Source organism: Furipterus horrens, unplaced genomic scaffold (genome assembly GCF_987537825.1).
Source record: "Furipterus horrens unplaced genomic scaffold, mFurHor1.1.pri manual_scaffold_17, whole genome shotgun sequence".
In the NCBI taxonomy this organism is placed as follows: Eukaryota; Metazoa; Chordata; class Mammalia; order Chiroptera; family Furipteridae; genus Furipterus; species Furipterus horrens.
The window spans coordinates 108215874-108726528 of NW_028327187.1; the positions used below are offsets into that span (position 1 = coordinate 108215874).

At 42.3% G+C, this 510655-nt stretch overlaps 4 protein-coding genes, 1 non-coding gene and 2 pseudogenes across 10 annotated transcripts; 4 read left to right on the forward strand and 3 right to left on the reverse strand.

Moving 5' to 3' along the window:
• The first annotated feature begins 1104 nt into the window (after positions 1-1104).
• PDHA1 (pyruvate dehydrogenase E1 subunit alpha 1) lies at positions 1105-14091 on the forward strand. The gene is made up of 11 exons (XM_090264431.1): positions 1105-1266; positions 4957-5016; positions 5547-5720; positions 6518-6644; positions 7279-7370; positions 8188-8280; positions 9080-9235; positions 9426-9497; positions 11829-11896; positions 13097-13205; positions 13644-14091. Exons 1-11 carry the CDS (start codon positions 1210-1212, stop codon positions 13806-13808), a joined length of 1173 nt encoding a protein of 390 aa, XP_090120557.1. The 5' UTR covers positions 1105-1209; the 3' UTR covers positions 13809-14091.
• Positions 14092-14700: 609 nt separating this feature from the next.
• On the reverse strand, positions 14701-91094 carry MAP3K15 (mitogen-activated protein kinase kinase kinase 15). Its single transcript, XM_090264164.1, has 28 exons — positions 90779-91094; positions 84678-84817; positions 82283-82306; positions 74197-74378; positions 72449-72617; positions 71996-72102; positions 66842-67012; positions 63702-63814; positions 63316-63475; positions 60136-60286; positions 58858-58962; positions 42187-42236; positions 40233-40328; positions 38574-38661; positions 36870-37003; positions 34562-34689; positions 32515-32645; positions 32176-32281; positions 29224-29381; positions 22884-23127; positions 21924-22122; positions 21215-21392; positions 20334-20519; positions 19612-19717; positions 18540-18744; positions 15771-15840; positions 15611-15687; positions 14701-14854 (listed from the first exon to the last, which is right to left on the reverse strand). Exons 1-28 carry the CDS (start codon positions 91092-91094, stop codon positions 14701-14703), a joined length of 3948 nt encoding a protein of 1315 aa, XP_090120290.1.
• A 21106-nt stretch (positions 91095-112200) lies between these two features.
• Positions 112201-430970, reverse strand: SH3KBP1 (SH3 domain containing kinase binding protein 1). 6 transcript variants are annotated; one of them, XM_090264192.1, is made up of 18 exons: positions 430679-430967; positions 376160-376317; positions 307542-307665; positions 272556-272659; positions 260009-260138; positions 246718-246923; positions 210244-210319; positions 197048-197142; positions 175808-175915; positions 166854-166905; positions 163810-163890; positions 161231-161390; positions 145066-145151; positions 125329-125438; positions 121744-121872; positions 118000-118271; positions 113933-113996; positions 112201-112983 (listed from the first exon to the last, which is right to left on the reverse strand). In XM_090264192.1, exons 1-18 carry the CDS (start codon positions 430680-430682, stop codon positions 112942-112944), a joined length of 2001 nt encoding a protein of 666 aa, XP_090120318.1. In that variant the 5' UTR covers positions 430683-430967; the 3' UTR covers positions 112201-112941. The 6 variants fall into 6 exon arrangements, with proteins under 6 accessions (XP_090120318.1, XP_090120322.1, XP_090120321.1 ...); XM_090264196.1 differs by lacking the exon at positions 121744-121872 and having other exon boundaries at positions 430679-430970; XM_090264195.1 differs by lacking the exon at positions 430679-430967 and having other exon boundaries at positions 376186-376283.
• On the forward strand, positions 378997-380152 carry LOC149991793 (NADH dehydrogenase [ubiquinone] 1 alpha subcomplex subunit 3 pseudogene; annotated as a pseudogene).
• A 7306-nt stretch (positions 430971-438276) lies between the features above and the next one.
• LOC149991794 (U4 spliceosomal RNA) lies at positions 438277-438421 on the forward strand. Its single transcript, XR_016508767.1, has one exon. It is a non-coding gene; the product is annotated as a U4 spliceosomal RNA (small nuclear RNA).
• Positions 438422-452116: 13695 nt separating this feature from the next.
• On the reverse strand, positions 452117-505673 carry BCLAF3 (BCLAF1 and THRAP3 family member 3). The gene is made up of 10 exons (XM_090264165.1): positions 505609-505673; positions 495735-495837; positions 487808-487866; positions 483941-484498; positions 482897-483577; positions 471526-471692; positions 469941-469968; positions 460208-460310; positions 456208-456352; positions 452117-452412 (listed from the first exon to the last, which is right to left on the reverse strand). The coding sequence occupies exons 3-10, from the start codon at positions 487846-487848 to the stop codon at positions 452399-452401; spliced, it is 1737 nt and encodes a 578-aa protein (XP_090120291.1). The 5' UTR covers positions 487849-487866; positions 495735-495837; positions 505609-505673; the 3' UTR covers positions 452117-452398.
• On the forward strand, positions 488895-488957 carry LOC149991796 (U4 spliceosomal RNA; annotated as a pseudogene).
• Positions 505674-510655: the final 4982 nt, after the last annotated feature.

Below are 510655 nucleotides of genomic sequence, written 5' to 3' on the forward strand. Positions count from 1 at the left end.
GATTTACTACTTACAGATCCCAGAAAATGCCCAACACTACTCCCCCATCCCTCTCCATGAGCCAAAGGAAGGGCAGTCCTCTGTCCCATATCACGTGTGAGCAGGAGATAGCGGGGTGGTAAGCACCTATTACTTACAAGGTGGTTGGGGCAGAGGTCACTAACTTTTCTCAGGCTCAACTCTAAGTGGTTATTTTTAAAGGTGCCACTGAAAAATCCAGAGCAGAAACTTGTGGTGGGAATCCTAAACTCACGTTCTTATCTAAATGTCCAGACTCTAGGTGCGAGCAAGGTTGTCATTAAGATGCCTAGACAGCAACTCAAAATAGCTGTTTTCTCATCACACCCCTTTAAAATGTTGGGGCCTAAGCTTGAACCCAGTGCCTTAGGTGCAATACCACTAGCACGCAATTAGCACTTTGACCTGGGAGCTCCTCTGAAGATTCCCTAGAGTTGCTTTAGTGTTTATTTCTTTCTGTCTGCTGTTACCATCAGTCGCCATGCTGTTTAACTCACGTGGAGCATGTGAATCAATAACTATAGAGTCAAAAGGCTTTTCCCATTGACCTCTCAACATTTACTTGGGAAACCGATTTTTGGGTCCTAGCTCAAGTAGACAGGGCAGCACTTTACAATTGTTACAGGAGATCTCTTAAAGACAAGTTAGCGGCAGAACTGTTTATAGAAACCAGATGTTCTGTCTTTTGGCTCGACCACACTGTTAATTTTTATCATCCTGTATATTGAGTGAAGGCAGCACCGGCAGGACTGGACGCACGGCAGGATTGGCCTGCACGATTTCCAATTGCACACGGTTAACGTGTTGTGCTAAATCCAAGAAGGCTCTTTTCCCGCGGGGTCCGGAGGTGGGGCGGGGGGGGGGGGAGGCACTTTCTCACGCAGGCGCCCTCGGTTCCGCGATTCCGCATCCGCCCACCACTTTGTGACAGTAGAGCCCTCATGCCCGCCCTCCTCTGGCAATGACACCCAATGGGCAGCCGCGGCTCTGTCAAGTGGGAGGGGCACACCCTAGGAACTGTCCTGATTGGTCAGGGGCCCGGCGCGGAATATGACGTCTCTCTGCTATGTCACATCGCGTTGCAGTTAAGGCGTGGCGTGCACCGGGCACTTGAAGGAGACTTGAAGAGGCCTGGGTCGCGTCGTTTGTGTCGTTGGGAGTCGCCGGGGCCGTCGCCACTGCCCTCGGTCGATGAGGAAGATGCTCGCCGCCGTCTCCCGCGTGTTGTCGGGCGCTGCCCAGAAGCCGGTGAGGTGGCCTGAGCGGCCCAGTGTGGGGAGAGAGCGGGGCCGAGGCGGAGTCCTGGGCGGGCTGGGCCTCGGGGCAGGCGTGTGCCTCAGGCTGGGCGCGGCGGGTGCTTCCGGAGCTGCGAGTCTTTGTTTTGCTCCCAGGCAGTTTGCTCCGCTCCCTGACCCAGAAGGAGCGGTTGCTGGGGCCACGTCCGCCGACGCGGGTGGGGATCGGGGCTCTACAAGGTCCGCGTGGAGGTCAGCCGTGGCTCCAGGCGCGGGCCTGGGTGTGCTCCAAAAGTGCCCGTAACTTTACTGCAAACGGAAAAGGGGCCCTTGGTCTCCTTCGAGTCTCCAGTTGACCACCCCTCCCGGCCCACTCATTTTAAGTTTCCCTAAATACATTTCCCTTGACCCAGAAGCCACGTAGTATGTCAAGAGCATGGAATCCGGAGACTGCGTGTTTCCTTCAAACACCAGCCTCACCATTTACTAACCCTGCGACCTTAAGCAAAGCTTGCTCTCAGTCTTTTTAAACATCCCCGCGCTCCGTTTCCTCGTTTCTAAAATGGAGATACGTACCTCCATGCGGTTGTTGTGAGGCTTAAAAGTGTGAAAAGCTGTGTAAACCTTTCCGAATAGTACCTGATACATAGTAGGCGCCATTTGTATTAAGTGTTGTTTTTTGAGTGCTCAGTTTGGTATATACATTTGTTTAACACGCGCTCGGTTCTGTGGCGGGGTCAGCAAGGTCAGGCTTCTCAGAAACAAACTTCTTCCCCTTTCCTCCCTTAACAATGAGATTTTCTTGGCACTCAGTTCCAGAGCAGTCCCGCCCCCCCCCCCCCCACGGTAAAAGTACCTAAAGTAAACCTCAGTGCTGCTTCAGAGGATGGGATGAGAGGTCAGCGCTATTTCTGGCTCCAGCTTTCAGATGTGCCTAATGCCTAAGATCCTAGCATTTTGACATCTAAGCACAGGGAGGTAGTATTTCTTGGTGTAACTGCAGGCGAGCTTTGACATGCAATTTTGGCTCTAGAAACCCCCAGAACTTTTGGTAGCAACTCTTCTTAGTAGGGGCAGAGATGGTCAAAAAAGGTGGGAAGTGTAACCATCTTGGAATCCCATTGACTGAAATAACTACAAAACACAGTTTGATGAATCCGTTGTTAGGTATTTATATTGTAACTGTGGTTTGAAGCCGGCCACCAGGTGTGTTGGTTCTGGAGCCTCTGAGGAGGAGTTCTGGTGTTGCTCAAGTTCAGCCATGCTTGTGCCCCGGTTGGGGCTGTCTGGTAGGAGCTACAGAATAATCTGCTCTTGGTTTCCTCTTGTGCTGGGCTTGGAGACCCTTGGGAGAGGCTGTTCTGTGAACCAAGGCTGCCTGCCACTAGTGTCATGTTTAGGACCACATTGGGTAACACAATATGTGCTGAAGGCAGCTGCCACTTGTGCTGGGTTTGTGGCTGCTTGGTTGAGGCTCTGTTCCAAATCAAGACTGGCCGATGCTTATGCAGGTTCAGGGATACCTGGTGGGACTTACAGCTTGCAATGCACGTTGAGACTGGTCTTCACTTGTTTGGCTTGGGGTAGCTTAGCAAGAGATACAGGGCACACTGAGGCCAGCCTCTGCTTGTTTGGAGTTCAGACCTAGGAAAGTCTGAAGTGTGAGCTGAGGCAGGCTGCTGTGTGGCGGAGCCACTGAAAGAGGTTCTGCCAGGTGTGCAAGTTGGGTGCGGAGGGTCCCAGGGGATCACCAGGGCTCGGTGAACTGTGTTAGCCAGATTCATGGAGAGCTCAGATTTGACGCCCCCTGCACTGGGCTGGCAGTGTGAGGGGAAGGCTCAACAAAGGAACAGTGATTCCTGTCAGCACTTCCATCCCTGGAGAAAGCTGTCCCTACCCTGCCCCTCCAGTCCTCACCCTGAAGCTAGTCAGTTTAGTCCCCTGTGTGGCCCCTGGTGCTTTTTGAGCTACTGCCTTTGCACTGGAGCCCAGAGCAAGTGAGTTTGTGAGTGAGTGAGTCTGTGCATGGGCTCTTTAAGACCTCTAGTGTCTAGGTCTCGGGTAGCCCTCCCTGAGACATAATCCCTGCTGATTTTCACAGCTAGATGTTATGGGGACTTCTCTTCCCAGCACCGGAACCCTGGGCTGGGACCCCTTGTTCCACAGGGGCACCTCTGCAGCCAAGATGTCCCTCCCGACTTTTATCTGTCACATGTGGGTGTGGGACATGCCTGTCCTGTCGCTCAGCCCCTCCTACCATTCTCAATGTGGCTGCTGCTTTCAATTCATAGTTGTAGCACTTCTGGTCACCTGATCCCCAGGTGGTTCTCAGTGATGGCTGTTCTGTAATGTAGTTGTAATTCCGATGTGGTGGTGGGTGGAGGTGAGCACAGCATTTACTCTTTTGTGATTGCCAAACATAACCTAACCTTTTATTTGTCACTTCACCCTGCTCAGCTCCCTGTCTTCCCAGATTTCTCAGTAGTCTTCGCTTATTCTTAGGCATGTTAATGGACTTAAAGCATTTATTTCTAGTATTTCAGCTCTTTTTCCTCCAGCAACGCCATTGTCTTTAGTGGTTGGCTTTATTAGATAATGACATACTTAGGAGTGAAGAGATAGGAAGATGATAGTTTTCCGCTTGCAGGCTTGCACACTTGGGGGTACACTTATCAGGCTGAGCTAAAGTCTTCTCACTACGCTCAAGTCCATGCTAGAAGTTGGGTGACTGTATGCACATAGCAAAAGTACTTTTTGTGGGATCTGGAGAATGTGCTTCAAGTCTCCATGAAAAAGAAAAAGAAAATCACGTTGCTTTACACATTGTGAACATTTGGCGGAATGTGGCTAAAATAGTACAGTAATACTGATTAGTTCAGTGTCTGCGGTGTAACTTGGACCTTAGCCATCTTGCAGAATACTTTTGCCGTGAGCAGGTGTGTTCGATTGTAAGCATGAAAGGAAACATTTCAGCCCGCTTTTTCCCACCAAGCAGTGACAGGCACTCAGCTGTCAAGAAGGGAACACTGTTGGAGAGAACATCTCTCCCTTGTGGGGCTTCAGGAGGAACCTGCCCAAGGTATAGGCTGTTCAAATTATAAAACGTCCCTCAAGTGATTATTTTTAAGCCAGGGGGTCCTAAGTACCTTTTCTTTTGTCTTACACAGTCCTCACTAATGTATTTATCTCATGCTTTGAGTAGTTGGAAATAGTTTTCTTACAGATCCATTTCATAGAAAACTGGTTTACCTGAAGTGGAGATTGAATCATACTTTTATTTGAAGAACAGTTCTGAAAGTGAAGCTTCACCTTGCTCAGTATAACTGGTTTTGACTAAAATAGCATAAACAAACAGTCTACAGATTATCTAGTCTCTTCAACTGGCCATCAACTTCATTATACCCGCATTGTAATTTCTTTTAAAACAAAGTGGCTTACGTGGATTGGTTTGCTTTTTGCTCCCATTCTCTTCCTGCTGTTTGCCATCAGATTAGGGGCACGGTCATGTTTCATTGGTCAAAGCATGGATTCAGTTTTATAAGATCTCAATGTAGGGGATAGAATGGAGAGAAGCCAGTGAAGGTATTGGGGCTTACTCGAGTTCTAGGACTGCATCCTGATAACTGATTTATAGTAATAATAGTGACTTTAAAAATAACTGACAATAAAAATAACTTATATATTTGTATATTTTGGTCTTAAGGCAAGCAGAGTGCTGGTGGCATCCCGTAATTTTGCAAATGATGCTACATTTGAAATTAAGGTAAGAGATGTTTTACTTTATGTTAATAACTTTCCCACTGGTCCACTTTGATATATAGTTTTACCTTTGGAATAGAACATTTAATATTCATTCTTTTTTGTTGTTTTCTTTCAAATGTTCTAGAATCAAAGGTTCAGAGATGTTATTAGCAAAAATTAGAATTTACACTTCTGACTAAACAACTAAAAAAAATTAGACTCCGAAATTTAGAATGTGACTTGGTAAAACATTTGAATGAGAAGATTTTTCAGTACTTCTTTGAAAGTTTGTCTTTCAACCTATAACTCATTTGACTTCTAGGGGTTTTCAGTGAAAGTCATCTTAGAAAGATTTCCTTCCTCCCAAACCCCACCCCATTGCACAGTGAACTTGATGATCTAAGAACTCAAGGAGTTGGAAGCAACATGTAGCATTTCTAATGTGCCCCTGTGTGTTTTTGAGTTAAATAGTATTTGTGATGGAGTTAGGTCTTAGAATGGGTCGCTAGTGTTTACAGTGTAGTAACTGGAAAACAACTGATTCCATTTCAGAAGTGTGATCTTCACCGGCTGGAAGAGGGCCCTCCGGTCACAACGGTGCTCACCAGAGAGGATGGGCTCAAATACTACAGGATGATGCAGACTGTTCGCCGAATGGAGTTAAAGGCAGATCAGCTGTACAAACAGAAAATTATTCGTGGTTTCTGTCACCTGTGTGATGGTCAGGTGAGTGGTAGTTTTATAATAAAACTGTGTTATTTATGAATGTTAAGTGTGGCTTGTACTTAGTGGCTGTTACCCTGGCTTATGCATCTCAAGGATTCCAGGCTGGTAGTTTAGAATAAAAATGAAAATGCTGAGTGAGATCTTTTATGAAGCTTATGCTAAAGAATTTATTCCTGCATCACATCTGATGTCCTGTGCCTTTATGGTATTGTGATCATCTATGTTGCATATACTTTTGGGGTAAAAGGTTTATTATTTCTTCTGTGTGTATGTGGGGGGGGGGGTTAGACCAAAGGTTACAAATTCAGATGCCAACAGAGACCAGCTAAGATTGAATGAATGAGTAAAGAAGGCCAGCTCTACAAAATAGAGAGTGGTGACAAAGAGTGGTAGTGAACTGGAATGGGCAAGTCCCCCCTTCAAGGGACATCATGACTTGGTTCCAGCCAGTTGATGCCATATGGAAATGCCGGGCTAATGCTTCATCTTCATCTCTTTAAAACAAGACAGAAGTCTTGATGTTCATTTAAGATTCACTCTATTTTAATGCTGATAATTTGATTCAGAATTTTGAAAAATCTGCCTTTCAGACCACAGAAAAGAACACGCCTGTGCATTGCTAGTTTATGGCTTCTGGCTTGACCTTACCCTCCACTCTGTTTCTGATGAAAGCCAGAACTGCTTTCTGTGGTTTTTAATGAAGAGTTCAACTAGGCCAAATGTTTCATATTAATCTAGGAAACCTTTTATCTAGGACTGTGTACTGTATTGACTCGCTGCTGCTTCCTCTGATGCAGGAAGCCTGTTGTGTGGGCCTGGAAGCTGGCATCAATCCCACAGACCATCTGATCACAGCCTACCGGGCTCATGGCTTTACCTACACTCGTGGGCTTTCTGTTCGAGAAATCCTTGCAGAGCTTACAGGTTTGCTATTAGTTTACAAAGGGGGGAAATTAGTGAAGTAAGTTTTCAAATCTTTCCTATTAAGAGGCTAACTCTTAGGAGTTAATATTAAAACCTTTTTGAGTTAAAAAAAGTAAAAACACCCTCTCCCCTTTGGTGCTCTGGTACTTGGGTTGTGCTTTTGAGTAAACTGACCACTTTTGCAGTCATCTAACCCTTCAGGTAAAAGTTTAAAATGTTAGCTCTATAAAATCAGAATTGTGTTTATCATCACTAGATCCTGGCAGCAAAAATCTAGCAGGCATTGAGTAGAAGCATTTTATGGTATGCAATTTAAATTCTAAGAATCCTCTTAGTATTCCGTCTTTGTCCCCCTTGACTCTTGAACTATTATGCTAACATCTGAAGGAAATTCAGTGATTAGAGAGCTGGAAAAGTTAGGAAAGTCAAGGATATGGGATTGGTCTGTCCTTTATTAGAAAAGGACCTGGAGAAAAGGAGGAATATGTGTTTATGCTGCATAGTGGGGCAGGTGCTTATATAATTGAATTGGCCTCTGAGTTCTAATGGATGGGCCTCTAAGTAAATGTTTGGGTGTAGTTTTGTTCCGTATATTTGGTCTTTGATGCATATGTGTGTGTGCTGCCATTTCTAGGACGAAGAGGAGGTTGTGCTAAAGGAAAAGGAGGATCAATGCATATGTATGCCAAGAATTTCTACGGGGGCAATGGCATCGTTGGAGCTCAGGTAGTAGGAGGATGAGGATTGTGTGCTTTTCTAGATTTGGTCCTGGCCTGTGTCTTTATAACGGCTCATGCCCCAGAGAACTTCCCTGTGATGTATTTTAGTATTCTTGGGGCCTAGAGTGCTTAACAGACCTATTGCTTCCTACCCTACCATTTGATCATTTAATAGATTTGGACAATGAGTTAACATTTTTATTTTAGGTATTTGTTGTGTTTTTTAAGTAAGCAGGAACTTCTAGTGGTGGAGCTACACCTTCACCTTTTTACTTATATTAAGGACATTAATCGCTTTGTCACATCCACAGTGCCCTGCCTCTTCCTGCTGTAGACAGTGCTGATGCTGGAGCCAGACCAGGAGAGGCAGGTGATCGATCTGGTCCCAGGTCCTAGTTAGAATCTAAAGCCAGCTTTGGTGGTTATGTGGTCCTCCTTGTTCTCATCAGTTAGTGAATAATGAAGTAACAGCATAAAATTATAGCTGGATTGTTTGATTTACTTTCTAATATATTGATATTTCTACAGTGTTTTATTTTTTATTTTTGGCCTAGGTTTCATTTTATGGCTCTCTAGAATTAGTAATTGAATCTTTAAGTGCAGAAATGTTATTGCTTAATGGTTGAAAGTATAATTACTTATCTAACTTTACTGGTTTGTTTATAATATTTTGGATGGATAAGCAAAGATAAAGTTGGGGTAGGGAGAGTGTGTAGCAACAGTGTAATTTTTATCTCAGTTTCTGGCCAGGAGTAAAATTCTGAGCAGTAATTTCTCCCCTTATGGATTTCTATTATTCCTTTCATGGTTGTCCTTAATACTAGGTGCCCCTGGGAGCTGGGATTGCTCTGGCCTGTAAGTATAATGGAAAAGATGAGGTCTGTTTGACCTTATATGGCGATGGCGCTGCTAATCAGGTGAGTACGTGTCTCCTAACTTTTAATACTGATTAGAGTTTTATTTCCAAAGTGTTGAATATTCATAGGTCAGTTTATAGAGAATATATTAATTACTAGTTGAAATAGCCATTCACATGGCAAGCTAAATTTTGGTTTTATGGCCAGATTAGAGTTTTGCCTCTTGGCCTGTTTCCCCAAGTGCTTAATAGGGATGCAGTCCTCTGAGGGAGCTCTCCTTTGCTCTGCCTTAGTGCTTCACAGACTCTGTGGTAAAGGACCTTTCTATATTTTAACCCATTGTAAACCAGTTCTTAAACCAGTATGGTAATGTTCAGACTCATTCTCTTGGAGGCCTTGGCATTGTCGAAGTCCTCTCTGCTTCTCCTGTCACCAGTCTATGGATGATACTGTGAGGCTCTGCTCTGGATGCTGATTCTTAGACACTGGTTCACTCTGGTTATCCAGTGGGTCTCTTAAGCTTATAAAAAGCATACAACAATGTAGCCAAACATTTTTACATGTTCATCCCCCCCCCACCCCAGTATAGTCTATACTGCTGCCTTGGCTGCACAGAAACAGTTGGTGGTAGTATTTGGTTTTTCCCTTCCCTTGGTTGTAAAAGATGGGGTTTGCTGCTTCTCTACCCCACCCCCACCCCCAACACACACTCCTTTCTTCAAAAACTTGGTTGTAAAAAGTGAGGCTTTTTATCCTTTATGAAAGCTTTCTCTGCCAGGTACAGAAGGAGCTATTAGGATGATGAAGTCAGGAGAAAAATAGCAAAATGAAGCCACTTGAACTTTTTATACACTTCCAGGGTCAGATATTTGAAGCTTATAATATGGCAGCTTTGTGGAAATTACCTTGTATTTTCATCTGTGAAAATAACCGCTATGGAATGGGGACATCTGTTGAAAGAGCAGCAGCCAGCACTGATTACTACAAGAGAGGTGACTTCATTCCTGGGCTGAGGGTAAGGATACCTGTCATAGGGCTGTGGCCACACCATTGCTGCTTGATGCCTGTGTGTGTGTGTGTGTGCACTTTACAATTTCAGATAAATTAAAGAGTTCTATTTTCGTAGTGCAGGAAGAGCTTGTGTAGAATTAAAATGGTTTTAGGCAATTTGTTTTATGCTCGGCCCCTTTCCCATGTTTTAACAGGTAGATGGAATGGATGTCCTGTGTGTCCGGGAGGCAACAAAGTTTGCAGCCGCCCACTGTAGATCTGGAAAGGTAAGGCTTTGTCTTAGGCCTCTGGACTAAAGATTTCTAATATTATCTTAGAGTTAAAAGAATGCCTCCCCCGTGTCTATCGCAGGTACACAGGGGTAGCTGCTGGCAGGTGTATAAGATAGAAACAGTCCAGTCACGTGAATCAGGTCCCTTCCTAAATAGTGTTTCTTAGTAGCTTACCTCCTGGGAAACAGTCCATGTTGCTTCAATTTTGGGTAAATCTTTTCTTCCAGTGCTTCCCCAGCATTTTGCCTCTGTCCTAATCATGACAACTATCTAGCTTGCCTTTTGGTTTGGTTAATTATGTGTCTCTAACCCCCCATTAATTAAAAGCTTCTTGTGTGAATAGATGGGGCCCCCTGCAGTGCTCAGCGGAAAACTTTGCTTATATGATAGGCATTCAGTATAAGTTTGTCTTCTGTAAATACTGTGGTTGAAGTATGTAATCTTAATCTTGCTGTTTGAATCCTTAAGAATCTTGATCTTTCAGTTATGCAGTGGAGGGGGGAACAGTGAGCTTGCCCTGACAAGAGGATGTGCCATCTGAGTTAGTGGAAAGATATTCTTCTCTCTAAATCAGTGTTCTGTAGCCCAGAAAGCATGCCCCGGGGTTCACCCTTCAGTGACTTCTCCTGTGTGTGTGTGGGGGGGCAGTAATAAGTAAGATTTGGCTAGCCATGATGAAAATGGAAGGAAGCGGGTGAAGCAGCCAGGGAAGTACAGGGCACTTGAGAAAACGAGAATAAAACAGAGTGTGACAAAGATGGCAGGTTGGTGCCAGTGGGCTCAACAGTCTACATCAGGACTGCAGGACTAGGGGTCCAGGCCCTGGGTGGTGCATACTATCTGCCTCTCTCCCAGTTTCTGAAAAATGTGGAGACCATCCCCACACGAAAGAGGATCAGTGGTTTGCAGCATGTGTTGACACTCCCAGCCAGTCCAAAGCCTGCTCTTAGAATTAGGGAAGGTCTGGAAACCCCCTTGTCACCACCCCCTTAGCCTAACCCACTGTGCTTCCAAATGGCTGCTGGGTGACGTAATGGAAGAGGTAACAGTTAGTGAGGGATTGACGTATGCCAGGCAACATACTAAGCACTTTTTATGTATTATCTTGTTTGGCCCAACTCTGAGATTATTAGTTTCGCCTTTTTTGCAGACGAGGAAACTGAGGCACAGAGCAGAATGCTATGGGTACACAACTACTATATATTACAGCCAGGATTGGAACCCAAGCACTTGGACTCAGAATCTCCCCTTTTAACTACTATACCAAACTACCCAGGGATCCTAGATCCACCTCCTTCCCCCTCTGTGTTCAAAGTCTCTTCTTGTAAGGGAGCTCTAGTGTAGCATAAGCAACCTACCTGGTGGTAGCTGGACCAGTCAGACTCCCAGCAGAGTCCTGGGGTCAGGTAGCAGGGTGCCTGCCAGCTTCCTGTTAGCCACTAGCCAGATCTGTGTGCAGCAGGACTGGCTGCCGGGGCCTCTGAAACACTGCCTGGACTGGGTGTGAGGTGGAAATTCACTGCCCAGCCTATCTTTAGCTCTCCCACCCTTTTGTACTTTCCAGTACATGTAGAGGTTTGCTTTTAATCTTATTTCGTTAAGAGTTTATGTCAGTACTTTTCTCTAATGTTTAAAAAGAGTCACAGTGCTTGTAGATGTCACCTGTGACAGGGGGAGAAAGGCTAGCCTAGTGACCTTGAAGATAAAAGCCATCCTTTTTCTGCTGCCATACCTGCTTTCCAGTAGGTTTTTTTTTTTCGTAAACCTAAGCTGTTTTTAGAGGATTATATGACAGATGCAATGCTGATGAAACAGACAATTCTTTATGTAGCATCAGTCGGCTCTGTAACATGCTAAATACCTTTTTGGTTCCAAACAAACTGGGACAGGTTCCTGTTTAAAATGAGGATGAAATATGCAGTCAGTATTAACACATTGTTGACTGGCAATTTTATACAAAAGCTATCCACTGGCTATTTTTTTGTAATTGAGTATGAAAATGAAACAATTTACGATTTTCTTTTTTTTTAAACCTATATTACTGTTTTGAGAATTGTATAAGCTAATGCAAGTGCAAACGCGAGTTAACTTGTTATCAGTCAACGTTTGGGCTTGAAAACATGAGTTTTTTCGGTCAACAATGTGTTAAAAATGAGAACAGATAACTTAAGAATCAGTCAATTAGTAAGAAATTCCTGACAACTCACCTGATTTATAGATCTGATGAGAATATGTTTGATCCTGCAAGCGTGTGCATTTGAGGCCATTGATTGTTAGTGTGCTCTGCCTGGGGTCTTACCTAATCTTCCTTGGGTTCTGTTTTAGGGGCCCATACTGATGGAGCTGCAGACCTACCGTTATCATGGACACAGCATGAGTGATCCTGGAGTCAGGTATGGTCATGGGAAATACAAGCATGGTGTCTAAAGTGGGGTGGGCTTTGAATGTTGCTCCTCACATGAAAAAGCAAAGCATTTCAACTTTAGCTTTTGAAGCCTGTACATATCATTTGGCTTCAAGTAATTATTTGAGTCCTAGCAGGAAAGCAGTGCCTCCTAGTAAATGGGTTCCAATATAGAAAGCACTGTGAAAATCCTTACTATATATAGTATCTACAAGTTAGCACGAGCAGCAATAAAATTGCAGAAAGAAATTGTTCCGTAAAGCAGATCTCATGGTACGGTAGTATAGTGCTGGTGGTGGTGGTGGTAGGGGTTACCAAGTTATTTTGTGGCATATTTTTCCTGAAGACTGAGAATTTTAAAATGTTCTGGCTGGTATGACATGAGGCCAGCTGCCACATGGGACAGTCAAGACATTGAAATAGATCAGTCACAAAAAGATAGGAGCTTTACTTGTCACTTAATAACTCTGCCATGTAATGCTGTAGTTCCAGAGTATGACACAAAAATAGGAGATTTAAGCCATAACAAGTCTTTTGAGTGTAAAATGGAGTTCTAAGGGAAAATATTATAGAGAAACTTAGGTAGAAAAATTATGTTCTGTAATTCTGGTAAGAATCGTTGCTTTAGTGTTATTTCAAGGAATGTTTGGAACAAGGGTAAAACCTGCTCTCAAAGTTTTTGCTGGCCAAAATTCTCTTAAGGGAGAGAGGAAGGGCACAATTTATTTCCTGCTTGACATTCTGCCGCCTCAGAGTGTGTGGGAAGGGCACATTTACTTCCTCCTTGACATTCTGCTGCCTCAAAGTGTGTGGTTATCACCACATAAGAACCATCTCCACTGTCCCCACCCATGTGAAATGTAGAAGCAAAAGGGTGGGACAGTTAGCACAGAAAGAGGCTCCACTATTTCCTTCAGACCGTACCTCTAGATCAGAGCTGCGAAGAAAGACTTGGCCCCTGTGGTCAGAATACTGGAGAAGCCAGGTGACTTCATTGCCAGTATAAGTGTTTTTCCATAAAAGATATAAGCAGTTCTTACAGAATGGTAGCCTGAGTTCTTGTCCTTTGAAAGTGTATTTCTGCCATTCCATCCATGACATAAGTATCGATGCACTCCATGAGCAACATAACTCTTTGCTCTGCTGGACCTGTACTTACCTACTCGTAATTATGTTTGCCTCCATGTAGTTATCGTACACGAGAAGAAATTCAGGAAGTAAGAAGTAAGAGTGACCCTATCATGCTCCTCAAAGATAGAATGGTGAACAGCAACCTTGCCAGTGTTGAAGAATTAAAGGTACTGTCACACTCTTGGTGGTTTAAAAGTGGGGTCTCCTTTTCTGAGCAATCGATGTTTGTCCACACAAAAAGCTGCCACTCATGGGTGAACTACTGCATGGGAAAGTATCTTAGCATCACAGGACATTAATCAGTCACATTGGCAAAGCCGGTAAACCCCCCAAGAACACAATTCTTTTTTTCCTAGAAATACCTTGGATCAAATCCAAAGTATTGTCTCACCAGGGTATACATATATAGTTAAATGTTGATGTCTGGACTACAAAATATTCCTGGGTCTAGCATTGTGTCACTTAGTTTAAAAAAATGACATACATCTTTGAAAATAGCAGCTCTTCATTAGTACCTCTGGTACTAGGTGAATGACGGTTATACTAGTGACAGCAGCTGAGTAGAACTAGTTTACCTACATAAACTGTTATCTGATTTTTTTTAGGAAATTGATGTTGAGGTGAGGAAAGAAATTGAGGATGCCGCCCAGTTCGCAACAGCTGATCCTGAACCGCCTTTGGAAGAACTAGGTTATCACATCTACTCCAATGATCCACCTTTTGAAGTTCGGGGTGCAAATCAGTGGATCAAGTTTAAGTCTGTCAGTTAATGGGAGACTGCACGTAATGGATGGTTATACCTTCAGTGGGCTTCTTTGACAGCAGCTATAAGGAACTCCTGTTCTCAACTTTGTTAAAGGAGGGAAAACCCACAGAACATATGTAGATTAAAATAGTAATTGCATGTGGTTTATACAGTGCTGCATTAAAGGTTATGGTAGATTTGTATAGGTCTAAATAGGAAACAGGCTTTGCTCAATGTTCCTTCAAATTATTTCCTTAAAACAGTTTCATTTAGTTCACTATTGTAATAAATACTTTATGCCTGTCCAACTCTGCCACCTTATTTCTGGGGTTAGGGGGGCTCATTCTCTCGTTTCTGGCTCAACCCCACAGCTAACACACTGTACATTAATGTGTGTGCACATGCCTCCATGAGTGTGCATGTTGGTGTGGAAATTCACAATCACTATCATTGCTCGTGGGTAAAAGAACAATTCCACTTTTAAACAGATTGTTTCACGATAATTTTCAAAGGCCAAACAACTTTTATTTACATTTAACAAACAAAATTGAAAAAGGAAAACAGCTTCAAGTGCAATTAACCCTAAAAGATTGATTCCTAGCCTTTTTGTTAAACACCCATTGGTTTACCTTTGCAGCAAGTGCTATAGGGTGTGCTGATTTCTTTGCCTGAAGTAAACGTTTCAAGAATTGCATAATACTCTGGATGGCAAAACTAGGGCTCACAATCACTGTTCGCTGTTCTCTAAATACACACACAAGTTCACTACTAAAACAGTGTTGAGAAAGAGGCATAAAACATGTTGAGAAAAGCTAAACTTTTGACTTGTTCATGGTGTTTTTTGAGCATCTTGTCTGAGAAGCTTTAAGGGAGAAGTTGGCTCCTTGCTCCCTCTGTTCCTTGGCTTAGCTGAGTGCTTAAGTCTCATCCTGGGTAGCCGCGGCACCCTGAGTCTCAGTAGCCGCAGCACCCTGAGTCTCAGTAGCCGCGGCACCCTGAGTCTCAGTCTGAGTCTGATTCTCTCTTCTATACTTGGAGATTGCAGTCCAGAGCCGGCAGAGGTGCTTATGGCTACAAAACAAACAAGAATCATCTTTAGAGTCCAAAGAAAATTTTAGGAGCCCCTATGGCAAAAACTAGAGAAGATAATTCTAGGTTTGACAACATTTTCCATTTGGTCTTAAAAACAGCTAAAACAGGAGTATGTTTTTTTCACATTATGGAGGTGACACTTGTACCCCAGCAGGAATGGAACATGGCCTTAGAGGTATAGTCAAACCTTGGCTGTCGAAATAAAACTTCAGTTCTCAGTTCTTGACCCAACAACCCTTTCATGCTGATAACCTATAGGATCAGTTATGCATCTCTCAGGAGACAAAGGAGATTTGGTTTTCAAACAAATGGCTTGCTGAACAGCCTTCTGGAATGAATGAAAATTCAAGAGCTGAGGTTCCACTACATGCAGGTGTGCTGGTGGATCTGTATAGAGCCGCCCATTTGAGATGACATGGGAACTATAATGCAGGTTGCAACTTAAAGAAGGGTTTGGCTGTAGCATGGAAGAGGGAGAAATGCCTCTCTGACCTTCCTACTTGTGACTTTTCCTATGGGGCCTTTATAGCTTGTGCCACCTTGGCTTTATTCCCAACTCGAACCTGGGAAAATCACAGTTGGCATTCTCTGACTAAGCCATAGGAAAGGGAATTAATTTCAACTAAGGGGGAAAGGCAGTTAACACTTTTGTTTTCTACTACTTTGTTTAAAAGCATAATCAAATGGCAAAAAATTCATTTTCTATTACACAAAGTGTTCTGAGGCTGTTCTTACCATATTCCGAGGCAACTGAGGTCTTCGATAGTGAGCCCACTACGAACATCAGAAAATGTATAACCCTGGTGAACAATCTGAAATAAAGATAAAATACACAGGAGTTAAGCAGCTTTGTAATAACAGCATAGGAAAATGGTTTCCATGGTTATAAATTTACCTTTGTGATGGTATTTGCATCCATTCCTTGCAGCTGCAACCAGTCTATGAGCTCCTTATCTGGTCTCTTGCTGTGAAACCCAGGACAGTGTGGTTTCCCTGTAATTAGAAGTTTGTTTTATTGTATATATCGATGTGTAACAGTAAAACTTCAAAAGTCACAAAGTGGATGAAATAAACAGTTCCAAAATGTAAATGTGATGTGAAAAGGAAATTACTTCAGCCCATCTCAGCTGCTCTAATGCACAGTGTACAATAGTCCATAGTTGTTGGATTCACTCTCCACAGCTTCAAATAATCCTTACCTACAAACCTTTACTTAGTTTGGAACTTGGATATTTGCCTATCACTTTCAATATTTACTCTCATATTTAAAATGTCTTTTCTCAGGAGTCACATCCCTAACTGCACTGGAAATTCAAAGGAGGAAATAGGTTTTAGTTGTGATTTTGTGTCAGACCTCATCCATTCACCATCTAAGAGGGAGCTAGCGGTAGCCCCTTTGTAAGCAGCACAAAACAAACAACAAGGCAGGTTCACTGAGGTGTAACTTGGGCAGCAATGCAGTAAACCACCATTTTGTAGTTATGTAGCACAATGAACTTTGACAAGCAGTCATGTGAACATTAAACTCAAGAAACAGAAATTTCCATCCCCCCAAAAAGTTATCATGGTCTTTATGATTAATCCCTCCATCCACTGTAATTTGTTTCCTGTCTCTATAGTTTTGCCTTTAGCAGAATGTTGTATAAATATTCTATATTTATGGAGTCATAGAATGTAGCCTTCTGAATCTGGCTTTCACTTAGCATAACACATTTGCAATTCATGTTTTTGAATGAACCAGACGTTTCTTTTTATTATTTATTAGTATTCCATAATCTACTGCAGTGCTTACTCATTTAATAGAGAATAATCTCAATTGTGTCAAGGTTGACTAAAATATTAGCTTTTAAATGGTCTTTCTCACACAAGTCAGAGCAAGTGGAAAGTCACTCACCACAGTATATTAATTGTGTCGGTACGGGACCCAGTTCCCAAGCTTTCTCATCTGGGTTTTGCTGTAGAAGAACACGGCGCGCGGTCTCTGTTTGAAGTAGTTCTCCCAAAGTTCTGGTTAAAAAAAAAAGCCATCATCCAGAGAGACTTAACACCATTCAATTTAACACACAGCTGTTGAACATTAAAGATTGAAAAAAGTAGCACAATACTAATGGTTAGTTTCTTCAAAGTTCTGTGATCAGGTTTCAGCCTGCACATGGGCAATTCCTTGGTGTTTCCTTCCCTTGAAAACAGACCAGTGCTCAGGAAGAAGTGTATTTTGTCTCAAGGTGAGTCATGAACCAAAAGGTAACCCAGCAGAACTCAGCCAGAATGATTTGATAATTTCAACTTGTCTCTCTAAGATCAAGTCACTGAAACTAGTGGTCAGGCTCTTTCCTCCTCCCAGGGGATAAAGCCAAGGAGGGAGAAGCCATATACCTGCTGGAACAGCTAGGGGATGGGACGGCAAGAAAGGTGGCTGTGAAAGTGGGAGGAGCTTACTGCAGCCCGCTACGGAACCCAGTAGCGAACGCCACACAGGAACTGGTCTCACAGGTTCATACAGACCAGCTAACCCCAGGCAACGCCACTTCAGGCAGTAGGTGCCATCCTGCTCTGTGCAACAACAGCTAAGGCACCACCATATTGCAAGGACAAGTGCGCTTTGTAGGGACTCATGTTTGTCAACCATTTGCAGTTGGTGCTGGCTGCTGTTTAATTACTAATTCAACAGTGGAGAATAACCTCTGAACTATATATAAATTTTTTGAATTGGTCATTATAAACTCTACCAGAACAAAATTTTAAAACCTGCTAAGTATTACTATCAACTTTCACATTTATTATTGTTAAAAAACCTAAATTTTGCCATCACCACCAGTTAATTAAAACTCCAGGCTTTTCTAAAAAGAGATGATTAAATTTTCTTGAGATTAAACGTCAGAAATCCCTAGAGGTGTATACATATTTTCTTCCCAAATATGTAAAACTGGCATCTTATCTCCCCTTGGTTAAATATTAATCAACATTACAGATGATATGGCAAAAAGACATAATTTGGGCCTAATACCAACTAGCTTGCTATAGCTGAGGCTTATACTTTTCATAAGACCACTGATGACGTGGTTTCCCCAGAGCAAACAGGAAACACTTTATTCCTTTAACAAATATTTTTTGAGCACCTACTACATGCCAGAAAGTGAATAAAGCAGACCACTTCTTAGGGGAATCTCATAACAGTGCCAGGGTCCCCTGGCTGGGGAGGCAGTCCACGAATGCCCAACTAGGGATTGTGACAAATCACAAAGAAAAGATTCAGAGGAAAGAGCAAACTTCCTTAGGGTCAGGGTTATGGACCACATGCCATGGCAAAGTGCTAACCAATCCCCCCAATTTGGCGACTTCTACAGGGGTGGGCTGCAGATATCTACCACTGAGCCTGGTTGACCCACAGGCCATGTCAGGGGCCCTCTTTGGCAAAAAGACAGAGAACTCCAAAATGCTGCTGCCTTTAATATGGCTAAATGCCATGTGACCTGCGGCAAGGCACTATACTTGGATTCCCCATATTAAAGGAAGGCAGGCATTTAATCTGCCAGCTGAAGCTGAGAATATGCCCTTGCCCAGTTGCTTGGTGGTGAAGATGCTTTTGTGAGACCTGTGTGAGGCACTCAACAACCAAACTGATTGCCTTGCTGGTTCAGGTCATTGTCCCACCCCTGCTGACCTGCTGATCTGCTTCCCGACTTTGTCCAGCTGGTGGATCAGGCTCTGCTTCTCCAACTCCTTGGACTGGGTATCTTCGTCAAGTTCTGAAGTGGGTCTGGCCCCTTCCTGTGTCATATGTGCTTCACTTCCCGTTGGGTCTGCTGGGGGGGAGTCCTCATTCTCCCCTTCTGTATTGCAGGTGGGCCCACAGTCATATTCGTGCTCTGAAAAATCATGAAAGAAGCAAGGACCACAGTTCAAGTCCATGGCTTTGTGTAGCTTATGTCCCATGCCAGAAAACAAGTAGTTTAGAAGCTGACCCCACCAATAAGACACTCTATTGAGACTGTGATTTTATAAATGGAGAGGAACGATTTCACTCAGTACTCTACAGTGCAAAGGTGATCACTCTCAGTTTATAGATGAGGAAACTGAATCTTAAAGATGTTAGTTAGCCAAGGACAGTTTTTAAAAGGTACAACTAGACTTCCAACCTGGCCTGTGTACTTTTACTACAGAAAGTTGCCTGCTTGCAATGGGGATTAATGCAATCCTGGGGATTAAGGAGCCTTTTATGGAAGCTGAGCCAGCTCCCGTGCATTCAGGGGAGCAGGCAGGAGACAGGGAGGGAGTCCAGAGAGGAAGTGGCAGTGTCAACACAAGTGTTGTGAGCCTTCCTCTGTAGAAGCCACGGCAGAAAGACAATCAACTTGGGCAGTAAGCAGCTCTCACACAGAGTTGACAAAAGCAAAAGATACCTAGAGCTACCACATCATCCTGAAAGAGATCGATCTGGCCATTAAATCACCAACCAGCGGCAGGTGTTCCTAAGGATGCACTGCAGGCTCTATGCTCACTTTTAGATCACAAGTTTAGTCCTGGCAGAGGCTCTGGGAGCACAGAAATACAGCATCAGGAGAAATTCTTAGAATTACCAAATCTTGGCCCCAAAGGGCCTATGAGAACATTGCTTTATTACAAGGAAGCATAGCCAAGATGAGAAAGGGAATGCAACAGCTGTTGAGTGCCGAGGACATTTCTGGCCTTTTCCATAGTTTGAAGCTGACCCTGACCAAGAAGCGGGCACTTACCTGGGAAGAAAATTTTGAGTGCAGCCAGCACAGCTCGCTGGACGATGGTGTCCATCGCAGACAGCCACTGGGGGTTAACTAACTGCATTCTCAAAATTTCACTTACCTAAAAGGACAAAAAATCCAGATTTCTACTCTGTCCCACTTCTAAAAACTATGACTTCTCACTAATTCTAATTTGCTTCTGTTCTCTGAGATGCAGTGTTACCCTACTTATGTTACTTCTGGGCGGAGTATTTCTCCAAGCTGACCCCAAGTTGTGCTAGGGTCCAGGAGATGGGTACAGCGCTCAGATCTGCCACACTGGGCCTCTTCACTGCTCACTCACTGGGCACTTACTGAGCAATTATGAAACCTCAGGCTCTGTGTTGGGGACCTGACACAAAGCTCAGCCAGACACGGTCTTGGGCCTGGTACAACTCACACTTGCTTGGGCAGACACATAAGCTTAAACCCCAGACCTAGTCAGCTGGCAGAGGCTACTTATTCCCAAATCATACACTCTCGCTATGTGCAGCCCAATGCAATTGGCCTGTTCACCTGAATTTGCATATGCAGTGTTTACAAAGAACTGCTGAAACCTGGATTCAGGTGTAAACAGGTGAGAAGAGATGGGGACTTTGAAAGAAGATAGTGACTGAACTGCATGGGCTTGGCTATGAGCTGCTTCAGTGGGCTTCCTGCCTTTTGGCATGTTCTCTGGGGCCAGATACAGTACTTACAACACCGTGAAATCCAAACATTAGCAGGTGAATCTGACTGAGGGACAGTCTGTCAAAGTCCAGGTCTATCTGTAGCTTTGTTATCATGGATTCCATCACCTTGAGCTCCTGGGAGTAGATGAAGTCCCTCACGATCCTAATTATTTGCTTGATGTGGTCGACTGAGATATACAGACTTTCCGAACTCTGATCATACACACACACACACAGCAAAAAAACAAAAAAAAAATATTCATTAAATCAGAGAGAGGAAGAAAAATTCAAGTATTAGATTAACTAGATTGTCCATTATGTTATTCGCTAAGGAACTGTGGATGCCTTAAGTGAGATGGGAGTCTCTCTTCCTGAAATTCCCTCTATCTTTCCTGTTACAGAGTTATCTGGTCCCTCTCTGCTGGCCTGCACACACATGCAGCTGAGCCCCCTTAGGAATGGTCCCACCATCCTGTTTAACCCCTTATAAGACCCACCCCCTCCCGAATGGGCTTTGTTAGAAGGGGTAGAGTGGGACAGTGGCTTCTTCTTGAAAGGATCTTTCTATATCTAAGTTATAATTTCAATATTTTCATTCATAACCTTTCTCCCTCTGGCTCCCACAGCAGATCAAAGGGCTGGGAGTCCCTGGGCTTTGTGCTGCCATTTGGCTTGTTTTCCACCAGGGGACAGCACCACCCCATCATGTCCAGATTCACTGCAGTGTTTCACAAACTGGTTTCAATGAGTCCCCCCGCCCCGCCCCTCCGTGTTTTCTTTTGTTTGTTGGAGGGACAAATGTTGAGTAATACTTGTGATTATTGTAACCACAAATGTTCCAGGGTAGCAGGAATCTCGGTCCCCCTTACCCTGTTCAGGGACCTGGACATGCTCCCCGTAACCTGTACCTGGGCCACACACTCATGCAGGTCGGAAACCACCTGGCTCTGCTTGTCCCTGAGGATATTGTACAGGATGCAGCGGCACTCCTCATCCTGGTTCAGCATGGAGAGGCCTGGTTCCCTCTCTTCAGGATACAAAACTGCGCTCTGCTCTTCGATGTTGCTGCTGCTGTCATTTGGAATACTGAGGACAAATACAGGTGACAGACAACTGTGGCCCTGAGCAAAGCCTCTACTCTAGGACCCCATGGCAGGAGAGACTAAGAGCTGACTGTAGTTTTGTCTTCAAGAAGATAAAATTACAGGATGCAGGCTGATAGAGAAGATGTGCAGCGTGTTTTCTGTCCTCAGCAGCAGTGTTGAGAGAGGGAAGGAAAAGGGGGGGAATAGAGGTAGGATGATGAGGAGCAAGAGGGAGAATGAAGAGAAACTGGGGAGGTAGAAGTGCTAAGGGACAAGGGGCAGGAAAAGAGGGCCAGAGGAGACTCACGAGAAGGGGACAAGGGAAGAAGGAAGGGGGAGGGGGTGGAGACGAATAAGAAAACACCACACTCTGCCTTTCCACTGTTGGCTGCCTGCCACCCTACATATCCAGCACAAAGGAAGCAAAAGCCCTTCACACCCATCTGATTTTGACCTGGGAGGTCTTTTGCCCCACCCCCACGCAGTGAGCAGCCCTCACAGGGCAACAGCGAAAGGATGGGGCAGGCAGTACCTGAACAGTTGGCTGACCCCATGCTCGGGCTCCCAGGGATTCTCAAAGAACCTTTTGAGCAGGGAATCGGTGGAGCCAGAGTCATGCTCCTCGTTGTTTCTTCCCACAGTGTCATCCACGCCCATGGCTGGGGCAATGGCTGGGGCAATGGCTGGGGCAATGGCTGGGGCAATGGCCTGGGCGATGGCCTGGGAAACCTCTGTGTGGGGAAAATATGAAGGGGAAGAGGGTCAGAGAGGTAGCGATAGGCTCAGAGAGGGAGGGTGCTGGGGTGGGGTGGCTCAGAGACAGAGACAGGAGGCTGGGGCTTTCTAAGCCTATGCTCTTCTAACCGGTGCAAACAAACACCCAAGGATCTTGGTAAGATGTAGTTTCTGCTTCAGCATTTCCCTGAGGGGCCTAAGGCTCTGGGCCCTAACCAGCCTGTGGGAAACATTGATGCAGGTCATCAGCTCTGGGAGCAAGATGCTGAGCCGCTCACTTCTGCCTCAGACCCCATCCACACCATGGAAAGGAGAATGGCTTCCTTTTCAGGGGCTGCTCTTAGGTCACTGCCAGTAGGACTTACTGCCCTAAAAGGCATCACTTGGCTACAGTGGCATGCAGCACAGCCACTACAGGCCAACTCCCATTATATGCCCTTTAATCAAGGTCAGGAGCCACACAAGGGAACAGGCTAGGCTCCAAAAATGAAGTACCATGCCCTGCAGGTGGGGAAGGCACAAAATCCCAGCCAGGGTCCCTCTGGCTTCCCTCCTTGGCACTATCCTCTGAAAGACTTTAACGAGGTTGGGGGGGGAGGCGCATTGCTGTCACCTGTGGAGCTCCCTACATCTGTTAGGAATCAAGGGACATTCACTGGTTGTAGTTTGACAACCCCACACCTACTGCACCCCCAACTCTTCACAAAGATGGGTGCACTGTGGGGCTCACTCAGTGGTCTACAGAGCTGTCACTCACTCTCAGCAACACAGAACCCAGGGGTCCAGTGGGTCACCCAGCTGTCCTGGTAGGTCTCACCTGATGGGCTGACATCCATCTGGGTCTGCTGGTTCTTCTTAATCTGCCCCAAGAACTCCTTTTTGAGCAGGTCAGTAGCAGTGGCACGTTTGTGGGGTTCCGGCTCAAAACAGCATAAAAGGAAGTCTGTGGCTTCAGGTGAAAGGACTCTTGGAATATAAGGGTGGACATTTAACATCCCCACCTGCATTTGAGGGAGAGGTGACCAATGTGACAGTGAGGCCTCACGGAACCTTATGTACACATCTTCAATACAAAGCTCCCCACTTACCATCCTGAGGCGCTGGGAATGCAGCACAGCAGCCGCAATGACTTACACCCGTGTCTAAGCCCCACTGGCCTCTTGGACTTGATTTTGCCCAGCAGACTGTGGGGGAGATGATGCTGGGGGAGTTTCAGAGCCTAGGTCTTAAGAAGCTTGCTTCTGCTGCAAGTCTTCTCAGAGCCCTGGAACCAACATGCTGGGGAAACACCCAGGGTGAAGGGCCATGTGGGTGAAGGCCTCTGAGAGCATCCTGCCCCAGCCAACCCAGCACAAGTGAGCCTGGGGAGGACCAGAGGGAGAGGCAATGAATCGTGGGGGAAAAAAAGTCATTGTTTTCAGTCTCTATAGTTTTGAGGTGGTTTGTCACACAGAAGATAACTGAGATGAGGCTGGGACCACAGCCTGCAGCAGGATGCTCTAACTGAGGGGGTTCAAAGGCATCTGTGATCTATTCCCTGATACAGAGTCCCAAAAGGATGTCCAATCAGTGCCCCATAAATGTCCATGCATTTGCAGCCCAAATTCCCCACCTCCAGCTGCAAAACACATGTGGACCAAACCTGGAGGCTGGTACCTCATGACCCGCACCCTTATTTCCATGGGGTACACCCGGCCAAGAGAGAGCCATTGCCCTTTCCTCTTCAGGCTCCTGTTAAAATTTCTGTTTCAGCTTCGGCCAGCTCATCCTTGTCCTGCTAAAGGCTCTCTGTCCCTGTAGAGTCGAGGGAAGCAGGGGCTGGGACTAAGTTGTCACATGTCACTGTGGCATGGAAATGTTTCCACAAGTTCTGCTCATCTATCTTGCATAACGCATCCTGCGTAACTGTGCCCATTGGGATAGCCTTCTCTTCTTAGGAGTTCTTGTCGTAAAGTTTGCAATCTTCCCTGCATCTTTTTGGAGCCCACCAAATAAGCCCTGGCTGTCTCCAGATCCACCGCATTTCTAACTCTGCACCCTTGGGGCTGGTATAGCCTCCCTTACACTCTAAATGAGATCTGGGTGCTGCAGAGAATGGCCTTTTAACTTCACATCCTCAAGTCCCTTGACCACCAGGGTGCACTTACCATTTCTGACATGCTGCTTGTCATGGGCTCAAGAGTTTGGGGTGGGGGAGGGGGAAATGGGGAGTTACTAAACCAATGGGCATAAGGTTTCAGTTAAGCAAGATGAGACAGTTCTTGAGAACTGCTACACAGCATTGTACCCGGAGTCAACAAGACTGTACTTACTATGCACTGAAAAGTTTGTTATGCTCATACCACATTAAAATACAATTTTGAAAACAAGTTTTGGATTTTGAGAACAGTAAATGCTGGATGGAATTCAACCCCCAAGATCTGAAATGCAGGGTGCATTACACATGGCACTCCTTACCTGAGGGATGGGGACAGGAGGGAACTAGGTGGATCAGAGACAAAAGTTCAGGACAAGAACCCAAAGAGGTAAGGAGCGGCTACTCACCTGGGTTTCAGAAAGAAAAGAACAAACACCGGCTGCACCCTGGCACACAGCAACTACAGTACTTTTAAGGGGGCTTCACTGTTAATGTAAAGGTTTCCCAGGGCTGCCATAACAAAGTACTACAATGTGGGTGGTGGGTGGTTTAAAATAACAAATCTAGACTTCTGGCCAAGATGGACGCATAGGGTACACACACTGCATCTCCCTCCACAACTATAAGAAATACAACTACCTCAAAACTAAGAACCACCAGAACTACAGAAAATTGAACCACATGGAAGTCCGACAAAGATATAAAGAAGAAATACTCATCCAGACGGGTAGGAGGGGGGAACTGGGGTGGAGAGGACACAGTGTGGTGGCTGTGGTGGCAGTAGCAAGTCAATGGCTGTGGCCAGCGGAAAGCGCAGTCACACATTATAAAAGCCAGGACGGACACCTGGAGAGTGATCCCAGTCCCAGACCAGACTGCGCAGCTCACAGTTCCAGTGCCGGGAAAATAAAACCTCATAGCTTCTGACTGTGGAAAACAGTGGGGGTTGGGGCAGTAGAAGAAATAGCCAGTCTCTCAGCACAGTTAATTTGTTTAGAGGCCCCCACAGACCTAGAACATCCACAAACCTACCCACTCTGGGAACCACAACCAGGGCAACAGCTAGAGGGGCTCTACTTCCATACAGGAAGCGGGAAGCAGAAGTGACTAGAAAAAGGATGAGTGCTGAGCAAGCAGCATTGTTCCTTCTCGGACCACTCCCCCACATACAACACCACGAAGTGGTGAAATAGGTCGCCCTGTACTGACAAATACCTAAGGCTCCGCCCCATACAACATAACAGGTACCATGGCTCTACCTAATACACAGGCGGAAACACAGGAGCTTGTCAAGTTGAGGAGACAAAGAAGTATGGCCCAAAAGAGGGAACAGATCAAGTTTCCAGTGGGAGAACTAAGTGACAAGGACATAGCCAACATAACAGATGAGGAGATAGCCAACCTAACAGACGCAGAGTTCAAAACACTGGTGATAATGAAATGATTCAGTACGGTAAATGCATAAGGGAAGAAGTGAAGGCTATGCTAAGTGAAAACAAAGGAAAATCCACATGGAACCAATGGTGAAGGGAAGAAAGCTGGGGTTCAAAACAACTATTTGAAACATAAGAAATAAAAGTCAACCAGTACAGAATAAAGAAACAAGAATTGAACAAAATGAGGAGAGGCTTAGGAACCTCTGGGACAACTGTAAACGTATCAACATCCAAATCATAGGGGTGCCAGAAGGAGAAGAGGAAGAGCAAGAAATGGAAAACTTATGTGAAAAAATAATGAAGGAAAACTTCCCAACTTTGGCAAAGGAAATAGACATACACGTCCAGGAATCACAGAGAGTCTCAAACAAGCTAGACCCAAAGAGGACCACACCAAGACACATCATCATCAAAATGCCAAAGGTTCAGGATAAAGAGAGAATCTTAAAAGCAGCAAGAGAAAAGCAGAGAGTTACCTGCAAAGGGGTGCCTATAAGACTCTCAGCTGATTTCTCAAAAGAAACTTTGCAGGCAAGAAGGGACTGGCAAGAAGTATTCAAAGTGATGAAAAACAAGGACCTGAAACTAGGATTACTCTGTCCAGCAAAGCTATCATTTAGAATGGAAGGGCAAATAAAGTGCTTCCCAGACAAGGTAAAGCTAAAGGAGTTCATCATCACCAAACCATTATTATATGAAATGTCAAAGGGACTTACTTAAGAAAAAGATCAAAACTATGAACACTAAAATGAGAACAAACTCACACCTATCAACAACTGAATCTAAAAAATAAGAACAAAATCCAACTAAGCAAACCAAAAGGAACAGAATCATAGGTATGGGGAACATTTGGAGGGTTATCAGCTGGGAGGGGGGAGGAGGAGAAATGGGGAAATGGTGCAGGGATTAAGAAGCATAATTGCTTGGTACAAAATAGACAGGGGGAAGTTAAGAATAATATAGGAAAGGGAGAAGCCAAAGAACTTACATGCATGACCCATGGATATAAACTAGGTGGGGTGGGATTGCTGGAGGGAAGGTGTTACTGAGTGGAGGGGAGTAAAGGTAAAACAAATTGGGACAACTATAACAGCATCATCAATCAAATATACTTAAAAATAAAAAAATAAAATAACAAATCTAGTCTCATAGCTCTGGAGGCTAGAAGTCTGATGTCTAGGTGTCAGCACAACCAAACTCTCTCTCTGGTGGTGGCTGGCAGTGCTTGGTGATCCTTGGCTTGTAGGTGCATCACAGTGATTTCTGTCTCCACTCTCACATGGCCCCCTCTCTGTGTTTCTTCATGTGTTCTCTCTGTGCCCAAATTTCTCATTTTTATAAAGACACCAGTCATACAAGATTAGGCCCATGTGACTGATCCCATTTTAACTTGATTATCTCTGTAAAGACCCTATTTCCAAATAAGATCATATTCTGAGGTGCTAGGGATTAGATCTTCAAAATATCTTTTTGGAGAACACAAACCTGTAACAGCCACTTTGGGGAGGGGGGCAGTTTCTTTTGTTTTAGACACTACCCGGAAGTTTCTTGAAACTTTTCTGAAGGATCCCAGGGGTCCCAGAAATTTCTACAGTCTTTGCAAAAACACAGGAGACATTATTTAATAGCAGTCTTCTAGTTTGCAATAAAAGCCAACCTTACATGCCAGCCTAAAAACTGAATATATTTTCAAAGACTTTGTATAGCTAATTAGCTAGCCAGAAATAGGAGGACGAGGAAGAGGGGAGTGACTCATGCCTTATGGATGAACTGAGCATGTCCCAGCCTCCAGACAGGTTTCCTGCATGTTGCAGGAAGTTGATAGCAGGTCAGAAAGCAGTCAGTCATGGCTCACAGGTTGGCCCCGATGTTCTTCTTTGCACCAGCTACTATTTATTCTGAGGCCTGTGACTGAAGCAGCAGGTAAGATCTTAAATGACCTCAGTTGGCTCCCTCGTGGATAGACATGAAGGGCTATAGGAGGTCTCTGTTGTCCTCCAGCTCTGGTATTCAGGGTCTTGTTGGGATTGCAGTTGCCAAACGACGCTTGTCAACTGGGGGGCTTCAGTACTTGGCTTTGGAGCTGCCTGACAGCTTCTGGGAGGGTGGGGAACTCTGAGAACCTTCTGCAGGGGCAGAGAGGGGCTGAGGAAAACAGCCACAACACCCACAGCACCATGGGCTGGACTCAGCTCATGAGCACAAACCTGCCTACACTCATGCCTTTCAGTTCTTCCTGGCAAAGTGGCTGAGCTGCAGACCCGGCAGAGATGTGGGCTGAGAAGCAAGAAGGGGGAAATTGCATTCTGGAATCATATTCCATCAGGCTGCTTTGATGCACTGCGACCTTGCTGTCCATAAGTAATGGCCATTTGACCTTCTGAAACCCCCTCTTTTGCTTCTTAGCCTTGGGGCAAACAAAAAGGCTCCATGGAAGGTCAGGGCTGGTAACTGACTTAAGACTACAGCCCTCTTCAACTTGTCTAAGAGTACATGGAGGCAGAAGCCACAGCCCTGACCTTGGACATACAGGGCTGTCCCAGCATAAGGTTCCCTTGGCACCACTAGCAAGTTTGTCCCATCCTCCAGGGAGCACACCTAGTGGTAAAACCCCAGCTACAGTGGCCACGGGTCTTATGTGGGCCTCCATGTGCATGGGCTACCCTTCCTGTTAGCTGTGGGAGTTTTATTTTTTATTTATTAATGTTTTAAATTACTTCTCAGAGGGTTCTAGAATGACCAAGAAAACATCACCAGGTACCCCAAGTTCTACCTCTCCCAAATCCACTCAGAAATCTGTTCTCTAAAGACACAGACCCACGTGGCCTTTGAGCCATACCCAGTATAAGGGCAAATACAGATTCAAAATAAGTCTAATTCTCCCTGCTAAAAATAAGGGAAGAGGCAGTACTCTTTTCTTAGAGCATTTACTTTAGAAAACTTGTAAGTTTCCTCTCTTTGACGTGTATGTCAATATTTAAAAGAGGTAGGTAAGCCTCTTGGTGGGAATGTTTTTCTCAAGGACCCAAGAACCATCTCTGAATGTCATCATCAAGGAAGATAATGCCTCTATCTCCCAGTGTCTATCGGAATACAGGAGCCCAACTTCAATGGTACCTGACTTCAAAACTATCTCATGTCTTAAAAATCTCAGGTATTTTTCCTTTGCATAAAGCCTGTTAACTAACAGATATGGTCACCCCAATGAATCTCTGGTGAGCTATTGTGACCAATGGCATTGTCCAGTCCTCGCATCTAAGGGCTAGTTAGCATTTCTTTTGAGAACACAGATGGTAAGGGTTGTACTGCTTGGTTCAATAAAAGGCTGAAAGCTATTTCTGTCTTTGTTCTCTCTTAGAAGATTGCCTGTGATGCACATCACACTCTGGCTGAATGCTTGTTCAACAATAAAACTGTTTCCTTTCTTTTCTATATTTGTGGAGGGGTTTCTGGATTGGGAGGATATTTTTATTTTCATTATAATTCCCAGACACTGGCAACCTAAATTGCTAAACATGTCTTACCTGAAACATTGCCAGTTGAGGATCATGGAAATCATGGAATGGAGGGTTGGTGGTGGCCATCTCAATGACGGTGCAGCCCAGGGACCAGATATCAGCTGGAGTGCCATACCCATCAGTTCTTTGATTGATAACCTCAGGTGCCATGTACTGCAGAGTGCCTAATGAAAAAAAAAGAAGACAAACACTGTGGGCACCCTATTGCTTAAAAACTAAGCATATCATTAGTAAACAAGAGTGTGAACTTTAACTCTCATATTAATGACAGACAGGGCCTGGTCTCATGCATAAATGATGTGGTTGCATCTTTTCTTTAGTGAGAGGCATGCAACATGTCTTCCTTTAATACTCATCATGTTGAGAGAGGATTATTCAGTCCCTTGAAGGATAAATGGGCCTAATTTAATAAGCACATGCTAACACATGCCAGAGAGAGGGATACCAAAATATAAGAAACACAGCGCAGGACCTTTGGGAGCTGCTTGGTGGAGGAGACAGATTTGATGGTAATGGTGATGATGATGGTGGTGGCAGTGGCAATGGTAAAATGTAGTAAGTACTATAATAGGTGTACACATAGGGCCTCAAAAATATGGATGACGACTTGCTTGATTCTGCCTGGCTGGAGCCAGGGCAAGGTATGGCTGGGTCAGTCTGGGTCTCTGAGAAGTTAAATGCTAAGATAGATTAGACTTATGAGAGATTTAATGGGGAGGTATGTGGAGGACAAAAGGGGAGGGAGCAGGATGGGCAAGGGGAGCTATTGAACTGCAATGCTTGTCTGATGCCTGGGAAAGGAGAGGATGAAGGAAGAATCAGGTAGGAAGGGTCTCAAATGGCACAGCAGCTCTGAGATAGCTCCAGCCACGCCTGCATGGAATACCAAAAGTTGTCCACTGAAAGAGTTCACATTCATTCTTGTGTCCTCGAGTCATGTGCTAGCAATAGTCAGGGCAAGGTACAGGGCTGCCAGTGAACCAGACCCCTGCCACAATGGTCAAGGAGGTGGACACAGGGATGGGAGGACTTCCATGTAAGGGGAGGAGCTTGAGCAAAGGTCCATGAATATGAAGTATGGAGTGAGGCCAGGGAACCACAAGCAATGTCTGACACAAGGCAGGGGCAGGAAGAATGAAGGAGGCACAGGGACCTTGTGGGGGTTGATGGGAACATTCGAAACCTAGCTTGTGGTGATGGCTGCACAATGAGGAAAACTGACTAGAAACCACTGAGCTGTGCACTTCAAATGGGTGCATTTATGATACGTAAGTTATACCTCAATAACACTGTTAATAAACAAAAGCAAAGGGGGCTGACCCTAGCCATAAAGGCCTTTCCTACTAGTTGGTTTACATGCACATGAAAACCCTTCAGAGGAATATAGTAAGAGAGGGTTTCAGGCCAAGAAGTTGCCCGCAGCCTCTGGCTCTCCTTCCAGATTCCAAGAGCCTTTGGGCATTTGTGTGGAAAAGGCCCACCTTGTCCACCAACAAGCTCAGATGCCTTTACGGAACTGCTCTGTTTTGCAAAGAGTAATCATATGCAGGGGAATTTCCTATCCAAAATGAGACCCCTTCTTTATTATTCCCCAAACACCCCTGCATTATTTTGCAATGCAAAATCCATACCTCCTCAACCCAATTAATTGGGAAAATGTGATATGTAGTAATGCATTATAATGTTTTTTATTTGTGAATTTTTTCTACTTGGGGATGCTAATTATGAGATAAATTGTTGGGGGTTTTATGTCTTGGAATAACTTCTTGTCATATCAGAGTCCCACTTGCTACATATTGCCAAGCTAATTGGTGGCTTCCAAAGAGGAGGATATGTTATTTTCAATTAAGGTAGTAAAAAATGTGCCAGTCACACACACACACACACACACACACACACACACTCATATACATGTTGATATATGTATATTTATATCAGAAACAATGAATGAAAATTCAACACACTATTCCTTTGGCAGACTATGGTGGAGTCCTTGGTGTAATATTTTCCCATTTTGAGGTGCATGTACCTCCCCTGGTTTACAACTGAAAAGTCATTTCTGATGCATGAAGGTTCCATTTAGATAGGGAATGTGTCTCTATTGTGGACGTCCAATGGCTGACATACAACAACTCTCCTGTTGAAGAAAAGTCTTCCCAAGCTAAGATATTATTCACCCAAACTAAGGCCAAATCTGTCCACTGTACACCTTGGTGCAACAGGGATAGAGAACAGACATCTGGCTTTTACAGCTTATTTCAGAGTTATAAAATCACAAGTGCTATTTCATAATTCCATCCAGAAAGATCTTTGTGATCCTTTTATTATATTTTAGGGGATCATAAATCTTTACTTATTCAATATTACCACTTCTTGCCACAGATGAAAGTTGTTGCTATAGCTGCTTTAAAGCAGGAATTTTAAAAAGCCATAGGTACCTTTTGAGCATTGGTCTACTCATTGGTCTTGTAAATGGAAAGCCAGCTGGCAATTGTGGACCACTGCATGAATCCAGTCCCTCTCAACACCTAAATGATCCATCACGGACACACGGAAAAGAAACTCCAATTCCGCAATCCCACTTAAGAGTACCATACTCTTGCCCTTGGAAACTTAATCCTATTAAAGCACAAGGTACCAGAATTCACTCAAGTAACAGGCTATTTTTTATGACAGACCAATAAAATGTTCTACTAAGTTGTCTGAGGAATACTGTTGTTCAGAATCACTCATGAGTCCAAATTATGTGCTATTAACTTAAAAGCAGTGCCACCATTTTGCTGATTGGTTAGAAACTCACCCAACCTTTGAAGGCAAAAAAGAAAGTAAGACAATCTTGTTGCCACAGTAGCTGGCTGAGCGCATCATTATGACAAAGTTCAAACAATATGAAGTTGGGGACAACACACATCCACTTCAATAGTCAGTTGCCCACATGCCAAGCCCTGTTCTGCTTACCAGCAAAAGTTTCTACACTGATGTTCACTCCTGCAAGGCGTTTAGATGTTCCAAAATCAGAGATTTTTGCCACTCCACTGTAGATATTCACCAGAATGTTATCACCCTTTAGAGAAGGAAGAACATCAAATGTTTAAAGACATTTCAAAAACAAACACAAAACAAATTTGGACCTTAAGAAACAGTCACAAATGTCTAGGAAGACTAGACTTTGCACTTTGGGGACTGTCATGCTCAATCCTTTCCCTTCGGTGAGCTTGTCAGTCTGTAGATACTGCCAGCAGCTGGTGTGATCTGACATGTACTAACAAGATGTCTATGGCTCAAACAAGCAAGTACCTTTATATCTCTGTGCACAATCTGGTTTTCATGGAGATACTTAAGGCCTTCCAGGATCTGCTTAGTGTAAAACTTGATGCAGTGCTCCGCCATCGGCCCCCACTTTGATTGCAGAAGAGTAGAAAGGCTTCCTGGAAATGGACACAACAGAAAACTCATCGGGATGATAAAGATTCAGTTCTAAAAGTTCAGGCAAATAAGGTCAGGTGATGCTGCTCTCCTAATGTAAGCACTCACACCAGACTCTCTGTACGTGAGCTAAATGCATGCCTTTCCACCCACTCTGTTGCCCATTTCCCAGATGTGTGAGCACTGCAGCCAGAGAGGGTACTGGAAGGAAATTAGCACATCAGTGTGACTAGAGGAGGTTGATGGTGAATCAGAACTTCCCGTGAGCCTGGAAATTCAGCAAAGCCACCTTTGGGTTTAGCTCTGTTTAGCTGCACAAAGTCAGAAGGAGAGTGCAGCAATGCTCTCTGACCTTGGGAGGGCTGGCCCAACATGGTAGGTCCTGGACAAGTGTCTCAACCATTCAGCTTAGGTCAAAGCCATATTGTATACCTCGCCCTGAGTTCAGAGGTGAATAGGACCAGATGGAGGAGCACTTTAGGGTGACAGGGAGGAGGATCAGAGGATGTTGGGTCTCTCTGTCCTCACTGTGAGAAGCCCCCAGTGCCAGGTCATAGGAACTAGGTCGTCTTAGAAATCCCCCTGCAATTAAACTATTAAACATTGAACCTGTTTCAAATGTCATTGTGCAAGCTCTCAGGAATCAGCCAGCCTTGGCTTTCTCCTTTACCCAGAGCTGTGCCTCAGTTCCCATCTGCAAAGGGGGATGCAGATGTCTGTCATCCTTAAATCTCATGCCTGGATTATCAATTAATGTGAACAGCAATTGACATGTCTTCTGCTAGACTGTGAACAACATCAGGGAAGAAGAAACTTCTTCTCCTTAATGTAACCCTCAAAAATCAAGCCCATTGCCTGGCTCTTTATACATATAGTTAGCCTCCTAATATAATAGTAGGGCCTTAATAATTTTTGGTTAAATGGGTAAATAACAGTTTTCTAACAGAAGCTTTTACATTTGTATTGAGATCATAATTATCATTTTATTATTTTTTTAAAATAATTTAGTTATTTATTTTGAGAGAGAGGGGAAAGGAGAAAGAGAGAGAGAGAAACATCACTGTGTGGTTGCCTCTCACTCGCGCCCCCAACTGGGGACCTGACGTGCAACCTAGTCATGTGCCCTGACTGGGAATCGAACCAGCGACACTTGGTTCACAGGCCGATGCTCAATCCACTGAGCCACAGCAGCCAGGGTCTATTTTATTATTTTTATCTTTTAAATGGATACTTACTGAGTTCTTGCTTTCTGCGAGGCACTGTTTTAAGAGCTTTATATATTTTTTCTCATTTAATCCTTCCAAAACCCCACCGAGAGGGGCAATATTACTCCAATAATTATTACTACACCAATTATTATAGTAATTGTTATTACTGCAATTTTACAATTCATTTAGTCAGTCGGAAAACTGAGGACACAGAGAGGTAAAGAATTTGCCTGACATCACAAAATTTGCATACAGAAGCGCCAATTCAAACTAGATGATCTGGCTCCAGACCCAAGGGACTCTTCTTACTCTTGCACCATACCTGCAGTTAGGTTTTTTGTAGATAAAACATTTTGTTTGATTTCACTGTCAACACGTTGTTTTGCCAGGTTCAAAGCAACTTCAAACTCCTAGACTGTGAAGGCCTCAAGACCAGAGACTATGCTTTATTCATCTTTGTCTCCCGCACTCAGCTAGTGGCGGGCACTCAGTAGGCCCTCTGTGAATGTTTGATGATTTGAGTTAACAAACCAGAAATAAACTGTTTATGTGACACTGTAAAGTTTTCATCCAACTCCTCTGAGTAGCACATGCTCTTCCACATCTGAGAGGTCTGCCATTTCTAAATGGCAGGATGTATAATGATGTGTATATTTTATTTTCATCAGTGACTTTCAGAGTATGAGACCAGAAGACCAGCGACTACTCACCACCAGGCACCTGCTCCATCAATATCTTAACTAATCCATTTTCAAAAACAGAGCCCAAGTACTGAACGATATTCCGGTGCTTGAGGTGCTTGTGCAGGGCTATCTCATTATGAAGAAGCCGGGAGTGCCTATTAGGAAAAACAAAGCCAGCATCACTGGTCAAATCCCTGGGGCTCGTTATCCACATCATCTCACCAGTACTTGCCCTGATGCTGGCCATCCCTTCTTTCTGGAAACAAAAACCTTCCTTCCCTTGGCTTCCATCAGCCTATTCAGTTTCCCATCTGTAAATTACTGGTAATAATACCAGCCACACAGGACCAAACTGTGTTAAATTTCTCAGGCACCCAATAGAGTGCTTGTTGTGTGGTACGTACTCAATAAATGGCTATTGTTGTTACCATTCCTAGTGTTGTTAGGGACTGAATTCTCCAACCATCCTTGGCCTCTCTCAACCAGCCCCCATAAAGGGTGCTTGTTCTAGAAGCCACCCTTTTAGTCTCATTCTGTAGTTACTCCAGAGTACAGAAGAAGCCACCTAAGGGACCCTTTTGTCCCAGCCTTGGGCCTCTTTAGTTGATTCTATCCCTGGCCACCATATTCCCCCTGTCTAAAACATATACCTCACCATTTCACTCCCCTTCACAAAATCAACATAAAGACCATATGGCTTAACATGGCACACCAGGCTTTTCAAACTCAGGTTAGACTAAGTATTTAAAATTTTCTGTCTCATCTCTAGAGCCCCCATTGACCTACATCCTGCATGCAAGTCACAACAATTTGTTGGCCTCTGAATATAATGTGCTTAATAGCCCTGTTTCTCACTTAGCATACAATGCTTTGGCCTCCTTTTCTACCAAATAAGCTCCTAGTCATCCCTGAAAATATCACCTCAAAAATGATTTATTTTCTCAAACTTGCCACAACTCACCCACTCACCCAGGAGAATGTTCCACAAATACTCTGTGTACCCCTCTAATATGACACTTGCCACCCTGGCTCCCAGGCCAAACTGCGAACACTGTGGGATAAGAACAGTATCCTAGCAAACTTTCAAGCCCAAGTGCCAGCTCAGGGTCTAGCACAGAGAAGGTGTCCAATATTGTATGTTGAGCCTGTAAATTTAGGAAATGGGACAAAACAGTCTATAAGATGCCTTCTAGCTCTATAGCCCAGGAATAACTATCAACAATGAACAGGTGAAACAACCATAGCAATCAGCTGAAGGAGGCGGTACCTGCCAGCATTCACGCCCCCCCCCCCCGAAAACCAATTGCAATACTTTAGCCGTTGTGAGAATGAGACAGAATACTGAATGAGAAACTCAAGAGACTGGATCCTAGTCTTGTTTCTCTGCGACCTTAGTGAAGTCATTTACTCTTCCTCAGCTTTGGAAGAACTTGAATGAGTTCCTCTAAGATCTTGCCTTATAATTTAAATATTGTAATATGCAATCCCATTAAAAATAAATGAATGAAATGAAACTGAATGAATGAATGATGAAGGGTCATACAGCTGCCAGAAATCACTTGTTAGCCATTCCTAATAATTCACTCACCACCTGGGTGGAGGTGGGGGGGTCTTTGCACATGGCCATCAGTGTTCAGCACTGAAGGCAACACTGCAGGTATAGTCTGACCACACCTATGGAGCATGCAGCTATTATTACTTTTGCTGTGGCCATTACTGTGTATGTAGCTTCTCTACAAAAACACTTCACAATCAGCACTGCAATGTACTTGTTTAGAATCAGGTGGTAAGTGAATTTAAAATAAATAACCACTTAACTAGACTCTAAAAATGTTGAAGAAATTGATTTAGTATTACTGGTAATTATAAATAACCCAAAATCCAGAAGTGGGGTTGAAGGGCAGGGTATAAAAGAAGTCTGTATTGCAAAAAGTTAATTATTTTTACCACATTTAATTTTCCACAATGACATATCTGAATAAATGATAGCCATTTAAAATGGTTACAATTAAAGCACTGAGTCACATCTTAAAATACTTGCAAACAACTATGTAAAAACATAAAACTGTAGACCTAGCTGATAGGTGGAAACTAAACTAGTTTTCTTTAAAAATATGACTGCAATCCACATGGCCCTAAGTGAAACAGTTCCATTTTCTCAATCTATTTATAATATGCAAAGAACAAAAGTAAATCACCCTTATTATAAGAGAACTGAAAATTTATCAATGACATAATGCTCTCATCCTTAAATCATCTGCACTGGCAAGGATGGGCACAGAACTGGGTTGTAGAGGTGGTGACTGAAGAAATGTGGAAGGTCTGCCCCACTTACTTGTTATCTCTCTCTGGGATTTCTTTGATAGCGATCTGTACTCGAGTGCTCACATCTCTCCCGGCATACACGACCCCAAATGCACCTCTCCCCAGCACAACTCGATTATCATTTGCATCACGGTCATACACATACTGAAGAAGGAAAAGCAAGACAAAAAAGGACACTACTTGTGGAGAAGCCCCACAAAAACTTAAAACATTGTCCTGTGATTTTTAAAAACTTATGAATAATGCTATTTGAGTACCAGGCAGGCCATATTTCTTAGGTTATGTTCTTTGCGTTACTTACTTTTAAGGGGTAGAATTCTCAATTACCTACATATTCAAAACATTATTTTATGGAATCCAAGAAGTTTAAAAATATGGCTTATATGAAACTTAGCCAGCTCCCCTTTTGCAGATTTCTCTTCACTTTAATGCTGCAATTTAAAAATGCTTCTTAGCATGTCAAATAATACCTCAAATAGGTGTTTTGCCACATGATCCCTTATCAACTTGTCAGGAAACAAACCACCTTCTATAGCCCAGAAAATAACTGAAGGTCAGTAAAATTGAAATTGTCTTAATGCAAAGTACATACATGGGGTTTCCCCCATCTTTAGGTGTATAAATCTAGCATTACACATACTGTAAAAAATGATCTACAATTAGGATTCCTATGTTGTTCCCCAAGACTTAACAAAAGTTAGTGCACAGCTACATTCCAGTTACTTCTCAAGGATTAAAACAAGTGTAACTTGAGGATATGCAATACTTATGTAAAGCAGAGGCAGCAATGGATTCTTTCTGTTGTTTCCTATGCTCCACTGTGCTGACTTGAAGAAGTGCACAGAACAGTGTGCATGCATGTCTCTTCCCATCTACTTCTGGTGGCGCTCATGACAATTAAGTTTGCTAATGGGTCCCCATCATTGTCTGATTAAACTAGACATCAGTCTGCTCCATAAAGGCTTTTGACCTCACACCTTTCTCTGCCCCACATCCGTTATCTTCAAAGTATATCACTCAGGTCATTTCTACAATAAACTTGGATTAAAAGCTAAGAATTCAAGTACCTGACTCAATTATTAAAATGACCTCTTTGATATTATCCTGAAAGAAGCCTCAAGGAATTAATTTCAGTCTAACTTGAAAGTATACTAAAATTTCATTAAATTGTAATCATTGGGAGAACTTGAATTAGTGGCAAATCTGAATAATTGCACAAGATTTAAATATATGTGTAATGGTGGACTACAACTGTGCTATTCAGAAGAGCTTGTGATAATTCTACTGTCTTAAAATGATCTTAAAATTGTTATATTTATATATTATGTACAAATAGCGTTGACTAAAGTCACTGCAGGCATAAATGAATAAGTCTGCTTCCAGTTGGTCAACTGTTTCTCTTTTAATCTGACCAGCATTATTAATTGGCTTAGGTAAAAAACTTTTCCTGAGGTTGTGTACAATAGGAAATTTTAGTCTAGTCCATGCCAAATTTTTCTTAAACATTCTAGCTGAGAGGATCCCTAAGTAAGGTTTTCCTATAGAGATGCAATAAACTTAATCTCTGAAGTTATGGATAGTGATGGTGAGAGCGTTCATAAATGAGTATTTTTAAATATACATATAAAATTTTCACACAAAATGCAACATGTTCTTTAAGCAACAGATATACAATAAATAACTTTTTCCATGTTCTTGGTCTTCCATGACTCACCTCCAGGATTTCCCTATTCATCTCTCCCACCAGTTCCACTGTACCGTCCATCGCACTGCTCATCATCTCTTTGACTAAAAAGTAAAACCTAGAACAGCAAATGTCACAAAGATGCTGCTAATTTTGATCACTTTTGTTCCCTACCTGTACTTTGCCCTTCTTATATTAAACAGTAATCAAATATAAACCAACCTTTTACAAGTTCATGGAGGAATCAATCCACTCCTTGATTTGACATGGTACTTTAATGGTTATCTAATCTAGTTCAAATACTCACATGATACTTGAATCCTGTATATATAGTATCCCCACCAGTTGGTGAACTGATGCTTGAACACCTCCAGTGACAGAGAACTCATTACCTCACAAGGCAGCTCATTCTTTGAAAAACTCAATGGTAAGTGCTTCATTTATACTGAACGAAGATTTATTTTATATGGGTCCCACTCACAAGATTCCTAGAATTAATCCCCTTTCTGCACAACAGCACATTAGAAAAGTACATAATTTTATTATGTCCCTGTAAGTCTTTCCTCCTCATTCCCCTAGGACTTGTTTGTGAGTCATTCCACTAACAGATAATTCTTCAAAGGTGTCCCTGTAATACTCTTCAAGTCTGGCCCTGTGACAAGTGTACTAGGAATGATTTAATCAGTGCTAAGGACAGTGGGGCCATCATCTCTCAAGTTGTAACACTCTAGTTATTAGTGAGAAAAAAGGTGAGGTGTGAGAAGAAAATGCACAAAGTGGCCTAATCATTTTGTTGACACAGATTAAGCTTAATTATCAACTATTACCCATAACTCATTCTCACAAATGCTGCTAGGCCATTATCAGCCACTTCCTAGACTTGGGTATAGTTTATTTGTATACAAGTGATTTGACTCATTAGAAAATTTTTCTTTAGTGTCCTCTGGTAATATGGCAGAGAAGAGTATTGTACAAGTTAAGGTAACTTCCACAAGTCTGGCAGTTCCTCAAAAGGTTAAAGAGTTACTGTAAGACCTAAGAAAACTGTAATTTGGCTTCAGGAGAAATGAAAATATGTCCACACAAAAACTTGCACACAATTGTTCACAGCAACATTATTAATAGCAGCCAAAAAGTGAAAATAACCCAAAATGCCTGTAATTGATTAACAGATAAATTAATTGTGGTCTATCCATACAATGGAATATTATTAAGTCAAAAAAAGGAATGAAGTACTGGTACATGCCACAACATGGATAAACTTGAAAACTTTTTATTAGGCGGAAGAAGCCAGTCACAAAAGATCACATATTATATTTTATTTATATTAAATGTCAAGAATAGGCAAATCCATAGACAGAAAATAGATTAATGGTTGGCTAAGGTTGGAGGAAAAATGGGGAGTGACTGTTAATACTGAATTTCTTTTGAGTGATGAAAATATTCTAAAATTAGATGGTGGTGATGATCGCAAAACTGTAAATATACTAAAAAAGATTAAATTGCATACTTTAACTGGGTGAATTGCATGGTATGTGTATCATATCTCAATAAAGCTGTAAAAATAATTTTCCATAAGTTAAAACTTCAGGAAAGGCAGCATAGCAAATAAATATTTTCACAACAAACACTCTTTTTAAATGGTTCACTGTAATTATACTGCAAAGACTTGAATCAGCTATAACTCACCTACTACAGTGCGCTTTGGTGGAAAAGTAGATTTGAAAGTCATTACGATTGCCAAGGACATATAGAAGACAACATTGTTCATCAAACCTGGGGATGCTGTAAAAATTCAAGACATAAAAATGCTTCTTATATATGTTATGATACTAACTTTAAATTTTTGAGAAAAACCTAGAAACAGATTTTCTTCCATTTTACAAATTTTTAAGAATCATTGTTTTAATGTATACCCCCCAAATTTGACTTGTATTTCTCTATGAAATTTAAATAGTAGGGATGTTTATCTTGCTTATGTTTAATTTTGTATTCATCAACTGACTTTATTATGTATCAAGAACTTACTATATATTCAGCGCTTAGCAAAGCATATGGGCAGCAGAAAAGGGAATAAAATATGGTCTCCATCTTCAAGAGTTTGTAATTTCACAATAAAGACAGGAACGGTTTTTGTGAAATAATTTATCATAATAAAGGAATTTCTAGACTTCAAAAATATCAGGACACAGTATTTGTAGCCATAGAAGGGAAGTAGAAATAAATATGGCATCTTAGCTCAAGAAAGGCTTTTAAATGTTACCTGTTCCATCCCCACACAAAGTCTGGATCCGACACTACAGCTCCTTCAACAGGTAAGTAAGCTTGTCTGAACATATCCAGTGACAAAAAAACTCACCACACTCCATCTGCTAATGTATTTCACCGCTAAAAAGTTCTTTACCCACATTGGGCCACAGCTACACAATGGCCCTCATTTTGGCCTTTCTAAATCATCTCTTCCTGGGATCCACAGCTCCTTTGACCATTCTTCATATTGTATGAATTACATGACAAATACTGAGTTGAAACAGCAGAAGTACAGGGTGATTCAAAAAGAATTAAAACTAGGTCAAACACCAGTTAAGTTTTGAAAACCAAGTCGTAAAGGAACTACCAGTTAGTTAGATAGCACTGGGAATGTTCAACATGTGCTCTTCGTGTCACATTGCGACCAGGGTCTGATTTACCCCGGGCCCTTTGCACATCCCTGCTATGGCTGAAATGGCAGCAAGAGGTATCTCTATGAGAGGGTACAAACAGAAGGTTCTTGACTACATGTTCTCATACAGCATAGTTACTGAGTAATCAATTTCTGAAAATGTTTAATGCTTTTTGAATTCTTATATTTTCTGAACCGTATTATTCAAATACCCTACTCTGTTCTTAATTTATTTCTCTCCCTTTAATGCTATGTAAACATCATCCTAATTTAAACACTGATATGTCTAGGACCAGATCAGTCTCTGGAGGTAACAGGTGATACACTTGGTGGCCTGTGGACTCAGAATCAAAGAAAGGACATAAAACAGTACTCCAAGACTCTAATTTGATGTAAACTAGAAAAAACTGAGACCTAGAGGCTGAGTGACTTTCCCAAGGTCAAACAGCAAAAGAGGGATTAGAACTCATATCTACTTCAGGCCTGCACCTACTCTCAGATGTACTGGCAGGGTGAGACTCCGCGTAAAAACATGGTTTAGGCTCCAATGGTCACCACTTCTGACCCAAAGAGCAAGCATTACACCTCCCCGCACTCCTCATTAATAAGAATGCCCAGGAGACTCCAGCCAAGGATCATTAACAAGTAACTCCAAGTTTAAGTTTGCACGTTATTGGATCAAAGAATAAACAGTTTCTCTTTCTGCAGATATAACTTCATTAAAAAAAAGTCTGAGACAACAGAATTTGGCCTGCTACATCCAAAAAAAAAAAAAAAGCTACTCTGTTATAACAAGAAGTCCTTACTAATAATACATTATGAACAAACTCAGATAAAGGCAACAAAAGAGAAAACAATCCACTTTGGAGCCTTTTAAAAATTAGGACATCCCGTATTATAAATAAGTGGAAACATTAAAGTAATAAAACATTATCATGATCTGTATTTTTAAAATAATTACATTTTCCTTTATGTTCTTACCTAATTCCCTTAATGGAAGTGGCTGTAAAATTCCATTCATGGATTTGGTCCTGCAGGTATAAACACAAAAGTCAGCAGCTTGATTTTTTTCCATGCAAAGAATCATTTTTTGGTTTATTCCATGGTCAATCACTTCTGCTATTCTACTTTCAATAGAGGGTTAGGGATTAGAACAATATATTTGGCATAATTTGTAACACCAGGAACATTTTCTAATGTATTACAAAAATTTATTTGTTATCTCTAATCCAGTTTACAGTAAATGATCTAAATTTGAAGTCGAAACAATAAGCACATAGTAAGTATATATAGTGATTAGCCTTTCATCTTCTCTCAACATAACAGGAAAACGTTAAAATGAGCGTGAGAATAGCCCACCTAAGTTGAATGACCTGAAAAAATATTGGGAGACACCAGTCTCCAAATATGGAAGACACCAGTCACTGTTTATCAATCTTTATTTCTTTTTCTCCCTGGGCACATAGCTAGCACACTTTTTGCAGCCTCCCTGGCTGCTAGACAGGGCCATATGATGGTATTCTGATCAATGGGATGTAAGAGGAGTGCATCACCTGCGGGCCTGGCTCACAGCACCCTCCACAAGAGTACTCTGTTTTCTTGCCCCATTCACTACAAGATGGAATGGGGGCCCAGCCAACCTGGACAGGATGTGAGACAGAGATAAACTTTTATATTAATACACTGATATTTAGGGGCTATTTATTTTAGCAGCTAGTCTACCATGACTAACTGGGTTTTCAATTTATACAAGGCATGCTTTTAAAAAATAACTGTCCCCTCCCTCCACCACTATGCCTTCCTTAAATTTTGCAAAAAACTCAGCCTCAGAAGGAATGTCTGAAATCCTAGTTTCAGAAGAGCCATAGACTACAATACCAATACATTACAAAAATAAACTCTTGAAGAAAATAAATTGGTTAGTCTAAGAAACGTCACAAATGACCAACCAGCTAAGCCCCCTAGAGAAGAGAAGTATAAGAGCCAAATAACTGAGCACATGGCTTAGGAGAACAGCCACAAGCAGTTGTGTGACAAATTTCTTGCCATCCTGGAGCCATAACAGAAAAACTGGAAGGATGGTTCCCAATGAGAGATCCATTCACACATGTTGATTAAGCATCAACTAGGAGCCAGGGAAGGTACCAGCACTGAAGACACACCAGAACAATGAAGTCCCTGCCCTGATGGTGCTTACATTAAAGTGAGGGAGATGGGGAATAAATTACACAGCAGATTAGTAACATGGTAGAGGGTGAAAAGTGCTACAAAAGTAAATAATAATGCAGGGATGGGCATTAAGGTGGGACAGAAGATCATGATGTTAAACCAGATGTTCAGGGCAGTCCTCTCTGATGACCTTTGAACAGAAAAAGTGGGGGTGAAAGAGTGAGCCATGTAGACTTCTGGGGGAACAGTATCAGGCAGAGTTAATGTTACAGAAACAGGGGAGTCCAAAAACAAACCCCAGAGTTTGCGGCTGGGAGATAGGGAGCAGGAAGCAGCTTTCAGGATGCCCTTGCATGCCTGGAGCTAGTGGCTGGAAACATTGTTGCAAAGATCAGCTTTACTTCCAAGATTCAGGAAGATGGGAGGGATCTTGGACTGTGGGCTGGTAGGAAAGAAGCAGACAGAGCCTATGTAGGGTTGGGTGAATGGTCAGAACTGTTTGCAACACCCACGGTGTGAGAGAACGAAGGGAGAGAGAGGAGGAGGGAGGAAGAGAGAAGGAGCTGCGGACATTTTGGGCTGGCTCTGACTCTAGGAGGCTCGCTCTCTCAGGCTCTCTCTGGCCCTCATGCCCTCACTCTCTGGCTCTTGTGGGCTCCCTCCATGTGGCCTGGAGAAGGGCTCTCTAGGCTGCTTAAAGAAGAAGCTCTCGCCAGGCTGCTTTGAGAAGGAGAGGAGATCCATGCGGTTTGCATAAAGAAGACAGTTTACAAGGAGGCTGAGAATCCAGGCGGCCCTGCATTGAGAGCTGGAGGGCACCACAGCACAGAAAGGACCTCCCCAATCAGAACTGAGTGATTGGCAGCTGCTGGTAAAGCTGAACTGTGCCTGGGAAGTAGGGAAACGGTGTTTCTGAGTGTCCTAAGACTGGCCAGGTCTGGGAGGGGGAGGCAGGGCTTTGTGTAAATAAACAATTCTTTTCCTTTTCACCAAACTCTGGTATTCAGAGTTATAATTCTGGAGATCCAGGAAGATGGCAGCAGACTAGGGGCAGTGTTCTCAGCTCGCTCCTGTTAAGGAGAGACTCCAGGAACGAATGCGGAGAGGAGTGACTGAGTGAGTGTGGATCTCCGATAGCGTGAACAGGGAGGAGAGAGTGGGAGCAGCATGGAGGGGGGTGGAGGGGTTTACCACGCACTGCAGGCTGAGTCATTCCGGGACCCGGTGTGTGTGCAGTATCAAGCCGGAGAGCTCACTAGCCGAGAGCTGCTTGGAGGCTCCCCCTGCCAGGGGCGCACTGATAAGTGAATTCTTGTAGGGAGTTAGGGAGAGGGTTTGAGTGAAAAAGCCAGAGGAGTGAGAGAACAGTAAACGACCAGGACTGGGAGAAACTGTGTGATCTGAGTCTAGAGGGAAACCTCCTCAGCTGCAACCTCGGACCGAAAGTTCGGCATCCCGGGCGCCCGGCACTTGCGCTAGGGCCCTACAGAACAAAGGGACAGTTTTGGGGCTAGGAGACGGGTCGCACAGAAAAGCCGCTGCGGAACTCCAGACCCGGGGAGAGCTCCTGAGCAAGAGAGCAGTGCATGCCCCCGGCACTTTGAGCAATCGAGCTAGAATCCTACAGAACAAAAGGCGGGTTTGGGGCTAAGAGAGAAATAGGGCGCGCAGGGCGTGTAAGTAGGGAAGAGAGCAGAGGCGGTGGTTCTGGAGTGGAGACGGTTTTAGGGCGGGGAGAAGGGTCCGCAGGGAAGGGCTGCTGCGGAGCTCCAGGTGGGTGCAGAGCTCCAGGGTAGAAAAGCGCTGCACTGACCGACCACACTAGAATCCTGCAGAACAAAGGGACGGTGCTGGGGCGGGAAGAGAGATAGAGCGCGCAGGCCTATAGACAGGGAAGCCAGCGGAAGCTGTAGCTCAGAATAGAGACAGTTTTGGGGCAAGGGGAAGAGCCCACGCTGGAAAGCCGCTGCAGAGCTCCAGACTAGGGGAGAGGCCCTGGGCAGGAAAGGGCCACTGGGCCCGGCACTTTGACCGACTGTGCCAGAGTCCTGCAAAACAAAAGGACGATCTTGAGACAGGGAGAGAGGTAGGGTGCGCAGGCATATAGACAGGGAAGAGAGCAGAAGCTGTAGCCTGGGAATAGAGACAGGACTGGAGGCAGGGCGGGGATTGCTGGCAGGCACAGGCTGGAGCAACAGAGGGAAGGAGTAGCTGGACAAGCCTGAGGAGGGCTGAGGATGCCTCAGTGGGGTACAACTAAACGCGGCTCACAGCAGAGCGGTGGTAGGCCCACGAATAAAAGACTAGCAATCCCAGAATCAAGCAGGACCTTCTCGCAGCCAGCCAACCAACCAGAAAAGATTTGAAACCCATGGAATTTTGAAAAGGAGCGGACTCAGGAAGGAAGCAAGGAAAAACCAAAAAACAAACAAACCAAAAATACCCAGAGACTGTGCCTAAAAGTTGAATTGAGTTAAAATCCTCTCATTCTTTTATTTCTTACTATCTCTCTAACTGCCACTCCCATCCTTTCTTATTCTCGCTCCTTTTCTCCCCTCCTCTTCCCTCCCTTCTCTCCCCTTAGCATGTCTCCCCTGCATCCTATTCTTTAATTTTTTAATTTTAAGTTCCCTCCCTTTCCTTCCTATTCCCTTCTTCTAATCCCCTTCCTCCCCCTTTTCCTCATCCTCTCTCCGTTTCCTTTCTCTCTCTCTCCATTCTCTGTGCTAAGTACTTTCAATTTTATTAAATTCCTTTATTTTGCCCTCCTTCAGTCTACATTTGTTTTTCTTTCCTCCCTTGCCCTTATTTTCCTTCTCTCCCTATAAATATTATCTCTGTTTCTCTCTCTCCCTATTCCACTTTATATTCTAATCTTTTAATATTTAAATTTTAATTCTAATCTATTCCCCTCCCCCTTCACCCTCCCCTTCTTACCCCTTCTCTATTTCCACCCCATCCCCTCACTTCTTTCTCTCCCTCTTGTATTTCTCTCCTTCATCCTATCTTTTGTCAACTCTTCAATTTCAGTCTTTCCCTCCCTAATATCTCCTCTTCCTCCTGATTTCCTTCCCTCCCCGTGTTCTTTCCCTCCCCCATCCTCTTGCTTTCCCATCTCTTATTCCTCTCTCTATATATTCTCTTTCTCTCTATCTTGCTATTTTATATCATGTTTTAATCTCCTAATTTTTTTATAATATATATATATTTTAAAATTTTTATCCGGTCCCCCCTCCTCTCCCTCCCCTTCTTCTTTTGTTCTCTCCTACCCTTCTCTTCTCTACTTTCTCTCTTTCCTCTCTCCCTTCCTGTCTTGCTATTTTCTACTCTGTATTTTTATTCTTGAAAAATTCTTTCTCAATCTGTTTCCTACCTTCTAACCTCCTCAGCCCTCTGCTTCAATTTCTGGCTGTCTGTCTGCCTGGATGTCTGTTGTGTCTATCCTCCCTTCCACACTAAACATATAGCATATACCAATTATATAATTCTAATACTATACACTTCCACTTTCTCACTACACACTGTAACCCTCTCCTCCTTTTCAAACATACAGTGTAAATGTTAATTGCTGTCTTACATAACCTTGATCCCAATTGCTAATATTATTACCCTATCAACTTCCCGCTCAAAAATTACCCTTCCTTCATTTAAAACAACTCCTATCTATTTCTCCTAGGAAATAAGAGTCCCAATATCTCCATAAGTATATTAATACGGGCTCATTTGCAGCCTATAGTGAGATTGTATTTGGGGGAGATATTGGAGGGTGTGGGTTTCTTGCCTGGGTTGTGTGATTATGTTTTAGCAGCACCTCCACAAAAGATCTCAAGACAAGGTGGGCAGAGTGACTCTCAAACAACTAACCAGAGAAAAAGAACCACCAAATAGTAGCTGAAATACAACCAGACAGATTAAAGAAATATCATCAAGGACAACACAGACGGAGATCCAAGAGGGCGGAGGAGTAAGTGGAAGCTACACTAACCTCCTCCCAGGACCAGCCAGTGCTGACTCAGCCCCAGTACAGCAGACAGACCATTCCCCTCCAAGTGGCGTCAGAATGAGGGGAAATAAAAGCCCTGCCTATAGGAATTAAGCTGCCATACCCACGGTCCTTAAGCCTGACAGCTAATCACAGATTGAGTATAGTAACAACTAAAGGAGATAGACAAAGGCAGTAGATCCCTGGAAGTCTCCAACAGGCTGCCTAGGGCCAGTCTGGTACATGATCTGATGCCACCAGGGGCAGATCCAGGAAGTGCAGATCATTCTAAGAAGCACCAACAAACAATAGGAATCACAAAAACGGGGAGACAAAGAAACAACCCCCCATCAAAAGGAAAGGTAGAATCCCCAGAGAGAGTACTAAATGAAATAGAGGGGAGCAAAATATCAGATACAGAATTCAAAACATGGATTATGGAGAAGCTGAATGAGCTCAGTGGAAACTACAAAGAACTCCAGGGAAACTACAAGGAACTCCAGAAAAACTACAAGGAACTCACAGAGAATTACACGAGCATGAAAAAGGACATAGAAACTATCAGTAAGAGCCAGGAGGAAATGAAGAATACGCTCTCTGAATTGAAGAACACAGTAGAAGGAATTAAAAGCAGGCTAGAGGAAGCAGAAGATCAGATCAGCGAGCTGGAGGACAATGTAGACAAAAACTCACAGACAGTGCAACAAAATGAAAAAAGGCTGAACAAGACTGAAGAGGCTCTAAGACAGCTGCAGGACAACATGAAACATAATAATATCCGTAACATAGGAATTCCAGAAGGAGAAGAAGAAGAGCAAGGGATAGAAAACCTCTTTGAAAAACTAATGACAGAAAACTTCCCTAACATGACGAGAGAAAGAGTCACGCAAGTCCAGGAAGCACAGAGGGTTGCAATGAAGATGAACCCCAACAGGCCCACCTCAAGACACATCATAATTAAAATGGCAACATTCAAAGACAAAGAGAGAATCCTAAAAGCAGCAAGAGAGAAACAACTAATAACATACAAGGGAGCTCCAATAAGGCTATCCTCAGATTTCTCAGCAGAAACACTACAAGCCATAAGGGAATGGCAAAAATATTCCAAGCAATGAAAAACAAAGGCCTACAACCTAGAATACTCTACCCAGCAAAGCTCTCATTCAAAATGGAAGGTGAAATAAGGAGCTTCCAAGACAAAGGAAGGCTAAAAGAATACATCTCCACCAAACCAGCAATGCAAGAGATGCTAAAGGGTCTCCTTTAAGAAAATAAAGAAACAGAGACAGAGAAGAACACGAGTACAAAGGGGGAAAATGACAATGAATAAGTACTTATCGGTAATAAACTTAAATGTAAATGGATTAAACGCTCCAATTAAAAGACATAGGGTAGCTGAATGGATTAGAAAGAATGACCCACGTATATGCTGTCTACAAGAGACCCACCTTAGAACAAAAGATCTACACAGACTGAAAGTAAAGGGATGGAAAAAAAGTATTTCAAGCAAATGGACATGAAAAAAAAGCTGGGGTAGCAATACTTATATCAGACAAAACAGATTTCACAGCAAAGTCCATAAAAAGAGACAAAGAAGGGCATTTCATAATACTTAAGGGAAAAATCCATCAAGAAGATATAACCCTTATAAATATATATGCACCCACCCAACTTAGGAGCACCCAAATATATAAGGAAAATTTTGAAAGACTCCAGGAAAGATATAGACAGCAACATACTCATAGTAGGGGACTTTAACACCCCATTGTCAACAATGGACAGATCTTCGAAGCAAAGAAACACCAAAGATATTGAGGCACTGAACAACACTCTAGATCAAATGGACTTAGTCGATATATATAGAACTTTTCACCCCAAAGAAGCAAAATATATATTCTTCTCAAGTGCACATGGGACATTTTCAAAGATAGACCACATGGTAGGACACAAAACAAGCCTTAACAAATTCAAGAAAATTGAAATTATATCAAGCATCTTCTCAGATCACAATGGCTTAAAATTTGAAATCAACCTCAAGGAAAAAACTCAAAAACATTCAAACGCATGGAGAATGAATAACATGCTATTAAGAATGGGTTAACAATGACATCAAGGAAGAAATCAAAGTTTCTGGAAACTAATGATAATGAACACACAACAACCAAAAACCTATGGGATACAGCAAAAGCAGTCCTGAGAGGAAAGTTCATAGCAATACAGGCCTATCTAAAAAAGCTAGAAGAATCTCTAATAAAAAATTTAACCCTACGGCTACAAGAACTAGAGGAAGAACAACAAGCAAAGCCCAGATCAAGTAGAAGGAAGGAAATCATCAAGATCAGAGCACAATTAAATGACATAGAGACTAAACAAACAATTCAAAAGATCAACAAAACGAGGAGCTGGTTCTTTGAAAAGATAAACAAAATTGACAAGCCTTTAACCAGGCTCATCAAGAGAAAAAGAGGGACTTCCGGCCAAGATGGAGGCTTAGACGGACGCGCTAGGTCTCCCTCTACAACTAGAGAGGAATACAACTACTTCAAAACAAAGGATAACTAGAAATTCCAGAAAATAAAACTACACGGAAGCCCAACATATGAAGTTATAAACCAGCGGCGCTCTTTGGGCAGGTAGGACGAGAGAAAGGGGGCGGAGCTGTTTGCGGTCGCACCTGGGACAGCGGCGGGGAGAACAACCCCGGCTGCAGTCGAACCCCCGGCAGCTCGCGACCCCAACGCTGGGGAAAGCAGCCACCACATCGCCTTGAACAGTGAGGCCCAGGGGGGCGGGAGGACGGATGCCGGTCTCCTAGCGGAATAACTGTGTGAATCCATCTTGGACCCCCGCCCCCAAAGAAAGCGCCACAGGGTTGCGAAATAGGTCGCGGACAGGCACCGGTCGCTGGATTGTGACGCGTACACAGGCACTGCCCCCTACAGCCGGCCCAAGAAAACAAAACGCATCTGTCAAAATGAGGCAGACAACTATAGAAATCCCGGTGGCACAGCTCACCAGGCAACAGATGGAGAACCTGACAGATGAACAGATAAGAAACCTGTCAGATGATCAGTTCTGGGCCATTGTTATCAGGTGGCTTACAGAATTCACAAAAGATTTGGAAAAAGATGAGAAAGAAGCGAAAAACACTCATAACGAAAGGAACAAAACCACATACGAGACAGATGGTGAGGAAATAAAATCCAGAGTTCATTTCAACAAACCGGAATATGGAGAAGGAACAAGCAGTCAAACAATGCAGCAAGAGGAAATGGGAAGAAACGATGAGAGGATCAGAAACCTCTGGGACAGCTATAAAAGGCCCAACATAAGAATCATTGGTTTGCCAGAGAGCGAGGAAGATGAACTAGAACTTGAAAAATTGAGTGAAAATATAATAAAGGAGAACTTCCCAGACTTGGGGAAGGAAGTGGACTTACAGGTTCAGGAAGCACAGAGAGTTCCAAAAAAACTGGACCAAGGGAGAACCACTCCAAGACACATTATAATCAAAATGTCAAAAATTAAAGATAAAGAGAGAATCTTAAAAGCAGCAAGAGAGAAGAAAAGAATTATGTACAAAGGGGTCCCAATTAGACTATCAGCTGACTTCTCAAGGGAGACCCTGCAGGCAAGAAGGGACTGGCAAGAAATATTCAAAGTAATGAAAATCCAAAACCTACAACCACGAATACTCTATCCAGCGAAATTGTCATTCAGAATAGAAGGACAGAGAAAGTGTTTCCAGGACAAAATAAAACTGAAAGAGTTCATTAGATCCAAACCACTGTTATATGAGATGTTAAAGGGACTGGTTTAGAAAAAGGAGGATCAAGACAATGAAATCTAAAATGAAAACTGCATCGCAAGAAACAACAGAAGCTAGGGAATTGAAACAAAGGCAAACTAAACAGGCAACGAGACTGGAAAAAGAACTATAGATACGGGGAACATATTGGGGGGAGGTCAACAGGGAGGGGGAATGGGGAGAGGGAGGGAGATGATATAGGCATTAAGGATCATGGTAGGAGGGAATGGCATAGACAGAGAGGTTGAGAAGATCTGTATGCACAACTAATGGACATGATCTAAAAGGGGGGGACAACTGGAGGGAGGGAGGCCACCGGGTGGAGGGGAGCAGAGGGAAGGGAAATTGGCACAAATGTAATATTATAATCAATAAAACACATTAAAAAAAAAAAAAGAGAAAAAGAGGAGAGGACCCAAATAAATAAAATCAGAAAGGAAAGAGGAGAAATCACAACTGATACAACAGAAATAAAAAGGATTGTAAGAAATTATTATGAACAACTGTACGGCAAGATATTTGACAACCTAGAGGAAAAGGACAAATTCCTGGAAACCTATAGTCTTCCCAAACTGAATCAAGAAGAAGCAGAAAGTCTGAATAGACCAATAACAGCTAGTGAAATTGAAGCAGTAATCAAAAAGCTCCCAGCACACAAAAGCCCTGGACCGGATGGCTTCACAAGTGAATTCTACAAAACATTTAGGAAAGAACTAACTCCTATCCTCCTCAGACTATTCCAAAAGATACAAGAAGGGGGAAAACTCCCAAACTCATTCTATGAAGCCAGTATAACCCTAATTCCAAAACCAGGTGAAGACACAACAAAGAAAGGAAGACTACAGGCCAATATTGCTGATGAACATAGATGCTAAAATCCTCAACAAAATATTGGCAAACCGGATCCAGCAACACATTGGAAAGATCATACACCAGGATCAAGTGAGATTCATCCCAGAGATGGAAGGATGGTTTAATATTTGCAAATCAATAAACGTAATACACCACATAAACAAAATGAAAGACAAAAACCACATGATCATATCAATAGACGCAGAAAAAGCATTTGATAAAGGACAACACCCATTTATGGTAAAAACTCTCAGCAAAATGGGAATAGAGGGAGCATACCTCAACATAATAAATGCCATATACAAGAAACCTGAAGCCAACATCATACTCAATGGGCAAAAACTGAGAGCATTTCCCCTGAGGTCAGGAACGAGACAAGGATGTCTGCTCTCTCCACTCCTATTCAACATAGTCTTGGAAGTTCTAGCCACAGCAATCAGACAAGAAAGAGAAATAAAAGGCATCCAAATTGGAAAAGAGGAAGTAAAACTGTCATTATTTGCAGATGACATGATAGTGTACATAGAAAACCCTATAGACTCCACAAAAAAACTACTCGACCTAATAAGTGAATTCGGCAAAATAGCAGGATACAAAGTCAATATTAAGAAATCAAAGGCATTTTTATACACCAACAATAAAAACTCAGAGATAGAAACTGAAAGAAAAATACCATTTACCATAACAACAAGAAAAATGAAATACTTAGGAATAAACTTAACCAAGGAGGTAAAAGACCTGTACTCAGAAAACTACATAACACTGAAGAAAGAAATTAAAGAAGATACAAATAAATGGAAGCATATACCATGTTCATGGATGGGAAGAATCAACATCATTAAAATGTCCATACTACTACCCAAAGCAATTTATAGATTCAATGCAATCCCTATTAAAATACCAGCAACGTATTTCACAGACCTAGAACAAATACTTCAAAAATTTATATGGAACCAAAAAAGAGCCCGAATAGCCACAGCAATTTTGAGGAAGAAGAACACAGTAGGAGGAATCACAATACCTGATATCAAACTATACTACAAGGCCACGGTAATCAAAACAGTCTGGTACTGGCATAAAAACAGACATATAGATCAATGGAACAGAATTGAGAGCCCAGAAATAAACCCAGGTTCATATGGTCAACTAATATTTGACAAAGGGGGAAAGAACATCAAATGGAGTGAAAAGAACCTCTTCAACAAATGGTGTTGGGAGAACTGGACAGGGACATGCAAAACAATGAAACTAGACCACCAACTTACACCATATGCCAGAATAAACTCAAAATGGATCAAGGACTTAAATGTAAGCCATGATACCATAAAAGTCCTAGAGGAAAAAATAGGCAGGAAAATTTCAGATATCCCACGTAGCAACATTTTCACTGATATATCTCCTAAGGCAAGGGAAATAAAGGAAAGAATAAACAAATGGGACTACATCAAACTAAAAAGTTTCTGCTCAGCTAAAGAAAACATCAGCAAGATGAAAAGGAAACCAACCATATGGGAAAATATATTCACCAATGACATCTCAGACAAGGGATTGAGCTCCAAAATATATAAAGAACTTATATGACTCAACACCAAGAAGACAGACAACCTAATTAAAAAATGGGCAAAGACCTGAACAAACAATTCTCCAAAGAGGACATACAGAGGGCCCATAGACATATGAAAGAATGCTCAACATCACTAGCCATCAGAGAGATGCAAATAAAAACCACAATGAGATACCACCTCACACCAGTCAGAATGGCCATCATCAACAAATCAACAAACAACTTGTGCTGGAGAGGATGCGGAAAAATGGGAACCCTGGTGCATTGTTGGTGGGAATGCAGACTGGCGCAGCCACTATGGAAAACAGTTTGGAATTTCCTCAAAAAACTAAAAATGGAACTGCCTTTCGAACCAGCAATTCCATTGCTAGGATTATACCCGAAAAATCCTGAAACACCAATTCAAAAGAACCTATGCAACTCCAATGTTCATAGCAGCACTATTTACAACAGCCAAGTGCAGGAAACAACCTAAATGCCCATCTGTAGATGAGTGGATCAAAACACTGTGGTACATTTACACAATGGAGTTCTATGTAGCAGAAAGAAAGAACGAACTTCTACCATTTGCAACAACATGGATGGAACTAGAGAATAGATTATGCTTAGTGAAATAAGCCAGGCAACAAAAGAAAAATACCTTGTGCTGTCACCTATTACAGGAAACTAATGAACAACACAAACAAATGAGCAAAATTGAACCAGAGCTATGTAAACAAGAAGTAGACTAACAGTAACAAGGGGGGAGTTAGGAGGGAGAGAAGGGGGTAAGAAAGGGAAGGGTCAAGTCAAAGAACATGTATAAATGACCCATGGACATGGGCAACTGAGTGGGGACTGAATGTGGGGGAAGGGAGGGGCAGGATGCAGGGAAGCAAGAGGGGGAAAAAAGTGAGACAACTGTAATGGAAAAACGAACAAAAAACTTTTAGTGGGGGAAAATGAAAATATGAAGAATGGAAATGCTAGTTCAGTGAATATTAGGACAAAGATTTTCCTTCACGTTGTATATTTCTCTCCCTATCTGATCCCTCCAGAGTTTGGCATTCTAAACAAGTAAGTAATGACATAAGCTTCTTTGCATAAAACTAATAAGACCAGTTGTTAATAGAGGTTCCTTTTTTTTTCTTTTTTTTTTGACCAAGTCTTTGACTGGAATGTCAAGCCTAAGGGCGACATGCTTGGGCTCAGGTTGTTACCAAAAAGTGCTGAGGAACTGGGAATGACTTTCAAAGGTAATAAAAGCCCGCGAGATAAAAGACCTGGTACCATGGTTTGTTGTGTGGTCCACAGCAATCTTTCCAGGGAAGGAACGAAGGTTGTTTTCCTGAAAGATGGCTAGAAGGGACCTTAAGGCACAATGAAAAACCAGAAAGACTTGGAAAGGACAGGTGTGTACAGGCAAGGATGAATGCCAGGTATGTGGCTCAGCTTCTGTGCCATGAAGAGCAGACTGAGGGTCACCCTAAATGTTCCTTGGGTAAGTTCCATCAAAGCAGAACTAAAGATCATAAGTGATCATTTGCTGCTCTTGTTGTGTTTATGCAAATGAACAGGATAAATTAAAAATGGACTTAATGTAGTCCCTTTAATGACAAGGAGGGTAATCTTAGGGAGAAAAATCATTATTCAAGGAAAATCACAATGATCAGTGGTAGACTATAAAGTAGTGCAGCTAACAGTCTTAAAAGTTTTTCATTTAAAATATGGTTTCACTTGAAAATTAAACCATGTCTGTGATATCATCAAAGATATTCAAGTTGCAGGCAAGTAGAATGTCAAGTGCCTTGCAACTGGATGTCTCCCCAATAAGACAGTCTTACAGATTTAGAGACTTGTTTGTGGGTTATGTTACATAAATTAACATGTGTTTTCTGTTTTCAAAGGGCATAAGCCTATGACCGCATTACCTGAGTGACTGTCGGTACGTATAAGCCTCACTTAATCCTCTCTGCAGCACTGCCTCCTGAGACTCAACTTTTTGGCTAAACTAAATGGCTGGGTTGGTGAAGAATGGGGTGATCTGTGGGCTTCACTTGAAAACTGGTTTCTCTTTTCTATCCTAATGGCTTGGATAGAAAGGACCCAGAGGTCTGAGAGGGGGGAAACCTAAACTATTCCCCTCAGCCCAAACTAAGTATAATGGGCAAAAGGGTTTTGGACAGGTGAGATGTGCCTAGCACACCTTCCTCCAAAGAAGCCCTTTTTTTTTTTTTTCCCCTAATGTGGGACATTGAAAAATTAATCCCTGCCTTTTGTCATCTAGTAGTTATGGATTGAATGATGTCTTTTAACCCTTTTTGCCAAATCTGTTGCCCCCAGAACACAACAAGTGTGCCAGCCTGTTAAACCAAGCACGCCGTTGTCCGGAGACCGCCAACTGACCTGGAGTCTGCACGATCCTTCCCCATGTGGGAAGGCCACCCTCTCACCCCTACTATTAATAGGGATTTCTAGACCCAAGGGTAGGTAGGACGACGACCATGTCCAGCTTGAAGCAGCTAGAGGAGTTTGAGACCTTCGCCCATTGTCCTTTACAAGATTACATAGGGTCTTAATATCTGAGAGGGAGGGATATTTTTTATTGTTAAAATAATTAATTAATCACATATTTACTAAAAAAAAGAGAGAAGAAGAAGAATATATGAAAGGGTGAAGCGGGAAAGCTTGTATGTACGAACCATGGGTATGGACTTGGAGGGGGGATTGCTGGGTGAGGGAGATGCTGGGTGGAGGGGAGTAAAGGGGAGAAAGTTGGAACTATTGTAACAATATAATCAATAAAATACATTAAAAAATAAATAAAATTTTTTAAAAAGTTATAATTCTGGCGGCGGGAGGGCAATCGGGCCCCTAACTAAACAGCCCATGTGTTCTGTTTCAATCGGAGCAGCCCAAAGGTTCCGTTACATTAACAGCACATTCAAAGGCCCTGAGGTAGCAGCATGCTTGGCATGTCTGGGGACCAGCAAAGAGGAGTCTGAGTGGAGTAAGAGAGCAGGGAGTGGTAGAGGAAGTTGGAGAGCTCATGAAAGAGATCACAGCTCCAGGATCCCCCAGGCACTTCTTGGCTTCTGCCCTGCGTACCCTCAGAATGCAGACTTTGGGGGAGGAATCCTGGCTGGCTGTGACAATTTTGTGTTAAGAACACAGATTTCCTGTGTAGGTTTGTCCTGTTTCTGACATAGGTATAAAAGGTACTCCCCAAAAGGGCTTCCCAAAACCAGCTGCCCTACCAGTGTGGACAGTGTTGGTGGCTACATGTGCCTGTTGGTGACTTTGAGGTCTGTGAGGAGCTGAAGGACAAGGGCTGCATTTTCTCCTGCCCTGTGTGGCCTCCTCACATTGGTGTGCTATGTGCAGCTTGTGCCAGCTTAGGAAGGTCAATTTTGTACAGCTCTTCCTAACCCCATGTTCAGTGACTCAATGCAGCTTGCTTAAAACTAGTCATGGTAGAAGAGTTTATACCACAGAAATCAGCGAACATTACAAATCAGCCCTTTCCATGTGTGTCCCTTAGAGAATTGGTTGTTAAACACTGACCAACATATAAATTTCTGAACCCTTGGCTAACAAACCACAACTTAATCTCATCTTACAGCAATGCTGTGTGTGGATGAAAGTGTGTATGTGTGTGATCTCTCCCACGAGCAACAGCCCACCGGGAAAAAAAATGCAACACCATGTAGAGGAATGTCATCTCACTTTATACCAGGAACTTTCAACTTTTCTCACGTCATGGACACATAAATTACTAAAATTCTGTGACACACCAAAAAAATACATTTTTTGCCCATCTGACAAAAATAGGTATAATTTTGATCCATTCACAGTGGATGGCTATTGTTGTAAGTTATTTTTTTACTTGATAATCTAAGGGAACAGAAGCCACTGCCTCTGACTAAATAGTCAGGTATTGCATGTTTTAAAAATTCTTGCGGTATCCCAGTGTGCCTCTTGCGATACACCAGTGTGCCGCGTCATACTGGTTGAAAACTGCTGCTCTAGGCAAATCTGCTTGCTTTCACAATCTGCAGAATTTCAAAACTGCACATGAAGGCGAAAGCAAAGGCTTCCTTTCGAAGAAAAAAGGCAATTGATATCTGTCTCAGACATCTGTTCTGACAACTACAAGCACTTGTGTAAAACATTTCATCAGTCAAGGAAAACTTAACAGTTGCTGCTTATATAGTTCTTTTCCATTTCTTATAATGGACTACATGCAAAGTAAAACATTTACAACTAGTAAGCTAGTGTAGTATATGTACCAATGGAACTTTCCACTAAGGGCCACCAACCATTATAAGATTCCAATTAAGTGGGCAAAGTGTAAAATTCCATGAGACCAAAACCATTTTGCTGCAAAATTATGAAGTCTTTTTAATAGAATTAGTTTTTCCACAAGTACTTGTCAAAATATGAGGTGTTTTGTACTGTATGAATGGAATAGTGATATTATAGGTCAAAATTTTGAAAATTCTTTCGTATCACGGTGTTATCAATGATACAAAGAAAATAAGCAAAGTTAGTCTCTAATACAAGAATTCCAACACCGAGAATAGGGTGCTTTTCATCACATTGAATACTGCTTGCCAGTCCCTTCTTGCCTGCAAAGTTTCTCTTGAGAAATTAGCTGATAGACTTATAGGCACCCCTTTGTAGGTAACTCTCTGCTTTTCTCTTGCTGCTTTTAAGATTCTCTCTTTATCTTTCACCTTTGGCATCTTAATTGTGATGTGTCTTGGTGTGGTCCTCCTTTGGTCTAGCTTGTTTGGGACCCTCTGTGCTTCCTGGACTTGTATGTCTATTTCTTTTCACCAAATTTGGAAAGTTTTCCTTCATTATTTTTTCACATAAGTTTTCAATTTCTAATTTCTTGCTCTTCCTCTTCTCCTCTGGCACCCCTATGATTCGGATGTTGGTATGTTTATAGTTGTCCCAAGGTTATCAGCTGGGAGGGGGAAGGGGGAGAAACGGGGAAATGGTGCAGGGACTAAGAAGCATAATTGGCTGGTACAAAATAGAGAGGGGTAAGTTAAGAATAATATAGAAAAGTGTGAAGCCAAAGAACTTATATGCACGACCCATAGACATGAACTAAGGGGTGGGGGAGACTGCTGGAGGGAAGGGGAGTACCGAGCCAAGGGGCACAGAGGAAAAAAATTGGGACAACTGTAATAGCATAATCAGTAAAATACATTTTAGAAAAAGAAAAAAAATCAAATTTTTGATTAAGTCATAAAAAATAGAGCAAGCTGTTGGTGGTCTTTTTCTTACCGTTTCTGTGGGTGAGACATGCCACAGAGAAACTGACTTCTCAGCTTCATTGTTTACAGAAACATATGAAGGCTGGTAGACTTTGGTTGATTCTATCACCAGAACCTAAAAGAAGAACAGATGTCTGTAATGCACAAGAATATACAACATCGGCCACCCTGCCCACTGAGAAGGTGGGAAGCTGTGTTCTCCACCAACACACATGAAAGACCTGTACAGTGTGTTAATGCTGCTCTAGGGGCTGTGGACGCAGCAGCCCACAACAAAAGTCCCTGCCCTCAGGAGGTCTCTGCTCTAATGGGGCAGATAAAGGAACAAACAGATAGGGATATGCAATATGGTATCATATAGAACTCTGAAGAAAATAAGGCAGAATAAAGGTGAGACCGGAGGCAGGGAAACTTCTTTAGACAGGATAGTCAAGAAAGGCCTGCTTGGGAAGGTGACAGAAAAAAAAAGAGGAATGTTACAGTTTTTGAGAGAAATAAGAAAGTAAGCTGGTAGGTACCAAGTCTAAAAAATGCAAGGGGACGAAAAGTGAGGTGACATCAGTCTTGTTTTATTTTGTTGGGGTAAAGAGAGGGAGTAAGGAAGGGGATGGGGAGAAAGTACAGGAAAGAGCTAGAGAGAGAATGAATTTCCAAAGCAAATAAAGCAATATGTTTAACACTGCTAAACCTAGGTAGAGATTACCCGAGTGTCTGTCCCATTATTCTTTTCTACCTTTCAAGAGGTTTAAAATATTTCCTAATTAAAAAATATTTTAAAACTTAATGCCTAGGGACAAAATTATTTCATAATCATTTCAAGTAAATTAATCTTTTATTAGCTATTTAATGAGATTCTTGAATGCTACATGTTCACAAAATCTTATGGCATAAATACAAAACACAAGTGCTTAGATATCTTAGTTATGCCTCCTTATAAGATGGTCATAAAACTTCAACAAAAACTCACTGAAAAAATGAAAGCAATTTTGCTTTTCAATACAGTTTTAAAAAGTAATTAGTGGCACTGAGGCCAATCAGAGCCACACAGGAAACAGGTTTGAATTCCAAAATTTCACTATTAGTTCTAGAACAGGGGTTTCTCCACCTCAGCACTACTGACATCTTGGGCGAGATAATTCTGTTTGGGGAGGCGCAACTATCCTGTTAGATGTTTACTGGCATCTGTGGCCTCAACGCCATGAGCTGCCAGTTGCAACACCTTTCCCACAATTTTGACAACCAAAATTTCCTTTTTTATGTTAAAGGAATGAACTTTAGCATATCTTACTGGAAAGCTCAGTCCATTAATAACGTCCTCTGTTGCTCTGAAAAGTATATCTATCCAGAAGTTAAGCTGTTCTCCCATGGGTGAAAATTCGAGAATATATTTCTTGAGGCGCAGAATTAAAGACAAATTCTTAACTAGTGTTTTCAAGTACCTGGAAAAATCACAAGCATTAGTAAATTACATTCCCAAAGAAACTGAGTTCAATTCTACTCTCTTTAAAAGAAGTTTCCTGCCCTGGCTGGTGTGGGTCAGTGGATTGAGCGCAGGCCTGAGAACAAAAAGGTTGCTGGTTCAATTCCCAGTCAGGGCACATGCCTGGGTCGTGGGCCAGGTCCCCAGATGCGGATATGTGAGAGGCAACCACACATTAATGTTTCTCTCCCTTTCTTTCTCCTTCCCTTTCCCTCCCTCTAAAAATAGATAATTTTTTTAAAAAGAAAAAAACAAGTTTCCTGAAAGCTTTATTTACTTAAATTTGTATTGCACAGTGAGTGCTTCTTAATCGTGTGGCAGCCATATATGCACTTAATTAAAAGAAACCCAAATAGTAGGCAAAATAAGTTAGCTCAACAAAATCATAGAACATGACTTTTTAACCAACATTGGTCTAAATCTCAATTTTGGTACACAGTATACAAAACACAGATTGGCAAGCACCTGCTAACTGTCCTAAATAACACAAGCAAGTTGTTTGAAGTTCAAAGCACTTGCAAAATGGTAAAATTTCAATCTCATTGTCTTTTTCTTTAATTCAACTTTTTATTTTGAGGTAATTGCTGAAAATTGCATGTACCCTTGCCTTGGCCCAGTTTACCCTACCCCAACAGAATTCACCTCACTGAATTCTAAAACAATTATCACAATCAGGATATTGACCTTGATACAGTCGAGATAGAGAATATTTTTCCACAGCCACAAGAATGTCTCTTATTTCCCTTCTATAGCCATGCCTACTTCCTTCTCATCCCCAACTCCCCTCCTGGACCTTTGGCAATCACTAATATAAAACTCATTGTCTTTTCTTTAAAAAAAAATTAGATCTGAGCAGGTAGATTTTGATGTTATGAGATCTTGAATCTGACTACACCTTTACTATCCTCAGGCAAGATGAACTTTTTGAAACGTAACTGCCAAGTAGTGGTGGTCACATTTTTCTGGAACTAAATGGGGATGGTTCAGGTGAAAGCATCACGGTATTATTTTGCCATTTGAGGACAGAGTCTGGAGCTATCCTGGGAAGGCAGATCAGTTACCCTGAATGACTTGCTTGGGTACGGGATTAACTCAGCCGTCCTGGGCTGTCCAAACTCTCCACATTTCCAAATAATGTTCTGGCCCTAGACTGGCGTCAGGAAAATCACCTCCAAACCCTTAGAAAAGCCTGCTTGATAACAGTGATTTGTTTACCTGGAGCCTTGGCCCATGCCAGATAGTTTATGCTAACAACTGATTCATGGTGGGGGCCTTGGGCAATGCTGTTATCAGTGTGATCTCAGTCACATGGGTCCTCCATGCCTACATGTCTGACCCCAATAAAAACCCTGGACAGAATGAGTTGGTGAGCTTCCCTGGCTGGCAATACATTGGGCATGCTGTCACACATTGTTGCGGAGATAAGTAAGCACTATCCACCCGACTCCACCAAAAGAGGACAACTGGAAGCTTGTGGCCTGGTCTCCCCAGGCTGTGCCTTTTGCCTTTGCTGATTCAATCTGTACCCTTCTATATAATATAACAGCTTTTCTCAGTTCTGTGAGGCCTTCTAGCAAATGGTGAACCTGAGGGTGGTCTTGGACCCACAACAATAGGTATAAACACTGTAATTCAGCCCAAGTGCTGATAGAAGAGGAATGTATTCAAGCCTCCAGCCTGCTCTCCATGAAGTCAGCTAAAATCAGGATTCTAGAACATCAGCCACTCAGGAAGGGCTAGAGGCCCAGTCTGTCTCTAAGTGTTCTCTCAGCCTCAAAGAGCTTTCCAGAGGTTGATATGGTTTGGGGACCAAAATTTTAGTTCTTCAGACTGGGAAGAAATGGGGTCAAACTAGATATGACTGAAGAGATTCCTACACCTGGGAGTCCAGCTTGGCCCACTGGGCTGGGAAATAAGAGCAGAAAGATCAACAAAGGTTGTTAAAAGCAAAAATTGTTAAATTATGCAAGTAATCCAAATGCATTTTCAACAAGTCAGGAAATAGATAAGAAAAAAAAGAACAGATTAAAAACTCATAAGGCTATCACCCTGAGATAACCACTGTCAATATTTCAGGGAAAATCCATCATTCATCATTTATTCATTATAACAAGTATCTACTGAGCAACTACTATGAGACAGTAGCAATCAATAAAATAACCACAATTCTAAGGGAGCTTAATGACTATTGGGAGTCAGATACTGCGCAGCCTGCCCAGATCTTTTTTCTTTTTTTTTTTTTTTTAGTCTCATACCAAACACATATTTTTAATTAAAATGAGTGCATACAAAACAGCAGTTCTCCAAGTGTGGTCCCCAGACTGTCAGCATCAGTTTGTAATTTGTAAGTGCAAATTCTCAGGTCCCACACTAGACCTTCTGAACCAGAAATTCTAAGGTTAGGCCCAGAAATCTCTTTTTTAATCAACACAGGTGATTCTGACACATGCCAAAGCAGTTGGCTTTTCTTACTCTATCATAAACCATAAACACATTTCCATGTCCCCAAGGATGTTTTCTTGCACATTTTAATAGCTCTATAACCTAGGGCCATAGCTATGCCACATATTTTTAAGCATATATCTATTATTGGTATTTTAGTTCCAGTTTTCATTTGTGATGAATGTTATTTTCTTGCTGTGTTTTTCAGCTTTACAATGCTTTCTCACAGATACACAATATGTACTAGTATCAAAGAAGGCTTTGCTCTTGAGGACCTGGCTGACCTGAGAAAATTAATAAGACTCAGAGTTTCACCTTGGCAGTACAGCATGTAGGGGTGTATCTTGTGTGTGCGTGTGCATGTGTCTGTCTTTCCCTTCCCTCAGAGTTGTTCTTTCTGCCCTAACTTTGTCATAATGAAGCCAGAAGGAGAAACATAGTCATTGCTCTTGTTTTTTGCATTTAAACCTTTTCTCCCTGGCAAAAACATGTCACGACATGATCAAATATTGAGAATAATAATAGTAATGCACAGACATGACTCACCAGACTGGAGGCTTCAGTAAGAACAATTTCTCTGCTGCCTGGATGGCCTTCTTGATATTATTGGCCAACACATTGGTGCTGAAGAAGTGACCCACATCCCAGTAATTGTTCATTTGCTCCAAGGACCCTTTTATTCCCAACAAATTGTTCAGCCAGATACCTTAAAACATGAATTTTAGATAAAGTTATAAAAGTGTTTCTAGTTTCTATCATATTATGTAAGCCTTTAGATAGAAGGAAATAATGGGTATTTTATTTTGGCTATTGTCTCGGGAGTGCCATCAGAGAATAATTGTTCCTTCTGAAATATGCTAGTTATTCAAACATAATTTTTAATGAACGTGTGTTACCAAAGCATCAACACTTGCAACAATAAGTAGCTTTACCTATATTCCTTAGTTCCATGGATGTTTCAAACTGGTGTCCAGTGATTGTCAGCAAAACTGCGAGGTTAATTCCGGTATAAAGAGATGGCTGAAGCTCGAACCCTCTGCGTAACCTACGATCACAGAACCATCCAGTTCTTGATATATAATCTTACTATGGTAGGAAAAAATGTGTAAATAATGGTACAAACTTTCTTGTGAAAATCCTTAATACTCTAATTTATTGGTTTCCAGCTTTCCTTTCAATCTTTATAAACCGCTACAGGCAACACTCAAATGTCTTCCTAAAAATTTCATAGTAGCAACACAGTAACTTACACTAGGGAGTTTAAAATTTTTTCATTAGGTTTTGAAAAAAAGAAACCATAATCATTGTGTAAATTAAGGAAACTATATTAAAGTGTACAAAAGAAAATTAAAACCTATTAAAACCCTACTCCCAAAAGGAGACCACAATTTGATGTCCAAATCTCATTTTTGAGTTAGATTCCATTTCTTCGTTGAACATCTTGCATCAATTATAGGCTATTTCTCTGCAGGCCATTTATTTCTTTACATACATTACAAAATGGAGTAAGTTTTTCATGTATGAAGCACTATTGTCAGAATCCTGGAGCTCAAAGAACTGTAAGAGCGGTGGCATAAAGTGACAGAATGGGCAGGAATCTATTACATTAGGATCAAGATACAAAACTGCAAATACCATTTTTATACCAATAGGAGTTTGGGGAGCTCCTAAAGAACTTTAGTTTAATTGGACATATTTCAGGCCACGGAAAATAGGCATAGAGGTGAGTTGAGGAAAGTCTGCAGAGCACCAGGACAATGATCTAAGTTTGAACTTTTAATTAATAGGGAGTGGGGAGCCATGGTGGGATCTTTGACTTTTAGGATAGACTTTAGAGACACCAAGGAGGGAACCTATATGGGATACTGTTCACACATTCCTAGCAAATAGTAAAAAAAAAAAAAAAAAAAAAAAAAAAAAAAAATGGTGCTGATTGGAGGGAGGAGATGGGAAAGGATTGGCAGGGAGTGAGGAAAGACTCACAGAGGGCTGGAATTGGGGACTGATTGTATAAGTGAGTGAAACTTATGAAACATCAACTAAAAGTTTAAGCCTAGGAGGCTAAATGTGGTAAGGAAGCAAAATACTGGAAGCCATACCTTGTGGCGATAAGAAAATGACTTCAGTCTTGGACATGGTTAGTCTTAAATACCAGCACCATCTGAAGGTAGAACAGGTGGACAACGAGCGGGCATGTGGGGACACAACTTAAAACAGAGGTTGAGCTGAAGACAAGCGAGGGATCCCAAGATGTGGGACTGGCTAGGATCTCCAGGGAAGAGTGTGTGGACAGAGAGAAGAGGGTAGAGGAGCAGCAGTCTGCAACCTTTTTGGCACAAGGGACCAGTTTCGTGGAAGACAAGTTTTCCACGGACCAGGGGTGGGGGGATGGTTTCGGGATGATTCAAGCACCTTACATACAAGCTCACCCCCTGCTATGTGGCCCGGTTCCTAACAAGCCCAGACCAGTACCAGTCCATGGCCCAGAGGTTGGGGACCTCCAACACATATGAAAGAACAAAGATAGACAGAGAAACAGCAGCCAGAATTAAATGAACATAGAACAGCAATGCCAAGAGCTCTTGTAATGGAAATGGATAATATGAGCTGTTGGATCCACCTTCAAAAGACATCCAGGTTCTGACTTATTTTCATCACTACCAGGCTAGTTCAAGTCATCACCAGCTCTCTCCTGAATTATTTCAATAGCCTTCTGTTCCCTGCTTCTGCTTTTACTCCTGTGGTAAATTGTTCAATGGCCACAAATTCCTCTCATCCCACTGTGCCTTTGCAGTACGATTTTGCCATTTCTCCCAACCACACATAGACTCTTATTTCTTTACCCCTTTAAATCTGGGGTGGCCATGGGATTTACTTTGACCAATAGCATGTGGTAAAACTGGCCCTAAGCCTCAAGAAGCTTTGCAGCTTCCACCTTTGCTCTCTTAGAATGCAGCCCGTCATATAAGAAAGCTGGTATACAAGGATTAGAACCACATGGCAGAGAATGGAAGCCATCTTGGACCTTCCAGCCCTCTCACCCTCCAGCTGACTGCAACTTTAGGAGTGAGCCCAGCACTTTTGAGAGTGGAACCAGCAGAGGTACTGCCTGGCCAATCCGGAGAATCATGAGATTCACTGTTTTAAGCCACCAAGTTCTGGAGTTGTTATGCAGCCAATGATAGTTGATACACCCCCTAAAATTTTTCCTTTGCTTAACAGTGAGAGTACTCCAGTTAAAATGCATGTCAGAACTTGTCACTCCTCTGCTTAGAACACTCTGATGTTGTATTGTCTCCCTCAGAATAAAAGGGTCATTTTCCCTCCCATTTCCTGCCACTCTCCACTTGTTCATGCCTACCATCCTTGAGCTTGCGCAGCATGCCTTCTCCTCAGGGTCTTTGCCCTTGTTGTCCCCCTCTTCCTGGAACACTTTCTCCACAGTTATCTGCAAGGCTCATTCCCTTGCCATCTTCACATCTTTACTCACCCACACTGGCCATCCTACCTAAAACAGCAGACAACTTCTCCCAACCCTCCTTTCCCCTCCCTACTTAACTTTTCCCCATAGCCCTCACCATTAGTCCACATCCTATATATTTTATTTTGTCTGGCTTCCTTTACCAGCAATGCGAGGTCCATTAGGAGAGGAATTCACATCTGCTGTTTATCCCCTCCATCTAGAAAAGTTTCTGGCACACACTAAACCCTCAAGAACCCTTTGTTCGATGGATGGATGGATGAATGAATAACTCACTGAGAAGACAATGCCCTGACAGGGGGAGAACAAGGTTCTGGAAGAAGTAGCTGGGAAGGAGCATGCCAATCCTCCTCCTAGCCCCTGTAAATGAGTGAACTTGTGGGGAGAATGTCACCAGGAAAAAATCCTGTTCCTAATGGTTTCCTCAGGGAAAAAGGAATGTGGAAATCCCCAAACCACATGTATGGCATGTTTTTTCACGGCCAACAACCAAGCAGGCACACATGCATAGGAAAAGGTGTGGGTTTCTAGCCACTGTAATTCTGTTCTTTGCAGAGATGCATATGCTACTGACTAGGGCTGAGGGTTTACCACTCAATGGCTTTGTCTTTGCTGGCATTATCTCTGTAGTTTGAATCAAAGAAGATGTCCTTGTAGATCACTCCACACAGGCATAACGTGGCGGGGGATGGGCACTCAGACTTCTGCAGAACCTCAAGTATGATGCTGAGAGCCTTATCACGGTCACCCTCGCTGTTTCTCCTGAAAGAGTCATGTGATAAGATCATGAATGTCTAAATCAACACATAGAAACATATATACATTCATTCTGTCAGGGACTGGGTGTGAGGACACTATGCTTTATCAGAAAAAAAGTCTAAATTATATTTATTTTTCATATTAAAATGCAACAGCTTAAGATCCACAGTAGACTTCTAGTCAAGATGGACGCATAGGTAAACATGGCTCATCTCCTTACACAACCACTGCAAAAATTACAACTGTAAAACAACTATCACCCAGAATCATCAGAAAATAGAGCTGTATGCAAGTCCAACAACCAAGAAATTAAAGAGGTTACATGTATTCAGATGGGTAGGAGAGGCAACAACCAAAAAATTAAAGACGTCACATTCATACAGATGGGTAAGGAGGGGCAGAGGGGCAGAGATGTGGAACAGGTGGTCCCGTACCTATATGTGGTGGATAAAAATCAGGAGGGATACCTTGGGAGTGAAGGGTCCCAGCTCCACACCAGACCACCCAGGCCAGGGTTCCAGTACCAGGAAGATGAGTTCCCATAACTTCTGGCTGCAAAAACTAGTGGGGGTTCAAGCAGAAGAAACTCAGGGATTCTCAAGCATCTTCTCTTAAAGGGCCCGCAGTGGACTTAGGACTTAATGCAGACTCACTCTTTCTGGGCTCTAGCACTGGGTCAGCAGCTTAAAGGGCACCACTGGCATTTTTGGAGAAACTAATGCGTCTGGCATCAGGCCGAGTGCCAGGAGACAGCTTCCTCCTGGAAAAAACTCCAGAGGCCAGGCAGCAGCACTGTCCCCTTTCTGAGCCCTCCCCAATGCAGAGCCACAGAGCAGCAACACTGTAGTGGAGACTCCATCAACCTGGTTCACACAGGTTGCCCCACGCTGGCAATTACATAAGGCTCCACCCCATCCAACTTACTGTGTGCTTTGCTACAATAGGCCATATAAGACAGGGAATCAAAGCAGCTCTACCTGATATGTAGAAACAAACACAGAGAGGCTGCCAAAATGAGGAGACAAGGAAACAGGGCCCAAATGAAAGAACAGAACAAAACTCCAGAAAAAGATCTAAACAAAATGGAGATAAACAATCTATCAAATGCAGAGTTCAAAACACTGGTTATAAGGATGTTCAAGAAACTCACTGGGTACACTTCAACAGCATAAAAATGACCCAGGTAGAAGTGAAGGTTACACTAAGTGAAATAAAAAATTTACAGGGAACCAACAGTGGAAAGGATGAAGCTGAGAATCAAATCAATGATTTGGAACATTCGATCAGAACAGCAAGAAGAAAAAAGAATACAAAAAAAAAAAAAAAACCCCAACAACAACAAAAAAACCAAGGATAGGCTAAGGAGCCTCTGGGACAACTTCAAACACACCAACATTCAAATCATAGGCATGCTGGAAGGAGAAGAGAAAGAGCAAGAAATTGAAAACTTATATGAAAAAGTAATGAAAGAAAATTCCCCTTATTTGGTGAAGGAAATAAACATGCAAGTCAAGGAAGCACAGAATCCCAAACAAGATGGACCCAAAGAGGACCACACCAAGACACATAATTTAAAATGCCAAAGGCTAAAGATAAAGAGAGAATCTTAAAAACAGCAAGAGAAAAGCTCAATGGAAATTTGAAGTAGTCTTGAATGGGCTTCAGAATGCAGTAAAGTGGAATATATCAGGAAAAGCTAATCAGCTCAAGCCAGCTTTTCTAATAAGAGGGACCCCTTGCTATTTGAGGGCCAAACACCATTCATTACTGCCAACCTTTAATAACTAATTTATGGGCATTATTTGCTCCAGTTCCTAAGAGTTAAAGGTTAACTGCAATGTAGGAAAAAAAAGCACTACTTGCCACCACCAATTTCTCTATCAGTACAAGGTAACTCCCTAAGCTTCCTGAAAACTGTACATAATGCCAAATCCTATTACAACTATGCTTACAGCTAGCCAAGTTATACCTGCAGCAAAGATGTGAAATTCAGGATCAAATCACACGTATAAATGAAGCAATTATCGTAATTCTACAGAAAATCCCTAGCTGGTTGGAGAAAATGAGGTTCCTGGCATTGAGGCCCCTGCCTGGCCTACAATACAGAACCACTGTCTGTGTAAATTCAATGAGAAGGAAAAGAGGTCAGAGAGAAAGGTGGCTTTCTGGTGTGCAAACCCAGACATTCTGTTTCCAACTTGGAAAAAAAGATATTTGTCTCAGGATCATTTCATGTTGTCGCACTCTTTTCTCTGAAATACTGATTGTCCTTTGCAAAACTTTTTTTCCTACTCTTTTATTACTTTAAGTGGATGGTAATCAGATAGTTTCATTCTGTTTGACATCAGTTACCTCCACTCTGTTGTAGAAAGGACATGATAGCAAGTGACTTAAATGGCCCTCTTAAGTTTTTATTTAACAAACTCTTTATTTTTATGGCCCTTGCAGTGTGCTGGGCATTCTTCCAGAAACTTCACCAGTGATGACTTATTTAATCCTTACAAATCAAGAGTGAACCAAGTATAATTAAGTACAAATAAAAGTGGAACCCACTACTCTGTGAGAGAGGAGTTTATAGGACTTCTTTTATTTTTTAGTTTTAATGAAGATGCTTTCCCCAACACTCTTTGCTGCTGAGTTTAAAGACCACTGGGGAGAGAGCAGGCATATTTTCAGAGACCATGAAAACTCCCCACTCCAAAGGAATCAAAACCCTGACTACCACCATCAGTGTCTACTACAGCAGGACACAAGCATATACTATATACCCAACAGAAACATGTCTATTTATGTACAAAAATCATGTACACAAATTTTCATACCAGAATGTTCATGGTACCCCTACACTGGAAACAACCTAAAGGTCTACCAGCTGTAAAATGGAGAAGTCAATTGTGGCATATTTATGCAATGGAATACTCCAGAGCTACAAGAATGAACTACTGATATATCCAACAGCAGGGAGGAATCTCACAAACACGATGCTAAGTGAAGGAAAACAGACCAAAAAAAAAAAAAAAAAAAAAAAGACTAAATGCTGTGTGATTCCATTTAGATGAAGTTCAAGGACAAGAAAAACTCATCTATAGAGATAGAGACTGCAACAGTGGTTGCCTATGGAGGGGTGGGGGATTGCTTGCCAAGGTGCACAAAGGAACTTTCTGGAGGGATAGAAATGTTTCTATTTTGATAGGGGTGCTGTTGTCATGGGTGGATCCATTTATCAAAACTCATCAAATTGTTTACTTAAAACCTGTGCATTTCACTATCTGTATATTTTACTTAAATATAAAAGATATGTGACCTCAAATGTGTCATGAGACTCCTGAAGTCATTGGCTTATGTTGCTGCTGTCCTGCAAATGCTGCCAGTACCAGGCCCGCAGCCTAATCCAGCTGCAGAAGCAAAGCAAAATCTCTGAGCAACCAGACACTAGAGTCCTCTAACTCAGGTGACCTCCAACCCTCATTTTATTCATTCCCTGCGAAAGACATTAGCTACACAAGGTTAAGAAGGTGCCAGAAGTCTAGCTCTCAAGCCAAGTTTGAATACGCTCCCAGAGTTTTTTCCTGTATGATTCAATATTGCCATTCCTGGCCCCAGCAGAGGACAGGCCTGGCACGAAGTCTATCTGGGCACGGTTCTCACCATAGTCACCTAATGCTGTTCTTCTTCCTATATCTTATCAGGGGAGGAAGGGAGACTATAGGCCTAAGACATTTAGGCATCTAGGATTTTGTGAGGTTGAATGTGGCAAACTCCTAGTTATCTTCCAAATCTATCCTAGCCAAGTTTGGATGGGCACATGGCCACCCAGCTAGAGATTATATTCCCAACTTCCTTATTAGCTAGATGGAGTTATAAGACTATGCTCTCTCCAATGGAATGTGAGTAGAAGTGGAATGTGAAAATTCTATTTGCTAAAGAAAATTACTTGCCCTGGGCTTCTACTCTTTCCCCCTTTCCACAGGCTAGAACAAAGAGTATCAGCGATTGAGCTTCAACTAGAAAAAAAGAGGACAATACTCTTCGAAATGAAAGAGCTACAAAATGTCAGAAGCCAGGTCCCTGATCAACTCCTGGAACAGTGCTATGCCACTGGCCTGATCCAGTCACCTCTAGACTGCTATGTGAAAGAGAAATTGCAATCTAATTTAAAGCACTGCATTTGGGCTTTATTACAGCATCTTAGCTAACACCCCTAGCATGTGGACTTTTGAGGCTCATGGTCTCCAGGCTGGAATTTCCAAGTTTCACATAGTCTACCTAGCCCAGTAATTTATTCCAAAGTTCAGATTATACCAGTACATAAAGACAGCACCCCCTTTTCCTATCATAGAATGTTAATACTGCTGTTTAAACTGGTCTCCCATAGTCTACAAGATACTATCAACTCCTTATTCACGTACAGAAGGTGCTTTCAAGATACAGTCCCATCCCCCATGCTGAGACTCACTGTATGCATTTGTTTCACCTGCAAATTGTGTTCTGGTCAGTTTTTTGAAGACACACACTGCACATGAAGAACTCTATCTATGCTCACTTTTCTCTTCTAGCCAAGTGGAATGGCCTTTTCACCATCCCCATTCCACACTCTCTCCAGCCCATGAGGTAATTCTTACTAAGTCTTCAAAGAGCAGCCCAAAAGACCTCAGAAAATACCCAATAAGAATGACTTCCTCCTTCTGCTATGTTTCCATAGGACTTTGGAAAAACCTCATTAAGACCTTTATTGCTCTAAGCTAGTGAGATTTAGCTACATGGCTGAATACCTCACAGCTAGTATGTACGTTCCAAAGACAAAGCCCCTGAAGATCAACACCTTGTCCATTTTCATAACCTTGACATTTTCATGTCTGCCCATTTCATAACTTTGACAGTGAGCACATGATCTGACTTATATTCAATGAGTTTTGAGCAAATGAAAGAAGCAAAATATAATAGGTGGCTTGTTTCAAAAATCTATACATACAGTATCATCCTTACCTATTCAGTGCAAATGAATAGTGGAAATAAATATTATGTTGGTCGGTCAAATCATACATAGGCAGGATTTCCACGGCTTCTACCAGGTTGATCATTGCATCAAAGTCCTGTTGGCAAGAGGTCCCAAGATGAGAAAGAGAGGAAACACAGACTTGTCTGAAAAGTTATAAACATGAGACAGCCTAGGCATTTAAATATAAAGTTGAATGTGGCAAACTCCTAGTTATCCTCCAAACCCATGCTAGCCAAGTTTGGATGGGCACATGGCCACCGAGCTAGTGACTTCATTTAATGAAGTTACTTACAGCGCAGCAGCAGCCATGAAAAAAGCTACTATTTTTTGAGTGCAGGAGAGTTACCATCACCAACATAGCCGTGAGTTAAAATAAGCTGGACATAAACATACAAGAATCTTTTAGTCACTCACCACATAAAGGGAAGCATGTTTCATACCTGGATATCGCGGTAGGACAGCAATAAATTAATGATGATGTCTGGACTCGGAACTCTGATATTATCCAGACGGAGTCTGATCCGAGCCAGCTCCTTCGCCATTTCTTCGCCCTGGTATCGCTCTCTGACTCTGTGGATATCATCTAACAAAGATTCTTTGTAATAAGCACTGTAGAAGGAAACATGAAAACCTCAGGTTACATACATCTCCATGCACCCAGGCTGACTTACAATGACCATAGGTTGAGTTAAATTTGTTGTCCACTTTCCAAGTAACTTTTTTCATGGAGATTTGGCATTGCCAAGTGGTAAAGACCATCAATCCATCAAGTAGTTGAAATGAGTTAACTATAGAGAGTAAAATTAGGTTCTACATAAAAAAAAAAAAAAAGACAGTAAGCTCAATTAAATAATAGCCTTCAGAAAAAGAGAACACACGAGAACTCTTCCTGCCCTGGCTGATGTGGCTCAGTGGATTGAGTGCCACTCTGCGAACCAAAGGGTTGCTGGTTTGATTCCCAGTCAGGGCACATGCCTGGGTTGCGGGCCAAGTTGTCAGTTGGGGGCATGTGAGAGGCAACCACACATAGATGTTTCTCTCCCTCTCTTTCTTCCTCCATTCCACTCTCTAAATATAAATAAATAAAATCTTACTAAATATTCATTTAGTAAGACAATAGTAAAGTGAGATTAAATGATGTTTTCCAGGAATGTGCCACAAAAGTTTCCCATTTGCTTTCTATGTTGGCATGTGGTCACAGACGTCTGGGTTTTCTCTTCTTGTCCCATAAGTCTATAGAAGAACTCTGTTCAGAGAAGAGGTGATGGCATAGAAAAAGAGAACAGACTGTTAACTAGTGTGTACCTCACACCAATACTATAGTAGTTGCGCTCCATAGTTCAGGGAACCATGATTTGAGCCAAAGGGGGACATGTAGTTCTTTACATTTCAAGCTGGTTCAGCGAGTACTCTGGATTTTCATTTGTTTTGGAAGGACAAATCCTTCTCTTTGTTACATAATTTACAGAAGTAAATCCTTTAAATTGGCTGCAAGCAAAATAACTGGATCCTTTAGTTAAGTAGAATCATTTTTCTGCCTTTAGATTTTAGAATAAGGATATTTTAAGGCAGAGTTTCTTGAGCACCGAGGAACAAGGAGGTGAGCTGACTTTACAGGGCTATACAGCAAAGAATTGCTTGAGCCAGGATTCCCCTCTTTCTCCAACATCAACCTACAAAGAACATGTGACAGGACATCCTGAGGTAAAGGTGGCTTCAGTACATCCCAACTTTTACAGCACAAAAACTTGTGGTCAGAATGACCGTGCTGCAGCATTTTAACAACCTCAATAAGTGAATGGAGTCTGGAGGGGAGGAAATCATCTCCAGAAATGATCTTAAAACACTGACTCTCAGAACATTAAGAAAAACCACTGATTTAACTTCCTTGTTGTCTACATGAGAAATGGTTACAGAGTTATCAAGGTCACACAGAGAGTTGAGGCCAGACACAGACAGGATCAATCCTGACCTCCTAACTCCAGTTTTATTCTTTTTTGGTACAACTCAATGGCCCAACTCAGCGATGTAGTAGGGAACAACAATGGATTTCAGGATGACTTAAAATGATTGGCGGGGTTCCCCATTCTCCGGACACTATGGTTGTTTGAGGATGCATCACCTCCATCAATATGAAGGGAAGATTGTGACAAAATTCCCAAGGTTGTTGATGGCTTGGGGGAATTACCATGAGGTCACGTAGATGTCACTGAGGAGGCTAGAGAGCCTTTTCACCAAGGGCACAGAGAGGGGACCCAGTATGCTGACCCAGCTGCTCTGCACATACTCCTGTAAATCACCCTTGTTGCAATCACCACCAGTGTGCTGCGTCATGGTGTATGGGACGAAATAATAATTTCCATTATATCCCTGGAAAAAGGAAACAAAGAGGAAACAAAGAGATGTCACAAAGTAATTGATGCAGAAGCATAGCTGTGGATTTGGAACACAGTGGGACAAGGAAGGAGAAAATGCCTAAGTATCAACACAACTTGTGCAATATGACTACAAACCTATTAGGCACAGAATAGGAAGCCACTCAATTTCATAAGCTCTAACACATCGATGTACAATATGACAAAAATTTGGTTTTAAATGCCTCAGAACTTCATTGGCAGATTTTAGGGGTTTAAAGTCTCAGAAATTACATTGTTTCATTACACCCTCCCCCCCAATCAGAGGGAATATGAACCCACTAAAACCCAAGAACTAGAATGTAAAGCCATACTTTTTTTCCAGTGTTGATGGAAAAGTCATATTTGATCATTTCATCACAAGTGAACTATCATAAACTGTTGTGTAAAATTTGTTTGCAAGAAGCAGATACTAATAAATGTAATTAGTCTCAAAAATGTTTTTAAAAAGGATCTGTTTAAAATATTAATAGTCAAATAATACTCAGGTAAAACACTACCTTTTTCTATGGAATAATTACAATTTGACTATGAATTGTGATTCTTTGTAAGCACAAATGCTACACTAAATTAATGCTTAATCTTTAACACATAAGAGGGTTAAATACATTTTTAATGTGTTTTATTGATTACAGTGTTACATTTGTTCCAATTTCCCTTCCCTCTGCTCCCCTCCACCCGGTGGCCCCCCTCCCTCCCCTTGTCCCCCCCTTTTAGTCCATGTCCATTGGTTGTGCATATAGTTCTTCTCAACCTCTCTGTCTATTCCATTCCCTCCTACGATGTTTCTTAATTCCTATACCATCCCCCTCCCTCTCCCCATTCCCTGCTCACCTCCCCCCAATATGCTCCCCATACCTATAGTTCTTTTCCACTCTCATTGCCTATTTAGTTTGCCTTTGTTTCAGTTCCCTAGCTTCTGTTGTTGTTTCTTGTGATGCAGTTTTCATTTTAGTGTTCATAGCTTTGATCCTCCTTTTTCTAAACCAGTCCTTTTAACATCTCATATAACAGTGGTTTGGATCTAATGAACTCTTTCAGTTTTGTTTTGTCCTGGAAACACTTTCTCTGCCCTTCTATTCTGAATGACGCTTCACTGGATAAAGTATTCGTGGTTGTAGGTTTTGGATTTTCATTACTTTCAATATTTCTTGCCAGTCCCTTCTTGGCTGCATGGTCTCCCTTGAGAAGTCAGCTGATAGTCTAATTGGGACCCCTTTGTACATGATTCTTTTCTTCTCTCTTGCTGCTTTTAAGATTCTCTCTTTATCTTTAACTCTTGACATTTTGATTATAATGTGTCTTGGAGTGGTTCTCCCTGGGTCCAGTTGTTTTGAACTCTCTGTGCTTCCTGGACCTGTAAGTTTATTTCATTTCCCAAGTTTGGGAAGTTCTGCTTTATTATAGTTTCACTTAATTTTTCAATTTCTAGTTCTTCTTCTTCGCCCTCTGGTAATCCGATCATGCGTATATTGGAGCTCTTATAGCTGTCCCAGAGGCTTCTGATCCTCTCATCATTTTCCTTGCTTCCCGTTTTTTCTCTCTACACTGGTTGACTGTTTGTTCCTTCTCTATGTTCTGGTATGTTGATTTGAACTCTGGATTTTATTTCCTCACCATCTGTCTCGTATGTGGTTTTGTTCCTTTCAGTATGAGTGTTTTTCAATTCTTTCTCATCGTTTTCCAGATCTTTTGTTAATTCTGTAAGCCGCCTGATAACAATGGCCCTGAACTGAGCCTCTGACAGGTTTCTTATTTGTTCATCTGTCAGGTTCTTCATCTGTTGCCTGGTGAGCTGCGCCACTGGGATTTCTATAGTTGTCTGCCTCATTTTGACAGATGCGTTTTGTTTTCTTGGGCCGGCTATAGGGGGCAGTGCCTGTGTACTCGTCACGACCCAGCGACCGGCGGCGATCCGCAACCTTTTTCGCTGCGCTGTGGCCCTTTGTGGTCACTACCCAGTAACCGGCGAAGGACCAGCAACCTTTTTCGCCGCGCTGTGGCACTTTGTCGTCACTGCCCAGCGACCAGTGGCGATCCGCAACCTATTTCGCAGCCCTGTGGCGCTTTGTGTGGGGGTGGGGGTCCAAGATGGATTCCTGCCATTATCCCGCTAGGTGACCGGGATCCGTCCTCCCACCCTCGGGCCTCACCATTCGGCGATGTGGTGGTTGCCTTTCCCAGCGTTGGGGTCGGGAGCTGCTGGGGTTCGACTGCAGCTGGGATTGTTCTCCTTGCCGCTGTCCCTGGTGCCACCGCAAACAGCACTGCCTACTTTCGCTCTTACCTGCCCAAAGAGCGCCGCTGGTTTATAACTTTGTACGTTGGACTTCCGTGTAGTTTTATTTTCTGGAATTTCTAGTTATCTTTTGTTTTGAAGTAGTTGTATTCCTCTCTAGTTGTAGAGGGAGACCAAGCGAGTCCGTCTAAGCCTCCATCTTGGCCGGAAGTCTTAAATACATTGTTATATGACATTTTTACATCATAGAATGCAACTAGCTCAAAATTTCAAACTTTTAATTACTATCCCTTCAAAATTTATAAAGAATTTATATGTCAGAAATAATTCATCAGACTTCTTGCATTTAATTTTTAAAACTAATGGAATTACCCTAGGCATTTTGGCATAATACACTTACTCTAAGAATAAAAATTCAAATAAGGGATATAGCCTCTTCTAAGTTAAAGTCATTAATTATAGAGAAAACTATCTGTATGCTATGATCGCGTATGAAATAGAAGCCTTGGGAAAACTTACAACATTGGAGAACTATTTACAAATGCATCTGTGACATACATTCATTCTACCTGAAATTGGTTGAATTTATGGTTTAAAAAAAAAAGGGCCTTCGCATTTCAGACTAAGAGGGAGAATGGGATGTATGGATCAGTGAAGCCTAGAAAGTAAAATATCTTTGTAAAAGTGAATTTGCTATTTTCAAAAAGTTAGACCTACATCAGAGGTGTGAGGAGCTCCTCAGATCCTCTCCTGCAAGAAAATATCATAACTGGTAAAAATTATTAAAAAAAAAACATTTAGGAAAAACTTAGGACTCCTGACCAAGATGGAGGCTTAGGTAGACACGTGTCATCTCCTCCCACAACCATAAAAAGGATAACAACTAATCTCAAAACAAACAAACAACAACAACAACAAAAAAACCCAGAACTGCCAAAAAATCACTGTATGGAAGTCTGACAACCAACAATTTAAAGAACTATTGATCCAGACGGGTAGGAGGGGTGGAGCCAGGGAGCCAGGTTGAAGAGAACACAGTGGGGCAGAGGCAAGGTGGTGGATAGCTGAACAGGTGGTCCCACATGCATGTGTGGCAGCTAAAAGCCAGGAGGGACACCTGGGGAGCAATCTCAACCCCAGGCCAGACCCTATGGCCCAGGGTTTCAGTACTGGGAAAATAAAGCCTCATAGCTTCTGACTGTGAAAACCAGTGAGGGTTGGGGCAGCAGAAGAAACTGCCAGTCTCTCAGGAGAGTCCATTAAGAGGGCCCCCATGGTCCTAGAACGTATGCAAAGCCACCCACTCTGAGAACCACCACCAGGGCAGCAGCTAGAGGGGTCCTAGTAGCATGCAGGAAGTGGGTGAAGTGACTGGAAAAGGGGCAAGCGCTGAGCAGAAAGCACTGTTCCCTCTCTGACCCCCTCCCCAACATAAAGCACCACAGAGCACTAAAACAGGTCACCCTGCACTGATGAATACCTAAGGCTCCGCCCCTTACAACATAACAGGTGTGCCCAGACAGGGAGTCAAAGCAGCTCTACCTAATACATAGAAACAAATACAGGGAGGCTACCAAATAAGGAGACAAAGAAATATGGCCCAAATAAAAGAACAGGACAAATGACCAGAAAAATAACTAAACAAAATGGAGGTAGCCAACCTATCAGACGCAAAGTTCAAAACACTGGTGATAAGGATGCTCAGAGAACTCACTTGAGTATGGCAAATGCATAAGGGAAGAAATGAAGGCTACACTAAGTGAACTAAAAAAAAATCCACACAAAACCAATGGTGAAGGGAAGGAAACCAGGGTTCAAATCAATGAATTGGAACATAAGGATGAAATAAAGTCAACCAGTACAGAATGAAGAAACAAGAATTCAAAAAAATGAGGCGAGAATAAGATGACTGAGCCATCTCCAAAAGTGCCAACATTGGAATCATAGGGATGCCAGAAGAAGAGGAAGAGCAAGAAATTGAAAAAAATTAATTTAAAAAATAATGAAAGAAAACTCCCCTAATTTGGCGAAGGACATAGACATACAAGTCCAGGAAGCACAGAGAATCCCAAACAAGTTGGGCCTGAAGAGGGCCACATCAAGACACATCATAATTAAAACACTAAAGGTTAAAAATAAAGAGAGAATCTTAAAGCAGCAAGAGAAAAGCAGAGAGTTATCTACAAAGGGATGTCTATAAGACTATCAGCTGATCTCTCAAAAGAAACTTTGCAGGCAAGAAGGGACTGGCAAGAAGTATTCAAGGTGATGAAAATCAAGGACCAACAACCAAGATTACTCTATCCAGCTGGCAACAATGTCTGCCTTTGACAGGAGCCAGATATTGGACTTAGGAAACAAAGACTTGAAAACACCTATTACAAATACGTTCAAAGAACTAAAGGAAACCATGCTTAAAGAATTAAAAGATATAACAACACTGCCTTATCAAATACAGAATATCAATGAAGAGAATATCAATTACCAAAAAACAAACAAACAAACAAAAAAACAACAACAAAAAAGCCCACTCAGAAGAAGGGAAAATATCTAGGCCAGATGGAACATGGTTTCACACTACCCAAGAGAAACCAATTTCTGAGCACTTATGGAATAATACATATATTGATTCCTCAACAATGTGGTACTTTGCAGCTTATATCTTAAAATGCAAAAAGTTTGCAAATCCATACTGAAAACTGAACCTAAAAAAAGCACAGAAAATTGCTCCCAAGAAAATTTAGGGAGCGAATGAAGAATAATTTTTAAAACATTATTTGACACAACTATATGTGATAAAGTCAATTTTTTAAGGAAGAAAATCCAAGTGGGGTGCTTCTTTAAAAAATGATTACAAGGTTTAAGCTTAATAAATATAGTTCTCTAGTCAGTTAAAAGACAATTTTTAAAATCAGCACACATGCAATCAGGGAAATGTATTTTTTAAAAACATCAATGCAAATACCATTCTACATTGCTACTTTTCTATATTTATCTGGTCATAAGAGGAACAAAAAGCTGAATAACAATTTCAACTGGATAATCAGACTACTCTGCCATTTAAAAGTAAATGAAGATGTTCCTGCTGAAGACATGCCATGTAGTGCCAGCTGAACTACTGCAATCATCCATTTGCTTAGTTCAAACAACTGAATAGGTATCATAAAGACAGAGAATTATTTCAGGGCTGGCATGGATCTCAGTAATCACCTGATTAATCATCTCATTTTATAGAGGTGGTAAAAACTGAGACCCAGCAAGGTTTACCAACTAGTCCACAGAAAACTACAGAGCCAGAGAAATCTCATGTCCTCCTCCCTTCCCAGGATTCTTGTCACTGCCATTCCAGCTTAATTCTGAAATATCCTTAACTGAAGAAAGACATGATGAACAAAACAAAATACCCAACACAAACACATGAGTGAACGGTGACTATTATGGTATGTACATTACATATCAATGTAAAGGAAATAAATGGGTATGATGGGACGTCAAAGCCTTACTCCATTGGCAACAGAATTATATATTTATATTTTGGTTCTGACATTGGCCCTGTGAAATATGACATTACTCCTGTGATAATCAAAAAGTACAGAGAAAAGTTTTGTGGCTCGCACTTCCAGGGCATTCCAATTCAAAAGAGAACAGGCATTTAGGAGAAAAAAAAGACAAAAAAAAAAAAACAACAACTTAAACAGGAAATTTAAGATGAGACAGAATTTTTTTAAAAAATAGCTACACCAAATGAAATAAATATTCAAAAAGGCAGATGTTTTTACATAAATCAGTATGTATAAAACTAAATTCTCCATCTACTATGGGGCGTAGCCTTTCTGTCTGAAATCAGGACTTCACTAATAGAAGTGGTAGAAATTCTGATTCTGAACTCAGAAAACCCAAAGGATATAGAAAGAAGAAATTTAACTGTCCTTTCAATGAAGTGTCCCCAAGCAATCTATGTCATCTCTGATCATTATGGATCTCAAATGATAGCAAACTGAAGAACTGAAGAAGGCAGGTAGGAAGGATCAGGAGATATTGTTACTCTCAACTCCAGGCCTAAATGTGGTTGTAAGCCAGGTAAAAGACTTCTAATATTATAGACATTGCACCTAATATTGCCAATGTCTGTTTCTCAAAGAATCTCCAAGGATTATAGAGATAGCTATTTTGATCAAAACAATGAGTTTATATTAACTTTCACTGGCTTTCCAGAAAGAAAAAAAAATCACCTGGTCTAAGGATCAGAGAACCAGATTAGCTTTTTAATAAGGTGTTTTTTAATAATATGATCCAAGCTTGCAAATTTAACTCTCCTTTTTAAAAACTGTGAACTCCAGCCCCACAGCTGCAGGGGTTGCCTTCTGTGGAGGCAACAAAGTCATGCAAAGCTCCCACTCCCCTGGTGGGGGGCACCCTCAGGAGGGCTCTACCTCCTGGCACCTCTTCTCCCTCTCCCTCTGGGAGTTCCAAGAGGAACAGGAAAAGAGGCAGGAGGGCCTTCCCATTTAGAAGGGCCACTGGGATGGAGGCTGAGGACCAAAAAAAATGGGGGGATCAAGGAACTGTTCCTAGTCTAGGTCACAACCTCTCAAACCACAAAAACATAGGTCTGGAAGGATGGGTAGTTTGGGGGGCATTCAAAGGTACAGGATAACTTTGGCACAATTTCCAAGGAAATAATCTTATTTGAATGTTTTTAGGGTGAAGGTTTCATTATACAATACAAACCAACACAGCATCATCGATATGCCATTGCAGGAACTTTTACGCTAAATTGGGAGACTTTAGCATATAAACAGAAGAAAGTGGAATTCTGTCCCACTTCTTTTCAGCTTTGGCAGGGAACTTGGGCTAAGTCCCCATATTAACTGGGGTATAAGTTCATGTTTCTCTGTTGTTAGGGAAACTTTGGTGGCAAGTATGGAGGGGTACTGGCTCCAGCAAAAAGAATCTTTTTTTTAGTACTGGGATATGGTTTTGCTTTTTCTATTTTTTTTTATTTTTCGATTACAGTTTACTTTTAGTATTATTTTATACTGGTTTCAGGTGTACAGCATAGTGATTAGACAATCTTATACTTTACAGTGTTCCCCCTGATATTTCCAGCATCCACCTGGCACCATAGATAGCCACTGCAATTATTATTGACTGTATTCCCTATGCTGTACTTGACATCCCCATGTCTATTCTATAAACTACCAATGTGTACTTTTTAAGCCCTTCACCAATCTCACCCAATCCTCCAACCCTCTTCCCCTCTGGCAATCACCAATCCAGTCTCTGTGTTTATGAGTCTGTTTCAAGCAAAAAGAATCTTGGTGGTCCATGGAAACACCAACTCAGCTCAGAAGGAGACTGCCGACGATGGTTCCAGGCTCAAAGTCCTAGCACATAACAAAGAACAAGTGCACTTGCCTGATCTTGCCTTTTGCCCCACAGCCTGGATGGCTGAGTGGAGCCAGAGCTAGTTGGCAACTTGAGGGACAGGGGGTTCTAGGTATCCCCCTTAGAAAAACAACCAACAGTCACAATTAGAAATCACTTTGCTATCTGTGAGATTTTCAGGCAGTCATTTTATGCATTTACATTTATGAAGTTAAAAATATGAAAATACTTACTGAGTTTTTTTCAGTTACCATATCCTGAAAAGAAAAAGAAAAGATAAGCTGAATGCAGTGTTCTTCCAAACCAGTTAATTTCCATAAGCAAGTAACTTGTCCCACCCCATCATCCAGAGTAAATCATTTGAAACCTCCCCTGCAAAAAGCTCCAAATAAAATGAGCCTCCGAAAATTGTAAAATTCATGTTCTAAGAAAAACTTATCATAATTGGTTAGCTTTGGAACTACTGGGGGGGGGCATATATGGTTATAAGAATTTTCCCATAGCAATGGCAATGCTTTTGTCCCAAGAGAGTGTGAGATTCAAGTTTGGGGTTCTCAATGCCCTACACCTTCCCAGTGAGGAATGTCAGTGAGAGCAAGAAGTACATGGGAAGCACCATGGTATCCTCAAATGTATCATGGTATCACCCTGAACCACTTTTTTTTTTTTTCTGAACCACTTCTTGACCCATCAATGTGAAAGCTGGAGGCCACCCCCACAGACAGCTTTCCTATGGAAGGGGTGTCACTGGTACGACTCCTGATCCCTTACTATAGTTGTCTAGAAATTTTCAAATTCAATGACAACAATTTTAGTCAGTTAACTTAGTATGTTTGTGCAGCCCTTGATTGTTATCATTTATGTATGTACTGCAAGCCAACATTTGCCAAGAAAAATACTAATTAGAGCTGCTCCCTAAAATGTTTTTTACGTGTTCTGAGATTTCTATTTTCCGATGACAAGTACAGACTGCTTCTTTTGGCATTATATATAATTGACTATCCACTTCCATTTTAGGGAATATTATTCTATATCATTAAAAATGAAAACTTATCTAGGTCATAGGACTTCCCAGAGAAGTTAACTGAGGCACGGCTGAGAAAAAAAAAAAAGTGTATTAAATCAGGAAAAACTACATTCTAATTTCATGTTTCTCATCAAAATATGCTTAATTACCTTCCCTTTTATATTTTCTAATTCTAATTATTTCCAAGCATAACTACCTTAGTGAAAATCCATAAATGAAGAAATTAGTATCTAAAGTAATTTAAATTGGTTTATAGACTTTGGGGAAACTATTCTACACTGTACAATACAATAATAGTTTCTTCTTTCAATGTCATATGAATCACTTCTTAAAACACAACTCTGTACTATAATTACAGAGCACACACCTAAAGTGTATATGATATATAACACATACAGATTACACATCTGAAGAAAATGGTATTTCTACCAGGAAATAATCCCAAATTATTATAGACTCCAGAAAAATCTGGTTAATATCAAATTTCAAGAAACACAAAAATGTCCAACTTTGCCACCAGAAAATTATGATGTTCATCAAAGCTAACTCTGAACCACTGATTCTCAACCCTGGCTGCACATCTAGGAGGTTAAAAAAAAGTTCCCTCAAGACTGTAATGTAATTGATCTGGGGTATGGCCTGGGTACTGAGACACTTACAAGCACTCCAAGTGATTCTAAAGTGCAATCAATGTTGAGGAATACTGCTGTCAACAAACTAATGTTTTATGCATGAAATGATTTAACACAGATCAGGACTATCTGACCAACATTAACATGTTCAACAATATTAATTTATTAGCTGAATTTTGTAGCAACTCACCTTAGACATTCATATTTTATAAATATGAACATTAAAAAAAAAAACCACTATGTTATGTTGCCCTGGCCAGGTTGTTTGGAGCATTAACCTGAACACCAAAAGGTTTCAGGTTCAATCCCCACTCAGGGCACATACCTACACTGTATGTTCAAGCACCAGTCAGGCTGTGTATGGGAAGCAACCGGTCAATGTTTCTTTCTCTCTCTCTTCCCCCCTTCTCCCTCTCCCGCTTCCTCTCACTATAAAATCAATTTAAAAAAGGCATATCCTGGGGCAAGGATTTTTTTTTAAGTACTGTGTTACCCAAAAAAGCACTTGTATAAAACTTGTAAATATACATTTAAAAATTCTCAATCATTACTGAGTTGTGCCTAAACACACACGTTTTCAGTTTTACTCTGCTTTAAACTGAGTGAAACATAACATTAAATACTGATTATATCTATGCCAAAACTTTCTGCCCATTTTGGTAACTGTTAAATGCTGCCTTATTACCCAAGTTTAGTGATAATTTTTTTAATGTGTAGGTTTGGATCAAATTGCCCATGAAAGGATTCAGAGTACTGTGTGTGCTTCAGTGGAAACTAAGATGAGTTTTAGGCTTTTCAGGTTGCCTGCAAAAGCACATCTGTAGCACATATGCTCACACAGCAGCCAGGAAGTCTAGAACCTGTGATGGGAAGGAAGGAATTGTACAAGCAAGTCTTTATTGTTTCACCTGAATATATAATACTGCTTTCCCAAAATGAAGTATTCAGAAGGTGAACCATGCCCTTTACCTTCAATGAAAGAGCAGTGGCAGGGTCAGTGTCATAGTACAGGATCACGTTATTGCCCATGTTTAAGCTTTCTCGAATTCCAAGCTGGTAGAAAAGTGAAGGCTGTTTGGCGATGTCACTCACATCCACCACGGCAATATCTGAGATGAACAAAGAGAGGAGAGGATGTGGGTGAGAGAAGTGATCTGTCTACTTAATCTACCTCCTGCTGATCACCAATGGGGAGCTGCTGTAGTTTGTGTTTCTCCATCAGCCTTTTAGGGTAAAGCATAAGTGAGGGATGATTTGATTAAAATTACCTACCCCATGAACTCTGGAAGGAAAGCAACAAGAATTTAAAATAAAAAGCAAAAATTCTTCTGTCTTCAAAGTGCTGAGAATGTAGTCTCACTTAAAAGTTGCTGGGGGTTTTATTTCTTAATGTATTTTTATTAATATGTCATCCACGACGAATATATTTAGCTTATATACAAAGTGTTAGGTAGAATGAAACGAAAAACCACATACCCACCATGCAGTCCAAGACACAGAGCATTATATGTACTATTGGAGCTCCACATGCCTCTTCCTTGTCACAGCCCCTCCCTCCTCCTGTTCTGATCTCTGTATTTATCAGTTTCTTGCATATAGCTGTATATATGTATATGCATATTAAACATTATAAAATATAACTAGTAGTTTTGCACATTTTGAACTTGATATAAATAATATCACACCATTTGTTTTCTTCAGCTTGCTGTTTTTGGTGTGAGACCACCAATTGTATGTCTAGCTTTGGTCGTGCATTTCCACTTCAGTACAGCATTCCACTGTATGAATACTAGATGGCAATGTCTTTATACATCCTGTCTAGAAACATTTTATTTTTTTCTCTTTTTCCTATTTGAAACTGTTGTAATGAGCATTCTTGTGCCATGACCCTGGCTCACATATCTGCCATCAACTTGACAATGTAGCTCAAATGCTCCTGGAGTTATGTCCTAGAGCAACCTATTCAAAACAGGGGAGTGAAACATATCACATCAATATGGAACGTATTTAAATTTTCCCAGGAATATTGGAAAGTTCATCATTTTCAAGAGCATATAAAAGCTTCAAAAAGTTTGACTGGGTCTTCCCCACCATGTGAAGATATTTTGGAAAGTAATATCCAAACTTATGCTCACACTGCTATGACTCATAAGAAGTCACTGAAAATTCCAATGAAACAGACAGTGAATGGGGTGTGAAAAAACAAGGTGTCGTGCCAAGTCATGTACACCAGGCACAGCTGGCTCTGTGCAGAGGCACTGGGAGACCTGAGGCCAAGTGCCAATAGGCTCTGGGTGGGCCTTTTATTCTCCAGTTTATAGGCTGGATGCCTGCTATATGTTAGGCATCATGCTGGGTACCAGGGATAGAAGTGTGAATGAGGCATGACCCCTTTCCTCAAAAAACGTGTAATATAACAGGGGTGACAGGAAGGAAATGGTGGTTAGAATCACCATAAGGAGAGCTAAAGTGAAAGGAGCAGCAACAATGGCACCCCTGGACAGAGAGCAGTCAGGGGAGGCCTGGAAAAAGTGATGTTGTCTCAGACCTGAGGATCCATAAGTCAGGCAGGTGCACCAGGGTTAGGATGGGGGGAAGGAAAGGATGTTGGAGGAAGAGAAGATAGCAAGTGAAACGGGCATGAGGGAAGTCGGGGTGTAGGTGTTAGGGCCACTGCAAATAATTTCATGGGGCCAGAACACTCAAGAAGATGAACCTGGAAGGGTTAGGAAGAGCCAGGTGGTGACAGGGTCTGACAGCCATGTTAAGAGGGCTGTCCTCCACCTTGAGGCAATGGGAAACATATGGATGGTAGGGTTGGGTTTTTTTTTTTTTAACTTTTTATTATGTACAATATAAAATATATATAAAAGTAGACAGAAGAATGAAATGAAACCCTTGAACCCCCCTCACCTCCCTCAACAATTATCAACTCACGGCCAGCCTCCTTGTTTCATTTCTATTGCCATCCACACCACCCCCTTCTACATTATTTTGAAACAAATTCCAGACAGCATATTATTTCCTCCTTAAATATTTAATCATGTATCACTAAAAGCTGAGAATTCAAGGAAAAATAAATAAATACCCGTAGTATCAATGTCTCACCTAAAATTTTCAAAATATCATGAGGGTTTTAAAACAGAAGACTAACATTAAAATTTACCCTTTAAAAGTGGTCGTTCAGAAAAGATAAATGTGCATGTTGAGGAAATACTTTACAACCCAACCTGGCTAATTTATCTCAAACGGATAACTGTTCCCCACAGACATTTGCTTGGAGTCAAAAATCACACTGCAACTCAATAAATTAGACATTTGACCTGTATGATTGTTCCCTGGACTCTATTACCTACTCAAATTAAAAAGAATGTGTTTCCTAGTGATGCTATTAAGAAGTGGAGACATAGAAGCTAATTCCACAACCATGGGGACTTCTATAATTAGTTAATAAAGGAAAGAAAGCAAATGGAGGACACAAAGGAAAGGAATGGGAGAGTGGAGAGGGGAGACAGCAGGGATAAAGGACAGCAGCCCCCAAGTTATGCAGGCCATTTTCGTAGGAAATCTGCACCTTTGTGGAATAGCTTGTCACTGAATAATTACATTTTAATCTGGTAACATGAGTTCCTTCTATCCTTTGCCTTCTCAGTGTTCTGTGCTGAGGCCTATATACTGGCCTCACCCCCTCCACTAAGGGGCCCCTCTGTAGTCTCCTAGGATGAGTTTTTGGTGCCTAAATACAGGACAGATCTATAGTGCTACTAAAAAAAAAAAAAAAATCCAAGTAATTCATGTTCAACAGGAAAACTGTCTCAAACCCAAAGTTGACATTCTTGCCTGATATTTGTCACACAGAACAGCAGACTGAGTTTATGTTGAGGATTTATACCACAACAATAGTTAACCAGTTTATTTTTAGAACTTCTAATTTGGCAGATTTAGAAATGCTAAATATGATAAAACAATAGGCATATGAGGAATCGAGGGCTTTTTTTTCCCCAAAAGAGACCATATAAATCACCTAAAGCTTCAATTATCACGACAGTCACTTGCTTTGCCATTTACAAAACACTTCCACAGACATCTCAGTTGAATTTCAGAACCACCCTGTGAAGCAGGCAGGGTAGGTACTGGGGTAACAGATAGGCTCAAGGTCACACAGCTGGGGAACAACTGAGTCAGGGCTGCAACTCAGCCAAGTCCTATGCTCTAGTGCCCAGATGAGGATTATTACTTTTCTGCTTCACTTTCTGAAATTGAGCCATTTGGGAGAAAACATTTTATTTATTAAGCTAAATTATAGGCAAAGATCACAGATAAAAAGAAAGATAAAATTCGGATCTTCATTTGCAAACGTACCCTGTGCTCCCTGCAACCATTACCTTCCAGTTCCCATTGATAGCCCACATGGAATAAACCACTGTACTTGGTCAAGAACCACCCCCCCTACACACACACATATACTACCTATCTTTGTTTAAGAAACCTTAAGAAGTGATACCACATCCGGGAACACAAAAAGCCAAGCCTCCTGTTAAAATCTACCCCAAGCAAAAAAAGTGTCTGAATTTAAAATCAAAAGCCCTTCAAACTATTTAAGAATCAATTACAATAATCTCTCTACTATGCTAATGTGAAATAAAGATGAATGACGTATTAGATTTTAGATCATTAAAAACTTCTGAACATTACTTCTCTGAAATGTTTTATAAGTAATAAGTAACACTATAATTTTCTAGTGTAGTTTTAGAGTACTGTATCTGATTTCCAAAGCAAAAGATTAGTCAACAAAATGATAAGGCAAATGATTCATCATACAGTAATTCTGCGATTTTACTGACTGATGCCAGTCTTAAATATATTCTATGTTATCTACAAATCCTATTCCCAGCAGAAAAAATAATAATGCATATAAGACTGGTTGTGTCTAAATGAAAAAAACTAGATTTTAGAATAATTTTCCTGCCAAAGACAGCGAGTGAGGGGGGGGTCATCTGTTTAATCCATAAGCCCACTTATTGGAGGTGTGTGTAGCCTTTGTGAAACCTATGAAAAGAACTTTAGTTATAATGATGTACTGAGAAATGACCTATTCCAGACCAGGCCAAGGTCAACCAGAGGAGATATGCAGTACAGTCGAAAATTCTAGGTGATCTGGACCCAGACAGAGCAAGATAACATGACCTGCCTGCTGTGTAGCTTTGGAAGCGAAAGCCCAAGACTTCTGGCTGACGGAATCAACCAGAAGGAAGGGCCCTGTTAGTCGATAAAGGCCTGTTTTATACACACACACCCCGCACACCACTCCAGAGAAGGAAAGCCACTGCACACCAATTTTTCAGAGCTGGGACCCCCAGTCAGCAGACTACAGGTGTACCTACCGGCAAAATGGACATTTAACTGTTCAGAAGTCTCTTCAAACTCCAACTCCGGAGGAGAATGAAGAGAAGTCAAGAAAACCCAGTGGTTCCAGGTGAAAATGGGCTCTGGAAAAACTTTCTAAAAACATGTGGTGCTGACGCCGTTGACCGGAGACAGCCAACTGACCTGGAGTCTGCACGATCCTTCCCCATGTGGGAAGGCCACCCTCCCCTCCACACCCCCACTCTTATTAGGGTTTTCTGGACCCAAGGGTAGGTAGGACGACGACCATGTCCAGCTTGAAGCAGCTAGAGGAGCTCGAGACCTTCGCCCATTGTCCTTTACAAGATTACAAAGGGTCCTAATATTTGAGAGGGGGGGGATAGTTAATTTTTACGAACCAGGGGTATGGACTTGGGGGGGGGATTGCTGGGGGAGGGGGGTGCTGGGTGGAGGGGAACAAGGGGGAGAAAATTGGAACTGTTGTAACAATATAATCAATAAAAAACATTAAAAATAAAGACAATAAAAAAAAAACCAAAAAGAAAAACATGTGGTGCTGAATAGTATACTCAGAGTGGTCAGAAATGTCAAGAGACTGTTTTCCACGGGCCCGGCTGCCAATTATTTGAACAAAGCCTCACATCCTGCCCCACCCCCACCCCCCACGGCGGTTAAGGATTAGCTCTGCAGAAAACGGAGCCGTGTTCCCTAAGAAAAAGGTGAACGGTGAATAAACTTAGCTTACTACTACCGCACGGTGTAGCAGGTGTGTTAAAGGAGCTCACCAATCATCTCCCCACATGCTTTTAGGTTTAGGGTAGGCACTTTTACTTCCTTTTAACCAGTGGGAAAAACCGAGGCCCAAGGACACCCAGGAAATTACGGTCTCACAGAAAATGCGTATGGATATCACCCGAATGCGTGCCAGACGCTCGTCACATAGGTTCCAGAGGGTTAATAAGGAAAAGAGCCAAGCAACAGTCCATTCCACACTTGGAAAAAAAAAAAATACTCGTCAACCAAAAGTACTGATTTTACAGCTAGGTTCTTAAGGCACACTTGTCACCGTTAGAGACGCAGTATTCCTTGCCCAATGCTTGTGCACTGAGGTAAAAGTCTGTCACACTGGCGTTCGGAGCAGGAGTTAAAAGTGTGCAAAAAAGACTGCGGCATTTCTGAGAGTTCCACCCCCACCCCCACCCCCTCTATGAATCGTAACACGCCAATACCCACTGCAGGAGAAAATGGAGTCACGCTGATACGGCTTGGGGGGGGCGGGGGCGGGGCGCGGGCTGGGGCAGGGCGGGGCAGGGTGTGGCGGGGTGGGGGAAGGGCGGGGTGGTCTAGAAGCTTCTCAGGAGATTCTAATTTGCAGCCAGGGTTAGAAACCGCTGCTGTGAGGAACACTCAGGAGAAAGTAAAATTTGGGTAACTGGTGGGGAGGAGGGCGCGGCATTGTCTAGATTATGTATTAGCCGTTTCTTCGGTCAAATGATTTTTAAGGAGACTGAGGGATAAAGAGGCCTAAATGCCGGCGGCCTCTGTTTTCCCATCTGTAAAAAGCTATAATGCTGCCTACTCCCTCTTCCCCCCAAAGCCCCGGCGTTTCCGTCGAAAGAGTCGGCAGTCGCTAAAATGGCGCGTGTGGGCCTAAGAAATGCCGGCGGGGATGGGATAGGGGTAAAGGGGGACGTCCGTCTCACCTGCTTGGTGGAAGGCGTCGAGCGCGGCCGTACCCACTAAGTCGAACTCCTTGAAGGGCACGGAGCTGAGGTAGACGCCCTCCGCCTCACAGGCACGCGTGAGGCACTGGAAAACTCCGGCCTCAGGGCCGCTGTCCGCGCCGTCCGCGCTGTCCTGCGGGTTCTCATTGCGGACATAAACGGCCCTCAGACACCACTTCGGCACGTTCTCGGCCTGCATCCACTCAGCCGCCGCCTCTAAGGCTGGCAGCTCCTGTAGGGAGCCGAGCTCTGTACAGGGCGGCTCGGCCTGTGGATTCTCGGAGTCGTTCTCCATGGCCGTCCAACGAGGCCTCCCTCGGTTCCCACCTCCGCCTGAGTGGCTGGCGGCTGGGGGCCACAAATCGTCCCGGCACCGGCTGCTGAGAAGTGGAGGCGACAAGCGCACGCGAGAGGACGCGCGACTCTAACCTCCACTCCTGCACGCCTCTAGCGCCGTCTGAAGCCCGGAGGCGAGAGGGAGGGGTTTTAAAGCGTTAGGGCTCAGAGCACAAGGAGCTCGACGCGGATTGGCTAAGGCGCGGAGTGATCTGTAATTTCTGTGAGGTCTGGGTGGCGGGGCAAAACCGAGCATGGCGCTCCTTGCATCCTCCCCCTTCAGCGCTCGGAGAAGAGTGGATGTGTCCATTTAACAATTTCTCCAGCCTCGCAATTTTTGTTTTTCTCAACACAATTTGAGGATTTTCAAGTAGAGTAAGAACACTTTGAAAGCGCTGGTTCGATGTAAATAATATTCAATTCCAAACTAAATAGAGATGTAGTTTTAACCTAGAATCGAGATAAGACGATGCTTACTTAAAACGCCCTTTGTGCCCAGCTGCCAAAAGCATGGCCCTCCGGAGCCCGCTTTTGGAGGCCCGCTCTTCCTGATTGTCACTGTGAACTTGACAAAGCATCAGGATGCACACATATCAAATTTGCCTCAAAAATAGACTCCTAAAAGACTGCCTGTCCCACCTATGAAATTCTGTGAACCCACAGGAATCTTTAATCTGGATCATACCCACCTCGCGATTTGGGCCCCAATATTTAAAAAGTACTATTAATAAACAGGAGTACTGACATTGTCACAAATTTTGGTGTTTTTGTTTTTTATTGGTTTGTTCCATTTTAAATAGTTTGAAGGAGACATAATTCATAAACCACCCAATTCATCCATTTAAGTGGTTTCTAGTGTATTACCACAATCAGTTTTAGACCACTTTAATCACCCCCCTAAACTCAGTATCCATTAGGAGTCGCTCTTCATCCCCCCTGCCTCAGAAAAAAAACCCTCAGCCCTAGGCAACCATTAATCTACTTTCTATCTCTATCCATTTGCTGTTCTGGACATTTCACATACATGGAGCCATACAATGTGTGAACAAAGGTTTTCATCTATCCTGGGTATATACCTACCAATAGGATTTCTGGGTTATATGACAACTCTATGTTTAACCTTTAGAGAAACTATCACTGTTTCCCAAAGTGACTCCACTATCTTACATTCCTGTCAGTAGTGTGTAAGCCCGGAGGTGAGAGGGAGGGGTTTTAAGGCGTTAGGGCTCAGAGCACGAGGAGCTTCGCGCAGAAAGGCGAAGGCGCGGAAATGGGAAGGTGGGAAAGCCGAAGGCGCGGAGTGGTCTGTGACGTCCGGAAGCTCTGAGGGGCGGGGGCCTGCATCTTCTCCCCGCTTCGCGCGGAAAGCCGAAGGCGCGGAGTGGTCTGGGACATCCGGGAGCTCTGAGGGACGGGTGCAAAATTGAGCGGGGGGCAGGGGCGGGGCCTGCATCTTCTCCCCGCTTCGCGCGGAAAGCCGAAGGCGCGGAGTGGTCTGGGACGTCCGGGAGCTCTGAGGGACGGGTGCAAAATTGAGCGGGGGGCAGGGGCGGGGCCTGCATCTTCTCCCCGCTTCGCGTGGAAAGGCGAAGGCGCGGAGTGGTCTGGGACGTCTGGGAGCTCTGAGGGACGGGTGCAAAATTGAGCGGGGGGCAGGGGCGGGGCCTGCATCTTCTCCCCGCTTCGAGCGGAAAGGCGAGGGCGCAGAGTGGTCTGGGAGCTCTGAGGGACGGGTGCAAAATTGAGCGGGAGCGGGGGCGGGGGCCTGCATCTTCTCCCCGCTTCGTGCGGAAAGGCGAAGGCGCAGAGTGGTCTGGGACATCTGGGATGGCTGGGGGGCGGGGGCAAAATCTAGCTGGGCGCCCCCTGCACCTTTTCCCTGCTTTGCGCGGAAAGGCAAAGGTGCGGAAAGGTGTCTCATACTCTCATCAACACTTACTCTTGTAGTTCTGATTATAGACAGCCTTATGGGTATGAAGTGGTATCTCACTTTGGATTTGATTTGCATTTCCCTGATGACAAATAATGTTGACCATCTTGTCATGTGCTTATTCCCCATTTGTATAACTTCTTTGGAGAAATATCCTTAAGGATCCTTTGCCCGTTTTAAAACTGGGTATTTGTCTTTTTATTGTTGAGTTGTAGAAGTTCTTTCTATATTATGGATACACATCCCTTATCACATGTGTGATTTACAAATATATTCTCCCATTCCCTGAGTTGTCTTTTTACTTTCTTGATGGAATCCTTTGTGGCACATTACAAGCCATTTTGACACAAGCAGTATAGAATTTACCTTAGAAAACATTTTGGCTTTCCTTCATGTTGCAGTCTAGCCCTCCAACCTCCCTCCCCACCATAGAAAAAAAAAAGCAGAAACTGCCAATATAAATATTTGAAGAAATCCTTCCCTAATTCCAGTTCTGCTAGGAATTATGGACTTCACAAGTGACATCAATGTGTACCCTCTTTCGTGACTGATGAATGGAAAATGGGCTCTGAGGAAATCTGTAAAGACACACAGCCCAGAATTGGGAAGAAGAAGCTAGGGAAACTCAACACCTTTATTCCAAGATTTAAAAAAATATGATGCTATAAAAGGACACATTTTCTTTTTAGCCTTGTAATACATAATAATAGTTATTTTCTTAATAGTTATGTTCATCTGAGATTATTCCAATGACTGGGACAACCTTCAGAAGGGCAAAAAATGCCCATTTCACTATTGCTTGCCAGTATCCTGCTGTCACCCCCACTTCAATCTTCCCGTGTTCCTTCCAGCTCTCACTGGGGCCCTGCTGACTAAGACACACAGAATATGTGACTTCTGGCTTGGATAATGTCTTCCTCTGAACACAAACCCTGCTGAATAAAGAGCCCAGCATTTACCCAGCTAATGAGCACCTTCTCTGTAGGTGGCCTGGGTGCACACAGCCCTCCTTTTTGTTGTCTCCAGTAATTTGCACACCTGAAACATGCCCCAGCCCCTTCTCCTCATGTCCTTCCTACCCTGCCCCTGCCCCAGTTCCACTGAGGAGAGAATTGCAAAATTCTGGATTAGTCTTTTCTGTTCAGTTGAACAATTGTTCTGTTCTGACCCCTGCCTTGCCCCTTTCTAAATGCACATCCTGGAAACCACTTCGCTCTAACGCAGAGGTATCATTTAGACGAGAACAATGGATTTAAGGGTCAAATGGAAGCACTGTAGCTAAAGAGTAAGAGTAAATCTAGGCATTTTCCTTGTTTATTTTATTTTAGGCTGGTTATTCATACCAACCTTAGTCAAACAAGTTAGTTCTTTGACTCATTCAACATTATAAAAATATTTTAGTTACCATTCAAGTGGCACCTTCATTACTTTTTTCATTGTACCCAAGGGCCTAGAGCAAATAGTGATGAAAGAGAAACAACCAAGTTAAACAATATTCTATATCTTTGGTGGAAAAACTTTTATATAGTAATTCAACAAGGATTTATTGAGCACCTATTATGTGTCAGGCACAGTTTTAGTGCTCAGGATATCATAGTGGACAACACAGCCAATTCGCTGTCACAGAGGCAGATTAAGGTCAGTTGAGGCCCCAGGTGCAGAAGAAAATACTGGGCCCCTTAAAAAAGAGAGAGAGACAGGGAAAATAAAATACTTGTTAACCATATTTTATGCAGCATAGTAATGAAACCAAACTTGGTGTCATTAGAAAAAGTGTAAAGTTGGGATTTTGCGAGGCCCTTCAGAAGTTGGGGCCCAGGGCGCGTGCCTGGTGTGCCTGCTGTTAAATCCGCCTCTGTGTGGCTGTCATGTTAGGTAGATAGAGGGAGGTGGGGGGGGGGAGATGACTGTATACAAATACACCTGTGTATATGACACAGGATAGTAAGAAGCTAGGAAAATTCCTTGGTAAGTGGAATAGGGAAACAGACAGATAGCTGAACACAATGGCTGAGCAATTTACAGCCAGGTTCAGCTTGTCACTGGGCTAGAAGGCCCCCAGTGCTGGCAGTGCCCAGGGCAACCTCTTCTCCATTGGCCTTCCCTCCCTGGAGATAACATCTAGGCCTCAGTTGTATTTCAGCTCCAGGCCCAGTAAAGCAGCAAAACCAGGTGGGTGATGCCAGGACCAACTGCAATAACTAAAGACCTTCTGCCCTGTCATTGACCAAACAGTGGAGACCATGACCCTGAAAGGGCACACTTGGAAAACATGGCAGTTCTCCAAGTACCACACTTTTTAGGTGATACCCTTCCTTCCCAGACCCTGCAATCACTTCTTCGTGACATAATTTCCAGGCTACTCACCATTTTGATGATTGTCTTCTAGAAGATGTCCTATTCGTCTCCATGTCTGTTTTTTGTGTGCAAAAGACTATATAAAATTAAACATTTTTATTTTGAGATAATTGTAGGTTCATATGTGGTTGTAAGAAACCATACAGAGAGACCTAGTACTTTAACCAGTTCACCCCAATGGTAGGTAGCATCTTGCTAAACTATAGTACACTATCGCAGCCAGGACACTGACATTGATACAATCACAATACAGAACAGTTCCATCACCACGAGGATCCCTTCTGCTGTCCTTTGAATGCCACACCCATTTCCCTTCTTACCCATTGTACTTAACTTCTGGCAACCACTAATCTGTTTTCCATTCCTACAATTTTGTCATTTCAAAAATGTTATATAAATGATATCATATAGTATGGAACCTTTAAGGATTATCTTTTCTCTCCCAGTCTCATTCCCTTGGGATTCATCCGAGTTGTTGCATGTATCTATCAGTAGTTTGCTCCATTTGTTGCTGAACACTGTTCCATGGTATGGATTTTCCACAGTTTCTTTAACCAGTAACCCTTAGGACACCTGGATTGTTTTCAGTTTGGAGCTATGGATAAAGCTCCTATAAACATCCATGTATAGGTTTTTGTGTGCACATAAGTTTTCATTTCTCTGGGGAAAATGACCAGGAGTGTAAATTCTGGGTCATATGGTAGTTGCAGGATTCATTTTTTAATTTTTCCATTACAGTTTACATTTAACATCATTTCATCTTAGTTTAAGGTATACACCACCATAGTTAGACATTTATAATTTACAAAGTGATCCCGCTCAATAAGTCTAGTACCCACCTGGCACCATACACAGATATTACAATATTAATGACTATATTCTCTGTGCTGTACTTTATATGCCATGACTATTTTGTGGCTACCAATTTGTACTTCTTAATACCTTCACCTTTTTCACCCAGCCCTCCAATCCCATCCCTCTGACAACCATCAGTTTGTTCTCTGCATCTATGACTCTGTTTGTTTTGTTTGTTCATTTATTTTGTTCTTTAGATTCCACATATAAGTGGAAGTATATGGTATTTGTCTTTCTCTGCCTGACTTATTTCACTTAGTGTAATAACCTCTAGGTCCATACATGTTGTCACAAATGGTAAGATTTCATTCTCTTATATGGCTGAGTAATATTTCATTACATATATGTAACACATCTTCTTTATCCAGTCATCTATTGATGGACACTTAGCTATTGTAAATAATGCTGCAATGAACATAGGGGTGCATATATCTTTTCGAATTAGTGTTTTGGATTTCTTCATATAAATACCCAGATGTGGAATTTCTAGGTCATAAAGTAGTTCTAGTTTTAATTTTTTGAGGAACTTCCACACTGTTTTCCACAGTGGCTGCACCAGTCTGCATTCCCACCAACAGTGCACTAGGGTTCCCGTCTCTCCACATCCTTGCCAGCACTTGTTGTTGGTTGATTTATTGAAGACAGCCATTCTGACAGGTGTGAGATGATATCTCATTGTGGTTTTAATTTGCATTCCTCATGGGCCCTCTGTATATCCTCTTTGGAGAAGTGTCTATTCAGGTTCTCTGCTCATTTTTTAATTGGATTGTTTGTCTTTTCGATGTTGAGTTGTATGAGTTCTTTATAAATTCTGGATATTAATCCTTTATCAGGCATATCATTGTTGAATATCTTCTCCCATTCAGTAGGTTGTATGTTCATTTTCATTTTGTTGATGGTTTCCTTTGCTGTGCAAAAACTTTTTAGTTTGATATAGTCCCATTTGTTTATTATTATTTTTTGTTTCCCTTGCCTGAGGAGATACATCAGAAAAAAAAATTACTAAGAGCAATGTCAGAGAGTTTACTGCCTATGTTTTCTTCTAGGAGTTTTGTGATTTCAGGTCTTACATGTAAGTCTTTAGTCCATTTTGAGTTTATTCTTGTGTGTGGTGTAAGAAGTTGGCCTAGTTTCATTTTTTCATGTATCTGTCCAATTTTCCCAACACCATTTATTGAATACTGCCTTTACCCTATTATACAATATATTCATGCCTCCTTTGTTGATTAATTAACCAGGTAGGCATGGGTTTATTTCTGGGCTCTCTATTCTGTTCCATTAATTTATGTGTCTGTTTTTATGCAAGTGCCATGCTATTTTGATTACTATTGCCTTGTAGTACATTTTGATATAAGGTAGTGTGATAACTCCAACTGTCTTCCTTTTCAAGATTGCTATGGCTATTCCTGTTTTTTTGTGGTTTCATATAAATTTTAAGATCATTTGTTCCAATTCTGTGAAAAAAATGCCATTGGTATTTTGATAAGGATTGCTTTGGGTAGTATAGACATCTTAATGATGTTAATTCTTCCTATCCATTGCATGTTTAATTTGTTTTAAAAAACTGCCAAGTAGTTTTCCAGAGTGGCTATACCATTTCATTTTCCCACCAGCAATGTATGACCAATCCAATTTCCCTATATCCTTAGCAGTGTTTGGCATTGTCATTTTTTTTGTTGTAGCCATTCTGATAAGTGTGTAGTAATACCTAATTGTGGTTTGCATTTGCATTTTCCCAAATGGATAATGAACATCTTCTCATGTGTTTATCTGCCATCTATGTTATCTTCTTTCATGAATGTCTGTTCATATCTTGTGCCCACTTTCTAATTAGAATACTTGGGATTTTACTATTGAGTGTTGAGTGTTTTCTCTATAGTCTAGATACCAGTCCTTTGTAAGACATGTGGTTTGCAAATATTTTCTTCCAGTCCGTAGCTTGTCTTCTCATCTTCTCAACAGAGTCTTTCACGGATAGCAAAAGTTAATAATCTTGATAAGGCCCAATTTATCATTTTTTCCAGTTATAGAGTGTGCTTTTTGATTCTAAGTTAAAAAACTCTTTGCCTAGCTCTAGGGCCTAAAGACTTTCTCATATGTTTTTTTTTCTCCTAAAAGTTTTATAGTTTCACATTTTACATTTAAAATCTACTTTGAGTTAATTTTTATATAAGGTGTGTGGTTTAAGTAAAGATTCATTTATTGACTCTGGATGTTCAGTTGATCCAGCACTACGTGATGAAAAGGCTATCTTTCCTTTATTGAATTGTTTTTGTTAAAAATCAGTTGAGCATACTCGTATGAGTCTATTTCTGGGTTCTATGTTCTGTTCCATCGATCTATGTATTTAACCCCTTACCAATACCACACTGTCTTGATTGCTGAAGTTATATAGTAGTCCTTAATATTGGGTAGAATGAGTCCTCCTTTATTTTTCTTTCCAGAATTGTTTTAGCTATATTAGGGCCTGTGTTTTTACAGATAAATTTCACAATAAGCTTACCTATCTTTACCAAAAAACAAAACAAACAAACAAAAACAAAAGACCTTGCTAGAATTTTAATAAAAATTATATAAACTTATAGATTGATTTGGAAAGAATTAACATCTTTATTTTATTTAATCTTCCAATCTATGAACAGAGTATTCTCTCCATTTACTTAGACATTTCTTTGATTTCTTTCATTAGAATTTTCTAATTTTCAGCATCCATATCTCGTATACACTTAAGTTTATACCCAAGTACTTATTTTTTTAGAGTGAATGTAACTGGTATGGTGTTTTTAATTTTGGGTTCCACTTGTTCATTGTTAGTATGTAAGTATGCAATTTTGTGTGTTGCATTTGTATTATTACATGACCTTGCTGAGCTCACTTACTAGTTCAGGAGGTTTTGTTTTGTTCTGTTTTTGAGATTTTCCATGTAGATAATCAGGTAATCTGCAAATAGGGATAGTTGTTTTTTTTCCCCTCCAATCTGTATGCCTTTTATTTCTTTTTGTTGCCTTATTGCTATGGCTACAGCTTACAATTCTACGTTGAATAAGAGCAGTGGGAATGGGCATCCTTGCCTTGTTCCTATCATAAAGGAAAGTATTTAGTCATTCACTCTAAGTATGATGTTAGCCGTGGGGTTTTTTTGTAGATGCTATTCACCAAGTTGAGGAAGTTTCCCTCTATTTCTAGTTCAGGGTTTTTATTGCAAATGGACATTTTAAAAATACCTTTCTGCCTCAACAGATATGATCATATGATTTTTCTCCTTTAGCGTATTGATATGGTCAATTACAATGATTGAAGTTTGAATGTTGAAATTGCATACTTGGAATAAATTCTATTTTTAAAGTATATTCTATTGATTATGCAATTACAGTTGTCCCAATTTTTTTCCCCTTTGCTCCCCTCTGCCCAGTACCTCCCTTCCCTCCAGCAATCTCACCCCCCTTAGTTCATGTCCATGGGTCGTGCATATAAGTACTTTGACGTCACCCTTTCCTATACTATTGTTAACATCCCCCTGTCTATTTTGTACCTACCAATTATGCTTCTTAATCCCTGCACCATTTTCCCCTTCTTCCCCTTCCCCCTCCACGCTGATAACCCTCTAAATGATCCCCACACCTATGATTCTGTTCCTATTCTGGTTGTTTGCTTAGTTTGTTTTTGTTTTTATTTTCTAGATGCAGTTGTTGATAGTTGTGTTTGTTGCCATTTTAATGTTCATAGTTTTGATCATCTTCTTTTTCTTAAATAAGTCCCTTTAACATTTCATGTAATAATGATTTGGTGATGATGAACTCCTTTAGCTTTACCTTGTCTGGGAAGCACTTTATCTGCCCTTCCATTCTAAATGATAGCTGTGCTGGATAGAGGCATCTTCATTGTAGGTCCTTGCTTTTCATCACTTTGAATACTTCTTTCCAGTCTATTCTTGTCTGCAAAGGTTTCTTTTGAGAAATCAGCTGATAGTCTTATAGGAACCCCTTTGTAGGTAACTCTCTGCTTTTGCTGCTTTTAAGATTCTCTCTTTATCTTTACTCTTTGGTGTTTTAATTATGATGTGTCATGGTGTGGTCCTCCTTGGGTCTAGCTTGTTTGGGACTCTCTGTGCTTCCTGGACTTGTATTATGTCTATTTCTTTTGCCAAATTTGGGAGCTTTTCCTTTATTAGTTTTTCACATAAGTTTTCAATTTCTTGCTCTTCCTCTTCTCCTTCTGGTACCTCTATGATTCAGATGTTGGTACATTTAAAGTTGTCCCAGAGGTTCCTAAGCCTCTCCTTGTTTTCTTCAATTCTTATTTCTTCATTCTGTACTGGTTGACTGTTTATTTCTTTTGTTCCAAATTATTGATTTGAACCCCAACTTCCTTCCCTTCATCATTGGTTTTGTGTGGATTTTCCTTCGTTTCACTTAGCTTAGCCTTCACTCCTTCCCTTTTGAATTTGCCACACTAAATCATGTCTGTCAAGTCTATGAGCATTGTTTTTACCAGTGTTTTGAAATCTGCGTGTTAGGTTGGCTATCTCCTTGTCGCTTAGTTCTTCCACTGGAACCTTGATCTGCCTCCTCTTTTGGGCCATACTTCTCTATCTCCTCAACTTGACAGCCTCCTGTGTTTGCCTCTGTGTCTTAGGTAGAGCTGTGGCACCTGTTATGTTGTAAGGGGCGGGGCCTTAGGTATTCATCAGTGCTGGGCAAACTGTTCACCACCTTGTGGCGCTGTATATGGGGCAGGGGTCTGATAGGGAACAATGTGGCTTGCTCAGCTCTTGCCCCTTTTCCAAGCACTTCATCTGCTTCCTGTATGGGACTGGCGCTTCTGTAGCTGTTGTGCTGGTGATGGTTCTGAGTGGATGGGCCTGCAGACATTCTAGGACCATAGGGGCCCTCTAAACATGTGGACTCTGCTCAGAGACTGGCAGTTTCTTCTGCTGCCTCAACTCCCACTGGTTTTCACAGTCAGAAGCAGTGAGGCTTTATTTTCCTCAGTGCTGGAACTGTGAGCTGTGCAGTCTGGCCTGGGGCTGGGATTGCTCCCTGGGTGTCCCTTCAGGCTTTTATAATGTATGACCGCTCTTTCTGCCGACTAGCCACAGCCACTGCCTTGCTGCTGCCCGTGCCACCATGCCACATTCTCTCTGCCCAGGTTCCACCCCTCCTATTGGTCTGGATGATTATTACTTCTTTATATCTTTCTTTGTTGGACTTCCATGCAGTTTGATTTCCTGGTAGTTCTGAGGTAGATGTAAACCTTCTTATGGTCGTGGAAAGAGATGAAGCATGTCTACTTGTGCCTCCATCTTAGCCAGAAGTCTCCACATACTTGGAATAAATTCTACTTGCTTGTGGTATAAAATCATTGCTTGATTTTATTTACTAGTATTTTATTGAGGATATTTGCATCCAGGTTCATGAGATATACTGACCTGTAGTGTTTAGTTATTTATTTTTTGGTACTGCTTTTGCCTTGTTTTTGTATCAAAGTAATACTAGCCTCAAAAAATAATTTTGGAAATATTATGTCCTCTCTTATTTTCTGGAGGACATTGTGTGAAATTGATGTTACCTCTTTAAATGTTTGATAGAATTCTCTAGTAAAACCATTTAGACCTGGAGATTTCTTTTTCAGGGCCTTTTAATTACAAGTTCAATTTTTTTCTAATGGTTATAGGACTGATAATTATTTTATTTTGGTTGAGATTGATTTGTTGTTCCACTTATTTATGCATTCATTCGTTGCTTCTTGTATGTGCCCTGATTAAAGATCAAACCCACAACCCTGACATATGAGGACAATGTTCTAACCAAGTCAGCTACCCAGACAGGGCCTACTTTGGTTGAGTTTTGATAGTTTGTGGGTTTTGAGAAATTAGTCTATTTCTTCTAAGATGTTGAATTTATGATACTGAAGTTGCTCATAGTATTCCATTATCCTTTTAATGGATGCAGGATCTACAGTGATAGCCTGTTTCATTCTTGACTCGGTGATTTGTGACACCTCTCTTTCAATCTTTTGTCATTCCTGCTACTTATTCAAGTTAATATAAATATTCAAGTCTGATGATGAGCCTATCTGACATTCTTCATTTCTGTGACTATATATTTTTTATTTTCAGCCATTTGATCCTTCCTTAGAGTTTCCATCTCTGTTGACATTACCTATCTGAACTTGCATATCTATTTTCCATTAGAGGCTTTAACATAGTCATCATAATTATTTTAAGTTCCCGCTCTGATACTTCCAATAGCTGTGCCATATCTAAGTCTTGCTTTGGTCTCTTCACACTGCTTTTCATCTTGCCTTTTGGCATGCATGTCTTGTAATTTTTTTGTTGTTGAAAGCCAAACATTTTTATAAGGCTAGAGATACTGTGAAATAAGCCTTCAGCATAGGAATTTATGTTAATCTAGCCAGGAATTGGGCTGTGTTGAGATTCGTTTTTTCTATGGACATCAGAAACTTAGAATTCGTCTAGTTATCTTTTTTTCCTTCCCCCTCTTAGTTTTGGGGCTTCCCTTTGTGCTGTTCCTCAGACAAAGTCTGTCTCTGAAACTCTCCCTTCTGTAATTCACTGTTATTCCTGGAGTTTTGTTAGGGTGCTAGTGGGGCTTTGAGGGGGTGGTCTCTTAACATTCTAAGCCTCATTTTCAGAGATGCAGCCTTCACCAGTGCTTCTGCCCATTCTCCAGGGATAGTGCTCCCTCCCCCAGTATCTTCCCCAGATGGAATGAATGGATCCAACAGTGTTCTCAGTGAACAGCCATTAAACCCTTCTCCCTAAAGATTAAACCTTCATTATCTTAGGTGAGATAGGAATAGGGGATGGGGCTGGGTGGAATTTCCTTCCCTCAGCTGCAATGTAGTTCACCAGTGCCCTCAGACCATGTCCTTTCCACCTTTTGTTCCTTAAGGGAGAAAGGCCTGAGTGAAATACTCAGTGGTTCCTGAACCAGCATCCAGCCTGCACCATGAATTTTCTCTGGATTTTCCCTGATCCTCCCTGTGAGAGCCAGGTGGGGTTCTTGGGGTAAAAGCCTGCAAAATGGTGGGAACCCCTCCCCCCAAGAGCTCCACAATCTCAAGTAAGTCCACACTTAGTCTCCAGCAATTCGTGAAATTTTCTAGTTTGACTTTACTATCTACTTCTATGGCATCTGTGGGTTTCTGTTGCTGGTGAGGAAATGCTTAGGTCCTTTGCCTCACAGAATGTGTCTCTCCAGATTTTGAAATAGCTGTTTGCTCTGCAAACTCAGTTCTTTTTAATTTTCAGTCTGTCCAGATTTTTTTTCTTGTTGTAAGCAGGGGAAGGACATCTCACAGCTCTATATCTCTGAGCTGAAACTGAAAACTCTCTTCACCCATATTTGACCTACAAAAATGTCAGTTTCATGTGGTTCAACCTAATAGACCAGGACAGTTTCTTGATAGTGTGCCTTGCATTGCTGCAGCCACAGTATAACTAGAGATTTCTTGAAAAGACTGCTATGGGTTATTTTACACACAACTTATTGAGAGGGAGATGATCCCCCTATGACACTGATCCTCAAACTTGAGTGTGCATCAGAATCACCAGGAAGAATTATTAAAACACCGTTTTCTGGGTCCCTCTCCAGAGTTTGATTCAGTAGGTCTGGGGCAGGGCTGAAGAATTTTCATTACTACCAATTTCCTGGTTGGGTGATGCTACTACTTGCTCCTCTAGGGATCACACTCGAGGAACCCAATGGTCTGTCCTGAAGGCCTGGGGCTGATCTAAACTTCTTACTTATTCATCACTTTGAGGGCATATGGTCAGCCCTGATGGGCAGCAATGTCATAAATCCTCCCTTAAAGTTACAATTTTGTGCAGTTTTCATAAAGGTAAAAATAGCCTCCTGAAATTTATAGAATAATTTCCAATTGGTATCAATCATAATTACTCATTAATTCACTCAACAAATATATACTGAGTGCTTACTATGCACCTGCCAGTGTTTTAGATGCTGAAGATACAGCAGCAAAGAAGATAAAGTCACTATCTTCATGGTGGTTTCATTCTAGGGAGGGGGGTTTACACAAAACAGACATGTGCATGTGAGAGTGTGTGTGTGCGTGTGTGAATGAATGAAGCACAGTATCAATGCTGGGTATCTGGGGGAGGACTCAGGCTAAGGTTGGCTCTTTTATTTAGTGGGTTAGGGATGGCCTCTCTGATGAGGTGACATTTGAGCACTGATTAGCCAGAAGAAAGAGATCCAGATTTGACCCCCACCAAGGTCTAAGCGAATATAAACTTAGGGACAGATAGGTGGCTAGTCACTTTTGTATACTAATGTTAAATCAACTGTTTGTAATCAAGCCAGAATTATTCTTGATAAAAGTCTCAGATAATTCACAAGCACACTCTACTCTACTGGCAATAATTATCTTAAGGATAAATTAGAAGTGAGAACATAGATTTATGCCCAAAGATGTTCTTCACAGATTTATAACATAAAACATTGGAATGAACAAAAATGCCCTTCTTTCTCTGACCTCTCACCCTCAAGACTCCATCGGGCACCTCTCCTCTGCAGTTCCAAAGCCCCTGGACTTCTCTCTGTGCTCGTGTTCTTGTGCTGTGGAAGACCTGCATGCTTACCTGTCTACTTCTCCCCATCTGAGCTCCTTGAGGATAGGGGCATGTTGCATTCAGCACCTGTCATGGTGTCCAGCACATCATAAGAAACATGTTCAAGAAAAGATTGGTTAAATGCTCTCTGGCATATCTGTAGACAGAATATTATTCAGTCATTACAAATCATGTTTTTGGAAAAAATTAGTGACAAAGAAATAATACTATGTATAAAAAGCAGACTATAAAACTATCTATACCCAATGTCACCTGATAAATTCAATTAAAAAATTGTATACACAGAATAATCTCCATTATGAGACACCAAAATAATTAAAGGCTATATCTGAAGGAGATAACGACAATTTCTGTCTTTCCCTTTGTTGTTTTTATTTTCCATTTTGGGTATAATTATTGGCTTCATAATGAGAAAAAAAGTCAGGTACTGTATTTAAATACTCAAGGTGATTTGGTTCTACATTTGAGCCCACAGCAATCACTCTTGTCCTCTAAATCTTAGAGCATTCACTGGTAGGACTCTTGTCAACAGGCCCATCCATATGTGTGGTTATCCTCTATTACCTTGAAAGTTCACATCCTCAGCTCCACCCCTCCCAGAATCTCAGCACTGCATTCCTATAAAAGGTCAGTTCTACCTCCTGAAGTTCCCTCTTAAGTCTTCTCCCTCTCTTAATACATGTACAGTAGTTCCTCTCTTTATCACAGTTCACTTATTGTGGCTTCATTGTATCGCGGGATTTTAAAAAATATATTTAATTATCACAGATTTTTCGCTCTATCGCGGGATTTTGCAGTACTGTATACGTATGTTGTTAAAGTTACATAGGTTTAAGAGTGTAGAATATGTTTAAGAACATAAGTCATGTTTATAAAAGTGTGGAAAAGGTTAATAAGGGAGTGGGAAAGATTAATAAGGGACTGGGAACAGTTCGTAAGTGTGTGGGAAGGGTTTATAAAGCCTTAAAATAGATATAAATACTAAAATAAATGTAAGGTTCCTACTTTGCGAATTTTCACCTATCATGGGGGGATCTAGAAAGTAATACCCGAGATGAAGTACAGGAAATACTGTACTTCACGTTCCAGTTTCATTTCCTCCAAGGAGACTGTCCTGATGGAGAAACGAACACATTTTTTAAGCACCTCCTGGGGCCAAGGCAGGGGGATGAATGGGTGTTTCATGTAAGTATCCAGTCCCTGTTCATCTACCTCCCTTCAGTATTCAGCAGAGCTTTAGCCCCAGCCAAGTGATCAGTTCTCTCAAATTGAGATTCAGACTAAGAAATAATCATGAAGCTTAAAGAGAATCCACTCCGTTTCTCCATTGACATCTCTGTTTTCATTTGGGAGGAACAACCCTGGAAATGTTATGGATTTCTTCATGGTTTCTGTTTGGCTTCAGGATGGTTTTATCAGCTTGGTTAGTTTAAAAACTGGGTTGTAACCCCTTCAAACATTTTTTAAAAATACGCTTTATTGATTATGCTGTTACAGTTGTCCCAATTTCTTTTCCCTTTGTTCCCCTCCACCCAGTGACTTCCCTTCCTCCAGTTGTCCGCCCCCCCCCTTAGTCCATGCCCATTGGTTGTGCATATAGTTCTCAACATCTTCCTGTCTACTCCACTCCCTCCTACTATGCTTCTTAATTCCTATACCATCTCCCTCCCTTTCCCCTCCTTCCCCCTTCCCGCTGACCTCCCCCCATAATGTTCTCCATAGCTATAATTCTTTTCCCACTCTCATTGCCTACTTAGTTTGCCTTTGTTTCGGTTCCCTAGCTTCTGTTGTTGGTTGTTGTGATTCAGCTTTCATTTTATTGTTCATAGTTTTGATCCTTTCTCCTAAATAAGTCCCTTTAACACCTCATATAACAATGGTTTGGATCTGATGAACTCCTTCAGCTTTACTTTGTCCTGGAAGCACTTTCTGTGCCCTTCTATTCTGAATGACAGCTTTGCTGGATAGAGTATTCGTGGTTGTAGATTTTTGCTTTGCATTACTTTGAATATTTCTTGCCAGTCCCTTCTTGCCTGCAGAGTTTGAGAAATCAGCTGACAGTCTTATTGGGACGCCTTTGTATGTAATTCTCTTCTTCTCTCTTGCTGCTTTTAAGATTCTCTCTTTATCCTTAATTTTTGACATTTTGATTATAATGTGTCTTGGTGTGGTTCTTCCTGGGTCCAGTTGTTTTGGAACTCTGTGTGCTTCCTGGACCTGTAAATCTATTTCCTTCCCCAAGTTAGGGAAGTTCTGCTTCATTCTTTTTTCACATAATTTTTCTATTTTTAGTTCTTCTTCTTCACCTTCTGGCAACCCTGTGATTCGGATGTTGGCCCACTTATAGCTGTCCGATAAGTTTCTGAGCCTCTCCTTTTTTCTCACTTCTAGTTTCCTCTTTCTGCACTGGTTGACTGTTTGTTCCTTCCCTGTGTTCCGATTTGTTGATTTGATTCCTGGTTTTCCTTTCCTCACCACTAGTTTCGTATGTGTTTTTGTTCATTTCAGCTGGGCTAGCCTTGATTCCTTCCCTGTCTTGTTTAAGATCTGCTGTTAGGTCTGTAAGCGCTTTTATAAGCAAGGCTCTGAACTGTGCCTCAGAAAGATCTTCTGTCTGCTGCTTCGTTAATTAGAAATTTGCTGTCTGATCGGCTGCATGATAGGGATCTCTATCATGATCTATGCCATCCTGAACAGTTTTGTGTTTACCTTTGCTTTCTGGGCAGGGCTGTCACACCTCCTATGCTATAGGGGGCGGAGCCCCATACACTCGTCACAACCGGGCATTTTCTGTGGGGGTGGGGGTCCAAGATGAATGCCTCCTATTCAATCTCCACTGAGAGACCAGGAGCCTCTTCCTCCGCCCCCGCCCCCACTGGGCCTCACAGTCCAAGGCCATGGGGGGTCCGCCTTCCCCAGCTTTGGAATTACAAGCTGATGGGTCTGGTCTGCAGCCGGGGGTGCTCCCCAGATGCTTCTCGCCTCCCCTTAAATATGGGTGTCTGTACTTACCGCTGTCCTGCCACCGTCACTGCTGCTGCCACGGACAGCACAGCTTGACCTCTCCTCCCCGGCTTCGCCCCTCCTACCTGTCTGGATGAGCACCACTTCTTTATAACTTCATACGTTGGACTTCATTTATTTTCTGGAACTTCTGGTTATTGCTGGTTTTGTGGTAGTTGTATTCCTTTTTAGTTGTGGAGGGAGATGGAGCGTGTCAGTCTAGGCCTCCATCTTGAACGGAAGTCTCCTGTTTGTTTGCTTCCGTGTCCCAGGGAGAGCTGTCGCTCCTACTACGTTGTAAAGGGCGGAGCCTTAGGGATTCGTCAGTAACGGGCAACCTGTTTCACCACATTGTGGCACTGCATGCAGGGGAGGGGTCCGAGAGGGAACAATACCACTTGCTCAGCACTCGCCCCTTTTCCAGGCACCTCTCCCACTTCCGCACTGGACTGGCGCCCCTCTAGCTGCTGCCCTGGCCGTCGTTGCCAGAGTGGGTGGGTCTGCAGACATTCTAGGACTGTGGGGGCCCTTTAAACAAGCGGACTCTGCTGAGAGACCGGCAGTTTCTGCCTCCGTCTCAACCCCCACTGGTTGGCACAGTCAAAAGCAATGAGGCTTGATTTTCCCCAGAGCTGGGACAGTGAGCTGCTCTGGTGAGGAGCTGGGAACGCTCCCCAGGTGTCCCTCCTGACTTTTAAAAACATGTAATGACACTTTCCGCCGTCCAGCTGCTGTTGCCACTGCTGCCACCACCACGCTGTGTCATCTCCGCCTGGGTTCTGCCCCTCCTACCTGTCTGGATGAGTATTTCTTCTTTACATCCTTGTTTGCTGGACTTCCATGAAGTTTTGATTTTCTGGAACTTCTGTTTGTTTCTAGTTTTGAGGTAGTTGTATTCCTTCTTAGTTGTGGAGGGAGACACAGCATGTCTGTCTACGCCTCCATATTGGTCTAAAGTCAAGACATTTTTTAATTAATAGAAACTATAATGAAGTTTTGCATTTTCAGGGCACTTTCCCATCCGGAGTTCAAAGCTTGCCAACAAATCTCAGTTTCCTGGAGAACTAGTAATAATCTACAGGATTGAGAGGGAAAGTAGGCATTCACGCCTTAAATACATTGCTCGATCTGCATAATATAAGCAAACTTGTTGCCACTTAAAGAGAACTGCCCCATCAAGCTGGTTTTCCAGGAATTCAACTCTTCTTTCATTCAGTTTTTTAATCTTCCTATTTTTTTCCTCAGAAAATTCTAGCTACAACCTACTAGGTTACCTTGCTCTATTGTTTGGTTGAAATATTTTAACACCTGTTGCTCCAACAAGAAAAAAGGAATAGCTCAGTTAACTGGGAATTCTGAATTCATAAATGTGATGAGCACACACTGTCATTTACAGGAAGGGACTTCCCCAAAGCCACTCCAATTTGGGATAGATTAAAAAGGCATGAACTGCCCTGGCTGGTGTGGCTCAGTGGATTGTGTGCCTGCCTGCAAACCAGGTAGGTCGCTGGTTTGATTCCCAGTCAGGGCACATGCCTGGGTTGTAGGCCACGTTCCCAGTCGGGGGTGCATGAGAGCAACCGATTAATGTATCTCTCACACAGTGATGTTTCTCTCCCTTTCTTTCTCCCTCCCTTCCCTTCACTCTAAAATAAATAAATAAAATCTTAAAGAAAAAAAAAGGCATGAACTAAAACCACCTCTCAGGAAGCTGCATCTACTTCATGGATCCTCCTGGACTTCAGGGGCCACCTTCTGCTCCATGTGCCAGGAACCAAGCCTCGGTGACCCTAAGAACAGAACTAGGAATGACAGCAATGGTTCATCCCCTTAAGATGCATGACCCCCTTTCTGTCCTTACGCCACTGGCAAACCTTAATTTCTGGCTGGGAAAGTTTTCTCTGCCTTGACCACTGTATCCTCTCATTAGAGCTAATTTGGGAATGGCATTCTCTTCCCCAGGCTTAGGTCATAACCACACCTGCCTTCTGTTGGCCACTGCAATCAGCCATAGAGAACACCTATCACCCATGCACGTGTTGCTTTGTTACAGTTCTCATTTTTACAAAGCCAAAGAGAAAGATTTTCACCAAGCCCTCTGGGTGCTAAAACAACTGGAGGATTAAAACCTAATCTCCTACAAAAAAGAGGCCATGATGACCTTAAGTTACAACACAAAGGCCTTTGTGGAACCAAGGTTATTTTTATACCGACAGTGGCAACCGTGAGCAATAAATTATACACCCTGTGGTTTTCCCGTCAAGGAGCTGGTTATGAAAGGAAATAAAATCCCACCATTAGTAACAAAAGACGCACACGTGATGCTAGATACAGGCTGTCTTTATGGGAGAAAACAAATCATGTACTTGAGTACACTGTCTAGAGGGCTGTGTATGAATAAAAGTGGCTTTACACAATTATTTGAATAATGATAATTTAATGATTTTTACACTAAAAAATTTATACCTAACTAGAATTTTGTGCTTAAATTTGAATGTAAAATTGAACAATTAAAAACAGAATTCACAGCCACAGATTTTAATGAATTATGTCTGTTCACTTGAGAAAGACAGGGGGGGGGCACTATATTCCATGTCTTAAGAAGACATTTCAATAAGATTAATCAAATTGTGTAAAATGGAGAAAAATTATTTGAATTCCAAGAAGTCATTTTTTTTGGACCAGGACAACTTTGAACAAAAATATTTTCACAAAATTTCATTTTAATCATCTTCTTTACAAAGCACAATACTCAAAAGACTTTTCTAAATACAACTTTAGAAAATGAAGCAAAAAATAATCTCCATAGATGCTGCTCAAGTCCATGCTGAAGGCTAAAGATTTTTTCAAAAGTGATATCTCCAAGCTTCTCAGTATTTTTGACGGGTCCATTTTGTAAAGAGTAAAGATGGTGGCTGTTCAGACAGTGGCTCATCCAGTTCCACAATGTACAGTTCTCTGCCGGTTAGCCCAAGGAACAGTAATGAAGCTGGATAGGCCAACTTCTACAAACGCTTCGCCCTTTCCTTATACAAAGAAAGCCAGAGGCCTCTGTGAGGGGAAGATGACAGGCCTCTCCATTCCGGGTTTCCAGCGCCCCTCATGGGAAACCTCTCAGTGTAATTATTAGCAATCCCACTCTGTCTACCCATTATATAAAACTATATCATTAAGGATTTTCATGATGAGTAATGAGAAATCCAAATGTCAAAGAACCCAAGCCTCATTCTTATAGGTGGTGGGAAATCTCTGGAGGCTTCAAGTTTAACATAAAAATGCTTAGAACAGTCAAGGAGTACAGGAATGTTTTATGCTCCTCTTGGAAACTTGGTGCTTCTGGCCCCAAGCACACTGGAGAGCAAGGCTACTGAAGACACGGGAATGAAGGATGGGAGGTTTCTTTCTTTCCACCGTTCTCTCCCCTTAAATCCCTTCCTTAACCCTAGCAGACCAGGTGTCTGGGCTTTGTAATACTCCGTAGGAAGTAGCAGCCTCAGGCAAGGACGAGTATATAGGCAAGAGGAAGGTGGGAGGAGAGAGGAAGAGACTTATTTGTAATACTTACGATGATCAATAACGTGGTGATTTTTTTTTCATCACTCTTTTAGTGTTATTCTCTGTGGTTGTGAAAAACCTATTAATATTTAGTTCTTTTACTCTAAAACTCAGGAAGTAGACAAAGCAGCTTTTTAGAAACACATAAAACATCTTTAGGGGCCATGAAGGTACTATGACCCCAACCCGCAAACAATCTTGAAATACCCTATGTCCCCTTATTTTCAGCTAAGGATGAGAAAGCAGTTACACAGACTAAGGCTGAACTGTTCACTTGCTACAAAGATAAAGCAGACAAGCAAACACCAGTTTTCTTGGGAGGGAAGAAGCAATTCAAACAATGCCAGAAAGAACCAATGGCTCCACTTCGACAAGACCCCCCCACCCCCCTTGCACCTAAGGAAGTGGTTACAAGAGAGTGAGACAAATGACATCATGTGAGTACAGTTCAAACGGTAACACACACAGATAACCCAGTGCAGGAAATAATACAACTTCCCCCCCTTGTTTTTATTTGCATTTTACTTTTATTTATTTTTGCTTTAATAATGCATATTCTATTCACGCAAAAGGTGCAAAGGACAGGAAGCAGGGGATTTAACTTGGCTGATGAAAAAATCAAGCAGGGGTGACATTTCTAATTTCATGAATCTAGAACTAGTAGAACTTAAAAGTCGCCACAGAGCACACCCAACTTCACAGCCGTCTCCTCTTAGGACCTTTGGCTGAGGGAGAGAAGCTTTGAAGACAGTGGCCTCTAGTGGTCTTTGATAAGTGGCTAAAAAAAAATTTTTTTTTCAATCATGGTAGCTGCATCACAAAAGTTCCAATCAAGAGGGTGGTAAAAAGAAGGCACAGATCATTGCAAATACCAGATTTTCTCTTTCTCTTTTTGTAAATATACCATCACATATAAGCTAAAGTTGATCTTGGGGGGGGGGCGGTGCTGGCAGGAAAAAGGACGGCTTGGATCTAAAATTGCATATGTAATAGACTCCTAGAGGGGACACAAAGCGAGGCAGCTTTCTGCCTACAGCCAAAGAGAGGGACACTCGCTCCAGACTATGTGTAATACAAATACTGGGGGAGTCTGTGACAAAACACGATTTAAAAAAATCATAAAATTATAAAGCTTGTAAACGAATAATCTGAAATTACATTTTATTAATGGAAAATATCATCAAAATAGTACCACTATGGACTAAACTGCCTGAGTTTTCATTTCGCATTAGATCTCATAGTAAAAATGCCTTTAGCACAATTTGCTCTATTTAAGTCACAACCCGTGCCAGACCCAGGGCTACACCATGGGGAAGAGTCTCCTCTTGGATGGAATTTGTGTTGTGCTATCAAGACTTATGTGCTAATCTTTCAAACAGGGACATAGTGAGGCAAATCTTTAATCTTTTGGCACAAAGTTATTTTGGCTGGGGCAGAAAAGTTGAGTCTTGGACTCAGGATGAATAATGCGACATTTCAGTGATCAAGTATTCATTTTGATTGAAGAGCTTTCTTTATGTCATTAACTTCCATCTACAAAGGAAAAAGAAGAGCCAACACAATCATAATGAATTGGCTGGTTTGACAGAAAAGTCAACCTGGTTTATTGAAAGAAAATCTTAAAGGCAAAATGAGTAAAATGACATCTGAATGAAGAGTTGATAATGATGCCAGAAATGCATAAACTTAAAGGACAGGCACACAGATGTGACATGCTAAGAAGTGGTGGATGTTTAATTTTCAGGCTACCAGCATCCAAAACTTGTCAAAAGCAGCAATAGTTAAGTTTTCTGACCAGAGGGTAGAGCAGGCTGCCTTGACACATGGGACCACCTGGCAGCGCTGGAAGGCAGCTGTGGTTGGGCCAGGGGGTGTCTGTCAGCATCCTCAAAGTGAGGACAAGCAGTTACCTGTCCCTTCTTTAAGGGGCATGGGTCCTAACCACCACCAAAGGCACCAACTGGATGAAAGCTGAAAGGCTTGCTTTGGCCATTTGGTAAGAGCTGAACTGGATCAGAGGCTAGTGGGGTACAGAGCTCTGATACGCTGGCAGGACTGACAACCAGCAGGGAGAGGTAAAAAGATGAAGAGCAAGTGCCGAAGGTGGGCGGCTATGGTCCTTGCAATCGCAACAACTGCATGACAGCAGCCAGCTGGCAGTGGGGTCTCCCCAGCGCCATGTTCTCTGGCAGTTACTACAATGAGGCCTCTGGTAACCAGGGAGAGATTTTCAGAGATGTTTCAGGTAAATTCCAAGTGAGAAACCCAATTGGAAGCACATTTACTAATGTCTCCCTTTCCCAAAACTTTCTGGGTCCCAGGAAAGGATGTGAAGGGGCCTGTAAAATTTTAAGAAAATTGCCACAGGAAGCATGCCTAAATTTACAGAGAAAACTATCATTTATTTTCAAAATAAAGCCCTGATGCTGCTCCCATGCCCAACCGAGCCTCTCACAAGGCAGCAGGACCCCAAGGGACCCACCTGCAGCCGAAGCCGGATTTTCTTCTCTTCATCCAACTCTGACAGTAACTGCTTAATCTCTCGTCTGAAAAGCAAATGACAATGAAATGAAACAAAGGTGCACATTTCCCCAGTAAGAGATCAGGAGAATCTTATCACTACAAAATCCACCTGACCCTTTTACAAGAAAAAAAATATGAACAGAACATGGTTTTCTTTGCATTGTTATTGCTTCAAATTTGTCAGAGACAGAAAGGTTTGCCATTATTTCTGGGCTCCCAAAATATGTAGCTATCCAATAGTAGGTCTGATGTGACCTTTGAGATCCCTCAGTCCAAGTTCCTCCTAAGAGAAGATGGGGAAACTGAAGCCTAGAGAAGTGGCTAACTTACTCAATGACTAGACCACAGGTAACCTGGCTCATATTCTGTTGTCTTCCCTCTCAGCCATCTTGACTGGAAACTAACTATCCTTTTACTATAGAATCAGTGGTTTTTAAACATACTTACATGACAATTTTCATTGTAGACATTTTGAACATTCCATATACATTTCCTTTATTTTCCCAGAATTTTAAATGAATAAAAGGTTACTGGTATGTTTTTGTGGATTCTCATGAAATCCTACCAATAGCTACTTTATTTTTTGCACTATTAAGATGCACCTGACCATAAGACACACCTAGGTTTAGGGGAGGAAAACAAGAAAAAAATATTCTGAACCAAATGGTGTATTAAACTATTTAATAAAATATAACAGAACAATATTTCAACCCTGTAAAGTGAACAGCAGTCAACAGCGGTATTAAGAACCATCATCGCTGTCATTAACAATGAGGAGAGACTTTAAGGTTCAAGGACTCTTCTAGTTTTCTGGGAACCCCAAGAACTCATCATTGCTAGTGTCAGAATTGATGAAGCTCAGTTGTTCACAATCACTGATATCACTTTCTTCGCTGTCTTCATACTGACCAGACGCCCTGAGATTCAGCAGTAAAGTGGGACATTCAAGTATCTCTAGGGGTTTCATGTGGGCTTACTGCTTCCTCTTCTAATAGCTGTCGCCACCGCTGACAGGTCAGGTAATAAACATTATGGTCTGTGATGCAATATTTGCCCCATAAGACGCACAGACATTTCCCCCCACACACACACTTTGGGGGAAAAAAAGTGTGTCTTATGGAGCGAAAAATATGGTATATTGGAAACTTCAGAGGTAGAATAACTGAACTAATGATATGGTAGTCATGTCATAGAGAAAGTAAAGGACACACAGTCTAATGCCTTTCCCGACCTTAAATGATGAAGTAAAACAAAACTAGCCATCTTGCAAGCTCAGAGCTCTATACTTAGGACACTGGAACCATCCCAGCTGCTTAGAGCGCTGTACTCCATTTTAGGGTATCAAGCACTCCATTTTACATGTACACTTTTACAAACTGGATTGGAAAATCAAAAAACGAGGACTGCAGAAACAGCACAACAAGTAAGGTAGAAGTTACACTGCATTTGCTCACTTCTGATGGTCCCTAGACCTTGGCCAGTGTCCCAACAATGTTGACAATATGTTCGGTTCTCTGACATTCACCAGTGTGATTCGTTACTGTCCAGGCAGAATGCAGAGATATTGAGGGTTTGCTTCAAGACCACCACAATAAAGAAAATAGTGCAATAAAGTGAAGTGTAATCTGTTTGCTTGTGGAGGGTCTTCCTTTCAATTTGTAAAAAAAGCAACACATGTGAAGCTCAATAAAGCAAGGTACAATAAAATAAGGCATGCCTGTATTTTTTCAAGCACATGCTCTATGCCACTGTCTCAGTGGGCACTAGTTAGGGAAGACAGAGAAGGTGAGCTCCTAAGCAAACAGCAAGACTCTGGGAAGATAATGGCAGGCAAAGCCTCGAGCAGTCCATGTTGGGGCAGTTAGCTGGGGAAGGAGGTGCAAAGACAGTCACGAAGTCTTGAACTAGTAAAACAGGCCATTCCACAAGGAAGAAGGAAGATGGGGGCATTGATGGAGGAGAGCCAGGGCAGAGAGGAGGTAAGAACCAGCATGCTTGGGGAGGAGTGGAGTTGGCACAGACTTGAGCTCAAGGCAGAGAAAAGGTTGACACCAAGAGCTAAGGTAGGAGACTGACGGGAACCCACTGTCCTGGGCATAAAGGCTAGGTTGAGGAAAGCTGCAGAAGGCAGGCCTTGGAGAGGGGCCGTTGGGATGTGTGGATGCAAGATGTTGGCTGGGGAAGGATAATGCCTGCCAACTATGCCCAGGCCTCACAGTGGAGAGATGAATATGGGGTGGAGCAGCCCCAAAGCACTGGAGATTTTGTACTCAGATGCAAGCAATATCAGACATTCAGGAAGGTTCCAGGCACCTTTCAGAGGACCTCATGGCTGAAGCCCTGGATCCAGGTTGGCCTGATCCAACAATGGTCCTGTTCAGAAGGTTGAGAACCAGTGCTCTGGGATGTCCTGGGGTGTGGGGTCACTGTCTAGGCAGGGGGCTAATGTCACCTGGACACAGATGGGGCTTTTGGGTACTCAAACCTGATAATGTGCAGAGCCACATAGGAGCTGGGGACTTTAAGGAGGTAGGGGCAGTGTGGCTGGCTCCAAGAGACCCTCTCTAGTTGCATCCTGCCTATCAACATAGTTATCTGACAGGCCCCTTCCAGGTTGGGGTAAGTCCTGCCTGAGTGGACCAGAACCTGAAGAGCCATAATGCTCAAAGTGAGTTCCATGGAACACTCATCCTAGAATGCTCTTGAAAAAAAAAAAAAAAAAAACAAAGTTCTGTGATTAAGTACATTTGGGAAACACTGCATATGCGCTCCTCTCCACCTTCCCCATGGACAGCAGAGGCTCTGAATAGTCCTTTAGAGAAGAAATGAACTTTGTCCAACCCAGTTATTCCCCAAAGTCCATGGTTACAAAACCCATCAGGGCCCTCCAGCCCTGTGCAGGAGGCAGGTGCTGGGGTGATCTCCTGAGAGACGGTGGGTCTCTGGCCCCATTTCCCGCCACCACCCCACACAATTCCCTACCCAGGAGGCCAGGTGCCAGGGATGTGCTGACCCACCACCCACTGACCGCTGTGTGCCCATGAACCTGTCCATGCTGTTCCCTTTGGTGGGGTGTTCTGCTCTTGGAAAGCCTAGGCCGTCTTTCAAAATCTTACTCAGGATAACACTTCCTTGAGATGCTTCTCCCCCATCAACCCCGTTCCTCCAAGAAAGAGCTGATTCCTAAACTGAGCCTCAGCTTACTCAGGTAAGTACTTCCTGACTTCTAATCCTTTGACCGTTTTTGTCACTGCATATGGCGTCCTGGGTAATAATTATGTCTGCTAGTTATTTATGCTTTCAGATCTTCCTCCCCATCGAAATGCTCCTTGAGGATGACAGATGTGGAGAGAGCATGTTTGTGTGTGAGCATGCACAGAGAGTGCTTCGAGTCTCATGGGGAGAACATCTTGCTGAGTGTAGTCTTGGGTTTAAAGATTCCCTATGTCTTTTCATACATGACAGCCCCTAAATGCAAGCCAATTAGTGCACTGGGCAGCTAACTGAAGAAATTGCAATTTTTCTGATGCCAGAGGAAAAGCTGGCTGTTGGGCTGATTAAGAAGTGGCACATGTGTCATTCCATAAACCAAAAGGTCCCAGTTTTGATCCCCTGTCGGGGCACATATGGGAGGCAACCAATTTGTATCTGTCTCTCTCTCTTTCTCTCTCTGCCCTCCTTCTTCTCTCTCAAATCAATAAAGACATGTCCTCAGGTGAGGATAAAACAAAAAGAAGTGGCACATGTGCATACTGTATTTTATGGGGATGTAAAGATTGTTCCTTTCGGCGACCTGCCGAGCACATCAGTCCCTGTTAGCCACCTCCTCCCTCGGCGGGTCGTTATATAGGGAGCTGAGCTCAGTGAAACCTCTCGGGTTCACACCCACTGCCACCTCCTGCTGACACCATCACAGGGAGGCTGGGGTACTCTCCAGAGCAAGCTGGGACCCAGGCTTGCAGATTAGGCCCTGACCCAGCAGAGAGTGATCCAGAGGCAGATGAAGAAGGGACCCTAGACACTCACTTCTGCTGGTCCTTCATGGTCTCGATGATGCTCCTCAGCTCGCGGACCTGTGTCCTTAGCTCCTCCATGGCTGCCTGGCTGCTGGCTACAGGCTCCATCTTTGGTTTTCCTTCCGTGCCGAACAGAGATGGTGAGTTGGCCCTGTGTCCAGCCGTCCCCAAAGAGGACGACAGGGGGGAAGGTGCCGCCGAGGATAGAGTGGCTGGCCCACCACTGCCACCTGCCGCCATGGTTCCCGGCTTGGGCGGCAGGGGTGCTTTGTTGTCGGACACCTGTAATGAGGGAGGGCACAGGGGCCTCAGGCTAGGGATTTGTGTTTAGCAACCCCCCAACCTATATCACTGCCCCCATCTCCCCCCATACGCTACTCATTCTTTCATCCACAAGCCCCTAAGCACCATTCCCCCTCCCCTTGAAGTGCCTTCCCCTGTATGTTTTACATCTGACCACCTTTCTGGCCAGGTAGTTCCTATCTGTTTAATATACACACCCAGAGTCCCAACTACTTGCTAGGCTCTGAAAACTCTTAACTGAGCAAAACATTTTCTTGGCTCTCAAGAAGCTCAGAGCCCAGTGAGGTACAGACAGACAGAGCAACCAACGCCCTGCAGATGAGGAGAAGTCTGCACATGGGGAGGGACGTGCAGAGCCGCAGAAGTTCATGTCTAGCGGGCAGAGCCAACAACTGACACAGTGAGCTGGGCCAGAGTAATGGCCAGAGGAAAAGATAGCCGTGGGGGTGAAGAGCACAGATCTAGAAAAGATGCCCAATGACGGAAGTTGGGGACTTTCCACATTGAAAAGGTGGTGAGGAAAGGGAGTCCTTGAGGACGATGACAGAGTGGTGAGAAGGGACAAAACCAGATGGGAAGAGGAGCCTGGGTTATGAAAGTCCCCTGCTGGAATTTCCAGAAGGAGAACAATGGTTGGCTAAGTGGGTTAGGGGTGCTGACAGGAAAACTGGGGGAGACTGAAACCTGACTAAGGCAGTCAGCACCTGAGAGGTGAGGGGTGTGGCTTGCAGGTTTAGAACTGTTCCCAGAAAATTGGTGAAGGAAGGAAGATGGGAGAAAGAAAGAAGATTCACAGAGAAGCCTCAGGAGGAGACAGGCTTAAAGAAGGGCTTTGTTCACTCTCAAAGGTAGCAGAGACCCTGAGCTGGATGATATAATGAGAGAAAGAGCCCAAGAGGACCAGGCTGGAGACAGAGGAGACAGGTGGAGGAGGCCGGATGAAGAAGCGTCCTGAGGAAACCAAGAGGGTACGTGGCGTGTGGCAGTCACTGGGCATGTGACAGGCCTAGAGGAGGAGGCGGCAGCAAGGGAAGGTGAGAGGACAGGATGTTGGTAGGTGAGCAGTAAGTAACAGGCAGAAGTCAAGGCTGGTGGTGAAGCTTGGCCACACAGCCCGAACTCCCTGTAGCACCAGGCACCCAGGACGGGAGCCAAGGAGGGGCTCGGCTGGCTCGGTGAGGAGGCAGAGTCTGTAGTTAGACTGTGCTGGAGGGAGACACTGGGCAAAGTAAGGCAGAGGCAGATGGGCCAGTATTCTCAGACTCTCTGCTTGCCGTTTCTCTGCCAAGTTCCCATTGAGGAAAAGCGCTTTCTTCTGCCAGAGATAGCAATCAGCCATCCCATGCTTATTGTTTGTAGGAGTTATAGTAAGAGGGAAGAGGGACGACATTTATGGAGCACTGGTCACATGCCGGATGTCGGCTAGACAATTGAAACAAGGATCAGTTGGCACACGCATTTGACCGAGCAGGAAATGGGAGGCTTAGGGACTTGGTTGAGAAATTCCCCAAGTCTCACAGCTAATAACTGGCAGAACTGGGATTCAATCCTCTCCCGATCAGCTGGACCCTCAGTCTGGTACCATGACCGTGGCTGCCCGAGTCTGAAAATTCACTCTCTTGTCTTTTTCTTTGCTTCTTTCCTATTCCTGAGCTCACACTTTTTCACTTTCCCATCCTGCACCCTCATGTACTTCCCCTAGTCCACCAGTGTCCTCACACTGGCTGACTCGCAGGCATTTCTTGAATGAATGCCTCTCTGAGCATTTCCTATGTGACCTGCTCTCCAGGCCCATTTCAGCTAACAAGTACTTTTTAAAATCCTCACAGAATAGAGGCCACCATATATACCTTCACCAAGTTAGTTCAAGTGGAATTCCTAGAAGCAATAAACAACACGACATTACAGCTGCAGGGAAGTGAAATAGGCTAACGGGATAGAACCGTGAAAATCAGAACCATGAAGAGCCACTGGCCACCAGTAGATGTCACTGTAGAAACACCCCAAGGATGTCTGAGAGGTCAGAGAGAACACAACTAACTATACGTGTGTACGTACCTATGGTCACAAAAACAGACAACAACAACAAAATAAAAGCCCAAAAACAAACCAAAAAAAAAAGGGGGGCTAAATCCAGTTTCTGCAAATGAAATCTATTTTTAAAGGGAGAATACTTCAGTTGTGTGAATAAGTACAATTTCTATTTTTATGGGATTATAGTGTTGCTTACTGTATCAGATGTTAAAGAAGAACTACACGTGTGAAAATTTAAATCTGTGAGAGGAAAAGGCCCACATAACCTTTGATTTCTCCATGTTAATTCCTGCTTCAAGCGCCTTTAAAAATGACTACAGTTTTCTACTTTTAGACAGAAAGTAGTCACAAGCATTCATAGAAAATAGTTCCAGTTGGTTTTGCTCTCTTAGCATCAAGTTCAAAATCTTGGTTCACATTCACAGGATGAGCAGAACACACAACTGCTAAACAATGTGTTCTTTGCTTCTCATAAGCCAATAACTTAAAATAGCTATACCATCCCCTAGGCATGCCATGACATTAAAATGTTTTCAAACCATAAATTTATCCTCATAAATAAGTCCAAGTCACCTTTTAAGATACCACCATTAGTTATTCAAATTCATGAACTGCCAACCCCAGTTTGTGACACCACCAGTTTGAAACATAAAAGTCAAGAACTGTGGGCAGAGGGCACAGCATTTAATACAGTTAATGTATTCTTCCTAGACACCTCTAGGTTTTTTAAGTTGTCTTGGTTGTTGTCATGGTGTTGGTGTGTGACAGCATTTGTATATATGTGGTCGATGGTATGAGGAGGAGATCAAACCACAAAAGAGAACATGGGAAATCATCAATCAAACTTGTATCTCAGGGATTCTGCCCAGTTTTGGAGACTTCGTAACATGCCTCGGGAATTTTGATTACTAAAGTAATCACTGTCACTAAAGAATGACAAAAACTTGCATTGTCCGTTGCAATGGACTGAATGTTTGTATCCTCCCAAAATTCATATGTGGAGGTACTAACCCATTTTGATGGCATTTGGAGGTGAGGCTTTTGGGATCTAATTAGGTCATGAGGGCAGAGCCCCTGTGAATGGGATTGGTGTCCTTCTAAAAGGGACCCCAGAAAGCTCTTACACCCTCTTTCTGCCATGTGAGGATACAATGAAAAGCTGGCAGATTGCAGCCCAGAAAAGAGCCCTCGCCGGAACCTGGTGGGGCTGGCATCCTGATCTCAGACTTCTAGCCTCCAGAGATGTGAGAAATAAATTTAATTGTTAACAAGCCACCCAATCCATGGCACTTTTATAGCAGGTTGAACTGACTAAGACATCTATTTGTCCTTGTTTGGTTTATAACTCCTCACAGCATACATGAAAAGGCAGGGGTCCCGTGCTATAGGGACACTTTCACCACGGCTGGTCACTCACTTGGGATATGGTAACAGTCTTTGAAGTTTTCTTTGATGCGTCCACTCCTCTGTGTGCAAGCGAAACGTGTTCCTCTTTATCTTCTTCGGGACTTGGGGAGTCAAAGATATCAGGGCTTGAAAGGGAAGACTGGATAAAGCCAAAAGAAAATGCTTTTGTCAGAATTACACCTTAGCTGACATAGCTTTTGTTAACATAATGCTATATGCTTTTCCAAGCACATGACACTTATGTTTTGTTTGTCTCCTCATTATAACCCCATGAGGCAGAAAGTGTGCTATTATCTGTGCACTAGAGATAATGGCAGAACTGGGCCTAAGAAGCAAGATTTCCTACACCAGGGATCTTTCTATAGGATCTTTCAACTGATGCCCATCGGTCATTTCATCCATGCAAGCATCCGTCATCTAACTTTTCCTGTTTCCTCCATGCCCTGGAGCCTCCCTGCTTTCTGTAAACATTTGCCACGTGTGCTTGAGCATGGTACTGAACTTAATGGTGACATGCCAGACATGGTCCCTGCTCTCATAGAGCTGACAGTCCAGTGGGAAAGAACACACAGGTTGAGAGGAGGGGGCCTCCAACGTGCCTCTCTTCTATTCCCTCCTGATCCTTTTCCAGGACCACCAAATGGGCACAGTGCAGTGCCTAAAAGGACTTCTCTAAGAGGAAACTGTTTCCAAGGGCAAGGGGTCACCAGGCCCGTGGACCAGTAATCAAAGTTGTTATAGTCCCAGAGCGCAGCCTGCCTGCCAGCTCAGCACGCTCATACCTAATTGGGTACCTGCCACTAAATCTCTACTCTCATTGCCATGGACAATCAACATCCAGTTTGGATTCTATCTTGGATAAGGCATACTTACAGAATGGCAGCATATTTTGATAAAATATGGAGATAACACTTCTACCCTTCTTGCCTCATTGTGAAGATCAAAAAGCTGAATGAATGTGAACCAATTCACTGGGATTCACTTGGTCAAAAATGATTACTGTGCTAGAATTTTCCTAGTTTAGGACAAAGCAAGTGAAGATGAGAGTTCCCATGGCAAGGAATCTTTTTGAAGGAAGACTCTTTCCAGAGATTCCTTTGAGTGACCTCATATTCAGCTTCACTTCTATGCTTTCTACCCCTATAGTGGGGAAACTGTCCTATATAGAATCCCCACATGGTGCCAGTATAGAAAAACCCCACCTACAAATCCTGTCTGTGTTCTTCTGTGTATTTGCTTAATAAGGTAGAAACCTAATACATTTAGCAGATTTATAAGCAGTTTTAAAATTCAAAGGTCTTGTTTGTTAATCTTCATTTAATCTGAAAATCCCATTACCTAGGATAATATTCCCCCCAACCAAGCTTTCTTTATTAATCTAAGCTTAATTACTTAACTATCTTGCAATGCCTGAATCCTTTCATTTTGAGATTTTATTTTAAAGTCAGTTTCCTCCTATATAACCTATGCTTCATGGCCTGTCAATCAAATTTCCTCTTTGAATTCTGTAAACATAAATAGCTCAAACTAGAGTGAGGGGCCCCAGGCTGGGCAGTCATAACTACAGCATTTCCTCAGTCTTTCCCTCAATGGCCTTTTAGGAATATGTCCATGTCCACTAATCCCATTTTGCTATGAAAAAGCTACCAGTGCTAACTGGAAGAAGAGTCAACATGAATTCAATGTGCATGATGGATAGCAATGAATGGAAGAGGGTACAGTAATTCTACTTCTTTAAAGCACAAATGTATGCTATAGTTTTAAGCCCACAAATAAAGTCGTTGCATATAAAATGCCAAACTTTGAGTCACTGTGCCATAAGCTCTCTGTGCGCAGAGACTGGGTACATCACATTCTCGTTGCAGCCTTGGTATCTGGCACAGAGCTGAGCCCGTAGGAGACAGATACCTATAAATATTTGTTGAGTGAGTGAATGAACAAATGTGGAGTCTAAAAGCAGAACGAAGATGAGATGTCTTTACCTGGTCCTCCAAAATATATACAAACTCTCAGACATGGGATGTATGAACCAAGGGTGGGGTGGGAGATGGTAGCTTGCATTTTTCTGTATTTAATTCTGGATGCCCCAAGGCCCCCTAGATCTTATAAAGTAGGAAAGAATTTGGAGGGAAAACAAAGCCGATGAAGGTTTTATAGAGAAGCTGTGGGAGGTAGGGTTAAAACTGTAAATATAGAGACACCAACAAACAATTAAATACCTTGTGTGTCTAGGAGGCACGTTGGGGAGGGTGTGAATAGGGGAAGGGCAAAGAAGGCAGTATTGACACAATAGTCCACATAAGAAGGAAAAAGACAGTCGGTTACTTTTCCAAGACTTTCTTCACAAAAGGTGCCAACACATAACCAGGTCTGTTTCATACAAGAGGAAAAGTAGGATGACTCAAACCACAATTCCAGACTCAGAAGATATGAGAGAAGCAGTTCAAAGAAGTGGCGCTTTTTTCCCTCTAAATGATGACAGCTTAGGTGGCATCAGTGATGAGGTGAAAGTAGAAAGTGTCCTGGGAAACCTGCAAAAGGTTAATTCCTTGGTATATCCAGGGAAGGGTCATAAGGCCATAGACCTGCATTCCTAGCAAGGGCAAAGCAAGGTCATATAGAGAGGGAGACAGATTGATAGAGAGATAAAGATCGACACACACACCGCTTGCAGAAGCATCAAGATTTTTCTACAGTGGCACTCACTTCAGTGTTTATAATGAGGAACTGGAAACAACATAAATGTTCAGTGATAGTGCACCGGCTAGATAAACTATTATCTCTTCACAGATTACAATACTAGGCAGCCATTAAATGTGATGTTATTGAAGAAGGTGTAATGATTGGAGAGAAAGCTGTGAAATATAAGAGGAAAAAGCAAATTCTAGACAATGCATACTAAGTGACCCCACTTTTGAAGGAACAATTTTATATATCCAAATGCAATTTTAAATGCAATCTAAGAATACAGCAAGAGGCTAACGTTGCTTAGCTCTGGGGAGCAGGATTACAAGCAACCTCCTTCTTTATGCATTTCATTGCTTAAATTTGGCACAATAATGTGTTACAGATTCCCAATGAGAAAAGAACTTACTCAAAACAAACCCCCAAAAACACTTCTACGGCTTATCCAGAGTATTCTGACTTCTCTCTCCAAGACCAGGTTCCTCCTATGTTTAAAAACACTCTCCTAAAGGTCTGCATGGGAGAAAGGCTTGTCACTGCCACACACTGTCTAGTGGCAGAACTTCCTTTTTATTTATAGACCAAACCAGCCTTGATCTCCTTTCCCATCATAAAACATGACATTTTTTTTTCTTACCAATTTTATTTCAGGTTGAAATGAGAATCAGTCTGGAAGGAGAGAAAAAGAAAGTGGGAACAGGGAGTGTCCCCCTGGCTGGCAGACACACAAAGAACAAATAGAAACACTACTTGATTCCGAAGACTCTCAAATCACTTTTTTCGGTCAGCAATGTATCTCATGACTTTTCTCTCCCGCTTGCCCTCAAAACAGTCACTTGCAGAAGAGTCCTTAACTAGACTGTCTCATCTTTCTTGTGTTTGAGCTGTAGAGAATTGAGGAGACACTTACGGATGTGAGGGACTGGGATGGAGGCCGCCGCCCTGTGGCTTTTGGTCTGCTTGTGGTTGGGTGACTGAGTTTCTCAGTAGATGATACCACGGAGTCAAAACCTTCTAGGTCTAAAACAAAAGTAAAACAGATTTTTTAAGAGCAACAATAGGAGCGAGGAAAGGTTCTCATAACATGCCAGAAGCACTTCTTTTCCTTAACAATCATCCTTTATGCCTGGATTACATTTCATCATTTATGAAGGCTGTTTGCATCTCTTGGTCATCCGATAAATGTAACATGAATGGAACAAAGGATAAGTTCCACCTCTGCAGACCAAGCTCACATACGATGATTCTTCATTCTTTCTTCCACAACAATATTCATAAATCTTGAAAAGCTACAGGAAGAGTAAAGGAGGAATCCTCTTTTTCCCACAAAGTCAAGTTCATCTGGGTAGTAAAACATTGCTGCAGCCTCATCACAAAAAGTAGTTATCTGTTATTATGAGGTACAATATCCTCATATAAGTGAGTGCTGGTCGTTGATTCCAAAAGATAAGAGAGGGCAGTCTCCTTCTCTGGCTGTACCGCAGTACCCTGACCATCAGCTCTCACCCTAACTTTAGACCATAAACTCACTGCAAATGGAGCGTAAGCTTCTAGTTCTCCAGAAAACTCACAGAGCCTGGTACATTTTTTTCCAAGAGGCATCACTCAATGAAGGCATCATCTTCTTGGGTCATCAGTATGCTTATTTATTCACACTATTATGATTAAACAACTACTCTGTGCCACACAGACACACACGGCTTAATACCAAGGCTATACCAGCGAGTACAGCGGACATGAGCCAGCTTTCAGAGACCTCATGACTCTGTGACTGATATTTCAGACAAATGTACTGTAGAATTATTCAGCCAGATCGATAATATACCTGACATGCGACCTGGAGGAAGGCCTCTGCCTTGACTTTGCCACCATCTTCAACAAATGATCAGGCCAAGTTGTTTCCTGGATCTACAGAGTTTGGGAGATTTACAAATGAAGTGTAGATGCCTGTGAGATGCACAAAGGAAAGGCTGGGAGAAAGGAGTCAACCCTGAGACCTATTGTTGCTTGTGACTGGGGCAATGCCATCTCTTCCTGGCAACTGTACTGTGTTTCACATGCTAGGCCAGGCACTGCCTTCCCAAACCATCCCCCATTATCCCTTTAACATAGCCTCAGTTTTGTTTCAGGACAGTGTGCCCAGCCTGTGATTGGTCTGGAAGTGGTCCTGTAGCCCAATTTGGGTCACTGAGAAATACAGGGAAGTCTACTGAGAGCCTCTGGGAGAGAGATTGCCTCACTGGCTAGAGAGTTCCAAGGGAGTGGAAGGCCATTTGTGTTGCTGCCCTTTCTTCTTTCCCGTTGGGGATGCTGTGAATGGACAGGATGTCTAGAGCTGTGGCAGCCATATTATGACCATGAGGGGAGGCTGGCCAATGCTCTTGGTGATCTTGAGCATGACAGAGCAGAAAAATGGAAAGATTTTTGGGTGACCAATGAACCACCCACCAGCCCTGTAATAATCTCTTGCCTAGGCTTCATGCCATGTGAAATTAATAACCCTCTGTTATCTCAGCCAATTCTAATCAGATATTCTTTATTTGCAGCTAAAAGCATCCTAATCCATAACTGCAAATCTGCTAGCTCAGGACATAAAAGATAAAAATTATGTGTGTTTTTTCCCTCTTTTTTGGGGTGGGAGGAGAACTCTTTTGTTGATGGTTATAACAAGTGTTCTGGCTGTGTGATGGCTTTATTCTATTAATAACCAGGACACTGTTGTCTTGCAAATTATTTCCTTCAGTAAAGTATACAAAACCAATCACGAGTCACACTCAACAGGACAAACCATTACACTGCCTTTGGGATTATACAGAGTGACTTTATTCTAGCCCCTAGTGAATGAATGATTAGTCAATGAACTCATTTTATAAGGCAAAACAAGTATAACCAAAGGCTAACTATCTGCAGAGACAGCACCAAGAAAATATCAGTGGTGCTCAGGGGCCAAAGTGGGAGCCAATCAGCACCACAGCAAGGCTCCTACATGGCCCTATCTCACAAGCCTGCTGAGCAGGGCTCAGGGATAGGCCTCTCCAGAGCCAGTTCACTACCCTGACCCTCTCAGGAGCCTTCCCTTTTAAAAGATCTTATTTTTCTAAAAGGTTCCCTTCCTGACCACACCCCAGGACTCACCGATACCAACTCCATGTTGTTTGAAAAGGAAAGTCCCCATTACACACTTGGATTGATGCCAAAAGCCACCAGCTGTCATTAACATCCTCCCAATTAATTAAAGTCATTTTCCCCCCATTACAAAAGTAATACATGCTCAGTGTATAATTTAAAAAAACACACATAAAATTGTGACAATAAAAAGAAGTCAACTATAATCTTACCACACTGGTACAACCAACATTATTAGCATTTTGGCATATTATGCTCCAGGCTTTTTCTATAAATAGTCTAGTTCACACTATATGTAGCATTGCATTCTGTTTATTTCATTATCATAACATGCTACAACTCTAAAATTTTTTCATAAACATTTTGATTGCTGTATAATCTTCTACTGCTGCATTGCAATTCATGATTTATTGACTCAATCCTCTATTATTGGACAAGTCATTTCCATACCATTTCCCCTTCCAATTTTTTTATTATAGAAAAGTGTCCACAAATATCTTTGCGTGCACTCTGCATACAATGGGTTTAGCAGGTTCTCTATGCCAGAGATCGCCAACCTCCAGCCATGGACTGATACAAGTCTGGGCCCGTTAGGAACAGGGCTGCCCAGCAGGAGGTGAGCTTGAATGTAATGTGCTTGAATCATCCTGAAACCATCCCCCGCCACCATTCATGGGAAAATTGTCTTCCATGAAACCATCACTGGCGCCAAAAATGTTGGGGACCGCTGCTCTGTGCAGCTCCCAAATAAGGAGCAGGAAGTAAGGCCCAGAACAGGGAGGCCTGCTCAGGGCAGGGGTTTGCTTGTGCAGGACAGGGGACACAAAGAGGGCAGAGGAGCCTGGGAGAAAGGAGAGAGGACACGAAACTGAGGAGCAGATGCTCAGCAGGCAGCCAGGGGAGGAGGTGGAGGACAGAACCATTAATGGTTCCAGCAAACAAGGCGCTGCCTTGGCTGTGTGCTACCAGCAGCTGAGAGGGGCCACCACTATCATGGCTCTGTCCAGGAAACAGAAGCAAGTTCTGGAGGCAAAACCTGAGCAGAGTGAAGTGATTACAGAACAATTAAAGGCCAGGTGACTCTGGCTCTCCACCTTGGTTGCACCGTGGAACCTCTTGGACAAGTAGAAAGACAGACGCCGGGACTCCAGCCCAGGCATTGAATGAACTTAGCTGAGGTACAGGCTGGGTGTTGGTAGGTTTTCAATCTCTTCAGGTGATATGAGCATGCAGCCACGTAAAGAAGCACTGCTCTAGCAGGCTGGGGCTGAGGGGCGGGAGGGATAAATAAGACTTGACTAAGCAGAGGAGAGAATAGGGAGCAGGGGCAGAGGCCACCTGGTGAGTTACAGGTGTTCCAAGGCCCAGTGACTAGACAGAGTGCTGGGCAGATGAGTTGTCAGGAGTAAGGGTCATCGGAGGGGTGTCCTCTGATACTGGGCTGGACAGTGCTGACCTGGTGGGGGCGGGGGCAAGAGAGGTGCCAGAGCAGTTGATCAAAGTGGTGACTGAAGGCTTGGGTGATTGGTGACAGGTCAGAAACACTGCAGCTGGAGTGAGAAGGCGGCCTGCCAGATGACCCAGTATGCAGAGCGGGGTGGGAGAGGGGTGTGGGGAGCAGGTGGAATGGCCTCAGATCCCCTTGGGATGGACTCAGTATATCCACTGGTGTGCAGGGACAGACAAGTTCATGTCCAGGGAACATCAGCTAGACTCCAAGGAGGACTTCATCTTTGCTTCCCACTCGCCCTCCTGAAATAATTAAGTCCCTGTAGGAGTTAAAGGCTTGATGGCATGTGAGATGACGGTCTGTCTTAAAATCACACTTCCAATATGACTCGGAAGTGAGGGTCGGTTTCCCCCACTTAGACTGTGAGCCCCGGAAGGCAGGAACTCATCTGTGAGCTCTCAATGCCTAGCACATTCCTGGAGACAACGTGCTTAATATTCTGCAAATGAAGGAACCTGCAAACAACCGAACAAGCCAGTGAATGAAATGAACTAATCTCAAGATGAAACTGTTGATTCCAGGAGTGCAGCTTACGGAGGGGACCACCAGGGGGACGTGAGGCGGCAGCTCAGGGCGAAGGCAGCATTCTGTGCCACGGCTGCAGAGCCAGCTTGGCTGGCCCATTTCATTTTCCTGGCTGAGGTCTGCACTGAAAGACCGCTACACGCTGAAGCCTGGCTACACATAGCCAGTGTCTCCACAACAGAGGGCCAAGAAGACTGCCGCATCTGTCACTCAAGAGGGTCAGAGTCCTGTAGGGGGAGCGGCTCTTCCCTCCTTCTCTCATACTCACCTCTGTTTAACTTCCTTCAGTTTGAGCTTACAAAAAGCACTTTTTTTTGGACACAACTATACCGAACCGCCAGAAAAAGAAGGACGCACCAAATGTGACGTCATGTGCTGAAAAGGGAACTTCAGACCCTGAATGGCAGTGGACTTCTGATTCCTGACAGTGAAGGGGGAAACTTCAGTACTGTAACCTAATGCTTTCATGACTGTGACCATGGTAGCTGAGATTAAGACAGAATTTCCATGACTAACCTATTGTGGTGTGAAGAAAATGTCCCAATTTTCATGGTGGTTTTGAAATGAATCAGGCTGAAACTTGATAGGAGCTTTCTCAGCCTGGCTGGGAATTTTTCCTCTTACTAAAAAAAAATTTTTTTTTAATCTCTATAAGCCAATCCAAAACTATTGAACTGGCAAATGGTAGGTATTTTTTAAAAGTCATTTTCATGAGGAGGAGAGGTTTTTGGCGTTTGTGATACTTGGAAGACGAGCCCTCTGCAGACATACGGGGATAATTCATGTTGGACAGAGTCGGCTTGGAAAGGCCTCTGACTCTTCATGCCACATGGAAGTGCCCATTTTCCATGAATTTCAGTCACACCCTATCTACTTCAATTAGAAAATGTGGGCTCGTTTTCCACAGATGGGAGGGATGATACCAGTGACCACAGGTGACCTAAAGCGCATTCATTGAAAACACAAAGGAGAAAGAGTCAAAACTCTGAGAGAAGCCAGCTGTCACCAAAATAACTAGTTGTGAGCTCTTCAATGGTTCTGTTTATTCATTGTGGCTCACTGCTCTGGACTTGAGAAAGAGTCCTGGAATCGAAGTTTATTTCGGTTGAAGCCTGTCAACATCACTGTCTCCCAGTATCTCTGCAAGCCATTCCTGCTCCTGCATGTCCCTGTCAAGGGTCACTATAGCGGCAGGACTTCTCGCCTGGAACCACTGTAATAGATTCCTCATTCGAAGCCCCATACCACTCCATGGGCTGCCAGCAGAGATGTTAAAGTACAGATCTGAGTATGTCCCTTAGCTGCTTGAAGTTCTTCCCAAGTTCCCATGGAATCCCAGTGCCTTAACAGGGCCAAGGTGCTCATGCCATGGCCAGTGCCCACCCCTCTCTGTCCCTCAGGCAACTTCCTTCCCTCCGTTCTCCTCCCTTCCCCTGGGACCATCAAGGCTTGGCTCAGGCAACTCGGACCTTTTCCAAGAAGTCAGACTGCACCATAAAGGTTAGCTTGGGTGTTCCCCTAGTCACCCATCACTCCAGTCTCAGCCCTTAGCACCCTAAGCTGACATTCCTTGTTGACTTATTTATCTCCCACATGAGCCAGAGAATGCACTGTGGCTGTTACCTCTGTTTGTCCCAGACCTAACATCATTCCTGGCTTGAAGTGTTCAATAAATGATTATCAAATAAATTAACAAACAACCATTCTGGGCTCCAGTTTTTCCACCAGAAAAAGATAATTATCTGAGCTATGAGCTTTGGAGAGTTATTCTTTTGTAAATGAGAGATTATGTGAAAACTCAAATCACACAGATAGAATTTTGTTTTCATACATCATTGATCGAGTTGTGGAATTTGGCAACAGAGATCTAAGAGTAAAGCTAAATCTTAATAAAAAAAAACACAACTTTTTAAAAATTAAGACTTAAGGTGTGAAAACCCTAAACCCACAGGGTTGTAGGGAGGAAATCTCACCCTGCACATAAATCATGTGACTAGCATAGAACATCTGTGCAGACTACAAAGATGGGCCCATTATTGGGGTCAAATGAACACCTGTGTTAGCTGAGTCATCAACTGAAAAACTCTCATTTGAGCCATGATCAGCTTCTGCAGGAAAATAAGCCCTCCAAAATGTGTAAGGCTATAGCAGATTAGCTGTCGTGTTTTCATTTGCAATCCAGGTGTGACATTTGCAAGACACAAGCTGCTGAGGACAAACAGGTTTGAGCTACTGTTCAGCCATCCTACAGACCATGCTTCACGCTTACGCACTCATGTAACCCTCCCCAAACCCATGCCCTGGAGGTGCTGCTCTAGTCCATGAAGGGAGACAGGGAAGGTCAGAGGTTAGGCCACTTGCTCAAGGTCACAACCAGAAAGTGACACGGCCCACATTACTTTGCTTCCCATTCAATCAATGGTGAATTCTGAGACTTGTTTCTACATCAAGAACAAGAAAAGATACAACGAAAAGTAATCTTTTTTGGTGAAGAAACCACTGTGTGCTCTGATAACAAACTGCCTTTTCCTATTTTATTCAAATGTGTTTTAAAAGGATGGGAAAAAAAGAGGCTGGCTTCTTTAAAGGAAATCTCCGATAAGAAATGGAAGAAGTTAGGCAAGTTAACTGAGACTGACTGGCTATTCAGTACAAAGTAATGTTTATATGGAAACTTAAGGCACTGAGATTTCGTGGGAACTTGGGAAGAACTTCAAGCAGTGAAGAAACGTACTCAGATCAGTCCTTTAACATCCTGGTGGTAGCCTGTGGAGCAGTCTAGGGCTTAGAGCGAGGGATCTATTATAAGAATAAGAGAGAGAGATAAGGAGTTTATTTGCTCATCTACTTAATCAAACATTTATGAACTATCTATTGCATGCCAGGCATAGTGATAGTTTCGAGAATGAAAGTAATCACTCTAAATCAGCTCTATCCATTAAAACAGGCTGTGATGATCAGAACCTGCTATATCTATACTATCTAATATGGTAAGCCCCATGTGGCTAATGAGTGCACGGACTGTGGATAAGTGTGATTATTTAAATTAAATTAAATTTAAATATTACTTATGGCTAGTAGCAACAAAGATCTCTATCACAATCCTACATCATGGTATTTCTTCTCATTCTTGTTTAGTCCATTCACCAAATGCATATTTACTGAGTGAGAACTATGAGCCAGTCTCTGGGTGAGGCATGGGGGGATACAGAGGTGAACAAAATAGCCACGGTCCCTGCCCCATGGAGCTTCCAGCCCTCTGTGAGAGACAAATACACACAGACATAATTACAAATTCTGTAAACTACTACAGAAGGTAAAATGATGAAATTAGCAACTTTTCACATTGTCATGCCTTTAAAAACTGTGCACTAGAGGCTCAAATTGGCTATGCAAAGGGATTTAATAAATAATGTATTTCTTTTATTGGAAATAGTAGTTATGCTATTATTCAGAGGAATGTAAATTGCACAACCTTTTTGGGATGCCATTTGGCAATATCTATTGCAAAAGATAAATATGTAGACCTTCAGATATTCCGCTTCTACAAATTAACCCATAGAAATGTTTATGTAAGTGTATGTATGAGGCCAGTGGTCTTCAGACTGTTTTATCAGTGTACCTTCTAAAATAATTTTGAAAACCCATGCACCCCCCCCCCACATAACTTAGGCTGACACCTAAAATTTTGTATAAGTTTTAGTCACAAATTATATAATTTGCTATACTCTAAATATTGATATTTTAAAATAAAACTATGATATTCCTTTCTTAAATACATTCAATATGCATTTGAATACCACAGCAATGTAACAACCACCATTATCCATTTAAAAAGATCATGAATAAGCTTTTAACAGTTGAAAATTCTGCATCATTTCTTTTTTCTCCTTGAATTCATATTCCATCACACTTCCACTGCTGAATTTTAGTCTAATTTAGTATATTTTTGTCCTTGGTCAATTATCATCTTTTTATGCTATAAAATGCATATAAATCTAAATTTATGATTGTTTATTTCCTAAAATCTTAAGACTCTAAGTATAAAAATTACTTTTTCTCCTGGATTGGTTATCATTATAATTATTATTAGTATATGAAGGATCAAAACATATGTATTCACACATACCACATTTTGATAATAATTTATAAGCATAAAAAAGGTAGAATTTTATTGGGTTCCTCCTTCCCAGATACTTCACGCATACTGGATAACTATTATTTAGCACAAGAATTACAAGGTTTGGTAGCAATCTATTCCTATTTTTCATTTTATAATTGTAAGTGCCAAGAAACTTTGTTCACATAAATAGAAGATAGAAATGGAAAGAATTTTATTACAATGCCACTCAATTCTTTGAACTCCTTTCAAGTTATATAACAAAACTCAGACAGTGGTCTAGCATCATCAAAAACTATTTTTAATAATCCATCAATGAACAACTCAGTAGGGCTCTTCTTCAGTTTTTCTGGAAGCAAAGAATTATAAACCAACCAACTTGTAAATGGATTTTTTTGTCCAGTTGATAAGAGTAACTCAGCTTCTCAATTCCAACACCAATCTTAGAACTGTCTCTTAGTTTGCACCAGGGGTGTTTATACTCCAGGATTGGGCAAGAGACTGGCTGTGCCATATAAAGTAGGAGAGGGCAATTGAGGAAGGGGAGCAGGAAAAGGAGAAGCAGCGTGACACCGGGGCTCTCAGGAGATATGTCTGAAGAAAGAGCACATAAGAAGATGAGCACTATTTGTGGCCTGAGAAGTTTCTCTGGCTGCAAGATACAGGTAGTCTGGTTTGTAGATCCCTGTCCTAGGATGCTCTTTGCAGCATTGCTCCTAGAAAATTGGTCATGGCAGAATCATACAATGGAATATTATGTAGCCTTTAAAAGTATAAGGTTGATCTATGTGACTTATGTGGAAAGATGTTAAGCATACATTATTTAGTACAAAAAACAACGATGGAGCAGAACTGTTTATGTATAACACGGTCATAAAATTCCCATCCATCCATCCAATCATAGAAAGATTTCTAGAAGTATTTAAACAAATTAACAGTGATTATCTCAGGGAGAGGCTGTACTTTCTAACTTTCTGTGTTCTTTTACTTTTTTGAAATAAGCAACTATTCTCTTTTTAATTGGGGGAGTGGGAGAAGCTCTTTAAAATAAAGACACAACTGAGTAGATTGGGTATGAAATGATTGGTTTCAGATGCAGCTATCAAAACCTTAGTCATGTGTTGGCCAGTGTGGCTCAGATGGTTGGAGCATCACCCCAGACATGTGCAGCAAACCAGGCATGTGCTCTGACTGGGAGTCGAACCAGTGACCTTTCAGTTCACAGGCCAGCACCCAATCCACTGAGCCGCACCAGCCAGGGCCAGCAAATCTTGTATAAGCAAAAATTTTTAGGCCAAAACAGCCTACATAAGAGCTTAGAAAGGGCCAAATGATCAATTCTAGGTTAAAAGAACTAACAGAACTAAAAGAATTAAGGTAAAGAGACAAAAGAATAAGCTATTTTATCTCAAAGAGGATTCAGAGAGAGCAGTTTTCTCAACACCCAGACAACTCAGCTAAAAGAAACGGATTCAGAGAAACAAGGCTGTGAGGTTGATCTGGGCCCCTTTGATCATTTTATCCCAGCCCCTGGTTTAAAGATGAAAAGCCAAAATTGAAAGAGGTGTGGGGCCACACCCAATGGTTTGCTACCACGGGATGTGCAACCAGGCTGAGGGCCGGTTTCCTTTTAGGGAGCAAGTCACACAGGACTTCCCATCTTAGTCAACAGCACACTACTTAGACAAGGGAGGAGCAGTCTGACACTCAGAACATTTTAATGCACATGGGAAACAACAACATCCTAATATCCAGAATTACACGGAAGCCGAAATTTATGCTGAGTACAAAACCTGGAGGTATTTCCTGTCCAAAGCCCAGTGCCTGTTTTACCGCCTTGGGAGGAACTGGCGCCTCCTGAAATGCTAGAAGGGCTGGCGGGCCCCATTGTGCAGCGCAGAGGGGAGGCAGAGGATAGAGGCACAAAGTATTTCAAGTATCCTTAAAAATCTGACATCCCATAAGTGATTTTTAAAAATCACAAGCAACTGTATCTCTATAAAAAAAAAAAATCAATCTGCTAATTGTACATTTCTGGGCGTTGAAATATGCCAGAGCCTCAATGCCTGTCTCTCTCTGGAGCCTTTTGTTTGTCCCTCACCACCCCGACATTTCTCCTCTGCTCCACCCTCATCTCTGCAGACAAGCACCAAGCCTGCGGTTTTCAAATGCCACCTGAAGAACTGGTATGTGCCCGTGAGAAAGTTATCGCCAGTCATAGAGAAAAAGGTCAACATCATGAGTCTCCCAGTAAGCTAAATGTGTTCAATTTTTAAACTTGGAGATTATATCCCTTCTACTAGGTGATGGCATTTGTTTTTTAAAAACGTGCTTAATTAGTGAAATAAAGCTCAGCACTCCCTCACATTAAAAGCCCATTATGTTTGGTAGATGAGTCTGTGAAATCCCAAAGATTACGAACAACCTCAGGGAGAAATGACTCAGGCCTGGGGAGATAGAAAGCATCATTATAGGTCACCTCGAAGCTAAATAGAGAGGCTTCTTTTGGCTCTAACTCAGGGCACCCTGTTCTCGTATACCTCATCCTTAGCTTGTCACCAGCAGATCTAATAACCTCCTAATGGGTCCCACCAACCTCATTCCTCAAGAGTTCACCACTTTTCCCACTTAATGAGTCAAAGGTAGCAAGAGGTCAAGAGGACCAAGGCCTTTAGACTACGCCTTAACAAGAGCCTATGGCTAGAGAAGGGGTTTGATAACTCAGCTTCCTTCCTTAATAAAGTGCAGTTTGTCTATAATGCTTTTAGTATGACAAAGGGGCACTTGATCATGGTTTCCTGGCAGGTGCTATATCCCTCTGGATATTTACAAGTCAAACGGAAGCCATAACTGGGCCCTGCCAATCTGCAAGCCACAGGCAGTGGGCGGAGGGGGCACTGCAGGCCTAAGAAATGTTATGTGCAATCAGAGCTGATCGTCACCTGTTTTCTTCTTGCCTCTACATTCATTCCCAGCTCAGAGGCCTCAGCTGAGCGCACTGTGGATGTAACAAAGGTTACTATATAAGTCTCTTAGCTGTGCATAGACTACTTTAAACTCTCTGCATGGGTATTCAAAGAGCTATAAATGGTCTCAGCATGCAGCAAATGCAGAGATGCTCAAGCCATTGGGCTGAAGGAAGAATTCAAGGGACCTGACCAGACAGAGGCAGGCAGCCAAAATCCCAGGGGAGGATATGTCGCCTCTGCACACAAGTGAGCTTCTCAGCCAGGCCATAAATGCTAATGACTACTGAGCACCGTGGACATCTCCAAGCCAAGGGCTGTGTGAACTGAGCTTGTGACACACCTGAATGTCCCTCCACTCCTCCCTCCTGTCAGTTACTTTCCCTCTGAGCAGGCTGACGGCTGTAGGTGGCTCAGGCAATATGGCACTGTTCACTCTTTGTGTTTTATAATAATTCACACCCCCAGATACTCCCATGAGGTTATGCGACATTTATCATGGTCTCCTCCCTTTGATTTTTTCAATCTCCACCTGTGTCTCTACAGTATTCATGAGACTTTTCCTACTGGCACTTCAAATGTTCATTACTTTTGCGCTTATTGGATATGATGGGGTAAAAGATGTGCGTGGAACACAACAAACTAAGTACAAACCCAGCAAATGTGATGGATTGTCAAAGGCCAGAGCTGCCCTGAGGGGGGCCAAGCAGGCAGAAGTGAGCACCTCGGCTTTGGTGTGGACCGATGTTTCTGTGAAGGTCTGTAAGTGGACACCCCCAGTTTACATCTGCGATCAGACTCTTGGAAGTACTGAGGACAGGCCTTGCCACCAGCCTGTCTCCTCGAGGACTGTGACATGATATTGAAACCAGTGCCGGTTGGCAGCTTGAGCTTTTTTATTCAGCACAATTCTAGGCTGTGAGCCCTAACAGTTGTAGGTGAGAGGTCAGGAACCAGGGGAGAGGCACTCCAGGGAGAGGTCCAGGCATAGAACCTCTTCTGAATTAACTGGAGCCAAGACCCATCAAACAGAAGTTCAAGCTGTTTCACTTCCTTGGTATATAAAGCACTTAATTAACCTTAAGCACAATCTCTTTTGCTCTTCGTCATCATGCTTGAGAAATGCATATTGTTTCTAAAATAGTCCTGGTAGAAAGTAAAGTTTGATCATGACTTGTGTCCCTGAATAGGATCCAGAACAGCATGTACACACACACACAGACACACACACACACACACCACCCTTTACAGCCTCGACCCTGATATAAAAGACATATATCTTCCTCTCCAATGCATGAGTAATGTCAGCCACATTCCTGATCCCCAAGGCCATGTCTGAAGGTCACTGGTAAAGAGACACTGTCTGTGGGAGTGAGCTGTGTACCCTGCATGAAAGTTCTCATGTCAGACTGGCTAACCCCAAGAGGGCCAAGAAGCACAGCTAGCTTACACACACGGTCAGCCAGCAGAGTCCATCTGGGACACTCCAAATGTCACTCCTGTGGGTTCGTGAACGCAGGCAGGACACAGTATATGTTATTCTATAAAACCCAAGAAGTCACGCAACTGACCTAAAATGCTACAAGGACCAAAGGGGAAATTTAAAATATAAGAAAGGACACACACACACACACACACACACAAAAAAAAAAAAAAAAAAAAAAAACACCCAACAGCCCAAAGCCAGGGACTTCCCCCCAAATCTGCCTGAGAACCCCAAGAAATATTTCTTATAGTAAAAGGCAGAAATTTCAAAATAAGTTAAGACTTCAAACACTTGTTTATACAGATTTGGTGTCATAAAAATTTTGTTAATAGTCACTATTAAATGGCTTCACATATGTTTTGAACAGCTTTGGTACACAGAGCACAAATTTATAATACAGCATTAATTAAATTTCATGTTTGTTGTCCTTTTACTTAATACTCATTTAAACATTGGATATTAAATCTTGGGAGGGTATCTAATCCCAACTATAACAATCTTTCCATGTGAAAATCAGACTCAAATCCTATTTTTTTTCCTAGAGCAAGAAACTTGCCATAAGCCTGAGGATGATCACTCTCTCAAAGGTCACGGAGACTTTCTTGGTCAATGTTTAAGTATTTCAGATATATTTACTTTTTTTGTATATAAAGTCATTGGTTTCAACAAGCTCTGAAACCATTTTCAAATTATGTTTTATAGAGATTCGCAGGAAATGAGATGGGCCACCTCAGGACCACAAGGCTGTACCCGAGGGGACACTGTCCTTGGCCCAGCAGTTCCAGGCTCCCCATTGGATTCTTGACACTGGCCAGGCTTCTCTCACCCTTGGTGCTACTGACGTTTGTGGCCAGATTGGTCTTTGGTGTTGAACTGTCCTGTACACTGCGGGATGTTTAGCAGTACCCCTGGTCTCTACCCACTACATGCCAGTAGCACCCCCACTCCCATCCGCACTCTCATGTTGTGACAACCAGAAATGTCCCAAGACATCATCAAACATCCCCTTGGGAAGAGTGGCTGAGAACCGCTGATGTAGACCAACCTCATGCACTAAAATATCTGGGTCCATGGGTCAGGGAGACCTGGATTCAACTCTCACTCTGCTACTCACTAGCCAGTTAACCTTGTCCTAATTACCTGGCTTTCTTTATCCCCTGTCCCTTCCCTATAAAAATGAGAGTCACTATACCTCCTATATAGGGCTGGTGATGATGAGAAAGACACAAAACATATGAGATGTCTAGGGGGCACCCCAGTCACTGTTAGTTCCTTTTTTCCTTCCTCTTGCTCACTCTGGCTGCTATTAATTCACCCACTGTAACCTCAGGACAATGGTAGAAGGCAGATGAAGAAAGGGAGTATGTGCTTGTAATTGTACTAGAGAAATGGTTCTCACACTAAGACATTGCATACATAACTACATTCTTCAGAAGCAACTATCTGCAAATTGCACCTGAAAAAGGAATCCAGATTATAAAGACATGTTCTACCTCCAAATATTCTTAGAAAACACTCCTAAGCCTTCTAAACACTTTGTGAATATTCTATAACCACAGCTGTAATCAACTGGTCCTCAATTTAAGAAAACTGTGTAACCCTGGCCAGGTAGCTCAGTTGGTTAGTGTCATCTTGACCCGCCAAAATTGTGGGTTCAATGCACAGTCCATGGACACAGATGACAATGTGGTGGAGGATGGGGGCACGGGCTGACTGGAGGGGGGCAAAAGGGGGAGAAATGGGGGACATCTTGTGATAGTGTCAACAATAAAAAAGAATCTACCAATGGATGCATAAATAAGTGGGACAACAAATGGATGTTTCTCTCTCTCTCTCTCTCTCTCTCAAATCAATTAAAAAAAAAACCCTCTGTAAAATAATATCCTTATTTAACACCTTCAGGGAACTTATTTGTATTACCAAAGGATTCCTCCACAGGCTTTTAGGCAGCTTTCTTAACACATCTAAAACATGATGCAATTTATAAAAGACTGGTTTACAGACAACTCAGAAACACCAATATAATGGCTATTAGTTTAAATAAACACAACTATTCTATAAAGGGGGGCAAAGGGGCACTTCTAAGCCCATACTTATAAATTAGTTGTGTGCATATATCTTTTTTGACATTGAGACCTCAAAGTGACTGCTAAGAGAATTTCAGTTTAAGCTCTTTTTTCCATTTTAACAGTTTATTGAGGTATAATTTATATACCACGAAGTTCACCCATTTAATGAACACAACTTAGTCATTTTTAGTAAAGTTACAGAATTGTGCGACCATCACCACAATCCGGTTTCAGAACCTTTCCAGCACCCCAAATCAATGAGCTCTTAACAGCACTCTCAGGGTGTAGGGAAGTGCTTTTGCATTTCCCGGTCCAAATGAATAGGCCTAGAGGCCTCTGGGAGAGACTGAGGACAGCTTGCAGTTGGTCTTCATAGCTTTCAAACCAGGTCCCTGTCCTAAGTCCATTGACTTTAAAGCTAGTAACACTTGGCCCCAAACTGAGTACCATGTGAAGTAAGTGTCTCGGGGGGCGGGGTGGGGGAGTCGGGAGGGAGATGGAGGGAAAATCCTCAGCTTCCTCAAGTAAAGAGGGGGTGGTGTCCATGTAAAGAGATCGAAGTGGGAACAGTTTGATGAGAAGAAACAACAGTTAAAACAAAGGTGGCAAACAACTGAAGAGGAAGAAGAAGGGCTTTTTCTAAGTCAATTAGTTGAAACTCGATGGCTTCGTTCCCAGGCTGCTTCCCACCTTGAGGCCCACTGCCATGGGCCTTAGTAGAAAGAAACAGGAAACCTCTGTAGTATTGAAGTGTAACCATAAATCCTGCCATGCTGTGGGAACTACGATATATGGCATAATAAAAGTAAATGTTATGGCTCTTGACTTCGCGGCCTATAATCTCCCATTCAATCGGAACAGAAGAGTTTTCTGTCAGCAGGAGAAAACTGGACAATTTAATTTTCACTTCTATTCATGCGCACGCCTGTGTTGGAGCTCATCCATGGTTTTTCTATTATGTTTCTTGAAATATGGCTGCGTCGTTTGATATAAACAATATCTCAAACCGACATCAACAACTTAGTTTGGGACCAACTGATTTCATTCTAAGTTATCGTGGGCTGACAGATACTGAGAGCTGCCCATTCGAGATCTGAAAAAGCCATGTTCTCTAATTCAATGTCATAATCATTTAAAATTATAGCTTTATTACGAGAAAACACATTTATTTAAATAGCTAACACTGATGATTACTAATGGCTTTCAGGATGGCTCTGCTATTCACCATGGTCCACATTTGGACAGCTTTGATTGTCTAAAGCACTAACAAAATCTTCTGGTACAAATAATTTCCTTCTTGATTCAAAAGGATAAACACATGCCACAAAAGCAGCCCCGGAGAGAGCCAGCCACTCTGCAATGTCCTCTTCTCCTTGAGAGCATTTCTGCATTTGGGCCTAAACACATTTTGCTTAAAATCCTCTCCTCCTTTGGCCCCGGTGGCACTGCAAGATTCCGCTTTTCCCTTACACGTGGACTTTCTGCAGGCTTTGATCTTCAGTGCTAGGTTCTTTGTTCCCATGGTAAGGATTTTATTTTTCTTGTTGCCATTTTATCACTTCCATGTAAACAACATTAGAAATAAGCATTTTTATCTTTTTGCAACCCGCCAAGTAACTTTTCATAATTTTGGAAGACGAGATAAGGAAGTTGGCAGAGATGTAGTATTCTTTACAGATAAAGAAGCTGAAGCTCAGAGAGTCTATGCAGATTACGATGGTCACTCAGCCAGGGAGCAGCAGAATCTGCAGCACTCGCACCCAGGTGTGCAGATGCCAACCCTGTGTTCCTGTCTCATGGAAGGCCCTAATATCTACCTGCCATCCCTGCCCACCTCCCTGGCCTCAGGCTTCTACCTTCAGCCTTCATCCGACACTGACACGGGATGTCCGACCAAAGCTCAAAGTCACTGCGCTGAAATGAATTCATCATATTTCCCCCCCAAAACCAATTCTTCCTCCACATACTTATTTCTACCCAAGTCATTTTTCCCCAGCTACCCAACCCTAAAACCTCACAACTAACAAATCGTTCTCTCCTCCTCCCCACTCCCAAATCCAATCTGTTACTGAGGCCTGGCCATAATGCTCTCGCATTACTGCTTCCGCATCTACCCCTTCTTTCACAATCCTTTTGAGAGCAGTTTAATTCTGGCTCTCTCTCACTTCCTCTCACTGGAACTATCAAATAACCCGACTCCTGACACCGATCTTTCCTTCACCTCATTTGTCCCACAAAGCTCCACCGGTGATACCTGAATTTTCAGACCTGATCATGTCACTTCAGTGTCAACCATCAACAGCTTCTGCTGCCTACAGGATCAATTACAAACCCGTCCCTCTCAAACTCAATCCAGTCCCAACTGTTATTTCCCGCTCCCTCCCTCTTGCCCCTCCACGCCAGCACCAACCCTCTGTTGCAGCCAGGCTGATCTAGGATCAGCTATTGGCAGTCCCCAGGGGATTTTCCTGCCCACCTCTGCCTCCACCTAAGCAAATCCAACTTCCAGATTTGGGTAAATCTGTCCCCCTTCACATAACCTGTGCTCACACTCCGCACGCCAAGGAGCACCCCCAACTCCGAGCGGCATTGCTTTCTACCACTCAGTTACCCTTTACACAGACTTTCCGAGTTGCTTCACTTTTCATTTGCTGTCTTCGGAGCACAAAGAGACCCAAAGACCCTGGAAGGCAGGGCCTGTGTGTAAGGGCCTTGGTAGCCATTCAGCCTTGTATTTGAGTAGGAGGTACTCAAGTATGTAGTGGTTGATTTCATAACCGCCAATCATCGTTTCTCACAATGCAAGTAATGTTATATTAAATTATTAGCCTGAAGAATTATAGTTTGCTGGTCTTAATGTCTTCTTGTCAAAATACAAGCAAACTAAACCTCTCTTTGTGGGCTCTCAGATACATACAACGGGTGCTTAGTTTTCACAGTATGAAAAGCTTCCATAGGCTAAACCCCCTCCATCAATGCGCCTAATATTTCCAAAGTAGCTCGTGAGAGTGAAAAACATGAAATTCACATATTGGCAATAGCTGCCTTACTTGTCTCCAGACCCAAAGGAATAAAAAGGTCAAAGGTCAATGTTCTTCAAAAGAAAGGCGCATCTCTGTGCATTCTGGAGGTAGGAGAACACCTCCCTTCTTGTGGGAGGCCGCACATACTACCTGCACCAATACTTTGCTCACTAGCCACCCTGCCTAGAAATGAAACCTGAATGCTAAACTGTAGCAGTAGAACCAGAACTTAGGCTCATTCTGATGATTTATTCTCATTCACAGCCTATCACGGCTCTGCTCTTCCCTGCCCTTTAACCGGGTCAAATGCTACAGCAGCCTAGCATTTCAATTATTATTGCATCAGTCCAAGCTGTCAGAAGCCCTTGGTCATGTTTTCTGACTGGGCTCTCAAAAGCTGATTGAGGATATAGGACAGTTTCTGGAAACAAAACAAGCACTTTTGGTGTTTACAGTCACAAGGACACATCCTACCCCCAACGCCTTCAAAAGATCAGGTCAGAGACTGCAGGTCAGCAGTTGCAAAGAGGCAACTGTATTAGCAGGTTCAGAAGAAAAGGACACCCCAGCAGAGGAGTAACCCCAGGTGACGAGAATGCTCATGTTAGGCACTCTGGTGCCTCTTACAAGACCTGCCAACTGTGAGACATTTGTTTCTAAATTGAGCAGCCAAAGCAAAGGATGCCAGGAATATTCCACGCCCAATCAATCCCTGATGGTTGCCAGAGGTTAGGGAAGGGGAGGGGGCAGGCAGAAGGTGGCTGTGGTTATAAAAAGCAACAGAGGGATCCTGGTGGTGATGGAATGTTCTGTATCTTGACTGTGGCGGTGGATACACAAACCTACACATGTGACAAAATGACATAGAACTAAACACCCAAGTACAGTACTTGTAAAACTGGGGCACCTGGTGGACTGTGTCAATGTCAATATCCTGGTTGTGATGTTGCACTACAATTTCCTAAGATGCTTCCACTGGGGGGAACTGAATAAATGGTCTGTGGAGCTCTCTGCATTATTTCTTACAACTGCACGTGAAATCTCTACTTATTTCAAAATAAAATTTTTGACTTAAAAGAGGCAAAATCCAAAACGTAGCCCTCTCTCTTATGTAGGATAGGAGAGAATGCTAACTTATGACTGTGATAGGTACAAATAAGAGCTGTAAAGTTAAAAAATTTAAGACCTTGAATCTGGACTTCTTAAAAGGGTTTTCACCTAAGTGAGACCAAGAGTGGCCTCAACCAGCACACATGTGACCTCAAACCCACTCATGCTTATCCTCAAAAGACCCTCTGACTTTTTACCTGCAGAGACTTTAGCTACCTTCCCATTTATCACATAGTGGTATCTTGACCTTGGGAAAATTCACTGATGTTCTGAACTAAGTGGCAATTATTATATCAAAGCTCATTTTAAACTCAAAGCCAAAACACTTAGTGCTGGGTTTACAATGAACTCTGCCATTCTGCATTTTGACCCATTCACCTCATTACATTAAAAACATAAGTCACTGGAAAACGTGAATATAAGTGCTAATGCCCACTTTTACAGAAAAATTTATTCATCATTTCTTTTTGTGGGGCCTTGCAAGGAATTTCGAAGGCAAGGGAGAGTAAGAATCCCAAGCATTGTGTTTCAATGTGGGAACCACTGCTGTTTGCCCGGTTAATAAAACTGCAACACCTAAACCCTCCAGGGCTGTTAGCCTTGCACTTAAATAGATGTGTTAGTTCTCATCAGGTTTCTTGAAGGGGAAAATTGAGCTCTGCGGTTCCTTCAAACCTGTGGGAAGACAAGCAAAAATGCACTTCTTACTCACCGATGTCATTGCTGCGGTCCGAGAGATCCTTGTCCAGGATGCCAGATAGCGAACTGCCCACCAAGTCAATCTTTGGACCGTCACCCCTACATTAAAAACACAAGTCCAGGCGTTTAGTAATTGGTGCATGTCCTTGTCATTTTCTTAGCTTTCTTGCTGCACACAAGTTAACGAGTGTGCTGTGTGTGGGGCAGGTAGCACTGTCGCCTATGAGGAAGCCAGTAGGAAGCAACGAGTTGTCCAGCCACAGGGGCCTGGGTGCAAAGCGGCTGACAGACTGGATGCCCCCCTCTCCAGCACACATTTTCAAAGATGGCTATTTTAATAACGACTGTTCAGCAATGCACCTTTAGCCACAAACCCTCCTGCTGGTACACAGGGTACAGCGTAGGCCCTGCTCCCGCCTCATGGCCAAATAAGCACCAGCAAACAGTAACTGGGAGCTTCCCTTTTAAGGAGCAAGGAATGTAGCCAACGCTGCTTGTCAAAGGTCAACTACTTTTAACCTTGAGAAAAAGGTTTTCTGGCCTGGGGCTGAGGCATCAGCCAGGCTGTTGACAGGCACAAGGTGTCGAGTTGAGATCTGGCAGCCTGAAAGCTGGCGCTGGGGCACAGGCCTATAAAATTAGACAACTCTTGGGTGGGTGCCCCCATGCCCATCAGGACACGCGTGACTTCCCTCTGTATTTGGGTGAGGAGCAGCCCTTGGGGAAGGATTGAGCCTCTAAGATGATGAGAGTAATAGCCCCCTGATGCACGAGCAGAAGATGCCTCCGAATTCCTTAAAAAGGCAGCTCTTTGGGTCCTTTGGGGGGGGGGGTGTTCATGCCAAACAAGATTATCCAAGGTCTGTGACAGCAGTGAAACAGGAATAAAAACAAAATGTAGCCTATAAAAACGAGAGGGAGAAGTCAAGCAATTGTTCCCAGAAAGCAACAGAAATAGTCCATCTCATGGCTTCTGGCAGTCGCCATGGCAGGAGGCCAAACTATACAATGAGTAGAAGTTGTAGTATTAAGAGGGCCAAACCAGGTGGTACCTCTCTGGAAGGGCTCCAGGTCTTAAGTGGGAGAGACAGACAACTACAAGTCCACATGGCACAGGCAGTGTAAGACATAGGCACGTCAAAGTCGTATACAGAGGACTGGGCCCGTGCAGGGTATATGTATGGCAGTGCGGGGCACATGGGGGAGGGGGCGTTACAGTTCGGCCTTGGAGGAAAAAGGAGAACTATCAGTAAGACACATGATTGAGCAAGGACCCAGAGTAGCCAGACGTCCTAGGGTTAAAGCCTGAGGTCTCCAGAGAGAAGTGACAGGAGAAAGGTCAGAATGCTGCACTGAGCACTAAAGGGTTCCGTTTATCCTGGAGGTGATGGGAGACAGAGGGAAACTGAAGCAAGAGCCTTATAAACCTAGAGGTAAGGGATGGGGTTGACAGGGCCGGTTCCTGGCTTTCTCGTTCATGAGGGGTGGCAGTGGTAGCAGTCACTGTGACGTGCGTACCCTGGAACGGTGAAGAGTACCCAGAGAAACAAAATAATCCCCCGTCAGTTCCCAAATGGATGAGACTGACTCCTATCGTCAAGCATAACCTCAGGAACCCTCAAGACGAGCAGAGGTGAGAACCCCGGGGAACCAGGGCTGAGCCAAACGGTTTGGCCTTCACCAAGAGAAAAAATACAGCTGTAAGACTGTGTGTGTGCATTATGAGACTCACTGGGCTTTTCAGGCTTTGGCTGAAATCAAAGTTCAAGGAAAACGTGGACTACTGTACTTGGAAAGGGGAAGCAGCTTGAACTTCACAGCAGAGCCTTTATTCCCCACTTCACCCCAACCCCATAAGGTGGTAGGGGCCCTCCTAGGTGAGGTTTCCACAGCAGATTCCCTCTCCACCCCCAGGTTCCCAAAGCTCAGGCCCTGCAGGACACGCTTCCTTGGACAGACCCCGAGCCGACAGCTACAGCTGGATTGAGGAAACATTTCAAAAAATTTATTCAAAACATCCACTAATTTGAATGTAACTTTCAAAATAAATGTTTTAGAAATGAAGTATTATTAGTAGGAAAGCATTTGCATTTTTATAAAAGTCTTCAGGGCGCTTAATATTATTATTTGGTATCTATGCAGCCCAAATGATGTGGTGCTGTCTTCTGCCAGACTAACTGACTGAACTCAAGCTAGACTCACAGCCAGACAGTTCTGTCCTTTTGGGGACACACCAAGGACCACAAAGTTATAAGAACACATGTTCTGTCCAGGGAGGCAGGTCACTCAGGCAATGAAAGTCCAGTTAATTCCACTGGGCTGCCTTTTTTTTTTTTTGGCCAAAGGGGAGGATAGTCCTAGGTGCCACCCTGGTGGGCAGCGGGGGTGGGGGTGGGGGGTGGTCAGGGGAGGTTTTGGTGGGGAGAAGGAGCTTTGCACAGCAGTTAAGCACATGTATAGCAGAACATGCTGGCTGCTTCGGAACATGTGCTTTAATCGTACATTTTGGTAACTGAATCTTGCAGCTGCCATTTCCCTCTGATTTGACAGCTGGAAGCTTCCAGTCAAATGTGAGCCTATCTTGAGAGGCTGTAGAGAACTCTATTGCACATTACAGACATACCTCATTTTATGGTGTTCAGCTTTATTGTGCTTCCTAGCTATTGCTCCCCCACTACACCCCACAAATTGAAGGTTTGTGGCAATCCTGCATTACCTACATTGGTGCCATTTTTCCAACAGGCTCAGATGATGGTTAGCCCTTTTTTTTTAGCAATAAAGTATTTTTTTAATCCTCACTTGAGGGTATATTTATTGATTCCAGAGAAAGAGGAAGGGAGGGAAGGAGGAAGGGAGGGTGAGAGAGAAAGGGATTGAGAGAGAGATAAACATTGATCAGTTACTACCTGTACGCGCCCCAACCAGGGATCAAACCCAAAACCTAGGTATGTGCCCTGACCGGGAATTGAACTCACGACCTTTCAGTTTACAGAATGATGCTCCAACCAACTGAGTCACACCAGCCAGGACTAAAGTATTTTTAAATTAAGGTATATACAATTTTCTTAGACATAATGCTATTGCATACTTAGAAGACCAACAGTAGAGTATAAATATAACTTTTATGTGCACTGGGAAAGCAAAAAATTTGTGTGACTCGCTTTATTGCTGTAGTCTGGAACCGAGGCTGCAATATCTCCAAGGTCTGCCTGCCTACTATCTGTGCCTTGCTCACTTTATCTTGGCCTGTATTACTTTTCTACCCTTACTTCCCCTTTATTGTCACTCTCAACTACTTATTTTTGAAATTTACCTCAAAGCCTTTGGGGAACAGTACAAGATAAAATGAAGTAATTTTAAAGAACAGGATGTCTAGCAATAGCATTAGAAATGTTCATCTGCTTTGGACCAGTTCTGGGAGTACATGCTAAAGAAAGAGTCTAAAATACCCAAATGGGTTTTGCAGGTCAATATGTTTATCACAGTGTGACATGTAATAACGAAAAACTGAAGAGACCTGGAATCTTTCATAAACAGGGGAAGAGTAGAATAACTTATGGTATTTGGCACTTTTATATAGTCACTGAAATAATATTCACGAACAAATTTATGACAACAAATTCCTGTGATGTTATGATGTCAAGGAACAAAGGCAAATTTAAAATGACTTCTGCCTCAATGCATATACACCTGTGTGCACTTCTGATATAAAGTCATACCTCGGCACTCATCAGCTTCAGAGCTCGTCAAACTCATTGCATTTTGACGAGAAAAAAAAAAAATGTTTCAGCCCTCAGCACTTACTCAGGACTCGTCGCACTTGCTAGAACTTGTATGATTCACGATGCTGCCCCACAAGAGAAAATGCTTTCTTGTTAGGTACTCATTGTTTTGGCACTTGACACAAGTTTCAGAATGAATTAACGATGAGTACCAAGGTACCACTGTATTAGGAAGAGGAACTTTTTTTTAAAGACTGGAAGAATATTTAGTGGTTATTCCCGGGTAGTTTGATGGGTAATTTCTAGCATCCAGTTCAGCACGTGGTACATGGGAGGGGCTCAAAACACACTTGTGGCATTAATTAACATTTGCTTTTTTTCTGAAATAGGATTGTATTACATATTTGTACAATAAATGCATTTTTCCCCAAGAGACAAAGTTTTATGACATTCAGTATGATCATACCTATGTAAAACCAATGAAACAAACCAAATCATACATGGGAAAACAATGGGAAAGAAAAAGTCCAAAATGTTAATAGTTGTCTCTGAGATAAGACTATAGGTACATTTTTCCTTCCTTTTAAAGTTCACTTTAATACTAGAGACTGTACAATTCATGCAGCTTCTGCTCTTTCTCATTTCTTCCCAACAATATAATCCAGGTCTAAATCAGATTGCCTGCCCCTTGCTACAAACTCTCCTTTAAGAATCTCCCTGACCACAGGTGCCTGTGTGATCACCTGTGACCACACCTGGAACTCACTTGGGGCCTGTGTAGAATTAGTTACAAATCCTAGAGTGAGAGGTCTGGGTCATGAGGGCCCACTCTGAAAAAATAGGCAGTACCATTCTTGAGAGACCCCTCTCCAGATTCTAAAGTGCCAGGCACTGTCCATTAGGAAGATTAGGATCCCCCATGTCTCTGCTGAGCCCTGACCCCTCATGTCAAGAGCCAGACACAGGCTTTCAGCTGAAATTATCTTCTACACAGGGCCAGAATCAAGCCTATTTTGAAAAAAACAGTAGGTGTAATTTTAAAAAAGGTCTGATCCTTCCAAGTAGGGAAGCTGCAGCTGGTGTTTTGACAGTGTTCAGACTGTGGGTGTGGAAGCATTTTACAAAGTCTATTTGTAAATGCCTTTCAGTGTATTTATAGACTCTTACAACAATGCTAATGAATTTCAGTTCTAAAAAATACCAGAATTTCTGAAATTCTCCAAAGCATGTGTTTGGAGCGGCTGACAGCCAATGAGGCTGTGGCCATCAACGGTCCCTGCTCTCACCCAGTCTGCCCAACACATGGGTACCATTTTGCCAAAAAGGATGTTGCTAAATTCAACAAAGAGCAAAAAAGCCCATCCTTTTGTAGTTTACTAGTTCCTATGAGGGTTTTTGTACCATGAGTTGCTCTGCCCATAGCTGTTAAAAGGAGAAAACACAAGACAGTGGGCTTATCACCTTATCACCATATAGCCAAAGATGTCAGAACAACGCTGCCCTTACCTTTTTCTGATATTTAAATAAAAATAATGTTATTTTCTTGCATTTTTCTCAGCAATTTTGGTCTTGGGCACTTAAAACACAGGAGTTGGATTGGCAACCAGCAACTAAGAGTCTCCTCGCTCTACTGGACAGGGGTCGTAAGTCACTGAGAATGAGTTGACTAGCCCAAGGACACCCAGCAGGATGAAGGGGAACCTACAATTCCATAGAAATAACAGCAGCAACTGAGAACTGATGGTCTACCATGAGCCAGCCATGAGGCTTGTCCCTTTTGTACATTATGCAATCATTACAGCCACCCCTTGAAGTATCTACTCTGCCTTGTGGGCACAGAGCTGCACCACCCAGAGTCTCCTTCAGTGAAGGTTGGGTGTCCCTGCTCCTGGGAGGGCTGTTGGCCCCTCCAGGGACCACCCCAGCTGCAGAGAGCCTCCTCACCAAGGCATACCCTTTCCAGGGTGGACTACAACGCACGCTATAAAAGTCTTGGCCATTTCAGTCCAACACAGGACGACTTAGAGGGACCATTTTAGCCCCAAAACTCCCTGCGGAGATGGCCAAGGCTTTGATGAACCAGTATCACAACCTGACATATCCCTCTGCCCAAGTCTGCTTCCTTCTTCCTTCACAGGCGCTGAGCCCTAAAATAGATCTTGCATGTTAAATGCTGCCCCAGTCTTTTTTCTGTGATGGCCTTCTTTTCATTATATAGACCAGGAAACTGGGGCTCAGTAAGATTAAGTCGCTTACTGACAAAAAGTTATAAAAGTAGTGGACTAGTGGGGTCTGGGTTTGAACCTAACTTTGACTCCAGAGCCTAAGCTCTTGACCACTTCTCAAAGCTGCTTCACTTGGCCTTGTGGTCATGGGGCTGGTGAACCATCAAGGACACCAGGCAGCCTGTGTTACCACAGGTCACTGCCAGCTGGGTAAATCGCCTTTGCTCCCTGAGTTAAAAAGTACTAATAATAAACAAAAATCACACACCTGACCCACCCTGAAGTGCCTGCTCTTTGAATTAGACCTGAGACACGGGACCAGGCATGTGCATAGTCAGAAACATGGAAGATGCACCATGTGCATCGCTTGAGAACATGAGCTCAGCCAGTGGCATGGCCCAATTTAGCCCAAGTTGGGACAGTTAAGCCAAGACATGTGGTCTGGAAAAGGTGTTGGAGTGCACAGGAAGCCAAGGCAATGAGACAAGTAAATAAACAAATTAGCAGCATTAACAACAGCACCCAGAAACCACCCAAAAGACCCCTCAGCCCTTGTGGAGGTGAGTGGGGGTGAGGGGAAACAGTGCACACACTGATTCTCAACTGAACAAAAAGATCCCAAGTCCGGATCATGACTCTTTTCAGCTGTCCTCTCTCTTTACCGTCAGAAGGATTTATTATTATAATGTAAATGTTTGGGCTTTAAATGCCTAAATATTGTTCTGGGGCAGGGGTGGGGTGTGTGTGATTGGGTAGGGGAAGCTGGGAAGAGACGGAAAGGAAAGGAAATAGAAAAGTCCTGTCTCCTGCAGTCAGGAAACCAGTGAAGTGCACACGGTGAATCCTCTATTTTCTCCAGCATTCACCTTACCCAGGGGATTGTCAACTCACATGGACGATGGCAGATGTCAAATGTGAAGAGCCTAGAGAAATGACTTGAGTTACCCCATCTCTTTCTTGTTCCAACTCTGCAACCTTGTTTTATCACCCTCATCTCATGTAAAAGCACCAGGTCCTAGAGTTCACTTTCCTTGTCCTGATCCAAGTGCACACTGAGGATGCGAGGCCAATGGAAAGGAACGCTGCCCTTCTGCTGTCCTGGTGTGCTCCAAGGGCAGGAGTTATGTGCCCAAGGCCACACAGCTAATTGGTGGCAGAGCTGAAACCGGATGGAAGCTTCCTGATGCCCAGTCCTGTCTTTGCCCACCACACTTGGGATGTTAATAATCAAAATGAGCATTGCATGCACATGTTTTATGCTTCTAGAGATTTTTTTCCTCTCTGACCAACTGTGAAGGTAGCAGATGTGAAGCCAGTCCTTCGGAAGCGTTCTGCACGGGGAAGATATTGCCTGGGGAGATTGAATCCTTCCATCAGGAAAGGACAAAAAATTGTGGTAGCAGTAAGCCCAGTTTCCTTCACTCATCAGTGGGAAGAACAGCAGGAGGAGCCTCCTTCCCAGAAATGCAGACCCGAAGGCCTTGGGGACATCTGTGGAGTCCCTCTATAACCACCTGATGGCCAAGAATGAACCAGGGATCACAGACGCTTTTTGACTGCAAACTTTCCATTTAAATGTGGGACAGTTCAAGTCTGGCCAGGGGAGCAAGAAGCAAGAACCAGAGCGGGCTCCCTGGCAGCTCTCCCGTTGTAACTGCGTCCTTGTTTGGATGAGCACAAACAAGCGTGGCTATTTATAGCTGGTGAAGACACACTGGAAGGTGACGGGACACTGCCCACTCAATTCCCCTCCAAATCTCTGCTCTTTGTGCAGACTCTGCAAGTGTGTGTGGAAACAAGCCTCACTTCAGAACTCAGCCAGGCATGACAAGCCCACACTCTGCGAATGCAAAAGGGTGATGGCATCCACAGCTCTCATCTGCAAGCCCACAGCTGGGCTTCTTGGAGGGGCAAGGGGCTTTAAATATGCCTGGAGGAGGGGAACTCTGAGAAGAGTTTACAGGGTGCCACTTGGAGGAAGAGCATTCAAAGAAACAGCCCCGAGAAGTAAGACCCCTGGCTGCTGTGGCTCAGTGGATTGAGCGTCGGCCTGTGAGCCAAGTGTCGCTGGTTCGATTCCCAGTCAGGGCACATGACTAGGTTGCACATCAGGTCCCCAGTTGGGGGCGCGAGTGAGAGGCAACCACACAGTGATGTTTCTCTCCCTCTCTCCTTTCTCCTCTAAAAATTAAATAAAATAAATAAATAAATAAAAAGAAAAAAAGAAATAGCCCCGAGAAAACGCATTACATGAACCGATTCGCACTGTGCCTGTGTGAGGTGTCACTATCTCCTACTGTTCCCCTGCCCGATGCTGGCCATCACTGGCAGGAAATCAATGTACTTTAGTTTCGACTGGGTTAAACCCTGTCACTACTGTTGGTTCTCACTGCAGGGAATAAAATGTATCCTAGGTGTGAGTGGAAAGAAGAGAGAAGGTTATACACACAAATGAAACAAGGTCGGCAAATAATGCAGACATTCCTACAATGTGACAAGGTAATTGCCCTATGGGATTGCTATGATCTAGAAATCAACTGTCCTCCCTCAGTCCCAACTCCCCTGACTTTCCCACTGCCTCTGGGGGAGGCTGCTCAGGCTTTCACCCCCTAGAGACCTCCTGAAGGGCTGTCTGAGGGGGTCCATGGACCTGCCGAGGCCTGAGGCACAGTGACTTGCTGAAATCTGCATACCCAAGCAAGATAGGCCTCACTGTGCCATTTTGCAGAAACTAAGACCCAAGGAGGCTTGTACATTGCCCAAAGCCACAGGGTAAGTATGTACAGGGGAGGGGTTTTGACCCTCGTGTGCCTGGCTCCAAAGCAATGGGTAGGCCGGAACCATAGTTAACTATTACCTAGAAGAGTTCCTGGTTAAAAGTACGCACCTGATGACTATCTGAAACAAATTAATGAACCACACACACACATACACACACACATATGTGTGCATGCATGCACACAACCCTCTCATCATTGAATCCATACCTAAGCACCATCTTCCATAATCAAGTACTTTTCTTGCAGGATGAGCTTACACAAGTTTGACTTTCTACTCATTCTTTCTTCAATTCAGTCCAAGTCTGTCTCCTGTCCCCAAGAAGTACAGTATTCCCTCACTTATCACGGGTATTATATTCCAGACACCCCTGCGAAGTAGAAACCTTACATTTATTCTACACTCTTAAGCCTACGTAACTAACAACATACGTATACAGTACCGCAAAATCCCGCGATAGTGAAAAATCTGCGATAAATAATTAAATATAACATTTTTAAAAATCCTGCAATACAGTGAGGCTGTGATAAGTGAATCGTGATATAGCGAGGGACTACTGTATATAGAAATCACTCGACTGGATCACCGAGGACTAACTAGTGACCAAAGCCCCTGGGTGCCTTTCAGTCTTCCCCGGTGCTCACGATGGTGGTGGTTCTCACGACATGGTCAGCCAACCAGCAGCAGCAGCACTGGGAGCATGCTAGAAATGTAAATTCCCTGGCCTTAATTACAAACTTAGGGGAGCAGTGATCTGTGTTCTAACAGACCCACAGATGATTTCACTGCACACTCAACTGTGAGACCCACAGATCAGTAGGTGCTCTACATTCCCTTCTCTAGCTTCCAGGACAGCACGCTCTACATACCCTTTTCAACAGTTCCTAGTTCTCCCTCCACCCAATAAATAACAATTCCCCCCACTGTTGTCTTCACTCTCACCTTTCTCCATAATCTCCTAGAATGACCGTAGCCATTCCGTGCTTGTAACTACCATCTCTGAGCCAACAACACGCACCTCTGTAATTTCTAGCCAAGACTTCTCTCCTGAATTTTCCAAAGACAGGTCTGGGCCCCGAATGGTAGAGGAGAAAGGAAACAAACATCACAGCTTCTTCAAGAGACACGTGGAATACTTGAGTAACCCAAACTCAAAATGACGGTCTGCACTCCCAAGTACCCATTTTACCTGCCTACTTAGGGAACATGTGGATGTACTCTAGCTACCTTTATCTTCCTTTTTTTAAAAAAATTAATTGATTCATTTATACCAAATAAGAGCAAAGAGGTCTTTTTTTTCAATGCTTTCTTTTGGTGGGCTTGGGGGTCAGACACCTAACAGAGCAATCAAGACCTCTTGATTGCTTATTTTCTGCTAAATCGTAACCCCAGGGCCTTGAGCAGCCCAGATGCCTGTGTAAGTCTAAAGAAAAATTAACTTCCGTGTGGGTAAGTTGGTCTCAAGAGAGACATCTGCCCTTCCCTAAGCAGTTAGTTGATGTTTGGCATACAAATGTTTATTTAATCTTTGCCTCAAGCTAAAGTGTCTTAGAGCTCAATAGTTGCTTATCTCCCAGTGTTTCTCTGAAATCCAAGGCTCTATCTTTATCACAAGGAAAATTTTTGCAACTCCACTGCCCCTCCCCATGGGATCTTGTGCTCCACTTCCCCTCAGGATAGCCTCCTGCCCTTCACAGAAAAGTTACCTGGTGCAGTAAACATTTAAAGCAATAGGTCATGTCCAAGTGGCGTGGGGAGTCACTCGGCCTGCTGCCCACAGCTTGGTGTCCAAGACCGGACTGAGATTCCTCCAACACATGCTTCCACATCCGCGGTCAGTGCCCTCTGGGATTGGGGAGCCACAGTAGCCAGCTCCCCACACTCAGGTTCTCCTCACTGAATGGCCTGCTACCACCCTGACTATTGAAACTTTCTTTTCGCTGAGTGTCATCAACTCCCAGAACATACTAGCATCCACCTAAGAGGACACTGCCTTCTAGAACATCAACGTCACCTCACTTCAGATCTTGCCATCTTCCGGAGCCTGTGACAGCTATGTGAGTAAACCGTCCCCAATGGCAGTCCCTCCTTTAGACCTACTCCACCTCTGAACTTGTGAGCACCAGCCTCCCTGTGCTCATCAGCGTCTCCTACACTTCTGGCCATTGACTTCCCTCACTTCATCCTTGCTCACCTTTCCTCCTCCTTACATCTTTCAGCTTTCCCTCCATCCCATGCCACTGTCTATCACTCAAGGCCCCAGACACCAGCCCTCTCTGTCCCCCGTCCTGCCAGTCACTTGTCCCCGCTCAGAGAGCAGGGACTGTTCCCTACTGTAGCAGACAACAGGCACAGCTTGTCCTCTCCTGCTCCAGCTTCCATGCCCTTTCAGAAGAAATAGAAAAAAAAAATCACAATTTGCGGTGTCTGTGAGATTAAGAAACCCATTCTGGTCTAGCCAGCCTGCTTCTATCTCTTTCCCTATTGGGTTTATTTTTTTCTTCTGAAAGCACACACCTGCTCTGCCCCTCAGGTTTCTGGCGTGTTGCCTCCCACTGCATGAGATTACTAGAGCTCAGTCAGAGCAGCCTGCTTCTCTCCAGCATTTCCTTGGATTTTCTTTCTTTTTTTTTTTTTTTTAATTTTGGATGCTTTCCCAGCTTTCAGAACATATATTCATTAAATTGATAATACACATTATTACACATAGAACATCACTTGTTCGTGTATGCATACACACATACAAAATGGTTTAGGTATATCCTGCCACTTGAAATATAGTTGTGATCAAATATCCAAGTAAGTGAGTAGGCTCCATACTACTGAGTCTCCATTTTCTCAAGTGTGAAAACGGGGTAGAGAGAATGCTCTTTGCACCACAACCACCTTAGTTACGTGGTGAGCTAGACAAGATGAGCATCCACTGCCTTTGAGTACTATGGAATAATAACCAAGGTGTCCCCAAAGCACAGAAGTTCAAACAAAGGAGGCACTTAGCACCTAGGGGCATCTCCTACCAGCATTCAATTTTTAAATCAACTCTGGTATTAAATCTTTTTTTTTTTTTTTTGAAAAAGTCTTTTTTCCTGGTCAAATTCCATCTGAACTTACTTGCTAGAAATTGGGAGAACATGTTTACCTATGAGTATGTTAATGGCATGCTTCCACTCGCTCAGAATGGACACACGCATGTGCACTGGTATCCTCTAGCTCCCCTAGATGTGATTCCTGAAAACTGACCTGCAATGCTTGAGCTCCAGCGCAACTCAGATCCAGAACACTGCTGCCCCACACAGAGTAGTCCCACAATACAATTTATTACGTGAACGCATCTAAAAATGACCCCCCCTCCGCCTGATCTATGTATTCCTTTATTCCTAAAAGATGCCAGTTCCTGTTTAAATAGAAAGAAATCGATCTCTTCTGGAAGTCACATTTGGCAGCGAGCTTTCCGCCTCGTGAGAGGAAGCTCGAGCCCACACACTGCAGCTGAGTGGTATGCCTGGTTCCCAGCAAGAACGGCAAACAATGACATATGTCCATGGGTTCAACCGTCCATCCATCTATCCGCCTGGTCAGGTATATCCTGGCAATGACATGGGCTTACACAGTAGACAACACCCTCTCTCCAGAGGACCATGAACACAAAACTCTTTGAATGACATTAACATTCTACCTCAACTAATTTGGCAGAACTAAACCAGTTTCTATAGGGGTTGGTTGTCCAGTGTAACTACTTAGCAAAAATATGAAGTGCACAAAGTACTGAAAAACTCTAAGCCTTTCTTTGATTTTCTTTAAAAAATTATGTTGAAATCCATGGTGCACTAGGTAAGTTAGAACATAAAAGACACACATACTACAGAGCTTGCTCAGAGGCATCGAAGGATGACAGGACAGGCAAAGTGAACAAAATGTGAGCACTAGCCTCTCCCCGCCCCTTTTAGGAACCACAGCATTCAACAAGTGTGTTAAATGAGCCACTACCGTATGCTCAACCCTGTAAAGCATGTGCAAATGACAAAACACACTTTTGATCTGGTAAAGTAGTCCGGGGGCGGGAGCATCCCAAGTGGCACAGCACAGGGCCATGCACTAGGCTAAACATGGATGTTGGGTGTTTGGAGGAGAGAGCAACCATGTGAGATAAGGAAAGGCTTCCAGAAGAGGGAAGTGCTAACTGGGGCACATTAACAGGTGCACAGCAGGCAGCCAGGAAAGGAGGGAGGCACCATCAAGAACTTGGTAGAGTCTAGACCAGGGGATGTGGCAGTGTGGACCCAGGCCAACAGCATCAGCATCACCTGAGAGTGTGTTAAAGTGTAAGTTCCCAAGCCCACCCAGACCTACCAGAACAGCAACTGTGGGGGTGGGGCCCACTGATCTGAACAAGTTCTCTGGGTGATTGTGATGCATGCCAAGTTTGAGAACTGCTGACTTAGAGCAGACACTGTCCCCCCTTCAACTGGCTAAACAAGTGGCTAAAGCAGGTACTATCCCCCCTAAATGCTCCCAACCTTGCCTGGGTCTGCCACTTCCTAGAACTGTCAGGGAGAAAACCCGGGGCTTTCCTCCAGCTCTCCCTTTCTGCAAACCAGTGCCCGGAGACTGGTCAGCCACAGGGGGAATGGGAGGCTGGGGGCTGCTCAGATGCCACACACAATGTGAAGAACAGTTCCGTTTCCCTCGGGCTTCTGGACAAATCCCTCTCATGGATCCTCCTTAATGACCTATACTTCTAATGGACAACTGGATATTGGGAGGGCTGGAGGCAGCGCAGAGCCAAGCTGAGGCGTGGGAGTAATGAGGATCTGAGAACCCAGAGGGTTGGCAGTTACTATTCCCTTCCTTTCCCCACGCATGCAGGTCAAGTTCTTGGCTAGCAAAGCCTGCCCCTATCCCTTAATGAGATGGTTGAAAGCAACATTTGAAGGCAAAGAAGCCATTGGATTTGCACTTCTTTGCAGATCAGATCTTTGGAAAGCACAGCAGGGAGAGTCTGGAAGTTGTTATAGACTTAATTGAAATGTCTGTAGTCCCCAGAAGACTAACAAAACAAAAGCGGAGTGTGGCTTCTGTCCTCCTCTCCCCCACCAGAAAGTGACATGCTTCTTTGCTGCTCCATTCCCCCTGTATGTGCAGCTCATGTTCTCTTCAGAAGCACATAGGTTTACATGACCTTCTTCAGCTGAAGTGCCAGCTTCTGGGCACACCATGCTACTGAAGTGGCCCTTGCTAACGTCATCGGGGCTCTTAAGTGGTCCCATTGTGCGCATGTGCAAATGGCCTTCTGCTGTCCGTCAGAAGAAGGCACAACACATACAGGCCCGGCCACTCAACAGCAGCTCTGATTCCATTAGTTTCCCCTGGGGGTCATCAGAAATGCTGTACGATTCCACCTATGAGGCATCTAGAAAAGTCATACTCACAGAGACAGCAAGAATGGTCACCGCCAATAGCTGAGAGGAGAGGGAATGGGGATTTACTGTTTAAGAGACACAGAGTTTAAGTTTTGCAACATAAAAAGATTTCTATGGATGGATGGTGGTGATGGCTATACAACATGAATGTACTTAATGTCGCTGAACTGTACACTTAAAAATGCTTAGAATGGAAAAAGTTCCTTCTTTCTTTCTGCTACATAGTACTCCATTGTGTAAATGTACCACAGTTTTTTGATCCACTCATCTACAGACGGGCACTTAGGTTGTTTCCAGCACTTAGTTATTGTAAACAGTGCTGCTATGGACATAGGGGTGCATAGGTTCTTCTGAATTGGTGTTTCAGGATTTTTTGGATATAATCCTAGCAATGGAATTGCTGGTTCAAAAGACAGTTCCATTTTTAGTTTTTTGAGGAAATTCCATACTGTTTTCCACAGTGGCTGCACCAGTCTGCATTCCCACCAACGGTGCACTAGGGTTCCCTTTTCTCCACATCCTCGCCAGCACTTGTTTGTTGATTTGTTGATGATGGCCATTCTGACTGGTGTGAGGTGGTATCTCATTGTGGTTTTTATTTGCATCTCTCTGATGGCTAGTGATGTTTAGCATTCTTTCATACACCTGTGGACCCTCTGTATGTCCTCTTTGGAGAAGCAGGAGAGCTTGTATGTACGAACCATGGGCATGGACTTGGGGGGGGGGAATTGCTGGGGGAGGGGGGTGCTGGGTGGAGGGGAGTACAGGGGAAAAATTGGAGCTATTGTAACAATATAATAAATAAAATATACTTAAAAATGCTTAGAATGGTAAATTTTGTTATGTGTTTTTTTCTTACCATAATTTAAAAATCTCTTCTAGAAAGTAAATGAGTTATTTTGTTTTACTGCAATACATCCAGTTTGATATGTAATCATAAAATGACAATGAAAGTAATGATTTACAGGCATGGGGCTACATACTTGGAAATTACATCGTTTCATCCTTTTAGGTGCATTCCATTATCATGCTCAATTTACAGGTTGAGGAAGTGAGATAAGAAGGGCAGTGACTTTCCAAGGCTCATACTCCTCCTACAAGGTACGGTGAGACACGAGCTCAGAAGCCTGCCTGACCCTGACACCAGGACACTGAAGCCCCATGAGACCCTCATCATGCAAACTCAGCTCAAAAGAACAAAAATCTGGTGAGTGACTGTGTGTTGACAGGTACATGCAAAGACCTCCAGGCCACCGACTTGGTCTGGTATGTTATACCAACACATATATCACACATGTATTGGTGGAAAGTCCTGGCAATGAACTTGTGGAGAGAACACAGTACTTCCTTGTGGATTGATGGGTATCTCAGATATGGAAGGCACAATGTCCAACCCTGATTCCATGTTATTAACACACGAGTCCAGCCAGCTATTGAACAAATTTGAGTTTTGCCAAGTACATCTTGGAAGACATGCCTGAACAAAGTATGTCCCTTGCCTTGGAGGGTCTCCTAGTTCAGAGACATGTACACTAAGACAATATCTGCCACGCTGGGTCCTGGATTCTACAACAGAGCTGTGCATTCAAGGCAGAGGGAGCCTGAGTATGGGGAAGGAGGCACGACAGAGCAGGGAGGGGGCTAGGAGAGACCTGTGCACCTGAGGTCAGCAGGGTATCCAGGGCATGAAAGTGGGCCTGGCACCCACATTTCCAGTCTGAAGGGCAGTTGGACTTGCTCTCGCAAAGCACAGGGACAACTGCCTGTGAGCGGGACCTAGATGCTGGATACCTGATCCGGATCTGCTAATCCTGAAACCCACGCTGCCACTCCCAGGCTTGCACCCACTTTTGCCTGGGCCCTGGAGCAAGGTCAGTAATGGCAGAGTCTTTGACTGCTTTGCTAGAGAGTAGAAAGCCAGCTTGACCTGCCCCCCTCCCTTAGCTGGACACACTCAAGGCCCATCTCCTGTGTCCCTAGGCCACTCCTCACCCACCCCTGTGTCCACCCCAGGGGCAAGAGCAGAGCAGTACCTGGTGTGGGTCAGGGGACCCACTGGTCGTTCAGGTCTCCTTGGGGGCAGCACTCCTGGTCTGCTGAGAGAATTGGTCTTGGGTGGCCGTGGCTTTTTTGGTGGTATGGCAGGAACGGAAGGCTTCTGTAAATCCAGTTTTGGCTCTCTCTCTGGTCTTTCTTTAAGTCATTGTTTAAAAAAGCATAAAGAAGACAGATAGCTCTAGTGTAAGTACCGGTACTCAGGTGCTGACGGTTAATTTCATGCTTAAAAAAAATCACCAATGCCATTTGCAAAGGTGAAGCTGGACACGGAAGGGCATCTTTTATTCTCTGTCAAGTTAGAAGCCCTATAAACACTTGGCTTACTGTTCGCCTTTATTCATGCTGGTCCCTCTGCCTGCAGGGCCTTTTCAGCTACAGTCCGCCGTTGGCAAACTCCTACTCATTCTTCATTAGGCCTGCTCATCAGGCCTGACTGAAACACGACACCAGCCATGTTCCCTTCTCATCAGCTGGACCCATCCTCAAAGACAGACCTAACTTTTTCACCTGAGCCACGAAGGGTAGCCCTGTATAAACAGGCTCCCTTTGGATACTTGCTGGGTGTGGGCATGCTTGGCACAGTCTGGAGGCTGTCAGCTCCAAGGGCAGGGCCCACATTTGGGCTTCTCTCTGGAAACCTGTGTGGCACCTGGCACATAGCAGGTGCTCTGTTAATGGGTGACAGGTTTGGTAAATGACCCATAGGTCCTGCTGGGTGTGGGGAGGAAAGTGACCTAACACCTCTCAGGTCGGCCTGTGTGAAGGGCCATAAGCCAATAATGGGGGGAGCGTTCAGGGAAAAAGAACTAGTTCTAGATTCTTTTTGTGCAGTTTGAACATGGAAGGTAATGTGGGGCTTCACAGCTATTTGGTTCCTAAGGGTTTTAGAGTCACAGCTAGTAAAGCCAGATCTGGTGGCCCAACTGGGCAGCGTTCAGTGACAGCTCTATTTTTACTGTCCCCAATTAGCCTTGCCCTGTTCATGGTATAAAAAGCAGTTATCCACATTCTTCTATATAAAGACAGAACTTCAGAGTTGCCCACCGGAGGACAGGCAGGGTCCCTATGTTCAACTGTAGCTGGAAATCTGAACATGTTTTACTCACAAACACAAAATCATTCTGTTTGGGTGCCCAAGCCAACTGGCAAAGCTTTTAAAAGCCCATCAGCTATTGTGTAGCCATCATGGTGCTGATACCCACAATATTTCAGCGGGGAACATGAGCCTTCCAGGAATTCGGGCGACTCATTAGCTGATACATGGGGAGCAGAGAAGGGGGGGCTCGGCTGAAACACAAGGGAGGGCCCTCCTACTGGAAGGCATGGGAGGCCAAGTCTGAGGGTGGGACTGGCTTCCCTGACTTCCCTGTTGCTTCTAATCAGGGGCTTCTGCCTTCATGACCCACTGTGGCACACAACAAGGCATCCTGGGAGGGAAAGGAACCAGAAGTGTGTGGCCACATGGCCAGCCAAGGAGGGTGGTTGTTTCACATGTAAGTTGAGTCCATGTGCTATAGCATGAAACAGAGAAGGAAGCGCCCTTGTCAAGGAGCCTGGCTATTAGCTAGAACCTAGCCACGTGTCCTCCATGAGGACAAGAGGCAGAATTTGGTTATGTCACAATATGCATTTTTATCAAAGAGCTATCTGTATGGAACATGATCAATGACTATTTTTTCACTGATCTGTGACACATACCCGGCCTTTAGAACGAGGTTCCACAACTCAAGTTTTAACTGTCCACTATGAAAGAAAGAGGTGTAACTTCTTAAGAGCTCACAATGTCAGTAAGACTTCCGGCGGGCTGATACAAAATATTAAATTTCACAATAAAATTTCATGAGGCCACCCAGGAGCACCTCCAAATAATTACATTCATTAATTCAGCATTTCTCTTGTGACTTACACATAACTGCTTTTTAAAATGGAATGTGCTCTGCTTCCTGTTCATAATAATAACATAGCACTTTCCCCATAAAATGCGTGATCAATCAGATCGTAGACACCTAATAAAATGAGCCCTTCCACAGCACGCAGACTCCTTGGGAGAGACACTCAGAATGGTGGAAGTCAAACACATTTGTAAAACTAACTGTGTGAGATGCGTTAAGCTACTTCTCTGAAAATGACATTTCTGACCACCTTCAGGGGACTGTAGGCACTGAGCTGTTTCCCCCGGTTTCATCATGCTTTCCCTCTCCCAGCATTCTTGACCGAGGACACGTGTCTGTAGCCAGGATCAAAGGCTCAGAAGTGACTGAGGATGAGGATGCTGCTGGTGGGGGCAGGGTGGTGAGGGCAAGGAGATTGGAACGGAAGAGCTGCAGTGTGTGAAGTGACTGGGCCTGTTGTTTTTCACTTGATGAGAACTTCTGGCCCAAAGAAGCACCACATAATCATCTCTCCTATTTCCTTAGATATGGGATATTTAAAAGCAATCAAAACCATATTCCAAAGAAAAGAGCAAATTCTGTGGGTAATCCAGACTAGCCCTGTGACAGACAGCTTTGTCTCTTGCTGTTCTAGAAGTGCCAACGAAGACTTGATCTCATACCTTTTTCTTCTGTTCTGTTTGGAAGTGTTTCTGGTCTTTCAGGAGGTATCTTTTTAATTTCATGTTTTCTCTCAGTGGTACCTGGAGGAGGGGCGGAGGATAACAGTCATCAGAAAATGCTTTCTCTACTCATGAATTAGACATACCAGCATTTTCAATATTTATCAGGTAGAGCAAAGTTAATAGATTTTTTTTTCCCTGAGTGCTGGTGTTACTTGACTAATACAAGTTGCTGAAAAACAGAGCAGAAGTCATTTTTGTTCTGTGTCATTAAGTTTGCCTGCCTATATATCCTTAATTTACAAGAACACCACTAAAATGTTCTGGTATTTAAATATGACTTCCTTAGACACCAAAATAGTCAAAGAAAAGTCTTGGGTGTGGGTGGGGAATGTGTATAAATAAATAAAGAAGTCAATCTTCAAGACATGCAAATAAGGGGTCACTGGGTATTATGCTGTAAAAATAGAAATTTCACAGGGACCTGGGTTCCATCTTGTAGCAGTTTTAAAATATGGCCTCAAATGGTTTGCTGCCCCTCCCATTAAGAGGTGAGGTCTATGACCCCTGTCTGTAATGTGGGTGGGCTTATGACTGATTCAACCAGTAGCTGATGCAATACCATATAATTTCCAAGGTTATGTCCTAAGGGGCCATGTAGCTTATGCTTTATTTGCTAGAATACTGAACCTCCATGTAAGAAGTGAATTTCCCTGACGCCATCATGCTGCAAAGGCCACCATGCTGCAAAACCTCCAGCCGAAGCCAGCTTTCCAGCTATGCCTGCCAAGGGGAGCCAGACATGAGAATGAAGTGGTCATCTTCAAAGTGCATCTATCAGCCTCAGCTGGTCTCGAATTCCCAGCAGAGGTCCCAGGCATCATGGAGAAAAGAGATAGGACACCCTGGCTGTGCCATGTTCAAATTCCTGACACCAGAATTTGTAGGCATAAGAAGATTATTGTTTTGCGCTGCAAAACTCGGGGTGGTTTGTTATGTAGCAGTAGTAACTAGAATATATTTTTTTAAGTGGAGAGACTTGCAGAGAAGATATGGTGGTTCTCTCTAAATCCTTTCAATTTGTGCCTGAGTCCCTCAAGTGTTATATCTCCCCAAATGCACCCATTAGCATTTCCTCTTTACCCACATGGACTGCAGCAGCTCCCTCCCCTGGGGTCTTCATCAGTGTCAGTGACTTCAGGCACATAAGAACACATGAAAAATAGCTAATGCATGAAACCAATCACAAATACTCCTCTGATTTATGGATTTGGTTGAGTGCTTGACAAGCTCCTTACATGACTAGCCCTACGGATGGATGCTTGGTACGAAAATCTCAATTTTATATAGCATCAGAAGCCAAAAGAACTTAAATGAACTGAACATATACTTTACCTAAATCTCCTTAATGACTCACTACAAATTAAACACTATATCTTTTTCTGTCAATTCCATATCTGATTTTTTTGTCAAATAATCAAACACAAGGTAAGTTGATGAAGGGGAAATTATAAATACCTCCCTGTCACAAAGCAGTTCCCAAGATCATTCAGCAGGATAAATGAGCAATAATCTAGGAAGTTGAAATGTCCTCTTGTTTTGCCCTCAGAGATCCAGCATAACCTTTGGTAAAAGTGCTTTGAAAGGATAAGAATTTGCCTACCATGCCACAATCTAGTCTCCTAACGATAATGAAGAAGTCCAGTATCATTCCTAGAGACCCAGGCAGAATTGACAATCCTACTACCGTGAAGTGTCCAGTCCTAGTTACGTTCTAGGCTACCCGAGTCATGGACTACTCAACTCATCCACTTGGCCTCTCATCTGTCACCCAGGCCTCTAGGGAAAAGGGTCTTCAGAGACAAGAAAATCAAAAGCCTGCTTTGATTTCTGCACAATAAAATATTTGTCCAGCCAGAACCACTAGGTGGCAAAACTAAACTGCTCAATGCAAATAGGGATGAGGGTGGAGCAGAGATGTAATTAACATCCCATTTCAGGGCTTAATCTCTATAATTCTCAACTATGCTGAAGGGACCAGGAATGGAATCTGGGGTCAAGCTGATTTTTCCAACAAACTTGGTGAGCCAAAAGAACTTAAAAAAAAAACAAACTAATCACTCCCAATAAACTTGTAAATAAACCAATTTGCAAATTTATTCATACTTTAAATGCTACCGAAATATCATAATTATGAGCGTGTAGAACTAAAAATACTCCTACTCTTCTTCTGTTTTAGTTCTTAATTTTTAAAATGCCACTTATCTAGTTATTCATGGGGGAATATCCCCCATAATTAGTTTTTAACAATTATAAAGAGGAGTTCTATTGGGAAATATGAAGTATCATCTTTATGTATGAGATTCCATTGTGCAACAAGTTACCCAATGTCTGACAACATCAAGTCTTCCCAAATTATTCAACCCTGATATCAGAACTGCACAGAAAAAGTGAGTTAGACTCTTCAAGATTTAAAAAAATCACAAGGAAAAGTACTTATTGCTAGAAAAATATTTTTTGGTTGGGAGGTAAGTGAAGTAAGTATAAATTTTGGTTAACCACACAGGACAGACTCTGAAAATTCAGCACCACAATATATATATATATATCACACACACACACACATGCGTGGTGGGACCATGACCTGTGGGAAATAATCCTTCCCAAGCTGACCCTCAACTGGGCAGGACAACTGGGTACTTACCTCCTCAGAAGCAGTTTATTAAAACAATAAAAACAAAGCAGACAAAACTGGTTTATTCCAAAGCCAAGTCTTTCTGGTTATTGTCTGTGGGAGGCTAGCTTTTTTTTTTTTTTTTTTTTTTTTTTTGCTGTATCAGGGATACATTTTAATGATATGTTTATTTTTTAGGAAAAATAGCAGTTATTTAAAACTTGCCTATTGAGACCAACTCATTACTTCCCAATTCGGCAATCTGTGGTATTTGAATCTAATAATTTTGAGCTGTACCAAGGATGCCATAAGTACACACAGAGAAAGATGCACATCGTGTTGATGGAACTGAAAGGTATAACTTACTTACCTGCCCCTTGCTTGATGACAGGAGCGGATGGAGGAGGTGGCTTCTTGGGTCTCTGAAAAATTAATCAAAAATGATACCACATGAGATTGTTGGCAAGCCTGGCTTCTCACATACGGATCACAGACAGTGTTTTCCAGACATCGTTTGGATAGTCCAGAGAAGCTCTCTCTTCTCCCCCCGAAATTGAGCAATTCTCTCTCTAGGGATGTTAGGTTTCGGCACCTTTAAAGAAACACTAAAATACATTCAGTCTGCAAAACAAAATTCTGATAGACTAATGAAATGCCATTTCCCCCTTTCTAAATTTATAACAGCCTTCTGGAAAAGCTCCGCTCAGCAAAAAATGGCCTGAAACCAGCAAGCACAATGGTACTCCTACGCTGAAACCGCATTTGCAATTAAGATTTAATCTGCTGAATAACCAAGTGATTCAGAAAGAGTCACTGGGGTGGCTTTAAATCAGATCTCTGGATGTGGGTCTGGTGAGACTGGGTGGGTTTCTAAGCCTGCTGCCCCTTTCTCTCCCAAGGCTGGCAGGCCATTTGCAAGGTCCCCGAAGACCAGCTGTAGCCTGGAAACCGGAATGGAGCTTCTTTGCCTATCAGCCACTACTTATTTTACTCTTAGATCATGTCACTCTGTAGGTGATGGAGGCAGCAATGCAATCAATGGCATTCATCCCTGAACCGCTTCTAGGGTATCTCCGTGCTCACGAGGGTTGACTGTAGGAGAGCAATGGTCAGGCTGGACTGGGCAAGTGCTTCAGGGCCTGAGCATCCAGCCAGGCTGCAATTCTTGGACATTATTCTTGGACATGGAGGAAGGGGGCCAGAGGCAAGGAAAGAACCATCTCAGTATCAAATCATTAAGGAAAGAGAGAAAGGGGGAGAGTTAGAACATGGGATCCATGTTGCTGCTGACACTTCCCCTGACCCTCTTGGGGTATCATGTACTTGGGACTAAAAAAAAGAAAACTCACAGACTCTTCTACATTCTGAAATCACTCCTGTGACATTACTGCAGGGACCAGCAAATGCCCACCAATGCCTGATGCTGTACCAGGGCAAAGGAAAAAAAAATGGTTTTAAGTAAAATCTAGAGAATCTGAGACCCACAAGTAATTTCCTCAGGGTGGGTGTCACAGCATGCATACTCTGGATTCAATGACATTTCAGCTCTGCTCTTTACTACCTGCCTCATTTAGCCAAGTTAGCCCTGAGTAAGCAGTTCCCACGCTGGGCAAGAGGTGGGGTTTCAGAATCTGTCATTAAAAATCCTGGCTCTTTCAGCTATTAGCATAAATGTTGGGCAAGTTACCTCACTGAGCTGAACCTTCTTATCTGTGAAATGGCGATAATATTACCTTCCTGTTAAAGAGGAGGCAGTTTCAAAGCAGAGAGAGTCAGTAAGCACTCCTTGTTTAATCCTCATGGCAACTCTGTAAGTAGTGATATTATTGTGCCCATTTTGCAGATAAAATAATTGAGGCTTAGAGGAATGAAGGCATTTCCTGAAGCCACCAGGCTATTAAATGGGGCAGGGGACTAGAAGTCTAGCCCAGAACTGTCTGACACACAGAGCGCTCTTAAGCACTGTGAAGGGTCCATCCGGCCACAGAGCATCCACAAGACAAACCATCAGGTGGCTGTAAACCACATGCAGAGTTTATAAAAGCGCAAGGAACTGCAGTAAGTTAAAGTTGGGAAAAACAAAACAAAATAAAACAAAACCAGGTATCAAATTGCAGCTACAGCATATGAACTTAACTATGTTATAACACGTACAGAAAAAGACTGGAAAGCGAGAAGTTTATGGTGCTGATCTCTGAGATTATGAGTGCATACGGTGTGTGTCTTTCCTTCTTAAGATTCTCCTGTCTTGTTACGAGCATACAAATTTGATCATAAAAAAGAAAGATGCTCAAAGGCCACCTCTCCTTGCGCATAGGCCTCCCCCGGATGGATGTCCCAGCTGAAAGATCCCACGTTACTCTTTTGCCAGCTCCTTCTAAGTCTCCACCGCAACTCCTTCCGTTTTCTTCCTCCCTTTTCTGTCTTTGTATAAATTAGACTAGGGACAGATGTGTGTTTACCTAATGAAGTTATCATTGAAACTCTGCCAATTAACCTTCGTCTACCTCAAGATCTGAGTGATTTTTTATTCACAGAACTGCCAACACCCTGTGGCCTAATTCTTCCCAGCCAAGTCCCAACAATGCGTACCCTTCAGAAGTCTTCCTCACCTTCTGCTGGTTTTGAAAATTTTTGCAACCCATTTCACATAAGCCTCCTCTTGCCTCAAACACCACAGGGCCCGAATTTTTTTTTTTTTTTAAAAGACAATTACAAGCCATCATGCTTTTCGAGATTACTGTGCAAAGAACAAAAACCCCAAGTGTTGCGTCAGGTTTGGTATGTAGTGGAAATGAAATGTGACAAGCAGAGGAGACAGGCACTACGACATGACGGGAAGCATTGGGCTCTAACAGGCAGCATGTGAAAACTGTGGTCACGGCAAGTGTGTGCTTGAATGCGGCAGAGGAAGGAGGCAAAGAAAAGGGGCAGAGGTGTGAGGTTTGGTTTGGAGCCCTGGACAGTTGCGGAGGCAGGTGCGGCAGTTTTGAAAGGAAGGAACCAGTTTGTGAGCTGTCTGTCTTGTATCCACCACGCTTGATCAATGCTGGCCAGATGCCTGATTTGCTTAGTGGCAGAGTAGGTTTATAGGTTGTCCTTTTGTTTCTCCTTAACTTGACTTGATCCTGATTCTATCACAGCTAGCTTCCCTGCCTCCTTAGATGAGAAATGATGCCCCATTTTCAAATAAGATGCCTTTCAAGGTCATTCGAAACAAAAATCAGAGCCAGGGGGTCCATGAAGCTCTAGACCAACCCCAAATGATTAATAAAGAATTGCACGTGAGCGCACATTGACTTTTTTCCTTTCATGTAAAGGGAAGGCAGGGTAGTGAGAACTGGAAGGCAGACTGGGTAAATCTGCAGCAAAATGTGAACATCAAAAATTCAACCCAGGAGTTCACAATTCTCAAATAAAAAGACGTGAGCACATCACTTAGTTCATTTCCCCCCAAATGTCCAATTGTGACTGGGTAAAAGAAATGGCACCGTAGGGACCTACAAGTTAAGCAGTGGGCCAACGTTTTCTCTGTGGTGTTTACCAGTGTTAACTAGCTCCCGTAGGTACGTGTGCAGACAGAAACATCTTCAACTCAGGTGAGTATTTTAAGTCATGAGTTTTTATTCTATTTATTCTCTTTATCCCTTCCCCCATGGTAAAATTAAAAAACACTCCAGCTCCAAACTCAGGTGGTGCAGCCTGCTCAGAGGCCCTTACAGCTATGCTGGTGCCTAGAGGGGCCATGTGAACAGCTAGGCAGTAACCAAAATGGGCCCAGGGCTCGCATCTCTCACTGGCCAGACTGTGGCAATTAATTTAAAAAGAGCTAATATGGAAATGTTCCGAACAAAAGCAATGAACCAACATTTTCTGAGAGCATAATGCCTCCCGTGGCCTTCACATAATGCAGGGCACATAGGCCTGTGTTTAGAGTTGTTGGCTTGGCCAGGGAAGCAAACAGAGTCCTTCAAAAGATATAATAACTGGATTTGATTTCTTACCATTATTACCAGGAAGGAAATAGATCTGAATGGTCTGGAGTGAAGACAGCAAGAAGGCAGGTTTTGCTTCCTGCAGAAGGATTTCAGAATTGACCGCCCTTTGGCAAGTCTGGCCAGTCCCAAGTGAAAGAGCTTGTCCTCTGGCTCAGCCCTCCTCCCTGGTAGGAATTTTTTTTGAATACTCCATTTAGCTTTTCCTTAATTGCTCTATTGTTATTTTTAATAATGGAGAGGTATCACACATATTTCATTAAATTTATTCCTACGTATTTGATGTTTTGATGCTTTATTTTGATTCAACACTTGGACTCTTGAACCAGCTTGCCTTCAGAGCTCTGGCACCACGCATGTGGTTTGGTGAAAATAACGAGAGGCGTGTACCCCTAATGGCTGAGCACCTTCTAGGGAGGCTTCACTAGAGGAATACAGTAAGGTTAGAAAACTAATTTTAGCTTGATTTGGGGCCTTGGGAAGTCCTTCTCCAGGCATTCGGCTAAGTTCTCTGGAGGTGTCTATGTGTGAGGCTGGAGAGGGTAACATGAGTGGGTAGTTCCTGACCAGGGCAGCCCTCATGCCTCTAGAAACACATGGAAGCTTCTGCTCCACCTTTTCCTCCCTTTTTCCTGGTGGATTGGCAACACTTTTGAGCTTTGCTGCTGCGATGACAATGTCTGTAGCTGCCCCTCTGCACCCTACAGAGTTCCTAGGACAGGAAATCCCCAGGAGCCACCACAGAATCTTCTCTTGGCAGGGTATCACTCAAGTTTCCTCTCCTTAGCCTCTGGCCTGGTGGCCTATATCCACAGTCTCCCATGTGGCTGGGCCCACCCAGACTGATGGCCTAGTGAGTAGTCACCCAGGCTTTGGTATTCAGCTTCTCCCTAAGATCTTTCTCAGTTCAACCCCTTGGCTCATCCCCTTGCTCCATCTACGCCACCCTGAAACTGATACCTCAACTCCATGACCAGACCTCATGTCTGGATAGAAGGACCTGGGTACCTCTTTCAAAGGGAAGAGAAATCTGACAAGGAACCTGGCTTCCCCGTCCCTCCTCTTCCAAACCAGTACAGGAGAGAGTAACAAGTAGGAGAAGAGGAACAGAAGGAAGGGAAGGTATATCTCATTAACAAAAGACAAAAAGAAAAAAGGATGCCTGAGTGCCATCCATGTACCATGTTTGCTGCTGCTATGGCCTAAATGCTTGTCCAAAATTCATATGCTGAAACCTAATCCTCTATGCAATGGTGTTTGGAGTTGGGGCATTTGGAGGGTGATTAGTTCATTTGGGTGGAGCCCTCACGAACGGGATTGGTGCCCTTATGAAAGAGACTATAGAGAGCTCCCTTAACTCTGACACTGTGTGAGGACACAGTGAGGATAGCTGTCTGAACCAGGAAATGGGCCCTCACCAGGTGTCAAATCTACCATCACCTTGACCTTGGACTTCCCCGCTTGCAGACTATGAGAAATAAAGTTCTGTTGTTCATAAGCCACCGAGTGTATGGTATTCTGTTACAGAAGTCCAAATGGAATAAGACACATGCTACTAGGCCCCATGAAGGAGAAGCTTGGGGCAGGGTTCTTCCTTCAAGGAGATTATAGTTCAGATGGGGTGAGGGCAGTGAATCCCCTCAGGCAAGAGTATAGTGAATGAAGGGCTCAACTGGGAGGGCACAGGCTGCAGGTATCAAAGGAGAAGAGAGAAGAGCACCAGCCAGGCCACTTTAGGGAAGCTCAGTTAGGGCTCTGTTATTGGACGGTACTTGGGTGATATTAATGCCTTCACAATCCCCTAGAAAACTAAAGGTACAGACAAACAATATGTGGGTAAATTTTTTTTGTAATGCTGCTTATTCGAAGCACATATTTGTTTCTTTTTGGAGGACTAAATACAGGGAAATAATTTATTGGGCATCTTAGAAATTAGAAAGAGTAGTGGCTCTCAAAAGGCTGAAAGACATGAGTAGGAACAAAGGAAATTTGGACTGATAACAGTTTTATAAACTGAGTTGTCAGATGGTACAGGTTAAGGTAAGGGCCCTCCTAAGAGCTGGGAAAAGAGTGCAGTCAGAGTCAAATCAGCAAAATTCACCTACGGTAGATTAGCCACTGTGGAAATCAAGGAAGAGACTTCCTTTCCTATAAAGGCTGGAACCTGCAAAACTCCTACTGAGCAATCTAGAACTATCTTAAGAGCTGCAGTGGAGTAGAAGATCTTAAAATTGCCACTCAATTGTGATGGAGAACACGGGATACCTATTTGATTGTACCACAACGTGTCTGGAAATTGACATTGAGCAGGGAGGCTCTGGTCAGCCATGAAAACAGAAAAATGGAGAGTTGCTGAGGCTAAGGGTGTGAGGGCTCTTGCAAGCATCACCTGGGCATAGCTGCATTCAACAGAGAATTCTCTTGGTAAACCTTTTCCTCTGGTGTGTGAGGCAGCCTCAGGCTATACCTGTGAGGCCCTTCACGAGAACTAGATCCTCTTATTTTCATTCCTTGTTTTCCTAGAAATCACCAAATCAATGGTGGTTTCCTGTAGAATCTGGTCTCTCAGGAATCAAGCCCACAGGGAATAAATGCCCAGGGCAGGCAGACCCTCCTCTCGTGTGTAACATTCACTAAAGAAATACCTATGGGAACTTAGCAATGCCCCAGTTTGTGATGAGGCCCAACTCAGAAGACTCCTCCAAGTCAACGCACGTTAACATCCTCTGGTGATTTGAAGTTTCTCTTAAAAGGAATGGGGCCTGAGACTTTCTTAAAACACTGTCTTTCAGAAATATTATATTCAGAAAACTTCTAATTTCTTCAATGACAGTGGGAAGTTGTTTCTGCTGTTCTTTAAAGTCCTTGGTCCCCATTTTCCTTCAGTAATAATGACAGAGCACTGCTTCATTAGAGCTCTTAGAAAAATCTATCTTTCCATTCTCATATTCAATTTTACTGTCAAGGCTCAAAATAAACAGACAGCCATTGAATTTAGGTTCTCTGGTAAATAGCCTACATAATCACTCTAAAATGTGCATCAAGAGATCAATGGATAGTCTCCAGGACTATCTTGAGGAAAAGCCCCAAAGTGTCTGTACCCTGGTGGGAGAAAATTAGCTGAACACTCACTGAAAGGAAGACCATCCCAGACGCAGCAGCCATCATGATGTTGATGCCCAAGAAGAACCAGATTGCCATTTATGAACTCCTTGAAGGCCATGCAGTCTCTCAAACCACCAGGCTATGTGAAAGAACAGTTTTCCTGGAGACATTTCTACTGGTATCTTACCAATGAGGGCATCCAGTATCTCCGGGATTACCTCCACCTGCCCACTGAGATCGCGCCTGCCACTTTGCGCTGCAGCCAGCCTGAGACTAGCAGGCCAAGGCCCAAAGGTCTGGAGGGCAAGTGACCTGCAAGATGCATAGTAGGGAGAGCTGAAAGCTACACCTACAGGTGGAGTACTATACCCTCTGGTGCCGACAAGAAAGCCAGGGCCAAGGCTGGGTCAGCAACCAAATTCTAGTTTAGAGGCAGATTTGGTCGTGGACGTGGTCAACCACCTCAGTAAAGTTGGAGGGATTATTTTGTGTTGAATAAACTTGTAGTCAGAAAATTGGAAATTAAAAAAAAAAAATGAAGAATTCTGAAAGGCCCTGTGGTGGCCAACTGAATCCACACCTCAGCAGAAAGCACACCAACCTTGTGGGAATGCTTCAGAAATGCCTACCGAGTCAAGAGGTCTGCTGTTGAATAAATGCTGTGTGCTGCTGTCTGCCCTAATCACCCCAGATCGTCTTTCTGGGTGAATGACTGCAACCTCAGCCACTGGCAAGATAAGATGACATCTGCAGAAACTGGTGGCAGAATAACGCTTCAGACTATTATTCACATAGTGCCTCTATGTTAATGATTCTGATCATCCCTACACAGTCAACTCACCGAACAACAGCCCCATCACTAACTCAGCAATGCTCTGGGTGTAGTAGTAAAGGCTGGTATAACAACCAATGCCAAGCTGGTTGGCTGGTTTTAGAGGCCAGACAGGACGAAAAAGGATGCACTACTTTGGATTTTCTAAAAGCTCAATGTCACATTATGCAATCACTTCTCAGTTGTAGGTATTACTTTATCTGACAGGTATGGCTATTGTTTCTCTAAAATTGAGTTTTCTGCTTCTTGAGGACAAGATTAAAAGACCTATTAAAGAGAGATATTGGCTGTTTGTCTCAGGTTGGAGAGGTGCCCATGGGGTCCCAGAAAGCATGCATGCCTCAGCGAGCAAGCCAAGATGAGTCCCCTCATCGCTGACAACTTCACTCTTCTAGTGGAAAACTTCCCTTAATACCTTAAATGAAAAGCGGAGCTTCTATAAAGGTATGCCATGGACCCTCTCTTACCCAAGTGGAATTAATGCCCCACTAAAATATGACTGGGAACTAGAAGGCAGAGTGCCATCATGTTGGCAACCACAGGCTTTGCCCATTTGTTGAAAGAATGGTGATGGATCAAGGTCAAATTCATGGTCTAGTAACAGAGCCCTCACGGGCACGAAGAGGGCCTAGGCCAAGAAAGGCAGGAAGAAGTCAGGTAAAAGCCTGAGCAAAGAGCCATGAGGTGCAGAACAGGATGGGTAACACCAAATTGTTGTCCCTTTATAATGTTAAGTGCTTCGAACTTGTCAACACTTCTTCTTACGTGATCAGCAGTGAAACAATACACCTGAAGTGAGGCAAACAAAGATGGACTGGCTCATTTAAACAATGGCATCATATAATGGGTCCCCAAATAGTGAGAGAAAGCACAGATCAGAGGTACATATATACACATAAAGAGATGTGTGTATGCATGTCTATACATGTGCATACACTCATGCAATATAAGATTAGCAAGACTCACTCTGCATCCTCAGCTTTACACTGTGTCTTTTAGCCACTTCCACAATACTGGCTACTTCACCACCCCCAAGGCAGTCCATTTACCAAATGGAGCACCCAAGGGTTCTTGCCATTTATTTGGGTGTTTAAAATTGCGAGTACTATACCCAATGCTTTACACACATTCCCATTTATTCATGCAACAACCTTCAATAAGGATCACTGATGCCAGCTGATAGATGAGGAGACTGAGGCTTGTTGAAATTAACAAACTTGTTCACAGCCACATGGGCAGCCAAGGACTCAGAACCTGGGTGCATCAAACTAAGATGCTAGCGTAATTTAATGATACACCAAATTTCCCCCACCTCACATCCTAAGCCCCGTCAGGGAAGCCACAATTCTGCCAGTATGTGCAGCCCTGAGACCAAAAGCCATGAAGACTTACATTCCCCTCCTTTTCAAAGTCCGGTGGAAGCAGCTTCACGAAGTTATCAGGGAACACTCCTCGTCTGCCGTTGAGCTCTCCTTCCCACCAGCCTACGTCGATGCAGTCCTAAAAAAAACAGGAGAGCAGAGAGTGAAAAATGGGGTAAGCATGCTCCAGAGAGGTCTGACATCCTTTTTAGAAAGAAGAGAGGCCCTTTCCTTGACTCCGCTATCCATGCGACAATGGTTACTAAGACCAAGTCAGCGCAAACCCCAAAGTCAGATGGGAGAACAAAAGCCTAAGTGTGCTAGAGCTTCTGGCTGGGATTCAAAACCCACTGCTGCTTTCCAATGCCCTGAATCAAAAAGATCTTTTTTTTTTTTTTCCCTTAAGTATTGGAAGATATGTATTTTCTTCATTTTAATTTTACTGAAATAAAAATATTTCATTAACTGCAAATGTTCTTTAGAAAATATCACATGCAGAAATGTCCTCTTTGATTAAAGAGGGCTTTCCGACAGGCAGCCAAGCATAAGAAAAATCATACTTTCTGCAAGCTCATTAATGCACCAACTGGCCTTCACCTTCTCCTTTTGATGTTGATGGGACACAGATGTCCTCATGAAAAGCCCTTCCCTCATTTTACAGAACTCAATATTTGTTTACTAAATGAGTAAATCTATTTATTTATTTTTCCTTCCAGACCAAACCTGCTTCCCTTTGAATAATCCCTATTCTGTTCATTCACTCGTGAAACATTTACTGAGTGCTGACTCTGTACCAGGTGTTAGGGCAGTGGTTCTCAACCTGTGGGTCGCGACCCCTTTGGGGGTCAAATGACCCTTTCACAGGGGTCGCCTAAGACCATCGGAAAGCACATATATAATTACATATTGTTTTTGTGATTAATTGCTATGCTTTATATGCAATTTGTAACAATGAAAATACATCCTGCCTATCAGATATTTACATTACGATTCATAACAGTAGCAAAATTACAGTTATGAAGTAGCAACAAAAATAACTTTATGGTTGGGGGTCACCACAACATGAGGAACCTGTATTAAAGGGTCGCGGCATTAGGAAGGTTGAGAACCACCGTGCTAGGGAGAGAGCAAGAGCTGGCCTTTGTCAAGCTTCCATCCTGACCCTCACAGCCTCATGGTTCTCCTATGTCACAAAACCACTTCTATTTTTCCCCACACCCAATTGGTTGGAAATCTGATTTGTTCTACTATTATAACCTATCTCGCCTTTGTCCTCTGGGTCCAATTCCACATCTACTGCTCCAATCCAAGGGTCACCTGGCCTGCTGTAAACCTCCTCACCTGGGCATTTCTTCCTGCCAAGTGTACGTACAACATACACACCACTGTAATGTGTGCATCTTTTGGCTCAGTGGATTGAGCGTCGGCCTGCGAGCTAAGTGTCGCTGGTTCGATCTTCCAGTCAGGGCACATCAGAGAAGGAAAACTCTGACTCCAAAAAACCTCCGCTGCCTTGCGGCATACCTCTTCAGGGGAAAGGCTAAGGGAGTAAACCCCGACAGAAAATCCGGAGCCGGAGTCCCTAAGGCGGTTTGACGTTGTAGTCAACACCGGCAACTCCTGCGGCGCACCTGAAGCCAAGCTGTATTGACTCCGTCTTTCCCTTGGACCTTTCAGCTGCGAAGAGAGGGGGGGTCTGCTGCATGGGCAACAGCAGACCCTCCATATCACCCTGCCCAGGCTCTGTAGCTTCAGCTTCACTGGAGAGGACACTCCAGCGTCATCGCAAGATGTCGATTCAACACGGGAGGAGACAGATACCGTGTCACTCCCGAGTCGGACTGCACAGCCATTCTCGGCGGTGCAGATAGACTCTTAAGAAGCTACACCATCGTCTCTCGAGATGGACGGCTGCCGATATATCAATGACTTTCAGCTAAAGCTCAAAATGAGTGAAGGCTTTCAAAAAATATATCTAAAGCAGGAAATGCTAAAAAATGTGAGGACACCATGCTCAGGGTGCATGGAAAGACCTGCTTGGGGTCCTCCACATCACCATGGGGTTGGGGCAGAAGCCAGGAAGGCTCATGCAACAGATGTGCAGCGGGCCTAGGACTTGGCTCTTGGGCCCTGGAGGCCATGGCTTATGTACCTCACTTGTGCCTTTCTAGAGCATATATATCCAGCTAGGTGAGGAACACATTTGACTTTTCACCATTATACCCCAGCCCAACGCACAATTGGCCCTTCATTACAGACTCTGTATTCTAGTCCCAACAAACACCACAAAGCAGACACTTGAGCAATCAAGTTCAGATTTACCCACAACAATACAAGGTTCAAAAGACTTCCAACATGAGCGCATGCTTGTCTTCCTTGGAAAACGACAATGAGAAGTTCCAGGTACGTATTCTGGTCCTAATCATGTCACACCCCCTAAACAATCTAGCATCAGTCCCCAGAGAAGGGATTCAGGAACAGGGGTGGTGGTGACAGGATGTGATGATGGCCTCTGAGGTTCTTCCAACCTCAAGATGTCATATCATGAGAAAAGTTTATGGGGCTGGAACTTGTTTACTACTAATTAATTGTTAGAAGTCGTTTTCAGCTACAAGGATCTGCTTCTGAGGAAATGTCGGGCATATTTTTTTTTCTCCTCTTTCTGTGGATAAGTCTTTCTCATCTTGAAAATACACTTGAAACACACCTTTAGGAAGGCAATTGTGATGAATGCTTTATCTTTTCTCTAACAGTCACAACTGTGTTAATTTGCCCTTCATGATATTCAATTCAACAGATCTATTAAATGTAAAATATAGGTAAGTCCATCTTTAGGCACCAAACATTAAACATGATCCCTAACCCCAGAGAGCTTAGAAGTTTACATGAAAGACAGACATGCAATATTATATAAGGTTCTTTTTGGTAACAGGTATCAACCAACAGTTCTGGTACCAAAGATGAGAAAATCATTAATAGTTTTTCAAATAATCATAACTCTTTTCATGTGTTAAGGGTTTGCTTACGCAAGGACTGGACTTCCCTTCACATTCCTTTCCAATCATTTGATACAGAATTATGTCCACAAAGGGCGCCCAAATATTGTTTAGCTCTATAATTCTTTTAAAACGTGATTTGATGTGGGGTAGTGAACACTCAGTGCAATATACAGATGATGTATCATAGAATAGTACACTGGAAGCTTATATAAATTGAAACCCAATAATTTAATTTTTTTAAAGACTGTCTTTCATACCTTCTAAATGGTGCAAATCTATACTTCACTTTAGCCTTACACAACAGTAACCCAAGAACCACTGTAAGGAAGCCTTTTGCTTCATATGTGAGAAAAAAGAATGAACATTGTAATAAGCAAAAGCATAACCGGAATAACTTTAGAACTGATGTATGCCTATAGGGGAAAACAGTGCATACGACATTATAATTATTATATTTCCCATCAGTGGTGAATGGCTTAAATGGCTCATCTATGCTTTGCTTCTTAAGGAAAACACTCACAGTGCTAATTATTGTGTAAGTCAAGGTAAGAGAGGGAAACAAGATAGAACACAATCTAATTGTTCTGATTAGTATAAGAACAAACACAAGGCTCATGGACGAGATAAGCACATTCAAAGACATAAACTGCCAATGTGACTCAGAATATTAAGGAAAAAAAAGTGCAAACAGGGGCCTGCAGTACAGAAAAGAGCCACAGGGCCAAGGCACCCACAGCAGGATGGAGACTCGCAGAGGACCAAGGCATTTTATTTTTACTAGCAAACAAAGCTAATTTAAGGGAAACAGAAACCATCTTGGCAGCAAAATGAGAAGTGAAAATAAGTCCTCCTCAACAAACCAGATAAAACAACTAGCCTTTGATCGCAGAGATGAAGAGAGAATTATTAGTATGAGGGCTGTGCTTCCCGAAATGTAAAAGAACAGCAAATTCAATTTATTTACTGAGAATGTGAAATACGCAGGATAAAAGAGGAATTCAGGGGAAAAAAAGAAAAGCATCATATCCTCATGGCACGTCAAAGCTCAGAGCCTAGTGGGAGACGCACACACAGTGAACTGATACGGCACAGAAGACCCAGCAAGAGTGATAGGCTGCATCTCAAAACAAATGGGACCCAGCGAAGCTGGGCAGCCTGGAAAGGGAATGAGGGGCAACAGCTGAGGCAAGGAGAAAGGTCAAGGGCAAGTTCACCAAGTGAGAAGAAAGGGAAGACAAGAGAGTGGGAAGCGTGTCACAGAAGACCATATTCAAGAACAGGTGCCTAGAGCAGTGATTTTCAATCTTTTTCATCTGATGGCACACAAAAATTACTAAAAATCTGAAGTACACCAAAAATATATATTTTTGTCAATTTGACAAAAAATAGGTATAAGTTTGATTCATTTGTACTGGACAGATATTGTTGTGCTGGTTGTTGTCATTTTTAACATGACGATCTAAGGGAAAAGAAGTCCGTGCCCCTGACTAAATAGTCAGCTATTGAATGTTTTAAAAATTCTTGCAGCAGGCTGGCTGAAAATCACTGGCTTAGAGTAAAGGTAGTGCTTGGCTCCTGGAAGGTCCCCAACCAATACCTATTGAACAGTGATATGTGGGGTGAGCTAGGATGGCACCCATGTGTGACAGGGGCAGAACTGAGGGGCAGGTGGTTAATGATTTGTGAGGCCAGCACATCATCAGGGTTGAAGCAGATGTCCCCAAGGAGGATGGCTGGAGGTGGGTGAAGGCAGGACAATGAGGCAATAGCTGACCACTGAGGAGAGAGGCAGTGTGGCTAAAATACCAGAAGATTTCAGGGTGACAATAAAATGTATTCCCAAACCCGGGACACTGTAAATAACAGAACCAGAGGCATAACCTAAGACAATGGCTACCCGAGCGGATTCCAAGGTCCCACCACCGATGAGGAAAAGGCAGTGCAGGCAGGTGAAAGAGGCGGAAGTTCGCAGTGCGAAAGAGTAAAAGATCAGCATGTAGATGAAAGCGTCCAGAAGAGCAATGACATAGAAACAAGCTTTCTTGACACAAAAGCAGAGGAAAGAAGCCCCGGACCCTCATCAAGAGTTGAGAGTATGGGAAGAATTATATTTCTGACACAGAATGTTCATTCTTCTATGATCAAGTCTTCAAAAGCGCCAAAATGTTTCTTGATGCCTCATTACCAGGCAGATTTTAGAGTAAAATATGATATTTTCCCTTGTAAGATATACAAATGATGCTTATTTGTTTTTTTAAGAGTGAATGCACAGAGCCCTGGGTGTGCTGCACACCAACCTCTATGCTCCATACTATCTTGGATATCTTAGAGCGAGGGGGAAGAGAGCAAATTTGGGCCATCTGATATTTACTTGGTCTAGTTAGTGATAAAAACTCTGGGTCTCAGTTTCTTCATACACATGAAAATCTTTGCAAGGTGTAAAGAGTGACAGGATTGCTGGTGATGGTTACTGTCATTATTGTGATTCTGTGGATTGATCCCAAAGACCTTGAGAGATAATGTGGCTTGAAAGGCTTCTTAATTAAGCTCACATGCATTTGTCATGTGACTCAGCACCATCCTTGGGTGAATCCCCTGGAAGCAGTTCACACACTTAGAGGAGGACCGAGGGGAGGGATGCCAAGGCCTCAGGGTGAGTCTAAGGAAGGAGGTCTTGCCCAGACCTCAATGCCATGCCTCAGTTGGCTTGATCTTGCCACAGCAGTGCTGGGAAACATGGCTGAAGTGTTCTGCCACTCCACACAGATATCTTGACAGGGACCAGATAAAAGCTACTCCCTGACATACAACCTGTCAGCAGGAAGTCACCAGGGAGCCCTGGTGTATCTGCTGCTAGTCTGGACACTTCAAATTTTTAGAAGAGACAAACTTGCCACCTGGCTTATGAGTTGGTTAAAAGAATGAGCCACAAGCTCATCACAGGCTCCATTTTGTCAAGAGTAGAAAAACAACGTATTAGCACTGGCCGCTGTGGCTCAATTGGTTGGAGCAACATCCCAAACACCAAAAGGTTGTGGGTTCAATTCCCAGTCAGGGCACATACCCAGGTTGTGGGTTCGATCTCTGGTTGAGGTGCATACAAGAGGCAATTGATTAATGTTTCTTTCTCTCACTCTCTCTCTCTCTCTCTCTCTCTCGTGTGTGTGTGTGTGTGTGTGCATTTCTCCTTCCCCCTCTTTTCCTCTCCCCCCTCCCCACCTCTAAAATCAATGTTCTTGGGTGAGGATTTTTAAAAAAACATATTAGAGGAGTGTTTCTCAAACCTGGCTGCACATTTAGAATCACTTGGGAATTTTTAAAAATTTTAATGCATGGGCTATACCCCACACTAATTAAATCAATTTATGGGGGGAAGATCCTTCTAAAGTGCAGATTGAGAATCAATGATTTGAGACACTACTTCTCAAATTTTAATGTGAACGCTATATACCTGGGGACCTTGTCAAAATGCCAATTTGGATTCAATAGGTTTGGGGCAGATCTGAGATTCACCATTTCTAACAGGCTCCTGGGTGGTGTCAATGCTGCTGGACCACAGACCACACTTTGGGTAGTATGGGTCACAAAAATTGTAAGCTCTTTGAAAACAAGGATCGTATCTTTACACCTCTGTAATCATCAAATACCTAGCACAGGGCCTGACAAATATAGATTCTGACTAAATGTTGGCTGAATGGATAAATTGATGGATGGCCCAATCTTCCCCCAGACTATTAACCTACAACTCTCAATTTCCAACACTAGAAGTGAGGTCAAATAGGAGGAAGAAGCATACATATATTAACTACACAAAAATGCTTCATCTACATAATGAGGCTTATCTGTTGGTCTGTACTGAATTTATTACTTGTTGATAATTGTGGTAACAATTTAAAAGTATCTCCAAAAGGCAGCCTAGGTTTCCTGAGACATCATTGTAAGGGCCCTATTTGAGTTCAGACAAGAGTACATACTGTGTTTTTCACTCCACGAGATGCACTTCTTTCCCCAAAAAGTGGGAGGAAATGTCTGTGCATCTTATGGAGCAAATATTGCGTCACAGACCGTTATATGTATTACCTGACCCATCAGCGGTGATGACAGCTGTTAGAAGAGGAAGTGGTGGGCTCACGCGAAACCCCTGGGGATGCTTAAAGGTCCACTTTACCGCTGAATCTCAGGGCATCTGGTCAGTTGCTGTCTGCCTCTGCCCATCACCCGGGACCTGGGAGAGTGCAGACAGGCACCTGACACTCCCAGCTACAACCACTGACCTGTCGAATCAGCTGAGGCTAATAACGGGTACGAGGCACAGTGCCAATTGCCTATTGTCTTTGACACTGGGTGGGGTCTGTGTCAGTAGAACCACCTCCAATCACCAATCACTATGTCTTAAGCTCTGCCAATCACGAGAGGCAGATGGGTGAAGCTGAAGTAACATGTTCTCGGCTGGCTACTGGCTCCGTTACATGCTACAGCTGTCTCGTCTACCTCCGTACTGTTTCCAGTGCTGAACAGTTTTCTGTGTGAGGAGGCCAGCAGTAACTGGGTGAGCAGCCATGAATGCTGAAGTTTGTAGTGTATAAAGGGAGTTATGGTGGGGTCACTATTCTAGTAGTAACACAGGCACTGAGGGGATTAAGGGGTCTCACTAACCGTAACAGGCACTGGGGGTCATCCGCCAGCACCTGTAACAAGGATAGTGACACTCCCAGTGACTGTTACAACTAGTGATACCTCTTAACTCCCTCAATGCCTTTTATTAAAGGTTCCCATAAATTCTGACACTAGCGATGGTGAGTTCTTGGGGTTCCCAGAAAACTAAGAGTATTTGAAATTTAAAGGCTCTCCTCATTTGTTAATGACAGCGATGATGGTTCTTAATACCGCTGTTGACTGCTGTTCACTTTAGTGGTTGAAATATTGTTATATTTTATTAAATATTTTAGTACACCATTTGGTTCAGAATATTTTTTTCTTGTTTTCCTCCTCTAAACCTAGGTGCGTCTTATGGTCAGGTGCGTCTGATAGTGTGAAAACTATGGTAGCTTAGGAATGGACCTATCAAACCAAAAAATGAAAAGATGAAAATGGGTTTGCTAGCTGGTTCAAATGAAAAAGAAAAGGACTCTGCTTAGTTGCTTCTCCTGGTGGTCAGCTGTCCCCACACTTCCTAGTACCAATTTCCCAGAAGTTATCCACTGTGCTGTTTTCCATGAGTTTCTCTGATGACTGAGATATAATTTGTGGAGAAGGTGAGCGTAATTTTGGTGTGGCTGTTAAGTGAGCCTCGGAGTGTCCTGAGGGGGTGTCACACCCTAGCACCCCACCAGCAATACGGAAAGCACTGTTTAATATTTACTAACGAACGCCTTCTGCGCAGAGCTTCCGGGGGGGGGGGTTGTTGAGAGAAAGCTCCATGGAAGCCAGAGCCCAGGAGCACTCAGCTCTGCCTCTGTTAACACCTCCCCAAGAGATGCAATTATTCTGCTTGGCTGGGATTTCTGCTCAGAATTTCCAACATCCCCATAAGTCAGTTACTAAAGCAGGCTCATCAAGACAGTTTATAAGGTCACAGGGTAAAAAAGAAAACTACGGTCTACCTCAGTGTCAGCAGAAATGCCTGGCAGCCCACAGTTAATGAGGGAAGCCAAGGAGACAGTCCCAGGGACAAACCCACTCAAGAATATATTCCAGTCCAAAAGTCAACATCCTGGGATCATAGGGCTTAGGCAGCCATTAACTCTTGTGATATTGGGAAGCTATGGCCTCAAAGAGTTCACGTACTTGTTTTAAAAAAACACTGATATTTTATTGGGCAATAACATATAAGTTTTGGCAAACTAGCTTCCAATTTTTTCATTTTACATATTGTAAAACTGATAACAAAAAATTGGGTAACACATACAAAAATCAGTAATCAAGCTTTCTTTAGAAACATGTAATGATGCCCAAAAACTACACGGATGGGCCCTGACTTTCGATGGTTCGGCTTCATTTTCTACTTTACAATAGTGTTAAAGTGATACGCACTCAGTAGGAAATGCACTTGAAAATTTGACCTTTTCCCAGGCTAGTGATATGCAGTATGATACTCTCGTGATGCTGAGCAGCAGCAGTGAGCTGCAGCTCCTGGTCAGCCATGTGATCACAGAGCGAACAACTGATATTCTGTAGGGTGTTCATTGTGTTAGATGATTTTGCCCAACTGTAGGCTAATGTAAGTGTTCCGAGCACAGTTAAGGTAGGCTAAGCTAAGCTATAATGGTCTATATGTTAGGTGTATTAAGTGTATTACAATATTTTCAACTTATGATGGGTTTATCAGGACTTAAACTCATCATAAGTCAAGAAGCATTAGTATTCTGAAATGCCCTCATGTCTTTTATAAGCTACCTATACTATACCTCACATTTTCCTGCTTCTTCATACTTCTAATAATTTGTGAGTGTACACTCTTAACAATTGTAGATGCTATATTGTTGACAGACTGCATTTTGTCATCCTCCTTCTACGAGTGTGGAGTTTTGTTATGGTAGCCAAGTTGCCTACAGATCAGCTTCACTTGTCAAGGCTTGGTTTTTAGGCTTTGTTAGGGTCGGTCTAGTGGAGTACTTTTCCTGTGGCTTCCCTTCCTTGGTTCTCAGTTGGATACCAGGTGTGTTCAGCAAGGTTTTTCTATTCTGCTTAGCCAGAACTCCAATCTCTCCCATTACTGGTGACCTCTGAGACATCCACTCAGGTCACAGCCCACCGCACCCCCACTCCCTGCACCTATTTTCTGCCAGGCCTGGTGGAGTCTTACCCTATTGATATACAGCTTAGTATTTGGCCAAAGACTCAAAGGACCCCTATAAATAGCCTTCTGGAGCTCCTTCTGTGTCCAGCTCACTCCTCTGAAGTTCCCTGCCCTGAAAATTCCAGCCACCTTGGCAGTCCTGAATTATAATTTGTTTCCTCTATCCAATGTGTCTTCTGTTCTCTGTCTGGGCTACTGCCCGGTGCTAGAAATTAAAAGGTACCCCCAGGCAAAAAAACTAGGGTTGATGTGGAACTCACTTTATGCTTCTCTTCCCTCAAGGATCACATCCCTGTGCTGTGTATCGTCCAATGCCTAAAACAACTGCTTCATGTATTTTGTCCAGTTTTAAAGCTGTCCATGGCAGGCAGGTAAAGTCTAATAACCTTTATCCTATCATGGCCACAACTGGAAGTTATAGTCTCACTTAAAAATGGTTTCTTTAATTAGAATAAATTTATTTTATTCTAGATATAATAAAGCTTGAGGCTCTATCTTTAAAAGTCTGAGCTATTTCAAGATCTAATTCCCAAAAGAAGTCCTAGAGAAAGCATTTCTGAAATGAAGATACATACACAGGTTTTTAATTATCCTGGAGTTCCCTTTGCTAGTCATATGTACCTTCCTCTAACAAGGAAGGGGAACTATTCCCTAAGGAAAGCAGAGTCATTGTTAAACATCTTTATATGGAAAAGTTAAATACATGCAGTAAGTCAGTGCCACCCATCCTTTTTAGATAATGGCACACATATAAAATGATAGTATTTTGATGACATACTGCTGGACACCAAACATTGTTAGAGGCTATCAGCCCAGAGGGGGATTCCAACCACCCAAGGCCCTTCCCGTCCACCCTGGAGAGCTGAGGAGATCATTATCCTACAGTCCTATAACCCACTCCTAGCGCATGGTCAGGAAATGCTACAGAAATAACCTTTGAGTCCAGAAGTCACTAACCAAGAAATGAGGAAAAAGAGCTGAAACCAAATATCAGGCCCCAGAAAGAGAACAGAGCTTCTTTCCACAGGCACTAGGAGAGGCTGCTGGCGGGAATCAGGAAGGCACAAAGGGATTTTCATTTGAGACCAAAAGGAGCAGATGCCCCAAAGGTCACAGTGCTCACACCCTGTTTCCCTCTTAGAAAAATATGCTTCTATTGGAGCCTCTTCAGAGAAGAGCAGCCAACAGATACTGCCATATTGGCCCAGCTCCAAGGTCCCAATTCATATTGGGCATCTCCTGGAGTCATGGGATACCACTGTATAGTTTATACACAACAATATACAAGGATTGCTTACTCATTTCATTATCTCATTTGCAGCTTAAATAATCTTAGGTCTCAGGAAATGTTTATGTTTTTAGCCCTTTTATAATAGTAGAATGAAAGACTTCCTACTCCCATAAATCCACTTCAAAATCAGTAAGGATGAGAAAAGGAAATGTTTGCAGAGGGGGCCTTTCCTGTGCGTTTGTAATTGGGTTTAAGCATGACAAGAGACAATAACATATATAAGGGTATGTGAACAAGTTATACACAAAATGCAAATTATTAAGGTAGCACTTTCACGTTTTTTTTTTATCCAGTTAAACATGGTCAAGTATTTGAAGTTATGTAACATGTGTTCATAGAAACTTCTCATTTTCTTCTGATTAGGTCATTTACATTCACATGACCACTTAATGCTAAATTTTGAAAGCTGTTTCTAATGGCACCTCCAGCTCATCCAGAACACATGGCTAATGGCACAATTTACCTCTCAAGGATGTACATCCTACAGCTGAATTTTCATTTTCATTTATGTTTACAGAACTGAATCGATACCGTATCTGAACACATGCATTTCTTCCATTACAAGGCAAGTAGATGGAACAAAAAGTAATTTTCCTTCATTGACAAAGACACTGGCAATCATAAAGCATCTTTCATGCCCTGGCCAGCGTGGCTCAGTTGGTCAGAGCGTCGTCCCCTAACCGAAAGGTTGTGGGGTCTTGTTCCGGTCAGGACACATGCCTAGGTTGCGGGTTTGATCTCTGGTCCAGCCACATACAATCCCTATCTAGGCACATATGGGAGACAACCAATTGATGCTTCTCTCTCTCATCAATGTTTCTCTCTCTACACAACGATATACAAGAATTGCTTACTCCCTTCCTCTCTAAAAACAACGAAAAAAAAAAAGTCCTCAGGTAAGGATAAAAAAAATAATAAAGCATCTTTTGTTATGTTTTAACAGATTTTCTTAGCTCCTGCACCACCTCTAAGAGACACAAAGAAGGTGGTGAGGATGAGGGTGGGGGAGTATCTTCCTTTCATGGATAAGCACTGGGAAGGAATAACAGGTGAAGGGCATAGCCATGATCATTATGAAGGTCAAAAACATCCAAGCCAATTGCAGCCGCTATGGTAAATTCCTAAATTACTACTTTCTATCTCTGTTTTTTACCACTTAAATGTTTCTATTAGGAAAACTTCTTCCCTGGCATAAATATATTTTTCTATACTCAGCAAATGTCTCTGCTTGGCCTGTGCAGTGAAAATACAATTCACAGGCCAAATCCAGGCCCTCAAGGCTGCTCAGCAGGGTCCAGGTCTGACTGGTGAGTGTAGCTACATTGGGGGAGAAGAGGCACAGAGGCACGGAGTGTGTGGGGGGTGGGGGGGCAGGAAAAGGCTCTGATATGGGAGATTCACGGTCTGGTATTCCACAGGACATTCCCAGGAAGACTCAGAACCAAACCAAGGTCTTTGAAATTCATGTAATTACACATCAGGCAATTATTTACTAAACACTAGGGCTCAGATGGCCTTGTAAGGAAAAAAGAAACCAACAACATTCTCTTAACAGTATCTTTGCAGAGCAGAAGTTCTTAATTTTGCCAAAGTCCAATTCAGCAGTATTTTCTTTTATAGACTGTTGCTTTTCATGTCATGTCTAACAGCTCTCTTCTCCTACATGTTCATAAATATTTTATGTTTTACATGTGAATCTGGTTCATTTTGTATTAATTTTTGCATCATGTGTTAGCTTTAGGTTAGGGTTCACTATTTTTGTCTTTAAATGTCCAATTGCATGAAAATCAAAGATTATCCTTCTTTCTTGAATTTTCTTTGCACCTTTGTTGAACATCAATTGGCTGCAATTTTATGGGTCTGTTTCTAGATATTCTATTTCAGGGGCAGCAAGTGATAGTCTCTGGGCCAAATCTGGCCTGCTATCTATCTCTGTTCAGCCTACAAGCTAAGAATAGTTTTTACATTTTTAAATGGTTTTGAAACATCAAAAGGATATCTCAAGGAATGTGAAAATTATACAAAATTCAAATCCGAGTGTCTATAAATAAAGTTTTATTGGAACTCAGCCATGTCCATTCATTTACATCTATGACTGCTTTCGCAGAGTTGCAACCGAGACCATATGACCCGCAAAACCTAAAATATTTATTCTCTGGCCCTTTACAGAAAAAGTTTGCCAAGCCCTGGTCTAAGATATGAGGCTCTTTATATACATCCACGCAGAACCTCAGGGGCTCTCTGAATGCCTCTATAAAAACTACTGTAAGGACAGAAGCCGTAAATAGAGCCTCTGAAAGCCCTGAGGAAGGCAGGAAAGGAATGCATTTAATAGCTGGCTGCCCATTCCAACTAAGGCTACAATATAAAAGCCTTAAGTAAAACTATTCTTAAAAGGATGAATTTTACTGTACTACATAGTTAACTATAAAGTAGGGGAACTTTAAGTCTAAAGGATATTTATTTTTAATGACATTTTTCTTAAATGTCTCCAAGAATCATAAACTATGAAAAAATACTTGTAATGTGAAAGCTGACAGGGTAAAGTCATGAATATAAGGTATTTTTATAAAAATCAACTGGAAAATTACATGTGAAAATTTCAACTTGAGCGATCATTTAAAAAATATGTGAACACCTATCAGATTAGCAGAGATTAGAAAAATGACAATATCTAGGGATGACAAGGACAAGGGAATATATTTGCATGCACTCCTGTGGGGAGACTAAACTGGCACAATCTCTGAGAACATCACTTACATGCCTTTAAAGGGCATCAAGGCAGCATTACCTTTAGTAGCCTATCATCAGGAAATAAGGGCTAGCAATTACATGGCATTTCCCACAAGCCAGGCATTCTAAGTGCTTTGTCAACTTTCACTCATTTACTCTTTACCACACTGGGAGGTTGGTATTATCAACATCTCTATTTCACAGATGTGAAAACTGAGGCACCAACAGATTGAGCCACCTGCCCAAGGTTACACAAGCAGCAGAAAGTGGCAGAAACAATCGTGTGCATGAGGATTTATAAAGAAGGCGGTGATTACATGCAACATCATCTAAAATAGGGGAAAACCAGAGACAAGCTAAATATAAAAGAGGATTGTGGTCCTCCATAAATTAGAATGCTAAGGAACCATTTAACCATGCTGCCAAAGATAGGCATGATATATTGTAGAAAAAAAGGAAGGTTAAGAAATAGTGAGTATGATATGATTGGATTTTATTTTGAACTGCCTGTGTTGTGGGGGCGTGTGTATACAAAGTCTGGAAGAATACAGCTCAAATATTTAGAGAGGTATCTGAAAGTGGTGAGGTCAGAGGGGATTGACTTTTCTCTGCATTTGTCTGTTTTGTTCTCATTTTGTTTCTCCAAGAGTAAGTATTATTTATACAATTGAAAAGTATTACTTGAAAGTACACTCCACGCCACATGCCACCTCAGAAACTATGTTTTCATATAATGCAAATGTGAATGTAAAAACGTAGAGGCACTTGAATAAGACGGAGACTATACAGCTATAATAAATTACTCTCATCCTACGAGAAGTCAAATAATAAAGGGGAACTTCGGGGAAAGTACTGACCTTAATTTCAAGACAGTTCAAATACCAAGAAAGAATTTCCTTCCGGTCACTGAACATTTGTCTTTTCTTCTTCCTACTTCTCATAGCAATAACTCTAGTGTAACTTACATTTCTAAAGCATTTTCAGCCGCACCCTCTCATTTAATCCTCACAACCCTCACCGAGTAATACAAATAGAAAGGCTGGAAATAGAAAACGGGCAAAAAGGGAGTTTCTCTAATTCCCCATGGCACCTGTAGGTTCTTTCTGTGTGTGGCAGGAAAAAAAGTATCCTAAATGCTGTTGCAACGATTACTGATGCCCTGCCACTAAAGCACAGCACTCTGGAGAGAGATGACAATTACGCTGAAACACAGGGTCCCTTTTGACAGTTTTATATAATTTGTGGCAGCACGTGGAGCTGCGAATTTGCAACAATTGTAACTCACCTAAGAAAAATCTGCAATCGTCACCATCACAACGTTGGCCTGGCATTGTTTTGGCGGCCGGCGTACCGGTCAACCAAAGAGACATTTTCTCCCGTCTCAAGACCTACATTTTCCATCCTCACCTAATTTAAAACTGCATGTTTGTGACGCTGCCCAAAAGCTCAGTGAGGAAGTTTTGATCAAATACACTATGGTGTGAGGATTCTTCTCAATCATCCCACTGTCTGGTGACTTGAAAGAGGAAGATAAAACAGCAAACTGTATTCCTTGGGATTGCTAATGCTCCTAAGAGGATATCTATTGTGACTTCTGTCTTGAGAAAGGACTTATGCAGTCTAACAGGACAGGCCCTATTGCAAGAAATATGTCCTATGACATAAATGACTCATTTGCTGAACACTGACATTTTTCAAATGTGCGTAAACCCAGATGATCCCAGACCTGTGTTTAACTTCTTTGTTCACTCATAAAAATATGTCCTTCTAATGGGTCTGTCAGCGTATCATCATTTTCAGGGTGGCACCTGATAATTTACTCTTCACCCTTGAAACTACAGTTAATCCTAGCATTTGAGCTGTGCTAAAAGCTTCAGCAGTTAAGAGAGAAAGGGTCAAGGCCAGCAATCTGTTTAGCTGACCAGTTTTCTTATACAAAGCTAAGAACCTCCCTTGAGATTCCTAAAGGCACTTCTCTTTGAGGAAACAACCTTACTACCTGTGGCACAGGAAGCAAGAAAGTCTGAAGACATTTTTCTCATGAATAAATGTTTCAATTAATGAATGAATGGAAGGGAGGCAGGAGGGGAAAATAAACATTAGACAAACAATAGAACATATAATCACAGAATGACTTTGTAAGAAGCTCAGGATTCCTGCTTCTTTTTTTTTTCCATGGGAAAAGCAAGCAGAAAACTCAGTGGCTGATGGGCCCAGAAGAAAAGAGGAAGGCACAATACAGTGGGCAAGAAAGGAAAGCAGAAGAAATAAGTAGAATGAGAGGGCTTTGGGCATTAAAAAAAACAAACAAACAAAAAAAATCCAACATTAGCCCTGAGCTGAACTCATCATTTCCTCTACACTATCATTTCATTTCTGTAGAGGTGACAACGGAATCAGAAAGTCATGGGAAATCCTGACCCTAAGAGATCAGAAACAGGAACACCAAAATGCATGCAGAAGAAATGCATGGATGGGGTAATGGTGTGGTGATACTGTTTTCCTGATAAGATAATGATAATGTCATCAGTTTACAAAAAAAAATCCCACAGGCCCTTGCCGTAGATACTTAGCAACAATGGGTGACTCAGTGAGAACATAAGTCACCTCTGGGAGTGACTGAGCCCCACCTACCACAAGCATCTGACTGCCCCGCAGGAAGTTCGGACAGTACCGCCCTGCCCTGCCCAGTCCAGCCCCCAAGTTCAGGGTCAGGGGATGCCTCTGCCCTGGCTCTGCCACTGACTTGCTGTAAGAACCTTAGGAAAAGTTGGGTCCACATCTGCACCTGTGTTTCTCCTTCTGTAATGTGGACAGAATGCCCGTGGCGCCACCTAGCTCGTGGGCTGCTATGAGGCTGAGCTGGGGAGAGACTCGGGAGGAAAAGGAGTAGTGAGGAAGGGTCCTGGCCTCTTGTTGCCAGTGGCCCAGGGGGGGCTGCACTGGAAAGCTGCAGTCGAGCAGGCAGATTGAGCCATTAGTAAGTTAAATGCTCAACTGTTGTCTGGGAAAGAAGGGAGGAAAACACACTGAGATAGAGATGGAGGGAGCTGGGACAATTAGTGCTCAGTCCTAACACTGACCTCACTGCAGGCATGACTCCAACCATTTGGGCTCCCTGGTTTGATACATCCCTAGGCAAAGGCGAAACTCCATTTGTTTTTGTGCGGTAGTTACCTTATACTTCCAGCTCTATCTAATCCTTTGGCTTCCCTCTTCCTTTAGGGTGCATCTCTCACCCTAAACATCGATACTGGCTTATATTGTCTCTTTCCCCTTCCCTCCATCTCTACTGCTCCATGACTTTAGCCTATAATAGTATCCTTCTTAGTGTTGAACTTGATGTTGCCAAATAGTCGTATGCCCAAGAAGCAACAGAGGGGCTGTGTCTGCTCTAGTAAGGGTCAAAGACACAGCTACTCAGGGGATCATTTTTATAAGAAATACCTGAAGACCCTTATTTCCAAACAGGTCACATGGGAAGCCCTTCCTCCCAGACTGGGGAGGGAAGTGGCTGGGAGGAAAAGACCATCACTCTGAGGCCAGGTGGCCGTAGGCCCAGGGGAAAAAAAAAACAAAACATTGTCCCTCTCTCCACAGTTGGACTCACTCAGCTCCAAGAGGCAGTAGACAGGCCAAGGGGCACCGTGGCCATCGGCACAACTGAGCCCCACCTGACCCTATCAGGCTGCTCTCAGCCCTTTTCCAGGGAGCTTTTCTGGTTGGACACCAGACCCAGAGGCTTCTGAACCCTTTCAGTCACACTCTGGGCAGAAATCAGGAAGGCAGGGATGGGGGTGGCAGGAACACAGACTAAGGATCTATTTTTGAGTGACTGGAAATAAAAGCTAAATACAGGTGTGTTCTGCACAAGTGGAAATGTTCCCAAGTCCACAAGAAATCTTTATAAATAAACTAAAAAACAAACCATTTGGGTTGCCACATCTCATTCTAGTTTCCAGAGACACACACAAATGGTTGGAGTCCTGGTACATTATTTCAGGAATTGTGGGGGGCACTCCCGGTTAAGGTGTCTGACTCATTTTCTAGAAAGCTATAGGAAGTGACAATCTAGGGCTAAAAATGAGGGCAGAGCCTGCCCTGTGACACCTGCCTCAGCACAGAAAGCAGGGCAGTGGGAAACCACCTTAATTGACTATGAAAGGGAAACATGACAGAATTTGGGGTGAAGCGTGAACCTCTATAGCAAACACAATCAGATTTCAAAGAGCAGCAATTCAGGTCTTCCATCGCAACTTACACGTGCAATAAAGACACATATCCAAATGCATATTAAACAAATCATGGTGAAGTTGTTCATTTTACAATAACAATAGCACACCACCATCTCAAGGAACTCTGAGTGATTCCTTAACTCAGGAAGATTCAAGAATTTTCTATAATGTCAGCAGGATTTGAAAGACTCAGACTCCATTTTTCCCACTTCCAGCAGGCAAAATATGTATGGCCCATCTTTTCTTCCAAATTCCTGTTGAAATCTCACCCACTCTGGGTTCTGAACTATTTCAGGTAGATTTTTCACCACTGTTACCTACTTTTATATCCTGCTCTTCCATCCCAGCAGCAAACTGGGCCCAGACACAAGAGCCCCTTCACTCCCATTTCAAGACCAGAGAAAAGAGCAGCTGAAGTTGAAGTGACAATTCCTAGGATTACAGGTACCACTCACGGGCAGACCTTTCCCTGTGAGAGGCACTTTATATCCAGTATCTTTTAGTAAATCCTCACGGCAGCCCTGTGAAGCCAGCTTCATATTTGAGAAAACTGAGGCTCAGAGGGGTTAAGTGATTTCCCCAAAGACTGACAGCCAGGAGTGGCATTGCTGGGGTTCAAACTCTGGTTTCTCTGAGTTGGTGGCCTACGTGGGACTTGACAACTTAACATGCTGCTTCCAACAAACTGTAGTGCTAGGTCATTCGTGGGAATAAAGATAAAAACCTGCACAAGTTCAGGATCTCAAGAGCTCTGACTTCATAGACCACATAAAATAATAATAAAAACAAAATGATGGAGTGCAAAGGACTTTTTTAGAGCGAGAAGCTCACAATGGGCTCAAGCACATGATACAGCATAAGTTAGGGGTGGTATATTAGCAGCTACAGAACAACTAGCTGAATGGGTAGGCAGAGGGCATCTGGGCAGCAGGAACATGGTTTGGGTCAAGTTACGGAGGACACATGAGTAGGACTGGAACATCCCAGTAGAGTTCGTTCATGTAGAACAGTGACATAAACCAAGGCCAGCAGGCCAGACTGAGGCTAGACCGCCTGGGCCAATGAGGGTGGCATAATCGAGTTGGATTTTACAAGAAAGGAAAGTCACTAAAAACTTTCATTGGAGCAAAGGGGTTCCATGGTCAAAATGCCGCCATGGGATGGTAAAAAGAAGGGGCTTGGGTGCTAGGGATGAAATAGCCCTCATCCTTGGTCACCCCAGGGCTCTCCGGCAGAGCAGGTACTGTGGAAGGTGCTGAGAGAGGGAGGAGTCCCAGGGGAGGGGCAGCCTCCAGCCAGGGCCTGTCTCTACCATGGACAGGAAATGGCCAAGCTGCAGGAGGGAAGAATCTCTAGGTTCTGGGCGGTGTGGATGTGGCCAGGAGAGAATCCCTTTCTGACGAAGCTCTTTTTTATGAGACTGGAGGTAGGAAGGAAACAATCAAGATGAATGTGCTCTCATCATCTGTAATCAAATGACAAGGACTGGAATAGTATGTTACAGTAGAAATAGATGTGTTCAGATAAGGGATTATCTGCAGTGTTTTTTTTTTTCTTTTCCCAAAACCTTATTAAATATTATTGATACACCTGGTTTTCAATTAAAAGGAGGCTGCCCCCCTCCAAACAAAAACAGGAAAGTGAGTACCCCCACTATCAAGAATGGTAGCTACTGAATCTTCTCTGTTTGCTTTATCATAGTAGGGGAAAGTACTCTCCTCCTTTCTCTGTATTTGTGCTACTTATTGAAATACTTGTATTATGCCTCCCCCCACTTAACAATTTCCCTCTCCCCCTTGTCAGATTAAGGGTCCGATTCAAAATAGGGAGTGCTCCATGCACCGCCAGGCCTCCTTGGCAGAAACAAGAGGGCAGCATTTGCCCTCCTCTGATTTCCTCCCACCATGGGAAACACCAAACACCAACAGAGGTCCATTGAAGTAAGTTTAGGGGGATGTTTTACAGGTTAAAAGAGGGACGAGTTCTTGTGCAGTAAGCAGAGCAGGGAATAGTTTGCTATTCCAAAAAGGTACCTGCCCTTAGCACTGTCTAGCATACCACTTTCATATGGAGTGCTGAGAGGGCCAGCTCTCTCCCTAAAATAATTTGACCTTTTGCAAGCTACTTAAGCTCTGGGGTCATCAGTTGCTTGGCATTGCTGGCTCAGGCTCTTTAAAATACAGAGCCTCTCTAGGCATTTCTTAAAGATAACTTCCTTGATTATAAAGGTAAATCGGACTGGTCACTTGGGGTGGGAAATGGGGGGCAGGGCAGGAAACATGGTCCACTTTCTCTCAGTAATGGCCAGAGGCAGCGGGACCCAGGGCCTACCTCCCACACTAACCCCCTGTCCCCTGTCTCTTATCTCTGCACCCTCCACTCTGCCAGTGCGTTCCAGCCTTGCATGAACGCAGGCCGCCATGATACCTGTCCTAAGGGAATTACATGTTCCTGGTCACTCACCTGGATGTAAGAATAAAGCCACCTTATATATCTTAAAGACAGTTCAGCTTTTCATTGTATTTGACCCTCATAAAATTCCCATACCTCAGAGAAAAGGCCATACATTCTAAGAATCGCTTAAATAATTTATCTTTCAACCATCTACTTGGCGAGTACCATGGCATGAAACAGTACATGGCCCAGGACCTTTTAAGCTGCATCACTTCACACAGATTTTATAGCTCTCTGGATGTTTACAAGACTCTGCCCATAATGCTAATAAAATCGTTCAACCTTCTTAGCCCAAACAAGACAGGCGAAATTCTCTCAAGCATGCTACCTTGTCTTTGATCTGAACAGCATACATTCTTTAAGAGCTTTCTGCCTGTGAAGTAGGACCTGCCATTTTAAAGCCTCTCCTTGAATACCACATGACCCAGAGCGTGGCAGTGAGGGCTGCTGTGCAGTCCAGGTCTCCGGCGAACAAGGCCATCTTCTGGATCAGCCCTTCTGGGACAGACAGTTTCTGCAGAGCCACGCAAATCTACGGCTGGCTCCGAGGCAAACCAAATCTATTTAATTTTTAAGCTCATTCATTCACCTGGATACACTGGGCTTCGCCTGATCAAGAGAAAAAAACCACAAGAGTCTTCCTGGTGAGCCCAGGACCATGACAATCTCGAGTTTCAAGGGCTAAAATAAAGCTTGTCCTATGCAGTCAACACCTCACAGCAGCTCACAGTTGAGAAGGCAGGAGGGAACCTTTGTTTACCTTATTGATGAGAGTGACTATATCTCCTTCTTTGATTGTCAATTCATCATCATTCTGTGCCTCATATGGAAATATTACTTTGCAGTAATCCTTGGCTGCAAGAAGAAAAGAAAACACAACCTTTAAAATGCTTTATCTAATGAGCTGGCCCAGGAGAAGATGTTCTCTATCACATTAACTTCAAGGAAAAGCACACTTATGACATAGGATATAACCACTGCATAAAGACAGGATCACTCTTAGTCTTCCAGTGTGGGACTTCTGCATATTCATTCTCTTCATCTTTCCCCTTAAAAATCACATGATGCCATCAAATGCCATTGACTGCTTTGCTTATCTCAGGCAGAAAAGCAAAAAGATTTCCTCGGTCTCAGGAAAGCACATGTGTATATTTTATATACTCTTTCTTTTAAAGAAAGCCGTGTTTATTGAATCTGTATTTAAAGGAATTACAGATGAGAAAATTGAAGTTCAAGGACATTATTTAACTTGTCTTAGGGCACATAAGTAATAAAAGGTATGACTGAGGTTATAAACTCAGTCTTCCTACTCCAAATCCTGTGCTTGTCCAACTAACCCCTGGGATACCATTAAATATACTTAATTTTTTTTAATTGTTGACATTATTCTGGATATCCTCATTCCCCCACACATACACACTTTGCCCCCCTCAACCCAGCCTGGCTCCCAGCCTTTACCACACTGTTATCTGTGTCCATATGCATATATGTTCTTTGGTCAATCTCTCCCAACCCCACTACCCACCCCCTGCCCCTCTGAGACCTGTGCTGGCGAGGATGTGGAGAAAAGGGAATCCTCGCACAGTGCTGGTGGGACTGCATACTGGCGCAGCCACTACGGAAAGTGGTATGGAGCTTCCTCAAACAACAACAACAACAACAACAACAAAAAAACACCTAAAAATGGAACTGCCTTATTACCCAGGGATCCCACTTCTGGAAGTATATGTTAAGAATCCCAAAACACTAATCAGAAAGAATATATGCATCCCTTATGTTCATAGCAGCGTTATTTACAATCACCAAGATATGGAAGTACCCCAAGTGCCCATCAGTAGACAAGTGGATAAAACAACTGTGGGACATTTACACAATGGAATACTACTTGGCCATAAAAAGAAGGAAATCTTACCATTTGCAACAACATGGATGGATCTGGAGAACATTATGCTAAGTGAAATAAAGTCAGTCAGAGAAAGACAAATACCATATGATCTCACTTATATGTGGAATCTAATGAATAAAATAAACTGATGAAGAAAATATGACCAGAGGCATGGATATATATTTATATACTCTATTTTATATACCATTTTATATACTCTTAGAATGCGTGCATAAGTAGACATAATCTACAAAGAGCAGAAAGCTTAAAATTTGCCCTCACTACCTTCTTCCACACATCACTAAATTAGAAATAGTGTATTACTCAAAACAATGAAAAACTCATTATGGCACATCGTAAGAGACTGATGTTGACATATTTATATGTAAACATGTGTCAACCACAAAGAGCCAACAAATACTAAGTGTTTTTTACACACATGCATATGTGAGGAGGTGAACTTGTATGAACATGTGCCATGGCCTCTCTGTGGGAACCCACCTGTCCATGGATGGGGCTGCTCATCAGCAAGAAAGCACAGCAGCCTTTGCCAAAAGAGGGCAAGACATCAAGGTCACTCAAAACCCGTTCAAATCTGCCCTGAATTCAATGCTTTTGAGTCTATCCAATGTTAAATCTTCTCTATGTATACAAGACACCAGTTTCAAAGACTAAAAACATATCTAAGATGTTTGGGAAATTAAAACTTAGAAAACTGGGGTTTGATGACTCAGAACAGAAGGTAGAAAGAAAAATTCAAGAGAATTCGGGTCTACTTGGACAGGCATTTATTATTCTGCATCAAAGTCAATGGTCCTAATGATTTTAAATGGCCTTAGATATTTCCCCCAAATTTGGCCAGTTCTTGCAGACAGATCATATAACCTAGAGAGATATACATAAGTAACAATGATATTGTCCAGAATACAGTTTCTATCACTGAAATGTGTTTTTTTATTATGGTTAATGTCACATCAATCAAAGAGTGATATATAAAATAAAGACAATAAAAAAATCTGTAATACAGCCCTGGCTGGTGTGGCTCAGTGGATTGAGCACCAGCCTGTGAACCAAGGGCCACTGGTTCGATAGCCAGTCAGGGCACATGCCTGGGTTATGGGCCAGGCCCCCAGTTGGGGGCACACCAGAGGCAACCACACATTGATGTTTCCCTCATTCTCTTTCTCCCTCCCCTCCCCTCTCTCTAAGAATAAATAAAGGTAATTTTTTAAAAATCTGTAATACAGATACAGTGTGGTCTAGAGATGGTCTAGATAAGACAGAGAGAGAAGGGAAGGAGAGAGAGAAGGGCTCACTTTGTTCCTATGTACATGTTTTTGCTTTCTGTCCAATGGCTCCAGGATATCAGCTACATCACCTACCCTAGTGTTAGAAACCTGCCGTCTTAGGTACTCTGGGCCCCTAATGCCTTTTGCTCATTAACCATGCTGAGGGGCACTAGTTCTAAATCCCACTATACCAATTTGCCCTAAGATTTTGAGGACCACATAGTTACCAACATTCCATCTCTCTCCAATTTAGTAGTAGAAAACCTCCCTAATTCTGAATCAGCCAAATGTTCTAAAGGCAGGGAAAAAGTTAAGCATCTCTAAGTTGGATAATGACATCTCCTTGCCCATTTCCCTACTAACTATCTAGTGAAATATGACTACTCAGCCTCAAAAGTTACAACACTGTAAGAAATACAGTGTTATTGAAGAACTACCCTGCAGAGTCTAGCTTTAAGGGTAATTCACTGGATCAAAATCATGGAGATGTTTTATGAAGAAGATAGGATACCTAGCCAATAAAAAAGAGGAACAAGTTATGTTTCTATTCTTTTTTCACCAAAAGTTACATGTGGTAGATGCTATTGGTTAACCGCCCAGCAGCCATTCCCTATCCCCTTCCCAATGTACAGAATCCTTATTTAGTGAGACATTATGCTCAGCAATAGGGACCCCTCCCACAGTCCTAGGGATGAATACAGTGCATCTAGGCAAATAATACTAATCTCACTCCCCTCTGTCAGTGATTGGTTTAAGGATGAGCATGTGATCTACTTCTAGCCAGTGAGATGTGAGAGGAAGTCTGTCTGGGGGTGGCGGTGAGGAAAGCTCTTAGATTTTGCTAATTAAAAAAGAAAGAGCACAAGACAGGGGGAAACTAGCTGCCCCTCCCTTTGTCCTTTCAAAATTGTTTCATCCTTGTTGGAAGACAGCACAATGTTTGGCACTGTGGCAGCCATATTTCAACCATGAGAGGAAACCCCCAAAAATCAACACTCAGGAGGTGACCCTGAGCCCTGATGCTGTTGAGATGTCTGTCTAATTAATCAACTTCAGAAGACCTGTCCCCGGATCTTGTTACTTTAATAAAACTCTATAGCTTACCACCACTTTGTGGTCAGGTAGGTCCTTATCGCTCAAAGCAGAAGGCACCCTGACATGAAGGAACTTGGTAAAAGGAAGAGGACACTTCCAGGTACCTCCTCTGAGATACTTGACTCTAGTCTGCCTTCCCTAAAACCCGCTTCCTATCCCTGTCTGTCATTCCCTTTGCCCCTAAGTCTTCTCTTGCTACCTCAGGACCTTGCCTAATGTAGGAGGTCAACACATGACTGTGGAATTGACATGTAACCAACACAGTGACAAAATATTTACAAAAGGTACTAGCATGCCTTTAAAATGTTTCACATAGGCCATTTTGTTTTATGCCCACAATCTCCCTATAAGCTAAGGAGGGCAGGTGTCTCCCTGCCTTTAAAAAAAAAAAAAAAAACAGCTTTAATGACATATAATTTAGAAACCATGAAATTCACCTATTGTGCAGTTTGAAGAATTTTAATAAATTTATTTAATTGTATAACCATCACCATAACCCAGTTTTAGAACACTATGAGGCATTAGACACAGAATTATCTAGAAAGGGCCAATTTTTAATTTAATTTGTTGGGGTGACAGTGGTTAATAAAAGTATATAGGTTTCAGGTGTATAATTCTATAATACATCATCCATATGTTGTAGTGTGTGGTCACCACCCCAAGCCAAGTCTCCTTCCAGCACCATTTATCACCCCTTCACTCTCTCCTACCTCCCTCTCTTAATTTTACATAAAAGGAGGAGATACTGGTGCCAGTAGCTACTGTCAACCATCACTCTCCATGAAGCAGGTTGCTGCCCCTTTTTGCAGCTCCAGAACCTAATGCAGCTCCCACTCAATGTTTCTTGATCCCCCAGTGACACCTATAAAGTGGAGGGGAATTTCAGGAACAGCAAAGTAGGAGGAGGGAGTTCTGGCCCAGGAGTCAAGTCAAAGACTATCAAGAATTGGTTCGGTCCCAGCTGGGCCGCCCTGAGCACATGATCTGAGGGAATCATGCAGTAGCTCTGGACCTCAGTGTCCTCAGGTGAGAAATGGGAGGCTGGCCAAGAAGGGGTAGGGCGAGAGTTTGGTTAACTTCAGCAGACCACTTTTAGCAAGTTTAAACTTATTTCAAAACTCCAATATAAAACAACTGAAAACAAAGCTGTTCTTTAATGAGAGTAAGGTTGACTCATCTCCCACCCAGGTCCCCCAAAACATCTCAGTGAAACACCAGAGGCTCCAAGGAGCACACTGGGCCAGACTGAAGTCCCTGCAGGCTGTGACACTGCAGGGCACTATTCGCAGGCACTACAACTCAGAACATTCCTGACCAAATATGGCAGCCTATTAGGCTCACCTTTTAAGTTATTATGATATATTAGAAAATAGTAATTTCTTTTTACTTTTGAGGCATTTGGGCCCGAATTCATCAGCATTGAAAAATAAAACCATTATGTTGGTTTGGATGTACTGATGGTTTTAAGATACTCAAAAATCAATGTATATGAAATGTATTAACTCTAAGACCATGATTTTAAATTTATGGTACATGGAATAAAGATGTTCCTTACTTTAATTCAAAAATGTATTGAGTCACCACCATGAAAACGATATTGTCAGTTCTTGGGCCTGTAAGATACAAGTCAGTCCAACTACTGCTTCCCACCCTTCCATGGAAGTGACAATCTAATGCCTGGAGAAAGGCAAAGGGGAATGAAGGACAGAAAAAACAAACACGAATAAGCACAAACTCACCATGATGCACTATATTTGTGGTGTTTCAGAGAAAAGCAAGATTACATGCAGAAGAAGAGTTCACAAAAGGGGAGGTATTTGATATGTCTTGAAAGAAGAATATAATTCCAAATCCTTTTGGACATGGGAAGATATAAATTTTAAATGAGCAGCAGACAGTGATAGAGAGGAAGGGAATAAAATTAACTTTTGGGGGCAGGCATTTTCTAAGTATTCATCAATTAGGTTTAATTAGCCAGAGATCAAACAGGAATGAATACACACATGCACATAAAGAAATAAAGGCAGAATTTATCCAGTGATTGAAATGATTTTGTCTCTATTTTTTTCTTCAGAAAGATTTAAAAAATACTAATAAATCAGCATAAGACTGAAATCCTAAATCAGTTCTTAAGCTTTTTTTTTTTTTTGGTCTTAGAATCCTTTAAGAAGATGATAAAAAGTAATCACTTTCTCTTTCTAGAAAAAGGGAAAAAACATGGACACATTCAAAGGTGCAGATAAAATACGTACAATATCAGAAGGTTCAAGGATGCTGAAACCCTTGCCTCATTCCAGATCAAGATTCCCTTTACTAATGAATGGTTGGCTTCCAATTTCGGAAACTTGTTCTATTAAAACCAGTCATGATTCACATCCCCACTCCAAAAACACATTACTTCAATCTCTAAACTTCTAGAAATTTACATGAGATTACAAACAGACTGTTTAGGGAATTGGACTCACATGCTTACATCCCACGACCCCCTTCACATGGTTTTAGAATCTCTTCATGTAAAAAAACAAGCCAGCCAACTTAAAAAAATACCCTCAGCTTAAAAAATAAAAGCAAAACAAACAGAATAAACATATCAGCAGGCAGAACATATACACACACATCAAGAACAATTCTCTAGGCTCAATTTTAGGACATGAAGATCAGAAGAACCCCATGTGTCACAGAGTCTGGTAGTAAGCCATCCAGAAAGTTCACCAGAGGTGGAAAGTACCAGGTCACACTTAGAACTCTTTTTGTGGGGGGTTACCAGAACAAAAGTATCATGCTCAGGGGTGTCTACTTTCACCAGCATCGAAATGCGAAATTTTTTCATTAAAGTGAAAAATATCATCTGGGACACTACTGCCTTAATCAGAAGCCCTGGAGACAGAATATTTCAGATTTTAGAAAGGAAATATTCTGCATGTACCACGTAACATATAACATCCTCAGCTGGGGTGTGGAGCTACACCCAACCATCAAATACATTTAAAAAAGTCTACAACAGATGGATGATCGGTCATCCCAAGTGGAATAAATAAATCAATAAACACTATACAGAGATTCAATGCTAGAAAGGAGCAAAACAGCTGTGAGGATACAGAGCGTGGGCCAGTGTGGTGGTGGTGATGCTGGGACTGTGCTGCGTGATAAGATTTAGATGCGAAGTCCAGTCCTTGGTCAGAGTCTGAGGATCTGGGGCGAGTGGGGAGGGATGGAATGAACACTAGGTTTGTTATTCATTCAATAAATATAATCTCAGTGTCCACTGTGCACCTGGCAGCAGAAATGCAGCAACACCCTTGGGGGCTTACTACAGTTTCCACCAGCAGTTCGAAACCAGGGTGAGTTTGCTCCCCAGGAGACACTGGCAATGCCTGGAGACATTCGTCATTGTCATTGGGGGCAGAGGATGTGTTAAGTATTATTGGCATCATGTGGGTGAAGCCCAGGGATGCTGCTAAACATCCTACGATGGACACAGGACAAGCCGCACAGCAAAGAGCGATCTGGTCCGAATGCTCATAGTGGCAAGGTGGAGAGACCCTGACTTACACTAAACCGAGACAGGGAAGCGAAACACAGTGCATACGTCACTATGATGTCAACTCCATGGCAACGCCTTCCTTTGTGAAAAAGCTGACTGGGACCCAAACCCCAAGACCACCTCTGGTCTTGTATCCTGCTGGGAATGTGACCTTCAGATTACTTCACAACTATGAATTATAACACTTTTTATTCTCTCACTTTACAAAGAACAATTTTAAAAAAAGAGAGAGAAAAAAGAAATCTGACAAGCCAAGCCTTTCTGTTGTCCAGTATGGGGCAGATCATGGCTCCCCTCATTGGCACCTGCTCCTGCTCAGATGAAAAGAAGCTCTGAGTCTTTGGGAGAGAGGAAATCCACAGATAACACAAAGGAGCTAGCTTTTCTCCTCCAAGAGGGCTGTGCTTGAAATCCAGGTCTTCAGCAGCATGGGCAAGCTGGGCACGTTCGCAGGAAGACCCCCTTCCCCACTCTCAATTGGGGCAGAAAGGTCTGTGTTGGGGGTACCTGATGAGAGCTGCCTCCTAGGGAGAGAGGAGACCCCGGAGACATGGAGCCCGAGGTCTTTAGTGTATATCAGGTATGGAAGGCACTGAAGCACTGGGTAGGAAATGATTTTCAATCAGATGTGCCCAAATTTCAAGGCCCAAGAATGAGTGGGTTTGGGGGAAGATAAGTGAGCAAAAACACTTGTCCTGGAAAAAGAGGATCAAAGAGTTCCCAGGTAAGGCTGGGAAAAGCCAACATAAGGGAGCTGATCCTTTTTTCTCCTATTTAAACATGTGGTGAGAAAGCAAAAATTAGCTCAGGATGAGAGTAAATATCTGCCCAGCCATTCGTCAGGCTGGGGCAACAAACACAGATCCAGCCAGACCCAACATGAATGAGAACTGATATTTCTCCCAAGTACACGCTGTAGTTGCAAAGGGCCCTAGCAAGCTCATCTCTGAGTGACTACTGCTTTCTTACTCAGTGAGAAAGTCTGACTTCTAAAACCACAGACTATCCAAAACTTTGCTTTTTGATATAGTATCACAAAGAAAGAAATGTTCCCGTCCTGGCTGAAGGAACTTAGTCAGTTTGACACAGAAAAGCAGCCTCGATTCCCCACACAAGTGCAGAGCCTCATGTAAGGGGCTCTGGACACAGCACTGCATATCTGTGTTAACTGGGTGGTTCCCAAAGAAACAGGACCTGGGTCCCCCCCCTTGCAAGTCCAGGTCCCCTTGCGACACAGCCCTGCCTTGCTTTGACCCCATCAAAACACTGCTTCATTTACATTTCACTTCGTTCCCCCTCCTCCCAATCTATAACTATTTTTTCTTTTGCATGGTGAGACGCTCCACAGGTCCTCCTGTACAGTCTTCCTGGTGCAATGAGCCAACAAACCCGGTTTGCCCTGATTGCTTTCGGGCTGACTGGGCTAGAGCAGGGGCTGGAAGAATAAAGGATCCGTCAAGCCCACTGGCAACCACCACTAACCCCGCAGAAACCCAAATTAAGCTTGAGGGTCTTATGGGAATAAATATGTCCTTTCCCTCCCAGTGACCGTGAACTTGGGAAGGAGATCCACGGTTACTGTGCCGCTTGTACAAGACTCTGTCTAATGGAGAGCCTGGTAAATGGGAAGTCCTTTATAATTCTCCATTTGCTCAACTACCATTTGTCACGTGCTCACCGTGTCCACGGCACTTTTCTAGGCTATAAGGTAGGGATATCAAGTAGAAGCCATAGCTGCCACCTCGAGGGAACAATGATAGCCACAAGGCACTAAGTGTCGCTGTCACAGGAGACAACTCAATGAAGCGGGTCGTGAACAAAGTGATCAGAATAAGTGGTACAGCGTCCAGTGATTAAGCGAGGGGATGTTAGGCAGGAAGGGTTAGCCTTTGCCCCACAGAAGCCTGATCTACCTTTGTACAACTTGTGTCAAGGATTCTCTTTTTCCTAACCTACCCGCTCTGCTCACTGGCCTTCTAAATCTCTACGACTGAACTGTTTGCTCAGAAAGATGGTAAATAGTCCTTTCTCTGAGCTTTTTTTCCCCCCAGCCCACAGAGGCCACAAATCTGCATCATTTGTAATAAGGAAGAGAGAAACTCCAGATGTGGTGAGCTGGAAGAACCTCAGGGCACTCCACTTATGAATATTTAGACAGTTTCCTTCTTGTTATGAAAATTATGGCAATCTGTTCCCCAGCATGTGTTTCAGATGAATTTCAATATCATAAAGGCTTTATAGGAGAGGGGGAGACGATGTTAGCTGTTCAAATAAATCCTGATCAGCTGAGTTTCACTTTCACTCAGAAAATACCAATTGACATGAACGTTTTTTGAATCATCGTAACTCTTAATCCTGATGGGAGTTTGTACGTTAGCATGCTAAGGAGACAGCTGTGCAGGAGGGAGCTTCTCTCCTCTGTAGGGCTGGGCAGTTTTTGACATAGGTTTGTCTTCCACCCAGAAGGAAGAAGGATGCACTGCTCCCAAGCTCAGGGTCATTTCTAGTCTTCTTTGGTCAGCACTCTGTGTCCTTCCACCTGAGCATAGGTGTTACATCAAAATTCAGAAGCAACAAAATGTTCCAAATGAAGAAGGCTTTTTAGTGGACTAGTATGCCTTTTGGAAATTATGGAAGAATAATTACCCCAGAATTTGCTCTTTAAATGAAAGCCAGAGTGAATGTGAGGGGTGAGATTAAACTGCAGAAATTCTTGCTTGGGGTCCACGAAAAATGTCAGCCAACAAACATCCCTCATGGCTTTGCTGACACTGATAATTCTCCTTCCTGACCTACTACCCTCTCACACAAAGAATTACACCTGTACCCAATGACATCGCCTAGTGTTCCTACCGAACTGTTCATATCTTCCTTTTGTTTCTCCCACCAGGCTGCTCAAGTCTTTGAATGCAGAAACCTTTCACTCTGAACCATAAAACATTTGGAATTAAATCAGAGGATGAAGATGTTGGGAGGACTCTCGGCGGTTCTCTCTAGCACAACCCTCTGACTTCACACACAATACAGCAAGGAAATAAAATTATGTGCACAAGGTTACACAGCTAATAACAGAGGTGGTTCTAGAATCCGTGCTTTCTTACTCTTGGCCAAAACATACCACCCGTTAACAAGCCATCCCTCCACCATGATGCTTCCAGAGAGTCAGGTGGATGAGTGCAGCTAGGAGGTATTTGTAGGACTGAACAAGGCGTAGTAAGGCTGGAAAAAGCCAACATAAGGGAGCTGACCCTTTTTTCTCCTATTTAAACATGTGGTGAGAAAGCAAAAATTAGCTCAGGCTGAGAGAGTAAAAATCTGCCCAGCCATTCATCAGGCTGGGGCAACAAACACAGATCCAGCCAGATCCAAAGCGAACGGGAAGTAGTATTTCTCCCACATGCTTAAAGGAGCTGAGCATTCAAAACTGCGTGAACATCCAAGCCCAGGAAGCCCATCTTAAATCGCAGAATAACTCACAACCCACATCATCCAACTGGTGGCCAATGGGCACATGTGGCTATTGAGCACTTAAAATGTGGCTACTCCAAGTGGAGAGGTGCCATTCATGTAAAATACACCCTGGGTTATGAAGACTCATAAAAAACGAATGAAAATATCCCATTGAATAATTTTATATATCTTACACGTTGAAATAATGGCATTTGGAATATTGAGCTAAATAGATTATTTAAATTAAGATTATCTGTTTCTTTTTTCCTTTTGCCTTTTTTTTATTGTAGTTCTTTTAGTTGTCCAAGTTTTTCCCCCATTACTCTCCCCTGCCCTGCTCTTTTTTCTTTTTTAAAATGTGGCTACTAGAAAATGTAAAATCACATGTGTGGCTCACATAGTATTTCTATTGCCCAGCACTGCTCCAATACACCGCTAAACCCCCTCCTCCTTAATCCTTCCAAAACGATTCAGTCTCTTGCCTACAGACATTACAGTGGGCAAGAAGAAAGCATCAAGGACGTGCCATGATCCCAGGGCAAGTTTTTAAGGCCTTCGATTTAGTCACTTAAGCATGCCCTGCAGACTGCCCTGTTTTGTGCCACATTTTTACCTGAATAGGTCCCTCTTGCTCAGCCTCCTCCCAAACAATCTACAAGTCACCCAAGGACCTGTTTACTCTGGACAGAGTTGAACAATCTACAGGGAAGTTCTCTTTCACAGCTATTAAAACTTTTTATTATAACAAAATTCTCTGCTTCTCAGATTATTATTTCTGCAAACATGAGTCAAGTTGGTGAAGGCCATTGGTTGTCACATGTCATAAGGATAGCCAGTACTAGGGACCACGTTATCTTTGAGGTTTGCTGCATTTCCCCTTTTCCTTCTCCTGCCTACTGCCCACGCCAGCCGTCCAAGCTACTTTCTTAACAATCTTGATCATCTATAAAGCTGTTAATAGTCACAGCTACAAATGAGCAGTTGAATGCAAGGAAAGATGGGCTACTGTCCAACGCAGTAATGTTTCTGAAATGATGTTAACTGTCAATTCTTGAAAAAAAAGGTTTCAGGACTCTTAAAAGAGTCTCACATATTTTAGTACCTGAAGGTAGGGTTAACATGATAAGCCTATAACCTGCCTGAATAAAACGCAGAGCCAGCTTCTCCTTAGAAACACTTGTAAGCTCAGAACAGTGGTTCTTGAAGTGTGAGTCCTAGACCAGGAAAGCAGTAGCACCTGGGAATTTGCTAGAAGAGCAAATTTTCAGGCCCCGCCCCAGGTCTACTGACTCAGAAATTCTAAAGGTGAGGCCCAGCAACATGATGGGGAGATCACCAAGTGACTGGGAGGCACACTTAAATTTTAGAACCTCTTGATTACAGCATTATACTATTATCCAGATTCTCGTTGTACCATTAACAGACAGAAGGCGTGTAGGTTCATTTGAACCTTAAATGTTAAGGCAGAGCATCTAGCATCTGCATCTGTGGCACCCATGGATTTACTTATCTAAACTACCATTTTTGGCTTAGCAAGTCCAAGAAATTCATCTTCTTGCGCCTAAGGTAGTATCCCTTGTTTGCTCTCAAAACTACCTGCTTTGCACTACAAAAGGGGTTCCTGTGGCATTATTCTGCAATTAGAAGAACAAATCTATGCTTGCTCTTACATTAATCATAATTATATATGTATATCTTCCATCAGTCTTTGGCTTTCCAAACTAGATTCGAAGTCTGTCTACATTATCCTCATAAGAAAATCTAAGGCTGAAAAAAGATTAAGAAATCCCCAGAAGGAATTTAAGTACTTGTTTCTGGGAAAAGACACACTAGAGCACGTTCAGAATGCTCTGGTTATGGAAGGAATGACTAAAGGAAACGGAGAGTTGCCTGATTTAGAAAATACAAACACAGGATGCCCAGTTACATTTGAATTTCAGATAAACAACAAATATTGTGTGGGACATACTTATGACTCCAAAGTTATTGTTTCTCTAAAATTCAAATGTAGCCGGGCATCCTGTATTTTATCTGGCCACTCTAGAATTGGGAATACTGACCTTTGGGAAGGTTTTGAAGAGACAACTGTCCTCATATACGTAAAAGGACTGTTAGGAGGAAAATGGGCCAATATCAATATACATCCAGATATAGAACCCAAGGGGGAACATTATAGGAACAACATACCTGGCTCAGTAGAAGAAAGAAAGATATCTGCATCTACGAGAGTCAAGCAGAGATGTGCTGTGGCCACTGGCAGGAAGACAAGGTATGGGAGTGTGGACTGAGGCTCAAAGATAAGGCCTCTCTGACTTGAAGGTCTGTTGTGAAGCCCTAAATTGCTAAAGTTACCATTCTCTAGCATATCTCTGCCTCTGGAACCATGCAAAGTGCTCTCAACAGATATGAATGAGCCCTGGCTCTGCACATGGGTGAGAGACACAAGGCAGGACAGAACCACATTTCATAAAGGAGACACTCCGCCCCCGCCAACCTTGTTCTACCAAGAGCTCTGACTCTACCTGTGCCCATCTTACTGACGGGACCCAATGAAATACACTTGTGTGCCTTTTTTTCTTGTGTGTTGAAAAGAGCCATTAAGATTATGTGAGGATTTTATCAAAAGCATTTCCATTATTTAAAAACCCTTATAGCTGCTTTCAGACATAAAATGGATAAATAAGGGAACTCACCCTTTGTCCTGCTGTCCATTTCTGTTTTTGACGAGTCTGCAGTTGCTAGAGCTGGAGGTAACTTCTTTCCAATAGTCTGAGAAAGAAAAAGATGGTTCTATTTATCAAGATGAGTCTCTCCATTAAAGCAAAGCAATCAAATCAAATCATAATGATGCAATGCTCATAACTGGTTCTGAACACTGCCTATTTAAACTTTGTGCTACTCTGGTGTTTTGGCTCCAGTTCTTCAATCCTTATGAACCTCAATGACAAACAAGCAGGAAAACCAGGTATAAAGGGCTTCTCCTTGTAGACATTCAGTACCTTTTGTTCCCATTCTTCTTTGATGTTCTTATTCAAAGGTTGATTTTTTTAGCAAAGCAAATAAGTACATTTCCTCTCATTTTATGAGAAGCTGACTAAATCTATGGAGGAACAGCACCTCACCCAGAGGAAGTACTCAAAAGTACCTACAGAGTGGAAGAATAAGAGTGGTAATGAGAGGGAATGAACAAAGAGAGAGAAGAACGGGATTAAGGGATGGAGGGCCAGAAGGACAGATGAACAGATGGATAGGTACAAGGACAGACAGAAACCACGGTGTCCAGGGCAACTGTGCCTTAGTGTGTCCCCTTGTAGTGTACCCCCGCCCAACCGCTTCCTGAAAATGGCTATGGATACCAGGGGAACAGCTGTCAAAACCAAGGAGCTGGGTGAATCAACCTCCCCAACAATGAAGCGTTTCCCCAGTGAGAATTCTGGCCACTGGGAAAACCAAACATATCTGCCCCTTGGACACATGAAGAGCAAGGAACTGCATAATTCAAAACCCGGCACAGTGGAGTGTTTCTTCAAATAAAACTGATTCACCACAGTTTTTAATTTGAAAAATGTCTTCATGCTTCAAATGTTGAAACTAACATTAAATATGAATAAATCACAGAAAGAGGGTAAGATAAATCAAATCCTCAGGCCCTCATGAATTTTTAAAAACATTTGTGACAGAAAGCCTTTACATTGTACATGGTGACATTTTTATTTAGTGCTGCAGGGCTTTCTATATTAGATAAAAAATGAAAACCAAAATATTATGCCACCCCTCGACTGCTGTTAAGTACTCAAACTAATAACATTTTGTGATTTCAAGGAAAAAAATCAAGGAAGGAGAAAACTTGATGTTATTCAGCCATAAGGTCAAATTTGATGAAAAACTGTTCTTAGAATTATCTTGAAAAATCAGGGATTGGCAGTAAAAATTGATGCTCTCACAGTGTCATTCACATTCCTGTTCACACTTCAAACAGTGTCCCATCAATCTCTTTGTTTTTTCCCCTTTGGCGACCAGAATAAAGCATCACTATTGTTAAAGCATTAGCAAGGAGAAAAGAAAAACAATTCCTACTTCAATTATTACTGACAGGGGAGAGAGGAAATCAGGACAACACAACAGTGAACACTATATCCAAACCTGACTTTCCAGAAAAAAATAGAGAGAGTGGCAGCCAAAGGTTTGGGCTTTAAACCAAATGCCTTCCTTTACAGAAAGCTTAGCAAGTTGGATATTCTTATAAGGCTAGCCCTTATTTGTAAGAGAGCGAAGTGCTGCCCATCATCTCTAATGCCCTGGTTTACCAGTGCGGCTAAGCTAGCAGACATCCAATCAAGAAAGGCCACCAGTGAAATCCACTTACTTCTGCACAGAAAGACATGAGAAAGCAAAGCTTGCTCTGCTCCTTTTTCTCACTATTTCAGAAAATACAGCACACTGGCCTCTGTGTGGATCCCAGCAACAGGGGTGATGGGGAAGCCGATTCTGCACGCATCTTCCAAGGGTGCTGGCCCTTAATTCTGTCCTTCCTCATGGGCCATGGCGGAAGGTCTAGAGAAAGGCAAGTCCCACCCCTCTCAGCCTGGTCCTCCAGCTGTCCGAGAGATGTGAACTGTTCAGGTGTTTGTCCCTTCTCTAGGACCTAGACCCAGGGGAGTATGGTTCCCAAACCAGTAACACCAGCACTGCCTGAAAATTTGTTAGAGAAGCAAATTCCCAGGCCCCGCCTTAGGCTTTCTCAATCAGAAACTCTGGGGATGGAGCCCAGCAGTCTCTATCTGAACACACCCTCCAGGGGTTTCTGATGCACTCCCCGGTTTCAGATGTAGGAGGGATTCCAGCAGTGCTCACAGTACATCTTTTCTCGGATTAACAACTCGGGTGCCTATTCTCTAAAACATCTTTTTCAACCTTCCTTCTCTCTTCTCTCTTGTTCCATGTTCCATGTTCTCTATCTGTAACTGGCATAAGAACTTGTCACTGCTACTAAATGAATCAGTTCAGGAAAAAGATGGGTTTTAGTAGAATAGGCAATATGACAATATTACTGAGATTAATCCTCTGAGTGCCAACGTCACTGTGAGCAACGCTGACAAATTTTCCCAAAAGTGCCAGTGTTGCTCCCAGCAACTCTTTTTTTGATAGCTATAAATGTAAATAACAATGGAATAATTCATATTTTATGTTTTGTTCTCTTTTTTCATACCTCAGGTTATATATTGATATAATTTTTCCTCATGTTGATCCAAATATTGACTTATACACGGCACTCAAAGGGTTAAAAAATCCTGGGGAGCATAGGTGGCCATGAGACCCTTCACCAAAGGAATATTGAAAGGATGCATGGATGGATGGATGGACAGACAGGAAGATCATTTTGAATAAAAAATATAAGAGTCGGACTTCTGGTCAAGACGGAGGCCAAGATAGACACACTGCGTCTCCCTTCACAACTAAGAAAGAATACAACTACCTTAAAACTAGAGACAACCATAAGTTCCAGAAAATCGAGCTATATGGAAGTCCAACAAAGAAAGATATAAAGAAGAAATACTCATCCAGACAGGTAGGAGGGGCAGAGCCGGGCCGGAGAGGACGAGGTGTGGTGGTTGTGGCGGCAGCAGGCCAGCCACATGTTTTAAAAAGTCAGGAGGGACACCTGAGGAGTGCTCCCAGCATCAGACCAGACTGCACAGCTCACAGTTCCAGTGCTGGGCAAAATCAAGCCTCAATGCTTTTGACTGTGCAAACCAGTGGGGGTTGGGGCAGAGGAAGAAACTTCCAGTCTCTCAGCAGAGTCCGCTTGTTTAAAGGACCCCCACGATCCTAGAACATCTGCAGACCCACCGACTCTGGGAACGACGGCCAGGGCAACAACTAGAGGGGCGCCAGTCCCATATGGAAGTGGGAGAAGTTCCTAGAAAAGGGGTGAGTGCTGGGCAGGCCGCATTGTTCCCTCTCGGACCCCTCCCCCACCACACAGGAATACAACGTGGTGAAACAGGTCGCCCCATAGTGACGAATACCTAAGGCTCTGCCCCTTATAATGTAACAGGTAAGACAGCTCTACCTAAGACACAGAGGCAAACAAACAGGAGCCTGTCAAGATGAGGAGACAGAGAAGTATGGCCCAAAAGACGGAACGGATAAAGGTTCCAGTGGGAGAACTAAGCGACAAACAGATAGCCAAACTAACAGATGCAGAATTCAAAACACTTGTGATAAAGGCTTGACAGATATGCTTAAGTATGGAAGATGCATAAAGGAAGAAGTGAAGGCTATGCTAAATGAAACGAAGGAAAGTCCATACGAAACCAATGGTGAAGGGAAGGAAACCAAGGTTCAAATCAATGATTTGGAACATAAGGAAGAAAAAAACAGTCAACCAGTGCAGAATGAGGAAACAAAATTGAAAAAAATGAGAGGCTTAGTAATCTCTGGGACAACTTAAGCGTGCCAACATCCGAATCATAGGGGTGCCAGAAGAAGAAGAGGAAGAGCAAGAAATTGAAAGCTTAAGTGAAAAAATAATGAAGGAAAACTTCCCAAATTTGGCAAAGGAAATAGACATACAAGTCCAGGAAGCTCAGAGTCCCAAAAAAGCTAGACTCAAGGACAACCAAGACACATCATAATTAAAATGCCAAAGGTTCAAGATAAAGGGAGAATCTTAAAAGCAGCAAAAGAAAAGCAGAGAGTTACCAACAAAGGGGTGCCTATAAGCCTTTCAGCTGATTTCTCAAAAGAAACTTTGCAGGTAAGAAGGGACCGGCAAGAAGTATTCAAGGTGATAAAAAACAAGGACTTACCACCAAGATTACGCTATCCAGCAAAGCTATCATTTAGAATGGAAGGGCAGATGAAGTGCTTCCCTGACAAGGTGAAGCTAAAGGAGTTCATCATCACCAAGCCATTATTATATGAAATGTCAAAGGGACTTATTTAAGAAAAAGAAGATCAAAACTATGAACACTAAAATGACAACAAACTCACAACTGTCAACAACTGAATCTGAAAAATAAAAACAAAATCCAATGAAGCAAACCAGAATAGGAAGAGAACCATAGCTATGGAGATCATTTGGAGGGTTATTAGCTGGGAGGGGAAAGGGGGAGAAATGGGGACATGGACTAAGAAGCATAATTGGTAGGTACAAAAGGGGGAAGTTAAGAATAATATAGGAAAGGGTGAAGCCAAAGAACGTATATGTGCAACCCATGAACATGAACTAAGAGGGGTGGGATTGCTAGAGGGAAGGGGGGGTACTGGGCAAAGGGGAGCAAAGGGGAAAAACTGGGGACTACTGTAACAACATAATCAATAAAAGATACTTTAAAATATATATATATATATATATATATATATATATATATATATATATATATATATATATATATATATATGAGTGTATCTGGACTCTCGGGCTGAGACTACCTCAAAGGTCAAGCAGGCAGATCCCCGTGACTGTACTAACCTTCAGGGAAAGCCATACCCTGCTGCCACCTAAAGGGTGTTTTCCTTTACTGGGCTTCATGGTAGAAGATTGTCACATACTAAAGGACATTAAGCAACCACTGCTCCTGCCCACTAACAGTCTATAGTGCTCTTCTGTCATTGGGTCTACCCCAACACCCCACACATTTTCAAATACCCCATTCGAGAACCTCTATCCTTTGCTCTTCTGCTAAATATAAGAACAAAGACAAGGGGCGGTGAAGTACTGCGTTCTCACCAGGCTTCTAGCTTCTGCTACCTCTGAAAATTTCTTTGGTGGATTGAAATGAAAAGGACAGGACCCCAGCTTTTAAAGAGCATGCGTCATGAAAGCAATGCCTAGCTCCAGTATACACATACGTCACGTACTGTTGAAGGTCAGCTATGATGCAGGCCAAAGTGAGAAGAAAAAATGGAGAATCATATCCACACATCTCCCACCCATCTTGCAGTGAGCAAAGGAGGATGTGAAGCTTGCAGTGCCCGTGGAAGAAAATTCAGGATCTCCACTGTGGCCTCCTCGGCAGTCCCGTGTTCTTGCCCTCCTAAGAGCTCTAAGGAAGATGGCTTATCCAGGACGAGCACCGGGCTCTGTCATCAGGAGCTGTGTTGACACTGCTCAGGACACAGGTCTTTCACCTTCTAAGAGATCTGCAAACAGCTCCATTGTGCCATATGCCGACTAAAGGAACAGACTCTCAGGCTCCGTTCCGCAGCTCAGCCCGATGTTTCCTCTTCTCTTCTGTGCTGTGGCTGAAGACTTCCTAGTACCCACATCCCCATTACTCTGGTCTGCGTGTCCTCACCCCCCCACTCAGAAGCCACTGTTTCGTCTGGGAGAGGAAGTACATATGGATGGCTGTATGCAAATACAACCGCTAGATTCGTGTCCAGTGGCTAATATGTCTGTTTCTCTTTGTGACTGCTGGGGCCTGAGGCCAGGATCGTGCTCTGATCCAGTATAAAACCATTCCTCTGACTTTATTCTAATTCAGATGCAAACTCCTTTGAGTGTAAAACATTTTCTAATTATAGGACAATGCTAAGGAGAAGGAAGGTTAAGTCCAACTCTGAAAGTCTCTTGTCCAGGAATACCACAGATCTCTCAAATCACAAAGACAACTAGTCTGATGTGCAGAGAGGAGAGAGAGAGCTCCCTGCATTGCCAAGGCCCCCCTGTTGGCAGACCAGGCTTTCAGGAGGCTATTGTAGAAGAAGGGTGATCTTATGAGCAACTATACATAGACATTACTCAAGTGCTCACACAAAGCCACACACGAGAGATGACTTTTCTTTTCTTTCTTTTTTTTATTTATATTTTCTTTATTCATTCATCCATCAGGGAATGTTTAGATTGTTTCCATATTTTTAAAAACATGCTTTATTGAGTATGCTGTTACAGTTGTCCCAATTTCTTTTCCCTTTGTTCCCCTCCATCCAGTGACCCCGCTCCCTACAGTTGTCCCCCCCTTAGTCCATGCCCATTGGTTGTGCACATAGTTCTTCTCAACATCTTCCTGTCTGCTCCACTCCCTCCTACTATGCTTCTTAATTCCTACATCATCTCCCTCCCTTTCTCCCCTTCCCCCTCCCCGCTGACCTCCCTCATATATGTTCCCCATACCTATAATTCTTTTTCCACTCTCGTTGCCTACTTAGTTTGCCTTTGTTTCTGTTCCCTAGCTTCTGTTGTTGGTTATTGTGATACAGTTTTCATTTTAATGTTCATAGTTTTGATCCTCTTTCTCCTAAACAAATCCCTTTAACATTTCATATAACAGTGGTTTGGATCTGATGAACTCCTTCAGTTTTACTTTGTCCCGGATGCACTTTCTCTGCCCTTCTATTCTGAATGACAGCTTCGCTGAATACAGTAATCATGGTTGTAGATTTTTTATTTTCATTACTTTGAATATTTTTTGCCAGTCCCTTCTTGCCTGCAGAGTTTATTTTGAGAAATCAGCTGAGAGTCTTATTGGGACCCATTTGTACGTAATTCTCTTCTTCTTTCTTGCTGCTTTTAAGATTCTCTCTTTATCTTTAATTTTTGACATTTTGATTATAATGTGTTTTGGTGTGGTTCTCCCTGGGTCCAGGTTATTTGGAACTCTCTGTGCTTCCTGGACCTGTAAGTCTATTTCCTTCCCCAAGTTAAGGAAGTTCTGCTTCATTATTTTTTCCCATAATTTTTCCATTTCTAGTTCTTCTTCACCTTCTGGCAGCCCTATGATTTGGATGTTGGCCCGCTTATAACTATCCGATAGGTTTCTGAGCCTCTCCTCATTTTCTTCACTTTTCATTTCCTCTTTCTTCACTGGTTGAGTGTTTGTTCCTTCCCTATGTTCCAATTTGTTGATTTGATCCTTGGTTTTCTTGCCCTCACCACTAGTTTCGTATGTGTTTTTGTTCATTTCAGCAGGGCTAGCCTTCATTCCTTACCTATCTTGTTTAAGATCTGCTGTTAGGTCTGCAAGCATTTTTATAACCAAAGCTCTGAACTGTGCCTCAGAAATATTTCCTATCTGTTGCTTCGTTAGATTAGATATTTGCTGTCTGGTCAGCTGCGTGATAGGGATCTCTATCATGATCTGTGCCATGTGCACTCATCACAGCTGGGTGACCCAAGATGGACACTCCCCCCGAGACACTGGGAGCCTCCCCGTCACCACTCCCTCCGGCCCTCACAGTCCAAGGCAATGGGGGTCTGCCTTCCCATGTGCTGGAATCCCAAGCTGACGGGTCCGGTCTGCAGCCAGGAGCGCTCCCCAGGTGCTTCTCGCCTCCCCCCAAATATGGCGTCTGTGCCTACCACCGTCCCACCACTGTTGCCACTGTTGCCACCACCAGCACAGCTTGACCTTTCCGCCCCAGCCTCACCCCTCCCACCTGTCCAGACGAGCACCACCCCTCTGCAACCCTATATGCTGGACCTCCGTCTATCCTCTAGAACCTCTGGTCACCTCTGGCCCTGCGGCAGCTATATTCCTTCGCAGATGTGGAGGGAGCCAGAGCGTGCCAGTCCAGGCCTCCATCTTAGCCAGAAGTCTCCTGTGTGTGAGAGATGACCTTTCAAACTGCTGGTAAAATATGAGATGAAGGATGGCTTTTTGAAGGCATTCCTTTTACTAGACTAGGACCTGAATGAACTCCTTCCCTTTCCGTTCAGTTCAGATTTATTAAGTGCCTGTTGCATGTGAAGCAGGGAGGCAGATGAAAAGGCAGAAGGATACTGAACGTCACTGCAAATACTAAAACAGCAATTCATCAGCTTCTCCAGAGTAGTGTGTCAAGGGCTGCCCAACCATTCAGCATGGTTATCCCAAATCCTAGTCATATACAGGAAATGGAGGGATACGGGCTACAGGAGACAATGATGGGAAAAGGGACAAAACAGTATTTATATATGACCATATCCTCAACCTTTCAGCTTTCATTTTCTAACCATATCTCAGAAAGATACAGAAATTTCTAGTAAAACTCACTATAAACTTTTAATATTTTTTTCACGCTCCTTTCATGAATACCTTTGACAGATGGAATTATGAAAAGTGTTCTTGGTGCTCAGAAGGGAGCCATAGGAGTGGAGCAGAAGCTTCCAGAGCCAGCTCATGCCAGAGCCAGCAAGAACAAGCACAAAGGAGCACCCTTACAATGGAGCGCCTGTGCGCTCTGATGGAAGACTTTTCTACTCCCTGGGAAATTCATACAGCAACTGTCAACTCACTCGCCTTTGGCTGGCTCAGCTTAAATTATCTGATAACAACATGAGATATGCCAGAGTAAAATACCAATCAAAATTCTAAAAAAGCAATACATGTTCCAGTAAAAGAAAAAATATATTTGTAGTTCCATTCTAGAGGCAGAGGTTATCTTTGAAATACCTTATATACTACTATGTCAATTCTGACATCTCTAAAAGGTTATGCTTTACAGCATAATCTGAGTATAAGAAAAAAAAATTTAAGTCACCATCTGATTATGAAATTCTGCTTAAGATTTCAGTTATTCATGTAATGTTTGTGTCCCTGGTTGTCTTGAAAAGTTAGTGATAGTTCGTTACATTAATCCTTTTGCCCATAGTCGAAGACCTCATCAGATTCACAGCTGCTTTAGAAGCATTTGTTGATTGTACTACACTTAGAATTTTAACTGCTTTCCACCCTTTTCTTCAGAAAGAGTGCCCTCCTTGAGAGCAGGACCTAGATGGTAATTATTTGCTTATCTCCACAAAGTCAAAGGTCAGTAAGTGTTAGTTGAATGCATCAGGGAGTTTGGGGGATGCCGTCCACTCACCCTTTGCCCTAGCATTAACATCCTACATAACAGGTAAATGAGGGGAGACATCTTCTTTGACATACCAGACCAGGAGGCCATCTTGGAGCCCCACTGTTTGTTGCTGGCATGTATCAGCTGTTTCCAGCCTGGTCTCTGGTGACAACACATGGTCTGAGACACCTCTGTAGACCTTCCTTGCCTCTGACTTACTTCTTTGTTCCCACATGAACACCCCAGACCTCCTATTAATTACTGGTCACCATAAAGAAGGATCCAATCTCAGCTATGCTTCAGGTCGCCATCTCTTTGTCTATAATTTCCAGATACTTACCTAGCCTGTTCTTTTGCATCCTCTCAAGTTCTATCTGTTATGATCTAAGATCTTCATTTGGAGGGTTCATTATCATCCAGGTATGTGTTCATGCAGACACACAAACACACACCATTCTCTTGCTCTAAAATCATTTTCCAAAGTGGGTTCCCAAGATATCCCACCAATCAACCACGAAATCACCTATTCCTACAAGCTGGTAAATTTGGAAAACAGAATACTTGGTCTAATCCTTGCATAATAGCATATTAAAGGCTCTGAGAAGTCCTATAGTTACTGTTTAACTTTATTGTTAACATTATCTCGGTGTTCTCCAAAATTATCTGACCACAATTCCTACTTGTGATACCTATGGACACAACATGAGAATGAGTAGTCTCTGGGATAGTTGGGTGAACATCACTACCTCTACTCCCTAAATTCTCTTGGCTCATCCTCTCTGTCTCCTAGACTCAAGACTTGAAATTCACCCTTGATTACCCTCTTACTGCAACTTCCCATACTGAACCTCCCACCAAGGCCCTGCTTTCAGATTCATCCCTTCCTCTTTGACCCCAGCCTAGAGCCTTGCTACTATCACGGGGACTATTTCAACAGTTTTGTAGAGAAGAATCTTATTCCCTGATTCAAGCTGCTTTATTTGCTCTCTCCTTAAGACTCAACTTTTAATCACTCACCACCATCATCCTTTACTATATCTACTTCAAAGCACTTAGAATACATACGAGTAGTTTCTTCTTATCTGCAGGGGATACATTCTGAGATCCCCTGAAACCACACCTAGTACTGATCCTACATATACTATGTTTTTTCCTAGACATACATAGCTATGGTAAAGTTGAATTTATAAATTAGGGGCACTAGGAAATTAACAATAATAATAAAATAAAAACAATTATATCAAAATACTATAATAAAAATTATATGAATGTGGTCTCTCTCAAAATACCTGAGTGCACTGAACTCACCCTTCTTGTGATGACGTGAGATGATACAATACCTACATGAAGAGATGAAGTGAGTAGAATGATATTTTTAGACCACAGTTGGCAGTGAGTAACTGAAACCACACAGGAGGATGGACTACTGTACTGCTATTTTACGGTTGTGTGTGTAAATTCTCAAAGCTCTGAAGAAATGTAAGGATTTGCTTCAAATTTACAATTGTTGCAACTGTCCCTATCTCTCGGGGAGGGGGGTGGCTGGTATTTTTTCTCCTGCTCTTAAGACTAATAATAGCAAGCCTTCTCTGAATACAAAATATCTAATCCCATCTTAGATGCTTCCATGAAGCCTTTCAGGTTTAGTCTTTCAATCTTTCCAAAGAAACTTCAGTATCTGTCATGTTACTAAACATGTGTATATGAAGTCTGTTTTATATTTGTATATTACACCCACACTTGCACATATGTATGCATTTGTGTGTACCAGTAAAGAAATGTATCTGAGGATTTAAGCCAAATTCTATTTTTTTATCATGTGCTTGAAATTCTGCCAGGGTTTGATCATTTGGTACATTTGTTAGCATTTTGAATACCTCTGGAAACCAGGCCCTAAAAAATGGAAAGAACCATACAACACATTCACAGGAAGGGTAGAATTTTCTCTTTGTCAAAGCAAAATAACTTTCTTAAGGCTTAGTAGGAGCTTCCACTCACGCTGGGAAACTCAGTGCTGAAGTACAAATCAAAACCAGCTTAAGTGCTCAGTGAGTTGAAGAATGTACATTCAGACAAGGTTACGATCATAGAAGGCAGCTCTTCAAACGTTTGACAATATATGAAAATGCTGTTTATATTTCACTCCCACTGTTACTTGAGAAAGAAGCCTGCATGCTATTTTGCTGTAGGATCATCTTATTCACAGGATGAACAAGCCAAAGTAAACTTCCATTTTACATAGCACTTTGGTGAAATACAATTCACCATTATGCTTTAAAAGATGATTTTCAGTTGTTATGGCAGAAAAAAAGGACATCTTAAACCTTCCTACCACCACAGCATTAGTTTTCTCTTCTGATTAACAATGCTTTCTTTTTAGATGCATTTGGAGAATTTAAGAAGACTGTGGGTAAGAGAGAGAGAATGGTATGGTAGGAGTAATCGTCATGGGGCCATTTGGAGTTTTGTTTATTCAGGGCTTTAACATAAGACTTGCTGTACAAGTGTGGACCAAGTCTTAATTATCCCATCAAGTAGTTATATGAATTCAATGAACATACAAAGATCCTTTCCAGATCTAAAATATTTTGACTTCTTCCACCACAACATAGTCCAGACTACTCCCTTTACCTGGGATGGCACGTTATCCCTCAGTATATTTGAATCTAAACTCATCTTTAAGGTTCAACTGAAGTCCAGCTGGCTAAAGGAAACAGCTTTCAGTAAGGTTTTCTGCTGACATGCAACCCACACTGACTGGGATATTTGAGGGTAAAGCAACGTATTACCACTTTATCAGTTTTTCTGTATGACTCTAAAGTGAAGGTCTCAGAGGCGACCACCCTCCCTCTCTTCCTTCCTTCTTTCCTTCCTTCCTTCCTTCCTTCCTTCCTTCCTTCCTTCCTTCCTTACTTCCTTCCTTCCTTCTGTCCATCCTTCCATCAGCATTCTTTTTTGGAACTACCATAAGCCATGATCAATTCTGGAGACTGGGTATACAAAAATGAGATGCGCAGAGACTTGGGTCTTTAATGAGTCCAAAATTTAGCAGCAGAGATAAACTGATTAACAGGGCAACACAGTGCAAAGGGAAAAACACCACAATCAAGGCGTGTATAGAAGAGAAAAAAGGAGCCACTGACAATTCTACATGGGAAATAAGCCTCGTAGCAATGAGGAGGCTTCAGTTAAATTCTGCAGGATGGGCATAGGGATTGGCCAGGTAGAGAATGGTGGAAAGGGTATCTCAGCTGAACACAAGCAGGAGCAAAGGAGAGAATGTGTGCAGGGTACAGGGGCTTTACAGCACAGAACTTACTGTAAAAGTGGAGTGGGGGTGGGGATAGTAGTCTGGAGATTTGCTTGGGCCAAGTGGTCAGCAAGGTAAGCTGGGGCCAATGTTACAGTTTGTGTTTTATCTTTAAAAACAACTGGAAGCAGGGGTGTAGCATGATCAAATTTGTGACTTTTAAGACCAATGATCTGGTGGCACTGGGAGGAGAAAAAAAAAGACAAACATGCGAAAGTGAAGAAAATTAATTAGGTTGACAAAAGAGTCCAAGTGAGGCAGTGAAACCAAGAATGTAAAACAGAGCTTTGGGAAACGATTAGACTGCCGACCTCTCCATGCTTCGCAGTCACACCAGGGATAAATTGGTGATTCTGAATCGGCCTGAATACAGATGGGAAAGAAACCTAAACTCTTTTATGCTCTTGAGTGTACCTACATGCATTCTACATAGGTATTGAGTGCCAGTGAGGTTCAAAGAACATAAAGGTCAGACCCTGACCAGAGAGGCAAAAGAGCCAGATGCAGGGGCTCAGGGAAGTGCTGTGGAGAATCAAGCCTGATGTGAAGAATCAGTGAATGTCTCTCAGTGCTCTGGTGCTGGTGTGGAGACAGTCAGTGGAAAATAGCAGGCCTGTGATAGGTTAGAACAGTTAGCTTACTGTTAAAGCACCAATCAATCTACTACTTGAAAATGAAAATATTTTTTAAAAGCAGAGACCTATAAGAAGCTCTTGACACATGCAAAAGCATCTTTCTCATCTGACAAATTTGAAGTGACTATTCTCTAGTCAAATATGTCTCCAAAAAATGTCTTTACCTAGAGACAAAAATGGGAAATTTCTTTCCCCAAAAGAAATTTCCAGAGAAGCTTTTCTGTCCTTCAGACTAAAAAAGGGAAATGAAATAATGTCAATCAGATAAGAGCTAATACTTGGAGCAATGTTTTATTGTTTCGTTTTCAAGTAAAACTGCTACTTGAAAGGCGAGGACATACAATAAAATATCATTCAGCCTTAAAAAAAGGAAATTCTGACACATGGCACCACACGGATGAACCCTGATGATACAATGGTAAGTGAAATAAGCCAGCCACAACAGGACAAATATGGTATGATTCCACTCACGGGAGGCGCCCGGAGTAGTCGGACTCACAGAGACAGTCAGCTGAATGGTGGTGGCCAGGGGCTGGGGGCAGGGGAAATGAGGAGGTGTTACATACAGACTTGGCTTTACAAGACAAAAGGGGTTCTGGAGGTGGATGGTGATGATGGTTGGCACAACTGTGTGAATGTGCTTAATGTCACAGAAGTGTGCACTTCAAATGGTTACAACGGTGATTTTATGTTATGTATATTTTACTGCAATCAAAAGCAAGGCTTAGGGGTATACTCCTCTTTCCCTACAAGCCTCTACACCTAGCAATGTTAACTAGAATGGCAAGAATCAGCTCTTGAGGCTCTGCTATCCTGATACTTATTATTCAACCACAAAATTATCAGGGGTAGAGACAAGTGTGTGATGAAGTGAGTTACAGAACAAACCCAACTTTGTCCAGAAACCCACCTCAGTCTTATAGGAAACACTCCTTCCACCTCTATGAAAGATAACCTCGTGGCTTCAGAAAGACAAGCTCTCAGTCTGGCTAATGTTAAACAGCTCTGGCTTTAACACTGTAGGAGGCATTCTTTGCTTTCATCACCTGTTCCATAGACTCAAATAATAAGACTTGTTCCTTCGTTAATCAGCTGGCCTCCCCAGTTTTACAGGAGAAGGGAAGAGAAAACTGCATTGAGAGTTAAAGACTCAATGATAGTATCTTTATATTTTATTTTTATTATAAAGAATGAGTTCACATCACATACTTAAGCAAAACAGGAACTTCCTAAATACACCTGGAGGTTACATACACATTCGTTACATCTTCTAGACATAGAGTGGAATACTTAGAAAGATGCCCCCCCGCCCCCAGGTGCTCTAAGAATGGAGATCTTCAAAGAAAGATCACATGAAGCTCTGAGCACTCTAGCTGCTAGTTACCAAGACAGAGTCTACCACGAGAGGTGAACCCACACTGTGTGCCTTCCAAGAAAATATCCTAGATTGCAACCATTTGGAATTCTCTCTCACCTCTCCCATGATCACTCACTCCCCTCTCCCCTCTATTTATGCTTACTTATGTATGTGGCTGCTTAACTAATTGAAATGCAAGTGCTGGGAGGGGGCAATTACTGTGTCTTGGTTATCTTTGTAGTCTTCGAGGTGCCTTGTATATTGGAGGTACAGTAGTTCCTCCAATTTAAATGTGGAATATGTTCCAAGACCCCCAGTGGATGCCTGAAACAAACAATGGATAGTACAAAACCCTACATATACTATACTTTTCCTATACAGGCATACCTATGATAAAATTTTATTTATAAATTAGGCACAATCATTGTTAAGAGATTAACAATGATAATAAAATAAAACAACGATAACAATATACTGTAATGAAAGTTATGTGAACGGGCTCTCTCTCTCTCCAAACACCTTATTATACTCTACTGACCCTCCTTCTTGTGATGAAGTGACAGGATACAGTGCCTACAGGACAAGATGAAGTGAGGTGAAGGAAGAAGATATTTTCAGACTGTGGCTGACCTCTGGTAACCAAGACCGCAGAAAGCGAAGCCTTGTATGGGGGGAGCCCCGTACTAAATATGTATGATTTATTTTAGTCACAATAAATTCAACATTCATCGAAAACATTTAGATTTATGGAAAAAACACTGTGTGCAATACATTTTCTAGGTGCTAGGGATATAACAATGGGACAAATAAACCTGTCTTCCTTTTCATGATATCACCTAGTAGTAAGAGTGAATTAGTATTAAGTCGGAATCCTAAGAACACACATTTTACCAGCTATTTCATCTTGGACAAGTTACTTAACCTCTCTCTATCCTCGGTTTTGTAGTCTGAAATGGAGCTAATAATATGTACCTCATAGATTTTGTAGGAGGATTAAATGGAAGAATGTATATAAAGTGCTTAGCCATTATTACTGTTATTGAATTTTACTGAATAAAAAAAATCAATCATCATAATGCCTCTTTATGAATCTAGTTACAAAGAATGACTGTTTCGATTACAACAGCTTTTTAAAACAGCAGGTTCACTGCCCCGGTCCTTTGCGTGTGGACTGGAGAGCATGAAGCAACTGTTATAAGACAATCACACAGGAGAGAGGAGCTCAGAGGAAAGTGATAATTCTGGAAAATGAGCAAAGAACAAAAGCAATAGCCATTACCGTACAGTCGTTGCCTGGGAGGAAAAGGAGACAGAACAAAGGAAAAAGGAGAAACGAGGGCCGGAGCAGACAACCCACAGAGCCTTTGGGTCAGTAAAGCCTCGGTGAAAGTGGCACCCTACAGTGAGCAGCCGAAAGACGGTTCCAGGAGCTCCTCAAGTACACGCTCATGCCAAGAGCTTCTGGCCGCATCCAAACTGTTATCTACTGTTAACGATAGAAAAACAACAAGGCGTGTGTCTGGGGAAAACAGCCTGTTGTCAGGAAACAGAAAGCCTTTTTATTGAGAATTTTGATACTCAGGAGCAAACACATCACCAGAGAAAATCACCCCAAGCCATCTTTTACAAAGCTTGGCATCCACTCAATAATGGATGAAGAAATCCTAAATCGCTAGGTCAAACAGAAATTCCTCCCCAAGCAGTTAAGAAACAGGGGCCAAATGAGACCAGAAATTCATGTGGTACAGATTTCTAAAGCCACGGGTGGAAACTACCGACAGACACTTAGACATGAAAAGCTGAATTCACAGTCTCTACCTGCAAGCGGCCAGGCTTCCTGCCAGAGGCTGCTCTTAAAGGCTTCTTTCAACAGCAGCATGGATGGGACAACTGGAATTCTGTTCGGACCCTATAGGTAGGGCACTGAATTCAACAAACCTCTCTGGAATGCCCACCACTACGCAGCCCATGGGCCAAAACCGCTTTCCTACGTTATTTTTATTTTTTCTGTTTTCAAGAAAGTGTGCTCTCAGCTAAAATATGGGAGATTTGAACATTACATTGGCAGGAGTCAATGCAACCATCAAATTCCTGTTCTCCCTGATCCACTACATATCTCGAGTCTTAAAATGAAACATTACACAACTTTTTAAGGAGATGTTTACTAGAAGTTTGTAATGACATGGGAAATTTTATATAATGCTAAGTTGAAAAGATACGCAATTATGGGTGTGAAAAAATGGTGTGTGGTATGATCTCAGCCAGTTACAAATATGGTCAGAGGACTGAAAGTAAGTACAAAAAAAGTCAACAGTGTTTGCCACAGAGTGATTAAATTATAGTGCTTTCTACTTCCTTTTTTATTTTCCTACTTTCCAGTGTTTCTAGAAGTCTGCTATTACTTTTATAATCAGAAAATATAAAGTTTTAAGGAAATAATATACACTAACATAACTGGAAAGGATGGCCTACCTCTCCATATTATTGATGGCTTTCCATAAGGCTGCCTTCATTTGCAATACCTCCTAACTAGAAATCACATGCAGCTTTCATTACTGTGTCGTTATATTTCCCTTTCCAAGTCATTAGCACGATGTTAAGAACATCAGATGTAAAATGAGTCATGACGGTAACTCACAAGACACCACCCCTATAGAGCACTCCCTGCCATTTATCATCACCCTTCAGTTATAGTTATTCATCAGCTCACATCCTCAGTAGATGACATAGTCATTTCCAATTAATAGTTTCCCAAATCAAGTATTGAGACATTTCAGCAAATGTTTTCAAAGCCAAGAAATATATTTCCTGTTCTTCTAATTCAACCCATGAATTTCTATTCATTTGTGTGAAAGGGACTGAAAAATAATTGAGTTTACTTTGTAACCAGTTTTCATGTATGATCGAAGACAATAGTTCATAGTCTTTATTTCCTGGTATTTGAAGTATTGATTTAAGGGGTGTGATCCTTTAGCATAGGGTCTATAGCTTAATTGTTCTCAGTTTTCCAGTAGTTCTCTAGTTCCTCACAAGTAAAATCTCTTTTAAAACACAAACAAAAGTGATTATTACAGTTCATCAAATGGGAGAAAAAACAAGTGTGATATAAACCAGGCCCCCCAAATTTTGAGGTTTCATTTTTCCCCTGCTATGTAAGTACATCATAATCTTAAAATCACACAAATCTGAGTTATTTTAATTTCTCAGCTATTTGACAACTGTCTGTACTTAACGTGAACATACTTTGATTTTCCTGCCTTTCAAAAATCAAACCTCACTTTTTGTATGGGATTCAGGTTTGCAGTGTGGGTCAATTCAATAAATACACTTTTAAGAGGAACGTTTTCATAGAATAATTTCTTGAGTGTTGGGGCAAAGTTCACTTCAATCTGTGCTTGGTTGTTATTCATATTCATATTCATTCATTCATTCATTCATTCATTCTTCAGTTTAGTAGCAAATCTCAAGATGAAAAAGGGTTCTCTTAAGCTTATAAATTCTCTTTAGGATGCCTGATGGGTTTTAGGCAAAGTAGATCCTTACCATATGAATAAGTGGTATGTCTTTCATTACTCATTTTACATGTTCTCATTTTCCTGGACTCAAATAGTTCCCCATTCTCTTCTTCCATAACAAACACAAAGATAATAAACTACACAAAGTGGAAATGAAGAAAACCCTTGTTAAAAAAAAAAATGAAATCACCTATTTTAACCATGTGCTTTCTTAAATGACACTTTTTTATGGTTATATGTTATTTTTAAAGGTATATATATATATTTTTTTATGAGGGGAGGTAGACTATGTGCACACTAAAATATTTGATGCATTTTCTGGTCTTGAGAAATTCCTTCTCTTTCCATTACAATGAAGAACGTTCATTTCAATGCTCTCCAACTGGAGTTGCGAAGAGCAGCAATTCCTCTTTGTGCCTTCCACAAAGACTTGCTATAGGCTCTGCACAGGGAAACAATACAGATTCATGGAAGATGGTGACAAAGGAGAACAAAGACCAGAAATGGGACTTCTGGAGTTTATAACCCATTCCTCACTCCCGAGTTATTATACTTAATCTATTTCTGACAGATGGGTTTCAGATGGTTATCTATCCAATTATACAGAGACTTCCAGTGAAATATTTACACACGCGCGCACACACACACACACACACACCACTAGACAAGGAAGTTTATCAGCCCCCAATATTGGCTACATCTCCCTTATTCCCAACCTGATCACCATGCCTCAAGTTAAAAGGCGGCTCCCTCGTCTGCCATCAGTGGGATCAGAGAACAGTCAACTATCAAACCCCACATAAATTTTTATTTCCTCCTGAACTCTGTTTAGCCTTCTCTCTTTGCCACAATAAGCACTGTTTCTCTGCAGCTCCTGATTTCTAGTTTCTTGACCATCCCCATTCACTGCCTTCTATCATCGCCTCCTGGGATACCCTGGCCTCTTTCTAGGCATTCATTTTCATGAAGAGATGATCAACCTATGTTAGAAACTTCATTTCATATTGTTTCTACACTAAATTCAGGGTTGGGTCACACACACAAATACTGCTCTGTGGCGACACAAAACCATTTTTAGTATTTGGGACCAGTGATCCTTTCCCCGACCCAGTGGATCTTTTTTGGCCTCCCATTAACTTTCTCAAGGCCCCTTATCATGTCTCATCTGGACCACTTTTCTCCTCTCCTGTATAATAATCTATGAGTAAAGGCTCTCATCGGAAAAACCTGGAGTTGTTTGAAGTCTTAGGCGATGAATACAAAAATTACACCAAAATGTCAGGAGACCCCATAACTCTTGACTGGAAAGCACAGTAAGGTCACCCATCAATTATGTCTGCTCACCTCTGTATTATAAATAGACAATGTGACATGTACTGCTTAGGCGGATTACTTACATGGTGGGCAAAGAGCTACCAGATTCGTAATGTTCTGGTCTCTTCTGAATCTAAAAACGGCAACGCTATTTGCCTTCCCATCACTTGAAAAAAAAAACTGGGATCTCAATTATGAGCAAGTCTACTTTCTCTGCTACTAACAAGGCCTGAATATGGAGGGGGTCCTGGCGCTTGAAGCGGAAGAAACTAAATTTAAAATTAGACCTATACGATATACAAAGCATCCAGCTCTCCTAGACAGTGCCAAGCACTGCACCAAGAGGACAAATTTGAGCTGCTCTAGGGCCTAAAATCTTGGCACTTTGCATCATTATTGCTCTTATTAGGAACTTCATTAATAGCATAGGAAAGGTACCCAAGAAGTTTCAGAAAAGCTGCTTCTCTGACGGAGAGAGAAAATGAAAAGCCAACTAAGAGGTCAAAATAAAAAAGAACAAACTGAGCAGATGACACCAAAACAAGTGGAGCAAAAGAGATTAAAATCAGAGGTGGGTGAAAATGCTTAGCAAGTGAAAGAGAAAAGAAAAAGTCAATGAGGTAGCAAATCTACCTTTACCACTTGTAACTTCCTCACCTTAAATAAGCAAAACCAAAATTCCACTTCCAAATGACAGAAACTCCAAATACCTGCCTTCAGTTTTCTGAACATTGCCTATACTATTCCCGAGAGTTGAAGGATAAATTTCATTGCGGTGTCACTCCTGTGTCACAGGCCATCCATGAAATGGCTTCATGCTGCCCTTTTGATGAAGCAGTGGCTTTCAAGGCAAGTCCAGATTACTCCTAAAGTTGTGAATTGTTCATATTATTATAGCCCAGGTTTAGAGAGGGAAGTCTCTACTAGAGGTGTAAGTAGGGGCTATTGTGCTTTACTTCCATTTTTTTAGAGCGTTTATAGGTGCACATTTATTGGGAATTTGGCCTCCAACATTAAGAGCCTGAGTTGAGAATCAGGCTGTCATCCTGCACCTTTGAAATGGCCTCCAATGACACACAAAAGTACCAGGCAGGTTGCTGACTGACTGAACGACCTCTGTGACCTAAATTCTTTCAATGTAAGCAAAGACACATTACCATGCAAAGTAAGCTGGATAGCTAGTTTTAAATTAGCTAGTAAATATATGGCATTAAACTTAATCCATCCCACTGAAACTCAGCTGTCTGGAATATCATTTAATACCAGTGGGAATATCAGAGAGAGAAAGGTAAGCTAGGTTCACAAGCATCATCATATTAATGGCCGCACAGAAAATTTTAAAACCTTGAATTTCAGGATTATAAATATTAGGAATTATTAATATAAGAACAAAAGAGAGCCACAATGAAATACTTAGAGATCCTTCAGTCCACTGCACTGAAGAATATCAATTGAATCCATTGATTTCAGCAAATAATGTGCAAAGGAAGGACTTTCATTTCCTATCCCCAAGGAATTCTAGAGCACAAGGTGAGGAGAGAAAAACCAATCACAAAACTGACTATCTTCACTATGTAAAATGAATCAAGTACTATCACTTAGAATTAACAATAGCACAAAAGAGAAATGCACCTTTTCTCAAAAGAACTGTTTTGAATCCAGTCTCCACAAACCTTGGGTAGGGCTAAGTGAGAAGCAGCACCTTTAAACCTCTGAAACAAGCGAGACCTGGGCTCCTTACCTGTCTTCTCTTCAGGGCCTGGGGGAGTAGGGTGACATAGACCTTCCTTTAAGCGAGTTGCAATCTCTTGGCATTGTGTAACTGATCAGCTAGCTAATGAAGATCCTCAAATGAAATACCTTGTCCTCAACTCATGATTAGAAGATGGAGAAAAATAGTATCCTTTTCTTAGTGATAGGCAACACGAACACATGTCAACAGTAATTCTCAACACAATAAGATACCACTTCACACATATTAGGATGGCTATTATTTTTAAAAAACCAAAAAACAAAATAGCCTTGGCCAGGTGGCTCAGTTGGTTGGAGCATCATCCTTTGCACCAAAAGGTTTGGTTCCCGATCAGGGCACATGCCTAGGTTATGGGTTTGATCCCCAGTTGGGGCGCATACAAGAGGCAACCTGTTGATGTTTCTTTCTCACATCGATGCTTCCCCCCTTGTCTCTCCCCTCCCCCCATTTCCTCTCTCTCTAAGCATATCCTTGGGTGAGGGTTAAAAAAAAAAGCAGAAAATGACAAGTGTTGCGAAGGATGTCGATAAGCTGGAACCTTTGTGCACTTCTGGTGGGAATGTAAAATGGTGCAGCCACTGTGGGAAACAGTATGAAGGTTCCTCAAATAATTAAAAATAGAATTACCATATGACCCAGTAATTCCACTTCTGGGGATATACCCAAAAGAATTGAAAGCAGAACTCAAACAGGTATCAGTATGTCAATGTTCACTGTAGCATTATGCACAGTAGCCCAAAAGCAGAAACACCCTAAATGTCTATCAACAGAGGAATGGATAAACAAATTGTGATATATACATTCAGTGGATGTTATCCAGGCATAAAGGGAAAGGAAATTCTGACCCATGCTACAATGTGGATGAACCTTGAAGACATCATGCTAAGTGAAGGACAAATATTTTAGGACTCTACTTATATGAGGTATCTAGAGTTGTGGAATTCATCAAGACAGAAAGTAGAATGGTGGCTGCGAGGGGTGTAGGGAGTTTGTATTTAAGGGGTATAGAGTTTCAGTTTGGGAAGAAAGTTCTGGAGATGGATGGTGATATGGTTGTACAACAATGTGGATATATTTAATGCCACTGAATCATACACTTAAAATGGATAAAATAGTATTATGTTATGTATATTTTACCACAATAAAAATATCCTACATTTCTATAAGAGTACAGGGGAAGCTTCTATGGGGGTTTCCACTGGGAAGTAAAGCTAAATGTGTAAGACTGAGAAAGTCTTACTTTTGCTCTGTTGGAATTTTTTTACCATATAGTTGGGTTATTTTCAATAAAAACAAAACAACCGAATTAAGTCAGCCTTTTACCTGGAAATTCCCCTCTTAAAAACTCAGCCAAAGGAAATAATCAGGGAAGGTACCATATGCATACACAAGAATGTTTTTAATATTAAAAATGTGGAAGCAACCTAAATAGTTATCAGATGGGAATTGATTAAATAAATGGTGGTATATCTCTACAATGGATGACCATGCAGGTATCAGACAGAAAGGGGGCCCATAATATGTTAAGTTTTAAGAACAGGTGACACTTAATATGACCTCATTATTGTATAAAGAGTGATGTGTGTACTACGTGCACCTCCTGGCTTGGATAAAAGTCTGGAAGAATATATATAAAATGTTAATTATGGTTATTTCTGAATAACAGGATTAATATAAATTTCTATTTATTTATTCATATTCTTTAACTTTGACCTTTTATTATTATAATAATTACTGTAAAGAGCTGTTTCAGAGAAGTAACAGAGCTATTTCCATTTTGAGAAACAAACGAGCCATGGGCTCAGGGAGCTCTCAACAGTACAAGGAGTAGTTTACAGGTCACAGAACCTTTAAGGGTCCAGGGGCTACCTTTACTGTCCCATCCCCAGGCATTAGCTGAAGGAGCTACAGAGGCTCCTGAGAGAGAGCCCAACGTTATTGCTGAGACCTGTTCATATTTCACACCTTACAATCAGTCAGGCTTTCACTCCTGTCCCAAAGAGTCGCCATCTGAATTTTGAATATAAAATACCGAATTCTGATATCTACTTTTCAGAACTCAGAATGACATCCAGCAATAGTAACAATAATGGTAATAAGCAAATTGAAGATATTTTTCAATAGGAAAATTCTCTCAAGCTTTGTAGATGAATATATTTTTTATTTTAGCCAACTGCTCTATGTACTCACATCGTTCTAAGCAAGCAACAGACGCCATTAAAATTTTTTTTCAATAAGTTCTACTCTTAAAATAATGTGTTAAAATAAAGTGTCTCATTTTCTCATGCTATTTTTCTTTTTTTGTAATTTTTAAAATATAAGTTAAAGCCAGCAGAAAAAGAAATGAAGAAACATATGTTACAGACCTCATCAACTCTCTCCTTTCAATTTATTTTCAACAAGAGACAGGAATACTGTATAGAAGACATATGACGCATTGTAAGCCTCACTTATCTTGTGGTTTTATTTAGGGAATTTTATTTTGCGTTTGGAAAATCAGAGACTTCTGCTTTTAGGAAGACAAATATGAACAACTAACAGAGAGAAACAAGACCACCTGTTACAAGCAAAATTTTAGAAAATCAAATAATCTAGTGTCTGTATTTTACGCTGTATATGAGCAAATGAATATAAATGCTCAGTACTACAAAATTAGCCAAATATCTCTACCTCTATGAACAACAACACTTCAACAGTACCCAGATGTCACTACATACAGCTTCTCCATTCACAAGGAAAACTCCAAATGTTCATGGCCCCCAGGAGTGAAGTGCCCCAGAGCTGGCTCGCTCTGCATGGACATATTCTTCTCTCCTAAATTAACCTGAAGAGCAAGCTGGATTTGTTTACTGCACTAACATCTGTAATTATTCAACATCTCGGTGACATGGTGTAACAGTTACTGCTTGTGCAAACTGCCCATTTAAATTACTCTCGGCAGTGTGAGCACATGAAAACCCACAACACCGAGAAATTAGAAACATCTGTAAAAATTAATGGCCAAACTGACCAAAGGGGGTGGGGGAATTAAGACGGCTAAATAGTTCCAGTGCAACACTGGACTTTAGAAAATAATCCTCCACGTTTACATTACTTCTTAGCATATCCACAGCTCCCCCTCTGTGAGGACTCCTAGCTGGAATACACTTCATTTTAACCCCCCAATGCAAACCCATTACAAGTCTTATTACAAAATAGCATAGGTAAGGTACAAGGTTAAGGGGATTCATTACATCTTTAAAAGCAGAAAAAGAAATACCTCTTCTCCCATCATGCAGCCAGCCTCCTCTCTTCAGTTTGAAAAGGTCCCAGAACTATCCTGGAACCCTCCCACTTCCTTCCAACAGCCAAAGGCACTGGAGTCTGAAGGACCCAGCCTAACCCTGAGTCATACTTGGGACCAAATGAGCAACGGGAAGAACAAAGCTCACATTTGTTTATGGTTCAGGAAGCCAGGGCCGGTTCATGGCTTGGGTGGCTTCGAGAGAAGTCCTCCTCCCCCGTGTACGTTACTGCAAGAATCTAGGCTGCCTCCCGGGACCCACAGGTGTGACCAGTCGCACAAGGAACACACTGAAGGAGTGTTTATTTGGCAGGACCCAGCAGCCGCTTCTGTTTAAAAACGTCAGTGGGAAAAGAAAAAGCCCACTATCTTTCAACAGATAATATGATTGGGGAGTGAGAGGCACCTAGAATATGGCTTGTATATATGTCCATTGTGAAAATTCCTGTATTTTAAAGAAATAAACGCAGTTGTACTACAAAAAACGTATTCATTCAAAAAAGAAAGAAAAACTGGAGAAGGAAAAACAGCCGTGGCTTTATAGCAACACTTCCCCTAGGAAAAACACAGAAAGACCGTTGCCAGCCATGTCATCAGCAGTATCCTAACAGACTGCAATAAGATGTTTAAATAGCAATCTAGTTTTTTCCCCAAATGAGATACCATTTTAAGCACCACTTCAATGAATTTAAGTCCAATGGTTAGCACATCAAAATTTTAGAGCCAGAGTGTCTGAGACCAGAATTCAAGCTGGCCCACATCCCAGTTGTGTGACACTGAGCAATTAGTTTAACCTCTGTTCACCTAGGTTTCCTTATCTATAAAATGGAGATAATAGCACCAACCTATAGGATTGTCTGGATGATTAATAGGCAATATATGTACAGGTCTTATAAAAGTGCCAGGCACACAGTAAGCACCCTATTGGCCACCATTATAAACTCAGAATGACTAACAAATCAGGATATTGAGCCAACAGTTTTCTCACCTTAGCACAGTTTTTATATATTTAGATTCTAATAACCTGATTCAGTTATTAACTGCAGTTAATTTTTACATTTTTAAATTAAAATCATTTAAAAACCATTTATCACATATTTATTAACTGCCTGCAGTGTGTCCAATTCTGTAGGGGGCTTTGAATAAGATTCTGTCCCAGTGCTCAAGAAAATTTGCAATCTGCTTGGGTAAATAAGGCATTGATCTGTTTATACATCATCCAAGAAAACAAATGTGGGAGATGTCACTGGGCTGTAAATGGCAAGTGTGATGCAAGTGCTACAGAATTAACATTTGGAATTTAGGGGACAGATAAGAAATCACCCTATCAAAACCTAATTAGAGTGAGAGAGAATGGACGAATTGCCTGTGCAGAAGTATTCCAAATAATATATGTAGATACTCTCCCTAAAGGAGGAGAACGGAACTCTCCACTCCTTAAGTGTGAGGTGCACAGTGATTTCTTTTTAAAGAGTCGAATATAGAAAAGGGGAAAAAACATAACAATTTTACAGTAGAGAAACCTGATGGACACTACCTCAACCAGGTGACCAAAGTCAACATCAACAGTGGGAAGTCACGTTGCTACCATGTACCCTTGACATGACGTGATGAGAATGGCACTTCACCTCTGTAGTCTTTCTCCTTAAAACCCATCACTTCAGTCTAATCATGAGAAAAACATCAGATAAATGCCAACTTAAGGACATTCCGCAAAACTCCTCAAAACTGCCAAGGTTACCAAGAACATGGCAAGTTTGAGAAACTGTCACAGCCAAGAAGAGCCTAAGGAGACAAGGTGACTAAAACGCCATATGGGATCCTGAAACAGAAAGAGGTCCTTAGGTAAAGACTAAGGTAATCTGAATAAAGGATGGACTTTAGTTAATAATCATGTATTAGTATCAGCTGGTTCATTAATTGTGCCAATGTAGCATAGTAGTGTAACATGTTAACAACAGAGGAAACTGTCTGTGGGGTGTGTGGGAATTCTCCGTTGTATCTTCACAACTTCCCCGCAAATCTAAAGCTCTTCTAAAATAGAAAGTTTATTTAAAAGCTAATTAGGAAGATAAGCTCGCTGAATATATATGTATACATAAATAAACATGTATGCAATTTGTAGACATGCATGATTACGTTCGTAAGTATACATATATAAGTGTATTTAGCAATGCCCTCCCAACTAAATTTCTTTTTATTATCTCTATATCCTTAGCCTATCTATTTATCAACAAGAGTTGAATGCTGACTCGTAGCATTTTGCTTTCTATAATACACAAAAGAGTTTTCTTTGAAAGGAAACTTGGCTCTTCTGTCGATTCTACTGCCAAACTGGGCTACGGCGGCTCAACTCAAAGACTGCATGAGGTGGGCCCATCTGCCCCTTTCCAAGAGCTACTAGAAGTTCCTGGTGCTTGGCCAATTAGTCATCAACCACGAAGCCCCATGGCTGGCAACTCTCCCAGCTACTTCCTCTCCCGTCTCCACTCCACACTGCCCGGCGCCTCCTCAGTTATCTATCCAAAGTGCCAATCGATCATGTCACTGCCCAAAAGAATTCCTCCACCAACTTGCCAGCCCACCCAGAAGAAGTGGAGTTTGTGAGTGAGCCAGCTGAGCCTTGGGGGAGGAGGGTCCACCTCCCTTCCAACTCCCCACCTGCACCACTATCACATCCTGGATACTCCAGCCAAACTCAGCCCTTTTCTATAACCATGCTCTTTGTCCATGCACACACTGCAAGTACCACGAATCCCCATTTATTTTTTAGCATCTTGCTCAAATACAATTTTCCTTGAAAAGATCTCCCCAACATCCCATCCTTTCCTTCTAGACCTCCGAGAAAGTCAGTAGCTCTTTCTTTTCTATCCTCTTTGATGCTTTGGACATACCTCTGCTAACCCTTTCCAACTGCACCATAATGACTTTTATACATACATAATTCTCTCCCATGTAGGGAAAACCCAAAGCACTAAATGAAAGGCCAGTGACACTGATCCAAAGTGTAGTACGGTAGAGGAGGTGTTAGCTCCATTCCAGTCAACTAACCCAGACCCCTCCCCAAATGAATAACCTGCCAAGTGAAAAATCTGCATGCACTATGCTAATATTCCAGCATCCAGATGCGCCTCCCTAACCGATCCCTTTAAAAATGGATTGCCACTCTTTAGCTCATTTATCTAGAAATTCCAGAGCTGCCACTGCTGATCCATAAAAAGCATTCAATAAAGCTTCAGTAAATGAATAAATGAGCCAATTAATGAACAAATGGAACAGTGAATCTGTTGCCAGACCACAAGCACATCCCAAACAGAATGAGTCTTCCTTTATAATTTTGATTGGATTGGGACAAAATGTTATATTCATGTATCCAGTCCACAAATATTTATTGAGGGCCAACTATAATTTAACAATGATTTTCAAGGAATTGTAAATACAATGGTGACTAACACAGACAAGGTCCAAAATCACAGCACTTACTTCCTAATGGCTTATACTTAAGACATGGTGATGTCACCCTGGCTGGTGTGGCTCAGTTGGTTGGAGAGTTGTCTTGTAAACAGAAAGGTTGTGGATCGACTCCCAGTCAGGGCACATGCCTGGGTTGCGGGTTTGGTCCCTGGTTGGGGCATGTACAAGATGCAACTGATTGATGGTTCTCTTCCCTCCCTCTCTCCTACTCTCCTTTTCTCTTTAAAATCAATAAGCATGCTCTCAGGTGAGGATTAAAATAAGAAAAGACTTGGGGGTGTCAAACAAACAGCTACCACAAATAGAGCAAAATTCAATCCTATTTCTCCAAGTTTGAAATTTCCATAATAAAAAGTGAAAGAGCCCTGGCTGGTGTGGCTCAGTAGATTAAGTGCCGGTCTGTGAACTAAAGGGTTGCTAGTTCGATTCCCAGTCAGGGCACATGCCTGGGTTGTGGGCCAGGTCTCTAGTTGGAGGCATGCAAGAGGCAACCAACCACACATCGATGTTTCTCTTCTTCTCTTTCTCCCTTCCTTCCCATCGCTCTAAAACTAATTAAATTCTTTAAAAATAAATAAATAAATAGTTAAAGAAATTACCCCAAAAATGATAGTGCTATTTCTAGGCATTCCTTCTGTTTCAATAACCAGAAGGGCAACAATGATAACTACAAATGTCAACCAAGTGATTATTATACGCCAGGAACTCTTCTACCCATTTTGCATCTTACTTAATCCTCATAACAATCATATGGAGTAGGTTTTCTTGGTATTCCAATTTTACAGATGAGGAATCTAAAGCACTGAGTGCTTAAGTAACTTGTCCCAAGAATAATCAGAGTTGGGATTTGAACCCAGGCAGTTTGGCCCTTACGCTTAATAACTACTATACTCATAAAAACACAATTTTGGAGGCCTCTGGAAATGCAATTCTTGGTGAGCTGGCTGCAGTTAATCATTTCTTACAAAATACACTATGCTGAGTGCTTTACAACGTATATGTCAGCATATATAAAACAGTAAACAGCACCTAGCATGTCAAAGAGTAAGCCTATGATCCTGTTTTTGGTTCTTTTTCCCTACCGACACTCCTCTCCTTACTTTTCCTAAATAAAGAAACCTAACAGAGACACTCCGGAGGAAGATAACACATAAACCCAAGTCTGAAAATCCCAGACAGCTCATTCAGCCCAGGCAGCCAGTGGGCACGGACATCTCAATACCTGTGCTCATTAGAAACCATGGATTTTTCCAACTGCTCAACAGACGTCACATAATCTTACCTTTCAACCAAAATGCAGGACATCCAATACTATAGGTCTCAGATAATCACAACAAGGTTTTGACCCAGTTGTGTTTCATTAGTCAAAAAATATATCATTAGCTCCTGGAGATTTCCCAGAGCTCATTTCTAGTCTTCAAAGGATTAGATACATACATCCCTCTTTTTAAGGAACTAAAACCATCACTTTAGATGTTTACATGCTTTAATTTTATTTAAGCATACAGCTTGATCGATTTTTACTAGAATGGATAAAAAGACTGCCTGGGATATAGATGAAAATATTAAAATTTCTCTTACTAGAATTTGGCTGATTAAAAACTGGTAGCTCATTTACATACAGTTTTAATTCTAATTCTTTGTTACAAGTAAAAGCTACAATGTTCATATTATAGGGGAATTAATTTGGGTGACTGTGATTCTATAAAGGAGATTCAAGATGATCAGAGTTGAAAAAGAGACTGTCACAAACACAGTGTCTAGTTGTGGAATATAATAGAAAATGTAGAAGGAAACCAGAATCATTTCAAGAGAGATATCAGAATTAATGAAAATCAGCTAAAATAGGAAGTTGGTGAGAAAGGAGCTTCTTGAAGGATTTCTTTGTAGGGAATCCAGTAAACAACCAACTTGGGAAAATATCTTTTCCAGTCTGGTTAATTGCAAGAGCCCTGGCCCAAAAGACTATTTTTTCCAATAACTAAGGAGGCCAACACCAGTTATGCCAAAAGAGCCTTGGCATGGAATGAGCTGGCACTGAAAAGCCAGGATTATTCTATATAAAGACATGTCAGGTAAGGTCCTGGGACTTCCCTGAGTATCTACAATTTACCCACCCATGTGTAATACCCGACACTCCTTTCCTTAACTGTTTGACCAGGAGTAGTATCTGAGTCACTTGTAAAAAGGCAAGGAGTTTAGAAAAAAGAGTGGGGTCAGGCTGGAGTAACAGGGAAGCAGCCTGGTAAGGAAACTTCCTTTGACGTACCAGGTGGGAGACAGAAGGAACCAGCTGAATTCATGAGAATAATGTCCTGTATGGATTGCCTTCCTCCTCCAACCTTCTGTAGGCTGATGACTCCCAAACGTACATCTACACTTCCCTCCCAATCACCAGGCTTGTTTATCCAACTGCCTGCTGGATGCCTTCACTTGATAGTCCCACAAATGCCTCAAAATTCAGCCAGTCTAAGACTAAATCCACGACCTTCCTCCCCAGATAGCTTTCTCCTCCAGTGGTCTCCGATAAGGGAATGTTATACTACCATCCATCCACCCAGCTGCTTAAGCCAGTTCCTAAGGCATCATCTTCAAGTCCTTCCTCACCCTTATCCACCCCACACTATCTAACTTCTTGATTATTTCCCAAAATCACCTAGGACAACAGTTCAAAGCTGTTAGGAGAAAAATTCCTTCTCTTATCTTGATGTTCCTGCCATGTAAGAGGGAGTCCAAATGGACGCTCTCTAGACACTTCGGCCTTTGGACACAATTGGCCACTCCTGGAACTTGTTGTCCCCTTATTTACTCTCTCTTGGGAGAGTGAAGTAACTTCTCTAACAGGTGAATTTATGGAAAATAACCTGGGTGTGCTCAACTCAGCTGTTTTCTTTCCTCTTCTTGGAAGTTGGCCTTGTCTGCTCTTGCCCAAGGGGCAAGCCCTTCTACCTCACATGCATCTGCCCTAGTCCAGCGTTGCTAAGACTGGTAAGGTGAGTCTGTCTAATCCTAGGGATCAGCTGGCAGGACTATTTGGCTCTCACACTAATCTATATCCTCCAACTTCACCTTCATCAATAACATAAACATTGCAACATAATATATGTACAGAAAGAGGTACAAATCATAAGTGCCCAGCTTGAGGAATTCAAATAAAGTGAAACAAGACCTACATAAATAAATATACCATGTCCATGGATTGGAAACATGTCCATTCTCCCTCAAAAGTACCTACACAGTCAATGCAAACCAAATAAAAACCCCATTTTGGGGGGGGGGGGTAGGATTGACAAGCTGATTATAAAATTTATATAAAAATACAAGAGGCCAAGAATAGCCAGGGAAATCTTGAAGATGAACAAAGATTGAGGACTTACACTGCCAGATATCAAGACTGACTTAAAGCTACAGTATTAAGGTAGTAGTGAATGGGCACAAGGACAAACAGACCAACAGAACAGGGTCCAGAAATACACCCATATATGTACAGCCATGTAAATCACGACAAAGGTACAGTGCTGAGTCAACTAGACACGCATACTGCAAAAATGAACACAAATAGTATTTGACTGTTCATCCACTGACTCATCTTATTCATTTACTGGTTTAGAACCTAGATTGAGGGGATTTATCGGGAGAGCCACTGTAAGTTTCTGTTAACCTCTCTTCTGAATTTTAGTTACCCTGTCTTCTGTCATCCATTCCTCCTACTGTGGCTTGGAATACATTCTCTAAACCACCTATCAGGTCATGTTAACTCTCATGCCAAAAATATCTTTCCATTAATATCTCCCTATTGCCCTCGAGATCAAGTCTAAACTCCACATGTCCTACCAGGTGCTTCCTGATCTGGGCTCTGCTTCTTTCTCCATTCTCACCTTTCCCCACTTCCTGTTGGAGCCTCCACACATGCTCTGTGCCTCTTCTTTTTCCCTTTGAAGCATTTATACATGTTGCTCTTCTCATCTTGATAACTCTATGCTCCTTTCCTTGGTAAATGTATACAGGACCCACGGGTCTCAGCCTAAACATTACTCCCTATAGGTCTAAACACCACTTCCTGGAGGAAGTGGATACACCCACATGAACACACTCTCCAGCCTCCCCAATGAGTCACTACTTCCTGCCATGCCCTACAACTCCTAGAAAACAGCACTGCGTTCTCTGCCTGGCCACAGCATTCCCTGCACTGGATTATTAGTGCTTGTTTACTTTTCTGTAGCTCTTGGAGGGGCAACAACCTGGTCTTGTTCACTACTGTATACCCAGTACCAAGCACATAGTGAGCACTTAAAAAACGCTGTTGAAATGAGTTACATTTACAATTTCAAAGTATTTTTAGGTATAAAACTCATTTAAAGTTCTGTGAGTTAGGATAGGTATAAAGAGTATTCCCATTTTACAGATGGTCCAACTGAAGCTAAGTGACTTTGTCAAGGTCAACCAGCTAAGGCAATTGTAACATGCCCTTCTAATTTTACAATATTTAACTTGGTTCATGTTTAGCCACACTGTATTTTCCACTACTTTGATATAACATATACTTACCTCTCGGCTTAGTTAGTATAAATGATACGTTTTCCCCAAGGTTCTCTTTCCTTTAACCTTTTTTCAAGGGAAATTTCCAAAACATACAAATATATAGTGTAATGAACCCCCATGTATGCACCACCCAGTTTCAACAATTAATACACGACCAATCTTTTTTACTCTGTGCCCCACTCTTCCATCTTCCAAATTACTGGAAGCAAAACCCTAGACATTAAATCATTTCATATGTAAATATTTTAGTTAAATAGTGCATTAAACAAATCATTCATAGGTGTATCCAACCGGTAGTATTAAAAAGACTCATAAATGAGGTTTTTTCCTTATAGCTCAACAGGAAAAGCAAAATTACTCATTTTTTCCTCATTGTTGGGGGTGGGGAGTGGTATGAAGTATCTCCTGGAATAGAATCATTAGCATTCAACCACTCTGGGTGAAGTGATGAGAATTAAAAGCTTAGGTAAAATCAGCACAAAATTAACTCAGCAAAATGGATCTCAAAACTTGACAAACTTGAACAGGAAGTATAATATGTTGCTTAGGGTTTTAGCAATGATCAGATTCCTTTTTCCTCCATTCAAGCTATCACACCAGCCACGTCAGAAGGCCAACTGCCCCAGCCTCAGTGGGAGACCTGCAAGGGCCTCACCTAACAAACACTGTCACACGACATCCAATTGGTGCCTCTAGAAAATCGACAGCAAGCTCAATTCTCAAAGGAAGCTTTCCTTCGTTAAGCATGAATCTTGGACACCAAACCATCTCAAAAGTGATGAGAACCTGGCTTTGCACTAGTGAAACATGATCACACGCATCAGCTCTCATGCCAGGTTGTACAATAACATAATGGGTCCCTAAATCTATACAACCATCCATGGCGCCAACAACAGGGGATGAACAGTTTTGAATTCTCTTAAACACTAAAATTTTTCCACAGCCAGTGAAGCAGGCTGGGAAATCTGTGTCTCCCCCAGAGGCTTCACAATGAGAAGCAAGTTAAGGCTGCTGCTAGTACATGGTTTCATTCTGCAAACAAATCATGAATCAAGGTACACACACATGCGCATGTACATATATACATCACACTGACCAAGTTAACATCGCATGTCACCAAGACCAAGGCAATAAATCTGCCTGTTCCACAAACATGCAGTAAACCATACAACCACTACATTTTCAACTATGTAACTTTTATATTATCCCCCCTAGTCCTCTCATTTTATAGGTGTCTGTAATCTCTCAAGTGCTATGTTAATGCAGTTTTAATAGTATTTATCCAACTAATACTTACTGAACACCTCCTATGTGCCACACACTGTTCTAAGCACATAGCATATATCAGTGAACAAATAAGTAATGAATATAGTAAAAAATAAATATTATTTTAGAAAGGGGCAAGGCACATGTTATAGAAAACAAAATAGTACAGTGCACGTAAGGAGGATGGGCTAAGGGGGTAGGCTCCAGAATGAGTGGGCCAGGGAAGGCTTTGTTGAAAAGGTGAGGTCTGAGCCAAGTCCCCTCCCTGCAAAGAGAGGCAGGACCCTGGGTGGGCAGGTGGTAGCAAAGTGTCCAGGTAGATACTCTGTGGCAAAGGTCCTCAAGTGGGAGTGTGTATGGCAGGTCTGAGGAAGAGCAGGGGGGATGGGATGAACCAAGTGAGGGGAAGGGCAGTGAAGGAGGGCATGTGAGTGGTCGTGGGGGTCAGGTCACCTCAGCTCCTGAGCCCTGGGGAGGACTCTCACCTTGGTTCTCTGGGGAGGGTTTGCAGGGGAGAGAGCAGAGGAGCGGTGTGATCTGACTGGGTTTCAAAAGCCTGCCCTGATTTCGCTGCTGAGAATAGACTGTAGGGGGCAGGGGAGGAAGAGCAGGCCCTACTACAAGGCCACTACAGTGATGGCGAGAGAGCAGGGGAGCAGTGCAGGTGATGAGCCATGGTGGATGCTAAGTCTAATTAGGAGGCAGAGTGGATGGGGTTTGCTGATGGGTCAGACATGGGATGTAAGGAAAAGGCCCGAGTCAGTGACAACCCAGGGCTGTTGTTCCGACCCATGGAACAGGAAACGGCCCTGTGTTTAAATGAGACAGGGAACACTGTGGGCAGAGCAGTTTGAGGGGGATGATGACAAGTTAAGGCTTGGACAAGCTGATGGGAATTTAAGATCTTCAAGTGGAGATGCTCAAGTCGGCAGTTGGATACATGGCTCTGGGGTTCAGAGAAGTGAGCTGATGTACAAACTTGGGAGTCCAATGTTTGGTGCTGATATCGCTGTTCATAATAACCCCAATTCAGTATTAGCAGTTAGAACAAATATAAATAGCAATGATAAACGTCACACACAAAGGTCCTACACATAGAAGAATAAGATCAAGAATCAAAAAACAAACAAAAGGAATTAACAGTGCTGACTGAGTCAATGGTCAGGGTCATTTCAACGACTAGAATCAAATGGAGAAAAACTGCATGTATCATTCCTTCCCGAGATGGAGACTTGCTCTTTTGTAAATATTTACAGGAATCTGAAAGTGATCATGTAGAACAGAAATGAGCTCACAAGCTGGGACACCACAAACTACTTCGTTTTCAGATCTGGAGAAGCGTCCTATGTTGATTACTCAAAGAAACAATATTGGCTCAGAGCAGCTTCAATAAAAAGATGCGTTTAAGTGAAACAGTCTTTAATTTCTAGACACTGTCCTTTCCACCTTCTTCATAGGGTTTTACATGAACATCTCCTAAGGGTATTAAATGTCCAAATGCTTCTTTTTCAGATTGTGTTTCTAACGCATGACCCTGGGAGGTAGTGGGGAGGGAGGTGGATGGACGTTCTACAGCTGCGGAAGATGATGCAACTTTAAAAAATTCATCTCATCAAACAATGAAAAGCACTTAAAAAGCTACCAATAAACCTGCGTTAGACATCTTGCCAATGCCCTACCCCGAAGCCTGCCAGCACAAACGTCAAAGCAAAAATTTCAGCACTAAATCCAATTAGCAAACATTCCTTAAGCACAGCACAAATGTAGTTTATTACAATCTGGAAAATTCCACGGTATTTATCAAATCCTAAGCAAAGCTATGATGCTTAGAAGTGCACCACAGTAGACGTCATTAACAGCCACAAGTGCGATGGCTCGGGGTGTGTTGCTGTGGCAACCGCGTACTCAGCAGCAACACCCTGTCTGCTTCTGGCCAACCCAGAACCGGAGGCAGAAGAAAAAAGCCAGCTTCCTGATGGTAACAACCCAGGGAGTCACAGCCGGGCCATTTCCATCATTCACACACGCAGGAGACTTCCTTTTGGCAGTCTGAAATCATTCCTACCTAACTCATAGGGAAAAATGCACAACCCCGCTCTTCTACTGCAGAGGCAGGCAACAGCCCCAAGCACGAAGCATCAGAGAAGTGTACAAGGACAAGAGAGAGACTGGGGGCAAGGAGGTGCTTGAAAAGTACCAAGGTCATCTGTTTAGATGGGTCCAGGCATCCCTATGCAAGGGGCTTTTCTGGGAAGAAAATGGAGAAGTGCTAGCCCATTTGAAAAGTCAAACGGGGAAACATTCCAGAGCAAGGGGATCAGTAAGAAAACCAGCAGCGAGTGGAATAAGGCAGTCAGAGAAAGACGAGAGAAGTACCATGTGAATTCACTTATATGTGGAATCTAATGAACAAAACAAACAAACAAACAAAACAGAAACAGACTCATAGATACAGAGAACAGACTGGGCTGCCAGAGTGGAGGGGGACTGGGTGAAAAAGGCATAGGGAATAAGAAGTACGAACTGGCAGCTAACGGGGATGTGAAGTACAGCATAGAAAATAGCCAATCACACTGTAATAACCATGCATGGCGCCAGGTGGGCACTGAACTATCAGGGGGCCACTCTGTAAAGTATGTGATTGTCTAATCACTATGTCATACACCTGAAACCAATACAAAATAATACTGAATACAAATCGTAATTGAAACATAAAACTTAAATTTAAAAATAAGAGGAAGAAGAGCAGCAGCAAACTAGAGCCTGAGCCTTTGGAGGAAAGCTGTGCCCACACAGAGGGACTTATGTGTACAGGGGAGTGGGCCAGCAGCTAGCACGGGAGGACACTGAAGTCCCAAAGTGGGCGCAGGAAGCCTCAGACCCCAAGGCCTGCAATGTACTTTTGGATACTCCACATTACGTTGCAATGAAAGAGAAACTCTTGAACATACATACCTTTTCCACCGGTAGAAAGTCATTTTCCACCTCAGTCGACCTTGGTCTTAGTTTTATTGTCTTGTCTTTGAAAATATCTCCAAAGCCCACACCCTTAACTTTCTTCGGCTGGATTGCTGCAGTTGTGACCGTCCCATTGGCGCCTTCGGATTTGGTACTGCTCGAGTCACCCCCATCACTCTCGGAGCCTGTGGTTTCCCTTAAACCTGTGAAGAGGGGGGATGGGAGAGAAACAGCTCAAAACTCAGTCATAGCCAATGAAGCGTCTCACAGGAGGCCAGGAACCACCCCTAAAAGTGATACAGGATATGGGATAACTGGCACTGGGGTTTCTCATTTGGCATGTCGAATGTTGTGTGTTGGGTATCTTTTGAGTTTTGTTTGATCTCTCTCCCCTCACCCTTTAATTTTACGGAGTGAATCAAAACTGCAGAAAATCCCATTTCAAAGCAGATCTCTTTGTAAATGTGACATTTTACCTGTCCTCAGCTGGAGCCTGGCTCTTATTCAAATTTGTTTTGCCACAGTCTGTGCAACAACAATGCCTCCAAGCCCTGCTCACTTCCCTGCCCAGTCAGTGCCACATACTGTACCTCCGATCTCTGTGACTCATGCCAATTAGCAATTAGGAATGGAAGTAACATTTCCTAAAGGGAAACTGTAAAGCTAATAGCCATTTAAACAAATTAGCAATTAAAAAAAAAAAAAACACAAAACCGTAACTGCCAAGGAATTAAATCTCTTTCGATGGCTTCACAAGGAATAACTGCACGCAGACATGTTTCTCTAGGAAAGCATTAAGCCAAACTTGACATTGAGACTGGCAAGATGATTGTGCTGTTAAAGAGGGAAGGAAGCTGCCCTCCCAAAGGCCAGAATCCCCCAAGCTCGTCTTCCCTCCTTGAACACCATCATTTCTCCAAAGCCGAACTCCTTTCCAAAGAACACTGGGGATATTACAGCCTTCCTTTGATTTCTTGTGGCATGTGTCGGAAGTCACAAAATAGTTATCAGCAAGACAACATGGACACTTACCTCCCCCGATTCTTTCTACCCCAGGCTCTGCCCACAGTCATGTTCCTAAAAGGAAGAGTCTATTTGTTTCTAGTTACTTTCTGGGTATATATTCTTGCTTTGATAGCACATCAGTGATGCTATCAAGGGGCAGGACTCAAAGGATATTTTATGGAATACTAAAGTCTGCCACTAAACGTGTCTCTAAAATGTTCTCGATGAGTAGGACAGCTCCTGAACATTTACTGTATATCTCCTGATGACAACCACGCCCTTGGGGGTGAAAGTACACCATCAAATTTTGTTCTCGATTAGCCAATCGTGCATTATCTTCCTATAGGTAAGGTGGCCTCCTAGTACATAAGAATGATACACCATGTAAAGTGCTCACATAAAATGTCACAAAATGTTGAAGTCATTCAAATAAAGAAGTCTCAGTGCAGGAAGAAACTGTTAAATGAAAACAGACAAAATATAGAAAGGTCATTATAAATTACAAACAAGTTTCAAAATGAAATCCTTAAAACAATGGCTGTGCTTGTTGTTGCCACTGTTTTCAATAAAATGGTATTCATAAGCCAAAAAGGAGGGAGGAAGAGGAATATCCCTGGTGTACATTTTAATTACCTAAAGAACAGCATTCATGAAGAACAGAGGGCAGAGCAATGAGGAACAGCCCACAACAAGGGGCCGGCTGCAATTTACAGGGCTGAATTTGAGCATGCAAACTGGGACCACCTCCCTGGATTAGCTAACCATTTGTTCATTGATTTTAGAAATATCCCTGCTGGAGATATAATTTTTGAGTCCAAATACTGTGTTGTTTCCCCTGTAATATGTTCTCATTTTGCTGTATGGAGTCTTCCTCTGTGATAAATGGCTTATATATTCTTTTCTGATTTGGAAAGAACCATTTGAGGGTAGAATAGAGAAATGGTTAGGAAAATGAAATCATCACTATCCCCTTCCCGACCTCCACCAGCAAAATGCAGCTGGGCAAATGGATAAGGGCAAGGCTGTTTTAGTTTTCAAAAAGAAGAATGTGAAAGTTCTTCTATTATTCCTCATTAGCTAGAACTGTAATATTTTTTACCACGGCCATCCTGATTTCACCAAGCTTCTTGTTTCATGGATTTGCTGCCTTCTGGGCTCATCTTAATAACTTTTTATTAAGAAATATTCTTTACATCACACAGGGATGGCTTGCACAGTCATTCAACCACAGAAGCATGAACTAGGAAGGAAACACACGGCAGATTTTTCTTCCGGAAATTCTGGCAGCCTGCTCCTATCAATTTTAACTATGTGAATTAAATACCTGAATATCTGGGTTGGTGACATAACTCAAAATCTAGCTCCTTCCCTTTGGAGGGAAAGAAATGTGCCTTTTCATTTTCATGTCTGCTTCGTACAGCATCTTTTAGCTACTGGTGCCCATCATAGACACTATGCCATAAAATGTCCCTGGGTCACACTCAGGACACCAGGTGAAATTCTCAGGCAGTACAACCAAAGTGTTATCTGCATATCAGGTCCAGTTTGTGAAAGTCTTATTACTGGTACACAGCGAGCTAAGTGCAGAAAGTGGGTGTGTTTGGAAATGCTTACAGCAGTGTGCACTAGTTTGACTTCAGGCCATGGCCAGTGGGACTTGTGTAGGTGAACAGAGCAAAGATCCATCTCGGCCTATCAAATGTCTGTGGTGAGGCCCAGGCAGAGCACCGCGTGTATAGTAAAGTCATGTACAACAGAACCAGGTATCTGGGCACCTGGCAACAGAAATAAAAGTACACTTCACCACAGACGGTCTGAGAAGCACCGCTGCGGTATTCACATCTGAACCTTCTCTTTCATCCCTTCTGGAATGTATGCATGTATACATACGTGTAGGTACACACTAAGGTGGGTGTTTCTCCTTCAAGGTGGAAAGACAACAATGCCTCCTCAAATTTGCTTTGGTCAGTCACGTAACTGTCCACTTTAGTGTAATTGACCTTAACATTCCAGCACTGATCAACTCAGACGCATGGGCTACTGTTACTTCTTTTTCATTCACATGTGTAGAGTGCTTACTGTGTGGCAGGAACTGTGTCAACAGGCTTCATGAGAGTCATTCATGAATCGCATTCATCTCCTTCCTCTCGACTTTTGGCAGCTTTATTTCACAACACAAAAGGCTACACAGTGGTTTAGCCAAAAGAAGTCTGCCGTGTGGTGACTGGCTGAATGAGCAAAGCAAAACACCATTTGTGGCATGGGCTTTCATGCCAAATTTGTATTCCTTTGAACCACACAATGAAGAAATGGTTTATTACTTTCCAATGACCCACTCAGAAAAAGCAATAACCATAAGAGGTTCACATGTCCATGAGAAGCCACCTCACACCATCCCCGAGGCCCAGAGATACTGGCACAAATACATTTGCCGTGACAAATGCTACCAATCCCCTCTCTGCACGCATGATTCATGCACCTATGACACACACATGATAGAGGCACAAAGCAAACAAGAAAGCGCCAGGGGAAGTGGTAGGAAAGCTCTTGTAGCACGCACCAAGGAGACGGCACTTATCTTAGGCAAATAAGTCCATGTCCTTGGACCAGAAATTACAGACACTTGGCAGAAGCACGGGCAGCTCAGGGAAGTGCAGCTGCATCAAAAAACACAAGTACCCAGATCTTATCTTTACAATTGCCTCCTGCTGTTAAGGTCACTCACTGTAATAGCGTCTGTGGCCCTCCATCTTTCCCGGTGCAGCTCGGTACAGAATTGTCCCTTCAAGGGTAGTCTTTCCTGACAGTGAATGAGAGAAGAGAAGGGGAGAGAAAAACAAGAGGGGGGGGGGAGTGGGGAGCAAATGATGGCAAAAGAAGGAAGAGGAAGAATCTTTAACTGAACTTGCCTTCAATGAATCCACTGCAAGAGGTTCATCCGCAAAATTAATTAGAGACCATTAGGCAGAATTTGAGAATGTCACAGAATGAGCCCCAAGTCCCCATGCAGTCCTGATGCACAATCATGAGCACCCAGAACTGGGACTTGCCTCTGCACATGACTGGCATGTACATTATGCTCAATTTAAACCTGGAAGCCATTTCAACATTTCAACATTATAATTCAAGAATAGAAAAACCTCAATTAACAAGAAGGAATCCATTAATTAACTCAATTGTATAGCACAATTTTCTCTTTGAAGAGTATAACCCAAATATCATATAGATCCAGGCCCACCATATTTTATCTTCTGCCCCCATACCTCCAAGATTCTAAACAAGGCATGGGATTCTCTTTAAAAGAGAATCATCCTCAGTACCTTTGAGCAAGAAAATGTACTAATACACTAGAGGCAGGGTTTCATCAATGAAGTTGGAAACCAATAGTGGCATCCATGCCAATATAAGGGCTTTTCTGCTTCGCACCAAGGACATTAGAAAACCCTTATTTCTTGAAACATCTTAATTGAGGTTTTGCCATATCAGCCATGAGACTGTACTCAAGCATAAGGACATAGGACTCACCCACTGTCAAATTATCTCTTTTTTGTTGTTATAAATAGAGATTATCAATAGCATAAGACTGGGCACACAGCTAAAACTCAAATCTCTGTGGAAGCATGAGTAAGTACATAGAATACACACACACAGCCCCACTTTGGGTATATGCACGTGTGTGCGTGTACATACTCATGTATGTATGCCCTACAGAGAATACCACCAGCAGATAACTTAATTTGCTAAAGGCAAACTCAATTAATAAATACATCACTTTAAATTACCCAAGACGTAAGTTCTATTACGGCTTATGAGCTAAATATCAAACCGGAAGCCAGTCATACAGCTTCATAGTAAGTCTGAGGGATAAAATGGCAAGCTGCATTTACAGAGAGGCACAGAGTCAAACTGACGTGGGAGAGAGCAAGCTGTCTCGCTTCTTAGAAACACTCATTAGGAAAACAGGAACTCCTGAGAGGAAGACAGTGTCAGCTTCTGGGCCACGTCACCCCTAATACAAGAAGGGATTGGGTAAGTTCAAACCAACAACTTAAGTGGAATCAAGTATTTCTAATTCCATGTCCTACAGGCATGGTGGTACACCGTTGTTTTGAAATCTGCCCTTTTTGATAGATGTGTTCCATCCGGTTAAGGCAAAAGCTTAGAAATTCAAATAACTGGCTATTTAAGAATAACCCAAAGAACTAATAAAGTGTTTCAAATGTTCTTGGTAGATTTGTAGCTCTTGAGGACTGATGACAAATGCAGAGCAGGTAACAGTGCCTAGTTTTCATTTGGGCAAATTTTTATTCTGTTTAACTTCAGTCATTAAGGCAGCATTACTCCTAAGGAATACAGATACTTTGTGAGTTAGGTTCTCCAAAACTGAACAGAAGTCCTTTCAATGTCAAAAAGGAAGTGTAAAAAAAAAAAAAAGATATCCATATTCAATTAAGTTTTCCCAAGTACAACAGAATCTCCCTGTGTACTTCCCTAGGATGGAGTCTGACAATCACTGAGGTAGCCCATGGCCTTGATGTCTCTGAATGGCCAAACGTTTCTATCAAGTCCCCTGTGCACTGGCAGTAAGGCCACCAGAGATGGAGCGTGCGCTAGGAATGGGTGAGGACATACACATTTGATCTAAAGAGCAAAAGAAGTGAGCAACTGGCAAGTTCATGAATGTGAGTGCTGTTTATCTTAGTGGGAGAAACACTCTCTGGCCACTATTAAATATTAGCACTTGAAGGCAGCAAACACTGTAAAAGAAAACAATTTTAAAATTTCAACACAAAATCGTATGCTTATGCTAGCATTTAATTTTGCCTAAAATGTCTTTTTAGCAATTTACTAATTGCTCTTCATTGTTAATACAACGTCATTACACAAAACAAATATTATCTAATATTAAAAAGAAAATAAAGTATAATGATGGCACAGAGTTGGGGTTTGTCAGCCTGGCTTTACTTTTTATAGGCAAGGGACACTAAGCAATCCATTTTTTACAGCTAATGAAATATAGTATTTGTATATTATGGGAGTGGTTTGTCCTAAGCTCTAAAAGGCCATCTCCATCTCTGTCTTAGCTTGACAAGTCAGTAAAGTACCAAAACCTGAAACTCAAAACTAAGGCACTAAGGAAATAAGAAAGTCAACTCAAATTGAAATCTCATGGTTAATAATGGTTATAGAAAGAAAATGCAAACTTTCCCCCCCTGAAAACTATGAGGGATAAACTAAAATTTCTGTAGCTTAAGACAGTTTTTGTAAAATAAATAAATACTTTTCAGTTTTACAATTATTTTAGAGTCTAAGAAATTAAATAATATAAAAGGAAGTTAGAAACAGAAAAGACACATTTATATCTTAAATGTGAAGCAAAGTATGCATGAAACTGAAACTAAACAACAGTCATATCTGTATTTCTTTGCCTCTAAGTTTAAACAAGTCTTAGAGATTCAGGATATTCTCTGGTTATAATTTGATATAGTAATATAATGTCAATATAATTTATAATTAGTTCTATTTCACACTTCTTAGTCAATACTAGCACATGTAAAATTGTAACTGAAAAGGTAATTAATTGATCATGATCTGTGACAAGAAGAAGAATAAGCTAAACTGTACTCAGATTTGAAGTTTGTCATATGCTCTGTGAAACGGTGAAATACAGACCATAATGGAGGCAATACCAGTGTGTGCGGCAAGCCTGTATATAATTGTGACCTCATCACTGATGAGCCAGGCCACGCCCAGGACTTTATTTCATTTGGTTTTCAGGTTCTTATCTGACACTAGGCTAAATGATCTCTAAATTCTTTTCAATTCCTAACATAAGATTCTGCCTGCACTATTATTGCAACCACTTGGGTGTTTTATTTTTAAAAACCTAATTTACTCTATTTTTTTCACTATTGATCTGTTACATGTGAGCCCATTTCATTCTTTCAAAAAAATTTCTTATTGGCACCATTTTGCAAGCCCTAATGAGTAAATAGATCCAAGTGATAATCATCAGTGGCTGATGATTTTTTTTTAAAGATAGCCATATATTGTGAGCCTCCAGAAAGACTATATATTATTTCCTATGACAGTTTTGAACCATATATGTGTGTGTGTGTGTATAGCCAATTATTTATATATATAAATAATCAGTTTAGCGGAATATAGAGTAAATGACATACCAGAGATGAAATCAGCAAAGGCAGACAGTGGGAAACTAACGGACAAAGGATCTCAGTTTGTTAAGGAAACACACATGGACGAGGAAACCAGATTCAACGAGACTTGAAACATATCAACAAATCACAATGTATGTACCTTCTTTGGATGCGGATTCAAACCAACAAATTGTATGAAAAATAGAAGGCTATTAGGAGAAAGTGAACAATGATTGTATATTTAATTGCATTGAAGAAACTGCCATTATTTTCGATGTGATAATGGGATTTTAAGACACCCTTATATGGATACAAATTGAAATACAGTCACGTGTCAGTTAACGACAGGGATATGTTCTGGGAAATGCACCGTTAGGGGATTTCATTACTGTGTAAACACCGTAGAGAGCACTTGCACAAACCAAGATGGTATGTAGCCTACCGCCCACCTAGGGTACACGGTACAGCCTATCACTCCTAGGCTACAAGCCTGTACAGCAGGTTACTCTACTGAATGCTGTAGGCAACTGTAACACAAGGGTAAGTATTTCTACATCTAAACATAACTAAACCTAGAAAGGCACAGTAAAAATACAGTATAAAAGACTTTTTAAAAATGGTACACCTCTACAGGGCACTTACCATGAATGAAGCCTCCTGCAGGACTGGAAGTTGCTCTGGGGGAAGCAGTGAGTGAGGGGTGAGTGACTGTGAAGGCCCAGGACATTGCTGTCAAATATTGGAGACTCTATAAACACTATCCCGCAAGCCCTGCCTCTGCTTCCTTATCAAAAGGTCAGTGACAAAACATCGAAGCTGTTCATGCTGCTTCTTGAACAGGGACATGGGCTGGACTGACTGGAAATACAGAGGAGAAACTGGCTATGGCGTAGATCACCATAACCATGACTGTCAAGAGGGAGTGAAAGGTGGCCTAAGGATTAGCAGGAATAAGAAATCAAGATGAAGAGGTAAAGAAACCCAGGCATTGTCATGGCAATGTGGTTCTGGCTAATGCCTACCGGAGCAGTGGTCAGATTAAGGAGCTTCATGGTATACATTAAAAAAGAAGGTGTTTAACATGGAGTGGGTGCAGAACTGAGGACTCAATATCTAGACTTTGGAAATTTGTTTCTGGTTCCATTGACCCTATCTGCCACAAAGGGTTCTCTCTGAAAATATTTCCAAAGCACAGGGACAGGCAGCTCCATATGACCACAGGAAGCTTTTACTAGAGTGGCGGTGGCACTTCATACTTGTTAGGGTAGCTTCCTGTGGACCTGTGTCCTTATATAGGATCTTAGGTCCTTGACAAAGAATTTATAGTGATGCTCACTGAACCATGAAGCTGGATCTGGGAGGGCTGTAAGGCGCTCAGAATATGTAGATCAGGGATGTAACCTGTGCACTCAGAATTGAGGTGCTGTGAGTGAGAAAGAATGTGTTACTGAGCCCCATGGATACTGATCCTGAGCCACACATCCTTCCATTTCTCACTGGAAATTCAACTCCGTTATAATCTTATGGGAACAGCCAGGTATATGCTGTTCCTCGATGACCAAAAAGTCATTATGTGGCACATGACTGTCCGGCAGCCGTCCGTCTCAAGAGACGATGGTGTAGCTTCTTAAGAGTCTATCTGCACCGCCGAGAATGGCTGTGCAGTCCGACTTGGGAGTGACACAGTATCTGTCTCCTCCCGTGTTGAATCGACATCTTGCGATGACGCTGGAGTGTCCTCTCCAGTGAAGCTGAAGCTACAGAGCCTGGGCAGGGTGATATGGAGGGTCTGCTGTTGCCCATGCAGCAGACCCCCCCTCTCTTCGCAGCTGAAGGGTCCAAGGGAAAGACGGAGTCAATACAGCTTGGCTTCAGGTGCGCCGCAGGAGTTGCCGGTGTTGACTACAACGTCAAACCGCCTTAGGGACTCCGGCTCCGGATTTTCTGTCGGGGTTTACTCCCTTAGCCCTTCCCCTGAAGAGGTATGCCGCAAGGCAGCGGAGGTTTTTTGGAGTCAGAGTTTTCCTTCTCTGATGTGCCCTGACTGGAAGATCGAACCAGCGACACTTAGCTCGCAGGTCGACGCTCAATCCACTGAGTCAAACCAGCCAGGGTAGGCACATGACTGTACTTAAGGATAAAATTATATGATAACTGGGTTTGCTTCAAAACTATATGTAGTGGTATAAATACAACCAATTGGCCATATTGATCATTGTCGAAGCTGGGTATGGGGAAAAAAGGGGCTCATTATACAGTTCTCTAGATTTGTGTACACGTTAGAAATTTTCTGTAATAAAAAGTGTATGAGGAAAGTAGAAGAGGGCATGGGGAATAAATGGTGAGAGAAGGAACTTAAACAAAAAAAAGTGTATTAAAGTATGTTTTAAAAGCACCATGAAGGTTTTATAAGTTCTCTGAAAGGTAAAGATGTTTTCAAATTTAATTATGTAGCAAAGTTTCTGCTGCTAATCACAATAAATTTTCTTATCCAAGATAAAATGTTTAAAACAACATACCAACCAATACAAGTGCTCTAATGCTTTCCTTGATAGATTAGATTACCCTGAACAAAGATTTAAAGTTTAGAGATTTTTCATAACCAACCACCATAATATAAAAATATATCAGGGTAAAAGAAAGCAAGCATAAGCAATTTGCACCTGTCATTCAAAGACAAAAATGCCTCTCCTCAGAGTAAGAAAGGATTCAGCAAGCATTTAGTGAACTCCTACCATGTGTCAAGCCATCTTGGCGCATTTCCTTTTAAATCTATTGCAGTGTTTCTTTTATTGCATTCACCCACTGGTTCACAAAATTCAACTGAATAACTATTCTCAAATACTTTCTGGAAGTACAAATACCAAATAAGTATGTGCACAAACAGGACTGAGGGTGAGTGTGCGTGCGTGTGTGTGTAGCAGAGTTACAGATTATATTATATACAGTTTTTTTCATATATATCAGGATATTTTATCTGTCTTTAAAAACCCTAGCATTTAAATTAAGAGGATTTTACATGCCACTAGGATCTCTAAAAATTTCCAAAATGGCACTAACATTAGGAATTTAACTTACTCCCAAATATCTAGCTTTTTACTGTGATATATGCTAAACTGTACCTAATCAAGGTCTTTGTTAAAGCATTAACTATATTTGTCTGTCTCAGTTCTATAATAAAAGTAAATATGTATTTTTATGGTTAGACAGGATATTATCCTTGGGGGAAACTGGGTGAGGGGTACATAGGACCTCCCTGAACAACATTTTTTGTAACTTCCTGTGACTATAAATACGTCAAAAGTTTCTTTTTAAGTAAATCACATCAAAACTACTAGCATCATTCTCTGGGGGTAGAAAATTAGATTCATTCTAAAATCAGAGGTTCCACTTAGATAAATCCTACTGGTATAAGTAATTTCGGCATGTGACCCATGATTACATAAATTTTACCATCAGAGAGTAAATGGCTACTGAAAATCCTTTCAGAACACTGAGAGATGCTATTTCCTTCTCTCTCAGATTATTTCAATTTAGCAAGGCTCAGGGACATTATCACCGCATCTACTTTTCTATGAAGCCCTTTGGGATTATCACCGCCCCCATGCCCATGGGACTGGCCTCTGTACCCCACTGTTCCTCAGACACCTGGCTAGCAGAGCACCTGGGGCACTTTCTTGAATGTCTGCTGATTTGTGCATCACCTTCCCACAACGTGAGCTTACTGAAGGCAGGGACCCTGTCTGATTTGTCTCTGTATATCTTCAGTGTCTTGTATAGTGTCTTGGTAATAACAGGGGCTCAAAAAAAAGTTGAACGAATAGAAGAAAAGGAGGAAAGAAGAGGAAAAAGAAGGAAGGAGGGATAAATGGATATGGGCAGGCATAGTGATGGGTAGATGGGCCCTGTTCTTAACTATATATATAAGATTATATAAGCCATGTAGTTCTTGCCGGAAGCATCCATCTTTCGTAAGAAGACCATGCCTCTTCAGGACCTCAAAATCCCCTCAACAAGACACAGATTCCAGGGTAACTAAATGTGGCTGCTGGAAACTACCAGGCTCTCTGGTCCTGAAATGGAAGGCTTTTAACTGAATGAGTGTTGGGGAGGGCAGTCTCTACAAGAGAAGCAGCCCCTTGCAATCATGCAAAGGAAGGCTGCGTGACTGGGGAGACCACTCCGTTCTGCCTCCTAACCTACCTGCCCCAGGAATTCCAGCCCTGTGTGCTTTGAGCAGAGCGGGGTCAAGTGTCCATATTATTGACCTGGACCATGAGGAGAGTTCATTTCAATAGTTCCAAAAACATAAGAGGCATTACTTCTCTGAGCCTCCAGCTCTGAGAGCATCGCTATCATGGCAGGATACTAAGAGGTCAGGGTTCTCCCCCAAAAGGTTGTCCATCATCTCCCCACATCTCTTATTCTGCATCAGTAGAGGAATCCTGAAGTAATTTCCAATTGCAGACAATGTTTCAGTGAACATGGTAGCAATCGGTGTGTAAGCAGCCTTAAAATACTAGCTGGTTATGTCCTAAGAGCTTAGCATGATTAACGAGAGTAACCATTTATGGAGGGCTTTCTATGAGTGAGGTGGTTTATATACATTATTACTATTGAAACTCATAATGCACTTTCCCACAGAAAGAGTGGTATAATGACCCAAGTTGGTCCTCCTTACAAAAAAGCACATTTAATCTACAACATCCCTGAGGTATAGTATTGCTATTATAGGGTCCAACTACCACGTATACTACTACTCCAGTGTACAAAAGGATGGCACCAGGCAGTTAGAATTGTAATGTGCAGTTTGGGAGCTATACCAACTCCCACTATCATGGGATCAAGGACATGTTCTGCTTTCCTGGCCATACTTATCAGTTGAGTATGTTAGCAGAGAACCCCCCCTCTCCGCAAGCCAGAGAAGGCAATGGGAGCTCCAATGTGCTTCATTTGCTCAAAAATCACCTCCCGTCCTGCCTACCATAGATCCTAGAATAGAATGGGGTTCAGGGGTGGGTGGGGGTCCCAGTGTTTGCAAGTATGGGGAAAGGGTGTGGCTGAAGCGACTGAGCCAACCAGCCAGCAATGCTACTTTTGTGGGTGATGAGCTGTATGAGCCAGAGCTGCTGAGTCACCAAGTGAAGGAGGCCAAAGGAGCACCCCCTCTGGCAACAGCTTCACATTCAAATTGGAAACTTGTCCAATCATGCTACTGGTTAAATAAGAGAAACACAACTAACTTGAGAACACCACTCAAGTCAGATTTTTCCAAATGGAAAACAAAGCTGATGAATAATTATTTTTGACAGGATGGAGCTGTCACCCTCTTGTCAGGAAGGGAAGTCTGCAACACCAGGTAGTGCCTCAACGCTATGACACAGTCAAGCCTCTAATGACATCCATGCCCATGACCTTGGCTCAAGGCAGCACAAGAAGCCCACACAGGAAGCTGGGTTAGCGACTGGGAGAAGAAAGCTTCCCGGTCCTGACCTTTGGCTCCGTGAGCTGGAAAGGGCAGCAGAGAAGCTGTAGGGAGGAGAGCTTCAGGCCCTGGAGAAAGAAAGGCCTGGAGTTCATTGTCACCACCGCAGAAGGACATGCTTGCTCACCCGGTGTGCGGTTAGGCTCTGAGCTGTCTTGCCACACTTTTAAGGGACCTGGCATGCTCTCATCCCGAACACGGCACTTCCCTGCCACCAACAACGTGTGTATGATTGTGCCATCCTTCCCCAGGTTCTTCAAGGGATGCTGAGAAATATAGCATTCTCATTTGCTTCACTTAAAAATAATTATAAACTTGCAGTGCGTGACACTTTGGAAGTATATGAAGGCACAGCCGCATGGGCCACCCTTGAGGCAGTATTATCACACGAAGGTTGGCAGTCACCTATGCAGAGACACACAGAGTGTGCCTCTGCACACATGTAAGGGTGGTCAGGTCACACCTGTACAATGACAAACCTACTAAACCACATGGGTTAAGGCAGCATCACCCAAAATAGCCATCAGTTTTTGTCACAGCTGCCTGTCACAGGCTATAGAGCAGAGGGGAGGCAGAAGCAGCACCCACTGGTGCCCCCACCCCTTTCCTGGGTGGTTTGTGGGTGGGGGGGCATCCTTACTTGACTTGGAGAGCTGCTCATCCTGGGAAATGCTGAGGTCATCCGACTCCCCTGACAGCTCCTTGATGAAGTTGGAGGGGAACATCCCAGTCTTTCCATTGAGAACACCTTCCCACCATCCTTCTTCTACCTGCACAGACACAAACAGAAGAACAGAGAGGCAGGGATCCGGTTAGAGGCTGTGCTTCCCCATTTCCTCTCCCATCCATGTGGTGCAGAGTGCAGAGCCCCCACGGGTGGAGCCGAAGGACCTAAAGCTGACATGTTAGCATGGAACAGGAAAGCCAACCTCATAGAGCCTTGAGATTCAGACTCAGGAAGGGGGCCAGAAATGCAAGTGGAAAAGGATTCTTTTCACTAACCTCAAACTGACATTTGGCATTTCCTTTTATTACAAAGGTAGGTAACACAGCACAGTAACAGTAGAAGGACTTGTGACTCGTCACCAAACAAATCATGGATATTCTCATGTCACATCATAAATGCTGAGTATCTCAAGATACCATACTCATTGCTACTTGAAAGTGGTGGTCATTATCACTCTTACTGGGAGATCTTGTTATTTAATGTCGTCGTCGTCGGCAGCCGTCCGTCTCGAGAGACGATGGTGTAGCTTCTTAAGAGTCTATCTGCACCGCCGAGAATGGCTGTGCAGTCCGACTCGGGAGTGACACGGTATCTGTCTCCTCCCGTGTTGAATCGACATCTTGTGATGACGCTGAAGCTACAGAGCCTGGGCAGGGTAATATGGAGGGTCTGCTGTTGCCCATGCAGCAGACCCCCCCCTCTCTTCGCAGCTGAAGGGTCCAAGGGAAAGACGGAGTCAATACAGCTTGGCTTCAGGTGCGCCGCAGGAGTTGCCGGTGTTGACTACAACGTCAAACCGCCTTAGGGACTCCGGCTCCGGATTTTCTGTCGGGGTTTACTCCCTTAGCCTTTCCCCTGAAGAGGTATGCCGCAAGGCAGCGGAGGTTTTTTGGAGTCAGAGTTTTCCTTCTCTGATGTGCCCTGACTGGAAGATCGAACCAGCGACACTTAGCTCGCAGGCCGACGCTCAATCCACTGAGCTAAACCAGCCAGGGCTTATTTAATGTATTAATGAGGAATTGCTTATTACATATAATAAGAAATTACATGTATATTACTATATCAAAATTTGCTTTTAAAACAGTGATAGCTACTCCAATATAAATAGCTCTCTTTATAATCTTATGTGTTTTATTTTACACATTTAAAACCATTATTTAAAAACCCAGAATGGCTTCCCGGACTATCTCAACTAACTGGAAGTCTAACAAACACAGTTAAGAATCTCCGAGCTGAGGTGGGAGGACTCCCTGCAGGTTTCTGAAGGGCTCTAGGTCACCCTGAGATGAACTGAAATGGGTGAAGGGAGGTAGGGAGGGCAGTCATATTGCAGCCATCTGGGCAGGGGAGTGAAGGCTGGACCTGGGGGAGCAGTGAGAAGGGAGAAGTCAGGTGTGGATTTGAAGGCCCTTTGAGTTGTGGGTTGGTCTTTAGCGACCAAGTAACTGGACAAGCAAAAGAAGGGTAAAAAAAGAAAGTTATCCCAAAATTCTGTGATGGATCCACTAATAGAACACCGGAAGTAAGAACAGCAGCAAGCTGGCTTCTTGGAAGAAACTAACAAGACATTTTGGGGACAAGGAAGTATTAAGTTACCAGTGGTGTGATAGAACAGAAAGAAACTTAGAACCTTTGGAATTTTGTTTTACCACGTGCATACATTAACTACTCAAGTCAATAAATACAATGTAAAAGCTAAAATAATTTAAAAAGAAAAAAAATATTGAGTGAAAAGCCCAGTTCACATCCTATCCTGAAACTTGCCTACCAAAATGAACCCTAGTTTTCCTACCTGTATAATTTGGCATTTAATTTCTTGATCGGTGCTAGAGATAGATGTATCGTGATTCTACATTAGGGGCTAGGGGCACAGAACCATACAGGACATGTCTTCCCCCTCAAGAAATTGATGTTCTACCAAGGCAGAAAGGGCACATGGTTTAAAGAGAGGAGAGAAAGTCTGTGGCTAAAAACTAGCAATGCAAGGCAAATAGATGAGAAAATGCCATGACTAGGCACGAATCAAACTCGTTACCCAAAGTCAAGGTCACTGAGATCTGTGATGCTAAAGGAAGGCTTTGAGAAAGAAAGAAATCAAAATTAAGTTTGGCCTCTTAGAGTAGAAATGACAGATACATGTAGAGGAGAGGGTGTGAGACCTTCAGGGAAGGGGGGAAGCGGACGGAGTCTGTGGAATGCAGACAATCAGAAGGGTGTTTAGAGCATTTCTTAAGGAACTCAAGGAATACAGACTGGCAGAGTGGTGATAATATCTGCTTAGTCACAGAATCTTCTGGAAAGAATCCAAACAGCATCTATGTACAATGGTCCCAATGACTATTCAATACTAAATCATACCATTTAACAGCATTTTAGTTGAAATCATTCCATGTTTCTATGCCAACTCCAACTGATATGTATTATTCTTTCAAGGAGCTTTTTATAGGATTAGAATGGTTAGGAAAACTCACCATGAGCCTGAATATAAATAGCCACAGGATTTGTAGCATGGAGTCCTTAGCGCTTGTCCTGAATAAACCATAAAATGACCCCGTTTCTCCTGTAATCACAGAATAGGAGGGAAAAACCAAGGGCATGGACCACAAATGAGCAGTCCCTGGCATAATCCCCAACAGCGCAGGGCAGCCGGGCCAAGTCCATCTGATTCAGTTTGACAGTATCTAAAATGTTCCTGCTCCCAGTATTAAGTGGCTCCAGCCCAAGATCCCTGAAGGAAGCGCTCCTGATATGCGGGGTCGGTGGGCTGCCTGCTGGGAAAACAGGAGTGTCTTCACCTCGCCACACTCCCAGATGCCTGTATGACTTGTCACAGTGCAGTCTTTGAGAAGTGGCCAACAGGGAAACAACACAGATCTACCATTAGCCACGCAGCGAGTGGAGGGGCAGATAATAAAACCACTGCTCTTCCCCTGGGGTATATACTTCCCATTACAGGCACCATGGGCTGGGGGGTGGGGTCTGGCCCCAGTACCAATGAGAGCTGTTCAGTCCTATTTCTTCCTATAGCCTGCTGCTTTGGTTGTGTGATTCAGGCTGGGGATATGAGAAAAATGATCCTCACCCTCACACTATCCCTCTTCAGTGATATTCCAGTTCAGCTTCCTGTATAAAGATCAGGACACTGAGGCTCAGAGTGATTACATTCATTTATTCATTCACTCATTCATTCATTCAAAGAGTAAAGCATAGTACCTTGCACACTGAATGAATGAATTGAATGCATGCATGCATGAGTGAATGAATAGCAGAAAATCATGGGGGGAACTCCTCCATGGGGGCCTACAAAGCCCTGATTCCTTCACAAAAGGATGGCTCCTTCCTGTGAGGAATAAAATGAGCCAAGATTTCCTGACTATATTGGCCACTGTTCTTAATTAGGCACTGCCAAGCCTAGGTCTGTGTACCCCACCCAAGATTTAATGAGCACTTATCCTACACTGCCCTAGAACCTCAGGACAGATTGATTGAGAAGCTCTTGCAATGAAGAAATGAACATACAGAGCCTGTACACCCCCTGTTTAGAAAGAAAGCTTGCTTGTGTTTATGTTACTACATTTAAAAGAGAAAAAAAAATGTGTCCCTTTGTAATAAAATGGAAATTATGGATGTTACCAAGGGCTTACAATTTCTGCCCCAAAGAACGTGATAAAAGGGGGCAGATAACCACATTCTCCTCCATGCACTAATCATAAGTGTTCTGCAGGCCTTGGCTCTAGGCTGAGAACAAGCTCACCCCCCGCCCCGCAATGTCCTTCTGTGACCAACCTAGCCAGCTCTGTAACCCATGGCTGTGTCCTAAGAGGGAACCCCACCTTTGGCCCAGAGATGGGAGCAAGGCAGCTTACACATGGTAGTGTTTGAGAAAGACACAGTAAAACCACTTAAATAGTTTGTGTGTGAGTGCCCTGCAATTCCCATGTCTTCACAATCACCAGCATCTAAGTGGGTTCAGGATCCAAGGAGGTAGTTTCAAGCTCTTAGCCTTGTTGGAACTTGGGGCAGCATCTGAAGGAATTGCAACACCCCCACCCCCACCCAATCTTAGAAACATTATCACATTAGTAAGGCATCAAAGAGGACTTGTGAATACAAAGGTGAGTGTGCTCTCTGGGGTACCTAGGTACTCAGAACAGTTCCATCTTCGACTTACCATTATTGAAGTTTTCCCTTTCAACTGAACAGAGAAGGGGAACAATATTTACCAAGTTTAAAGTCTACCTCGGGGTAAGTAAAAGGCAGAAAAGTCCATTTAAGGGCTTCTATAGTATAGCTTTTTACATCCAAGTAGCTCTCGAATGCCCAAACCTTAGTCAGAAGCACACTGGAGGGGTGCATGTGAGGGAAGCATGGGGGAGAAAGAGGCACATGGGTAAATGAAGTCAGCTTCCTTGTTCCAAGAGCTGTTTTATACTATTCTTTCCAGAAAGGAAAATGGACAAGTCAAGCTTTAAGGAACGAATCACACCTTAACTTACTAAAATTTCCCTCAAAATATATTCAGTCTTGGTAGGTTGGATGTTTCTAGGAAGCCACCCATTTCTTCTAGGTTGTCCGATTTGTTGGTGTATAATGGTTCATAGTAGTCTCCTAAGACCCTCTGTATTTCTGTGGTATCGGTCTTAACCTCTCCTTTATCATTTCTGATTCTGAGTCCGCTCTCATCTTTTTCTTGGTGAGTCTAGCTAAAGATTTGTCAATTTTATTTATCTTCTCAAAAAATTCCAGCTCTTGGTTTTATTGATCTTTTCTATTGTCTTTTTAGTCTCTGTTTCATTTACTTCCGTGCTGATCTTTATTTCCTTCCTTCCACTACCTTTGGGCTAAGTTTGTTCTTCTTTTCTAGTTCCTTCAGGGCATTGTGCTAAGTGAAGTAAGTCAGAGGAAAATGAATACTGGGTGTTCTCATCAATACATGGGATCTCAAACAAAAAAACATAAACGCATAGATATAGTGAACAGATTGGTGGTTGCCACAGGCAGGGGGTACAGTGGGCAAAAGGGATGAAGATGACCAAAAGGTACAAACTTCCAGTTACAAGATAAATAAATCCTGGAGTTGTAATGTGCAGCATGGTGACAATACTTAACAATACTATACTGTATATTTGAAAGTTGCTAAGAGAGTAGATCTTAGAAGTTCTCATCACAAGAAAAAATTGTAACTATGCGAGATGATGGATGTTAGCTAAACTCACCATGGTAATTGCTTTGCAATATATACATGTATGAAATCGTTATGTTGCACACTTAAAACTAATACAGTATTAGTCAATAATTAGTCAATTATCTCAATAAAAATTTATTCAGAAATAATTAAATGAGAATTTCAATAGTGGTCCTCTACCTTACCTATGAGAAGGAAAAGTATTTTGAAAATTTAAAAATACCAGAGAAATATTAAGGTAATTTTGCCTTTTCTAGAACTCACGTGAATATGCTAAGACATAGTTTACCTTTGTAATATTGCTGGAGAAAACACAAATTGTTTCTAGAAAATATCTTTTTCTATTAGTGGAATTAGTAAAAAAAAAAGTATATATATATATATATATATATATCTGTGTGTGTGTGTGCACGCGCGAAGGCATAAACACCTATATTATTTTCTATTACAGTTGCTTTAAATAACCATCCTTGTTGATCTGGGGACATGGAAAGCTAGTTGTGCCAAATATAAACAAATATTATCTAGGTCCTAAATGCCTGGGCAAATATTTTCCCCTGATTCCTGTGTAGTTCACTATCTGATTACCTCTTTCTGGCAAGGTCAGAACTTTCCATACACACAGGATGTTGATATCTCTTCCCTTACCTTGTTCTTCTGAGAATAAGTCTATTCTGCACGAGAGGGGCTCCTCAAAAGAGAAATGCGTAATTTAAAGGGAAAGGATTTAAGGAGAACATATACAATCCTATTTAAGACTTAAGCTAAGTTTGCCCAACGAGACAGAGCAACATCCATGATTTTCCTCATAGTGATAAGAGCTTTTATAGACATCCTCAGCAATGCTTGAAAGTCCTGTCCTTCAAAACGGCTACAGGCTAGTCTATAGGTCCCCAAATTCCTAAATGACTCTACACTAAGGCCTCAATATCATTCCAACTTGAAAATAGGAGTCAATAGTAAAGTCAAGCCAGCAAGATAACCTTTCTGATGAATCAAGATCCTGAAGTTTTGTCTAGTCACTGTTCCCAGGTGAGAAAACTATCTGTGGGGATGTGTTGATCTTAGAACCCCCAGACGTAAGAAATCTTTAAATGGGATATTCCTTTAAAAGTTCAGTGTGGGCAACACTATAACTTTTATCTCAACTGAGTTTGATTGCATTACCCTCTCCTGCTTCCTATACTCCACACTTGTCCTTGATGGGTCACAGGTCATACCCAACTTTGGAGCAAGACTGTACTAACACCTTGTCCTTCCTCTAGACTAGTGTAGCATATGACACAATGCAGTCTGTGCTTGTTCAATCACCGAAGTACTTCTCACCCTCCACATGCCCTGAGAAAATGTCACCTATTCTAGGAAGCATCTTCTCCATCCTCACTGAGAACCTTTGCTTTTAAATCCCTCTCTCTTTTGTCAATGCCATCATTTCACTGCTCAATTAACATCTTGGGTTATTCATTACATTCTTAGCTGTGTATCTCACTCTCCCTGACTATACCAGATGATGGGGGGGGGTGGTGATGGGGGGGTGGTGGTGATGGTGGTGGTCGTGTGTGTGTGTGTGTGTGTGTGTGTGTGTGTGTGTGTGTGTGTGTGTGAAAGAGAGAGAGAAAAAGTTCCAACCCTCTAATCACATGATTGGCTCTACTGGTAACCCACCCTCATTCTTTGGTGTTGCCAAAAGTCACCATTAACATAATAAAAGACACCTTGATTAAGTTCTTAGGAGCTCTGTGCAAGAACCACCAGGCAAAGATAAATATGGATTTCTTATTTTAAATCACAATATCATAACTACCCATTCAAACAGACAAAGGCTATCCGATGGGTTCAAATTTTTAAGGGTTTCAACAGCCTATTTAGTTCCAGATAAGAAAACCAAATCTCCTACTATGAGCACAAGGAAAATGGGTAACTTTCTTGGAAGTGCAAGTTACTTCTTTGCAAACTACGAGGTCAAGTTAGGCTTTAAGTCTGAAACTGAAGCCACTGGTCTCCGGCCAGCCTGACTAGGGACCAATGAGAAATTATCTCAAAAACTAACCACAAAGAACAAGTAAAAGCGAGACTCTCTAAAAAAACTTTGGATCATGACTAAGACAGACTGGTTGACACCAAGTTCACCCAACACAAAAGGAGAAGTGGCTCATGCCCCAGGCTCTAGATGACACAGATGGGAAAACAAAGGGGCTTCAGTGACCTTTTAGAAAACAATAGGTGAACAAGCCAGTTTTGAAACTCCAAAGGCCCTCAAATACTGTTTCTCCAGTTAACATAGTCCATATGCCATATCTGTTCTTATAATCAGAACTTCACCTGCTTTCATCAGTCTGCTCCACTCTGGACAAAATGACACAAATGTGCATTTACAAACAGTCTCTTTAAGAATATCTACCCAGGAATTCAGCCTGCTACTTTTACTTTTGAACTGGCCAGCCTGTTCCTTTAGGTTCACAATGATGTTATTGAGGAGAGCAGAGTCACTCACAGCTCTCCAGCCAGGAGACAGAAGCATGGTGAGGACTTTCTTGGGCAACTTCACTTGTTACTGAGCAAAGCAGGGCCCGTTCACGTGGCGCCTTGGTGTACGACCCGACCATTAGTGTTGAGAAAAGCAAGGATTTACTTACAATATTCCAACCTCGGGGAGGTGGGATGGGAGCACCTCTGCTCAGAGCCCTGTTTTGCCACGAGACCCAGCACTTCCCTTGCTCCCCAAAAGGCTATAAACCAAAATCAAGCCCAACAGTTCCCCATTCCTTATCTGTCACCTCTTTCCTTCAGGACCTGGGGTATGTTGTCTTCAGCCTCCTTGTAACAGTCCAGGAAAGCCTGTGCCATGTTACACTGGATCATGGTGATGCCCAGAAAAGGCACAAGGCCTAAGAGTGTCCTCTCCATATGTCCCGAGTTCCAAGAGTCCAGATAGTGTCTGGATCTACAAGGCAGAGCCCTTGGTGGCTTTGGAGTCAGCTGGAGCGGGTACGATCAAAGCAGCAGCGGGCCTGCCTTCCTGCTGGCCCAGGCTGCATGGCCAGATCCTGACTACAAACTGCACAGCTGCTTGTCGCTTCCCACAGGGCTGCCGCGACCTGCTGCTCCATCTAACATTCCTTCCATTGTGCTTCTCATGGCGGACCACGGGACCTCCTTCCATCCTTTCAGACAGTGTTGTCCCCTTCCATGTGGCTCCTCCCTTATTTTAATGCTGACCCGGAGCACCATACCTCATTGTTATGAAAAGTATCTTGAGGGATACACGGCACAGCTTCCCTTCAGGAAAGGCTGGGCTATTAGCTTGTCACTGATATGCAAAGTATCTTAAACTGTATCATCTGGCCTTTTACCTGGGCAGTAGTATAGCTATTATGTAGCTACCAGCTGCCATAGATATGCAAAATACCTTAAAAGCTGTACTATGTTCTTCTCCCATCCCCAATGCCATGGGCTGTGAGGACTTTTGGGGAGGGCCCCCCACCCTGTTACAACCTTGCCACCCCTGGACTGCCACGGGCTCTCCATTCCTGCTCTAAGCCATGCTGCAGAGGCGCATCCAGGCTGAGCACTCAAGGCTGTAGTTGACTCCTGCCCAATGAGGGTCAGGGCTGTGTCTACCCAAATGTGCTTAAGCCCGCTATTCTCACTGCTAGCCCACAATTTGGTTAAATGGCTCAAAAATATGTAAGTGTGAGGAGAAACAGTTACTGGTGTGAAGGGATAACAGTAATGATTTGAAGGTTTTAAAAAATGGCAAATTAGGTGTGGACAAGACAACAGAGAGATTGGGGTGGCGACTGTAGGACCTTAGATTTACATACTCCAGTTGCTTCATATCATGTGCATCTGTGCGTGTGTACAGCTTTGCAATATAGTAGAATCAACCTATCAACCAACCAATAAGAATATAACATATAAAATGTATATATGTACACACACACAATATATTTTGATTGACCAAACAGATTAATTGATTTTACAGTATTGCAAATCTATTGCTATGGTCTTACCTCAATTGGTCCCCAAGATTTAAGGGTTTTTTGTGTATTTGGGGGTTTTGTTTATTGTTTTTTTAGTTTTCAGTGGAATTAGGAAATGACTACCCATTGACATTTATACAACATTCTTTATAAGACAAAAGGGTAGATTTTTTTAAAATAACTTATTTATTTATTTGTTTGTTTGTTTATTTTATGTTTAGAGAGAGGTGAAAGAAGAAAGAGAGGGAGAGAAACATCACTGTGTGGTTGCCTGTCACTGGCGCCCCCAACTGGGAACCTGACGTGCAACCTAGTCATGTGCCCTGACTGGGACTTGAACCAGCGACACTTGGTTCGCAGGCCAACGCTCAATCCACTGTGCCACAGCAGCCAGGGCCTCCAGGGGGTAGATTTTATATTATACAAGGGAGTGGCCCAAAAATCCACAATATTACAAGTAAATTGGAACGACAGGGGAATTAAATTTTGATGATATAATTTTTCAATTATGGATTAAAAGGCCAACCTTTATGTTTTGTTCTACATAAATAGCATAGGCTACATAGCTCTTTTTCCTTTTTCCTACTTGAAGAAAGCCCAGAATGAGGTCTAGCATTGAGCTGGCGGTGAGTGGGAAGAAGACTGGAATTGCAGGTGGTGGTAAAGTTCTGCATCATCTAGATGAAGAAAAATAGGCCTGCAATCACTCTTCCTTAACCATTCAAGCTTGCTTTCCCTACAGCCAACAGGTAGGTGGGGAGTGGGCAGTATGACGCAGAAGCTTATTACTAATTTCCCTTATCTTGATACCTATTTCATAGAACATTATTACAACATTAAAGGAAAATCATCTATGACAGAACCATTTTCAATTCTTGTTCCCTTTTAGTCATTGGTCATGTGCATGGGGATATATTTTATATGACTATATCCTAATATATGCAATTGTGTGTTCTAATCTGTTCATTTATTTTGCAAAAAAATCATTTCGTGATTCCATTTATTAATTTAATTTATTCGCCGAGACTTTATTGAGGTATATATTAGCTTTTAGGCACTATTGCAGGTACCATGGATATAAAGATAAAAACCAGATCCCTGCTGTTAAAGAGCTCACAGGTTAGCAGAATATAAGATAATTACAATGCACAGTATTATCATAAATACAGATTTAAAGGCCTCTGTGTTTACCATCCTAATGGCTTCACAGTCTTCTTGCTGGATAATATAACAATTCACTTAACTATTCACGTTCTTGATTAGTTTTCACTGACAGGCACTGCTGCAATGAACATGTTTCACTTTTTTTTTTTTTTTCTGTTAACCATTTTCTGTGGATAAATTCCTAGGAGTGAGATTACTGGGTCAAGGTGTATTAATTCAGATTTTTATAGCTCTTGACATACCTTGCTAAATAGCTTCATAAAAATATACAAAGTCACCACTTCTAAGCATTGCCAACAGACTAACCACTAAAAATTCTTAGAATTTTCAAAAGCAGGAACCCATTATTGTGTTCATTTGTATTTACTTAATTAATAGCAGGGTGGCATATTTTCTCAGGGTTAAGATTTTAATTTCCCCTCGGGGGACTGTGTTTATGGCAGAGCTGTCTATCATTTATCACTGTTACAGCAGCTTTGTAACGTGTTTTCAGATGCTACAAATATAACTTCCCCTTAGTGCAAATTTTTTCCTGTTTGCTGTTCTCTTTGTCTAACTAAATTCACTTCAAATCATACCAAAATTTTGACTCTCTTTTTTTAAAATTAGTCACACTGTTTTTTCCTCTGCAATTTCTTTCATGGTTTCAGTCTTAAGAAATTGGTTTTTCTACTATTGGCATAAGTGCTCTATTCTGTTGCCCATTTCTCATTCATTCAACTTTGAACAAATCTCCTAAGCATCCTGCTTGGCTCCAGGGATAAAAAAATAATGAATGAATGACATATTAATACAAATTATTATTATCTAAAACTTGGCAATAGGCAAAGGGGTTACTGCATGTCTTCCCAATACCACACTGGAAACCCTATTAACGAATTCTCCAGGGACACGTATCTTGTTCATTCACTGTTCATGAGGTTAGTTTACAACTCTGTTGTAGGGATGTTGACTGGTAGAAAGCTGAAAGCAATGTAAATGATTCTTGTCACATAGCAATGAAAACACATTTTGACCAGCAGAGATGTAAGTGACGTAGCCCTTAAAAAAGATGACCTCAGAAGCTACACCTTTATTGCCCTGTAGGACATGACATAGTTTTGCATCTAACTTAGCAAACTCAATCAGGTATTTTCTCATTCAGTGATTATAAATACTCCGCTCTTTCACACTTCTCTTTGAGCCGGCCTTACCATCTTATAGATCCCCTCATTAATGAGTTAAATAAAGCTTTGACACATGCCCACCTTATGTTTGTATGAGAGAGTCAGGAAATCCGGCTGCTAGCATCAGCCCTATGCACATCGTGGTCCATTGAATCTCCTCCTTGACTCCTAGCTTCCTTTTTGATAAATCATGTGTTTCTATAAGGTCCAATGGTATTCAGGAAACCAAAGCAACCAGAAAACTGTATTTCTATATACAGATAACATATGTTCCATCAGAAAGAATGATCTGGTTCTAAGTCCGAAGCCTAGGCCCCCCCAGGCCCAAGGGGGTGGAGCCTGAGAAGCCCATGCCACTGTCTGCAGGGAAACTTCACCAACAGGGCTGTCTCTGAGCAGGCAGACAAAGCAGGAGCAAGGGGGAGTGGTGCAGTGGGAAGTGCAAGGCCAGCAGCCAGGTGGGCCAGGCTTCAACACTGCACCCTGCCCCTTCTAGAGTCTCTTGAGCCTCATTCCTCATCCACAACAGAAAGTGGTTGTGATGAGCCAATGGGCCAGTTAGTAAAGACCCTTGTCACACCTGGCACTCACTAGGTCTCCCCCCCACAATGAATACAGACAGGACAGGGACACTTGTGGAGAATCAGAGTCTACTAGCAACTGAGGTAGAGGAGAAAAGCTGTGGCACTGGGTTAGAATTTCAGAGGCACCTAGCACGCTGTGTAAGAAAGGCAATGGTTTTAAATGGCCCTGCATCTGCTCCACCCCCCAGCCCCAGCGGACTTGGTGGCCTTCCTCTCTGGGAACCCCTTTTCTTCTGAGAAGAGAGTCAACTAAATGATGTCTATGGTCTCTTTGAGTTTTAACACCCAACACCACAGGCAAGGCCAACCAGTCTTGGGTGGGTTCTGACAATACCCCCCAACCTCACGCTACCACACCTACCCACCTGACACACTTACCTCTCCTACCACCTCTATGATGTCACCGACTTTCAGCTCCAGCTCATCATCATTCTGGGGCAGGTAGCTGAATGCCACCTGGCACCGGCGCCTCCGTCGCTCGCCTGAACGGGAAAAGCAACATATTTAGATACAGCTCTTCTCTCAAAACTAGACGTTAAACAAAGGCTTCCTAGGCATGCAGGCAAATTAAGCTGACTCGTCTCAAATACGCTCTTGGGGACATGGCTAGAGGCACGGTAGCCCTGGTCCCTCAGAGAGAGGCAGTAGAAAGCCGAGCAATGCTTCTTGGTCTTTTAAAAGCTGCTGGGTCAGAAAGGCATGGATATGAGAAACAGATCCGTTGGTGCAAAAGGAAAAACCCCACCCCGAAGCGCTGGAGCACAGTGTTGCCTTAAACAGTTTTCCATGGATGGGGCTTTGTATTTGCTGCTGTTGATTTTTAACGAAAGCTGCTGTGATGTGGTAGAATAAAAAGAATGGTCTGCTTCTAATGCTAGCAAGGCAGAGGAAATTTTTTCCCCAATGTGCAAAAGAAAAGATAAACTGTCCTGGCCTTTTTCTCACTAATCATCACCCTTTCAACAAGCTGGAACTCAGGCCTGATAAGCAAAGGCTGATTAGATTTCAGCCTGCTCTTGGTGACATTTCAAATGCCCCACAGGGTTCAACAAATCCACTTCTGTCCTCTTCCCTCTGTTCCCAGGGGATCCATTAGCAGGATCCCTGGCTGCTTACACAGAACCAACCCAGGCAAATCAAGATAAAAGCCAGGACCACACTTCATGACCAGCAGACACTCAAGGTTATAGCATCTCACCGAGTGCGGCCCAACTGGGAGGCCTTCCCTGACTTAAGAGCCGGCTCAAGTACCGACACAACTATCCACACCACACACATGCACTGTGGGGAGAAAGAACATGCATGTGGTGTGTGTGACAGCGGGTGGGAAAACACAGAGGGACAGTAGTGGAGGCCCAAGCTGGGCACAGGAGACCAAGAGAAAGGAACCCAGACCAGCATCGCTCAGAAGTTTGTCGCTCAAGGCTGACCACCTCATATCATTCCTTCCTGCCATCACATGGCCTAGAAAACCAAAGGGATCATCAACTTCAAGGAAACATTTACATTATTTTTGGACACTGCCAACAGGAATTTTTTTTTTCTTTACTAATCTTTTTCCTGAGAAAGAAAATCCCCACAGGAGTGATCACAGGCCACTTTAAGGCCCCACGCAGCAGGACAGAATACAAAGAGGAAGGTCTGCTACATCTGATGTGCTCACTGATCAATATTTTTCAAAGGCAGTGGCCTAGTTCTCTCTGTTCCATTTTTCTCGGCCTGAACCCCACCAAGGAAGAACAGAGTTGAACAGAGGGAAGAGGGCAGAAGTTCAGAATCAATAACTTGTCTGATGACGTCTTTGGTGACTACAAGAATACACTCCACCCCTTTGTACAAAATTGCAAGCCTCCTGATCTTGACGAGAACAGACACTGAGCCCTCAGGCCAATTCCCAGGTGCTAAATGCATTGTCAGCAGGCAGAGTAGGGTGACCAACGAGGCCCTGGCTCTCCCAGGGACTGATGGCCCACTCCAACTGGCTTTCCCCGGTGGTGAGTCAGGAAGCATAGTACCCCAATACCAAGAACTCCACCACAAGTCCACAGCTTCCAACACAACAGAAGACCAATCAAGCGCTGTGCATCAGAAAGGGTACAGAGTTCTCGTTCTTGCTAAGGGAGTCTAGACGATAGGGTGATCTTGGCATTCATAACTTGTGCCTGGTGACTCCCCTGCCCCTATATTCACCCCTTAAGATGAAGTTCTACTATAAATCTCTAAGAGCTTTATTTACTGGATGTTATGTTAAAGGCAAACTCTGCAGATACAATCTGAACACAAAACAAAAAAACAAACAAAAACAAGACAAATGTCTGAAACCCAACACTCACAGCCACAGAAGTCACGAAAGTCCTGAGCGAACTGACTTAACATCTAAAGACCTAGTGTTAGCCGATTGTGACTAAGTTCAAAAGTCTCTGTAACATGTGGGGGGAGGTCAGCTGGGAGGGGGAGGGAGGAGAGGGAGGGAGATGGTACAGGAATTAAGAAGCATAGTAGGAGGGTGCAGAACGGACAGGGGGAATGTTGAGAAGAACTATATGCACGACCCATGGACATGGATCAAGGCGGGGGGACTGCTGGAGGGAGGAGGGTTGCTGAGTAGAGCGGAGCAAGAGGAAAAGAAATTGGGACAACTGTAACAGCATAATCGATAAAACATACAAAAAAGTAGCATCTAACCCAACACTACACTACACATATAGCAAAGGAGAGGGTGATATATTCTTCAGAAAAAGACTAACCCCCATCAGGTTCCAGACCTGGAACAAAACTCAGATTTATCTAGAACCAAATCTCTGCATCATTCTTCTATAAAGCCCTATCTGGTATTAGGAAAAATGACACATTTACTCTGTCAGGCTTGTCAACATTTCTTTAAAAGCCTCTGAGAAGGTTATTCAATTGGTAGCATAAAGTCCTATAAAGTACATGGCCAAAACACAGGATTAATAAAACTGAGGCCTTACTGGGGGGTATCGAGAGGTTGCTCTGGTAAAGGTCCCCTGACGTAACCTCAGGCAGAAAGAGTTATTCCCTCTGTCACTGGGACAGCTTGTGATCTTCTCTAAAGCATTTCTGATACCCACCACCCTCATCAAATCCTGCCAACTACATGAGTCCACAGGAAAACAGAAAGGAGCCAGAATGAACAATCATTTTATAAACACAGACAGTGAGGCTCAGTGACTTACCCAAGGTCACTAAGCTAGTAAGGGGAAGCATCTCCCTGGCCTGAGTTCAGAGCTCTCCCTTCAATGCTGGAAGAACCAATTCGGCTCACATCTTGTCCCAAGTTCTCTGCAATCTGCACTTAACTGCTTCCTGCAACACTTTGGAACACAGCCTTGGGTGTTGACCAGGGCTTTCTCACCACACAGAGCTGCCAAACTCCTTTACTGCTGCTCATCCAGGCCTCAGCTTCTGCACATCACTGCTTCAGCCTTGTCTGCCAGTTCTACCCAACCTAAAGCCCACTTCAGGTTGGGGGAGGGGCGGAGGGGACACGACGTTAATGTGGAGACACTGCCATTTCAGTCGCCTGCAACTATCTTAAATGTAGAGAAGCTTAGAGATGTCATTTGCCATTTCGCCCTCTACTGGCACTTCATTGAGGTTTCCTAGCCAGTCTTGACCTTCCTTGAAGAGGACCATGTCATCTCTTTTCAATAGCTGTAATAAACTGGAGAGAAGAAAAAAAAAAAAAAGACTTTCCCAAGGCCATGGACTGGAATCCCTAAGTGAGAGCTGTTACCTCATGCCCAGAGCCCCGTTCACATGCACTCAAGTTTCAACACATTTCAATGGGCTTTTTCCCCTATGGAATAACCTGGCTTTTGAAAACAAGTTTTCTTTAAAAAAGTAAATACATTTGCTGATTATGGGCAACAATGTAACTCTAAATTGGAACTATACAGAAAGAGGACAGAAGGCATGTTTTTCTTCCTTCCTGTCGTGGTCATTGGCAGGGTCCTTTATCACTGCATGTGTTTTCTAGGCAGGACCACTTAACTCCTTACGCATAATTGAAAATAAAGGACACAAGTTTTATGGACATACATGCAAATGTATATGCAACATGGCTTACCAAAATAGTATGCATAAGGCAGACTCCCCAAGCATACTTGATATGTCTCTATTTTATTGCCATATTGTATGATGGCCACAGAATATACATGTATGAACATGTAGGAACACAGGCACACCCTCAACTCCCTCACTAGTCCTCACAGTCATCTTTAATTACTCATGACCAGCATTGTTTAATAAAATAGTGACAGCTAACATTTATTGAGCACTTACTGTGTGCCAGAGACTACTAAGCACCTTGCATGCATTACCACATTTAATCATTACATTGAACCTCTGGGGTAGATCACTGACCCCTTTTTACAGACAAGAAGATTGAGAGGGCACATAGAGACCAAGTACTTTACCAGAGGTCTTAACAACTAGAAAGTGGAGGGCCTTGGATTTCAAGTCAGGAGACGCAAATCCACAGACACTGCCTCTCATGCCTGACCATTCTTAAGAAGAATTCTTGGCTCTAGGTCTTGAGATCGCAGAAGGGACTAGCTAGACTAACATGGCACATCATTAAAAAGTGAAACCAGGAAGTGAGAACCCACAAATCAGGAATGTTTCCTTACAGCTAGCTGCTGGGAACTGGGGCCCATGTTTTAATGAAATAACGCTGGTTGGATGGGGAGGAAATGTAGCACGTTTACATTCTCTAAAAAGGAAATAGCAGAAACTGAAAAGGGTGACATGACTCAGCTTCAGAAATAGCACACACGTCTCTATTTTAGAGCCTTCTAAGGGGTCTTCCGATGTGTGAAAACTTTACTAGGCCAAGTCATTTGATGGCCATAAAAAAATAACAGATAGTGCAGTGGTTGAAACAAGTCTTTGGGTCAACGGGTAACTTCCGATACTCACACAGTCATTTTCCTTTTTTGCATTCCACACCCCCTCCCCAAGACAGAATAAGACTACAACTATAAGCATGTCAATGGTTTTATATTTTCAAGAAACCTGCTAAATTAATCAACTGGATGTTTACCACATGCCTAGGGAACACGGCAGTATCCTGACAGCATTTTGGAACAGAGAAAGCACTGATAAAACCAAAGAGGAAAATCAGAAGACCCTAATTATCAGGTCACTTTGGGCATTTCCTCCAGACACGGGCTGGGGATCCCTTGTGGCAGAATGTTCACATGTAGGGCAGACCTACAGAACTGCACTCTCTGGGGGTGGGGCCAGGGACCTGCACTTAAACCTGACTCCCCAAGTGGCACTCCCCAAGAAAAATCTAAACCTTAACAATGAATTAGTGCCACCTACTACAGGTGACAAGGGATGGCAATGGTGACAACTAGAAAGTGCCTTGTGGGAACAGGTGGTCTTGATCACCTGGGGAACTTTCATAAAACTATGGATGACTTCCTAAATAGCAGTTCCTCAGGAACTAGGTCTCCATAGCAAAAAGGGCTTCTTCCAGAGTGGAGGCAAAGAAAATACAAAGTGATTATGCCAAAATTAATGAAGTGCTCAAACACTTGAGGGGTAATTTCAAAAGGACACTGGGATCAGCCTGATGGGGCTTCCACAGGTCAAATTTGGAACAGTTAACAGCACGTACTGGGGAATGTATTATAATTTATTCATTTCAAAAAATTAATGAGTGCATACTGACACATTCAATAGGTAGCTAGGTTGATAGCTAGACAGAGAGATGAATATGGTTTGATAGGTATGGGGCAAGAAGAGTAAGCTCTTCTTTACAAAAGAATGTCAACTTAATAAATATAGAAATAATACAAACAGACTATCAACATTTTATAACCATCACAGCAATAGTTGACTCTAGCAAGAATCAATGGTTTCTAAACCACTGAGTGAAAGCTTCTTAGGGATGAAGATAGTTAGAGTCTCAAAATACCTCCCCACAGATTATTTATTCATTACAGACGGAAAATGGTCCCCTTAGAATGAAGAAAGCTGGCAGTCACAGCCTTAAAGTTCACGTTGCCAATGATGGGATAAATTGACATCAGGTGCCTCCTTCTGTGATGTGCTGAGAAGAACTTAATAACCTTCAGAATGTTCCGGCCCAAAATACTGAACGTAAATGTGACTGTGAGGAAGCAATTATACAAATACCAAACTGAGGGACAGTTCACAAAAATCGACCTTGCTTTCAAATTTTCTTTTTTAAGTCAGTATCACATAAGATTTTTAAAAGGCTAGATTTAAAAACAGGAAAGAGATATAATAACTAAAGATACTTTAATCTTTAGATGGATTCAGGGTTTTTAATAAAGATTATAAAGGACATTATTGGGGAAACTGGGGAAATTTAAATACAAACTAATACTAGATAATAGCATTAAGTTAATGTTATATTTCCTGACTGTGTCAGTTCTACTGCAGTTACATGTGACAATGTCCTTGTTCTGAAGTATTTAGGGATAAAGTGTCCTGAGACCTGTCACTTACTTTCAAATAACTTCAGGGAAAAACAAAAGGAATGTGTGTGTGAACACAAACATACCTATATATATACATACACATACACACAGACACATATATACATACTGCGGCGGGGAGGGGGGCAAGTAAATGTGGCAAAATGCTAACAATGGGTGAATCTAGATAGGTGTACATTGTTAGAGCTTTTCTATTCATTTGAAATGTTTCTAAATAAAAATTGGGAGGAGAGGATAAAAATACAGATGCCTGGGCCCACCCCTAGATACTCTAATGTCATGGTCTGGGGTGAGGCCTGGGCATCTGGATTTAAGAGCTCCCCAGGTGATTCTAACATACAGACAAGATCAAGCGCTATCTTGATAGATCTGTTTTCCAACAATAAGTGGGACTTTTCCAGGACCATGCTATACAGGTCCTATATCTAGCTTCTACCAAAAGGGGAAAAAAATCATACTTATTTGTCAATATTACACTAATGTGTAACCTGGATGAATGCTGCAATGCACATTTTTATTTCACAGACCTGTGGAAGAGTTGGACTAAGCAGTCTCCAGCTCTGGAAATGTGTTCCTGGGGGTTGGAGGATGGAAAAGTCAGTGGTCTCCCCTACATTTTATCAGTAAAAACTGCTAGAGGTGCAACAACTCCCCAAGTTACTGAGCGGCAGGCATTCCAGCTTCTTGAAGAAGCTATTCTTGAGTGGAAAACTTATGCAAGGGGCCAGGTTTCCTATTCAGGGTGGAAAAACAACACAAACTTAACTAACTAAATAAGGAGAATCACCCATTTTACTAATAGATTCTGGGTGCTGAATTACTCATCTTGTGGTCCCGGTATCATACCATTTCTTGGAACAATTCCCACTCGTTAACCTATTTCAATATAATGTAACTCAAGGAAGACGAAGGATCCTTCAGAGGCTGATGGCATGTCAGGAAAAAAAACAAAACAGGAACTAATGGGTCTTTACCATCCAGTCTTGGTTATGGCTGGATTGTTGCAGTGGAAATGTACAGTATTTCATTAACCAGCACTGTCTGTCCCCTGCAGATGAGCCTAGGGATGTGTATAGCAAATATCTGCATGGCAGAAAACAGTAAATCCATTTGCCAGCTACTTCAAAGGCAAAGTTCATCTGAAGATAGGCTATAGCTATGCCAGTGCTCATCTGCTCCCAAGTCCCACCAGGATATAGGAGTAAAATGTAGAACTAGTAGGGAACCATTTATTAGAACCTCTGAGCCATGGGTCAGGGGGGAATGGTAAGGAGGAAACAAGTAAAGTAAAAAGTCACCTAAGGAAAATCAACTGAACCTGTTGAAGATAAAGGAAAGAAACTGACTTAGGTGTCTGCTATGTGCCAAGAACCATGTTACACACGTTACGTGCTTTCCTTCAATGCCTCACACCAGGTTAGGGGTGCTGGTCCCATCTTCATGGATGAGCACAGAAAGGCTGGATAACTTGTCCGAGGCACACAAGTTGAAGAAGTTGTGGTCTGCAGCCCTCTTTTTCCAACAAGTCAAGATAAGACCAGGAAGGCAGATTAGGAGTGCATTTCACGGGGACTTTGGATGTCATACTAAAGATGAGGACTTTATTTTATGGGAAATAAGGAACCAGAGGAGGTTCCTAGGCAGAGAAGTGACAAGATGTTAGGAGGGCAAGAATGTAGGGAGAAGGGCCTGGTGTCAGGGTTATGCAGGACAGTTTAAGGGAGGGAGTCTAGAAGTCGGCAAATGACCCAACAGATGACAATGAAAAACAGAGGACATCTGAAAAACACGGTGGAAGGAATCATATACGCACGGAAGGAGAGGCGGATATACAGTGTCATCTGAAGCTGATGTGTGTCTATTGCCCACTTTGGGAGCCAATGTCCCTCTTTTACTTGTTTTTGATCTAAATGGATGGATGAACGAACTAATGAGTACCTATTCCACATTCTATCTGTGGGTCATGGGTTTTGTGAACACAAACTTGCCGTCGGTCAGAGGGGCATCAGGACAGGAAAGGTGGAGGGAAAGAGTTAAAGCCGCAACCTGATGTTACACAGGGCACCCACCAATGTGTACATCAAAGCCAATGCCAAAATGGTTAAAATGGTAAATTTTACATTACGTGTATTTTACCACAGTGTAAAGGAGAACGAGGCCAACGCCACCTTGCATTGTTGCAGCTATAGGGAGGGGAAAGCGGTGCCCCCTGCAGTCCTGCCACTGTGTTGGAGGCACCTCACTCAGCCAACACAGTGGTCTGAAGCATCTGTGATAACTAAACAACATATGTCTTACAGCTCTTGTCTTCCAAGTTTATGGCCCACTGGCAGTTATCCATAGGGAAGAGCTACATATATGTGAACAAGAAATTCTGTATATTTGATTTTAAATTTAAACCTTTTAAAAGACAGAAGCTTTGGCCGGCGTGGCTCGGTTGGTTAGAGTGTCGTCCCATAGACTGAGAGGTCACAAGATCAGGGCACATACCTAGGTTGTGGGTTCAACCCCGGTCGGGGAGTGTAAGAGAAGGCAACCAGTCAGTGTTTCTCACACCGATGTTTCTCTCTCTTTTTCTCTCCAGAACCAATGAAAAAATGTCCTTGGGAGAGGAGATCTGTTTAAAGTAGGCAAAGCTATATGTATAAGAATGTTCAGCAGCACTTTTTCTAATAGCAAGCGCATACATGCACAAAGATCTACACAGGAAACATCCTGACTGGACTCTGAGAGGGAAGGGCTACATCAATCATGTGGGAAACTAAAGAGGCTTTAAATAGAGCAAGCAGCTCTGTGTGTATCGACATGTAAAAGGTATCTGTAATACATTAAGTCAGCGATTTTCAACCTTTTTTTATTTATAGCACACATAAACTATTTACTAAAATTCTGCGGCACACCAAAAATATATTTTTGCCGATCTGACAAAAAACAGGTATAGTTTTGATTCATTCACATCAGATGGCTATTGTTGTATCAACTGTTGTCATTTTTAAATTTGACAATCTAAGGGAAAAGAGGTCAGTGCCCCTGACTAAATAGTGAGGAATCGCATGTTTTAAAATTCTTGCAGCACACCAGTTGAAAATCACTGCCTTTCTGTATTATGCTGGTAGTAGAAACTCAATTGTTTTGGTCATGTGTTAATTGACTGAGTTTAAGACGGCCCTCAGTGGCTTCTTTAAAGAGGGTGTTAGACTCTGAAGCCATTAGTTTATGTGTGCCATAAATAAAAAGGTTTAAAACTGCGGCAGAAAGGGCCATCCATTCCATTAGCTGAGTTTCTGCAAAGAGAAGCAGCACATGGATATTTTCAATGTTGACAAGGTCACGTGATATTTTCTTAGAAGCCACATCTGTAACTTTGGTACCATGGGCATGAAGAACTCCTCCAACCATGATGTCCTCCACGTCCACCGTCTTATAAAAACGAGGTAGGAATTGGTTTTTGAAAGGAGGCGCAAGTTCTGATCATACAGCTCATGGGCATGTGGTCCACGCTGTAGCATTAAAGCACCCGGAGAGCATCCACAGCACAAACAGTCGAAAGAGCCCGTGGACCCGGCACTATGGCCGTCTCGTGTGGCCTTCTTCATGGCTCTCTGCCTAGATTTTTCACGCGTAAAGTTGGAATGATGGGGACAGACCTACTTTACTGAAAGGTTTGCTGCCCTGTGACTCCCTCCCTTTTTTCCATTTGTCTTTATATTCATGAATATGTTAACAGGCAGCTTTGTTAATTATTTATACCAGTCCAACCAGTATTCTTTTCACCAGGCTTCCCTTCCCATCCGAGTGAGATAAAGGAGCCACACTGAAAAACAAAAGTCAGCGGTGCATATAAATGGCCTTCTGGTTTCTTCCTTTCCGTAGCCTGGTCCCAGGGGTTGGTTTTGGTCTTGCAGCATGCCCCTTAATCCAAATGACCCGACCCAAAGCAGAGCATACCCAGGGGACACTTCTCCAAAGTGTTCCTGTGTCCCTGACCAGACTCCCCCAGCAAAGGCCATCATCTCCCTGGGGAGGCAGTCTGGATGTTCAGAAGAGAAAATCTGATCCATAAAGCACATTGCTTTGCTTTGCTCCAGCAAGGCTGATTTGGGAAAAATGCCCAAAAGAACTCGACATATTTATAGAGTTCTGTTTGATCTACTTTTAAATGCTCTATGCCGAGTCATTCAAGTGAAATGAGAATACAGAATTTCAAAGGAAAAACTGAAGGAAGATTCTAAATATAAGTTATTTGTTGAACATAAACAAGACTCTCCCTTCTATCCAATGTGTTCCCTCTAATGTACCTGTTTTTAAATGCATTCTCAAACTTTGCTGCTGACAAATGAACCTATCACACCCCTAACTTTTATAGTTAGGGGGGACAGTAGGGAGGGAACAAGAGGAAAGTGAGGGGAAAGGGAAGGGGTGCGTGTGAACACACGCATACTAGGAACTGTGACAAAGGTCTAGAAAAATCCTAGAGACCCTCATCTGGTGTCCATCTCTCTTGCCTATTCTTAGAGAATTTTCAGGGGTGTGGGGGGGGCAGAATGCCATAAACAGATCCAGAGTTTGTCAGTTTTTAAACAGTACCAAAAAATGGTCACTGTACAGGGAAAGTCAGGGAATGACAGAAAATTGTGCATCTCTCTTTAGAAAGGAGGAAAAGATCTGTATTACAGGCAGTCAAAATGATTTTTAAATTTTGACTCATTTTTAATAGTTTCCCTTCTCATCCCCATCAGAATAAGGAAGGGGGGAGCCTAGGTATTTGTGAATGTTCTTGATGCAAATGGGGGTTGTCATCTCCACAATTCCCTCTTCTTATCGGAAAGCACAGGTTCTTAACTGGAGCTCATGGATAGAACTAAGCGGGGTTAAACGCGGATGGGAAGAAAATCACATCTTTATTTTTGCTGTCCTCTCCCTGAAATGTGGGCTTTCTTTCCACTGTACAAACAGGCAATGAAGCACACTGGTATTAGCAGCACCTATAGATTTTATTTATTTCCCATTGCGGGGATAGATATTTTCATTTCACATCACGGTCACTGCAGTTACCTTGAAATATCATTTACACTCATCCCTATTTCAAAATTATGATAACTTCTAGACCCACTGCTAGGTCTTACTATTAAGGCATCAATAAAGAATATGTATTGCTTGTGTTTTTGCAACATCTTGAAAACTGTATTTCAGTATAATTGGTTTACTTTGTAATCCTGTGGATTTTATTTTAGTCATTTACAAACATTACTCTGAGAAGGGGTCCACAGACTTCAACAGACTGGCAAACACGTTCCACAGCAATTTTTCAAAGTTAACTCCTAATCCTTACTTTCAAGATTATGATTTGCAAGGAAACATAAAGGGGCAAGGGGGAATTATGTATGTAAAATAAAGCATTTGGACTCGATATTGGAATGCTTCATAGGCTTTGGAGCAGCACATCAGGACAGAAGAACCATGCTGGGCAACTTCATAGGCCTGATGCATGAATGGCCGTGTGGCCCAGCATTCAGGAGGCTGCTTGCCAAGTGCCCTCTTATTACCCGGGTCGGTGGCTGGCGAGAGCCCCGCTCTGTCATCTGGCATCTTGGTTCAGCTGAGCTCATGCTTCCTTCCACGAAGGCCAGCACAGCTCATTTGCAGGCTACCACCTGCTACTGCCTCAACGTCCCACCTTCAACCAAGCTCTGCATTGCTCTCCCTTTGCTAACTAGTAAAGTTCTAGAACGCACTCCAAGGCCTATCCCCGCCAATCCCCAGCCAGGTATAAGGAGGTGACTTAGGCTTCTGAGAACCCACGGTACTTTATATAAAGCTATTTCTCCCAGCCCTCGTCAGTTGCATTGTCATTGTTTGCCTGTGTGTCCCCAGAGCCTGCTGCGCAGTGAGTGCACAAATGTTCCATGAAGGGAGGGACGTTTGTACTGAACTTTGTAAGTGCACAGGATTTGCCTGGAGGGGCTGCCTCACTGCCATAGCAGTCCCACCTTCATGCTTTCACCAGAGGATGAAAGACCCTGAGGTCAGCAAGTCCAACTGAGACCGAAGCCATCCAGCCAATTGTTCAAAACAGTTATTTAAATCAAGAAAACAGCAAGTCCACTTTTCGGACACTATACTCCAGATGACTTACATGAAATGTGCCAAGACCTACGCAGAAAGTTCACTGCTACATTATTCAGAAAAGTGAAAAAAATGGAATCACCCTAAATGTCCTTTGATTAGGGAACTGGTTAGTCAAGTCGTGGAATATCTACAGATTTCTACAAATGGGCTGCGAAAGGCGCTGTCAGCCTCAACAAACTGATACGGTTACATTTCCGAGATTCTCTGTGACCTAACTGAACTAATTGCAATACAGCAGAAACAGCACAATCCCACCTGTATTTTCTTAAACAGCAACATGTCTATATTACTGTGTACTTAAGTCAGATCTGAAATTGACGTTTTTGTGGTTGAATCCCTGCACTTGCTTATGGTCTGCCCTAGAATAAATGGATGGAGCTCTTCTCCGGAGTATGATCAGGGGAAGGGCTTCTACATTACACTTCATGCCATGACTTCCCTTTAATTTTTTTATACGAAGCATTATTTTGATAGTAAGTCCAACGAAGAAAACTCAGAATGAGCCTATAAGAAACTGTAAAATTCACATTAGAAAGAAAAAAGAGCAGTGAGGTCTAAACCACATGACGGCACGTATGAAAGCTGTCTCACTGTGTGGGCGATCCTGTGGTCATCAGAACAAAGCCGTGGGCTTGGCTTCCTCTAGGAGCTGCAAAGTGGCTTTGTCACCAAGGCCCCTCTAGAGGGGTGTCCTCCAGAAAGGGATAGGTTTCTAGGTGAGTGAGCAGTGCAAAGGGACCGGGTAGCTGTAAGGGAAGATTTTTAAGCAGACTTTTCTTCAAATAAATAGGGCAGTGATGCATAGATTTTCTCCTTGTTCCAAGCAAATAAAGATGTTTCTCATTTGCTTAAGCAAGTCCTATTTTCCTTATAAGCATGGGAGAGTAGCAAAGGTACATAAAAGAAATGGCATCGACAAAAAAAAAAAAAAAAAAAGAAATGGCATCTCAGACTTTTCATTTTCCAAACTCATCGGCAACCTTTACGTTCCTCTCAGAGGGAGGGAACCGAGTGTCATGAAAAGTGTAAATTTAGAAATTATAAATCTAGAAAGTGTCAATCTAGAAATCTTGAGGAGAAAGGACAGCAGCGGGGGATAAGCAGAGAAATAAATGTGCGGGAATCTAACAACACTGATTTCTGTCTGCACTACATGCTTCAGCATTTAAATACCTTCACCAACAGCCTTTATTATAAAGTTTTCTATATATTACGTATACGTCTGTCTCCTTGGCAAGATGAAAGCTCCTGAAGGCCAGGACTTGAGCTTTTCTACTGGTCAACAGCAGGGCTTGACAAACTCTCTAAAGGGAGTTTGAGGACCATACAATCTCCGAGACAATTACTTAACTCTGCTGTTCTAATAAAAAAGCAGCCACAGACAATATGCAAATGAATGGGTGTGGCTGTGTGCCAATAAAACTTTATTTATAAAAACAGGCATACAAAAGTTGGCCCATGGGCCGTGGTTTGCCAACCTCTGGTTGTCTATAGAAAGGAGTAATAAAGGGTCCAAATCAGAGACCATGAATGATATTTTTTTTCAGGAAGTACAAGAGACATTGCTACAGTTGAATTATCAGCTTAGAAGCGACCCCCTTCCGGACACCGTCCCTGACTGCCTTTGAGGCAGGGGTAGGTGTCCTCATCACCATGACCACAGGACAGCATAGCACACAGTGCGTAACCACTGTCTTCACCCTCCCCATGCCTCCCAGGACTGTCCCTCCATGCCTAGACTCCTCTGGGCAGCAGCCGGGCTGGCTTCCATGTGGATTACTAAAAACTAGCCCAGTGCCCCGCCCAGAGCAGTCCTTCAGTAATGGTCTAAAAGACAAAACAAAGAAAGAAATGATAAAGGGGATGAAGGAGCAGGAGGAGTTACAAACAACCCTGAAGAGTGGATGGGAAGAACTGAAGGTTGGGAAGCAGAAGAGAGAAGCAGTAGGAGACTGATAGCTGGGAGAATCTGCTGCTCAACCACATGGGGACAGTTGAGGACATAACAGTCGCCTCCCATCAGCCACTCTATCACAGAACCCTGAACCTGGACCCGGTCCAGCTAGGGATGGATTCAGGCATGGACAGGCAGCCCTAAGCCAGGATGGCACAATGACAGGCAAAAATGGGTCTCTTCCAGGGAATTTCAAAGAAAAGAAGCCCCCTGTCCTTGCCCCACTGGATATAATCAGGGAAGCCCATTGGCCCACTAGGTAGCCACAGTGTGAAGCAACTGAGTGCAAGGCAGGGCAGAGAGAGAAGAAACCTCGGCCCCAAAGAGCCTGCCTGGCCCCTGGACTGTTGTGCAAAAAAGACATTTCCTTATGACCTGAGCCCGCTTAAAGCAGGCTGTCTGTGACTTGCAGCCAAGATCCCACTAACCAGCACAGTATCTGCCAGTAGAGGTGAGGGGTGAGGACAGCAAGGAGGGTAGGCCAGCCCAGAGGTTAGGTTTGGGGGCTTGTGTGCTTCTTGACATTGCTGAGCCAGAAGCGAGTAGATAGCAGAAGATGCCAAAGCCAGAGGCATAAAACAGCTTGCATTTAAGAAGGTGAAGAAGAGGAGTCAGCAAAATAAAACAAAGAGGAAGAGTAGGGGTGAGGACAGTGCAAATACAGAGGCACAGAAGATGAAGCAGGTATTTCCAGAAAGAGACAGTAATCCGGCCTGCTGGAAGGAATCATGCAGAGGCAGCACAGAGGAAGAGGGCTGACAGACCTGGGTTCCAGTCCAAACTACATCACTCAGGGCCTCAGGTTTCCAACTACGAAATGAGGACAGAGGGTACTCTTGTCAGGGGTGTTAGAGGACAGCCTACATGTCTCTGCTACAATACTCTGCACAGAGTCAGGGTTACCCCAGACTGCACTTAGGCCCAAATTCTTCCCTGCTCACAATATCTATGCCCTCTGTCACATGGCTTTAAATTTTTTAACAATTTTATTTATTTATTTGTTTATTTATTTATTTTTAGAGAGAGGTGAAAGGAGAAAGAGAGGGAGAAACATCACTGTGTGGTTGCCTCTCACATGTCCCCAACTGGGGGCCTGACGTGCAACCTAGTCCTGTGCCCTGAGTTCGAATTGAACCAGCGACACTTGGTTCGCAGGCCGATGTCACATGACTTTAGAGAAAGATAGAGTAGATTCCCCACACACACCATGTGACTTGTTTTGGAAAACAAAATGAAGTGGAAGTAGCAGGGTGCCAGTATGAAGCCCAGGCCCCACGAGAACTCAGGTGTTTCCACTCACTCTGCTGCTGCATGTCCACCACTGCCATGCAAGGATGCTCAAGCTAGTCTGCTGGAGCACTGGAGTGGCCCCAGGCATGCACCTGAACTCAAGATAAATGCCAGCTGACCTCCAGACACTGAGAAAGCCCAGCCGAAATCAGAAAACCCACCCAGCTAGCTTCCAGCCTACGCAGGATTCAGAAGCAATAAATACTTACTGTAGTGTGCCACTAACTTTAGTGGCTGCTTGTTATGCAGCATTTTTGTGGCAACCGATAGCTGACGAAACAATGCCTGGCACACTGCAGGGCCTCCAAAATGTTTAAAGTGCACACTCTGTGAGGAGAAAAGCTGCAAATGTACTATGTCATTCTTTTTTCCTGGTTAAGTGTTGTTTCTCTTGACTGTTCCTCCATGTTCATCAAGGCCCAAACTTTTGGTAAACAGAAGTTTCTAGACAGGTTTCTTTTTAGAAGTTTTGAGAAACACACATTTTAAAGAGGTTCATCTCTTGCCTGTTGTATATGCCTCTTTGGCTAACACATGCAAATGGAAAATAAAGCAGAAAGAAAGCCCTCCTGACACCGAATTCTCTTTCCCAAGTCAGCCTTCACTCCTCAAAAACACACACACATGGAAACTGAGACAAGGTAATGTGGACAATGTGACATGTCCGCTACAGTTTAAAATGTCTTAGCTAATGCTGGGTAGAAGGGTGTTGCGTGTTTGTCACTATTTTGATCCCCTCTTTATGGTGGTAAAACATTCATAATATACAACTTAGCATTTTAACCTCTTGGAAGTGCACAGTTCAGTGAAATTAAGCACACTCATATCACTGCACAATTATCAGTACAGTACCAAAATTTGCAGATTTTTTTTTCATCTCCCCAAACTGAAACTCCATGCCCATTGAACATGAACGTCCCACTCTCCTGCCCCCAGCCCTGGCAACCACCCCTCTTTCTGTCCCAGTGAATCTGACTATTCTAGGCGCATCATATAAGTGGAATCATACAGCATCTGTCCTATTGTGACTAGCCTATTTCACTTGGCATAACGTTCTCAGGTTCATCCATTTTGTAACATATGTCAAAATTGCTTTCTTTTTTAAGGCCGAATAATGCATCTGCTTTTTGCCTACTGTGAAAAATGCTGCTATGAACATGGGTATACAGGTATATATTCAAGTCCCTTCTTGATCCTCTTTTGAATATCTTTATTAAAACTTTATTTTGAAATATAAAACATGTTAAAAGAAACACATAACTTAGCTATCAGTCTTCAGGCATCATCTAACAAGGCTGGCAGGATGTGACTGGCACCAAGAGTTGGCAATTCAATCCAATTTACCATGAATGGCTGTGTCCCATGATCATTAAAATCAATGTGGAGCTGATACGAAAAGCCTTTGGGGAAGGTAGGATGCTGAAGCATGCTGAGCTGCACGTAAAGTGAACCACATCCCACCACCCAGCCAACCCTGGGCAGCAAAGACCCGGCACTGCTGGGCAGCGAGCGGGTGGGAATGGGCGGTTTACCAGAGGCAGAACCGCTGTCAGGACTTCACTACTCAACAAAGTCACCATGGGGCTTTCTCAGCAAGGAACCAGGATCCTCTAGGGCTCTCCAAAGCTTCTGACAGGTCACATGGAAACCTGGTTCATTCAGCAAATGTTTGCTGGCTGCAGGAGCAAGAAATGGGTTCTAGGTGGTATGAGAATGAACCCCAATATTCCTTCCTGGGGATCCTAGAAATGGTTTACAAGGAGAAGAGCGGGGTCCTTATGCTTTTCAACATTCCAAAAGGCTTAACGGCCAAAAAGACGGTACACAGGTTAAAATGCTTTGCAGGATTATACATAAATAGCACAATGACTCTAATCTGAAGAATAAGTTATGTGCTAATGAAGGCACAAAAATGTCTCACCCAAAGGGACAAAAACTTTAGAAAGGGTCTCTGGATTAAGAAAATACTAGAAATTTCTCAATCCACCTTTCAACCTGCAGATGAAGAAACTGATGCTTCAAAAAGTCAAATTACCTTCCTAAAATGGCTACTGGCTGCTAGAGCTGAGATTTATATGTATGTCCCATGAGTCCTCAGTTTCAGAATCATCCTGGGCAGAGTATGAGGGAGGAAAAGGAATATAAATGGTTTTCCACTCTCAACAAACTTAAGAGTCAACTTCTAAGCCACTGAAGATGAAGAGGATATTTGTCAACTGCTATCAAATATTGCTGGTTACCCAGGCCCGGTTGCCCCTGGCGATATGCAATCTAAAGATTGAAAGGGAGGCCATTCAGGCTGGTGTGGTTTGGTTTTGTTTCCATACAAAGCTGATACTCGTCAGGTCTAATAAATGATCACTTTTCATTTTCCACTTCACCTTGGGCTTTTGATAGAAGTTCATACATCAATATGAATAGATCAATACAGTTCATAATTTATGAAGATGTGGAGGGAGAGGAAATTGATCCTGTGGATCTACCCCATTGATGCTTGCTTCTCTTTCTCTCTTCCTTCTTGTTGCCTATGTTTGGTCATTTATTAATTTATTAACACCTCCAGCTGAGAGGACGGTAGGGCATGAGAAAAGTGAAACATCCTATATAAGCCTTTCTAATACAAGATTTATACTTAAACTGCAGACTAGGTCTCTGTGGGGTGTCCCTGCATTTCAACGATCCATGTTATTCCTGTCCAGCCTGCATGATGTAAATAAGAGCTAATGGCACACATGTAACATACATACATATATATACACACACTTTTTCCAGAATGGGATGGGGCTTAAAGAGTTAAGGTATCACCAAGAGAGGGAAGGGAGAAAGGAAACAAGGAAAGAAGGAAAGGAGGCTCTTAAATATGAGTGAATTGCACATGAATTCTGTGAAAGAAGACCAGTGCCCCTAAGGCCAAAGCCTAGGAGGAGAGGGTGATGTATTTTTTTAAGTGTAGATATATGTACAAAATAGAATCACAATTTCCACTCTTAGCTCACCTTGGTTTGCTTGTCCCTGTCCACACACTGTCGGAAACGTCGGTAACTCCGTTACTCTTACTCTTCATATCTAACTTCAAAGGTCTTTCGTTTATTTCAATTAGTTAGTCAAAAGTAAATTACAAAGGAAGCTAATTTCTTCCCAAGAAACAAACTATTCCCAGTGATGTTATCAAAGAGTTGCTTTAAAGCTTTTTAAAAGTCCAACATAAAACAACAGGCATCGTTTTTCCCTATGTTTCTTAAAAAGATAAGTATTAACAGTATGTTTGTGTTTATTTGTCTGCTTTAACCTGTCAAATATCATGGCCTAGAAAAGGGTTAAAAGAAATAAGGAGAAAACACAATAGCAAAAGGTTATGAAAATATGATTTTTCTCTGTAAGGAATGACAATACTGAAGAATCCATCCAAGCTGGCCCTGGGGACAGGGAAAGGGGAGGGGTGAGAAAGCAAGACAGTGAGGAGGAGGAGGACTCCCTGGGAAAGAGTTCTAGCACCTTCAGCCAGCCAGCTGGAGGTGGTTACACAGGTAGATTTTACTTAAGCTGAAATGTGAAAACACAATACTGATCACTGGTAACTCAAAATAGCAGGTTCTTGACAAGCAAAATTAACATACAATCACAAAATCCAAGCACCTCTTTTGATTAACATCTTCAGTTTCGCTCCCTGGCTCTGGCTCTGGTGATGATGAGCACACAAACATTAGTATTAGAGAGGGAGAAGCCTGGGAAGAAAGGAAAGGCTGCCTGACCAACAAAAAGAGAAGAGCGGATACACTGTGGTATGTAAAATACGTAAACTGAACTCTATATATTTTCACTTAGAAAACCTCATGGGAGGATATAAAATCAAATACAAATGAAAATGTTCACATACACTCTAAAACCTGCCCTCGCCTTGGATAGATTCTTCCGCTTTCATCTCATGTTATACCAGGAAAGAAAACCTTTAGGAGCCTTCTTGCAAACACGGTTACCCTGATAACTTCATTCTACTTTCAGTCTTGTTACTCAAGATCTGGTTCAAATTTCCTCCTTTGGACATGCAGTTCACTTTCCTGCTCTCTCCTAATGGCCTTTTATCAGGCCTAGAGCTAGATTCAGTACTTACTGTCAGGAACCACTTTCCAAAACAGACACTTAATAAGTTTCCTTTCTCCCTCAGCACTCAGTCACCAAAGACAATTTCTCTGAGTCGCAGAATTTCAGCAGCTCCTCCTTATATATAGAACTTAATAAATGTGTTCCCCCTTTGGTAGTTTTCCATTTGGAAACTTGTTTTCAACAGGGTTAGAGTGTTTGAGCAAAAGTACATAGACCATGCAATAACTAAAGCTGATTCCAAGATGAATACGATGTGGCTTCTTCCTTCAGAAAGGTTACAGTCAAGTAAAGAAAATCAAAATCTAAACATGTGGCGCATGTGCATGTCCACGCATACACACACATAAAGAAGAACATAAATTAACAGAATGAAATGCAGCCTCAAGTGTCCAAAAATAATTATTTAAGATCAGTCATTGACTAAGGCTTCTCTGACACGATTCCTCATATTACTGCTGATATTTTTCTAAGATGAAGGCAGCAAAAGACAGACTATGTCTGCCTTTATTGGTGCCATGGGTAAATCATTTTTCACTTCTTCCCACATCAGTTTCCTTATATTTAAAAAGGACTGATAATGATGCTTCGCTTATTGCCCTTTACGGGGTTATTCTAAGAAGTGACAGAGTCTTTCAGTTGCGCTTTTTCTATAAACTGTAAAGTTCTATCCAAGTTAAGAAATTTTTGTTCATAAAATGTCTTATTCAAGTGATTGTGGGAGGAGGGGCTGGGGAGAGGTGTAAGAGGGTATGGGGGGATAAATGGTGATGAAAAAGAATAAACAAAATTTAAAACATCTTATTTGAATATAACATTTTTGTCATTTCCATTCCTCCGCCTTCTGAAAGATAGTGACTGTTAAGTACACTAAGAATTCTCCTGGTACTAAATGGAAACATTTTGTAATTAACAAAAGCATTCCACAAAGGGCTATTATAACAGAAAAAATCAAAAGTTAAATTCTTCTGTGGATCAGCAATGGGAAAAAAATATGAGAGGAAAAAATGTTATTGGCAAATGCCAACACTGACTACAATCTATGTAGGAGTAACATTATGAGGAGTAAGCAGGCCCGCACAAATAAGCCCCCAGACCCCTGGATCACTAAAATCAGCTCTTCAGAATTCAGAAGAGGGCTGCACAGTTTATTTTGGTGACACAGTTCCAATACTTGGTGCACGGCGATGTTTGCGGAGGGTAGGCAAGGGGGAGAGAGGTTTTCACTTATGTGCTTGTATGTAGAGACAGTTTCTGTGACACAGTATAAAGCTTTTAAACAAAGAAGTTGGGAAAATGTCACTCCTTTCTAAATTGACTTAGAGTTTTAATATAATTCAAACACCAATACCAATGGAATTTTTAAAAACTTGATAACATGATTTTAGAATAAAACAAGTGAGACCAGCTAAAATATTTTTGAAGAGTAATAATTGGAGGGACAAAAGCCATACTATATATTAAAATGTATTATAAAGCCACAATAGATCAATAGAGAATTACTTTGATACAAAAAGAGTAAGACAAATTAATGGTACAGAATTGAAAGTCCAGAAAAAGGCATTTATATGTAATAACATTATATATAATGATAAATGAGGTGGCTATTTCAAAATAAAAATCAGTTTGCATATTAACCCCATACTATACACCAAAATTCCCCACAGATTAAAAATTAGAAGTAAAAAAAATGAAGCCACTATAAAGGAAAAGAAAAATTAGGTGAGGATTTGTTCAGAGAAATCGTAAAAGAAAACATCAATATACCAATCTGCATAAAACTGTACTATTTCTCTACATCAAACCCAACTGTAAACAAAATGAAAAGCCAACAAACTGTGAAGCGCAATTTGCCATGGATGACAGAGGAATAATACATTCATCAGAAAGGAAAATATAAAGATCTCAACATAAGAGCAAAGAATATGAACAAATGACAGAGAAAAATGTTCAAGTACTATTAATCAAAGAAATTTAAGCTTAAAATACTAATGAGCACTCTCACCAGTTCTGGTGGTGATGCAAATTTGTGCACGTCTTCAAGAAATCAATTTGATAATAATAACTTAAAAGTCCCATAAAATATATGTATGCTTTTGTCTGGTAATGCAACATCTAAGAATCTTTTCTAAAGTAACCATCAGAGTTGCAGATAAAGATTGATGAGCAAAAATAGCCAACCTAGAGTTTCTGACAATGGCAAGAAAAATTGGAACCATAAATGGCTTCTTTCCAACAAAGGCTCTATGAAGCACAGAATTTAGAATATAAGAGGTTTGGCTTTTGATTTTCAGGGAATCTAATTTTTTTCTCGAGAAATGAACAATAGAATGCCACAGTCAGTTCTCTACCCTTCTCAAATCAATTATCTAATATTTAGGTCATCCTGAGTAAAAACAGTCTTTTTGATCCCTCAGACTCAGTATCTCCTAGGCAACTGATTGAATAAAGAAAAATATAAAGCTTCACTGAAAAATATATAATTTTAAAGACTTAAATAAACGGAATGTCACATCTTGTCCCTCAGCTGGGAGGGGGTAATGGTATGGGATGTAAAAGAGAAAGAGACAGGCACAGACAGACATGGTATTTTAACACCGATTTGTGTGGTAATCTTTTTTTTTTTTTAACAGCTTTAGGGAGATATAATTTACGTAGCATAAAATTCACCCATTTTAAGTGTACAATTAAATGTTTTTTATATATTTACAGAATTATGCAACCATCACAACTATCTAATTTTAGAACATTTCCATCACCCCAGAGAGAAACCTCATGCCCATTAGCCATCACACCCAGTTCTGGGCAAATGCTCATCACTTTCTGTCTCCAGGGATTTGCCTGTTTTGAACATGTCATATAAATGGAATCATACAATATGTGGTCTTTTTTGTCTGGTTTCTTTCATTTAGTATAATGTTTCCAAGGCCCATCCATGCTGTAGCATACATTGCTATTTCTTTCCTTTTATTGTCAGATAACCTTCCATTGTATGCATAAACCAAATTTTGTTCACCTCTTCATCAGCTGACGGACATTTGGGTTGTTTCCATTTTTTTGGCTATTATGAATCATGCTACTATGAACATCTGTGTACACATTTATATGTGGACATATGTTTTCATTTCTCTTGGGTGCAGAACGCCGGGTCATATGGTAACTATACACTTAACAGGTTGAGGAACTGCCACACTGTTTTCCAAAACAGCTGCACCATTTTACATTCCCACCAGCAATGTATATATTGTTCATAGTATTCCCTTATAATCCTTTTAATTTTTAATTCTTCTTATTAGTAGTTTAAATCTTCTCTCCTTTTTTTCTTGATTAGTGTAGCTGAAGTTCCTCAATTTTGTTGACCATTTCAAAGAACCAACTTTTGGTTTCATTGATTTTCTGAACTATTTTTTATTCTCTATTTTGTTCAGGTCCACTGTAATCTTTATTATTTCATTTTTCTGCCTGCTTTGAGTGTAGTTCACCCTTCTTTTTCTAGCATTTTTAGGGTAAAAAATTAGGCTATAGAAAAACCCACTTCTGGATATATATCCAAAGAAAATGAAACCACTATTTTGAAGAGTTATCTGTACACCCATGTTCACTACAGCATTATTCACAATAGGCAATACATGGAAACAACCTAAGTGTCCATTGACAAATGAATGGATAAAGAAATTGTGATACACATACACACAGAGGAATATTATTCAGTCATAAAAAAGGAAATCCTGACATTTGCCACTTTAGGACATTATGCTTACTGAAGTAAGTCAGAGAAAAAGAAATCTTTTATGTTCTCACCACCACAACAACTAAAAAACTGGTAATTATGTGAGGTTAAGGATGTGATAATGAACCTTACTGTGGTAATCATTTTGCCATATATACATGTATCAAATCATCACACTATATACCTTAAACTTACACACTGTTATATGCCAATTATATCTCACTAAAGCTGGAAAAAGAGAAAATTAGGGTATCAATTTCAGGTGTTGTTGTTTTTTAATATAGGCAATTGCAGCTATAAAATCCCTATCCTACTTCACTCTATTACCAGCCTCTGCACCCAAACTTATTTTTTCCTCATTTTTATCCTTATCCTTATAATTTTCTTGAGGGGATTAACAAGAGTTGTCTCCATATTTTACAAAGTATGAGACTTGCCTAAAGTCCCACAGAGTCTTTGGCGGTGCAGCAGAAGAGGGGTCTGGAATCTGCCAGCGGTCATTCTTACTGCAACATGGTTCTGCTGCCATTGAGCTTATTAGGGTCTCCAGAGAAATGCAAATGGAACAAGTACAGGAACACTAGAAATTCGGACTGTTCTCTTTTTCCCTTTCCTGATTCAGGACAAGGAGGGCAACCCACCTGCTGTTGCAGCTAGGCCCACTGCCACCCTGACCATGGGTTAGGGAGATGTGCCATGAAATATCATTGTTGTTAAGGGCACAACAGTCCCAGGGCCTCACAAGAACAAAAGGCTACGAGTCCAAAGACAAGATAAGGTTGACAGACCAATAGCTATAATTTGAAGAAAGTGAGGAAACTACAGAAGAAAAGGCTTTATTTTTTTTTAAGATTTCATTTATTTATTTTTAGAGAGAGGGGAAGGCAGGGAGAAAGAGAGGGAGAGAAAGATCGATGTCAGAAAGAAATATAGATTGGTTGCCTCTAGCATCCCCCCAACCAGGGACCTGGCCTGCACCAGGCATCGAACCGGCGACCTTTCAAACAAAGCTCTTCTTTATGTACATTCAGAGATTCAATGGTATCAAGAAAAGCTATGAACCAAAACAGATAGAGAAGACAATGGGACCATCTGAGTATGTGGTACTACTGTTTTGTCACCATTATAAGATCTGCCCTTGGAATCCCAGGTTCCGTCCTGATCCAAGTCCCAGGTACACCTGGCCTTGCCGTTCATTCAGCCAGCCAGCTCAGCCCATTTTTCCTGCCAAAGCCCAGGGCAGGGAGACAGCTCTTAGACCCAAGCATCCAAGGGAAAAAAATCCCTTTCAGCTTGTCGCTTGAAAAACTACCAAAAGGACTGGCTTTCAAGTTTTCGATCCCCAGACTGTTCTCCTAGCACATCTAACTTGTGTTTCCACAGCCACAAGCTTTAGAAGCGTCATCAGCCATTTTTCACAGGGCCAGCATCAAAATCTCAACTCAGTCACTTGACCATTCCCTGTGCAAGGTAGAATCTGAAGATGATCTCAGAGGTACTTAGACAGCATCTTGCCCTGCATTTTAAAACCCAGTGGATACATCACAAAGCAGAAACCTAACTAGTATTCAGTAAACTGTGGTTTGCTGGTCAAAGAGAAACAGGTTTGTTTACCACAGGATATCTGAGGGACTGCAATATGCTAATGTGCTCGTCAGGCTCTAAGAGGCTGTTAGTGTGTGCAGCTGTGGCTCAAAGTTACTTGTTCATAGAGCCAATTTTCCCTCCCTCTTTGTCTCCTTATTTCGCTCTCTCTCTCCATCCGTCTTTTGTGGAATCTTTTGCAGGGCTGTAAGTCCATGCAGCACACACTGAGACATGCTGGCCTGGCTTCTATCTGAGTGTGCTATACTTGTTGCACAGTCTCCTCTCGAATAGGTGAAAATGTACAATAGCATCCCCTTTAGAACACGCCTTATACAGACAAATGTGGGCACACAGAGGTCCAAGTGGGGACTGGTTAAAATAAGTACTGCATGCAACAGTGCTGTGTGCTTGAACTCAGTGCTATCCTCGGAGCCTGGTGTATTATTTAGAACTTGTACAATTCCTGCATTCTGCACCATGTGAATCAAACTCCTCTGCGACAGGAGAAAACTCCAGTCGTTCCCAATTATATGGATTCTCTGACTCTTAAAAAGTACCTAAGGTGTCATGACAGCAATATAGAAAACAAAACAGGAAGTCAGATTTACAGGGAGGTTATGCACAGTGTGTGAAACTTTGAATGCTCTTTTCCATAGAAGCAAAGCCATAAGTGGTGATTACATTCCCAGATTAACCCGCAATGTAGCTAAAACAAGGCACATCTGCAATGTCATCAGCTAACAACAACAACAACAACAACAAAAGCCACAGTGAAACTAAAAAATAAACATTTTTATTTATCAAGAATACTTCAAAAGAATGGAAATGTAAGTTCAGTGAATATTAGAAGGATAAGGGTTTTCCTTCACACTGTATATTTTTCTCCCTATCTGTTCCCTCCAGAGTTTGGCATTCTAAAGAAGTAACGACATAAGGTTCTTTGCATAAAACTAATAAGACCAGTTGTTAATAGAGGTTTTTTTGACCAAGACTTTGACTGGAATGTCATGCCTAAAGGAGACATGCTTGGGTTCTGGTTGTTACCAAAAATCCCTGAGGAACTGGGATTGACTTTCGAAGGTAATAAAAGCCCACGAGATAAAAGGCCTGGTACCTTGGTTGGTTGTGTGGTCCACGGCAATCTTTCCAGGGAAGGAATGAAGGTTGTTCTCCTGAAAGATGGCTAGAAGGGACCTTAAGGCACAATGGAAAACCTGAAGGACTTGGAAAAGACAGGTGTTTACAGGCAAGGCTGAATGGCAAGTATGTGGCTCAGCTTCTGTGCCCTGAAGGGCAGACTGAAGGTCACCCTAAATGTTCCTTGGGTAAGCTCCAGCAAAGCAGAACTAAAGATCATAAGTGATCATTTGCTGCTCTTGTTGTATTTATGCAAATGAACAGAATAAATTAAAAATGGACTTAATGCAGTACCTTTAATGACAAAGAGGGTAATCTTAAAGAGAAAAATCATGATTCAAGGAAAATCACAATGCTCAGTGGTAGACTATAAAGTAGTGCAGCTAACCGTCTTTAAAGTTTCTTTTCATTTAAAATATGTTTTCATTTGAAAGTTAAACTATGTCTGTGGTATCATCAAAGGTGTTTAAATTATAGGCAAAAAGAATGTCAAATGCCTTGCAACTGGATGTCTTTCCAATAAGACAGTCTTACAGATTTAGAGACTTGTTTGTGAGTTATGTTACATAAATTAACATGTGTTTTCTGTTTTCAAAGGGCATAAGCCTATGATGTCATTACCTGAGTAATTGTCTGTACCTATAGGCTTCACTTAATCCTGTCTGCATCGCTGCCTCCTGGGACTCAATGGTTTGGCTGAACTAAGTGGCTGGGTTGGTGAAATATGGGGTGGTCTGTGGGCTTCACTTTAAAACTGGTTTCTCTTTTATATCCTAATGGCTTGGACAGAGAGAGCCCAGAGGTCTGAGAGGGGGGAAACCTAAAATATTTCCCTCAGCCCAAACTAAGTATAATGGGCAAAAGGGTTTTGGACAGGTGAGATGTGCCTTCCTCCAAAGAAGCCCTTTTTTTTCCCTAGTGTGGGACATTGAAAAATTAATCCCTGCCTTTTCTCATTGAGTGGTTATGGACTGAATGATGCCTTCTAACCCTGTTGCCAAATCTGTTGCCCCAGGATACAACAAGGATGCCAGCCTGTTAAACTGAGCACGCCATTGTCTGGGGACAGCCAACCGACCTGGAGTCTGCAAGATCCTTCCCTATGTGGGAAGGCCACCCTCCCCTCCACACCCTTACTCTTATTAGGGATTTCTGGACCCAAGGGTAGTTGGGACGATGACCATGCCCAGTTTGAAGCAGCTAGAGGAGCATGAGACCTTCGCCCATTGTCCTTTATAAGATTATAAAGGGTCTTCAGTATGAGAGGGAAGGATTGTTATTTTTTTATTGTTAAAATAATTATTTATTTATTTGTTTATTTAAAAGAAGAAGAAGGATATATGAAAGGGTGAAGCGGGAGAGCTTGTATGTATGACCCATGGGCATGGACTTGGGGGGGATTGCTGGGCGGAGGGGAGCAAAGGGGAAAAAAATTGGAACTATTGTAACAATAGAATCAATAAAATATACTTAAAAAAAAAAACTCTGGTATACTCAGAATGGGACAGAAGGGACAGCCCATGCCCAGGCAAGAAGGGGCTTCCTGTAGAGAATCAACAAACAATAATAAAGCCAATGAAGTTAGTTGCCTTTCTATTTCACCACCTTCTGACAACTAAAAACAACATCAGTAATAAAATATTGCTACTTTGAGGAAAACTGGGTTCGACAAGAAACGAAGGAGTAAAGTTGACCCTTGAACAACTGGGGGTTAGGGGTGCCAACCTCCAGCACAGTTGAAACTACATAGTTAGGGGTATTTGGAGCTATTAAGGAGGAGACTTTGGCTTATCTACAGGGATTTTAATGTAATTTTTACCATATACAAATTAACATCTACACCCAGAGTCATGCCTGCAGGAGTGCCTTTCTTATGCTCATCAACAATGATCCTGGTCTCTGGAGGTATAACAGATGGGACAAAGATGAGGAAACGGTTTCTATGAGTTCAATGAGAAAATTTTATTTGCCTGTTTTCTTTTTCCTTCTTTTTTTGTCTTTTTTTTTTCAATGAGCAAATTTTAGAAAAGAAAGGAAATGAGCTAAAGAGAGAACATGTGTGTTACAACAGCCAAGACATGGAAACAACCTAAGTATCTAAAAATGGATGAATGGATGAAGAAGATGTGGCATATATATACAATGGAATATTACTCAGCCATAAAAAGATAAAGTATTGCCATTTGAAGTAACATGGGTGGATCTTGAGGGTATTATGCTATGTGAAATAAGTCAGACAGAAAAGGACAAAAACCAATGATTTCATTCATATGTGGAATATTAAACCAAAAAGTAACAAACATACTAACAAAACAAAAACAAACTCATAGATACAGATAACAGAGCAGTGGTTACCAGAGGGAAGGGGGGCCAGGAGAAAATAAACTGGATAAAAAGAGGGTAAAATACATGATAAAGGAAGGAAACTAGACTTTGGATAGTGAGCATGCAATAAGAGTATACAGATATAAAATTATAATGTTGTCTACCTGAAATTTATATCATGTTATTAATCAATGTTACCTCAACGCCTTTTTTAAAAAATAATTTATTTTTTAAAAAAGAGATCGCATGTGAACTATAAGTTGTGGTCTGAGATGGAATTGCATGAATTGAGAACACCAAGTCACAAGAACCAAAGGCATCTCACCTTGTAACAAGGTTCATTCACCCAGGGAGAAAGAAAAGGTGGGGAGGAGGAGGAGTTTCCTAGGAGAGCCACCAGGTGGAGCCACCAACACAAAACCATTTCATGGATGGTCCTCTGTGTGGACTTGGTGGAAACCCAGCAGAGTGCAAGGGAAGTCTAAATCAACAATTCCTCCATGGGACACTCATTACTCTAGTGTTAATGTCTTAGGACCAGGATGCAGAGATTGAAAGGACATAAAGATAAAAAGTCTAAAGACCAAATCTGTCAACGACCCACACATAAAAAATGTATAGAACATGTACAATAGCAACACCCCTCCAGAATGGCTTTTTCCACCCATTTTACCACCACCACAGGCCCAAGACGCAGTACTGCTAAGATAAGAAAATGAACAAGAGTGCCTTGACTGGCATGGTTTAGTTGGTTGGGCATCCCTCAGAGCAAAAGGTCACAGGTTCAATTACTGGTCAGGGCACATGCTTGAGTTGCGGGCTTGGTCCCCGGTTGGGACACATGCAAGAGGCAACAGATTTATGTTTCAAACATTGATGTTTCTCTCCCTCTCTTTCTCCTTCCCTTCTCTCACTCTAAAAATAAATAAATAAAATCTTACCCCCAAAAAGAAAATGAACAAGAGCAACATAATCCAACATCAATTACTGGCCCTTACATGGGCTCCCAACAGTATTTGTACACAAAAGCAGTCAGGGATCAGTTACTTTAAATGACCTCTCTATGGTCCCTTTACTTTCAAACTTTCAAGAACAAAGGTCCATTGGGGGGGGGGGGAAGACTATAAAAGTATATACAGATACATTCACACAGATATATATATATATATATATATACACACACACACACACACACACACACACACACACACACGCACACATTATCGAATGACTATAAATTATACCCATTCACGTTCACTGCCAGGTTGCCAGTTTTATTTTCATCGCCCCATGGGAAAGACCAGCTCAGGTGATGGCCAAGAGCTTGCACACAACAGTAATACCTTCTCTTAACTCTTACTCTTCTAGCTGTCCACAAAAGCCAGCAATTTAGATAAAATTGAAAGGTAACTTGGAAACTCAAAGAAAAATCTGACACAACATGCCATAGTTTTCAGATCCCTAGTCATCTGGCGGCAATTCCCATTGGTTTCTCTAAAAGGAAATTGGAAATGAGAAAAGAAGTCTTGTTTCTATACAAACAAACCCTCAGACCTCATATTCACCATAAACAACAAAGCACTAGAAAAGCAAAGCAGGTGACATTTTCTTTACTAAGGACACACTTTTTACCCATCTTTGATTTGCAGGTGCATTTCAAACCAAGAGCCAGCAGCCTATGAAGATCCGGGCCACTGCCTGAAAGCCAACATGGGAGTTCCACGCCAGCACAGGCACTCACTCATATTCTAATGCATAAGCCAACAGATACCTTGAGAAGACTATTCCAAGTAGCCCAGTAAATGCTAAAGCAATGGAAGCAGAAACAAGAGAGGGAGGTGGTCACTATGGCCAGGTCTCCTTAGGGATTAGCATGAGCAGTGCTGAAATTATACGGAAAAGAAAGATAAACATGAGGTAAAATGCTTCTGACAGCTACAGGCAGCAGACCAAAATGAAGAGCCTTTCTGTGCAGCAAATGCTAGGCCCATATCAATGTTGAAGGGTAGGTGTGTGTCCCCCATCCACACACAAAATGAGGTCTGAAGAATTTCTGCGCTAACTTTTAAAGCAACAGTGTGTCACCAGAGGCAGAGCAGCTGTTGATCCCTGTGTTAAGGAAAACTTTTGAATTAAACCTGTCTGAAGGACAAAACACACGAGAAATAAGGCCACAGAGCAATGCTCTACAGTCAAAGTCATATCCACATACCAACTCAGAGAGCAACCCTTCCCCATTTCCACTTGACTCTCATCTCAGAGCATCAGTGCCAGACATGTCACAAATAACATCTTCTAAACCATCAGACCTTTCAGCATTAATCTCTGGAGAAGGCATTAAAATGCAAACGCATAACAAACCTTAAATAAAGATGGTAAAAGCAGTTTATCTTTCGGAAGGCAGATGCCAAAGTAGCAGAGCGACTTAAAAAGATGATTATAAAATACACTTATATCAGGAGAGCATAATAATAATAATAATAATAATAATAGTAATAATAGCAAAGAATAATAAATATGCAAAATACAATAGAGACTTACCAAACACTGAATTCATGATAAACTGGAAATAGAAACAAGGACATATAAAGCCAACCAGAAACTTGCGGAGTGGCTTCACATCCAGAATGACAGATATAAGAGACATATCCCCATCTTGCCATAGAAAAGATATAAAATGTGCAGTGCTTTCTCAACATTCCCAAAATGATAAAACAGACTGGAATTGCTTGCGGTCAGGGCTGAATGGCATTTTTCTAGTCTTTCTATTGGCTGCAAAACCAAGCACAAGGGCAGGCCCATAGTGGGCATGCAGGAAACATGTGCTATTGAAAGCTCATTTATATCTACCCGAAAAGTGAGGAAGGAACGGTGTCCAAAATTCTAGGCAGCAGAAGGGGTTCAGTGAGAGGCAGTTTCCCCATGAGGCCTGCTAACAAGTTCAAAAACTAGGAAGTTAGAGCCGTGAAATAGAAGCTGGTCCTTCCACTGGCCAGCAGGGTACTGATTACAGCCTGGAGACTTAACCTACCGTGTGGATAAAGTTGGTCCAGAAAGGCGTCTAGAGATGAAACCAAATGATTTCTTCTTTCATTTTAATTCAAGTAGAAAATAATCCATATTCAAATGGACGAAATCCTCTTTGCCCATTTTCAAGTATTATTTAGCATATTTGCTGTTAACTGTTAAAATGTCCCTTTGTTCAATTTAGCTCTTAAATTCAAGGTTTGAATTTTTTTTTAAATAGAACTCCTCCATATAGCAATGTTCCAATTTAGGAGGGCCCCTATCATTCTCCTATATGGTTTTAATGATAGAAGAAACAAAATAATCAATCACTCTCAGAAGCAAAGCTTGTCTAACCTTTTTCAGTCTGGTTCATGAGAATGACATTTCGCTCTAAGAAAAGTTTTCAGATTTTCTAGCTGCAATTTGTCAACATTCTGAGTCTGGGATAACTTTAGGATATACAACATCCATGTTGCAAGCTGAAATGAAAAATGACTTCTTACTCCTTGGGAAAGGCTGGCTTTAAGCAGGAAGCTCCTTCACTGTGACTCAGGTAAAGCCCAGAGAAGTGGCCAGGGGTGGAGCAGGCAAAACTGTCCTGTGGTCCTAAATGCCTGGAATGTATGGCTGATGACTGCCAAGTCATCTGGAGGGCCTGCTCTCCCTGTCCCCCTGCCCCCTCTCAATTTCAGTCACATCTTTTTCTCAAATGAAAAGCCAGTGCAGTCATTCCAGTACCTTCTTAAATCAACTCTGCAGAAATTTGCAAAGGTTAATGCTGAAAACTGAAACTAATCAGTCCCCAAACTGATGTTTCCACAGTCCTGGCCTTTCTCAAGTCTATGAATAGCTTTCTTCAAACCTAGGGTATCTTTTAACCTTTGCAGGTGCCTCAGGAAGGTGAGTTCATCCCACATTGTGAGGTACTGCAACCCATTCGCGACCGCCACAAAGCGAGGCATGTCCCTAAATGCAAAAGCCACTGGACAGAATTGGGCAAACTTCTTCAGCTAAGTCTATCTTAAGTTCAGGACCCAATGAAGTGGTTCAGTTTCAGACTCATAATAGTAGACTTTGATATTTCTTTACTAAGCCAATGCTAAGCCTAAAATGATAAGGCCCATATAAAGTAAACAGTCATGTCATCTTTGATATAGAAAAAGAACTTGTGTTAACTCTATTAACTTCTCACAGAGTCCAAGGCTGAATCACAAGGTGGACTCATACACTACAACAAATCAAAGCAGGCTGCTACTCAGCTCTGAGAGCAACTTCCCTCAAAAACAACAGCAATAGACGAAAACATCCAAGAGGTTTCTAGTGGCAAAGGTTGATGGAAACAAAGGGAAGGAGGAGACTTCGGTCATTTACAACAACTCACAAAACTTGAAAAATTGATTGGACGGAAATGTTTCCAAGTAACTAGAATCATCCCACAGATTTAGCCTCTGATCCTTGTTTTAAGAAAAAAAGTGCTTTTTCATTGATTTGGGGTGGGAAAAAAATGTAGCTTTTGAGCTCAGCACAATGAACTATTTATCTGGGCTGACAAGGCCAATCAATCCACCCGCTGTTCAGTAAAAGGAGTAGTAGGATCCTGGTAGTCTTGACCGGTGGGGGCAGGGGCAAAGAAGGCACTAGCCCTGGTACACAATGCTTCCCTTCAACTGAAAATTTATGTTGGGCCCAGGTGACGGGGGTAGGGGGTGGGGTTGGGGTTCTGTGTGAAGCCTGGGATGGAATGAAGATGGTTTGTTATGTGTTTCATATTTACAGGACACCCCCATGTGATAAGGTCTCAGGGCCACTGGCAGATTCATTAAATAAAATACCTAAGAGTAAAAGGTTTGTCAGAACCAGGCTGAAGGTCTAAGATAGAGGCTTAAAAAAGAAACATAATCAGTAAGCCACGCCTTTAATGCCATTCTTTGGTTAATGAAAAATTTCATAAGGGACCTCCAAGGCCAGATTTTTAGTTGTAAAGAGACAATTATCTGAAAACTTCGATTCCTTTGTTGATTTAACGTTCTCAGGTAATTTTATCAAACTCATCCAGATAATTACATTTAATTCCTCACGTAATTCCTTATCTTGTTAAATTTAATTAATTACCTTAATTCTCTTATTTACTTTAAAAAACAGGGCTAGCAGAGAGGCCATGCCGCTGGTTGACATGGACATGTCCTGTATACAATCCCTCAGCCCATGGCCCCCAAAAGCATCAGGAGGAACCAGAGGGCTCAGACCAGCAAGGGAGACTTAGAGACATGTAGCCAGACTCACTGAGGTCTAGCGCTCCAAATACAATGAGGGCAGGTTGGCCTCAGGATTTCTGGAACTTATGTGAAAAAATGTAGAAGACACTTTTGGGGATGGCTATAGTTTTACAGCAAAGTATATTTAATTCTTAAAATGGGAAATCCCCTGCATTGGTAACATGTGGAAGGAAAAAAGGAAGGAGAAAAGGAGAGGAAAGGAGAGGAGAGGAAAAGGAAAAGGAAAGGAAAGGAAAGGAAAGGAAAGGAAAGGAAAGGAAAAAGAAAAGAAGAAAAGGAAAGAAGAGAAAATTCTACAGCTACTAACCAATGTGGGCCTCCAGCCAATATCTGATCTGAGTAATTCAAAAAAAAAGGAAATGTAACCCAGGGCAGCTGGAGGGGGTAGAGGAAGAAGCAGGAAGGAAGAGAGACACAAAGCTAATGTCTCAAGCACTATGATCAATGGACAGTTTATTGGACAAATTCTTATGCTGTCTAAATTTTATGAAAGATTAGCTGTTCTTCCCCGTGGTTATGTAAACTTGCCTTCTTTTTTTTTTTTTTTTTTTTAATGGAACTCTTTGCTAATACATTTCCTGCTCTTGCTTTTGGACAGTTCTATATTTCTCTTTAAGGAAGTAATAAGGCCATGAAAAGCCTGCAGCTGAATGCTAACCCATGGGCTTAGTTGATCCACTGTGAGGGCAGGGTTGGAGAAACCCAGGGAATCTAGTGCGACCAGAATCTAAAATTGAGTTTCCTCTCTGCAGTCTTATATTCTCTCTCCTATCATTTCAAACAACAATGTCACAAAGGGGGAGACAAAAGTCCAACAAGCTGACACCTAACAATCTGCCTTGAGCTCTCAAAAGAAGGGAATGAGATAAGGGTCTGTTGGTTAGACAGATGGATGAGCTCTACCTTTGTCCATACTGCCTCCTAAACTAAGAGAGGCAGGTGTGTGTTCAGGAGCCCAGTGGTTAGAGAGAGGAAGACCCTGACAGAGCCTGCCCTTAAATTAAGAAGAGAGCATGGCCGGACACAGACAGCTCAGCCTGCACCATAGCATTCCCTAAAGTCTATGAAAACAAAAGCTGGAGTCCTAGAAAAATACTCATTTACAAATTCAGTCTACTTTCCCAGTGTCAAAAATATTATTAGTTGCCTTTATTATAGTTATTGTACTGTTACTTGTCATATGTGCATGTGTGTGTCCAAAATTTATACTAAAAAACTCAAAAGGGCAAATGTCAGTAAACTTTTCAGCCATTTGAAATTAGACACAGTTCACCCACAAGTCTCCAGGTTTGGTTTGTGTGGGGGGAAGGGGCTCTATCTTTGTTTCCATACCTCTCTTATTGGTTCTTAGAATTGCTTCAGAAGACAGCAAAGCATTTCCACTGGAGAGTTCGTGCATGGGCTTTTCTGGAGCTTTGCTGGAGAGAGGGTCTTTCTTCATCTCCTTCTTTATCTCCTGTAGGGATAGATAAAATGAAAACAAGATTGTGGTTTATAATTTTTAAATGCCTTTTTGACTATCTTATGCTTCAGCTTTCCAGAAATCAACTATAATGACCTTAACTCAGTAAAACATGATGTTTTTAAAACACCATTTTCTACATTTTTGTAGCTTGTTTCCCTTAAATTTAGTAGAGAAGTGCCTGGTCCTATAAAATAAAATGATGTCCAATATGGTGATGTGACCTTATGTGACTATGGCCATTTCAAGTGACCATAAAGAGGGTGAGGGATGCATAAAGGCCATTGCACAGCTGTAAGGGACAGCCTGTTCCACTTTTTCAACAATGATAAGCTCTAGCCAAGCGGATTCATTCCTTAACACCTTTTTGGTTTCTATTGTTCCCAACAGAGGTTTAGAGAAGTATATTCCCAAATTACTATTGTACTCACAATCATGCTAAACCTAAATGAAGATGATCTAAGTTCATTTACAATCATCAAGTTCCTCTGGCTTTTTAACTCTTGACAAAGAAAAATATGAGGATAATAAGCTGAAATAAAGGCTGTCGTTCTAGGCCGGGGATCAGCAAACTATATAGACTGCCACCTGTTTTCATAAATAAAAGTTCCATCACAACACAACCACCTTTGTGTGTTTAAGTTTTTTCTACGGCTGCTTTGATGCTACGCAGCAAAGATGAGTACTTGGAAGAGAGATCAAAGCCGAAAATATCCAGGCCCTTTACGGGTAAAGTTTGCTCTAGGAGGTCTCGCATCAAAGTTCCATTAAGATACGGATTTTTAAAACCTGCTGGATGATACAATTATTTCAAATTACTTTAATAATTTATATAATTATTTTCAAAAGCATTAATAACCTGAAATGATAGGAACTCACAAATTGCAGATCTGGAGCTCAGGGTTTCTCAGCTTGTATGAACCCATAATCACAATGGCTTGGTGAAAAAGAGAGCTAAGAGGCTGCCCCCCAAAGCATGGCTGAGTGGCAAGAAGGGCTCGAGGATGAAAGGTGTTCTTTAAAAAGAGCAAGGGGCAAGGAATGGGGAGGGTCTACTTCTAAGGCATGAACACGAACATGGTAAATTCGGTAGGGGACCACAATTTAGCCTGGACAGAGGTGGAAAGAACAGAACAAAAGCTTGTTAAAACATAGCCCGGCAGCTTCCTACACGCTACAGTTACCGCAGTCAATTCCCCAGTTGCTGGCTGGCTGGCTCAGTTCACAACAGCCTCAGCCTCCGTCCCTCCCTCCCTCACCAGGGCCCCACCGGAAACCAGCAACTGTGGCTGGCGCTTTGCTGGGTTGAAAGTTTCAGCTGGCACCCCGGACCAACAGAGCACAGAGCTGCGTGCATGCGTGGATGTGTACACAGTCTCCCACCGCAGCAGCCCCAGCACCTGCTACAACAGCAGTTGCCGGGGGTTTCTGCAGCTTCACAGGCAGATGGCATCAGGGGACAATCTGCAAACATTGCCCACCTGAGCCACATAACGGGATGCTTCCTTAGGGGTGGCTGCCAGCCTATGGCTCTAGAAGCAAAGGAAACAAGCCACCATGAGGGCAAGGGGGCTCATTCCCCAGCAGTGGGTTCTCTGAGGGGGTAGAACAGTTGCTCAAATCTCATGCCCCATTGCAGTGCGGATATGAATGGACACCAGCGTAATACAGTGACGTAGCATCCAATGTTGCCAAGGAGTAACTCAAAGAAAGTCAGTGGGTCGTGGGCAACATGGCAAGCATCTGCTTAGCACTAAGAGCTAGTGGCACGCAGTCGGGGAAGGATCAGAGAGGTGCAGATGTTTGAGAGGCTGGGGTGATGACTGCAGATGGCTTCAGAAGCTTATGGTTGTTAAGAATTAGAAGGACTGATCTGATCAAGCAGGTGTTTAAGGGCAGAGAAACCAGCACCAAGAGAGGGGCTGGTTCATAAATCCCAGATTCGTTTGTCCCCACAATGATTGTTTACATTTGCCAGATAGAGAAGCCTAACAATGACTAAATTTCTTAAGTTGATTTTTAGATGGAAGCAGGGAGGAGACAAAACTTAAAATGTGCCCTGTATTTTTCTGGAGAAACCTATGAGACAGTACATCCTGTAGGCTCTCTGCCTGTACAACTCCAGGTACACCAGGCTCAGCATAGCCCCACCCAACCCCAACAGCTCCCCTCCACCCTACCCCTTCCCTGGGAGAGAGTCCCTCACCTACCCACTTACCCAGGTTGGAAAACTCAGTGTTAACCTCCATATCTAACCACTCACTCAGCTGGACTCTATCTACTTCCTCGATCTCTCTGTCTCTCTCCTTTCCTGCCATATGCCCTTAAACATATGAATACCAGGCAAAGAACTTGAAGAGACATTTCTCCAAAGAAGATAAACAAATGGCAAACAATCTCATGACTAGATGCTCAACTCCATTGGTCCTTAGGGAAATGCAAATCAAAATCATAATGAGATACCCCTTCATACCCACTAAGAGGGCTAGAATTGTTTTTATAAAAAGGAAAACAAATGTTAATGAGGATGTAGAGAATTGGAACCCTTGCACATTGCTGGTGGAAATGCGAAATGGTGCAGCCGCTGTGGAAGACAGAACTACCATGTGACCAAGCAATTCCACTCATAGGTATATGCCCCAAAGAATTGAAAGCAGGGACTCAAACAGAAACTTGCATGCCAACGTTTACTGCAGCAGAGCTCTCCTGCTACCCCTCAGCTCCCAGGACAAACTGGTTTCATGGCTATAGCAAGGAGACTCAAAATCACCCCACCTGTGCCTCCAGTGGAAATCTTCCTTCCCTCCGTGCTTAAAAAAAATGCAATGTACAAGCCCTGGCTGCTGTGGCTCAGGGGATTGAGCATCGGCCTGCGAGCCAAGTGTCGCTGGTTCGATTCCCAGTCAGGGCACATGACTAGGTTGCACGTCAGGTCCCCAGTTGGGGGCGCAAGTGAGAGGCAACCACACAGTGATGTTTCTCTCCCTCTCTTTCTCCTTTCCCCTCTCTCTACAAATAAATAAATAAATAAATAAATAGTTTTGAAAAAAATGCAACGTACTGCTTTATCCATAAGCCCATGAGCACTTAGGCCCAAATCCTTGAAGTCTCTTATCATACACACACAGAAAGCTCTTTACTGCAGAGGAGGATGGACTTGGCACTGCAGTAACTCCTGCCTGCCTCCAGCTGCCAGCATCTGGCTACCTGGAGCTCTCCGAGGTTCTGATCCAGGTAGTGGGACTCTAGACTTCCTGGGTTTGAGTGTTCCTGGCCTCCAACCCTCAACTCAGCTTTCTGGCCACTACGCCTATACTTTTAACCATTTATTACGAACTTTGGTCACAGTGGCAGATGCTACACCCTGGGCCAGATTTGTGGGTCACGGAAGCTTATAGGCTTATAGAAGTCCAACATGCCCCCACATATAGATCTGCGATGACTGCTTGCTTAAAGATGTTAAAGAATAGCTGGGTATCAGCAAAATGCTTTGGGAGGCAAAGGAAACCCAGTTCCTGTTTGTCTCAAAGCTAAGGCCTTAACAATGGAAACTCATCATGGACAGTAAAATTGAGGCCATCAATAAGATATCGATGCTGCATCAACACTGTAGCTGTGTGGCAAGGACCGCCTGAGCAGAGGGAGAGAACTCACACCATTCCTGCTTCCCAAAGCACTACGCTGTTCAGAGCCCAAGACAGCTCTCCCACATCTGGAGGCCATAAAGCCCCGATAATGCCACTCTAGCAAAAATTCTCCGTGACACATTTAGCAGCCTGCAAACATCAGCCTCGCTGGGCAAACACAAATCTGTATGCATCTGGGAGTGAAACTAGCAGTCTGTTTTCTGATACCTGGGGTTGCCACATTGTGGCTGGCTGCTGAGCCAAGTCGGCTACTTTTCTCCTCTCCATCCCCCATCCATTGTATACTATGCATGTGCTGGGGGCGGGGGGGTTGGCTGGGTTGAACCTTAACTTCTTTCAATTAACCAAAACAGCACACAGTTAATCACCAGTGAAAATCCAGTTTGGGGGCCCTTGCTCCTCTCATATTTTATGTCTTCCACCAACCTGGACCCAAGTTAAGACGCAGGCTTCACGGTAAATGGAAAGAAGGATGCTATGCATTTTTTTAAAAACAGAACTAGTCCTGGCATCACCACTTATTAGGTGGGTGACCTCGGAGGCAATGCTGAAAGACTCTAAGCAGCTCTTCTGTCCCTAAAGGAAATCTAATGCTAAATGCTTTGGCACGAGCACCAAGCAATATCTTCAGAATTAAACAGCAGATTGGAGAGTAGTATACAAATTACTTATTGTCACTATTAATGTCATCATTAAGTAGCAATTGCTATAAAAAGAACTACACCTAAAAACAGATGAACTTCACAGTCAGGATGCTGAGTGAAAGAAGCCAAACCAAAAAGACAACATACTGTATTGATTGACGACATATTGATTGAAGTTTCACAACAGGCAGAATAAATAAATGGTGAGAGGTCTCCCAACATCAGTTACCCTTGGGCAGGTACTGACTGCGAAAGGTACAAGAGAGCCTGCTGGGAGGATGAAAATGTTCTATTATTTGGTCTGGGTGATGGCTGCACATGTGTACACACACCTAAAAATACAGTGAACTGTATTTCTAAGATCTCTGCACTTCGCTCTATGCTATTTCAATTTAAAAGAACATAAACGCTTAAACAAGAAGACAGATTCTTTTAAATCGAAATATGCTCAGATTTTGTCCTAGGAAGTAAGAAACATGAAAAGCTAGTGCTTGGGTTTTTAAAAATTCATTGGGATCAACAATGAGGAGACGAATGGTCAGAATGTGGCAGATGCACTGTCCCAAGTGAGTGAGCCAAGGGGCGTGTCATCAAAGTGACACAATCGGCCGCGTGTCCCACCCACCACAGTGTCCTTCCTCTCCCCCTCAGCTGCTTTCCTCATGTGTTGCAGTATTTCCTTCTCTCCTGCCCCCAGGAGTACAGGCACGCAGAGCAGGCTGTGCCACTGAAACCGGGGGGAGCTGGGTGCTGCCCTGACCTGCTGGAAATGCTGGTCTTGGGCATCCCCCCAGGCATTACAGTGAGGCTTGGCAGGGCCCCCTCAGCTCAGGGCAGATGCAGGGCAGGGAAAAGAGGTGGCATTCCCCAGCTCGTCCTGGTCTGTTTCTTTCTAGAGGTGAGGCTTCCTTTAGAGCCGTACATAGCTGTGGGATCACAGCTGTGCCCGTACAGTAGTTCGTGGAAAACCTCTTGCAAAATTACCACTGGTGAGAGATAAAAGGAAATCACTGAAAACAAACCCTTATACCAAATCTACTGGACAAGAGTTTTGAAGAGCTACAGAATCCTAGAATAGCACATTGCCCACCCCCCACACCAAAGGCCAGTTTGAGGAGCCCCACGAATGTCCTCTGCTTGCAGAACTGTGCTCTCCCAGTATTTGGCTCCCTGCACAAAAGGCAAGTCAGCCACACAGCACCTTGGGAAGACAGCGCAAGCATGCTGAAAGGCACAGCAAGCACCAGGGGAGCTCCTGCTGCATCTGTGAGATTCTGTTTCTTTAAAAAATGTATCTTCTTATCACAATTAAAAAAAAAAACCCATGTTGTTGAACCATGAAATGGAACAACTTCATTAGAGAGAATTGTAAAGAAATAAATAAATAAATAAATAAAAGCAATGTCTGAAGGAATAATGCAAGCTATAAGGATTCGATAAAGTGGCGTGGTGGGCACACTGGTATTTGTTATTCCATTCCTGTCTTTTTCCAATGCTTGAAATATTTCATAATTTCCCCTAAAAAATTAAATGGTGAAACCACGTTGACATCTCATACCACAATGGCTTTCTTATATGTACAAAATATGCTGCCACTTAAAAAAGCGCTCTAACGTATCTTCATAAATATACCCAAGATATTTTTGGCTCAAACCTAACAGGGAAAGTTTGTTTTTAAAAAAAAAACATAACAGCATACCTATGGTCATATTTCTATGTAAATCTTCAACCACATATTTGCAAATGCATGTATTTACAGTATTATATCCCAAGAATCACTGGTAACAGAAGCCCAGGCAAGAAGCCCCTGACTTGCAGGCCAGCAATGAAGGCTGCAAAGAGTTTAGCAAGTACTAGATACCAGACAAAGATCAAAATGGTTACCCTCATGCTCCAAAGAGAAAACACAGTTGCCAGGTATGCAGCACAGCAACCTGCACAAGAGTCGTCTTTATATCTTCATATATAATGCCCATTCCCTGCTAAACATCTAGATTATCACCATTGGATGAAAGGGTGTCAATACCAACCAGCTGTTTGGACATGCTTCAGTGGGCACTAAATAAATATTTGTCAAGCAAATGGCCAATGTAGCAGAGTGTTATGAGCAAGACGGCTACCTACAGATGAGGGGAAGTACTTTCAATTTAGAAAACTATAAATACAATATGGAAAAGAAAAGAAAAAGAAAATTCATCAACAAAAACAAAAATTCAAAGTAGGGGGATATTATTGCCAGTTACAGAGAACTCTTTCTATAAATGTAAGCCAAGAGATCAATAACCCAACAGCAACAAAAAAAGACAAAGGAAATTCATAGGAAAAAAAGACTCAAAGCTATGAAGAGATGCATTTCTCTTATCTCTTGAGTGTGACAAGAGAAATGCAAACTACAGTGGGATTCATTTGATAATATGTGTACAGTGCTCACTACACAGAAGAATCCCAACTCCTTCTGGCTCTTTTCTTATACCTAAAATTATGGTATTTATACCTCCCCTATTATAATATTTCCATAAGTCCTCTCACTAGAATCTGGGCTCTCTCAGAATACTGACTGTTTTCACAGCACATAGTGCAGTGCCTGGCACACAGCTGGCATTCATGTAGAGTAAGTACAAGAAGCACGGAGAAGAGCAACCACAAAACTGTCCAGATGTTGACAGCCTAGATAGGATGGGATGTATACAATTTTGAAATTATAATGATATCATTTTTCCTTGATATTAAATACCATAAAGTTCTCAATGGACCTCTCCAATGACCAGTGAATTTATTACTTCTACTGATGTGAGATATAATTTTTTATCTGTTATATCGGCAACAATAAAAAAAATTGATAATATAATTTTGGCAATGGTGTAAAGATACTCTCTCATACTTGCCAATGAGAGTATAAATTGATATATAAATCAGTACAACCTCTGTGGGAAGCAATGTGGCAATTATCTATCAAAAGTTTAAGTGCCTACGCCTTTTGACTCAGTATTTCCACTTCTAGGAATTTAAACTGCAAATTTACTTGAACATGTGCAAAACAGCATATGTACAAGATTAATCATTACGGCATTGCTTAAATTAGCAAAAGACTGAAAGAACATAAATGTGTGTCAGTAGAGAACTGGTTACATGACTTACAATAAATCCAAACCATCTGACTGTCTTCAAGAATGAGGTTGGGCTGTAAGTATCAATAAGGATAACTGCCAAGACATGTCGCTAGGTAAAAAAGCCCAATAACGTGTGCTAGCATTTGCATGACAGTGTGCGTGTTTCATTGTGCAATACAGAACTACGAACTGATAATAGAGGCTGCCTCCAGGGATGGGGAAAGGATGGCCAAGAGACAGGGAAAGCATGTACTTTGTCCTTCTTAATTGGTACCATGTGCCTGTGTTAGCTATACAAAATTTTAATTAATTTAAAAATTAATAACTGAAATATGTTTACTCTTTTCTAATCATTACACTATTAAGTGCTCTTTTTGTCTGCAGACAAGGAAGAGTTGACACTGGGGCCTAATACAATTTGGTGATATAATTTCTACTAGGAGTTTTAAAAATCCCAGCATTGCTGGCCACAGTGATTGCAGTATATATGAACATGCACAGTTAAAAGAAAGCTCTTCAGTCTATATATTTCATCAAGAGGAGGAAATTGGAAAGTTAAGATGTCAGGGAAATCACACCAGGCCCAATGCCAATTTTTTTCAATTATACAATAAAAAATTCAAAAATTTTGAAATGGTAATATAACTAGTGGAATGACAACCCAAAAAAACAAAATACATATAAAGAGGCACTATTTTATCATGGATAGACACAGTTCATTTTGGTGGCCAGAGTAAAAATAACAAGAGGTTGGATAGAGATTATTCAAAAATATGATCCAGAAATCTTACTTCTGGGTATTTGTCCAAAGAAATTAAAAACACTAATTCAAAAGAATATATGCACTCCTATGTTCACTGCAGCATTATTTACAATAGCCAAAATATGGAAGCAACCTAAATGTCTAACAATAGACAATTGGATAAAGATGTGTTACATATATATATATAATGGAATATTACTCAGCCATAAAAAGGAATAAAACCTTACTATTTGTGACAGTATGGATGGACCTAGAAGGCATTATGCTAAGTGAAATAAGAAAGATGGAGAAAGACAAATACTGTATGATTTTACTTACATGTGGACTCTAAACAACAAAACAAAGCCATAGATACAAAGAACTAATGTTTGCCAGATGGGAAGGGGTGGAAAGGTGGGTGAAAAAGACGAAGGGGATTAGTAAATACAAACTTACAGATACAAAATAAGTCACGGGGATGTAATGTACAGCACAAGGAATACAGTCAATAATATTGTAATACCTATGTATGGTGCCAGATGGGTGGTACACTGATCAGGGGATCATTTTGTAAGGTATGTCTATGTCTAACCACTATGTTGTACACCTAAAACTTATATAACATTATATGCCAACTGTTGTTTTTAAAATTTTAAAAAGCAAAAAATAAGAAAAAAAGAATTAAACCATTTGATTATGCTCAAAAGGGTTAACTACACAATCTCAAATTGAGCTAAGAAGTGGGCACTTTCTCCATCAGTCTCTTCTGGAAAAGGTTTTAAATGTTTCTAACATCCTAACTCCTCCATGAAGCAGTGCTACCTGAAACAGGAATTGTTGGATCAAGTGCTAGGTAAACAGCTTTCTCTTGGAGAGAAAAAAAAAAAAAAAAAAAAAAAAGAGGAAGGGGCACCCGAGGTCCAACAGTCATTTCTGCCATCTTTGAAAAGCTATGGTGATGATTAAGGGCCTGTGTTCCTTGGGCCCTCTGTTAGAATCCCTGTCACAGCACCAGCCCCTGTACGCTAACTGTGAATCCATAAGCCTCTGTCTCAGCGACTGTGTGAGCACCTCAGGGGTAAGGAATAGGTCTCATTCATCTTTCATCCCCAGACACTCAATAAATGGTAGCCAGCACAGCAAGCACTCAATAAATGGTAGCTGTTTTTAAAAAAAGTTGAGAAAAACAAAAATAAGTAAATAAAGTAAAAATAAATGCTAACTGTTCTCATTGGCTCTATCAGTTATTAACAGACATCTGAGTACCTACTATGTGCCATAGTTAAAGGAAAGCAGTACGTGCATCCAACTCAATGTTAATTTTTACAATCACGACAGCTTCTAAGATTAATAAGCTAATAGAAAAATGTAAGTACAACAGGATCTTTTATATCTAAAAAGAAACTGAATATATTTTTCATTTTCCAGGATCTCCCCAAAAATACGGAATTAGCTCACAATTGTATATACTATGAGCAAGTTACTGTTCTGAGGGTTTATACGGAGCAATTCATTTAATGCTCATAGTCACACTAAGAAGTAGGGAGCATTATTATCTCTCTTTGACAGATGGGGGAACTGGGTCCCAAGAGGGGGCCAGGCAATAAAGGGCTGAGTGAGGGCTGAAGCCCAGGTAGTCCCGCGGTGAATGTGGTCACGCCGTGCCCCACCCAGCCAATGTGTGAGCTCCTAACACTGCTCTTGGTTTGCTCCAAAAAGCCAACTTCCAAATTGCCATTTAAAAGAGGAGAGATGAGGAAAATGACTACAGGATAAACTTTCGGAAGGGATTTGAAACCAGTGGTTTGAAATCTGCTCCCAAGCAAGGAAATTCTTGAATTTTTACCAATAAAAATGCACCTGTTTACTGACGGTTGAAAGAATGTTTATATACATTCCCATCCAGGATAACTCAATCGTCAAGAATAAATTATTCCAAGCCCATGACAAAACAATGCCATACCATGCTCATTTCCTGATTAAAGCTTTGAGACAGCTGGGCATTTTCATTTCTCAGAGCTGTAGGGAGCTATGTAAATTTCCATGCAACTACTCCAACATCATTAATCTAAGGAAAGCATGTGCCAACAGAATACTAGTTTTTATATTGTTTCGGTAAAGAAGAGGAGGGGTAGGTTAATCAAATTACCCTATCTATGGTCACCTGACTGTGGTTAACAAAAAGATCAAAAGCTAAACTGTACAATCAGCACAAAACTGCTAAGTAATGAGGCATTTCATATCACAAAGGGAGTGGGAAGAGGAGACTGAAATTCTTCCATCGCTTGGAACCAGATACCATAGCAATAAAAATAATCATACTGAGCTTATATGAATGATAGGCAGAGCATTTTAATTATCACAAGGAGTTAAAACCATAAGTATAAATCTCTCTGTCTCTCTTGCAAGGCCAATAAGAGTGAAAGATACTTCTAGTAAAGGATGGCTGAGTGGAGCTGAAAGCATCAGGAACCACACACAGGTGGACACTCCTAAAGACCCTCCCCCTGCATGCATGACTGTGCATGTGGCTCTTACCACTCATGGCCAGCTACTGTTATATGTGTTCCCAGTAAGGAGCAGCTGTGCCTGGAAAGAGCAGCACTGGCTCAGGCAGCTGACACTTCAGGTCAAGCTAGGGCTCTGCCACAGCTGAGGGGGTAACCTTGGGGTCTCACATTTGCTGGTTGTAAAACGGGAGGTTAAAATGCTGTGAAGATCACATGACATCCTGTGGAGAAAGGCACAACCTCTGGGTCCCAGGGTTGTCAGGTTCCGTCAGCAGGCAGGGGAGCCCCGCCTGCCAACAGTCATGGACCAGGTACTGAAGAGCAGTAAGCATTAAAAGGAAAAACTGCCCAGTATACAACTCCTGCTGTGGCAGGTCTGGCAGAAGTCTCAAGAAATTGACTTCCAAGCACTCTGTCTCAGAAAGCTATTGGAGGGTGTGTGCCACCAAATCAAGTGAGTGAAACAAGAGAGGAAAGGATTCAAGAGGCAGGATAGTCAAGAATGAGAGATGATGGGCATTTCCTGGGCAGCAGCTTCAAGAGCAACCAGTTGTGGTTGAAAGGTGCTGGTATTTTTCTGAGAGGTGCGGTGGGGGGGATATTAAGAGGAATTTTATAAAGCTGTTTAGCTCAAGGTATGAGAAGATTTTGATATCCTGGGATAACTCAACAAACAAAAATGAATTATGTGTAGTGAAAATAAAAGTTACATAAGGAAATTACAGTATATTCTTACTTCAGTACTCAGGGCCACCATTGCTAAAGTGATAAAAACATTATATATATAATTTTATATAATATTTATAATATTATGTACATATATCCTAGTGCTAAAAGACATAAAATAGCAGGAGCTCCTTGCCCCTTCTCATGTCCCTGTCTTCCAGGAGACAGTCACTTTTCAGTTCCAACTATTGCTTCTAGTATTCACTGCTGTAACTTCTGAATAATATGCATGCACTGTTGTCTTCTGCTTTGTCAATTCTAGACATCACCTGTTAACTATTATGGTAGCTGAGGATTTTGTTCACTTAGGCCCCGCTCCCCATACCCCAGCCTTTCTATATGGTTTAATCTACACTGAGAATCACTGGGTCTATACCCGCACATACACACAAGTGTAACTGGGAGACAAATCCCTGAAAGTGAAATCTCTGGGTCAAACATGTGGTGAATTCTTACTTTAACAGATCATGCCGAACTGATCTCCAAACAGTTGTCTCAATTACACTTGCACCAAGAGGGTGAAAAAATGCCAGTTTCCCCATATTGAGCATCTTTAAACTTCTTAATTTTGCCCATCTGGTAACAGAAAATTGTATTCATTCCCATTTCTTTAATTAGTAAAAGCAAGGTTGATCAGCTTTTCGTGTGCTTACCATCCGCTGGACCTTCCTGTGATCTGCTAGCTCATGTCTCCTGTCAGTTCTCCTACAGAGCACTTTGCCTTTTTCCCTTTCATTTCCAAGAGCTCTCTGAATATTAAAGAATTATCCCATGGTCTTTCATATATGTTGCAGAATTGTTCTTTCATTTGTCACTTGGCTAGTTTTCTCTGTCAATTCTATTTCTTTCCATATAGAAGTTTCTAATTTTTATTTGGCAAAATTCAATCTTTTCCCTGAGATCTTCTTAGATTTGTGACACGATTTACAAAAGCCTTCTCCCCTCAAAGATGATTTAAAAAGGAAAAAAAAAACAGTCATTTTTCTAATCATTTTATGGCAAAGGTTAATGCATGTTATTGGAAGGCCCCTCACTCTTCACCCACCCCTCCCCTGAAGAAAAAAGGAACACCCTTCAGATCGACTTAGAATAACTCATTCTGGAAATTACAAAGCCTGATTTTAGGTGCCTGGTTTCCAAAGCTTAGGTTTGAGAGTGAGGAAGTATTTCATAGTGGGAAACTGCCCACAGATAGCAGCTGAGACAGGAGTCTCTTCATTTGTGCTTAGAAATACGTCTCCATTTAGCATTAACAGATTAAAGATAAATCCTATCTATTAATTAACAGATAGTTCATAACTAAATTTGGTCATTTCTTCCCAAAGCAGACTGCTTGTCTTCTACCAAGAACAGGATCCTCATTTCCTCCAGAACCTGACCCCTACCTGGCATTCTGTAAGCACGACTGCCCCACTCTGTCATAGGACTGGACAACTAAGACCCAGAGCACAAGTGACACTAAAACCTCAAGGGCACTCACTACTCCTCACCCACCCTACAATGGCAGGAAAGGAAAATATTTTCTTAAAAACACACACACACACACACACACACACACACACACACACACAAATTCTTTTCTGGGTCTAACCCTATGGTTTCCAGCATACAGTAGCAGGAGAACAGGACGAAAGGCAATCATATTATCATTATTCAATCCATTGAAAGCTATTAAGTGCCTACTATGTGCCAGGCACTAAGTCATGTGGTGGAATTTCAGATGGCCCCTGCTCTTTAGGGGTTCACAAGGCTGGAAATCTGAGTAGAGTGAGCATATGTACCAGCTGTTGATCACAGTTCCAGTCAATGGGTGACCTCTTACAAGATACTCGCCTCCCTCAATTGAATAGTTCTTGTATTGGGTTGGCCAAAAAGTCCATATGTTTTTTTTTCTGTTAAATAAAGGACACATTTTTCATTTTCGCCAATAACTATTGATTTGGATATTTTCAGTATGTGGGCTCTCTCCTGCGTGGTACATTAACTATTGTCAATTACTGTTTCCATTTGATCCCTATCCACTTCGACTGGCCCACCCCACTGCTGACCATCGTCCAGTGAGAAATCTCCAGCACAAAACTTTGCAAACCACTTTTGACACATTCAATCAGTCACAGCTCCTTCTCCACACACTGCACAAATCCATTTTCGCGTATCAATTGCATTTTTACCTTTCTTGAAATAATAAAGCATAATATGCTGAAATTTTCACTTATTTTCTTCTATCTTCAATATTAAAATGGCGACACAAAAATTCACCAATTTTGATAAGTTTTTTTAATGCACACTGATATGACAGCTGTCACAATACAATCTAACAAAATTGTTTCAAATGAAGTTCAAGACAATTAAGTGCTACTAGAGCCATCTTAGGGAAAAAAACGAAAATCTTTTTGCCCAACCCAATACTAGTTTTTTGGGGTTTTGTTTATTTTTTGCCTTTTTATCATTTATTTGTCCTTATACTAGTTTCTTATCACTGCTGTAACAAATTACCAACAACTTGGGAACATTAAACAACACAGATTTATTTTCTTACAATTCTGGAGGTCAGAAGTCCAGAAACTGTCTCACTGGGCTAAAATTGAGGTGTTAGCAGTGCTGAGTTCTTTCTGGAAGCTCTAAGAGAGGCTTCTTTTTTCCAGCTTCTTAAGACTGCTTGCATTTCTTGGCTTGTGGCCCCTTCCTCCATCTTCAGGGCCAGCAGTATAGCATCATCAAAGCTTCTCTCTCTGATACTGTGATCCTCCTGCCTTCCTCTTTTTTTACTGTTAATTGTGGTAAAATACACATAACTTAAAAGTTACCATCTCAACCATTTTAATGCGTACAGTTCAGTAGTGTTCAGTACAGTCACACTGTTGTATAACCAATCTCCAGAAGATTTTCATCTTACAAAACTGAAAATCTATACCCATTAAATAACAAGTCCCACTCCACCCTCTCCCCAACTATTGGTAACCACCATTCTACTTTCTATCTTTGAGTTTTGACTACTCTAGAAACTTTATATAAATGAAATCATACAGTACTTATCTTTTTATGACTGTCTTATTTCACTTAGCAAAATGTCCACAGGGTTCATCCATGTTGTAACAAGTGTCAGAATTTTCTTCTTTTTTTTAAGGCTGATAATATTCTACTGTGTGTGTATACCGCATTTTGTTTACTCATTCACCCAGTGATGAACATTTGCGTTGTTTTCACCTTTTGGCTACTGTGAATAATGCTATAAACATGGGCGGACCAATATCTCTTTGAAAACCTGCTTTGACTCTATTGGATGTACACCCAGAAGTGGGATCATTGGACCACACGGTAATTCTATTTTTAAATTTTTTTGAGGAAGCACCACACCATTTTCCATAGCATTTGCACCATTTTACACTCCCACCAACAGTGCACTAAACTTCCAACTTCTCCACATCCTCACCAACAGTTGTTGTTTCTGTTTCTTTTCTATTTTATGGTAGCCATTCTAATAGTTATGAGGTCCATATTATCTCACCGCGGTTTTGATTTCTTTTTCCCTAGTGATTAGTGATGTTGAGCATCGTGTCATATGCTTGTTGACCAACTGTAAATCTTCTTCAGAGAAATGTCTATTCAGATTCTTTGCCATTTTTAATCAGGTTATTTGGTTTTGGTTTTGTTTTGTTTTTATAGAATTTCTGTATTCTCCTAATCAGGTTATTTGGTTTCTGTTGTTGAGCTATAGGTTTTCTGTATTGTTCTAATAAGGTTACTTTATTTTTGTTGTTGTTGTTAAATTATAGGATTCCTGTATTATTCTGGATATTAATCCCTTATCAGATACATGACTTGCAAATATTTTCTCCTACTCCATTGTCTTTTCGCTCTGTTGATTATGTCCTTTGATTCACAGAAGTTTCAAATTTTGATGTAGTCAAATTTATCTATTTTTATTTTGTTGCCTGTATGCCTTTCTCTTATATAAAGAACCTGGTCATTATAATCTCCCTACTTTAAGAGCCTTAAGAGCCTCACAGCTGCAAAGTACCTTTGGCCACAGAAAGTAACATTCACAGGTTCTGAGAATTGGGATGTACACATCTTTGACAGCTTACTTCACCTTTAAAATAAGAACAATGGCAGCATGTAATTCAAGGGTTGTCATGGAAACTAAATAAAATAATAACTGAACTGAGTTTAGAACAGCGCCTGGCCTACATAAATGTTAGCAATTATTGTAACAGTATACAAGTGTTACAGGAGACATGAGCATGACTAAGGGTACTGGTAAGAACAGAAGCTGGGATATTCATTCGGCCTGGGAGAATAAAATGCCTCCCCAGAAAGGATAACATACCAATTTGGAAATAAGAATTGAAAAGGGAGGCCAGAAGGGAGAATTCTGAATTTTCTTCTACATTCTTATATTGGCATTAACATCTCAGAAATCTTGTTTCTTTCCCAAGAAACCACATCTGCTTTCAGACAGGAGCTGCGAGGTGATTTTTTTTATTTATTTATAAAGAAACATGCTCAGCTGAATTTCTGAGTCTCTCTTTAATAAACAATTCACAAACTTTTTCCCAGCAAACTATTTTTAGGGTAGAAAGGGTTTTTTAAAAAAGAAGCAGCAGCAGCTCATATTTATAAAATTTGTCCTCAAAGTTTAAACATAGATCTAAAAATTTGGTGACAGCCCTGCCCCATCCTCAGCCATCAGATAGAAAACGGAGACAAAGCATGCTTTGAGACTCTGGATTTTTAAAATTTTGCCTTCACTTATCTCTTCTTCCAGGAATGTTCACAGTAAATAGCAAGTGTACAGAATATGGAATAATGAAGGAAAATAATCACTACCGATGTTACGCTCACTTCTCCTTTCACATATGCTGGGAAACCGCCATAATAAACTGGCTAAGATATAGAACAATATCTCAACTTGCCTTAACTTCTCATGATAAACCTTCTTCCTGCCCCACACCAACAGAGTGGCCTAGCTTCAGTTCCTGTAGAGCTTCAGCATTTCTATCTCGGAGATTAATTTGCTCTGAACCCACACCAGGAGCCTGACAAACAAGTGGTGTGGTTTTAGCTCATACATAGGAGATGTGTTGGTAACTATGCATTGCACTGGTATCAATTTTCCAATTGATTACAATCAAACATACAACACACAGACACACAAAACACACATGCAAGCTGCAATTTGAGATTTTTAACCAGCCATAAACAGATGAAGAGACTCACAGGACTTATTACCCTCCTGAGCTATTTTGTGGCTCTATGCCCATTTGGGCCAACCAGCTATAACCACCCCAACTCAATAAGAAGAGGCACCCGCAAAAGGTTAAATACAGAAAGGGCAGGCTGGTAACTCTGTTTGAAAGCTCCATGATATATAGAAGATAAAAGAAAACACACAGTAATATCTGGGGTTCAATCAAAATTAACAGGATCACTGTATAGGTCACACCCCACCTTATCAATGCATTGAATTCAATGCATATTCTCCACAGCACCAGAAGTACTCAGGATGTGGCTAAAATCCATCTAATGTAACTGACTCAGCCACACAACCAAATGGACTGTATCAGGACATTCCTGAACACACCAAACAATCTTGTGTGCCTGGCACTTGTCTTAGAGCTTAGATAATATGGGCAAAGGACTGTGTTCTGCTTGAAGGAAGAGAAACAGATACAAAATATTTTTTGTGGTGTCTATGTTTAGAAGAAATAGAATATGCTGAGTTTTCAAAATAAACAGATGTTTAAAATAGGAAGATTAAAATGAAGTCAAGATTGTCAAAGACTGATTCTCAATTCTGTAGTTTTTTGTTTGTTTGTTTGTTTGTTATTTTAGTAGTAATCCCATGGTCGGATTTATAAGTCAACACATGAGTACAACATTAACTATTTAAGATACCTTCTACATCCACCAAAACCTAGATGTGACTTTTGAGGGCATTCAGGTTAAAAAGGCAGAGAGAACTTGACATTTTACATCTTATTTTTCTCTCTTAAAATAGAGAAGCATCCTATTAAGTAGAAAGAGGCTTTCAACCTCATCTGTGAGATTATACTATACAATATTAGTTTAAAGTTACATTATAATTTATTTTCACTGTAAATAGTCACTGCATGGTTTTGCTCCTTTTCAAATCATTATTATTTAGCATCACTTGGTAAACAAAAAGGGAAAAACATATCTTAACTACTTTCCAGGCACAGACACCAAAAGCTACAGTGCTATTTGTAAGGTTGACGTTACTCATGACATTACGTGCCAAAATGCACATGGAAACTTCATGTTTTTCTCAAGTAGAAGATATTTACTACAGTATGTGTTTGTAATAAGCCAAAATATTGAACTCTCACATTCCAGTTTGAGTACTGGAGTAAAACCCCTAGAAATGTCCCCAAACTTAATGTAACCATTGGCTTTAAACCTCTCTCTAATCAATATTATGGAGCATTTCTAAATGGCAGATAAGACTTCCAATATCATACAATCAGAGATCAAAATTCAGAATTTTATCCTTTCCAAGTTCTCATGTTGAAATCTGACTGAGATTCTTGGCCCACAATCCTCCTCTCTCATTTACAATGTATACATAACAGTACAGACCAAGGGTTCTTGCTCTGGAATTCATGGACAAATATCTAAATTTTAAAATGGACAAAGATTATGAATAGACAGTTCACCAAAGAGGAACTACATATGGTCAGCAGACATATGAAAATAGAAACTTAGCAGTAACCAGAGATGCATATATCAAATAATGAGATACATTACGGGACCCACTGAATATTGCAGGGAGACCCTACCCAGGGAATGGGGAGTAGGGTCTTCTCCCAAGCTACTTATGGCAGACTGAGTTGGGTAAAAATTAAACAGATTCAAAATGCTGGTTAAAGTAGAAGAGAAAAATTAAACAGATTTAAAATGTTGGTAAAAGTAGAAGAGAAACAGCTTGGAAAAGTTATTTAAATTATTGCTGATGAGAGTACCCTTTTTAAAAACTCAAAGTTATTACTGACAAGAAGAGAGTCCCTTCTGCTTCTGGGAATGATGTTAAGAAAAACCCATTCCTAGCTGTAAGCTCAAACACCCGAGGAGCAATGTTTCAATAAAGAGAGTTACCAGTCACCTCTAATAGCTTTGGGAAGCTGTGGGACCTTCACAGCAGAAGCAAGAAAAGAAAAAGAAATGGAAGGGAAAAGGTCAAAGGAAAGAGAGCAATCAGAAAATTAAGGCCAGCACAGCTCCGCGACCGTCTTTAAATATTCAAGGAGAAAATTCTAGACATACTAAGGGATATTCCCCCAGCTTCCTGAGTCACCACCCACACTCCCTCACTTCCTCTCCTTTGCAATACTGAACACTGAACATGAAATTTAAGGGGAGCTGTAATAATGACTCCCAGGGGGAATGGTTTCTGCATAAGAGACAGTCAAAGGAAGCATTCAGAATTCTGGACACATCCCATGGAGATGGGTGAGGATGAAAGTAATTCAAAATGAGAGATGCATGGGTGGTTTGTCAGGGAAAGGGTGGGACAAAGGGTGTCAGCCCCCAATTAAATACAACTCCAAAACTTGCAGCTCTCCGCCCCCTACACACACACACACCTTGTGACAGGTGGCATATGGCCATGAGAAAACCTGTTCAGTGTGTGGGGCTTTGAGGTGCACCTATTTTTGTCTGCTTGTAGCATTTCTGTACTGGCCAGAAACCAGATGTGGCACAAACACAGCCCGGGCCCTCTGCCTGGCAAGGGTTCCTGGAGCAGCCCATTTACTCCAGGAGAGTGACAGACTCACACACAGACACACAGAGGTACAGACATCGACAGTTACAGACCCAGAGGCAGACCCGCGAATAGGCTCACACACAGATGGACAGACCCACACAGATGGACACAGACACAAAGGGGCATAGATGAACACAGAAACGTGCACACACAGAGAGGCATGCAGAGAGAGAAGCACAGGCAGAACTTGGAGATATTGTGGGTTAGGTTCCAGACCACCACAATAAAAAATATATATATCGCAATAAAGTAGGTCAAGTCACACCAATTTTTTGGTTTCCTGGTGCATAAAAAAGTTATGTTTACACTATACTTTAGTCTATTATTTTGAATCCCCACCTGAAGGTATGTTTTATTGATCTGAGAGAGAGAGGAAGGGAAAGAGAGAAAAACTATTTGAGAAGGGAACGTTGATCAGTTGCCTCCCAAATGCACCTTGACAGGGGATAGAACCTGCAACCTAGGTATTTATCCTGACCACAGATCGAACCTGCAACCCTTTGGTGTATGGGATGACATTAACCAACCGAGTCACCCAGCCACGACTATACTGTAGTCTATTAAGTGTGCAATAGCATTATGGGTGAAAACAACGGGCATACTTTAATTTAAAAATGCTAATTATTGCTAAAATATGCTATCAGCTGAAATTTAATGACTCGTAATCTTTTTCCTGTTGGAGAGTCTTGCCTCGATATTGACAATTACGGAGTATCTGCGAAGTGCAGTAAAGCAAAGTGCAATAAAATGAGTATGCCTGTGCGGACCACAGACAGACACAGACACACAGAGAGCAGAGAAGCCCATGAGAAGAGATTTCCCAGACCCCAGAGGCAATCCATCGTAAAGGTAACCTTAACCGCCGTGTTTCATTCCTCTCCCCACATCTGGCTCATCCCAGGAGCTCCTCTGTCCCACATCACAACTCCATCTTGGGAATTCTGCCTCATTTCCAATGATCCAAACTGAGCAGAAACTGTCTTTTCATTTTCTATAACTGTAAAGCCACGGGTTCAGGTGCTCAGCTGAGTCATCCACATTCACGAGTCAACTTGTACCTGCTGTTTTCTCAGATGGCAGCTCCCGTTTCTGAACCGAAAGGCAAATTTCACCAGTCTCACACGCACTGCCACACGCATCTATGAGAACCACCATTTTCTGATGAGCTAAATGAACAGCCAGGGTCTGGACTGGCGTTTCCTCCCCAGGTCCCAGCTGATGGCACTGCTGCGTGAAAGGCATGTGGCTTTGGGGTCAGCTTGCCCTGAGAACACCCTGTCACCCAGTGCTACCCGTCTGTAGAAAAAGTACTTGCCAGCTGGTTGTCAGCAGTCACAAATGCTACAACTTGAAGAGACAGAATCCTGGGAAATCAGTGACTTCACAGTCACCAGAGTCAAACGGTCCTCTCGGCTGCGAAAAAAATCTCACCATAATCCTAACTGAAGGGTCTATTTTGGTTGTCTTTTCCAAGAGTTTGGCCCTCATTTTATCTTTTTCCTATTTTCTGGCATAAATAAAAGCGCTTGATTCCCTACTCTGTAGTGTGTACTTTGGTTTTTATAACAACTTTTACAGACAACCACTTGAGCAAAGTGAACACAAATCTCAGCACATATCCTTTTGGTAATCTTCAGAGATGCTAACTTGGTTAACTTTTAAGCCTGAGGAAATTCTAGGTTATATTGTTTTCCCCCAATAAACTGGGAGAATTTATTAAAATACACAAAAAAAATGAATCTTCACCTTTACATTTTAAAAACTATATTCTCAAATTACAGAGAAATCTAGAAATGTTTTGACAAGATAATTTGTGATAATCGCAGGAGCCATCTTACTTGAAAAAGCTAGACTTCAAAACATGGCTAGACCTGCCAAGAGGCCTTCTGAGCACCACTCTATCTGGGCTTCGGAGGACAGGGGTGATAAGTAAAGCTAACAGCTGAACAGTGTTAACGACCAGTCCCCCTCCTCAAAAGCCTCTGCATCTAGTAGTGCTGCACAGAACATTCACAAAGAATTTGTCACCAGTCTGTGGAAATTCCATCTGTGGCCTGACATCAGGGGATTTCATCAGAAATCGTCTACCGTGACTTGAGGCAAATCTCCCACAGGTCTTCACAAGTACACTTACAAAAGGACTGAAATCAACACCTAGCAACACTCCCTCATTCCTGTCAGCCTGGCTGATGTAAAGCACCATACCACTGTCAAAAGCTCCGTGATATGCCAGGAAAGTGATGGTGTCACAGAGCTACAGGAGGGTTTCTTTTTTCTTTTTATCGCCACCCAAGGATATTTTTTCATTGCTTTTAGAGAGAGAGGAAGAGAGGGGGAGAGAGAGGGGAAGAGACAGAGAGAAACATCAATTGGTTGCCTCCCATACACGCCAGGACCGGGAATCGAACCCACAACCCACAACCTTTCAGTTCACGTGACAATGCTCCTACCAAGTGAGCCACTCAGCCAGGGCCAGGAGGGTTTCTTTTCATTCGTATTCACTTGGCCTCTAAATAAGCTAAGTATTGGGTGGGCTTGATTTTCTGCCAATTACTGCTCTTATTTAGCCTATAAGCATTTTCGGGGAAGTTTCACCTCACATTTTCAACTATTGACTTAAACATCATGCCTCATTCAATGTTCCTCACAAAATATTAGCACTATATCTTAAACAGACATGCCTGCTTATTCCAAATCATTCATTACCGTGAAAATTTAGTGCAAACATTAACTCCAAATGGAAGAATTAGCTGTATTAGTTAAGCGTTAACTCCAGCCTATTAATAAACCACACCACAGCTTAATCCTTAGTCTATTCAGAATGCCTGGGCCTTCGATGTTGTCATCTGCATTAGAGGCACCTCTGTCCCATGTTTATTTATCTTTTTCAGAGACTCGTCCCCATTCGTGCTTCTTAATGACCCAAAAGCAGTAAAGATCTGGCTTAAATGGCTGTAAAGAAAATTACCTTCTCAATTATAGCTCAGGAAGTACCTTAGCAGCTGTGTTTCCACTGAAACAGCCATAATAGCAAAAGGTTTGCAAGCTACTTCACAGTTATTATCTCCCATTGATATTTAATAATTTCGTTCTCAAGCAGTGCAGCCTAATTTATCCCTTGCACACTGGCAAATATAAGATGGTGTCCTTATCCCAGTGTCCATGGGGAGCCTGGCTGATATAGCAGCAGTGTGAAAGCCCAAAGGGTGACAGAGGGTGCCAAGATCCAACCCCCCAAGGGATTTAGTTGCTTCTGTCAGTTTACAGAAGATAAAGACCCCAGAAGACACTGTCTTTGAAATGATATCAAATTGGAACTCTCAAAATACCATACTCATACAAATGTCCACTCTTCCATGGGGGAATTGGCATCACCCTATGCTATTGGAGAGAATCTGATACAGAAATGTCTTATGACCTAAACTTGCAGATTCCTGCTCAGGTGGCCTAGTGGAGCCTAAAAGAAGATGCTGGGGGAGAAATGGAAGCAGGAGGAAAATAGTTCCTCACAGATGCAACTCCTATAAGAGCGAGACTAGACAGGAAGATGAAATATTCACTAGGCAGTGTTGTCCCCGACTTGACAGACAATAGAAATAAGTGTAAATCTAGTTTGACAGCCTGGCTCTTTAGGCCAATTCCTCTCCTAGTTTTTCCAGGAGCCCTTGACATCCTGAATATTGTTAACTTTTTAATTGATTTTTTTTAAGAGAGAGACAGGAAAGGGGAGAGAGGGAGAAGAGGAGAGGGGAAGAGAGAGGGGAGAGGGGGGAGAGAGAGGGAAGGGGAGAGAGAGGGAGAGAGAGAGAGAGAGAGAGAGAGAGAGAGAGAGAGAGAGAGAGAGAGAGAGAGATATCAGTTATTCCACTTACTTATGCATTCACTGGCTGTTTCTTGTATGTGCCCTGACCAGGGAATCAAATCTACAACCTTGGTATATTGGGATGATGCTCTAACCAATTGAGCACCTTGTTAGCCATATTGAATATTTCAATCAACTTCTTATTTATATCAAATTGCCAAACACCTGCCACCTAATTCTGCAGAGAAACAGCATATAGGCACCACCAAGACTGGAAAGACCCCTTCACTAACAGATGACTGAACATTCAAGACAAAGTTGAATCAAGATTCCCTCCACTTCCCCCTGACCCTCTCCAACTCTCATTAGCTGTTCTTAAGCCTCTGGGGGGTCAATGGAAAAGGTAAGCCCTTGAGGCCTCCAGATGACAGTGCCATTTGAGGACCCACAACCTGCTCCCCACCTCACTAAGGACTGCAGCTTCCACCACCAGTGGGCTGGAGCTATGTGGAGAAAGAGCCTCCTGTCACTGAGGCCCTTCCAGGAGAAGCTGCCCTGCCCGAGCTGAGGGGAAATCCTTTGGGAAGGAGAGGAAGTCAACAGAAAGAGCTGGGACTGAAAGGTTATGACATTCAGCTCAGCCATGTGCTAAAAGAAATATAAGGCACACAGCAGGCCAAGGACCCCAACTGCCCCATGCCTGCTGGCTTTCTGTATCAAGGTCCCAGGAGGCCCTAAGGACCTGGGGCTTCTCTTCTTATCCCCTGAGTTCCCCACTTCTCTAAATGACTCAATAACCCCAGTCCTACTACTTGAAGGGATTTGTTCCTTATACTCTGAAGGGCCTATCTAAAGCCTCATTCATTGGCTAAGCGTCACCGCTGAGGGAGCAAACACACCACAGCAAGGCACTGCATTACAGGTCTGGACACCACCCGTGGCTCCAAGGGCCTCAGACACACCAGTCCTCCTGCACCTCACTTCACCTACTTGAAAGTGATTACACGGGAAGAGAGGAGGTCCAGAGTAGTGGTTTTAGAAGTGGGGCTCCGAACCGCCAGCACCACCCAGGAACCTGATAGAAATGCAGATTCTCTGGTCTCACCCTAGACCTGCCAAATCAGAAGCCCTTGGGGTGGGACCCAGCAGTCATCGGAATATATGTGTTTCAGGTGTACAACATTACAATTCAACATCTGTATATATACTAGGAAGTGATCACCCCCAAAAAGTCTAGTTAATATCCATCTCCATATAATTGACCCCGTTCACCCATTTCGCCCACTCCCAATCCCCTTCCCGTCTGGTAACCACTGATCTGCTCTCTCTGTATGCGTATTTTTGTTCTGTTTATTCTTTTTATAATATTCCATATGAGTGAAATCATACAGTATTTGTCTTTTTCCTTCTGACTTATTCAGTTAGTATTATGTCATCAAAGTCCATCCATGTTGTCACAAATGGCCAGATTTCATTCATTTTGAGGGCTGAGTAGTATTGCATTTTGTGTGTCCAGCCATCGATGCACACTGAGATTGTTTCCATATCTTGGCTATTGTAACTCGTGTCAGCAGTCTGTGTTTTACCAGGCCCACCCAGAGGTGCTGCGGTGTGAGAGCCACTGTCCAGAGGAACAAAAAAGCACCTGGTCAGCCATATGCCCGCACAGTGAAGTTATGGGAGGTCCGAGACCATCCAAAGCAGCCAGCTGGATCAGAACCCTCAGGAATAAGCACTTTCATAACCTATGCCTCACTACCCCTATCCGCCAGGGAAAAAAGAAGAAGAGCTAGTTCTTTTCAGGAAATACAGCCCTGGGAAGCTCAAAGGCCATGGCAGGACCGAAAAGGGAACAAGAAAACTCAGGCCCCGCTCTTAGACACACTCAGTTCCTCAAGCTAATGGACCTGGCAATGTGACAGATAAGAAGAGGCAGGTATGCAAGCCCTGACCTCCTCACATACTTCCCAAGGACCAAGGAATCAGAGAGACCAGTATATATTTAAAGAGACTGGGGTCCTTGCCATAGGTGGGAAAGCTGACTCTGAAGCCCAGTGTGTTCTGGTGATGAGACCATTGCTGTCGTCTCTGCGACTTCCCCCCTATGAGGAATAGTGAGCTACAGATTGTGTAAACTGCAGGGGCTTCCGGGAGTAACATATTGGGCTGCTCACAAGGCGACGAGAGCTGACCAGTGGAGGATTACTGAGGATTACAACAGATAAGAAAGGTATTACACATGGGTCCAGCTTTTTGCCCTTTGTATTTCTCTGCTGCCTTGTAACAACCCATGCTTCACTTTTTGGTGCTGTTTTCGTTCCTTCGTTCCTTCATTCACCTCGTTCAATAGTGAAACTAAAGTTCAAGAAGATGGAGGTTAGCGGGATGCCCCTGTATCACTTGCAGATTTTCCATTATCTGCGTGGCTTTAGGACCGGTTCCAGGAAACACAGTGCATTAAAGGACCAACTACACTCATCAGCAATTATGTGCACTTTCTAAATTTTAGCAACGTATCTATAATTATTCCCTTAGGGTAAATTCCTAGAAATGGAATTACTGGCACGGTGGATATGAAATTATCCACAAAGAGTTACATACAAAGATTGTCATCATAGTTTTATTTTCAATGGTAAAAAAGAAGGGGAACTCGTCTGCCCTAAAATAGTTAAATAAACTGTGGCATATTCTCACAATGGGATTTAAAACGTTCTCAGAAGACATCGAGTGATTTGGGGGAAACACTCCTAATATATTAAGAGGACAAAGAATTGATATAGTAGATACAATCAGTGCTTCTGTAAATCTAATACGCATAAAAGTCTCCTGGAGACTTTGTTTAAGTGCAGATTCTCATTCAAGTGGGGCCTGAGAGTTTGCACTTCTAATAAGATCCCAGCTGATGGGATTCTATTTCTTCCCATTTTACAATCAGAAATGTATTTCTAAGTTTTAAATAAAACCGTATTTGAAACATCCAGAAAAGGCAGATATATAAAAACAGATGGTAGACAGTGGGGCTGGGGGGATGAAAATAACTATAACTGGGCATGAATAATCTTACTAGGATAATAATGCTCTAAGGCATTTCATTGCACAACTCTGTACATTCACTAAAAGTCGCTGAACTCCATATTTGAAATGAGTGAATTATATATGTAAAATATGCCTCAATAAAGTTATTTTCAAAGTGTTTTTTTTAAGTAACCAGGCAGACTTTTAAAATGATCACACAGCACTTCTAAAAATAAAACAAAAATGTAAAGACGGTAAAAATAATAATTTGAGGGGAGGGGAAGTGGAGGTGTCCGTGTTTAATGGGGACAGAGTTCCATTTTAAGCAGATGAAAAAGTCTGGGCAGTGGGTAGCGGTGATGGCTGCACAACAATGTGAATGTACTTATGGCCACAGAACTGCACACTTATTATCACTAAAATGATAAATTTTATGTTATATATAATCTGTCACAATCAAAATAATAACAACAATTAAGTAACTAAATAAAAACACTAGGTCCTTTAAAGTGTTGCCAAAGAAGGGTTTCTTTCCCTCCGCTTCCTTCCTGAGGCACAGTGTGGTTTCTGCAGTGGCCCCGTCCTGGCTTGAACCCTCAGATATGTCTATATCTTCGTTTCAGAACCTGTGAACATGACTAATTTGGAAAAAGGGTCTTTACAAATGTTATTAAGTTCAGGATCTTGAGATAAAGAGATCACTCTGGATTATGCAATTGGGCCCGGAATCCAATGACAAGTATCCTCATAAGAGACAGAGAAGATAGACATAAGGTGATGTGAAGACGGAAGTAGAAATAGAAGTGATGTGGCCACAAGCCAAGGAAGCCAATGAAACCCAGGAATCCCTAAAAGCTGAAAGAGGCAAGAAAAGGATTCTTCCCTAGAGCCATTGGAGGGAATGCAGCCTTGTTGACACCCTCATTTTGGATCTCTGGCCTCTAGAACTTTGAGAGAATAAATTTGTTGTTTTGAGCCACCCACTTTGTGGTAATTTGTAGTGGCAGCCACAGGAAACTAACTTACCCATCAATGAGGCATTGGAGTTACTGGCTCCACCTGGAGCCCTACCCCTGCGGACCTAGGAATGAGTTCCACTCGGATCCCAGATCACTACCCCAAACAGCCAGAGACAGGCCGACCATGACGGAAGGAGAGAGGACAGGAAAAGAAGGCCTTGTACCTGCACCCACAACTGCCCTAAACAGAGAGCCCATGTCATGTTTTTAAAAACTGTATCTTTCTGGAAACAGTGACAGTCTGAGGAATATTGATTAATTAAAAGGGCATCTGAAAGAAGGCCTCTCCACGGCACAGCTGCTTTTTGCCAATCTGAGGGGTCACAGTGTTGAGGGATCCTTGCCACTATAATAGGTTCTTTCGGACAGATCTCAACTTCCTTTCTCATTGTCCTCAGCCAAATGGCGTGCTGGTTACTAGTACCTTCCCCGATTCAAAAACATGGACTATGGAGGTTTGCCACCCCTGGAGGCAACTCACAACCCTTTTTATTGTTGCAAACCCCAAGTTTTTAATAACATTTTTTTGAAAAGCATTCAAGTAAGACATTAGGATAGGAGACCCTAAGTTCTGAACAACTCTCTGAAAATAGGGTGTAAAATCAGATGAGTATATTTTAAATGTCTACTTGCATTCATTAACTTGAGTCTCAGGAAACAAATGAGGGGGACTTTGAAACACTAAAAAGAATTCTCACTTAATTTTACAAATTTAATTACTTTTTTAAAAAGATTTTATTTATTTATTTTTAGAGAGAGGGGAAGGGAGAGAGAAAGAGAGGAAAGAAACATCAATGTGTGGTTGCCCCTCCCATGCCCTCAACTGGGAACCTGGGCCACAACTCAGGCATATGCCCTGACTGGGAATCGAACTGGCGACCCTTTGATTCACAGGCCAGCACTCAATCCACTGAGCCACACCAGCCAGGGCTTTTAATACTGAAATAAATTGTATCCATATTCTTAACTTCCTATTCCAAGTACATCATGCAATCAAATCATTGGTTCCAATTTTCCAGAGGTTACTTTCAAGACCTTAAAGAACTCAATTAAAAAAAGAGAAAGGAAAAAAAAAATCCCCGTTGCCAGTCAAAGATCAACAGAATGACTAAATCTTTGTACTGGAAAATCCAGGCCACTGTTCCCCAAATGTGCTTAAAATGAACATATATGAATTATTTGATGACCATCTGGTTGCTAACAAGAGATTTTTGAAAATCAGGCTTAAAATAAATCCAGAAAGCAGCACAAAGTTCAGAAAATCCGAAGGATTCACCATTCAAATCACATCGCCCTCCATTTTTCCTTACCAGCTTTTTTCCCTCACTTGTTTATTGCCTTGAAAGTCATCACTAAGAATTCCTATGAGATTCTTTGTAAAGATGATGTTGTCAACAGGAGGTTTGTTTTCTATCCATGTCTATTTAGAGAAACCGATTAGGCTAAAGTTAAAAAAAAGAAAAAAGATTTTTCAGTTGGCAGCTTTTTGTTAACCAAAAGAAAATGTTACCGGTGCACAGAGCAAAAACCTTACATTCAAAATGTTATTTTAAGAAATACTAATACTTTGGGATAGTTCTATTTGTAGGTGACCAACCCTGGGATACAATGTGAGGAACACTGAAAACATATCTATCCAAATATCTCCCTCTTCCATCCCCCACTCCCCAGTCTTCCAGACTTTGACATTTTCATCATCAGATTTAATAATGGACCCAAACAATGTCAGAACCAAAAAGGAGCCTTAGAATTTGTCTGGTTCAACTCCCTAATTACAAAAATTATGGTGATATGCCTTGTCCAAAGTAAGGTTCATTCTATAACAAATATTTCCTGAGCACCCAGGCAGCACCAAGTACAGTGCCAGGATACCTCCCCGCCCCTGCCCCACTCTCTCTACATTTGTAATGTAGTCTAGTGAGAGGCGAAAGTCAATATAAGAGTTCTGGGTGAGAAAGGTGCTCTCAGTCACAAGAACAGAAAGAAAAGTTTGCTGGTTTTTGCAAGCCAAAGTATTTGGCATGAAAATTCTCAAACCACTCAGGGTGATTCTCTTAACTGGAGGACCATGGTACATTGCTACATTCTGATGTGCTGTGGCATAAAATGATTACGAGCCATAAAACTTACATTCTAAAAGGAGGCAAAAAGTAGAAGTCAACCCCACAGTCCACAGACACATGGATGAACAAACATGTTGTAAAACAGGTGAACCCTGAGGACACTATGCTAAGTGAAATGAAGCCAGTCACAAAAGGACAAACACTGTATGATTCTATTTATATGAGGTACCCAGAGCAGTGAAATTCTTAGAGACAGAAAGCAGGCTGGTGGTTGCTGGGGGCTGGGGAGGGGAGAATGAGTAGTTCTTTTATCAGTGCAGACTTTCGGTTTTAAAAGATGAAGATGTTCTCGACATTACTTGTACAATATGTGACTGTACTGCACATTACTGAACTGTACTCTTAAAAATGGTTAAGATGGTATATTTTGTTATGTATATTTTACCACAATTTAAATGTTTTTAAGTAAAGTGCACCTAATGAAATGAGCCAAGTTTGGTTAAAGAGAGATTTTTCCACCTCAAAGTATCCATTTGCTCTGCATGTCTGGGGCCATGGTGGGACTCAGAAGGTCAAAGTAATAATTCTAAACAACACAATCAGGAAACATCCTCTTCCAAAGAACCAAGGTCAGGGATGGAAAGGTATAGGGAGGAGGAGGGAGAACCAATGAAAGAAGATTGGCCAGGAGCTGATAACTGCTGAAACCTGATGATAGGTACAAAGGGGTTCATTATGCTATTCCCTCTTTTTTAGTGTATGTTTGAAACATTTCCAGTGATAACCAATAAAAGTGAAAAGCTGGTCAAGAAAATTTCATTTTCTGGGCAAACGTAAGAGCTTATCCCTCAGATGTCTAGTGTAGCTGGTTATCTTTGTTCAGTACGTCCCAGCAAGGCAAAGCACCTACCACACTGAAATCAACTTGAGAGTAGCAAGAGTATGAGCAAATACTACTGTCTTCATATACATCTTTCTTTTTAGCTTTTTTGAGTAGGCTACATCAACGTCACTCAAATCTCTTAAAATCCTCTCTCCCCTACCCCCACAATTTCTCACTCCCAGGTAATTACCACTACCATTCTAATTATAATTAGTTTCTTGGGCATCTTCCAGTTTCTTTAAGCAAATATCACATACTAAATATACCATTCACACTGTCCTGCACTTTGCTGTTCTCACTTAACAATATATTTAGGGGGTCTTTCCATATTGGCAAAAATTATTCTCATTCTTTTTTTCTGGCTGTAGGAAAAAAATTCGTTGCATTGCAAAAATGTACTACAATTTACTTCTCCCAAGGGGATGGGCATTTTGTTTGTTCTGAATATTTTCCTATTGGAAATCATATCATACTTTATGTTGTGAAGAAAACTAATTTGATTAAAACAAGGTAGCTCAATATACACTGGGACTATTACATAGTTTAACGAGAATATGTTACTATTACCTTGGGCTGGTAGTCTTGCTCCTCTTCTTGGATCTCTAACCCTTCGAGGTCAACCCAAGCTACACTGAGTTCCTCCGCAAAGCCTTTCTTGACCCTCTGGCCCACAGTGAGCACTTCTTTCTTCTTCATTTCTGTACTACACATTCTCATGCAACTTTGTGTGTATTATCATGTATTTTTCAATTGTTTGGTGTGGTGCTGGAGGCTGTAACTATTGCCTGTACTACCTCTGTATCTGCACAGCACCTAGCAGAGTTTTAGCAAAGAGAACATGCTCAATAAACACTAATGGATTAACTGGAATGGGTAAATACTTCCTTTTCTCAGAATTCCTAGGTTTTCTAGACCTGACATGTCCTTCAGAGAAGGGTTCTAGCCAGTTTTGCTCTGCAAATTATTGTAAAATCATAATCAAATTGTGACTCACTGCAAAGAAAAATCCAAATCCAATAAGTTGAGTACTCTTGGCATGCTCTACACTCTGAACAGGAAACATCGTGACATTCAGAAGGTGTCCGACATCTCAATTCACAGGCACAAAATGATATTTAAATAGCATCTATAGTGGTAACACAGCCAACATATAAGAGAAAGCTACAAGTAACATTTGTGTGGGATAGAGAGACACTCTCTTGCAGTTTTATAGGTAAAATATCAGCATAATTCTCAGTCATATTTTAATTTTACTTGGCAATGTAGTTCATTCATTCTATAAGTCTATATTGAGAGTGGCCTTTTTGAAGAGGTGACTTCTGAGGTGAACTCTGCATGAAAAATGGAAGTGGCAGACCAGGCAAGGGGACTTCTCCTGGGAAGCAGTGGGCCACGGGCAGAGGTACTCAGATGGCAAATTGGGTTCCAATATAACTGGTGTTATAAGTTGAATTGTAGCTCCCCAAAAATATGTTCAAGTCCTAACCCCAAGAATCTGTGAATGTGACCTTATTTCAAAATAGGGTCTTTACAGATGATCAAGATAAGATAAGGTCATATGAGTGGGCTCTAACCAATATGACTGATGTCTTTACAAAAAAAAAAAAAAAAAAGAAATTTGGACTTGGAAATGTGGACACAGAGAGAAAGTCACATGAAGATGAGGTCAGAGGCCTGACCGGTGTGGCTCAGTGGGTTGGGAATCATCCCGCAAAGCGAAAGGTCACCAGTTTGATTCCCAGTCAGGGCATAGGCCTAGGTTGCAGGTTTGTCCCCAGTCAGGCTGCATGTGAGGGGCAAACGATCGATGTTTCTCTGTCACATTGATGTCTTTTTCCCTCCCTTCTCATCTCTCTAAAAATAAATAAATTTAGCCCTGGCTGCTGTGGCTCAGTGGATTGAGCACTAGCCTGCAAACCAAAGGGTCGCTGGTGTGATTTGCAGTCAGGGCACACACCTGGGTTGCAGGCCAGGTCCCCAGCTGGAGGCACGCGAGAGGCAACCACACATTGATATTTCTCTCCCTCTCTTCCCCTCTCCCTAAAAATAAATAAAATCTTTAAAATAAATAAATTAAAAATAAAAATAAATGAATTAAAAAAAATTTTTAAATGAAGGCAGAGATCGGGGTGGTGTATCTACAAGCCAGAGCATGCCAGAGATTGCCAGCAAACGCCCCAAAGGTAGGCAAGAGTCTTGGAAGAGATCCCCCCTCCCAGCCCTCAAAGGAACCAACCCTGCCGACACCTCGATCTCAGGCCTCTGGCCTCCAGAACTAACTGGGAGACAGTCCATTTCTGTGGTTTAAGTGGCCCAGTTGGCGGTGCTTTCTGAAGGCAGCCCCGGGAAACTAATACAGTGGATATTACGTACAGTAAGTACTTACATCACACCAAAAGTTGTTTTCAGTCAATTTTAGCAGAATCTTTGTCCTAAATACAATTGTGTCTGGAACCCCAGTATGTTAACAAATTAAAAGAATTAAAAGGATACTCAGAAGAAAATACCTCACTGCTTGCTAAACCCATGAAGTAGCTACCTCCTTGGATCCCAGAAGTCCAGTGTAACCCTGTTTGAAAAGGAAAGTATTAAAAAAAATAAAACCCTTAAATTAGGCTGAAGCCAGAAAACCTGGGTCGGGGAGGGGCCCTGGTTTTTATCATTATTAAATTAGCATTATCCCAGCACCACTTGTGAGTACCTACTATAAGTCAGGTACAATGTCTGCCCCTCGCTTAGAGACTGAAGGGCAGGTGTTGTGGGCCTCTCTTCAGGGATTGGGGAAGCAAAAGCACACTTGTGTTCATTTTCCAGGGCCGCTATAACAAATGGCACAGGCTGGGAGGTTAAACAACTGGCATTTATTTCTCCAGAGTTCTGGAGACCAGAAATCCAACACTAAGGTGTCGGCAGGTTTGGTTTCACTGGAGGCCTCCCTCTCTGGGGCAGGTGGCCACCTTCTCTCTGTGCCCCCACCACAAGGTCCTGGCTCTGTGAGCCCACATACCTGGGGTCTCCCTGCATCCTAATGTCCCCTTACAGGGACACTAGTCAGATTGCATTGAGACCCACCGGGATGGCCTCATTTCAATGTAATTACCTCTTTAAAGGCCCAGTGCCCAAATGCTTCACATTCTCAAGTACTGTGAGTTAGGGTTTCAACATCTGAGTTTGGGGGGGACATAGTGAGACCAGAACAGCCCCTGAAGGAAAAAAAGGCACAGAGCTCACATTCCATCCCAGAGCCATTTGGCTCCAAAGGCCATTTTCCTTGGATCACACACTGCCTGCCTCTAAAAAACAAATCCTCTTTATTTGCTATAAAAGAAAATATATTACTTAAACAATAAGAAAAAGTAAATGAAAGGTCTTTGGTGGGTTTCTTTTTAAGATTCTCTGTTGAGATCCCAGGCCATCCCCCAGGAGCCTCTCAGGAGAGTCGTGTCAGTGGGGCACAGGGTAGGAGCCCTCGAGCCCCTTCTGTCCCTGCAAGGAGCCCCGCCACAGCCAAGCCAAAACAGACTTCAGCTTTCACCTTCCAGGGCAGGACTTCTTGGGCCACCTCCTAGCATTACCTAGAGCACTGGAAAACAGGGTAGACACCAGCAGTTGCCCCAATTTCAGGCTCATTGACATCAGAAGAAGTTTCCTGAGACCAGCGTTCCTCTCTCTATCTCACCCTCGGGGCGTCTCGCTCAGGGCAGCTCACGCCAGGCCGGCTCCCCACATCGTAGCCGAGACTGCAGTGGAGGAACCCTCGCACAGCCCATCAGAAAGCCCCCCTCCCCCACCGACTTGTCACAAAGCACAGGCCCTTCACACTGCCACCCAGGGCTGTGGCAGCTGCTATACCCACCAGGGTTCATGAAACCATCTTCACCCATCAGCCATCCTCCACTGCTTCAAATATCAATAAAAGAGGGCGCCTTGCTGAACCCTTCCCCAGGCAGGAAAGCAACACAGTGAAGAGACAACAGCGACCTTAATGAGCACCATTCTGGGGGCCAGCAATGGTGGGGGTTGTTGTCCAGTGACGCTTCTCCTTTACCAAGCACAGGAACCCCATAAAATAAGGAGAATTCTAAAGGGAGCAGCCAATCAAAATACATACATGCCAAACGCCATGCTAGGGTAATGAGGACTACAAACCAAGTGTCGGTTCACATTTCGTTAGGGAGACAGACCTCGTCAAAAATAGCATAATAAAAGAATAAAAGGACCATCATGCAGTAATGACCATAAGTATCCTTTTTTAAAAAAGGCACAGTGCAAAAGAATCAACATGGAGAGAAGAGAAAATGAGGAATGGAAAAATATGAGGAAAAGAGTTTATGGAAGAGGTAAGAGGGGTAAAAATGGAGACACAATGACTATACCATGTTATAATTATAGTTATTATATTATACCTTTATATGTTACAATTTGTGCATTGTACCAAATGCCAAATGACATACTCCTCTAACTCAGGGAGCCACTGAGAAGTAAATATTGCAGTAATGAAGGTCCATTTCTAACCACCTCAACTCTCAGTGAGACACATGATCAAATATCACCACAAAGTTGTCTACCTGGGTACAGGCACACCTTGTTTTATTGTACTTCACTTTTTTTGTGCTTCCCAGGTGTTACATGTTTTTCTTTCTTTACAAATTGAAGGCAAGACTCTCCACCAGCAAAAACATTATGACTCACTTTATTGCGATACTAACTTCACTGTGGTGGTCTGAAACTGAGCCCGCCATCCTTCTGAGGTATGTGTGCATTGTCTCCCAACGTGACACATGTATACACTTCTTATTCCAGGGTTGAAAAAAGGAAAATCTAACTTCAGACCAATCCCAGGAGAAAACCAGGAAGTATATATCCGCCCCCAGTACCACCCCCAAAGTCAAAAACCAATGCCTACGACAGTCACTAGAGAGACCCTGGTCTCCTTCTAACCAATTGTGGCCCTTCTCATAGGAGAGGTTCAACGTTTGTGTTCCCAGTTTATTAATCCGTAGTTTATGTCAGGGAGGAAAAAAATGCCTGATGGAAACAAGTCAACCTATATACTGTTGGTGGAAGGGCAATTTTCCAATATCTATGAAAAGTATAAGGACACAGACTCTTAACCCAACAACTCCACTGCTAGGCATTTATCCTACTGATAGACTCACATAAAATAGGGTACTCTGTTGCAAGAGAAAAAGAAAAGCTTGAAACAACCCCAAATAGGGCACCAATTAAACAGAATAAAGTGCAGACATAGAAAGACGCAGTAACTAAAAAAAAAAAAAAAAAAAAGGCTAGTTGGATCAGACCTTGCATATTGTTGTCTAGTTGGTGGGCTTTTTAAAATTTCTGTGTATTTTAAATGTTTATATATATATGCACAGAAAATTTCTAGAGAATGAAAAAAAACAAGGGGAGTGTAAACTAGGGAAATTTATTTAACCTCTATTGTACTATTTGAATGTTCTTACCATGAGTTTATCATTTTAAACACATATAAGAAAAATCCATGAGCAATGAGAATTCATAAGAACATAGCCCTAAATTTCTCTCAACAGTGAACAGAATTTTAAAGGAAGATTCAATGAACTTTCCCAGGCTGTAATTTCTACTCAGAAAACAGCCCGATACACTTAAGAGTGGTTTTCATGAACAAGGCATAAAACCTAAGTGGTTTCTTATTAGTCATCATTTAATCAGAAAACCAAAGAATTTTCCACACCCCATTCTACAAGCCTAGTGCATAATCAAATTTTTATCAATGAATTTCCATAATTTTAAGGCACAAAATATATATCATAATCAAAATACAATCCAGTACATTATGAATTAGATATCTTGTTCAACTGATGCTAAAATTTCTATAAGGGAAAAAATCTTTGAAGGGCTTAAAGTGAACACACAGATCTGCATCATAGTTTTTCATGTAACAGCAAACACAAAATTGGAAACCAAACAAATGTACACAACAGGAGACTGAGGGGATAAATTACGCCATAGTCATACAATGAACTACTATGCAGTTAAAAACTTTAGCTCTGTATCACAGATACAAAAAGATATTTGTGGCATGTTTAAGCTAAAACTATAAACCTGATTATAATAGCATTTGTGACATGGCCTTCTTTCAAAAATGATATACACATTTATACGTGTGTGATGGCAAAGGTTAAAATGAGATACAGAAGAATGTGAACCATACTTATCTCTGGGCAGTAGGATTACAGGAGACTCACATGTCTCAGCTGATCTCTTTATTCTAATTTTTCTATAGAAAACATTTTTGTGTGATTTTTAACTTTAAAAAAAAAGCTCGCCATCTTATCCTTCCTTGGGAGACCCAGTGCTCTTCCATGGAAGTGAATTCAACATGAAATGTGTTGCTTGTCCTCTTTTTCCACCCCGTTGTGGGTCTTTTGATAGTTTTTCTGATGCTTTAGAAACTACACAGAGTGAAAAATGGCAACATTTTCAAGGCTGTCTTTTTTTTGTTCTTTTAAATGCTGCTATTCTATTTAGGCCAGTGGTCCCTAACTAGGGACAACTGTGTCCCAGAGGACATGTGATATATCTGGAAACAAGTTGGGGAGGATGGAGGTATGTGCTACTGGCATCTAGTGAGTAGATGCCAAGGATGCTACTAAACATTCCACAGTGCATAGAACAGTCCCCACAACAGACTTGGCCCAAAATGTCAATGGTGCAAGGTTGAGGAACCCTGTGTTCAGATAATGAGTATTCAGAAGACTTCCTAATCCTCCATGCACAGCACCCTCAAATAGCTGTGTGAGAAAAACTGGCTGAGAGGCATCTCTGCTTTAATGGGAAATGTACTAATGATAAAAGCAAAGTATCTGAGCTGAGTCCTGGGTCAGCAGCTTTTCTGGATGTAAAATCTCGGGCAGGGGACCACATCATCCTGCCGATCTCCACTCTCCTTTGAAAAATGCAGATACAACCACCCACCTCACAGGGTGGACAGAAGCTTCAATACAATAATGTAGGAGGAAGGGTCTTGGAAAATATAAAGCATCACACATATGCGAATGGTATTATTGCTCTGGGCCATGTAGGGTTTCAATGGGTCTTTGCTCAGCACACTCAGCTGCCCTGAGTTCCACATCACAGCAGTGATTTTTACTAAATACTGAGGCTGAAAAACATCAAGAGTGCTGTTTTTGTACTACATGTTCTTTGGCCTAAAGTCGTGGGACAGCGGAACTTAGCAGTCAAATGACAAGATCTGAATTGAGCCTCCTAGGAAAGAATGCCAGCGCTACCTCTCACTGGCAGGTGACCAAGCCAAGTAAAGTGATTTCTCTGTGCCCCAGTATCCTCATCTGTTCATTCAAACCACAACATTTCAGAGTGAAAATAATTTATCATCTGAACCTGGACATTTCGGAGTGAAAGGGGGTGCTATCGATGTCAACGCCAGGACAACGGGCACATACCAGAAGAGTCCCCTGGCAAACAGGGAGCTGAGGTTTTTCCCTTCTCCTTCCATTCATTCAGCTAGTACTTAGAGCACTGTCATGATGCCAGCACAAAGAAAGGAACAGGAAGTCAGATGCATGTACCCTGTCCCCAGCGGGTGCCTCCTCTTGTTCCACAGTGTGTCTTTTACAGTCCCAGGACTTTTCTTACACATATACAGTCGTGTCACATACAGAATTAAACACAAATCCACAGTGAGCACTGTAGTTCAAGAACACCAGGAAACACACGAAACGTGCAGGAGTGCCATCTCTTTCACAAAAACCAGCAATGAATAAGAGCTTATCTAATCAGCGAAGACAAAAGAATTTATTATTATCGCAAAGCCATTGATTCCAAGAAGCCAGTGCAGTTTGGCTAAAAGTTAGCCACCAATGTGTCTCACAAAAGGCATTAATTAATAAAACTTTGTAAGAGCACATGATGTTCAAAGCACATTCAAATATTCACTCCCTTTCATTAGTGTGCACATCCCATTACAACGTATCGTGTACAGTGTGTCCACCTACACAGCCTTACAGAATATATACATTATGAAAGCAAAGTTCCTCTAGCTTGCTCTTGTAATCAGATGCATTTATGTCTTTTGCCAAGAAATAAGCACTTTGATTCAGTATGCGAAAACAATTTTCTCTAGAAGTCAATACTCACCAGGAGAAGTAGATGTCCCTTATTTTAAACAAAAGTTCATTGATTTCTAGGAGCTTGGGACTCTACTCACAAGTTGCCTTCCCTCCTTCCCACCCACCCTCGTTTCAGTAAAACTGGTCTCAATTACGTATTATCACTCAAATGTTTCCATACAGAGCTGCAGGGTCTTGTCCTTTCCTCCTCCTCCTTGGTCTCATTCAGCACCTTCTCAGTCAGCCTCTTTTGGTACCCATTTTTGATCACCCTTAGGGAAGCCTTGATCCATTCCTTCAGTGGTTGTTAGATCGCAAACACCAGTCAGGCCCCATCACTGGTAACGCAAGATACGGACCTCTACACAGAGAGATTCTATTGTGTAAGCTGTACGTGCATAATTCAGAACAAATCGAGGGTATACCAGTTTCTGTTGTGCCCCATGACTGTCTTGATTCAAAGAAATTTAAATTAATGGTGTGTTTTGATCTGGTTCTGGTCACACAGATACGCTGCTCACTTTGTAAAAATTCAACAAGCTGTATACTTATGTGCATTTATATATGCATGTTATATTTCTATACACATTATTTTTATTGATTGATTGATTTTTAGAAAGAAAGAGTGAGAAAAATATCAATTTGTTGTTCCACTTATTTATGTATTCATTGGCTGCTTCTTGTATGTGCCCTGACCAGGAATCAAACCCACAACCCTGACATAAGGAGATGACACTCTAACCAACTAAACTACCTGGCCAGGGCTCTATAAACATTTTTAAAAGTAGCTTACATCACATAAACTTCTATGAAAAGAAATAGGCATATGTTACATACCACCTACACTAGTGTTTTTCAAACTGTTTTCTAACTATGGGTTGCCACCAACTACTGGACCACACAATCAATTTAGAAGGTCCTTACCAGTAACTGAAACTACTATGGCAAGGACACTTCCCTGGAGAGGTATCCTCTTCACACACTTTTAAGTGCACAATACAGTATTGTTAACTACAGACACAATGTTGTCCAGCAGATCTCTGGAACGTATTAATCTTGCATAACAGAAACCTTATATCAGTTGAACAGCAACCCCCCATTTTCCCCAACCCCAACCCCTGACAACCAACATATAGTAACATCCTGAATGTCCACTGATGGAAAAATGAATTCAAAAACTGTGGCATATACATAGAATGGAATATTATTTAGCCTTTAAAAATAAGGGGAGCCTGCTATATGCTGATCAGCATTTTTTAAACGGCATGGAGAACATCAGAGTACATCACACACAGTGAAGGCAATTACTATTTCAGGAAACTTATTGTAGTTACACATATATGTGGATATATGTAAATGTGGACTAAGTTACCAGTTTGAGGTTTGCTTTTTTGTTTGTTTCTTTGTTTATTTGGTTTGGTTTGGTTTAATGTAGGATATGGTCAAAATAACCTGATGAATACTGAGTACACTAACAAATAATACATGGATTTGGAACCCAGGGAGACCTAAGCTCTTTGAGCCTCCATTCCACCATCTCTAAAATGGGGTCATATTATTTAGTCCCCAGAGTTGGTATCCATGAGCCATCAAACCACCCACCGTTTACATGGTGCCCTGAGCCAGGCTCTTTACCTGAAGGATGTTTAAAGGAAACATACAAAGAGGGGCAGTGCCAAGACTGAGCCCCCATCATGTGACCTCTTCGGGCCTCCAGAGAACAAACCACTAATATCTGAGAGCAGCAGGGCAGGGGCAAGCTATTGCCTAGCACACAGGGTGATAAATCATCTGGCTTTGCGTTGTAACCAGCGGGAAAACCACTTTCCAAGATAAGAGGGTTTTCCCATTATTCTTGGCAGGAGGTGGGAAAAGGCAGGAGAGAAAGAAGGCCTTGGTAAAGAAATGCGCATTTGTGTTAAGCAAACCACTTTGAAGACAGGTGGTTTTCATTTTGAGAAAATAATACCGAGAAGAGTTAGAGGGTTACTCTGCATACCAGCTATGGGCTTGCCAGGAGAGGGAAACAGGGCCCTGGGGTATTGAGGGCTCCCATAAGTGCTGGGGCAATGGCGAAGGAAGGTCGGGCCGGGAGGCAACAGCACAGAAAAGATGGAACGGTCTTTATTAGCTTGCAGTCACAAACTTAAGTCATTCATTGTATTCGTCATCCAAAGCCTCTATTCATTCAACAAACGTTTGCTGAGCATCTACTATGTGCCTAGAACTAGGAATACAGTGGAATAAGACAGGTAAGGTCTCTGCCCAGACTGGGGTACAAATTCTAGTGGGAGAGACAGCAAGTGCCAAGTAAATCAATGAGGAACAAGGAATTTACAGACTGTGATATAAGTGCTCTGCAAGAAATAGATATGGTGGTATAACAGGAAGGGAGAAAGGAAACTTAAAATGGAGGAAGTCCCTTGAGATAAGATGGCTCAGGAGGGCTTCTCCCAGTAACACCTGCAAGCAGAGCAACCCAGACAAGCAAGAGCCAAAGTAAGGGTGTTTTCAGCCCTGGCTGGGTGCCTCAGTTGGTTGAAGCATTGTTCCATATGCCAAAGGGTTGAGGGTTCGATTCTCAACCAGGGCACATACAGGAGGCAACTGATCCATGTTTCTCTCTCTCTTTCTCCCCTCCCCTCTCTCTTTCTCTCCCTTCTTCTCTCTCTCTCTCTCCCTTTCTCTCTAAAATTAATAAAAACATATCCTCAGGTAAGGATTAAATTTTTAAAAAAACATGATATATCTTTTCAAAAAAGAAAGAAAGAAAAAAGCAGAGAAAGAGAGAAAGAAAGAGTATTCCCGGGAGGGGACACTTCAAATGCCTGGCCCCAGGGGCAGGAGCTGGGACAGCCAGGACACCGGTGTGGTGAAAGGTAGTGGCCAAATGGGATATGACCTTGATGAGGCTGGAAAGGCAGGCAAGTCCCTGACCATACAAGGCGCAGCCAGCCATGGGAAACAAAGCAGACTTGAACAGAGGGCTACTGAAGTTGGTACACTGTAATACACGATTCTGATGTCGGTTACCATAAAAGGTACTCTTAAATCATTGCACACACAACACACTGTGCAGATGATACAGTGTCTCCAAAAATCAGTGATAAAAATTAGCGCTGTGTTCGAGCTCATGGATGCATTTATCAAGGACTCTTGCTAACCAGAGGCAAACAATTTTAGCTTAACTATGAGAGGAACTATGAGGACAAGGAATACAATGGGGGGCAAAGGGTGGGAGAACATGTGACTGACAAGGGAACACTGTTATTAGCAATTAACTCACAGCAAATATAAAGCTCAGAGTACAGCTAATGAACAAGACAGGCTCTAGAAAGTCCCCTAAACAAACAAACACATATAATGGTGGAGAGGTCATTGGAAAATTGATCGATTGCAGTTGCCTTAATCCACAAACACGTTAACTAAAACAACCGGATGGAAAGTCACCATGACAGTGCCCTTTGCTTCCTTCTGAATCAGAAATCAGAGAGCTGCTGAGCACTATTCTTCAAGGTTTACCTTTACTTTTTCTTCGCCCTTGCCCCAGATGAATATATGTATCCATAGCTTGGAAACTCAATGCTGAACTGGAAATGACTCTTCTGAATTATCACTCTCCCTCTAGGACTCATACTATGGCCTCATGACTTGAGTCCGCAGTTCCCATGATCTTTGATACAGATGTATCGTCGAGACATAAGCCTAACCCACTCACACCTTCTCCCTGGGACCTCCTTATTCTAGGCTGTCACATGGCCATGATGAAAAGGGCAACCTGGGGCTGTGGACTTGAGCAAGGCCAACTGGCCAACCTCAAGATCAAACCTACGACACCAACCAAGAGAACTTGGTGGCCACAAAGGCCACCTTGAAACAAGCCGGGGTCAACAAGTTGGGTGCCACTTCACAGACTGCAGCACACTGCCTGCATGGATGGTATAATACCCCATGAAGAAAGGAGAAGGGGTAAGGAGGGCCAAAAGGGATCGCTCAGCTAGAGATTACCAAGTGCCAGGCGCTCTCACATTCATTACTTCAAATAGTCCAGTGATCCCACAGAGTGCAGTGATTATGATTTTCAGATGAGATAAATAAGACTAGGAGAGATTTTTATTAGTAGCCCAAGGCTACAGTTAGCTGCGTGACCATGGGAGTCTTGCCCACCACCTAGGATCTAGCAACAGGACAGTGCTTTGAGCCGGCTCATCTGACTTTCCATCACCTTCCTTCTCATTCTAATCCACCCCCACCCACCCCCGCCCGCCCGTATTCCTTCCCACCGCAGGAAAGCTGAATTCCACACATGGCTTCATCTCAGACTTGCAAATCACAAATTGGCCAGCTGCCTCAGAAATGTTACCTGCTCCCAAGCCTTGATCAGGACACTTCACTGATTACAGGGCCAATGGCAGGGTGGGAGGTGGGGAGGTGACTGAAACCGTGTTCGGTTTCCCCTGGAAAAAACTAATCGATAGTGGTCAGGAGAAGGAAAGAGCCGTCACACCAGATTGATAAGGCTGTTCAAAATCTTTATAGATGCCACTACAAAAGGGACTGGGCCAAAAGCCACCTCTGACACAGAGGAGGACCTGGGGAAAGAAATTCCTTCCACCACAAACAAGAAAACTGAGACCCGAGTCCAAGTGGAAAACGCTGTTGCTCACCATCTGGGAAGGACTGAGCCGCGACCAAATTTCCCACCACACCTCCCTCCTGGCCTACGAAGTAGTCAGGCAACAGGCTACAAAAGATGCAGACATAATAACAATCCAAACAGATGTACATATGGCCTACTTACAATCTCAGACGCATCTACAGTACTCGGGGCTTTGGCTGCAGAAAGCTCCATTCTGTGGGGTAGGAAACGGTGATTTGGGGCTGACTGCGTCTGAACTCCGGGCAGGAGTGCCGTCCGTGCTCGCTGAGAACTCCAAGTCCCTCTGATTCACTTGGCAGCTGAATTATTCTAAGCATCCTGTCCCGTACCCAGCCCGCCTTGCCCCTCCCACTGCACATTCACACTGGGTGGTTTTTTTTTTTTTTTTAATTCTCTGCACTTAATTCTGTCACAACTCAAGTGAAACTCATTTTTCAAAATTAATCCACTCTCTCACACTTGAGAGTGTGAAACCTTTATGACCTAGGAGCAGAAAGAGGAAGAAGAGAGCCACCTAATTAGGAAGTTGTAACTAACACTGGAGAGAAGGGAGTTGGAGAACAGCAAAGTCTGCAGTAACAGCAAAATGGAGATTATTCGAGACAGCTGAAACACTCCACCCAGCCTCCAGGAGGGGACATGCACGGGAAACAAAGGGCATATGGTGTTTGCTTTCTTCAACATCCGTTCTCACCATTAAGAGCTGCACCAGCAAATGCTCATTATGGACCTTAGGACAGACCCCACTCCACAACAGACTTGAAAACACAGCTCACAATCAAATAAGTTACTTTGCAAAGCACAGGCATATCTTCATTTTTTTTACTACATATAAAGCAAAATTTAATAAAGTCCAAATAAGTGGCAGAATGTCTATTTGCTTTCATGAAGCATTAATTGTACTTGAAAGAAAGTCAATTTCTATTCATTTCAAGTTCATATAGTAACTTGAATACTGATATAGTCAGGAAAGGCTTGTTTTTCTCAAGGAGCGGTACCAAAGGCCTAACCTAATAACTAGATAAGATTTTATATTATTTACTACTGGTCATTTATGTAAACATTTCTGTCCAAAAACAAACAGGTTTTTCTAATGTCACTTAAATCATTCATCTTCCCATGTTAATGTTAACACCATTCGCACTAATGCCCACAGTACTAAAACTTCCAAAGGTCAACTTCAGTGCCCTCTCTGACCAAGCTATAAGAAATTTCTTAATTGGGAAGCTCTGAACAGATGATACTTTTCACTGTAACATAAAGCCAGGGTCAGCTTCAAAAATGCTCACGTACTACTTTATTACTCACAAGCCCACCCAGCAGAACCCAGTATTGGTCACAGATGCCCACCCATCCACCATAGGGCCCATTCTCAGGCCCAGAGAGGCAGTCTAATTAATTCCAAGCCAATCATTGGCTGAGGGCTGGCAACAGGAATTAAGCTCACCCAACCAGACAGACTGCAGGAAAGGACTCCTCCTACATACCAGCTGTGAACAAGGAATCAGTGGTCTGCCAGTGGATGCCATCCTACAACCTCGTGACAACCACAGAGACACCAACCCTTGGGCGAAGCTACTGCCAGAAGGACGCAGTGGGGCAGATATGGCAAGAATACAGGTCTCTGATGTCACCTTGAGCAGCTGATCACACTGCCCTCAGGGTCCGCCCTGTCTGTAGCCTCCCAATTATGTGTGATAACAATCATCCCTGTTTAAACCACTCCCAGCCAGGTTTGTGTTCTGTGCAACCTAAAGCACTGCTGACCAGAATGAGCTGAGGAGTAGCTGGAAGGCCAAGGGCAAGAGTTTATAATTTGGCAAAGATACTCCTTAAAGTAAATAGTACATCCAGAAAACATTTCCCTTAATGTTAAAGAAAAAGGAGAAATTACAAAGATGAATGGCTGCTGAGAGCTGGGCGTGGAAGTGGGCAGTGATGCAAATGGGCATAAGGTTTCTTTTGGGGTGATGGACATGTTTGAAAATTAGATTGTGGTGATGGTTACACAACTCTGTAAATATATGGAAGACCACTGAATGGGATCATTCAAATGGGTGAGTCTTATGGTATGCAAATTAGATCTCAATAAAGCTGGTTTTTAAAAAGCTACAAGGCAGCAGACGATCATTCAGGGAAAGTCACCTGGTTGAAGGAACTTTTTCTCCAACCCCATCTGATGGCAGCACGCCTCTGCTAAAATCCTTTCTCCAACTCTTCCCGATTACCTCTAGAGTCCCGAGTTCCTTACAAAGGCACACAAGGTCCCTGTTAACCCCCAGCCTCACTTCTCCCACTGTCTGGGCAAAGCTTACTTCCAGATACCCATCAAACCATTTCCCCCTCTAGGCCTCTGCTCATACTACATCCCCATCCTGGGTCACTGGCCATCCTTGTCACTAGAGCTATTCCTTCCTACCCTGTGGCAGGCTCTTAGGTTCTCTCCCTTTGGGCCCCCTTAGTATACTGCGTATGTACCACAATGGGTTGGAATTCTGTCTCTCCCGTGAGGCTATACATCAGGGCCTGGAGCAGCATTCCAGACCTGATAGAACTGGTCTTATCATTGTCTCTTTCGGGAAGGACACCAGCTTCTTCTGTAGGTCACTTGCGTCACTGAGGTTGGGAATGGGAGAGCTGGAGGCAGGTTCCAAGTGTTCTTTCTCACCCACACCCACTTTCCTACAGAGACTTCAGGCTTAGCAAGGGTCACAGATGCCCACACCGTGTATTAAATGGAACCGTGGAAGAAATCCCTCATCTCTGACCTTCTGCTTCTCTGCTCAAACTCTCTCTGGTGCAGAAGGTAATGGCGACAAAGCACAATGTGTCCCTCACTGTATAAGCTTCAAAAAAGGGAGAGAGAGAACATCCAACCCTTTTTTCTTCTGATTATGGGGTGTCCCTTACTTTTTTAACCCTTAGGCAAGGTAAGGAGCAGAGGTACAGAATGTCACAAATGCAACAAGAATGGGAAACATCTGGTTTTGAAAAAAGACTAGACATTAAAAACAGGACACAATACATTAAAGAAAGCTGACAAAATTTGTCTCCACCTGGTATATTAGCTTTCTGCAAGACCTCAGGGGGGAAGATTAATAGTAAGATTTAAGAAATATTTAAAAGCCAGTTGCAAGAGTCTGTGAAAGAAAGAAAAAGAAAGAAAGGAAGGAAGGAAGGAAGGAGGGAGGGAGGGAGGGAGGGAGGGAGAGAGAAAGAGAAAGAAAGAGAGAAAGAGAGAAAGAGAAAGATAGAAAGAAAGAAAGAAAGAAAGAAAGAAAGGAAGAAAGAAAGAAAGAAAGAAAGAAAGAAAGAAAGAAAGAAAGAAAGAAAGAAAGAAAGAAAGAAAGAAAAAGAAAGAAAAAGAAAGAAAGAAAGAAAGAAAGAAAGAAAGAAAGAAAGAAAGAAAGAAAGAAGAAAAGAAAGAAAAGAAAGGAGGGAGGGAGGGAGGGAGGGAAGGGAGGAAGGGAGGGAGGGAGGATTTTACTGGGAAAGGAGAGCCACACAATTCAAGCTTCATTCCAACAAAGGCATCAGCAAGCCCTATCTTTCTAGCTTGTCCTGGCCCTCCCAACACCAACAGAAATGAATCCCCAAAGCCAGGAGCATAGGAAAGAGCTGACACTTCCAATGTGCAAGATGGTAATTTCAACTCCTACCTCATAATCATGACTCCTCTTTTCCATATTTGGGCCCCAGCTTTCCTGGACGCACTCTGGGAGCCTTCACAGACATTATCTAATGCTAAGCAGGTCCGCAAACTAACCATTAAGTACTCTTTTTCTCCATGCTCTCTGATTTAAGCTGGTCTGGAAGCAACCATAAAGAACTGGTCAGTGCCCTTTGGAGGGGGGGTGGCTAAGATTTCTCATGTAGTTTGGGTCAAACAGGAAGCTCTTACAGTATCAGAAAGTTTGCCTTTAAACATCTTGATCTGATCCCTACAGTCAAGTGTTCAAAACTGGCAATACCCCCCTTCACCACCACCACCCCTCAAAAAAAAAACAAAGCTGGTAAATTTATTATCAAGCCACTTGTCTGGTCTCAGCTGTAGTAATTCTAATCCCATTCCTTTGGGAATCCCCCCAGGTGACTCATGTGATCAGGGCTGGGTCAAAAAGGGTCAGCTACCTACACTCTTGCTACTAAAAGTAACATCACCTGGAGGCCTCTGGGAACTGCAGAATGGAAGCCTCCCCACATCTATCTGCTCCAGCCCTGACTACCTAATCCTAATCTGCATTTTCACATAATTCCCTGGGGAGCCTATGGCACATTAGGCTCTGTCATTATCTGGCTTCGGAATCTCCTAGGTTGTGTTTTGTTTGTTTCCCCTTCACAAGTGGGAGAAGGAGCAGTGGGAGGTCACTCAGAATCCACATTCCAAACTTTTCAGGATCTTCCTGATAAACCGCAGGGCCAAATCCTGCTCCCTCCCCTCCTCACCCTCCCAGAAACTATGAGTAGTCAGGTTAAATATAAAAGGAGTCAAAAAGTAGAGACAGCCTGCTTTTTCAATTTAAGCAATATATTTTTCCATCTGTGCTGGCAGCACTGACACTTGCATTACTGCGCATGTTTCAAGTTAACCCTACATCATCAAAGCAGTAGAACCTGCAACATCTTTTACTATTAAAGAGCTTTACGTGCAACCCAAATATGCCAGGACAAATAATTCTTGGAACTTACGGAGAACTACTAATTGCATCCATTCCTAAAAATCAATATACTTCAAGAAACTTTTTAAAATGCATATGTTTGTTTCCCTTTTTCAAAGGGCATTATAAGGCATTCACAGGAAGTCGTGGTTCCAAATGAACGTGGCTGCATATTAAAAGACAGTCTCCCAGTAGCCTAACACCCAGCTCAGCCAAGATTCCCAGCAGGTTCTCAGAAACTAACAGATTGGGGTATTCCCTCATGCTAATTAGTTTGTTTTGCTGTTTTTGTTTCACTCCGATTGTTTCAATGTAGCCAAGACCACCCAGATAATCCTGTAGCACAGGACAATTAGGAGTGACAGAGCTGGACTTTGAGGCTAAACCACCCACAGGCTCAAACCCGGCTCCGGCACTGGTGAACTGTGCTCCCCTGGCCAAGTTGCTTAATACTGTACCTCTGGTCCGTGGCAAGTGCTACATAGAAGTTTGCTGTTTTTCTCCCCCAATATGTGGCACCACAAATGGTACAGATAACAGGACAATGCAGACGCTAGGTGCTCAATTATTACTACTGGTTAGAGAGCACTCCACCCAGATTGCATTTCCTTCCATGAATGTTTCATTACCAAACACCAGCAACCTTTTGGTGTGTCAAGAGAGGTGCTTGCAGGAAAGTATTTTACTTTCCTCTAAAGGCAAAAGAAAACAAAAACAAAAACACCCAGAAACCAATGGATATAAAATCCCTACCTCTTCATCCAATGTAAGGTTCAAAGCTCTCCCTCTCCAATCTTGTACTTAATATGGTTTATTTGTTATTGTTTTCTTATTCTCAAAAAGTATTATTATAGAAACTATGAAAAAGTATTTAAAAGCAGGTGAAATATACAGTCTGCAAAAAGAGTCAACTGAAAGCAATTATAGAAGTTACTGAAATCAAAAATTCTGATTTCCAGAATATTCTCAGTTGACAAGTACCAGACAATATGGCTTCCACAGTATTAATACTGTATAGTAACATATGTAGTAGTAAGACAGCAGAGGGAATTGGGAAAATGAAACTATTTTAACTACTCATTTTCATCTGTTTTAAAGCATGTATGACAAGTGAACAAATGATATATTGTTCAACATGTACTTATGAAATCCATTTCCCTAGGCAGTTTCACTAGCTAACGCTTTAACATAAACTGAGTTACCATAAGAACGAAACAACTACGTTCATTTTCTTCACCAGAGGCTACACTTTCTAAGAATATCTGTCCATCCAGTTAGTTCTTACAACACAATTATGCAAAGTCAGTCTACTGGGGTTCAAATACCAAGGCTGACCTTTAACAGACTGGCAATCTCCATGAAGTCAGGTAACATCTCTGAGCATCAGTTTTCCCATCTGTGATACAGGAATAATCACTACAATAGTCCATGCTCATTTGTTGTCCTTTAAACTGATACCCAGCCATCATTATTAATATTCACAGAAGTAAAGGTTACTAATGACCACACTCTCAGTCAGCAAGTGTTGGATTCCAGGCTGCAATATAGCATGCGACACCGAGGAACCTAACATATATAAATGAAAGTAACAGCAGCTTGGTAGGACCCATCTCATGGAAAAAATGTTCCCGTTTTACTTCACTAAGTCACTATCTTAGATAATAGCAAATAAACTACTACATGCTATGAAAAACTGAATCATTAATGACTCCAAAACTTCAGAGTAATCTTAAGGATTATATATTAAATTCAATTAAAGCAGCTGAATATTTAACATAATCCTTCTCTATATTTAAGACCATTCCAGCCACTCTGGGGAAAAAGGGGTAGATGTGAATAACCTACCAATTCATGCCATCAGGACAGACACGGCAATGGGGTACAGGGATGAAAGAAACCTGAGTGGCCATACAGTCTGGGAATGGCAAATGCACACCACAGGCCAAGGATGGCTCTATGGTAAGTTCATTAGCAGGAAGAGTCCCTTGTTATTATTTTTATGTTCTAATATTCATTTGTACATTCCAATTGAAAGGAAAAAATTCATTTGGCTTTCATCATAATGAATGGAGACAGGCCTAAGTTTGTCTATAGCGGAACTAAAACAGGATGGCTCTACCTATGATGATTCTATAGCTTTAATGACCCTGTGTGGCTCTGTGAGATGCATCCCAGGGAGAACTACAATCAGGGTGACCAGTTAGATAGCTAGTAACATACTTCCCCCTGCCTGAGAATCACTGCTTGTCAATTGTGCTGTGATGTTATAAGGGCTATTTACAAATCAGCTACGCCCCTGCGTTACAGCAGGCCTAAAATTAGATTTCATATTCAGCTCGAGGGCAGGAGAATGTGTGCATCTTAAAGTTGGCAGCACTCTTGACTTGACTGTCACCTTAAAACACTGTTAATGGAACCCATTCAAATTCAAGTTTTAAAATAAAAGGGTGAGTTAAATTGAATAAAAAATATCAGAGACTAAAAAAGAAGTAAGGTATATGGATCTTTAACCACCACTGACAGGAGAAGCTTGCACTATAATTGCATGGATTATATGTACCAAAGAGATCATCTGTCATGTGACACTGAACCAAATAACAGAGTGTTCCCTGAAAAAAATATCAATAAGTGCAAAGAAGCAATTTTTCAACATTTGAAGCCACATAACCCTGACGTACTCCATATTCAACTGTATTTCCAAGTTCCTATCTCGTGCCACCAGAGCCTAATGCCATAATTACTCATTTAATGCAGTCATAGCTGAAACTACTTTCATATGGCAGATGTACTTTTTTATAGTCAGACTGGCAATTATTCCAGCTTCAGGATTTGGAGACACAAGGGGATGGGTGGAGTGGGCAAAGGCGGGGTGGGGGGTGTGGGGTAGGGCATCTGTAATAGTATCAACAATAAAAATAAAGAAAAAAATGGAGATAAAAAAAAAAAGTTGCGCTCACATTCATGATTTTGCAGCTGAAAAGAACAGTAGAAGCCTGAGTTGTGAGTATAGGCCAAGCTATTAAAGGGCAGTTACAGAAAAATAGCAAAAATCCAAATTCCTTCTCTGTCTGTGCCCATGAAGGCCTCAATACTAGAGTGTTTAGCAGTTATAACCTGATAATAATTACGATTTTAAATAGTTGTAAGGTAGCTTTTGCTCCTAATCTATCAACCCAAGCAAACCCCATGTGACTGAAGACTTGAGCAGGTGGCATCACATTGCAGACAATGAGATACTGTGTAAACATTCACAGCCTTGCTAAGAATGCATTCCCATTTTAACACTTAAACCAATGTCAATTCTAGTTTCCTATAATCATGACTAATGTACATCTATAATAGTAAATATCTGAAACACAAATTAAATTTACTTTTTCTTCCATGATGTGCAAAAACAGTCCCTTTTTGGTTTTAACCTGGTACCCACTGTACTAATGCTATCTCACATCTTGACCGAAGAAGCCTTGTGTTCTGGCCAGGAAAATTACATCCCTCAGAGGTTCATGGTCACCAGTAAGTTTAGAAAAACAAGGTTCAGTGTAAGAGGAGACAGCAGCCAGGGTGTCCTCACGCCGCCTGGGAGCCTCACAAGGCCACGGAGCACCGGTCTGCCTCTGCCACCGCAGGTCACGGGGCTCCTCCCTCTAAGCCTCCATCTGGGACCACCTGCCTGAAGAAAGCCGGGGCAGGATGTGGTTTGGCTTGGACAACCTCTCAGCTTAGGCATGCAGGCAAGCCCACTTTGTTTTTCACTCAGGCTCCCAGACACAGGATATCATCTCTTTGTTGGTTTTCGTGAGAAAAAACCTGGTGGTCCCAGAGGAAGTATGACAACAAATGAAACAGTCCCTCCTCCATGGCCGGCAAAACAGGCAGCAAAAAGCAAAACTGGGCTGACTTCAGGCACCTCATCCCACAAATCACTAAATACACAGGGTGGGGCAAGAGTAGGTTTCCAGTTGTGAGTACAGAACACGAAACATGGAGTTTATTCTTGTATTATTATTTATTAATCAGTGTATTCTTTTCCATAAACCCCTGGCTGGTTTGGCTCAGTGGACTGAGCGTCGGCCTGCGAGCTAAGTGTCGCTGGTTCGATCTTCCAGTCAGGGTACATCAGAGAAGGAAAACTCTGACTCCAAAAAACCTCCGCTGCCTTGCGGCATACCTCTTCAGGGGAAAGGCTAAGGGAGTAAACCCCGACAGAAAATCCGGAGCCGGAGTCCCTAAGGCGGTTTGACGTTGTAGTCAACACCGGCAACTCCTGCGGCGCACCTGAAGCCAAGCTGTATTGACTCCGTCTTTCCCTTGGACCCTTCAGCTGCGAAGAGAGGGGGGGTCTGCTGCATGGGCAACAGCAGACCCTCCATATCACCCTGCCCAGGCTCTGTAGCTTCAGCGTCATCGCATGATGTCGATTCAACACGGGAGGAGACAGATACCATGTCACTCCCGAGTCGGACTGCACAGCCATTCTCGGCGGTGCAGATAGACTCTTGAGAAGCTACACCATCGTCTCTCGAGACGGATGGCTGCCGACGACGATTCTTTTCCATACAAACAACTGGAAACCTACTTTTGCCCACCCTGTATACATATACACACACGTGTATATGGCTTTTGAGTTCATGTGTGTTGTGACCACATATTACAGGGGCATTCACGTCTTCACCTGCATTCTCCCTGAACTTCCCTCCAGACTTTCTTGTCTAATCTTCCTCAGTGGCAGAAAGATGATGAAATAAATATACCCCTGATCCCAATTGGTGGGGATAAGGGAATATGTTAGCTCAAATTCCTTTCTAAGTCAAGAAACTAAAGTGAAACAAAAGGTCTCCGGCGCAGCCCTTGAGGTGCGCTGCCCACATGCCACATCCTTAAGGACAGAACTTGCGCCTTTCAGGACATGCCTCGGCTGCTTTCTAGCTGAGGTCACACACCTTCCCGGCAGCACCCTCACCAGTCACTGATGGTGGGGGGGAGGGTGCAGCGGGCGAGGGGGGTGCTAGTACCTGGCCATCTGCCCATTTCTATCTCTTCTGTCCTGCAGGTTGGCTGGCTCCAGGGCACCACAGCTTGGGGCTCTGCCTGCCCCACCCCGACTCGTTCATCTCCATGGTTGTCATCCCACAAATAAACCTCCCACACTCCTACTTCCAACTCAGCACCCACTGCCCACAGAACCCAAACATCTCCGTATTTGTCCAGTCCCTCAGAGCGGCTTAATACTTATATTAATAGCTGATATTTGTTGACTGAGTAAATATATCAAACACTACTTTGAGTTGCCCGGTACTCGTGATCCCATGCATACTCCCAAGTATATACTACTGCGGTTTCTATTCCCGTTTTTCAGAGGAGGACATAAATGGATACCCAGAGGGATTAAATAACTTCCCCAAGGTCTCGAAGCTCATACACCTAGACTCAAACGACTAGGATCACTGCGCATGACTGCTTCCAGCCCAAGCCTGACTGAGCCCCAGAAGGCAGGCCTGAACAAAAGAAAAGAAAAGAAAGAAAGACAGGGAGGGAGAGAGAGAAGGGGGGGGAGAGAGAGGAGAGAGAGAGAGAGAGAGAGAGAGAGAGAGAGAGAGAGAGAGAGAGAGAGAGAGAGAGAGAGAGAGAGAGAAGGAAAGAAGGAAAGAAGGAAAGAAGGAAAGAAAAAGAAAGAAACTCAGAGAGCTTAATTAACTTGCCCAAGGTGGCAGAGCTCACTGTGACTCCAAACCAGTGCTCTGAGTCACCAGTTTGTGATAAAACCGAGATACTCAATTATTACACACTCGGATATCTACAGACCTGATAAAATTCAAACCAAATTACATAGCAAGAGATCAATGTCCCCAGCTCATGCGGTACTTTTATTAACCTTATATTCACTGGAAGGCAAGAGGGACTTTTTTTTAAAAAGCCACTTAAAAGAAGTAATGTACGCCTCAAGGTTATTTCAGTCACAAGAAGCTAAGGGACAGAAGCACCTCAATCCCTGAGGAGAAGTTAACAAATCAGACCAAAATAACTTAATTTTAAATAAACTTTTAAAAATTCTTAGAGCCCTGGCTGCTGTGGCTCAGTGGATTAAGCGTCAGCCTGCGATCCATGTGTCACTGGTTTGATTCTCAGTCAGGGCACATGACTCGGTTGCACGTCAGGTCCCCAGTTGGAGGCGCAAGTGAGAGGCAACCACACAGTGATGTTTCTCTCCCTCTCTTTCTCCTTTCCCCTCTCTCTAAAAATAAATAAAAAAACAAACAAATTATTAATTTTAAAAAATTTCTTAGAAATATGCCCTCACCAGGTGGCTCAGTTGGCTGGAGCATCATCCCATACACCAAAGGGGTGTGAGTTTGACCCCTACTTAGGGAACATACCTAGCTAGGTTGCAGGTTTGATTCCCAGCCAGAGCACATATGGGAAGCAACCAATCGATGTTTTTTTCTCCCCCGCCCTCTTCTTCTGTCTTTAAAATCAATAAACATATCCTCGGGTGAAGATTAAAATTTCTTTTTAATCTTAGAAATAAAGATACAAAAAAACAAACCACTATTAGTAACATTTTAGCATTTTCCCCTTATACCCAAGGTTCGGTAGTTTGTAGATCATACTGCATATACAATTATGTACTCTGCTTTTTTTCTTTCTTACACCATACATATTTCCTATATTGCTGCATACATTATAGCCCCAAATTTTAAGGTTATGTGGTATCTTGTCATCAGGCAATGAAGTCTCGGCTAGTAAAAAGAAAAACAAAGACTACAAACAGCAAGTACAAACATGCAAGACTGCCCCTGACCAGTGTGGCTCAGTTGGTTGGGCATCATCCAGCAAAGCAAAAGGTCACCGGTTCGATACCTGGTCAGGGCACGTGCCTGGGTAGTGGGCCTGGTCCCTGGTTGGGGTGTGCAAGAAGCAACCATCAATGTTTCTCTCCCTCTCTCTCCCTCCTTTCCCCTCTCTCTAAAACTAAATAAAATATTTTTAAAAATAAAATAAACATGCAAGCATGCAACCACTGTTCAGCACACCACCTTCAAGTGGACAGCGTGCTCCACCACTGAACCTGGCCTAGGTGTATTTCCTAGGGGTCAGGATTAGCTCCTTTGGAGACCCTCGGGCCATAATGCTTTTGGATATCAAATCCTAAGACTATGGGTTATATAAGTGGCCACTGCCACCACCATCCAAAGAGTAAAAGCCAAGTTCCCAATGGTGTCAATAAGCCCAAGTGCAGAAAAACAAGCCACAAAGCAAGTCACTCAATGAACAAATACGGTTAAGCACTGCCGTGCACCAGGCACCAAGTACACAATGCCGCACAGATGCCTCGGGTCCTCACTCCAACAAGCAAGCAAGCCATTCGTCAAACAGCCACAAAAACAGATTGAAAAATCCCAAGAGTGACAAGTGTTACTGAGGAGAGAAATACGGCACTTACAAAGGCTTGTAGAAAATGGGCATGTGTGAGTCAGGAGGTCTCGAAAGGCTTCCCTGGGAAAGCATGAGCTGAGCTCTAGGGCTGAGAAGGCATTAACACAGTGCAGGGATGTGAGGTGGGTGATGAGGCTGGGATCAAAGGTAGGGGTGGCAGCACACGGGACCTTGCCGACTGACCACAGTCGAGAGTTTAGTCTCCATCCTACAAACAGGGGAAGGCCAAGGAAGGATTTTAGGAATCTGTGAGATACATGTAGAAGGAGGTATGATCAAATTTGCATTTCAAGACCGTCGTGCAACTGACACCCCAATGTGAGACAGAAGCAGCAGGGGCACCAGGCAGACCTGGGAGGAATGTGCCCAGGAGACCAGGCCCAGGGCTTCATCCTGCATTCAGGTCTTTTTCTTCTACACGGTCTCTGAGGCCCCCATCTGCTTTTGCCAGCATTCCACTTCTCCTCTCCTCCATTATTCTTCTCTCCTCCCATTCTACTTCCATCACTGACCCCACCAGTCCTCAGGCCAACCACAGACAGGTCAAATACTAATGTCTCCTTCTGCTTGCTCAGAGCAGTGGGCAGAACTTGTGTAAATCCCAGCCATGGCCATCACAACATGATGACAGAATACAACCATGTAGAGAGATGACTGGAACACCCAGGATGGGCTGGAGAATTGTAGTATATGGAAAATTAGATGGGAAAGCATTTTTTAAATTTAATGGAAAATAAAAACAAGAGTTAGAAATCCTAAAACGAAACCAATGCTGAGACTCACGACCAGAGATACAAATGGGTCTGGGGTACAGGCTGCACATTGGGATTTTTTAGAGCTCCCCAAGTGATACTCATGTGCAACCAAGGTTGAAACTCAGTGACATTCTGTAACTTTTTATTTTGAAACAATTATATGCTCCCAGGAACTTACAAAACTAGTGCATTGAGTCCCATGAATCCTTTACCCAGCTTTCTCCAGTGAGAGTATCTTACATGACTACAGTACAATATCAAAACATTGATATAATACAATTAACGACACTGCAGATCTTATTCAATTCTCATCAGTATTTCCATGCACTGATGTGTGTGTGTGTAGCTATGCAATTTGATCCAAGGTATAAATTTGCATAACCACCATCACAATCAAGATACAGAACTGTTCCATCTCCACAAAAGAACTCCCTTGTGCTACCATTTTATAGTCCTTAAAGTCCTCCCCAGACTCAGTCACTGTCCCTTGGCAACTACTCATCTGTTCTCCAACTCTGTATCAGTGTCATTTTGAGAATTTAATATAAGTGGAATCACACAGTATAGACCATTTGAGATTGGTTATATTCACAAAGCACAATGCTCTTGGGATCCATTCAAGTTGCTCCCTATATTCATGCCTTGTTATTCCATTGTATGGCTGGACCAGGGTGTGCTTAGCCATTCACTCACTGAAGGACATTTAGATTGTTTCCACTTTGGAGCTAGTATAAATAAAGTTGCTATGACCATTCCTGTACATGATTTTGTGTGGACATATATTTTTATTTCTCTGGGATGAATGTCTAAGAGTACAATTGCTGGGTCATGTGGCAAGTACATAATTAGCTTTATAAGAAATTGTGAAACTCTTCTGCAGCAGGCCCGAACCACTTTACACTGTCCCAGCAATGCATGAGAGAGCCAGTTACTCTGCATCCTCACCAGCATCTGATGTTATCACTACTGTTCTTTGTTTTAACCATTCTAAGGCCTATTCTAATAAATACATAGCACTACCTCACTGTGGTTTTAATTTGCATTTCTCTAATGGCTAATAATGTGGAACATCTTTTCATATGCGTATTTTCCACCTGTATATCCTCTTCGGTAAAAATTTCTGCTCGTGCCTTTTACCGATTTTTAATTGGATTTTTTGACTTCTTACTACTTACTGTATTTTGAGAGTTCTTTATATATTCTAAATACAAGTACTTTGTCAGAGGTGTGTTTAGCTAATACTTTTTTCCCAGCTGTAACCTGTCTTTTCATCCTCTTCACAGGGTTTTTCACAGAGCAGAAGTTTTTAATTCTGAAGAAGTCTAAGTAATCAATTTTTCTTCTTTAATGTTCTTTTGGTGTGATGTCTAAGAACCCCTTACATAGGCCTTGGTCCGGAAGACTTTCTCCTGTGTTTAATTCTTAAACTTTTATAGTTTTATGTTTTACATTTAAATCTTTGATCCATTTTCAGATAATTCTTATAAGGCATAAGCTTCAGGTTGGAGTTTACTTTTGCCTCTAGATGTTGAATTGATCCAGCACCATTTGTTGAAAAGGCTCTCTTCCTCTATTGTTTGTGTCCTTTTGTTAAAAATCAGTTGAGCATTTTCCCAGTGTTATTGTGTACATTCTTGAGATGTTCTCCATAAAGAATCATGTCATTTGCAAACAGGGACAGTTTTATTCTTCCTTCCCAATTTGTATGTTTTTATTTCTTTTCTCAACATTGTGCTGGCTAGGACTTCCACTAGTATGTTGGATAAGACTGGTGAGAGCAGACAGCCTTGCCTTTTTCTGATTCTCAGGGGAAAAGCATTTGGTCCTTCATCATTTGGTATGTTAACTCTAGGGTTTTTGTAGACGCTTTTCCTCAAGCTGGGGAAATTCCCGTTTATTCCTACTTTGCTGAGGTTTTTTTATTTTTTTTACCATAAACTGATGTTGAGTTTTGTCACATGATTTTTCTGCATCAGTTGGTATGATTCTGTGACTTTTTTTCTCTCCTAGCCTGCTGACGCAGTGGATTACATTAACTTATTTTCAAACACCGAAGCAGTCTTCCAGACCAAAAATGAACCCCACTTGTCACGGTACATAATTCTTTTTATACGTTGCTGGATTTGTTTCACTATTACTTTACTGGGAATTTTTGTGTCTATGCTCTTGAGGGATCTTGGTCTGTAATTCTGTTTTTTGTTTGTTTGTTCGTTTGTTTTTGTTTTTTTGTACTGTCTCTCTGATTTTGGAATCAAGGAAATACTGGCCTCATAAAATGCTTTAGGAAGCATTCCTTCCTCTTCTATTTTCTGAAACATTACGTATAATAGATTTGGTGCAAATATTTTTAATAACTGGTGGAAATCTCCAGTGAAACCCTCTAGGCTTGGAAATTTTTTTGAAAGCTTTTAAGTTATGGATTCAATTTCTTTAATAGTTAGAGAGCAACTGAGATTATTTCATCTTGGGGAAGTTTTAGTAGTTTGTGGATTTCAAGGAATTAGTCCATTTCATGTAAATTGGTAAATGTATGTGCATAGAATTTTTTGTAGCATTGTGTTATTCTCCTTTTAAAAGCTGCACGATCTGTAGTGATAGCCTCTGTTTTAGTCCTAGTGTTGCAATTTGTGTCTTTTTTATTTTTTGTCGGTCTTCTTAAGGGTTTATCCATTTATCCTGTTGGGGTTTTGCTCCGCTTCTTGATTCTGAACGTTTATCCATTTTGCCCAATTTAGGGAGTTTTCAGTCATTACTTCTTTGAATACTTTTTATTTCTGTAATCTTCTCCTTCTGGGGCTCCGGTGCCACAAATGTCAGGTCTTATGTTATTGTACCACAGGTCTCTGAGGCTCTGTTCATTTTTACTCCTGGACTATCTTCTAGCTGTTGTTCAGATTGGGTAAATTTTATTCAATTGTCTTCAAACTCACTGATTCTTTCCTTTGTCATCGCTAATCTATTAAGCTTCTCCAATGAACTTTTCAATATGGTGATTTTCTTTTTCAGTTCCATCATTTCTATTTTTAAATATCTTCTATTTATTTGCAAAGATTTTCTATTTTTTCATTTGTTTAAAGATAGTTTTTAATTGCCCATTGAAACATTTTTATGATGGCTGCTTTAAAATTTGTCAGATCATTCCAGTATCTGAGTCTTCCCGACGTTGGTATCTATTGATTATCTTTTCAGTTGTGATTTTCCTGGTTTTTAGTATGACAACTGATTGTTTTTACTGTGTCTTAGGCATTTGGGGTATTATGTTATAATGTTTAAATGATTTAAATTTTGGCAGGCAGTCACCCTATTTGGATTAAGCATACTGGTCCTGAGCTACTTTGGTGGGCTGTGATTCCATGACAGTGTAGTTTCCAGAGCCTTGCAGTGCTGTGCTGGTGTTTTTTATTTGTGTTCCCTAGAGGTCAAGCTGAAAATCTGGGTGGTATTCCACACTACAGTTTCTATTGTCAAACTTCTTGGCACGTTGATTCTAGTCAGATTCATGTATGGGTCAGTGAGGAATTTGCCCAGCAGTGCCTATATAGCTTTAGTGACTATCTTTCTCTAGCTCCCTCCTCTCTAAGATCTTCCCCACTCCCTAGTGGGAACGGTGATGGGGGCCACTTACTACCGCTGAGCCAGGGGCAGGCAGGTGGAAGTCCAGACTCCCCATCTGGTCACCACCAACAATATGTCAGCAGATGAAGGGAGAGCTACCGTGAGTCACCTGATGCCATCAAGTAGAGCACAAAATTCCAGATTCTCCACTCAGTCTCCAGTAGGAGAAAAGCATTGCATCCCAGGCCATTTGCCATCGTTATTTTAAACCACACACTTACTGGCTTAAAATAACATCCATTTATTATCTCACAGTTCTGTAAGTCAGAAGTGCAGGTGGGCTCAACTGGATTCTGTGCTCAGGGTCTTACAAGGCTGATATTAAGATGTCAATCAGGTTGGACTCTCATCTAGAGGCTTGGGAGGATAATTCACTTCCAAGCTCATGCAGGTTGTTGGTGGAATTTAATTCTTTGCAGCAGTAGGTCCATTTTCTTATTGGCTGTCAGCCAAGTTCTAATCTCTGTTCCAATAAAATTGCCGTATTCCTTCTCACTTCACACCTCCATGTTCAAAGCATCAAGTCCTCTTCAAGCTTTGAATCTCTCTGACTTCCTCTTCAGCCACTAGCCAGAGAAAGTTCTCTGTTTTTAAGGGCTCATGCAGTAAGATTAGGCCCACTTGGGTTCTCTCCTTTTTACAAGCCAACTGTGCCATATAACAGTACAATTACTGGAATAACAGCTCACCACAGTCACAGGTTCCAGAAATTTGGAAATGGAATCTTGGGGTCCATTCCTAGAAATTCTTCCCACCTCTCTATCACAAGGTAGAGGGTAGGTTGGAGTTTGTTATTTAGTTCAGAGGTTCTGAAATTAGAACATTAGTTTTAATGGACTCAAAGTGATCGTTCTTTATATATTTCTATGTTATTTATGTATTTGTAGTAAACATTTCTTACAATTTCCAGCATGATTTCACACACACATACACACACACACACACACACACACACACACACACTCACTTCAGAATTAACATTATAGTATTTTCAAATGTAAATTTGGTAGCCAATCCATGTGCTTGAGAAAAGATGTTACATTAAAGAGGATTAGGCTGCCTATCGGGTACCATTCCACAAAAGGCGTGCCCAAGCTTTCTCAAGCAGTGGCATCGCCTGAACTCTTACAAATATTCTAAGGCCCGTACCCCAACTCCAAAATTCTGACTGTGCAGTGTGCTTGGAGCAGAGCCAGGCTGGAGAACCCCTGACATGGATTCTCCTGTGAGACCCCACACTCCACAAGTTTAAGTATCCAGTAATGATCACAGCAACATCCTAGATCAGTGGTTCTCAACCTTCCTAATGCTGTGACCCTTTAATAGTTCCTCGTGTTGTGGTGACCCCCAACCATAACTAAAGCATAGTGATGAATCACAAAAACAATATGTAATTATATATGTGTTTTCCGATGGTCTTAGGCGACCCTGTGAAAGGGTCGTTCAACCCCCAAAGAGGTCGCAACCCAGAGGTTGAGAACCGCTGTCTTAGATGGTTTAGATTTTGATCTGCGAGAAAGCTGGGGTTGGAACACATGATTTCGAAGTTCCTTTCTAGGTTTAGACTCAATAATCCTGTCACTAAGAAAGTAAGACTACATTATGCATAATCACCCGGATCAGCTGTGTCAGGGGACTGATCTCCGTGAGTCACAAGACATCCCCCTCACACAAGCTTCTGGCACAGCAACAGAGATAAAGCCTGAGGAATCTGCCCAATGCTGTGGGTTCCTACTGATAACATACTTGTCCTTAATTACTCCGGACCTTTCTTGAAGTAACAGCTCTCGCAACAGCTTCTAACAGGTTCCAGAGTTTTGTTTCCTTTAAAACAAAAGCTTAAATGTTTAAAGTTAAAGAATAATTTGAACTAGAATTGGTTGCTTTCACGGACCCCATGGATGACAAATGGATAGTCAAACATCTGGATTATTTACCACTGATAGAAAAGACAGTCTTTCTCCAAAGCATAGTAAACACTGTAAAGTGTTTCCTTGCAAGTCAATAAAGTGAAATATTTCCCCAAATTGCCTTGCTTTCAGAATTTGTAGGAAAAACAGCAGAAGCCCATAAATCCAGGCAATGGGTACTCTTTTGAGTTGAAAGAGCCGATTTCTGAATAGAATCCTTCAAAATCAGAAAATGCGTTAACAACCATGATTCTTAATACAGAAGAACAACCAGTAAATCCCTGCTTTATGTCACTTGTTGAAGTTAATTAGTAATTCCTTCTTAAATCACAAAAAGAAAAAGCAATGGTGAGCCTTATCTGAGTGGCCCAAGTATACAAAATCCTGACTGGCCACTCGGGGAAGGCACAGACAGCAGGCAACAATGGTGAGGGGTTAATCCCTTCAGGACAATATGAACACCTCAATAATGCTGCCTGCTGGAGATCAGATTCTAGATCAGTCTGCCAGGTTCCAGTGTTCTCTCTGCTCCTCACCAGCTTGTGTGAACACGGGTGAGTCATTTTACCTTAAGATACCTTATTTATGTCATCTGAAAAATGGGCACGATGAAAACAGTACCTATGTCATAGGGTGGCATCAGCATTTAATGAGATAAAGCACATGAAGGGCTTAGACTCCTTCCTGCTTGGCATATAGTAAGTGCTCAATAAATTTTAGTCTGAACAGGACACACAAGCCCAGGCAGCCAGTAAGCCTGGAATACAATATAGCCATTATTATTCCATAAGGTAACACAGCAATCAGAGCCAAAAGATAACTGTGTGTTCATCTAGCATATTCTAACAGAGTTGGTGATAAATCCAAGGGAAACCTTCTCAAGTGGCATTTTAATCAGGAACATCTTTGTAAAACAATGTCTAATGTGTGCTATCCAGAGTACGAAATGACCGAAGGACAGGCCACAGGAGCTAAAACAGCCACCCTGGGAAAGAAGCTCCATTTGTGACAACCCAGCATTCCATTTACTGTGCCTCACTTGTGCTTCCAGCCACATCGAGTACAGCAGATCTCACACACCTCAGCACATCACCACTAGGTGTTGTCAGCACAAAGAGGCTCTATGCGATCATCACATTACATAACACACCTGGAAAAATTCCTGCTACCTTTTCAAGGGAGATGAGGATTTTGAAAACAATCTTCTATATAGCTCACAAATTGAATGGCTCTTGGGTTGAAAGTTTTGTTTTTCATTGAAATTTGATCAAAGACATCACTTCAGGGTCTCTGAGTACAGACTAGCAATTTGGAAATCTGTACTTCATGCCACTTGTTGAAGTAAATTTGTGATTCTTAAACCATAAACAGAAAAGTAACTGAGCTTTATCTCACGGCGGTGCATATATGCAAAACCCTGACCTTTCACCTCACTGGTTATAAAACAACCACCATACTCACCAACCACTTTACACAAGTACAAAACAGGCTCTAGATATGCCAAAGACAGATCTCAAACACCTAGCAAATGAAAGCCGAGGCAACGGGAAACCAAGCTGAAAATTGTTACACTTGGCATAAGACGCACAAGCTCCAAGTAAGCCCACCTTGGCCTTCAATGGCAGGGCCTGTGTAAAATGTACTTCTACCTAAGACCCACAGCAACAAGCAGGGAGCACGGCTCACTTCCTCACAGACACTGTCAGATCAACTGAAAGATAAACAAGTACATTCTTTTAACCCTACCGCAGCTTCCTGCTTTTCTACACGTCTATTTGTGACCTACAAGATGTCGGGGGCCTGGGTCCCACTGCACTTCACCAGAGGCCCCTCGCACAGCTGGCCATTTAAAACTGTGTATCTATGGATACGTTTAGAAGAACCCAGAAAAAGGCTGCTAATCAGTCATTGGCGGAACAAAAGTACACTGTTGTCTGGATGTGAGGGTTAAGAGTCTGAAAGAAAAACACCGGCAATTCAATCCAACATGGGGCAAATGAACCCCTAAAAAAGAGCCCACATCTGCCTATAATAGATGTCTGGCTTCCTGTTTTAGGTGGCAGTTTCAGGCCCCAGAAGGGCAGCCATGTTTTTTTTTTTAAGTAAATGACTGAGCATTTCATCCTAGTAATACCTCCTAGTATTGGACAACGTATTATGTCCATTATGGTCTGTTTAGAAAAAAATATCCAAAACTGGGAAATTAGACAAAAAATGATGCTCATGTGACCCTTCAAAGTCATTCTGATGCATTATCTAATAAGCTCCCCTCAGAGGTCATCGGATTCTCTCTGGAAATGTAACTTGATTTTACTAACATTTTATTAGGACATTTTATAATCCTATAAAAGCCAGAGGATAACACATAGGAAAATAATAGGGTATGTGGCTTTCTTTTCTATCTTTTCTGGTAGAAATTACAGCCCCAGAAGTTAAGATTTTATTGTTCTCTAAGACATAAAGCCATTTGAAATCTAATTTAGCAATCTCCTTTGAACATTTCTTTTTTTAAAGTATATTTTATTGATTATGCTGTTATAGTTGTCCCAGTTTTCCCCCTTTTCCCCCCTCTACCTGGTACCCCCCCTTCCCTCCAGCAATCCCCTCCACTTAGTTCATGTCCATGAATTGTGCAAGAATCAGTTTCTCATATCCTTACTGAATCAGTTTTGTTATTTGGCTAGTTCCATCATTAAACAAGTTCAATAAAATCGTTGACAAATGCTCACTCTCTACTTGTATGTTTTTAACAATTTAAGAATGAGCCTTTGATAGTTCCTAGGTCCGACAATCAGATGGTTCCCAGGAGACTGAGCTCTCTGCTGCAGGACCTCTCCCCTGCCCCCCACCCCTCCTCCCCCGCCAGTCATACTCATAGGGCAGCCATGTGAAGACAACCAGATTCAGGCTGATTAGCTCAGTCAGCTGGTATGGCGCAAATGAGCCTCCAGCACAGGTGTGACACCTCCCCCCTTCCACAGAGGCCACAGCTTTAGACAAAGAAAAACATACACTGTAAATGAGTGACAGCAGCAATTCTACTCCTACGTGTACATATACAAGAGAAACAGTGTCTAGGTCCATAGGAAGATTTATACAAGAATGTTCAAAGCCTATATTCATAAAATATCCAAACTGGAAACAACCCAAGTGTCCATCAACATGAGGATGGATAAAAAATTACAGCATATTCATAAAATAGACCTATGCAGCAAGAACAAAGTACTGATATACACAACATTTTGTTGTGTAAAAGAAGCCATATATAAAAGAGAAGATCTTGTATTATTCCATTTATATGAAACTCAAGTACGGGCAAAACTAATCTATGACGACGGATTAACAATGGGAAAGGGAAAATGACAGGGGAAAAGGCACGATGGAGCTTTCTGGAGGGACAAAAATAGCATTGATCTGGATGCCAGTTACAGAGGTGCACACTTATGGTAAAAAAAAAAAAAAAAAAAAATCAAGCCATACAGTTATGACTAGCATTTTACTCTATGTAAATTTCACCTAAAAATGAATAAATTTTTTAAAAAGAAGAAAGAAAAATGTGTTCTAAAGAAAGTGGGTGGGGACAGAGGGAGGGAAAAGAAAGGGAAGTGGGGTTTTAAAAGATCCTTCTCCCACATGTACAGTAAATAAATAAGAACTAAGTAAAACAAGAGAAAAAGAGGCACAAGCCTGAAAGACTGAGAGGCCTAGCTGGGTACACTTACGTGTGCCAACAAATCTCAGCCAAGAAGCCAAGGCACCTTCTTAACCATGGAAGGTCAAAATGGCTGGCTTTTTTTTTTTTTTGAGAAATAGAAACAATACAGAGTTGAGAGTGGACACCGAATCCCAATACTTTGGGGGCCCATGCTCAATTAGAACACTGACTAAGGATCCAATAAATGAATCAAGAAAATTAAGGTAAGCTCTCTGACAGTGGTAACACTGGCAGAAAGGCACAAATAAATGAACTCCACAAGATTACCCACTCAATCTAGGGACAAATTAATCTTAGCTAAATGAGGCATGTGTAAACCACTCTCAGAACTGTGAACTTATGCCAATATGATCATTACTACTTAAAGATGTATTTTCAGCCCTGGCTGGTGTAGCTCAGTGGATTGAGCACCAGCCTGCAAACCAAAGGGTCGCCCGTTCAATTCCCAGTCAGGGCACATGCTTGGGTTGTGGGCCAGGTCCCCTGTTGGGGGTGCACAAGAGGCAACTACCCATTGACATTTCTCTCCCTCTCTTTCTGTCTCCCTTCTTCTCTAAAATAAATAAATAAAATATTAAGAAAGAAAAAGATGTATTTTCAACTTCTAGAATTCTCTACGGCAGTTTTCGTTATTGTTAAATTTTACTGCATCCACCCTACTAGATTTTCAATAATAGGCGTAAAACATTCCCAGTGGGTGAACATTTGCAGACAGACTCAGACATCCGAAAGAACAGAAGTTTCTTTTTCTGCCAAATGTGATGGCCACAAGGGGTGCAGCCCCGGCCATTCCTGCCACATCCTTTCTGGCCCAGAAGGAATGCGCTGCTCCAAAGAGCATGACTTCCCCTCACTGGGAGTCGTCTAGCCTAGGTAAGAAGACAAGTGATTAGGCAAGAACAGCGGCACTTGGGCCAGAGGACAACGGACAGGGCACAGTCATTAAGTGGCTGGCCACACACTGTCTCCTCTAATCCTCAGAGTAGCCTGACGGGGCAGTCAGGCTCGAAAAAGGAAACAGATGGCACGCTCGAATTAGGTAACCCGAGGCGGGATTAATAAAGAGACTTTTGCAAAGTGGGTGAGGTACAGAGAAACTCCAAGGCAGGAGCCAGGGCTGGGAACAAGGGCTGCCCAGGCCTGCAGGGATAAGAGGAATGGATTGTGGAAGAAGGGGATTGATGGAAGCAGCTACCGTCTGGCCGAGGGAACTCCAGGGCAGGGATCCAGCAGGATAACTCCTGACCTGGCTAGCCTCCCTCCCTCCTGCCATTTCCCACCAGTCTCTCTTGGAGCCAAAGTCCACGGGAAGCCATGGGACAGGAGCCTGTTGACATAGCCCAAGGCCAAGCAGGTGGGGAAAGGGGAAGAGAGGCCCCCATTTGGCAGCAAGGAGCCCCTCTGTCCCCTAGCGCTCCATGAGCAAGCCTGCCTGGCTCTTCCTGCGCTGCTGTGGCCTGGTGCTCACTGCCCTGCACAAATGCTTACAGCGGATGCACCCATCTTAAGCCTTGAGTAAACTCCAGCTGGGAAGGTCCGCATCTGCAGACCTGTGGGTTTGGAATGAGCAGGCACTAAACCAACAAGATACGTTAAAAGCTTTCAAAATGGGGCCTACCTTCAAAACCGGAGCCAACACTGTAGTCCCTTTTCCTTCCCAGAGTCCTCTTCTCTCTTTCCCACCATCCTCCTCTGTCATTCCTTCCTTCTTCGTCTTTACCCCAATGTTTCCCCTTTGACTAGAAAAACCCTTCTTCCACACCAGAGTTTGGCTCACCTTGGGTCCTTGTCCCAAAATTGGAGTTTTTGTTTGAAAGGACAAAAGAATTCACTTTCATGTACACATCAACAGAGTCAATCAATGGTGGCCCAGACACAACGCTTTCCTACTCTTAAAATGGGAAAATGCTGCTAGGTTCAACGGCATTCCAAGAAAAGACTGCTTATACTCCCACAACTATTTACAGAAAACGAGGTTTATCAGCATGCACCAACAAAACTCTCCCCAGCTTTCTGAAGGAGAAGGTGGGGAGGAGGGGGAGAAGGAGGAGGGGAAGGAAGAGGGGGAGGAGGAGGGAGAGAGGAGAAAAAGAAGAAGAAATGTTAGCAGGATCACTCTAAGGCAAGATCCTGAAGTAAGATTAAACTGGATTCCTGTTTGCTCTACATTGGGGGCTGGGCTCAGGTAGACAGCACAGGCGTTAGAAGCCCGGGCCACATCCCTATTTTTCATTCAACAACCCCTTTCATAAAAGGGCCCATGTAGCCCTGAAGGCTCTTTGAGAGGAGCACCTGCTTCTCTGGGCGCACATTCTCCTCACCGCCTGCCCCCACAACCTCGGGTCTTAAGCATGGTCTGGTATCACTGAAACTACAGCAGGAACCCTGGGGATAGCTGCACAGAGCCCTTCCCACTGAGAACAGTCCTGTCTTAGCGGTGTTGCATGGAAGCTTACAGTACACAGAGTTGTTACACCTTCTTGGCATTTCCCCCAGGGAACAGCCTCCAGGAGGTCCATTGTTTTACCCAATTTCAACTATTATTTACAACTGTGCAGCATGTAATTTCTTCTTTTGGACTTTCTAAAATTTAAGTTTAGTTGGTATACAATCTTGTATTGGTTATAGCAGTTTCAGGTGTACAATATAGTGATTTGACATTTTTATACTTTACAATGTGACCGCTACATGTTCTGGTAATCATCTGTCACCAAGCAGTATTACTGACTGTTTTCCCCTTCCCCTTTTCACCCATCCCCTCACCGCCTCCCCTCGGGTAACCACCCCTTTGGCCTCTGTTTCTGTAAGTCTGTTTTTGTATTATTTGTTCCTCGTTTTGTATTACTGGAGTCCTTAACATGAATGAGCTACACTTTTGTAATTAATCCTAGATGACTTCAATAAAGAACACCTTTTCAATGGTGCACGGCCATAATGAGGGAAAGGAAAATAATATTGCTCCTATGAAAACAGGCAACATGATTACAAAGGTGAAAAACAGTGTAATTGGAATTCTACCGTTTAGTTTGGTTGTTACTTAAGTGGTCAAAAATAGTTTCACCCCCATTTTGAATGGAATGAAAAAAGGTAAAATCCCTTTAAATCAATGATCTTCAACTTTTTTCATCTATGGCACACATATACTAATTACTAAAATTCTGTGGCACACCAAGAAATATATTAATTTTTGGCTGATCTGCCAAAAAACAGGTAAAATTTTTATTCATTCCCACCAGATGGCCATTGTTGTGTTACCTGTTGTCATTTTTGTATTTGACAATCTAAGGGAAAAGAGGTCAGTGCCCCTGACTACATACTCATGTACGGCATGTTTTAAACATTCTTGTGGCACACCAGTTGAAAATTGCTGCTTTAAAGCATCAAAGCAAATAAATAAGTACATAAATAAAACAGTTTAACAAGCTTCATATATTCCTAGCTTTATCAAAGTGTCATAGTTTTAAAAGAACACATTCTGGGTCTTCAGAAAGTGATTTCAAAACAGGCATCTCTGGCTATCTAGGGCAAAGCTATATGAGCTCTTCTTGATAGCACACAAGAGGTCAAGCTGTCAAGTTGTCCTGTAAGAGAACCCAGGAAATTCCTCCTCAGGTGCCCCCACAGCTTTGGTCAGCAGCGCCCACATAGGAGACAGGAAAAGGGTTTCGCTTTGTACTCACTCTTACAAAGTTGTCAGGGAACAAACCTCTCCTGCCGTTGATCTGTCCCTCCCACCAGCCTCCATCCTCCTTCCTGATGTTGGTGATGATCTCACCCACACTGATAGTCAGCTCATCGTCGTGCTGGGCCTGGTAGTCAAACTCCACTATGGCCTCCACTGAAAGAAAGGAACAGGAACAACAACAACAAAAAAAAAAAGTGAGAGAGCATCTTAGATTGGGTATTGGAGAAGTCTGAGGCTCCGCAGCCCTGGAAGGTCAGTGAAGTTATATTAAATGGACTTCCCCTCTACCAATACTGAAATTAGAGGGTCGCACACAGTGAGCCAGTTTTGGTTAACCTGAGGTCTATAGCACAAAAACCACCAAGTGCTGATTGGTGGCCAGGTACAGGCTGAGTGGCCTGCAAGTCTCAGGGCCAGCAGGGGCTTCAAAGGGGAAACTGTACCATAACAGAAGGCCAATGACATTTGCACGCCCCCCCCCCCCAGGGAGCCCAGTATCATTTCCTCAAATGCAGAGACAGTAGACATCAGGCATGAGTCTGGCTCTTGGTGTCTCCTCCCTTTTCAAGACTAAGATTGTGCAAACTGTAGGCGATAATAGTTGCCACTCTATAGAGATGATGGCCATCTCTCAGCAATCACGCATACAAAGACAGCTAACACAGAGGCCCAACTTGCCAAAGCAATTCTTCAGACAGCAAACATTTGGAGGCACAACTGCCCTTTCCACAGATGGCATCCCAGGCAGCAATACCACTTTAAATTGTTCTCCCAGTTCTCTGGCCAAGATGGAGGTCCAGATAGACACACTTCCCCTCCTTCCACAACCATAAGAAAGATTATTACATCTACCTCAAAACAAAAAACAACCAGAACTATCAGAAAATCAAACTGCATGGAAGTCCAACAAACAAAGATATAAAGAAGTAATACTCATCCAGACAGGTAGGAGGGGCAGAGATGGGGAGCCGGGGCAGAGAGGATGCAGTATGGTGCTGACAACAAGGCAGTGGCTGTGACCGGCCAGCAGAAAGAGCAGTCATACATTATAAAAGTCTGGAGGGACACGTGGAGAGTAATCCCAGTCCGAGGTCGGACCACACAGCTCACAGTTCCAGTGCTGGAAAAACAAAGCCTCATTGCTTCTGACTGTGAAAGCCAGTGGAGGTTGCGGCAGCAGAAGAAACTGCTGGTCTCTCAGGGGAGTCCATTTAGAGGGCTCCCACAGTCCCAGAACATATGTAAACCCACCCTCTCTGGGAACCATCACCAGGGCAACAGCTAGAGGGGCACCAGTCACATACAGGAAGCAGGTGAAGTGACTGGAAAAAGGGTGAGTCCTGGACAAGCAGCATTGTTCCCTCGCTGACCCCTCCCCCACATACTGCACCACAAGGTGGTGGAACAGTTCACCCCACACTGACGAATACCTAAGGTTCTGCCCCTTACAACGTAACAGCTGCAACAACTCTGCCTAAGACAGAGGCAAACACAGGAGGCTGTCAAGTTGAGGATGCAGAGAAGTTTGGCCCAAAACAGGGAACAGATCAAGGCTCCAAAGGGAGAACTAAGTGAAAAGGAGATAGCCAACCTCACATATGCAGAGTTCAAAACACTGGTGATAATGAAATGATTGAGTACGGCAAATGCATAAGTGAAGGCTATACTAAGTGAAATGAAGAAAAACCCACCCGAAACTGGTGGTGAAGGGAAGAAAGCCAGGGTTCAAATCAGTGATTTGGAACGTAAGGAAGAAATAAACAGGAAACCAGTACAGAGTAAAGAAACAAGAATTTAAAAAAGAAACAAGGAGAGGCTTAAAAACCTCTGGGACAACTTTAAACATACCAACATCTGAATCATAGGGGTGCCAGAAGGAGAAGAGAAATAGCAAGAAATTGAAAACTTATTTGGAAAAATAATGAGGGGAAACTTCCCTAATTTGGTGAAAGAAATAGACACACAAGTCCAGGAAGTACAGAGAGTCCCAAACATGCTAGACCCAAAAAGGACCACAGCAAGACATATAATTAAAATGCCAAAGGTTAAAGATAATGAGCAAATATTAAAAGCAGCAAGAGAAGAAAACTACCTACAAAGGAGTTCCCATAAAACTTATCAGCTAATTTCTCAAGAGAAACTTTGCAGGCAAGAAGGGATTGGCAAGAAGTATTCAAAGTGATGAAGACCAAGGACCTACAATCAAGATCACTCTATCCAGCACAGCTATCATTTAGAATGGAAGGGCAGATAAAGTGCTTCCCAAACAAGGTAAAGCTAAAGGAGTTCATCATCACCAAGCCCTTATTATATGAACTGTTAAAGGGACATATTTAAGAAAAATATGATCAAAACTATGAACAGTAAAATGATGATGAATTCACAACTATCAACAAATAAATACAAAACAAAAACAAACTAAACAAACAACTAGAACAGGAACAGAACCATACATACAGAGATCATATGGAGGGTTATCGGCAGGGAGGGGGAAAGGGGATCATGGGGGTAAAGGTGCAGGGATCAAGATGCATAACTGGTAGATACAAAATAGACAGGGGGACGTTAAGAATAGTAAAGTAAATGGAGAAGCCAAAGAACTTATAAGCATGGCCCATGGACATGAACTAAAGGAGGGGGGATTGCTGGAACAAAGGGAGGTACTGGGTAGAGGGGGGCAAAGGGGGAAAAATTGGGACAAGTGTAATAGCACAATTAATAAAATATACTTAAAAATAAAATAAAATAAACAAAAAAATTGTTCTCCCAATCTACGGTGAGTTTTTTTTTTTTTTTCCCCATTGGTAATAGGTGGAGCCATAGATGATACAGATGGGTCTTCTTGTTGACAAAGCACCAGTGCAAATTGGTAGAGCTAACCAATCCCAAGACTAGTTAATTTATCCACAGAGGGATTATATAATTTATCTAAACTTTGGGTCTTGCCTGACACCCACCTCAATATATCAGTCCCCTGTCCTTTTCCTTTTTATTTGCAGCTTAACATGAACAAATTAATGAACAAAGGACAAATGAATGAATACAAGAAAAGTGAAAATTAGGTGAAACCCCAAGTGGTGAATGAGCAACTTAGAAGTCACAGTAAAAAAATGGAAGAGGGAAAGTTAAATAATCTCTTACAGGAAGTACATATACAAAAATGAACTGAAAATGGACTGTAGATCTAAATGTAAGAGCTATATCTGTAAAACTTTTATAAGAAAACATAGGAGAAAATCTTAGTGATCTTGGGTTTGGCAAAAATTTCTTCAATAGGAAACAAAAAAAAGCACAAACAACTTCTTAAAATTCAATAAACTGGGGTAGGTTTTTCAGGGAAAAGATTGGTCAGTAAGTGGGTCCTGCCAAATGGGCTTTGCATCTGCGTTAGGGGTAAATTCCCAAAGTGCTTCCAGATCAGAAGACTTTCTGCATCTAGACGGGTATTCTCACCCGTCCACTCATAATGTCAGCTAATCCAGACAGTTCATAAGCAACTAAAAGTTGAATTTCCTTCCCTAGATCACTTTTGCATTCAAAAATAGCTGGCCAACTCTGCTGTCATCAATCTGCCCAGGACGAAGTTGACTTGTGAACGATTCTCATCGGTTATCAACAGAAAGGAAGAGCAAAATAGCACAAACAAGGCATCGTTTCCTGATCAACCTGACAAGTACAAAGGCAGAAACACTCCAATTTCCTTGTACCAGCAGTTAAAAGGAGCTATCAGGCTGCTGCCACCAAGACCAACACCTTCCTGAAGAACACCTGGGCCAAGGAGCCGGTGCTGGTCACATCTTTCACCATCAGGGGCGTCGCTACAATTCTGCCTGCCTTCAGCCCCTACACCAAGTACGCCACCATGACCAACCAGGCCACATCCTACAACTACCTAGTGCCCATCTGAGATGATGGGAACATGCCCAGCATACCCAGCCACACCCAGGACCTTCAGGGCCCAAGCTTGGAGTGGCTGAAGAAACTGTGAATACCTCTACGAACAAGAAAGAGGCCTTTTCCCCTGTGGCTTCCAATAATAATGTGAAAACCAAAAAAAAAAAAAAAAATTTTTTTTAAGGAGCCATCAGAAAAATCAGCTTTCTTCAAATTACCTGGACATGGATATGCTGAAGTTTTGCCATGAGAACTGAGATTACAGTGGGCACTGTTTATGTGTCGGACACTTTTCCTGCATTATCTCATTTAATCCTCACACCAGTGTGATGCCCATCCTCCCAACTAAAGAACCAGGAGCTCAGTAAAGCATATTTGCCGAGCCAGTGCTCTCCGAAGCGTGATGCGTTCACTGCAGGAATGAGTTGACATGATGAAACGAAAAGTTAGAACATCTCTTCTTTAATTTCCAAAAAATAAAAATACAACTTTTCTAATACAGTATTTCATTTGCAGAGAATGGCACTGGCTCCTTGCCCCAGCCTCTTGGTCTGGCAGTCAGGCACGTTCCAAGGGCAGGGAGCAGCCTGAGGGGCGGCAGTGCCAACTTTCAGCTCCACAGGGTACCCTGCAGTTCTGGGAGGCCTCTTGGTAAAGTCTCTTTATGACTCTTACCCCTTTTAACTAAGATCACCCTCACTAAATGGGTGAGAGGCTTGAAAAGATCTGTGAAAGGAGGTGGGGATGGTAGGCAATATTCAACATGTGACCAAATAAACAAGAAAAGTGGCAGGGCTGCTACTTCAGCTCCTGCTGGGAGCTCTTCACCAGCCATGCTGGGAGGTGAACGCAAGGACAAGCCAATCAGATCTGATAGGGAGACGATCAAAAAACTAAATTATCGAGACAATCTGTAATATAGGTTTTCTTACACCCTCATTGATACAGGTATAAGTTACCTAAGTATAATATGGAACTATTGGGATTAGCAACATATCTAAAACTATGCATCTGAACCATGAAGACAAATGTCTTCATTTTTTCACCCATGTCCAAAGTCATACGATACTCATCTTATTTTCCAAAAGTTCACTAAACCTAATAATAAATATGTAGAAGCTTCTTTTGGGCTTTCTCAATCAACTAATACAGAAATATATGCACATAATCTATAAATAAATACATCTGTGGAGATAGTCAATTGTTTTGTTAACAACAGGTATTATTTTTTAAACAAGAAAAGGCTTGGGACAATGACCTAGGCTCCCCACAGATGGCCCCATTTTAGCACTTGGAGATGAAAGCTCATAGCTTTTTTGATGGGGACAGAAAATCATGGAAAGAGGAGAATCATGCCTGGGGGAGAAAAGGGAGGAGAGGAAGGTAGCTAAGGAGGAATCTGGTCAAGGGCCCATCTAGTTAGTAAACCCTGTGTATATTGGAGGACTCAGAACCCCATCAACTTCCAGAACACAGCGCTGCTTCTTCTTTCCTAAACAGCAAGTTCCATTTTCTCCATTGTGTACGTGGACTTCAGCAAGGCAAAGCTGGAAGAGGACCATGAATCTGCTTCAAGAACATGGTCACTAAGAAGTAAACAGTTGCTGCCTTTTGCTGTGAACTGAAGAAAGTACATGTGGTCTTGCTTCACTCTCTCTCTTCCTCTGAGCTAGGAATGGGGGACTCTGGGATAAACAAAGCAGAGCTGCCTAAGTTCTGAGTGTTCCCAATATCCTACTGGGCTGGTCTTTCCTGATTCAGCCTTTCTTTAAATTCCCAAGCAATTAAGTAATCAGGAACACCTTGCCAGCCTTCTGGCCCCAGCTATGTCCCGGCTGCCTCTTATCACCCTCCTGGCTCCTGTGGCCTTGGCCTCCCTGGCCTCCCTGGCCCTAAGGCAATTCCACGCTGTGGTGGCTGCACTGTGTCTCGGCCTCCCAGTGAGCTTCTAAATGCCTTCTGGGTACAGATCATCCTTAGTTCTGCCTTGGCCCCCTATGAGCACTCATGGCATGTAATAGGTGCTCAATAAAGCTTTAATGAACCAACTGCTCAAGCTGCATTTTATAATGGCACATAGTTCTCTGCCCAACAAAGATGCTACTAAAATGCCAAGTGTCAATCACATTTTTGCAAATTGAGTCAGATTCTTCAGTTCACTAAGGGAGCTAGCTTGCTATTTAAAGGATCCTGTGGTTAATTCTTTTGTAACATGAATAATCACTTCCTGCTTTACCTTTCCTGTCAAGATGAATTTTTACATATCAGGTTTCTCTAAGAGGAGGAAGCCTATGTATGGCTTTGTTAAGAGCTCATAAATTATGAGACTACATCTCTCCCAGCCCCCTAAGGGCTCTTTACTGTATCCCTTGCAAAGCCACTAAAAGGTCCAGGACTTTGCTATCTACTACAGTATCACTCGCCATATGTGGCTATCAAATACTTGAAGTTTGGCTATTCTGAGTTGAGATGTGCTGTAATATACACAGCCAGTTGAAAAGACAAATTAGGGGAAAATTGTAAAATATCTCATTAATTTTTATGTTAATTGCCTGTTGAAGTGATAATATTTTAGATACACTGGGTTAAATATATTATTCAAGTTAATTTCACTGGTTTCTTTTTACTTTACAAATGTGGCTTCCAGACCATTTAAAATTACTTAAGTGTCTTGTATTATATTTCTACTGGACAGAGATGGTTGAGGATAATACTTGGCAGATAGGAGATCAAGACCTCGCCTTGCACAAACACACTCAAAATCTTCACGAGAGCCCGCAAGAAAGTCTGTGTCCACCAAACCCATTTCCTTGCCTTCAGGAAGCTGCAGGTAGCTGCAGCAAGAATAAAACATTACCTAAGATTTTTCTAATGGTACCCTTTGGGCAGCTACCTCTGGGCATGAGCACAAAATTAAAACATTAAGGTAAAGAGAATACATCAGAGGTATAATTAGGTCAACAGTCAACAAAATCCCATATTTAAAGGCACCATAAATTACAAAATTTAAGAACATCGCTTTGTCAGAAAAATATCACCCTCCAGCTCCTTGCTGGGCCCAAACACAGCCCCACAAGTTTGCCACATCTACTGTCACTGCAAAAGCCAAAGCCACACCTAACCTGTGTGCATGAAGAGACAGAGCCAGAGGAGATCTGCTTTGGAAACACAGAACACTTCAGACTCTCCTATCTCTGACCTCTGACCTCTGCCTTCGAACTTGCTGGAACGTCTCCTCCCCCAAAAGGTGAAATGGGTAGTTTTTAACTGTTGGTTGGATCAGCCAGCTGCCAAGATCCATCTCAGGCAAACTTCCCACTGTGGCAGTTCAGAGGCCCTGCTAGGTGACCTGGCCCCTCCCTGCCTGCGTGCAGGGAGCCTCCTCTCTCCTAGGGCTCCTGTACTGTGAGTTTGTGGTGGCCCAACCCTGTCAGACTGCAAGCGCCATCTGGGACAAACCCTGATCTTCCTCAGGATCCCACCTCCCTTGCCTGGTATCAGGTCTGGCTCCCTAAACTTTTGAATAAACCACAAAGCATGAAGGAGAATACAAATTGCCAATTAATTTCCTCCATCCATATATACCTCGGGGGTGGGGAAAAAGATTTATAGTTGATCATATGGAAAACAATAAATAACCAATAAATAGTACAAGAATGAACTGTTTCAAGTACTTACAATGATAAACCTACTTTTGCCACACCTTGTATATAGATCATGTTGCAAGCCTCACACCACAGTTTGAAGCTTTAAGAATTTCAGAAGTAGAAATGTCACAAACTGCTTTCACACTTATTTGATTTTATGACTTTTTAAAGAATACATTTCTAATGTTAATGTTTTGTTCCAGTCCTCTGAAGAGAGCACATAAAATCAGGAGACATTTTTTTGCCAAAAAAGATCATGATTGCTTGATAGTTAGAGACAGAAAGAACATTACTTAACATCTTGTCAAATCCTTTTGTAAGTTTTACAGATGAAGAACTGAGGCCTGGAAGGTTGCATGACTGGAGGCTCAGAGAGAGTGAGCGCTAAGTTATGGCAGCATCACTACTAGTAAACTAAGCTCTCCCAAATTACAGTCCAGGGGGAAGAAGGGAAAATCTAAAATGAAAAGGAAGAAAAACTGAGACCAGTGAGATACAGATTTCTACACCATTGGGTTTTTTTGTTTTTGTTTTTTTTCTTTAACCTAGCATAGTTTCCAGAATACGCAGAAAAAATTACACCAGTCAGGCGCATACAATAATCTATGTTCAAATCTAAAGAGAGAGAAAAACAGATCAGTGGTTGCCTAGGGGTGGGGTGGGGACAGGGACTGGCTGTAAATGGATATGAGAGATGTTTAGGAGCTGATGAAAATGTTCTAAAATTAAATTCTGGCGAGTTTCAAAACGGTATACATTTACTAAAATCATTGAATTGTATGCTTAAAACGGGCAAAATTTTATACCTTAATATAGCTTTTTAAAATAGAAAGTCTGTGTGATGTCTATTTTGGAATTTATGCTAACATTCGCTCATCAAGGTGGTCGACTGTGTTTGTGTCCCAGAGGCGGACACTTCCCCATTCAGGGAGGGGAAGCCAATTGAGGGAATGTCCCCTTCCCCATGAGACACAGCCCTCTTGGAGTGTCTATCAACATGCCCCGCCCTCTGCCAGCACAGAACTCAGCTATGTCCCACAGCAGTGGACAGGACAAAGACTGGAAATGTCTGCAGCAGAGTCCCCTGCAGGGCTCCCAGAAGAGGTGGAGATCCCTGGGGCTGTCTGGTTGCCATCTTTCCCCAAGCTGATGCGTCATCTTTTCCTTCCGCCCTGTAGACCTTCCTAGTAAGTTCTCCTCCTTACTTTAGTCAACGGGAGAGTTAGTTTCTGTTGCTTGCCACCAGAGAGCCCTTAACGGTTACACTAATGCATCAGCGTTTTAAAAAACTGCCTCTTCTTTATACAAGTCTGCACAAAACCCAGTTCTCACCACCCCACGCTTTCCCAGTAATGTTAGAGCTGACTGAGACTTTAGAGACCTGAACTTCCCAGGTCAGGCCACAGGTACTGTGGTCACCTCCAAGTCCAGCAAAGCTGACTTTTACACCATGATTGCCTTTGGTGTCTTCATGAACACACCAAGTGGCACCAGACCAACAAGGGGATCATTCTCAGGCCTGAATCTGTTAGAAACTGAACATCAGCTTCCCGAAGGAAGACAGGCTGAGAACACCCCCCGCCCCACAATGAACAGGTCCCACTGGGCCTGAACTGTCTCCCTGGGCAGGAGGCACAGACAGCTTCCTGCAGGGCTAAACGATGTCCACAGCAGGCCCAAGGAGCAGCTCCCAAACTGAGCATCCGCGAGGAACGAGGGAAAGGGATACACCCAGAAAGAAGAGAAAGAACAAATCCAACTGTGAGAGAGGAAAGAAGGCCCACCACTGACTGCCTCTGACAACACAAAGGATGCTCTTGTCACACTGCTTTCTTCAACAGCCAAAGGGAACCTGGGCCTCCCAGTCCACCTGTCCCCTCTTGTTACCTCTGTCTAAGCATCTTTACGGAGGACACAAGGTATAGGAGAAGGAATGGACATTCTGAAGCCTGGTAGGCCTGGGAGTGGATTTCAGCTTAGACATGTACTAGCTGCTTCAGTTCATTTTCTTTGTGCTTAAAATTGGCAGGTGATCTACCCAGTGGGTTATTGCAAGGCTGAGGGATGATGCCTATAAATTCCTGTACACAGAAGCTGCTCCATAAATGACAGCCACTAGTCTTAAAAGCAGTCACCATGCTGTGCTGTGCTGTGCGAGTTGCCCTGGGACTGCCGTCCCTGTCTGCCCCTTGGAATGGAAGCCTTTAAAGCAGCGGTCCCCAACCTTTTTGGCACCAGGGACCAGTTTCGTGGAAGACAAGTCTTCCACGGACCACGGGTGGGGGGATGGTTTCGGGATGATTCAAGCGCCTCACATACAAGCTCAACCCATGCTATGTGGCCCGGTTCCTAACAAGCCCAGACCGGTCCACAGCCTAGAGGTTGGGGACACCTGCTTTAAAGAGCAGAGCTGAGCATCCCCTCCTCCTCATCTGGTGTCTGGCACAACAAATATTGGTGATTTAGTGGTGTGCTGAGAAAGTATCCCCAAAACATAGTTTATCACTCAGCACAATGAAATGCAGTTACAAATGTGAGCCTAGTTGCTTGATTTGAAGGCTAGGGAAAGTTGAAGATCAGCATGACCAGTCAGTCACAAAACAAGTACAGTATTCCCTTACTTATCGCAGGTATTACATTCCAGATACCCCCGCCAAGTAGGAACCTTACATTTATTCTACACTCTTAAACCTACGTAACTTTAACAACATACGTATACAGCACCGCAAAATCCCGCGATAGAGCAAAAAACCCACGATAAATAATTAAATATGTTTTTTAAATCCCGCGATACAGTGGGGCCGCGATAAGTGAACTGTGATATAGTGAGGGACTACTGTATGGTCCACGGTCCAAGCCTCTCAAGTGCTACTGCGATCAGCCTTGACTCCATTCCCAGTCTGCCAAGACCACTGCCCCCGACAGCAGAGGGGCACTCAGTCAAAGGTGAAGATGTGACGCAGGGCCATGGCTGAGCTGCCTGCTCCCCCAGCAGGGAAGTGCTTCACAAAGCCTAGGGGCTGAGCCCCTCAGAGCCCACACTGATAAGGCTTAGGGCCACGGGGGCCTCACCCAAGGAGCCAGGAACAATGAGTTACTAAACACTTCCCGACTAAAATTAACCCCTGCAAACCTAATGCACAGCTTTTTTAAGAAAGTGCATTAGATAGACTGGATAAAAATAACTTGGCCAGAAGAAGACTTTTTAAACAAACAAACAAACAAACAAAAGCACCAAGAAAGTGTGCAGATGATTTTGCAGTTAAAAAAAAAAAAAGTTGCAAAGAAGAAAGACAACTGATTACAGTTGACTAAATCAACAGAGAATAGTCCTATACAATAAACATGGAGGGAAAGTAAATTGCATGTTAGAAAACCAATTTAAGAAAAAGTTAAGTTAAAATAGTTGAGCCACTTAAAGAAAACATGACCTTTTTTCAAGTAGATGAAAGAAGGGACATGAGTGTTGCTTTACATAAATATTTGATGGTTTTAAGTAATGAAATTGCTTGAAGATAAGTAGAGATGGTATTCTTTTTTTCCTCACTTTATAATGACAGCCTGGTGCTCAGACTCAAAGATGGGCACCTACTTAGAAAGTGGTCCCTATTTTTCTCAATGAGAAGATCCAAAACATTTTGGCCCAAGCAAACTTTAAAAGGGGAGAAGGAACAAGTCAAAAATGTCTGCTCATACTACGTATTAGTTTAATTAGATTATGTAAAATAAAATAATTAGAAGACACTGCCCCCCACACACAACCCTCTCATTTCATGAACCAGGTTTATTCAACAGACATTGCATGAACGGTTAAAATACATTTGATTACAGACGAGGTACCTAAAAGGTTTGCTTTTCTACAAAAATTAATTCCCAAAGGCCTATAGTACAACATACTTTGTGAGGACTATAATAGTATGGAGTGGAGACGGGGAATTGGCTTGACGGGTGGACATGTATGAAAGAAGAAAGGAAAAAGCCTTGCTGCTGACTCCAGTGTAGCTAGGCTGAATCAGCTGTAAGAGGCAAGAATGTTTAGAAGAGTAGGGAACCAGGTCAAAAGGAGGGAAGTAAAGAACAATTCCACAGAAAACCATGGTCAGTTTTCCCAGTGGGGGTTGGAGGGTGAGGGCTGAGTCACTGCATGGCCTTCTGTTAACAAGAAATGCACTGTCTGGTAAGAGAGAAAGTAGACAGAGGTGACAGGAAACCACACACAATGAGTCCTCACTGCTCAGCCTTCATTTATACCCTTTGGCATAACAATCTTGCCCAAGCGTGAGCCCCTGGAAGGCAGAAGGGAAGGTTAAAACTGAAGCTTGGGGACTTCTGGAAAGAAAAGTCACACTGCCCAATGCATTCTCCTCCCTCAGGTACTGAGCCGACTGCTTGGCCCCATCAGGCACTCAAGGAATGCTTCCTTGTCAAAGCAAGGAAGTCATCAAAGACTAAGAGTTATGTCAAAAGAATTCAGAAATGAATGAGGAAAGATTCCCACTGGCCACAAACAGGACAATATGTGGATCAGTAAGAATAACTGCAATGGACTGAAACACATCAAGTAGGTTTGACATCTTGAATTGATATGGTATGTGGTCTGTTTCATAGTGACTTTAAAAAAAATCATACCTATAGGTATGGGGAACATACTGGGGGGAGGTCAGCAGGGAGGGGGAAGGGGGTAAGGAAGGGAGATGGTACAGGAATTAAGAAGCACAGTAGGAGGGAATGGAATAGACAGGAAGAGGTTGAGAAGAACTGTATGCACAACCAATGGACATGGACTAAAAGGGGGGGACAACTGGAGGGAGGGGGGCCACTGGGTGGAGGGGAGCAGAGGGAAGGGAAATTGGGACAACTGTAACAGTATAATCAATAAAACATTTTTTAAAAAATCAATGGTCATCTTTGGAGGATGCTAGGGAACCTACTCACTGTTCTGAAAACTGGTAAATTAAGAGAAAGAATCAAACCTTTGTCCGGCCTTTCCCATATGGATTCAGCATAACCAATAGTCAATGAGGAAAAATCTGTCTTTATAGGAGAAATTTGGCTAATAATTGAAGACAGAATGAGAGAATTAGACAATCAACACTTTGCAACCTCTAATGTAATCAAGGACCTGGGCAATGGTCACTAACGGCTCCTAACATTACAAAAAGAGAGATAACCACGCTTCAAGAGACTCATGTCAGAAGGAAGAACGTCGGCCCATTAAAGCATTCTTGCCGAAGAACTAAAACCTGAGTGGGATCAAGCCTCGGGCATTACTACCAATTGACAAGGAGTACAGGAGCCCAAGACTATGTTAGACAGTACCCCAAGATGCAGTGAACAAAATACAGACTGTAGGCAACCCCACCAGCAAATGACTTTGTTTCTTCAACTGAAAGAAAAATTGCAAAGGAAAAAGGCAAGAGACGTGGGAACCTAGGTTAAAAGAGACTCCAAGACAACCAAACAATTACAAAGTATGGACCTTCCAGATCCAGATCTTAACAAATGCCTATAAAAATATTTTAACTATGTGTAATAATTGCATGTTTGAACTGGATGTCTGAAGATAAGGAAACATTGTTAGTTGTTGCAGATGTAAAAATGATACTGTATTTATGGTTTTGAAAAGAGTCCTTATCGTGCTGAAACACTTTCGGATTGTTAAAATGCTTTCTGTGTGCAAGTAGAAGAATAATGTTCCACGCTGAACCTAAAAGATGAAGAGAAAAATCATGCTGCTGGCGTAACTTGAGCTGGTGCAATCAGTAGTTTCACAAGTGATTCAGCTAACCATGTGCATAGCAAGGCACCTGAAAACGAACATGGGTTTTTAAGGGCAGCAACATATTAAAAGTGCATGTGTGTGTGTGTGTGTGTCTGTGTCTGTGTGTTTCAATACCTGAATTTTTCAATTAAAGGCACTACCTGCAAATATTTTTAAATAAAGAATTGATCCATAAGTATTTTTCCTTTTTAGTGCTACAGTTTACTCTCTGTGAATAATTGTAAAATTTACCTCAAGTAGTCCAATTTGTGATCAACCTCCTACATGACATGCATTTTAAAAGAAATCCTGAGATAACTGGGACTTAAAAACTGTGTTTACTTTGGAGTTTGTACAATGCTTAATCTTAACTCCTTTGTTAAAATATCCTTTTGGCTACCTAAAAAAAAATATATAATAAGCAACAAATACAATCCAAAGTGTGTTCACCACATGTCCAGGAGCATGGACCTCAGAACAGAGTTGCAAGGCCACCTCTATGAACAATTCTGAATTTGGATTTCTTTGTTGGTGCGTGTGTGCACACGTGTGCACAGTGAGGATATAACTTTATTTTTATTGTTCATGCATTCTGTCTTGTTTTCAGCTTCAGTGAGATGCAATTGACATATAACACTGTAAATTTAAGGTATAAATGCAATGATTTGATTTGCTTATATATTGTAATGTGATTACCACAATAAGATTAGTCAACACAATTTTCACCTCACACAATTACCACTTTGTTGAGGTGGTGGCCATGGTGAGGACAAGTAAGATCTACTCCTTTAGGAACTTTCCAGTACACAGTCCAGTACTGTTAACTATAGTCACCCAGATCCCCACAACTTATTTCTCTTACAACTAGAAATGTGCACTCGGACCAGCACCTCCTCATTTCCCACACCTCTCAGCCCCTGACAACCACCTCTGTTTCTAAGAGTTCGGCTTTTCTAGATTTCACATATAAGTAAGAGCATACAGTATTTGTCTTTCTCTGTCTGACTTATTTCACTTAGCGTAATACCCTCAAAGTTCATCCATCACAGGAGATCCTTCTTTTATGGCCAAATAATATTCCACTGTATATATATATATATATATATATATATATATATATATATACCAGAATTTTTTACTGAATTTATTGGGGTGGCCTTGGTTAACAAAATTATACAGGTTTCAGGTACACAGTTCCACAACACATCATCTGCACACTATTTTGTGTTCACGACCCCAGTACCATATTTTCTTTATCCATTCATCCACAAATGAATATGCAAGCCATTTCCATGTACTGACTGTAATGAATAATGCTGCAGTGAATGGGGGGATGCAGCTACCTCTTTGAGATAATTATTTCATTTTCTTCAGATACAGATCCAGAAGCGGGATTGCTGGATCATATGATAGTTCTGTTTTTCATTTTCTGAGAGACCTCCATACTATTTTCCATAGTCTTTACAGTAGTCCCTCACTATATCATGGTTCACTTACCATGGCCTCACTGTATCACAGGATTTTTTAAAATATTATATTTAATTATTTACCGTGGATTTTTCGCTATATCGCGGGATTTTGCAGTACTGTATATGTATGTTGTTAAAGTTACGTAGGTTTAAGAGTGTAGAATAAATGTAAGATTCCTACTTCGTGGGGGGCTGTCTGGAATGTAATACCCGTGATAAGTGAGGGAATACTGTATATCAATTCAGAGTCTGATTTGGGGTGTCTTGACCTGAATTTTGTATCACGAAGGCTGTAGTTTTGGTTGTTTAGATGTAAAATATTGATTATGGTTTTAAAAAGAGTACTCATCTTTAAGAAACATGTGCTAAAACATGGTCAATCACTTGCCTTGCCCCCAGCGCCCCATCCTCTGAGAGCTGGCCCTTCATGTGGCAGGGAAAAGCCTCGATAGCATTTGTGTGTACCTCACTGGTACTCCCTACACCCTCAGTACTCAGCAGCAGGCCCTGGCCTCACGGAGACCTAGTGAATCAGAAGCTGCAGTGTAAAAGGATCCCAGAGGACTGACACATTCAGTGTCATCTGAGACGTGCTGATCTGTATCACATGGGTCCCTCACCCAGGTGTCAGAATCGCCTGTGCAGCCTCGTTCTGCCTCTCTCCAGCCTGGTCCACATCAGAATGGGGGGGTCCATATCTAGGTTGAAGATAGTCCCATATATGACTCTGTACTGCCACCACTCTCCCAAACCCCATTTTAGGAAGGAGGGATACAAGTCTGCATTAAACAACAGGGTGACAGGGTGCTTTTGATCCCAGGCCTAATGATTTCTGGGTCACTGGTCAGGATTATGAGCCGACAGATCTGCTGAAGTCCCACCAAAAAGACAGCAGCAAGCAGGTCCCCATTAACCCTGGGAAGATGGCCCTTCCTTGCATTTGGGGGTGGGGAGGGCGGAATTCATTTCATTCTCACTTCCAATGAAATAAAGAAACCACACACTCAACCAGTCTGTCTCTGTGAAAGGAGATGTAATTCCAAGTCCTTCTCAGAGCTCACCACACTGGACTGCTGCCCATGTCCCCCACTAGAGTGAAAGCTACAGGAGGGCAGGCAGCATGTCTGCTGTGTTTGCCCCTGGAGATCCAGCACTGGCCTAATGCCTGGCATACGATAGGAACATAAACATTTGCGGAATGAAAAGAGTCTTAATTTCTAGGTGCCGGGTGTCTTTATCCTCATTATATCATTAAACCGTAGCAACCATCTTGTGGCATATTATACTTTCCAAGGTGGCTAAAGTGGTCTCTGCCATCTGTCGTGCTCTTCCAGAATGTGACCCCAGCCACCAATAGGGGAAGTCTAATCTCCCTCCCAGGGCCTTTGAATTTGGGTGGGCTTGTGAACACTGTGACCAGGAAGAGTACAGGGAAGGGATGTTATGGGACTTCTGAGGCAGGGTGACAAGAAGCTAATATGCTGTTTCCAACCCATTTGCTAGAAGACCCAGAAGCCCACCACACTAGGAGGAGGTCAAATCATCTTCAGGGCCCACACACGGGCACGCCCAGCTGTTGGGTCACTCAGTCCAGAGCAAGCGGGTGTCAGAGCTCTTAGTGGATTCCAGGTCCCCCAATGTTGAGTCACCTCCAGCCTTCAAGTCTTTCCAGCTGAGGCCCCAGACATTGTGGAGCTGAGACAAGCTACGTCTACCATGCCCAGTCTAAATTCAGAAAATCCATGAGTATAATAAAATGACTATTTGAAGGTGCAAATTTGAGGTAATTTATCACACAGCAGTCGTAACTGGCACACACTCTATGAAGTCCCTATTGCTGTCTCTAATTTGGAAATAATCTGGTTCCCAGAGAGAGATAACTTGTCCAAGGGTGGAGAGCTGATATCCCAGCCACCAGCCAGTATGGATTCAAAGCCTCTCTTCTTGCCCCTGTTCCTGCTCATATATTTTTTTAATCAATGAAGGTTTTCTAAGATGTAAGCTCCAGATACTGTGGCTGCACAGATAAAAATGTGAAGATAACCAAAGTGCCCACTTGAATACGGTTAGTATATCCAAGTATGAAACCAGGCTGAATTAGGCCAGCCTGCCCTTATGAATTCATAGCTGACATTTTCTAAGACAGAATAGCTCTTTGATCCAGTATTTATTGAGTTTGCAGGAACTGGGGCATCAGGTTAAACAACAGGAATACGAGTCAGGGGCCCAACATGAGAGAAAAATCAAGAAAGGATGACAAGAGAAGGCAGGCTATTTCTTTCCCTGACATTAGACAAAGAGAGGACCAAAGGGGATAAGTGTGCTAATAGCAATACAGAGGCATGAAGGTGATGGTGTACAAGGGAACTGACCCCTCCTCTAACACAGACATCAGGTTTACCTGTTAGTGAGGGTCAGGGGTGAGAAGAGCATTTGAGGAGCTTGAGAAACAGTCTAAAAGAAGCTCAGTGCAAAATGCACCGTGGGATTTTCTTTTGCATAGTGTGTCTGTGTGTCTGTGTGTGTGTGTACAAAGGAGTGGGTAAGAGGTAAGTGAAAGCATTAATGGTGGCCCTGGGGACACAATAGAATGGGTAACAGGCCCTTTGTCCATCCTTACCACCTCTCCAGAACCCACAACAGGGCCAGAGTCAAGCACCACACAGATGCCCTAGGGCTGTGCCGCAGTAGGATAAAAAGGATTCAGAGTTGAGCTTAGTAGCCTCCAGCAACTGACCTAGGGACAGTGGGGGAGCTCGGTGCCTGCCCAGTGCCAAGACAGCAGGATACAGACTGTGAGGGGGCAGCGATGGAATGGGGAAAAGGGTGGCAAGTTGAAAAGGTATCATGACTGACCAACTGCATGGCGCTGTGATCTGGAGGGTGGAAGCATACCCTGCAAGGATGTGTGCAGGGAGCTTTGCAGATCCAGATAAAATGGGGGACAGAAGCTCCAAAGGAAAGGCAGAGACTAAGAAGTGGCCAAGTATGGGGAAGGGGAGAGGTGGTCTCTTCCTTCCTTCCTTCCTTCCTTCCTTCCCTCCTTCCTTCCTTCCTTCCTTCCTTTCCTCCCTCCCCCCCTCCCCCCCTCCTTCCCTCCCAGCATCTCTTATCTACACATTTCTCTCCAGAATTCCTTTCTCAAAAGACTCTCCAGAACATTGCCACCATGGAAAGGGAGATTGCCTATCCATGTAAGTCTCCTGGTATTAGTGGCCTTCAAAGGATCTCAAGGTTAAACGTCTCTTGGAAATGACAGCGTTTCTTCAAACATACCTAGAACTAGCACTACATGAAAAAATTTAGCTGGATTCACTGGTCCATGAGGAGAATATGCCTCAATGAGCACTAACATCCTCTGGGAAGTCAACCACATAGCAGGTCTGGAATCAATTTTGTCTGAAAAAAAACACATGTTCAAGGAAAATGTTCATTCTTGATCCTGGAACTCAGAGGACCTCAACCTGGTGCAGGTATGACATTGATAACCTCACTTGCAATTATACCCAGCCCCCAGCCCCAATTCCAGCCGCTCGGTTCTGCTCTATATCACCCCACACACTTTTCCCCGAGGGCACCATGTATGTTCTCATACATGAAATCTGGTTCCTTATCTGTTACATCACAAAATGTCCTCCAGCATCATGGCTTAAGGTCAACCTCAACCGCTGTTTCAGGCTACCCACCACTACATTCTCAGACTTACTAACTACAGAGTTACTGACTAAATCACTTCTAACTATTATATGCTGCCTGGTAACATATTTTGAATTACTATCTTTGACCAGGAGTTGATAAGCTTTCTCTTCAAGGGCTAGATAGTAAATATTTTAGGCTTTGTGGAACATATGTTCTGTTGCAAGTACTCAACTCTGCCATTACTCTGAGAAAGTAGCCATGGACAATAGGAAAAGGAATGAACATAGCTGTGTGCCAATAAAACTTTATTTATGAAAATCATCAGCAGGCCAGATTTGGTCTGTAGCCCATAGTTTGCCAGTCTCTGTTTTAGACTGTTATTTGAACTCTTACTGTCTCTTAAATTATATATCTTATATCTACAACACATTTAGCTTCCTTAAAAGAAGGAACCAGGTATATGTTTTCATTTACTCTTAGCTCCTACCTGGCATAGTACTACACAAATAAGGGATATGTAAAATTTTTTACTAAGCATTTGAGTATACATTGAGTAACATGCCACATATCATAACTGGACTCCTTTTTGTCATTTAATTGTGTACACTGATGGTGCAAACATGAATTTCTAACTAGTACTCACTTAATTGAATTGTGTGTCATAAAGTACAGTGGTACCTCGGTATTCATTAATTCATTCTGGTAATCATTACAGTAGTCCCTCTCTATATTGTGGTTCACTTATCGCGACCTCACTGTAACACGGGATTTTTAAAAATATTATATTTAATTGTTTATCACGGATTTTTGCTATATTGCGGGATTTTGCGGTGCTGTATACGTATGTTGTTAAAGTTACGTAGGTTTAAGAGTGTAGAATATGTTTAAGAACATAAGTAGTGTTTATAAAAGTGTGGAAGGGGTTAATAAGGGACTGGGAAAGGTTAATAAGGGACTGGGAACGGTTTATAAGTTGTGGGAAGGGTTCATAAAGCCTTAAAATAGGATTTTCCCCTATCGCGGGGAGGGGGCATCTAGAATGTAATACCTGCGATAAGTGAGGGATCACTGTAATTCGTTCCGGAACACGTGAGGAATGCCGAAATCGAGGAGTGCTGAAATCAACAAGTACTGAATGATGTAGTATTTTCTCTTGCGGGGCGGCGTCATGACTCATACAAGTTCTAGGAAGTGTGACGAGTCCTGAGCAAGCGCTGAGTGCTGAAACAAGTTTTTCTCATCAAAATACGAGTACAGGGTTTGACGAGCTCTGAAGCTGATGAGTACACCAAGGTATGACTATTTTTTTCCTTCCTAGTCTGCTTGTTTGCCACATTTTTTTTCCTTGTAATCATTTCCACAGATGGCCTAACACATTCATTCCACCAGCTACTTAACAGACTAGCACATTCCACGAGCGATTTGACATCAGAAGGACTTGAGCTCAGGGCAGACAGAAGTGCCCACTTCAGCACGCAGAGTTCCCATCACAACCCGGGAGCATGGAGAGAGAGAGGTTTGCCCAGGTAAAAGGGAAGCTATTAGAAAAGAAAGGAGAGGAAATCTATCGCTCATGTTCCCCACAAAGGCAAACATAAAACAATTACCCCTAACCAAACTTCACCATGGGTTAGTGACAGTTCCTATCAGATGCTTCTAGCTCACTTCAAAATTGATAACTGCAACACAGAGAAAAGAAAGCAGACACCTTCTGAAGAACTTCAAATATGCAATAAACTAGATCGTCCCCCCAAACCTTGCTTTTGAATACCTTAAAGTAGATCCCATATAAAGAGCTAAAAAGTAATTATTATGTTCTTTCAGAATGAACCAAAAAATAGGTCCCAGAAAGCCTGAGACATCACTTCTTGTCAGTAGTGACCCTTAATGCCAATATAGTCCCCACTTCCTTTTGTCACCTCAAATGAAGACAAGAGCAGCTCAGTGCAGGCAGCAGGGGCAACACAGGTCCTTGTCACCCAAGTCACCCTCTGCATGCACAGAGATTCAAATAGCCATAAAGACCTGTTGGGGAAAAGACCACTTTAACACCCTTCCCCAAACTCCTCTCCCTAAAAGCAACCACTTTTTTTTTAACTTTTTTAAAAATTGATTTTAGAGGCAGAGAGAGAGAGTGAAACAGAGGGAAACATCAACATGAAAGAGAAATATCCATCAGTTGCCTCCCGTACACATCCCACCCAAGAACCGAGCCCACAACCTAAGTGCGCCCCGACCGGAGATCGAACCCACAATCTTTTGGTATATGGGACAACGCTCCATCCAACTCAGCCACCCAGCCAGGGCGAGGCAACAACTTTCCCCTCTTTTAGTTGATCATCTGGTATTTGCTTCCAAGTCTCTAAATAAGATGCTAATATCCCCACGCTTCGATGTCTTCACTCTGCAGCATTATGGAATCCAAAGTCGTTGCTTTCCTTTCTCATGTCACCTACACATTTTCTGCCTTCCCCCACCCCTAGATGGGTGGATTGGCATTTTTCTTGGTCAGTGTTCAATGCCTTCCAGGGTTGAATTATTTTCCCCCAAAATTCATATGCCCTAGCCCCTAGTACCTCAGAATGTAACTTTATTTGGAAATAGAGCCATTATAGATATAATTAAGATGAGATACTTAGGGAAGGCCCTAACCCAGAATGACTATTGTGCTTATAAAAAGGAGAAACTTGGACACAGAGACGCACATAGAGGAAGTGGATGTGAAGGGACAAAGGGAAAGACAGTCGGTCATCTACAAGACAAGGAGAGAGGCCTGGAACAGATTTTCCCCTCAAAGTGCTCAGAAGGAACCAACCCTGCCGACACTCTGATTTTGGACGTCTAACCTACAGAGGGCTGGAAGCGAAAACATTTGTGCTGCTGACGCCCCACAGTCTGTGGTACTTGGTTCTGACAGCCCCAGCAAACTAATACACACGGTCACATCATTAGGGCTACACAACCTCACTTAAAGGCTGGCCACCCACTACACTAAGATTGCTTCTTTTCTGTCAAAACTTTTTCCCCTGGGGCTAATACTAGTTTTGTTTGTTCCTTTGCTTAGTTTTCATTTGCTTACTGAAAACTTCAGTAAATGAAACTGACTCAATTCCAAACTCTTCCTCTTTTGGCTACATCACCTTTCCAAGAGGCCCAGGCACATCAGGCGGTCTTCAGGTCATCCTCCCTCAAAGCCTTCTGACCTGGGGTGCAGTGAAAGTTAGCATGCGTGAACCACGTGGCAAGGCGGGTTCTGGTGCCGGCACAGTTCAACACACTGCATTAACCGGAAGTACGAGGAGTGACTGGAGGTTTTGGAGCAGAGGGGAAATGCCACCATAAATGTGGCTTCTCAGAAGACAGCTGTGGCAGGTAGACTCAGGCAGTGGCTGCAGGTGGCAGAGAAACCAGTTGGAAAGTGAAGGCAAAAAGGGGGATGAGAACCAGAGCTGAGGCGGTACACTTGATTAAGGGACATTCCTAGGATTTACCAAGTGTCCATTAACAAATGGCATTCTAGGACATGAGTGCAAGTAAAAATGTCACTATTTAAAGATAAAAATGACAACTTCCTTCATACCAATACCGACTTTGCGGAATTCTAACTTTGCGACAAAGGTAAATTTCTTTCAAAAAATAAAATAAAATAAAAGGAGGGGCAGTACTTTCTAGATCATCTGAAACAAAGAAACAGAGGCCAGGAAAATAAATTAGAGATTCACAGAACTAAAAGAAAATAATATAGACCAGACTTCACTTAAAAAAAAAAAATCTGAGGAGCCCTGGCTGCTGTGGCTCAGTGGATTGAGCATTGGCCTGTGAACCAAGTGTCACTGGTTCGATTCCCAGTCAGGGCACATGACTAGGTTGCATGTCAGGTCCCCAGTTGGGGGCGCCAGTGAGAGGCAACCACACAGTGACGCTTTTCTCCCTCTCTTTCTTCTTTCCCCCCTCTCTAAAAATAAACAAACAAATAAATAAATAAGGGAAAAAAGTCTGAGGTTGCAGACTTTACTCCATAGCTTTTCTTGGTTGAGACCAAAAGTTCTCAATGATTTTTGTATGTATCCTATCATTAACATTCCATCATTTTCCACATAGGTCATGGCAGCTCCCAAGAAGTCATCCAATAAAAGGAAAAATACATGAATAATTAGGATCAGGAACAGTACAGTTAAAAGGTCAAGAGCCAGGAAATTCAAGGCATCAACGTGTATGGTGTGAGTCCACTGCATAGAGATACAGAGACTGCTTGGTCAAGCCAATTTGGCCTTGATTTCCTGACTGCTAAACCAAAAAAGGGAACATGACGAATTCCATGGTTTACATTTTTTAGGGCCAGCGGCGGGTATAAAAAGAAAAACTAACTGGCAGGAAGAGCTTCGCATGTGAGACCTCATGTAGCTAGCATTGTTTTCAAACCAAGGGCAAGCCAGGTCACAATAAGCTTTAAAAAAAGAAACCAATCGGAATCCAAACTATGAGAGTCCACTTCGTGTAGTAAAGGTTAAGTGTTTTCTGAGAAATTAGTATTTCAGTCATAACTAAAGATGGATGTGTGCATCAGTTTGCAATGTTAAATACATTTCTTACTGCGAAATATGGTCACAAAGCTGTGCGGGGTAGGAGGAGGTAGTAAGTGGGCCTAATTTCCATGCTGATGCCCCCCTGCCTGGCTCCGGGCGGCGAGGAATGAACTGCCCTTGCTACATGGGCTTAGGGCCCTGACCCCTGCCGGTTCTTCGCCTCAGCCTTTGACTCCGTCCAGTGGCCCTACTTTTCACCTTCCAGGACATCTATCTCCCTGTGGTGGCTCCTTTGGGCAAGTACATCAACGTGGGCTCCCTGTCTCCTCCTGGCCCTTCTGACCCACCTCTGACTCCTCCTGCCACCTCACTGCCCCACCATACCCCAATCTCTCTGGCCTGTGAAAGCCTTGGTCAGGGATGGGAGAAACAGAACGGTGCCTTTTCCTGCCAGCTCCAGACTCTATCTTCTTCACTTTCTCCATAGTCCTTCTGAAAATGGGAACCAGTTACTTATACAGGCATGCCTTGTTTTGTTGTGTTTAGCTTTATCGCATTTCGCAGATATTGCATTTTTTACTGTTTGGAGGTTCTGTGGCAACCCTGCATTGAGAAAGCCTATTAGTGCCATTTTTCTAACAGCATTTGCTCTACATCACATTTTTGATAATTCTTGCACTATCTCAAACGTTTTCATTATTATTACACTTGTCGTGGTGATCTGTTACCAGTATCTTCGATGTCATAATTGTACTTGTTTGAAAGCACCACAAACTTCACCCATATAAGATGACAAACATAAACAATAAATGCGCGTGTTCTGACTGCTTCACCAACTGGCCATTTCCCCCATCTCTATCCCTCTCCTTGGGCCTCCCTATTCCAAGACACAGCAGTATTAAAATTAGGCCAATTAATAACGCTACCATGGCCTCTAAGTGTTCAAGTGAAAGGAAGAGTCGCTTGTCTCTCGTTTTAAATCCAAAACTAGAAATGACTAAGGTTAGTGAGAAAGGCATGTCAAAAGCCGAGTTAAGCTAAAATCGAGGTCTCTTGCACCGTTTAGCCAAGTTATGAATGCAAAGGAAAAGTTCCTGACAGAAATTAAAAGGCCTACTCCAGCCCCAGCCAGTGTGGCTCAGTTAGCTAGGGCTTCGTCCCATAAACCAAAGGGTTGCCGGTTTGATTCCTGGTCGGGGCACATGCCTGAGTTGCGGGTTTGGTCCCCAGTCGGAGCCTGTATGGGAGGTAACCGATCGATGCTTCTCTCCCTCTCTTCTCCTCTTTCTAAAATCAGTAAGTACGTCCTTGGGTGAGGACAAAAAAAAAGTTCTACTCCAGTGAAGACACTTAATGAGTAGAAAGTGAAACAGCCTAACTGCTGATATGGAGAAAGTTTTAGTGATCTGAATGGAAGATCAAACGAGCCACAACATTCCCGTGAGCTGAAGTCTAATCCAAAGCAAGGCCCTCTCTTCAATCCTGTGAATGCTCAGAGAGGTGAGGAAGCTACAGAAGAAAATTTAGAAGCTAGAAGTTGGTTCATAAGGTTTAAGGAAAGAACCCGTCTCCACAACCTAAAAGTTCAAGGTAAAGCAGCAAGTTATCCAGAAGACCTAGCTCAGACAATTAATGAAGGTGGCTACACAGAACAATATATTTTCAATGTAGATGAGACAGCCTTATCTTAGAAGTACATACCATCTAGGACTTTCCAAGCCAGAAAGGAGAAGTCAAGGCCTGGCTTCAAAGCTTCAAAAAGATAGGCGGACTCTCCTGTTAGGGGGTAATGCAGCTCGTGAATTTAAGTTGAAGCCAATGGTCATTTACCGTCCTGAAAATACTAGGGCCCTTCAGAATTATGCTAAACCAGTTCTGCCTGTGCTCTATAAATAGCACAACAAAGCCTGGATGGCAGCGCATCTGTTTACAACGCGGTTTACTGAATATTTTATGCCCACTGTTTAGACCTACTGCTCAGAAAAAGATTTCTTTCAAAATACAAGGTGTGGCAACAGGTTCACGGTTGTTCCAATGGAAAATCATACAATAATTAATAAATAATAATACAAGAATAAACTCTGTTTTGTGTACTCACAACTGAAAACCTACTTTTGCCCCAACCTATATTACTGCTCACTGATAATGCACCTGGTCATGCAAGAGCTCTGATGGAAATGTACAATGAGATTAATGTTGTTTTCATGCCTGCTAACAGAACATCCATTTTGGAGCCAAGAAGTAATTTTGATTTTCAAGTCTTATTATTTAAGAAATACATTTCAGTTACAAAATAGTTATGGGGATATGAAGTACAGCTTAGGGAATATAGTCCGTAATATTGTAATAACTATGCATGGTGTCAGATGGGTGTAAGACCTATTGGGGGATCACTTTGTAAGTTACATAAATGTCTAACCACTATACTGTACACCTGAAATGAATACAATGTTGAATGTCAACTATAATTGAAGAATAAAAAAATTTTTTAAAGCTGTATCTGCCATAGAAAGTGATTCATTCCTCTGATGGATCTGGGCAACGTAAATTGAAACCATCTGGAAAGGATTCACCATTCTAGATGTCACTGAAAACATTCATGATTCATAGCAAGAGGTCAAAATATCAACATTAACAGGAATTTGGGAAAAGCTGATTCCAACCCTCACGGATACCTCTGAGAGGTTCAAGACTTCAGAGGAGGAAGTAACTACCATGGAAATAGCAAGAGAACTAGAATTAGTAGGGCCTGAAGATGTTACTGAATTGCTGCAGTCTCCTGATAAAACTTTAACAGATAAGGATTTGCTTTTTATGGACAAGCAAAGAAAGTGGTTTCTGAAGATGGAATCTACACCTGGTGAAGATGCTGTGAAGACTGTTGAAATGACAGCACATGATTTAGAATATCACATAAACTTAGTTGATAAAGCAACAGTAGGGTTTGAGAGGACTGAATTTAATTCTGAAAGAAGTTCTGCTGTGGGCAAAATGCTATCAAATGGCACTACATGCTACAGAGAAATAATTTACAAAAGAGTCAATTGAGGCAGACATCATTGGTGTCCATTTTAAGAAATTTCAACAGCCACCCTAACCTTCGGCAACTCCCCCTCTGATCAGCCAGGAGCCATCAACATCCAGGCAAGACCCTGTACCAGCAAAAAGATTGACTCACTGATGACTCAGATGACGCTTAACAGTTTTTAGCAATAAACTTTTAAAATTAAGGTGTGTACACTGTTTTTTAGACATAATGCTATTGCATACTTAATATACTACAATATAGTATAAACATAACTTTATATACACTGGGCAGCCCAAAAAACTCATGTGACTTGCTTTATTGTGATATCTGCTTTATAGTGGTGGTCTGGAACCAAACTCGCAATATTTATGAGGAACACCCATATACCCATGTTCATAATGGCACTGTTCACAATAGCCAAGAGGTAGAAGCAACCCAAGTGTCTATCAAGAGATGAATGGATAAACAAAATGTGGTATATATCCATACAATGGAGTCTTATTCTGCAATAGAAAGAAATGAAGTTCTGATATATGCCACAACATGGATCAACCTTGAAGATGTGCTAAATGAAAGAAGCCATTCACAGAAAGACAAATGTACGATTCTATTTATATGAGGTACCTAGAATAGACAAAATCAAAGACAGAAAGTAGAATAGAGGTTATTAAGAGCTGGGGGAAGGAGGTAATGGAGAGCAATCAGTTAATGGGTACAAAGCTTCTATTTGGGATGATAAAAAAGTTTTGGAAATAGTAGTGATGGTTGTACAACATTGTGAATGTATTTGATGCCACTGAATTGTACACTTAAAATGGTCAAAATGGTAAATTTTATGTTATATATATTTCACCACCATGAGAAAATCCAATTTGAGGGACATTCCATCCAATACTGATCAATACTCTTCAAAAGTGTCAAGATAAAGAAAGACAAGAAAAAACAGGAAATGTGACAGATTTCAGGAAACTAAGGAGGAATAACAACTAAACACAATGTGGGATTCTGGATAGGATCCTAGAACAAAAAAAAAAAAAAGAAAAAGGAAAACTGATGAAATTAAATACGATCACTGTTAAATAGTATATGAATGTTGATTTCCTGGTTCTGATAATACTACTATGATTATATAAGATGTAAACACTAGAGGAAGCAGAGTGAGAGAAGCTGAGTTTCTACTATGGAAACTACTACGTTTGCATCTTTTCCTTAGATCTAAAGGAAAAATAAAGTTTTTAAAAATTTAAATCAATCCACCCTTTAAAAAACAGTGTAATATACAGATGTACTCATACATGAGTTAATCCTCACCCTAAACATGCTCAATTCACATTTGAAGTACCCAAATCAGAAGAGAACACTGAAGAGAAGGTAAAAGACTAATAAGAGTCGCTCCGGCCCAGACCAGTCAATTAGCATAACAGAAATGAGCAATGGCTCGCTGCTCTCCTAATCGGGTGAAAATACCATACTGGCATCTCAATCCTAGCAAGAACAATGCAGAAGAATCTAGAAAGACCATCAGTCCACCCTGTTCAGAGAAGGGACCCTGGAGTGTGTCAAAGCCCATGGTGGACTATTAAAGGAGTGCCCTGTTCCCCTTTCCCCAGGGGTAGCTGAATGCTGCCCCCGAAACTCCATCACATCTGTCTTGAATGTCTCTCCTTTGGCAAGGGAGCACTAGTTTTGCCGAACTTGAAGAACAGACTGGGGGCTCTCTCTGTGCCCACTTGGAAACAATTGTCTGAATAAGTGGCTAAAATTGGTCTGAGACTTGCTTTTCCTGTAACATTCCTCCTGGTCGTGGGACTGTGGGAAAAGACGCACAAGGCTCCCTTTCAATTGTTTCCCAAAAGAATCTGACCATTCTTCAAAGGCAAAACCAGTTTAGGTCATCAGTTCACAACTGAGACCACATTTATGGCTCTGGGAGCATATGCCAGACCAGTCTACACTCCCCAGAGCAGAGTGCTCCTGGGACAAGGTCTTGAGCTGAGCTGTTACTCTCTCCAGAGAGAGCTGTTTGGACAGTGACAAGGCTCCCCTGGGCCACCAAATGTCCACGCTGAACCCCTGGGGCTTGCAGGGGCTGAATATACTGCATGTCCAAAACATGACCAAACTAATTTATTTAGGCCAGAGTCTCCAAGTTGACTCAACAATGGAATCAACCACAAAGCACACAACAAAAAAGCCCATGGTTTTTTCTTTGGGGCCAGATGTAACCAACCCCATCTTCTATTTTCTTCCTCCCAAGGGGCAGAGTCGTCTGTCATTTCCTGTCCTCGTTCCCCTGCTTCCTCATTCCTCTCTTGCTGGTCACCCCAGCTGTTACCAGCTATACAGACTCCCTGCTCTTTTTCAAGGCCATCCCCCAGTCCCAGCAGCCCTAGGTGAGGGTCCTGGCTGGGATCATCAAAACTCCAGGAAAAAAAAAATTCCAGGACAATCCTACAAAGAAACAAGGAACCTGACAAACGTCCTGGCCTGCTGAATTGAAAGAAATCTCCTTGCCAACTTCCTCAAACTCTGCAAAGATGGAAGCTGTCTTCCACAAAGGCCGCCACCAAAACAACTGACCTTTGGCCCTATCTGACGTGATGCCCACATCCTAATCTCTGGAACCTGTTCATACCAGCAATGGGACATTAAAGTTGCAAATGGAATCATGGGTGTTAACCAGCTGACCTTAAAATAGGGAGAATAGCCTGAACTACCCAGGTGGACCTAGTATAATCCTAAGGTTCCTTAAAAGTCTAAGTTGGGTGCAAAGAGAAGGTCAGGGTGATGCGATATGAGAACAGGATCCACTATTGAAGGCTTTGAAGGTGGAGGAAGAGGGCCATGAGTCAAGGAATACCGGCAGCCTCTAGATACCACAAAGGCAAGGGAACAGAAATCTCCCTAGAGTTTCCATAAAGGACCGCACGTCTGTCTATGGGTTGATTTTAGCCCATTGAGACCCTCACCAGACTTCTGACCTAGGGAACAGTAAGACAATAAATTTGTGCTGTTTTAAACCTAATATTGTGGTAAAACTTAAAATTCTCCTAATTTTGTGGTAATTTATTTTTCCAACAATAGGAAAGGAATATACCTGGTTATCAAATTCCATAGTAGCTTGTTTAAAGCCTGATGAATAAGTGATTCTTACTTAAGGAAAACTATCTATGCAAAGTCCACAGCACTTTCAAGTGCCCTCCCCTGAAGGCCTGGCTCCATGCCACTGGCTGCCATCGGCCCCCATTTCCTGAGGCCTCACCTCCAAAGGAACCGGCGCCCAGGGACAAAAAACACACATGGTTTTGTGTCACAGGGCAATTCGAAATAGAACACTTTGCCTGTGCCATTTTTATGAGTTATCTGCTTGACACAGATCTTTAAAAAGAAAACCCACTCAGAGTTATTTCTGTAATCGAAGGTGGGCAAGAATGGGGATAGTAAAATGAGATTATTACTTATGAAATGAGCAATGGAAGTTAAGCCTAGTCTTGCCTATCATTTAATGCATCATCTTGTAACTATGTATAGCGATCACAATTTCCATTCAGACCACCTCAACCCCACAGGGCGTGGGTCTGCATCTCAGCATTGTTCTCCAGTGGCCTCAAAGCCAGTGTATGGCAATCTGTTCTGGTTATTTGTTTGACCATGCCATAAGTTCCCAGAGAGCCAGAGCCATAATTCACTTTTCATTGTTTTGGATTTTTGTTTTGTTTTTTGTTTGTTTTTTTTTTGTTGTTGTTGTTGTTGTTTTGGTAGTGAGCACCCTAAGTACACAGCAAACCAGAACCCTCCTAAATAGAGGGTGGGGTGAAGAAAGGGAGCCTCATGGTGGTAAGCAGTCTGTGTTTCAATACAGTGGGGTTCTCTTTCCAACTAACTGCGAGTTAGGGTTCAAACTCGGAACAGAATCCAACTGACAAAGGACTCCTATTAACCCGGCTTGAAAGTAGTTACAGCTAACAAAGGCTGGCCATGATTTCCAAGGCCAGAACAGTGGGGTCATTTAACCTTTATTTTCAGCAAGTCACGGCTACCTGTGAAACAACACATGGGTCCTAGAATTGTCAAACTGTGAAAGCCTGAAGAGACTGCAGAGCCTGCCCACGACAGTGCACTGGTCCCCAAATGAGCGTCTGCACACTGCAAAGCAGATGGCCGACGGTCCAGTCAATCCAAGCAGCTTCCAGAGGGACCTGCCATGGCGGTGCCGCCTCCCAAACTATTAGTGACGGCTAAAATAGTACGTCAAATGACAGAGGCGTTTTCACTACCAACTTTTGATATTGCAGACTTTACGTTTCTGACAAGAGGGCATTTTCTAAGCAATTACTCCCTAGGGAGGAAGAAAAAAAAAAATCTTGAAACGCCAGGGACTGAGTTCAGGCTAAACATCAAGTACAGCAAGAGGAAAGGAGAATAAAAACATCTTACTTGCACAGTGGGTCAACGACACTTCCCTAAAATGCAGGATGAGAAGCCTGCAGAAATGAGCACGTCGGCTCCCTTATCTCAGATCTGCTCTACACAACCCGGGGCCCACGCGTGTGCTTCAGTACATCCCCAGGAGGAAGTGTGGCAAGCCTGAACGCTGACCACAACTAAGACAGATAAAGTGGAAGACTGCTTCTGTGCGGGACCCATGGCAAGGAAAGTTTGGAAGGGACAGTAAGACAAGCCAGCCTGCCAGCTGCCCTCGCAACAGTGCGCCCTTCACAAGGAATAATCATTGATTGTTTATTTTTTGTTCTCGACAAGTTCAGCGCAAAAGAAATGTCTGTTAATGCCTAACTGAGGGTCACGGGCAGACTTACATGTACGGTAGGAGTGGTCTGGGCACAAATACTGGCATGCTGCCAAAATTCTCCTACAGCCCACATCATGAATAATTTGTCATTTCTTCGGAACTTTCAAAAGAAAAAAATACTTGCAAACATGTAAAGACGCCTCACAGGGCAACAGTAGGGAAGACTGAGCAGCACTGACTTTGTCAGGCGCTCCTGACCATAGGCGGTGTGCACAGGAGATGCGCATAAGCGATACCATCAAACACCAATTTCCTCTTTGGGGCCATGAGACTCTGGCTTTAGAGTCATACATCATATGTTGTTTTCACTCAACAAATATTTTTCTTTTGCTGCCCATTCTGGCTGAGAGACCATGCCAGGTGGCAAGATACCAGCATGGAGGAGACAGCCATGGCCTTCACCTTGGTGCCAAAGGAACTGCAGTCCACAGAGCATGATTTGAGGGGAGGGGCCTGCAGTCCTCATGTGGGGGGGTGCTTGCTGAGCCAGCACATGCCCTGTGCACTCTCCTCAGGCAGTGACCCTTCCTGGTCCGTCCAGAAGTATCTGGGTTAGGAGTGAGGAGGACGAAAGAAAGGGAAGAGGCAATGATGTCTGCCTACAACAAATCGGATTTCCTTGCATTTTACAGCAGAGCAATGCTACAAAAGCTGTCCATGACCACCCCCCAAATAACTCATCCCCGGTTGGTGGTTTCTTCCCATTTATAACAAATTATAAACCCAAGGAAGTGAAATTATGACTGTAGCAGGCATGAATTATTTTAGTCAGGCGTGCTATTCCCTTCCATCTCCTAAGCAAGAACTCATCAACTCCAGGCTGGAAGCCAAGATTTCCCAGGACCAGGCCCTAGGGCCGCATGGAGGGGTGGGGTCAGGGGAGCCTAGGGAGGCAGGGAAGCGACAGTGCTGCTGGGGCCAGCCAAGGACTGATGACTCTGGCAGATGCCTGAGTCATCACCACAGAAAGTTTTCCCTACCTTATATCCAAAAATTGATGCTCATAAATTTGACAAATTATCGACTTAGCTCCCCCATTATCACAAGAAAGCAATCTGTGGCAGAAGAAAAAAAAAACAGAGGATTCCTAAACAAGCTGCCAGATGGCGGGGGGAGGCTGTGAGCTAGCACAGAACGAGGCCCCACTCCTCCCCACTGTTCCTACCCCGTTCTGCTCCCCACACCTTAAGAAGTACAGAAACATGCTTACCCACAGGACCCCCCAGACTGGCCCTGGTTTTACTTATCCATATCCCACCCCTAAAAGACATCGCTAAATGGGGTGATTCAGAGCTCTCCAGTCATGCTGTGCCTTTAAATATGTTTCCCTACCACTGAAGGTCCACCACCTGGGTGCTCCTGACAGCACAATCTGTTTTAAAACAGGAGCTCCCAAGGCACATCCAGCACAGGCCCAACACACGTGTGTCAGCAGCCAATGTCAATGACAAAGCTGGTCTAAAGAAAGGGCAGCAGACAATGGCAGAACTTGGGTGCTCAAATGAAAGCTGAGATAAGTGAGAGGAGCCCAGGATATTGGGAACTATTGGTTTTTCTCATTCAGGGGCCAGGCAGACACATGGTGGGGCCAGGGCTATAGGATGAAAAAACACACCAGCCCTGCTGGGTGTGACTGGAATATTCAAAGGAGAGTGACCTGGAGGCAATCACCAAACAGCATTTTCCACCTAGAGGTTCACAGTCATTATGACCTGCAAATTTCAGCAACTCCCTCTGAAAGAATGATTCAGCTCCATCAGAGAGAGCACAATCTAGATGTAATTGCAGGAGAACATTCGAATTCTTAGATTAAAGGTGTTTGAAGGCCAACTCAATGGTCTACTGGGGTAGGCAGGGCACCCAAGAGGGTAAGGAGATCCAGGAACAACAGCATGGCCCTGCTTATCTCTAGCAACTGACTGTCAATCACAGCACATGCATGTCTGAGAGGCAATAGGGAGTGGTGGGGAGCATGGCAAATTGAACCCACATGCTCACCAATCTGAACAGATCTGCCTGACTGCAGACAAGCAGGAATGCCAGTCCAAGGTTACCAGAAAACCTGCCAGGGATCTAAAACATTATGTGAAATCTTAATCTGATTCTCCAACACTGGCAATTACAGATTTGTAAAACACCATGGGTCACTTTGAGACAGCTGGTCTGGCTCTCACAATTGCTAACAATCCTAAGATTATTTTCTGCACTGGGTTTCCAGGACATCCCCCACAGCAACCTTACCATAGACCCCACAACCTCACCACTAATAAGCCCAGTGTTCCCAGCACCTGCTCTCAGTCCACAGGACTGGGTCCAGCACCCCATTTTAAGACACACTGAATATGCTGGAGAGATAAAGTACTGATTTGTTTTCATGTTATTTTTACATCCTGATTGAAAGAAAAAAGATGTATAATTAATGTATAATTTCAGATGATTCAAACTGGGTTATACTCCAAAACTTCTATGTATCTATCAACATTGATATAAATATTTGCAGTCTTCCACAAAAAAGGCAAATTCGGGGTCATGACAAATAGATACCACCATAGCTGTCACATTCGTCCCTTCTCTCCCATGCTGTCTTAGTTTGGGCTGCTATAACAAGAATACCATAGACAGGGTGACTTAACAAACATTTATCCCTTACAGTTCTGGAGGCTGAAGGTCCAAGATCACGATCAAAGACAGGGGGAACACTTAGAGAGAGGGAAAGAGAGAAGGAGGGGGGAAATGCTTTCTCCTGTCCTTTAAGGGCACTAACACATCATGAGGGTCCATCCTCATGACCAAATTACCTCCCAAAAGCTCCACCCCAAATACCATCACATTAGGGATTAGGTTTCTTTTCTTTTCTCTCTCTTTTTTTTTTTTAAGATTTACTTTTTCCAGTCAGGGCACATTACTAGGTTGCATGTCAGGTCCCTGGTCGGGGGCACGAGTGAGAGGCAATCACACAGTGAAAAAAAAAAAAAAAAAGATTTACTTTTTATTTTTAGAGAGAGGGGAAGGGAGACAGAAAGAGAGGGAGAGAAACATCAATGTGTGGTTGCCTCTCACACGCCCCCAACTGGGGACCTGGCCCACAACCCAGGCGTGTGCCCTGACTGGGAATCAAACTCATGACCCTTTGGTTAGCAGGCCAGTGCTCAATCCACTGAGCCACACCAGCCAGGGCAGGGATTGGGTTTCAACATATGAATTTTGTGGGACACATGTCAAAAAAATCTTTCTCTCTCTCTCTCTCTCTCTCTCTCTCTCTCTCTCTCTCTCTCTCTCTCTCTCTCTCTCTCACACACACACACACACACACACACAAATGAACACAAGCTAGAGAGCCGAAACGTATTGGGGAAGGGAAATATGAACAGTGCACTGATTGTATGCATGAAATGTATGATGATAGAGTCCTTACACACAAGGCGGTTCTGGTACAGTGGGCTAGTGTGGCCTTTTTTTGTTTTTATTTGTAACTAAGCCCCTCCTATGTACCAGACTCTTAATACACAGCGGGTGTTTAATCCCAGGGATGCTGGCTGCTCTGCTAGCTCCTCTGAGCAAACTACAAGTAGACGAGCAATTAGAAATGGCCTTCACAAAAGCAGCATGGCAAACAGAGGACTGACGGTGGATAGTCACTCACAAGCAAGGATGCAGACCTCAGAAACACAGTTTTGCTTGTGTGGTTTAGACGTGTGATCCTCAACAATCAAAGTATGAGAAAACAAAGTCCTGTCTTCAGCTAGTTCACCGGCTCTGACAACTTAATACCTTTAAAACATATCCCCAGACACAAGACTGGCAAAAATGTAGTCATATGACACAGCAGACTGATCATTATCTCCCAGTACCCCCTTCTTCCTTTTAAAAATAGACCTCTTACCTCCCTCCCACCATGGGAGACAGAATAATGCCTCCCCCACCACATGTCTATATGATAATTCCCAGAACCCATGACTATGTCACCTAATCTGGCAAAAGAGATTTTGCAGATGTGATTAAGTTGAGGATCTTGAGATGGGGATTATTTGCATGAACCCAGTGTAATCACAACAGTCTGTAAAAGATGGAAGAAGGAGACAGGAGAGCCAGAGAAGAAGATGTGATGACAGATGCTGAGGTTGGAGGAATGCAAGGAAGGGGCCACCAGCCAAGGAATGTGGGCCACCTCTAGAAGCTGAAAACGGCAAAGGAAACAGATCCTCCCCAGAGCCTCCAGAAGGAACCAGCCCTGATGACCCATATGGACTTCTGACTTCCCGAACTGTAAGACAATAACTCTGTGCTGTTTTAAGCCATTAACTTTGAGGTAATTTGTTACAGCAGGAGTAGGAAACTTAATACACCCCAATTCCAGTTTGTGTTGGGCACGTGGCTGCCTGGCTGGAGATTACGTTCCCCCCAGACTCACCCACAACTAGGCCTGAGACTGTAGCTAAGTTCTTGCCTATAGAGTGTGGGTGGGACTGACACGAGCAGTTTTCAGGTCACATCCTTTAACCCTCGAGTGGTTGCGTGGATGACAATAGTCTGGCAACGTTGCATGCGCTCAGATTAATAATCTTCAAAAGGTGTAGCATCACCTCAGTTCCAGCCAAGCGCCTAAGCCGTGCAGTTTACCTGGAATTCTGTGACAGAAGGAGTTGGATGACACACGTCATCCACGTGACCTCTCATACTCCACTCGGAAGCGTGACCACTGCACAGTTAAAGAGGGGAGCTGTTCACCCTCCACTTCCCTCTCCCAGTGGGCTACTGAGTCAGCTCCCACTATGCAACAAAGGCAACAATCTAGAAATGGTGGAGGAGCAACAAGATAGAAGAAACCCAGCCCCATTGAGCTTGCAAGCAAAGCTTGCCCAGCCCAGTAGCCAGCAGACAGTGGCCCGACACTTCGGGCCTCTATGACAGCAGCTCAGCCTCTGCCCTAATATATCTAGATACCAAATGGCGGTGGAAATGGGAGCAGCAGAGACATTTCCGCTCCGAGAGTACACACCCTGAAAAGCAGTCAGGCACTCGCTTCTGAAGCTCATATACTCTCTCCTGCAACGAGGAGTTCCCTTCTTCATTCATTAGTTTGTTCACTCACTCATTTACTGGGAACACATGTGGGCACAACCTCTTTGAAAACCAAGCAACTTAAAACCCAGCAAAATCACTCCTTGCTATACACCTTTAAAAAACATACTTCACATGTGCACCCGGAGACACTTACTAGAATGGTGGCCGTGGTCAGGTGCTTAAGTTGGTTGGAGCATCATCCCAAAAGGTCGCAGGTAAGATTCCCAGTCAGGGCACATATCTAGGTGGCGGGTTTGATCCCCAGTCGGGGTACATACAGGAGGCAACCACTTGGTGTCTCTCTCCCACATGGATGTTTCTCTCCCTCCACCCACGTTCCTCTCTCTAAAATCAAAAAACATATCCTTGGGCGAGGATTTTTTAAAAAACAAAAGAATGGTGATAGTTGGTCCATTCATAGTAGCAAGAACCTGGGAGCAATGCAGCAGTCCATCGCCAGTGGCAAGAATAACTACATGGTGACACATTCAAACAGCAGAATGTCAGACAGGACAAATCAATGGAGTACAAAATGAGACAACAAGCAAATCACAAGTCCCTGTGCAGTGCGGATGCTGATTTCATAAAATAGAAACCAAGCAAAACCAGACAATATGTTTTTAGGAGGTACATATGGAAGCAATAAAACTGTTTCTTAAAGAAAAAGATGATTTTTAAAAAGACTCATGATGGCAGTCTCCCCTAGAGAACACAGGAGACGGGGCCAGAGCGCACACCCGAGGACAGCTTCACAAGGATACATTCTGTAATGATACTTGACGCCGCCCACATGGCATACAGTCCAAGTGTATCAGATAGCAAGCCCGCTCCGAGCGCCGTTCTGTAAGGCACAGCCACCCGTGGGAAGGCCTCAGCGGGCGCTGCGTGAAGGAGGGGCTCTCACAGCGGTCTGCAGAGAGACAGAGATAAACGCAAAAGAGAAGAGTGAACACAAAAGACTGGGTGACATCAGGCAGTGTGTGCGCAGTCACACCAGCAGTGATTTCATTTCTGACACATACCATCGTGTCTCCCATTCGTGTGCGTGTGAGCTTCACGGGGTTACTTTATACTTAATTTATGTTTCAGATATACAGTATTCCCTCACTTATTGCAGGTATTACGTTCCAGACCCCCCCGCAAAGTAGGAACCTTACATTTATTCTACACTCTTAAACCTACGTAACTTTAACAACATACGTATACAGTACCGCAAAATCCTGCAATATAGCGAAAAATCTGCGATAAATAAATATAATATTTTTTTAAAATCCTGCAATACAGTGAAGCTGCAATAACTGAACTGCGATATAGAGAGGGACTACTGTAATACACAATTCCCCTTCATCTAAGATAAGAGTAGGATTCCTAAAGGCCTTGAGAATATGGCTTTTCCATCTTTGACCTGAAGTACTATAACCCGACCTAAGCGCAGAGTCAGCACCACACCCAGGAATAATAGCTCTCCACACAGAAAGCAGGCCAGCATAGTAGCTAAGGACACAGCTCTGGGGCCAGACTTGCTGGGCTCAAATCCCGGTGTGGCTACTTAATGTGTGAGCTTGGGCATGTCACTTCCCTTTGCTCTGCCTCAGTTCCCTCTCCCGTGACATGGGGATAATAACTGTCTGCTTCATAGGGTTTCTGAGGGGACATTGTGAATGCTCAGAGCAGTGTCTGAATAAGTATCAACTGCTATTACAGTTACAAGTTCAAGACAATTAAAAAGGAATGGAATTTTGACACACGCTACAATATGGACGAACCTTGAAAACATTCTACTAAGTGAAGTAAGCCCGTGACAAACGGATCAAGACTGTATGATTCCATTTCTGTGAGGGCCATGGAGTGGACAAAATCTCAGAGACAGAAAGAGGCTGGGGAAAGTTAGTGTTGAATAGCTCTGTGCTTTCAGGTGGGGAAGGTGAGACGTTCCGGAAGTGCACAGTACTGATGGCTGTATGGCAATGTGAATGTACTAAATGCCAGTGAACTGTACAGTTAAAATGGCTAGGTGGTAAATTTCACGTTACGTATCTGTTAGTTACCACAATAAAAAAGTTAAAATGGTAAAATTTATGTTATGTGTCTTTTACTGCAATAGCAACATAAATGAAAAGCTAATAAACATTTTTAAAAGTTTAAGGTAAAACAGGGATTCTTGGAAAATATTTTACTTATGAAGGGAAATCTGCATTATTCATTTGAGAAGCCCCGTTATTCTACTTCTTTTTTTCTAGACCTCCCGTGAGGAGGGAGTTTCAGAGACTCACTAAACATTGTCATATCTCAGAAAGTTGTCTTCTAATGTGATATGTGTTCCTCAGATTGACACCTTACCTTCTTTCTGGATAAACAGAACTTGTTCAGATGAACACCCCATTGATTTAACTTCTCATGTCATTGTGTGGTTCATGATCATATCACAATCTCCCCCAGAAAGGGAAATGAAAGTTTACTAAAATGTGTCATGGAGTGGAACTTGGGCTGTCTTTGAGCTCCTCTAGTTATCAGATCTTACACTTGACAGACACTCAATAAACACTTGTAGAATTTAATTGAATTCCAATATACAGCAGTATTGAGTCAACGTTCTCATTTGTCCTACCAGTACAGGCTAGTTTTGCTGGCAATTTGAAAATGTAACAAAAACAGGAAGTATGGTTAGGGTTATTGTAGCTACCAGTGCTTTCTAACACATATCATGGAGTTTTGAACTTTCACAAAGACTTGCCCCAGAAAGGGCATCATAAATATTCAACTACTTTTTTCCCAGGTACATGAACTGACATTTGACATACAACTTGGTGGCTGAGGAATGAATACTTTACACAATGCTGTCCATTAACGAAACACGTCAAGAAGACAAGGCTTTGAGATGGTTACTCCAGCCTGGATTCTGGACCTCTAGCCACTCTTACCTGGTGCTCTTTAAAGCTAAAGGCACGGTATTTTCTAGGGGCGTGTATGATGATGACACAAAGCTAAGCCTGGAAACCCCAGGAAGGTTATGTGATCCATGACCATTCCCTTGTCAGCATGGGACTTGGAACCATATCCCAGCCGAATATGGGGTCACACTGAGGACACAGACCCTTCAACACAGTTTTCCCTAAGGTCTGGGAAACAAGGTTCCTTTAAATGCTAGTCAGGGCATGATGTGCAAGCAAGGAGGGAAGGGGGAAAGAAAGAGAAGAAACCCAAACCCCAAGAGTTTCACTTTTCACTGTGCATCCTCTAACCTCACACCTGAGCAGTAAACCAGGATTAATGATCTCGAAATGCCACATTGAACTAGGTACGGTGCTGTGGCATAGGAAAGCCCCACAAGCTGTCTCCTTTGGTGATCTCTCTCTCTCTCTCTCTCTCTCTCTCTCACACACACACACACACACACACGTTCTTGAACTAACACTGAGGGCAAACACAGGATAGCAGGTACCCAGCCAATCCACATGTAAGAAGCCCCATGGACCCCACTCCTCTTCATTACCATCCTCATGGACGACTCCAGTCATTTGGAGGCTATTAACACAAAGAATGGATATGAAATGTCACCCAGTCCACAGCCTGATTTCCTTAAAGGATAAAAAGGAAAATTATGTCCATCACATCCTTACTTATATTATCAATATTATAGAAGCAACTGAAATGCTTAGATGGTAGAGAAATGGTTACATAAGATTAAAGAATTCAAATATTCAGCTACTTAAAAGCACTGGATTTGAAGAGGACTATAAAATGACACAAAAAAACAGGATCCACATTATATATATTACAAATATATGTACAGATACCCACAAGTATACATTAAAAAGTCTAAAAAAATATGCAAAAATAAAATTACAGTGCTTGTATTAGGGTACTGATGGGTGCTCAATTTAAATTCTTCTGCTTCCTATTTTTATTGTCTATAATACAGTCACTATATACTTGTAATAAAACCTGTTTGCTTCAGGTTAGAGAGTTTTGGAGCTAGAAGACACACCCATCACTCCCCTCACTCAGGGATGAAGCTCCTCACCAGCACAGAGCAGCTCTTAAAAGAGGCCACTTGAGACTGTGGGCTGGGGAGGCCTCCCATGTCCAGTCACTCCACTCCCCAGCTCTCCCTGCCCTGAGTGGTAGCAGGACCCCTTCCCAGAGGTAAGTACTGGGGGCACCCTCCCAGAAGGTTTCCTCTACCCCACGGACCACATATCCTCATATGGCCATCTGGACTTCAGACTACACGTTATTAATGATGGTTTCCATCCTAGCTAGTGTGACCCAGTTGGTTGGGTGTCTTCCTGCAAAACAAAAGGTCGCAGGTTCGATTCCTAGTTCAGTCCCTAGTCAGGGTTCATGCAAGAGGCAAACAATTGAGGTTTCTCTCCCCCATCGATGTTTTTATCCCTCTCCTCCCCTCACCCTGGAATCACCTTTTAAAAAGGAAAAAAATAAATGATAGTTTCATTCAGTTTCATGGGCTACAGTACTTTTTACTGAGCAAAGGAGGTGGTGATATCAGCTGAAAATCCTGAGGCATGGGGTAATACTGCATGGGAGAGACTTTAAGGAAGAACTGGGAGTAGTGTGAGAAAGAGAGAGGGGAGTGTTGAGAGACAGACAGAGAGGGGAGAGAGAGGAGAGAAGAAAGGAGAGAGAGGAGAAAAGAGGAGAGAGAAGACAGAAAAGAGAGGAGAGAGGAGAGGAGAGAAAGGAAAGAGAGAGAAGAGAGAGGAGACAGAAGAGACCACGAAGTTGGCAGTTCAGGGGAAAAAAGACAATGGAGACAGAGGGATTGTGGGAGAGACGAGAGGATAGGAGAGGAGAGAGAAGGTGTGCGGGAGAAGAGGGGCTGGGGGAGAGAGGGAGAGTTGGGGGGCAGAGGTGGGTAGGGAGGGGGGAGACGGGGCAAAGGGATAGAAAAAGAGGGGGATGAGGGAGAAAGAAGAGGGACTTAAGAAAAGGCAGTGGTGCGGGCTATGGAGCAGAGCTGTGGGCAAGAGGTGGGGCAGGCACAGGGTGCGAGATGAGGGGTGAGGAAGAGAGAGAATGGAGGGAAAAGGGTGGGAAGGAAGGGGCACAAAAGAGAGGAACTGAGGGAAGGGGAGGGGAGAGGGAATGCGGGGGAGGAAGGGAGGGTCAGGAGAGGTTGGGTGGAGGGAAGAGTAGCTGAGGGCAGAAGTGGGCAGAGAAGGGAGAGGGGAGGATGGAAGAGAAAGTGTGGTGAGAAGGAAAGTGGGGGGAAAGAGGAGGTGTGGGGGGAATGAGGGGTGAGAGGTGACGTGAGAGGATGAAGACGGGGTGAGGGAGAGAAGGGGGTGGGGCCTGGATGAGAGAGGCGCAGGGGAAGAAAGGGGTGCGCAGAGGGATAACTTGGAAGGGGGGCTGCAGGGAGGGAACTTGTCAGGGAGAGGGGCAGGGGAGAGTTCAAGGCTGAGAGGGTGGGGGAGAAGAGGTGGGAGGGACAAGAGCCTGCATGAGAGAGGGTGGGGGAACAGAGTGGTGGGTAGAGGGGTTACTAGGGAGGAAGGTTGTGGGGAGAGGATATGGGGAAATGAGGGATGACAGCATGAGGGGACAAAAAGAACGTGGGAGAGACACAGAAAGGAGGCAAGAGGCTGGGGAAAGGCAGATAGCCAGATACTAGAGAGACAGTCCCCTGCCCCCCTTTTCCCTACATCTCTCCACCAGGCAGTGGCGGTTTTTTTTACAATGTCTTCATCTCTTCCTCCATTTAAAAAGCCACAGGTTCCCTAAAAGGGCCAGACAATGTCACAATTGTACCCCACCCCCACCGCATGCTATCACTACCCATCCAAGTACCCCCAAAGTCACATCCACATTTTTAAGTGCTGCCAACTCAAAAGGAGAACCTGAGTTCAGTTACAAAATTCGGGGCCTCAAAGGGTAAAAATAATACTATTATTCACTCGGAAGCACAACCGTGCCTGGTACTGCCAGAAGTCCTTCCTCAAGGGACCTTGTGAAAGGGACTCTAAAGATGGAACATCCTCGAGTCACCAATAATCCCTTTGCCAAGAGAAAGCCAGGAAGTCTTGTGGCCAAGATGGAGGCATAGCTAGACATGCTTAGCCTCCTTGCACAATCATGAGAAGGATCACATCTACCTCAAAACAAAAAAACTACTTCCGGCCAAGATGGAGGTGTAGAAAGACACACTGGGTCTCCCTCCACAACTAAGAAGGAATACAACTACCTCAAAACTAGAAACAACCAGAAGTTCTAGCAAATCAAACTGCATGGAAGTCCAGCAAACAAAGATATAAAGAAGAAACACTCATCCAGACAGGTAGGAGGGGCGGAGAGGACGCGGTGTGATGGCAGCAGTGGAGGCGGCAGGCAGCAGAAAGCGCAATGACATGTTTTAAAAAGTCAGGATGGACACCTGGGTAGCGTTCCCAGCTCCTCACCAGACCTCGCAGCTCACGGTCCCAGCACCGGGAGAAAATCAAGCCTCATTGCTTCTGACTCTGCAGACCAGTGGAGGTTGGGGTGGAGGCAGAAACTGCCGGTCTCTCAGCAAAGTCCCCTTATTTAAAGGGCCCCCACGGTCCTAGAACGTCCACAGACCCACCCATTCTGGGAATGACAGCCAGGGCAGCAGCTAGAGGGGTGCCAGTCTGGTGCAGAAGTGGGAGAGGTGCCTGGAAAAGGGGCGAGTGCTGGGCAGGCTGCATTGTTCCCTCTCGGACGCCTTCCCCACATACAGTGCCACAACAGGGTCAAATAGGTCGCCCTGTACTGACAAATCCCTAAGGTTCCGCCCCTTACAGCATAACAGGAGCGACAGCTCTACCTAGGACGCAGAGGCGAACAAACACAGGAGCCTGTCAGAATGAGGAGACAGAGAAGTATGGCCCAAAAGGGGGAACGGATCAAGGTTCCAGTGGGAGAACTAAGCGACGAGGAGATAGCCAACCTAAGAGATGAGGAGATAGCCAACCTAACAGATGCAGAATTCAAAACACTGATGATAGAGATGCTCACAGGCTTGACAGATATGCTTGAGTACGGCAAACGCATAAGGGAAGAAGTGAAGGCTATGCTAAATGAAATGAAGGAAAATCCACACAAAACCAATGGTGAAGAGAAGGAAACCAGGGTTCAAATCAATGATTTGGAACATAAGGAAGAAAAAAAAGTCAACCAGTACATAATGAGGAAACAAGAATTGAAAAAAAATGAGGACAACCTCTGGGACAACTTTAAACATGCCAACATCTGAACCATAGGGGTGCCAGAAGGAGAAGAGAAAGAGCAAGAAATTGAAAACTTATGTGAGAAAATAATGAAGGAAAACTCCCCAAATTTGACATACAAGTCCAGAGAGCACAGAGAGTCGCAAACAAGCTAGACCCAAAGAGGACCACACCAAAAGATATCATCATTAAAATGCCAAAGTTTCAAGATAAAGAGAGAATCTTAAAAGCAGCAAGAGAAACGCAGAGTTGTCTACAAAGGGGTGCCTAGTCATCAGCTGATTTCTCAAAAGAAACTTTGCAGGCAAGAAGTATTTGCTGGTAAGAAATATTCAAGGTGATGAAAAGCAAGGACTTAAAACCAAGATTACTCTATCCAGTAAACCTATCATTTGGAATAGAAGGGCAGATGAAGTGCTTCCCAGAAAAAGTGGGAGCTCATCATCACCAAGCCATTATTATATGAAATGTTAAAGGGACTTACTTAAGAAAAAAAAGATCAAAATTATGAACATTAAAATGACAACAAAGTCGCAACTATCAACAACTGAATCTAAAAAATAAAAACAAAATCCAACTAAGCAAACCAGAATAGGGACAGAATCATAGGTGTGGGGATCATTTGGAGGGTTATCAGCTGGGAGGGGGGAGGGGGAGATATGGGGAAATGGTGCAGGGATTAAGAAGCATAATTGGTTGGTACAAAATAGACAGAGAGAAGTCAAGAATAATATAGGAAAGGGTGAAGCCAAAGAACTTACATGCACAACCCATGGACATGAATCAAGGGGGCGGGGTGGGATTGCTGGAGGGAAAGGGGGTACTGGGAAGAGTGGAGCAAAAGGAAAAGAAATTGGGACTACTGTAACAACATAATCAATAAAATATACTTAAAAAAAACCCTGTGGTATGTTTACACAATGGAATAGTATGCAGCAGAATGAAAGAAGGAAGTCTACCTTTCGTGACAACATGGATGGAACTCAAGAGTATTATTCTAAGTGAAATAAGCCAGGAAGGGAAAGATAAATACCATATGATATCACCTAGTATGGAAACTAATGAACAAAACAAACAAAGGAGCAAAATAGAACCAGAGGCATGTAAACCGGGAACAGACTGACAGTGAACAGGAGTGGGGAGGCGGAGAAGGGGGAAATAAGGGGAAGGGTCTAGTAAAGGAACTAGTATAAATGAGCCATGGACAGGGACAACAGGGTGGGGAATGACTGTGGGAGGGGGGGGAGGGGGGCGGGCAGGGGAGAACCATGGGGAAAATGGGACAACTGTAATAGAACAATTTGTTTAAAATGAAAAAAAAGAGGGAAAGCCAGGGAAAAAATGGCTCCGGGGCACCCTCAGATGTTCTGACTTAAGGCTTTCAAGCACCCTCATTGCTGCTGCCTGTGGCCAGAGTGGTCCCCAGGCACTGCAACCTCCCTGCACTGCTCCAAGGGGCAGAGCTTCCTTTGGGTCACACTGTGTCTCAGCACCTGGCACAAGGCGGGCACCAAGTAAGCCCTCCTTAAACATTTACAAAGCTCCGAACTGGGGTGGGCATGGAGCAGCCACCTGTGTGTCTCTAAGGGGTGACACCAACTCCAGTAGGCTCAGAGCCTTGCTAATGGGAATTTGGAACTGGGACCAAAGCAAGTCACTCTTAAGTGACTAAAACTGTGATGTGTGCCCTGTGAATGAGTTGCATGCAGAGAAGGGAACAGGGGCAGGGAGGTGGCCAGAGGGCACACGGGGCAGCTAGCTGGCCCATCCCTGGAGCCCTTGGGTTGCATGACAGGTCCTGTGGCCCTGGCGTAAATCCCTTCTTCTAGTGATCAGGCTCTGCTTAGCTTCCTCACTTGAAGAGAGTCCTTACTACACAGAGGACATGAAAGTGGGAAGATACTTTCTAACTCAGTAGAGAAGGGAGGTCTAGATTGGTTAAGATCCAGGACAAAGTTTCTATCAGTTAAGCTTCAGATCAGTTGAGATGAGGCACACAGCAGAATCTTCTAGAGAGGAGGACCCAGGGCACAGAATTCCAATGCACATCTCCAGGGGGAAATCACCAGCTAGATACAAGTTCTCCCATCATCAATGAATCATGAGGTGAAACGAGGGAAAAATAACAAACACCTGTCTGCTGGTATACGCATGAAATCTGCCTGGAACAATTCACAGGAAATAAAATAACGACGGCCTCTGGGGAGGATCAGGGGTCATCAGGAGAGCTGGGGTGTGAAGAACACTTTTCACTCTAAGCACTTCTCCCCTTTTCAATTTTGAATCATGTTGAGGTATGACCTAGTCTAAACACTAAGTTTAAAAAATAACTTAACCATTTCTCTGGCAAGCAGTTGTAGTCTCTACGCCCAACAAACAGATGAATGTTGTGAACTGCTTCCCTTTTCAGTTTTCCCTCAATTGGTGACACCACTACAATTCCCACTCTCCCCCCAACCTGTCCCAGAAGCTAATTAATTTCTTTTCTGACAAAGGTAGTAATTAAGTCAAAGGAAAGATAATCATCATCAAACTAACAAACGCTTACTTTGCCCAACCTGCTTTAGGTATCACTGATGAGCTAATTAACAGACAACTTAAGTTGACACCTCTGTTCTCCATCAAATATTTTATGGAGAACAAAGGAACAGTGAGAAATCACTGGTTAAGTGGTGAAAAAACTGTCCCATTTTGTTGTGAAGAAGCTCTTGGGTTTTGGTTTTTTAATGATCAAAACAGGAAAAAGGCAGAGCCCATTTACGAAGCCATTCGCGTCAGGTGAATTTCACCCCGAAAAGAGCCAGACAGTCTGGTGCAGAAAGTGGAGCTCCATGAAGAAGCCAGTTAAGGGGAGGGCAGAGCAAAGCCGGGACAGCCTTTTCCAGTCCTGCTCCGAAACAAGCTTTAGCACCTCCTTCTAGCTCCAGGCACACAAATGAGAACTAGTTGGAATAATTAGAGAGGACACGAAGCTAATTAAAGACTTTTCACACGGGGAGTGGGTGCGTGATGCATAAAACTGGTGCAGCCCCAGAGGACCAGACCTAGAACAGGGCCCCAAGTCTTCCAAGTCTAGAACAGTCCAGAAAAATCTGGCAATAACTAAGGGCTGGTGTCTGCACACCGACTGGTAAGAAGTTTGAGTTTAAGGAGATGGTAATTTAAACAGTCTGTACAGTACATGCCAAATTTGGGTGCTTAAGGACTTAAATTTGTTATGCAAAATGAGAAATTAATGAGCACCTAAATATTTATATTTAATCCAAGATACAGACGAAGAAACAGCAGCATAAATTGAATAGCACCTCATCTTGCCACTGTCACCCACACCTGGGGGACAGACCAGCCTCCTGCGGTGACCCCACCCCTTCCCTGGCCACTGGAAGGAATCACCTTAAAAGCCTTTACGAGAATTTTCTTGCCAACTGAACATGGCTGAGTGAGGACAAATATCACAGGATTTCTTTGTTCATTAGTGTTTTTCCTTTCGGAGGCTAAATATATGCAGTTTATCACTGATGTAAGGTCCATGAGCTACATTTTGCTTTGTTTAAATGTCCCCTAATGAAAACCACAGACCTGCCTGTAGGACATTTATCCATAAAATAACAATCAAGTTGAAAACTAAGTGCTCATAACCAACCACATTGCCAGCGCACCTTTGCCAACTGAAGGAATTGAGGTGATTATGCATGGCCTCCGTCCACCCTCCACGTGTGAAGGCATTGCCAGGTTTTTCTCCCATAACTGAAATATCCTTAATGAACCCCAGTAATTGCCAAGGAAGTTACCCAAGCAACGAGTTCACAAATGTTTCAGGATGTAGAGACATTTAAAATTCCCCCACAGGACAAAAGGGATGTAACCAAGGGAGGTGCCTGGAGGGACAGCAAAAACGAAGTCCCTCCTAAGGGAAGCATCAACCAAAAATACTAAAAAGCAACAAAACCTTACTCTCCCTTTCCCATTCCTTTGCGTTCTTAACTGGGATCCTTGGGTTCCCAGTGAGTGTTCCCCAAAGCAGCTGGGTGGTCCAGGAACCCCTACGGGGCACGGATTCTAATCTTCAAGTTAGAAACTTACCAAGAGGGGCTGATGAAAGTTTTGGAAATAGAGACTGGTGCTGGTTGCACACACTGTGAATATACTTCATGACGCTTAAATTGTGCACTTAAAAATGGTTAAAATAGCAAATTTTGTTATGTGTATTTACCTTAATTTTAAAAACAATGCAATATACCAAAAATCATTGAGTCAAACATTTTATTTTATTTTACATTTTTACTTATTGATTTGAGAGAAAGAGAAACACTGATTTGTTGTTCCACTTACTTATGTTCTCATTGGTTGATTCTTCTGTGTGCCCTGACTGGGGATCGAGCCCACAACCTTGGTGTATCAGGGCAATACTCTTAACCAACTGAGATAACTGTCCAGGGCCTTAATTACACATGTTAGATGGGTGAATTATATCTCAATACAGCTGTTTTCAAAAACTTACCAGGGAAACAGCCTGTAGAAAGAGCTTCACTGGGGGGGAAGCGGGAGCCTGGCATTGACTGAGCATTAAACATCTACATAAACTGCTAGTTCTCTCCTACTGAAAGCGAGGTGAATTCCACAGCAAGGGGACCACGTCCCTTTGCCTCTCTAAGTCTCAGTTTTATCATCTGATGGTGCAAGCCATGACTGCCAAGGACCCTCCCAGCTTTTCAGCTCCAGGGACCAATGTGTGAATGGCAGAAGGACTCATCATCTGTCACCCAGCATACAAGCCCATCCCACTAGGAAGGCAAAACACCAGGGAAGCCAAACATGGGACAAATAAGTTTAACAACTTCACGACCCAGCTATTGACAGAAGAGAGGCAAGAGCTGTGTTAAACACTTTCTACTCAAAGAATAAAATGGTGAAAGAGTGCCAGAGTCCTGCTCTCTAGTGACTTCATGGTTCATTCATAAAACAAAGGCTGTGGCTACAGAGGAAAACCTTCTGTTCCAGAGCAGCTGGTGATGAAGGAGGGAAATGGGGCTCCAGCCATCTGTGTAACACTCAGAGCCAGCTTCCCCCACATTTGGACCGGAATACTGTGGTGAGGGCTGTCCTGTACACTGTAGGATGTGTACCAGTGCCCCTGGCCTCTGTCTGCCAGATGCCAGTTCAACTGCCCTCCCCCCACCAGCTGTGACAACCAAGTGTCTCCGGACATTGCCAAATGTCCCCCTGAAGGGCAGGATCACCCCCAGATGAGAACCACTGCCAGGGAGAAGTTTCTATCTTACAACCTGCCATGCTTTGTTGAAGCCATGTGACACATGTGGCATTACCCCTCTCTCATCCACTGCAGTACAGGCCACTGTGCACTGTCAGCAAGCAAACCTGGTCAGCAGGCTCTGCCCGGCAGATTTTCCACAACTGCACACACCTCCTGGCAACCAATAGCCTTGGAGAATTTTGAGTAGTGACTGCATTTGGGTGAAAGGGCTATTCATTCATTTATTCGTCAACATAGGGCACTTACTGTATGCTGGGCAATGAGTCAGGGCAATGAAGCTAAAGACACGCAGTCAGAGATGAACTGACTTAATACAAGAGGAAGTGCTGCAGAGCAACCCTTGAAGCAGGCCTCAAAAGATGAACAAGGGTTGTGCTAGGCTGATCACACCCTAGTCCCCAGGACCTATAACTATGCTGCCTTCCATGGCAAAACAGTGTTTGCAGATGTAATTAAGTTAAGGGTCTTGACACAGGCAGGGTACCCTGGATTATCCAGGTGGGCCCCATCTAATACAGCAGTCCTTATAAAAGGAAGGTAGGAGGATCCGAGTAAGAGAGGAGATGTGAGCACAGAGGCAGAGGTTAGACTGATGTGGCCATGAGCCAAGAATCTAGGCCATCTCTAGCAGGTGGAGGAAATAGGTTCTCCCCTAGAGCCTCCAGAAGGAAGCAGCCCTGCCAACACCTTGATATTGACCCAGCAAACCCCATTTTGGACCTCTGACCTCCAGAAGTGTACAATTACAAGTTGATGTTGTTTGAAGCTACTGGGTTTGCAGTACTTTGCTACAGCATCAAAAGGAAACTAACACAGGGAGACTACAAGGCAGAGAAGAGAGTGAAATCGTTCCCCATCAAGGTAACTACGTGGAAACAGCTCAACCTGAATGAGCATGGAGCAAGAAAAAGCTTGAGTGGCTGCTGGGCTCCACAAAGGTTCTGCTAAAGCATTCAGGATCTCAAACAGCAGCAGCAGAGTAAATACGTGGGGTTAATTCCAGAAATCTGTGGGGCTTGGCTGCATTGGGAGGGGCTGAGAGAGGGCAGAAGAGAAGGAGGAAAGAGGCAAGACAAAGACATGAATACCTAAAGAGATGACAGGAAATGTGGCAATACCCTCACGGAAATGGAGAATGAAAGAGTCAGGACAAGTAGAGTGGAGAGAAATGCTGAGCTCAATTTACAATATGCTTTGTTTGAGGCGTCCAAGACACACCTGGGTGAAGTTAACTAGAAGGTTAGGAATAATAATTACCATAGAAGTACTGTATTCACTTTAGGCTTACCATGTGTCAGGCACAGGGACACTGACCAAACAGACACAGTCCCTGCCCTCCTTAAATGTGGCAGAGAGAAGCTGAAGAGTCAGTATCAGAGTGATATGATATCGGAAAGGCTTGACTGGCCATTGCTGGCTTGGAAGTTGGAAGGCACCACGAGGCCAGGAATGTGGGCAGGCCTTGGAAGCTGGAAAAGGCAAGTAAAGGGACCCTCCCCTAGGGCCTGCAGAAGGAACACAGCACTGCTGACGTCTTGATTTTAGCCCTGCGAGACCCATTTCAGACTTCCAACCCCCAGCACTTTAAGACAATAAATTTGTGTCACTATTTGTGGTAATTTGTTACAGCAGCAATCGGAAACTAATATACAGGTACCAGGTACAGAAAATTACAAACAAATATCAAAACCCCTAATAATGCAAACAATTTATTTTCACTGTCCCTTCTAAAGAGGATGGAGGGAAAAGAGGATGATAGGAAAGACTTGTGTGATACTCTGGCAGAAGTCCAAGCGACTAATAATAAGATGGGCCAGCTAGTGTCATGAATGCCCAGGCGTTAGAGGTCTGGCTTAGCCGGGATTCATGGAAGAATCAACACTATACTGTTCCAGTAACTCCAATGGGAGGTTTGTTCTGGACTGGGAGCATATTTTTCTCCTCTAAGGTCACGTGTCACTTACAACTGCATCTTATTTTATGACCACAGTGCTCGCGAACTCTTCAGTGACCCACATACTCTGGACCTCAGCTTTCTCAACTTGACCTTGAGCGCAGATCAGAACCACCTGGAGGGCTCATTAATACACAGGCAGCTGGGCTCCACCCCCAGAGTTCTGATTCAGTAGGTCAGAGTTGGGCCAGAGAATTTGTGTCTCTAATGGGATCCCAGGGGAGGCTGATGCCACTGGTTTCTCATATCAATCATATCACACTCTGAGAACCACCACATTAAGACGCTCCTTCTCTTACATTGAAAGGATTCTAGGGTTTTCCTGCCTTGCAGCTTTCCCACCAAGAGCCGCGCTGACTTCTCGGTTCTCAGCAGCTTGCTCTGCATGACTCTGGATCTCTTCCCCTGGTATATAGCACTTCAGCTGTCCATTCTGCAGACAGGTGAACAACAGTCCCAGGACTAGAGTTGGCTGATATATAGAATTAGCCACAGAATATACCTAGAAATCCATTCTCCTCCCCTGCCACCTTCTGTTCCTTCCCCTGACTCATCACTTACCTCAGGGACAGAGAAAAGCAGCCCCTGCCATCCGGAAGCTGGCCGGGCACTTTCCTGTTGAACATAAACAACTGCTCAGAACACCAACAACAGACAAGGCCACTCTGACCAGAAAAGGACCAGATGAAAACAAGGCCACTCAGTAATCACGTCTGAACCCAGACAAAGCATGGACATGGTCCAAACCACAAACGTCACCAAACATCCCCCGATCCTGGCTAATGAGGGACTGCTGCTTTACCCATCACGGCCTCCGTGTAGACTTCCCTGCTTCCAGATGGTATTTATTAAGACACCTAATCATGGAATCGTCCCTGCCCCCCAATCCAGAGCAACACCCGGCTTCCTTAAACGCTCCCCCAAAGCACCTGATAGCGGCCCGATCCTACACGTGGTCGTCTCTGACACCCTCTTGCTTACTGTGCTGCCCCATGGTGTGCGATCTCCCTCGCTGCAAGGAGAAGAAAACCTGCTTGTTCACTCCAGGTGTGTTCCTGGGGGTGTGGCTGGAGGGAAGCAAGGACTCCTACTAAACTTCCAGATTTCACCTCAAACACCACCTCCTCTATGCCACTGTCCTTACCCCCCTTTCACGACACCTGCCATAGCGTATAATTACATACTGTCGTGAGCATTGCACTCAAGTCTTCCTTTTCCACTAGACTGAGAAGCCCAAGCCGGCAGTTCTGCAAGTATTGTGTACCTGCTCCTAGTAAAATGCCTGGCACAAAGCAGGTGGTCAGTAAACACTGGATGGATCTTTCCTAGATGAATGGATGAATACTGGCCACTGTATGCAGCCGACTTTAAAACAATTACAAAAACAAGAATTGATGAGAGAATGTCAGCAATGCAGAAAGAAATGAAGTGGCCGGAGAAGAAACAACCAAAGTCTGGGCAACCAGGACGGTAGCAAGGGTTCACCTGTGCCATGATAGGGCCTAGAGTCATGAGTGATAAAGGTGGAGCATCTTCTTCCATTTCTAACTCGAGACTGTGGAGGCCAACACATGATACTCATTTTAGCTTGAGTTTGCCATAAAGGAGTCTACCACCAAAACAATACATTGCTAAAAACAGTCCAAACATTGTTGTTATTCTGGAATTCTTTAAATGGCAATCATTTGCTGGGCTTGCAAATTCTTCACTACTGACAGCTTTGGGTGGTAATAATATGTGTGCAATTGTAATTACAAGAGGCTTACATTGTATTGGACACCGTAGGCATCTCCCCACAAGCTCAGGGGGCACATTTTGAGCAGGCTGTTGTAAGAGGCCATTTCACAACTAACTGGCTTCATTTCAGGGCTAGGGATTTGATACTTTTCCATTGTTCTTCAGATCAAAGACTATATAATACAGTTTTATTGTGTTAGCCATCAACAGAAAAATCATTATGAGGCCAGCATACAAGTGTCTCAAATTGATAAACTGAACAAATGTAAAAACCAAAAACTTTGGGGGGCTGGGGGAGGAGGGGTACCTGCACACATGCACGCACACACACACGCCTGCTTCAGAAACAGCACGGCTAGGTGGCTCCATCAGAAGACATACAGAATCAATTGTTAAATACCTGTACGTAATCACAAATATTAATACATCACTGAAGGTGCTTTAGAAAATAGCGGGTGATCTTTAGCCACAAACTACTATGAACATCTTAAATCCCACTATAAACATTTTAATGAGTTAAAGACAGTATTGACTTTAATGTTGTTTCTATTAACACCTGAAATAAATAAAGATCATTTTCTGCACCACCCCTTTTGTAATGGTTACAGTAAAAAAAAAAAAAAAAAAAAAAAGGTTAACCTTGTAAGGACTATAAACTGCAGAAACACTCTCTAATTTCCTTAGAAGGGTCTAGATAATGAAAACAGTTCAGACTTGAATGATAAACAGGTCTCTTTCTTCTTAAATAGGACTCAGTCCTCTTCCTACTGAGATAGATAGAGAAAGCACAGTCCAGCCCTAGGAGAAGACTTTTTTTTGGGGGGGGGGGTGCAACTCTCTTGGCAACCCACCCAAAATGAAAGGTGATCAAAAAGCATTTTTGGTTACCTATGGAGAAACCAATCTGCTACTAAAGTGACAGGTGATTGCAAAGTATGTACTTTTGTTAATGAACTAAATCATCTCCTTAGGTGCAAAAGCTCAAGGAGAGTGTGGAGCTGTGTTTTGTCTTCCACAGAGTAGGAAGGTTTCACATTCATTCATTCAATAAATATTTATTTAGGCTATGCTCCATGCCAGGCACCACAGAAAACAGCACTGAGCAAAAACAGGGCAACACAGCATGGTCCCTGTGGTCATGGAGTTTACAGTAGGAGAGAAAATGCTACACAAACTTAAATAAGTACGTAATACTGCTATACAAAAAAGAAAAGGTGCTATGGAAGAAAGGGTAACAGAAAAACAACTTTAGACTGGGGTGGTGAGGGGATCAGAGAAGGGCACTGAGAAAAAAGTGTCATTGAAGCTGAGAGGCCATCAGATCCAGAAACGGTAAAACCGTTTTTGGCAAATGACCACAAATGGGATTTTAACTTTGCCTGTCAACAACTGACTGGGCTAAATCTCCCCTTGCCAGTTCATCTGTCTTCATATGCATCCTGTGACTGCTTGCCTATCACTTTTTGACTAGCCTACCCAAATCCTATTACCTGAATACAGAAAGGTCTCACTTCATTATAATTTATTATAATCTACAGCCTTCCTATGCTTGGCCTAGAAACACCCTAAAATAACCTGCTAGAGGCGTGAAAGAGAGAGACTGGCTGCCAGCAAGAATATTGGCTGAGTGGACCAAACGTTTTATAGCCAAGGCAGTCACAAGTCCTTTGCCCAGTCAAGTGTCAGGTCCTCTGTGCAGCAAGGTGGCTCCAATGTCCTGGGGTCTATACCAGATGGGATCCGGGATGGGACTTGGGTTAACGGTCATTGCCTACTTGGAATTGATGTTTGATCGGTAAATCAAGGACTGGATCACCGTTTCCAGTTCCCCGAGCCTGCAGACTTAGAGGATGTGGGAAGTGGCCTTTGAGCACCACGGAGCGGATAGCTCCCCGGGCTGCAAGAAGGCAGGCAGGCAGAGGGGGTCAGGACCGGCAGGAAGAGGGGCGCCCAGGACCCGAGAATGGCATGCCAAACCGGGCACTGGGGCGTTTCCCGCGTCCCACAACGCGGCCCCCAGCAAAGGCAACCCGGTCTCCGGCCGCCCTGAGACCCCGAGAATCCGGCTCCCCCTGCGGCAGTCAAGGCAGGCACCTCGAGCCCCATGCAGAGCTGGAACGCATCGGCTACAGGTACCCTTGTCTTCAGCGCAAAGGAGGGCGCACTGGGGCCAGAAAATGGCCAAGTCCAAACTCCCCGCCCACCCGAAAAGCCAACCACACCCCCTGCATCCCTCAGCCCAGCAGTCCCAGGCCGGCCCCCGCGGTCCTCCGCCCAGGCCCCCGCGGGGTTCCCTTCCATGCCGCGCGGGCTTGGCAGGGACGAGGGCACCAGTGGGAGTGAATGGGGATGCGCGAGGCAGGCAGAGCACCCACCGTGGTGTCACCCGTCGGGGCCCTCCCCTGGGGCGCCCTGCCTTGCTCCGCGGTCCTGAAACAGGCGCGCGGCCCCCAGGCTTAGGCAGGCACCCGGGCGCCTGGGCGCGGGTGGCCCCCTACTCACCCATTGGCGTCGAGCCGGGCCGGGCCGCCGAGGCAGCGTGAAAGTTGGCGGAGGCGGGCGCGGGGATACAGGCGCCGGGGTCGGGGCGCTGGGGTCGTGGCGCACCGGGACCAGGGCGCAGCGATCGGGACGCGGCGGCTGGGCCGGCTTCCTTTTCTGTAGCGGCGGCCGCGGCGGCTCAGCGCCGCCCGCTGCTGCCTCTGCTGCTGCCTCTGCTGCTGCTGCCGCTGCTGCCCCGGGGCGACTCCTGCTGCTGCTGCATCGCGGCCCGCTGCGCCCGGCTGCCCCGGGTTTCCTGCTCCCAGCGAGTGGAAATTGCGAAAAAAAAAAAAAAGCGCCGCCCAGCCCAGCGCCCGGCAGCCGCGGGCGCGCCGCCCGCTTTCCCCTCCTCCTCGCCGCCGCCGCGGTACTCCTGCGGCTCCGCCTGCCGGGGACGCGCGGCTGCCGGGGCAAGAGTCGGACCCGAGGGCGGGGCCCGTGGGGCGGGACCTGAGGTGGGGCGGAGCGTCCCTGCGGCTGCTGCGCTTGGGCACCCCCACACCGCCCGCTGGGGAGGGACCCAGCTCTATGCGAAGCCGCCCCCAACCCACAGGGGCAGGCTAACGCCCCGGGAAATGCCGCGAGACTCCTCGAGACCCGAGGAGGTGGGAGTCTGTGGGGGAGGGGGTGTCCGAGTGGAGGGGCACGTGGGAAAGGAGGTGGAAGGCGCCCACCGCGAGGCGCTACCAGAGCAGGAGGACAGGCTGGTAACCCCGGGGTGGGGGTCGAGGCAATGCCTAATAAGGCTTCACAGAAGGGGCTGTTGGGAAGGAGGGAGAAGGGGTCCCAATAGAGGGAGATATATACTCTTTCCCTTCCGTGCAGCGTGGAAACGGCAGGCCAGGTGCGCGTTTACACGTAGGAGGTTAAGGGATGGAGATGCGTAAAGACAGAGAAGGGCGCAGCGGCACCGGTGGGGCGCGTCGCCCTGCTCCGACTTTCACAGGGCCCTAACCTCTGGGCCAGGTGCGGTTCGGTTGCTCGGCAATGTTCCCCGGCTCTGATGATGTTCCCAGAAATACACTAAGGAAAGGGCTAGCGCCCTCCCCAACGGGCATCGTTGTGCCATAGTGACCTGCGCAGCCCACCCTTGAGTGGGCCCTGAAATGAAAAAAGGGAATTCATGGCTAACTCAGGAACTCGTTTTTGGGTCCATTTACCACCACACCTTTCACCAGTCTGCCAGCCGCCACATTCATTTACCGCCCCGTTATTTTCTTTTCCCTTTCCACCATCTGGTGGTAGGAAGATATAATAAAATACATGGGAGACATTCTGGAAGAGAAAAAAAGACAATGAAGCAATTAAATCATTGCACCCTGAGAAATGGAGGAGGCTGAGGGTTCGTGGACCTGCAGGTCACCAATAAAAGCTGGCCCCCTACCCAATATAGGGCTGTCTTCATACCTTACCTATGACATGCTACAACTCTTGCGAATTGGTTACATCCTGGGATTTCTGTTTCATTAGCTTTGGGGGAAAAAAAAAACAGCTTAGCATCAGGGTCTTACAAACAAGAAATCAGTAGCCTCAGTTTTCTAATTAGTTTTCTTGTGTGTCAGAGATCAATCTAAACAGAAGACTAGTCCAGGGGCAGAAGACCCATCCACACAGCTGCTGAGAAGGTAGTAATGACATCAATGGCAGAATCCTGTGGAATGTGGAAACTAAGAATCTGAAATGTTTAAAGTCCGGGTGAATACTCAGACCTGCTCCAGGCACCATGGTGCCTCACTCATTGTATGCCTTGGCGTGTCAGGGAGATGTGGCCTTGTGACATGACAGGTGAGTTGACAAACCCTGAAGCTCATGGAGCCTAATGAAAACTCATTGTTATTGGAACTTTCTATTTTCTTGAACCTCACCCAGAAGAACTGGTCTGGGGTCTGCCCAATTCCAGAGGTGGTTCTCCTTCCTAAGGCTGGGCCACTTCATCCCTCTCTTGAACAGACTTGGAGTCCTAAAAGTGACGGGGTCTGTTTCAACGTGGAAATAGCTGCTCTGGACTTGTGGTGGACTAGTATCTCAATGCTGAGGACTCTTGGCTGGCTGCCCCATGCATTCCCAGAACAAAAGGTGCCCAGTCTTTCAACATTGTTGATGATACCTACCATGGTTGGGGCTACCTGGACATGGCAGAGGCCAGTACAGCCAAACCAGCAAGGCTGAACTCTGTAGGGCTCAGGGGAAAAAAAATCAACAACTTGTCTTATGTCTTGTTTAATATTACTCATCTCTCTGTCCTACATGAGGAAGTCAGTCATCTTATTTACTTTTTTTTCCCCCAGCTTCACATGCATGAACACAGATCAGCTGAACTTTTGCATCTTATTTTGGCTCTGGTATATTTCAGGGCATACCTTTTCCTTCTTTAACCAGAATAATGTGTCCCTTCTCTCTCTCTCTCTCTCTCTCTCTCTCTCTCTCTCTCTCTCTCTCTCACACACACACACACACACACACACACTGATGGCAAGACTTAACATTTTCTAAAAAATTCCTCCTCTGTGCCCTAATTTTAATGCCTTCAGTAAACTGAGTTGTATGAATTCTACTCAAAACACTACAGATTTTTTTCATTTGAAGTTTCTCTAAATTACAAAAATGGACATTTCTCCCCCCCTCCATTGTCTTTTTCTTCTGAATTGTTCCTATTGTCCCTTTATGTTTCCCTTGAGAAACTTTTGCTGAGCAGCAGCAGCACAAGGGAAGTTCATATGAAGATTCAAATCCAGCTGCTAACAAGTATAGACATGATTCCTCATCCCACCTTCCTCTTACAAGAGCATTTAAAAAACAATAGTTCAATGTTTCAAATTATGCGACTTCATCTCATAAATTTAGAAACATACATTGTATTTAACAACACATTTTTGTCCCCCTGAACTCCCATTTCTACCAGAAAAGAAGATGCATTTTGGGAATGGAAAGGAGCTGAACCATCACACTTAAAATGAGATCACATGACTTAAAAGGCTCCACTGTGTTGCTTGGTGGTGGTAGCATTTTGGATAAAAATGGAAGGCAGTTGAGCCTCTGCCTATGTAGCTCACAACCTGTCATGCTTGCTCTCTCCAGTACTTGGACTTGACATCTGTAATTTGCACACAGTGAATGATACTTTGCTTTGATAACCTTTAATATCATTTTACATTAATATAAATTACATGCCAAGTGCTTGACAAAAGACAGTCATTATCTGGTGCTTCTCATGAGCATTATGGAGAAATGTAAAAAGCTTCTGGTGCCAGAAAGTAAGGACATACCCAATAAAAACGGCGAGGCAAGTCAAAAGGGCACAGGAGCCAACCTGAAAGAGCTCCTCAATGCCAAAGCTGGAACAATTCAAGCAACAAAATAACGACTCTGTTGAATTAGAATCCACACAATGAAAGTCATATCTTGAAGTCCCTATGGATATAAATAAATAGCTGACTAAGTAAGTCAGGAAGAGGGGACAAGTGTTCCTTACAGAGGAATTCCAGTTAATAAATGTAGAAGAAATGAGAGAGAGAATGTCACCCTTAGGACACCACTGTGATAACTGATGAAAGCACAGTCCACCTCAAATTCTCAAATTGGTACAAATTTAAGGAGTAGCCCTGGAAGACAGCACTTCAAGCAAGCGGTCAAGGCTCCGTGCTGATAAGTTTTGAGGCAGGCTTTTTCCCTTCTTCCTTTGCGTCATGTACACTGGGTTAAAGGTAATTTGTTTGGATCACATCAGAAGTTATAGAAATAACATCTTGCTCTATTATCCTTGACATGGCTTAATAACCACTCATGGAGTGACCCACCCACTTCCCCTTTTATCCTTTTCAGTGAATCCTTTGCAACAAATCCAAGAAAGTTGGTTTGACAGTTCTATGGAGGTACAAACTAATCAGTCAGAGAAGTAGATCATCTGTAAGGTAGCTAAACTATGATTAGCCCTGTAAGATTTGTGGGAAAATCTTGCTTTGTAAAGGAAATAACTAGAAGGTGAAATATGCTCTTCCTCAACACTATAAAAAGTAGAATAGGATGTTCTTGTTTAAAAGTCTGGCGAGTGCCTGGATAATCAGCTTCAAAGTTGATCAGTCACAGGAACTTGTATCAAAAACAAGAAGAGCCTCAGTTTATGGGGTAACTTGACAAGAACATTTTTCCATCCTCTTTCATGGCGATTCTTTGTCTAAAAAAAAAACAAAACAGTAAATTGGGAAAAGAGTCCTAGGAGATTAACAAGAAATATGGTTTGTATTGTTTTCTATGCACTCTGACTGGCCTCCTTCCCTGTCAAAATTACAAAGGCTCATTTCTAAGGAAGGGCATTTTCACAATTAAAAATTGAGCTAAGTGATATTCCAAAAAAAGCACTGGCCAGTAATTTAAGATCATATGTATGAAATATGCATTATAGTAAGTGTTAACAACTTTAAACAGAAAAATTGGTGTTTTAACATAGGAATAAACTATCCCAACAGGCCAATTTTTTTTTTTTTTTAATGAGAGCTGATTAACGATAGGGGGCTTTTGATCTTATCAGTAATGAAGATTTAAAAGTAGGAATTGCCTTGTAAAAGTGAATTCTCTCTTTCCCTGACCTTTCAGTTGAAATTAAGCTCAGAGACCCCATCACACACTGGGGTTCTATTGGAGCTGGGTCTCCAGCATACACAGATGTTTGCTGGTGTTCCAGACTGAGGGAAGAACAAGTAAGGATGCTCAGTCTGGGGAACAGAAGATGTGACAACAGGGCTTGTATAGGGGGCAGGAGTGCGACCAAACGTCTGGCTCTGTGGTCTTTGTGCCAGGCAATGGGTAGGAGCACGGGTTTCTGAGCAAACTGATTTTAGGAGGGTAACTGGTGAGATAACCAGAAGCGGGACTGGAGGAGGGAGAGCCTGGGAGTGGGAGGCCATGGATAGCCTAGAGATATTCAAGGCAAGAAATATGATGGCACTGACGTTGACAAAGAGGAGAGGTCACATTCTAGTCATTTCTGAACTCCATTTGACAGATCTCATGAGGTAGTGTATTTGGGGAGGGCATAGGGAGCAAAGAAGGAGGATTTGAAAGAAGTGTTTTGTTTGGAAGCTTAGTAGATAGATCAACCGAGTGGAGAAGGACATCGTTGGAGGCAGAGAGGAGATAAATTCAGGTTTGAATCTTATTCAGAGTGAATACAAAAGGGAACGAAGTAGTGATCCAAGCTATAACATGGGTGATCCCTGAAATCATGATGCTAAGTTAAAGAAACCAGATATAAAAGGACAAACATCATATGATTTCATTTGTATGAAATGTTTAGAACAGGCACATCTATAGAGACAGAAAGTAGATCAGGGGCTGGGGGAAAACGGGAGTGACTGCTAATGGAAAAAGGTTCCTTTGGGGGGTGACAAAAATGTTTTAAATTTTAAAATTCATGGTGATAGTTGCATTGCTGTGAATATACTAAAACATCATTGGGTTACATACTTTAAAATGGGTAAACACAATGGCATGTGAATCATTATCTCAACAAAGGCAGTGGTGCGTTTTAAAGGAGTGATCACGGGTACAGAGTTTCATTTTGGGACGATGAAAAGGCTCTGGAGGTAGATGAAGCAATGTGAATGTAAAACCACTGAAATGTACACATAAAAGTCACAATGGTAAATGTCATGTATACTTCACAATAAAACAAGAGAGTGACTACATTTGTGATCGGTGGGTTATATGGGGCATGTGGAGATGGTTTTCCTTGTATTCTGCCTACTGCAAGAATAGCCCCACACTGCTGTCCAAACAGGACATGAGTATTGCAATAACGACTACCCTATGCCCCTGTGTTCCCTCTTCAGGGTTCAGAGAAACCACATCCGGTGACCTGGGCTGAGTGTGATGAGCCACAGCCACCCCAGGTGGTGAAAGCCCCAGTGCACACAGCCAACCCCAGATGGGTCCTCAAACCCCAGAGGCCGCGGGACTTAATTGAAAAGTCTCTGAACGAAGCTCTCATTTAATAATCTAGCACATCTCTTTTCTAGCACAACTTATTAAGTAGAGCCAGTCAAATCAAGTTCCCTTCCTCAAAAATAATTACAGGCCAGCCAGAGGCAAAAGTGGGGGATAAGTGACACTCATCTTTGTTTGGCTTTGATTCCTCTTGAGGTTTTTTTTCCCAGGCCAGAGCGGTCCTTAAAGTGTGCAGCATTACATAGGAACTTGTTAGCGAGGCACGTTGTGGACCCCACCCCAGACCTCCTGAATCAGGCACCCTGGGGGGTGGGCCCTCCGCAGGATTCTGATGCAGTGCCAGTGTGAGAACCCCTGCTTTACCTCAGCTCCCCGGAGCCCAGGTGACCGCTTTGGTCATCTGATAACCTGGTGATCCTCAGTAATGACAAAGGGCCTGGAGGGACTGGTTACCAGTGACATTCACCCCTGAGCTGGTAAAAGCAATTTGGTGTTTATTATCATTACAAGAGTAATACCTGCTCATTTTTAAGTTCATAAAACATTAAAGATAGAGTATAGAAGGTGAAAATCTCCCATGATCTCACAATCATCAATTATTGCAGAGATAACTGGTAATCATGTTGATTCCTGATGGAATACTCCTCCAGACCATTTTTAAATGTATATATGATGATTTCCACATACTGTAATTAAAAGTTGGTTTTGTTTTTTTTTTTAGCTGGTTACTGCTCTGTAGTGCTCTTATGATGGAAACTGAGAACCTTGGGGAGGAAGGACATTTTTTCTTGGAGAATTCCCAAATTGCCTTTTCTTTTTCTCATAAATTCTATTGTGAAATATTAAACCTGTCTGGAACAGAACTTTTTGAGAATATATTTCATAACCTTCTGGGGAGAAATGAGGATTCCTGATAAAAGTGCTTAAGGAAATCTCTGATACTTTTTAATAAGATTTAGCTCTTTTCGGGGAAATGAGCTCCCTTCCCGTCTACCTACCCTCTCTGCTGACCTCAGGTCAGAAGTCTAGTGGGCTTTAGCCTGACATTCTTTTTTCTCTGTCAGGTCTAATGATGATCATCTAAGCATTCACTTCCCAGAAAACATCCTGACCAAGAGTGACTTGAGAGGAAATTTTGCCATGTGTTCATAATTAAATTGTCTGTAGTTTTATATACGCATCAGTCTCTCCTGACTGTAGACAAAACAACCAGCCTATCTGATAGGGACTAGACTTTTTCTTAGCACCTAAATCCACGACGAAAAAGGTTCAACCTTATATAAAAGTACAATGTGTTACCTATCTTTTGAAAATGTCTCTGGGCAGTGAGGATGTTCTTAAGATAATAATTGCTGCCATTTATGGAGGAGCAGGGGCCTACGATACTCTTTTATACTCTTAAATTCTCACAACAGCATAAGGTGTCACTATCCCCATTTTATAAGTGAGCAGACTCAAGTTCAGAGAGGCTCAATGTCATGCCCTATGTCCCTGAGCAGGATAGAGAGACAGGCCTGGAGTGTAAAGTCAGCTCTGCCAAATTCCATGAGAAAGTATGGAGTCCTCTAAACTTGAAAAAAGCAACCTATTTTTTTCATGGTTTAGAATTCCTACTCAGCTTTGCACAGTGGCAGTATCGGAGCTAATGAGGTTTATCCGAGGTGTAATTATTGCTAATTAAAAATAATAATTTCTACTGAATGGCCTTAGTATAAAATTTAAATGGATCCATGTGAACATTTTTCTGGTTGTGAAATTATATACATATAAAATGCGCTTGACATTAACAGTGAGTGATAAAACCCAGAATGCACACTTACACATACCCTATACTTACAATTGCCTTGATAACTTTGAAAGCAAATATTTGAAAAGGTTAAAAGGTCATCTTAGAGTCATGTGGCTATAGCTGATCCTTTCCTTTCTATTTGCTGAGCCAGCAGAAGATGGGGGTATAGTCACAGGCCTGGGTGTAAACCACTCAGGCTTCTCCCACTACTAGCTGGTGTGTGCTCTTGAGAGGTTTCTGAACCTCTCTGGGCCTTAGGTTCCTCATCTGTAAAATGGGTTGGCATGAGGCTATAATGGGTTAATGCTTGTAAAAGTGCTTAGGATAGTGACTGGCACTGTTCCAGATTTTCTTTACCGAGCATAATTTTAATAACAGAAAAGGATGCAATTTGTAGCAAAGTCTTAAGACATATACACTTGGGTTAACCCTGGCACACTGTCTGCTTGTGTTCCCATTTCTTCCTTTCAAACCCCAGTAAATTTAAGAGGGAATTTACCTACCAGGACGAGAACAGGAGAGGAAACATCACAGGACTAAGCATTTCAAGGTGCTATTGGGGTTCAAAGAGCAGCTGGGAGGAGTAACAGGCTCAGCAGGAAGCCACCAAATAGAAGTCTGCAGTGGACCCCAGGAAGGGAGTGTCTTGGCTGAGCAAAAGAGCCACGTAAGGCTCAGGGCTGCAATCAGAGGGACAGTATCGCTGTTTATACACCAAGTGGCAGGGCCCTCAGTCACCTCCTTACCCTGCTCCACCATACATTAAACCCAAGGAATGGGAGGCTCCTTCTCCAGCAAAAGCAAAGGGGCCTGGACGGAAGATCCCAGATGATGATGGGGGAGAAACTGAAGCTAAACACTAGTTCCCTGGACGCAGGTGAGCAGATGATATTTGCAAGCGGCTTCCCATTAGGCTTTCAAGCTATAAACTGGGGCAATTGGTGGGAACTTCTCAGAGATTCCTGAGAGTAGCTGCAGCTTCCGTGCCAGCTTTGGTGCTTCGGGCCAAGATATTTGGTGTCAGCTTCTTTGACCTTTTAGGCAGCATCCTTGACCTCTACCCTCACCTCCCCGTCCAGCTCTTCCAACCCCCATGTAAGCCCCTGATTCTACATTCAGCTGTTTATACCTGAAACATGCAGAGTGGCTTCTGGTTTATTGACCGGACCCGGACTGACACAGCCTGTGCTGGAGGTCTTCCATTCCCATTCTTGGTCCTCCTCTAGCCTGCTGTGGGCGCTGCAAGTAGAGACAGCTTTGTGTCCAGTTCATTCGGTGGACAGCACTGGCAGGAATGGATGACGCAAGGAGACATGGGTCAGGTATATGTTCCCTTTGTGTCACCAGTTGGCGGTGTCCTTCTACAGCTCTCATCAGCCATCCCTTTCCATGTGGAGACCCTCGCAGAGTCCCAAACCCAACGCCTCCCTTGGGCCTTACGCAGCAAGTCTCTGTTATTGCTGCCCATAGCACACTGACCTGTTCTTTGCTGTTTCCCCTAAACCCTGCCCATATCTTCATAAATATTCCCTTATTCAGCCCTTCTCGGAGGCCCAGTTTACATGCAGCATCTGTTTGCTACCAAGCCCCAAACGACACACCACTCCTTACCCCTCATCGGAGCCTCTGCCTGGCTCCCGAGATGGCCAAAAGGCTTTTAGGTGCCTCGGTGATCAATAGCAACAATCAAAGAGCACCAGGCATTTGAGGAACATTTCCAATGTGAAGGAAATAAACAACACACGGACAGAGGGAAAGGGGGTGGAGGGAGGTAGGAGAGGATAAAGGGGGGGGCACGTGGTGATGGAAGGAGACCTGTCTTGGGTGATGAACACACAGTACCGTATACAGATGACGTACTGCAGAATGGTAAAGCTGAAACCTATATAATTTTATTAACCAATGTCGCCCCAATAAATCCAATTTAAAAAGAAAAAAGAAAAAGAAAGAATAGACAGCAAGTGTTGGTGAGGATAAAGAGAAATTAAAATGCTGGTGCACTATTGGCGTGACAAAATTGTGCAACCACCATGGAAAACAGTATGCAGGTGCCTCAGAAAGTTAAAAACAGAACTACCATATTACCCAGCAATCCCATGTGTCCTTGCGTCATCCATTCCTGCCAGTGCTGTCCACTGAATGAACTTGACACAAAGCTGTCTCTACTTCCAGCGCCCACAGCAGGCTGGAGGAAGACCAAGGATGGAAATGGAAGACCTCCAGCACAGGCAATTTTTTTGGCGTATTTATCCAAAAAAAAAAAAAATTCAAAGCAGGATCTCAGAGAGATATTTCCACACCCATGTCCACTGTGGCACTATTCAAAGTAGCCAAGGTGTGGAAACAAACAAAATGTCCATTGACAGACAAATAGATTTATCCATCTATCAATGAACATTTGGGTTATATATTTTATATATGATGTATTATATATATTATATATAATGGAACATTATGTAACATTTAAAAAGAAGGAAATCCTGTCACATGCTACAACATGGATAAACCTCAAGGACATTACACTAAGTGAAACGAGCCAGTCAAAAAAAGGACAAATACTATACGATTCCACTCACACTCACGTGAAGTATCTAAACTATTCCAATTCATAAAAACAGAGAGTAGAAAGGTGGTTTTCAAGGGCAGGGGGTAGCAGGGAGGGAATTAGTGTGTAATGGGTATAGAATCTCAGTTTTACAAGATGAAACAGTCCTAAAGACCTGTAGCACAACAATGTAAGTATACATAACACTACTGAACTGTACCCTTAAAAATGGTTAAGGTGGCAAATTTAATGTTGTGTGTTTTTACCACAATAAAAAAATAAAGAGAGACCTGGAAGAAAAGCAAGAAACAAAAACACATAAAAAAAGAATGAAGAAAAAATAAGAATATAGGGAACACAAAAGGATGTCACCATCAACTAAAAGATTCTCAGAACATTAAGAGAAGATGTTGCATCCATGAAACATAGACAGGACAAATGAAAATAGAAAGAGGGAGAGGGGGAGGAAAGAGGGGGCAAAGTTGTATGATCAAAAGACAAGAAAGATCTTGGAAATTTGAAATATGACAACCAAAATTTTAAGAACTGAATAAAAGAATTACTATATCAAGTCAGGGAAATCTCTCAGTAGGTAAGAATAAAAGACAATGAGATACAACATAGAACAGAAAGGACAGAACATACATAGAATCATTCCAAGAAGTCCTATATCCAACTTATAAGCAGTTTAGAAAAAAGTAAACAAAGAAATAGAAGGATTGAACTTATCAAATTAATAACATATGAAAATGCCCCTAAACTGAAGGACAATTGTCTCTACATGGAAAAGACCCACCGAGTGTCCAGAACAATGAGTAGTAAGACTCACAACAAGGCATATTATCATAAACTTCAGAACACTAGCACTAAATCCTAAAAGCTTCCAGAGAACAAGCAAGATGCATAATACAGAACTGGGAATCAGAATAGTATAAGGCTTTTCAGTAAGGTCTCTAGAAATTGAAAGATAATGGAGCAATATCTTCAAAGTTCTAAAAGTAAATGATCCTTAATTTAGAATTCTACACTCAACCAAATCATTCATGAAATATGAAGCTGGAAGAATGACATTTTCAGACACAGAAGACCTCCAAATGAATACCTTTCATGTACTTTCTTCAAAAACATCAGGAGGATGGGCTGCAGCAAAAGAAAGGAGTACACTAAGTGGAAAACACAAGATTCAGGAAACAAAGAATGCCATACAGGAGAACAGTGAGCAGGTCGAGAAGACAATTAGTTCAGCTTGAACAGCAGGGAGAGCTCTGGGAATGAGGTGTGGTTTAACTGGATATGTGAACCATGCTATTGATAAGCTTTGGCAGATTTGGTGGAGAATGTGGTAGGCAGAATAATGATCCCCCAAAGATGCCCAAGGCCTAGTCCCCAGAACCTGTGAATATGGCAGGTTAGAGGGAAAAGTGGGGTTAAGGTTGCAGACAGAATTAAGGTTGCCAATCAGCCAAATATAGAATGAGGAGATTATCCTGGATTATTCAAGTAGGCCTATAATCACAAAGGTCCTTAAATATGAAATAAGAAAGCAGAAAATGAGTCAGTGTCAGAGTGATGCAGCATGAGAAAGACATGACTGGCCATTACTGGCTTGGAAGGTGGAAGGGGCCATGAGCCAAGGAATGTAGGCAACTTCTCAAAGCTGTAAATGGCAAGGACAAGAATTCTCCACTAGAACTTCCAGAAGAATGCAGCCCTGCCAACACGTTGATTTTAGCCCAGTAAGATCCATTTTGCACTTCTGGCTTTATAGTAACACCAGGAAACCAATGCAGAGGATTTGAATGAGTGCTTTAAAACTAAGCAAGTAAGAAAACCAGTGCAGTTACTAACATTGTGAAAAACAATAACTTGTAAAAAGGGAAACAAGCTATAGTATAGCCTATGTGGTTCATCAGAAACAATATTTATGTGGTCATATAATGTTAAGCAATTGATATTGATTAACTGAAAATATGACAAAATATATTGGGAGACTTTGGGGTTGGAAGTTGGGAAGAATAATGCTGGAGAGCTAAATCATCATCTATTACAAGATAGATAGTGCCTAAAATTAATAGATCAAGAAACAGCAGTATAGGCAGATTATGTAGATACAGGGAGGTAAAATCCAGAAGTAACAGGTGTAAGAGTTGAAAGCGGCTCCCTCGGGAAGAAGAACTGAAATACAAAGGACTAGAGCAAGGACCACTGCATAGGGAAATAAGCCCTACTTTGGACAATTGTTTAAACTATGCATCTATCAGTTTCTTATCACCATTATGACAAATCACCACAAAGTTAGTGGCTTAAAACAATACAGATTTATTATCTTACAGTTCTAGAGGTCAGAGGTCTGCGATGGGTTTCACTGGGCCAAAATCAAGATGCTGGCAGGGCTGAAGTCCCTCGAGAAGCCCTAGGAGAGAATGTGTTCCTTGCCTTTTCTAGCTTCTAGAGACCAGAGGCTGCTGGCATTCTGTATTCCTGGCCCTTCCCCAGTCAGCAATCACATCATTCTGAACTCTGCTCCCATTGTCTTTTATTTTTTCAAGCTGACACTTTTTTTTTAGATTTTATTTATTTATTTTTAGAGACAAGGGAAGGAGAAAGAGAGGGAGAGAAAGAGCAATGTGTAGCCTCCTGTGTGCCCCCAACCAGGGACCTGGCCCGCAACCCAGGCATGTGCCCTGACCAGTAATCGAACTGGTGACCCCTTGGTTCACAGGCCAGCGCTCAATCCACTGAGCCACACCAGCCAAGGCAGCTCCCATTGTCTTATCTCCTTCTGTGACTCTCTCATCTCCTGATTTCCCTAACAAGGGTGATTACACCAGGCCCACCTGGATAATCCAGGATAATCTCGCCATCTCAATATTATGAACTTAATCATATCAACAAAATTCCTTTTATTGGGTAAGGTAAGGTAACAGTCATAGGTTTCAGGGATTTGCATGTGGACTTCTTTGGTGGAGTGGCATTATTCTGCTTATCCTAATGTATTCGTATTACTTTAATAGAAACATTTTTTAAAGCATACACTCTTTGACCAAACAACTCTCTTTCTGGAAATTAATGCTAATGTGTCAAAGTGTGTGAAAAAATATATGTTCATAGACATTATTTATGATGCTAGAAAATTATAAACACTACATGTTCATGATTTTAAAAATGGTTTAAGATATAGCTATAAAAAACTACTAATAGCAATTAACCATTATGTTAATTGAGCCTATGAGTAGAAAAAGCTGTTCACTGTATGTAAAGTGACAAAAGCAAAATACAAAATGGTAAGTTCACTACTATCAAATTTGTTTAAAAAGTGTGTGTAGAAAAATGTGAGCATTTTGTATATGTGCATATACATGTATACATATATATATACATATATAGACACAGAGACAGAGACAGAGAGGCACAGAGAGACAGAGAATAGAGAAATGTGTGTGCGCACGTGAGCAGTGGGTGTATATGTGCCAAAAGCCCAGAACAACTATGGTTACTGCTGAGTGCTAAAAGTACAGGTAATTTTAATCTTTATGCTTTCTGTCATTTCTAAGATTTCCCCCACAATCAGGTGTGCATTACTCTTATAACCAGAAAAAGTTACTTCCACTTTTCAAAAATAAATAAATAACTTCAAAAAATGAGCATGTGAGGCCCTAGAGACTATAGCAACAGCTGTCACCAAAGGCTGCAGATGCACCGTCAATTAGCACAGCAAAGATGTCCACTACCCTTATTAATTAACGCTCTCTAAAACATGGTTTAGTCCCTACATGCTCTAGAAGTATGTTGAAGCCATGACTATAAATGCCCCGATCTTGTTCTATTTAGAATCTGGATTTATGCTGAAGTCTGTGAGGCACAACATCTTGGTGGGCACAGACTCTCTACTAGTTTTCAGGCAGCATTTGAAAAAGGCAGCTCAGTTCCCTTCCTTGACCATTAGGTGGGGCAAGAAAGCTTTAGAAGAGTCCCTGCCAGCTAAAACACGACAGGGAAGAGACCAAATTGCAGGGGGCAAAGAAAGAAAAGAACAGGTAGAAGGGCTCAGAAGTCATCCTGGCCCATTTTGGTGGGATGCGTGCTAACATTTTTCTGGAATGAAAACCATTTACAGAATTTTCTAAAGAAAATCAGGTTGAGAGTCTGTAAAATGTGTTTCAGTAGCTGGTAGTTGCACCTGTAACCAAGACCTCTTTTTTCTGTCATTTTAAACATAAAATAGCTTTGGTTAAAATGCAAATTTAAAGAAAATTGACATACCATTTTTCACAGATCAGATTGGCAAAAATTCAAAAGCTTGTCAATACACTCCTCCAGCCAGGCTGCAGGGAAACAGGCTTTGCTAGAAAAAATGCAAACTGGTTCAACTGCAAAACAGCTGGTGATATCTAAGAATGTTCCAGATACCATTTACCCATCAGTCCAGCAAGCTCATTTCTTGAACTTTACCCTGAAGATTCACCTCCAACAAGATGAAAATAAATATGCACATGGTTATTGATTACAGCATTAAATTGCAAAATATCAGCACCTACCTTAATATCTAAATATAAGAATGTAGTTGAGTAATGGCACAGCAACAAATGGAGTATTATGCAGCTGTAAAGAAGAGTAAATATGATCTCACAATCTGACAAGGAGCAATCTCTAGGGTTTAAGTGAAAAGAGCAAAGTACAAAAAAACATACAGAGGATGCAAGCTTTTGCGTAAGGCAAAAGGGGAGATAAGAAAACATATATATGTACCTGCTTGTCTTTATCAAAAGAAACACACACAGGTGAAGCCAGAAGTTGGTCACCTACAAGGAGTGGGGGGGGGGGGGGGAATCAACAGCATTGAAGGAATATGGGAGGAAGTGATATTTGTCTAAGTATATTTTTTGCATAGTTTTTTCATGTTTATTGCTTTTAAAGTATATTTTATTGATTATGCTGTAAGAGTTGGCCAATTTTCTCCTTTGCCCCCTTCTGCCCAGTACCCCCTTCCCTCCAGCAATCTCCCCTTAGTTCATGTCCATGGGTTGTGTATGTATGTTCTTTGGCTTCTCCGTTTCATTATTCTTGACATCCCCCTATTTTGTTCCTACCAATTATACTTCTTGATCCCCACATCTTTTCCCCCCATTCTCCCTCTTCCCCCTCCCAGATGATAACCCTCCATGTGATCTCCATATCTATGATTCTATTCCTGTTCTGGTTGTTGGCTTAGTTTATCTTTTTTATCTTTTAAGTATATTTTATTCATTATGCTATTGGTTGTTGTCCCAAATTTCACCTTTTTGCCCCCCTCTGCTTGGTACCTCCGTACCGTCCAGCAGTCCCCACCCCCCTTAGTTCATGTCCATGGGTCATGCATGTAAGTTTTTCCGCTTCTCCATTTACTTTACTATTTTGTACTTACCAGTTATGCTTCTTGATTTCTGCACTTTTCCTGCATTCTCCGTCTTCCCTGTCCCTGCTGATAACCCTCCATATGATCTCCATATCTATGGTTCTCTTCCTGTTCTAGTTGCTTGCTTAGTTTGTTTTTGTTTTTTGGATTCATTTGTTGATAGTTGTGAGTTTGTTTAGGTATTCTGGGAGCCCAGAAGCAGGGCAGCTAAGCCAGTGAGGCTTGGTTGGGAAAGCTACCAGTCTGAGTCTTAAGGGCCAAGTTTGAAGCAATTGACCAGGCACACGGAAAGGGCATTTGGGATCAGGGAAACTGGAAAGAGCATGTGCACAGGTATAAAGGCAGAAGAGCGGGGAACAGTTGAGTTTGGTCCACTCTGCTGGGAGGGAGACAGTAGAAAGTGTAAGGGTGCAGGCAGATAAGCACATGAAAAGATGCTCAACATCACTAGTCCAGTTAGGGAAATGCACATTTAGACCACCGTAAGGTGCCACTTCGCACCTACTGGAAGGGCTAATAAACAAGTAACTGAAGCTGGTGAGGATATGGAGCCACTGGGGCTCTCATACATTGCTGGTGAGAGCGTGAAATGATAGTTACTTAAGAAAGCAGTTTGGTTGTTTCTTACAAAATTAAACATATGCTTATCATATGATTGGGCAATCTCATTCCTGGGCATTTACCCAAGTGAAACAAAAACATATGTCTACATAAAGAACTGTACTCAGTCACAATTGCCAAAAGGTAGAAGCAACCAATGTCCATTGAGTGACCTGTAACTAGCCCATCGTCCTTGCTCTGCTTCATGTCTGTCTGCCTACCACATTACCATATTTTTAAAAAGAATAACTTTATCTTATAAAAACAATACAACGTTCATTATGTCCCACCGGTACAAACCAGTAGCCACTCATACTCCCACTACTTAAAAATCACCAGTGTTAACAGCAGGATTTATTCATACAGACAGGATTGATGGTGAGAATAGCTAATTTTTTATTTTAAAAAGTGTTATTTGCATGCTAAAGATAAAATTAGTAATGAAACTGAAGGGGCTGCTGAACATCCGATCAATGTTTCTTCATCATAAGGGCCATTGGTTCCTACAAGAGCTAAGTGGCTCTCACACCTGAGCTTGCATCACAGTGGCCTGGACGGCTTGTTAAAGCAGACTGCTGGGCCCCACCCGGGTTTCTGATTCAGTAGTTCTGCGGTGGGACCAAGAATCTGCACTTCTAACAAGTTTGCAGGTGGTGCTGATGCTTCTGGTTTGGACCACACTTTGAGAACCACTGTGCAAAGGTCAAGAGAAAGACTGAAAAACTAAGGTTGGTCAATAGGGGTTTTCCTATAATACAATCTTAGACATTAAAACTTGACATGACACTTGGCCCTGAGAGATGAGGCAGTTCACGTAAGTCTTCATTCCACTTTCCCTCCCCAACCTGTCACAGAGCGAAAGGGGGTTCTTTCACGTGGCGCCTTGGTGTAAAACCCAACAACTAGTGTTGAGGAAAACAGGTCTTTATTTATAATATTCCAACCTGGGGAGGGCAGTGAGCACTTCAGCTCAGGGCCCTGTTCTCCCACGGGACCCAGCACTTCCCTTGCTCCCCAAAACGCCAGAAGCCAAAAACATGTCCAGAAGTTCCCCATCCCTTATCTGTCAGCTGTCTCCTTCAGGATCTGGGGTACGATGTCATCAGTCTCCATATAACAGTCCAGGAAAACGTGTGCCATGTTGCACTGGATCACGCATGGTTCTCCCTTTGCCCTTTCCAAGCCGCATGATATTCTCCCTTCTCAAAACCGTATGGAGAGCGCGTCCAGCTAAAACGTCTGCCCCCTATTTTTAAACCCCTGACTGCGTCCCTCTGACGCAGTGGGCATGGTAACCAGTTCTGACCATTTACAGAACCCTGCGCAGGCCCTGTGTGCTTTCTGCACCATCCCAAGGTCAAAAACCCCCTCCCATCTGGCTGGAGCCTTGGAAGAACTAAAGCCATTTGCGTAACAGAGACACTAGCCACTAGCCACAGGCAGGTGAAGGCATCTTAAAAGCTGTTTCCTTTCCCCATCCCCTAACCTGCAGGCTCTGGGGATTTTTGGACCCCCACTCTGTAACAAACCTACCAACTGATCAATGTGTATGGATTTTTCTTTCAAGACTAATTAATTTACATTCTACACTTCCCTCCATGTACCAGTTAATGAATGTATGTGAATGTTTGTCAAGATTTAATTTTACGTTTACATTCTACCCTGCAACCCTAATTCCTCAGTTTTAAAATCTCAGTTCTGTACTTTAATGGATTCAGAGCTCCTAACTATTCGTCCTACTAGAACTTTGCTGGGGAATCTGGTCCCCTTTTTCTTGTGAGTTCCCAAATGTCCTGAACAGGGGTTGACTGGACCCAGTCAAAGGTGTACCACCTTGCCCTTTGGGCTTTGGCATCTATAGGCAGCGTGACCTGACCTGGGAAGTGCCTCCTCCTGGGCACTCTTCCCCCACCCCTTCACTGAGGTCCTGAAAGGGTAGCAAAGACTTCATCTTCCCGAGGGTTTTCCGTGACTCTCCTCCATGTGGCCTGGTCACCCATCAGTCCGTGTCCATACTGGGGCCCGTCCTCACCAAGATATCGTGAATTTCGTTTCTTTACTCAGTGCTCCTTAGGGAAGGGGGGTGGAGGAGAGCTTGCACTACCCCTGCTGCATTAGCATCTTCTCCCCTTACCTGCCTTGTTTAGTAGCCACTGGCGAAGTTGTGGCTGCTGTTTATTGAGTTGGCTATGGAGAAGGAGAATTTCCGATCCAGCTTTACTTCTGCTTGTACCTGGAAATATCTATAGCCTTAAAAAAAAAAAAAAACTATTGAAAAACGTAGGGTTTATTGGATAAAATGTGCTCCATAGTACGCATCTATGTAAATTATTATAATGTAAATATTTTTTTCCAATAGCAAAAATAAGTATCCTCCAAAATATTTGTTAAGCTGTGATAAGATTATGGATGATTTTTAATCAAAACTTAGGAGATAATTATAGATTTACATGCAGCTTTAAGAAATAGACAGAACCCATGTTCACTATACTGTTTTCCCCAACCTGTCAAATTTTGAAAGCAGCAAAACCACCAACAGAAAAGTGCCTTTTGATTTCTGTGAAACCAGCAAGAAAGAAATGTGACCAGGGGGTGCTCAAACCAGGAATACCAATGTTTCTCTCAACCTTTTGTACAGTATGTATGTCCAGTATAATACTTACACTCTAGATTGCGTCTATTTTTGTGACTCTCTTCCCCAATAGTTGATGAGGTTCCTCAGAGCAGGAACCGTGTCCCATCTCTATCTTCCGAGTGCCAGGGAAGGGCCTACCACACAGAAGAGGAAGGGGAGAAGGCAATGGTGTGTGACTTATCGAAACTTCTCTTCTGCAGTCTTGGGCATTAGTGAATTCAATTCTTTCCAGTCAAAAAAAAAAAAAAATGCTATGGATAACCTTTTGTTCAACCTCAAGAAAACCAGATATTTAGATCTTAATAAACATTTTCTACTCATTCCTCATTCATTCAACTAATATTTACTGAGTTCTTATTATGTGTCAAGTAGGATGTAAGGAGCTGGCAATACTATGGTGAACAAGACAGACACAGTCCCTGTCCTTATATCTAAATTATAAAGCAAGCCTTTCTTTTTAGGCTTTTGATCTTATGCAGTGAATGTTTTTTGACTACCTCCATGCTACAAATAGGTATTTTACAAATAACATGCTTTGCATTTTGAGATAGTGTCAAAAGTAAATCCAAACATGCCTTAAAATGAAAATCAGTTGTGGAATGATTAATATTGAAACAACCATCTTACCCTGAAGTGCCACAATAAATAAAATTAGAGCTAGAGAATCAATGCCACTTAATGCGCTACATTTCTGTGCTTAACGTCTGTTTCCTATCACTGTCAGTACCATAAAGGCAGGCTCTCTGTGCCTTTTTCTCTTGTTCGTTGTGGTAATTTTAGCTCACAATCTATGCAATAAATGTTAACTAAAAGGTAAAAAAATTTTAATGTTTTAAAAAAGATTTTATGTATTTATTTTTAGAGAGAGGGGAAGGGAGGAAGAGAGGGAGAGAAACTCCAGTGTGTGGTTGCCTCTTGTGCACCCCCAACTGGGGACCTGGCCCACAACCCAGGCATGTGCCCTGGGCGGGAATCAAACTGGTGACCTTTTGGTTCACAGGCTGGTGCTCAAATCCACAGAGCCACACCAGCCATGGCAATGGTTAAATTTTGGGGGCTCATAATTGTCCCCCCAGGATATGGAAATAAATGAATAATTTTTAAATTTAAGACAGATGTTATGAGTACCTAACAAAATATAAAATTGTCATACTACTGTGTGCATGCATTTCTTTTTTATCCTAAGTGGAATGTTAAATATATTTGGAAAACATGATCTATGGAAATGGTATACAGCATAAGATAAGGCACCTACCTATATTACCTGACTAAAACTTTTCTAAGTAAAGTCTTTTAAAAAAATTTTACTTATTGATTTTTTAGGAGAAGGGGGCAGAAAGATACTTTAATTTGTTGCTCCACTTATTCATGCCTTCTTTGATTGCTTCTTGTATGTGCCCTGACTGGGGATCAAACCTGCAAACTTGGCGTATGGGGATGATGCTCTAAGCAACTGAGCTACCTGGCCGGGGCTTTTATGTAATTTTAATGCACAAGTTTTCTTACCCCTCTTATTGCTGACCCATTAAGGAAATGGTGGCCCTATCTTTTAAGATATGTAAATAAATTAAATGTTTGTAGTAAGATTTTTCATAATCAAGTCATGAAAAATCAAGTTCTTACCAGATTTTGATTTAGAAAGGCCTAAGCGCAGAAAAGTGTTTTTAATTAACATCAACAGGTCCTACCTAGGGTTGTAATTCTTGTATAAAATTAAAATAATATTCTCACAAACTGGCAAGTAACTTCCTCAAGCATAAAGAACAATATTTTATTTTATTATCAATAAACATTTCACAAAAGTTAGCTGGGAATGTATAGGTACTATTAAGCAGAACACAGAAAACATAAAGAAATAAGATATTAAGGCCTAAAATATCTTATAATCCCATCAATTCTCTTACACATAGTATATATTCAATACAACAGAACTTAAAATAAACATTTATAAGAATATGTACTTGCAAAATGTGTAATGCTGTAGTAAAGTACAATTTCCAAATATGAGACTTTGTCAAAGATGTTAAAAGCCTTTAAAAATATTATATGCACAAGCTTGCCCTGAGGGAAAGTAAGATGGAATACAGGTTACAAAATCTTGACATATTTTCCACAATAGTCTTTTAAAACTGGAAAAGAGCAAATAGTTATGAAAAAAAGTAAATGAACTAATTACTAAAACTTCAATGTACTTACTACCTGATGGAATATTTTGAAGCACCTTTTCTTATAACATGTAATGTATGAATTATATAAGCCTTGAATTCACTTCAGAAACTTAAGAAAACTTAAAGTAATAAGCCAAAATGGCATCCAAAAAAAAAAAAAAATACAGTATAAAATTTGCTACTGTAAGGCCACTGTTTAAAGTTCTGTCATCTGCAGACACTATATCATTCACACACTTCTTTATAAAAAAAAAAAAAAACAAAAAAAACAAAAAAAAAACTTTCAACATATAAAAGTTTGGCTATAACTCAGTTAAGCTCAGTTAAGCTCCCTATGAAATCAATGTTAGAGAAAAATTCGACAAATTATGAATCCCCTTTTGAGATTTTAGCAGAAGAAACTTTAATTAAGACAACCTATCAACTAAATACTGTAATTTAAAGGCAGTAAGTGTAAAAGTCGCAGCATTGCATTACAAAAAAGGGTTTTTTTCCCCAAGAAAGTTACAGTATTAGTGCTAATTTAGTGCCAATTCTAACTCCTGACAGAGATGCTGCTCTTCAATATCTTCCCGTGGTGGTGTTTCCATTTGCAACAATTCCCGATTAGACTGCTGTTCCTAAGAGAACAAAAAGAAATACAGACTTCAGAAGAAGCATCAGTTACAATATCTGAGCTAGTTTTGTTCGCACTGCAATTTTCAAAATATTTAAATTTATATAGCACCACTTGCGTCGAAGACCCCAACAAAGGTACGCGGAACCCCAAACACACAAAGTTAACAACAGCACAGATCAAAGTGGGTATCTGATGATGTCAGTAGGACAAAAACACATGGTACTTGACACTAGTATTAGTAAGTCGATGAAAATGGCATTCTGCCATTGGGGAAGTTTCACTGGGGACATCCCTGGCAAAAAAATAAATACAAAATCAAGGTTCTTAAATATTATTTCCTCAGGTACAGAGTCTGATGTAACACACGCACAACTTGAAACTGGTATTTTTATCTTTGTCATCATATGGTACCTAATTCTAAAACTATATGGACTCTTCTCTAGTTTGGCCGATAACAGCAGAGGAAACTGGGGCTGGGGGGCTAGGGAGTGGGGTACTTGCTTTTGGATGGTTACCTACAATATAAAAATATGTAAGGCTTCAATAAACACAGAAAAAGAAATTCACAAGAACAGTAAGACTATGATTAAAGAGTAATGAACATGGATTCTATATTGTGATGCCATGTAAAATATTAAATTACCAACCAGGAACTGGACGTAAGACCATGCAACCAACAAAAGAGCAAAAATGGTAGAATGATATGATTTTCTGGGACATTAAAAATTATTAATCCATATATCCTTACTTTTTACTAGGATCTTCCATTATTAAAACCAAAAGAAATTTAAAAGTTGATTTATTTTTGGCATTTATATCAGTATGCAAATGTTTAATTCCAAACAAAAACAGTACTGATAAAAAATTCTTCTTTTTCTTCTATTTTGGTTAATGAAATATTCAAAATACGTGCATATATATTTGTCAACATTAGTCATTTAAATAGACCTCAATGTATCCTATTTCTTCACTCATTATGTAATATAAAAAAAATACCTGTTGCCTACTGACAACTTTAAAAGAAAACTCTACCTATAATAATTGTTAAAATTTTTCCAACTGAAATACCTTGTTGATAAAAATGTACAATTACTCTGATCATATTCACCTTTGACACAGCTTCTTCTATACCATTTTTTGGACTGACCACCCCATTCTTCCAATTATTTGAAAACTTAATTAAGCAGACTGTTGAACTAGCTAAATAAGCACAACTCTCACCTAGGTTTTCATAACTTGACACTTGTGTCATTGCAAATGTCCCCTCCCCTTCCCCAAACCCTGCCTATCCAGTGCTTGCCGATCGATCACCCTCAAGTACCACTTCTTCCTTCTCAGTCTAGGAAGATGTCCTATTACTACCACATCACATTCTGTTCTACCAAGCTTTTGAGGTCCTTTATAATTTGTTCACCCCTATCTCTACCCTACTCAACAATATACTGCCAAACATGGATCTTTGGTTGTAGCCCCTCTATGTCCTGCTCTGTTTCATAACTCGTCTCATAACCTACCTCCTCTGTGAAGACAGTGGAAATCAAAGTACTTAGCATACATTCCCTGACTATTCCTAACACATTCATCCTTTCCTCCTCTCTTTAGGCATTTACCATCTGTGAAGTGAAATTAAGCTCTTTAAAAATATGGTTGTACAGCAAACAGTGAATGTAGTATTCCTGACAGCTATCCTTTGAAAAGCCTGCTTACAAGGTTGGCCATTGGCTGGCATCTGGGAGCTTAGATTTTGGGAGGGTTCACACTATTGATGAGTGTCTCAACTGTGCAAACAATGTAAGTCCATGCTGAACACCCGTTTTCCTTCTGAGGGCCTGAAATTTGGGTATGTGCCTGGCAGGGGCTGCCTATGTGATCAGCTCCCAACAAGTCTCCAATGAGCACCGAGTCCCTAACAAGCTTCCCTGGCTAGCAACATGTCACATGTAATTATATTATCACAGCTCATTGTTAGGGGAATTAAGCAGGTTGTGTGTGACTATTGGGAGTGGACTCTTGGAAACTTGCACCTGGTGTCCCCCGGACTTTGCTTAGGTACCAACTCCCTTTTCTGATTGTGCTGTGCAGCCTTCCACAGTGACACATCATAGCTCTGAGTGTCACTATACGATGAGTTCTCTGACTCCTCCTAGCGAATCACTGAACATGGGGTGGTCTTGGGGACTTCTGACACAATGGCTGCTGTTCACTAACTTTTTACAGCTATGGATGGAAGAGTGTGTGTGTGTGTGTGTAAGATTAAATTTGACTCATTCAACAAGCATTTTCTAAAAACAGACTATTTAAAAGGCAATAAGGGAATATATGAAAACTAATGACGTATCCTCTATCCTTAAGGAGTTGACCATCTATCTATTTGGGGAAAAAGGAAGGTAAATAGTAACAGATACCAAATAAAAGGAGTTAGAGCGGGAAGGAGGCTTTGGTAAGTCTTCACAGTGTAAAAGGAAATCAGGGTTTTAATAAGAAAAGATTGGGGATCAGGAGGCTATTTCCATCCAAGAGAATAGCAGGCATAAAGATACAAATACATGAAAACATGTTATGCTCCAAAAAGCAGAGGGCCCATGGAGAAATACAGTTAGAAAGGTAGCTTAAGACTGGACAGGGCTAACAAGTCTGGTCTCATTTTTCATAGGCAACAAAACCCTTGGGAGGTGTTTGCACAAGAGTGATATGATTCAGTCTGCATTTTGGGACAATAACTGTGCTAGCAGTGAAGAATGAAATAAGAAATCACAGGAAGCAAGGAAACAAGTTAGAGGCTCCAAAGAGTCCTAAAATAGACCAGGAATACATAAGAATGTAGCATACAGTAAAGGTGGCATTTTCAATCACTGGGGAAAAGACAAATTATTCAATACAGTGTTAGAAAAACTGACTATCTATTGGGGGGAAAAATGAGATCTTGACCTCACATTGTATCATAAAAAGAAATTGTAAATGGAATAAATATTTATATGTTTAAAAATTTATAACCATAAATTTAATCATCATGGTTATAAAAATAACCATATGGAATTTTTATAAGGATAAGCATGATACCTGACAGAGTCATCAACATCTACAAGTTCTGTAACATAAAAGGCACCACAACCAGCTGACAAACATCAAATAAATACCAGCAAAATGTATGACAGATGACTACCCTCAGTAATCAGGAGCTCTTACAAGTCAACAAGAAAAAGTAGCATCCCTCAGCAGAAACACTGGGAAAGCAAAGAAGGAAATTGAGGGAAGAAATACAAAGGGCCAAGAGATACGTAAAAATATGGTCACGTCATTAATAAGCAAAGACAGGCAAATGAGAACTATTTTCTGCTATCAGATTGACAACAGATAATAAAGACTGATAATGTGGAGTGTGGGCTAGGGTGTAGGTCAACAGGCCCCTTCATGTACCTCTGGTAAGAACAGAAATGAATAAAAGGGGCAAGGTACCCAAGCGTCAATGTTCCCAGGAGTACTGAAAACCTACAAGCTACCCTGAAGTCTTCAACAGAAGCTTAGTTAAGTAAGTCAGCAATCATCAAACTGGGGTGTGCATATCCCTAGGGGTATATAAAGACTTTCCAAGGAGCATGCGGATACAGCTAGCTTGGAGGGAATTAATTTCCAGCTCTTAAAGTTTTTCTGCAACTATCATACAATGAAAGTAGTTTTGAAATCTAGGTTGTTTTCCAAGTCAAATTAAATAAAAAACCTATTTGTCCATTAAACAGAGATAATTGAGGAGTTCAAAAGTCACTCAACATTTTTAAATAATCACAGTTCAACTAACCTTTTTTTTTCTTCAGTGCTTGTTCTTTGGTAAGTCTCGCGGAGGCAGCGGACCATAAATTCTTGTATGTGTATTTAATAGACAAACACTTCTGTATGAGGCTCGATTTATAAAGGGCCTTGGATCTGCCACCTCTGAAGTTGGTCTATAAAGGAAAAAATAATTAAATGCTAACGCTAAAGCTTCCAAATCTACTTTATTAGAATAATAAGTGGGAAAACTGTCTGGTATTTAGAGCTGTCCTTGATTCCAGGCACTACAAATATTAAAAGGGAAGAGGTTAATGATAGTAATAAAGTACATTTTCCTCACACTAGCTTCCTAGCTTATTTTATATAATTATTTTTATGTAATAAGTTTTAAATTTAAATTTACATAAAACCATTTTTAAAACTGTTAAGTTAAAAAATTTTGAAATTCTTGAAATTTATCATGGTAAAACACAATTTCCAAAACCTCTAATGAGCTAATTATCCTTCTTATTCATAGTGAAATAGATCAAATCACAAATGGAGGGGAATACATTGTCAACATCTATTTAAGAATCAAAAACCCCTTTAAACTTCATTCTTATCAATATCTTAAAGCCAATCTTTATTTAACATAAAAATTTCATTACAGCAAATATTTTCAAGAGTCATAATTAAAAAGCCCAGTTCCTTACCTGCATACTGCAGAGTATTCCAACAGATGTAAAAGGACAAAGAATATTTGTGTTTCCCATGTGGGAAATGTACAAGTGGTGTATAATAACTGAGTAATTATAAAAACTAAGTACATTCCTCTTTCCACAATTATTTAACAAAGGGTATGTCATGCATAATGAAGCGCATAGTTTATTTATAGAAAGCATTTATTCCACATCTATTTTCCAATTATTTATTAATGCTTTAAAAAATTCACATAAAACAGAATTATAACAAGACTGTGATCTTGTTACAACTATCTGCACAAACTAAATACATCAGAGCTAATCTTCAGATTTACACTATCCACTTTTACATATCTAATAAGATGATTGCTAATTCTGGCTTTGAATTATTCCAATTAATATAAAAAGTATATTTTAATGAAATAACTCCTTTTCTTAGGAAAAATTATTTCCTCCTCTTATTGTACTATAAAGAATGGTGGACTTCTAAATAATATTATACTACACAGCTTCAAATGAATGGTTAAGAAAATTACTGCATATATTTTGAAAAATATTTATAATTAGTGCCAACTTTCCATTAAGGAGAAAGGGTAAAGAGAAACAGATCTCAAAACAACTGCAGAAAAATTCTACAATCAACTATATCTGACCAATGATTACAACATGTAGGAAGCACTTAAATCTGAAAGCCCATTTACACAGTCTCCAAGTTATGCAGACATTTCCAGTTAATAATTTATGCCTCAAGAAATTAAAAATCATATAAAACATGCCAATATATTCTATGGCCAGAGCTATTTTTGAAAACCTAATGTCATACATGTTTTTAGGTACATAAACCACTGGCTAAAAATATTATCCACTCAACACCTGCTAATTGTGTTGCTCCCAGTGGAAATAAAGGATTTTGACATCTAAAATTTTGACTCTCAAGAAGCCAGGTATTAACAGAAGATCACTCGGCTACCCTCCTACTCTGGTTCAGGGAGAGTTTATATTACCTTTCTGCTCATACTAACTTCCTACTAATGAGGTAACTACTCCATCTGGCCTGCTTGCTCCTTTCACACACAAAAAAAACTCAGATCTTTTTCTTTTTCTGGAGGGGGATGGGAAAAAGACACGGTAGAATGAAAAATATGAATCAAGTACCTATCATAAGCAGGAAAATTAGTCCAAATGGAATTAAAAAGCACTTCAACTTCTGAGAGCAAGGAAAGAAAAATCCAATACTTTGCACTATAATTCTTATTCCATATGCTTGGGAGATGAGGCTATCTGAATAATCAAACATATTAGCTGATTAAAACTATCACTTACATCAGACACAGTTGTACAAATAGAATGCAATGGAATTGTTTCAATGAAGCTTGCTGGACCAGAATCTTTCTCTGATGACTGATCCACAGACCTCTGACGGCTGCATATGTATGGGCAGGGTTTTTCAATCTGTGAATCCTGGAGAAGGCTTACATCTTCTTAGGTAAAGGGATGGACTCAGAAGGAAGGTTTGAAGCCTTGCCTGCCTCCCCACCTGGAGCCACCCTATCTGTGTCTGTTTTATGTATTTGTATTTCTATGTAATATTTGGAAAAGGGTTCCACTGCTTTAAAAAAGTTGAAAATCAAGTCCTGAGGAAAGAGGTCATCATTAAACTGATTCAAGTTAACTATAAATGCCCAGAAATGAGAGTTTATAGCTAGTATTTGAAATGTTACAAAACAGCTTTTAGTTCACTAATACTTAGAACATTATGTTCAAAGCATAAATAAACCAAAAGCTAGAATGAAATGGAAAATAACACTTGATAATTTAAAAGACCTTCTAAAGCCTCATGTTTTGATGGTTTCTGTCAACTCCAAGTGGTTTGTGAGTAATGTCTTTTCTCTGTATAGTATAATTATGCATGAACAAAGTATTAGCATGGGAGAATATTGAAGTTTACTCTCAAAACTTCATTTTACCATTAAAAAACAGCCATTTTAAATGTACAGGATTAAGAACACAAAGATGTAGCTTAACTATAGGAACATACACACACCTTCCTTCACATAACCCATGCTACAATTTTAATTCATGAGTGTGAGAAGTGCAAAAAAATACTCCTGCATAACACAACGGGTAATTTTTGCGAATGAACTAAAAATGTAGCATTTAGTCAGGCATCTAGAAGAGAAACAAACTCATTTTATCAGAAGTTGCTCAAGAGTTCCCACTGTAAGAAAAAAACAAATTCCCAACACTGCAGGAGGCAGGTCTTGCTGATTTGAGTAGATAGATGCTCCTGTCAGGAGGTGGAGACAATCAGAAGCCAGGGTACAAGATGGTAACCACAAGGAAGCCTGAATCCTTCAATGGGAAGAGAAAAGATAGGTCCCTTCTGCAAGATGGTTTCTTTTTTTCCAAACCAATAGTCATCTAACTTTCTCTTTATTCCATTTGAAGTTTGTATTTCTCACCAATCTTCCTCTTTCATACCTTCACCTCTCTCCACAGTTTCCAAAGGAAGTCACACAAAATCCTTTTCATAGTAGTCATCTTGAATTTATATTGTCTACAAATTTGAATAAGAGCATGAAGCTATGTGTAATGAGATGAAACTTCTGGGGACCTTGGGAGGGAGGAAGGAGGTGGATTTTGCATGTGAAGGTGCGCCAGTCACTGGAAACCAGTGGGACCAGGTCCTCAGTCATCCCCACCTGCCAGTACCCAGGTCATTATGCCACCACTTTCCTTTGAGTGTGGGCTAGACCTAGTGACTTGCTTCTTACAAAGTATGGTGGAAGTGATGGAATGTCACTTCTGAAGTTAGGTTACAAACACACTCTGGCTTCTGTCTTTCTATCTGGCACTTGCTTGCTCTTATGGAAGCCAGCTGCCATATGTGAACTGCCCCATGAAAAGGCAAATCTTCAGAAACAAAAAAGTAGATTAGTGGTTAGCAGGCATGAGGGCTCTTATTGGGGTCATGAAAATGTTCTAGGACTGGATTATGGTGATGGTTATGTATCTTGGTAAATTTCCCAAAAAAAGCATGAAATTATACCCCTAAAACAGGTGAATTTCATGGCATGTAAATTTTACCTTAATAAAGTTGTTCTTTAGTAAAAAATAAAAAAGCTAGTACTATAATAAATGCAATAAAATCCTGCTAAATCAGACGACCATTTCTTCTGTCACAATAATTATATGCCTCAACAGAATCTTAATGAACAAAAGAATTATAACCCATTCTTATTGAATAGCTACAAACATTATGAAAAATATTGGTGATCCCTGTACATGTAGATATATGTGAGGAGAATAAAATGTATGAAAATGAAAAATTTGGACCTGCAATCTTACCATGTAGGTTTTCTGAATAAATTTTCTAGAATTTGATTTTATAGCGCATTTATGTTTTTGGAGTTCATCATGAGTTGAAGAACTGGAAGGCTGATCCTTTCTACTAAAATGAGAGAGACATGGTAAGAATTTTTTAATTAGTTTACCTTTATCCAATAAGTAAACAAGAGAAGTCAAGTTACCCCCTTCAGAGACGATCAAAGCAGCACAAAAGTAAAAATAATCTCGACAATCCATTATCACTAAAATTACAAATGAAAGTTATCAGGGTTAAAATCCTCATTTTTTCAACATATGTTACGGAGCTAAGTTGGAAGTTAGCAACAGGGGTAAAACAGTATTCCTTGGACCAGGGTTCTCAATCTGGCGTCCAAGGACAGGTGTCCCGAGAGCTGCTGTAACCCGTGGAAACCATACTAGAATGTGTGTTTTCTGAGGGTAGATAAGAATTGCTCTCAAGCCTTTGGCAGCGCTGGACTCTCTTTGCTGACAGACTCTTACTGGTGAAAGCAGTGGAGATGAGGCATATGATGAACTCAAAGTCCCCTCACTGACAAAGCTGGGACCTCTGATATTACTGGGACACAGTGGCAAAGAACAGCTCCCCTCTACTGCCATTACTAGGTCCGGAGGCGTACAAGGGCTCTTCTCAGAGGGAAGCCAGCCCTATGTGGGTGGGAGGTCCTTCCTTGGACTTCTCCTTTGACCCGGAGGCCTTGTATCCACAGTCCTTGGAGAGTCTTCTCCCTGTCCACCCACACCTCCCAGCGTTGCTCCTCAGACCCTTTCTGCTCCACAGTGAACCAACAACTTACCACTCCGGCCCCGCTTCAGTCCCTCCCACAGGTCCCTCACTGACTTGGGGATGAAATCCACACTCTTCTTCATGACCCCCAAGGCGCTTCTTGGTCTGTCCCTTGCTGCCTCTCCCAGTTGCTTCATTTCAATCTTCCCAGCATGCACACTGAGTGCCGGGAGCATGTAGCTACATGCAGCTCCTGGCACACACTGCAACCTGTCCTTCTTCCATATGCGGGCATGTGCAATTCCTTCTGCTGTAGTTTCCTTCTAACGTTGAGCAACTTCAAGATGTAGCTCCATGTGCACCGGTTCCAGGAAGGCTTTCCCAGACCCCTCTGAGGTGGACTGGGTACCCCTGCTAAGCGCACATGTAGCATCCGAGGTCTCCGCAGGCATCCCTCCCTTGCGTTTATAACTGCTGTGGCACCTGGTCTGTTTGATCCAGCAAGCTGTGATCTCTTCAGAGGAGGCACTGTGGACAGCTTGTTTTGCGGCCCCAGGTCTGACCCCAGAACAGGACATGAAATAGCCAGCCACTCAGGGTTTTTTGAAATGTTTTAAAAAAAAAAAAAAAAGCTAGGTTCTGTCAAAATGCTCATGATAATGAGAGCAAGTCAAGAGAGTCAGGTGCAAAGCCATATCATAAGCATAATTTCAATTAAAATATTCACATATATGCCCAGAAAAACAATGGTAGGAAATGTACTACATATTAACAGTGGTCATCTCTGACTGGTTAAATTAAGAAGATCTTATGTTTTTGTTTTAAAACTTTGTTATATTTTTCAGATATTTACTATTAGCATATGCAACTACTTCTATAAACAAAAGAATGGACTTTAAAAGATTTTGGTTGCAAAGCATATATCTGATAAGAGAGTAAGTATCCAGAATTACAAAGAACTCTTACACCTCAATAATAAAAAGACAATAATCCAACTTAAAAACGGACAAAGGATTTGAATAGATACTTTCCAAAGAAGACACACAGAAAAGCACACGAGAAGACACTCAACATCACTAGTCATTAGAGAAATACAACTCAAACGTCAATGAAATATTACTTTATGCCCACTAGGATGGCTATCATCAAAATTAGATGACAACACCAAAGCTGGTAGCAGCGTTATTCACAACAGCCAAAGGGTGGAAAGCCACATGCCCATCAACAGAAAAGCAGATAAATAAAATGGAATAGTATTCAGCTTTTAAAGGAATGAAGTTTAAAAAAAGAATTGAATTCTGACATATGACACAACATGGGTGAAAACATTATACTAAGTGAAATAGGCCAGGCACAAGAGGATAATTTGTAGGGCTCCACATATATGTGAGGTAACTGCAACAGGCAAATTCACAGAGATGGAAAGAATAGAGGAAGACTTATCGGGTTGTGGGAAGGCACATGGGCGTGTTACAGTTCAGTTAGTACAGAGTTTCTGTTTAAGAAGACGAAAAACTTCTGGAAGTGGACAGTGGTGCTGGTTGCACAACACTGCGGATGTACTCAATGTCAATTAATTGTACACTTAAAAATATTAACGTGGTGAAATTTATGATAGGCATATTTTGCCACATGTATTTTTTTTTTTAACTTTGAGATTTGATTTTTGACCAGGCAAAATGAGTGTCCAAATTAAAGAATCTATTTCCCAGCTTCCCTGCAGATAGGCACGGTCATGAAACTAAATTTTGATCAGTGTTGCTAAGGCATCATGTGTCTATTCCAGGAAGTCTTCAAAGAAAAGGCTAGAACATGCACGTGATGGCTAAGGCACAAACATTCACCTTGGACTATGAGGCAAATGCCAAGCACAGAGATCTGAAGAGCAAGATCTAAGGAGCCTGGTTCCACCCTACCAAGCTCTGACTTCCTGAGAGATTTTTTACATGAGAGAGAAACTATTTTTCTTCTAGCTCTTACAGTTCATATTCCACCCAACAAGCAGAATGATCCTTTTAAAATGTAATGATTATGTTTCTTCTCTGGTTACTACCCAAAGTGTTTTCTTTTTTCAAAAAAAAAAAAAGATTTTATTTATTTATTTTTAGAGAGAGGAGAAGGGAGAAAGAAAGACAGGGAAAGAAACAGCAGTGTGTGGTTGCCTCTCATGCTCCCCTAACTGGGGACCTGGCCTGCAACCCAGGCCTGTGCCCTGACTGAGAATTGAATAGGTAACCCCTTGATTTGCAGGCCAGCACTCAGTCCACTGAGCCACACCAGCCAGGGCCCAAAATGTTTTCTAATCTCACTGAGAGTAAATTATAAAGTCTTCATGTTGTTCAAAGAACTTCATGATTTGGCCTCATCTAATTCTCTGCCTTTTTCACTGTGTGACCTCCTCATTGGCCCTTTTCTGTTCCATAAACAAGAGCAAGCGAGATCCTGCTTCAAGGTCTTCATGTTTACTCTTCCCACTCTTGAAATACTATCTCCTCAAAAAATCTCTATGGCTAACTCTCTCATATAATTCATATCCTTGATCAATTTTTAGAAAAACCGTAAGTGCATTCTATAATTATCGTAAATAAAATCACACTACACTGCCCTGACCAGTGTAGTTCAGTTGGTTGTGTGTCGTTCTGCAAAGTGAAAGGCCGCTGGTTTGATCCCCATTCAGGGCACATGCCTGGGTTGAGGGTTTGGTCCCAGCTGGGGCATACAGGAGAGGCAACTAATCAGTGTTTCTCTCCCTCCCTTCCTCCTCTCTCTAAAAGTAAATAAGCAAAATCTTAAAAAACAAACAAACAAAAAAACCACACCACACTTATCACTCTATTAAAGTCCCTCTCTGCCTTACTTTCCACCTATCTCTGACTGACATATATTTATTTGTTGTTTTAAAAAAATTTTTCTACCATTGGATTATAAGCTCCACGAGGGCAAGGGCTTTGTGTATAGTTTTTCACTGTATGCCCAGTGCCTAGAACAGTGATGAGAACATAAGGTATTAAATATACAAATATTAAGTCAATTCTAGTTCAGTATAAATTATAGTCTTATATAGCAAAAATAGTAACTGTTTTCCGTAGCCTGCCTAGTTAAACAAGAAAATCTTAGCCATCTGATGTCCTCTCAAAGTCTACTGACATGACTTTGTAGCTGCTTTTTCACACACCCATACACCATGCCTATATTCCACCACATCCCAATAGCACTGTGGGGAACTTCGTAATGCTGAGCGCAAGAGGGAGAACTACTATGTCAGAAGAAGACACGGAGACATCTGGGTAAGAGGCTGGTCAGAAGTGGGAGAAGACAGAGAACAGGGTCTGGAGACTAGACAGAACGTTGTAGTGTTAGGCTTGCTTGAGAAAGATTACCTAAGGTGTCAGGGAATCAATAGTGATCAAGCTCTAACTGTATTACAATTCCAGTACCCTGTGTCCTGTCTATTCCTTTGGAAAGAAGGATTTATTCACTTCAGAGCTATGAGTTGAGCTCAAAGGCAGTGGGGATATAATCATCAGCAAACAGACACAGAGCCTGCATACAACTTTTCCTGGGGAAAAAAATCACACAGGTGGGAAATCGCTATATCCTGTGATTTATGATTTCACCATATTCATTTCTTTTGAATTTCTATGAAAACCTATACACTGACTTAACTAAAGGTTTATGCAAAGATATTAATGAGGTCAATTTTGATAACTGAGTTTCTAAGATAAAAGAATAAAATAAAATGTTTTTATTTTAACAAGGAAATTAAATTAGAATAAAGTGAGATATTAAAAGTTCTATATATATATATATTTTTTAAAAGATGAACAATAATAAATGCTGGTGAAGCTATGCAGAAACTGGAAACTCACCTCCATCACACACACACACACACACACACACACACACACTCTGCTGGTGAAAAATGTAAAATGGTAGAGCCATTGTGGAAAACAGACAACAGTTCATCACATGACCCAGAAATTCCAATCCTAAGTGTATAAGAAATGAAAACCTATGCCCACACAAAGTCTTGCAGATAAATGTTCACAGCACCGTTATTCATAATAGCTGAACAGTGGAAACAACCCAAATATCCATCAACTGGTGAATGGATAAACAGAATGTGGTACATCCATACAATGGAATATGATTCAGCCATAAAAGAAATATTCATGCTGCATGGAGGAATGTTAAAAACATTATGTTACAGGAAAAAAAGTCAGTCCAAAAAGGCCACATGTTATATAACTGCAACTATACGAATGTCAAGAATACTCAAATCTATTCATAAAGTAGATAGTGGTTACCAGGGACAGAGTGGAGGCAGTTACAGGGAGTGACAACTAATGGGCACAGGGTTTCTTTTGGGGGTGAAGAATATGTTTTGGAATTAGATAGTGCTAACAGCTGTACAACTGTGACTATACTAAGAACTACTGAGTTGTTCACTTTCAAAGGGTGAGTTTTATGGTAACACTGCAGTTTAAAAAATCTTCCTGGTTCCACTATACCACACATCCTACTCGATACAAATAAAATTGCCCAACAGACCCAGCAAAAGACATCTTTAGGGAAGACACCTTTGCATGCTACAACACCATCATCCTCAAAGATAACATTAATAATAAGTAACACTGACCAGCTACTCTGTACCTTACACGCATCACTTGACTTAAAGTCATCCAGCGTGAGATAAGTATGATTCCTATCTCCGTCCTACAGAGATAAGTATATTGGTAACAGAGATTAAGTATATTGTCCAACGTTAGTCACACAGCTAGGAGTCTAAGCCAGGCGTTGAACTCAGGTACAACTCCAGTGCTCGAGCTCTTAATCACCTCAAAGGGTGAAGATACATTCTGAAGCATTCCATAGTCTTTATAATATGTTGATTATCTTAAAAATCTTCTTTCTTGGTACTAAGTCTCTGAAACTTGCTGATTCAAAGGAAAACACAGGAGAGCTTGGATTACTATAGCAGTCAAGCTGTGTCATATTAAGAAACTGGAGACTTTCACCCACCAAGGAACAAGATTTTAACCATGTTACTTCTAATTGTTTTATATGCCTCAAGACAGTTTTATTATTTTTAATTGGTCCCAAACTGATTGTCAGAATCAAGTGCAGTTTTAAAAGTAAGCTCCATATATTTTGACTAAAAACCTGTTAGTCGTAGACTTGGCTTAAAAGTCTAGTCAAATATTAGTAGTTTGACACTAAGGACTATGGGAAGAGAATTAGCATTGCCCCTTCCTATTCACACATTCCCACTTTCTGGAAGTTCCAGATAGTATGAGGGCCATTGGAGAAAACTGGAAATTTTGTCCCATTCAAGTATACCTCACAATCATATGGGGATCCACAGTTGCCATGAGTTCCACATAGTTTTCATAACTTGAGATAAATGGGGCCAATACAGAATATGCAGAAGCCCTAAAGAATAAGAAATCTACTGACAATCAATTTGCTATGCATGGCGTAAGTACTTTGAATGTGCCAGTCCATTGACTATTCTAACTTCTCCATTACAAACTGGTTATTCTCATTTTAGAGAGGAAAAGGTTCTAGAAACTAAGCAAGTTTGCCCAAGAACTTGTAAACTGGCAGAGATGAGATGCAAACTCAGGTCTCCTCTGCACTTTCTACTACACCTGCCTGTTCTGTGGTTGGACATTCACAAATAATTCTGAAAGAGAATTGCACTGACCTCAGAAAATTTTGTCATAGTTGAAGAATACCAGAATCTAAAGGGCAGAATGCGTTAGAGTTTAAATCAGCGTGAGCCAAAGAATCCATAAACTTGCTGGTCCTGGCTCTTTCTAATATTAAAAAAGCTGTTACACTCCTTTCTAGAATTATAAAGACTTCTAATACTCAACTGCTCTGCACCATTTTTGTTGTTTAAATCAAACAGCATATGATGATCACTGAATAACTGAAACATTTTAATAGATTTTATTTAAACATATAAAATAGATTTGAAGGATTAAGTCCCCATACTAGAATGAAAATTATCATCACACAAAAACATTGAAAAATATGCTGACACCAAAAGCTCCCTTATCAGAGATCAGGAGGTTTTTAATCTACTGATTACCTCTCTGTAGCACTATCTATGTGATTAATGTGCTCATCTTCATTCTGTAACCGATCTTTCCTCCTTTTTTCAACATTGTTTCGTACGTCATATAGCTGTCCTCTTATCACAGTCTGAGAAATTTTCACAGAAGACAAACCATCCACATTACTGTTAGTTGCACAAAGACCATATCTAATAAGAAACTTAAGTGAAAGACCTAAATAAGTTATCTTGCACTCATCCTGCTACTTGTAGTGTAAACTAATGAAAATATTTTGAGATACAACTGACAATAGAGTTGGAAAAGTTTATGCCATTGAACCAGGAATCCCATTTCTGGGACTCTAGCCCAAAGAAAAGGCTAGTTACCCAAATATATTCAAAGTGCTATATTTAAAATAACAAAAAACCCAAAAGCAATTTACAGACACTGTAAAAAAAAAAATTAAAAGGGAAGAATGATTTTATGGTAAATTTAAGTCAAAGGAATAATGTATAAGCATTTAAATTATGCTAATATAGACTATGTGGAAGTTCGTTCGGCAGCCGTCCGTCTCGAGAGACGATGGTGTAGCTTCTCAAGAGTCTATCTGCACCGCCGAGAATGGCTGTGCAGTCCGACTCGGGAGTGACACGGTATCTGTCTCCTCCCGTGTTGAATCGACATCTTGCGATGACGCTGGAGTGTCCTCTCCAGTGAAGCTGAAGCTACAGAGCCTGGGCAGGGTGATATGGAGGGTCTGCTGTTGCCCATGCAGCAGACCCCCCTCTCTTCGCAGCTGAAGGATCCAAGGGAAAGACGGAGTCAATACAGCTTGGCTTCAGGTGCGCCGCAGGAGTTGCCGGTGTTGACTACAACGTCGAACCACCTTAGGGACTCCGGCTCCGGATTTTCTGTCGGGGTTTACTCCCTTAGCCTTTCCCCTGAGGAGGTATGCTGCAAGGCAGCGGAGGTTTTTTGGAGTCAGAGTTTTCCTTCTCTGATGTGCCCTGACTGGAAGATCAAACCAGCGACACTTAGCTCGCAGGCCGACGCTCAATCCACTGAGCCAAACCAGCCAGGGGGATATGTGGAAGTACACATGGAAAAACACTTACTGAAAAAAGTTAATTGAAACTTAAAGAGCCTCAATTGTAAGAGGTCATGAGGAATTCAGAGATTTTTACATGAAAGGGTGTTACTATGGTTTAAGTAAAAAGAAAAAAGCATCCAAAACTGCCTATACTAGAAGTGCAACTACGTCAAAATGCCAGATGCAGGACTGCAAGAAAAGATGATCAAACCATATTTTGTGTTAACTGGTTTGATTAGAGGTTTTTTTTAACCTCTAAATTTTAAAAACTTCCAAATTTTCTTGAAGTTTATTATAGTACTTTGATGAGTAGCAATTTTCTGTAAGTATCATTTGTTCAATAAACTAAGCTATCTTCATAAGTTCAATAAAAATTAGAACCATTCACAAGTAAAAAAATTATTTACATATTCTATCAGAAATATATTAAAATCTCTCCTTTACAAAAACTCTCTACTCTCAATGAATAAATGAACATCTCTTTTAGAATTTAATATACTCCTTCTAAAACAAGAGCCAGTTTTCTTCCCCTGTGGCTAGGTAACATAGTTTATTTAATTAGCGAAGAAATGGGTAGGGGGTGAGGGGAGGTGTTATAGGTAGGAACCACCACACACAACACGTGACAATAAAAAAGTTTCGTATTTCGATCGACTGTGGGAGAAGGGGTGGGCTGGGTGGGGGGTAGTAGCAATGAGGGAAAAAGTGGGACAATTGTAATAGAAGAACAATAAAAAAAAAAAAAGTTCCATATTTGTTCCATTCTATTGCTGGTTCCTATTCCATAGACTCTGAAGGGCAATATCAGATAAAAATAAATTCCTTTGCATTCATTCCACACAAATTAAAAAATATATACTACACGACTGTTTGCTTTAAAGTTTGAAGTTTTAGAATAAATATTAAATGCTATAACTTTGTGTCAATTTTATAAAGCTGTTGCCCTTAGGGACTGTCACTCTTAGGGAATATTTTTGTCTTCTGTCAGTTTTCTCCCTGAAATCTGGCCAATAACTAGAATGGCTTGGAGAGCTTTGTAAATTTCAGATTCCTGAGTCTCAATCCTTCTTCCTCATCTACTTTAACTACCACCCTCTGCTTTTATTTTTACTCCTAATCACCAGTTCCCTTTCCCATTAGTTTACCAACAATAAGATAATCTCTCATCAAAAATTATATTCACTTTCCTGTGTTGAATCACTTACTGTAATTTCTCTATTTGGAAACTCAGTCAAAGGCAGATTTGGTCTCCTAAAATAATAACGGCATATTATAATTAAGTAATTATGCTATACATTGATACCTTGATTCCATTACTACAGAATGAAATTTTAAGTAAAGCTGGTGTGTTTTGGTGGAAGTAAATGAAACATGCATCACAGTGGCGCCTTCGTGGTTCTCAAATCTGTAGTCTGTGTAAATGTTAAACTTTACTCTCGTGATCTACTGCATTCTAACATTGATTCAACTCAGCTCACAAGACACGGTATGCCACCTGGTCAGACAGGTGCCAGTAGCAGAAGACATATGTTTTCATCTGGCTGTTCTCAGAACAGCCATTTCTGACCACATGAAGCAACCCATGATTTCAATGGTTTGACAACTGTCTTTCATTCTTCCAGTGATAACTTCAGTAGACAACTACTATAGACACAGCAGAACCAAAGTTAGGTAGGAAAATATTTTCAAAGTCACAGACATTTAAACAATACCTGTCAATGGCTTCAATCTAACCTATTCCATATTAGCCCACAGGCCCTATACCTGCAGGGGTTTGTTCTGTTTTTAAGTAGGAAACCCAGTCCTAGAACCTACAGCAAGCCCAGGAGGCAGTACCTTCCCACATCTCCTCTGAGGCTAATTCCTGTGAGATAGAGGGGCAAACAATAAATAATCATTACCTGTGAACTTCTGGATCTGAATTCGATTGAAATTTTATACCTGTAGCTTGTGCATACAGTATATGTGAGAACCGTTCATGTAGAGTAACTCTAGATGATAAAAAACAAGGTTCTGAAAAAAGAAAGTTTTATCTTAGTGTAAAACTGATTCCACTTAAAAGGTTACATATAAGCACAGAAAGAAAGGATTACTAAAAAACATCCAGCCTGTTTTCTCTTGAAAATATGTGGGACCTAAACTTATTCCACAGACTAATTCATAGTGCTCTCATGCTTTCTCAAGCCTGTGCAGTAGTAAAACACCTGATTTATGTACCCAAGAATTCTGGTCCTATTTGACATGTCTGCTTACTTCTTGGGGAAAAAGATAGTAGTAGCTCCCTCAAAGTGAGAACCTTTCTTCTCCAATACAAGACATTACAATATCTGGGAAGTAAAGATGGACCAGAGCTCCATTTCGCCTAGAGTAAAAAAGGAACTCCAAAAAACAACCCTGAAACATCAGAATCATTCTGAACAAATGTTAAATGTTATCTTTACATATCACAAAAGGCCTCCCAATGCCATTTAACATTAAGTAAAGTTCATGAAGACATTTTTGAAATCAGCTATGCTGTGGGCATTTAACAGGATAGAGAAAAAGATAATACACTTGACTCATCAGAATGGTACTTCAGCAATCTTTTTCCCTAACTTGCTATTCCTGTTCTGAGACATTCTCCTGGACTTCTCTGCAATACCAGTTTCCATTCTACCGGGAATCACACATTCTTTACATAAAAGGGGCTGGAACTAAGGTGAATTGTTTCAGACAGACCGCATGCTTTAAAGTAAATATATGCCTTAGTTTGAGGAATGCAGAAAAAATAATTCATTTTGAAATATGTTTTAAGAAGGTAAAAGAAAGATTAATGCAATCATCTAGTAAAAATATAAAATAAAAATTTTGGAATTTTTGAAGGTGGTTACTTTATAATACCCACAATTGCTTTATTTACGCAGTATCATTGAGGAAAGTTGTTCTCCATGACTGAAACTGCCAATTAATGGACACTGGCCACCAGTAAAAACAAAACAAAACAACTCAGTGCAAATCTTCAAAGTATTTATTACGCAACTCCCTAATGTCATAAGGTATGCCAAAGAGAACTGGAATAGTTTTTAAAAAATTATTTATTGTTTTTCTATTAGTTGTTCAAACTGGAATCTTTTATTGATCACTTGACTTCTAATCTAGTGTGAGTTGAAGCACCAAGTTATTGGAACTACATATAAAGAACGAGTATGCCTCGGTGCCATGGCTACCTTGAGAATCTAATACTCTGTAAAATAATCATTTAAAAAAGCCAACTAGGCTCGAAATAATATCTGCTATTCAGTTCAACAGATTTCTTAATTAATGATCTAGCTTCTAATGAAATATTAATTACTATGACAATATCAGATATTTTCCTGTATATCGTGAAAAGTTCGTACATTATTTTTATGTTATCCCTAATGTATATGCAAAATATACTAACCTTCATGGACTGCAGACATAATTTCCTGAGTTAAGTTTCGTGTAAGTTGGTTTTCAATATTCTGAGTTGACTCATGGTGTTCAAATGCTGGATATAAGCTCTCTGTTTTCATGCCAATAGCAACCAAGTCATCTGACATACATTTCTCTGTCTTGCTAGGAGCAACCCTAGAATAATTTGTAAATGTTTAACTAAATTTGAAATTATTTTACTGAGAAAAAAATTTATTAAAGATTAATCAATATAGCTATAAAACTAAAAAGATGTTTATCTTTTCTTATAATTAAGGCACTAAATTGTGCACTATAAAACATGTATGAATAGGAGAAAATAGCTATAGGTGATGGTTTTGAGTTCTTTTCAAATCAGAGATCATTAAATATTTGCCACTTTAATAAGATCCTCAAAATCCTAAGCAATTTTTACTTCAAAAAATACAGCAAGGCATTAACTACACTCCATATGCAAAAATAATTAATTAGATTATTTTCTGCTCCCAAATGTCCATGAAATTGTAAATCCAGGAAGTTTATAGTATCTTAAAATAGTACCGCACTTTAAAAATTTATCAAAAATAATAACTTCTCTGACTTCATAGAAATCCTTATAACTCTGTATCACTAATGAGAAGCTTAGAATAGTATTTTGAAATAAAATTCTGTTGAGATTAATTTAATCACTTAGAAACTCTCACTGAACTCTCAAAAAAGTCTCAGTTGTTAGCAGAGTTATGATCATTATAACTAATTACAGTTTTTACCCTAAATGTATCCTTTAAAAAATGCTACGGCTCTGGCTGGTGTGGCTTAGTGGATTGAGCCCCAGCGCATGAACCGAAGGGTTACCCATTAGGTTCCCGGTCAGCGGACATGCCTGCATTGTGGGCCAGGTCCCCAGTTGGGGGTGTGAGAGAGGCAACAGATTGATATTTCTCTTTTGCATCCATGTTTCTCTCCCTGTTTTTCCCTCTCTATCCCTCTAAGAATAAAATCTTTAAAAAAAAAAATAAATGCTATCATTTAGTATATAAACCCAACTATCTTAACACTTCAATGCTTCCTGAATATTTATAACTTTCATTAACAGCTCTCCTGATCTTTAGGTACCATTATAAAGCCATTATTATGACATGTAGCTAACAATCATTGAGGGCTTACCATGTGCCAAACACAGGGGCTTAGAGCTTACAAACATTCTCTCCTTTAATCTTTACAATAGTCCTACGGGCTAAGTGTCATGGCAATGAGACAATGGGTGTCCTGATTGTTTTTGCTTTATACCTCAGAGGTCAAGCATTCATATGAACATAATCCTCCCAAGCGCCAGAACAGGAAACTACATCTTACTCAAGAATGCTGCTCTTGTTTAAAACTACTCTTCAATTCTTTGTCTAGAGGTAGTTTTTATGCATCAGAAGAAAATGTCTTATTATTTTATATTTATACCTCATTTTAAAACCCAAAACAAGACTAACCAGCTTACACCCACCCATCTTACTCCCCTGCACTTAACTCTAAATAGCTTTTGGTTCTTGCCAAAAATCAAGTTCAAAGAATTGACATTTACAACTGCTACGGTTCTTTAGGAGTATGTCACAGGCTCTGAAGTTACGTCCAAAAGAGAAGCATGAAATATATTTTAAATAACGGCAGCACAGCTCCTATCTTCTTGGTTGGAAGCTTGTCCCTCGATAAACCTTTCCTTACTCAAAAAAATAAATTAAATAAATAAATAAACAAATAAATAAATAATACATAACAGCAACACCACTGGAAAAAAATGACACCTCTTCATCTAACAAAAACCAATCATAAGGATACATTTTGGGGCATGGGCGTATGCATGCACAGATTTACTTATTTAAGTCACTTAATAGCCAAATATCCAAAACTGCCCCAAGGGTTATGAGGGGCTTACCGATATTCCTTTATTCAAAAACTTCGGCGGCCATCGCTGAGGCGCCAGCGGTCAAAATGAAGTTCAATCCCTTTGTGACTTCCGACCGGAGCAAGAACCGACCGGAGCAAGAACCGACCGGAGCAAGAACCGTAAAAGGCATTTCAATGCACCTTCCCACATTCGCAGGAAGATTATGTCTTCTCCTCTTTCCAAAGAGCTGAGACAGAAGTACAATGTTCGATCCATGCCCATCCGAAAGGATGATGAAGTTCAGGTTGTACGAGGACATTACAAAGGGCAGCAGATTGGCAAAGTAGTCCAGGTTTACAGAAAGAAATATGTCATCTACATTGAACGAGTACAACGGGAAAAAGCTAATGGTACAACTGTTCACGTGGGCATTCACCCCAGCAAGGTGGTTATTACCAGACTAAAACTGAACAAAGACCGCAAAAAGATCCTTGAACGTAAAGCCAAGTCTCGCCAAGTAGGAAAGGAAAAGGGCAAATACAAGGAAGAAACAATTGAGAAGATGCAGGAATAATGTAATCTTCTATACAACTTTCATTAAAAACTTGAAATGAAAAAAAAAAAAAAAACAAAAAACAAAAAAAAACAAAAACTTCAACTCCTCTAACAAGATGGTTTGAAGTGGCAAATTTTTAACTTATCAGAGGAAAGGCTTCCTTCTGACTCTCCGCGATCCCTGCTCTCAAACCAGCACTGTGGAGACAAACTCCCTGAGGAGGCAGAAGCGATTATGCAGCAGGCTGCTGCCTCTGCTGTGGCTTCCTTGGTTCATTAGAATACTTGTGTGAGTAGGCCCTGGCTGGTTTAGCTCAGTGGATTGAGCGTCGGCCTGCGAGCTAAGTGTCGCTGGTTCGATCTTCCAGTCAGGGTACATCAGAGAAGGAAAACTCTGACTCCAAAAAAAAAAAAAAACCTCCACTGCCTTGCGGCATACCTCTTCAGGGGAAAGGCTAAGGGAGTAAACCCCGACAGAAAATCCGGAGCCGGAGTCCCTAAGGCGGTTTGACGTTGTAGTCAACACCGGCAACTCCTGCGGCGCACCTGAACCCAAGCTGTATTGACTCCGTCTTTCCCTTGGATCCTTCAGCTGCGAAGAGAGGGGGGGGTCTGCTGCATGGGCAACAGCAGACCCTCCATATTACCCTGCCCAGGCTCTGTAGCTTCAGCGCCATCGCAAGATGTCGATTCAACACGGGAGGAGACAGATACCATGTCACTCCCGAGTCGGACTGCACAGCCATTCTCGGCGGTGCAGATAGACTCTTAAGAAGCTACACCATCGTCTCTCGAGACGGACGGCTGCCGACGACGAGGCCCACTTCCCTTCTCTCCTCCTAAGTTGCTCCAAGCTTCCCACTGTGTATCTGATAACTAGCTGAGAGACATTTCGTGATAAAAACTAGAAGCTAGATTGGCGCTGTAACAACCTCCACCAACAAAAATCTAAAAATGCTCTCTGCTTAAAGGGGTTTAAAAGGGGTTTAAAGGTACAAAAGCCTGCCATACTAAAAAACATAGCTTTTAAAAACATAAAACAAGAGAAAAATAAGATGTTTGAATACAACTATAAAAATGGTCCATCCATAAGAGGAAATCCGTTGACAAGAGTTTTTATTACAGCCTCAGTTTCTCCCAAGAGGAAAGAAGTTGATGAAGGCTTTCAGTAATTAATAATTTACTTCTAATTTGTTATTACTGGCCTAACTCTTATCCCCATTCCATGCCCAACCCTCAATTCACAGGAGTAATGTGGTATACACTGAAGCTATATGTCTTCAATTCCTCAAATTTTAGTGTTTAAACTTGCTATCACTTAAAAAATTTATCCTAGGGTTAACTTCATTGCCATGAAAATAGTATAACCTAAAATTTTAGTTAAAAATTTTTTTATTGAGATATATATGAGAGAGAGAGAGAAAGAGAAACATAGATTTATTGTTCTACTTATTCATTCATTGGTTGATTCCTGTATGTGCCCTGACTGGGGATCAAACTGTCACCTTGATGTATGGGGACAATGCTCTAAACCACGAATTACCCAGCCAGGGCCAAAAATTTTAGTTTTTCCAAAACAATTATACTTTTGCCCTGACTGGTGTAGCTCAGTGGGTTGGGCATTGTGCCGAATAGTGAAAGGTCACCAGTTCGATTCCTGGTGAGGGCACATATGCCTGGGCTGTGGGTTCAGTCCTTGGATGGGGTATGTGCAAGAGGCAATGAATGGTTGTTTCCCTCCCTCTCTTGTCTCCCTCCATTACCCTTTCTCTAAAAATATATAATAAATAAAATATTTTAAAAAATTGTACTTTTACTATGTGAAAAACCTTCTCGAGACTTGAGAATAAAAAATGTTCTAGGTCTTTACACCTATAAATTTAATCACCTCTTAGTTCACATTTTCCTTTTTACTATCTTCTATGACATTAATGATCAACAAGTTAACAATTTCAGGAAATAGCCCCCAACACAAGTAGTTAAGCTGAAAAGACCAAGCTGTTCTCATTTGAGATGAATTTTAGATAGTTAAAAAATTAAAATACAGGCAAACATCTATATTCTAAACTGGTCTGATTAACCTTCCAGGCTCCTCTGTTTCGTCCTCAACCCCTCCCCAATTTTTTTTTTCTCTGTTTAAGGGTATTTTCCCTGACATTCTCAGTGTTGTGCATTAATAACTGAGAAAACATAAAAAGCTATATTAAACCTTAATTTCCTCTTATACACAGCTAAGAGCCATCCAAAAAACCCAACTGCATGGCAAAACAATAGTAACAACAACAAAAAAATCCTGCCCTCTGGAAGCTTATAAAAGATAACAAAATCCATACAACACATAAAGGTTTTTCCTTAGTTTTCTTCTAAAAGTAACTATAGCATTTTGTACTGCATGCAATAGTTCATAAAGCACTTTCCTAATCATTAATTTGCTCCTGTCTTCCTAAGAACATATTGAGAATTTTTAAAGTGGAGGGAAATGAGGGAGACTGCTATTCCCTTAATTCGCTACCTCATTACCTGTTTCACAGAAGTCCCCTAATTGGCCTTGCCAACCTCATAGCCCTTTCAAGCCTCCTCATAGGAGGCAGTCCTCTGGCAGCCAGAACCGAGCCAGCTGTTCTCCCCTATTAGCTAATCCTGTCAAATCAGGCTGGCAGTGTGGCAGTCCTACCTTCACAGCCTCTGGTACCTCTATTCCCTTTTACCAGCGGCTCAAAGCCACCCAGAGCTCAAAGTTCCTGTGTGGGGGTTCTGCCTTTGTTAACCTATAAACATAAAATATCTTTTATCTTGTCATCATGTGTCTAGAACACACCATAGCCTCTGAAGCCTAGTTCACATGTCAAGTCCTAAAAAAAGCCTTCCCTAAATCCCCCAGCTGGAGATCATCAGTCACACACCACATCATACATCACCGACTGCCACGTATTTCCAACATCGCCCTACTGTCTTCAAGGCCAGAGGAGAGGAAACCTACTCCTGTGCCCATCTACAGTCCCAGGGTACCCTCACAGGCGGTCTCACAGGACAGGTCCTAAAAAAGTACCCACTGAATCACTAAATGATAAATGGAAAATGACCTGGACCATTTGAAATGAGAGATTCAGCTGAAAAGATAACAGACTTCAAAATTCTAATGGAGGAAAAAATAAATAAATGGGATTACATCAAACTAAAGAGTTTCTGCTCAGCAAAAGAAAACATCAGCAAGATGAAAAGGAAACCAACCATATGGGAAAACATATTTGCCAATGACATCACAGACAGGGGACTGATTTCCAAAATATATAAAGAGCTGATACGACTCAACATCAAGAAAACAAACAACCCAATTAAAAAATGGGCAAAGGACCTGAACAAACACTTCTCCAAAGAGGACATACAGAAGGTCCATAGACACATGAAAAAATGCTCAACATCATTAGCCATCAGGGAGATGCAAATAAAAACCACAATGAGATACCATTTTACACCAGTCAGAATGGCCATCATCAACAAATGAACAAGCAACAAGTGCTGGCGAGGATGTGGAGAAACGGGAACCCTACTGCACTGTTGGTGGGAATGCAGACTGGTGCAGCCACTGTGGAGAACAGTATGGAATTACCTCAAAAGATTAAAAATGGAACTGCCTTTTGAACCAGCAACTCCACTACTAGGATTATACCCGAAGAATCTTGAGACCCCAATTCAAAAGAACTTATGCACCCCTATGTTCATTGCAGCACTGTTTACAATAGCCAAGTGCTGGAAACAGCCTAAATGCCCATCTGTAGATGAGTGGATCAAAAAACAGTGGTACACTTACACAATGGAATACTATGCAGCAGAGAGAAAGAAGGAACTCCTGCCATTTGCGACAACATGGATGGAACTAGAGAGAATTATGCTTAGTGAAATAAGCCAGGCAAAGAAAGAAAAATACCATATGATATCACCTAATACAGGAAACTAAAGAACAACACAAACAAAGGAACTAAATAGAACAAAGAGCAGAATAGCAGTCAATAGGGGGGAGGGGAGAGGGAGAGAAGGGTTAGGATAAGTAAGGGAAGGGTTTAGTCAAAGAACCTGCATAAAAGACTCATGGACATGGACAACGGGGAGGGATATGATTGTGGGAGAGGGGGTGGGTTGGGTGGGGGAGAGAAATTAGGGGAAAAGGGGACAACTGTAATTGAAAAAAAAAAAAATTCTAATGGAGGTCAATTTAATTTTGTTTTTTAACTTCCTTGGTTTACTTTTTGCATAAATTGTTTTTTACTTAATTTAGAGCAATTTAAAATATAAATATTTCATTTTTTAATAATATAGAATCTCAAATATACACAATAGTTCAAAGAATGCTAAGATGAGCCTGCCAACCCAGTTTCAATAGTTATCAGACAATCGAAGCACTCATATAACCAGGAGGAAATGCAAGTTAATTTGGGCCCAATGTCACAGAGCTGCTCGGTGACCCACCAGAACACAAAAACCTATGCACGCCAACCCCAAACACAATGTTCACCTCCCTATACTAGGATCCCAAAGAGACACTAGGAGAAGCTATGGTGATAGGAATGAACGAGAACCTTCTCTCAATTAATTTTTTTACTTAAAAATGTATACGAAAAATATTTTAGAAAAAAACCTTACCTTTGTGACACATTAACAGTGAGATAGCAGGCTTGTATATCACAAAAATATCTCCAACCGCAGCTTATTTTGCCTCCAGCTGAACAGGTAAACTTTGTGTGAGTAGGTTACCTTCCTTCAGTCCTTGCTATGGTTTTGTACATTGTTCCTCCACCTACACAGCACCCCTCTCCTCAGAGCATCAGGGCTCCAATGTCTTCTAGGACCCATCACTCACATCATTGCCTTCCAGAATGGTTTGGAAAGCCTTTCAGATTGGGGAAAGATCTGATGAGGGTAGGGAGACCTCCTTTGCATCTTTTCAGTGGGAGATAAAAGGATTAAATGCAACAGAGGATGACACACTCAGTCCAACATCAACTTTGGAGGACAACCCTTAGATGCCTAGTACAAGCACCTGCAGAGGTCATAGGAGCCTCGGGTCCATTCGCACCAGCTTTTTTTCTCCAGCGACTGGCACCCCCTGCTCCTCCCTCTCACTTCCTTCCTAGCCTGATCAAGGTTCAGGTTCTCACCTACTCAGCCCAACATTAAACCAGAACTTTCATCTGTCCAAAGACTTCAGATATATACAGCTGGGTGTTTGGGGTTCATAAAAACCTTAGTGCAAATTTTCATATTGTGGCTCCATAACTTACACTCTGAAACAGATAATTATGAGTCATATGTAACTTCTACCTCTGATAGTGCAGTTTCTGACAAAGTGGTTCACTAGAATATGATCTTTGTTAACAGAAGTATTAACTATTGAGTGAACATTCAAGCAAGTCATTTATCTACTGCTGCTCTAGATACAACTGGAATCTAGAAAAATCACTAGGTGATAGCCATTATGTTTTTTTTTTTTTTTTTTTCATATATATTTTTAGAGTGGGGAAGGGAGGGAGAAAGAAAGGGAGACAAACATCAATGCAAGACAGAAACATTGATTGGCTGCCTCTTGCATGTGCCCAGACTGGGGAGTGAACCCACAACCTAGGCATGTGCCCTGATTGGAAATAGAACCAGCAATCTTTCGCTTTGCGGGATGATGCCCGACCCACTGAGCCATACCAGTCAGGGTGATAGCCATGTGTTTTTAACTGTGTCAATACTTGATCAAAGCTAAGAAAGTAAACAAATGCACAAAATGAACCATCTTGTCTTTCAAAAAAAAAAAAAAGAGAATAAAGTCTTTAGATTTTAACCAACAAATAAACCTCTCTTCACTCCAGGTTTATTTAAATCTTTTCAAACAGAGGAAAATCTAATTTATGGATACAGTTGAAAACATGATTCTACTGAGGCTGGCATTAACTGCCTTTGTTTTATGGATATTTCATCAGTCCTTACATAATTCAATCCAACCCCACAAAACTCTTCCACAACTCATTAATCAATAAATAATTATAATCAGAAAGGTTTTGTTGAGCATGATGCGCTGAAAAGATCCATGTATTTATTAAGTTATTTATTCTTCAGGTTTTTGAATGGAATGCATTTATAGTGGAAGCTTTTTATTACACAAGCCATCTTTCAGGTCCTTGTTAGATAATCCAAACATGTGCTGACAGGTCCCACTGACAGGTCAAAAAATTTCACAAAATTAGAGTTTATAAATTCAAATGAAAGATATAGCAGCCTCGGTTTTAGGAAGCTAACTTTTGTGACCATAAGGATCAAGCTACTACTTCTCAATATCAAATTATAAAACTAATTATGTATCTTTAAAATAAAACCTTTCAAAATTACTATTTCTAGCCCACTTTGAAAGTGCTACAGCCAATTTACTAATTCTCTTTTAAGTATAAAACACTTCGTTATTAAATGTGGGAGTACCATTACTTTTATAAAAAAATTTAAGGATTTTTTGGTGATGATGATATGTAATTTTACCTCAAAAGACAAAAACTATAAACAAAAATTATGGTAAATACTTAAGTATTTAAAGGGTAATACACTGATACTTGTAATTCACTTTGAAAGACAATGAAAAATAAGATGGAACAACAGATGAATAGATGAATAGCTATGTGATTGCAAAAGCAGAGTAAAATGTTAATTGTAGACTCTAGGTGGTGGGTATACAGATGTCCACTGTATAATTCTTTCAACTTTTCTGTATATCTGAACATTTTCATGCTATAATGTTGGAAAGAAAAACAGCTTAACATCCCTAAACTTGGTGCTCACGGAAGCCTTTGTGCTCTTAAGATTAAGAACTAGTAGGAAATATAATAGCATGAAATGATTTAAGAAATATATGAAACAGGATACAAAATTATTAATACAGTATTATGACAACCATGTAAAATATACATAGAAAAATAACAAAAGGAGTTATACTGAAATATTAATAAAATTGTCCTACGGTAGGAGGATTATGAGTTACTTTCTCACCTCTATTTGTCTAGCTTACTCTACTATAGTTGTATTTGTGAATTTTTTCTATGCACATATAAATATACACATGGAGCCCTGGTTGATGTGGCTCAGTGGACTGAGCGCCAGACTGCAGATGGAAAGGTTGCTGGGTGATTGATTGCCAGTCAGGGCACATGCCTGAGTTGCGAGCCCAGGTCCACAGTTGCGGGTGTGTGAGAGGCAACCAATTGTTTCTCTCATACGTTGATGTTTTTCTCCTTCTCATTCCCCTCTCTAAAAATAAATAAGATATTTAAAATATATATGCTTATGTATGTTTAAAATTGTTTGTGTGCCCTGACCGGTGTGGCTCAGTTGGTTGAGCACTGTCCCGCAAAGCAAACAGCCGCTGGTTTGATTTCCAGTTAGGGCACATGCCTGGGTTGCGGGTTCGGTCTCCAGTTGGGGCACATGCTAGAGGCAACAGATTTACGTTTCACACCTCAATGTTTCTCTCCCTTTCTTTCTCCCTCCCTGCCACTTGCTCTAAAAAATTTTTTTTAAAAGTAAAATAAAATCTTTAAAAAATTATTTCTGCAAGTACAAAAAAAGATCGAAGGGGGATGACTGGCATACCTAACTTTAAGAAAAGAAACAAAATATATTTTGTTAAAAAAAAAAAGGATTTTGAAGCCCTGGCTGCTGTGACTCAGTGGATTGAGCGTCGGCCTGCGAGCCAAGTGTCGCTGGTTCGATTCCCAGTCGGGGCACATGACTAGGTTGCGCGTCAGGTCCCCCGTTGGGGGCACGAGTGAGATGCAACCATCCAGTGATGTTTCTCTCCCCCTCTTTCTCCTTTCCCCTCCCTCTAAAAATAAATAAATAAACAAACAAACAAATAAATTATTTAAAAAAAAAGAAAGGATTTTGGGTTTACTTAATTCCCTGTTACAGCCTAACCTCCGATTTTGTTCTATCGTTTTTAATTCAAATACAGATATGTCAACTGTGAACACAAATATACCAAGTCAATGTGGTCCACCACTCTTGTTTTTGATTCAGACACAGATATGAGTCAACTGTAAACATAAATGCACCAAATCAACATGGTCCATCACTTTTTCTTCACATACTGGTACTGAATTAAAGTAATGAACAGACTTAGCTGACATAGCAAACTGCAGGGGCTTACTATTCTTAGAATTCACAAACAGACATAATAGTCATAACGCAAGAAAGCACACAAACCACTTTAGGAGAATATAACCTATTATGACAGTAGTCTATTTTTTTTTTTTTAGAGAATCATTAAGAGCTAAATCAAATATCTTATAAATGGGCCTCTTTCTAGACTCTAGCCTGATTTCCTCCACCTAGGAGATTCTGGTAGGTTGAGTGCAAGTCATTTTGAAATGGCAGCAAGAACCACATTAAGTCACCAGCTTCCTTGAGTCACAAGGAGTCACGTGAATTTGAGATCCAGGCACTCTGACTCAAACAAGTCGCTTCATGTCCCAGGGACTCACTCTCTCGCTCTATAAAATCTGGGCCTGCTGTGCTCCCTTTCAGGTAAAAAATTCTCTGACTTTTTCAGGCAACAGGGAAAACAGGCTCTGAGAAACTCAGAAAGGAATAGGTCTCTGAACTCCGCCCAGCCTGTCCCTGGATACAGAACATCTGGCAGCAGAACACCACGCACGTTCATGAAGAGAACAACTCCACAGAATGCTCTGCCCCTCTAAAACACCCTGAGATATGATGTGGAAACAAGCAGACGTGAGATCTCCCTGTATTACTGATAATGACATTCATCCTCATTACAGGGTTTTTTTCTTTTTTTAAAATCTAGTCAATCACTCCCCGCTGATGGACTCTAGACACACTATTAATTTCATTTCCAAAGCTTTGAATAAAGATGGCAGAAACAGTTATTAAATATCAGTAAGAAAAAAACAGATAATACCTGGATGTAGTTACTGCTTCCTTATTATCTGTTTTATATGTACGGAATTTCTTCCTAACACTAGCAGATGAAGGCTTCACATCAGGTTTACTTTCATCAAGTTGGTTTTTGGAAGAGTCGCTCTCACTTCTGTCATCCTTTCCTTTCTTTAAGTTCTTCCCTTTGTCTTTAGAGGTTTCCATACTGACAACACTTTTCTTTGAATGAGTAGAGGCAGTGCTGTCTTTCTTAGATGGTTTACAAGGCTCTTTGGCTTTATCACCTTCAGCCTCTCTCCCTCTTCCAGCATTAAAACAACTGGACTTTCTACTGACCTTTTCAGAAATGTATTTTTTATCTTCCCCTTTGGTGTATTTCTGGGTTTTTCCATCAGCAAAGTCCTGGTCCCCATCTGAGGTCTTGCGACGTTTGTGGCGAGAGTCACTGGATACCTTGGTTGCAGAACTGGTCTCTGGAGATTTCTTCTTGGTTGCAGAACTGGTCTCTGGGGATTTCTTCTGAGCATGTCGATGACCTTCGTCTCTAGGGTCTTGGTGACCTTTCTTCTTTTGATGAGGTGAAGAAGGATGCCTAGACTTCCACTGTGGGTTTCTGGAAGGCTCTCTGTTTTCATATCTCTCCATGTCTGTATGTCTTTTTGATGGGTGTCCGTATCTTCTGTAATCATGATCCTCATGGTACCTGTGGTGACATAAAACAGTTTATACTTGCACGACAGAGAACAAAGTGAGAACTTATATATGTGGAATGCTGGCTAGCATGGCTTTAAATGCAGAATGCAGTAGCAAAGTTAACCTCTAATCCTTCAAGCCCACTCATAGAGGTTCCTTAGAGATGAAGTACCATCTTATTTTTAATATTCTAGCCATCAACATAATTTACTCTAAAAATAAATACTTCACTATTACCAGTAAAACTAACTACATCACAATGCTTGTTATCTTTTCAGAAAAAAAGCTTTTCAAGGTGGTTATTTTCAACCATAAACACTTTCTCACTTGAGGCTTTATATCAAATTACCCAGGTTTTAATGTTTTCTTATACCTCTTCTGAAAAGAGCTCCTGTTCTCAAAATCTTCAGAGACTCTTTTAAGTGAGTGAAAATATTTTTCATCTCGTATCTTCTGGGACCTCAATTCATCTTCATGCCGCCTTCCTTCAACTCTAGAATAATCTGCCATTGACCTCTGAGGTGACCTCCCTCTTTCACTTCTTCTAAATCTGTGGTCATCAGGAATAGGCCTTCCATACATTTTCGGGGAATAATAACCCCACTGATACTCTTGGGAGTATACATCTGGGTACCAAGGCATATACGAAAATCTGTTACTCTCCCATCTTCCTGGTGGATATTCTTGGTAAGGCTTATAAGAATCAAAATAGTGTGAAGGGTTTCTTCTTATGTATGAAGAAGGAAATCCATGTCCATAAAATGGATAATATGTATTTTCACGAGAAGGAATCTTTGGTCTGTCGTGTTCATTCTCATGCATTTTCCAAGTGTTGGATCTTTCCAGATCTGTCTTATAGTCATAGCCATAATGCCTATCAGAATATTTTTGCTTGTGGTGTTCAGGCTTTTTAGGTGCTGGTGATGGAGACCTATGTAAACAAACACAGATAAATTTAGTTCATCTAAAGACAATAAACTAAATTTGTCTTAATATGACTTACCCAAATAAAAGATTTACTTTCTACGGTTTCTTCCACTCAAATTAAATTCATCAATTTGCTATGTCCATATCCTAAATTGTCCATGTAGGGTTCTGATTATGCTTGCCCCAATTCAACAAGCATACTCTTTCCATCTGAACTAATGTATCTCATGTCACATTAAAATGAGCTGAGCAGTCCCCATCCTGTTGGAGAAGGACCAGCTTAGGTCCACAGCAGACTCCCTTTTGGAAGACTGCTGACAGTGAAGTTCTGGCAAAAGGACTGGTCAGCAAGAGCTTACATCAGGTTCAATGGTCAGGTAAGAAGAAGGCAGAAGGGCAATAACTGATGCTTCTCTCTTGCAGTGATGTTTCTCTCTCTCTCCCTTCCCTTCTCTCTAAAAGCAATGGAAAAAAACCTGTCCTTGGATGGGGAATAAAAAGGAAAAAAAGGCAGGAGGGCTAGGTTCAATACAAATAAATATGTAGGAGAATCTCTGACAAGCTAAACAAAACCTCTGAAATTAGATTCTAAGAAATATGTAGAAGAATCTCTGACAAGCTAAACAAAACCTCTGAAATTAAATTAGATTCTAAGAATTTAATGCCACATAAACTCAAACTCAGTCCCAAACTGACCCCACAGTTTCCCCAATTGTCTATTCTCTCTACTAAGGCTATGGCAAGAAGCAAAATACACATATTGAAACAGTGCGTGGAGTTGGGGGAAGAAGAGGGTCTTAAGACTTGAACCTCGTGCTTAGTTCCTCCATAAATACTACTAACATAGTAAGCTGCTTTTCTCTCCCAGACCTATGCCCTTACATATAAAATGAAAGATGTGTAACTGGAGAATGTGCGCTTTTATGCTACTAAAATGCTCTCCAGGGACAGCGCACCCTTTCTGTAACTACCTTCTCTAACACCTCAGCACTGCCAACATCAAGCCTTTCATTCCCACTGAGGAGGAAGACTCCTATATCCAGAGAAACCATTTAGTGTGAGTTACGTAGACTGCAGGATAAGAGAGAGGAGCACCTCTATCTGGAACACAATGAAGTGCAATTTTGGCCCTGGGGACGTTTCCTCCCATCTGACCAGTCCAATCTCTCTTATCTCCTCCATGAGGGTTTAATATCTTCTAATCAATGAGGCGGCTACCCTTGCAGCTTTTGTTAACACTCCCTCTTCAGAAGCTGCCTCAGACTTGGAACAACCATGAGTAAAAATCCTTTGCCATCTGGTGACTATCTTTGTACTTCCCACAGGAAAGGAGGCAGATTCAGCTTCCCTACATACATACTGGGGTTTATGTGCTGCACTCGACAATATGTACTGACAAGTGTATTATGTAGCTGAAGCCGAAGCTCTGTCATCTAACTGGCTGCACCTCACTAACATAGCAAAAGGCAACTGGAGCCTCTGAGGACTTCTTGGAAGATTTAATTTCTTCCACTGCAAAGGAGAAAAGTCGGCCTCCAGAGGCTGAGGTTTTCCGGACTGGACAAAATAGTCAATCTCTTCCGTCCATACTTCACCTTGAATACACTTGGATATATTTTACTTCACCTTTTTATTGTATAGTGCCCCTTTCTTCTGAAGGAGATCGCTGGAATGGTTGCTATCATTTACAGTTCTCCTAAAGGAGAAGAGACCCAACGAGTCTGTTGGGAGACAATTCTCCACGGGTCTCTCCTGTTCTGCACACCTTCTGAGCAGAAGCACTGACAGCTTTTGTTCCAAGGCAAGCAGCCTGGGAAGGTGGAGCTAGGCCCTCCCCAAGGGGCAGAGGGCCTATTTGTCTGCTATCCAGGATACTAAGATAATGTCTCCTCCAAGGCAAAAGCCCCTAGTGGGACTTGGGTTCCTCAGCTATGTCATCCCTCCAGCACTAAGCGTGGCAGGTTCTTCTGTGCCCCCTCACCAGGGCCTACTATAAAAGGGGGACACAAAATGACCTCTGTGATGCCTTCCATGTTAAAATCATGCACTTCTTTAACATTGTTTTTTTAAAGCTCCTCCCAATCACAATTTGGTCTTGTAAACTCCAAATTAAAATTGTTGAAGAAATGATTGATTAGTCACTGTAGAAACAGGATGAAACAAGCACAAGAGCCAAGTCATATTAACGTGAAAAACTTTGGTCTGCCTTCTGTGTATGTAATTATGGTCCTCTTTAAGAGTCCTAGAATGTACTAATCACTTTCACAGCTCTGTGCCTTTGCTCCTGTTGTCCCCTTAGCTGGAATCCTTTCTTTTTTAAATCCTCACCCAAGGATATATTTATTGATTTTAGGGAGGGAGGGAGGAAGAGGAGGTAGGGGAGGAAGTGAGGGAGAGAGAGAGAGAGAGAGAGACAGACAGACACATCGATCAGCTGCCTCCTGTATGTGCCCCTACCAGGGACGGAAGGATGGAACCAGCAACCTTTTGGTGTATGGGACAACGCTCCAATCAAGTGAGCCACCTGGCCAAGGCTAACTGGGATACTTTTCTTCTCTCTTTCTGCCTTTAGAAATTCTACTCATCCTTAAAGGACCAGCTAAAATCTCATCTCTTTTTTTAGAATTTCTGAGTATATCCCCTTTTTCTCTCCACAAAAGCAGAATCATTCCCCGTCCGTGGATCCAGAATACTTTGCCTCAATCAGCAGGACCACACATTTTCCACCATGCTATGGTATCCATTTCCACAGCCAGGCTGTGGGCTTGCTAAGGGCCCGTAAAGTATTGTATTTGCCTTTGTAGACATATTGCCTGTAGCAGATATACAATACTAGGTGAATTCTTACAATCGAATTATATATACATATTTGATACTACCAACTAGGAAAGAGGAGAGCTGAACTACAACTGAGTTATTAAAAACTCTATTATTTTGCCATGAAGAAGAAATAGGAAACTCCCAATTTTCTAACTCCTAATTTCTTCAAACATGTTGATTATGAAAAAAATATACCCTGGAAAGTTCTAAACCACTTATTGTTGCAAAAATATATAACTCTCAAAGATATTTCTCACCCTCTCTGGCTATGACCACTACTTTTCTTTTTATTGTGGATTGATTCTAGCTGCCGGCTGTAATTAAAGGAAGCTGTCGGCTCCTATAAATACAACCTGCATTACTGTAAAACACCTACTGTGAATAACCATGTCCCATGAGCTCATTAAAATAGGTTCTTAATGATACTGGTGAATTCGAAAGTCGAAGTACATCTCAAATCCAAGCTTGCCCGGCTATACTAAGAACTGCTCACCTGTGTTTCTCTCTGGGCGATCTAGAGCGTGATCCTGCCATCCTTTGTCACTTTTTACACTGCAAAGAAACACAATATTAGCAAGTTTATAGAAAAAGCCCGCAATCTGCTCTAAAAACAGTGAATACTATGGGCCAAAAAAATTACTTTGGCCCACTATGCCTCAGTTTCCCCATCTATGAAACGAGAAGGATAATAATAGGACCCGCTTTGTTGCAATGTTGTGAGGATAAAATGAATTAAATCAGAGATGACCAAACATTTTTTGCAAAGGGACAGTAACTATTTTAGGCTATTACAGTCTCTATGCATCTTCTTTTTTAAACAACCCTTTAAAGATGTAAGAACCATTCTTAACTCCAACCCAACACACAGAAAGGTCCCAAACACTAAATGCAGTACAGTTTGATTATCCCTGAGTTGATTCATGAAAAGAGCTTATAATAGTACCTGGCAGATAGCAACTGCCAAGTAAGTGTTCCAAAAGAGGAAAAAATTACCCAGAATTCTCCTCACTGAGTACAACGACTATTACCCTCCTGTCTTTCACCATGTACATAAACAATTCATATAATCACAGTCAAAATGTTTAAAAATATTTGATAGTGTCTCCTGCTTTTTAGATTGTCAAATAATAAGAACTACAATGCCCAATTATAGTATTCAATTGCTACCTAACTTCAGCTGGATAAATATATAAAAATTTAAGCACAATTAAACATTTAGCTTTTTCCTTTTTTTTCCCTAAAATAATGCCAAATAAGTAAATTTTAAGACAGAGGCTTGATTTTTTTAAAGATATACAGTACACTTCTATCTTTAAAAGGAAATGACAGCTTTAGGAACTAAATTTTAAAAATACGTGATTAGGGTATAATCTATACTACCATCCTCAGTTCTGTTACTATTGTAAAATTAAATAGTTCTCAACTTACTGGCCCCAAACCTCTGGTGGCTTTCAAAATTATTGTCATTGGTCCATGAATGATACATACATCCACCATGCCCATATTATGTAATATATGTCTCCTATATTATAAAAAATGGATCGATGTCTTTCTCCCTCTCTCTAAAATATATATATAAAAGCTTTGCGCAGTGGCAGTATCGTAGTAAATGAGGTTTATCCGAGGCGCGATTATTGCTATATATATATATATATATATATATATCTCCTTGCCACTATAGTTTTCCTACCAACTGATACAGAAAGTACAATTATTATTACGGTGATATCAGTTCAAAAAGGGAGTCTTCACAAGCAAATACTTACAAACTATTTTAATGATAAAATTCAGGCTAAAGTAAAAGCATATAAGACCAAAGGACTTGAATTAGATTACATTAAATTCTCTTCATTTCCTTATTATACTGCTTCTTTCCAAAATGAATTTGAGTCTAGAAAGAAAAATTAGTTCAGATGTACTATGAAATTAACATATTAAAGGAGAAAGTGTTTACTTAGTAACTACAAATATCAAAATGCATTTATTCATCAAATGGTAATAGCGAGTCTCTATTATTTGCCAGGCACTGTTCTGAGGATATAGTAGTGAACAGAAACAGGGAAAAATTTCTGCCATCTGAACCTTACATTCTACTGAAGGAGCTTATAATTTAAGTAAAGGAGCTTTAGGTATCAGTTCATACCTATAAAACTGAACAAAACTCTCGGCCAAGATGGAGGCATAGACAGATACGCTGCAGCTCCCTCCACAACTAAGAAGGAATACAACTACCTCAAAACTAGAGACAACCAGAAGTTCCAGAGAATCGAGCTGCATGGAAGTCCAACAAAGATGTAAAGAAGAAATACTCAAACCCTGGCTGCTGTGGCTCAGTGGATTGAGCATCAGCCTGCAAACCAAGTGTTGCTGGTCCGATTTCCAGTCAGGACACATAATTAAGTTGCAAGTCAGGTCCCCAGTTGGGGGCACAAGTTAGAGGCAACCACAGAGTGATGTTTCTCTCCCTCTCTTTCTCCTTTACCCTCTCTCTAAATAAATAAATAAACAAACAATTTTTTTTTAAAAAAGATCTCATCCAGTCTCATGTTAAAAAAAAAAAAAGAAGAAGAAGAAGAAGAAATACTCATCCAGACAGGTAGGAGGGGCGGAGCCAGGGCAGAGAGGACGCGGTATGGTGGCGGCAGCAGCAGGACAGCGGAAAGAGCAGTCAAATGTTTTAAAAACTCAGGAGGGACACCTGGGGAGCACTCCCAGCACCAGACCAGACCTCACAGCTCATGGTTCCAGTGCTGGGGAAAAATAAAGCTCCATTGCTTCTGATTGTGCAAACCAGTGGGGTTTGGGGCGGAGGCAGAAACTGCCGGTCTCTCACCAGAGTTCACTTGTTTAAAGGACCTCCACGGTCCTAGAATGTCTGCAGACCCACCCACTCTGGGAACGACGGCCAGGGCAGCAGCTAGAGGGGCGCCAGTCCCATATGGAAGTGGGAGAAGTGCCTGGAAGAGGGGCGCGTGCTGGGCAAGTGGGATTGTTCCCTCTCAGACCCCTCTCCCACATACAGCGCCACAACTGGTGAAAAGGGTCGTCCTGTACTGACAAATACCTAAGGCTTCGCCCCTGACAACATAACAGGTAGGACAGTTCTACCTAAGACACAGAAGCAAACAAACACAGGAGCCTGTCAAGATGCAGAGACAGAGAAGTATGGCCCAAAAGGGGGAATGAATCAAGGTTCCAGTGGGAGAACTAAGTGACAAGGAGATAGCCAGCCTCACAGACAAGGAGATAGTCAACCTCATAGATGTAGAGTACAAAACTCTGGTGATAAAGATGCTCACAGGCTTGACAGATATGCTTAAGTATGGCAAATGCATAAGGGAAGAAGTGAAGGCTATGTTAAATGAAACTAAGGAAAATCCACACAAAACCAATGGTAAAGGGAACAAAACTAGGGTTCAAATCAATGATTTAGAACATAAAGAAGAAAAAAAGTCAACCAGTAAAAAATGAAGGAAGGAGAACTGAAAAAAATGAGGAGAGGCTTAGGAACCTCTCGGACAACTTTAAAGATGCCAACATCCGAATCACAGGGGTGCCAGAAGGAGAAGAGGAAGAGCAAGAAATTGAAAGCTTATGTAAAAAAATAATGAAGGAAAACTTCTCAAATGTGGCAAAGGATATAGACATACAAATCCAGGAAGCACAGAGTCCCAAACAAGCTAGACCCAAAGAGGACCACACCAAGACACATAATCATTAAAATGCCAAAGGTTCAAGATGAGGAGAGAATCTTAAAAGCAGCAAGCGAAAAGAAGAGAGTTACCTACAAAAGGGGTGCCTATAAGACTATCAGTTCATTTCTCAGAAGACATTTTGCAGGCAAGAAGGGACTGGCAAGAAGTATTCAAGGTGATGAAAAGCAAGGACCAAGATTACTCTATCCAGCAAAGCTATCATTTAGAATGGAAGGGCAGATGAAGTGCTTCCCAGAAAAGGTGAAGCTAAAGGAGTTCATCATCACCAAGCCATTTGGGGCACATGCCTAGGTTGCAGGTTCGGTCCCTGTCAGGGCATGCACAAGAGGCAACTAATGTATGTTCCTCTCACATCAATGTTTCTCTTTCTCCCTTCCCCTCTCTCTAAAATATAAATAAATAAACAAAGAAATAAAATATTTTAAAAAAAAACCCAAAGGTTGTTGGTGGGGGGACACCAAATATTCTTGGTGATGATGAAAAACCATAATTTTTCTGGCAGGTAATGTTTTCTTTTTCTCTTAGTAAAACAGATTTATTGATATATAATTCACATACCACATAGTTCACCTATACAAAAATGTACAACTCAACATTTTTTAGTATATTCACAGGAATGTACAGCCATCTGGGGCCATGCTCATTGTGCAAACAGGAAGGCCACTGGAAGTCCAATTGCCCCCAGACCTCTCAAGGCACGGGGATATTGGTTACCCGCTCAGAACGGACCGCTGGTTTTGAACTCCCAGACCTCCCGGGACTAGCAGTAGAGGAATAAAGCTGCCCAGAGACCACACAAGCTTTCAGGCCTGTCCCTAGGACAGAGCCACAGATGCCTCCTTTAGTAGCAAGTAAGCCAATCTTTTCTTATTAATATGCTGGGCCACTTACCAGTTCCTTGGTCTTAATCGTTGGGGTTGACGGAATCGTCTTGCAAGAGTTTGGCAAGTGTCAACTACTCCCATCCTTCCCTGCCCCTTAGAATGTGTTTTTGCCCACTCACTTCTAGTTCTCCCTCACTGTCCAACTCCAATACTTGGACGAGATATTCTAGTCAAGCTTAAAGCCCAAATACTCCTTCCTTCTCCTCAAAACTCACATGGCATTTTTCTCCTCACTCAGTCCACCCACCACTCCCCACTCTCTTCCCTCCATTATTTATGGAATATAGTGAGTACAGTCTTCCCCTTTGGGGTAAAGGAAATGCTGCGCTGTGGGGAAGGGCCATTCAAACACATTAGCCTGTGTTTGGAGGTAGAAACAATGACATATGAAATGAGCGCTTGGTTCCGCCTGGGCTCTGAAGACAAAAGAGGCACTTTCTCCCTCTGGCCTGAGTTCTCCGGTGTCCCTACATCAGTGGGAGCCTCACGGAGGTGTCTGGGGTCAATCCCTAAGATGTGCAGGGGCCTCGTAGGAAACTCCCATCACTAATGTAACTTTGGCTTGTCGGAGGATATGCAAGGCAAGGGCTGGTCACCCAGCACTCCAAGCCCTCCTGGCTGTTTTAGACAGTCAGGGGAGAAACCGAGACACATAAGAGAGTTAGGGACAACGAAAGGGGTAACGGCCTTTGGGAGCCCTACTCATAAACAGCACACTTTGACCCACTACAGGGATTCCTTAGCCTTTCCTGCCTCTAAATCTGGCCAAAAGAAAGTCAATTTAAATTATTGCTCTGTTGTAAGCTTGCAGCATTTCTCTCCAGGTGACTTTGTCAACTCAATTTGTACCTGCATACTCCTTGCCAGAGCAGTAGGGAGGGGGCAATGTTCATACTGTCTGGTAAATGCCTTGATCTCTCTCCTCGAGAAATTGCTGCACTCCGCGGGCATGGGTCAAGCACTTAAAAGCCACTAGGGCACTCACAGCAAGAAAGTCTCCCGTGAAAGAATAAGCTGGGACATGGACTGCAATGGAACACTAGGTTTCCCCACCAGCCGGAAGAAAAAGTCCACGCAACGTTAGGCACACAGTAAAGCAATCACAGTCCCTACCCTGCAGCGTATTCCCCACTCAGGTTTAGGTCTCGAGAGGAGAGAGCAGATTTAGCCTGCAGTGAAAAGGCCTGGCTTTTCCAGTCCTGCTCTCCTAAATAGGCCTCTTCATTCAAATTGCCTCACTCATAAGTCGTTTTCCTTTTTCTCTGACTGCTCCATTTATATCTCTACCACTCCCATTTCTATCTGCTTTCTGTTTAGTAAAATAATTATGTGCCATGGTATGTTACTCAAATATTTAACTAACTTTCAAAAAAATTTTTTCATGTCTCTCAATGCTAAGAACTGAAGTTCTGTCAGCCTATATTAATGTCACATACCTTTTATTATCACTTTAAATAATCAAATATCATTTCATAATATATATTCCTGAAGTCAAATGTTTGACAAGATTTCCAGGGTTTAAAATTTGAAAGACTTTTCCTTATGGTTTTGAGGTATTTCAAAGGGCCCTTGAAATACCTCAAGGATTTGTTCTTTTTTTCATATAAAGGAGAAAATTCTAGACTAATCAGGCTAGAATTAAATTATTTATTATATATAAAATACATGAGAAGTTTGTCACACAAGGAAAAACTCTACAAGAATCTCCCAAAGTCTACAAAGTTCTAATATACTTTCATTTATAATTCTAATGGTTATTTTAGAATGTTATGCTGCAGGATTGCATGTGCTGCAGAGCATCTGAGCATGTTGAAGCGGGTTCGTGTAAGTCATGGATGGTCTGTGTAAGTTAAAGTGAAGGATTGTGAGGAAGTAGAAAAAGAAGGAATTAAGAAAGTGAAGGAGTAAAGAAAAGAGACATGCCACATCCATGTGTGGCATGGGAAAGAAGGGGTAAAGAAAAGAGACATGCCACATCCATGTGTGGCATGGGAAAGAAGGGCATTGGAAGTCGAAAAGAAATAAGAAGGAAAAGTAAGCATATAAGTCTTTGAAGGAATTACTAAATTCTAGACCTAAGAAGCTACTAGGTCCTGGGAACAAGAGGGTAATTAACTTGCTACTCACAGACTCTGGTAGAAAATAGTGCCCCACCTGCCTCTCCAATGCCAAGGGGGAAAAAGGTGACATTTTAAACTGAGGCAGTTTTTTAGCTGCTGTTTGGGGCCTGAGCCTGTATTCTCAGCCGTTTCTCTCTAGCCTCTGCCCTGAGAGAGCAGGGCAGGAGTGTGGGGGGATGTTCTAGGGCAGAACAGCCGACTTCCAAGCCCACCTTCCCAACCCGTTGGTATTTTTAAAGAGGTAGCTTTGCCTCTCCCCCTTAGCTGCTAAGGTAGGTGGAACATGCACTCTGCTAAATGAGATGTGCTGTTTTTATATCAACACCAGTGGGCAGGGTGTAGAAAATTTTCAAGTTTTAAAAGAAAATACTGACGTCATAAAATGTGCAGAAATAAATGCTACCATCTCCTATTTCTCCTCTCCCATCTGAGCCACACTAATACCCTTAATAATCCCAATAATAATAATCTGCTTTTTTCTCTCAGTAGGTCCCTGTCTTCTACGCCTTCTAATAAGTTCTGTCCACAGGACAGTGCAGGCTCCCACCAATCAAGCTGTCAGTGACATGCGCCTACTCTGGGTCTCTCCGTATGAACCAGTACCCCAAGAAGGAATATAGGGACAGCTCTATGCCCTAAATGTCAGCCTGAAGCAGCTTCAGAAGCCAGACCATCACCCCATTTCCCCAGTAAAAGCAATAAAAACAGCCCGGAATGTTAGGGCCAGAGATCCCACGTTGCCTGCCCTGTAACCTGCCACCTGTGGCCAATGGTCACTGTGTTCTTGGGAGCTGTGGCCTGCAGTCACACAGGACCCCACCGCCTGGGCTGAAACAAAGCGGGTCTGCGTCACCAGCCATGTACCTGATCAGGAGATTCTTCTCCTTTTCCTCTCACAACATGGCTTTCTTCTCTTCACTAGATTCTTCAATCACCATATAACCTCTGGCAATTCCCACGGCTCTTAGGAACCAGAGCCCTCGGGGCTATCAACATCTCTCTCCCTTTACAATGAAATTTCTCAAAGGGCTGCCCTTAAATCACAGGCATTCTCTCAATCCTTCCGTTCCCATTCTTTTTGTTTAATTTGGACTGTATTTGCTCATGTTGTGGCCATGGGGATGTGGATGACACCTTTATTTTAGCCATTTAAAAATTCTGTTCAGTTACAGTTTACATTCAATATTATTTTGTATTAGTTTCAGGTGTACAGCATAGTGGTTAGACAAGCATATACTTTACAAAGTACTCCCCCTGGTATTTCCAGTGCCCACCTGGCACCATACATAGTCACGACAGTATTATTGACTAGATTCCCTGTGGTGCACTTTTGCATCCCCAGGACTATTTTATAACTACCAATCTGTCCAATTAAAAAATGGGCAAAGGACCTGAACAGATACTTCTCTAAAGATGACATATACAAATGGCCAACAGACATATGAAAAGATACTCAACATCACTAATTATCAGAGAAATGCAAATTAAAGCCACAATGAGATATCACCTCTTACGTGTTAAGAGTAGCTATCTTCGAAAATCAACAAACAGTAAAGGTTGGCGAGGACACGAAGAAAAGGGAACCTTCGTGCACTGTAGGTGGGAATATAGACTGGTTACAGCCATCGTGAAAAACAGTAGTTACGTCAAAAAATTAAAAATGGAACTAAGTGCCTTCCCATTCTTGCTTGGCCACTCACCAGTCACTCTGGCTTTCTACTCCACCACTGCATCAAACTGCTCTAATGAAATCCAAGCTGCTACATCCAGCAGCTATGGGTCCTCCTCCTCCTCCTGGACCTACTGAGAACAGAAAATAACAAGTTAGGCAAATTTCTTGGCAAGAGGAACAGAGAACCAGCTAGCTGAACACAATGGCCCAGCACTTTACAGCCCAGTACTTTACAGCCTGGTGCAGATGGTAATTAGGGGTAGAAGGCCCCCAGTGCTTAGCAGGGGCAAAACTGGGAAAACAAGAACCTCACCCCCAGGGTAACCTCTCCCCCGCATTCTTTTCCTTACTGGAGATAACAGCTAAGTCTCAGAAAAGCAGCCAAACCAGACTGGAGAACATCAGTACCAACTGCAATGACCAAAGACCCCATCCTGTCACTGGCCAATCAGTGGCTATCATAACCCTGAAAGGGCACACCTAGAAGACTGAGGAATATTCTGCTGAGATCCTCCCCTAAGATTTCCCGCCAGCAAGAAAGAGATAAAAGCCTCAAAACAAAGGACCCAGGGAGGTTATAAACAAGCCCAAAAACAAACCCCTGGTCTCCCTCTAAGATCTGCTCCTCCTACAGTCCCCCTCACCTCAGTAAATAGTAGCTATATCCTTTGAGTTTTCAACAAAGAGGAAACATAAATGCCCAATCAGCATAGAAAGAGATAATCAACCCTACCTAACCAGGAAAATAAAATTAAAACAATAAGATACCATTTTATACTTACAAAATTTGCAGTAATCTTTAGTCTGATATCCCTGTGTATTTACAAGAAAGTAAAGTTTCTCAACCGAGGGAAATTCCTCCCCTAGAAACCATGAAGCAGAAGGAAGCCTAAGTCTATAGTGCAAGCAGAATAAATATAGCCCAAAGTACTTAAGGATATTAAAATAAAACAAACAACAACAACAACAAAAAAAAAAACACTTCACCCTGAATCAAAAATTTTACAACTAAGAAACAGACAAAAAAACAAAACAGTGAAATGACAGGAAAAGTTATTTGAACTCAGAAATAAATGGGAGAATAAGACTAAATTATATCAGAAGTGAAGAACAAATAACAAGGTAATCAAGAGAGTTAATAAACTCACTGAAAATTTAATAAGAGACACTGAAGAAAATCAGGAAAACAACCAAGAAAATGAAAACAACTTTGCAGGGGAACAGAGAGTAAGTAGTGGAGACAGAAGACATAAAGAAGGAATTATATTTGTATTATGATAGTCCCAGAGAAGAAAAACTAACAATAAAATTGAACTAATATTTAAAACTGTAATTCAAGAAAAATTTCCAAAAATAAACTAAAGACCTGAATCTACATACTGAAGGACTCACCAGATACTTGGGAAAATTACCCTAAAACAATGAACTATTTCACTTCAAAGATAAAGATGAAATCCCTCCAGACCTTTAAATAAAAATAATTTACAAATCCAAAAAAATTAGATTAGCAACAGATATTTCCAAACCAACATACAAAGACAACAAAGGACCACCATTTAAAATTTAAAAAAATTAAGTCAAATCAATAAAAGTAGCTGTGAACCAAGGATTTTATATCAGTCAAGTTATCCCTCAAATATCAAGGCTACAGAAAAAGCTTTCAACATAAAAGAACCTAGAGAATTTCTGCACATATTAGCCCTTCCTGAGGACTCTACTATAAGATGAGCTACACCCAACCAAAGGATGACTGAGAAAATGTCAGCAAAGTTGACCGTGAGCATTTTAACATATGTAAGTGTACATGTAAGACATTAAAAGAAAGATGGAGATGAACATGGAAGGCATGTAAAACTGTTGTATATTGTGACAGAGTAGAAAACTTGCAACTAAAAAATGGGAGAAGAGACAGCTAAAGCTCAATGCTGTGCAGGTAACAGGTGGATTTAAAGCATACTGAGGAAGAAACAGGATAAATGAGATATTAAGAGGTTAAACAAATCAACACACACTGCTGGGTCACCTGGATACTGTCAAGCAAAAGAATAAAGTTCCAGCTTTCCTCACACCATATACAAAAATTAACTCGAAACAGATCAAAGACCTAAATTTAAGACCCAACAACTATAAAACTTAGAGGAAAACATAAGGATAAATAATCTTTGTGACCTTGGATCAGGCAGTGGTTTCTTACATATGACATCAAAAAAAGTAACTAAAATAGCCCTGGCTGGTGCGGCTCAGTGGACTGAGTGCCAGCCGGCAAACCAAGGGGTTACCTATTCAATTCCCAGTCAGGGCACATGCCTGGGTTGCAGGCCAGGTCCCCAGTTAGGGGAGCATGAGAGGCAGCCACACATTGATGTTTCCCTCCCTCTTTCTCCCTCCCTTCCTCTCTCTCTAAAAATAAGTATTTTTAAAAACAGTAACAAAAATAGATAAACTGGGCATAATTAAAAATGATTAAACTATGAAAGATGCTATCAAGAAAGTAAAAAGACAAGCTATAGAACAGCAGAAAATTGTGTGCAAATCATAACTGATAAGGAATTGTATCTAGAACATATAAAAAACCCTTACAATCCAATAATAGAAGACAAATAACTCAATTAAAAATGGGCAAAGGAGCTGAAAAGACATTTCTCCAAAGAACATATACATATACCTAATAAGCACATGAAAAAATGTTCAGCATCACTAATCGCTAGGAGAATGCAAATCAAAATCATAATGAGATACCACTGCACATGAACCAGGATGGCTATATTCAAAGATAATAACAAGTACTGAAAGGATGTAGAGATAATGGAGCCCTTATATTGCTGGTGGTAATGTAAAATAATGCAGCCACTTTGAAAAAAAGTCTAGCAGTTCCTTCAAAAATTAAACATAGAGTTGCCATGTGACACAGCAACTCCACTCCTAGGTACATAACCAAGAGAAATAAAAATATATGCCTCCACGCAAACTTGTACACAAATATTCACAGCAGCATTATTCATAATAGCCAAAAAAAGCAGAAACAACTCAGATGTCCACAGAGCAATGAATAATTAAACAAAATGTTGTATACCCATACAATAAAATATTATTTGGCTATAAAAAGGAATGAAGTACTGACACATGGTTAAACAGGGATGAAGCTTGAAATCATTATACTAAGTGAAAGAAGCCAGCCACAGAAGACCACATATTGTATGATTCAACCCATAGGAACAGAAAGTAGATTTGTGGTTGCAGGGATGGGGTAGGGGAGTCAAGGGGGTTTCATTTGGGGGTGATGTGCTCTAAAATTAGACTGTGATGATGGCTGCACAACTCTGTGAATACACTAAAATCACTGAATTGTACACTTTTAAATGGGAGAATTGTGTGGTATGTGAATTATATCACAGTAAAGCTGTTACCCACCCCCCAAAATCAACTGACAGAAACCCCATGCTAACTATGAACTCAGCATTTAAGAATTCCCCAGGAAATCTTTTGCAATGAAAGATCCACACTCCCAGCACAGAACCAAAGTTAGAGCCCACATAACAAGAGGGCCATCAGCACCAGATCAAAGAAAGCTGGACCTGAGGAGACCAGGGGACGGATTATTCTCTTGGCCACAGCGGTTGGGTGTTCTTGCCAGCTCTCAGTGAGGAGGAGCGCTACAAGTGGATACAGAACCAACCCCACAGATGCCTAACGTTATCATACTTTGATTTCATGAATACAGTATATTTCTCTCACGCTCAAAAGGATAAATACACAGGGGAGCAAGAACATTTAAAAAGATATAAGTACAAAGGTTAACAAAAATACAAATCTTCCTAATATCCCAATTGTTTTACATAAAAGAGCAAAAAATACACCTCATAGCAAAAGAAACAACAAACATAACAAAACACGTATAATTATAAAATATTATGATAGAGTTGAGACCAAATATATCAGTCCTAGCAATAAATGTGAATAGACTTAACTCACCTATTGAAATAAAAAGTTTCTATTTGGATCACAAAACTCAGAGTTCTATGAGATATCTCTAAAACTGATTCTGAAATGTTAAAAATAAAAGGGTGGCCAAAGTACACAAGACAGCCATTTCCAAAAAGATAGCAGGGGTGGCAATCCTGGGATAGGACAAGGCGGAATTCAAGTCCCAAAGCATTTATACAAAGAAAGACACTTTTTAATGCTTGAAGTCACAATTCGAGATGAAGATGGAATAAATTAAAATATACATATTCACATGAATGTGACATAGCAACCATCTTTATGAAACAAAAACTACAAGAGATGTAAGGAGACACACTAATAACAGGATACTTTAATATAGTGCTCTCAGTGGTATACCAGGAGAACCAAAAATAAAAAGACAGAAGATTTAAACAGCATAATCAATAGGGTAAATCTTCAGCATATTTAGCAAACTCTACACTCTACTAGAGAATACACATTCTTCTAAAGTGCCCCACTACATTCACCAAAAATAACCATATATTGGGTCACAAAGAAAACATCAATAACTCCCATAAAATAGAAATGTTATAAACAATACTCTCTAATCCTAATGCAATAAAACTAGAATTTAATAACAAAAATAAACAAACAAACAAAAAAACCCAGGAAGGCCCTTCCACCTACAAATTTAAAAACTTCCTATTAAACCACTCCTGGTATTCTATAACTAAAATTATAGATTTTAAAAAAATGACAATGAAAGCCCTACACATCAGATTTCATGATATGATCTGAAATGGTAATTAAAGGAAAATGCGTACTCAACATACAAAAATGAAAGAATAAAAATCAATATATTCATTTCAATGGCAAAAATAACCTACAAAAATAACAAGGTAAACAGAAAAAGCACAAGAAAGGAAATAATTAAAATAGAGGAAGAGAATAGAACACTAGACCTAGATAATAATTCAAAATTCTGTATTTTTGAAAATATTAAAATGGAAAAGCACTAAATAACTTAATTAAGAAAAAAGGGAGAAAGCACCCTATACAAAATTGTGAGGTAGAAACCCACCATTCAAATGCCCACCATTCCAAAAGCCCGCCACGAGGCAGCTCACCTTCCTCCCCCCGCCCCCAGCTGTCTTAGACCCAGGCGGCTATCAGGAGATGGCAACCGTCCAACCACCAACATGCTGGCTGTACAAGGGGGCAGCTTAGCCTGTCCTGTACTGCTTACGTATTCCAAGCCTCAGAGCTCCTTAAAACTCACGGCGCCCTGACGCTCGCTGCTCATGCCTGCCTCAACCCCCAGCCCGCTGTGTGGCGTACTCATTAAGCCACCTTGTTCAGCATTTGGCTGCTGGCCCTCTCTCCCCCCGCCGACCTCTGGAACCTAGCAAAAATAAGAAATGGCAAAGGAGAAATAACCGAATAAACAGGAGAAAAAAAAACATAAACCACAAGCGATTACTTTTAGCCCTCTAATAAATTCGAAAATCTATACGAAAGGGCTAAGTTGCTGAAAAAGTACAAATTACTAAAATTGACCCCAATACGGTTGAGAAAACTTAAATAGAACAATTTCCATAAACGAAATATAGAAGATTATTAAGGAAATAATAATTTATTCCATGAAAAAGCATCAGGCCCAGATGATTTCACAGGGGAATTCTACCAAACCTTCAAACACCAGATAGCCTCACTGCTCTATAAATTTTTCCACAGCTGGTACACTACACACAAAAAATATTAAGCCTACAGAAATACCAACCTTTTGAAGATGAACTAGCCAGAGACTAAAAGGTACTTCCTCTGAGGAAGGACGAAACCCCGGATCATAGAATCTCAAAAACTGAAAATGGACCCTTTTCACGAAGATGGTGCCCAAAGTGAAGAAGGAAGCCACTGCCTCTCCCAAAGCCCAAGCCAAAGCCCAAAGGACGCAGTGTGGAATGGCGTCCACAGCCACAGAAAAAACAAGATCCACACGTCACCTGCCTTCCGACGTTACCCTTCAGGCTGCCGAAGACATTGTGGCTCTGGAGGCTGCGTAAATATCCTCGGAGGAGGGCGCGCAGGAGAAACAAGCTCGACCAATAACCTGTCATCAAGTTCCCGCCCCCAACTACCCAGTCAGCTATGAAGATAGGAGACAACATACTCCTGTGTTCATTTTGTATGTCAAGGCCTACAAGCACAAACAGGCTCTGAAGAAGCTCTGTGACAGTGACTGGCAAAGGTCAACACCCTGATCCGGCCTGATGGAGAGAAGAAGGCATGTTTGACTGGCTCCTGACTATCACGCCAACAAAAGTGGGATTGTCTAAACTGAGTCCAACTGGCTAATTCTAAATATAAAAATTTTACATTGAAAAAAAAAAGAAACTAAAGGAGGATGGAGGTGGAAGAGGGTATAAGCAGGAAAAATAGTAATGGGAAAAAACACAATAAAAATAAGACTATTAACCCCTGGCTGGTGTGACTCAGTGGATTAAGCGTCGGCCAGCGAACCAAGTGTCACTGGTCCGATTCCCATTCGGGGCACATGACTAGGTTGCATGTCAGGTCCCCAGATGGGGGTGCGAGTGAGAGGCAACCACACAGTGATGTTTCTCTCCCTCTCTTTTCCTTTCCCCTCTCTCTAAAAATAAATAAATATACAAACAAATTAATTAATTAAAAAAAGACTATTAAACTTTTAAAAAGGATGTTTCAAGGAGGGAGATTTTAATGTCAAAGCTGCATAGAGATCCAGTAAAAGGAACGAAAAATGTAAGCAGGAACAACTGTAACAGCATAAACAATAAAAATATTTTTTAAAAATAAGAAGAAAAATGTGACCACATGGCCTTGGTGGAAGGTAAGGAGACTGAGAAACCCAATTATTAACTCCTTTAAACAGTCTAACTGGAAGGGGAGAAGAGAAACTGGATTGCTGCTGGATGACAGGGGTCTAGGGAGTAGGTTTATTGTTTGATAAAAAGGGATTATATGCCTGGCACTGAGGATATAATGTAGAATGACAGTAATAATAGAGATGTCCCTAGATCCAATTAGTTTAATGTAGCTAACAGTGGCTGCCTAGGGGCCAGGCATGGAAAGTTGGAAAAGACCTAGTTTTTTCCCTAGAGATGATAAGTCTTCAGTGGATAACAAAGATCACTGGAATGCCAGTACTAAGTGTCTTGAAACTACTGTCTCACTTAATCCACACAGAAATTGGGATTACCTCCATTTCATGGGTGAAGAAACCAAGCCTCAAAAATATGAATCAGTCTGCTTCAATGAAGGACCTGAAACTAAAGTCCAGATTCTAACACTTCCCCACCTTGTAACTCTACCTTCAGAAAAATGATCCTGGAGGGACTGCCTTGTCATTTCATAGACAGTCAGTAGAATAGGGCTTTAGCACACTCCAGAATAGTTGAAACCCGCATTACATCTAAAATTGCTGTCTAGATTAGGAAAGCAGCTTTTATGCCCTTTAACTGCCTCGACATTCCATAACCTGTAGGACACAAAGACTGTGTTTTATTTGCCCTGATCCCAAGGATTATGTTTTATTTAGCTTTATTATATTTGTCCTCCTCTTTCTTATATATAGTGCTTTTAAGTATTTTCTTCTTCAACATTTGTGTGGATTCATTCATTCACCTAATTTTATAACTCTGATATCATTTTTAATATAACCTGGGGCAGCAGCATAAAACTTCAAATTTAAGGAGTGAAAGAGTGTAGGAACAAAGGGTATCATAAAATAGTTTTTTGAAATCACATATTTACTTTAAAAAGTCAAGATGCTTTTGTGCCCTGAAATTTTTACAAGACGACAATAATTACCATCAAGACAGAGTATGTTTAACTGTACTTTCCCATAAATGCCTCATTTGACCCTTTAAAACAACCCTGTAAGAAAGGTAAGGAAGTGCTCTATAATCTCTAATTTAGAGTTGAGGAAAGAGTCCCTTAGAAAAAAATAAGTGACTTGTTCAAGGTAAACAGATACACTGGAATTCAAGGACATTCTGACTTCAAATCTCCTACTCACTCTATGATGCCTTTTCCTCACCTAGATGAACTTTCTTTATTAAGCTGGCAAAAGTAGAATAAAAGATGAGAAACTGAAATGCTATCAACAAATAAGGGGGGAAAGGATGGCTGGAGAACATATCTGCACGGAGCTGGAGAACAGAAATGCTCACGTGTTCCTACAGAAATCCCTTAAATTTTGCCTTTAGCTCGGGTGTGGAAAAGGACATTTTACAGATTGTTGGTGGGAGCGCAAAACAGCACATACTTTCTGGAGGGAAACTGAGCAACTCACATAAAAAAGGCAACAACAGTTTGCCCTGGCAGGTGTGGCTCAGTGGATTGAGCTCCCTCCTGCAAACTTATTAGTTTCCAAGCCAGATTCCCGCTCAGGGCTCAGGGCTCAGAGCTCAGGGGTCATTGGTAGGTTGCAGGCCAGCTCTCCAGGCGGAGGCGAGGAAAACGCAACTATGTATTTTCTCATACATGGATCGCTCTTTCTCCCACCCTTCCCCCTCTCTAAAAAAGCACATCATTTTTTTTTTTAAAAAGAATATCTTGTAATTTAAAAAAAATTCTATTATCTAGGAACGTACACTAAGAAAGTAATCGTGGATAGGTAGATTTTACATTTCTCCAACAATGTACTTAAGCAGTGAAGAACTGGGAACAAAGAGTACCGCTTCAGAACAATCCGTCTCTGCACAGAAAAAGACTGAAGCTGTATTCACAACGGCTATTAGGAATGGGTAAACAGTGTATATTTTACAAAGTTTCTAATAAGTTTTAAGGCTTCTAGAGTACGTGCCTCAAACAAAGAGGCTTTCAAGAGAACATTCTAGAAGTTATTTAAAAAGTAACAACATGGACAACCGGATGGGGGTTGACTGCGGGAGAAGGCGGGAGGAAGCGGGGTAGGAGGCGCAATGGCGGAAAAAGTAGGACAACCGTAACAGAAAAACGATAAACCAAAAACTTAAAAAAGAAAAAAAAAACATGAAAAATAAAGCATTACTATACCATCACCATTAAAATAGCACTGAATTATAACACTGTACACCTAAACTTGTTATTAACCAACGTTACATCAATTTAAAAGATACCGTGAAAAATAAAGCACTCATGAATCCACACCAAACCTCTTCTTTTCAAATCGCAGTCTTTCATTCCTACCAGTTCGAATTCAGAACAACCGTACCATTCTACCTGAAGTTTTTACTTTGTTCCAGAAAAGCAAAGCATCACCTAACAGCGAGCTCTAACAAGCAGTACCGCGACAGGAAAACACGGGAGGGTAAGTTTTCCCTCACATTTCGTTTCTTCCCTCACTCCCGACAGGACAATTCCGGCACTGACTGGTCTACTTTCCTAGGAACACCCTACAGAAGCGCAGGAGACCAAGCCGATTTTCGGGGTATGTTTCTAAAAGGACAAGTTTAACTCTGCAGGGTAAATAGCAACCTTCACTAGTCGTTCTGGAGGAAGATGCCACAGCGCGGTAGGGGTGCCCCTTAAGGACTAAAGCGGGGGCTACTCAGCTCGGGTCCCTAGGCGTCGCGTTCGGAGCCGCATCAGTCAAGGGCACCGTCCCCGGACACCGCTGCCCCGGTCCCCGTGGTAGACACTCCCAACAACCCGGACCACAGCCTTCCCAACGACGGGGGAGGATAGGGGCCGCGGCAGCAGGTGCCCAAAACGCCGAGCCTAAGGTAGGCACTGGCCCAATGGCTAGAGGTAGCGTCAGGGAAAACACGGTCTCCCGGAGTCCGAGCCCGGCCGCCGCACCTCCCCTCAGCTTCGCCCGCCACACCTCCCCTCAGCTTCGCCCGCCACCTCAAGAACCAGCCCTCCCGGGCGATAGACACGCCGTCCCCGCGGACCGGAGCCTCACGGGCCCTCCACCCCGCTGGGCTTCTCACCCGTCCGGGAGGTCCCCGTAGCCGCCGCCGTCCCCGAAGACCTCGCGGCTAGTACGGCAACCGCTTCACAGCGGCACCGCTAGCCGTCAACGAGACCGGAACTACTTCCTCCCGCAACCACTCCGCCCCCCCCTGGCCACGCCCTGACCCCGCCCCGGCCGCGCCCTGACCCCGCCCAGGCCGCGCCCACTGCTTTGCGTTGGGCCAACTACTACTCTCAATGCTTTCCCCTCCAGTGTACCCCTCCCGGGCTGCTCCGGCCAAAGTACCTGCGCCCTCTTTTCCTAGCTCTGCCTTTCTGTACAGAGCGCGTGCGCCGTCCGCCGCCCGGTCCGCTCCGAAGGAAGGACCGCTTTAGGCGTTGCAGGTGCAGGGATCCTAGGGATTGAGGGTTAGGGGCTGGAGCTCACCCCACTCAGTCAGAGACAGAAGTTTGGTCCTGTGGGCTTTCCAGGCCCTGGCTTGGCCCACGAAGCCCTTTCAGAGCCATCTCTGTGGCCTCTCTCCCTGCCTACTCAATCTGTAACCATTTTCCATGGCCTCAAATTAAACCTCTTTGGATTTCACAAATAGGTTAATAGTACCAACATCTCTCTACCATCAATTCAAAACATTGATTCATTTTTGTCTGCTGTCTTTATTTTTCTCCTCCTACGCTCCATCCGCCAGCCCCAAAGGTAGTACGTCCCTCCCTCTTGGAGCTTTCTCGCTTGACACTTCGATACCTTTTACCTCTTTCAGGGTCCACTTCATCTGGAAGTACCACCTTTTACCTTCTCTGTCACTGTCATCTACTTAGTACAATAGTTTTCATCTCCTGAATTACTGCCACCATCCCGATGAGTCCAACACATGACTGAGCCCTCAACCCAGATGACTTACCTCTACTCTTTCTCCACCCATTCGCAGGCATATATTCTAGAAAATCTAGGACATTCGTTGCTTTATTCTGCTCCACCTCTAAAACCTGCAGTTTACAAATCCCACTTATTGGGACTCACAATCCTCATCCTTGTACTATCTCTCCCTTCTTCAAAGAACCCAGAGCTCTGACGTCCCCTGAGCCTTCTACCTGACAAGCCCACGGTCTTTGATTTCAACCAACCACTTTTGTGAGCTCGTCGTCGTCGTCGGCAGCCGTCCGTCTCGAGAGACGATGGCGTAGCTTCCCGAGAGTCTATCTGCACCGCCGAGAATGGCTGTGCAGTCCGATTCGGGAGTGACAATCCCTGCCGCACTTGGTACAGGTGAAGGCAGATGGCTGTTGTTGCTGCTGCTGACGCTGCTTCCGCCTCGATCTTTTCTGGACCGCCTCCTCGTTGCGCGCAGCCTCCGCGCGTGACGTACCTTGCCTGACCGCGAGCCTCCAGGCTAGGCGGTCGTCTGCTTGAACTTCCCATGTGTTGAGATTGATGGAGCATCGTGTCATGTCCTTTTTGCAGATGTCTTTGAACCGCAGTTTTGGGCGCCCTGTCATCCTCTTGCCTTCTGCTAGCTCGCCGTAGAGGAGGTCTTTGGGGATACGGCCTGCATCCATTCTTTTGACATGGCCGAGCCACCTGAGGCGTCTCTCGCTAAGAACTGCATGCAAACTGCTCATATTGGCTCGCTTCAGCACCTCGGTGTTGGGGACCTTATCCTGCCAGGCGACATGCAGGACGCGTCGCAGGCACCTCATGTGGAAGCTGTTGAGTTTCCTTTCGTGCCTTGCGTAGGTGGTCCACGTCTCGCTGCCATAGAGGAGAGTGCTGAGTACGCAGGCTTGGTAGATGCGCAGTCTGGTTTTCTCAGTGAGGCTGGAATTGTTCCACGCTCGCCGGTTCAGTCTGGCCATAACTGTGGCTGCCCTGGCGATTCTCCGGTTGACCTCCAAGTCGACTGACAGAGAGCTCGAGATGGTGGACCCGAGGTAAGTGAAGTCGTTGACAACCTCCAGGGTGTATCCGTCGATGGTGATGCATGGGGGAGTCCCCGTGCCTTGAGCCATAACATTCGTCTTCGTCAGGCTGATGGCTAGTCCGAACTCCTTGCATGCGTGGGAAAGGCAAGTGACTAGCTGCTGGAGTCCCTCTTCGGAGTGTGATGTCAAAGCTGCGTCGTCGGCGAAGAGCATCTCACGGATGAGCACCTCTTTGACTTTGGTCTTGGCTCGTAGACGGGCCAGGTTGTAGAGCTTGCCATCGGATCTGGTGTGAATGAAGACACCCTCGCTGCAGTCCTTAAAGGCGTATTGGAGGAGCATGGAGAAGAAGATTCCGAACAGCGTAGGCGCGAGGACGCAGCCCTGCTTTACTCCGCTGCTGACTGGGAAGGCCTCAGAGGTTGCGCCGTTGTAGGACACCGTGCTGTGCATGTTGTCGTGAAAGGACATGACCACAGCAAGCAGATGTGGTGGACAGCCAATCTTCCGTAGCAAGCTGAAGAGTCCGCTTCGACTGACCAGATCAAACGCCTTCGTGAGGTCAATAAAGGCGAGGTAGAGTGGTTTATGCTGCTCGTGACACTTCTCCTGCAGCTGGCGTAGGGAGAAGATCATGTCCACTGTTGAGCGGCCAGCTCTGAAGCCACACTGGGACTCTGGGTAGACGCGGGAAGCAAGGGTCTGCAGGCGGGCAAGAGCGACCCGGGCGAATACTTTGCCGATGACGCTGAGGAGAGAGATGCCCCGGTAGTTGTTGCAGTCGCTGCGGTCTCCTTTGTTCTTGTACATGGTGATAATGTTGGCGTCTCTCATATCCTGGGGGATGTAACCCTCCTTCCAGCAGAGACAGAGTAGATGGTGGAGCGGCTGTAGCAGGACTGGTTTCCCGCTCTTTAGGATTTCTGGAGGGATTCCGTCGCTTCCTGGTGCTTTCCCGCAAGCGAGGCGGTCGATGGCTTTGCCGAGCTCTGCCGCAGTAGGTGGGGTGTCTAGCTCCTCCATGACTGGTAGGTCTGGGATGGCTTTAAGAGCAGTGTCTGTTACGGCGTTCCTCGTGGCGTACAGCTCGAGGTAGTGCTCGGTCCACCGCCGCATTTGCTGTTCCTGGTCAGTGATGACCTCACCTGTCTTGGACTTAAGGGGGGCGATCTTGGAGGGGATTGGGCCTGTTGCCTTCTTGATACCCTCATACATTCCTCGTGCGTTGCCTATATCGGCGGCTTCCTGAATGCTTCTGCACAGGTTTAGCCAATAGGTGTTGGCACAGTGGCGGGCGGTCTTCTGGACTTTATTCCTGGCAGCCCGTAGAGCTTGAAGTGTACTGGGAGTGGGCGTGACCTTGTAAGCCAGTAGGGCCTTCCTCTTAGCCTCGATCACGGGTTCCATTTCTTCCCAGTGAGCCTCGTACCAGTCAGCGTTCTTCCGCTCTTTCTTCCCGTAAGCAATAATGGCGGAGTTGTATATGGCGTCGCGGAGACGTGGCCAATTGGATTCGATAATGTCATCTGCCGCCACTCCCTCGCCGAGTGCATCTTCCATCTTGTTGATGAATTGCTGGGTCTTAACTGGGTTGCTGGCACAACTGGTGTTGATGTGTGGGCAGGGCCCCTTGAATTGCCCTGTCACACACTGTAACATCAAACCACCATCTTAAAATACTCAAGTTATCTGCATTTTCCATTCCTACATCTATGTTTCCAAGCACTGCTTGGGAGGAAAAAGCCACACAATTATAATAGAACGATGCCACGGCAAATTTATGGACACACACCACAGCAGAGCCTTGGTGCCTATTAGGAATCCTCTTATGTGATCTCTTTGACTTCCAGTAATTACTGTTACTAACCCTTACCACTCATTCATACACATTTTTACTTCCTGTTTTGCAGAGAAAATTCCTCAGGACAGTATATAAAGGCTTTTATTTTCTGGTTCACACCTCTCTAGCCTCTCACCTCCTTGTAATCAATGCTCTGGCCATACTGAAATGTTTGCGCTTAGAGGAATACTACTTTCTTTTCCATTTGTTTGCACATATTGTCCTTTCTGTCTGGTTAAGAGGTGTGAGACCTTCCTATCTGCATATAAATGGCTTCAGTTCAAGATGGTTTTCTGCCATGTTACCTACAAGAATTGTCTCTGCTCCATTTGTTCTGGTGTCTCTCTTAGGAAAAGCAGCTTGTGGTAATTCTCTCTCTCTCTCTCTCTCTCTCCATTCTGGTATACCTAAAATTTGCTTTTAATATTACTGATAAAGTTTCCCAAAACATCAGTTCTACTTAAATTCTATTAGTGAGATTTTCATTTCTTTGTGTCGGTTGGCCTCCTCCCCAATTCATCCTATTGACTTTCCATCTTATCCTTTCATTTCCTTGAGAATTTCTCTTCTGTTTTTTTAGATTTTATTTTTATTTTCAGAGACAGGGGAAAGGGAGGGAGAAAGAGAGGGAGAAAGAGAGGGAGAGAGAAACATTAATGTGCCAGAGAAAGATCAATTGGCTGCCCCTCGCCCACCCCCAACAGGGAACCTGGCCCACAACCTAGACATGTGCCCTGACCAGAGATTGAACCTGTGACCGTTTAATTATGCAGGCCAGTGCTCAATCCACTGAGCCACACCAGCCAAGACTCTGTTCTGGTTTTATAGAAGGTCTACCTTCTTGCGAAATGATACTAAACTGGTCATAAAATTTTCCCTTTGGATTTTATAGTCAATTATTTGTATAAGTATACTCTTCTATCTATTCCATGATTAGTTCTGCACATTTTATTTTATCTATTCACATCTTTGAAAAAGGTGATCTTTGTTCAAACTTACTGGTTAACAGAAAGCACAAGTAAATGGCCCTCACCCTATTTGCTCTCTACCTGTGTGAACAGAAAAGTTAAGTAGTTAGCAAGAGGTCATGTGGGAGAAGAACAAATTTTCCTCTACCCTTCTAAGTTCTTTCTGCTGGTCTAACAATCAAATCAAATTGATATGAGACAGAGTAACAAAAGATAACCAAATTTAATTAAATATATATGTATGGAAACTCCACATACAGGAGAGTCCGAGACAAAAAGGGAAAAATGACATATGTATGGCATTCTGAGATAAGGATGGGGTAAGATGCCTTAGGGCTT

Bases quoted from the DNA above. Each gene is read 5' to 3' on its own strand.
- SH3KBP1 (XM_090264192.1), bottom strand. The intron at 307,666-376,159 runs GTGAGTACAAAG...CTATCCCTACAG, and splicing joins TCCCTGACAACTTTGTAAGA to GAGATAAAGAAGGAGATGAA. The intron at 118,272-121,743 runs GTGAGTGACCAG...CCCTCATTACAG, and splicing joins AGACTGTTACCATATCCCAA to GTGTCCGACAACAAAGCACC.
- BCLAF3 (XM_090264165.1), bottom strand. From the start codon at position 487,848: ATGGCAGGATCACGCTCTAGATCGCCCAGAGAGAAACACAG. The intron at 471,693-482,896 runs GTATTATCTGTT...AAATTATTCTAG, and splicing joins GAAGCAGTAACTACATCCAG to GGTTGCTCCTAGCAAGACAG. The intron at 456,353-460,207 runs GTAAGATTGCAG...TTTCCTTTATAG, and splicing joins TTATTCAGAAAACCTACATG to ACCAACTTCAGAGGTGGCAG.
- PDHA1 (XM_090264431.1), top strand. From the start codon at position 1,210: ATGAGGAAGATGCTCGCCGCCGTCTCCCGCGTGTTGTCGGGCGCTGCC. The intron at 5,721-6,517 runs GTGAGTGGTAGT...CCTCTGATGCAG, and splicing joins GTCACCTGTGTGATGGTCAG to GAAGCCTGTTGTGTGGGCCT. The intron at 9,498-11,828 runs GTAAGGCTTTGT...GTTCTGTTTTAG, and splicing joins CCCACTGTAGATCTGGAAAG to GGGCCCATACTGATGGAGCT.
- MAP3K15 (XM_090264164.1), bottom strand. From the start codon at position 91,094: ATGGAGAACGACTCCGAGAATCCACAGGCCGAGCCGCCCTGTACAGAG. The intron at 32,646-34,561 runs GTGAGTAGTCGC...GTCCATTTCCAG, and splicing joins GATGGAGCAGGTGCCTGGTG to GAAGCCTTTCTACTCTTCTG. The intron at 32,282-32,514 runs GTACTTGCTTGT...CCTTCTCTAAAG, and splicing joins TTGTGCACAGAGATATAAAG to GGTGATAACATTCTGGTGAA.